At 39.2% G+C, this 576,716-nt stretch overlaps 3 protein-coding genes and 1 pseudogene across 6 annotated transcripts; 1 reads left to right on the top strand and 3 right to left on the bottom strand.

Annotated features, from left to right (window-relative positions):
- Window positions 1-6,346: 6,346 nt before the first annotated feature.
- Window positions 6,347-70,947, top strand: KCNMB4 (potassium calcium-activated channel subfamily M regulatory beta subunit 4; the record flags this gene model as incomplete). Its single annotated transcript, XM_082850512.1, has 3 exons — window positions 6,347-6,682; window positions 33,716-33,843; window positions 70,779-70,947. 3 exons carry the CDS (start codon window positions 6,347-6,349, stop codon window positions 70,945-70,947), a joined length of 633 nt encoding a protein of 210 aa, XP_082706638.1.
- On the bottom strand, window positions 16,302-17,019 carry LOC309968274 (hypoxanthine-guanine phosphoribosyltransferase-like; annotated as a pseudogene). Its single transcript has 2 exons — window positions 16,713-17,019; window positions 16,302-16,666 (listed from the first exon to the last, which is right to left on the bottom strand). The product of its transcript is annotated as a hypoxanthine-guanine phosphoribosyltransferase-like (transcript).
- Window positions 70,948-95,905: 24,958 nt separating the features above from the next.
- Window positions 95,906-208,174, bottom strand: PTPRB (protein tyrosine phosphatase receptor type B). 3 transcript variants are annotated; one of them, XM_082850509.1, is made up of 34 exons: window positions 208,084-208,174; window positions 206,425-206,820; window positions 197,038-197,288; window positions 180,405-180,678; window positions 168,234-168,509; window positions 167,074-167,331; window positions 165,180-165,443; window positions 162,799-163,068; window positions 161,530-161,790; window positions 152,837-153,103; window positions 148,384-148,647; window positions 144,429-144,692; window positions 143,633-143,896; window positions 142,576-142,839; window positions 140,143-140,412; window positions 136,048-136,311; window positions 133,966-134,229; window positions 132,941-133,222; window positions 129,058-129,336; window positions 128,392-128,541; window positions 125,917-126,160; window positions 119,336-119,442; window positions 116,352-116,451; window positions 115,429-115,512; window positions 115,311-115,328; window positions 115,107-115,188; window positions 113,461-113,551; window positions 112,645-112,721; window positions 110,605-110,739; window positions 109,195-109,317; window positions 108,845-109,008; window positions 107,169-107,304; window positions 97,969-98,089; window positions 95,906-96,049 (listed from the first exon to the last, which is right to left on the bottom strand). In XM_082850509.1, the coding sequence occupies exons 1-34, from the start codon at window positions 208,136-208,138 to the stop codon at window positions 96,027-96,029; spliced, it is 6,642 nt and encodes a 2,213-aa protein (XP_082706635.1). In that variant the 5' UTR covers window positions 208,139-208,174; the 3' UTR covers window positions 95,906-96,026. The 3 variants fall into 3 exon arrangements, with proteins under 3 accessions (XP_082706635.1, XP_082706636.1, XP_082706637.1); XM_082850510.1 differs by lacking the exon at window positions 165,180-165,443 and having other exon boundaries at window positions 208,084-208,149; XM_082850511.1 differs by lacking the exons at window positions 197,038-197,288; window positions 206,425-206,820; window positions 208,084-208,174 and adding an exon at window positions 181,020-181,078.
- A 1,487-nt stretch (window positions 208,175-209,661) lies between these two features.
- PTPRR (protein tyrosine phosphatase receptor type R) lies at window positions 209,662-472,316 on the bottom strand. Its single transcript, XM_082849967.1, has 14 exons — window positions 472,171-472,316; window positions 450,888-451,186; window positions 325,433-325,546; window positions 322,285-322,440; window positions 314,956-315,066; window positions 304,466-304,728; window positions 255,773-255,959; window positions 252,892-252,976; window positions 243,371-243,450; window positions 242,808-242,945; window positions 230,047-230,157; window positions 228,576-228,733; window positions 224,915-225,028; window positions 209,662-210,013 (listed from the first exon to the last, which is right to left on the bottom strand). The coding sequence occupies exons 1-14, from the start codon at window positions 472,220-472,222 to the stop codon at window positions 209,920-209,922; spliced, it is 1,962 nt and encodes a 653-aa protein (XP_082706093.1). The 5' UTR covers window positions 472,223-472,316; the 3' UTR covers window positions 209,662-209,919.
- Between the last annotated feature and the right edge of the window lie 104,400 nt (window positions 472,317-576,716).

Genomic DNA, 576,716 nt, shown 5'->3' on the forward strand with positions numbered 1-576,716 from the left:
TATGTAACAGTTGCATGAAAAATAGTCTGTCTTTAGAGAAAATTTGAGCTGTTAAATATTTCTCCTCTTAGGAGTCAGACATGTTTGATTTTTTATTTTCAATGTTTTAAGTAATTTATTATCTTCAAATGGTTAATATTCTTGAAATATAAAACAAGTTATGTCCCTTTATTGAGTGAAAATTATACCTGTTTTTAAAAATTATTTTTTTCAGCTTATTCTAAATGATTTAATATTTGAATATTAAATTAGTTGACTTGCACATCACTTTTTGGAATCCCAATTCTGTCTGATAAATATGAGCCCAAATCATTTTGCAATGGTAATGTTAATTAGTGAACAACAAAATCCACCATCCTAGAAGTGTTTGTAGACTAGATAACATGGAAAAGAAAGGTGCAGACTCTAGTTTTAGAGAATGTTTCCAACTTCAAATTGTCTATTTTTCTTAGCATTTTGGGGTAAGGATATGACCGTAGTTTTCTACACCATATCAAAAGAGAATACTGAAGAAATTTAAGATGAGCATAAGAAGAAAGGGCCTAAGGACATGACAGTTATCTTCCCACACCTGAAGTTTGTAAGGCAGATTATCATTTGTAAGGCAGACTATCTTTAACCTGTGTAACACCAGAGGGCAGAATAAGGATATTTACATGGATGTTACGGCAAGGCAGATTTCAATTTACAAGAAAGTAAATTGTACATCATACATTTTTAAAAGGTCCAAAAATCAGATGAGTAGCATTAGGAGTTAATGAATTTTTCTTTCTTTTTTTTAATAAATTTATTTTTGGCTGCATTGGGTCTTCATTGCTGTACGTGGGCTTTTTCTAGTTGTGGAGAGCAGGGGCTACTCTTCCTTGCAGTGCGCGGGCTTCTCCTTGCAATGGCTTCTTTTGTTGCGGAGCACGGGCTCTAGGTGCGTGGGCTTCAGTAGTTGTGGCATGAGGGCTCAGTAGTTGTGGCTCGTGGGCTCTCGAGCACAGGCTCAGCAGTTGTGGCGCACAGGCTTGCTTGCTCCGCGGCATGTGGGATCCTCCCAGACCAGGGATCGAAGCTGTGTCCCCTGCATTGGCAGGCGGATTCTTAACCACTGCACCACCAGGGAAGTCCCAGGAGTTAATGAATTTTTCATCACTGGAAGTGTCCAAGCAAAAGCAAGGAAACTGTTATTAAAAGGATTAGGTGATTCCGTGCATTAAGAGGATAGGCTTTTCTTCTACCCTAGAACTATTTAATGACTTGTGTTAACATGTAGTTGTTCCCTGTGTTTACTTCTACTTTGAATAGCTTGAATTTCTAACAAGGCTCTCTGAAACCTAAATACTACACTTAATCTCTCTCTCCTGCATAAAACAGTACTACTTATATTTGCTATGCATCTAAAAAAGAGCTATTTTCAACACAAGTGTTTCAGAGTAAAATTAAACAGGAGGATCAGATTAAATCATCAGCTCCTTGATTCTCTACCCACTGCCCCCCCCTCATAGTCAGGTTTCACAATATGGATGTTGATCAAGCCTAACCATACTTGAATGTAAGTATATAAGCACATTTTAAATCTGCTTGTATTACCTACATTTCTTTTTATTAAATACAGAAATTCCTTAGAGATGGCATAGTACAGTAGAAAAAGAATGGGTCTTGTAATCTGCCATAGTCAATACATGCGCAGTCTCAGAAAGTTACTTAATCTTGTTCTTCTTCATCTCACGGTAAGATTAAATTAGAGCATTTGCTTATAGTAGGTGTTCAGTAGGCGTCGGTCCATTTCTCCAAAGACAAACACTCTCCCTTTTAGTCACTGTACTAGGAGGTGCTCTCCATATTTGGGAATTATTAAAAGACTCTTTAACAGAACTAGGTGCCGTTAGAGAGTAATACCCAAGTTTTTGAAGAACATGGGAAGAACAAAATCAACTTGGAATAAAAATCATGAAATGTTAAAACTATCTGCTAGTCCAAAACCTTTTGTATGGGGAGGAGGAAACAATCTAAGAACATCAGTTATAAACTATTTACTCAATGTTGAGACCAGAATTTCTTAGCTTCTTGCTTTCCAATTTCAAAGCTGATTTCCCTTTTACTACATATGTGTATATATACCTCCCATAGAAGTTCACTTCCATTAACATGATAGACAGGTGGCAAGAATTTAGGAAATCCAGCCAGCACTTCCAGTACAGTATTATGAATTTACTAATATGAAGTGATTATCTGTGCTTTTTGTTTTTCTTTTGCAATTGCAAAGATAAAGCCTGTATGCAAACAAATTTGAACTTTGAAAAAATATTTTTTAATAATCATTCTTTACTATTTCAAACAAAATGCAAAGTCTTTGGAAGCTCTCCTGCTTAATATGTAGCTAGGTAATATTTAAGATCCCTTCCTGCTGTAATATGATTATAAATATTAGAAATAGGAAGTAGTGTCCTCAATAATTATATGCTCAATATAATAGGTAAAGTTTATGGATAAGAAAAAATAAATGTAATTAGAAAAGATAGTGGCCACATAGGAAATTTATTTCAAATGTAAAATTCTAATGCTAATAACAAATATTTAACATTCACAATGAAGCATGGCAAGAAAGTTAATATCAGCAAGCTGGAAACGATCTAGTACAACTGTAAGCATTTTTTAAGTTACGACCAAATGAAAAGGAAACTTAATTTTCTGTGACAATAACAAAATCTAAAGTTATATAAGATAAATGGAAAGGATAAATTTTTTCTATATATTTTTGTTGTTGGATCACTCATGCTTTCATTCATATTTATTCTTACCTAGTTATTCTAGTTGCAAATGTCTAAAACCTATCCAGCATGTGAATTTTAATGAGAAAAGGTGATGATACAGTATTCATTTTCTCCCCTATATATTTTAGCTATCCAAGTGTACAGTAGCAGTTTGTTATTGAAAAATTTCACAATGTACCAATTTTTAAAACCATGTATAAACATTTTCCCAACATATTCCAAATTCCCTTCTATTCCTAGGATACCAAAGCCCTACTTACGATCATTCTTTTCAGAATCTTTCAATAAAAGTATATATACATATGAAATTGTATATTGCAACTTTAACATCAGTCACAGAACTTCTTGAAGAATAGTGATCATAAGAACAAACTATAAATAACAATGGTTTTAATGTCCTTGTTTAGATAGATTTTATTTTTCTTTTAAAAAGAACTTCATCAAGGCTTGGCCATGATTCTCCTGAAAACATTGTTGCAGACAATGAAGTACATCAAATAAGTCAGTCTGGTTCTGAGTATTGCAGTTTTAATCTTAATTTTAACTGGTGGACAACTATGCAAAGAAAGGACTCGCTTTTCTTTTTCTTTTTTTCCTGTGCCTCTGCCCTCCACGGGAAACAAGATGCTCAGTGACCTCAGAGCTTAGCATCTCTGACGTCCCAGGGGGTCTTACTACTATTCTAACTGAAGAGAGTCAATGGTGACCTGTTTTCAGAAACTGAGGAGCTGACATACCCAACCTTCCTTGGAAATGTGAAAAGGCAGCCCCACCTCAAATAAATGAAACTGATAACAAACCCAGTGTTCCATTAAGGATAAAACAGAAATTTGGAAAGTCTTTTGATATGTTTGACTTTCAATGAGAAACACATGAAATAATGAAAGGTTCAGAAGAGAAGCAAGCTAATTTAAAAATAGGAAATAAGAGGAGAAAAGTAAATGTTTAAAGAACAGAAGGCTAGATGGCAACAGTTTCTTCAAATACTTTTAGAATAATTATAAAGGACAGTGACTAAATGCAGAACTTGAAAAAATGGATTTAAAAGCCTTTAAGAATTTAAGTTAAATTAAGACAGAATTTTCTGATGTTTGTTCTCTAGATTTAGTTGGAAGACCATCTTGCTTCAGTTTTGAGGCAAAGGGTTCATTCACAGAACTCTTTGAGTTCTGGAATCATAGAAAAATGAATCATATTCATTAAAGTATTTTTAGACACCCCATCCCTGTGTTTTATGAACGCTATAGGAATTAATTCTGCCTCAAGGTCAAGTTGCTCAGCATATCAGAGCTATGAGATCTTATAAGATAATAGGATCTTATTTGCTCACCACTGCCTCAGATGTTAGATTGGCTTTAGCCTTCTTGAAAAGGAAGATAATTATAACCTGCCGTAGGAAAAAGATTCACGCTGAAAATCTGTGATCTTAGGTTAAGCTGCTTCAACTATTAAACTCACTTTTCCTTTCAGGTAGTGTGTGTAACCACTAACAATTGTCTTTATGCCAACAGAAAGGGAAGAAAATAATTTAATTCCTAGGTAAAGAAGGAAAGAAATCTAGTCTCTCAAAACTTGAAAGGTATTAAAGTACAAAGTTGTCTTCTCCAAACCCTGCACCTTCCCAATTTATTCAGAAAAACACTTAGGGTCTTCCTGTAATTAAACTTGCTTTACCCCTTGCTTGGAAATACTGTTACCTGCCACATCAAGGAGTACTTCAAAGTAGCAGATCGGGACTTCAGCTGAAAAGTACTACACCAGTAAAGTAACATTTGAAATCCAAGAAAGAGAAGTCAAGAATTCCATGACTTGGTGTTTCCATATTCATCAGGAACATAACTGAATTTAATTAACAGTATATTCATTTGGGACTTGCAAGTCAAGAAAAATATATCTTTATATATTTTGCAAAGTGAACATTCTGACTTCAAAATGTAGGTCGAAATAGTTCTCCAAGTTTGATATTTTGATAGAAGTGTGGTTTGGAGAAAGATCATCTTAACTTTTTTTTTAAAGGTCACGAAAAGTATAGAGGCTGAAGGTATGCGCGGGCGAGGTGGGGAGGTGGGTGTGGAGGGAAGAATTAAGAGAGCAGGACGCAGCTCTAGGAACGGTACCTGTCCCAAAGTGAGTCTGAACGCCGCTATCGCCTTGCACAGCGCTCCTGGAAAGCTCATCTACAAATTCCGGGATGGGCCAAGGGTGGCAAGACTCCTAAGGGAGAAGATCCTGTTCTCGGGAGGCCGGGAGCGAGGGGACGGTCCTGATGGGGAAAGTGGTGTCTCCTTCCAGGGCTGCAAGCCTCTGCACCTGTTTCCTCGGGTCCCTACTCAGTCAGCCCCAGCCGTAGGGCAAATTGAGTTGGGGTCGACCCGGCAGCCGGAGGAGACCTAAGTTGCCGCGAGGTCCACCCAGGACCCAGGAAGCGACTTTCCCGGGTCTTGCCCGTCGCAGGTTCCTGCCCCCACGTGCGTTGCCTCCACTGCAAACTCCGTCTGACTCAGCCTGTTTGACTCCTCTCCTGCTGCCCTCCGGGCCGGGCTGGGGCCGGGGGAGCGCGGGCTGCGCCGGGGCAGTGGGCAGCGCCGGGACCCTGAGGCCCGACCGTTACAGCGCTCGCTGGCGGGGAGGGGGCGGTAGCGGGTCACGCCTCCCGCCCCGCCGCGTGCGCTCCCGCCCCAAGCGTGGCAACTGGCGCCAGGGTTTCCCCGGGGGCGCTCCCCAGCGCACGCCGCTCGCCCGGGGGTTTCCAACCGAGTCTTGCTGGTCCCGGCGGCCCGTTTTCCCGGGAGCGCCCGCCGCCTGGCCGCTAGCTCACTCTCCCCGCTGGCTGACCAATCCCCGTTTGGAGTTCAAAATTCCCGCCGCTTCACTTGCGCTACACCCTCTCCCTCGTTTATTTTTTTGTTTTGTGTTTTAAACTTTCACTCCGGTTAAATTATATTGACCCTAAGCTTTATCTCGGATGTCCCTCCAAAGGGATTTAACGAGAATCCCGAGCGCCAGCCGCCGCTATCCCCGGGGCTCGCCCGCCCCTCGCCCACGGGAAACGCCCCGGGGCGGGGCGGGAGGACTCAAGTCGGCGGCGGGTGGGGCCGGGCGGAGCTGCCTCCCTCGCGGGGGAGCCCCCGGGCTCGCCTCAGGCCTGCGGCTCCTGCCCTCGGGGCAGCTGCCCGGCGAGTCCGTGGAGCAGCGGCAGGCGGGCGATGGAGACTGGGAGACACTGGGCGAGAGGAGGCGGGGTGGGGGAGGCGGGGAAAGCGCGGGGGCGGAGGCTGGCAGGGGGCGCTGGAGGCAGGAGCCGCCCGAGCGCTCCGAGCGCCCGAGGGTGCAGGAGGCTCTGAAACCGCGGCAGCGCCGCGAGCCTCCGGGGCCCGGGCGGCGGTTGGGCGGGGAGGTTGGGGGGGCGCTGCCGCCGCCGGGGGCGTCGCCGGCCTCAGCCCCTTTGTTCTCGCGCGCTCCCCCTGGCCGCCCACTCCCCTGCTGTCGCGCGGCGGCGGCTCCTCCCGCCCGAGGAAGTCGGGCTCAGCGCCGGGGGCGGGAGGGGGCGGGGGGAGCGTGCCTGCCGCCGGGAGTGGGGGGCGATGGCGAAGCTCCGGGTGGCTTACGAGTACACGGAAGCCGAGGACAAAAGCATCCGGCTCGGCTTGTTTCTCATCATCTCCGGCGTCGTGTCGCTCTTTATCTTCGGTTTCTGCTGGCTCAGTCCCGCGCTGCAGGATCTGCAAGCCACGGCGGCCAACTGCACGGTGCTGTCGGTGCAGCAGATCGGCGAGGTGTTCGAGTGCACCTTCACCTGTGGCGCCGATTGCAGGGGCACCTCGCAGTACCCCTGCGTCCAGGTCTACGTGAACAACTCCGAGTCCAACTCCAGGGCGCTACTGCACAGCGACGAGCACCAGCTCCTGACCAACCCCAAGGTAAGGACGCCCCGTGAGGGATGCCTCGCTCCTGCGGAGATCTTGGGGTTTGGGGGGAGCATCAGTGTTAGACCCTTCGCGGGGTGGCTCGGAGTATGCTCGCATTACCAGGAGGCGACGAGGCTTCGCAGGCTATACTCAAACCAGGAGTAAATACATCGGGGAGCCCCGGGCCCCCCGGTCCTTCAGGCGGGTTTGTGCACGGCGACCTGTGCGTGGTGCCCGGAGGCTTTCTTTACACACCTGTCTTGCCTGGTCTCAGATTTTGAGGCCTTGGCCCAGCTTAGGTTAGGGCCCTAGAGGGTTGACTTTGGAGAAATGCAAGGAGCCGAAAGTTAACTTTTCCTCCGGTTAAAGCCAGTGCGTCGCGGGGATACACCTACTCCGGCGCATGGTCAAGGTCCGAGCTCCCACTGGCCGCGTCCAGAACTCGTCTTGGGAGGTGCAGGGAGTCTTTTAGCCCCTTGAAAGGTGTTAGAGGTTTCCTTGCCTTTTAACTCTTGACAGACGTTTTTAACTTGTGGTCCGAAGATGAACTTTCGTGGGTCGACAAACGACGTGGAATCAAACGCGAGATTCTGCGTAGATCCATTTTGGGCGGGTACGGCGGACTCCTAGTTTTCATGAAATAGATTGTCAGAAGGGTCTAGAGGCAGCCTAGTGACTCCTAGGCTCTGTGTGCCTAGAAACAATTGGGAGCCACCTGGGAAACGGTAAAACTTTCTGAAAATAGAAAACCGTCCGTGAAATGTACCGAATATTCCTTCCTTTGCAACTTTTTTAGTTCTCACAAGCAAAAACGAAAAAACCTGGTTAAGACTCGAGGGATGGAGAGCAGAGAGAGGGACGCTCAGAAAACTGTTCCCAGTGGAGAAAAAAACTTATAAAAAGCAGTGTCCTCAGTCTGTGAACTAATTGAGCTTTGTAGTGCACCTGATTTTGCAAGAAGGCTTTTCTTTCGTTTTTTCTTTCTTCTCTTGGCCTTTTTTGCTCTTCTTGTTGCTTAACTATCAAAGTAAAGATGTGTATCTTCTTTAAAGTTACCGGCATTTTCCCTGTTTGTGAGAGCAGTGCTTGAAGATCAAGCAAGAAAGCTGTCCATAAGGGAATGAGTCTTGTGTACACAAGAACAACTTTAAGTGTGACAGGATATAATTATATCAATCCAAAAAAAGAATTCTATCTCAATAGTTTACAAGTATTTAAAATAAGCTTATCATTTCTCTACAGTAAACCTCTTGTTCTTGTCTCCTAAACAGTAAAATCTTGAATTGGGGAAATTCCTTTAAAGGGAATTCCTTTAAAGAATTTCCTTTAAAGAAAAATATATGGCTTCCCTTAAAAAAGATACTCTTGCTGACAAAGGAAGAGGACCTTAAAAATGAAGATAATATATAAGCAGTAAATATAGAAGTACAGAATTTAGATAGAGTATAATGTTCAAAGTCTTGAAGAAGCAATAATGTTTCAAAGACAAATGTTGTAAATTAATCTGCTCAACGCTCAGGAATTTCAAAACAAATTGCAGGGTTTTAGAAATATCACTTTTTTCAGGATTAAATCATTAATATAAAAGAAAGGTGTCAAAAAGAAATAGTGATTTAGAAATTATATGGTAGTTCATCATTTAAAAGGTGTTGTTATAATTGGTGAAACATTGCTAATTAGTTTAAGATTGTGGTTCAGGCACTAATAAATTACATACATGTTTTTCAGTCAGTGGCTAATATCTAATCAAGACATTGAGAAGGTAGAATTTACTACATAAAGGCTGTTTCACAATTTCCAGGCAATTTTGAAGGATCTGACAAAAAAAATAAATTGGGATTTAGGACATAGATTTTTAAATCACTTGGAAGGAGTGGTAATGCTTTATATGTAATCCTAGGATTTGATATTTCTCTCTTTTTGTTGCAAATAATCAGTTTTCTTCCAGTGCCAGTTTGGATCCTGGCAACAATCGTTTTGAAGAAGTATCTGAACAAAATAAGATTTTATAAAGTAAAGTATACAAGAAATGACAGAACTGCAGAAAGATATGTTAATGTTACAGAAAATGATGAACAACATCCCATTCAATTTAGTCAAGGTTTCCTCGGCCAAAGCAGTGTATGTCTCTTTATCCAAATTATGATTGCATCGTACCATTTATAGAACATAAGTATGTTCTTTTGCAGTCACTTTTTGACTTTTGAGCAATGAAGTGCTCAATTTGGAAATTCTTGTAAGCAATTAGTGATGGAGAAATTCAACTCAACCAAAATATTGTGCCAGAGTCCAGTATGTAAGCAGAATGTTTCCACAGTGCCTTTGCAATCAGGCAATACCCACGGCCCGTTGCTGTTGCATCTCGGCTGCCCAGACCTTACCTTTTTATTGAAGGCCTGGGTGCCCCACCCATTCTCTTTGTAGAATGTCTAGATTCCCTACAGTGTCATGGATCCTAATCACCTTCAACTTTCTCTTCTTCATGGCCCACTACCCCAAGAAGCCATTTGGGAAATCTCTTTTTAGAAAAAGAGAACAAGGACTTTCTCCCCTCCCTTGAGTTTGCTGCATTAGATACAGTTAAAAGCAGGGAAGGGGAAAGAATATTGCACATATCTAACATCTTAAGCCATAGACTACTAAAGAAGACAGTGTGAATAAATTTGACCTTTGACTAATAATTTCTTTAAAATATCTTTAAGTCCTATTCAACTTATGTTTTGAGTCATATCCTTGTTTCTAAAGCAATCACTGTATTCAGCCATGTAATATAGTACTCAAGTCAGTTATCCTAATTATCCAGTCAAGTCCTAATTATCCACAGGGCAAGGATCTGCTCTTTGAATTGACCGTAGCAAAATCTAAATTTGGGGTCGGCTTCCTCTGGCTACTGTTCTCATCACTGCCCTTATCTCTTTGTGACTAGCAGGTGTGTGTGCTAAGAGGTTTGGTTCTCATCCATGGCCATACATTAGAATCACTGGGGGAACTTTAAAAAGAAATTCTGGGGGGGGGCATCCCTGGTGGCGCAGTAGTTGAGAGTCTGCCTGCCGATGCAGGGGACATGGGTTCGTGCCCAGGTCCGGGAAGATCCCATATGCCGCGGAGCGGCTAGGCCTGTGAGCCATGGCCGCTGAGCCTGTGCGTCCGGAGCCTGTGCTCCGCAACGGGAGAGGCCACAACAGTGAGAGGCCCGCGTACCGCAAAAATAAATAAATAAAAAAAAAATAAATAAATAAATTCTGGGGAGTTCCCTGGCAATCCAGTGGTTAGGACTCCATGCTTTCACTGCCGAGGGCCCGGTTCAATCCCTGGTCAGGGAACTAAGATTCCGCAAGCTGCGTGGCACGGCCAAAAAAACAAAAAAAGGATAAAAAGAAATTCTGATGCCTGGGTCCAGCCTTCACAGATTCAGACTTGGTCTTGGGTGGGTCCTGGGCATTGATGTTTTTTAAAAAGTTCTACAAGTAATTCTAGTCTGTAGACAGAGTAAAAATAAACACTGGCTTAGAAAATGTCCTCATCTGTTGTGCAAGAAAAGTAAAATAATAACTGAAAGGGTTCATTGTGATTAATATTTGTGTGTTTGGGTTAAAAGATGTTACTGATGCTACTGAATATAGGGAGCTGGTGTGAAAGGGGGGACTCAAATTCTGAAGGAAAAGAAGAGAATCATTTAAAATTAGTTTAATGTAAATGAAACGAACTTACGCAGTTCCAAACATTTAAAATTGGTTTAATGTAAATGAAATGAGCTTGTGCAGTTCCAAACATTTGCTTTTGCCTCGTTGATTACATTGGATTGCAAAGAAAAGATGAATTTTTAAAACCAGCGTCTTGTATATGGAACAAGAGAGAGCAGGTGATTAGAGGCAATATGTTTTATTTTTGAGTTTTTTTTCTTTCTCTGATATGAAAAACCTAGAAAGAGAGGACAAACGTCTATTTCTAAGAAACCAGTACTACTGTAAAAGTAAGAGAAACGCATTCAAGAGAATAAAAACTTAGGCAAGAACTAGAAGAGCTTCAGGCTTTAAGTATATACCCTGAAATTGGATGTAATGAACTACAGGGAATTGTGGCTTAGTTACCTTCTTGGTATCCTACACATCCATACTAGAGTGCCTCTCCCCCCAGTACACACACACTTCCTGTGTAGATGGTGTGGTCTGCTGGGGTTCATTTATGAACTCCATCCTTGAATTAAATGTGCAATACTTTGTGCTCTAGGGAGGTCCATCACATCAAAACTAAGTAATAAAAGGCTCATCTGAATTGTGACAGCTTGTCTATAGTCTTTATTTCTCCATGAAAAAGTGGCTTACTATGGTTGTTTTTCCTCTGGTGATGATATGAAGTAATACTGGGGATGTATATAAAATTTAATTCCACAAATACTTCTTCAGCATCTATTATGATCAGAGAACTGGGCAAAAAACAGGAGGACATACAAAGATGAGTTCATTCATTTAACAAATATTTATTAAGTGCCACTTTGTGTTGTGTGTGTGTGTTTCCAGGTTCTAGGACTGGAATAGAGAACAGGCTGGAACCCAGGGCACAAAGATCAGAGCCCTGGGGGTAAGACAGGAGAGTAAGTTGGGGCCAGTAATGCAAAGGTCCTTGACAGATAGGATGGGTTTGGTGGACACTGGGAAGCCATGGTAGGAAGAGTAATGGCCCCTACCAAGGATGTCCACACCCTAACCCCCAGAACCTGTGAATATCTTATGTTACACAGCAGAGGGGAATTAAGTTTGCAGATGAGTGAAGTTTGCTAATCAGCTGACCTTAAGATAGGGAGATATCCTGGTGGGCCAAGTATAATCACAAGGGTCCTTAAATGTGGAGGAGGAGGTCAGAGGGATGCAATTTGAAGAAGACTCAACTGACTGTTGCCAGCTTTGAATACAGAAGGAGGACACAAGCCAAAGAATGCAGGCAGTCCCCTTTTCCAAGGGAGTGAGAAAAGGCAAGAAAATGGATTCTTTCTTAGAGCCTTCAGACAGGAATATAGCCCAGCTGGTGTCTTGATATTAGTTCAGTGAGACCCATTTTGGAATTCTGACCTTCAGAATTGTAAGATAATACATTTGTGTTGTTTTGAGCCACTACATTTATGCTCTAACAGCAATAGGAAACTAATACAGAAGTCAAGGAAGGCTTTTGAGTAGGTGACTAATATGATAAGATATTTGAAAACTTGGTCAGATAATATCCACTTATATTATGGCTCTTTAGAAACAATCTAATCTGCAGGCTGCTAGGATTTTCCTGTCTGAGATTACTTATCATAATCCTTCCCTGACATCCATTTGTGGATGCTTTTATGAAGTTCCCAATTATTTGTAAGAACTCCCAAAATTATGTATCTCAAACTCTAATCAGAAACTTTTTACTTTTATAAGAGAGATTTGTGATGTTACAATATATTTCAGTCAAAGTTTGGAGGAAAAATGCATATATTTTATCACACACTTGCCTCAGAATTATAAAGATTTTTACAAGTTGTCAATTTTGTTTATCTAAAATGTTTTTGCTACTCATTTATGAATGAAGATGTCAAGTTTTATTTACCTTGGGTTTAAAATTTTTTTTCCCGTCTTTAGCAGAATTTCATATTGAGTTCCTAGATAAACAGTACATTTATATTACAATTATCATAAATATTCATAGTAAAATACTGAACAGAATGGTTTTTAATATTACATATGTTTCTTACTATTCCTCATGCTGTGCCTTTGGTGTTCTCTAGGTCACATAAATCAATGTGTAAAAATTTGTACTTTTGAGTTTTAGTAATACCCTCTTTTCTTTTAAAATAAACACTTATAAAATTGAAAACTGGAATTCCCTGGTGGTCCAGTGGTTAGGACTCGGTGCTTCCACTGCAGGAGGCACAGGTTCAGTCCCTGGTCGGGGAACTAAGATCCCACAAGCCATGTGGCATGGCCAAAAGAAAAGGTGGAGGGAACTATGTGCTTATTAAATTATTTAAATTTATGATCATTTTTGTAAATAAACTAATCAAACAAACTTGTTTCATGTATTCGCTTGGTTGAGTAGCAGAGTCCAGCAGATTGGGTCACTAGAAGTTCTCTGTATACCGAAGCACATGTGAAGAAATATCCATTCATCTAAATTCTTCTGTGCCGTTCATCTAACTGATGCAGTAGACCAAATGGACTTTGAACCTTATCCAATGTCCAATTTACTAGTTGTAATCTAACAATATTGCAGCAGCATATATTGATGTTGTATCTCATTAGCAGAAATTAAATCCTAGAAAATTACATTCTAAATCCTAGGAGTTTAATCCAGTTTTTCCTGTGTAATAAATATATTTATACAATTGTCTTTATCGACACAACTTTAAGATAGTTCTTAAGAATGGAAAACCAGACAATAATACTGCTTAGTGAGAGTAAGATCTATTCTGATTATAATTACCTCTGTTTCCTCTGTTACGAGGAGAAAAATGGCAAAAGAAAATCATCTTTATCTCTCTAACACCAGCTTCTATTCTGGAATCTTTTGTTTCTATCAATAGTATCATTATTCTCTGGTATTAATACATTATCAATTTTCACTGCCACTATCCTGGTCAAAGATATTATCATTTGCTTTGATTATTATAGTATCTCTTTACTAATTTCCTTATATCTAGTCAATTTCTTCCTCCAAACCAGTGGTTCTCAAAGTGTGAGCCATGGATGAGAAGCATCAGCATCATCTGTGAACTTGTTAGAAATGCACATTCTCAAGTCCCATCCTAGACCCATTGAATCAGAAATTTCACCCTAATTTCTGATTTAGTGGTTCTGTGTTGAATTCAAGAATTTATACAGTAAAAAAGTATATAACTACCAAGCTAATAAGTGGGGAAAATGAAATAATATAAAGCAAGCCATTTTTTAAAAATGCAGTAAAAGAAAGTAAAAAGAATGTAGACAGGTAGAATAAATTTAAAAAAAAAGATAGTAGATTTAAACCCAAATTTATAATTATATTAAATATAAATGGACTAATTCTTCCAATTAAAAGGTAGAGATCATAGACTGGAAAACATACAAACATCAACCCCCCAAAAAAATGAAGAAAGAAAAGCTGGAGTACTTGTATTATATGAAATACAGTAGACTTTGAAGCAAAAAAATGTTACTAGAGATAAAAAGGGACATTTCATAATTATAAAAGTTAATTCAACAAAATATAACAATTGTATATTGGGAGGTACCTAAAAATATAACCTTGAAATACATAAAAACAAAAAAATTAAAGCAGAAATATGTAGAAATATCTCAAGGGAGAAATATACAAGTCTATCATGATGAGAGATTTTTAACACACCTCTGTTTGTAACTGATAAACAATCAGACAAAAGCAATATCAATGCACATCCAGCAGATTTGAATAACATGTTTAACAACTGACCCAACTGACATATATAAAATAGTATATCCAGTAGCAGCAGAGTGCACATCGTTTCAAGTGCCTGCATAACATTTCCCCAGACTGATCACATTCTGGGCCATAAAGAAAGCCTTCACAAATTTCATAGCAGTGAAATAATAAAGATTTTATCCTCAGTGAAATTAAGCTAGAAATGATTAAATTTTACTGAGAGACATAGAAGATGTGGGAAATTAATTAGGGAAAGAGTGACCTTATGAATAAATGGTGCTTGAGCAATTAGCTCTACGTAAAAAAGAAATAAAATGTGATACATGGGGCTTCCCTGGTGGCGCAGTGGTTGAGAATCCGCCTGCCGATGCAGGGGACATGAGTTCGTGCCCCGGTCCGGGAGGATCCCACATGCCGCGGAGCGGCTGGGCCCGTGAGCCATGGCCACTGAGCCTGTGCGTCCGGAGCCTGTGCTCCGCAACAGGAGAGGCCACAACAGTGAGAGGCCCGTGTACTGCCAAAAAAAAAAAAAAAAAAGTGATACATACTTCACACCCATAACAACAAATTCCAAACGGAATAAAACCTAAATGTGAAAAGAAAACTATAAAACTTCCAGCAGTTGGAATAGGAAAATATCTTTATGACATAGGCCTAAGAAATATTTTCTCAAATAAGGCTTAAGGAACAAATCATAAAAGGAAAAGATTGATACATTTGAACATGTTAAAACGATAATTTCCATATGACTAAAATTATTGTAAACAAAGTAAAAATGTAAACCACAGACTAGTAGAAGATAATGGTAAAACAAGTAATCAGCAAAGGACTATCCAGCATTTATGAAAATGTCTACAAATCATTAAGAAAATGACATATGACATAATGGGAAAATCAGTGAAGGTTATGTACAGTCAATTCATGAAAAAACTCAAATGGTCAATAAATGTGAAACAATGCTGTATTCCAGTAATCTCAGGGAAATTCAAATGACAACAATAATGGAATACCATTTCACACCCATCAGATTGGCAAAACTTAATGTTTCATAAGACCAGGTGTTGGTGAGGTTTTGAGAAAATGTTAAATCCTACTGATTGCTGGAAAATTGGTTCAACCACTCAGAAAAATAATCAAACATATCAATAGTATGTGTAACTGAAGTTGTGCATACCTGACAACCACTGTGACAATCAAGTGAAGTGACAACAATTTCACTTCAAGGAGTTTACCCTAATAAAACTATAACATGTATTCAAGGAAGTATATATGAGGATTTTCATTGCAGAACTGTTTGTAGTAGTGAAAAAGTAGAAACAATCTAATTGAATTCATTCGGATATTGGATGGGGTACTTTATTTATTTTTCTTTTAAAGAGACAGCCTTTATTTTAAGGATTTTTACATTGAAGACTTCAAAAAGTGGTAGGTTTTTAGAACTTATTGACCTGTATTTAAAAGGAACTGTTGACAGAGTTTTACCAGAAATAATCTGAACAAGTGGGAAAATACAGTTAATACTACTGAAACCTACTAAAATAATTCCAGGACATATGGTTTATCTGACATAACGATACCTCTAAATACTGCCACTGATATGAAACTGACTGCTTCTTACTTTTCTAAACACACAGTGGTATAATTAACAATATTCAATCACTTCTGTTCTTTCCTGAATATATAAAAATTAAAATACCAATTAAAAAACTATTCTTCTTGGACTTCCCTGGTGGCACAGTGGTTGAGAGTCCGCCTGCCGATGCAGGGGATGCGGGTTCGTGCCCCGGTCCGGGAGGGTCCCGCGTGCCGCGGAGCGGCTGGGCCCGTGGGCCATGGCCGCTGAGCCTGCGAGTCCGGAGCCTGTGCTCCGCAACGGGAGAGGCCGCAGCGGTGAGAGGCCCGCGTACCGCAAAAAAAAAAAACACAACTATTCTTCTCTTTAAATGTTTCTTACAGATACAATTTCAATATTTTCATTCAATAGTGGTGTGGTTTAAGAGATTTTTCATTCACAAGTCAAACAATCCACCCAAAGGGAACTGATAGTCTGTAGGTTCATTGTGCAAATAAAGAGTTTCGGAATGAAGCAACTGACTTTTCTAAAGTACAAAACAGATAAAATTCTTAGAAGATACATTCAATAAGCTCTACTAAGCAGCTGGCCACAGAACTAGAACATTTGATAATTTTCCTGGTGAATTCAATGGGATTCCAGGTGTTTCCAAACTCAACTTGAACTCTCATCTTCAGCTTTGTATTTTGCTTTTCCAGTTTTGCTAATGACACAAACATGATTCAAATCCCTGAAGTATTCATTATAGTCAAGGGCATATCCTACAACAAACTTGTCTGGAATTTCAAGTCTAACAAAGTCTGGTCTATATCCAACACTTCGAGGGATCCTTTTCACCAGCAAGCTTGCAACCTTGACCATCTTTGGATTATACTGCTTGACCAAGGAAAGCAAGGTTTGCATTGTTTAGTGTCAATTATATCTTCAACAATCAAGACATTCTTTCCAGTTAAGGTTGAGAGATCATCTCCACCAATTACTTTTATGTCACCTGTTGACAGGTGACATAAAGATAAAATCTACATTTTATCTACATAAATTTTATCTACATAAATCTTTATCTACATAAAGATAAAATCTACAGTCATAGGTATAGATCTATCACTATTTCTGTTTCAGTGCTTTGATGTAATCCAGCAGATCAGCAAAGAATTTATAGCCCCCCCTTGAGCACACAGAGGGCCACGATGTGAGAGCCTTCCATCTCCTTCATCACATCTTGAGCCAGCCGTTTGGTCCAGTCCATAATTAGTCCATGAGGAATAAACACCTTTTCCAAATCCTCAGCATAATGATTAGGTCTACAACATAAATCTAGGTCATAACCTGGTGCATCATCACTAATCACAGCGCTGGGGCTGCGAGTCACCATAACGGAGCTGGCTGGCGCGGGCTGATGGCAATCTGCTATTTTTTTAAATTAATTTTTATTGGAGTATAGTTGATTTACAATGTTGTGTTAGTTTCTGCTGTACAGCAAAGTGTGGGCTACTTTAATAGGAACCTCGTAACAGTAACCTAAACAAAGGAACTACTAGGTTTTTTTCTTTTATAAATGTATGAGCTTGTAAGCAGTCTGTGGGGCTGTGCCATTCTGATCTGGAAGGTCATTCAAACACCCAGTTTCTTACTGTCTTGTTGCTCTAACTGTCCCTTAACATGGTTTTCCTAACTTCATCACGTCTGCCTTTTAGGCAGTGAGAAGAGTGAAAGAGAAAAATAAAAGGCAGGCAGCTTCCTTTAAAATACATATATATATTTCAAATATTGTAATATTTGTCCTTTTAACGTGTACAGGTTTTTGGTATATTCACAGAGTTGTGCAACCATCATTGCTAATTCCAGAATATTTCCATTCCTCCCAAAAGAAATCTCATGCACATTACTATGCACTCCCAATTCCTCCAGCTTGGTCATGGTATATAATCCTTTTTATATGTTCCAAGATTTAGTTTAACAGCATTTTGTTGAAGATTTTTGCATCTATATTCATAAGGTGTATTGTTGTGTAGTTTTCTTGTGATATCTTTGTCTGCTTTTGGTATCATAATAACAGAATAAGCTGGGATGTATTACCTCTTCTTCTTTTTTTGGCAGAAGAGTTTATGATTTTGCACCGTGGTCAAGTGGGATTTATTTTAGGAATGCAAGGTTGGTTAAACATAATAAAATCAATGTAATACAACATATTAATAGAATAAATGACAAAAATCACATGCATGTATATGCAGGAAAAACGTTTGACAAAATCCTTCCTTGACTTAAAAAATCAACAAACTAGGGATAGAAGGGAACTTTGTCAACCTGTTAAAGGGAAACTATGAAAAACCCACAACCAATATCATACTTAATGATGAGAGACTGAAAGTTTTCCCCTAAGATCAGGAACAAGACAAGGATGTCCACTCCTGCCACTCACGTTCGATATTGTACTGTAGGTTTTAGTCAGGACAATTAGGCAAGAAAAAGAAACAAAAGACAGCCAGATTGGAAAGGAAGAAATAAAAGTATCTCTATTCACAAATCACATGATCTTGTATATAGAAACTCCTGGAGAATCCCCTAAAAAAAAAAAAAAAAGCTATTGGACCTAGTAAATTCAGCAAGATTGCAGGATACAAAGTCAATATACAAAAATCAATTATATTTTTGTACACTAGCAATGAACAATCCAAAAGTAAAATTAAGAACACAATTCTATTTACAGTAGCATCAAAATAATCAAATACTTAGGAATACATTTGACAAATTTAACAAAAGAATGTAAGACTTGTACCCTGAAAACTACAAAACACTATTGAAAGAAATTAAAGAAAAACTAATTAAAGATAACCTTTGTTCATAGATTGGAAGACTGAATATTGTAATATGATGGCAACACTCCCCAAATTGATCTATAGATTCATTACAATTCCTATCAAAAACTCAGCTGGATTTTCTTTGTCAGAAGTTGACTAGCTAATCCTGAAATTCAGATGGAAGTACAAGGGACCCAGGATAACCAAAACAATCTTGAAAAAGGAGAACAAAATTGGAAGACTCACACTTTCCAATTTTAAAACTTACTAGAAAGCTATAGTTATCAGGACTGTGTGGTACTGGCATAAGGAATAGATTCCAAATCTATGGAATAGAGTTGAGAGTCCAGAAATAAATGTATACATTTATATAAGTAACTGATTTTGACAAGGGTGTCAAGAGCATTCAACAGAAAAAAAAAAAGTCATTTTAACCAGTGGTGCTGGAACAACTGTTTATACACATGCAAAGGAGTGAAGTTGGACTTCTACTTCACACCATATACAAAAATTAATTCAAATCGATGAGAGACCTAAATATAAGAGCTAAAACTATAAAGCTCTTAGAAGAGAGCATAGGTGTACATCTTTATACCTTTGAATTAGGCACAGTTTCTTAACATGACACAAAAAGCATAAGTAATCAAAGGAAAAATAGGTAATTGGACATAATCAAAATTTTAAAATGTTTGTGCTTTGAAGAATACCATCAAGAAAGTGAAAAGACAAACACAGAATGAGAGGAAATATTTGCACATCTGATAAGGGTTGAATGTCCAGGATATATAAAGAACCTTTACAACTCAATAACAATAATAACAAAAAGACAAATAACCCAATTTATAAGTAGGCAAAAGTTGGGAACAGATATTTTTCCAAAGAAGGTATACAAATGGCCAACAAGCACATGAAAATTTGTTCAACATCATTAGTCATTAGGGAAATGCAAATCAAAACCACAATAAGAGGACTTCCCTGGTGGCACAGTGGTTGAGAGTCTGCCTGCCGATGCAGGGGACACGGGTTCGTGCCCCGGTCCGGGAAGATCCCACATGCTGCCGGAGCCTGTGCTCCGCAACGGGAGAGGCCACAACAGTGAGAGACCCGCGTACCACAAAAAAAAAAAAAAAAACCACAATAAGATACCACTTTCAACCCACTAGAAGACTATTAAAAAATAAAAGACAATAACAAGTTTTGGTGAGGGTGTGGAGAAATTAGAATCCTCATACATTGTTGGTAAGAATGTAAAAGATTTGCAGCTGCTTTGGAAAACAGTTGACTGTTCCTCAAAAAGTTAAACAGAATTACATATGACCCAGCAACTCCATTCCTAGGTATATACCCAAAAGAAATGAAAACATATGTCCACACAAAAACTTGTACATGACTATTTGTAGTAGCATTATTTATAACAGCCAAAATGTGGAAATAAATCAAATGTTCATCAACTGACAAATGGACAAACAAAATGTGCTATATCCATGCAAGGAATTTTATTTGGCTATAAGAAGGAATGAAGTGTTGATACATGCTACAACACGATTGAAAACGTGCCAAGTGTGAGAAGTCAGCCACAGAAGATCACATATTATACAATTCCATTTACATGAAATGTCTAGAGTAGGGAAATCTATAGGATGATTGGGAATGATAGCTAAAGGGTACGTATATGGTGTTTTCTTGGGGTGATAAAAACATTCTAAAATTGATTGTGGCAGTGGTACACCTCTGTGAATCCACTTAAAAACATTGGATTATACACTTTAAAGGGGTGAATTGAATGGCATGTCAGTTATATTTCAGTGAAGCTCTTACCAAAAAATAATGTTGATGGGAGATTTACTTTGCAAATTTGGCATTTCAAATAACTTGTAAAGAGGTTAAAACTTCCCTACTATTTGGAAAAATATGTACTTTAAAATACTAATTTTCCAAATAAAATTTATTTGCAAAATACTCAAAAATTATTTAGAAAATTTTTAGTTAAAATAAAATTATGATTTTGATGGAACACATTTTGAATGTACAAAAATAAACTATGAAAGTACTAAAAATATAGATGAATATTTACATAATTTGGGCAGTGGGCAAAGCCTTTCTAAGGCTAACAAGAGCAAAAATCATAAAAGAATACACTCATTTATTTAATGACATAGTAAGAAAAAACTTAACTTATATTTTTTAAAAAACATTAAAATTGAAAGAAAAATGACAAATTTGGGAGAATATTTGCACCATGGTAGAGCAATAATTCAAAACTCATTATGTGAAGCTGTCTTAGCAATAAATGATCATCTCTTCTGTATAAGACTAGGTGTGATGGTTAATTTTCTGTGTCAATTTGACTGGAGCTAAGGGATGCCCAGATAGCTGGTAAAACATTATTTCTGTAATGAGAGAAATCCCAGAAATGTTACTTTAAAATAAATGCTCTGTGGAGCACACAGGGCACGACTAGAGAATACAGCTGAGAGGATCAGTGTGTTGGAGATGAAGGTACCGACTTGAGAAAACCACAGTGTGTTGTACTTGTATACCTGCCTCACCCATACCAGTTTACGTTGCCGCAGTACTGAAGGAATGGAAAGCCTCTTCTATGGTTCGTGTTCCAGGCACCACCTTAGGTTTCACTAATTGTGTTCATGGCAGAGGTGCACGCATAGCAGACCTTTAGAAGCTGCCTGGTAGAGTGGGAAAGGCTGCAGTGTTGAAATCGAGTACCTACACCTGAATCTAGGTGTGCACCTCTGGGCCGGTCACTCAACCTTTTTTCTTAAACAATCCCTCAATTTTCTTTTTCTTTTTTTAAAAAATTTATTTATTTTATTTTTGGCTGCGTTGGGTCTTCGTTGCTGCGAGCGGGCTTTCTCTAGTTGCGCCGAGCAGGGGCTACTCTTCTTTGTGGTGCACGGGCTTCTCATCGCGGTGGCTTCTCTTGTGGAGCACGGGCTCTAGGCTCACGGGCTTCAGTAGTTGTGGCACGTGGGCTCAGTAGTTGTGGCTCACGGGCTTAGTTGCTCTGCGGCATGTGGGATCTTCCTGGACCAGGGCTCGAACCCGTGTCCCCTGCATTGGCAGGCAGATTCCCAACCACTGCGCCACCAGGTAAGCCCCCAATCACTCAACCTCTTCATCCTCAGTTTCTTCACAGACTGAGGATTATTGATAATACAGGTTATAGATAATATATGGATAAATATGATCCAAGAAGGTATAATTGATTAATACTTGTGGAATAAATAAACCTTGGCATTTGCATTTTTAAATAATTACTGAGGCATCAAGTAGGGAAAATTTCACGGGCAAGGAAAGAGTTTAGGGACTTTGTCACAAACTTTGTAATATCGAGACAACAGCTTAGTTTCTGGTATCTCAATATTTCCAACTCTCCATTCCTTAATCTTCATAGCTGGTAGGAAAATATCTACTTGTACAAATCTTCTACAGGTTGCATTATTTTAAAATATCTGTAGAATCATTAATTCAACAGATGTTTATGGAGGACCTGCATGTGGCAGGCACACTATTCTAGGTTCTGGGGATGCAGTGGTAAAAGAAATCCCTGCTGGGTTGGAGCTTACTTTCTGTGTAGTTGTCAGAGGGCTTTACACAGTACTGGGTGTGTGTGTGTGTGTGTGTGTGTGTGTGTGTGTGTGTGTGTGTGTGTGTGTGTGAGCATGTGCATGCATTTACTGCTTAGTTCTGAGGTGACATCCACCTCCTCCATCCATTGGGCTTTCTTTCTCCCATGCCCATGTGAAGTATTGAATGTCTGTTTTCTTCTGGTTGATGTCAAGCACCTTGCCCTTCAGTGTTTTTCAACAGATACTTATTTGATTTTGCAGAGCCGCTAGGTGGAAAACTAACACCACAAATTTATGGCATTAAAATTTTGCAGCGCTTCAAAATTTCCATTGGAGGGAGTTCCCTGGTTGCCTAGTGGTTAGGATTCTGGACTTTCGCTGCCATGGCCCCGGTTCAATCCCTGGTCAGGGAGCTGAGATTGAGATCCCACAAGGCAAGCAGCATGGCAAAAAATTAAAAAAATAAATTCCCACTGGAGATTTATTGAGCATGTTCAGGGAATGCAGAATATTTTTTCAGAAAGATAAGTTCAGATATGAATACTCAGCAAGTTTAGTTACCAAAGAAATGCTCTCCAAAAACACAAAATTAGAAACAAGAATGAGGGAATAACTGTAAATATAGGAAAAGTTAAAATAATTTCAAGTGAATACTTTGATCAAATACAATGCCAGTAAATTTGAAACCATAGGATGATATGGTAATTCTCTAGGATAATACAAACTTCAAAACTAAAACAATCTAATAGTGATATAAAAAAAAAAGTAGACGAATTACCATAGAGGAAATGGAGAAAGTTCTCAATAGAACTACTATTGGGACTCCTCTGTCCCAATCCCTTTTGGCATCCAGAAACAATTGTATTTAACTATTTTTGTTTTCTGATTTTCCTAGTATTTACCACCATGTTTCTAAACAGTAAGCTCTGTGATGTATATATTTTATTTTTTTGATTTTTGTTTGTTTTTATTGGAGTATAGTTGCGTTACACTGCTGTGTCAGTTTGATATATATATTTTAGACACAATTGCCTGCCTATGATTGAATCTGAGGATTTAGCTTTCTTACACCATCCCATTCCATCTCATTTTCCCCCCTTCATCCTTTAAATATCATAATTTTTGGCTAAATTAACATTGAGTGCTTAACTTATTTTTACTATGTATTGTTCGGGGTTTTTTTGTTTGTTTTTTTGCGGTACGCGGGCCTCTCACTGTTGTGGCCTCTCCTGTTGTGGAGCACAGGCTCCAGACGTGCAGGCTCAGCGGCCATGGCTCATGGGCCCAGACGCTCCCCGGCATGTGGGATCTTCCCGGACCGGGGCACGAACCCGTGTCCCCTGGATCGGCAGGCGGACTCTCAACCACTGCGCCACCATGGAAGCCCGTATTGTTCGTTTTTATTGCAACTTTTTATGTTCTTTGAGCTGATAATCATCCCCTTATAATATTTTCTTACTTCCTTGTATACCTTTCTCTTACTTTAACAAATTCTCCCACAGAATTGTAAAACTCCTTTGCACACTGTTTTTCATATACTTATTCATTATACGTAACTGTTTCATTCTACTTTTTTCTCTTTTAAAAAAACTTACCTGGCATAACTTTTCTGAACTCCTTTAGCCTACTGCTGCAAACCGAACTGGTTGCACCTCAGGCCTGCTCTGTCTCTCCTCTGTTAGGTACTCTGTTTCCTTGACCCCATGCCTTCTTCTTTATACCTTTGCTTTGGTGGAGTGCATCCTCAAGTAGCTTCCTGAGAAAGGGTGCATGGGAAGTATACCTTTTGGATCTTATGTATTGTTCAGAGTTCTGTTTCTGAGGCTTTAACATACTCTAATCTGTTTACTCAAAGTGCAATTTATTATTTGTTATCTAGTGCCCATAAATCAGTGTAGGTCTATACCTCCAACGTCATGCCTTTCAAGAGAAATAAACAATCAGGAGTTCTGCTCAAAGATATGCTCAAACTGAGCTCAAATTTTTTCATCCATCAAAACTGGTCATAGGCTTCAGGTACTCCCTAGCACACTGCAGAGTACTCCTGGAGGTATGTATGTCTTGGTATGAGAAAAACAAGCCCACATTAACAACTGCACATTAAGACAAGTTGGGGAAAGCCGCAGTACAAAAGAGAAGGTGCGTTGGGAATGCGAGCCATTTTCTTGTGAATCTTATTTGCCTGCAGGACCTGCTTTAGCCCTGAAAACCCCACCTATATGTCTCAGTGGGTCAAATAGCCCAGTATACAATGGATAGCATGGTGACTGGGTGTCGCATGTTCAGGCATTCGGTAACAAACCAAGGGTTTCTCAAAAGGAGGATAGTGATTTGTCAAAGGAAGCATGAGTTTGATTTATGCTATCAGAGCTCTCTACAGGCTCCATCTATCCCTCCAATCTGGCACAGACACCTTGGATACCATTGGAGGCCCTGGGCCACAGAAGTCAATCAAGAGAGCTTTCTGTAGCCTGGAGTGCCTGGAGCGGGTTCTCCTGCTCTGCCTGCCACTGAAAGCTGGCAGGTAAATGGGTTACTCAGTAAGGAGTCAGAGGAGCAATCCCAAATGTGGGGAAATGTTTCCTCCAAAGTATAAAGGATCCATCAAGCATTGTGCCTCTTTTTTAGTTGTAAGGAATGAAAGGTACAGCAATCTGTCTTTCACTTTGAAGGGGATATCCAGAAATCCCCTGTGCCACTCCCACCCTCTGGCACACCTGTACTTTACCAAGGAATCTAGGGCAGTTTGTACTCCCTGATTTCTGATCAGCATGATCTCCTCAATGTACAGACAGTATGATGTTCTGTGGGAGGGCGACGGGTCAAGGTCCCTGCACACTAGAGCATGACGTCCAGAGAGAGTTGAGGTGGACCTGGGTAAGACAGTAGTCTACACCGTCTCTGCCAGATAAAAGCAAACTCTCTCTGGTGCTCTCTGTCAAGGATGGAGAAGATAGCATTTGTCAGATCAGTCACCATAGAATAGGCTCTGGAGGTAAGTTTAATTGCTCCAATAAAGAGACTGTATCTGAAACAGCAACTGAAGGTAGTTACCACCGATTCATTTAACAATACAGTCATTCTCCAAGACTTGTGTGTCTTCTTCAAGAGCCAAATAGGCAAGTTAAACATTAATGTGGTAGGAATCCCCACTCCTGTAATCTCTGTGACTTCCCTAGGGATGCAGTAGTGGTTTACTATTTGGGGAGGAAGGAGGTAGTTTCAGTCATCCACCATAATAGCCTATCTCCATGGGTAAAGGAAGTCAGGGTAGAAATTACAACCAGTGTACGACCAGACCAAGCATGTATATTGCATCTGTAGATTTAGAATATCAACCACAGGAGAGTTCATGGACTCACTGGACCCTTTTTTTAAAAACATTTATTTATTTAATTTATTTATTTTTGGCTGCGTTGGGACTTTATTACTGAGTGTAGGCTTTCACTAGTTGCAGCAAGTGGGGGCTACTCTTCGTTGCGGTGCGCAGGCTTCTCACTGCAGTGGCTTCTCTTGTTGCGGAGCACGGGCTCTAGAGGCGCGGGCTTCAGTAGTTGTGGCACACAGGCTCAGTAGTTGTGGCTCGTGGCTCTGGAGCGCAGGCTCAGTAGTTGTGGCTCACGGGCTTAGTTACTCCGCGGCATGTGAGATCTTCCTGGACCAGGGCTTGAATCCGTGTCCCCTGCATTGGCAGGCGGATTCTTAACCACTGCGACACCGGGGAAGCCCCACTGGACCCATTGTGACATCAACTTAGGTCAAAACTCCGTTTTCCCCTGACCCCATGAGCTCACATTCCGAGCACAGTCATACTTAGTGTCCCCAGGGATTAGGATTAGCACAGAGCCAGTGTCCAATAATACTGTAAATGGCTGCCCTTTCCCCACTGCACAGCTACTCTTGTAAATGTTTGCATGTTCTCTTGGGAAAGGGTAGGAGAAGATTTTTAGTAGGCATTACTTGAGGTGCTGCCACAGGTCTTTTTCAAGAATAAGTAGCCTTGCCTTCATTCAAGGAGCTTTAGGTCTGGGGAGTGGGTAAGGAGTCTTGTCTTACATCATGATGACTCATTGGACTCCACTTCATCAAACCTCAGGTTTTTTCTGGTATGTAGATCAAGTTGAACCTTAAAGGTTTTCCACATTTTTAGTCCTAGGGGTCCTATGATCTCTTAGTCACTGTCAAAAGTTATCATTGATGGATGAAATCATTTTTATTGTGCTCACAAATTCTGTGGGTCATAAATACAGACAGGGCACTATGGGGACAGTTTATCTCTGCCCTATGATGTCTGAGGTCATTGTAGAATTCTCAGAGGCTGGAGGCTAGAATCATCTGAAGGCTCATTTACTCTATCAGAGAGTTGATGTTGGCTGTTGACTGGGGGGCCTTGGTTCCTCTCCACACAGGCCTTTCCATGTGATCTCTCTGCATGGGCTACTTTGGGCTTCCTTACAGCATAGTGTCAGAATTCCAAGGGCACACATTCCCAAGAGAGAGATTCAAGCAGAAGCTATGCGCTCTTTTCTGATTCAGCCTTAGAAGTCACATAGCATCGCATACTCTGTAATCACAGTCTCATCCATGTTCTAGGGAAGGGAAACCCACACCTCTGAATAGAGGAGTGTCAGTGTCACGTTGTAAGAGCATGTAAAATAGGATGGATATTGGTGCAGCCATCTTTGGAAAATACATTCTGCCACAAATAGGAAGCATCAATTTTTCATCACCCCCATCTATCAATCCTGGTTTTAGGGACTTATGGACAGGGCTTGTTGGTTTCATTCATGCAGAAATGATGTTGTAATATTTCATTAAATATATATATATGTATATATACACACATATATACACATTATGAGCCTATCTGAAGGCATGCATGAGCATTTAAGATGTTCTGTTTCATTTCTGTGTTCTGTGTGGTTGTAAGAGGATTGGCCATCTCCTCAAGGATTTTAAATTATCATCATAAGCCATTGAACAAATTTTTACATGTACTGCCATGCTTAATAACTATTGAGCTTCTTCCAGATTAAAACTTCTAGTTTTGGTCTGACTTCTGTTTAGATTCGACCTCTATTTTTGGCAAAGACACCGTATTTTTATTTTCCAACTCTAGAGCTGAATGAACTATTTTCTCTTGAAAGTGGAATGTTGTTGCAAACTTTTCTCAGTTTTAATAATATCACCAACTTTAGCAGTCTACTTGAATCCAGAAGTTAAATGAATAATGTTACATTACAAAAGTGCAGATGTAATACCAACACATAGTAATACATTCTAACTAAAGGAGCGCTGGGGGTGGGTGGGAATACTCTGCTGGAGGTATTGAGCAGCTTTTCACAGGGGCATGCAAGGACAGAGGAACAATTCTTCATGAGTAGTAGTTCAGATAATTTGGGCATTTTCCAATGCCATCTCCCATGCCCCTCTCCTTCAAGCACATTAGATGATTCAGTCTTTCTGGAACATCCATCACGTTCCATTTCTTCTTCTTGGACTGTCACCTTCCCAACCCATTCTCTGAGAAGCAAACTCGTGTTCAGCCGTAAAGACACAATCTTTGTTGACACATGACACAATCATGTCACCTCTTTTGTGAAGCCTTCTCTTATTCCACCCCTATCCTCCTGAAGCCAAAATGTTCGCTTCCTCTTTTGCAATCACAAAGCACTTTGTGCATATGCTACTATTACTGCACTACATGCTCCTGGGAGGGAAGGAGGAAGAGGGGTCGGGAGTAACATCTAATCTTTGTATCCTGTACTCAGCAATCGAGAATGCTTTATTGGGGCTTCCCTGGTGGCACAGTGGTTAAGAATTCACCTGCCAATGCAGAGGACATGGGTTTGAGCCCTGGTTCGGGAAGATCCCACATGCCACAGAGCAGCTAAGCCCGTGAGCCACGACTACTGAGCCTGCGTGCTAGAGCCCATGAGCCACAACTACTGAGCCTGTGTGCCTAGAGCCCGTGCTCTGCAACAAGAGAAGACACCGCAATGAGGAGCCCGCGAACCGCAACAAAGAGTAGCCCCTGCTTGCCGCAACTAGAGAAAGCCCGCGCACAGCAACGGAGAGCCAACACACAGCCAAAAATAAAATAAATAACTAAATGCAGGTTCCTAGTCCTACTGAGTCAGTCTCAGGAGGGTGGGTCTTTTTGACACAGTCAGTGGTCTGTGGACCATACTTTGATGAACACTGTTTTAGGCTGGGCACCTCTCTGTACCTGCCCAGCCTGCTCTCTCTGAAGAGCTAATTTAGCATCTCCTTAGTTATTAATTTAGCATCTCCTAACTATTCTTTTTTTTTTTGCTGTACGTGGGCCTCTCACTGCTGTGGCCTCTCCCATTGTGGGGCACAGGCTCTGGACACACAGGCCCAGCGGCCACGGCTCACGGGCCCAGCCGCTCCGCGGCATGCGGGACCCTCCCGGACCGGGGCACGAACCCGTGTCCCCTGAATCGGCAGGCGGACTCTCAACCACTGCACCACCAGGGAAGCCCCTAACTATTCTTAGTTAGCCTTACTTTTCACATTTTCTAAGCCATGTATTGACCTTCAAATTCTTCCATTAAGAGTATTTCCATTTAGCTTTCAGATATGGGTGTACATTCTGGAACCACCTGCCCTAGAATTTTTTAGCCGACATATAATTTCATGTTTGTTCAATTAACCTACATTCATAAGGAATGTGTGTGTGTGTGTGTGCATGCATGTTTGCACACAATTAATGAAGTCATGAGGCATGTGAAATAGTGTGTGGTTTATAAATGATTCAGTTATACTTTTGATTCCACAGTGCTTTTCTTTTTTTTCTTTCTTTTTGGCCGTGCGGCTTGCAGGATCTTAGTTCCCCAACCAGGGATTAAATCCGGGCCCCGGCAGTGAAAGTGCCAAATCCTAACCACTAGACCCCCAGGGAACTCCCCTTTTTTCTTTTTCTTCTTTTAGTGCTTTTCTGATTGTATGTGTATATTGTCAGAAATGTCATTAATATTATAAATCATAGCTGACACAGAGATGTCTTACAGGATTTCAGAAAATGGAGGATTATAGTATAAAATGTAATCAAACCTGTGTTCCAGTAGATAATGTTTTAAGAATTCATTTTCTAACCAATAATTTACTTTGGAAAGTATCGAATCCACTAAACCCATTCCAGTATTATATCTTTCAATACTATTCTCCCTAACCAAGTCAAGTCAAGAAAGAAAGTGGAATCAAAAAGTTTCTTCAGTTCTCTTTCTTAGGTAATGCCTATCATAGAATCCGGCCCCCAGTGTTTAAATAGACCACGTGTCTTGTGCAATGGTTTTTTTTAAATGACTCAGTAAAGGAAGAAAGTGAATTTTGCCTACTCTGTCCACATGATTGAAATGCAATCCTCAAGACACATCACAAAGAACCCACTCAAGAAGTGTTCTATTAAAATGTAAATTCATCGTGGTAGGCTGAAAAAGAATACTGTTACAAATCTTGATAAACCCTAAAATGAGATAATGGAAAATAAGTGATAATACATACGCAGTCAAATATTCCACATCAAGTGATGATAGTTTTTCCCTTAATAAACTCACTGGAAGTCTTTATGTTAATATACTCAGAATAGCCCACTGGATCCCCTCAACTTCCTTCATGAATGCAAAGGTCAAATTTTCTTTCTAAAAGGTAGGCACTAAACAAATATATTTTTTCACATGCTTCTTTTTCTCCTGACTTTTTAAAGAAAGTGATTTCATGCAAGTTTAGGCCGCAAATGACACAGCCTCTAGTGAAGGTTATTTGGGCGATGATGATATTAGAAGTTGGGAAATGCTGCCTTTGCAAATGAAAAACAAGAAAGGTCAGAACTGTATGAAAAAGTTTCTCCAACGGAATGCCCATTGTCCTCCATGACCAAACACATTGTGTCTATAAATTCACCTAAGTGAAATTACATCTGTGGCACCAAAAACCAGCCCTGAAGCCAAATTGAGACAGAAGGGAACAGGCAAGGACTTAACAATGCGTTTCTCTGGGAGTATATTGGAAAAACAAAGGGCTGCAACAGACGGCCTCAGCCCACCAGTCCTCAGGAAAACAACACCAATTCCATTCCCAAAGAAACGTTATACTATTTCTCCAAGAGAAGGGTGCAGAAGTCGGGACACCTCCCTTACCTCCAAACCAGGGGGCTCCAAAGAGAGAAAACTGGGACGCCCTAAAGGGAGGTAGTGTGGTGCAGTGGTTAAGAATCCTCTGCAGTTGGAATCCCAGCTATTCCATTTGCCATTGTAACCTAAGGAAAGTTTCTTAAACCCCTCTGTCCCTCAGTTTCCCCATCTGTAAAAAGGGGGTGATTATAATATTTGCTCATTTGAATTAAATGAGATTTGGATTAATGAGATGCTTGACATATAGTGAATAAATGTTAACCACATGACGATAGTAATGATGATGATGATGATATGACATACATTGTTATTTGTGCCCCTCCCCCAAAGGACAGAGATTCATGAAGGAGCATTTTGGTGCATGGAAAACCATCAGACTTGAACAACCTAGAAAGGAAGGTTTCTATGACTGATTTTCGAATTCTTTTTTCTAGAACACTGCTTTGAATTTTCATTTATAGCTTATTTTAAAATTCTAACAATCTACACTGATCCACTAAGTAAAATTGAGAAGGAATCTAGGGAGAATCTGAGTTAGGCTTCACAGAAATTTTAAAGACCGACTAAACGGCCAATCATGGTATAACAAAATAAACAGTAATGATTTTTAAGAGCCTAAAGTTCAGCCTTTTAACAAGTTTCCTTTCAAAACGATGTGAGCTTTAGAAGTTGCTGGAGTATTATAAGCTCATTTAATCTATGATACTCTTTGGAAAGAATGCAGTCCATGGAAAAAATACTTGAATTTTGATCACAGGTTATTTTCCCCAACGTGAAAGAGTACTTTGCTTCCAAAAATCCATCCATACCAGCTCAAAGTTTCCTAAAGGCAGGAAACATTTCTTTTATCCCACATAAAATCACAACATACAAATCACTAATACAAAACTTTACACACTCAGTGAAAGTTTTTGTTTGACTTTTTCAGAAACATGTAAGTGTGATTCTCCTGGTCAGATCATAGAGTGTCATTCAGTAGAGACGTTTCTTTTAAATCCATTTCTTCCTTCCACCCCCACCAAAACTGAATAGTAAAGAATTCAGGCTGAGTTAACTTGCAAAATTGTAAAATCTGCTTTAATTACATTTGGTTATTCGTTGTTATTCCCTAAAATGTCTAGTATACCTCTTGTGTTGAGTATGCCCATTGCAAAAAGAGCTCTGATGAATTTTTTGGGTTTCATACCTCACGGCTTCTGCCTCCAAATCTAGAAATTTCTCCTTTCTACAAAGAGCACAGTGATTTGGTGCCTACTCTCACTTTACAAACTAGTTGACCATGATATAGAAAAAGAATTTTTAACAGAAGGAAAGGAAATGTCCAGCACATTATAGGAAATAAACAATAGGAAAATCAGAGGCCCCTTTTGAACATTTTCCTAATGCAAAATACAGGTCCCCAAGTAAAGACCTGCTACACTTGTCCTTCTTGCTGGCTGGAATGGTGGCTTCATCAATCTTCCCAGCCATCTCTCCAGTGGGCAGGATCTCTTTCGGGAAAAACACTGCAACAGTGTTTGTAGTCCTGCCTTCTTCTGGGTCCTTTCTTGCTTGTATCTCCAAGAAGAGAATCATAGAGATGTAAAGATCGAAATTATTTTGGAGATTTAACAGATTAGAAAAAATGAAATCCAGAAAAAGAAAGTGATTCACTCAAGTCTAAACATGTAACAAATAATAGGACTGGAGCCTTATCTAATGGTCTCCATTGCTTCTAACCTAACTATTGCTTTGAAGAACTCAGAATTCATAATTTCACAGAACTTTTTAGCTTTATACTGTTGTTATTAGTAGAAGTGAAACTATATATGCAGAAGATAAATGTGCAGTGATTCAAGCATTGAGACGATATTTGCATAACATGTTGTGAATTCGTTACATATAACAAAAATAAATTTACTAAAATTTAAAATGTTCATATATATTTTTAAAATGTTTAACCACTGTGAAAATAGTTTCACCGTCTTGAATAAGATGTATCTAAGTGTGTTATTATTTTTATGTATGTATTTATTTATTGCGGTACGCGGGCCTCTCACCGTTGTGGCCTCTCCCGTTGCGGAGCACAGGCCCCGGTCGCGCAGGCTCAGAGGCCATGGCTCACGGACCTAGCTTCTCTGCGGCATGTGGAATCTTCCCCGACCGGGGCACGAGCACATGTCCGCTGCATCGGACTCTCAACCACTGCGCCACCAGGGAAACCCTTAACTGTGTTATTATTAATTAATTTTACCAACATTTTTGAAATTTCACTGTAATCAGGTATAGTCCTAAGTTTAAAGACAGAAGAGAAAAAAATAGCCCTTGTCCCAACGTGCCAACAAATTGGAGAGGCTGACATAAAACAGACAAGTATGATACTGTGTGATTCCATGTGGCAGATTTGGGAGCAAGTGCTTCTGTACGTCTGCATCCCAGGCTCAAGTGAGGACGAGGACAGGGCAGGGACCTCATGGAGAGCTTTATACATCGTACTAAAAAGTTTGTATTTTACTAGAAAATAGTGATAAGGCATTGACAAATTATATGCTCTAAAATAATGCAACTCAAATTATACTCTAGAGCTAATGGATTTTTTCCTGCTTGTTAATAATGAACACCTTTGTAAAAACATCTGAGAGTAAAATGGGATGAATCACCAGACTCTAGTTCTAGCTGTAGAGCTAACAGAAATCTCAGTTTCCTCATCTGTAGGTTGGGCATCAGTAGAGGATTGTTGTAGGAAGTACAGGAAGTCAGGCCTCTTAAGCACTTATTAAAGTGTCTTGCATAGTAAACACTCAACAACTGTAAACTGACATCATCTTCATCTTGATCATCATCATGATGAAAAAATGTAATGGAGAAAATGGATTAGAATGCTAAGGGTTAATTTTAACATCTAAGGTTAAGAGCAATTTTCTAATTCTGCTGAGTCTATATTGCTTAGAGTAATAAAGTCCCTTCTGAGAGAACTACTTTGTCAGAGGCATGGCTAGAAAAGGACATCAGTTAGCAAAATGCATTGATCCTATACTTGAGAGGAAATTTTCTGTTGATTTTGTTGTCCAAGAAAATGTAAGAAAAGAAAACTGGAGTTTCAGCAGTTGAGAGCAGTATCTGTGGAGAGCTATGTGCTTGATTTGTTAGTTAAAAGTGGAAGAAGAAAATATCAAGGTCTATCAGAGATTGGGGATAAAAATTAAGTTTTGTGTTCCCCCCCTTTGTTGATTGGCAGGCCCTCAAAGACAGAGTATATTACGCTTTAAATTCACTAATAAATTGTAACTAATTGTTTATAAAGTATCTTTATACTGTAATGACTGAAAGTTATTTTTGGCTTTACTCTTGTTATCGGAATACTTTCTGTAATTGCGCCAAATTCAAAACTTGAAATATAGTTTTGGAATTTCAGTTTGGTTAAATTAACAATTAAATAGGTCAGAATTAGATTTACCATCAGCATAGTGCCATCTGTCTATTAAAAAGGACTATATTTCAATATTCTATAGAATAATAGGTTTACTTTCTGTGTTCTGTTTTGTTAGTGCTCCTATATCCCTCCCTGTAAGAGAGAAAATCAGAAGAACTTGGAAAGTGTCATGAATTGGCAACAGTACTGGAAAGATGAGATTGGTTCCCAGCCATTTACTTGCTATTTTAATCAATTTCAAAGGTAAGCCAATATTTACATGTGCGTATTAAAGTTGTTTGTAGCCTCTGTAGTTTATTATATTAGTAGATCATAGAGTGGGCTCATTTGGCAAAATATACAACGTGGAGATAGTCTCAACTCTTTCTAGCATGTAGCTAGGGAAGCCCCTTCTTATTCTACAGGTTGGGTGGCATGTAAAGAATCTGCCAGCCAAGAAAAAGAGAGAACCTGTATCATAGAGTTTACCCTCTGCATACACTAAGAAAGTGCCTTTAGGTAAGAGCATTGTATACGAGGAATGTTCCCTGAGAATTATAGATTAATGCACACAAACTGAACAATGTGCAGATGTATCAGCATTTTGGGCTACATCAAATCTTATCTTTCTTTTTCTTTTCTGTTCTGACCAAGTATCCATAAAATGAGTTCACACCATTATAACTTTACTTGTCTTAGAGAGAACTCAAGTTATGCCATATAGCAATGAATACTTCAGTTCCCAACCAGATTAACCATAGTAATTTGTTCATCAAACATTTATTGCGTATTGAGTATTCTCAACTCCTTGCTGTACATCTCCACTTGGGAGTTCCAAAGTTAGGTCAGACTTTCTCTTCCTCCCATAGTTCCCTCTCTTAGTGAATGGCACTATCGTCCCCTCGTTTGCAGAGTCCAGAAACTTTGAGTAATTCTTAACTCATTTTCTCCTTTACACTCTATAACCTGTATTCACCATCCTGTTGATTTTACCCCTATATTAACTCTTCTCTGCCTTCCCTCTGCCACTGTTTTAGTTCAGATTCATATTATTTCTCAGCCCTATTAACACAATAGTCTTCTAACCAGTCCTTCTACCTCTGCCCTGCACCCCCCTCCAAGACATTCTCCACCTTGCTGCCAAGGTGATCTTTCTAAAACATGAGTCTGATCAGGTTACTCCTCATAGTTTTAGAGTAAAGTCCAAACATCTTGGCATGGCCTATGTATGTATCTGTTGTTGTGTAACAAGCCACCCCAAATCTAGTGGCCTACTGCGACGGTGATTTACTATTTCTTAGATCCTGTGGGTTGGCTGGGAAGTTCATCTGCTGGTTCTTCACATGATGGCTGGACTAGCTGCGTGGTCCACGAGGGCATGGACCCTCCCTCACATGCCCAGCACTTGGTGCTGGCTCAGCTGAGGCATCTCCGTTCTCCACCTGGCCTCTCATCTGCCAGCAGGCTAGATTGCCTTCCTTCCAATATGGCAACCTCAGGAGAGCGTTTAAAGAGAGCCAGGCCTTGGCTCTGGAACTCACGTCACATCCCTTTTGACATGTTCTATTGGTCGAAGCAAGTCATGAAGCCAGCCAGATTCATGGGGTATTGAAATAGACTCTGCTTCTTTTTTTTTTTTTTTTTGCGGTACGCGGGCCTCTCACTGCTGTGGCCTCTCCCGTTGTGGAGCACAGACTCCGGACGCACAGGCTCAGCGGCCATGGCTCACGGGCCCAGCCGCTCCGCGGTATGTGGGATCTTCCCGGACCGGGAACCCGTGTCCCCTGCATCGGCAGGCGGACTCTCAACCACTGTGCCACCAGGGAAGCCCAGACTCTGCTTCTTGATAGAAGAAGTGGCAACGGTTTTGTGGCCATATTTAATCTAGTTCACAGCATACAGGCCTCCTCAAGTTCTTGCCCCAGACTCCCTCCTCTCCAACTTCATCTCCATACTCGTATTATTTGCAGTAGCCATTCTGAACTATAGGAAGTTCTATGAATATCTTATGCTTTTATATCCATGCCTATTTATTTGTCTCTCCTGCTTCTTGACTGCCTTGCTGAAGACTCTCCTCTGATTATCACCTTCTCTGGACTGCTTTCCTTGATCTTCAAGTTTGGTTTATTTGTATATCAGTTAGGATACCATCTGCTTCAGGTCAGCAGAAAACTGACTCAAAATAGCATAAACAGTTAGGAAATTTATTATTTCACACATCCAAAAATGCACAGGTGGACCAATAGTAGGGTAGTTTGATACAATGACTTGACAGTGTCATCAAGAATGCCGCTCTTTTCTAGATATCAGTTTTACCTCCGGGTGGCTCCCCTCATGGATACAGTGTGGTTGCTGTGGTTCCAGATGTCACAGCCAGGCACAGCAGTGTCCAAAGGCAGAAAGAAACCTATCTCTCCTGGTATATTTTTCTTAAGATTAGGAAACCTTTTCCCAACTTCCCACAACCAGCCTCCCCTCAGGTGTCCTTGCCTACACCTAAACCAATCACAAGAAAGAGCAATTAGAATCGACCTCTGAGATGGGGATAAGGCAGTGTCTCCTAAATCATGTGGAGGAAGGTTGTACAGAAGGGGGCAGAATTTGTGGAACAACCAAAAGTGCCAGCTATAAGGTGTATCTCCCATGTTGTGTATAGAGCTCTTTCTCAGAGGTTTGCAACCCTCACTATCGTAACTATACCAGAAGAGCTTTTAAAGAAACGCATCGCAGACGAATTAAATTAGAATTCTTGGTGGTTGAACCTAGGCATTAGCATTCTTTTAAATTGATTAAAAAATTGATTCCAGGGATTCTAATATACGACCAGGATCGAGAGCCACTGCTCTATCCTCTCACCTGTCACCCTCTCCTGGAATTTTTTGTATGCCCATCTTCCCATCCAGACTGTCTACTGGTTAATGGCGTGGGCTATATCTTCTTTGGCTTTGAATCCCTAGCACTTCACACAGTGCCTGGTTCTCAGTTTAAAAATGTTTGGTGAATGAATGTATCAATGAATGCAATGTGTCAGAATAATAAGGCAGGTTCTTTGCTTCCAAGGAATTAGACTTTATTGGGGGAAACAGATGCTTATGCAAATATAAGTATGACTTCGTCAGCTAGAAATGAAAGGGAGGAAGACCTTGAAGATGGGGTGGCTGCGATAAAGAAACCAAGCTTGACGATGTAAGGTACATTAGGTAATAGGTTATATAATAAGGAGTGGTGAATCTGTAAGCTGGAAAGGTAGCTTGGGGTTAGATTTCTAAAGGGTCAAAAATGCCAAACTAAGGAGATGGTCTTTGTCATATGGGCAATGAAAATTTGTGAAAAGTTTTTTTTTTTTTTTTTTGAACCAAAGACTGACATGAATAGATCTCTGATTTAGAAAGTAATTGGTGTGAGAGTTGAATGTGTGCTGGAGAGGAGAGATGGGCTAAAGGCAGGAGCTCCAGCTCAGAGACGGGAGGAAATAAGGAGAGTACTGAGTGCAAAACATAACATTTTTGAGTGGCTACCGTGGGCCAACCATTGTGAATAACATTTTGGTTAGATCACCAAATTTCTTATAATAGTTCTAAATTCTGGCCCCACTTGACAAGTGAGAAAACTGAGTCTTAAAGACTCCATCTGAAGTCTTTAAGTGAAAAAAACCCAGAATCCAGCTAGTCTGATTCCCAAAGCTCCTTCTATTAACCATCTTCTTGTCCCGTTAAAGCAGTTTGAGGGCCTAGGCGAGAGTAGAGGTAATGGAAGTAGCTCACGGAGGGGTACATCAGAAAGACATTTGGAATTACAATCACCAGAACTTGATGACCACGTGATGAGGAAAAGGGAGGTACCACATTTGACTGAGCGTGAGGAGAGTCTAGCTCTGACGGTTGAATTTGGGGCTCTTGTAAGATATCCAAAAGAAAGAGGTAGAAGTACCTCTTTTAGTTCAGAAGCAAGAGGTCAGGGTCAGTGTTATGCGAGTCTGGGAATCACTGGCACACAAGCTGTAGCTGAAGCAAGGAGAAAGAATGCATACTGGAGTGAGGAGAGAAATGCTGACAGAATCGTGGGATCCTCTGTGTTGACGGTATGAGGGGAAAAGATGGAGAAAGAGTGGCCAGATGTGGAGAGGAAAGTGAAAAGACTTGGAAGGGGGAGTGTTTTAAGGGGAAAGGGGTAATCAAGACAGACTACTGGGAAGTCATCCGCTGTGGCAATTAGGAGCGTGTGCGTGATCTTTGTGAACACGGTTTAGGTACTGTCTTAAAGCACAGGGTTTGAAATCATTTTGTATTAGCCTGAGGTGAGACCATGAAGGCTTTACGAAGTGCAGACTCCTTTTTCAAGAAGTTTGCCATGACTGGAAAAAGAATATGGGGGAGGAGATGAGTAACTGAGAGGGAAACAGGAATGGATACAGAGAAATGAGACAGGTATGGACTAAAACTGCTGAGGAAGAAGGAAACATTGACCACAGTTAGTAAATAAGGCAAAAAGGGAGCCCTGAAGAAAACAAGATAAGAGGAAATAAAAAGGTTAAGCGGGGATATGTTTTTCTGTGAGGTGGGAGCACAGCAACAGGAAATAGGCACCAGCAGTCAAGACAGTTTGATACTGAACCCATCACCGTCTGAACCAGGTGAGCCTTTAAGCTTCCAAGCGCTGGACCAGAAGCTGGTTTCCGAGCATCCGTGACCTTAGCTTGCAGGTGGAAGCAGACAGGTGCCCCCTCCCATGGGCTGTCCTGCCCTGCCCAGCTGCTGATCACTTCTTAACTTCCCCTCACTCCCCACTCAGGCACCGAGTTTTCTAAAGGCTGGCAACCCCATGTGGCCTCCTGTTAGGGCGTGAGCTCTGACTACCTTCAGAGCCCAGCCAAGCAGGACCATTCCCTGGAATAGTGAGAACTCTCTGAAAAGAGCTCACCCTGCATGATGTATCAGTTGTATTAACTTTAGTAGCAGTACATTTAAGCCCCCCATTCCTCATTGAGAACGGATAGCCATTCCTTATCCATCATCTATCCATCATTCCTTATCCATCAGTCCCGTTTTCAGACTGTCGGGGTGTAGATAGAAGTGGGGGTGGTCTGTCACACTCAGAAGCACTCAAGACATAATTTTTAAGTGACTTTGGGAAAACAGAACTTTGGAGTTTTGGCTCTTTCACTGTGACATTTGCAAGAGGAAACAAGCATGCTGGTTGTAGGTGTGAAAAATGGCAGCTCCTTGGTGCCATCTACTCTGAGTACACTTTTTACTACTGCTAAATATGAAATAAAAATAGACTTACTGTAGAGACTCCCAGATGCTCTTGATCAGATGGACTTTATATTTAAATTAACCTTTAGATTTCACTCAAATTCGGGAAATTAGGGAGAAGAGGTACCAAGAAGTTTCCATTTTCAAGAAAAGGGTGTTATTTTAAAAATCGAAGACAAAGACGATGGAAGTCTTAGCTTTCCATTGTTGAAGCCTTATTTAGGTGAGGTATACTCAGGACTAGAATCTGCGGTGGCCAGAGCAGCCACCAGCAGCCATGCCTGCCATGGCAGGACAGTCCCCATGCAGTCGCTCCCTCCTTCTGCACCAAGGAGCACCAAGGAGGTGCTGCTGGCGTGACGTCACGTCCAGGGCTCAGTGGAAGCTGTCCCGGGCTGCCTCCGTTCATGATCTTCCTCTACAACCTTTGGGTTCGTCTCCTTCAACCTCGAGGCTCACAATCTCCATACAAAGTGTAGATTTTTATTTTACACTTTTTGCTAAGGTCACACTTTAGGTAAGGTCACACTTACCCTCCCTATACCATTCTTTTCTCTTCTTAGCCTTTTCTTGGCTTATCCTTTCTCAGCAAAACCTGTGTGATGCCCCCTTACCAAGTTTGTTTTGAAAGCCCCATTCCATTGCTAGAAAGTGTCTCTGTAGTCTCAGTCTGTCCATACAATTCTCCTCCCTCATCTTTGCCTTCACCAGCTTCCCCTTGAATAGGGTGTGCCCCTGGAAAATGGTTACTCATTCCTTGGGTATGTTACTCTGACCTACCTATGCCTCCATTCCCTTTGTAGAGGGAGAAATAATAAGGTTATTGTGAGGTTATCAATGAGATGACATGTGCCTACCTGTACTAATTCCTATAAAAGTTTTTGCTATTATTATTTTTATTACTGTTTTTTTTAAACATCTTTATTGGAGTATAATTGCTGTACATTGTTTGTTAGTTTCTGCTGTATAACAAAGTGAATCAGCTACACATATATCCCCATACCCCTCCCTCTTGCATCTCCCTCCCACCCTCCCTATCCCACCCATCTAGGTGGTCACAAAGCACCAATCTGATCTCCCTGTGCTATGCAGCTGCTTCCCACTAGCTATCTATTTTACATTTGGTAGTATATATATGTCCATGCCACTCTCTCACTTCGTCCCAGCTTACCCTTCCCCCTCCCCCATCCTCAAGTCCATTCTCTATGTCTGCATCGTTATTTCTGTCCTACCCCTAGGTTCATCAAACCATATTTTCTTTTTTTTCCTTAATTCCATATATATGTGTTAGCATACGGTATTTGTCTCTCTTTCTGACTTACTTCACTCTGTATGACAGACTCTAGGTCTATCCACCTCACTACAAATAACTCAATTTCGTTTCTTTTTATGGCTGAGTAATATTCCATTGTATATATGTGCCACATCTTCTTTATCCATTCATCTGTCAATGGACACTTAGGTTGCTTCCATGTCCTGGCTATTGTAAATAGAGCTGCAATGAACATTGTGGTACATGACTCTTTTTGAGTTATGGTTTTCTCAGGGTATATGCTCAGTAGTGGGATTGCTGGGTCATATGGTAGTTCTGTTTCTAGTTTTTTAAGGAACCTCCATACTGTTCTCCATAGTGGCTGTATCAATTTACATTCCCACCAACAGTGTAGGAGGGTTCCCTTTTCTCCGCATCCTCTCCAGCATTTATTGTTTGTAAATTTTTTTTTTTTTTTTTTTTTGCGGTACGCGGGCCTCTCACTGTTGTGGCCTCTCCCATTGCAGAGCACAGGCTCTGGACACGCAGGCTCAGCAGCCATGGCTCATGGGCCCAGCCGCTCTGCAGCACGTGGGATCTTCCCGGACTGGGACACGAACCCGTGTCACCTGCATCGGCAGGCGGAGTCTCAACCACTGTGCCACCAGGGAAGCACTGTTTGTAGATTTTTTGGTGATGGCCATTCTGACCGGTGTGAGGTGATACCTCATTGTAGTTTTGATTTGCATTGCTCTAAAGATTAGTGATGCTGAGCATCCTTTCATGTGTTTGTTGGCGATCTTTATATCTTCTTTGGAGAAATGTCTCTTTAGGTCTTCTACCCATTTTTGGATTGGGTTGTTTGTTTTCTTGATATTGAGCTGCTTGAGCGGCTTGTATATTTTGGAGATTAATCCTGTGTCAGTTGCTTCATTTGCAAATATTTCCTCCCATTCTGAGGGTTGTCTTTTCGCCTTATGTTTTCCTTTGCTGTGCAAAAGCTTTTAAGTTTCATTGGGTCCCATTTGTTTATTTTTATTTCCATTTCTCTAGGAGATGGGCCAAAAAGGATCTTGCTGTGATTTATGTCATAGAGTGTTCTGCCTATGTTTTCCTCTAAGAGTGTTATAGTGTCTGGCCTTACATTTAGGACTTTGATCCATTATGAGTTTATTTTTGTGTATGGTGTTAGGGAGTGTTCTAATTTCATTCTTTTCCACCTAGCTGTCCCGTTTTCCCAGCACCATGTATTGAAGAGGCTGTCTTTTCTCCATTGTATATTCTTGCCTCCTTTATCAAAGATCGGGTGACCATATGTGCATGGGTTTATCTCTGGGCTTTCTATCCTGTTCCATTAATCTGTATTTCTGTTTTTCTGCCAGTACCATACTGTCTGGATCCTGTAGCTTTGTAGTATAGTCTGAAGTCAGGGACCCTGATTCCTCCAGCTCCGTTTTTCTTTCTCAAGATTGCTTTGGCTATTCGGGATCTTTTGTGTTTCCATACAAATTGTGAATTTTTTTGTTCTAGTTCTGTGAAAAATGCCATTGGTAGTTTGATAGGGATTGCACTGAATCTGTAGATTGCTTTGGGTAGTAGAGTCATTTTCACAATGTTTATTATTCCATTCCAAGAACATGGTATATCTCTCCATCTGTTTGTATCACCTTTAATTTCTTTCATCAGTGTATTATAGTTTTCTGCATGCAGGTCTTTTGTCTCCTTAGGTAGGTTTATTCCTAGGTATTTTATTCTTTTTGTTTCAGTGGTAAATGGGAGTGTTTCCTTAATTTCTCTTTCAGATTTTTCATCATTAGTGTATATGCACGATTTCTGTGCATTAATTTTGTACCTGCTACTTTACCAAATTCATTGATTAGCTCTAGTAGTTTTCTGGTAGCATCTTTAGGATTCTCTATGTATAGTATCATGTCATCTGCAAACAGTGACAGTTTTACTTCTTCTTTTCCAGTTTGTATTTCTTTTTCTTCTCTGATTGCTGTGGCTAAAACTTCCAAAACTATGTTGAATAATAGGGGTGAATGTGGTGAACTTTGTCTTGATCCTGATCTTAGTGGAAATGGTTTCAGTTTTTCACCATTGAGAACGATGTTGGCTGTGGGTTTGTCATATTATGGCCTTTATTATGTTGAGGTAAATTCCCTCTATGCCTACTTTCTGGAGAGTTTTTATCATAAATGGGTGTTGAATTTTGTCAAAAGCTTTTTCTGCATCTATTGAGATGATCATATGGTTTTTATCCTTCAATTTGTTAATGTGGTGTTTCACATTGATTGATTTGCGTATATTGAAAACTCCTTGCATTCCTGGGATAAACCCCACTTGATCATGGTGTATGATCCTTTTAATGTGCTGTTGGATTCTGTTTGCTAGTATTTTGTTTAGGATTTTTGCATCTATGTTCATCAGTGATATTGGCCTATAGTTTTCTTTCTTTGTGACATCTTTTCTGGTTTTGGTATCAGGGCAATTGTAGCCTCATAGAATGAGTTTGGGAGTGTTCCTCCCTCTGCTATATTTTGGAAGAGTTTGAGAAGGATAGGTGTTAGCTCCTCTCTAACTGTTTGATAGAATTCTCCTGTGAAGCCATCTGGCCCTGGGCTTTTGTTTGTTGGAAGATTTTTAATCACAGTTTAAATTTCAGTGCTTGTGATTGGTCTGTTTATATTTTCTATTTCTTCCTGGTTCAGTCTCAGAAGGTTGTGCATTTCTAAGAATTTGTCCATTTCTTCCAGGTTGTCCATTTTATTGGCATATAGTTGCTAGTAGTAATCGCTCATGACCCTTTGTATTTCTGCTGTGTCAGTTGTTACTTCTCCTTTTTCATTTCTAGTTCTATTGATTTGAGTCTTCTCCCTTTTTTTCTTGATGAGTCTGGCTAATGGTTTATCAATTTTGTTTATCTTCTCAAAGAACCAGCTTTTAGTTTTATTGATGTTTGCTGTCGTTTCCTTCATTTCTTTTTCATTTATTTCTGATCTTTATGATTTCTTTCCTTCTGCTAACTTTGAGGTTTTTTTGTTCTTCTTTCTCTAATTGCTTTAGGTGTAAGGTTAGGTTGTTTATTTGAGATGTTTCTTGTTTCTTGAGGTAGGATTGTATTGCTATAAACTTCCCTCTTAGAACTGCTTTTGCTGCATCCCATAGGTTTTGGGTCGTCGCATTTTCATTGTCATTTGTTTCCAGGTATTTTTTGATTTCCTCTTTGATTTCTTCACTGACCTCTTGGTTATTTAGTAGCATATTGTTTAGCCTACATGTATTTGTATTTTTTACAGTTTTTTTTTCCTGTAATTGATATCTAGTCTCATAGCGTTGTGGTCGGAAAAGATACCTGATATGATTTCAATTTTCTTAAATTTACCAAAGCTTGATTTGTGACCCAAGATATGATCTATCCTGGAGAATGTTTCATGAGCACTTGAGAAGAAAGGGTATTCTGTTGTTTTTGGATGGAATGTCCTATAAATATCAATTAAATCCATCTTGTTTAATGTGTCATTTAAAGCTTGTGTTTCCTTATTTACTTTCATTTTGGTTGATCTATCCATTGATGAAAGTGGGGTGTTAAAGTCCCCTACTATGATTGTGTTACTGTCGATTTCCCCTTTTATGGCTGTTAGCACTTGCCTTATGTATTGAGATGCTCGTATGTTGGGTGCATAAGTATTTACAATTGTTATATCTTCTTCTTGGATTGATCCCTTGATCATTATGTAGTGTTCTTCTTTGTTTCTTGTAATAGTCTTTATTTTAAAGTCTGTTTTGTCTGATATGAGAATTGTTACTCCAGCTTTCTTTTGATTTCCATTTGCATGGAATATCATTTCCATCCCCTCACTTTCAGTCTGTATGTGTCCCTAGGTCTGAAGTGGGTCTCTTGTAGACAGCATATATACGGGTCTTGTTTTTGTGTCCATTCAGCCAGTCTATGTCTTTTGGTTGGAGCATTTAATCCATTTACATTTAAGGTAATTATCCATTTGTATGTTCCTGTTACCATTTTCTTAATTGTTTTTGGTTTGTTATTGTAGGTTTTTTCCTTCTCTTGTGTTTCCTGCCTAGAGAAGTTCCTTTAGCATTTGTTGTAAAGCTGGTTTGGTGGTGCTGAATTCTCTTAGCTTTTGCTTGTCTGTAAAGGTTTTAATTTCTCCGTCAGATCTGAAAGAGATCCTTGCTGGGTAGAGTAATCTAGGTTGTAGGTTTTTCCCTTTCATCACTTTAAATATGTCCTGCCATTCCCTTCTGGCTTGCAGAGTTTCTGCTGAAAGATCAGCTGTTAACCTTATGGGGATTACCTTGTATGTTATTTGTTGCTTTTCCCTTGCTGCTTTCAATATTTTTTCTTTGTATTTAATTTTTGATACTTTGAGTAATATGTGCCTTGACGCGTCTCTCCTTGGATTTATCCTGTATGGGACTGTCTTTGCTTCCTGGACTTTCCCATGTTAGGGAAGTTTTCCACTATAATCTCTTCAGATATTTTCTCAGTCCCTTTCTTTTTCTCTTCTTCTTCTGGGACCCCTATAATTCGAATGTTGGTGCATTTAATGTCCCAGAGGCCTCTGTGACTGTCCTCAATTCCTTTCATTCTTTATTCTGCTCTGTGGTAGTTATTTCCACAGTTTTATCTTCCAGGTCACTTATCCGTTCTTCTGCCTCAGTTATTCTGCTATTGATTCCTTCTAGAGAATTTTTAATTTCATCTGTTGTGTTGTTCATCATTGTATGTTTGCTCTTTAGTTCTTCTAGGTCCTTGTTAAACATTTCTTGTATTTTCTCCATTCTATTTCCAAGATTTTGGATCATCTTTACTATCATTACTCTGAATTCTTTTTCAGGTAGACTGCCTATTTCCTCTTCATTTGTTTGGCCTGGTGAGTTTTTACCTTGCTCCTTCATCTGCTATGTATTTTTCTGTCTTTTCATTTTGCTTAACTTACTGTGTTTGGGGTCTCCTTTTCTCAGGCTGCACGTTCGTAGTTCCCGTTGTCTTTGGTGTCTGCCCTCAGTGGGTATGGTTGGTTCAGTGGGTTGTGTAGGCTTCGTGGTGGAGGGGACTGGTGCCTGTGTTCTGGTGGATGAGGCTGGCTCTTGTCTTTCTGTTGGGCAGGACCATGTCCGGTGGTGTGTTTTGGGGTGTTTGTGAACTTATTATGATTTTTGGCAGCCTCTCTGCTAATGGGTGGGGTTGTGTTTCTGTCTTGCTAGTTTTTTGGCACTGGGTGTCCAGCACTGGTGCTTGCTGGTTGTTGAGTGGATCTGGGTCTTAGCATTGAGATGGAGCTCTCTGGGAGAGCTCTTACTGATTGATACTACGTGGGGCCGGGAGGTCTCTGGTGGACCAGTGTCCTGAACTCGGCTCTCCCACCTCGGAGACTCATGCCTGACATCAGGCCAGAGCAGCAAGACCCTGTCAGCCACACGGCCAGGTACGTGGGGAATTTCTTGCCTTTTGGGAAGTCTGAGGTCTTCTGCCAGCATTCAGTAGGTGTTCTGTAGGAGTTGTTGCACATGTAGATGTATTTCTGATGTATTTGTGGGGAGGAAGGTGATCTCCACATATTACTCCTCTGTCATCTTGAAGGTCTGTCTAGGAGTAATTTTAATAGTAAGACTTGTAAAGCATCTGTAGGTTGAACTCTTACCTGAAGATGAGCAAGAGGTCCTGATATCACAGCTTCTGATGTCAATGGAGATCCCTTCCATGTCTCCCTTAATCTATTCCAAATCACATAGCTGGCAAGATGCCTTTCCGATTCAATTTCCCCTTGATAAATGGATTATTTCACTGGAAAAAATGAGTTGTTGTGATCCTGCTTGCCTGATGCCAACAGAGTGTCTTGCTCAACCCGCCGCATCCCTGGTGGCTGAGGAGGGAGGGACAGGGACGCGCACCAGAGACGGGTGGGCTCCACGCAGAGTGGTGGGCTCTGGGCTCCGGGCTCCGCGGTGGAGTCAGGGACGGGGGCGACAGCAGCACCTCCTCCACTCAGACGTCTGCCTATTTTTATTACTGTTAATAAGATTTGCCTCAAAGGCCACTGTGTAACCTCTCACCTTTTCAGGTATAATCAGTCACTTCCTCATCTGAGCTCCTCCAGGGCTAGGGTTGCTTTTTTCACACTGTTATAGAGTTGGTTGAATATGTATCTTTCTCCTTTTATAGATTATGAATTCCTTAATGCAGCAACTATGTGGCAGTAGGCATCTGTGTTTACATCTACCACTTACTAACTATGTGACCTAGGGGAAATTGTGGAACTTCTTGCTCTTGGTTTCCTCATCTATACAATGAGGATAATGTTATCTGTCTTAAGGGTTTTGTTTGTTTGTTTGTTTTGTTTTGGAAAGGATCATATCTGCATAAGAATGAGTACTTAGTAAATGTATGTGCTTTTCTTTCCTTGCTCTGTAAATTTCTAACAACTGGGGTAGAAAAACTAATCAATGAATAGCCCTGTTATTCACTGATTGGAGGCTGAATAAATAATAGAGATTTGATTGATGAGTAAAGCAGCGGAACACACAAAAATAACAAAAAAGAATGGATTCTATTGTGAAATAAAATAAATACATTGTACTTCTGACACTGAACAGTTATATCCTAATTTTTAAGTTCCTTCAGAGTATGTGGGTCCTATAGTATATATTTTCAACTTAAATTTGCCCTTAGCATTTTAGAGAAAGATGAACATAATGGCCCCAGCTAAAGCTGAGTAGAATGCTCTTGAGAACACAGTTTGAAAGCCATTAAAATAGAAGGTTAAAAGCAATCAATCAGAAAAGGAACTCTCACTTACTTAGGGCTTAGTTTTCATATCTACAAAATTTGATAGATTGATAGATTAAATGATCTCTAAGAGTCCTCTAAGTTCTCAAGTTTTACGATTTTGTGATCCCCTGATTCTGAAGGCTTGTACAATTACAACAGCTTAAGACACTAGATCAAATCCTAATGTTGAGAGAGAAAGAAGATTAGCAAAGAACCAAATGGTTAACAGTCTGGAGCCATTTAGTGGAGGAGCAGACAGTCCTCCTACCTCAACAGTAACTGAGTTTCATAATGATGACACTGAGTCATCAAAAAAGTTAAATTTGGTTCAATGTACTCTCCTTAAAAGGCAAGGAAATGTGTAATGCATTTTTAGAAAGATGTTGCCAATTATATTTTAATATTTGTATTAGTTTTTATTCAACTTGAAAGGTTAAACTTCAATTATTTGGAAAATTCACTTATGTGAATACCTAGCTCCTCTCCTTGAAATAAATAATACTGTTTTAGGGGCTGCAGAAGCTTCCTACCACAGATATATTATCAGTCTTCTATCATGTGTTATCCTCTTCAGTGTCCTAGATTTCATCCATAAAATTACCACCATTTCAGTCATTTACTCTTTCATTTATTCAACAAGCATTTATTAATCACCTGTCTTATACCAAACAACAGTGATCAAAGATCAAAGATAATAAGACTTGGTTTCTGTCTTCAAGGAACTCACTGACTACTATGAAAGACCAACATGTAAATAAACAATTGGAATGTAACTTAGTAAGTGCCATAATTACACACACACACACACACACACACACACACACACACACACACACACACACAGTATAGTGCCTGGACCTACTTGAATGGAGATAAGGAGTGGAGAGAGAAAAGCCTTGATAGAGAAAAGTTTGAGCTGTTGTTGTTGTTTTGTTTTGTTTTTTTTAAATGAGTAGGAATTTCCCAGATAAATGAAGGCTAGGGAAGGGGATTTCAGGGAAAATAAGGCATTAATATTTGGAATGTTATAGGCAACTGAAAGAAATGTAAGGAGCTACGTATTCTTGGAGAGTGCATTTAGGGGAAAAGTGATAGATGAGCCGGCAGAGGTTGAATGAGATAATACTGTGCTCTTATGGCATGCTAAGGTTCTAGACTTTATTCAGTGTGCACTGGAGTAGCAAGTCACATTTGTACTTGAGGGAGACCAGTCTTGTGGCTGCATGGAAGACAGACTGGATATAAGCCAAAAATTGAGGAAGGTTAAACAAATTGAAAAGTATCACATCAGTCTAAACAAGGGATGAAAAGAGCTTGGGCAAAGGCAGAATTAGTGGAGAAGGGAAGGAGGGAATGGACATGAGATTGTACAGAAGTGAGATTAAGCATGTAAGTGAGATTGTACTTACATGTTTATATACATTTGTAACCAATACAGTGAAAAATGATTGGTCAATTGTAATTGATTTTGGCTATGTCTTTGCATTTGTTTTCGACTTATGAAGCTCTAAAACCAGATTTCTTTTAATATACTTATGGGTTGAATTTAATTGTTCCATTGGCTTCTAAGCTTTACTTTTTTTTTTTTTTTTTTTCTTTTTGGCGGTACGCGGGCCTCTCACTGTTGTGGCCTCTCCCATTGCGGAGCACAGGCTCCGGACGCGCAGGCTCAGTGGCCATGGCTCACGGGCCCAGCTGCTCCGCGGCATGTGGGATCTTCCCGGACCGGGGCACGAACCCGTGTCCCCTGCATCGGCAGGCGGACTCTCAACCACTGCCCCACCAGGGAAGCCCTAAGCTTTCCTTTTATTTTTTTATAAGACAAATTACTAAAGAAAAAAACCTCATCTTTACTTGCAGACCTCTTAGGATACAAATGGGGGGAAATGTGCATATAAATATGGGAAGTGATATTTTGAATAAATTCCATAGGGAAATTTTATTGACCTTTGAATGAATTACTAGACTTGTTATTTGATAAAAATTTAATTTTTAATAGAGCTTTTTACTTTTGTTTTCTGTTTACTCTGAAAAATATTTCTTATAATCTTTCATTAAATAAGAGACTGGTTCTATAGTTGATTTTTAAAGGAATATATTGGTTTTCTTTTTAGGCATTAAGTCCAATGATATATCTTGAGTCTTAAAAAAGAAAACAGTGAATCTGGAATCTTACCAAAATTGAGTCTTTTCTGTATACATTTGTGTCTGGTTCCATATTAAGAGAGATTACATCAGAATTGAAAGCTCTCGCTGGTCTCAAAACCTGTACTTTAAAAAAAAAAAAAAAAAAGCAGTGATGGCTGTGCCCTCTCCAGTGTGCTATAGAATATGTATGGAATTCACTTCAGTGTTCTTTCAAAGTCTGACACCAAAATGGCTGTACATTACTTAGGATGTAAATTTGAGAGTCTGTTTTCTGATGGTTATTCAAAGTGTTTTTATGCTTGCAAATTCACCTTCTAACAGCTTTCATCATTGTGGCAGTAAAGTTAAGAATTTGATGTTATTAAATCACTTTTCACTTAGGATAGTTTACGTAGCTATTAAACAAAGCTGCGAGGGTATTTGGGAGGAAAACTACAGGAGCTGTAGGACAAGTAGGTCACAGAGTGCAGCACCGTCAGATGGTGGAATGCAGGACAGGGCTGTGCGTCAGGAGACTTGAGTTCTATCCATAGCTCTCTTCCTGACTTGTTGTGTGACCTTGGTCTACTTACTGAAGAGCTCTTGCCTCAGTTTCATCTTGGATAAAATGGGGCCAGAATTAGCCTCTAACACATGTAGAGGGTATCAAATCTGGGAGACATCTTCTAGTCATTTATTCCAACCTGAAGTGAATCCCTGCCACTTTTTTTTTTAATAAATTTATTTATTTTATTTATTTATTTTTGGCTGCATTGGGCCTTCGTTGCTGCTCGTGGGCTTTCTCTAGTTGCGGCGAGCGGGGGCTACTCTTCATTGCAGTGCGCGGACTTCTCATTGCGGTGGCTTCTCTTGTTGTGGAGCACGGTCTCTAGGCACGTGGGCTCAGTAGTCGTGGCTTGTGGGCTCTAGAGCGCAGCCTCAGTAGTTGTGGTGCACGGGCTTAGTTGTTCCGCGGCATGTGAGATCTTCCCAGCAGGGCTCGAACCCGTGTCCCCTGCATTGGCAGTCGGATTCTTAACCACTGCACCACCAGGGAAATCCCCTGCCACTTTTTTTTTTTTTTTTTTTTTGCGGTACGCGGGCCTCTCACTGTTGTGGCCTCTCCCGTTGCGGGGCACAGGCTCTGGACGCGCAGGCTCAGCGGCCATGGCTCACAGGCCCAGGCGCTCCGCGGCATGCAGGATCTTCCCAGACCAGGGCACGAACCCGTGTCTCCTGCATCGGCAGGCGGACTCTCAACCACTGCGCCACCAGGGAAGCCCTCCTGCCACGTTTTTTGAAAGTGTCTTCCATCCTCTACTTTAACAACTTTGGTGACAATGGATGTCATTTCTCCTGAAGCATCCTACTCCATTTCCAAACATTTTTGGTTGTCAGTAATTCATCTGAGGAAATACCTAGAATAGGCACATTCATAGAGATGGAGGTAGATTAGAGGTTATCAGGGACTGGGGGAAGAGGGAAAGGGGAGTCATTGCTTAATGGTTACATAGCTTCCATTTGGGGTGATGGAAAAGTTTTGGAAACATAATGGTGCTGGTTGCACAACATTGTCAATTTAATTAACACCACTAAATTGTATACTTAAAATGGCAAATTTTATTGTGTGTGTGTGTGTGTGTACATATATATATATATATATATATTTTTAACCACAATAAAAATAGAAAAACTTCATCTTGGTTAGCCCTATAGGAAGGTAGACCATATTATCTGAATTTTACAGAAGAACAAACAGCCTTTAAGGTCACATGACCAGGGAGGAGCAGAGTAAGTATCTGAACCCAAGTCCTTGACCCTCAAACCAAAGGTGTCCTCCAGTCCACTGCTGCCATTGCAGTTGGGAATAGACTTGTTCTCACTGCTTGTGATGCTCTTCTTCTTCTTCTTCTTCTTTTTTTAAATTTACTTACTTATTTTGGCTGCACCAGGTCTTAGTTGCAGCACGTGGGATCTTCGTTACAGCATGTGGACTTCTTAGTTGCGGCACGTGGACTCTTAGTTCTGGCATGTGAACTCCTCGTTGCAGCATGCATGTGGGATCTAGTTCTGAGATCGAGGGTCGAACCCGGGCCCCCTGCATTAGGAGCGTGGAGTCTTAGCCACTGGACCACCAGGGAAGTCCCTATACATGGCACTCTTGAAGTCTGCCCCTCTCCCCATTTCTAACATTTCACTGTGAGAATGATGTTCTGGATTTAAATGAAAGAATTTAAAATGTATCCCTATATAAATATACTGTTACTTTTTTAATGATTGTTCCATTCTCATGATTACTTTGAATCTTGATTCTGGCACGCATCATATTTGTTATTTTTTCCATTGTAAAATGTTATCCTAATTGCAAGTCAAAATGACTTTAATCTCCTTATCTAAATTATTGATAAAAATCCTGGAAAGGACTGATTCATAGGCAGAGACTTGACTATTTCCCTGGTAATCTTCCTCTGGCCTTATCCAATAATAGCCAATGCCTTCATACCATGCTTACTCTGTTCCAGAAACAGTGCTTTATACATTGAATCTCATTAAATCTGCACAATATCCTTGCAAGGCATTATTGTCATAATTCTCATTTTATACATAAGGGAATGAAGCACAGAGAGGTTAAACAAGTTGCACAGATCACACAGCTGACAAGTAGCATAAGCAGGATTCAAACCTGTGCATTCTGCCTCCATAGCCCAGGCTCTCAAGCACTCTGCTTGTACTGCTGCTGACATCAGCCAGGATTCCAGGCCGTACTGGGATCGGATAACATCAGGGACTCTATGAAATCTGATCAATGAGATTGCAGCTATAACATTCTGTAATTGTACCATTGGTGGCAAAATAATCTGAAATGACAGATGAAGGGACTTGTGCATTTGTATGTGCTATGTCTTCTCCCAAGAAACTTGGACTCTATAATCCTCTTCTTTCATGTTTGCTCAAAAGATATTTCCTTTTCATTTCCCCAGGCACACAGAAGTACTTCTCTTGTATTGCCTCTTCATTTGTACAAATGCATTTTGAAATGTATCTCAACAGTAAACAAACAACAAACATTTACAGAGCACCTGGGGCAAGTGCCTGGCATTGTGCCGGGTGATGGGAATACAGATAGGAGCAGACAGTGTTCTGCCTGCAAGCTTACCCAGCTGGCTCGTGAGAACCAACACACCAGCACCGCCCTGGTGCCTGCCACACTGTAGGTGCTGCAAGTGTTGTTGAATGGCTGAATGGAAGGGAACTGAGTACCAAGAAAGTCTTTTAAAATACTCAGATGTGCACCTGCAAACTGTTTTTGTGCTTTAGATTAAGAGAGGACTGGTTGTGACCATTTCACTTGGTGAAACTGTAGGATTCCCCACCCTATATCTGTGTGATTCAGTCAGCTTCGGCCACATTGTGCTGGGATAACAACCTGAAAATCTCAGTAGCTCATAACAATGAGAGTTTATTTTCTGCTTACCGTACCTGTCTGTCTTGGGTCATGTGCAGCTTTGCCCTGTGCCTTTATCACTGTGGGACTCTGGTTAAAGGAGTGGCCCCTCTCTGGGACATCAATATTAGTCTCGCATCAGAGGAAAACAGATTTCCCTAGGAATACTTGTGCCAAAATTTTTTTAGTGATTTTCAAACTCTTCATCATGTTTAGTCCAACAGTCTGATGGCTATGTATGTGTATTTTCTTGAATTTTGAATACCACATGCTACCAGGGTAAAGTTAAGTTACGGGCACAGCCAAGAGAAACTTTATGATTGACTGATGGGGTCTTTTTAATTACTCAAGTTTGAAAAATTCTATTATTGTACCATAAGTCATCACTTTCATTGTTATGCACATTTCTCTATAAAACTTTTGTTCTCCAAACATATACATATAAGCAATTTATCAGTTAGGAAAAGAGCTTGACAATTAAGTTAGCTAATTTTACCGGGCTGAAGTACTTCAATATTTGCTCAGTGTACTTTTACTGAGAGAAATAACTACATTACAGACTATAACAAAACAGAACGTAAAGCTATTATTCATGTACTCTTCACTGTATAATTTAGGGGTTAGGTTGAAGGGTTCATTGCTAGCCTTGATAGAAATGCTAACCTGTTTCTATCTTCCTACATGCAGCAGCAAAATATGTATACTCTGCTAATTATTTAATTAAAAAAATAACTGCTTGGTGAGTAATACATTTTAATGAGATGCGTTTTTAACAATTGGGAAATGTCTAGAATGACAAAATTATGTTAGAAGTAGCCCTGTTTCCTTCGAGCTTTCATAATAATCAAAAAGCTATGCAATTCACTTTTTCCCCACCCAGGATACATTTTCAGATCCTCTCTTCAGAGCTGCCAAAATAATGGAGCCATGCTGATGGGAGAGGTATAGATAGGAGAAGAAATTGTGGTGACTGGCTGATTTTTCTTCATTGAGGATCTAATCACAGGGAATTGAACTTCACCTAATCAGACATTAATAGTGATTTCCTGAGATTAAGTTGTGGAACGAGCTAAGGATCTTTTTCAGAGGTCTGGAAAGACTAGAATGTCTCTCACCTGCTTGGGCACTTTGGTATTGGCTTTACCAGGTGCTGGCAGCATTTCCTAGCATGCTAGGTCCGAAACAGTGCCATGGATAGGAACAGCAGTGTTGGAAGGCTTCTCGGGGAGGTAAAGCACCCAAGCAGGGCTGGGGCAGGTGAGTCGAAGGAACAGGAACCATCAGTGGCAGTAGTTACACGCACATGGGTTGGTTGGACAGGCTAGAGATCGATTTTTAAATAACCAAGCAGGAAGGGAAGAAAAGAAATGTTGTAATGACAAAAAGCATAGTAAACACGATCGCTTTCTCTTGGAAATTATCTGAAAATAGTTGGCACAGTCGGTGAAAACACAAGCAAATACACATGACTGTTTATGCAACTGCATCTATGGTATTTACAATCCCAAACAAATACATGTGGCCCTTCAAAGAACGCCCATGAAGTCTAGGATCCTGCCCCCACTCCCACCTCCCCTGCCCCCCCAGATCTGCTTAACTGAAACTCTGTGTTTGCTGGATTTTCATTCCTTTCTTATTCCACTGACATTTACTGAGCTCTCATTTCGAGCTTAGCACAGTGTCATGCTCAACAAATCCAGGCTTTGTTGAGTTGGGCAGACCCACTGAGATCACTGTTCTTTGTGGGGGGGCATTTGCATTCGAATCATGGGTGGGTGGGTAAGCCCTCATTGCTCTGCCCCTCCTTCAATTTTGCTAGTTAAGGAACTCCTGTCATCTTGATTTTATATAAAAAATCATGGGGGAAATGTTTCTTCACCTCCCTTTAAATGCCACATTCCAACCGTATACAATATGCCTAGCATTGTTCAGATGGTAAGAAGATACATTGACATTTGGGGGGATTCCTTACCCGCCTCATTTCCTTGAGAACCAAATTCTGAAGCTCTTGCCAGCCTTACAAATGCCCAATGGAATCCCTGCTCATATGCATATTTCGGGTGCATCAGTATGTTTGTCATCTTCTCCCTGGAAACGGTTTCTCACACCCACGTTGCAAGTGTGTGATCTGTGATTATATCTCCTGCTACTTTTCCATGTCCTCTTTGCCTGGAGGGAGGGATGAGAACATGATTCAGCTTAGGGAAATGATACAAAATGTGGCTATTAAAGTGATCTTTCAAAAGAGTCCTTTTCTATGTGTGCAGTTACTATGCTGGGTGCATCCCAGGTCTTCCTTCACCTGAAACAATGGAGTAGGTTTGAATCATGGTTTCTCAGAATCACGATATTAGACAACTTGGAAGACACCAGCTCAACTGTAAGCCTGTGGCTACCATCTTATTTAATTTCAAAGGGGAACTTCTACCCTGTTTGTGGAAATTTTGAGAAAAAGGCACTTAATAACTTCTCTCAGTGATTATTTTTTTCAGGGTTTGCAGCCTTTTCTGTAAAGAGAGCTTCTCCTTCTGCTTTGGTATTGGCTTCACAAAGTGACTCAGGGGCCCATTATCTTATCTTCATCAGCAAGGGGAATATTGGGATGTCCTGGTTAATCAGTACTGTTGTTTTCCGTCCCTCCCAGCCCCTGGCTTGTTAGGAAGTTCCGTTTGCAGCACTGAATTCTCAGACATGCTAGATCACAACAAGCATCTTTTGATGTTTAAGAATTAGTTCCTCTAAGGAACTGAAAAGCCAAAGGGCATTTTGAGCATTAGCATCATAAACCAACATTTCTAATTTCTGAGGCTGTTTCTCCAGGAGTTAGCATTGCTGAGGTGGAATATGGGCTCTGAGAGACTTCCTTTGGGAACATAATGGCCCACCCTTAAATGTCCACATTTCTGGTTAAGATCGGATTTAATATGAGATTAAATCATTAAATATGCGAGAAAGAATGGTATGGAAGCATGCTCATTTGTGAATAGTAGAAGGGGTTGGATAGAAATTATAAAACTTATTTTTTTTATAAACTAGAGGTAAAAGGATCAGAAATCAACAGTATTAAAATGACACTATCAAACTATACACTTACTACCTCTGAATTTCCCTGTGTAGAAATTCTACCTCAGTTTTTAAATTCAGAGTTTTAAAAAGATTTTTGAAGGAAAGATAAAGGGGAAAACAGTTCAGGAAGGTCAAATTCATGATGTGGTGTAAGCTTGCGGTTAAAATTAATATGGAGAATTACTAGTGCCATATTGTTTCGTGAAAGATGGAGTAAAGAACAATCAAGAATCTTTGGACACATTTGATAAGGAGTAAAGTTGAAAAGGAAATAGCAAAGATGTATTACGAAGACAAAAGAGATTTTATAGAAAATAAGGAGACAGTTCCTTAGGGAGGATTAGAATGGAGGATTGTTTTAAAATTTTCGGAGTTCTGTTAATGATGTGGTTAGGAGCAGTGGGTATTGGGGGATGTGGCGGAACTCTAAGTAGGAGAAAGCACAATGTAGGAAAGTGGTGTGGATGAAGGGAAGAGAACTGTTTTGTATTACCTTCAGGCAGGTGTGTTTGTATGTAAATGCCTTTGTCATAAAAGAGCAAAAATTGAAAAAAGAATGAAAAAGTAAATATTTTTTATAACTCAACTTGGGACATTAGAAAAGAGTTTATTTTCTAGTTTTTTGGGGTTTTTTTTAGTTGCTTTTGTTGATGATTTAATTCTGAATGACTGACTGGGGAAAGGGATAGAAAACTTGCGTTAGTAAGGAACTGATTATAGGATAGCGGCACGTGGCAGTGTGGTTGTCTAAATAATGGTTCCCAAAGATGTCCACATTCTAATCCCCATGTATTTTTGGTACCTTACCTTGTTACCTTATGTTACCTTGTATGGCAAAAGGGACTTTGCAGATGTGTTTAAGGATCTTGAGATGAAAGGCTTATCCTGGATTATCTGGGTAGGCCCTCAATGTATGGGTCTAAAGAGGGAGATAGTAGATCTGAGGAGTAGCATAAGATATGACAATGGAAGCAAGAGATTGGAATGATTCAGAGAAGGGGCCAGGAACCAAGGAATGCAGAGAACCTCTAGAAGCTGGAAAAGGCAAGGAAACAGATTCTCCCCTACAGCCTCTAATAAGGAACAACCCTGCTAACACCTTCATTTTAGCACAGTGTATCAGAGTTCAGACTTCTAACCTGCACAACAATAAGAGAATAAATTTGCATTGTTTTAAGCTGTTAAATTTGTTAGAGCAGCAATAGGAAACATACTGGTAGTAATTTGTAGATAGTATTAAGTGTAATTATCTTTTACAATGAATGTCTATGAGCCTTTCTTCAATTCTAAGCTTTAAAATTGCCACAAATTTCTGAAGATTTCAGTTCTGTGTTGTTCCGTTCTATGGATTGGCAAATTCAATTCTCCAAGTTTGGAAACATGAATATGTACTTGGTTTGAGGCTTTAATGGAAAATCTCAGTTCAGTCTCCTTCTTGTGTGTCTCCTTTATTCCTCAAACAAAACACTTCACTTCTGGTAACCAAGTGTGTGTGGGATTTTCCCCACACCAAGCAGTTCTCCACGATACCATCTAGGTGTCCTACAATTTAACTCAATTCTGACACTATATACCTGGAGATAGGGCTCAAGCCCACAGGTTAAGGGTTTTGTCTCATAAGATTGCTTCCACCCCACTTCAGATCCCAACTACAAGCAGTAGGTCCCCAGGTTACCCACAATTTCTGTCTGACTTGGCTACAGATGGGAGGTTCTCATGACCCCCTCCTCAGGTTTGATTTGCTGGAGTGGCTCACAGAACTCAGGGAAATACTTACTTGGGTTTACCAGGCCTTATCTCGTTGTGGTTTTGGTTTGCATTTCCCTGATGATTAGTGATATTGAGCATCTTTTCATGTGCCTGTTGGCCATCTGTGTGTCACCTTTGGAAAAATGTCTATTCAGGTCCTCTGCCCATTTTTATTTTATTTATTTTTTATTTTTTTTCTCTGCCCATTTTTAAATCAGGCTGTTTGTTCTTTTGATGTTGAGTTATATGAGTTCTTTGTATATTTTGGATATTAACCCCTTGTCAGATGTACTATTAACAAGTATCTTCTCCCATTCAGTAGGCTGTCTTTTGTTTTGTTGTGCAAAAGCTTTTTAGTTTGACGTAGTCCCATTTGTTTAGTTTTGCTTTCGTTTCCCTTGCCTGAGGAGCCATATCCAAACAGAGTACTGCTAAGGTCGATGTCAAAGAGCGTACTGCCTATGTTTTCTTCTAGGAGTTTTAAGGTTTCGGGCCTTACATTTAAGTCTTTCATACATTTTAAGTTCATTTTTGTATATGGTGTGGGAGAGTTGCCTTTTTGCCATTTTAACTACAGTGTCTCTCAGTGTGGACTTCTTTGGATTCATCTTGTTCAGGACTCTCTGTGCTTCCTGGACTTGGATATCTGTTTCCTTTGATAGGTTAAGGACGTTTTCAGCTATTATTTCTTCAAATAAGTGCTCTGCCCCTTTCTCTCTCTCTTCTCCTTCTGGGACCCCTATAATGCAAATGTTAGTATGCTTGATGTTGTCTCAGAAGTCCCTTAAACTAACCTCATTTTTTAAAATCCTTTTTTCTTTTTTCTGTTCAGCTTGGGTGATTTTTACTACTCTGTCTTCCAGGTCACTGATCTGTTCCTCTGCATCATCTACTGCTGATTCCTTCTAGTGTATGTTTTCTTTCAGCTATTGTATTCTTCAGCTTTGTTTGGTTCTTTATGTTTTCTAACCCTTTGTTAAAATTCTCGCTGTGTTCATCCATTCTTCTCTTGAGTTTATTGATCTCATGATCATTACCTTTAACTCTTTATTTGGTAGCTTGCTTTTGCCCCTTTTTAAAGTTTTTTTTTTTTTTTTTTTTTTCCTGAGGTTATGTCTTGTTCCTGCATTTGGAACATATTCCTCTGTTGCCTCATTTTACCTAATTCTCTGTGTTTATGTCTATGTATTAGGTAGGTTAGTTGTTTCCTGATCTTGGAAAAATGGTATTATGTAAGAGACATCCTATGAGGTCCAATAGCACACTCCCCTCTTGTCACTGGAGCTGTTTACTCTATGGGTGCCCTCTATGTGGGCTGCATGCACCCTTCTGTTGTGACAGGCCAACTACTGTGGATGTACTGGTAGATGGGCCTAGCCCCAGCACAATTGGCTGCCAGACCCTGCCTTTGTAAGATGGCTGTTAGCCTGCCCAGGAGGACCCAGGGCTTGTGCTGGCCTGCTGGTGGGCACATACTCCCCTAGCACTAATAGGCTAGAGAGAGGACTCCAGAATGGCACTTGCCAGCACCAATGTCCTCATGGTAGAACAAACCCCCCAAAATGGCTCCTGCCAGTGTCTGTGTCCCCAGGGGGAGTCCCAGTTACCTCCTTCCTCTCCAGGAGGCTTTCCATGACCAACAAATGGGTTTTCCCAGGCTGCATTCAAATTACTGCATCTTTGCTGGCACTCAGAGCAAATGATATTTCATGTGCACCCTTTAAGCACAGAGTCTATGTTTCCTGTGTTGCACCAACTCTCCTGTACTCAAGTCCCGCTGGTCTTCAATGCCAGACATTCTGGAGGCTTGTCTTCTCAGTGCAGGACCCCCAAGCTGGGGAGCTCAATGTGGTGCTCAGACCTCTCACTCTTTGGGAAGAACCTCTGCAACTGTGATTATCCTCCTGTTTGTGGGTCATCTACCTGAGGGTAAGGATTTTGGCTATCCATCATCTCCATCCCTCCTACCCATCTTGTGGTTCCTTCTTTTTTTTCTTTTATTTATTTATTGGCTGCTTTGGGTCTTCGTTGCTGCACGTGGGCTTTCTCTAGTTGCAGCGAGCATGAGCTACTTGTCATTGCAGTGAGCGGGCTTCTCATTGCGGTGGCTTCTTTTGTTGTGGAGCACAGGCTCTAGGCATGCGGGCTTCAGCAGTTGTGGCACACGGGTTCAGTAAGTTGTGGCTCGCGGGCTCTAGAGCACAAGCTCAGTAGTTGTGGCCCATGGGCTTAGTTGCTCTGTGGCATGTGAGGTCTTCCCGGACTAGGAATTGAACCTGTGTCTCTTGCATTGGCAGGCGAATTCTTAACCACTGTGCCACCAGGGAAGTCCCATGGTTCCTTCTTTATATCTTTAGTTATGGAAAAACTTTTATGCTAGTCTTTAAGTTGTTCTCATAGATTGTTGCTCTGTAAATAGTTGTAATTTTGGTGTTCTTTTGGGAGGAGGTGAGTTCAGGTTCTTCCTACTCCACCACCTTGACTACTGACACTACCTTGCTCTTCTTTTATTAAAGAAAAGAATTGAGTATCTTTTCGTGTGAATATTAGCTATTTGTTTTTATTTTTGCCTATGGGTCTTTGTGGAGTTTTTTTGGCTATACAAAAATGTATACATTTCTATAATTGGATCATCCATATTTTCTTAATAGTTTCTACATTTCATGTCTTAGAAATTAGGGTTGCTAAATTTAGCAAACTAAAATACAAGAAACCCAGTTAAACTTTCTGATAAACGATGAATAATTTCTTAGTATAAGTAAGTCCAGTATAATATTTGGGACATACTTATATCAAAAAACCCCATTACAAAGACCTTTGTTTTTCTCATTCCAAGGTTTTGTTTTGTTTTTTTTTTTGCGGTACGCGGGCCTCCAACTGTTGTGGCCTCTCCCTTTGCAGAGCACAGGCTCCGGACGCGCAGGCTCAACGGCCATGGCTCACGGGCCTAGCTGCTCCGCGGCATGTGGGATCTTCCCGGACCGGGGCAAGAACCCGTGTCGCCTGCATCAGCAGGCGGACTCTCAACCACTGCGCCACCAGGGAAGACCCCCAAGGTTATTTTTAAACATTCAGTTGTTCTTTTAGAACATTCACAGTTTGGTTTTTACAATTAAGTTTCTGATCCATCTGGATTTTTTCCTTTTTTTTCTTTGATGGAAAGAATAAGATGGGGAATGAATGCTTTTTCCCCAAATGATTAGTATTGTCCTAGCACAATTTATTGAACAACCCATCTTTCCCACTGATTTAAAATGGTATTAGATTTTCACTTTAAAAACTAAGTAGGGTACACAAGGTGAGAACTATTATGGAATAATCTGTCTCAAATAGAATGTAGATGTCTTCTTTTCTCTGGTTTATTTCTGTTTAAACCTTAAATTTAAGCATTTTGCCCAGAAAACACTTACAACCCTATGTGAAATAAGTAACTTACCTGGTAACTCAGAGACCCACAAACCAAATTACCCCGAAGAACAGCTTTTCTTAAGAAAAACTCAGAGGAATTGCTGGGTCAAAACAGTCATCCACTTTACAAAATCCTCCTCTTCTTTGATGCCACCAGGGAGCTGAAAGTCATGCTCTCCAGCAGTCACAGTCACGGATACAGGTGACTCTTCCTGAGCAGCTCACAGAGGTGGGTGGAAGAGGAAAGGATTTCATGCAAATTTAATGCAGTCTTAGGTCTGCCTTAGAGACTATCTAGATAGTTTAAAATTTTTTTCCATTTTTTTTAATGGAACAAAAACAAGATTTATAATTATGCCAAGCCAAATCTAGGATAAAATTGATTCATTGATTTGCCTTTTTTAAAGACAAAAAGTCATAAGCATACTCCTGGTGTTCAGGTCTTGGCAATAATCCCTCTTTTTTTCCTGAAAACTCAGGAGAGATTTTCTCAGGCAGGGATTATCCGTAATGGGCCCATTACCTCAGGGTTCTTAGACTCAGGCTGGGGAAGCAGACAGATGTATAGAAAATAATTACTACACAGTGTGGATAACAACTTAAAAGAAGTTTTTTATTCTGGGAGCACAAAGCTGCCATGGTTTTCCCAGGCCTCTGCTTTAGAAGAGCTGGGTTGAGACAGCTGCTTGTCTGGGCTGCATCTGTAGAGACAACCGTCCTAATCAGTAGGAAAATGTTTGCTAAATAAGCCCAACCACTATAATAATTTAATGTTGTTAAATGATGTCTTGGGATAAATTTAGGGGATATTTGTGTTCCTAGCCAAGGGACTAGTGTTATTGATTTTTTTCCCTTGCTTGTCTCTATCCGAGGTGCATATGTTAGAATTGAAAGTACAGTTGACCCTTAAACAACACATGTTTGAACTGCACAGGTCCACTTATACATGGGCTTTTCTTCGTTAAATACGACGGTACCATAGTATTGAGGTTGGTTGAATCCATGGATGCATTCGAATCCTGGGATACGAATGGCTAACTGTAAAGTTATATGCAGATTTTTGACTGTGTGGAGATCGGTCCGGTCCCCCTAACCCCCAGCTTGTTCAGGGGCAACTGTAATCGTTAGCTTGTTAAACCTATTCTCTTTCTTAACACTGTTACACTGTTAGCCACTGTTATGGCTACAAGGGGCAAAGGAGGCTGAGGGGAATGAGGATATCTATACCAAAAGGAACTTTAATTTGATCAAAAGAATTTCCTATCACTTCAGCCTGGCAGTCTTAGACTGAAGAAGACATTTGTAGGAGATATGTTACTGCCAACATTTTAAAATCATTTTCTGAGTTGTGAGCCCCAAATTTGTAATGACAGTCATCAACATTACCACTCCTTATGGAATATTGAATACTCACTATTAGGCAGCCATCTGCCTACACACCTTGCATGCATTATTTCATTTACTCCTCAGGAGAACCCTATAACGTAGGTATTATTATCCCCATTTTACAGATGAAAGATTAGGACTCAGGGATTAAATACTTTTCTTTAGATCATGTAGTTAGCAAATTGTAAAGCCCATATTTAAACCCAGGTTCATCTAACTCAAGTTCATGTTCTGAAATACTGTCCTACGCTTCCAAGACTTAGAACTTTCCATCAGGATGGACTTAAAGTATAATCTTTCCTATTTATAATTAATTTAACCCTTTATTGCTCCAAATATCATACCTGCCGGTTTTGCTCAATGCAAATTTCTCTTTCTGGAAACTGCAAGTTTGGGGCTCGATTTAATTTCCTCCACGAAGAACAGGCAAGCTTGAGGAACAACTCTTACACAATTAAACATTACTACTCTGAGTTCACCTAATTGGAGAAAATAGTTAAGAAAATGTAAGGATGTTTATAACATTTATAGACCTATGATCAGCCTTTCATCCACAGATATGGGCCATCTATGGAGCAAAGCCATGGTGTTGATAGAGTACCTCCCAAGCTTTTAAAAGCCCTTATCACAATATCATTGTTGGAGTCACGTGGACAGAAATGGGCTCACCATAGAGCAAATCACCATAAAGATTACTGCAAAGGGTCTCTGTGTTCTGGTCCCTGGTTCCTACTGTAATTTATAGAAATAACTTGATAACTAGATTAGCTGTTAGGTGCCTTCCTGTGATCCTATAAGAAGGTAAACATTCTTTTCTCCTCTCTTGGCAAGTTCTTATGATTGCTTCAGACAGCAACTAAACAAACACATTAGTTAATTACTCTCAGTAAGGACAGCTCAATTATGCCAAAACCAAATTCAGTGTTTTTATCAGCTAATCTTCAGCATCTGTCGGTAGAAGAAAAATCTTTTAAAAACCATGACAGTAGATCCAATCAGTTTCTTCATGGGGTGCATTTTAATTCAGTCTCCTTCTAGAAAGTGCGTAGCATAGAGTCTTGCTGAAAACTTTCAAGAGCTGTCTGAAGCCCGACGCCAGGCAGACAAAATTATCTGCGTGAGGTATCATTTTGTCACTTCCACATCAGAATCTAACCTGACAGAAGACTCTCCTTTCAACAAATAACAGAGACTGCTCCTCAGTGATTTCAGTCTTGAACCATTTGCTCTTCAGTTATTGTGAAAAACTGGGCTGATACCTTTGATATTTAAAAAGCATTGTTGGTAGGGTTGCGGGCATGAGTGACAGAGAGGGATTACAAGGGAGTACAAAGAAACTTTTGCAGTGATGGACATGTTTACCGTCTTCATTATGATGATGGTTTCACAAGTGTATCCATGTGTCAAACTCATCAAATGGTATACTTTAAGTGCATGCAGTTTGTTGTATATCAATTGTAGCTCAGTAAAGCTGGGAAAAAAATAAAAAGCATTGTTTAGGTCAGGTATTCCCAGATGTGAGTAATCGTCAGCCTTGCCTGAAAACTTATTTAAAACCTCAGTAGAATTGAGACCTTGGAATCAGTATTTGAAAACCCCTCACATGGTTTCATTAACCAGCTTTGTAAAACTGCTGTTAAGGGCCTTTAAATGTGTTATACAGATTGCTTTATGTAAAAACACATACAACCTAATTTATGGAGTTTAGCCCTAGCAACAAGTTCGATCTGGTGAATTGGCATGCGTCCTGTTTTTAATATGGCAGCTGTGTAACTCATCTCTGTTCTTTTTTTCCTTGGGCACTGGGATGCTCAGAGGTAAGTTGCTCTTATGCTTAAGGTGGGAGCTTTTCTTAGCCTGGGATTTCTATATTATCCCCATCCTAATTACATTGTACTTATTCTTTACCGTCAGTTTAAGGATTTTATTGTACTTAAGTTTTCTGTTTTTATTTTTATCTATTTCAGATTCTTTTTAAAAGTAGGTCATGTTACAAATAATAAACAAGATTTAGAGCAGGACTAGACAGCACCTATTCAGAAGGTTCAGAGGATGAAATCATTACATTTTTTATGTCATTTGGCTCTACTGCTATACCAGAGGCCTGGCATATTGGACTGATATTATGCCTGCAGAATTATTTTATGATTGTGATAATGACGAGGCATTTATAGACTTTAAAATGAGATTTCATCAAAACACATAAGTGCAATTTCTGATAATGATACAGCATATTCTTTCTCATAGAAATATGGGTAAAGCTTGACAATTAAAAAACTTTCCAGTGTTTATTGTATACCTGATGTGTAAATGTACATAATTGACACACGTCTGTTCTAAAAGTGTTTAATGAGTGCTCTAAAGATGGACAGAATTTTGCAAGATGAAATAAATTAGAAATGTGTGAAGAAAATAAGACAAAGCATGAGGGGTCTGGTTGGCACAAAAAAGTCATTATAGTCTTGCTAGAGATGGGCCAAAATTTTTACTTTCTAGCATGAAAAGGAAATTTCTCTGCTCAGATAAGAAGCACCTGTGTTAATAAATCTAGAAAGATTTCTGTTTCCTATAGGATCTTTGAAGGAGATCATCTTGTCTTTTGATGGGTACAATTACCATCATGCGATACTGGTAAATTATAATGCAGTTCAGATTTTTACACGAACTGGTTAAGATGAGTTTAAGAAATTTTCCAGTCCATTAAAAAAATAGGTCGCCATTTCCTCTCCCTGTTAGCCATCAGAACAAGCATTGTGAGGCAAAAGAAATCTCCTTTGGTGAGACAAAGTCAAAGGGAATCTATTTTTTATATTGAGGATGATACACACCAAATCTTTGTCTTCTTGTCTGGTATAGCTAAGTCTGCTGCTAGCCTATGGGGTGCCTTTTTACCAATTGGGACAAAGCCCCCCCCCCGCCGGGCAAATCTAGCATTGAGGTCTGTATTTCCACCCACTATCCCTGCTCCCATTACCAGCCCCCCTGCGGCCCTCCTGTCTTATCCCAGGGCACTTTCATGCAGTGCACATTTTTTTTAACTACTTGAATTTTTCACAGTGCTTACTAAACTTTATTATGTTTTAGAGTCACCCAAGAGCTTCTCAAAAATGCAGATTTCTGGATACCACAACCTCCAATTCTGATATAGTGAACTAGGGGTTGAAACCCAGGAGGTTGCATTACAGCAAACAGCAGAGGTGATTCAAATTTGAGAAAAGCTGGCTGAGGAGTAAATAGTACAGGTTTAAAAATCATACTCATAGGGTTTCAGACCATTATTTTAAGTTGTGTAATCTTGGGAAAACTAATCTCTCTTTGCCTCAGTTCCTTTGATTATAAAATGACAAACATTCTTCCAGCACAGGGTTATTTTAAGGATCAAGAGAGATTAAATGTCCTACCAGAGTACCTGGAGGGTAGTAAGCACTTAAAAACGCTGGCTACTGTTATCACGGTATACTTTCTGTTTTTAAAATAAATTTATTTATTTTATTTATTTATTTTTGGCTACCTTGGGTCTTCGTTGCTGTGTGCAGGGTTTCTCTAGTTGCAGCAAGCATGGGCTACTCTTCGTTGCAGTGCACAGGCTTCTCATTGCAGTGGCTTCTCTTGTTGTGGACCAGGGGCTCTAGGTGCGTGGGCTTCAGTAGTTGTGGCACGCGGGCTCAGTAGTTGTGGCTCGCAGGCTCTAGAGTGCAGGCTCAGTAGTTGTGGTGCATGGGCTTAGTTGCTCTGCGGCATGTGGGATCTTCCCGGACCAGGGGTCGAACCCGTGTCCCCAGCATTGGCAGGCAGATTCTTAACCACTGCGCCACCAGGGAAGTCCACAATATACTTTCAAAGCTCAACTCAGGGTAAGTCCAACCCTTAGGAAAGTATTTTTAAGGGAACCCACAGACAGCACTTACTCTTATTTTATGATATTTGTACGCATCCCTCCTCAGGGCTTAAAAGTGTTTCTACACAACCCCAAGCAAATCTCTTGCTTACTTCTTTGAAGTCCTCAGATACAAAGTAATCATCCTTTTTTGTTTGTTTGTTTGTTGCTTATTGCCTACATCCTCATCACCATCCTGATTTTAATACATACTATTCAGATCTCATCAGGCCATTTATCTTAGTTTGCCAAATGCTGCAAACAGTGATTCTTTTTGTAAAAGTTTCTCTTTAGTCCCACCTTTATGGAATTATGGAAAACTGCATTCTAAGTCTAAACCCCTTTGGAAATAATTTTTGCTAACGCATGTGAAATCTGTCTGGTAAAATTGCAGGAAGCTGAGGCGGAGGTGGGGTGTTCCCTTCAATTATGGCACTAAAGTCCCAGTTTGAAAGAGCCAGATTTTAATTATATCACAAGGACAATTTAGAGATTATCTCAGTAAATCCTATGACTGAATGATGGACTTAAGCATTACTCTGCAGAGAAATAAGTTTTTCCTATAGGGGAGGAAAAACTGTTTTTCCTTCTACCCCTCTTAGGTTCATTGCCCTGGGCCCTGTAAATTCGATTGACAGAAGACTGATTAACAAGAGAAAAACAGAGCAGTTTATTAACGTGTGCACTGTGCATACACATGAGAGCGCTCAGTGATGAGCAACTCAAAGAGGTGGTTAGAACTTGGGCTTAAGCCATGTTTTTTTTTAAAAAAAGCAATAGATTGTTAGAGAAGTGACAAGATGAAGGAAAAGGACCTTGAGTTTCTAGGGCAGCATATTGTAGGAAGGTAAATATATGCGGAACTAATGGAAGGTAAGTGCTGAGTTAATAAAGTTTGTTTTTCCTCTGGTGCCATCTCTGGGCTATTAGGGTATAGAGTTGTCTCCAGTGATTAACTTCTGTCCTTCCAGGAAGAGAAAGGAGGAGAACTATCTTTACAAATTTATGTCCTGCTTTTAGGCAAATAGGGAAAGTGTGAAGAGCTCTCTTTGAAGCTGCTTCTTCTCAGTTGCCTTCAGTTCAACATAATCCCTATGCCAAAGTGGCATATTCTGTACCCTTCATTCCCATCGAAGGAAACTGTGGGGCATCTTAGAACCATATGAAATGGAAACAGACACTAGTTATTTTTAAAGAAACCATGTACACTTTTATATAATATTTTTACCTCAAAGAAGGCTTTTGAAGCGATTACAAATTCAACATGGCTAACTCAAGTGAATGATGTTTTGTCATTTGAAACATTAAAATCGAATTTTGCCCCAAGGGCTTTTTTGAGTGTGGAATGCTAAGCAGTTTCTAAATAAAACAAATATCTGGGTCCCCCATTTTCCAGTTATTATTTTCTCTCCTCCTTTCACTCATATTCGTTTTTAGTAAATGTTCTTCAAACTGTGTTTCAGAAAATATGTATAATGGTTCCAACCACCCTCATCTGTGGCTATTTTCCTGGCTCAGTTGTACAATACGGTAGTGCCCCCTTCTCTGCAGATGGGGGATATGTTCCAAGACCCCCAGTGGATGGATGCTTCAAACCATGAATAGTACCGAACCCATACATACATACATACCTGTGACAAACTTTAATTTATAAATTAGGCACAGTAAGAGGATATGTGAATTGCCAGGATCACTACTCTTGTGCTTTGGGGTCAATATTAAGTAAAATAAGGGTGACTTGAACACAAGCACTGCAATATCATGACGGTGGATCTGATAACCATGACAGCTACTACGTGACTAACGGACAGGATACGCTGGACAAAGGGATGATTCACATCCTGGGTAGGACGGAGCAGACGACAACAGATTCCATCATGATGCTCAAAATGGCACACAATTTAAAACTGATGAATTGTTTACTTCTGGAATTTTCCGTTTAATATTTTCAGACCTCAGTTGACTCGAGGTAACTGAAACCACGGAAAGCAAAACCACAGATAAGGGGAGGGACTACTGTATTGTGGTAAAGGATTCAGCTTCAATAATAGTGACTGGAGAAGAAAGGTAAAGAAGATGCTCACTGAAGCATTTTACTAGAAAATTAGCTGTAAAACACGTTAGTGTAGAAATCACATGCAAATTCATTAAAATAGTGTTAAAAATTCAAGTTCCCCTCTGCCAACCCCCCCCCCTTTTTTTAAACCATTTTAACCGCATATAAGTATATAGTCTGTGGTATAAAGTACATTCACATTATTGTACACTCTCACCCTTTGATGAAGAATCTAGTTCATCTTTGTACAAATCAATTCTGCAGGAGTAGAACAATCCAAGAAAGAAGGGGAGGGGAGGAGAGGGGAAAGAAAAGTAAGAAGGAAGGTAGGTGGGAATAAAGGTAAGAAGGAAGGGAGGAAGGAAAGTCACGCCGAGAAGCTTTCGCCTTCCCTTACACATGTAGGTAGAGGGTCTGACAGCAGTGAGCTCTCGTAGCTGGAAAAAGAACCATGGCAGTGCTGCAGGTGGGATTTCAAAGACTGGAAAATATGACGAGAACTGTATTGTGCCCTGACTATTTTTGGACCCAGGCCTCTGCTTTTTCACATTCAAGGCTTGAAGTCTGTTGAAATTTTGCATGGCTAACAAGGCTGCAATTGGGATGGTTTCCCCTTCGCTAGTAGCAAGCCATTACTTAGCACCAACTATGTGCAGAATAAACAGGCAACGACAAAGTCAAGGGTCTTACAGAAGCAAAGGATACGCACATTAATATATATCACAAATGAATGGTAGCACAAGTTTTGAAGACAATGTGTTGCTATAGGAATTCATAAAAAGGAGTAACTTCTGCAAGCTAGGATGATTTTTGCTTAATTGTTACAGTGACTCTGCATTCACTTAGTTCAAATTTTAACTGAAATCAAATGTCAATAAAAATCTCACTTTATGTGCAGGATTTGAAATGATATTATGCACAAAAAAGGGCAAGGATTACGTAATTTCAAAGCCAGTCTGCAAAACCGTTTTTATTAATGCTACATGATGGCTGCATTACAGGTAGAAGAGACATATCCAACATTCTTTGTCAGTCTCCTGGGAAAATAGGTCTTGAATTATGAGAGCTGTGGTTAGTGAGAGCGCCTCAGGAATGCATTCCGCTGTTAAATGCACTGCTCTTGTACTCTAAAGCCTCTGATGTTCTTGAGGGCAATTGGACTGACTATTCCGCATTATTTTATTTTCTGGTGGAAGCATTGCTACTCTAGCATAATGGAACAGACTTTCCTGTGGCTGAAATGGAAATATCTTGCAAAATGTAAACCTCTTGTATGAAAGCTAAATTCCCAGGATCTCTCTCTAGTGGCCAAAGATGACAGATCATGGCTTGTGGAATGTATCTCATCTTCACTTCCCGTGAATGAATGAGACCAATGTTGGAATTGCAAATAGAAGCCCCACATTGATAAGATTGAGATATATTGCTAAGACTTGGCAAAATATATCAAGAAAGTGGTCAGTGGTTTAAAATGATGGCTAACCCTACGCAGAAGCATGGAAAAATGCATTAAATCCAACCATTCACTAGTCTGTTCATTATTAAAAACCTTCACAGGGTGAAGCTGAGTCGACCTGAAGACTACACCATAGGTCTTTCTGTCTAAATTCAAATAGTGACTTTAACTGACTATTTTTGTAAATTAAGATCATTTGGCAGGTACATGAAAAAATGCTCAACATCACTAATCATCAGGGAAATGCAAATCAAAACCGCAATGAGATATAACCTCATACCTGTCAGAATGGCTGTTATCAAAACGACAAAAATAGTGTTGGTGAAGATGTGGAGAAAAGGGAACCTCTGTGCACTGTTGTGGGGAATGTAAATTGGTGCAGCCACTATGGAAACAGTATGAAGCTTCCTCAAAAAATTAAAATTAGAACTACCATATGATCCAACAATTTCACTTCTGGGTATTTATCTGAAGAAAATGAAGACACTAATTTGAAAAGATATATGTACCCACATGTTTATTGCAGCATTACTCACAATAGCCAAGACATGACAACAACCTGTGTCCAACAATGGATGAATGGCTAAAGAAAATGTGATTTTACATATAAATTATGTATTATATATATAATGGAATATTATTCAACCATAAAAAAAGAACAAAATCTTGCCATTTGGGACAACATGGATGGACCTTGAGGGTATTATGCTAAGTGAAATAAGTCAGATAGAGAAAGACAGATATCATATGATTTCACTTAGATGTGTCATATGATTTTACTTACACGTGGAATCACATATAAATATATAAATACATTTAAACAACAACAAGCAACTGGGCTTATAGATGCAGAGATTGGATTGGTGGTTGCCAGAAGTGGAGGGTTGGAGAAGTGGGCAGAATGGGTGAAAGGGGTAAAAAACAAAACAAAACATCATTTGGGTTTGGATTTATTTGACAGTGCCAACCCGAAAGCAATTTTCAGACTGATTCAGCAGACATTAAAAGATGCGTGAGAAAGTGGAATATGTTAAGCAACTTAGAATGGAGGAAAATAATAGTGTAAGAGATTGCTATACTTTTGACATTTTACACGTAAATCACATTATAAATAATATGCATCAATTACTTGATTCAAGACCTCAGAACTTTTCATAATGGATTTGAAGCACAAAGTACAGTATTTATACTCAGCGTGAAGTCTTTGCTTTCAATGATGGTTATGACCTTTGGGCCAGAAAGCAAGTTGAGCTCCGCGCTGTGAAGAGTTATGTCATGCCAAGGCAGTTGACCACTCTTTCTTTCCTATTCTCCGCTGTCTTGCAGACCAGATGATGTGCTCCTGCATCGCACGCATGATGAGATTGTCCTCCTGCATTGCTTCCTCTGGCCCCTGGTGACATTTGTGGTGGGCGTTCTCATTGTGGTCCTGACCATCTGTGCCAAGAGCCTGGCAGTCAAGGCAGAAGCCATGAAGAAGCGCAAGTTCTCTTAAAGGGGAGTCGGCTTATGGGAAGCAAAGCACAGAAGCTGCACTCATCTGCACACATCTACCTGCAGAGCCTGCTTCCTGGCGCAGGAGATGGAAGGGGCTGTGAGAGGTCTCTGAGAGGCTCCCCTTCAATGATAGCAGAAACAGGCACAACCGGAAGGCTTGGAACCTCATAGATTGTTTTCCATGTGTTGTAGCGATGGCTAAAGGGTCAAGCTGTAAGGAGTATCTGTTTCAGAAAATCCAATAGAAGTTAATTTTCTTCGGGAAGTAACAGTATATAATTGTACAGTGTAGAATACAAACCATTATGATTTATGCTACTTAAAAATATTAAAAGAGAGTTGTCTGTGTTCTTTTCTATTTTCTTTTTTTATGCTTAGAACACCAGGGTTTTAAAAAAGGGTCTTACGGGTTTCATTTGATTTTGCTAGATTAAACTTTTACTTGGAGACAGGAATTCCTGCACAAGTCTTGACCTCACAATGTAATCCCCAGTTTCCACTATTAAAGAGTACCTTTTGACTCCTGCTTGAAAAAGGAAAACTGCACTGTTAACTCAGACTCCAGTCACTCCTGTGACTCTTCAGCAAGGAACCCTCAAAGACTGGGAAAACATTCTCCCCACTCGCCTTTGTTTTTCACCAGATTATTTCTTAAGAGAGGGAGATGATTCTGAACAAGGCCTGTCCTAGCTCTAAGAGGACTGTGCCTCTTTGTTCATCTGTTCAGGTTATTTTTGATGGATTTTATCTCTGTGCAGTAGAATGTACACGATGTGAAGGACACTTTTCAGCTTAGTTAAATGCTATTTTCATTTCTTTTTTCTTTTAGGTCAGAAAAAAAAATAGTCAAAATCAGTTAAACATTTTATTATATTTTCTTTGTCCTTCCTTGGATGTTTTCAGTATTAAAACGAAAATATTGCTGCAGTTGTTTCATTTGCTTGGACACACCTGGAGATGCAAGCCAGCTCACATCACTCTGCTGATGAGCTCTCTGTGCCTTTATCAAAAGTTCACTGAGGAGACCATACTTCTTTGCATCTGTTCATAAACTCAGATTGCAAATATCAATCACAGGTCTCAGTGAATATCAAACCTACCCTATTTATTTACCATGTGGAATCAAACCTTTGTTTAGATGAGATGTACATTTTTGGTCAAGGAAAAACTGACAACATAATCTCTTTTTTGCTTTCTTCTAATATCCTTCAGACATGCTTCTATTAGAATAAAGGCAAACTGGAATTTAAGGGCAAGCTTCCCTCAGTTATTTGTGCAGCATTCCAAGAAAGATACATATTAGTGGAATGATGATTTCCTGACTTTAATCCACATACCAATGTTTTCTTAATTCTAGAACGCAAGTAATTGAGTGAGCCATTGTCTTCTGTGGAAGACTAGGGTGTTGGGTGATATTTTTATTCCAATTCAAGTGTTACAGATTTCACTGTGAAAAAGGCCTTGAACACACTATTTATGACATCCTTTGAGGCAGCTACAGTGCCTTGACTTCAATCCCAGTTTTCTGTTGCAGCATCCCTGTTGTCTTAGCAACACAGTGAACCATTCTGAAGCACAGAGTAACACGAAACTGGGAATCAGAGAAAGTCACCTTTGCATCACAATGTGAGAGATAAAGTCTACTTTATCCATTTTTATCTTAACCCAATAATCTGTGATTAAGTGATTACAGGGAGTAGATAAAAATAGTGCATCAACATCTGTGTTGGTAAAAAGGGAAGGTGATATATATTGATGAGTTTTTATTTACCAGTTTTTTACTTATCCATTTATATTAACTAAATGCTTCCATTTAGGCTCAAAGAGTATACCTGATTATATTCTGTAGGCTGACTTTTTGGAAAAAAGGAGAAGGATGCTGAATGACTGAGGTCACGTATAGTTTTAAGGTCTTCCTTGCTTGTAGCCAGTTAAATTTGAGGTTCTTTATTATACTTATCATTAAAGATAGAATTTGAAGGAACAAGAAGACATTTTTAAGATCATAGATGGTAAAGAAGTTTAACTTCTTAATATTTTAATTTTCTTTTTTACATAAGCAAGGAAATGGTATAAGCTGCTAGAACAGAAACCCCAAAATATGATGACTCATGTAAGATAGGAGTTGATTTCTTTCTCATAGAGCAATCCGGAGGTAGTTGAGAAGTCCAGGACAGGGAGGGTAGCCTCTGTTTCATAAGGTAATCAAGGGATCCAGAATCTGTCTACCTTGTTGTCCTCTCATTACCAAATGTGTTATTCTCCCCATAGTCAAAGCTGGCTCAAAGAAGCACAGCCAGTTTGTAGCCTGTGAAAAGAGAGGAGTTTGGGAGCTAGCTATTTCCTTTTAAGGAAGCTCCACCCATCACTGTACTCAGAGTCCATTCGTGACTACTGACTACATAACTATACCTGGCTTCAAGGACTGCTGGAATATGTTATCTCCAGCTAGATGGACATATGTCCTACTAAAACTCTGGGGGAAAAAAAAAAAAGGAGAGAGTGAATACTACAGTAAAAGACAGGAATGATGGGCAGCTGTCCATGGCCGGTGCCATGATGAACATCTGAGCAGGGATGACAAAGATCTCTTGCCCTGGCAGGATATACAGTCCTTGGTAAGACTTTGCTCTCTGGGAGGAACTCCCTTGACCACTGCCTTCTGTGGCCTCTAATTGACTTCCAGGAAATTCTTGCTCTTCAGATCACGTAGCCACGTACGAAACTTTTGGGAGGCGTCACAGCTTTTGCAGGCCCCTGCCTGCTGGTGGAGATTTGTAGACCTAGATTTCTTTAGAGACTGAACAAATGTAGATTTTTATAGTTTATAGGATTGTTGTTTAATTGACTGTTGTACGGAGTCTGACTCCATTTTCGATGTTTGACTGATAACAGCTTTCCCTTTCTGCGCCCCACTCCCTTTCCCCTTCTGTGCCACATCTGGGCAAGCTGATTAGAGAGCCTGGGTACCCCCTGCTTTGGACTGGCTGGGAAGTTCAAACCACACAAGCCCTGGCCTGCTCGCAGGAAACCTCTCCCTGCCCCACACCCTAAGAAGAATAAAAGCCAAGCGAGTCAAGTCATTTTTGGATCTACTCGGGAACTGCCCCACTCTCCCAGAAAGTGTCATTCATTATGTGAATAATAAACCTTTTCATACCCTCTTGATGTGTGTGTGGTTATTAGTCTCAACACCCAAACCAAATTTTGGGTAACGGGGTCCATCTGGCCTCTGAGGGGTGCTTACAACATTGGTGATAAAATTTCATCAAAACGTGGTTTTTGGTCTTTTTGCTTTCAGTTTTGTTAGTTCAGATGAAAGTATTCGCAGCCAAAGGGCTACTCTCTTTATATCTGGAGTTCTTAAGGTAGCAGCATCTTATTTACTGTGTCTGTGCTTGGCCCGTATCTCCAGCCCTTAATCGAGTGGCAGCCGCTTTGAAGCCTTCTAGAAAAGTGGGTTTAAGTAAGAGTGCAGTGCCCTTTAGCTGGTCTTTTCTGCTCAGCTGACTTCCATTGTCCAGCCAGTAGTACTTAATGGAGACTTTTGAGAAAAACTGCATAATAATCTGCTGTTTGGAGTATAGAAGCCGTAGGGCTACAGGATATAGGCCCAGCTCTTGTAACAAAACTGAGTTACCTAGTTGTAACTAGTTTTTCTTGTTTCACTATTTTTCACGGTTCTTCACTATAAAAAACATCATAGCTCTGCTTTTCTCTAACTACTTTCCCCATAGCTACATGTCTGCCCTTCAAGTTGCTAGTGCCAGTTTTACCTAATGGTTAGTCAAAGCATAACAAGGGTCTCTAGTTTTCCATCTTGCAGTATCTGTTTCCTTGCTGCCTGGCAACAATGCAAAGCCACATATTTTAGACTTTTGTTATGATGGGGATATAATTTACATTGCCTTTTTCTGAATGGTCTCATCTGATGATCTCAGCTGGTGATTCCCAGATCTATTATCTCCTGCCCTTACCTGTTTTGAGCTCTGAATGTATTTGCAATAGCTCTGATGCATTCTTTTTTTTTTTTTTTTAACATCTTTATTGGAGCATAATTGCCTCACAGTGGTGTGCTAGTTTCTGCCCTACAACAAAGTGAATCAGTTATACATATACACATGCCCCCACATCTCTTCCCTCTTGCATCTCCCTCCCTCCCACCGTCCCTATCCCACCCCTCCAGGTGGTCACAAACCACCTAGCTGATCTCCCTGTGCTATGCGGCTACTTCCCACCAGCCATCCATTTTATGTTTGGTAGTGTATACAGTCCATGCCACCCTCCCACTCCGTCACAGCTCACCGTTTCCCCTCTCCACATCCCCAAGTCCATGCTCTAGCAGGTCTGTGTCTTCACTCCCGTCTGATGCATTTTTAGGTCTCTTTCTCAAGTGTAGTGATGGGCAGACAATGCAATGACAGTAAGTAATGGGACAAAATATTACCAAACAACATGGATAAGGAACCGTTTACCTGGCTCAGATAATTTGTCCTTTTGAAAAATTACTGAAATATATCAATCCATTATAACAACATTTTGCTAATATCTCAACATTCCTGATACCTGCTGTGCAGTTCAGAGGCACTGTACTCTCCATGGTCCTGTCCCATGGCTTGGCCCTCTCCTTTCACCATATTTGTAAATCTGGTTCTTATTCATCAGGTCTGAGCTTAAATATTGACTTTTCCTAGAAGCCTTCACTAAATCCTATACAAGTAGATTTCTCCTGTCATCCTCTTCCTCTTCAACCTTCTTTCTTTCTTCCTTTGTAGTACCTACTGCTGGTTATACTTACTTGTTTACTTGTCTATTATTTATCTCTCTCATTAGATGATAAGATCCATAAGAACAATGTTGATGGAATTTTTTCCCCACAACTGGCATAGTGCCTGACACATTAAGGTGCTAAATAAATGGATAAATTCTCCCCAGATCCATTATGTCCTTTGTACATACTGTTTCCACGTCCTTTCCAACAAGAAACTTATTGATCTTTTTATCCATAATGTCCACAATAATAATAACCCCCAATTAACTCTTATTAAGTGGTTTCCATGTGCATCTAAATGCCTTGTCAAACCGCTTTCTAAGTTCTTCACCAAAGCTGGGCAGAGTAAGACACTTAGCGTAGTACCCAGGGCATAATTAACCCTGGAAAAAATTAAAATTAATGAATAAACAAATATATATTGCAATTGTAGCCTTAAAACAAAAAAGTTATAAAACAGATAAGCTTATGTTTTTGTATTTAAATATCATATGCTGTCCTTTAAACAAGTGAACCGTAGAATAATCATTCGACTGTTATCAAATTGTTCTAAAAGTTAAGCAGCTTAATACAACAAACACTTATTTTCTCATATCGTTTCTGAAAGTTAGGAATCAGGAAGTAGCTTAACTGTAATTCTAAATTATTCTTGGTGAAATTTTGCCACTTAGAAAGATAAGTGCATGGGTTAGGGTTATAGTGGAATAAATGTAAGAAGCAGGGGTTCAGCAGAATGATAGTGGTGAACTTTTGATAAGACACAATTGTCCATTAGCCAGGCACCTTAGAACAAAAAGTGAGCAAAGTTCAGTTGTCTGCATTTTTTGATTAATGTGAAGAAGCTTCCGAAGAAGCTTCCAAGGAAGCTATTGGAGACTTCAGGAATAGACTTTTCAATAGCGTAGATAGCTTTCAAGAGTAGATACTGAAGCATATGTAACCCTTGCCCTTTCCTCACTTTTTGTGAATAATCTTAAGCCAGAAAAAGGGGATTTCACATGTAAACAAAGACTGAAATTGGAAATAGCCCCATTGCCAGATCTTAACACCTCCTCAGGGAAAATTTTCAAAGAGCCCCGGAGACCTAAGACTTAGAATAAACCAGTATTCCTACATATAAAACTACTATATGCTTCAAGAGAGGGAAACAAAGATGTCTGTAGATGTTGTAAACAGAAAAGATACTGGAAAAGCAACTGTGATAGTTAACAAGCTGAAGAAAGGAAAAATAAAGTGAGTGAATAATGAAGGTCCTCTGAGAGGGGGGAACCAAGTACCCACTTAGCCCTTTACTCTTAAATTTCACAGGTGGAAATTTCTTTAAATATTAATTGGCAGTTGTGCAAATGTTTTTTTGATAATGGACTGCAGGAGAGAAAAAAGTTTTCCTCAACACTATTAGGGTCCCTGGCTAGGTAAAAACATTAAACTGACAAGACAGATCAACAGGAGAAATGCATACAAATTTTTACATGTACCTGGGAGCCTTCACAGGAGAATGAAGACCTGAAGAAGTGACCAGAGCAGGAAGCTTTTATACCTTTTAGACAAAGAAACAATAAATGTGTGAAGAATTGACAAGATAAGGGGATTTGGGCTAGGGGTAGTAAATGGTAAAGAATAACTAGGAAGATAAGGGTTAGTTTAACAAGGCTGGTTGGTTCAGATTTCTCAGCCCCAAATGTCTTCCTTCTTCCTGGTACAGGGAGGGTACCTTTTACAAGGGAAATTTATCTCCTGCTTTTAGGGGAGAAGGGCAAGTGAAGGGGGAGGTCATAGTGACCTTCTTACTTCTGCTGTTTTCTCAAACTCCTTCAGCTTAAGATACCTAATGTGCCAAGGTGCCATTCTGGGGGATAGCGTGTTCTGAACCCCATCAGATTGCTACAGTACCAAGCTGAAACTCAGTGGGTGAGGGTATAGACTTGTTTAGGACCTCAGGATCATAAATAAAATAGCCATTCTTTACTTCCCTGTGGTACTAAACCCAAATGCTATTTTATCATGGGGTTACATATCCTAGACTCATAAATCTGTGCTATGCTTTCTTTAGTAGTTCCTTAGTTTAGATTGAAATGGTTAATGCCGCTCACCCTTTCCTGGAAAGCTGAGCAGTGTGCCTTGACAGTTATGCTTCAGTGATTTATTTAATGAGGTGCCCTCCTGCCTTTTTTTCATAAGACCCTGACTAAGACCTTATAGACCTTAACTTTCCTTGCAATTCTGTTCTTACCCAATATATGGACGACCTCTTGACCTTTTATTAGATTCTGAAGATGAGTTGAGCTCTCTCAATTAATTTCATTAATCTTCTCAACAGTTTTAACTCAGAAAGGACTTTAAGTTAGAAGGAATGTTATAATTTTGTCAAAATAAAATGTATCACCTATGACAAGATTTATCCCAAGGAGGCCAGTCCATCACTTTGGACAGACTAAAAGCCATTCAAAAATTTTCCAGGCCAGTTATTCAGACTTAATTCAGAGTAAATTAAGAGGATTTCCTGGGTTTGATAGCTAGTGTAGGCAGTTTCCAACTGTTCTAAAATCACTAGGTCTCTTGGTGATTTAATCAAGTTATCAGTAATCAAAATCCTTCCTCGGGAATGTAAACAGGAGCTGACATTTTGTGATTTAAAATTAGCTTTTCAGATGCAAACTATTATATATAGATTGGATAAACAAGGTCTCACTGTATAGCACAGGGGACTATATTCAATATCCTGTGATAAACCATAATGGAAAAGAATATGAAAAAGAATATATATATATGTATAACTGAATCACTTTGCCGTACAGCAGAAATTAACACAACATTGTAAATCAACTATACTTCAATAAAATAAATTTAAAAAAATAAAAGAAAATGAGCTTTTTAACATCTTTCTACTCTGGGTCAACTTAAGTATCTTAAGCCTTTCTACCGATTCATGCATAAACAATCTGGACGAACCCTCAATGTTTTGACTCAGCTTCATGTTATTTATCAGAGAAAAGTTTGCTATGGCTTTTTTCTTGACCCTATGTTAAAAGTTCCACTTCCTGGTTGCAGGTTAATAGTCACTAAAGCTAAATTAGTGGAGGCTATTGCTAACTAGTAACTCCTTCAGACTTGCACCCTCATGATATACAGTCTTTGTTGCCTACTGAAAAGACACTCTATTTCTTAGCAGGTAGCCTCACCTCACGTGAAATTCTATTATTTTCTCCCTCACCCATTTCCTTCCCTGGTAGTAATACTTTAAATCCTGCTACTTTCCTTCTTTTACCGGAAGGAGTAACTCATGACTATCTAACCTCTGTCCAAGAACAGTCCATGCCCTGAACAAATATATTAGAAACTCATCTAGAAAACTCAGAGTTAACCTTGTTTGTTCACAGGTCATACCTTAAGATGAAAACATTAAGGGAGGTGGGATGAACTGGGAGATTGGGATTGACATATATACACTAATATGTATAAAACAGAGAACTAATAAGAACCTGCTGTATAGCACAAGGAACTCCACTTCCCTGTACAGTAGAAACTAACAACATTGTAAAACAACTATACCCCAATAAAAAAAGTTTTTTTAATTAAATTATTAGGCTGGATATGTCAAAACAGGTCTCAACTTACTCCTAAAATAATGATCCTTTACTGGAGCCAAAGTCACCCAGAAGGCAGAACTCATTGTACTCACCAGGACTTGTCAACTGAGTAGACATAAAGACAGTTGATAGCAATGGTGGGAGGTGGAGAATGTTTTGGAAATAACAAAGGATCTTGATCTATATAGGAAAAAACAAACAAAAATGGTCAAAAGACTAAGAAACTCTAAAGTGTTCTAATGTTTCTTAAGGAGGTGGAATGCCATATAAAAAGGGATAACAGGAAGGTTGAAAGAAATGCCCTACCAGGTTATTATGTGAGACAGGCAACTCCTTCTAAGGATCCTGTTTCCATAATGCCCTGGAGGGCCAAACCTTTGGAGAAGTTCAAAGAATCTATTACCAAATACCAGGGATTGGCTCCAAAATCAGAAAAAAAGCTTACTTATTAAGGACAATAATCAAGATTTTTCTCAGGACCTTCACCTTATTGATTCATTATCTTATGAATTTGGTTCAGTCCCAATAAATTCTGCACCTTAAAAGAGCTACCTTAAACCACTTGAATGCAGATTCCCCAATCCTACAAATACTCCTTCCTTACTTTCTCTTTTTGTGTGACTACCAAGACTTCGTCAAGGTGGTCTCCGTTGCTGCTGTAAATTTCATAAAGTCACCTCTGTTTGCTCAACAGCTTTTTCTGGGATCTCCAACAAAATTCATTTTGTTGGAGTCATGAAGCATTATTTGGTTTCTTTAAAGCTTATTTACTATTATTAACCATATTGTCTAAATCTCTTTCTTGGAAGTGTGTAAAGACATTTTAAGAAGCGTATTTAGGGCTTCCCTGGTGGCGCAGTGGTTGAGAGTCCACCTGCCGATGCAGGGGACACGGGTTCGTGCCCCGGTCCGGGAAGATCCCACTTGCCGCGGAGCGGCTGGGTCCGTGAGCCATGGCCGCTGTGCCTGCGCGTCCAGAGCCTGTGCTCCACAATGGGAGAGGCCACAACGGTGAGAGGCCCACGTACCGCAAAAAAAAAAAAAAAAAAAAAAAAAAAAGCAGCGTATTTACTCTTCTGAGCCATTTAGTTAAGGTAATTGGTGAGATCATGTGTGGAAGATAACATATGCAAAATGCTTCATGCTTAATAGAGTTCCTGGCCCAATATGTTCAGGTGTTCGGTGAATGTTAGCTAATTATAATCCCCTAACTCCCCAGTCCTTCCTTACCTGGATCTCCGAGCAGCCTGCAAAATTAAGCCTCCAGGTTAATTGTCTCTGATTATAGAGTTCCGATTATAGGTCATCACTGGTTTCTCTTGATTGGCAGGGATCATCTGTTCCCCCTCCCTCCCTCCTGGTGTTTTGACTCTGTTCCCTTTCTGACCCACCAGCGAGCTGAGGGAGGAATTCAGTTCTTTATATTTGCACTCCTTAGGCCCCCTCAAGGTGACTTTTTCTTGGGGGGCACTGCCTGAGTGGAGGTCCTCCGTGCAGTGACATTTGATTTTAACAAAGAAAAGTGAAAAATACTTTACCCTTGATATTTGAACAGATTTCCTTTTCTGCCACTTTTCCCAAATAAATGAACAAATCTAACAACTTCTCTAAAGCATTTTGGATGAGGTTGTGTCTAAACAAGGAAATCTTGATTAAGCTACAAAGTTAATGAAATTGGAATTCTAGAGGAAACCTCAGAACTTATTTTTAATTAAAGAGCTACAGTACCATGGACATAAAAGGTGATATAGGAAGGAGGATACCCGGGGAGGTTTCCATACTGTCCCATATATCAGAGACCGAGAGACACCAAAAGCACTGCAGTATCCTCATTAGCTCTTTTTTTTTTTTTTTTTTTTTGCGGTACGCGGGCCTCTCACTGTTGTGGCCTCTCCCGTTCCGAAGCACAGGCTCCGGACGCACAGGCTCAGCGGCCATGGCTCACGGGCCTAGCTGCTCCGCAGCATGTGGGATCCTCCCGGACCGGGGCACGAACCCGTGTCCCCTGCATCGGCAGGTGGACTCTCAACCACTGCACCACCAGGGAAGCCCCTCATTAGTTCTTATATTTCTCCTTTCTGAGACAGCATACCCCTAAATGCCAACTCTATGTTATTATGAAATTCAAATCTACTCTGAAATTTAAAGAGGTAACAGATGAGATATAAATGTGTGAATAAAACTTCCAAGCCCCCCCCAAAAAAATGTTTAAAAGAAAAAAAGTCCTACCGAGAGGCTTACTTTGCCCTTTATAATTATTGGCTGAAATGATGAGGCTGACAACTTCCCTCCTTCGCGGGGTGAATGGGTTGCAATGTTTGTGTGGTTGGGCTGTAGCGTGGAAAGGTTTACTGATGGCAAGTGGCATGCTGGTAAATGTTTGACACTCAGCCATGGCTGAGAGAGATGCCCCCATTCATAGCCGTTACAGATATCTGTGGTGTAAATCCACCCACTGTGGCTGATTGCAAAGCCATCAGTGTCACACCACTGAACTCGGAATTTGGCGTAGCTGTGCAGTGGCACACCATTATAGTTTTTCACCCATACAGCTCTAGTAGACAAAAATAACCTCAAGAGCAGAGATAATAGTAAAAGGTGGTAAAAGAATTAGGAAGTGATGAGTTTTGAGTAGTTATTGCCTTTGTTTTTAATATGATTTATGAAGTTGCAAGTTTATGTAATTTAATTTTTAGTACTGGCTGTGTTTAACAGCTGGTTCAGAAATTGTAACATTTGACTGTTGTGCACCACACCAAAGCACCACTGTGGGTGCTGAGTGTGTCCCTCTATCTCTGCTTTCCCAGTTGTGGTGTATTTGCAGTCCTTATTGGCCATGAGGGCTATTTCAAAGCCGAAGGCTCCGTGTTCCACCCACTTTTTCTTATAGGAGAGACTTTGTCTCTAATAAAAACATGTGGTCCCATTGAATCTCAGTTGCAGGCAACAGCTGATCTCTCTGGGTGGGGCAAAGGTGGCCAGGTGGACTTTCAAATGCACACTCTTCCAAAGGGGCATTATTACCTCCAGAATCTGAGAGTTGGCACGGGAAGGCAAGAAGGAAGCCTGAACCGTTACAGCTACAGTCAGGTGTTGGGACTATTATGGGATGATCTATGTAGGGACAGAGCAGTGGCCCTTTTCTCAGAGTGATGTGGACCCGGCTGCTCAAATAAATTAATGTTCCAATTCAAAGGACTCATTTTGTAGGAACATTAAGTTCACAGCCAATTTGTCAATATAAGAAAACTACCACCTCATTTTTTTTTAAACTCAAAAAGTAGTGTTTAAATTTTATGAGTTATAAATTCCATTTTGGCAAAAGACAAATTGAAACACACAAAGGTGGTATTGGAGCCTCCCTGGCACCGTGTTCAGCTTGGCCGCCATATTTTCCAGGATGGTTAGGGGACCTTAAACTGTCATCTGAGGATTGTTAAAGAAATTTTGGGTTTTCCTAGAGAAGACTAAAGGAAGACATGGTATCTACTTACAAATATTTGAAAAGCCGTCGTGTAGAAGAAGAGATTAGAACTTGTTTTACAACTTATCATGGTAGGAGAAATAGGGGCTTTGTATTATAGAGACTCCAGCTTCAGTTTTGGCTTCATCACTTACTGCTTACATGACCTTGGACAAACTATATAAACTCTAAACCTCAGATCTGTTATCTGTAAAATGGGGTATATTAGTTTCCCATTGCTATTGTAACAAATTTTCATGAATTTAGTGGCTTAAAACAACTTAAATTTATTATCTTACAGTTCTGGAGGTCAGACTCCGAAATGGGTCTCACTGGGCTAAAATCAAAATGTCAGCAGGGCTGCATCCCTTCTGGAAACTCTAGGAAAGAATCCATGTTTTTGCTTTATCCAGCTTCTGGAGGCCATCCGCATTCCTTGGCTTGTGGCCCTTTTCTTCCATCTTCAAAATCAGAAATGTTGCGCCGAGTTCTTCTCACACTGCTATCATCTCTCTGGTTCTGTTTCTCCTGCTTCCCACTTCCATTTATAAGAACTCTTGTGGTTACACCGGGTCCACCCAAATAATCCAGGATAATCTCTCCATCCCAGAGTCAGCTGAGTAGCAGCTTCATTCCATCGGCAACTTTGATTCCCCTTTGCCATGTAGCCTAACATATTCATATTCATATCTTTCCAGGTCCATTATTCTTTCTACCGTATGAGGATAAAAATATCATGAGTGTGTATCTAAGATTCCATGCAGGTGAGAGATCACATGCATTTTGAGGCAAACCCAAACTAGTATCAAGTTCAAAATAAATCCAGGTTTAGGTAAGGAGAGACTTTATTTGAAAAAACTACTGCAAATGGTGGGTAGAGTGGAGAGGGATGGTTGTAATGGGAGAAGCAGACTGTTGCAAGAGGAAAAGTTCCATCCATCAGATTTGCAAGCATCTCCACTGTCGGGCAGCAAAAGGCTTTTCTTTTACAGAGGAATAAACAAGGTTAGAAAGAACTGTGTGTGGGGAAGTGGGCTGAGCTGGTGATGGTGTGACTAGATAGTTGATCAGGGAATGTTGTGCCCTGAGCTCAACCTGTTCTCAGGACAGCCGTTCTGGAGGGGTTGTTTGCTGGCTCAGCTATGAGTAGATTACTGATTTCTCTGAACCCATTTCCTCATTGTAAAATTGTGCAAATACAGAGCTTGTCAGCAGGCTTCTGTGAACCCAGATGGTCTCAAAATTCTGTGCTCTTCCAGAGAAAAGACCAATGATTACAAATGCAAACTCAGTCTTTACAAAGTCCGCTTTAAAGTTGAATCCTTTTAAAAAGCTGCAAATTTATTTTCTGAAATATGGTTATCTATTTAATGACATGAAATCATCCTCAAAGAATTTAATGAAATAGCTTTCAAATTTTTGCTTCATTATTTTTTATAACACCAGAGCGTAGTGTAAATGCTCTGATTTAGAAACTCTGTGAAGGGGACTCAGCAATCTGTGTTTTATTAATAAGTTCTCCAGGTAATTCTGATACACACCAAAGTTTGAGAACCGCTGGTAGATTGGTTGACACCTCTCTGAAGCCAGATTGCCAGGGTTTGAATCCTGACTCTGCTGTTTATTGACTGTGTTATTAGGGTTCATTTTCTCATCTCACAGGGTTTTGGAGAGGATTGAGTTAATTAAGTGTGTGAGAATGAAATGAATGATTCCCGGCACTTTGTTGAAATGTGTCTATTTCAATTATATAATTACTCCATTATTATTATTATCATCATAATATCTGGAATCAATCTCAAATTTGTTCACTTGGTGCCTTGGAGAACCTGTTCTAGAAACTATGAAGTCTCATAGAGAACACAGAACAAATTATTCCAACATAATATGGCATTATGCACGACAAATGAAAAATGTCTCTGTGGGTACAGAAGTAATGCTGGGGTGAAGCAGAGTTTGGGGAGACAAGTTAGCGAACTGATGAGCAGTCAGATAACCAACAAGGACCTACTGTAAAAAAAATAAATTAAAAAATAAAGGGTCAATGGAGGGTCACTGCCATTTTTGAGACTTCTGGGTATAGGAAAAAAAAAGAAAAGGAAAAAAATTTTAAAACTGTCTGAAGAGGGTTATAAAAATTGCTTAATTCACAAAATAATGAAAGGATTTCTTTAAAAATATTTCTTTATAAAACATTATAGGCAAATTGATCTAATAATGAGCCCGAGTTGAAAGTTATATGAAGCTTGTCTTCCTTTCTCATTCCCGTCTGCATCTCTGCGACTCTACATTTAACTTTACTTGTATATAAATCAAAGGGCTATGTCTGTGACCCTTTGTGAGGGTGAAGCCTGGGCTAATGACCTTCCTGCTCCCTGTGCTGGGTCCTGGGTGTCAGAGAAGAGGTGAGAACGATTTCAGGGGGGAGAAAAAGGAATATACCAAAGCAAAAATGTACAGAACAGCAGCATATGCCCTAGAAACCACAAGCGTTTGAGACAGTGAAGCATAAATTGCAGGGAGAGGAGTGGCTACAGCTACAGCTGGGGAGGACGGCACAGGCCAAGTCATCAAAGGCTTTCTATGGCCACCAAGGAGCCTGGACTGCATCTTGTGTATAATTGGGAGCCACTCGTCAATTTCAGGAGAACCATGGTCAGTTTTGTATTTTAGATCAATCACTTGGGTGGCAGTGTGGAGGTGGGGGGGGACTGGAGTGCCAGACAGAGGCACAGGGACCATACAGAGGACCTCTGCCTTTGCTGAGATGATGAGATGTGAACCCAGGCAGACGGTGATCTAGAGGAGGGCCGGCTATCTAGAAGGTTAATAGAAACAGCAACACATACAGAAACTGCTGATGACTTCCTGTTTGGAGATATGGATGGAAAAGACAGCTCGTCCTTGAAACTTAATAAAGTCACACAGCTTTTAAGCGGGCCTAAATATACTGCTCTACCCCCAATCCTGTGGCAAGCTGTCCAGCCAAGGGTGTGCACAGCCTTGAGTGCTGAGGCCCTGGGAAGCTGCTCAGAGGTGGTGGGTCCAGGGAAACCCCAGTGGAGCCAGGAAGACCGCCCACTTCTTGGTCATTCGTCCCTTTGCTGAGCTCTGCTCATACCCTTTTGAGCATGCCATCCGTTTCCTGCTGGACCTCTGTCTGGTGGATTGGTGCTCTCTTTACCCAAGTGGAAGTGATGAGTGAGCGTTCTATCCCAAATTCCTTGTTCATGGCTAGGGCTTGGGGGACACAGTGGCAGTGGTACCTTTGAGGTCCTGACCTCCCTGTCCTTCATTCCGTCTCACTCTTCACAGCCTAAGTCATGCTTGCTTTCTTTGTCTTGCTTGTTCTAAACAGTGTTGCTGAGGCCCGTCCCTGTTCCTCTCCTTTCCCCGCTGGTTCAGCAGTCATCTGGGCCTGACCTTCATAGCCTCTAGTTGTTAGAATCTCTGAGAGTTGGAAGCTGCCTTTTAGGGCCCATTTCTTCCACCTTATTTGGGGATTCCTCTCTGTGGTGACTTCCCTTTCTTTATGTCTCCCATCCTGTGTTGACATGCCACTTCTGCTCGGGACAACCACTGTCCCTTTCCCCTAAGAATTGACTGTCACCCTGAGAATTGTTTACCAGCATGTTACTGGGCCCCAGAGGGAACAGATGGGATTATGTTTAGAGTAGATGACTCTGCTATCATGTTCAGTCCACAATGCTGGGGGGGACATAAACATCAAGGCTAATGGATTCATGGACCTTTTAGCAAAAGTGAACAGGGTCAGGCTGGAGGGAAGTGATTTGTAGCACATAAATGAGTCTGCAAAGCTGAACTGAAAGCTCAAAGTTGAATTTAATTCAAGCTATGGAGATTAATCAACCTTTTCTCCAACCTGTGGGATAGGAGGAAGTGGTTAAGAACACAGGCTTCAGAATTACTCTGTCCATGTTCAAAGTAAGGCTATGACATTTGCCAGCTCTATGACATTTGCCAGCTCTGTGACCTAGGGCCAGATACTCACTCTCTCTCTGTGCCTCAGTTTCTTCATCTGTAGAATGGAAATAATTATAGGCCCTGCCTTATTTAGTTTTGCAAGAATTAAATGATACAACACGGGTAAGGCTGTACAGAGTGCTACCTGGAACATAATAGTAATAGTTGCTAACGTTTATTAAGTGCTTATTATGCACTAGGGGTCAAAAATATTACACACTACTATTCCTCTTTGTCATACGGGGTTCGACAGAGCTTCTTCTCAAAGAATTAGATTTGGCTGACAAGAAACTGCAAAGCAGAGAGGCTCCACGCAGAAAAGCATGCATCTGATCACATTGGGGGCTTGTTAAAAACACATTCCTGGGCTTCATCCCCACAGGTTCAGATTCAACAGGATTGTGAGGGTGTCAGTCTGAGAATTTGCATTTCTAACCAGGTCCCATTTGGGGACCAAACTTTGGGATACACTGGCGTAGAGGTTAAGAGGCCGCATTTTGAAGTCAGAAGGATTCAGATTGGAAACTGAGCTCTGGCATTGTATGGCCTTGGGCAAATTACTTTGTCTCTTTAGACTTCAGTTTCCTTGTCTCCCATATAAGTCTAAGAACTAGGCTGTGTGAAGAGTTAAATTAGATGATACTATAGTTAGCGCATAACATGCATTAACTATTATTCCTATTCTTCTGCTAAATTTTGGGCAATATCCTGGTCTTCTCTGTGCCTCAACTTTATCATCTATAAAGTAGAAACATTCACTAATCAGTAGTATATGGCAGATGAAGGCACTCAATAAGATAATAGCCTTGAGTCAAACTATTAGTGACCATTCTAGAGATTAAACATGCAGTCCCCTTCTGTAGCACTTTAAACAGGACTTGGAATGTCTTCCTCTTTTTTTTTAATATTTATTTGTTTACTTATTTTTTGCTGTGTTGGATCTTTGTTTTTGCGTGTGGGCTTTCTCTAGTTGTGACAAGCTGGGGCTACTCTTCCTTGTGGTGCGCGGGCTTCTCATTGCGGTGGCTTCTCTTGTTGCAGAACACGGGCTCTAGGCGCGCCGGCTTCAGTAGTTGTGGCTCGCGGGCTCTAGAGCGCAGGTTCAGTAGTTGTGGCGCATGAGCTTAGTTGCTCCATGGCATGTGGGACCTTCCCAGCCCAGGGATCGAACCCATGTCCCCTGCATTGGCAGGCAGATTCTTAACCACTGCGCCACCCGGGAAGTCCGGAGTGTCTTCCTCCTAAATGAGAAAATCCTCTGCTACTGCAAGGGGTCTAAGACTCCCAATAGAGCCTTCAGATTCTAGCTCTCACCTTTAATTTTACTCCCTCTTTGCCTTCTTCCTCATATTTTTCCACCAAAGTGGGATCATTCATTTTATTTCTCTTGGTCCTGGTTTGCCTTTATTTATTGCTGATGTGTTATCCTTTGCAGGTAGACAGTTGTTTCCTTCCCCAGCCATCTGTCATGAGTCGGGAAGGAACATCTACCTGAGTGAAGACTGGGTCAGCGTTCACTGGAAAGTTCTTTAGGAGTGAAATATGGCTTGAACATTTAATTTATATCTCTTACAAATGGTATTTTCTTTTCTTTTCTTTTATTTATTTATATTTTTTGTGGTACGCGGGCCTCTCACTGTTGTGGCCTCTCCCGTTGCGGAGCACAGGCTCCGGTCACACAGGCTCAGCGGCCATGGCTCACGGGCCTAGCCGCTCCGTGGCACGTGGGATCTTCCCAGACCGGGGCACGAACCCGTGTCCCCTGCATCGGCAGGCGGACTCTCAACCACTGCGACACCAGGGAAGCCCACAAATGGCATTTTCTGATTGAGGTTAGATTTAGGAATGTTCCCAGACTTCTGAACTTTTCCACTTTTCATGCCCTTTGTTTCTATAGTTGTATTGTCAGCTTTTTGGTTCTGATTTTTGTTCTTGGTTTTTACCTTATCTCCTCTGCAAGCCATAAGACACAGAAACTTCTTAGCCACCAACAGCTTGCAGCAGGGTAGCAGAGACAGGAAACATATTTCATTGCTGGTTCTTTCTTAAAGACTGAAATAGATGCCAAGTTTCTTCCTGGGATCAAGAGCTCCAAAAGCAAAGAGAAAAGCAATTTAATATTAAGACACTTTACACAAAGGTTCTTGCATCATTACAATAAACCCCAGAAAAAAAGGCAAGCTTTACTTAGAACAACAATTCTTTAAAATAATAGTACAATTTTCCGTGGGAGATACTGGGTTAGGGAGATATTTTAGTGAGCATGGCCTTTGGTGAATGTTAACGCCTACACAGAACCATCCCTGCCCGGTTTTTCTATGTTACTCAAGCTTGAATTTTACCAGTTAATTTTGTACACGTCTATTATGAATGCTCCTTTTATTGGCAACATTAAAAGCCTTGCCAATTCTTTCAAAATCTAGTGGTAGAACCTCTTCTGGGTTTTAGGTGTTTTGATTTAATTAGCCTTAATAAAAATGTTTTATAATAGTATTATGTTTAAAAAATCATGTTTTCTCCTTTTCTGTTCTATACTATTTCAGCTTTAAGATTGTGACGACTTTTGCTAAAGTATGGCTCTAAATTAACAGTCTGAAACTTGTTTAGCAAATGGATGTCTCCAGACATATGAGATGCAAAAAAATGAAAGGAATAATCACACACAATGTTTCAAGTTCCACTGAAGGTTCTGTCTCAGTGTTGGAGATGGCTTCTGCACCCACTGGATCTGAGAAGCTTTCTTTGTCTATATCTACGTGTAGACAGGTCTTCCCCACAAGTAATAGGAAAACAAGTTTCAATTCTAGCACTATCCTATTTTGCTGTGTCATTTTAAACTTAGGTCTTGGTTTCCATTATTGTCCATCCCTAAGGTGGCCCTTCCAGCTCTAACATTTTATGATTGTGGAGGATGTTATCAGCAGAGTTACTAAGTGATTAGTTCATATCATAAGATTCTCTTTTTCTTTAAGAGGAAATTCCATCAAACAAACAGCTACTTTGGGAAAAAAAAAAGGGTCAAGCCTCATAGGGCAAATTATTTTGCTAACTTAATCGGAATCCAGAAACTGTTTTTCAAAAAAAAGGATGGCTTTGATTTAATGGTTTTACATGTAAATCTATTGCACATTTTTTAAAAAATAAAGATTTCTGTAAGTAAGTTGTAGAAAAATGAAATACTGGAGTTGTGCAGGACACTAATTTTTCAACCTAAATATGAAAAAGACAAAATAATAATCCTGGAAATAGACACAGCAGCTCTTAACTAAACGTCACACCACCCGCTTATATGTGAAGTGCCTCTGAAGGGCTCAGGGGATCCAGCTGTGGCAGCGCCTCTGCGAATACACCAGCACTGTTGGTGATAGATGACATTTTGGTTACTAATGAACTAAAGAACTGAAACCAAGAATTTAGTTGGAGAGAGATAACCAACTCAGCACTCACAGGAACAAAGGTTAAGACAACCATGTTCTTCATGATGATGTCCCAGAAGATTTTTCTCATTTAGAAGCAGTCACTTCTGACCTTTTTCCTGAGCAGACAGATGATAGAAATGGATAAATGAGAAACAGGCAAATAGAAGACAGAACACTTTCCTTCAACAAACAGTTTTATTCCTGTACTAGTGAGAAGGTGTGTAAGACACTATATAGATTTTTTTGACCATAGTTACAAATATGAAAATATATTAAGCAAATACATAACTTAAGTAGAAAGACGAAGGAAGTGCTTTCTTCAAATAGAGTTGGTTAGAGACACAGTATTGTGGGGAGGTACTACCATAAGAAAAGCATAGAATCATCTACTGCCATTTTAAATAACCAGATTTGCAGAGAAAGAATACATGGTATCAAAAACGTAAAAGTGCTCTATTATAGAACATAATAAGCTCAGTTGCTAGATGTATTTACATTATTTATTTAAGCTTCACACAAATCAAGGAACAGCCAGAAGAGCCTCCATGGACAATAACGTTATTAGATATTGACTACCTAACATCCAAAGTATTGGGCCAGGTGGACATATATACACTACCAAATGTAAAATAGATGGCTAGTGGGAAGCAGCCGCATAGCACAGGGAGATCAGCTCGGTGCTTTGACCACCTGGAAGGGTGGGATAGGGAGGGTGGGAGGGAGACGCAAGAGGGAGGAGATATGGGGATATATGTATAGCTGATTCACTTTGTTATAAAGCAGAAACTAACACACCATTGTAAAGCAATTATACCCCAATAAAGATGTTAAAAAAAAATAAAATAAAAAAATAAAAAATAAAAAAAACAAAGTATTGGGTCAGGAGCAATTTCCCCTCAAAAGAAGTGTATGTTGAATGTCTATGAGCTGTGCACTAATTTCTATAAGGCAGGAGTAGAAATGAGTTTAAAGACTTGGTTCTTGTCATCATAGAGTTTATAAGCCTGATGGGTCCCACCTGGGAAAACAGAGATTAAGGACTCTTCAGGTAAGAATATTGGTGTACCTGGTTGTTAGTGTGGCTGAGAGTAGGAGATTTCACGAAGGCCACTGTAGACTCTCCCAGTAGCTCACAGGGGAACACCACCCAACTCTAGGGCATACTCCTAAAGCCACAGTTGCATCTGCTCCTCTCTTGTTGGGATGCTTACCTGCTCACTCAGCTATGAAAACACAACATCTCAAACATAACAAAAAGCTTGCTCTTAGGATGAAGATAGTTTTTCTTAAAAGCAATTACTTAAGGCAGAAAGCAGCCATAACTAAACTCTCTTGTGAATATTCTAGAAGGAACATGTTACATTTGTCTGATATTATTCACCATTTTCAACAACTTATTTTGGTATCTTACATAAGATCACGTACAGTGGCCTATAGGTTATAAAAATAATCTTTGGTAACTCTGTTAATAGATCTTTTTATTTCTATTACATAAACCTTTATTTTAAGAGCATTCACCAACAATTTTCTTATTTCATGAATGCAACTATATAGACAACCTTTAAAAAAATAAAATGCCTCATTTTTGTTGCATACATTTATTCCTAGGGAGCCTCCCTATAAGAAGAGTATTCTTTTAGTCAGAAATATTTCCATTGCTAGAAACATTTTTAGAACAGAACAGATTTTTGCTATTATCATGGCTGCATTAAATGTTACCCTGCATTTTAACTAAAATGGCCAAACATTTTCAAAGGCATCAGCCACTACAAGAATCTAAGGTAGTGTGTTCAGAATTCCAAACTCAGTTTCATCAAACACCTGGTCAATTCACAAAACTAAATGAATCAATTCAATTGCTTAATCAGCTAAATCATCTGGCCAGCATAGTCAAAGTGAACCACCCCCCCCAAAGGATAATACGCCCTAATAGAAGCATATGACATCTCCAAAGAACAGTCTGGACATACAGAAGGGATGGCATTTCCTCCTCCTGATGGTGTCTGCTTAGAGCCCCCTTTTCAAATATTTTTCCTTCTTTACATCGTTTCACTCATTTTCTGCAGTCACGGTTTATAGATTTTTTCCCCTTGATGTGAAACAATCTTTGAATACTTGATATGATTTGAAATCTCAGGTTAAAAATACTCAGAACCTTAACAGCACATTTGGGCTGATAACAGCCTTTTCCACTCTGTCTCTTCAGAAATGAGGTGCTATTGAATCCTTGCTCACAGCCACTTTGGGGAGGATCAGCCATTTCTGCTTGCCACTGTGTCTTGATGATCAATTACTTTCATTTCTTCGGTGAAACGGAACCTGGAAAGTCCTTGAACTGCTACCTCAAACAAGCAGCTTATTACCTATTTCTTCTTCCCACCAGGGCAGGTTTGGTCCGGCTCACATGTGTGAACTAAAACTCTAGAGCACCCCAGAGTTGGGGCTCAGATTCTATCACTCACTGTCATCCAGATCTGGCAGGTTTATGATTCCAGGATTCCAACCTTACAGACGCAGAAAGCTAAGTGAATGAGAATTTAGTATATATATGGCTGATAGCTTTCTTGCAAGAAGTAAGGAGAGTGTTTAAATACAAGAACCTAGATCCTGAGACACTAAGAGAATCAGAGTGTGAAGTACAACATGTGAAGTCTAATTTTGTATTGCTGGACATCTGCTTAGTGGTTTCATATTATTTTCACATGTCATGTTGGGCTTTCTTCCAAGATGTAATAAAATTAATTAAAGACCCTCCCAAATAAAACTGTCCCCAATATGCTGTGTGCTGTGGCCATTTTAGTGTTTAAAAGTGAAATCATCATCATCTCTTCTGTAATGTGGAGCCTGAAAAGACTATGAAATACCAAAGGGTATGAGGAGATAAGATGAACAGAAAATAAAATCACCTTCTAATAGGAAAGCAAACACATTCAAAAGGGAGAAGGGGAAGAGTAGTGAAAAAGAGGGACTCAGAAGTGTTAAGGGCTGGTGAATTATTTAGGACAAGTATGTGCAGAGCCAGACAGGAAGATGAGCCTTAGAAAACTCTGATTCAAGAGCTGAAAAACTGGCTGCTATCCAGAGAAAACAGAATAATACGAAATTGATTTAATGAGTAGAGATTAAAGGAGTTAATTATAAAGAACTTGGGTAAATAATTATTAAGATGCAAGACGGGACCCTTCTGAGATTTGATAGCTCAATAACACTTTGAAGGCTTGATGATTAAAGTGTACCGCACAGGTGCACTGCCAGGATGCCCACCGCGACAGGAAACGGAGTGTTTACCAAGACATAACACATGATGGGATTAAATTAAAATACATCCAATTGAGCTGAATGTCAAGGAAACCTTTTTTTCCTCCTCCTAAATTTAATAAATAGATCAACTAGATTATGTATTTAGTCTTTGGTGGTGGTGGAAGGGAAGATAGTGAAATATTTGTTGCTAAGGAGATTTAAAATTAGACAGGTGGAGGGTAGGAATAAATATGTCCTGCATTAGACTAGAAGAACATACAGTTTTCCCTTGTCACGTCCATTTTTATGACTCCGATTCCACCCCAGATATGCCAGGGTATTTACTTTTACAGACGTGTAGGTTTTTTATGGTTTGAATTCTTGATTTGTTCAATTAATTGCTTTCTCTTTTTGGTCCAGTGATTTGCTAGAGAAGCAGCATCAGCTCTTGCCAGTGTGTGGTCCGCGGAAGGCTGCCGCTGCCCTGGTGCTCGGTAACCTCACTGCCTCACTGAGGCCCTCTTTCAGGCTTAACTGAAAATAGTAACAATAACCCCAGCATTATTACTGTGATGCTTTCTCTGTATTAAGTAGAAATGTGTAGTTTCTAGGACAGTGCCTAGCAAGTTGCAGGCACTAAAACTTTTCTGAATAAATGAAAAGCCAAAAATGAATTGCTTTCCATGTTTGAATGTGCTTTGTGCCCAGCGACGTTAGCTTAAAGTTCTGTTTTTCTAAATTTCTTGCTTTTTCTTATGAATACAGGGAAAGTTATTCCTAATAGACACCACATCTCATAAATCTCCGACCTTTATTTTCTCCCTGGTGGTACCGCTGCCACACTCACATGTATGTTGTTCCTTTTCATTTCTAGAAGAGCCACCTGGTTTCCCGAAACAGGGTCAGAGACTAACACTGTCATTTCACAAGGGCATTGAGCACAATGATACTGTGAAAACTTGGAATCCTCTTCGCATTCATTCTTATAAAGTTTTTTCCTGTTTCCATAAACTTCAAAGAGCCCTGGAAATTTTTCCAGTTTGGGTGGAGCTTTACTTAACTATAAATAACTCTTTTAGGAATATTTAATGATTTTCCATCACTGTGCCAATGACACCCATTATATTACTTATGGGACTCTATAGTATATAGCAAAAATATACATTTTGAAAAGAAATGTACTCTTTCTGCAAATGAAGCTGTGAGATCAACAACCTTGATTTCTAATTCTTAAGTTTATTTCAGAGAAATTTGTAGTGAGAAAAAGGCAAACATTCCTGACTCATCTCTCAGGTAGCCATGAGGATAACCGTGCAGATGCCTGTCAAATTTCCTCCAGGAAGACCCTCGGAACTGGACCTTGGGGAGGGCAATGCCCACTTTCTGACTCACTGAAATTTGTTATAGTCAAAATAGGCACACACACTGAAGATCAACTTGGTAGAGTACGTAGTGCTTTTTATATTAAATGCAACTGAAGGTGTCTACCCTATATTGTGACCTCAATGATTTACTAAAAAAGGCTTTTGGAAAATTTTATACTAAGCACCACTGAATTTTTGTGTTTTTTAAATTAACGATATATGATGTTTGAGGACATTTCTATAGATATTGATGTTAGGCCCTTTGATCAGGAGTAAAATATGCCACCGCAATATTCTTTTAATGGGAAAACCAAGTATGACGGGTGCAATTTTGACTTTTCCAGAATGCAGCCCCCAAGAAATGAGACAAAGACGAGCACGTGTCCCTTGGGCAACACACACATCCCAGTGTGGGATGCGGGTTCGCACAGCACACCGTGGATGCAGTGAAACAGTTTCCCATCACTATGGATGGCACTCTGCATGTTGACTAGGTTTCCAGTCAGGAGGGCAGATGGCATGCTTCTTCATAGGGGGAATTCATCACTTCTGTTTGGGTCGTGCTCTCTCAGAACCCTCAGCCCTGCAGCCTGGACTTGCTCAGCAAGTTACGTGGCCCCTGAGCTGACCACGTTGGCTTGAACCTCAGGCAGGAGAAAGGGGAGAGACTAACCACCTGAGGCACAACCGCCGATGTAACCTTTGGTGCTGCTTAATCGCGTCTCCCCGGTCCTTTCTTTTGATTGTTATATTTGTCCAAATCGCATTTGGATCATCTTTGGATCCTAAGATTCACGGGACGGCAGTGCAGCCAAGCCCGCTGTACTCCCTGCTCTGTCCAGCCCTGCCCTTTATCCTGTCCAGTAAGGATTAAAACGGGTAAAAACCACGGCCCCACCACAGCAAGCACCTGCGTACACTTTTTACCAGTCGTCCTGTGATACAGGTTGAATTAGTTTATGTAGAACAAGCCATGAACACTTTAGTGTGGAAAAATAGTATTATATAAAGCTTAATATTAAACATTATGAAAAAATACATATTTACAGAAGAAACTACAAAATACAACTATGTACAATAATATCTGTTACCTTTAAATTACATAAATTCTTTAAAATTCTCCAGATTAATAAATTATACATAGTATCAACAGAAATAGCTGGCACCTCCGTAGGGCATGAAGCAAGTTTTTAAAAAGAAATCACACAGTGAATAGTTTTGATCCAGGAGCTCTCCGGGTGCATTCTCAACGCCTTGAATAACCCGCGTCTGAAAGGAAGGACACCAGAATTAGAGGCTGTAGCAGGGTGTGTCACAGTTGTTTCTTCTGTGTATGAAAATGACAAATGGCAAAGACTCACAGAAACGACGGAAACTCAATATGGTTTAGGATGAGACCATCCCAGGTCATTGCATTCAGAACCATAGATTACCAGAATTGGAAAGGACTGCTGATTCCAGTCTATCCCCTCTGGTTTTACAGGTGAGCCCACAGACCCAGAGAGGCACAGAAACTCACTCAGGGTTACACGGCTTGTGAATGCTAGTTAGTTCCAGAGCTGTTCCCGAATCCTAATTTTCAGATGCCTGAAGCGAACCATACCACAGTTAGCTTCTTTCAGGAGCACCCAGGATCACACTAAAAAAAGACTCTTAAGTCAAAACAATACAAAGGAAACTCCAAGATCCTCCAGAGCCCCCTCCATCCTGGAGCTTCTTAAAGAATCTGCCATGCAAAAACCCCAGTTTACTAGACAGATAAATTAGGGGGTAATTATTTACAAAACAAAAAGATTATCTGATTTACAAAGAACTCCCTTAAAGTAGCAGCCCTCTTACGTATGGGTGCTTTACAGGTTATTAACTATTTTACATACTGGCTAGATGGGTGGGTATAGAGGGTGCAGAGAACTAAATAAAACTGAAGAGCATTTAGAAATGGTGATAAAAGAGCTCTAAAATAATGTTTGTCTCCCCCCCACAAAAAATAAATCTATAGGTGGATATTGGTCTGTGTGGCAAGAAACTGAAACTTATGACAACACCTACATGAGTGAACATCTTGAAGTGAGCACTCCAGCCCCAGTCAAGCCTTCAGATGACTGTAGCCCTGGCCAATGTCTTGACTGCAACCTCATGAGAGACCCCGGGCCAGATCCACTCAGCTAAGCCCCTCCCAAATTCCTGATCTACAGAAACTATGAGATAATAAACATAGAGGTAAGCTGCTAAGTTTTGGTGTAATTTGTTAGCTGGTAATAAATAATACAATGTAACTTCAAATTTGCAATTAGCCAATGTGCTAAATTAGATCTTAATGATGGTCCTGAGTAGGAAAAGGCAGACCCTTCATGTGTCAATTAACTATTGTCTGATCAAAGCAGTGCCTTACAAAGTTTATACATATTTTTTACTGAATTTGTCATTTAAAAAATGTAACATGCTTGTTCTAGGAAATTTAGAAAAAACATAAAATGGAAGAAAAATCATATATTATTTTACTGCTCAGAGAAATTTATTTAGTATTGTGGTATATTTCTTTCCAGTCTTTTCTTTTCCCCTTATGTGTTATTTTTGTTTGTTTTACGTTCTTTTCTTACTTATTTATGAGAATATCTATACTATTATAATATCTTTAAAAATATCATTCTTAATGACTGCATCGTGTTCTACTCAGTGGACGCACTGTGGTGTACTTAGTCCTCCACTGTTAAACATTTAGATTTTTTCACTCAGACCTTTAACTATGAAAAGCTTCATGCATAAAGCTTTTGCAGTACTTAGGGTGGCAGTAGAAATACTGGGTGAAAAGAACCTATTAAGGACCTTGATACACGTGGCCAAGTTCTTCTCCAAAGGGATTTTACAATTTGAACTCCCAGTTGCTATTTCAAAGCATCCTCCTTAGCACTGAGCCTTATCCCTTAGAAATGTTAAGCCGAGTCCTGAGTAGAGGGCACCCCAGGCCTCGGAAGAGATACCACGTGAAATCTGTGCTCCACTATGGGGGCTCTCCTCCCCACTCTGCCTCTCTTCCCTGTTGCCACTTTGTGAGGGCATTTCCCTCAAGCCTTTGGGTAGAAGAAGAGATGCGCGGTGCACGTTGGAAAAGCTTGAGGTTTTTAATGGTTTCCAGATCCACTGTATTTTGATAAATAAATTTATAAATTAGTGAAGTAAGCTCCTACCTCTGTGATACTCTGGATTCACATTTTCGTAGATTGGAAACAAGGGGTTTTCTTGTTCACTCCGTAGCTTCCTTGCTCTGAGAACATCTCTTACACACTGATGTAGGTATACATACTGACACTATGAAAAAGCAGAAGACATGTCAGAGGAAGGCAAATTTTCAAGCATAAGAAAGACACGGGGGGGGGGGGGCTTCCCTGGTGGCGCAGTGGTTAAGAATCCGCTTGCCAATGCAGGGTACATGGGTTCGAGCCCTGGTCCGGGAAAATCCCACATGCCGCGGAGCAACTAAGCCCGTGCGCCACAACTACTGAGCCTGCGTGCCTAGAGCCCGTGCTCTGCAACAAGAGAAGCCACCGCAATGGGAAGCCCGCGCACCGCAATGAAGAGTAGCCCCCGCTCACCACAACTAGAGAAAGCCCGTGTGCAGCAACAAAGACCCAATGTAGCCAAAAATAAATAAAATAAAATAAATTAATTAAAAAAAAAAAAGAAAGACAAGGGAGTCTCACCAAACCTCAACAGTAATGGGATTCTATATGGTTAGCAAATTTCTTGATCATCCCTTCACTAATGGTCTCTAGTATGTAGAAGAGTGACTGCTTTCTATTACCACAGAGGATAGAATAATGATAATGGGCAGAGAGGTGGTGTTTATTCATCTTTTTTTCTGTACGTGCGTATTTAGAGTATGTTCTGTGAGGGCCTACAACTATGTCTGGCCATAGTAGGTCCTCCACAAATAGTTATTAATATACAAATGAATGCCAAAAACTGTGCAATGCATTTTACATAAATTATCTCCTTTGATTATTTTGACAGCCTCATATAGTAGATATAATCATCCATTTGAGTGGAGACTCAGAGAAGTTAAGTAACTTCTTCAAGGCCACATAGCTGAGAAATGGGACCCTAGGATTTAATCCTGGGTGTGTGAGCCCAAACTTCATGTCTTTTTCACTACACCAGTTTTCTTAGATGAAACCTAATGTCATTGCATTGTTGAATGAGAAAATCATTTCACCGCATACTGTGCTATTTCATTCCCTTTTGAGGGGGAGTATGGTGAGAAAAAGGAGGTGTATACAATAGGTGTGTACATCTTGGTTCTCTCAGCATCTGAGTCTGACTCATGGAAGAATCTCAAATATGTTGGCTGACTGCAGAAAACCACAGAGGCTTACACAGTGAGGACAGACCCACCTGTCAGCTCTCTGGAAGCTACTTTTTTTTTTTTTTTTTGCTGTCCCTTTGGAGAAGGTTGTGCTCTCCTTTGTGCAGCTTTTCTTTATTTTGGGAAATGCTTAAATTCTTTACAAATAGAATGATATTTTTATGCATGGTCTGCCGATGATGGCTCTGCTTCAAGAGATGAGAATTCTTTTAGTTCAAATTTCTAAGCTGCTTCGACACCTCTCCTTGGGTCAGAATTTGAGCGAAGAGTTAACCAGATGTAATGTTTAAAATGAGTTATAAAGAACAAGACAAAACTAAATTTCAGCCAAATTTTAAGCTATGAAATCTGGTCACATATCAGAGTTATTTTCATAAAAAGAGTCATGGACACTAATTCAGCACACTCTCATTTCGACCTGTATGAAAACAAGTCTATCCTGAATTTTTGAAGCAAGTATTGTAAGCAGAATCTAAATATAATTATGTGTTTGTGTGAGAAAGTGACAAATTTTGTGTTGCTTTGAAGCCTTATCAGACTCTCCTAGATTGGAAAAGCAATTTCCGTCTCCTCTGAATGTCTGTATGGCCCATTTACCAGGGCATAGTGCTATGGGTCTGGTCGTTGCTGACCTAAGTCACCATTTGGGTGCAGGAGCATCGCGCGTCTTGTCTGTGGTTTAGAAACTAACTACTTTGAAATAGAAACAAGTATAGAAGAGTCAGTGTTTTGGTGACCAAAAGGACATCACAAAGACCTCCACTGACAACAGAAGCTAGCCATAGGCGGCCAAACTTGTGCATTGGGCCCCCTTCCTTACTACCAACCGAGATGTCTAATAAGGGAATGAATGAGTGAGTTTCTGTGCCTCTCTGGGTCTGTGTCAGATGAGGGACCCTGGGCTCGCAGTCTGCCACCAGCTGGCCTAGATGGGGATCTCAGTTTCCCCATCTATAAAACAAGGAGAGCAAGGTCTCTTCTACAGCTAACATCTTTTGACTATTAATGGTTTGTATTAGACTTTGTATTGCTGTCAATTAGATGGATATTGAAAAACATTACTAGACCCTATGTTTAAGGTGATCCATGTGGTCGGCTTTGGAGTATTATCAAGGTTTGAGACACAAAGGGAGACTATAAAATCTTACCTCATCAATGATCTTTAAAAGTGAACAAGTATTTATTTTTATGGGTTGGCACTAGGCATTGCCCCTGGTTGCATGGTCATCTACTCATTGGACCTCATCATATAGGTCTGGTATAATCATTAGATTTGGATATTTCAAAGAAATCAATCAATCATAAGTGAGGCCTGTGTTAATATTAATAACTATTCTTTGCATTTCTGCTCACAAACTGCGCTCACTTGTTATAAGTGTTTTATGACACCTTGATCTTGAAAATTCAAGAAGAGTACTCTCCTGAAAATGGTTTTTAGTATAGGCAATCATTTTTGTCATCTTGAAAACAATCTACCAAATTATAGACTGACACTTCCCTGTTTTCTCCCATCCAAAGTATAATTCATATTTTCAATTCTACTGGGATACTAAATGAGTTTGAGAACTTAGAGTTTGGCTGTGAATGAGCTCTCGTACCTCTATGCTACGTCTTATTAATAAATTCTTCAACAGTGATCCACCCTGGGCTTTGAAACCAGTTAAAATTCATTAATTTGCCTTGTCTTAAATATAAATTCTTCTTTTCCCTACAGAATACCCCTTTGAAAATGATTACTACTAAAACCTTCAGATTGTTAATGTGCTTCCCACTTTCTTTTTTTCTTGTGAATTCCTTTATTCTTTATTCACATTTCATCTCTCTTCTTTGTTCTTGGATCTTTAAATCTTAAAGGCAGTTACAATACTTGACCTAGTAATAATGGTAGTTCATGTTCTTCAGTCAAATACTGGGTCTATCCTACTGGTAAGGGCAATACATTGATGGTTTCTTTTGGAAAACATATAGTCAAATCGGAATACAAGAAAGCATTAAACTTTAGAATCAAAATCTACCCTGAATTTCTCCCTAGCTTGTGCTTTATTAAAACTTTCCTTTATTATTATTATTTTTTTGTTGTGCTTCTCTCTCTCTTTTTTAAGCATCTTTATTGGAGTATAATTGCTTTACAATGGTGTGTTAGTTTCTGCTGTACAACAAAGTGAATCAGCTGTATGTATACCTATATCCCCATATCCCTTCCCTCTTGTGCCTCCCTCCCACCCTCCCTATCCCACCCCTCTAGGTGGTCACAAAGCACCGAGCTGATCTCCCTGTGCTGTGCGGCTGCTTCCCACTAGCTATCTATTTTACATTTGGTAGTGTGTATATGTCCATGCCACTCTCCCACTTCGTCCCAGCTTACCTTTCCCCCTCCCCGTGTCCTCAAGTACTTTCTCTACATCTGCGTCTTTATTCCTGTCCTGCCCCTAGGTCCATCAGAACCATTTTTTTTTTAGATTCCATATATATGTGTTAGCATATAGTATTTGTTTTTCTCTTTCTGACTTACTTCACTCTGTATGACAGATTCTAGGTCCATCCACCTCACTACAAATAACTCAATTTCGTTTCTTTTTATGGCTGAGTAATATTCCATTGTATATATGTGCCACATCTTCTTTATCCATTCATCTGTTGATGGGCATTTAGGTTGCTTCCATGTCCTGGCTACTGTAAATAGTGCTGCAATGAACATTGTGGTACATGTCTCTTTTTGAATTATGGTTTTCTCAGGGTATATGCCCAGTAGTGGGATTGCTGGGTCGTATGGTAGTTCTATTTTTAGGTTTTTAAGGAACCTCCATACTGTTCTCCATAGTGGCTGTATCAATTTACATTCCCACCAACAGTGCAAGAGGGTTCCCTTTTCTCCACACCCTCTCTGGCATTTATTGTTTGTAGACTTTTTGATAATGGCCATACTGACTGGTGTGAGGTGATACCTCATTGTCCCACTTTATCCTTAATGAAAAGTAGATAAAGTCTAATGTATGAACTTCACATCATAAAAGATCATTTTTCCTATGTCCAGCCAGCTGGTGAAGCCTTAGTTCCATTCAACTTCACCAATAGCTGTAGTACGAGATAATATTTATAGGATTGTACTTATAGCCTTTCATGGTCTCTGAATGCACAGTTTAGCAGAGGGGCAGGTATGTGGACAAATAACTATAAAGTGATAAACGTAAGACAGAACTGTTTATAAAGCTTCATACATGAGAAGAAGCCATCAGGTTCACTTTGGAGGGAGGAAAATATGGAGCTAGAGAGAAAAGGCGACATTTGTTAAGAATTTGAGCAAAGAAATAGGATATTCCAAATGATGTAAATAACACGAAAGTGCAAATATATTCTGAAAGCTGTGAGGAGTCTAGTGTAGTTAAAATGTAGGGTGCATAGGTCATGGGAAACTCCCAGGACAATCCCCCAAATGAGCACTGAGTCCCATACATCCCACTGTTTCCTCCTCGTGGGGAGCAGATGAGATTGATGGACAGTTGCTATCACCTAGTGTTCTTTAACAAGTTATTGCTCCATCTGAGTGTCTCTCTCAGAGTCAGGCTGCAAACATGCCCCAAGCCAGGCTAAAAGAAGGAGGGACACGCTCAGCAGCTAAAAGAAGGAGGGACACACTCGCAAACTCCCTAATGCCTCCTTGTTTAGAAACCTTTGCTCTTTAATATATTTATCAAAACTTGTGAAGCCCTGCACCCCTTTGTCTCTCAAATAAGGTAGAATAAAGTTGAGGTTGACTCTCTCTGTGGACCCAGAAAAGTAATACAGGGATGTCAGAATGTCCTTTTTCCTTTGCTGGAACCATCACCCACAAGGGCTCAGCTGTGGATCGCACCCCTTTGCACTCACTCTCAGAACCAAGTGAGCGGTGCCGGTTCTGAGCATCTAAGACTGTAGAAGGAGTCCACCTTCAGCAGAGCCTTCAAGCAAGACAGATAATATCTGGATATTGTTTGGGATTTTGTTTGATAAAGAAAAAGGAAAGAGAAAATTTCTATCTTATTGCAATCTTTATTCAGCATGATCAAAAGAATTGTTGATTCTGGCCCAGAGAGGGAAGCCTTCCTTAATTTTGACAGACCCTAAAACAGTGGGGATGGGTGGCGTTATGACATGAAACTGGGGAAATAAGTTGGAACCAGGCTACGAAGAGCTTGAGCTTCATTTTAAAGCAATGAAGAGCTTTCCACGATTTTTATGCAGGGAGTTGACACAGCGAGAGAGCACTTTGGTGGTGGCAGTGGTGATGGAGCTGTTAGGGCAGAAGCTAGAGGCAGGAGAGCCACAAGGAGGCTACTGCGAAGGCCCGCTGGGAGTTAGTGAAGAGCTGGGCAAAGGCAGGGGTGAGAGACTAGAACAAGGAGAAAGATGCTTGGTAGAATGTCCAGGGCTTAGTCACTGCTCGGATGTAACTATGGGAACTGCGGGAACAGAAGTCAGATCCCCAACCAGGGATCAAACCTGGGCCCCCTGCAATGGAAGCACTGAGTCCTAACCACTGGACCGCCAGGGAAGTCCCTGTTGTTTACGTTTTTAAAGAAAGATAATGAGTTCAGTTTTGAGGGTTTTGAGTTGGAGATGAGATGACTGTAAAGCTTCCTGGTGGAACTGCCCAGGAGGCAGGTACTCAGGTGAATGCTGGGGAAGGAGAATAGATTTGGGAGATGTGAGCACCTACGTGGTTCCCAAAGCCACGGGAGTGGAGGACATCACAAAGAATGAAGATGGAGAGAAAGAAGAGCTGTGCCTTGAGGACAGACCCTCGGGAACTCGAACACTGAAAAGGCAGGCTGAAGAACAAGAACCATAGACTCCGCAGAGGTTAGGAGGAGAAGGGGCAGAGAACAGGGGAAAGAGGAGTTATGTCCAAGGAGGAGGGAGCGCTTTGGCATATCGTGTTGCCCCTGCCCTGGAAGTTAGCCAGTGATATTTACAGTAGGGGGTGCCTGCTCTTTGCCAAAATGCGTCTCCAGAGTTCTGAGCAGGTGTACAGAAGTGATACATGGCCCAAGAAGCTCTGACAATAACCAGGGAGCCTGAACCCCACCCCCCGCCACACACACACCCCTTGCGATTATTTATAATGTGATAATCTCCTCTTCTCCAAATTACAAATTAAGTATGGTTTGAGTTTGTGAAAATGAAAACAAATTAGTAATGGAACATTGATGCTGACTTTTTAGCAGCATAATTGTAGGATATTTGTTCATTCATTTAATAGATTAAAAAAATATTGAGGTTAGAGCAAAGGAAAACAAGTTCCTACCCTCTAGGAACTTGTAGTCTTGTGGAAAAAGCTGAAGGAAAACAATTATGATATAGTGTGATATAATTCTACAACCCTTAATTAAAGAACAGAGCTAGACAGTGGTCATCAGTGGCTGCCAAAACCGTTAAGTGAAAGGCTGATGGGAAATGTTACAGTGGATGACCATTGTCATTTCATCAGCATGGAGAAGTGACACAGACAGGAAGTGCCTCCTGATATGATGCAACAGGAAGTACTCAGCACCACCCACGAAGCATGTGGTGGTAAAAAGGAACCCAGACTTCATGAAGCCTCTAGATCTAATGACCCACTGACAAAAATTATGGGAAATAGAGGAATACACTACCTTACGTTATGAAAAATGGAATACATTATGAGAAAGCAGTCAGCCACATTCAGAACGTGGGAAAATCTATGGAAAATGAACTGATTTCTTTAACAAATAAATGGCACAGAAAACAAATCAGAGGGAGGACTGTTACAGATGAAAAGAAATTTAAAAGAGACTTCAACCAAACGCAATGTATGGACTTTGGATTCTAACGCAAACTAAGTGTAAGAAGCAATTTTTGAGATAATTAGGGATATTTTAACACTGACTAGATATTAGATGATATTAAGGGATTATGATTAAAATTGTTAGGTGTGATAATGGTATTGTGGTCATGATTTTTTTTTTTTTTTTTTTTTTTGCGCGGTACGAGGGCCTCTCACTGTTGTGGCCTCTCCTGCTGCGGAGCACAGGCTCCAGATGCGCAGGCTCAGTGGCCATGGCTCATGGGCCCAGCCGCTCCATGGCATGTGGGATCTTCCTGGACCGGGGCACAAACCCGTGTCCCCTGCATTGGCAGGCGGACTCTCAACCACTGCGCCACCAGGGAAGCCCTGTGGTCATGATTTTTAAAGAGTCCTTAACTATAAAAATATATATATATAACTGTAAAAATATATATGTAGTAAAATATATAATACTATTAATAATGCATAATATATAAATATATAAAATATAAAAATATATTATATTAAATATATATGTTTTTAAATACACAGTATTAGTAGGATTTGCTTTAAAATATTCCAAAGAGGTCATGGGCTGGGGGAACAGTGTATGTGGGCTATAAATGCAAAAAGAACACAGAATACTGATAACTGTAGAGACTGAGGTTTGGGTATGGACGTTCATTATACTATTTTCCCTAGTTTCATGTATTTTTTTAAAATTTCATAATAAAATATTTAAAATTTTATTATGGAATTGGGAATAGAGGGTCCTGGGTGTGGGCCCTGCCTGTATGAGGCAATGACGACAGTTTTTTCCCAAACGTGTAACAGAATATGAGGATCTGCAGGATATTAATATGTGCTATACAACAAGGGGATCCAGGGGCTTCCCTGGTGGCACAGTGGTTGGGAATCTGCCTGCCAATGCAGGGGACATGGGTTCGAGCCCTGGTCCGGGAAGATCCCACATGCCACAGAGCAACTAAGCCCATGCACCACAACTACTGAGCCTGCGTTCTAGAGCCCGAGAGCCACGACTACTGAAGCCCGCGCGCCTAGACCCCATGCTCCGCAACAAGAGAGAAGCCACTGCCATGAGAAGCCCGTGCAACGCGACGAAGAGTAGCCCCCGCTCGCCGCAACTAGAGAAAGCCTGCGCGCAGCAACAAAGACCCAACGCAGCCAAAAACAAATATAAATAAATAAATAAATTTATTAAAAAAAAAAAAGAAGGGAATCTTGGGGGGGTTAAAGCAGTTTCAGCAATGGTGGGCTCAACCAAGCTCGAGGGGAGCCTTTGCTGCAGGACATCTCCGTTTTGTGGAGCATGGCCACCTGCACAGCTTTCATGTATCCTGTGACTCTAACAGGGGACACGGTAGCATGAAGAACTTTTCACCTTTTTGACCATAGGCAATTTTTTTTTTTTAATAGAGGACTTTGCAGAGCTACTTGGGAAACACAAGGGCAAGAGAACTTGGGCCTGGTAAGGCAATGATACAGAGGAATGACAGGCTTGGTCTCTCTGGGGACATAGATTTGACTCTGAGGCTGTGGGGCAGGGCACGTGGGGCTTAGGGCTTGTGATTCTCTAGAACAGGGTTCAAGTCCCAGCTCAGCCACTTCATAACTGTGCAAAGCCCTTTAGCCTCTCAACTTCAGTTTTCTAGCCTGGAAATGGAAAATAATACTTCTCTCATCTGTTTTTTTTTTTTTTTTTTTTTTTTTGGTGAAAACTTAATGAGATAACATGTTCAGAAATGCCCTGCAAATGTCAAAGGACTGTATAAATGGAAGCATTTATCCTTCACAATTAATGTACACTCCTTGGTGTGGGGTTGCAGCTGGGGTGGGCTGAAGGAGAGAAGAGATTAGAATCTGTCTCCTCTTTACTAACTGAAGTTCTTGCGCTCAATCACCAGCCTATCTTAAAATGACCTTCATGATGAACTAGCTGACCTTTCCCCATGTTAATGCATTGATTAAAAAAAAAATCCATTTCTCTTCCTACCCACCTAAAGAAGATGGGCAACCAGTTCAGTAAAGATAAGAATTTACATCATCCTCAAGGTCACTGAAATTTGTTTCAAAATAAAAAGTCCCAGAAAACATCACTATTCAATTCTCTTTCTTCTCCTAAAGAGTCATAGTTCTTTCCCCTTATCAGATTAAAACCCTGGACATTTTAGAGGAGGGAGACAGACAGGCTGGTCTGTGTCCTTCAGCCGGACTCTTACCTCAGTCTGGACCATGTGAACCCTGTGAAGTCTTAGGTCATGCACTGCTCCATAAATGTCCACAGAATCTTTGGAATCTAATTGCTGGAGGATTCGGTCCAATGCGATAAAGGTTCCAGTCCTACCCACACCGGCACTAGAAGAGAGCGTAAAGAAAGACTGAGCATTTTTAATTAAACTGGCCTTTCTGGACTGCATCCAGAGACTCTAGCACAATCTTTCCTTTCCCTTCCAAGTTAGAGGAGACTATAGGAATACTTCTTTCTCTCAATGTGCTCTCTCAAAGAAATACAACCCAAGGCTCTGGCCTTCCATCTTTCCTCCTTCCTTCCTCCATCTTCCCACCCTGCCAGAGGTAAGGACTTGCTGTGTACCATTTCCATGCATGCTTTCATACTCTTCCTATATTCATGTAAATCCACACACAATATATTCTTTCAGTGTGTTTCCAAAATTTTCTAAAATGGTAACATGTTTTATGTATTCTTTTGCCAACATTTCTATTGAATATTCTTTTGAAATTTGTCTACATTGTTACATGTAGGTCTAATTTCTTGTGTAGAGTTCATAAACCACCACTAATCCATTCCCTACTGATAGACAGTGAGATCATTTTTAGTTTTTCTCTATTACAAACTGTGTTGCAGTGAACATCATTGTGCACATGTGTGGGGATCTCTCAAGGGTTGATACGTAGAAGCAGAACTGCTGGATCATAGCAATATGAACACCTTCAGCTTTACCAGGGATTGTCAAATTGCTCCCTAAAGTGATGGCACAACCTGGGGATTTTTGGTGCACATATTTTAAGATAAAGAAGAACAGTTTTTCAGTGGTATTGGGTGAAAATGCCCACCATTCTTTAGAAAGCAGGAAGCTCTTGAGAGCCTCACGTTCCTATTAAAAGCATCAGGGTTCCAATGACATATAAAAGCTGGGCTCCTAGGGTGCTGGGCAGATTTGGAGAAAATGAGTACATTTGACATTTCTCTTACTATAGCAGTTCCCTGCTCTTTATTTATTAGTGCCATTCAGTTAGGGCTATCGGAGTGTTTCTGCAAACATTAATTAGCTAAACACCAGGCTCCCCAGGGAGAAAGACAGTGACAGACTGCTTGTTAGCTTGATTTTATGGACGTACAGACTGAAGCAAAGACAAGTCAAGAGAGAACAGAAATTTAAGAGCAAAATTGGGTTGCCACATATGGCAAGTACCACTTGACTTGGCAGGAAGTCTAGAGCAGGGATCCTGAAGGCTGGTTAGGTTTTACACAGGTGGAGGAGAGAGAGAAGGCCATTCCAGGAGTAAGAATGGTAAGAGGCAAGGATGAGTGTGAGCTGTCTCCTCCCCGGCTACAGTGGGAGGGGAGTCTCTGGGCATTTGGATAGGGGGGTGAGATGGGGCCTAATTATGGGGGAACTGGCAGTCACAGAAGAACTTTGCATTTGCTATAGTAGGAAAAAGAGCAAGAGGGAGAGAAAGATGGAGAGTGAGGGTGAGAGACAGTGCAAAGGAATGAGGCTGGAGAGGAGTGGGTGGAAGAGGGTGGAAGAACATCCCCTGGGCCTCTGTAGACTGGTTGGGTAGACAAATCCTCCAGCCACTAGATTCTTCAGGCTTACACCCTTATTTCTACTCCTGGCTGCCACTTTGTTGGCTCCGGGGGGCGGAGTACCTGCAGTGCACCGCGGTGGGCCCGGCCCCCGGGGTCCTGTTGATGTAGTCCCTGACAGTTCTCACAAACTGGATCAGGGACTGGGTGGTCTCCGGGACTCCGTGGTCTGGCCACACCGTATAGTGAAAGTGGCGGATGAGTCTGTGCGCGTCCAGCTGTTCCTCCTGTAAGAGCAGAGCGACTAATAAGAGGAACGGCCCGAGGCAAACCTTCAAATTTGACAACCGTGCCCATGCAGGGATTCCTATGAGCGAAACTACAGGAGAAGAAACCAGCAGAAAATAGGACTGACGGGTGTTCTTCATCTGCCCAAGCTGCGTTATTAAACGAAGTCAAACAAACCAACATACGCTGCATATCCGAAACTCCCGGATGGTCCACTCGGGCAGCACGGACTCCGAGAGCATCTGCAGGATGAGGTCCCCGTAGTAGAGGGAATCCTGGTCCGCTGGCCAGTAATGGTCACACTTTACCTAGAGGAAGGCGGGCAGAAAAAAAAAGTGAGTCCGGAAATGCGCCTCCTCCATGATGAACCTGTACTTTCCCTCCTCGAAATGTCTTCCTGAGTTGGAATCCAGGTGAGCTGCTGAGGCAGTCTGACCATCTTTTTCGCAGTAACCTGCTCATGGCCAGGGCTGAAGCTGGGCTGCTGCTCCAAGTGAAGGAGAGACACCGTTCAAGGAGCAACCCCCCCCAACCTTCGGATTCATTTTCCTTTCAGGTTCAGTGTTCTATGGCTTTTGTTGAGTTTTTATTGATTTCCTCAGCATTTCAATTCCACTAGCACATAAGCCATGTCTTACAATTTCTCGGTTTTGTTTGTTTTTCTGAAGCAAGATCCAGTTGCGAAGAGGAAGGCATTGTCTCCCTGGCCCTTTTCTGTTTATATTTTGATATCGTTGTCCCAACCTGGATCCAGTGCCATGTGCCATGTGATCTTTGGAAAGTCAGCACATTTAGCCAAGCTCACATTCACAGGTGGAGACAGGTGAAAGAAGACTGTGGACATATAATTACTGAGCACAGTTACTGGGCACTTCATGTAATCTCTCTTTCTAATCCTCAAAGTAACCATACAAAGTAGAGGATTATAAATGCCAGTACAAGAGGTTTGCTTAGTTTGCCCAGATAACTACCTTACTTTGTTTCTGCAGACACAGCCTAAAAGTCACTTCCCCTTCTTTCCTGAAAGTAGGCACAGCGCCAGTGACTCGGCCAGTTTATCTCTTCTCTCCATACAGCAGAGAATGGAGCAGACGAGAGGCCAGGTAATCCTTCTGTGTCATGGGCGCTTCTGATAATCCCAGTTGTCAAATGCAAACATCTTTGACTGAAACTTCAGACCCAGAATCAGAATTGGGCATCACCTGGGTTTACGATAGAGCCTTTTATAACCAAGTGGTTTTAATTCACTAACAGTGTTCTTACATGACCCCTACTTGGCTTTTACGGTCTTTAACTTCTTTTTATTCTTTTTTTTCTGTACGCGGGCCTCTCACTGTTGTGGCCTCTCCCGTTGCGGAGCACAGGCTCCGGACGCGCAGGCTCAGCGGCCAGGGATCACGGGCCCAGCCGCTCCGTGGCACGTGGGATCTTCCCGGACCGGGACACGAACCCACGTCCCCTGCATCGGCAGGCGGACTCTCAACCACTGCGCCACCAGGGAAGCCCTGGTCTTTAACTTCTGATGGAGATGGGGAGTAGAATTACACCAGGTGGAGGAAAGCGAGGTTGGTATGTCAGGAAGACCGTTTACTCACTCGGCCCTTCTCCACACACTGGGTCACCATGACGATGTTGTGAACATTCTGTTCCCACGCCATTTTCCAGAAGTCATCCTTGGTGCCGGGAAGAGGTCCCTGAGTAGCGATGTATTCTCTCCTGAAGTTGTTGCCCTGCAATGAATTTACAATGTGGAGAGTCAGAAACAATGGGTCTCTTCACAACTCTAAACAAAGGGTTAGCTCTGTAGATTAGGTGAGATGTAAGTCTTTGCCAGGGCCCTGACTTGAGAAAAAAGATACTAACACGCGTCAAGGCTTGGAAGCAGGAAGGACAAAGGCCGGAACACTGAACTATTGTTAAGAGCCAAGTTGTTTTTTATTAGGTTGTGTTTATTCTTAAAGGCAGTGGAGGACTCAGGCAATAATTTAGATAACACTTCACCCTCAATTATGAGTGTAAATATATATACTTGTGCGTACGTGCGCGCGCACGCGCCCGTGTGTGTGTGTATGGACTGTCTGAGGAACTAACATCGATCAGGCTCTTTCCCTATTTAACATAGAAGAGTTTTAGTCATTTCAGGTACTTGACTTTGGGTTGTTGGTAAGAGATACCATGCAAGGGAAACTTAAGGGAAGAGAACCCACTGTTTATTGAGCATCCACCCTATAACATGTTGTGGGTCAGGATTTTCACAGATCTTATTTAATTGTAACCACAACTCTATGAGCTAGGATATTTTCACCCACACATCCTGCACTCCAGCAGCGCGGAATTACTTGCAGATCCCAGTAAAAGCTCTTTCTCTCTTTGCCTCTCCTCAGGGCCTCTACGCCGTGTCACCTCTGCCGCCCCCATCCCCGCTCTACCCACTGCCTCTCGTCTGGTGAATCCTTATTTATCCTCCAAGTCTCAGCATGGTGCCTGCTCTGCTGAGCCTTCCTTTATCTTTCTTTCTGTTGGAGGATGTTCTCCCAGAAGCTCCTGCAGCAACCTATAGCCTCTCGCTACTCAGAGAGTGGTCCTCAGACCAGTGGCACAGGGATCATCTGGGAACCTGTTAGAAATACAGAATCCCAGGTCCCACCCCAGTCCTGCTGAATCAGAAGCTGCATTTTTTTTTTTTTTTGGCCGAGACGTGCAGCATGTGGGATCTTAGTTCCCCAACCAGGGATCAAACCTGTGCCCCCTGCAGTGGAAGCACAGAGTCTTAACCACTGGACAGCCAGGGAAGTCCCGTCAGAAGCTTCATTTTAACAAGACCCGCAGATCATGTGGATATATGTTAATGTCGGAGAAGCACCATTCTAGCCTGTCAAGGGCATCGCCCACCTTGTCATTTCCTGATGCCACAACTCTGCTGAGAGTTCCCTGAGGGTTAGGATTCCATCTGACCCTCTCCTTGTACACAGCTCAGAGTCTGACTTACAGTTAGCACTTTACTATATAGTGTTTATGGAGTGAATGGAGGATTATTTGAGGTAAATATTATCCTCACTTTTTTTGGAAAAGGAAATGGAGGCCCAAAGAATTGACATAACTTGCCCGAGGTCCTAGAGTCAGCAAGGGGCAGAGATGGGATTCAAACAGGGTCTGTCTGACCTTAAAGCTTTTTCCACCGTAGGTGCTGTAGGAAGCTGACGAAATGCTAGCCAGAATCTGAGCCCAAAGGTTTGACACAACCTTTGAGTTGTGTCTGTGGTTTTCAAAAATCCACATAACTTTGAATCAGCTTCCCTAGCTAGGCAGCCTTAGCCATGGAGGTCTAGCTTCCTCAGGGAGCTCTAATCTTGACTAAGGGCTGCAGAGCGAAAATGACCTTTGAAAATGCCTCCTGGGCTCATTATAATCATATGTGACTATAGCCATTTTGAAAACTGGGCCTTAGCAGTGATTGAATAGGACAGCCTGTGTTTTACGGCAATCAGACATATCTTTTTTTCTTTTTTTCTCTAAAACTGACATGTTTCCAGACCTAAGAACGGTGGGAGCGTGTTGGAGGAGGGTTGTCTCCAGCATAGCCACCCGTCAAAGCTTCATCCCAGTTACTACGGCCCCGTGGTTGGTTCACTTACAGGGATGTAGCTGGCATTAATATAGTCAGAGCACGGGTCATCATCCACATGGGACAGCTTCACTCGAGAGGCATCATCTGCAAGGAAATTTATCGACAGAGATTTGTCAGCGAGTCATGGGGATTCTCCTACTGTTTACAGAATGCTTGGTATTTGATGTGCGTGAGCTCTGACCCCCATGACAGCCCCACAGGGGAGGTATTCTCATCTCCATTTTGCAGATGAGGCTTAGACAGGATCACTAACTTGCCTCTGGTGGCACAGGTGGCCCAGAAACACACAAGCAGACGAGCCAAATGCTCTCTGAAGCCCCCTCTGTGCTTTCCTTTGTAATACCACATCATTTGCCCGACGGAGTGGCCAGCTCCCTTTCACTGCTAGAATGAATACAATCCAGAAAAACTACCTTCTATTGCTTCACCTAATTGGGTAAGGATAACATATAAATATACGTACATGCATAAATAAACAAACAAAAATATATATAAAATTGCTAACTACAGACTTTAAGTAAACCCAGCTTGGCCCTTATTGTTAACCCTGTTACTGCTCTTAGGCCTCTATAAGGAGAAGCATTAGGACCACATGGTGAAATGTCAACAGCATAAGAGGCCTCTCAGAGCCGGAATCTCAGCTGGTTGTTATCTCCCTGGAGGGAAGTGCAATAACATACAGGTCATTTCTTTTTAAAGACTTTTCAGAGCCTCTGATCTCCCATATCCAGCTATACCATATTGCTTTGCCCCATTTTACTTGTGGAAAAGAGAAAAAATGGCTAGAGGAAGACAGTATTACAAATTTCAACACAAAACTTACAGGGCAATATATTGTTGTATCGATTTTTCCCTCTATTCTCTGGCAAGAGTGCAATGTCACATGATTGGTTTCGACCCACATCTTTTAGGTCCTGTTAGGTCAAAAATAAGTTTGCAGGTGAAGAATGTGAGATAGAAAAGGGCAAATCAGACAGTCCCTGAGATACATCATACTATAACCATATGTTACACTAGCTGCATTTGTGAAATGTCTCCTATCCAACCTCTGTGCATCAGCTCTGATCCCCACGAGAGCCCCACAGGAGGTAGTTTCATCTCCATTTTACAGATGAGGCTCAGACAGGATAATTCACTTGCCCCAGGTCACACAGGTGGCAAAGCTGGGAACTGAATCCAAAGCCTGGGCACTTTTCACCAAACCACATTGTCTCCCAGGCAAGCAAAAGGCCAGCTTAAATAACTGACAGCAATCTGTATAAAACAAACGCATGAAAGATGCTCAACATCACTAATCATTAGAGAAATGCAAATCAAAACCACAATGAGGTATCACCTCACAGCGGTCAGAATGGCCAGCATCAAAAAATCTACAAAGAATAAATGCTGGAGAGGGTGTGGAGAAAAGGGAACCCTCTTGCACTGTTGGTGGGAATGTAAATTGATACAGCCACTATGGAGAACAGTACGGAGGTTCCTTAAAAAACTAAAAATAGAACTATCATACGACCCAGCAATCCCACTACTGGGCATATACCCTGAGAAAACGATAATTCAAAAAGAGTCATGTACCAAAATGTTCATTGCAGCTCTATTTACAATAGCCAGACATGGAAGCAACCTAAATGCCCATCAACAGATGAATGGATAAAGAAGAAGTGGTTCATATATACAATGGAATATTACTCAGCCATAAAAAGAAACGAAATTGAGTTATTTGTAGTGAGGTGGATGGACCTAGAGTCTGTCATACAGAGTGAAGTAAGTCAGAAAGAGAAAAACAAATACCGTATGCTAACGCATATATATGGAATCTAAACAAAAAAAAAGGTTATGAAGAACCTAGGGGCAGGACAGGAATAAAGATGCAGATGTAGAGAATGGACTTGAGGACACAGGGAGGGGGAAGGGTAGGCTGGGACAAAGTGGGAGAGTGGCATGGACATATATACACTACCAAATGTAAAACAGATAGCTAGTGGGAAGCAGCCGCATAGCACAGGGAGATCAGCTCAGTGCTTTGTGCCCACCTAGAGGGGTGGGATAGGGAGGGTGGGAGGGAGGCACAAGAGGGAGGGGATATGGGGATATATGTATACATATAGCTGATTCACTTTGTTGTACAGCAGAAACTAACACAACATTGTAAAGCAATTATACTCCAATAAAGATGTTAAAAAAAAACCAACTGACAGCATTGGTTTGCATTTGAAGTTTGTCAATTCTTTCTTACCATCTGGTCTGGGTAGTGCTTTGTCTGCTGTACTATTCCACAGGTCAAAATGGCCTCTGAGACTAGGTGGTATATTGTGCAGGGAATGGATTCAGGCACAAAAGAATGCTCAGCTGAGACCTTAAGTGCCAACCTAACTCCTGAGCCCAATCAGCCTGTGATTCCACAGTGAAGGCTTGGAGGGAAATTCTGCTAAGGACCAGGGGTGCTAAAGCATCACTGCCTCTGAGTTGTACCTCGTATTCCTTGGACAGAAGGTAGTTGGAGTCGGCCTGCAGCTTCATGAAGTGTCCTTCAAACTGATTTACTTTTATGGGGCTATAGTTAAAAATATAATAGAAGGAAAAGAAAATTACTGAAGAACAGGGAAAATGCCATACCCAGCCCCAGTTACATTTCAAAAGGAGATAATACAGTAACTAATGAGTTCTCTCTCTTACCAAGAAGTCTTCCGGTTACTGTGAAGAAAAGCCAAAAGGAGAAAGATCTCATTAGCAAATGTCAAGTAATACAGTCAACTCATCCTTCAATAAATGAAGTGAAGGAAAACGTGCTCACCCTTTCTGGCCCAGGTTCAAGTGGACAGACAGTGGTCGATCCCGACGAATACTCAGGCGGGCAGAGGGCCTTTCTCGACCGTGGCTGCAACCCAAGGGAGAGGACTTATATTCTGATTATGAAATAATTTAAACAAATGTCTCCATGTATGGTAAGGCTGTGCATGTTTGTGCAAATATGGATTTTTCAGTACGTGTATATTTTACACTCAGCCAACATCCCTTTGAGGGAGGGAAAAGTGAGGGAGCACATAAAGAAGAAATAGATTTTTCCCACTCGGAAACCATCCTGCAATAGCTGGAGATTTGTCTTCTGGTTTTTGGCTACAGGTCATAATCACTTCCCACACTCTCAGTAAAGCTTTCTATAAACACACACACACACAGAGTAAACCTTAGAGGCAAGACACGACTGGAAGAGAGAGGACGTGCCAAAGAAAAGAAATTCCCTACGAGAAGAGGGCATGGCACTGGGGTCACATGCTGTTTAGTTCTTTTTGGTCCCTTCTTAAGTTAGCATGGCAGATATGAGCCACAAAATGGAGATGTCAACCATACTTTTCAGCATATTTCAGAAGAGTATTCGGGCACACAATTTGCAGACATCTCTGTCTTCGGGAGGTAATTGAACCACACACACGATTTTTTTTTCCTGTGCCAAGGGAGCTATTTCACATCCAAATGATGCTACAGATGGCCCCTCAGTCATTTGGTGAGGGCAAGACTCAGCAGTGGTTATGTAGAGAGGCTGAAAAAAGTGAGTCATGGTTTTAGGGTTTGATTCTTGTTTTTCTGAACAAACAAAGGTGATTTAACCTGGAGAAATTAAATGATTTTTCCCTCCTTACTTTTCAGGCTAAAGAGCATTTTCAGTTGCATCTTTAAAATTGTGGACCCAACTGCCAAAGGGATCTTTGTACTCACCTGGCTTTCTGTCTGCAGATTAATAAGGCAACAACAGCTACCAGCATGCCAATTAAGAACAGACCAGCACTCACACCTTCAATAACTCCAAACAAAGGCTCTACAATAATCCAGAGGGCAACAACAAAGCCAGGTGGGAAAATTAGTGTTAAAGAACCAGTAAGATAGCTATTGGAACCCTATCTCCCTAGGAACGTTATTACAGAAGGATTCAAACGATGGCCACACTAACGCATTTACTATCGAAAGGCTAAGCGGTACGCAGCTGAACAGATGAGACATTGGCTACTACCAAGTGACAGCAGGTTGGTCATTATACTTTTGGAGTCAATGGTGTTCAGCTTATAAAGGAATTTGGGACTTCATCTATGCTTGTATGTAAAGCTTTGGGGCACTTGAGATAAAGGCCAGCAGTTTGCCACCAAGGTAAAGATGCTATTTCACTTGTATGAAACGTGTTTTACAGCATCTGGGACATTGGCAAATCCAGTGAATGGCTCAGAATTATTTTAATGAAATGCCATTTTTATTATCTGGTTCGATACTGCCACTGGGAGTTTATGAACAGGTAGCCCATTTTAAAAACAGTCTATTGAAATATAATGCATATGCCATACTATTCACCAATTTAAACTGCGCAATTCAATCAATTATCTTACATTCAATTTTATAACATTTTCATCACCCCCCTAAAAGAATCCCCAATGCCCCTTAGCAGTCATTCTTCATTCCCTCTCCCTAGACCCTGGCAACCACTAATCTACTTTGTCTTCATAGATTTGCCTATTCTGGACAATAAATTGAGTAATAAATATGTGCTTTGTTTGTGATTGGCTTCTTTCACTTAGCATGTTTTCAAGGTTCATCCATGTTGTGGCATGTATCAGTATTTCATTCCTTTTTATGCTGAATAATATTCCACCGTGTGGATATATCACATTTTGTTTATCCATTCAGCCATTGATGGACATTTGGGTTCTTTCTATTTTTTTGGTTATTATGAATAAAGCTGCTATGAATCTCCATATACGAGTTTTTATTTTAATTTCTCTTGGGTATACACTTAGGAGTGGAATTGCTGGGTCACAGGGTAACTCTAGGTTTAATATTTTGAGAAATTGCAAAACTGTTTTCCAAAGAAGTTACACCATTTTGTTGATACATTCTACAAGCAATGTATAAGGGTTCAGATTTCTCCATATCCTTACTAACACTTGTTATTGTCTTTTTGATGATAGCCATTCTAGTGGGTGTGAAGTAGTATTTTATTGTGGTTATGATTTGCATTTCCCTAATGTCTAATGATGTTGAGCATCTTTCCATGTGCTTATCGGACATTTATGTATTGTCTTTGGCGAAATGTCTATTCACATCCTTTACCCATTTTTAAATTGTGTTATTTGTCTTTTTATTATTGAGTTGTAAGTGTTCTGTATGTTCTGGATACTTGACCTTTATCAGATATATGATTTGCAAATAGTTTCTCCCATTCTGTGGGTTGTCTTTTCACTTTCTTTATGGTGTCCTTTGAAGCACAAGAGTTTTGAATTTTAATTAAGTCCCATTTACCTAGTTTGTTGTTGTTGTTGCTTGTGCTTTTGGTATCATAGCTAAGAAACCATTTCCTAAGTCGAGGTCACAAAGATTTACTCCTGTTTTCTTTTAAAAGTTTGATCATTTTAGCTCTTACATTTAGGTCTGTGGAGTAGTCCATTTCTGAAGTTGCATTTTAAGCCCTTGGATTTGTTTATTCAATGTGCTTTTCAAGACTTACCAAATCAACACAGTCATGTTTCTTTTACTGTGGTTAATATTCTTTTTCGGATATATGTTTACTATCTTCCTTTATGGGACTACATACAATTTTTGTTGTATAACAATAATTTAAATAGGGAAGAATTGTGTTTACAAATCCCTTACTTAACATTAAATTATAAGCAAACACATCTAAATCCTCCTGTGTTCTGATCCCTTTTTGGTTTGAAAAGTGGGAGATTATCCCTATATTTGGCATTAATAGATGGGAGTGTTTGTGAGGCTGAGTCATCTTTTGTCATACAGCATGAGAGACTGTTTTAGCTACAAAGAAGAACTTCCTGAGACCAAGCATTGTGGAAGGCTGGGTACAGGGAAAGGCTGGGCAGATAATGGTATCAAAGAACAATGTGCTAAAAAATAAAGCCATTCTCAGCATGTTGGAAATATTCTGAATCCGAGCAGTGCAGAGGTTAAGAGGTCAGGCAGAAAGTGCCAGAACTGCAGCTCTGCTATCTTGGGCGAGTTACATAAACTCTTGGTATCTCAAATCCTCACCTTTAAAATGGGGATGATAATAGGATCTACCTCAAAAGGTGGTAGTGAGGATCAGGTATATTCTAAGCACAATGCTTAAAACTGCTGCTCCACAGGATGAAAAGTAAAATTAGCTACTATTATTACTCAGGCTTTCCCTCTAACATAAATTTACGTAAAGCCAAGTTAACATTTTGTATCATGTAAAAGCAACGTGTAATAAACAAAAGGAAAAAAGTCACCTGTAATCCCACTACGCTGAGATATTCATCATTAATACTTTGGTGTTTTTTCCTTCTAGTCTTTTTTTCCTATGCATTTCTATGTATATATTTCATATACACATTCCCACTAACGACTTGAAAGCCTTTTGTACCTACTTCTGTTTTGGCCTGTGCAAGCTCTTGATTTGAATGTTTTTTAAAAAAATTCATGTTTAATAGGAAAAAAATCTGGTATTTCTTTCTACCTTCTTTACACGATTAATCCCCTTTCAGTCCATTCTGCTACAGAAGTTGTGAAATTCCTCTAATCCACATCAATCCATGATCATATAAAGATTAAAATCCAAGCAAAAATAAATGTTCCCCTTACCACCATCAGCCAAGTCCCCAGATCTCCCCACTAGAGGCTCTTGTAGGTGACATGGTGTTTGGCAGACTATGTAAAGTCGATGGAAAGGTTAGCCTTACCTGACTCAGTGGTGATGGGCAAAGAGAAAAATGTGTCTGAATAGAGTGGCTTTGTGAATTCCTTCAGGTCCTCATCAAATAGCTGGGTAAAAGCCCGAATGCTGATTCTGAAAAGAAAACCAATTTATTTAAGTACAAATTAGTGACTCACCACAGTAGGGTCAAGGAGAAACAGGGTGGTCACCTGGTCAATATGTACGTAGGGTAGGGTATGAATTATGAAATCAGATAGCCCTGGGTTCGTGCATTCATGCATTCATTCATTTATTCATCAAATATTTATTGAGCCCCTACTGTGTGCCAGTACCTGTCCAGGAGCTGGATATACTGCAAAGAATAAGTCCCTATCACCTCGAGGTTTACATTCTTGAATGTAAAACTAAGCTTAGTAGGCTGAAGTCACAGGGCGATATGGGAACAAAAAATCACTTTCTAACATCTAGAGTATGAGCTACCTCACAGGTAGTGAGCTTCCAGTCATTGAGGGTGTGTAAGCAGAGACTGGAGAACCAGCTCTCAGGGAATCTGTAGGACAGCAGCCCTGCACTAAGTTATAGATTGGCTTGGGTGACCTCTTCAGTCTGTTCTATCCTGAAGTTTCCTAGACTATAGGTTTACTGAGAGTATGAGGATCAGTTTATATGGGAAAACTTTTTCTAGGGTTAATTTAAATCGTAGGAAAAGTAATGGACGATTCTTTTTTCCTTAAAAAAAAATCTAGATTTGCTCAACCCAAAAGTATCTGGGCACATCCTGTAATAATGCTGAAGCAGTACCAACATTAGTACCAGCCAGGACAAATTGTTCTGACCTTTTGCCCTCTCCTTCTCACTCATGCCCAGGTCCAGGCATCATCTTCAAGCTGATACTGATCAATTTCCATCTCTAAAAGAAACCTTCCAAGTCAAAAGTTGTACTTCCAGGAATAACAGGCTGTTGATGGAGGTATTGTGCAATGTCCCCAAAGGGTAACAAGCAGTCAACACACATTAAGTGGGAGGGGAGGAGTTGGTGTGTGTTGCTAATGTATTATACCTTTGGACATTGAAAGGAGTCTCTCCCATGAAAAGAGTTTCTTTTACAACCCTCAGAATGGGAGAAAATATTTGCAAATGAAGGAACTGTCAAAGGATTAATCTCCAAAATATACAAGCAGCTCATGCAGCTCAATATCAAAAAAACAAACAACCCCATCCAAAAATGGGCAGAAGACCTAAATAGACACTTCTCCAGAGAAGATATACAGATTGCCAACAAACACATGAAAGAATGCTCGACATCTCTAATCATTAGAGAAATGCAAATCAAAACTTCAGTGAGGTATCACCTCACACCAGTCTGAATGCCCATCATAAAAAAACCTACAAACAGGGCTTCCCTGGTGGTGCAGTGGTTAAGAATCCGCCTGCCAATGCAGGGGACACGGGTTCAAGCCCTGGTCCGGGAAGATCCCACATGCCACGGGGCAACTGGGCCCATGAGCCACAACTGCTGAGCCTGTGCGTCTGGAGCCTGCGCTCCGCAACGAGAGGCCGCGATGGTGAGAGGCCCGCGCACCGCGATGAAGAATGGGCCCTGCTCACCGCAACTAGAAAAAGCCCTCGCATAGAAACGAAGACCCAACATAGCCAAAAATAAATAAATAAATAAATAAAAATTTATTTAAAAAAAACACAAAAAACCTACAAACAGTAAATGCTGGAGAGGGTGTGGAGAAAAGGGAACCCTTTTGCACTGTTGGTGGGAATGTAGATTGATACAGCCACTATGGAGAACAGTATGGAGGTTCCTTAAAAAACTAAGAATAGAACTACCATACGACGCAGCAATCCACTACTGGGCATATACCCTGAGAAAACCATAATTCAAAAAGAGTCATGTACCACAACGTTCATTGCAGCACTATTTACAATAGCCAGGACATGGAAGCAACCTAAGTGTCCATGAACAGATGAATGGATAAAGAAGATGTGGCACATATATACAATGGAATATTACTCAGCCATAAAAAGAAACGAAACTGAGTTATTTGTAGTGAGGTGGATGGACCTAGAGACTGTCCTACAGAGTGAAGTAAGTCAGAAAGAGAAAAAGAAATACTGTACGCTAACACATATATATGGAACTTAAAAAAAAAAAAAAAGGTTCTGAAGAACCTAGGGGCAGGACAGGAATAAAGATGCAGACATAGAGAATGGACTTGAGAACACAGGGAGAGGGAAGGGTAAGCTGGGACGAAGTGAGAGAGTGGCATGGACATATATACACTACCAAATGTAAAATAGCTAGTGGGAAGCAGCCGCATAGCACAGGGAGATCAGCTTGGTGCTTTGTGTCCACCTAGAGGGGTGGGATAGGGAGGGTGGGAGGGAGATGCAAGAGGGGAGAGATATGGGGATGTATGTATATGTATAGCTGATTCACTTTGTTATGCAGCAGAATCTAACACACCATTGTAAAGCAATTATACTCCAATAAAGATGTTAAAAAAAGTTTCTTTTATTTGTATAGTGATTTGTAAGTGTGAAGAACTTTTATAAATATGATTCTATTTGACCATCTCCAACCTCACCAATATAAGAGGGTTATGATATTATTTCAGAGATTTGGAACCTGAAGCTTGGGGAGATTCCATTTCTCACTCAAGATCATAGGGAAAGCTGGTAAAAGAGAACCAAACTCAGGACTTTCTGACTCGTAGTTCAAATCTCTTTCTCTTATTTCCTCTTGACTTAGTTTTGGTTTAACAGCAGTGACTTCTGTTGGAGGGGTGGCAAAAAGGGCCTGGGCTAGGAAGCATAGGGTTTGAGGTCTAGCTCTCACTGTCACTGATTAGGTGAATGGTTCCCAAAGTTCTTTATGCCTCAGTTTTCTCAACTGTGAAAATAAAAGCATTGGGTATAACAACCTTGACAGGTCCTGCTCTGGAATTCTGGGATTCATAGGTGCAAACGCAAAGTACAAAATGGATGCAGATGAATAAGGGCCTTTAGGAACCCTGGAAGGAGATAATGACTTACTGTAGGCTTGGCTTAAAACTAGCAGGTCCACAGGAACTCTGCCCTTAAACCCTTCCAGTAATGGACACCACAACCACATTTCCTAGCCCAGCAATTAGCACCTATTCAGAATCCTGTCCCATCCTATCTTCCTGCTTTTGTCTTCCCCACTACCCCTCTACATGACCCCCACTTTCAAATGGGAGTATTTGCTCTTCTCTACACAATCTGTGTATTTCTGCCTCTGCACTGTGAATCTCCTCTTGCCTCTATCTCCATAGTTTCAAATTCTTCCCTACTTTTCAGCGCCCAGCCAAAATGATACCTCCTTCAAGAAGCCTTTTGAAACTTCATAGCATTTATTTACCTATACCCCTCTTATGTCCTTCAACATTTCTGCCCATATTTTACAGACGTGTCTTCTGTTTATGTATATAAGATTATTTTAATGAACTGATATCTGATAGTAAGTTTTTCAACTTTAAATGTGTCCAAAATCAGAATTCTATAGCACAAAGTTACAGATCATGTGGTTCAATTTCCTTCATTTGAGGAAAATGAGGTCAAGAGAAGCTGAAACCTGATCGTGGTCACATGGCTATTTTATTTAGAATAGAAACAAAAACAGATCAGCACTTCCCCAACCACCAAACTGCTTCTCACCCATCATGATCCGCCCATTCTCTTCCCATATGGAACAATGTTAATTATATACCTGGATAGTAGGAACCCAACAATGAACGGAAACACATTATACATTCGTTGACATAATAAACTTGCATATCAGCTAAACCTAGCATTTCTCATTTCTTTTCAATCCTAATTTTTCTTTTTCCATGTTCCTTCCTGTCTACCTGTTCTCTCTGAAGAAAAAGATGCCTGAGAGCATTGAGGGTCACCATGGTGATTATCGTCGTGAGACAGGCAGAATTCTGCCTGCACAGAGCCTGGGTTCAGCAGCTACCACACGGGGGGTCACTCAGCGTGCGGTTCTCTGTGCTCGTATCGAGCATTATCTGCCTGGCATGCTGTTCACAGGAGTGAACGAAATGTGGAGAAATAGAGGAAGCTGTGTCCTAGAAAACAAATTAGTACGGCAGGAGGTGATTAAGCTATAATAAGAATGTGTAACCCTTCATAGAGCATCTTGGCTCATTTCCTTGTTTGTTCACAAACACTTAATGGCGTCTCTTTTGTGCCCGGTACTTGCCATACTGTTTTGTGACCGATGTCACGTCTGTCTCCCCTATTGGACTGTGAGCTCTTGAAGCCTAGTGAAGAGGGCAGGCTATTAAACAAAGGGCTAAAAACCACTGCTAACTGGAGGATTAGAGGGGTGTAGAGACTGGGTGCTGTGGAAACGTAGCTGAGGGCCCTACTGCCCAGCTGTGGGTTAACAGGGGTGGCGCGGGCTAGCTGCAGATTGAGCTGGCCTTTAAAGTGTGTGAAGCAATTCACCAGTCAGACGGGAGAGTGGAGGGCATCCCAAATAGAGTGAAAAGGATGTGCAAAGGCTCAGGGGGCTAAGAGAGCCAGATTTAAGGGAACTCAGAGGAACAGGGCAAAGCAAAAGGGCAGAGTGTACTTGGGGCAAATGGCGGGAGACAAAGCTGGCGGGAGGGAGGAGGCGGGGGCTTTGTGTGCCCTGCTCTGGAATCTTCACTTGCTCCTGGAAACGAATGGGAACCACTGAAAGACCTTAATCTAGAAGGGACATGGCTAGGTTTGATCTGTCATCTACATGACTCCTCAGGACAGTCCTGTGATGTTTTGCAGATGAGGAAAGTGAGAATTAGAGAACTGAAATGCCATTTACAAGGTTACACAGCTGAAAAGTGGCAGTGCTGGAACTCCAATTGCAGGGCCTCTTCCTAGGACCTTGGCTGCCGTTATGGACAGGAAGGAGTATGCTGGGAGACTGGGGGCCTGGTCCACACATGAACTCTCTCTAGCTTCTTGTTCTCTTTCCTTTTTTTTTTTTTTTGCGGTACACGGGCCTCTCACTGTTGTGGCCTTTCCCATTGCGGAGCACAGGCTCCGGACGCGCAGGCTCAGCGGCCATGGCTCACGGGCCTAGCTGCTCCGCGGCGTGTGGGATCTTCCTGGACCGGGGCACGAACCCGTGCCCCCTGCATCGGCAGGCGGACTCTCAACCGCTGCGCCAGCAGGGAAGCCCCTTGTTCTCTTTCTTAAACATAGTAATGAGTCATCTTCTCTCCTTCTCTTTCAAAAAGCAAACCAGAAAACAAACAAAAACAGCCTCAACTTTCCAACCCACAAAGAGAAAATAGCCCTTAGGAGACTTTTCCTCAGATTTCCTGGAGCCCAAGTGACCAAGGAGCTGAGGCATCTCTTGATTCTAATAGGAACTAAAGGATCCTGGCGTTCTGACCTCTTTTATATTTCTCCTTTGCTCTGTCTGAGATCTCATCTCCTTCAGGTAGGCTCCTATGGCCTTTTCCTCAAGCAAATATCACTAATAAGTGTGTGTGTGTTTACTTTGGAGGTGCCAACCTTGGCTGTGTGGCAGTAGCACTTTTGTGGTGAGTCCTGGGCAGAGGTAGCTATACAGAGTTCCCACTCAAAGTGAGTTCTCTGTTTTAGGGCAACTGTTGGCCTGCCTTTGTTGATGCAAGGGAGGGGCTAAGGATGACATGATGCCGTGTCACTGTCTCCTTTTGGAGCTGGCAGAAAAGTTTCTGCTGAAATTCAGGGGTGATACTCAAAATATGCAAGAGTTAATAAGACCTGGACACTGCCAACCAGAATGGACACTGGCCCATAGAGAACCTGACTGACTGCCATACTGGCTGGATATCAGCTCTGCCAACACCCAACAGAGAAGGCACATCCTCTGCAGAAGTATTAATCTTGGATGCCTGTGGCCTTATATCCAAGATGGAAGCCTAGGTTCTCTATCTCTTGGGGATCCTGGTTTAGGGGGCTGTGTATACTTATACCTGCTTTCGGGGAGCATAGTGTAGATGAAGGGCACAGACAATTCCTACAGATGGAAGGGCCTGTTGGCTGCAGTAGTGCTCCCTGGGGCCAAACCAAAGAGCTGCTCCTTTTCATCTGCCATCTTACTGGGAGGAGAGGGTGCTTCCACTCATTCAGGGGCCTTTCCCTTCAAGGGTTCTATCTGGACCAAAGAGCACTTTCGTCTTTTACGCCTTAGAAGGTAAATTCCAGTCCTCACTAAAAGTGGAAGATAAAACCTCATATGTCTTGAGTCTCCCTGAACTCAATCTTTCTATTTGGACATTTTCACAATTGTTAACATGGTAAGTAAATTGTCTGATTCATACTAGAGAAGTTTTAGGAGAAAGGACAATCTATTAAGAACCTTCAATTCTTCACATAACGAATGGGAGCTTTTGCACCATGCGAAAGCCTTCTTTACACATTACCTGTGAATGCAGGCAGGAACACAACTTTTATAAATTACCTAGTAAAATGTAGAGCACTCTTGTAACGCAGGTTATTAATCTACAGGAGCTCGTGTGCATCAGAGGCCCAGACAGCTGAGCGCCCGGTGATGGAGCACGTCCCTTCTAGCAAAATGACGGTAACACATCTAACCTGTAGGCCGTGCGTGGCTTCAGCGGTCCGTCACAGAATTTTTGCTGATTGGGATCACATTTTCCACCCAGGCTCTCCATCTCTGCACCAAGCTTAATGTTAAAACTCTTAGAGTTGCTGTCAGGACTTTCCGCACATTTGCTGGCAAAATAATCAGTCTGGTACACCCGAATGGAGGCATTGTGCCTGTATTCCAGGTAGGAGGGCAGAGGGTGCTGCTGTTCTGGCTTCAGCTCATCACTGCCTGGAGGGAGAAAACCCACAGTGAAGCACTGACTTTCTTGTGACTTCAGTCATGTCTAACCAGGTTTCTGAGGTTACCTCCTCACCCACTATCTCTAGTCATCCCTGGAGTGCAGAACCTGTCATCTCAAAGGATGCTATGAAATTCTCCCAATGAAATTAATTTAATTCACTTTTTCTAAAATAAGCAAAAATTAAAAATAAATAGTGCATATACAAAATGTTATATATGCATATTCATCTACACCGACACACACACACACACACACACACACACACACATACACTATCATTTTTCTAGTTAAGAAAATATGTGTGAACGAGAGGGTGGCTCACGCATCAAATGATAATGTGTCCGTAACTCCAGAAAGTTGGACACTCCCCACTGTGAGAGTCAAGCCACTCGAAAAGGTCTCTACCTTGCCAATAACCATTGTAGCTGAGCGAATAAGGAGATCCCTATGACCTGGGAAATGGGGAAGAGATAAGAGCAATCAGGTCTGAGGCCAGAGCAGTCGCCTCATAGGCACGCTCCCCGTGCCGTGCCCAGTCTGATAATTGCTCCGTGTCCTGCTCTGTTATCTTGAGTACAGCTTAATCCTGGCTTGAATTTGGTCCCTCATGCAGAACACTTCCCAGAACTCTTCCCCTGTCCACCCAGCCTGCTGTGTGTTTTGGCACTGCAGACTCGTTTTGATGTTGGCTGGAGGAAAGCATAATTAGGAAGGAAAATATTATAGAGATTGGATACCATTTACAGTGAACTTCAAGGAGTGGTACTGTGGGGCTTCTTTGTGTCCTGGACTCAATCTCAATTTATTAAACTTTTATTGTTTAATAAAATTTGCTCAAAAATGAATGGATCTTAAAAATATTATCCTGTTGGCAGTAATTAAAAGGAAGGTTGCCTTTAGGAAGAGTATATATGCTCGAAATGACACTTATGTGAGATGGCTTGTTATCTTAGACCACCAGGGGGAGCACAGCCCATCTCCATGGACATCAATAATTGAAACCCACCTGGCTGGAGCACACAAGGCTGAATTCTGGGGTATTACTTTTTTTCAGCTACTGCCTTATATTCAGGTAGGAAAACACTGTCTTCAGGGCAGCCTACTTAAATTTAAAGTCTCTCTACAGTTCACCTATTTATCTCCAATTAGGATGTGTGAGGAAACTTGGAATGCAGCACTGACCCTTGAAATTATTGAATTAATTATGCATAACCAGCTCTAGTACAATTAAATAAAATGTAAAAATACACAGTGAGAACGCAATACTGTTTAGCTCCAACATTTGTCATGGCAGGTTTAAAGCTTCCCACTGCCCACAAATGGGTTAAAATAGTCAAAATAGTCTGGGATGCGTAAGAAACTCCAGTGCAGCACCTTAAACAATTTTGAAAAATATAAGACATGTAGAATATATTAATGTCATTCCAGACACAGACATCTGTTTTGGAGAAATAACACACAAGACCTCAGTGGCAAATACACATATGGACATGTGTGTATCCCCAGATACAGCACTCCTGCAGATGATTTGATAAATGCTGATGTAATAAGCTCTAAATATCATACCGGGTGGTTGTATGGAATGTTATTATAAGAATTACCTAGTATTTGCCTGATCCATAAGAATTGGGTAACACTGAATAATTTAGTGGACTAGATAATGAAACATATTATTGAAAATTCAGTAGAGAAAGGAGGAATGCTCTTCATGATCATTTTTTCCCCTCTTTTAAGCTTTTGAATATTTTTGTGAATTGGTGGGTGGTTTGGGAGTGTATGATTGGTGCAGGTATTGAGACAGGAAATGGAGAAGGCAGATGAAGCATATAGCTGCTTAATGGCAGAACAAGGGAGCTGAACGGGACTGAATAAGTAGCAAAGAAGACTGAATGAAGAGTCAGTACATGCCATGCACTTCCAACAGTGCCTGGCACATAGTACGGGCTCAAGAAATGATGGTTACTGTTATTACTGATGTAGTTGCTATTAATATTACTCACCCATTTAATAAATAAACCCAGCAGATAATAGGCTTTATTGCGGAAAGAACCTTTGAGCAGTTTTCTGTTACATCTCCCTGCATCCAGCAGAGAGAAAGTGAAATGACATAAAAATTCAGTTTTCTTCTTTTAAAAACTTGTCACAAAAGGAGCTCCCACAGTGACTTTTGGGAAAGTAATCCTGTGTCTTACAGCAGAGTTAATTCGTGATCACTTACCGTCAGCCTCTCTCACCACCACTGTGAAGTATTTCACAGCTCCATTGGTGTCGCTGAACCAGCTGCAGTTGAAAGTAAAGTTGATGGAAGATTTGCTAATTAGCACATCCTTTTTATTCACCCGAATATGTGGAGGTGGAGGAGGAGGGCCTGGAAGAAGGGTGGGGAGGGAACCAAGAAGGGTCACAACTATACTTTTACGTATAAACTATCAGTGAAATGAAGATCTCTACTCACCTACATCAGACTGTGTGCGTGTGTGTGTAAATGCTTGGAATCAAGAAAACCTCCTCCTCTCCTGAAGGGAAGCAGGCAGAGGAAGTGATTTGCCAGTAGCACATTAAACATAATGAAAGAGGCAGCTCCTCAGCAGGATTTCCTGGAGTTGTAGCATCAAACTGCTTAAAAGCTCCATTATGGCTCTAACTGTGTCAGGCAAAGAGATGTATTTAAATACTAACTCATTCAGGTTCTTTAAGATCATTTAACTTGTTTGCTGCCAGGATACGTTACACAGAGAAATGTTTCTACTTCCCAGAGCCTTTCAGATCCTCTTCAAGTGACAACAAGACACACTAATGTGGGTGAGCCATATGCACGTGAACAGGGGTGGTGGCTACCACGGAGAAAGGCACACGCCCTGTGTGCACCTCCAGGGACACTTACGGTCTATCATGGTGATGGTGCTGTCTTCGACCACCTCACTGCTCATGCCGGCTGACTGCACCTTGATGGACACCAGGTATCTCTTATGGGGCACTAGCATCATGATGTTAAGCAGAGATTTTTCTTTCTCCAACTTTCTGGAGAACTCAACTTCTTGAGTGTCCATTTTCCGGCACTCAATGCTGTACCCATCAAAGTCAGAATCGGGAGGGATCCAAGAACAGGCAATGGCCGTGGAGTTCTGAGGACGGCAATGCAGATTCTGTATCTTGTCTGGCTCTAAAGGAGACAGGAAGAGACACTTTTCACAACTCTGTGAGACATCCTTTTAGCTCCTTTGGCTCCAAGTAGCTCAGAGACCTAAATAGATAATTCTCAATCTTCGTGTGAATTGTCTTTCATAGACGTCCAAGGGGATTTCTGCCTATGAGACTCCGCTTTGAGAAACACTAAACATTAAAATTCTGTCCCTTTAGAAAAATCACCGGGTGCCATTGTGACTGGAAACACGTGGGCACTGAAATCAAGTGGCAGAAGTCAGACAGAAGGTGGGGCAGAATAGCCGAGAGGTGCAGCTTGATCTGCCTGAATTCAAATTCTATTTGCCAGCGACGCACTCGTGGGCAGGTGATTTAACATATCTGCCCTATCTGTAAAGTGGGGAAATTAAGAATACCTACTTCCTATGGTTACTGTAACGACTCAATGAGCTGAAACATGCACAGCCACCCAGCACAGTGGCTGGCGCGCTGACTGCTCAATAAATGTTAGTTCTTAAAATGAGGAAAGAAATGGCATTGCTGACGTTTTTACCTTCTGCATCTGGCTTCTGTCCCTGTCTTCCATTTTTTGCCTGCCCCTCCCTGCTCACACGCCATGCTCCAGGGACTGAACTGCTGTGATTCCCCCCATATGCCAGACTCTTCCATCCCCATTTCATCCCCCTGTGCTTATGGTCGTTCACTTTCCTCTGCCTGACAGAGTGCCTGACTCAGTAGGGACTTGAATGGCAGCTGATTTGTTCCTGTGAGTGACATAACCATGAGTCTGAAAGAAAAGCAGTCACGTGACCGTGCAAGTTAACAACCAAACCGTGTAGTTTACCCCGTTATATATGCTCTTCTGGGAACTATGTGTAGACCTACTTGGCCCTCCCAGCGGCAGCACCTGTTGCTCTGGTTTGGAGCACGACCCCCCTTCCCCTGACACGTGCTTTGTTACAGGAGTCACTGTCCTCACCAAACACTCGGCATCTGCGTGCTACTGAGCGAATTCCTGTCTCATATCAAGGTCTATAAATGTAAGCTAAGTCACAGCAGGTTAGATGAGGATGATTTAGGAAAAAAAATCAAGCCGAGGATTTTTCAGGATAGAGGAAGAATTGGCCTTTGAGGCAGACAATAATTGTGTCTTTTCAAACATTAATTGCGTGTTAATCTTTTGAGCTCCCTTCAAACCAAGTCACAGCTGAGACCCAAAGACACCTCCTCTTTCAGCTTTGGAGAAATTCTTTGAAAACATCCTGCCTAATCCATAATTCTGATAATTTACACAAAGTATAATATGGAAATTTGCTTTGATCTCTTCCCTCAGATCCTTCTCTCTCCTCCTTTTCACCTCTAAATCCTGCCTGTTTTCCAAGACTCAGGTTACATCTCCATTCACTAAGAAACAAGTACCTACTGTGTGCAATGTGCCCTTCTAGAGACTGTGAACAGTACAGAAGTGAATAAGATATTAGCTGTAACCTCTAGGAAGGGAGATGAGTCCAAACCAGTCATAATACAAGGTAGAAAAGAGAATGTACCAGAAGAAATGGGGAAGAGGATGCTGTGTGAAGTGACAGACAACTTTCTGCTTCCGACGTTAGTGGTGGGCAGGAGTTAGCAAAGCCTTTCTGGCAGAGATGACACCTCGCCTAGATATTGGGAGAGGGGCATTTTAGGCAGAGAAAACCACGAACCTGGGCACCAAGGGTGGTGCTGGGAGGAGTGGGAAGGTGGCTGGTGGAGCAGTGCAAGCTGTTCAGCATGGCTGGAGTGTGTTTGTGAGAAATGGGGCACTGGAATGATTTTACATGAGAATTCTCAACTTCTGTTTTGTTTAATCCTCTGGTCTTCTGTTACCCACAGCCAAACCAAATCTGAACTAATGCAACCCTCAAAGTTCATTCTGCCATTCCCCGTAAAACTCAGCATCGAGCCCCTCTTGGCGCCGGCTGCTCTCCTCTTGGGCACGCCCCATTTGGTAAATGCTTCTCTTAAATTCTAGCATCCAGGACCGAATACAATATTCCAGATGCGATCTGACCAGCCCAACCTCAACTGAGCTCTCGGATTCTAACACCTGTGATTCAATTACACAGCCCACAATATGCCACTGCAAACCCCTCTTGATCTGGCTATAAACTAAAACTCTTCGTTCTTTTTCACATATTTCTCTTGACACACACCTATCTGATCCCAAACTGCTCTTTGGATACAATATCCAAAGAGTTACAATTTTTGTAGCATGAATGTTTGTTGAATTAACAAAACAGCTACTGGCTTAAATTTCTAATTTTCAACTTCGTATTTTATCAATAACCAGTAACTATTTGATCTGATCTCAGAAACTACATTTACTGGGTATTATTGAAAAATAAATATTTGGATTGAGGTTCCTATACCAAAAACTTCTGTTTCTTTGAGGTCTGTGGTATTTATCTGAAAATGCCTTGTGTGGGGGCTTCCCTGGTGGCACAGTGGTTGAGAGTCCACCTGCCGATGCGGGGGACGCAGGTTCGTGCCCCCGGGAGGGTCCCACATGTCGTGGAGCGGCTGGGCCCATAAGCCATGGCCACTGAGCTTGTGCGTCCGGAGCCTGTGCTCCGCAACGGGAGAGGCCACAACAGTGAGAGGCCCGCGTACCACAAAAAAAAACCCTTGGGGAAGAAACTGATATGTACTTTATTGTTGAAGTATTTTCATCATTAGAATTTACAGCAGTATGTCCTAACCAGTCCCTCTGTTTCTAGTTTGCCCCTTTCGATCTGTTCTCTGTTCCACCCCCATAGTGACTTTCTAAAATGCAAATTTGATTATATCTCGGTTGAAAATCCTTCAGTGGCTCCAAGGGACTGAGGTTCAAAATCATCACCATGGCTCACAAGACATTTTATGACCTGATTCTCCTAATCCTTACCTGCTATCCTCTGGCCAACTAAACTCCTTTCTATTCCTGCCTCCTGCCTGGTTTTGGAATCTTTTATTCTCTCTACCTGGAACATTCTTTACTTCTTTCTTCATCTCCACCCAGTGAGTCTTACTCTTTCCTTGTGTGTTTTTTTTTTTTTTTTTTTTTTTTTAGCGGTACGTGGGCCTCTCACTGTCGTGGCCTCTCCCGTTGCGGAGCACAGGCTCCGGACGCACAGGCCCAGTGGCCATGGCTCACGGGCCCAGCCACTCCGCGGCATGTGGGATCTTCCCGGACCGGGGCACGAACCCGTTTCCCCTGCATCGGCAGGCGGACTCTCAACCACTGTGCCACCAGGGAAGCCCTTTCCTTGGGTTTTGATTTGGATGTTTCTTCTTCTAGGAAGCTCCCTTTTATCGGGTCAGATGCCTTTACCCTGTGTTTCTCTAGTGCCAAATACTTCCTTCATCACACCCAAAATGTCTTGTTAATGATAGTACCTCCCACTCAACTGTAAGCTCCATGAGGGCAGAGATTATTTCTTGTTGTTAAAGTTGAATAAATGAACAAATCTATATAGAACTTCTGTCTGAATTCAAATCTAACCTATTTCAGGTAAAAATGTGGATTTAAACCAAGCCCCATTGGAATAAGATGTTGCAACACATACTTCCTCCCCACTTCATCTGAGAATCAAGACATGTCATACTTGTCCTCACAGATCCAAAAATTGGTTTGCTGTAGGTTTTCCAGGAATCACCGCTGACAGTCTTGACACTGAATTGATAAGATCTCCCTGGACGAAGGCCATACACGATGCGTCCTTCTGATTTTCTGTTGCTGTAGGGGTTGAAGACTGTGACGGCATCTCTGGGGAACCACTGCAGCTCAAAGTCATCATAGTCTGTCCAGTCCGGTGGCCCTTTCCAGGTGATGGCCAACGATGTGTTCGCAACATCAGCAAATGACATAAGACTGGGAGGACTTGGGGCTGTATGTATGAGCAAGTAAAAAATCATGTAATCACTTCTATGCCATAACATATATAAATAAGATAGCTGAGCGACATCAGACATACGTTTAACGTACTTCATAGGAAGAGGTAATATGATAACATAATAATAAGAGCTTCCATTGACAGTGTTTAGTACGTGTGAGACACTGTCCTCAAGTGTTTTATGTACATTTTCTTTAATTATTATAACCAGAGACTTTTTACCAGGGTGCTGTGGAGCATGAGTGTGCCCTGAATGGATTACAAGTATGAGAAGATATTTATTCCATCAGATTTGGGGATGTGAAGGCTAGAGTCCACAGACAGTTACATCCAATTGCAGAGAACCTTGTTCATTGACCCCAGGGTGGCACACAGATATCAATGTTATCTGTGTGTGCCCAGGAAATAAGAAAATTTAGAAAGCACTGACCATAGTAACACAATGATGATGTATATGACTATCCCCATTTTACAGATAAGAAAGCTGAGGCTTAGAGATGCTCGGTGACTTGCCCAGCTTCACACAGGTAAGTGGTAGAGCTAAGCCAAGGACCTAGATCTTTTCACCCAAAGTCTGTCTCCTTCACCCATTCTATCACAGAGCCTTCCCAAGTTCAGGGGCTAGCACATGGTACATCATTACCAATTTTATTTCTTATTAATAAAACCGTAATTAAAACATGCCTGTGGAAGCTACTTCCCACCAACACTTGGCCATTGGCCACTGGGCTTCTTACCTGTTCTGCTCTCCCCCGTGACCTTGTTGCTGAGATCTCCACTATGAGTTATCACACACAGCGTGTATTTCCTTCCGGGAACGAGGCCATGGAAACGCCACTCCGTCAGGTCCTTGTCTTTCCAGTTTTCCTTCTTTGTGCCATTGGGGTTATAGAGAATCAGCTCATAAAAGTCGAAGTCCCCAGAGGCTGGACTCCAGCTGAACCAGAGACTGTCTGTCATGTTTCGATTGGATCCCTTGAGGTTACTCACAGAGGCTGGGACTTAAGAGAAGGACAACCTTTACTAAAAACAAGACAGATAGAAACAAAGGCATTTTGGCCCACAGGTGAAAACATGAGCTGTGTTGGGTGTACAGGTGAGTAGTGCTTATTGTAGAGTCAGATCTTGCTTCTACTTCAGGTCACTTGAGTTTAGGGGCATGTGGTCTAGAGACCTGGCACAAATTAAAATAAAACAAAGCACAAGAGGTGGTGACTTCTGTATGCTCGCTACATGTCTTCTGATAAACATATAAAGTGAAATCTTCAGAAATGACTAAGACTGGTCAAATAGTTCATAACTTAGGATATAAAAAGCCCTGAAAGTTGTTCATAAAATGTTCCTGCCCCTTCCAGTCTGGCCCATCTCACTTGGGCCACCATCCCATAACATCCCTCTCTGGGCCTCTTTACTTCCTCTCCATCCTCTCTTAGGTTCTCAGTTCTCTCTCTCAGCCCTTTCTTCCCCCAAAATCTATACTGATAGAACCTCACTTGGGAAGTGAAGTGTTAACAGTCATTTCTACCATAGTATAAATTAGTCAGGCTGGCACCTGTCCCATGGGTATGTAAGCTTCATGATTCTTAGGAGAGTGAAGACTGTTGTCCCTTGTTGGAGGAATTTTAAACATTAACGAGCAGATAAGGGAAGACGTGCCTAGGGCAGATGGCCCTGAAGATGGTAACATCTAGGAAATTCCACTCATGGCTTATCCACTGCTCTTTTTCATTCCCTCAGAAGACAAGCTGAGAACTCCTGCTGAGTGACTAAAATGAGCTCTTCCCATGGCTCCTCTCACCTTCGGGTCTCAGCTGAAAAGACTTCTCTGTCTAAAGGGGTCTCTAAGTCTTGTCCTGCCGAGTCACGCTGTGTCATAGCATAATGTTTATTTCCTTCAGAGGATTTAAGGGGTTCCAAAATCATCACCCTTTAAAATCTGCCATCCCGTCCCCTCCTCCTCTCTGCTAGTGCAGAGCCCTGTGAGGTCAGGGGCCCTGTGAGTCTTGTCTACTCTCCTAGTGCAACAGTGAGCCCAGTGCCTGGCACACAGGAGCACTCAAAAACAACTGTCAATTAAGAATAAAAATTGGGGACTTCGCTGGTGGTCCAGTGGCTAAGGCTCAGCGCTCCCAATGCAGGGGGCCGGGGTTCCATCCCTGCTCAGGGGACTAGATCCCACATGCATGCTTCAACTCAAGAGTTCACATGCCGCAACTAAGACCCGGCGCAGTCCAATAAATATATAAATATTTCCAAAAAGAATAAAAATTGAATAGAAAAAATGAGATAATGGACTCAAATTATGGAGAAAGAGTAGATTCAGTTTCTTATTTGCAAAACCCAGAGATGTTTCTCTCTCTCATTTTCCTGGAACTCTTGTGTTCACTTCATCTAGTGCTGTGTTTCTGATTCACAGCAGTCTTTGCTTGTTGGCCCCATTTGTAGCTGCCCTTCTTTGGACCTGCTCTCCACTCCATCTATTTCCTGTAGAAAGCTGAAAGGCACAGCTTGAATTGAGCCCTGATGGGTTATAACCCTCGCGTAGCAGTTTGCTGGCAAGTAGAGGAGCCAGATTCATTTTTTTCACTAAACTCTATGAGGTAAGCACGTGTGGGAAACAAAGCAAAAACCAGTGCAAAAACTATTCTGATATATAATCAAAGGTCTGATTTAGGGTCAGAAATTTCATATAAAGGTCACAAATTTCATATAAAGCTACACCCTGGGTAGAACAGGAAACTAAGGACAAATCAAGGAAAAGCCAGTGAGTACTGTGACAATTTCCCTGCTATTCATTACAGCTTGGGTTCAGGGCTTACCTGTTCTACCGAATATGGAAGACTCATTAGACAGCTCCCCACTGTGAGTTACAATCACCATTTTGTACATTCGACCTTGTAGCAAGTTCTGGAAAGAGAAGCTCTGGACTTGCGGGCCAACTTGAGCTCGCTCCTGAAGAGTTCGATCTGGGTTGTACAGAAAGATGTTGTACCATTTGAGCTCCCCCTCTGAGGGGGTCCAGCTGAAGGACAGGTGTCTGGTGGCGTTCTCTGTGATTCTCAGGTTGGTGACAGCTGCTGGGACTAGAAAGGTTGAGGAGAAAGAGAATGAGGCTGAGTTTTGGTACAGCCCACCCTGACCCAGCCCGGGGCTGGTGCCTAGATGGCCACACTCCATCAAGCAGCTCAAAACACACCATCCCTGCCTTCAAGAATATTGACTACATGGAGACCCCAGAGCAAAGAAATCCGAATAATGTGAATTAGCGAGGCTGAAGCCGTTAATGTTAAAAAGCAAAACCACAAGAGAACAACAACAACAGAAACCCCCACTAATGGAAAACTATCTTTAAAGACATTTTTTGCATGTAAAATAAATGTTAGTCTGACCTGTGTGACTAAATGTTTTTCCAGTACTAGGAACTAGATCAGAGACCAGCAATCTATCTCTGAGTGCCCTCTGAGAGCTAAGAAATGACCATTGGAGGGAAGGGCAGTGGGAAGGAGAGACTAGGTATGAAAGAAAGGGAAAATCAGGCAGAAAGAGAAAACTAGATTCAGAGACATGGGAAAGAGAAGGAAGAGGACAAGCCAAAACCATTTTTTAAAAAAGGTTTACATTAGGATTTTGGAACCCTTTTGGCCTTCCGTGCTACCTGCTGGCAAGGTGAAATGACCTGCTTCCAAACTGTTGGCACAGATGCTGCCTGATACCACGGAAGTCTTAAGATGCCAGTGGAAATAGAACAGGACATCTGTCTCCCCTCTCCTGGGCTCTCTTCTCCAAACACTTCCTCAGGCTCTTTTGCTTTTCCCCTCTCCTTATGCCAGATCCTTAAAAGTTGGTATTTCCCATGGTTTCAGCCTTTGTCTCCTTCATATTCTATAACATTAGCGAAACAGTCAGTCTCATTCACTTTACGGCTCGCTATGGCCTGCATGTTTGTGTCTCCACCCCGACCCTCCCGGAAATTCATGTTGAAGCCTAAAGGCCAAAATGATGGTTTCAGGGGGTAGCGAATGGAAGATGATTAGGCCATGAGGGTGGAGACCTCATGAGTGGGATCAGTGCCTTATAAAAGAGACCCCAGAGGGCTCTCTCATCCTTCCCACCATGTGAGGACACGGTGAGAAGATGCTCGCTGTGATCCAGAAAATGGGCCCTCACCAGCACCAAATCTGCTGGAGCCTTGACCTTGAACTTCCAGCCTCCAGAACTTCCAGCCTCCAGAAATCATGTCTGTTGTTTAAGCCACCCAGTTTACGGTATTCTCGTTATAGCATCCTGAACAGACTAAAACATGGATTTAACTAGAATTTTTGTCCAAATCTTTATCTCCAGCTCACTCTTCTGAGCTCAGGACCCCTATTATCAATAACCTATTGATCACCTCTCTCTGCAAGACATTCAGACATCACAAACTCAGTTCAGAACTGAGCCCTGTATCTTTTTCCTTCACACTCTCTCCTCCTGCTTCTCTTATCTCAGTTAATAGAATCATCTTCTGCCAGGTAGAAACTGTAGAATCTTCTTCTGTTCCTCCTTTTATACTCTGCTCAGCCACCAAATGCCATCTTATCTAATGCAGGACTATTTCTTGACTATATCTACTATTGTTCATCAGGGCCCCTGCATTAGCTTTGCTTTGGACCCTTATCGTTTCTATGACTGCCATCACCTTAGGACCCCAGTTACCTCTCTGACCACCTCCCCTCACTTTGCCGTCACTCACTGTGCTCTACCAATAGTGGCCTCATTGCTGCTTCTCCAACGCGCCCACCTCAGGTTCTTCGCCTTGCTGTTTGCTCTGCTTCGGGATGCTCTTCCCCAAATATCTACACGGTCCTCTTTCTCACTTCTTTCAGACTTTTACTCAAATGTCACCTTCTCAACAAAACCTTTCAGGACTGTACTATCTAAAATTGTTAGCGTCTAGCACTTGCTAACCCACTTCCTGCTTTAATTTTCTCCTCAGTATTTATTACCATTTAACATACTACATTTTTTACTTCTTTATTTTCTTCATTGCCTTTCTCCCCTACTAGAATATAGGCTTCATGACCACGAGGGCTGTTTTATTCATTTCTGTGTATCCAGCATTTAGGACAGTGCCTGGCACACAGTAGGTGATCAATAACAAGTTCATTTATGAGCCTGTCTCCCCACCTTTGGTCTCTTCTCCATTCAATCTATCCCCCATTGCCATCTGATTTACCTTTTTTAAAAAATATTTATTTATTTATTTATTTATTTTTTAGAAGCATCCATTTTATTTATTAGCAACAACAATTATTATTTACGTGCTTAGACTAGTTTATTTAGAATAATTCTGAAGTTGTGGGCCATTTTTTTTTTTAAGAAGATGTTGGGAATAGGAGTTTATTAATTAATTTATTTATTTTTGCTGTGTTGGGTCTTCGTTTCTGTGCGAGGGCTTTCTCTAGTTGTGGCAAGCGGGGGCCACTCTTCATCGCAGTGCGCGGGCCTCTCACTATCGCGGCCTCTCTTGTTGCGGAGCACAGGCTCCAGACGCGCAGGCTCAGTAGTTGTGGCTCACGGGCTTAGTTGCTCTGCGGCATGTGGTATCCTCCCAGACCAGGGCTTGAACCCGTGTCCCCTGCATTAGCAGGCAGATTCTCAACCACTGCGTCACCAGGGAAGCCCTTACCTTTTTTTTTTAAAAGTACAAATTTTTATTACAGAACGTTCACTCTCTGGCTGAAAAACTTTTATTGTCTCCTTTTATTTATTTTATAAGATGAAAAATAAATTCCTGAGGAAGGCACGCCAGGCACTATCTAATCTGGCCCAAACCTGCCTTTCCAGCCTCACGTCTCCCCCATGTAACACACACTTCGGCCACCGCAAAATCTCCCTGCTCCTTCTCACACCTCCCTGTCTTGGCACGTGGTCGTCTGTCTGCACTGGGTGTCCTTCTAGCTTTTCTCCACGTGGAGAATTGCTTCATCCTTCATGACAGTACTGAAAGGTCACTTTCAAGAAGACTTCCCAATTCCACCTGACTCCATGCTCCCCTTGATGCTGGACATCCCTCTCTCACAAACAACCCTTATCACAATGTATTGACATTATTTGTCCATGTGTCTCTCTCCCCCAATTGTCAGTCACTTCTTCCAGGGCGAGAAGCATGCCTAACTTAGCTTTATGTCCCTATCGATATCAAACCCCTTTCAGACCTGGGTGCTTAATAAATAAATAATCAGTTAGACCAGCGGTGCTGTCTGAATAACGGCCCCCAAAGATGCCCATGTCCTAATCCCCGGAACCTGTGAATATGTTACCTTATGTGACAAAAGGGACTTTGCAGATGTGGTTAAGTTCAGGATCTTGAGATTATCCTGGATTGTCTGAGTGGTGACCACTGTGATCACAAGAGTCCTTAAAAGATGGAAGAGGGAGGCAAGAGAGCAGAGAAGGCGATATGGTGACAGACACAGCGGTTGGAGTGAGGCCACTGCTGGAAGGAATGTGAGTGGCCTCTAGAAGCTGAAAAGGGTGAGGAATGGCTTCTCCCCACGAGGTCTCTAGAAGAAACACAGTCCTTTTGTGACCTGACGCCTTGATTTTAGCCCCATAAAACCTATTTTCAGATTCTGATCTCCAGAACTATAAGATAATAAATCTGCAAAGCTGCAAAGTTTGTGGCAATTTATTACAGCAGAAATAAGAAATGAATAGAGCCAGTTTTGATGCAAAATCTGAACTGGAGTGTGGTGGGCTGGAAGCTGTGTGAATAGGCCGACTGGCGGAAGTGGCAAATCACGGTGAATGTCCCTGCTGTGTCAAGAAATATATATCATCTCCCAGTGTTGCTTCATCCCTTTGGCCCTACAGTTCTTAAGGAATAGCAAGACAGGGAGGTGTTGGATGAAACAACAAGCTGTGCCAATTACCTGTCCGGCCTTCAGTCTGGGCTTCCTTGCTAAAGAGGCCTCCACTGACGGTTAGGATCTGTATCTTGTATTTCTTTCCTGGTGTTAGGTCTTCAAATTTGTGCTGCTTAGTCGTGGCTGCCTCTGATGTGTTACTTAGGAGGATCCCATTTTCACTTAGAAGCAGGATATCATATCTTTCTGCCACGCCAACAGCTTTCTGCCAACTTACTATTAAGGAGTGACTGCTGTATGCATTGTCTGCAGTTATTCCCTGGACGGACGCTGGGACTGCAAAGAAAAGAGAGGCCAGTTCCATCACTTAGGGTTAAGTAACCAATTGAGAAAAACTTCCCTAAATCAACTGCAGATGGAAGATGATGCCTCATGGTTGCATCATTGACACTTTCCATGTGCCCTTAGGAGAAAGTATTTCTTGGCCTGAATTATCTGTATAACTGCTTAGATTCTCTTTTCTTTTTTCTCTGATTTAGACGGATCTTGAAGTCAAACAAGTAGAAAAACTAGTGGAAGTGACACTGATAAATATGCAGAGTGATGCATATCGATGTATCTAGAAAGTGGAAGAATGCTGAACAAATTTACATTCAATGAATACAGTTTGGATGACTGAATGGTGTTAACAGCTTGTTTGGACTTTCATTCCCAAGATTAACTCAGGTCAAAGCTTTAAGCCTTGACCTAAGCAGTAGCATATAACAGTGTTTGTACTACAGCTCCTGATGTGAAAGGCCAGATAGTATTATTTGTTAATAATATTTTATGTCCTAAGCTTATATTTTTTCTCATTCTACATAATATCCTTAAGAGATCTCATCCACTCCCATGGTTTGAATTGTTAGCCATGTGGTGATGACTCCCAAATTTAAACTCTCAGTTCAGATCTCTCATCTATTTTTGCAAATGACATCCCTCTCTGGATGTTCCACAGACACCGCCCCCCCAACCCTCAAGATGCCCAGACTGAACTGCTCATCTCCCTCCCACCACCTCCTCATTGCCCTTTGTTGGTCCAAGTCTTGGTCCAACTCTTGATCCAAGCCAGAAACTTGTCACACTCACCTTTCTACAGAATCAAACACGAGTCTTGTCATTCCTGTCTCCTAAATCTTACATCTCTTGGGTCTTTCCACTTCTCTCCTTCTCTTCCTCACTAGCCTAGGACACTATCATCTCTCACCCGCAGTACTGCAAGTCTCTTGTTTCCTCACTTCCCACTGTTTCTAACTGTACACAGTGTCTGGCAGATTCTCATAGCATGCCATGCTGATGGCCCTTTAATCGCTATCCACAATTCTAAACCCTTTAACAAGGCATACAAGGCCCTTCGGAATTAGGTCCATCTACCTACTTGGCCACATGGCTCACATCGTTATTCTAGCATAAGTAGTGTATAGCTCCGCAAATGTGCCATGCTTTCTCTTCCGTCCAGGCCTTTGCTTTTCTGCTGGAACCAGATCAACACATACTTCACCAGGATAATTTCTTAGTATCTTTTTAAATGTTACCTCCTCCTGGAAGCCTTCCCTGACTCTTTTTGTTTGCTCCTATAGTATCCTGACATTACTTTTATTTTAGCACTTATCATGCTATACTTTAGTTGCCTTTTACCTGACTCCACTATATTGTAAGCTTCTTTGGTCAGGGGCTCTATCTTGCTGCTGAATTCCCATTTTCTAACATAGTGCTTGACATATAGTTGGAGATATACGTATATGAAACAGACACAGAGAAGGGCACAGTACAGAGGCCCATGGCCCACAACTAAATAAGTGGTCATGAGAACGGAAGACATCTAGTACCTTTTGTATCACAGTAGAGAGAGCATGACGCTTGGAGCCAGACAGACCTAGATTTGAATTATAGCTCTAGGTCTTATTACATGTATCCTTGATAATGTTTTATAAACTTTCTAAGCCTTACTTTCCTCATCTATAAATTGAAGATAATGATCTCTACCTTGTAGTATGGTTAAAGATCATTTTAAATGCCTGGCATTTATAGTGGTGCTGATAGCTTATTTTTGTTTTGAAAGTACTATGTGAATAGTGATATTAATATAAATAAACAGATACATTATTAATTCATCACAAATGAAGTAGATGGCATAGGTGTGTTTTTCTTTAAAGAATTTTGAGAAAGGGGTAAAATTTTGAAACACGCAGAGTTAGAGAATCAACTATTATATCCCTTAGCAAGTATAAAAAGCTATTCACATGATTTCGTTTCTAATTACCTTTCATTTGTTTTTGAATCACTCTATTCAGAAACAAAAATGCAAAGAAAAAAAATATGAGAAAGGCTCTTGAAACCACATTGAATTGTACGAACTTAGTGGTTTTGAATTTGGGTATTTTCCATTTGTGAGTGGCCAAGCCCATCCACCGTCCCATTATGGAGAACTATTTGGCCCTTCTCCAGGGGGACGCTTACCTGTACGCCCGAGCGCATCTACCTGGTTCTTCTGGGACCCACTGACAGAGGCGATCACGATCCGGTACTGCTCCCCAGCCTCCAGCCTGTGGAACGTGTGCTCAGAGACAAGCTTGGGGACGGTCTGAGACTCAACCTTTTGATTCTGCCTGAACGCTGACACCGTGTAGGAATCCACGTCCCCCCCACCTGGAGTCCAGTTCACCGTCAGGCTATCTGTTGCCCCGTTGGGAGAAACGTGAATATTTTTGACAACACTAGGAACTAAAAAAGAGAATAAATTTAAAAACCATCACTTAGAGGATAAACTGTGGAAATTTTCAACTAAAAGTTTTGTGCTTCCTACCTTTTGGCATCTACTGAAAAAATACATATGAAAAATATTGGTATCAATCTACCATTTTTCTCTGACTTTTCTGCTTGAGCTGAAGTTGATGGGGGAAGTTTAGAGGGACATCAAGGCCAGTGAGTGGAAATGAAGAATGCCAGTTATATAGTGGGCGCTAACTAGATTGACTTGGTCCAAGTCTTGGTTTTCTTATCTACTAGTTGTGGGACTATAGGCAAACTGCTTAACCACTGTAAGTTTCAGTTTCCTTATCCGAAAAACAGCAATGATAATAATAGCGACCAGCCCACGAAATTGTTAGGACTGAACAAAATGTACATATAAAGTACTTTGCTGTGTGTCTAGTTCACAGTAAACTCTTAATAAATGTTAACTATTATAGCAACACTCCTAACAGAGTTCCAAAGAAGGACTATCCAACCAACCAATCAGGTTATTTATATTTAATCTGTAAGCCTCACAGGCAACAGCTATTTATATCAAGTCAATGTTATTTTTCAGAAAGCTTTTTTTTCTCCCCCTACATCATACTTTAGTTTTGCTAAACCAGCTCGGACAACATTATTGTCACTATCAAGATAAGCTTCTCCCTTCTTGCCACCCCCCAACCCCTTAGCCCTTTAAATCCTCAACCAAAACGCCTGGCTACCCAACATGCTAAATACACCACACTATCTAGTCAGGTTCTAGAGCCAGATTTCCAATTACCTGTGAAGCCCTCAATGAAGGCTGACTGCTGTACATCTCCACTGATCGTCAAGACAAGAATTTTATACTGGCGCCCTGGTGTGAGGGAGGTGAATCGATACTCAGTTGCGGTATTGACAAGGTGAAAAGGAGGAAATACTTTCATATCATTGAAGAGCAGTTGGATCTCATACTGGTCGACGTCCCCATCAGCTCGTGTCCATGTCACCTGAAGGTCCTCAGTGCTCCTGTTGTGCAATGTGAGATCCTTAACAGCCTCCGGGACTATGAGAAGACATTTCAGGAAAGTGACTGATCAGACTTTACTACACAATAATTTATGAATCACATTCACAGAACTGGCAAACATCTCCCTTTCCCGAATAAACCATTTCAGCTACTTCATGCATAATTAAACAAGAAAAATTGGAAGCAACTATTACAATTGTAATTTTTTTTCTGGCATAAATCTTATATGCTAAGTATTGGTAGAATATAATTGTAAAATGAGTTTTGATCTCAATTCCAGGATAAAACAAGACATCTAGAACTTTAAATGCCACAATGCAGGAGGACAGGGAAGAAAAATGAGAAATTTGGTGTTCCTGCTACCCCACTACGCTTGCTTTCATCTGCCAATAAATATTCTGTCATTATAGGCCATGGCTTGGCTGAACGATGTTGGCTCCAACTGAGACTAACTGGGAATGTAATTTACTGATCAGTAAGCAGAGAAAATTCAAGGTTCAGATAAATTATTTACTCGATGACCTTCAAGTCCCAACCAACTACCAAATTTTGCAATCTTTCCACTTACTTGTTCTTCCATTCCCTTGTTCACTGGCTTCATATTGTCCACTTTTTGTAGTAACAGTGACACTGTACAACCGTCCAGGGACTAGCTTAAAAAATATACACTCGTTTTCAGACTTGGGAATGCTTTTCGTCTGAATGAAGTTGTTTTTGTTTTTAATGGTGACTTCATAGTGATCAAAGTCTCCGGTGGCATGTACCCAGGATACCTTTAAATAGTCGCTCCTGGCTGAGTTGCTGATACTGACTCCCTGGACTTTGTCAGGCACTGCAAAAGAGAACAGAAAACAGCTAGGGATTTAATGGTTCTGAGGGAGCAATTGATCACAGATGACAACACGGGACGATAAAGGAAAGTGAGTAGGTTTTTACTGTGTGCATTTAAAAGAAAAATCTTAGACCTTCAGATCACAAATTTCTGGAGGGGAAAGACTGTTATCAGTTTAATCAGTTTGGACTGATTAAATGGATCTTTTTACAGACCTGATGAATTAATTCTAATCCTGTTCTTAGCCTACACAAAGTGTCATGTACAAAAAGGAGCATTAAACATAATAACTGATGATTAATATGAATGATGGCAATGATATTAACAATTCCAGCATACCTTGGTGACTCAAGATATGACACTAAGTTACCAAGAAGAGTATACACAATCCAAAAGAAAAACGGAAGATGAGGAAACACATATGGTAACTAATACATGAAAAGATGTTCAACGTTGTTGGTGATCAAGGGAAATGCAAGTCAGGGCCATGGCACAATACCATTTTACATCCATTTGGTTGGCAAAATTTGAAAACTTGATAAAACCAAGTGTAAGAGAGGATGCCCATCTACAGGAGATTGGATGAATGAAATGGTATATAAACACAGTGAAATACTATACGGCAGTCACAATTTTTCTTAACTCAAAACACAAAAATATGGATTTCGCCCTTAATATCAAAACACAAAATATGGATGAATCTTATCAAGATAATACTAAGTGAAAAATCTTAGTCCCCAAAGATTACATACTGCATAAAAAATACCTTTTTTTGTATTAAAACAACTAAAATTTTAAAAATATAATTTTAGGATTACATAAATAATAAAACTGCAGGATGGAAGGCAAGAGAGAAAAATAAGAGTGAAGATGATAGTTACTTTGGGATGGACCAGTGAGGTGTGAAATACATGATCTGATATAGATTATTATCAAGTCCCTAGCTTTTATTTTGGGTAGTGGTTTCTCAAGTACATATTAAATTACTAAAAATTATTAACTAAATGTCTAAATTTAATTAAATGCCATAAAAACAAATAGCAGTGGCAACTGACGCACAGGATCCTGAACCAAGAATTATGATTAATCCAACTTTGTGCACCTGACATTCCCCATAAACATACAAACAAACGAACAAACCAATCTGTGTACCCATGGGTTTTTTCTCAGTTGATCAATCAATCAATCAGTGCTTGTTAACAGGAACACTGTAAAATAAGGCAACTCTGTATTTTGAGCATGATATTAAACATATTCTATTTTTTCATTTGGGGCTGTATTTTAATTCAAAAGTAGGCCCTAGATTCATTACTATTTGGCTATAACTGGATTTTATAAATATTAATGAGAAGGAGCATTGAAAAGAAGTATGAACTCAATCAGGTCCAGGGTCCTAAATTTCTATCTTAATACTAGCATGTTCTCTGGATTGGGTAGCCTCTCTGTCTGTGTCTGGTTTATGTTAAGGGATTTCTGCTCTGACCACATGCCAGGCCTATGTCCAAGTTTTCTCTTCCACTTTCTTCCAAAGCATGAAATGACCCAGAAATTTCAATATTTTGGTATCTAAGCTACATTTTTCATGAAGCTTCTTAACACCTACAAGTTGCATTACTATCCTTTGTTGGCTTATGTGTGCTGGTTTTTGTACTGGAATATATCTCACCACAGATATGGAGCAAGGGCAGGTGTGCTTTTTTCAAGATATTTATCTGGAACCAATCAGAGTGTTGCTAGAATTTAGTCATCACAGACTTGTACAGAAGAAATTCTGAAGTGACACTGTAAGTATGGCCTAAGAAAGGTCAACGATCCAGGCAATTTACCGAAGGCAAAGCAGGAAGAAAAACCAGACTGAATACCATGCTAAGTCAGTAAGGGGCTCTCCAGGTGGAACTGCGGGTAATCTGTGGGACTTGCCTTGCTGTATGGTGAGATGATGTGATACGGAATTAGAAATATTGACACTTTCACCCGAAATGCAGAAGGCATTGAGACAATCAGCCAAAATCAACAAGGCCACAACTCAGACACGACTCTCCAGTTAAACTGACTTGTCAGGGGCAGTGGTTTGCCTTGATTAGTCACGTGCCAAATCCAAGTTCATGTTGGTAAAGCACCAAAAGGGTGCTTTGAATAAAGGATCACTTTTCTTGCATTTAAAATCAATCCTAGCACAAGGTCTTGCAATATGAGGGTCATGTGAATAGGAAACATTCATGAATTAACACCAAGGGGCAGCAAGGGGCTAGTGGTTGGATGACATATCCTTTAATTGCTGGCAATTTTTAGGCTCCAAATTAATCAACAGAAGACACTGACATAAGGCTGCTTTGTAAATAAAAATCAGATCTCAGTCAGTATCGCGCTTATCAGCACAATACGTAATAATTTGAGGGTAGGGACTATCTCTTTATATCCCTGACTAGTGCTTTCAGGGAGAGCATGACGTAGTGGAAACAGCCCTGGAGTGCGGTAGGGCTTGGCTACTGCTCAACCGTGTGACCTTGGAGAAGCCACAGTTTCTCTCCGGGACTTTAACTCAAATGAGATGGGATTAGATCATTCTTTTTTTTTTTTTTTTTGGTATGCGGGCCTCTCACTGTTGTGGCCTCTCCCGTTGCGGAGCACAGGCTCCGGACGCGCAGGCTCAGCGGCCATGGCTCACGGGCCCAGCCGCTCCGCGGCACGTGGGATCCTCCCAGACCGGGGCACGAACCCATGTCCCCTGCATCGGCAGGCGGACTCCCAACCACTGCGCCACCAGGGAAGCCCGGGATTAGATCATTCTAAGGACACTTTCAATGCTAGCATGCTGTAACAATGTAAATCAGTGGTTCTTAACTTTCTGAGGTCACAGAAACTATGAGAATCTGATAAAAGCCATTCACTCTCTTTCCAAAGAAATGCACATACCTGCCCTATCCCCAACAAGTTCACGGACAATTTGGGGGTTACTACTTTCCTAAGGTCTACCCACGAAGCACTGGGTGAAAAACCCTGATCTAGGTGATTTCTGATTATTCATTTACCAAACATTCATTACTCAATGAATGACTCTGGAGCCTACTAGGCTCCAGACCCTGTGCTGGGGCACTGGATGGTGTCAGTTGTCCCAGATTCTCATGGAAAAACTGACATTTTAAAATGCAAATATCAAACCATAGATCAGCAGGAAAGATTTGATAAAATATTAACCTCACCTTAAGCAGAAATCTCAGATGTAAACCCCAGGAAGCATAAGTATATTGGGAAAACGGTAGTTGTCTAAACTTAGCTCTTTCCAGCACATCGAAGACCAACCAGGCCTTCAAAGCCTTTGCTAAGAGTTTGCTCTTAGTCCCAGAATTATAAAGGTTCACATCTTCACCTTGTGTGAAAAAGGATGAACAGTGGTCTTGACCAACAGACATTTCAGGAAGGATTTCAGGACAGAGAGCTTTGTAGGCTCTGGAGTCATTCAGAACTGGGTTCAAATCCAGGATCTGAAGTGCACCGGCTGTTTAACAAGTTGAACAGTTGGACAAGTTACCCTGAACCTTGGTTTTCACCCAGTGCTTCGTGGGTAGACTTCAGGAAAGTAGTAACCCCCGAATTGTCCGGGGTTCTGCAGAATTGCTGCAGATCTGTGATGCCCTGAACCACATAGCCGGCTGGCTCTCATAGAGCCTGAACCTCCTGAGATCCTCACCTGTCCGCTCTTGGCCGAAGGAGTGATTTTCATACTTGCCACTCCTCGTCGTTATGGTCACATTGTAGAGGCGACCCGGGGTGAGGGAGCTGAAGGAACATTCGCTGACAGACTTGGCAATCACGAGGGACTGAACCACCCTGCCATCGTGGGAGAGTGTCACCACGTAGTTATCCACGTCTCCAGGAGCAGGCAGCCAGGATATACTGAGGTAGTCATTGCGACCAGAGTTGTTCACCCTTACTCCACTCACACTGGAAGGGACTGGGATTTAACAGGGGGAGAAAATTTAAAAAGAAAGGCACAGTCAAAAGTCTGAGTCATCTATTGCGGTGGGCAAAAACAGTGTGGACTCAGGAGATCTGATTACCTATGAGGTCAAGGAAGGGTGACGATTTCACTGTAGCTTCTGGAAGCTGAGAGTTCTTACATCATAAGATTAACCAAGATAAAAATCCAAGGAAGTCTTTTGGATGCCTCTTAAATACAAGGATGCTGTTACTGCATTTTTATGGTGTGGTTGTTTGTAAAGTACTTTAAGTGGAGGTTTTTTTATGTGAACGTGTCAGGAAGTCCCCCATGTAGGAAAGGGAACAGACATTAACTATCTAAATGAAAGAGCTTGAATCAAACCCATCAATAAGGAAAGGTTTTTGAGGGGAAAGGTGAAGAGTGCAATAGCTTTTCTAAAAGTCTTAGACATTGGGATAGCTTCGACCTTCTTGTGATTAATTTATTCCTGGGGAGTCTAATCATTTACACAGGTGAAGGGGTTGTATTTCCCTTCGCAAAGCATTTCCTGCCCTCTAGTGGTGAGAAATAAACCTAAACGCCTATCCTGGAAGCAATAAGTCTGGAGACCGGACTTGAGGGCAGAAAGACATGCTGTGGCAATAATGGCCTTTCTGATGTCCACCATAATTATGTGCTTCTCTCAGTTGGGGTTTTAGCGTCACAAGCATTTACTAAGAACCAACTATTTTCCAAGTACACAAAAATGGAAAAGATGTGGATGACTGTAAAGAGTTCCCTGCCTAGAAGTACAGTTTGCAAATTAATAATCATGGTATTGAATAATAGTTGTTCCATGTATTAGAAACAAATGCATGACAAATAGTACTGTCAGTAGTGAATATAAGAATAAAATATATAGTATATATGAACTGCACTACTGTTTTCATCATTGGTTGACTGACTTAAGCTATATATTTTCATATAATTGTCAATATCCCTACATCACATATAATGGACGGGATTCGGCTAGATGACCTCTGAGAATCCTTCTCATCTAATATGCTCTGACTTTGCGGTTTAATCCCCAAAGTCTTCTGTGCATTTACAAGCACTTATCCATCACCAAAATTATAAACAGCACTCTACTAAATAATTCTGCTAATGCTGTTCCACGCATATGGACATTTCCCAGATATAACATTGAACTTTTAGCCATTCTATTTATGTATTGATGCCTTCCGTCCTTTTTTTTCCCCTGTCCTTCTTTCATCCATCTAACCATCTGTATATCCCTTGGTTGTTCTCAGAATAACTATGCTTGTTTTTCAAGACTGCTGGGAATATTTGCAACTATTAACATTTTATTAGAAAAGATATAATTATTAAAAGTTTCACCAAAAATATAAATTCATGTTTAAAAAAAACATATAATATTTTTTTCTTTAGAATGAGCACTTTCTCAGGTTAGAATTAGATTTCTTAAGCACATCTGATATCTTCAATTTTAAATATTTTGCCACCTTATCTAAGCTGGGAGGGTTTATATATATGTTTCAACTCTGTGGAAATATAAGTGAATTATTTCAACCTTGACTAATACTTCAGTAATTTGAGTAGATGGTAATGATTATCTAGGTTTTAGCCATTGAATTTTTTACAATCCACCAGGTACAGAATTTACTAATTGAGGCACCTTTCAAAATCTCTAGTTATTGTGCTTCTATAGTAATATCCCCGTTTTTCTCTTTTCTCATGATAATGTCTGCACTCAACGTGTTTGAATAAAATAACTGATGTTTATATTTATTCATATCTTGTCCTCTCCTTAAGACTTTATTATCATTCTTCAAAGAATTTCTTGTCTCATTTTTGCATACTTCTGTTATATAATGGTCAAATATTGATACCTCTGTTGTCATTAAAATGTAGGTATAAAAATAATTACAAGTCCCACTTATCAAGTGATCTCAGATATCAAACTATTTTAGTATAGCACCATACGCTGGAGAGCCCTTGTGGTATTTTATCTCTTTTTTTTTTTTTTTTTTTTTTTGCGGTACGCGGGCCTCTCACTGTTGTGGCCTCTCCCATTGCAGAGCACAGGCTCCGGACGCACAGGCTCAGCGGCCATGGCTCACGGGCCCAGCCGCTCCGCGGCATGTGGGATCTTCCCGGACTGGGGCACGAACCCGCGTCCCCTGCATCGGCAGGCGGACTCTCAACCACTGCGCCACCAGGGAAGCCCCCTTGTGGTATTTTAAGTTGGGAATTAACCTGTGTGGCGGCATCTGACTACTTGCTCACAAAACCATTTCCTTTTCCTCTTGGACACACAGCTAGACTGTATTTCCCAGCCGCCCCTGCAGTTAGGTGTAGTCATACAACTGTGTTCCCGTTAATGGAATGTGGGTGGAAGTGATGTGTTTACTTCCAGCTTTAGTAGTCTTCCGCCTCCCCATAACCTCCATTCTCTGAAGAAATGGAGAGACCTCTGAGAACCTAGAGGAAGGAAGAACCACAGATGGTAGGAGCCTGGGTCCCTTAATTACTGCTTAGAGAAGAACCAACCAATAGAGTTGTCCTGTCAGGAACACCCACATTGTACAGTTGTATAAGCAGGAAATAAGTCAGCCTAATCTGACTAATACAACTGCAAGTCACTGGGAAATGGATGCAAGATCCTTTTCAACTCCTCTCCTCAACTTGTTATTTCTCCTTCCCCACTCTGATACCCGGTGTTGGGGTGACTTACTGGGGATGGAAGAGAAAAATGAAGGCTTAGATAGATAAGTGAATGGCAGAGCTAGGACCAGAATCTAGGCCTCTTGATTCCCCAACTAAGCTTTTCAGTCCCTCACCCCCAATTATGCTACATTGATGGATGGTGCCAAGAACCATTAAAAGAGAAGAAGGAAGGTATCAGGAAGAACACAGGAACAGTATCAGATGCCACAGAATGACAGAAATGGGCAGACATCAGTGAATTTCTACCTAGACTATGAAATATCTTTTCAATGACTTAGTTGCTCTTTTGGGAGAATTAATGAAGTTAATGGTCCTTGGGTTCATTAAGCAGGTGAGATTCATGATTTTGGAAAAGGATATATCTATGGATACCTGACGCTGATACTCAGAATCTGAGCATTGGAAATATAGAGGGAGGAGACTGACATCCAACTTAACATAATCATATGAAATTAAACGGGCAAAGTCACTGACCTGAATTCACTAATAATTATTAAAGCTTCTATTGGATTTATTTAATTGTATATCTTTCTAAGAAACTGGAACATACATTTTATATTGTTTGTTTATGTTCTTTCTTTGTGTTGTGTAGAAAATTGTATTCCCTTCTCTGGTGCTGCACCTCTGCCTGACACATATGACCACATGACATTTATTTGATTACTTAGCTCTCTGCCCTATTTGACTATGAGCTCTTTAAGGTCAAGGAACATTGTTTAGGTGGCGTACAGTATTAAGCACTGTTTAATGTTGCTTGTGAAAATATATGGGATTGGGTAATTTTATTAGCTTAACTTTTTTTGTTTGTTTGTTTTTGGTTTTTTTTGTTTTGTGGTATGCGGGCCTCTCACTGTTGTGGCCTCTCCCGTTGCGGAGCACAGGCTCCGGACGCGCAGGCTCAGCGGCCATGGCTCACGGGCCCAGCCGCTCCGCGGCATGTGGGATCTTCCTGGACCGGGGCACGAACCCGTGTCCCCTGCATCGGTAGGCAGACTCTCAACCACTGCGCCACCAGGGAAGCCCTATTAGCTTAACTTTTGACCATGGAAGTTGGAGATCATTTTTTTTTTCTGTGTCTTGAAACCAAGAATATGAAAGAGAATGGAAGATACTTTTTTAAAAAAGTTCATGACTTGTTTACCTTAATCAGACATAAATATTTCAAAGAAAATCAGCTAGATGAAGGAATAAGCTTAGGTAGCAGATGACTATCATGTCATCGCAAAGGGTTTTCTAGGAGTTCTGACACATGTATTGGAGATTTTAGAAAATTTAGAATTCATTCTCTCCTACTCTCACCCATCATCCAATTTCCATTCCTGGGAGATCAACATGTACTGTCTGGATAGCATTGAAACTTGGCTTTTAGGATGATCAGAGTTGGGTCTGTCTTTAGGATGTTTTAAAACACCTAGGATATACCCTGGAGGTTCCACGTGCTCAGATTGCCATAGGTCACAGACACTCTTCTTACCTGTCCTTCCCTCCACCACCACTTGTCGGGAAGAGATTCCTCCGCTTACTGTGGTCACCACCATGGAGTAGAGGCTGCCCGATTTGAGGGAGTGGAAGCTGTATCTGCTGGTCTCACTGGAGACACTTTCATTTTTGATGACCACGTTTTCATGGATCAGTAAGACTTGGTAGAAGTCTATGTCTCCCAATGCTTGGGTCCAGTTAGTGAAGAGACTGCTTGTTGTCCCTTGGTTGGCCACATGCAAACCGGTCACTTGGGCAGGCACTAAAACAGAGTAGACAGAGAAGAAAAAACAGATGATACTTCGTCACCCTAAGGAAGTGTAACAAAAATGAGTAAAAAATGGAGACAGTCTTGAAAATGCTAAAAAAATATATATTTTTTGATATAGACACTCAGCTTTATTTCCTGTGAAATATGGAGAACTATTCCCCTACAGAGACTCTACCATTCTGAAAAAGTTGCTTATATGGGAAATCAAAATTATTTCAGATCCAAGGATAAGATGATGCATGCCTATTACGTAGTCTTGATTTTTAAATTTTAAATAATAAAAGGCTGTTTATTATATGATATCACTTATATGTGAATTCTAAAAAATAATACAAACGAACTTATTTACCAACAGAAACAGACTCACAGACATAGAAAGCAAACTTATGGTTACCAAAGGGGAAGGAGAAGGAGGGATAAATTAGGAGTATGGGATTGGCAGATACATAAAACGCTGCTATTTTTTTTTTTTTTTAAACGCTGCTGTTTTTGAAGACTGCTTACTTAATGTTATTTTATCTGTCCCTACCCCGTGAGAACTCAAAGCCACATGATCTACTGCAGCTAATGGTTGTTATGGGGTGGTATTGGGAAATCCCTCTAACCAGATGATTAGATTGTAGTCTAGGAGACTGGTAATTCTTTATTGGCACATTCTCAAGAGGACTATTCTTATACATGAAAATGCTACAATGCTATATGTTATAGTATTATATAATAATAATAATGATAATGAAAATGATAACAACTGATTGCCTGTTATGTGCCAGTTATGGACTCTATGCTTTACAGATGTTATATTATTGGTTACTCATTCAAAACTCTATAGAGTTGATTTTTTAAATTCCCTTTACAGAGGAGGAAACCAAGGATCATAATGTAAGTAACTTAGCCTATACAACAGTGCGAACAAATTGTCATTCTGGCGTCCAAAGCCTGATTTGTCTCACCTGTGAGCCTGTGCCCTTTACCTAATTAACAACTACTGTGATTTTTAACCTGTCCATTGACAAATCTTTTACACAGATCTTGAAGTTGGCACTTGATCAACATACATCTCCTTTGTGCCTCTTCCCAGAATTATGATAATCAAAGGGAGTGGAACTTTGCACAACCCTTCTCAGAAATCACTGACTTGTGGATTTAGGTACAAACATACTTATTAAAATACATTACTGTACACGGATCAAAAGATTCAATTCCAATTCTAAATTTCATATGGAAAGCAAAGGAATTAATATGCCAAAACAGTTTTGAAAAAGAAGAATAAAGTTGGAGGACTAACATCATCTGATTTCAAAACTTCTAGAAAGCTACAGTAATGAAGACAGTGTGATACTGGCAAAAAAGTAGACACATAGACTGATGGAACAGACTTGAAGGTCCAGAAATAGACCAAACACATATATAATCGATTGATTTTTTTTTTATAGAGATGCAAGGGCAATTCAGTGGAGAAGGGAGAGTCTTTTCAACAAATAGGACTGGAATTATTAGATGTGCATAAGCAAAGAAATAAACTTCCCCCCATATCTCACACATATATAAAAATTAACTCAAAATTGATTATACACCTACATTTACAACCTAAAACTATGAAACTTCTAGGAGAAAATTTTGGTGACCTTGTGTTAGACAAAGGTTTCTTACGTATGACACCAAAAGCATGATTCATGAAAGAAAAAACTGGTAAATTGACATCAAAATTAAAAACTTATATTCTGCAAGATATACTAATAAATTAATGAAAAGACAAGCCAGGGGAGGAGATCAAGATGGTGGAGTAAGAGGACAGGGAGCTCACCTCCCTGTCACCAAAAATATATCTACATGTGGAGTAATTATCACTGAAAACTAATTGGTAACTGGCAAAAATACTCCTGTACAACCAAGACTGTAAGAAAGATACACACGTAATAGGGTAGGAAGGGAACAGAAGTGATTGGGTCAGGACCTGTGCCCCTCAGAGGGGACTCAGAGGACAAGGAGATGACATTGGTGGACACTCAACCTGGGGAGTGAGCAGGTTAAACCAACTTTGGGCGTCTCAGTCCTGGTGTCCTACGTGAGGAGACAAGCCCCCTTAGCTGGTTGGAGAACTGCTGGGACAAAGAGAAGAGCTGAGGAAGTCTGGACTCCACTCATGAGGGGCACACACATGCTGGCTAACCCCCAAGGCAGAGCAGAGAAAGGTCTGCTCTAGTGGCTGCCGAGTTTCCCATGACCACCTGGCACACGTACCAGCCCAAGCCAAGCAAACATTCCGACCCCACTCACTTCATGCCACAATGTGGCACTGGAACTGGGGCAGCCACGGCTGGGGAAGAAACTTGCCTGTGGGACCCAGAGGTGACAGGGAGCAGCTCCACCCCGGGGTGCAGGCTGGGTGGGGCAGCACGTCTATACCTGGTGCTTACTCAAGCAGTGCCTCAGACTACCCAGACCTCTGACGGGGTGGCCACTCCACCCAGCTAACCTACGGATACACGTAGAGCTCACATGCGTCCCACCTGCCCTGTGGAGCATTTCCGCGACAGGGTGGGGGCAGCGGATGCAGGCAGGAGTGATCAGCTGGGAGAGACAAAGGGGACCTGCACCAGAGGCTGCATCTGAGTGGAGCCATAGACACCTACACGGGCAGCACATTGGAACTCTGTCTGCACACAGGCCCCACTTGCTTCAGCACTCCCCTCCTCTGGGGTAAAGGTCCCGGTGCTGGGAGAGGGAAAAACACACACTTAAAGTGAACAAAGTCAGCTCGAGCCTGATCCTCAGGGTTTCTGCCCAGCAACTTGGGATCAGACCCCACCCCTGACAGGGCAATGATGGCCACTGAACAGACAGGAAGTCCCACCTCACACCTGGCACCAGCTCTAGCCCCTCCACCTCCAGCCCAACCTCTACCAAGGTGACAGCTGCCAGCTATCACCCTAAAACAACAACCTGAAGAAAGATGTAACTTGCATTCATGTCAAATCCAGCTCTCTCACCAAAGACACTGGGCGAACACAGCCCGTATAGGGAGGCTCCCACATAAGAACACCCCTTTAAGACCACAATAGGTAACTGTTTCACCTAAATTCACAGAGGCAGAGATAAGCAAAATGAAAAAGCAGAGGAACTACTCTTAATTGAGAGAGCAAACAAAACCCCCTAAAAAAATAAATAATGAAACAGAAATAAACAATTTACCAGGTAAAGGATTAAAAACATTGGCAATAAAAATGTTAACTGAATTAGGGAAAAGAATTTATCTAAACAGTGAACATTTTAACAAGGAACCAGAAGATATAAAAAAGATCCAATCAGAAATGAATAACTCAACAGCTGAACTAAAATAAACATACTAGAAGGAATGAAGAGCAGACTAAGTGGTACATAAGTGATCTGGAAGATAGAATAATGTAAATCACCCAATCAGAATAGCAAAAAGAAAAACAAATTTTAAAAAATGAAAGCAATTTAAGAGATCTCTGGGATAACATTAAGTGTACCAACATTTGCATTATAGGGATCCCAGAGAAGAGAGAGAGAAGAGGACTGAAAATGTATTTGATGAAATTATGGCTGAAAACTTCCCAAACTTGAAGAAGGAAACAGATATCCAGGTTCAGGAAGTGCAGGGGGTCCCAAACAAGACAACCCCAAGTAGAGCCACACCACATATCATAATTAAAGTGGCAAAAGCTAAAGAGAGAATTCTAAAGGCAACAAGAGAAAAACAAAGAGTCATATACAGGGGAATCCCCATAAGGCTATCAGCTGATTTCTCTGCAGAAATATTCCAGGCCAGACGGGAGTGGCATGATATATTCAAGTGCTGAAAGGGAAAAACCTGCAACCTAGGATACTCCACCCAGCAAGATTATCATTTAGAATAGAAGTAGAGATAAAGAACTTCTCAGACAAGTAAAAACTAAGAGTTCATCAATACTAAATCTACCCTAAAAGCAATGTTGAAGGGTCTTCTCTAAATAGAAAAGAAGTAAGAATCTAAATGAAAGGGAAAAATCTCACTAGGAAAGGCAAATATATAATAATGATGGAGGATCAACTACTTAAATAAGACAGTACATACGTTAAAAGACAAAAAATTGTAAAAACAACTATAATAACACTATACAGTTAAGGGATAAGCAGAAGATGTAAAATATGGCATCAAAACCACAAAATGTGGGGGAGGAGAGTAAAAAATGTAGGTCTTTTAGAATGTGTTTGAACTTAAATGACTACCAGTTTAAAACAAGTAGATATAATTGTAGGTCAGCATATGTGAATCCCATGATAACCACAAATCAAAAAGGATAAAATATCTAGGAATAAACTTAACCAAGGAGGTGAAGTATAAACTCTGAAAACTATAAAAACATTGATGAAATAAACTGAAGACGATACAAAGAAATGGAAAGACATTCCATGCTCTTGGATTGGAAGAATTAATATTGTTAAAATGGTCATACTACCCAAAGTAATCTATAGATTTAATCCTTATCAAAATACCCATGTCATTTTTCACAGAACTAGAACAAATAATCTTAAAATTCACATGGAATCACAAAAGACTGTGAATTGTCAAAGCAATCTTGAGAAAAAAGAACAAAGCTGGAACTATCATATGCCCAGACTTCAGATTATACTACAAAGCTACAGTAATCAAAACAGTATGATACTGACACAAAAAACAGACACATAGATCAACGGAACAGGATAGAGAGCCTGGAAATAAACCCACACACCTATGGTTATTTAATCTATGGCAAAGGAGGCAAGAATACGCATTGGAGAAAAGACAGTCTTTTCAGCAAGTGGTGCTGGGAAAACTGGACAGCTACATGTACAACAATGAGATTAGAACATTTCCTCACACCATATACAAAAATGAACTCAAAATTGATTAAAGACCCAAATGTAAGACTGGAAATCATAAAGCTCCTAGAACAGAACATAGGCAGAACACTCTTTGACATAAATCATAGCAATATTGTTTTTGGATTTGTCTCCTAATGCAAAAGAAATAAAAGCAAAAATAAACAAATGAGACCTAATCAAACGTAAAAGCTTTTGCACAGCGAGGGAAATCATTGACAAAAAGCCAAACCTATAGAATGGGAAAAGATATTTGCAAACGATATGACTGACAAGGGGTTAATATCCAAAATATATAAACAGCTCGTATAACTCAGTATAAAAAACCAAACAACCCAATCAAAAAATGGGCAGAATACCTGCATTTTTTCCAAAGAAGACATACAGGGGGCTAACAGGCACATGAAAAGATTCTCAACATTGTTAGTTATTAGAGAAATGCAAATCAAAACCACAATGAGCTACCACCTCACAGCTGTCAGAATGGCTATCATCAAAAAGTCTACAGATAACAAATATCGGGAGGATGGGAAGAAAAGTGAACCCTCACGCACTGTTTGTGGGAATGTGAATTGGTGCAGCCACTATGGAAAACAGTACGGAGGTTCCTCAAAAAACTAAAAATAGGGCTTCCCTGGTGGCGCAGTGGTTGAGAGTCTGCCTGCCGATGCAGGGGACACGGGTTCGTGCCCCGGTCTGGGAAGATCCCACATGCCGCAGAGCGGCTGGGCCCGTGGGCCGTGGCCACTGAATCTGCGCATCCGGAGCCTGTTGCTCCGCAACGGGAGAGGCCACAACGGTGAGAGGCCCGCGTACCGCAAAAAAAAAAACAAAAAAAACTAAAAATAGAACTCCCATATGATCCAGTAATTCCACTCCTGGGTATATATCTGGAAAAAATGAAAACACTAATTTGAAAAGATACATGCACCCCAATATTCATAGCAGCACTATTTACAATAGCCAAGATATGGAAGCAACCCAAGTGCCCATCAACAGACGAATGGATAAAGAAAATGTGGTATAAGGACTTCCCTGGTGGTGCAGTGGTTAAGAATCTGCCTGCCAGTGCAGGGGACACAGGTTCGATCCCTGGTCAGGGAAGATCCCGTATGCCACAGAGCAACTAAGCCCATGCACCACAACTACTGAGCCTGCACTCTAGAGCCCACGAGCCACAACTACTGAGCCCGTGTGCCACAACTACTGAAGCCTGCACGCGTAGAGCCGCGCTCCACAACAAGAGAAGCCACCGCAATGAGAAGCACATGCAGTGCAATGAAGAGTAGCCCCCACTCACTGCAACTACAGACAGCCCAGGTGCAGCAATGAAGGCCCAAAGCAGCCAAAAATAAATAAGTAAAATAAATAAATTTATTTAAAAAATAAAAGACAATTTACCTTTGAAAATACTGTTAATGAATGCAGTCCAAGTCCATGCCATTGTTAAAAAACAACAACAAAAAAAGAAAATGTGGTATATATACACAATGCAATATTACTCAGCCATGTAAAAGAATGAAATTCTGCCATTTGCAGCAATGTGGATGTACCTAGAGAATATTATGCTTAGTGAAATAAGTCAGACGGAGAAAGACAAATACTGTATGATATCACTTATATGTGGAATCTAAAAAATAATACAAATGAGTGTGTGTGCAAAACAGAAACAGACTCACAGATATAGAGGACAAACTAGTGGTTACCAAAGGGATGAGGAAAAGGTAGAGAGGTAACTTAGGGGTATGGGATTAAGAGATACAAACTACTACATATAAAATAGGTAAGCAACAAGGATATATTGTATAACATAGGGAATTATAGCCATTATCTTATAATAACTTTTAATGGAGTATATTCCATAGAAATGCTGAATCACAATGCTGTACACCTGAAACTAATATAATACTGTAAATCAACTATACTTCAATAAAATAAAAAGACAAGTCATAGACTGAGAGAAAACGTTTCAACACACATTTTTGACAAAGGACTTATTCTGGAATAAAGAATTCTCAAAACTCAATGATAAGAAACAAAGAACCCTATTAAAAAATGGGCAAAACATTTGAAAATATCTTCTTCCACAAAAAGATAAGTGGATGGTAAATAAGCATATGAAAAAAATGCTTGAAACCATTAGTCATTAAGAAAAGGCAAATTAAAATCACATGAGATACCTCTACACATTTATTAGAATGGCTCAAATTTAAAAAGCCAAACAAACTGAAAATACCAAGTGCTGCTGAGAATACGGAGGAACTGGAAATATCATACATTGCTGGTGGGAATGTAAAATTTTACAACCACTTTGGAAAGCAGCTTGGTAGTTTCTTACAAAGTTAAACGTTCACTTACCATATGACACAGCAATATGAGTGGTGGGAATAATGAAAATGATCTTAAGTCTAAAACAATGCCTTGGACTTTCATTGCTGGCACAAACCATGAAAATCCCCCCAATACACGCAACTGCACATGTTGGATAAAACATAAAAATGTAAATGCATGAATGAGTTGTCAAGAATGTAAGGAATTCTCAGAGACCTGTAAGAAAGTGACAGAGAGGTAACTGGATCACTGAAGCAGACTGTCACCATGAGGGCATCTTTCAAACATAAATTTAAGCTTTGATTTTATAGCTTTGCAAGAGCTATGAATAGGACTTTCCCAGGGTGAGGAACCTCATAGGTGACTCTGCAAAATGTTGGATCCTGAAACTTTATATTCTAAGCGTAAGTGAAATAAATATTTCCTCTCTATTCCCCATATACTGCAGCCTCCTTAATACTAGGTGGAGAAGAAAAAATTTCCACTGAGAATGCATAATGTCAGGATGGCTTCAGTGAGTTTGCAACCCAAATTCATAAAACCCTGGGTGATCAAAAAACCTCAAGTTGACAATTTAGATTGAAATAGGTCTGGGTTGATAGAAATCCTGTGCACCTGAAAGAATCAAGTGAAAAGAAAATTCTTTCTGAAACCCACCTTCAAGAAAGGCCCCAAAGAATTCCCACAGAATAAAATCCCAAGGTATATGAGTTTAGAATAAAACATCACAAACATTTAAGGCAGTAAGCACCATGAGCAAAAGGCAGAAAACTCAGTAAACAACAGCACTGAACTCCTGAATATTTCAGATATTATACTGATCAGACAGAATGAAAATAAAAATCATTAATTTGCTTATAGCAATAAAGGAGGAGAATGGAAAGAGCAACAGAATACTAAACATATTTGGAAGAGAACCAAAGAATATGTTTAACAGTGAAGAACATAACAATTAAATTTTAAAACTCAGTGGGTGGATTTTAAAATAGATTAGATAGAATTAAAGAAAGATAGATTAGATAGAACTAATGAACTAAAACTAAGAGCTGAGGAAATTATCCAGACTATAGCCCAGAGATCAAATACATGGAAAACATGAAAAAAAAAATGTATACAATGCCCAGTACAGAACAGCCCTTTAATGAACATTTATAAGTTGAATGTTAGACAATTCAGCAGACAGGATACTTTTAAAGCCTAAAATTTATAAAAAATGTTACCTGTTCTTCCTTTGGTTGAAGATGAATTTTTTAGGTCTCCACTAATACTGCTGACTGTAGCTATGTATTTTCGTCCAGGCACCAGGTCAGTAAAAGTGAATTCTTTGGCATCTTTGGGGAGCAACTTGTGGATGAGTAAAAGGTCTCTGTCGATTAGTGAAATGATGTATTTCTCCCATTCTGCTGCAGGGGTCTGCCACATGACACCCAGTGAGGTTTCATTGGCGTGTTTGACACGAAGCTGAAGGACGGCCAGGGGGACTGGGGAAAAAGCAATGGACATTCGGGTCATTGATCAACTTGGATACACTCCAGTATTCTTTAGAGATCTTTTCTCTTCCATCCACAGGAGTGTTCTAGTTGAGCATTTCTCTTCTGAATGCTTCTGAGCATTTAGGAAAAAAAAGCTAATCACAAAAAAACTTTGTTCGTGTAACATAACCAGAAATAAGGACTCAAAAGAATACTCTTGGAAAATACTTTACTGGGTCATTTATTTTTGATCATCGTCCAGCAGATATTAATATTTGGAAAATGAAGAGGTAACTGGAAGACACAAGGGCAAGCTAAAGACATTTCTTGGTCCATTTCTTTGACGTTCTTCTAAGAACATTGCGTCAGTGTAGTTATTTCCTTATTATCAGGCAAGACTAAAAGAGAATATATTTGAATTTCACTCCAAGTATGCAGCATTCCATGTCACAGGGATTTTCATAGAAATGTTGAGTTTAGTAGGTCAACTCTCTTATTTGAAAGTTGAGGAAATGGACTCAGAGAGGTTGTGACTTGCCCAAGGAATTACAGTATAATGGTGACAGCAAGAATACCAAAACCCATGTCTCAGTAGCCTCCCTCTCCTCTGCCCTAGAATCTGAATATATTCCTCTCCACTTTAACAACTCTTCCTCGGTACCTGAAAATCCCCCATTAGTCAACAGTGGGTCAAGGCAGTGGTTCTCTAACACTGATCACCAGCAAAAGGTTATCAATTATCTACTTTGTGGGGAGGATTCTCTCAGATTGTTTCCTTCCTGTTCTTTTGGTGTTAGAAAGGTCTTTCTTTTCAAAAACAATGAACCTATTAGTGGAAGTGATTTCTAATACTCTAATTTGACAAAATTAAACATTACCAACCTATTTCAGTTTGTCAGTCTATAATGTCTCAAATACAGGGAACCCTGGGATATGACATTGACGGTTACCTGGCTTACTTGGAAGAAGGACCGAATTAAGGTTCCATCAGTCATTAACACCTTGATATTTGCTTACCTGTCCTGCCATGGCAACGCTTAGAATTCTTCAGATTTCCGCTCTCAACAGTGACTTCGACCTCATACTGTCTTCCCGGTATGAGCCCCACATCACGTATGACGTAGTGTGTTTCCTCCTTTCCCACGGTGGTGTTGAGCAGCACCGAAGAATCATTCAAGAGCAGGATACGGTACTGCTCCCAGTCTCCAGCAGGGGGCGACCAGCTCACCACCAGGGACCTTGTAGAACCATTGCTGTTTGCCTCCAGGTCTCCAACTTCCTCTGGAACTAAACAGTGAAATGATGTCAAAAGGAGATACTAAAATCCAAAAGTAAGGATGCTCCTTCACTTTTCATGGGCAACAGTAGATAAGAGACCTAATAGCTGCAATTCAAAACATTTCTATCGAATGGCCTTGAGGACGCAGGAAGGGGGAAGGGTAAGCTGGGACGAAGTGAGCGAATGGCATGGACATATATACACTACCAAATGTAAACTAGATAGCTAGTGGGAAGCAGCCGCATAGCACAGGGAGATCAGCTCTGCTTTGTGTCCACCTAGAGGGGTGGGATAGGGAGGGTGGGAGGGAGACTCAAGAGGGGAGATATGGGTATATATGTATATGTATAGCTGATTCACTTTGTTATACAGCAGAAACTAACACACCATTGTAAAGCAATTATACCCCAATAAAGATATTGAAAAACAAAACAAAACCCCCATTTCTATCCCCTCCTGATGTCTGTGAATTGCAAATGAGCATTCTGGAGCCATTGGACACTCGAGAAATGCATGTTAAAATCATTTTAGTAATATATCAGTAATGTGATCTTCTGTAACAGTGTTAATAACCTAGTGATACAAACGCTGTGTTTTTCTGATTGCATACCAGCCCTAGAGACAACACTGATGTTGCATATAATGATGGTGACAGTGATGGATGTGGCATCTTTTGGAAGAGACCCTGGATGTTGTGGTCACAAAACATGCCTCTCTTCCAACGGAAAAGATTAATCTCCTTGCAATACAACTCTGATCTTATTATTCTTTGCTCAAAAACATTTAAGGTTTCTCCATTAACTACAGAATAAAACATCAAGTCCTTGGTGTGGTGTTTGTAGCCCTCCCAAATCAGACCCCATATCCTGCCAGTCTTCACTCTGACTACTCCCTGCAGCCCCCCTCCCTCGTTCCCCACTCTTGAATGCTGGCCTCCAGTTTCACGTTCTGTAGACCTGTAAGTCTCCTGGTCTCTTCCGCCTCGGTGCCTTTGCTTGTGTTATTCCTTCCACCTCAAATGCCCTTCCCTCTTTTCCCTCTCAACTTGCCAAGAGCTTCATATTTTTAAAGTACCAGTTAAAGGCCATTTCCTCCCAGAAGTCTTTACTGATCTTCTGAAAGAGAGTTTGTTTCTCTTTTCTTTCTGACCATATATATGGCTCTTACTTGGGATCTCCAATAGCACAGACAATGGACTCTGGAATAGGACAGCCTGGTTTAAACCCCACCACTTATTGGCTGGATGACTATGGACATGTTATTTGACCTCTTCGAATTATCTATAAACTGGTGATAATATCAGGACCTCTCTTGTGGTTTTGGTGAGAACTGAATGAAATAATGGTGTAAACTGTTTAGTCAGTGCCTGATCCATGGAAATATCAGTATCATTACCATTATTAAAATATAATATTTTTATTTCGTGTGTGTGTGTGTATTTTATTTTGTGTGTGTGTGTGTGTGTATTCTACATTTGTGTGATTAAAATGTAACTTCCTTAAAATCGAGGGTCGGCAAAGTAAATATTTCAGGCTTCTTGGGCCACATATGGTCTCTGCATCATAGTTTTCTTTCGTTTTCTTTCTTTTTAAAAAAACTCTTTAAAAATGTAAAAAGCACCCTTAGTTTGGGGCTATACAAAAACAGGTCACAGGCCATATTTGGCTGAAGGGTGTAGTGTGCTGAACTCTGCCGTCTTAATAACTCTCAAAGCTCATAATATGGTAATTTACAGGAAGAAGGCACTGGATAAATGTTTGGTGACATAAATAAAATAATTTATGGGAAACATGGGTAAGTGCTAACTGGCCTTCATTATAAGAGTTGATCAGAAATGTTTTATTCATTAGTAGCAATGCTAATTCATTTATGCTACTTAAGTGGTGTGACATGAAATAGCACAGGGCATCAATCCAAATACATTTGCTTAAATAATCAGACGAATGCAATTAACCCTCGCTTGACTCTGTATAGCGGGGCCTGGCCCATAGACACCGTGAGTCATGTAGACCATACTTCCCAGGTTGGGAAAGGGATTTTCCTTCTAACTTATCCTGTTCTAAGGTGGGTCAGAGAGTGATTTGAGCCAACGAAGGAATTTCTGGAGCCTTAGACTCACCTGTTCTGCCCACTGCCATCTTATGAGCAGATAATTCACCAGAGACACAGCTGATGGTGACTTGATAAAGTCGTCCAGGGGCTAAGTCTTTAAATTGAGTTTCAGTAATCTGGGGTGCTAATATTCTGGATTCTTTGATGGTCCCTTGGTGAGACAGTGTAATGTTATAGAAATCCACATTTCCAGAAGGTCTTTGCCACTTGACTTTTAAAGAGGTCAAAGTGCCATCATTTGTCACCTTCAGATTTGAGACTTCCATGGGGGCTAATTAGGAAGAAAGGGAAAGAGACTTTAACTCAGGATATCATACCACTCTTATGGCCAAATTTCGACCTGTGTCTTAATCTCTACAAGCCATACTCCCTGCTCTGAAGAAAACAACTTCACAGGGTAAAAATAATACTGCAAAACCAAAGAAAGGTTGTCTGGCTAGTGGACAGAGGACAAACATGGCAGTCAGGAGCCTAGATTCTGCCTCAGACTTGGCCATTGGTTGGCTGGGCAACCCTGGGCAGCTCTGTCTATCTTACTAAGCCTAGGGGTCCTTACTGCCTCATGATGGCTTGATCAAAAAAACTTAAAATGGTCTTTTCCAGTTCTGAAAATCTTTAAGTGGAATCCTCAAAGAATGTCATCTGCCTAATTTCTTCCTGTCTTTATGTATTTAATAATAGCAAGTACATAATAAATAGATTGGTTGACTGATTGGCCATCATAAATTTTTTTGTGCTGAAAATAGTTTCTTTTTCATATTGAATCATGATAAAGTTAAAGCTTAGGAGTTGTGTCATTATTTCATCAGAGGAAAATGATTACAAAGGAGAGACACTTTGGTGAATATATTTTCTACCTTTTGCTTATGCTATAATTTTGGGCCTCACTAATGGCATAATATAAATTCACAATGTTTCATTAAAATAATGGGCGTGGCACATTGCTTTTGCATATGCCAGTTAGAAGTGCAATTTGCTCTTGATATACATAAATAATTCTTAAAATATATGGTACATTTTTGTTGGGAATATATATATATATATATATATATATATATATATCTTTGAGGTGTGATACGAAAGGTATGCAAATATATAGGTGTCCCCAAATATCTTTCCCACCAACCTATTATTTTAGGAACTCTCCTCCCTAGAGTAATGTCTAAGGCACTACATATTTTAGAGTTTCTCTTAAAATTACATAGCTTCCCAAAGGAGGGGATTTATTAACACATTAGACCCACCAGAAGCATTAGAATGCACTTGAATGTAAGCTCCATGAGGGGAAAGACTTTGTCTCTCCTGGACATTGTTATATCCACAATGTCTGGTATATAGTTTACACCTAATAAATATTGATTTAATGAACTAATGAATGAATAATATGTATATAAATGATTCATTAAAACTTAGCACAGATTAGTTTTCTGGCTATGTTAGGCTATGAGAACAGGTTCTATAGAATTGGGTCTCAGGAGCTGTTTTGTTGGATAGAGGGTTTGGGCAATGGCTGTTTCTTTATACAAAGACCTAAGAGTAGGTCTTTGTATAGCACTGAGAAGAGTAATCCTGGTTCATTGTGAGTGATGTCACAAAGGCAGGGGATGATGCCTGTTTAAGCGAAGGAAGTAGGAATCCTTAACTAAAATGAGAAGCTAAGATTATATCAGTGATTAACTCTGCTATTTCACAAGGTTGTCAAGGACGAGCCTAAACTTTAGAATGAAAGGGAATCCCTCTTTCTCTAAGTAGAAAAGTGGATACATATTAAGGTCTTCTACAACATATGCATTTCAATTTGTCCTATACTACCATTATCCAAATAATTTAATAAATCTTGTTTATTAAACATTTCCTTGATTTGAGTTTTATTCTTGTTCAGAATAGCTAGGGACACTTACTTGTCCTGGCTGGTTTCCATCTGTAGTTTTGCAGCCCTGCAGCCTCGGTAACAATGGTGACATTATAGAGGTGACCAGGTATCAGTCCATGAAAAGCATAGGAAGTAGTAGCTTTGTCCACGGCAAAACTATGAACTAGAATTCCTTTATCCATTAGTATCAGCTGGTATCTTTCCACGTTCCCAGAGCCACGTGACCAGGAAATCAGGAGAGAATTCGTTTTCGCTGAAATACCAATATCTTCCACTGGAGATGGCACTAGTGGGATACAATGCATTTCCAAACTGTCATTCATAATTTCCTTATAGAAGGTATAGACACGTTTCATTTGAAACCACACATCCATTTATGCTTCTCTGTACATCTAACTTGTGTAATAACGAATGAAAATAGCACTCTTGAAATTTTATTGGAACCTGGATTAATGCTCTTTTCAAAGTCCACAGCCTAAAGCTACATCATAGTTTATCTGTCTCCCCCACTTAACAGGTATCAAGGTAGATTTTGTCAATGAAGTATGATGTGGCATAGCGGTAAAGGGAAAAGAGAAAGGAAAGAACTGTAGACGTTGAAAAATGGAAAGAGAGCAACAGAGCAGGAGAGAAAATGAGGGGAGAGTGAATGATAAGAAAGTAAGTTATGGAAGGAAATGGTAATGTATCATTGATATCGGGATGTATGGGTGCAAGAAAAGACTGGTTCCAAACATAGGAATATTCAGGAAACACCATGACTTGATGTTAAGAGAAGAATATACAGGGGAGGGAAAACATTTAAAAAATAATTTTTATTTTGCACAAACTCAGAAAATGAGGCAGAAAATCCTGTTGCCTAACATTTGAGTTAGAAGGGCCATTAGGAAACATCTTCCTCATTTTGGAGAAAGTTCCAGTCCCAGAGAAGTTCCATGACTTGTTCAAAATCACCCAGCAAGCTAGCAGCACAACCCCACCTCCTTGTTTCCAGTCCAGTCTTTCCTCTGTATCAAACAGTATTTATTTGTCTCTCTGTCTATCTATCTATCTACCTACCTACCTATCTATCCACCTATCTATTTATTGTTGATCTTGGGGCATTCTTACTCCCATTTCCTGAATGTAATATAATTTCAAAAGAATCATAGACTATTAAATACGCAACTATCCGTAAACAGGTCTTACCTGTTGATCCATTGGCATAAATTGTAGAGGAACGTTTATCCCCAGAAACAGCTGTGACGGCAATTTTGTATTTACTACCAGCAGTGAGGTTAAAAAATGTATATTCATTCTGTGAAGTTCTTTCTTGAATTTGGGCCCCCTGTGTCTTTTGGTTATCATCAAGTAACTGCACCTCATACCAGGTGACTTTCCCGGAAGAAGGAGCCCACCAGACATGCAAACTGGTGGAAGTACTTTTCTCTTTATTGACTTCCAACCTAGCAGGAGGTAAAGGATCTGCAGAGCAAAAAACAAAAAAGAGAAGGTGGCTTGAAGAACTTTGCAGATACACGCTTACCTTGCTGTAATCCAGATACATTTTCCTTCAAAACTCTAAGAATCTGCAGCTCATGATACAAATGGGCATTTTATGCCACTCCTAAACTTACTATTTTACTTAAAAAAGAAATCCACCTTGGCTACTAGTCATATAAGCTCCTTTTTTTTCTAATAAACCTTTTTTTTTGTTACGACAGCTCTGAGCTTGGAAATCCAAGCAAGGTTATATTTTCTTTGGCTTGCAAGTTTTGCACTTTTCAAACATTGACAAACATCCAGGCTCTGCCTGGATAAATACTGAAAATCTCAACAGAAAATACAGATATTAAGAAATAATTTTAAAATGTGTATTTGTACTAAACTTTCCCCTTTTTAGGTTGTGGGGTTTGGGGGGGTTATGTATACAAAACTTTGGGCTGTTTTTAGATATCAGAAAACCATGAAAGATACAGACCTGATTATGAGCCTAGGCGAGGTGTGCTCACCAAAATGAATTCTCCCAACAACTGGGATTCCCTATGTCCCTAGATTTTCTAAACTTGAGTTCTGGGACATTTTGGAGCTGCCAGAGCTCCCAGAGCAGGTGGGTTAGTCCTGTACCTGGCTGTTTACTTAGTTTCAATTCTCAAAGCCATGGGTCAATTTGAGAAGTCCTGTTTCCCATGTATTGAATCTTCACTGTAGAGCTTGAAATAGGATGAATAGCACGTCTCTAGGTTAGGAGCTAAATCTATGACATTTAGTGAGCAGATGATGCAGTGGGACCATCCGAGAAATAAGGCTCTCCCTACCCTGAATGTTGGGAGTAGAAACGTTGACATTTACATATGAGTAATTTTCAGAAGTCCTATGTGGTTCTTGGTCTAGAAAGTGAGATCAAGATAATGGAGACTAAATTTCAAGAGTCAGGTTAGATGTTTTAGTGACATGGCTATAGAGATCTCAGTTCTTTACCTCCTGGTAAATTATATCTTACTCATGAAAGAAATTGAGGAACTCTAGCATCTACTTAGAACAGTATATGTTTTAAGAAAGTCTTCACTTGTGACTAACATTAGTACAAATAGGAACAAGGTAATCTTATTCTATATTCAGAAGGCATATTATAGCCAGACAGCTCAGTAGACTACGGGTCACCTATAGACTCCATACGTAGGCTAGATAAGGCCAAGCCAAGACAGAAACTTTGAGAGCCCAAAGCACAGGTGAGCTTAGAGGATCAGGTTGTGTGGTTTATATCCTAGAGCACAGGTTCACCTGAAGAGTGTAGGCTCTAGAGTCTGGTGGCCTGGGCTTGAATCCGGGTCTCCCACTTTGTAGCTGGGTAGCAATTCCTTAACCTCCTCGTGCCTCAGCAGTCTCCTCTGTGCAATGCTGATAACAACGCTATCTTTTCAGTAGAATTGTTATGGAGATTAAGTTGAGTATTTTATCTAGAGCACTCAGAACAGCATCTGGCACACAGTGAGTGTTCAATGTTAGCTAGTATTAGTATTCCGCCTATAATTGGGATGATCTTGTCATAGAGGCAGGGAGGTGAAGTGGCAGAGAGCATGGGCTTTGGAGTCAGAACTCAATTCAAATTGCAGCTCCCTCATGTGTCAGTAACTTGGGGAAGTTACTTAACCTTCTAAGCCTCCATTCCCCCCCTCTGTCTGGGGAGTATAATAATAGTACTTATATTCTTGGATGTTTGGAGGAGTAACAAGATATAGAGGAGACCTTACATGGTACACAGTGGGCACTCCGTAATATCAACTTATTCTGTCTACATGATCATAAAAAGAAACTTCCTCTGAATCACTGACAAAATGGAGGCAAAAATGGAATACCATTTTTTGGGAAACTAAACTGATAATAGCTTTAATTGCCTTCTTCTTCTTCTTCAAAAAAACACTTGGAAAAATCTTATCAGTTTATTCCCATGAACTAACATTCTAACCCTTAAGATAAAATAAAAAAAAAATTCCCAAGATGATTTTCATTTATGGGTTCTTGAGGAAAAACACTATGGGTTTTTGTGTGTGTGTGTTTGTGTGTGTGTGTGTGTGTGCGCGGCAATATTATTTAAATTTTCTATCCTACATAACACTCTATAATTAAGGACGTCATCATAAAAGGAAAGGACATAATTTCCCCTCACAGCAAGTTTTCTTGTTACCATGCGATTCTAATAGCCAGAGAAACTCAAGAGCAACCTTGTCATAGCCAACTGAGGTGACACATTTTTGAGGAAGAGGCATTTTAAGGACAAGGATGAGAGGGACAGCTGCTTTCCAGTGATTGGTCAAAAGGGATCAATACTATCACTTACATGCACAACCCAGCCAGATAAAGGTTAAAGAAAATGATCTCTCTCATGATCGGTATAATCTAAACATATATAATCTGCAAAATATGATCTATAGAAAATGAATTTTAAGGTTGCGTGCCTAGAGGGTGAAGTTCAGAAATGCGGACTTTATCTAATCTCTCTGAGCCAGAAAACAAAACAGTCAATCCTTTGTACATCCGCTAGAACAAAGGAACAATGAGATTGGGAAGTGCCTGGGCTGCAAGAACCTGCACTGGAAACAAACACTTAAAATCCCATTTATGCTGTGATAAAGCCCTTTGCTGGCAGTGGTCCACTATTGCTATGCATGCGGCAGGAGTTCAGTAGTTTTCAGACTTTGTTTCAATCTAACTAAGCCCAAGGAAAACTCTGCTGTATTAAAAAAAAGTTTTCAGTATTTTATTAGAAATAAATTAGATACTTCCATCAGGGTGCTATTTTCATCTACCATCTATCTATCTATTTATCTACCTACCTACCTACCTATCATCTACCTATCTAGATATCTAGATAGATATATGAAAGAGAGAGTTTTAATGCTATTTGAAAATCTAGTTACAGGTCTGTAATCTTCTGATCGTGTGACAGGTCATATGTAATTGGAAAACCCTACTTGACTTACATAATTTATGCTGGTGGCTGGAGACGTCAATGCACACGTGTACATTTATAGCCTTTCTGGTTTTCCCACCCACTGCTCTCATACATACAGTAACCAGTGAAGTATTATAAGCTTTGAGAACTGTTGAAAACCATAAATCAATAATTTAATCTCAATCAATATATCAAAATTGATCATTAGCCATCAATTTAAGACCTCTTTGTTTGTATTTATTTCCAGAAGGATCTGGAATATTGAATGCCAAATGCAAAATTCCATAGCATTCAGCTGCTGTATTTCAATGAATCTACCAGTATCAGGAAGCCCCAGAATTTCATACGTAGGTTTGCTGTCAACCCACTTTTTCTGATAAAGTTTAGCTAAATTCCTGAACCAAAATGGATTCTTCCTTTTCTCCCTTTTAAAAAAATCTGACTTAAGAAGAGGGAGACACCCATATGTATAAAATGGAAGTGATATTTGCTTTAAAAATTCTTTTGTATGGTCATTAAAACATTATTATCTACTGCTATAGGAATTTGCAGAGTGTTTAGAATTCAAAATGATAGTATTTATTTTGGAAATAAACTTAGCCTTACAACAAGAGAGTAGGGAATCCATAAGTTAGTGCCAAAAACTTTTTTTGAAGTCGTAATAGCGCACAACATATCTGTGTAGGATCTGATCGTTTACAATGTGTTTTCTTAGTTGTAATAAGGGTCAGAGGCATTAAGTGACTCATTTACATCACATAGGTAACAAGTAATTCAGCTGAGCTTCTAACACTTGACTCCAAGTCGAGAGATCTTTTCTATCACACCTTAGTTGTCCCAGGGTGGAAAATGATGTCATGAGTCGCACAGTCAGTATAACAACAAAAAAACCAAACCAGATCTCTATGAAAAATAACAGACAAATTTACAGGACTTTCATTTGATGGTTTGGATAGTGTAGCGTAGGTAAATGAATAACAACACTAATAATAGCTAAATCTAATCCTGCCGCCAGGAAAGTTCCATTGATTTTTTAAAACTAATGTTTTTCTTCTCCGTTTCTTTTTTCCCCCTAATCTTACTGCCTTAGCCTGGTGTTCCATCACCTTGTGTCTGGATTACTCTGAGTTTTCTGGGTGTCTGCCTTATTTTCTGTCTTTTTTCCACTACTGCCGAATAACCGCTTTGTATCTCTCCCATCTGCCATCCTCATCCCCTAGGGAGCACCAAGAACTTTTCATGAGATAAAGTCTAAGTTTCTCCATAGGAACTCAAGGTCTCCTCAACCAGGATATTATCCTCCACCCACCTCTCCAAAACACACCTTATCTTTCAGCACTAACTCCAGGACAAGAGATCAATTTTTTATGGATTACAGATTCAATTTCTGTACCTTTACAGGAATTAGGATACAATTCTAGTTAAAAGCAGGGTGGCTAGGAGACTGGAAGCTGCATTTATGTAGCACTCTGTATAAAATGGAGTGAACATCAACTATTCCTATAAACTAATTGCTTATTTTCTCATGGAAACCAGGGTAAGGGTGGGGGAAAAGCCACAAACCATTCCTTGGTGCAGGTTTTTTAAAATGGGCAGAAGGAGAAAACAAGAAAGCAATTGCCCGCAATCTGTAGTTAATTAAATAGATTTATAGAGATGTAATTTTCTTTTATTTTTGTAATTGTTGCTGTTTGACTATAGTAGCTTTCTGACTTATGAGATGATATACTATATTATGCTAATATATCAGATTAACATGCATTTCATTTATCAACTTTATACACCAAATATAAAGTTCAGGTAGTGAGGAACTTTCAAAGTTTTAACAGCATCGCAATTAAAGCAGCTTTGACAATCATTTGCATCATGATTAACACGAGGGAGGAATGCCATGTTATTTTATGGGTCATCATACTTGGCTTCTGAGAATCTACAGTTTACTCAGGCATTTAAGACATATGTGAAAAAGGTAAACACAAAGGTAACTTATCAGGGAGGCTGACTTTGACGTCAGACTAAACCTGGTTCAAATCTCAACACTATCACTTCAAACAGTGACTTTAGGCAAATTGCTTAACCTCCCCGAGGCTAAGTTTCCTCATCTGTAAAATGGGACTAACAATACTTACTTTACAGAGTTGTAAGTGTTAAGAGGTAATGGAGCCAAAGTGTGAAGTGCAGCCCTGGCGCATGGTGGGGCCTCAGTAAATGGCTGTTGGTGTGAGTATTGCAGCTGTTCTTGCTGTTAAGGGTAACACAGGTCAGCACCAATGCTGAATATGCAAAAGCACTGAAAAGCTCACTTCTGTCGAGTATTAGAGAACCACGTCAGCACGGAGGGGACAATGACAGCAGGCAGAGACTTTAACACCCTCATGCCGTCATCCTTCGGCAGCCCTACTCCTCCTCTCTTTGATATTAACCATAGAGGTTTTCTTGGGAATTCCCTGGTGGTCCAGTAGTTAGGACTTGGAGTTCTCACTTATGGGGCCCCGGGTTCGATCCCTGGTCCAGGAACTAAGATCCTGCAAGTCACGTAGTGCAGCCAAACAAACAAACAAGAACCATTTGAGGTTTTCTCAATATTATTTAAATGCTACATAAATGCAGTACAAAGGGAAATCCTTTGGCCTCCTCTTCCAGACTGTTGCCTAGAAGCCGCTCTCATGTAGAAATTCATGAGCTGTCGCTTGACGTGTGCTGCCGAACCTGGACATCTAGATACTAAGGAATTACTGTCAATGTTAGGTACGATACTGATATTGTCGTTATGTTAAAAATAATGCTTAACATTCAGAAATGCATCCTGAAATATTTATAAATGAAATTAAATGATGACTTGGACTGTGTCAAAATGATATGCGGTGGGGGAGTGGGTGAGGATATAGATGAAACATGATTGTCTGTCAGTTGGTAACTGTTGAAGGTAGGTGATGAGTACATGCTCGTTCCTTATACTATTCTGTTTACTTTTTATGTGTTTGAACTTTTCCATCTAGAGGAAGAAAAACAAAATCAAAACCCCAAATCCCTGGAAATCTGTATGTATACCTACCATGTTAATTTTAGTTGCATAGATTCATCTTTGTTTATACACATTCATACATTTAGAATGGGTTTGACCTCTCCTACAAGGTCAGAAAGTCGTCAGTATTATCCTTTAACCCCCAGGGGGATTCCAGGGAATTGGTGTCCAGGAATGGAAGGTGCAACAAATTTTCTTCCATTCTGTCTGGACAAATTAGATTTTATTTCTTGCTAATCTGTAGAATGCCAGGCCCACCTACAGAAGTCAGACAAACGGAAGAAGCTTCCAAACACACAAAAAGTCAAGTGCAGAGAACTAGGTTGGTTGATTCCCTATACAGAGCTCAGCTTGATCTTAGAATTCCTGAAATAACTATACTGCAAATGGCTGATTCCTAAATACTGAAGTCCATCACCAGAAGTTCAACACAATCAAAATCAATATTATTTCAGCACACTAACACACATTTAATCATTATTCTACCGTTGCGTAGGCTAAGTAACTATAGATTTAAAGTATTTCATAATATATTTTTTCTTTTTAAAAGTTGAATTGAAAAGTAACAACAAACTATCATATGTAATCTGAAAGAACAAAAACCAACTTAAAAGTTATGTCCATTCTACAGAGTAGTGGAAAGAATTGGAGTTGGGGCCAGTAAATCTGGGTTCAAGGTCTAGGTCTACCATATATTATTAGCTCTATGGATTTGTGATTAGTTAATTCTTATGAATGTCAATCTCATCTCCAATCTGAAAGTAATAATAGGAAACTTACTACACACTTAGTATGTGACAAAGACTGTCCTAGAATTTATGTATGAATCAATTAAAACCTCAAAACGACCCTAGGAAGTGAGCATTGTCTTTATTATTGTCCCTATTTTATAGATTAAAAGAGGTGAGGAACTTGTTCAAGGCAACTTGGTTGGTAAGTGATGGAGGCCGCTGCTTTCAGAACTCAACTCTTAACCACCTGTGCCTTCACGATACTCCCTCCACAGGATTGCCATGTGGCTATAATTAAACAATATATGGTCAGTATAATATATATTTTATACTCTTACCTACTAAACAAGGTAGGTGAAAGTATTTTACATACTATAAAAGCACAAGACAAATATTAGAAAATATTATTTTCTTCCTGGGAAAGACAACAAATATTCCTAGGCATTACAGATTTAACCAGGCATAAAAAGGAATGGTACCAAAATCTTAATGCCAATGAATAATAGAAAAACGAAGTCAACAGCTCTTAAACTTCAGTGTGCATTGATTGACTTTGATATTTGTTTAAAATCAGATACCCTAGGCTCCACTCTTTCTAAATTCATTATATATGAGGTAGAAGCCAAGAACATGCTTTTATAACAAATTCTGCAAGAATGTTTAATGCCAGTAGCTTACAGACATTATTGAGAAATAATGGCCTGTGTTTAAAGCCATGTAAGTGCTATGGACTGAATTGCATCTCTCTAAAGTTCATATGTTGAAGACTTAACCACCAATACTTCAAACTGTGACTGTATTTGGAGATAAGACCTCTAAAGAGGTAACTGAGTTAAAATGGGATCTTTCGGGTGGGCCCCAATCCAATATGACTGGTGTCCTAAGAAGATTAGACACAGACAACACAGATGGACGACCATGTGGGGACATAGTGAGGTGGTCATCTGCAAGCCAATCAGAGAAGCCTCAGAAGAAACATGCTGACAACTTGATCTGGGACTTCTAGCCTCCAGAACTGTGAGAAAATAAATTTGCTGTTTAAGCCACCCTATCTGTGGTGTTCTGTTACAGAAGCCCTGGTAAACTAATACAAGAAGCAACATTTTGAGGTGGAAATAATAGCTGATATGGTGATTTGGTAATTAAAGCTCTTAAAATTTTTTTAAATTAAAGACAGAGGAAGGAGCCATGTATAAAGAACTAAATTTTTTTTTTTTGCCTTTTGCTCTAGGCTGATTAATAAGTACCTGAAACTGACTAAGAAGTCATATGCCACTAAGGTATTCTTCCTGTAGGTAAAGTTCTCTATGACTAGACTTCTTCCCTGGGCTCCATAACTTACCCATAACCCAAGGAGAATAGATCGTATTTTTAAGTACATTACTTAAAAATACATTACGTATTTTTAAGTACATTTACTAATATTTGTCTAATACATATTATTAGTATGTATATATACATATTATTAGTATGTATATATACATATATGTATATTATTAATACTACATTTCTATTTTCTTTCCCAATGTATCTACTATTTCATTTTATTTACTAATGTACTAATATTAGATAATATTTGTCTGTTATCATCTACCTATTCATCCACAGATCCACCCATTCATCTCCCCATTCACTCATCCATCTACCCATCCAGTTAATATTTATTGAACACCTACTATGGGTTAGATGCCATTTTAGGTACTGAAAGACTACTTCTTATTGGTGGGAAGATAAAAATCCCCCCAAATTTCTAAATGAAAACTCTACAGTTTCATTTAAACAAACTCAAATGTCCTTAGGATACATTCAGGTAAGGAAATAAATGAAGTGGTCCAGGGGGATTCCAGTGAATTTGTATCTGAAAAGAGAGAAACCGCAACTCAGCTCTAGAGAGTTCTAGGCAGCCTGGCCGAGTTTTGCCAGATCTTCCAGTATTTTAAGAGAATCCATACATCTGGTATTTATGTGAATTTTCTGCTCAATGCTGGTGAAATAATCTGAATTTTTCACAAACATTATGTGAGCCAAACAGAGCGCGTCTATTATTTAGACACACAGACACCCCCAGGGGCCACTTTGCAGCCTCTGCTCTAGACTCTGAGGACACAGTGTTAACAAAAGTGTTGAGGTCTTCAATATCTGTTACCTTCATAATCTATTTCTGATGAATTCACAACTAAATAATTTGGCTTTCAATTTATTACAGTTGTTGCATTGACCATTTATGACCGAACACACCTGAGAGAGGCAGGGCAAGGTCTTCACCCAAGAAAGAAGTGGTAAAGCTCTGTCACCACTTTCATCCTGACCTTCTGTCACCTCTGTACAAGACTACAAGGGCAGAGACCATGCTTTGTTTGTCATCTTTATAAGCTCACCAATCACTGCCTGGGGTAACTCCCTGCAGTACCCATGCCTGATAAATGTTTGCTGGACTGAACGTGAATCCACATAGGTCTTTCAATTCTGATTTTAAATCTGGAGTGAAAACTGATTGGTGCTGAAATAGTTCTGATTTAGTTGAAATTTTTGATCTTTAAGGTCATGTCTACATTATGTTATTTTAGATAATTTACCAGGGTAAACAACCAGACAAATCACACTTGGAACGATACAGAATGATTACAGAGATAATCTAAGCAACTGTTGTATCTCCAGCCAAATCATGCCTTGCTCTCACTCTATTTTGCTCTATACTGATAAGACAGGCATAATGGAATAAGAAAAGCACAACACATTTGAATGACTTTTTTTGTTTGAAGTTATATCTCAGACTTAATATTATGCTACTAGTTGATCCTGCTTTAATAACAGTAAAATATGATTTGTGACACTCATCTTTGTAGCTTAGCAGTTAATATAGAGGAATACTAGTACTTTCTCTTAACTTAAGAGAAAACTCAGATATGTCCTTAAAATATAGAAAGCAAAAAAAAAAAAAGTGCTCACAAAAAATAAATACCAACCAAAAATATTCTCCCTGAAACATTAAAAAAAAAATCTTAATTTAAAAAAGTTTATTTAAATAAAATTATTTAAAAAATATAGAGAGGGCTTCCCTGGTGGCACAGTGGTTGAGAGTCCACCTGCCGATGCAGGGGACACGGGTTCGTGCCCTGGTCCGGGAAGATCCCACATGCCGCGGAGTGGCTAGGCCGGTAAGCCATGGCCGCTAAGCCTGCGCGTCCGGAGCCTGTGCTCCGCAACGGGAGAGGCCACAACAGTGAGAGGCCCGCGTACCGCCAAAAAAAAAAAAAAAATATATATATATATATATATATAGAGAGAGAGAGAGAGAGAGAGAAACTCAAGTAGGGTTATACCATCACACAAATAAGTATGAAAAAATTATTATGATACAAACATCACTTTTGCTCAAATTTCATTCTTCACATTTGGCATGGAGCTCATAAAATTTGTGGTGAAAAGTATATTTGTGGTACTGTAAAAAGTAACTCCTTAAGAAAAATGATAAGACACTGAACACTAACAATTGGGCATGCTGACTAAGTCTTTTTTAAATTAAACATAGTCAATAAAATGCAAACATTTCTTACATTTCACAAATGTCTCTGGACTTGAAACACCTACATGCATAATTAAACTCAAAACATATTCTAACTAGTAACACCCACAGTGAGTCCTTTTTCATCAATGTTTTTTCCAAAAAAGTAAAACCTCTGGGTTAAATCAGTATATTCTGGCTTAATGTCTTCATCTTTTCTCCCAGAAGCTTCTGATGGCTCACCTGTTTTTAAACATCATTCTGCCCCATTCAATACAGACACTTTATCAAATGTAAAGAACACATCTGGAAGTTCTATGTCATAAATTTCACATTATTAGCAATCTGAGTGTTCACATCTTCACATACCAAGAAACCAAGAACTTTGTAACTAAAAACCCAGTCACTTAAACTCCTGAAAAATGTTCTAATTACGTGGTTGATTTTGGTCTCGCTTTGATTCCCTGTAAAAACACAACCACATTCTTAACAAGTGGTGTCTCTTTTCAATTCAAGTTCCTGCAAATCTCAGAAATTATCTAACATTCCTCTGAAGTAAGTCCAGTGATGTAATTGGGCATTCTTAATTAGTAAGAGAACAATTCATTGACTTATTACCAGGACCTAGTCACATTTCCTGACCTTACTGTAACTGCCCTGATAACGGACTGTTCTCTCACCTCTTCAAAGAACTATAGCTAAAGAAGTGATCTTTGTTCAGGTTGACTGTGAAAGAATAGCAAGGACGACACATTTCTAAATTTAACTTCTGGAATTTTTCAGTTAAATTTGACTTTCTCCATGAAAGTAAGGCTTCTCTATTGCAACAAATACGTTAAAAGGAAGACTAATGAAGTCATAAAACATCAAAGTCATTAGAGAATTCCGAGCACATCTGAGGGTGGCTCTGGGGATTAAAGAGGTAACATGCATTGCAGCCCCTACCTAAGTAGGCACTTGGTTGGAACCTGGACCTGAATGACCAAGTCTAACACTCTCACTTTACAGATAAGAAAACTGAGGCAGGAAAGACAAACTCTTACCACATACGCATGGAAGGGTTTACCAAAAGTGAACAGAAAATGATTGACTTAAGGTGCAGAGTAACCAAAAGATGATCTGTGATATTGGCGTGGTTTTAGTTACACAAGTGATAAAAAATAACTTTCATACCCTCATCTCAAGGGACTTTTCTAATTTCCTCCTAAGAGTGACTCTATTCCTGATGATTTTATGTCCTGGTTCCAAAAATAAAACTAAGTCGAGGAAAGTCATATCCCTAATCATTGCACTTCCATTATTTATTCTAAAAACATTTACTTAAAATTATTCCAAGGCTTGACAATTTAATGCGATGGAAGCTCAAACCACATCACTTTAACAAATTCCCTCCACAGCCCACAGTTTCTCTTTGCTGCTCTCCCCGTTTAAGTGGCTAGTCCGCTGTTTTCAGCACTAAGGAAGTCTCTGAAAGTCAACCAAGCTGCTTCTGGCCAGATCTGAGGAGACTAGAAATCTTTGTCAATAGTTATCTTCACAGGTGTTTTTACCTTTATTATTATTATTATTTTGTATGCCTGGAACTCAAGTGAAACATCAGCTTGAAAAGGCAGGGCTCAGCCGGAAGTGGCCTGGCCGTCCAACAGCACCTGTCACTTTTTACCTGTTTGCAAGACCACAGTTTTCTCTTCTCCATCCAGAGACATAATACTGAAATTATAGATGGTTCCCGCTTGTAAATCCTTGGGGTTACATCCATAGGTGGTGTTGTCTATCCGCACGGGGTGGCAGCACGCGACCCCCGACGTGTCACTGCTGCAGATGAGGCTAAAGTTACAGGGTGACGCCAAAGTTCTCCACTGGAGAGACACGGACCGGCTGGAGACCCTGGACTCTGTCAGGGTGAAGTTGCATCTCACTGGCTCCCCCAGTCCAGTCTGAAAAGGAAGCAGAACAACAGCTGAAGCCCGCTGTCTAGACCTGCCCAGAGACGAGTCCGTAGCAAGCTGCCCAAACTGCTCCACTCACCCCTGGCCCCCAGCCTGAGCCCATCCATCCTTTGGCCCCCCAGCCAGAGAAGAGGCCCGCAGCCCAGGAGGGTGGCCACCTTCTCCCTAGCTGCTTTTTCTCCGGAGCAGCTGGAAAGAGAAGGTGGCTTGTTGCCTTTGACAGTGGCACGAGCTGTCAGTCTGGCTGGGGGCTCAGAAGAGGATGGCTCATTCTTCCCCAGGGAGAGGAAGAAATTCCGCCCGCGGGGACCTCTTCTCGGGCCCCTCACCTGCAGCAGGCTCAGCGCGGTCCACAGGGCCAGCCCGGCTCCATGGCTCCGCATGGCGCTCAGCGGTTCCCCCTGACTCGACCGCTGGGCTGGGACGCGGGGCGGCCCCGACGGCCTGCGGAGCGGGGACCACTTGTTGCGCGCGCTCAGCGCGCCCCGCGGGCGCAGAGCGCTGGCCTCCGGGCTGACGACGCGCGGGGGCCGCCGCCGCCGCCGCTGATGTTGCTGCCGCCCCGGGCCGGCTGCGGACGCGAGAGGCGGCGGGGGCCGGCAGCGCGCCGCCCTTCCCACGCTGCCATTCTGACCCGCGCTGCCTCGCCCCGAGCCCCGGCCGCGGACTTCCGCAATCAAAAGGCAATTTCCTCGTCTCCCGGCAAAGGAACAATGCGCCGGCGAGGGAGGGAGCCCCGAGGAGCCAACGCCTGAGGCTGCCAAGGGGGCCCGAGGCGGGCCAAGATGCCCCCGCCTCTCCCGCCGGGGGTCCCCCGGCCGGGTCTGCGGAGCTCTGCCTCCTTCTCCGCCTCCCCGCCCGACTTTCACTTTTTCCCAGTCCGTGGTCCTCAACACCACCGTCTCAGCCGCAATAAGACTTGCGTCCTCTCACTTTCCATCTCCGCACCGCGCCCCCTCCCTCCCTCCACACCCTGCGCCTGCCGCTCCCTATCTTCTTCATCTGCTTTCTCCAGGGCCTCTTTTCCCAGGATTAAACTTGACCACAGCAGATTTCTCTAGGTCGCCTCACTCTTTCCTGAAGCCTTTTATTAGAGTGCTTTTGCCCTTCTCACCTCAAAGCATTCATTTGTCCCAACGTGTATCCCCCTGACACCATCAAGAGAAAAAGACCCCGAAAGGATGGTGTCCATTGTCAACTTGACCTTCATTTTTTCCTGCCATTCACTTTCCCCTTTCTCTTGTGTAGAGGTCTGTGCCCTCCCTAAATCTTACGCACATGGTGCTAACCAAGAACAAGTATAATCACCACCAATCGTCCAGCCCACAAGCAAAGCAGTTTCATCACGGACCATCCAGTAGTTAAAGTCATTTCATCCATAATTGTCCAAGCAATATAAGAAAGCAATACGAGCTCTCGTCTGTGGAAAATAACGCTTGACGGCTCAGCTTCCCACATATTACAAGAAAGTGAAATTCACTTAGTTTTTAGCACTAACTTTATGCTAACTTCTAGCAACTGCCTCAGTACCTGAGTGATCATGTATCTGAAAATGGATTTTAAAAGAGTTCCTGATAACCGAAGAACAAAAATGTTTAATTGGTCATAGGTGATAGTAGGAAAATATTGCAACAACCTTAATAATGTTTGACTGCTTTTCTTTGGGTGTCATCCCTGACAACTGCCGGAAGAGAGGAGATTTTTCAAAACAATATTTGAGCTACATCAATGGGAAGGATGGCATATTCTTTTCTTTTTCAAATAGATTATACATAAAGCTATATTACTGACTGCTATATCAAAGGTACCTACATGGAGGAAAAGCAGAAAAAAACGAAAAAGTGAAAATTATTTCAATTCTTTTAGAAAACTTGTGTTTTTAAAAAATTTTTTTAATGGAAAGATGAAGTTTCTACTCCTTCGAAGATTCTATGGGCTTTTAATCTGCAGCCAGACTAGAGATCTTAAATTTCTTTTTCAAGTTAGCAGACACTCAAAGAAGTTCAAACCTAAAACACGTGTGTATTTCTGGGAAAATGGAATCTTTCTTATTTCTCTGCCCAGGTCACTTGTCTTACCAAAGAACTTTTGCCCTCCATATTTTGCCCCCAAGTTCAATGACTTTTCACAGCCTGGCATTCCTTCCGGCATCATCAGAGATACTCCTCTTCTCTCCCCCTTAGAGACTGCAATCCTACAGGCTGCCTCCAGCCTTTACAGGGGTCTTTTTCAGCTTTATTCCTTTTTCACATTACCGTTTTCTTTTCTGGCTATATGCAGAAGACAATGTGATTTCCTCGTCTGTAAAACTGGAATAATATCTACTCTAAATACTTCCCAGAGCTGTTATGAAGAATAAGATCACATATGTTAAAGCACCTTTGCAAACTTTAATGTGCTGTCAGTTTGCCTAGTGATAGGTTGCATCCAAATCATACAGTTTGCTCTCTTTCAAATTCATCCATCACATAGGTCCCACTTACCTAACTTCTGCTGCCCATCCTTCTCTTTGTCAAAAACCAAAGAGGTTTTTACATTTTTCTCATAGATTGCCCCTCAGATTTGAAACATTCCTTCCCAAATTCACTAAATATCCCTCTGTCCTTTGCAGAAATCTTCTATAAATCCTGTCTTTTTCAAGTTCTCCAAGGTTTCTCACATATTTTTTTTAAACTACATGTTACCAACCTACTATACCTTGACAGCTCATTTTAAAATAGTATTTGATATCCAATACACTGTCTGACTATAATGCAGTATACTGCCTTATAGTAGAGGCAACTGCAACAAAAAGGCAAAATGTGAAGAGGACTAATCAAACAAGGCAATAACAAAATATCCTCATAACACTCTTCAGATGCTTCCAAATTCTGTTATTAACAGTGACCTGCTAGTAATAACCCTGGGAATAGGAATTAGAAAAAGAAGGAGCAATTTCTTCAAATACAATTATTTAATTTTTGATCTATCAGAGAGACATATACATTTAGGGTCTTGTGCTTTTTATCTATTTTGATACCAATGTATATGAAGAATTATAGCAATCTGTGAAGGAAAGGACTGGGAGTCAGAGATATTTCTTTCCCAAAGGTATATAACTGTTGGTTCTTTTTTTGGAGAATCTTAAGGCTCACAGCAAAGCTCCCAATTAATTAGTGGGTCCTAAATAACCTATAGGAATGAATATACTATGAAACAAGGAGAGAAAGTTTAAACTCAGGTTTTTACTGATTACATTTTAAAAGCTGATTTACGTTTTAAAAACACTTATATTAATATGAAAAATTAGAGAGATGTGTAATAGATTCAAGGCAGTAAGAGACTGGGAAAAGCTGCCAGATAACATCTCTTCCTAGAGGAGTTTATTTGAAACTACTGTACAAAGTACAAATAAGATGATTCATTTTATTCTTTGTTCTCATCTTTGTTTGGAATTCCTCAACTTCTTTTGAACCTATTTATCCTGTGTAATGACACTACATTTGCTTTAGAAGTTACTGCATTCCAGGAATTTGGAATCAGCCTCTCTGTAACTTTTCAGGGGACAACCTCTTCTCTTTGCCACTAGGAAACCTTTCCCAGACTGCAGGGGAAGGGTGGGACTGCTTTTGGTTAGACATGAGTGCCTAATGTTAAACCGTTGGTTAAACAGCTGCCTTTTAAACAAATAGTCATAATAATTAATGAATAATTGTTCTAATTTATATATTCATTAATTATGATTTCATGGATGAAAGCATGGCTCTTATCATGTCATGAACATACATGTTGAATGATACAACCGATCATCAGGGGTTCCAGGGTCACACTTTGAGAGCTATTACTTTACATCAGGGTTTGAGCTGGGTGCAGAGAAGTTTGGGGGCTGAAGCGAGAGTGGATTGGTAAAGTTGATTGGTTAATTCAAAATCCTCACTCATGACCTAAAAGGCCTTTCATGACCTGGCCCCTGCTTACTCCATGCCTCTCTCCTGCTTGCCTCCTATGCTCCAGTGGCCTGGGTCTAATAATTCATTTACTCATTCATTCAGCAAATATTGACTGAGCACCTACCGTGTGCCAGGCCCTGGTTTAGGTTTTGGAGACACCCCCAAGAAGCTGACTCTTTCCTGCCCCAGGGCCTTTGTGCCTGCCATTTCCTTTTCTTGGACCACTCCTGCCCAGGAGGTCTGCGTATCTGTCTTTCTCCCAATCTTTAGGTCTCAGCTTAAACACATCCCCATGGGGCCAGGCCCTTTCTGACCTCATAGGGGAAAAGTGTGCTGTTATCAATCTTCATCTCAGCAACCCATTTACTTAATTCTGAACATTAGTGACACTTGGTAATAATCCAGTTATTTATATGTTTGTATACAGTCTGCCTTCCCTAGCCATATGGAGAATTCCTTTAGGGCAGAGTCTTTGTCTGTCTTGCTCTTCTTGCACAGAGTTTGGCATACAGTGGAGTTTCAACAAATATTTGTTGAGTGAGTAGATGAATGAATGAATGATTGAATGAGTGAATCTTTGTAGCTGCTCAATAAATATTATTATCTGAATAAACACTGTAAACAAGTCCTTCTAGACATGTTCCTGCTGGATGCCTCAAATATCATCTTGAAAGGGAGGGAGGGATGGAGCAGAGGAATAAAAGAGGGAAGGGCAAAGGAATAAAAGAGAGGAAGAAGAGAAGATTGATTTTGAAGAGGAAGAGGTGGGAAAAGATGAATGGGAGGGAAGATGAAGGGAGGAACAGGAGAAAGGGGAAGGAGGTAGTAACCTTTAGGACAGTGGTTCTCAAAAGCTAGTATCAGCATCATCTGAGAACTTGCTAGAAACATAAAATCTAAGGGTCCTACTACAACCTGAGGAATTTGAAATGTTCTGTTGGAGCCAAATAATCTCTGTGTGTGCCTGTGTTTGTGTGTGTGTGTGTGTGCGTGTGTGCCTGTGTATGTGTGTGTGTGTGTGTGTGTGTGTATTTAACAAGCCTTCCTGCTCTAGTTGGTGAAAAAGAGCTATCCAAATTCCAAACAAAAGCCTTAGATTGTCAATCCCCTACTCTAAACTCTGATCCAGTTGTCATTTTTTTTCTTTTTTTTTGCGGTATGCAGGCCTCTCACTGTTGTGGCCTCTCCCGTTGCAGAGCACAGGCTCCGGACGCGCAGGCTCAGCGGCCATGGCTCACGGGCCCAGCCGCTCCGTGGCATGTGGGATCTTCCCGGACCGGGGCACGAACCCGTGTCCCCTGCATCGGCAGGTGGACTCTCAACCACTGTGCCACCAGGGAAGCCCAACCCCCAGATATTTTTAAAAAGAAGAAAGCCTAGCAATTAGGGAATGTGTCAGTTAAAAACAATTACAAGATGGCAAAATCCTTTTCTCTGTTTCAACCTGAAACTGTTTCAATAGTACATTACAGCAAAAGTGAATACGATTTTTAACCTGCAGCCGGTGTCATGCATTTAAAAAGTGATTTATTAAAATTTAAGGTAAGATAATTTTGATAAGCAATTTTCAAAAAAGGACTGTGACTTTTGTGTTTAGAGATACTGTTTTGAGATATTTATATTTCAAGGAATCTTTCTAGCTTCCTAGGTTGTAACCTTCCTAGGTCATAGCTCTCCTGGAAAATGGAAATCATACAGGCATTTGGGGGTGGTTTAATGAGGGGGCGGATAAAATGAGAAGGTGCATGTTATATTTATAGCACCTCCCTGGCTAAAGGATGATAGTATGTTAGATAGTATGATTATTAGCACTAATAATAGTAGATGAATAACAATAAATCATGGATTCTGAGCACCCAGCAATGCTAGAGAGAATGACAAAGTCCACGGACAAGAATGTCTTTCTGAGAACATCCAAATAATCATAAATTACCATTGCTGTCAATCCCATACTCAAGAGAAATTCCTCAAGAGATCAGCACAGAAGACATTTACCGGCTGCTCTGACTGTCGGCAGTGCCAAGATTTTTTTAAATCCTGGAAGGGAGGGGTGGGAGTGCTGGATGTGTCTCTAACAGCAGCTCCACCATCTCTCCCAGACACATCTCTAAGGTTTCTTGGTATTCTCTTTCTACATCAATTTTTTACCCTCTTCCCTTCCCCCACTTTTTTTTTTTTTTAAATCTGGAGGAAATGAACTTTGCATAGCTCTTGTCAGAGCTTTGTAACTGTACACAGACGGATGACTTAAAACCAGATGTGACTGCAAACGAATCACTTTTTCAACCTCAAGCACTTCTGCTGCATCTTCATTCCCACTTTTCCGGTGCTACTACCCCACCCTCGGAAATGAGTCGGCCCACACACGAACGGAATCAAGGCGTTAATGCGGCCAGTGGGGCTGCCTGTATGGGCGAGGCTGCTATACATTCTGGTTTCAGGAGCAAGGTCATGATTCTCGTGACTATCCAAGCCCTAGGATAGTAAATAAACAAAACATGGCTAACATTGGCTTTAAGGGAAAGGAGAGTAAAAACAAAAGAAATGATCACACATCTCATCTCCCTTAGACAGTGATGATTGGAAGGTAAAGATTCTGTCTTCTTTTTTTCCGTGTATCATGTCGTTAGAACATCATTTCCCATGAATTCACTGGAGCTCGCAAACAGAGGGCTCCCTATTTGACCAGCACATACGCCTTTTCTGGCTTTTATAGTGTGATCTTAATATAGTTTTTTAAAAATGGAATAAGCAGGTAATGTTGAGAAAAACAGGAGATTTTAAAGGGGAAAAATATCTGGATTTTTAACTTTTCATTAAAAAAATTACAAGGTGGAGGCATGCTGGGCCAGCATTCTGCCCACCTTGTCCACACAGCGCATCTCAGACTCCCCTGACTGTTGAAGCTGAGAGTGATCAAAGTGGAAGATCAAAGGATCTTACCATGTTTTTCAAAAATATAATGATAAAACCATCAGCTAGATTAGAAACCTCTTGATGGAAGGAGTCATGGCTCTTCGTTATCTCTCCCACACGTCCAGGTTGTGGAGACTCAATGTCTGTTCATCTATTGACAGTAAATATTCACAGCTCACCACTAAACAAGGACATGGCTAAGTACTGGGGAATCTTAAAAGTAATTGTATTCTTCAGTTGCTCCAATGCAGACCTGTAACCCTTAGCATCACAGAATCCAATAATACCTAGCACCTAAGCCTTAGGATAGGCTAGTGCCCAAGCAGCCTCTGACTCCATGGAAGACCAAATCCTTCTAGAATAATCCAGAGGTCATTGGATTCAGGCCACCAAGGTCAAAACTCTTAGCAAAGCATCTACTGCGGTATCCTCTCCACAGCTTTGCTGTCCTGGGCTGGAAGTACAGCCTTGCACAAAGAGGAGCAAACAACAAATGTTCACAGACACACAGATGAAGGGCAAGCACCTGGTAAAGCTACACTGGTGGTGTGTGTTCATTGGCCCAGATCTATTAGAGATCCAGATCAGAAGAGCTTTGATGAAAAACCAGGTACCTCCTGTGTACTTTCCAAATAAAAATCACCCTAGTGGTGATCTCATCTGGATTTAGCAATGGTAGGATTCTCTTGCCAGCTCCCCCAGAGGGTGGGAAGGATGAAAAGGATCTTCCCTTCAAAGACAGCCCCTGGAATTCATAGCATTTCCCCTTTCAGTGACTTTTCACTGTATTTCATAACTGGTTTTCAAAGCTGTTATTCTGTGAGTGGAATGAATACGTGGGCACAACCAATATTTAACTGGGGTAAATTACAGGGATTTAAAGTACTTAGCAATCTTTTCCAGAGTTTATTTATCTTATCTTCATACTTATCATCCAGCTCATCCACCAGTTCTGACCCTTGGATTTACTGCTCTTTCTTGCAAATTCATCATCATTTCTCACGGTGTTTGCGCTCCTCTCCCCCCATCCACCCCCTCTCTCCTCCTGGTCCTTGAAGAAGATGGACAGGTCTTTGTAAGTCTGAGCCACTGGTCTACCCCTAACTCAGGAGCATCCCTTGGATTCTACCCTATAAAAGCCCTTAAGCAAAATACTCTTTTTATTTTTTAAACTTTTTTGTTTGGAAATAATTTCAAACTTACAGATAAGCGGTGAAAATTATATGGAGTGCTACGACATATCCTTACCAAGACCCACTCATCTTTTTTCTTTGAGCATTCCCCTACATTTGCTTTATTATCATCTCTTTCTCTCTCTATATGATACTTTTACCTAAACCATTTCAGAGTGGGCTGCGTATCTTCTGAATGAAGTTTGTAATCTCAGTAAAGATATCAAACTTAAGAAATGCAAAATTGATACAATGCTTTAATCCACAATCTGTATTTCAACTTCGCCAGTTGACTCAAGCATGTCCCTTTAGCATTTTTTGTTGTTGTTGTTTTTTGTCTGTTAAGGAGCCCACCCAGGATCCTGTGTTATATTTAATTGTCAAGTCTCTTAATCTTCCATAATCTGGAACAATTCATCAGCCTTTAAAAATGATTTTTATGACACTGACTTTTTTGAATGATACAGGTTAGTTATTTCTATGGTACGTGTTTTCCTCCATTTGCATTTGTCTGATGTTTCCTGACAATTAGATTCAAGTTATAGATACATCTCCAGCAGAACTGTTCCTCTTCTCTTGTGTTCAATGGTTTTTTCTAACAGGTTGACTATTCAATTATTCTCCAATGGATCATAAACATAATTGCACATTAGAATCAATGGGGAGATTTTTACACTCTGGTGCTGATGTCCTGTGTCAGTAAATTCTGATTCAGTAGGTCTGAGGGAGAATTTTGGAACCTGCATCTTCAAAAAGCTTCCCAGGTGATTCTGATGTATGTAAGACCAGGGCCGAGAGCCACAGACTTCCTATCTCAATTTGTACATCCTGATTTCTCCTTCGATCTCATTTCCCCTCCTTTGCTATGTTCTCTCCTCTCTGCATCAACCCTCATCTGGGCTTGACCTCATCTGCTGAGAGAAACCCATGTGTCAGAGAAATACTGGCAGGTTAAAGAGCCCATTTCAATGCACATATTCTGTTTGATGGTTGCATTTTATGGGCATATGATTTATATTGTGACAAAATATGAACCCGGTCTTTTGGTGCACAAAATGGAGAGTCAGGCAAATCCCCTATAACTAAAAGAAAATGAAAGAAAAGAAAAATCCTTGAGATTTTAAAGCCAGAGAGGGTCGAGTGAATTGTAAACCATATTATGCTGTTGGCACCTAGTAATCCATATTAGTGGGCCATCTGAGAGAACTGCAGCCCTTTGTCAGAATTAGACTTGAATGATGCTAATTATAAATTAGGGTCTTCAGGAACACACCCCTCCCGCAATATCGTACCCGCTAGAATGGACTTCCTGTACTAGGGGCAGTCTCAGAAAAGTCTATCTTTTATCCCATTCACTCTAGACAATCTAAGAATCTACCCTTGGTCCTGAGGAATCATTAGGAGATGGTGTGGGGTGCTTTGTTTTGCTACATCTTTGTACTTCTCCTTCTAGGTGTTTGTCTCAGTGAAGGGGAATATTGTCCCATCTTTAGTTCTGGCCACAGAGCGGTGGTGGCAGTGGAGAGACTCCCCTGTGTTTAAGTAGCACGATAAAGGGCTCTGGGGTGGGAGGAGGTGGAGGTGTTTTGCATTTGCCACCGCACTTATTTGGAGACTCACGTTGGTTTGTGATGTCTCTGAGGGCCAACTGGAAGGAAGCACAGAGTCGTTAAACTCAGACCAGCACCACAATGGCTATTCATGAACTGAGGAAATGTGGTCCGTCTCCCGGGCCCAGGCCAGGGCAGGGTGGGGAAGGGAAGAAGGGGGTGTGCCTTCAAACCGGATTGAAGGATGTTGAGTAGAATCAGAACCAGCCAGTAACATTTTTACTGCATGTTCAAGGCTTGATTCCTTTGAAAGCAGTTTCACATAATAACGCTGGTCCATCTGGTTCTTAGAACAACCCTGTGATGCAGGCAGGGTAGGGGTGATGAAACAACAACAGGAAGTTAGTATTGCTTGCGAACATTATTGAGTACTTTTCGTGTATAGCCAAGGCACTAAGCACTTTTCTTAATCAGATTTTAATCCTCACAACTGCTTTATGAGGCAGATAGAGTACCTTAATTATCCTTATTTTAGAGAGGAAACAAGTATGACGAGTAACTAGTAGGTGACACCACTTGCATTTACACCAGCTTTCTCTGACGTGAGAGCCCTAGCTCTTTACCGCTTTATCAAACCGCCTCCCCCGAGGTCACATGGCTGAGAGGGGATCCAGACTGGACCTCTCTTGAGAGTTCACTGCTCAAATGATAAATGAAGGCTGCTCAGATTTTGATGCTAAACAAAATTCTAAGGCCTGGCTTCCCTCCCTTTGGAGGACACTTCTGCACATTTAACTCTTCCCCTTGTATCTCATGCTCAGGTCCCCAAAAGATTGACTTCCTGCTGCCTCCAGCCCTGACTGTCTCTCCTTGCCCATAGGGAATGGCTAATACATGCAGGGTACACTTCTCACACCTACCTCTGGCCTGATCTACAACTGGGCTTGTGCACAAGCACACAGTACATCTCTGTGGATGTAGTACGCAGGGATGCCTGGCTGAGGGCGTGCACAGGTGCTGAAATCCAGCTGATGTTCCAATACAGAGTCTCGTGCATTCCCGGTGGAACAATGTGCCTGGAACCCCCTTTTTCTAGAACACAAAAAGCCTAGAGTCTAGCAGCAGATCTCTATCTCCCCAGGCTCCACTCACCCACACTGGGCCCCATTCCTTCAATGTTGTACACTCTGCAAAGTCACAGCAGGAGGCTGGAATTAGATACATTAATTTCTGCTACTTGATTATTTAGCTTTTATGTCACCACCCCCTCTTACCCCCTCATGACACATGCACAAAAGTGCCGTCAGTAGTGGGAAACTAAGGCGTTTAGAAGTCCGTGGGACAGATATTGTGGGTGAAGAACAAGATTTATCTCCATCAGTGGTTCTGGAATTTAAAAGTACACCTCTGTGTGACTTAGAGGGCTTGTTAAAACACTGATTGCTGGGCCTTACAGCCAGAGTTTCTGATTCAGTTGGTCTAGGGTAGGGTCCAAGTGGTTGCATTTCTAACAAGTTCTGAATCTCGGTCCATACTTTGAGAACCACTGAGCTAGATATTTCCTGACTCATACTGTAGACAAGCTTCTTGTTCCACCAACTTTGTCCTTGTAAAGACACACACTGCCACATAATACTGTGATGGTAACAATAATAACAGTAGTAGCTAATGTTAATTAAACACTATTTTTCCAGTCAGTACTGTAGGCACATGATACCTGTTGATTCATTTAATTCATGTCCAGGTTGAGAGAAGGAGAGTTTTGAAGCCATGTACTGGGTCAGGTTCACAACCTTCCAAACTGGCATAAGACAATGTGACGAAAGAGAAGGAAAAGGAAAAAGGTAGGGAAAATGCTGCTCCAAAGAGAGTCAACTTAGGACAACTTTGCAGTAGCATTAATGAGTGATGCTGGATTCCAAATCATGTCCTTTTGGCATTTACCTTCATTAATAAGAGCTCTGTGCAAGAGAATAAGGTGACTAGATGTGCAGGGTGTGTGTGTGTGTGTGTGTGTGTGTATGTGTACTCTCCTCCTTGCTCTGCTATTCTTTAATCATTTGACCTTGGGTGAGTCCTTGCCTCTTTAAGTTTAAACTAGGCATCTACAAAATGATAATAAATTAATAAATACTATGGTAGATTGTTTAATGACCACAGATTCCTCCCACCCAATACGTATGCCCCTTTTCAATGTGACTTTGCAGCTCTTCCCATCAAGAAGCGGGGTCTGTTTCTCCACCTTATGAATCTGGCCTGGTTCGTGATTCCGTTGACTGGTAGAATGTGGCAGAAGTAATGTGTGGTTACAGAGCCTCGGTCTCACTACGCTTGTAGCTTCCATGTTTCCTCTCTTGCAAAGCTTTCTGAAACCATCACGTAAAGAAGCTGGTATAGTCGAGTGGAGGATGAGAGGCCAGGTGGAGAACCAAGCCTGCAGCCACCATCAACTGCTAGCCATGCAAGAGAGGCTATTGTGAAACTTCTAGCTCGACGCTGAATGCAACTGCAAGGGTGAGCCCAGGTGAAACCAGCGGAGGAACGCCCTCGCTCCCTGCCCCAGCCAATAAAACTGTGAGAAAAATAAGCTGTCATTGTTTTAAACTACTAAGTTTTGGGGTAGTTTGTTACACAGTGATGGAAAATGCATACAAGTACCCACCTCCCAGAGTATATGAAGGTGCTTAGCATAGTTGCTGGCACACAAATTTTAGCTATTATTTTTATCCCCTAGATTCTCTTGTTTGCAAATGGTGTATAGCATCTCTTCATGTTTCCTTCCTCATAACTCAAAAGAACTCTTGATGGAAGGGAAAACACAAATACATTCCACTTTCTCATTGAAAGTGTATTGTGATATCCCACCCTCCATTCCCAATCCTATGTTCCAACCCTAACTCATCCTTTGCTTGCGGATCGAGAACACTGCTCACTTCATAAATGTGAGTTAGTAGTAATGACATTGCCTTTCCAAGTAAAAGGTCTTAGTATTTCAGTTTTTTTTCTTTCTTCTCTCGATTTCTCTTTCAGGTCAAGTGTGCTAAATTCTACGTAGTGGCTACATATGTATGGGGACAAAAGGAATGACAGATAATCAAATAGTGTCAGTGATTAAAATAACAAGTAGGAACTAGTGTCTGTTTCTGGATGAAGACTGCATTTCAAAACATGTGTTGGAAATGTTCATCGATATATGTTCAGTATCTGTATGTGTGAGAATTATTACAGAGCTCTTATACTACGTCTTTTATTCAGTCTTAACAGATTGCTGATCCTATACTCAATGATTCTATGTGCTTCTGTAATGCCATCTTTATTATTTATTTTTCACATCCCCCACAATGTCTGGCAGATAGTAGGTGCTCAAAAAACAAGTATGGAATGTGTGATTGGATTGAAGTGATAAAATTCCCAAATTTCTTAAAAAATACTAATTTTAGGTGAAAGTTTAAATCACTTCTAACTTTCCATCCTGTCCCATCTCAGCTCTTACACATCCCTCCCTCCCCACTCTCCCACCTCTTATTGGTTTAACTCCTATACTCCGTGAAGCTCAGTTCAGATATTCCCTCCTCCAGAAGACATTAACCTACTGCACACCTACTAAAACCTCCACACTAGTCAGAAACCTCTCTTTTGCATTCCACACAAGCCCGTGTAATCTCCATCTCCCTCAACACCTCAGCAGACGGTGAGTTCCTTCAGGGCAACAACTTGTCATTCATCTTTGTGTCCCAGTAAAAAATAGCAATAACAGCTATTCCTTCTTAAGTGCTTACTAAGGATCGGGTACTGCGGTAAGCGTTTTACAGGCATTGTCTCTCCTGGCCTTCACTACAGCCCTAAGAGTTGGAGGTTCATTTTATAGATGAGAAAACTGAGACTCGGTCACCAGCTAGTAAGAGGAGGTCAGACCTTTGACCTCAAAGCCCGAGTTCTTAACCACTCTGTTCTGACACTAGTTAAGTTGTCCGGAAATATTTGTTGGATGCATGAACATTTTCCAAAGTCACTAGACAGTCATCATTGCTTCCTTCTCCTTTTTCTTTTACACTTTTTTTTTCCTTTTTGGTGGTGGGGGGCAGTTGAAGGGCGATTAAGAGATGAAATGGGGGAAACTAGAAAGGAGAAAAAGGAACTGAATAATTAGCCCCTGAATGAAACTATATATATATATATATATATATATATATATATATATATACACACACACACACACACACACACACAGTATTAGATAATAGAAACATATTAAATACTAGATACACACAAACTTCGAATACTTAGGCAATATAAAAAAACATGGTTACTCAGCATGACCATCACACCTTGGCAGTAGATGGACATTTGCAGTAGATGTGTCATTTGTTACCCAAGTATTCAACAGTTCCACCCACTTCTATATCACTTCAATCAACTCAATACCCTAGCACTCCACCCCATTCTCCCCATTCCATTTCACTCCCCTCTGCTTAATTTCACTCCACTCCATTCCATTCCATTTCACTCTCCAGTTCCACTCCATTTTGTTCCATTCCACTCTACACCTTTCTTTCCCTTTCCTTTCTACACACCTTTAGTAAGCATTAAGCATTATGTTCAGGTGCTGGAGCTACAAAGTTGAATAATTACAGTCCCTACCCTCCAAAAGCTCACATTCAGATTTTTCCTATCATCACCGATAACAGACCACTCCAACTCATGGCCCAACTACAGTAAGTCAATCCAAAATCCTCCCAAACCAGGAGCTAGCTAATAAAGAAAATAACTGACACACAAAGATTTTCTTTACACAAATCCAAGCGATTAAGTTGAACAATTTTATTCCTCTCTAATACTCTTCTAGGTGTTGAGGCAGAGTACCTTTCAAATTACTTTTAAAGGACACGGATTTTACCTCCCAAGTGACCCATTTTTACTTTTCAAAGTATTTAACTACAGCTGTTTATAACAGACTGTTATAAAGTAAATGCTCGCACTAAATCAAATGATGATCTAGCAGGGTTGCCTCACCTAAGGCATGAGAGTCATGGAAGACTGCGGTTTTAGAAACTGCCTTTGGAAAGAGCATAGCTTTTATACATTCAGCTTCCGAGGACATAGTTAAGGTTTTGCCTGAGCTTCAAGAAAAAAATGGAACATGAGATCTTTGGCTGCAGTCATTCTGGTGCTCCATCTGGGAGCTCATGTAAACTTTAGAGTGAACTTCACTTTAGAAAAATACTAAAAATCAAAACCTAAAAAACCCTACAGAGTAGTTGCCACAGCCCAAGGCTGCAAACCCAGCTCTAGGGCTGGACCACGTGGGCTCTGTAACACGGTGCTGGGTCGGCCCCCTGGACTGGTATGCCGGCAACAGAGCTCTAGGGCTGGCTGTCCTTGACTCATTGCAGTGAGCCTGGCCATGTCTGGGAGCTTTCTGCGTCTTTGTTTCACAATGGTCCAACTTGGGCAAAGATGGGGAAATATTCTTTTTGCTAAAAGACAATGCTTTAGTGTTCAGGCAGATATGTTTCTATTGTAGTTTTTATTCAGCATGTTTCTTATTTGACAGTTTTTTTTTGTACTAGTATCTGTCTCTGTCTCTATGTGTATATCTGTATGTATACTGATAAAAATTAGTACATATATACTGATATCACTACATGTATACTGGTATGTATCAGTACATATATATATATATATATATATATATATATACACACAGACACATCAGTACAGAAAAAATAGATATAAATTTTTTTTTTTTTTTTGGCAGTACATGGGCCTCTCACTGTTGTGGCCTCTCCTGCCACGGAGCACAGGCTCCGGACGCGCAGGCTCAGCGGCCATGGCTCACGGGGCCCAGCAGCTCCGCGGCACGTGGGATCTTCCCGGACCGGGGCACGAACCCGTGTCCCCTGCATCGGCAGGCGGACTCTCAACCACTGTGCCACCAGGGAAGCCCTGGCTCTATGTGTTTTGTGATCAATAATGAGGTATGTGTTCACTAGTCGGGAGTCATGTGCAATATTCATTTCTGCACAATGCAAAAGAAACCAGAGCACTAAAATGCATGTCATATGCATAGTGTTGGGCTTTTACTCTCTAAATTATTTGGATTGCTTACTAGGAAACAGCTAAATATTGCCAAATGAAACCTTAGCTTTTAAAATTTGTTTTAATTACACTGTTACTGTCTAAAATGATAGCCTAAAACCCTGAGTGGAAAGCAAAACCGAAGAGATGAACATCTGAAATGGAAACACTATGTGAACAGACTCTATGGCTGTGTCATTGCTGCTTCTCAGCCATTTATCTGTCCTCTTGCGGATGCTGATGTGAAATTGCTATGAGACTCAGCTTATCCTCCTCCATGTTCACAAATCCATTATAGTGATTGCTGAATCTTCCATTGCTTTGTGACTCTCTCCCCTCCCTTATAAGCATAAACAATTGTGAAATATATCCAGGGGGACCTGCAAGGGACTGATTTCAAATTCTATTTCCTGGTTTTAGGTTATCGTAAGCCTATGAACCCTGACGTCGGTTCAGAAATGTGGCCAACCTACAGAAGTGCAGTTATAATTCTCTTCAGCTTATAAAGGTGTAGCAATTTTAATTCTATCCCAAAGATTTTCTCATTACACAGAATGCATTCATGTACAATTAGCACCCAGGACACAGAGTGCCTGATCTCCCGCTTGAGTAGCAGTACTTCCAGCAAAGCAAAACTTTTCAACCAATGGGCTTTCTGAGACCTTACCAAACCACACTCCATCCCCTCCCCTCTCCCCTTACCTCTTCAGTGGTGCTGGAGAAGGGTTGAGTAGTCCAGGGAACCCAAGATGTAGTTCCAGCCATCTGCAGATTGGGGTGCTGCCTCTGGCTGCTGTTTTGGCTGTAGTTTTCTGTAGTACTTCTGGTGAAGGTCTCTGTGGTATTACTAATAAGGTGTCCCGGGCTATATGGAAGTGCATTAAAAGTAGTGGGGATTTGGGGAGGAGTTGTGTTTCTAGTACTCCTTACTGAGACTTCTGCTCCCAGGCCAGCTGAGGTAAAGAAAGGACAGTTGCTAAAATTACCCTCATGTTTTAGGGATTCTTCACATAAAAGCAACTTTACTTAGAAAAAGACCGCTTTAACAATGGGCATGTAGATAAGCTTCAGTTATACGAAAAATAGAAGATACTTTGAGTATGACCATACTCATTTGCCCTGTCCATTTCACCCATCTATCAATTTTATCCATCTATCAATTTTACAGGGTGCAGGGAGAGTTGTGGAAACTGTGCTATCAGGGCTATAACTGTGCTATAAGCATACAAAGAGGCTCAAAATGGAAACGGTATTTTTTTAACATTTAGCAAGATGTAAATATCGGCTGTTCTCTTAAATGTAAATAAAATAATCATTACCATTAAGCATCTTTTCCTTGAGATGTGGAGGGTTGTGCAGAGTACCCTGTATACAGTGTTGCCAAATTTTAGCAAATAAAAATATGTGATGCCCAGTTAAATTAGAATTTCACATGAATAACCAATAATTCAGTATATTTAATAACCTCCCCAATATACAACATTACATTATATTATATTGTATATTAGGAATATGCTTATGCAAAAAAATTGTCATTTATCTGAAATTCAAATGTAACTGAATGTTGTATATTTTATCTGGCAACCCTACCTGCACATCTACCAGATCTAGGCTTTGATAAATGTTTAGACATTCTCCCTAGCTTCTGTTTGTTTTTATCTTCTTGAATCCTGTGCCAATATCACTTCCATTGTGCCTGGCAGACCAGATTCATTTATCCCTGGGGTGTCTTCTACAGGACAAACCCAACTGTACTATTAGCAATATGCCTTTACAACAAATTCCAAGAAGCAGTCTTAATTCTGCAGTCTTAATTGGGTTAGGTGTTAGAATGTCCTTTTACATAGATATTGATCTATTGTTGGGATGTAAACATTTCTGTACGTGGAGATTAGTATTTTGGTCATTTTGAGCTTTGGCCAATGCCAATCCCCTGAGTTGACAGGGGATTTCAATTTTAGCTCTCAGACCCTCAAAAAAAAAAAAAAAGATTTAATGATGAGGTGAGGACAGAGACAAGCTTCCAAATACCTAGCATGTAGTTATATGTCTTAGCATGTCAACCTATGATTACTCTTCTTCACTAAGGAGCAGTTGGTAAGTTCTCATCCTGAGAACTATTTTTTTTTTAGTCAGCTTACAGAATTAATTCAATGGATGAAACAAGACTTCCCCCAAATTCGGTAAATGATCAAAACACTCTTGAAATTTCTTCTGCAAATAACATAGCTTATCGCCATTGAGTGTAGCTTTGGAATATCTTGTGGAAAAATTTTTACTCTTCTGTAATTGTCTTTAATTAACCTTCTAAATGTATTTTTAAAACCCTCCAAACCAAACAAGTCCATTTTCCATTTTAGGCCACCACTTTTTCTCCAAAGAAAGGACCTACAGAATGTTCAGGTCCGGTACCCCTTCACTTTGTGCCTAAGTTTTTAACTTGTGCTATTTAAGAAGCAGGAAGGAAACTTTAGTCTTAACATTTGATTTCCAAATTTCATGAATTTCAAAGCAGTGATCTGCAAACTTTGCTAGGCATCACATCACCTTTGGGGCTTGTTAGACAACTGAAACCTAACCGCCCTACCACCCTCCACCCCCGAAATTGTGATTGAGTAGATCTGGTGTGGGAACCAGCACCTGTTTCTAATAAGTTTCTCAGGTGTAATATACATCCAAGTATATAATTTTATCCATATATACAATATGAGGCAAAGCTGAATTCTAATCATTTCTTATGTGGACATTGAAGGATTATAAAGTAGATGAGAGGAAAGAAAATCCATCTTAGAAATATATAAGGTGATGAAAATAAGTTCATCTTTCCATTGCCTGAACTCTTTGTTGAAATGGGTGCTATGAAATTATACTAAAAATAGTAGATCTTTGGATGTTTTGGGTTCTATAATTCTTCTGATGTTCTTTGGAAAGGTATATACATTTTACAGTTCATGAAAGAACAAGATATATTTTGACAAATGCAAGGAAAAGTTCTTACACAATGGAACAATATGTTGAAGCTATTTTTAAAAAGCTTTATTGTACCATTGCCACTACATTGTTTCCACATTATACACAATTCCTCTTAGAACACAATTCAAAATAAGGCAGACCATCCTGGGTCCAATCTCAGAAGTTTTAGCACTTAATGTGTGAAAAATAAAGTTTAGCACTGATAGCTCACCTATAAGATGATTTGCAATGACTGCATCATATCAAGCCCATATTTCAAATACATTTCTTAAAAAAGCAATATGTATTTTAGTTTATTAATTCATCTATGATTGCCTCAGAAAAAATCAATAATAGAAATGGAATTTTTGTATGATGATAATAAAGACAAAACACAATTTGTTAGTTTCCCTCTTTTAAATGATACAAAAAACTTTTGAGTATATTGAAAGAAATAACTTGAATAAAGCTCATTTTGGAGATAGAACATTTTAACTATATTGATACTTTCCATTCTGTAGGAAGACACCAAATGTAATGTGCCCTTTAAAAATGGGAAAATAATCTGGAAAAGAGTTAGCAAATGAAACAGAAGATACCTTAGAAAAATGATGATTTGTGTATATATATCTATACATAAATATTTACATTTAATATATAAAATATTTTAAACAAGATTGGGACAGAAAAAAGATAAAGTGAAAGGTCTGGGAATTATAATAGTCTAAGTAATTATTAGAAATGGTAAAATGAATAATTAACATTTCAGAAAATGTAGTCAATGAAATAAAGGATACATTAAAAAATACACATGCCTAAAATTTGAAAAGGTGAGTAAGGAAGTGAAAAGTTGTTGAAAAGAGTACGAAAGATGGAGAATTTACAAACAACGGGAGACACAACAAATGAGAAGGCATACATAATCAGAGGTTAAATTTTTTTTTTACAGACCTTAAAAAAGTTGCAAGATTAGAAAAAAGTAAAATTAATAAATGGAAATTGATACCAGGACATAGCATAGTAAAACATCAAAGCATAGCATAGTAAAAAAATTAGGTTAAAAAAATAAATGAAAGCTTAGCCAATCAAAGAAATACTTTTCAAAAGCCAATTACTACTCAACTACTGTACTATGGGTTGCCTTATGAAGATGTGCCTGGTTTATCCTAATGCCCCATGTTTTCTTTTGGGAAGGTACAAACACATACATTGGAAAAGGATAAGATGGTGGGGTAGAAGGATGGAGGGGGAAGAATGGCTTAAAAGTTCATGGCTACCAGGCTGTGGGAGAGACATGCTGAGCCAGAGGCTACTTAAACAGGGTCAGGGCAAGGGCAGATGGAAAGTGGGTGAATAACTTGGTGTGTCCAGGGCTGGCTTATCCATTAAGCACATTGGAACATTGCCTAGGGCCCATGATTTTAGGGCCCATGAAATGATTTAATTTCTTTGAAAATAATTTTTCATAAAGAACTTTCACGGTCGAAGAAAATGTTAAAATTTTTTTTCACATATCATGAAAGAATGAGAATGTTAGGACACGTGAAAATCTATTAACTTATTTTATTTTTCCCAGTGGAGAAAGGGACCCATAAAGATATAAGAGCACATATGAAAGTCATTTGTGGCCCTGGTTACAGGGCCCTGATAAGTTCATTGATGTGTCACAGGTTGAAAATCGTTGGGGGACTCTGGATACTGTGTTAGATATTTTTTAATGATCGTATAAAGCATGTATTAATAATCATGACCAGATGATTTTCAATGATCATGTAAATAAATGGTTAATTGCAAGACCCATGTTGTTACAATGATGCTAGGAGAAAAACTCTAAAATGGCTGTGACAGCCAATTTGGTCAAAGTAGAATCTGTATATACAAAAGACACTTTCGGTTTTGCTTTGCTCATTTCCCATCAAGCTCCCTACATTTACAAGCACTCCAACAATCCCTAAAGGAAATAAGTTACTAAAACCCTGTCTCCCAAGAGCATACATGATTGTTTACCTATTACAATGCTTATTCCCTCACCTGTATGAATACAATTAAACAATTACTTTAACCAACAGGTGTGTCAAGCCAGCCAACAGTATGATTTACTTCAGCAGTGAAATATCTTTTAACGATTTTACTAACTCAGCTATATCAGGGATATTGAAAATATGTCTGCAACAATTCGCCTGTCCTCAGATAAATATGAGAGCTGAATGAATGAATCTGTAGTAGATGCTGAATAAATGTTGACTGGTTGGCTGACATATACAATGTTTCTCTTCATACAATATGAAACATCTTAGTGAAAGTAACAATTTTAGACAACCATCCAGGTGTTTATACTTGTAGGGAGACTTGGCATTCCTTGGAATAGGTATCCATAGGCTAGACGGAATTTTGTACTCTTCATCCAGAAGACCTAGAACTACATGAGCATAGTCTACCTGCCAATAGATTTGTGCTGGTGCTGTGGAAACTTTTCAAGTTTAGAATGCTTTTATTTCCCTCTCCTAAGGATTATTTGCTTAGATATGCTTGCAGATCAGTAATATCCTTTGAGTAGATTTCTCTGTTACCCATATAAAAGAGGGGGCCAATGAATGAGTTATTTTCCAGATCATGTAGGTCCATAAAACTTCAATGATTCGGCCACTGTAACCTTTGTTGTCTGCTTGTGGTGTCAAGACTATTTCCGGTTGGAATAGATGCAACTGTAACTTTTGATTTAAAAATTCTTCTTAACTTGGGAAGAAGAGAAAAGCAACAGTCATGACTTCAATAGTGGCATAAAGTAGTCCTTAGCTTTCCTTTATTGTTCCCAATAATTCTGATATTCAGCACCTTTTAGAAATTGAAACATTTACTAATTTAGACAGCATTTATTGACCAAGGGAACCAAGATTACCTTTAAAGGAGATGAAGATTTCTAAGTTATGATCCCTGTTAACAGGTTTATAGCACAGTAATTTAGTTTTTCTAACTCTTTTCCTTTTGCATCTCCTGTATATACAAAAGACTTGGTCGTGGAAAAATGATCTTTTCAATTGAATTTCTAGTGAACTTTCCTAGAAATGTACAAGGACCCCCCAAACTGTAGACCAATATAATTTTCGCTTTAGCTTATAAGGTTTTTGCTATGCAGGAAGCCCTTTACTTAGGAGTGCTATGTTTTAAGAGCTTGTAAATTAGAGATTTGAGCCTCAGAATGCATTTTTACTACTAAAGTAATAATAATCCTTAAAAAAGTCAAATGTGTGATTATTTAAAATTGCTATACTGTTGAACAAAACACAATTTGGTTTTTCCTTATTGCATTATTGACCACTGCCTTGTGTGAATTTATAGAGACTGAGAAATTATACACAAAATATTTCTAAAAGTCATACTCTTAATACAGTGACTCTAAGGATGTAGCTATACAATATAACACCAAAATATAGGGAGGAAAAATTAGAATCTGTCAATCACTTGTTTTATTGACACCTTGCTAAAGGTAAGATGGTTTCCAGATAACTGGATATCTGGCAACTGATTGACAAAAGAATATATGTGGAGAATGAAATTTTGTAATTTTTAGCCAGATGTGTTGGCATTTTGGAGGCAATGCTTTTTATTATTACTCTTACTATTCAGAATAATAGCTATAAGCCTCTAATTTTTAAAAAATTGATCTTAAAAGTTTGATTTTTTATAAAAGAGTCTGTCTACCAGGTACACTTTTTTTTTTTTTTTTTTTTTTGTCCAGGATGAAGATGTGTAGTATATTCTTCAAGGGTAAACTTGAAATTCAGAGGGAATGGCAAAAATCTCAATCCATCTTTTCTTTAATTTGGTATTCTACTATGTACTGGTGATCCTGGTTCTACACAATCTATATATTCTTTTTAATTAGATTCCCATTAATTAGGTCCCATTAAATTCTATTTGTCCATTAAAAGCTTGTTTTAAGGGGTTTTATTTATTTATTTTTTAAGTCTTTATTGAATTTGTTACAATATTGCTTCTGTTTTATGTTTTGGTTTTTTGGCTGCAAGGCATGTGGGATCTTAGCTCCCCAAGCAGGGATCGAACCTGCACCCCCTGCATTGGAAGGCAAAGTGTCAACCACTGGACCACCAGGGAAGTCCCAAGGGGTTTTAAAGAAATATAAATTATATGAAAAATTTTAAATACAGGTCAATTTTACATTCTTCTCCTAATAAAAAATCATTGCAGTAGCGCTGATTATTTGAGGAAATCTGACCCTACTTAGTATAGGTCCTTCTCTCAAAAACTTTCACCTTAACTTTTGAATTGAATTTTAACCCACTTTGGAAGCCTATTCAATTCACCCTCCCTGTATAGAGGGACTCGAGTAAAGGAGAGGTAGAAGAAGAAAAAAGGTGTCTTATTGAGAATGAAGCATAGCTAAATTATGACAAAATCCAGTGGGCACTCAAAGGATTGTTTAAAAAATATCCAATTTAAGAATTATCTTTTAAATGAAAAAAAAAAAACAAACCCCACAGTGGCTTAATGTGACACACTGGCAAGAATATATATTGGAGGGAGGGGTATTTTTTTTTCCTACTTACACTCTATTGTAATTAATTATTTACCTATTTGCCTTCCCCATTATCCTAAGAAGCAAGATGTATTTAGTGATTCTCAACTTCGGCTGCACATTAGAATCACCTTGGAAGCATTTAAAAATTATAATGCCTGAGTTAGTTGGCCTAGAGGATGAAGCCTGGATATTAATACTATTTCAAAGGTCCCATTGGGATTCTGATGTGAAGCTTGGGTTGAGAATCACTGGTGTAGAGTACTTCAGTTACTAGCACGAGCTCTGGCACCTAGTAGGTAATAGAGAAATATTACTTAGATACTTGAATGGCATCATGAATGTTTCCTCTATGAAACAAATATGAAATGTATGGTTCAGATTTTGACCTTCACAGGTATGCTTTTACTGAAGAACCTAATTTAAAAAATCACATCCTATGGATTAACAACATGCATATTTGTACTGCTTAAGAGTACAGTATTTAGTTATCAACTCTTTAAGAAAGGACATTTGGAATCATTCATCACAAACATCTGCATGCAATTTAATTTTTCACAATGGACTCTCTAGAAAATCAGTGAGTGTTCATGCTATGGGTCAACCAATATTCTGTGTGGATTGAGAAGAAAAATGTGTCTGTTAGCTTATAACCATGTTAAGGCAAAAGTATACATTGTACATATGCATATTCAAATATAAGATTTTTTTAAACTAGAATCATGCAAATTTTAGCTCTGCTTTTTCTAGAAGTCCATTTTTTTTCCAACACACATTATCAGGCATTTTTGGATATGGAATGTTCAGTGGTTAACTGTAACTGATATATTGTATCTACTTTACTTTTGAAGTGAAGTCCATCACTGGGCATGTTTTGTATGAAGGTCAAAGGAGATAGTTTTTCCATGAATTATCTTCTATCTTAAATAACCCATATTTTTTCCATGAATTATCTTCTACCTTAAATAACCCATATCTACTGAATCCATCTGTGCTTTTAAAAAGTTCTAATGAAAGAATATTCTTCTAAATAAGGTTTGATTAGGATTTGGGGAGGAATCTCACTTCTTGTGAGAAGAACTGAAATATTTACAATGTTTCTGTGTTGTTTAGGACAGGCCTAGCTAGATGAACTACAGGAAAGGAATTGTATGAACTGGTGCTATATGCTGTATACTCTCTGATAAAGTTGAATTTTCTAATTAACTTTTACATGTTTTTTATCTTACTCTCATATCAGAAATTTTATAAGAACAGGGACTCTTCTTGTATTGTAGAAGAGCCCATGCATTTAACTGGCACCTAATTAGATGTTTGTCTAATTTTTGAAGTGAATGAATGACAGATAACTGTTCAAAGATCAGTGTGGTGAAAAAAACTCATATAAGCCTCAAAAATCAACACCTAATAAAAAGATTTAAAGGTACAGTGGATGTTGATCCCCAGATGAGGTGAATCAAAATTATTTGGGGAACTTTTAAAAAAATATCAAGTATCATGCCCAAATATAGATTTCTTGGAATCAAATCTTGGAGATGATCACAGAGGAAGAAATGATGGCAATGATTCCCTCTACTCCGTCTCCCCACCAGATGATTCTGGATGTAGCCAACTGGGCAAGAGTCTGTGTAAGCATTTGGGAAGTACTATAAAATGGAACATGTACTGGTTGAAGACTCAAGAAACTTGGGTTCTAATCCTACCTCTGCCACTTAATTATCTGGGACAAATCCCTTAACCTTGACAAATTTTAATCTTAATGAACGGCTTCATTTCTACAGAATTCCTCCAGTGACTTATACCTAATATGTAATAATTCTTTTATCCTTCATGACTTCCTAAAGCAAACCTCTAATAGAGGAGTAAATAAGCAATAAGATGATTCAATAAAATAGAAAATTAAGCTGTATCCACAAATAAAAATTCCTAGTCTAGGACTGAACTGTATGTTGTACCAAAAATGTATGCACGTGTATATAAGTTTTTATATGTGTCCATCAGCTAGGTTATATCCATCAATGATCAACAAATTAGAAAACTCTGTGGCTGCACATTGGTTCTTACCATTCCAAAATATGTTACCTCCAAAAAATATCTACCCTTAAACATTAGTACAAGAGATTGTCAAAAGCATAATTTATTATCTTCCCAGTCTTAGCAAGCACCATTATGATGTTGTAATAGTTCCTCATAATCAGAGAATAGAAGTGTCTAAATCAGCAAAAATATTAATTGCCTGATCATTGGTTTTAGTCATTGCATATACATATGTACATAGAGCTACATACCCACATTTAGTAGTACTTAACCAAAGTGCTTAATGTCTGGAACAAAAGAGAAGCTCGAGAAATATTTGTTGAATTAACAGAAGAAGCAAGAAAAAAAGGAAGGAAGAATAAGAGACAGACAGAAAAAGCTGAGCTTATTTTAATGAAGATAATGAAGTTTTCCAAGTCAGTGGGTACCATGTGATCCATTTCCATTAGCTTATGAATCTTCCATAGGAATTTTGTTGGGGCATGTGGACTTCCCTTGAATGTGAAAAAACAAGACATTTAGCAGAAAAACTTTCAGAATCGATTCTGAAAGGAAGAGCTCACCTTTTTTCGAGCAGAGGCTTTCATTGACTAGTTTTCCCTCTTCGTTGACATCTATTTTCATCCAGCTGTGGAGGTACTTCCTGCCCTTCTTGACCACTACCCTGAAGCCTTGTTTCTTGAGAAAGAGAGAGGCATTTTTCACCTCAAGGAACCCTTCCGTCTCATAGCAAGTCCATCGAGGTGCCCGGGAGCAGGGGGCAAAGATGGCGGATCGGGAAGGGCCACCAGAAGAATCAGAGATGCCCAGGCACAGAGCAGATTTAACATGAAGGAGCTTTCCATCCTCAGTCCACATCCACTGCTGGTTCTGGCTGGTCCCATTGCACAAGTCCATGACCACTCTCTCATTTTTGAAAAGGCACTGTTGTTTCTGGACATGGACAATCTGAAACCCCTCTGGAAGATGAGAAGCTCATCAAGTACTACGTAGCAAATCATAAGGCCCACCAGGAAACAAAAACAACCCACCCGCAAATCAGCCAGGTCAAAATACGAGGTTTACTCTTTTGCAATTGCTATCATTTCAAGTGACTATTCCCAGATTCAACACGTGTGATTTAAAATCCCAAAGCAGACAATGTCAAAATGTCACACTTAGCTCCCTTTCTTTTCCTTTCACATGGCTTAGGGAAGAAAATACACCCCCATTGAAATAATGAAAGGAAGCTTGGAAAAGAAACAAAACCATCCAAAGAGTATGGTGCGATATTTTAGCCCAAATAATTAAATATGTTAAAGTTATAAAAAACCCAGTTCCTGTTTTAACCATTTCACTCCTTCCACCTCACCTCCATCCCCCACTCTAAAAAAGCAACCCTTTTTCCAAACCTTAAATTACTATTGCAATAAGTGTTAGTATACAAATGGACTAGTTTGAACATAATTTTTAAAAATTGGATATATTTATCCACAAATAAAATTTCTCATTCCTCTTAGCACACCCTCCTAGCTAATAGCAACCAAATGAAAGTATTAATTATCACAAACTAATTTTTTTATAATCCTAGGGAGAAGCATTTCTCTCTTTTGTGACAGTATCTACAGTCTTCCTTCAAATGCTAATAGATTAAAAAAATCACCTCTTCTCCATGTAAGGAAACTAAATACCCAATTGTTAAACATCAGGATTAAAAAATGAGATATTCAGGCTCAAAAACCATCTTCAAGGTGCTTTTACTTAATTTTCTCAGCTCGCCCATGAAAATATTCAGACGTTCCAAATAACAACTTCCAAATAAAACACACCACAGTTCCCCAACCCCCTTTAAATCATATTTCTTATATTTTCTTTCTTTAACACAAAGGAAACAAAACTAGAGCCTGACAGGGAAAAAGCATGGAGATGCCACAGACTGTTACATAATGATACATTCTTCCCCCCTCAGGGTTGCTTTACTCTCTGCTGTAAGGATGCCATTTCAGGAGCTGCCTGAGGCATTTGGAAGACACAAGAGAAGGCCATTTATTTTCTTTTGGAGAGAAATCTCAACTGTGTGGGCATGGCAGGCTCTTTTTATTCCCCCTCCTCATTGTCTTTGGCTAAACTGCCATGGAGACCCGGCTCCATTTCCGCCTTGTTTCAGACACTTTTCAAAGGACAGAGACTCCACTGCAGGCTGTTGGAGAAATGCCTCAGGAAACTGAGGCAGACCCACTCACCTGAGTTCCCGAAGATGAAGCAGGTAAGAATCGCCACGTAAAATTCAGCCTCCATTTTCCACTTAACGACTGTTCATGCTTCGCTTGGAGGAAAAAAAAAATCTCCCAGATAAGAGAAGCAAAGACTAGGAAGGAAATGTGCCTTCATGGTGGGGGGAAAAGTCAGTGACGAGCACTTCCTCCTATTGAATTGTTTGGGGGAAGTTTTACACCAGTTGTCCTTTTCTGTTTCCTTAGAAAGAAGGGATTATGATCGCCTCTCTTTTTTCATGTAGAAAATATTCCAGCCTTCAGGAGCAGAATAAAACTTGTAAGTTTTCTTCTACCATCCCTGTGGCACATGACTACTTAAGCTCAAGAAGGAAGAAAGGAATTGTAATCTTAGGTAACTGAATGTTCCTACCTTACATCTCTTCAGGTGATGTGATTCTGCTGAACAAACAGAAATCGTGTAATTTATGAGAGTCTGCGACAAGTGATACAAAGACATAAACATGTACTGTTTGTATAGTGATAGCTGGGAGCCTATCAAGGAAAACCACATAATGATAGCACTTCTAGATCATTATCTCTCAAGTGTTGACAATACTACAGTTTGAAATAGCCATCTCCACTGGGGAGAGGCAGACTAAAATTAAACCCATCCCACTATCGACTTCAGGCTTTCCCCAAAAGATAATGGTCTCTCTTCAAATAGGAAAAAAGAAGTCCATGCCTTACTCAACATTTAGTATTAAGAGTAGTTTATTGGCAGTAGGAAACAAAGTCAACATTAAATGCATTAGCTGCATTAAAAATTCATATCTGAGCAGAACATCTAGTGTTTGCTGAGTGTAGTGGTTTTTTTTTTTAAGTTTTATTTGTCTCTTGAGGATTAAATCCTTTCAGAGATTTAAGGATATCCATGGCAGCATCCTTTTAAAGGACCTCTGGAAATGAGACAGGTTACATCATTCCCAAAGGCATCTGCCTTTTGCTGGGAGAGAGATTTCAGGTAGACAGCATATTCAAAAATTCTTTCTTAGTAAAAGAGAGACAAGTATTTAAAATTCTTAACACATCATAGTTGCTACAAATTTGTTTTTCCCTTTGAAAGTAAAATGACTCACAATGTAGAAATACAGTGGGTAGAATTCTGGAGCAGAAACCACCTCTATGCCCAATAGTAGAGAGTAAATACATATACACCCAATGACAATCATTGTGCTCTGTAATTGATTGGTACGAGGTACTGATAAATACACATTTAATAGATAATATTTTCAAGACACATTTCCATATAAAATAGTTACTGCTTCTGATTTTTTTTTTTCAAAAACAAGGACTTATTTGTTAAAAATCCATTTTCAATCACAACTTTAGCGGCGAGATTCTGGTAACTGAGAAAGGAATTAGCACTTAAAACAGGAACAGTTTAACAGCTGACAGTCCATTCACAAGACAGAGTTTTTGCAAACATAAAAGCATCTAAACACACAATAATAATTTCTTCAGCAGCTCTTCAAGTCATCATCTGATGACATAAATTTCATACATATATCCTGTGTGGCAGATAGTCAATACAGACAAAACAAAATCCTCCTTAGCTGTGTGAGAAATCAATCATACCTCCATCAGCAAAGGACCTTCAAAATAATTTCGGGGATGCTTACAAATGCATTCATATACACAAGAGGCTGGCAATCTTGAATATGTTGCCATCTTCCACAATCCATGCCCCAGCTTGGCTTCACATCTTCTCTTTGCTTCCACTGCAGGAAGCTCCTTCCAGGAGCCTCAAGTGGGTAATTGACTAATCACCCCTAGAGAGCGATGGTCTGGTAAGTCTTCAGAGAATCACTGGACAGTTTCTGCCGCAAGTCTGCTCTCGTACAGGCACAGAGCGTGATGCACAAATTCATACTGCTCACTGGTTTGGACCATTCCACCCCTGCAAGGAAGAGACAATATAATAATTTATTGCTAACGTCCCACAGTCTCAAGTAACTCAGCGACCACACCCAAACGCAGGTGTTAGCCTAAAGACACACAGAACAGTTGGCCTGGTGATTCTCTTGTTACCTCTCTTACCTACGTCCAGATGACCCAACTGGTGAATTTAATATGCTAATGTATATAAAGGGATTAACACAGTGCCTAGTACACAGTAGGCATTTGATTAATTTTACCAACATATTGTCACTGGAGAGGCAGTACAGCCTCATGGTTAGGTACTTGGACTTTGGAACCAGACTGAGTTCAAATCCCTCCTATCCCAAATCTTAGTTGTATGATCTTGGCCAAGTTCCTTAAAACCCTTTGTGTCTCAGTTTCCTCCTCTGTTAAAGTGGGAGAATAACAGCACCTATTTTAAAGGATTGTTTTGAGGGTTAAATAAATTCATGTATCTGGAGTGTTAGTATTACTTCTCGGGTGCCTTATCATTCATTTTATACGGATTTATGCACTTGGATTAAAATTGATTGATGTAGGTTTACTAAACAAAACTCAACTGTGAAATGTTGCTCTTTCTACGAGTAAAAAAACTACCTTGGAATGGTTTATTTGAGTATGTTATGTGGAAGCAACCTTTGGGGGTGGTGTGCTGAGTATCTAAACACAATAGCAGATACTATGTATAAAATAGACAACTAATGAGAACATACTGTATAGCACGGGGAACTCTACTTAATGCACTGTGGTGACCTAAATGGGAAGGAAATCCAAAAACGAGGGGATGTATGTATACGCATAGCTGATTCACTTTGCTGTACAGTAGAAACTAAGACAACATTGTAAAACAACTATATCCCAATAAAAATTAATGAAAAAAACCCACAATAGCAGGTGGGTCCTTATATGAGTTGGAAAGAGAATTGGTTGCTTTTTTCCCTTTGTCATTTTCATTATCATCCCTAGATACCTTATGTTTTTTTTTTTTTTTGCGGTACGTGGGCCTCTCACTGTTGTGGCCTCTCCCGTTGCGGAGCACAGGCTCCAGACGCGCAGGCTCAGCGGCCAGGGATCACGGGCCCAGCCACTCCACGGCACGTGGGATCTTCCCGGACCGGGGCACGAACCCGTGTCCCCTGCATCGGCAGGCGGACTCTAAACCACTGCGCCACCAGGGAAGCCCAGTACCTTATGTTTTAGCTTAGTAGAAGGTATCTGACTTCATGAGAAGTAATGATGCTTCTCGTTATACTTTTATACATAAAATAGCTATACGGCATTTTGTTTTTTTGATAATGGTTCTTTTACGTGGCAAAGCTACTGATAGTTGTGTAAATGTTACGTATTTTTTCTGCTCACTGAATAACTACATCCCTATTAGTAACTATTTGAAGTCTTACCATCTTCATAACTCTACAACCAATGCTATAACCAATTTTAAACTTATGTTTTAGCTAGTTCTTCCTAGTGGCTGTTGTTACCATTCAAAATAATTATTTTGAGGCCTTTGAGCTCTTCAACTTAAAAAACGAAATATACTGCCTCACTGTAGTGTGATTTCTAGTTAATGGTAATAAGTAAAACTGGGCTTGTACCTATGTTTACTTGCCCACCTCTATAAACACAAGCTCACAAGATACTAAAGCAGTAAGATTTCACCCTTTTAAACTAAGCAGTGATATTAAGTTAGTAACACTTCACCCTTCAAGACGACACTAAATTGGTCGACATAATGCCCAAATGATGTATTTGGCAAGAAATAAAAAGGTAAATATACGTTTTTTGGTGACTGCAACTTATTGGCAGAAATATTTCATCGGTCCTCTTCCCTAGAACTGCACATTTTGTTGTCCTGAAGGCAACTTTCTGGCCAAAGTGTTCCTTGATCCTAAGTTGACAACAGGAATGGCCAACTGAGGATGTGGTGACTTTTCCTCTTCTTAGCTTATGACATCTGGGCACACCTAAAAACAGCAGGTGTCTGGAATATGCTGGCTTTGACTGTGAAGCTTGGGAGATCCAGCCACGGTAAATATTGAGGCAGCTCCAGGGAGTTGAGAGGTGCCTCCCTTCCTCTGGCATCCTCACAGCTCATTAGTCCCCCTCCTTGAGCTGCAGATGGTATGTGGAGCCTTATATGTGCTCCATCTCACGGACTCTGGTCTGTGAACTTCTTCCCACCATTTACTTCACACTGAGGCAAGATTTTCCCCTGATTGTATGTTCTGGTGAACACTGGTATTTACATGTCCAACTGGTGAATGAATGAAGGCACAGTCTAGGTTTTAATTACCATTTTACCCCAGATTGGTTAGCAGTGTATTTTAATGCTTGGAGGATACTTACTATGACATTCTGTTAACTAAGTCAATGTTGTTTCTGCCAGCGAAGTTGGAGAAGATGGGGAAATGAACTCATTAGTTGTAGGCTAGCAAAATTCTTGTGGGTCTCAAGGCTTAAGGAAGGTATAGGAAAAGTTAGGTTACTTCCCACTTGTTTTGAAAAATAAAAGGGAGAGCACTGACATCAGAAGGATCCTCTGAGATCATGTATTCCAACTGCCAACAAAATGTTGTCTTTCCAAAAGGGAGCAGTCTACATGGTAGATGGTCAGCTAGTTTCTGCTGGAGTGCTCAGGCTTTGCCAAGGTTGGCAGGGAAACTTCTGAAGACATCAGAACGAATCTGCCCCTCTCTAACTTTCACCCGCCCCATTGGTCCAACTTAAATAACCCCAAAAAACCTTAAGGCTCCTCTTATAGTCACACAATAGTCTCTAAATGCTGGAAAACAACCATCAAAGTCCCGTAATCTTTTCTTCTCTAGACTAAACATCCTGTGGTCACTCAATATTTCTATGCAGGCTGGTTTCCCTGTCACTCACCAATCTAGTCTCCCCTTTCTACAGGCTGTTTTTATCAAATATGACCTTCTTAGAGTGTTGTGTCTACTCCCAATGAGATCCAGTCAGTGGGAATATTTTCCCCTTTGAACTCCACGTTATAGACCAATGAGTTTGCACCTACAGGTGCACTGGGTGGAAAGATCCCACAGTGCCTACCTAGTGCCTGGTGCTTTGCAAGCATTTTAGGGTAGTAAGTGAAGCTTTGGGTTAATGAAAAAGTCCACAGGATTTTTTTGAATGTGAAAATTACAGCTCTCTTCCATCCTGTACTTATGCTACTGAGTTTTTTCAAACTAAATGCAGAACTTTTTGTTTATTCCTATTAACTTCAACTTGTTGGTTTCAGCACAAAGTTCTTATTTACTGATACCACTATTTCTATCATTCAGTATATTAGCCTCTATTTCTCACCCCCAGATTGGTGTCTCCCAGATAGTTAACAAGCATGCCTTATGTCTTTTTTATCTGTCATTTATAAGGTAGTAGAGAAAGACAGGGCTAAGACAGGGTCTTTATTATAAGTAATTTGATATCGTGTGATATACTGTCTAATCCCATTCCAAAATTATGTCTAACTAGGTTTTAGATCCTTTAAGAGCAGGCATGATGTTATAGTCTTTGCATATTTGCAAAAGTGAAAAGCACTTACTAGTCCTAAGTAAACACCTGTCAAGTAAGTTACCCAGGCCATGCTGTCTCACGTTATATGAAAACATATAAACTCCAGACTAAAAGAAGGCAAGGGACATCCCAGGATGCATTAACTGGAGGCTGACTCAAAATCAGGAACTCATGAGATGAGTGTACTCATCTTTTAAAATATTAAATTTCCAATTGAATATATTGGTATGTAGAATTCTCTGTTGATCTTTGTAAGAACTTGAATTCTAGGATTACCCTGCAGATTTTATTCTGTTATGGGACAAATACAGTCTTCTTTAGGCTGGCCATAGTGAAAAATACTCAAGAAGCTAATATAGTGCCTATACACAAAATACATTTATGGAATAAATAAACAACGTGAGATTAATCATGAACCCTCTAGAGAGCCCTGTACTGATTCAGCCTCCAGGAGAGCTCTGACTTGGACTGCAGGTACCTTTCAGGTCAGACAGGGCTCCATGGACTTGCTGAGGCCTGGATCTATAAGTTCCTAAGCAAGCTGGTCTTCGAACGTAAGAAGCAGGGATGCTCTTTTTATTACTTTAAAAGGCATTATCCAACTCCCTTTTAAAGAGCAGGCACTAAATAATCTTTGACCTCCAACAGATCATAGTTTAAACTTGACCAAAGTTAAGATTTTAAAAGATTTCCATGGTGATCAAAATGCTGCTTCGGTGGAGAAAAGTTGTCATCAGTCGGGCAGCACGCTGACATCACCACCATTACCTAGTACATTATATTAAAGCATTGTCTTCTCATTGGAGAATCCTCTTTGGGCACAAATCTTTTCCCAGGGGGTATAATGCATTAAGCTACAATATCTACTGCCAAACAGCAATCAGATTATCAAAAAAGGGTGAGGTCATATAAAAGCAGGGCAAGGCAACCCAGTTAGCTGTGCGAGTCACTGTGAGTTTGAAAAGGCACTTAGAATGCCAAAGCATCACGTTCATTACCAGTAGGGACCAAAGTGTGTTAAGAGGTTAAAAGGCACCACACACTGTTGTCAAGACAAATCCTGTCACTACCACTTACTAGCTGCTTTACCCTTATTACATAATCTTTGCAGTGCTGTTCCCTCATCTGCAACATGATGAGGTATTCAAAGAGTACCTGCCTCATAGCACTGTTGTGAACTATAAATGGGACAGTCCATTTAAACTGTTTATTAGCACATAGCTAAGCACTTGCAGGTACCATAGTGCTAAATGTTTTTATTACTATTACTCTTTGGTGCTATCTGGTCAAGCAGGACTAGTTGGAAGGCTCTGGGATGAGTCCTCTGAGGACCTTGTAGAGCACACCTGGCAGAGGACAGCTCTGCCATATTGCTCAGGTTGGGCAAGCCAAGATGGAAAGATCCCAATATGTTTCTAAATATTAACCAGCCTAGAAGTCACCTACAGTGGAGGCAGATGACCTAGTGGCAAGAAGTGGACTTGGAGTCTGACAGAGTCAAGTTTGAATCCTTGCTTTTGAACCTATCAGCTATAGGATTTTGAACAAATCATTTGTTCCTCCCAGCTGGGTTTTCCTGACCTATAAAATGACATCAATGACAAACCTCATCAAGATTGTGAGGATTAAATGAGTCAGAGCCTATCAATGTCTAGCCAAAGGCTATTCACAGAATTCCCAGGAGCCCAGGGTTCTACAGTGGTGCCTGTAGTGGAGAAGGAGGGTGGGCCTTTAGGACTGGCTTCTAATCACAGTTTTGACCAGGGCAGCAGTTCTCCTTTTTACAGTTTTTCTTTTTCTTTCTCTCTTTCTTTCTTTCTTTCTTCCTTTCTTCCTTCCTTTTCTTTCTTTCTTTCTTTCTTTCTTTCTTTCTTTCTTTCTTTCTTTCTTTCTTTCTTTTCTTTTTCTTTCTTTCTTTCTCTCTTTCTTTCTCTCTTTCTTTCTCTCTTTCTTTCCTTCCTTCCTTCCTTCCTTTCCTTCTTTCTTTTATTAATTATTGTTAATGGTTTTCCATATTGGTGTTTTGTAGAAGATTTTGTCTTCCCAATGTTTTGTTTCCTGTTGTTCACTAAAAAAAAGTTTAAAAACCACTGGCCTGGCAAACGGTGTTTACCTAAATAAAGTTTCACTTTTTGCAAGGTTTAAATGAGATAATCCATAAAATGCTTAGCACAGTGGCATTTAGAGTACTAAATAAATGCCACGTGTTCTATTTCTTATTCTGTTGGTAAATGCTTAGTTAACATAAGCCCTTAGGGTGATCATGCATCTGGTTTGCTTGGGACAGTCCTGATTTACTCCTGTAAATGGTGTAATTTTTTTTTTTGCGGTACACAGGCCTCTCACTGTTGTGGCCTCTCTTGTTGCAGAGCACAGGCTCCGGACGTGCAGGCTCAGTGGCCATGGCTCACGGGCCCAGCCGCTCCACAGCATGTGGGATCTTCCCGGACCAGGGCACGAACCCGTGTCCCCTGCATCGGCAGGTGGACTCTCAACCACTGCGCCACCAGGGAAGCCCAATGGTGTAATTATTAATAAAGCCCCATTTCACTCTCAGAAGTGCCTGGGTTTGGATGACATATTATTTGTTCACCCTAATTCTGCCCCATTTCATGCTTTGGAAGAAAGTCACTTCTTTTACTGCAAAAATGGTGTTGGGTGCAAGGCTCTGATTTCTTTGTGGCCACAGAATATGAACAGTGTGTATGGCCAGGCCAGAGAGGATTCAGATATACTGCCCTTCCAGAAATGTCAGATAGCACATGTCACCTTAGCCCCATCGAACAAAAAAATCAGTGTCTTCTCGGACGCTCTGCAGAAAAGCACATAGCTTTGTCAGCTGAGGGTAAACTCAGGTTAGAAGAGAAAAAACTATATATTTTTTCACCTTCGCTACTGGGAGGGTGTGTTGAAAAAACCCCCTCCAGATGCCCAGGAGAGAGATTTGGTTTTTAACATGTTAAAATTGTGACCTTTTGTGACTATTAACTCACACGTACAAAGAGCAACAAGCCTTTCCTGCTGCACCGCCCAGAGCGTATCCGGTCTAATCAGTAGACAGAAGAAATGCTGCAGCGGTGACTCACTTCTGGGCTAACAATGGAACTTACGCTCCTTGGCTTTTTATTATTTTTGAATCTGGAATTCTTTTGGTAAAGTTTGGTACAGTAAATTTAGAACAAAAGTTGTGGATGTTAATGTGCCTCATGGGTCTGATAGCTTGGGCATGAGTCAAACAAGGCTAACGTCTGGGGCTGAACCTGGGGTGTCTCAGACAGACATCTTCCCTGTGTCTATATACCATGTCATTTCAAGGACGAAGAACTTAAACATTTTGATTGTTTCTGACCAGGTGTTTTGAATATAGATACTTTTTTCTACAAAGTATTTGTAGGGCATAAAAGCCAACACAAGTCAAATGATAATTCAATGCACTAGCATACCTTGAGTTCCATTTTTTTTTTTTTTTCCTGAAAACTAGCCAATCTTCTTCTGAACACCCAGGTTAACACTCAATTGACTCCTAGCTGAGAAGAAGGAAAAGGTTGTCCTGACAACCACTTGGAAGATTCGGTTGGCATTATCTGTTTTACGAGAGGACGTCTTGTTGTGGTCTCAAGAACTGTGATGTCAAGTAAATCCAAACCAATTTCTAAGCTTTACCTTCAAGTGTTCTGAAAATAAGTAGACCAAAATGTTCAATCCCTGATCTTCAAATGAGATCGTTGAAATTCACTAATTAAGGGGAATCTCTGGGATTAGTTGGGATTGCAGAAGGATATGGCTAAATGTAAGACAAAGGTTGGTAAAAATTATACCAAGAGGTGAAAATGTTAGCTTTGGAATTATTTTAACCTAGTTTTGCTAATATGGACACATATTAGGAAACTGGTGGCATATGTATTCCTCTTCTTAGGTTGTTATAGTTAAAAAAAAAATCGTCAAACTAAAGTGATTAATCAAAACATTTAAACAATGATATGACGCACACTGGAAGCATTTTTTCTATCCTGTCTGGGAAGCCACAAGTAAGGTCTTTGGATGTCATTCCAATTTAAGGCCTCCAAGGTAAGGATGTACAAAGACAACTGCAGATTTCACTACTGACTCTCAAAAGGGTGGATTAGACAGATTGTTTCCTGTTTCTGAGGAAGGAAAAAAAAGAGGGAAAGAGGAGAAAAAAAAAGGCTTTGGGATCACAAATTATTTTATGTGTTTCACTTCCCAAATTCTGTTTTCAAGTTCTTCCAGAGTTCAGAGGTGTCGAGTGGGATGAAAAGAAATACAGTGAGGAAAAGATTGCCTGAGGTCAACCTACAATGGAACACGTTCTTTGCCTCCCTGCCTAGACGTCTTCTGGTGTCCCCACCTTGCTCCTTAGTCATTCTCCATATGCATGTGAGGCAGTCTCTGAGTATCCTGGGCCATTTTATTATTATGCATTATTATTATTACTTTTAAAGGGACAAGTGCATCTCTCAGACTCCATGTGTAAATGACCTTCATCACTATCTCACACCATGAAAACAGTATACACAAGCCTAAATGAATCTCTTGTAGCAGGCTCTAAATATGATGAAAGTGTTGGTTTAGCTTTAATAGCAACTGGAATTCTTAATTAGGTGGTATCGTCACAATAATTTAGTGATATTTAAGATGAGAAGATTTAAGCAAGCCATGGAAGGGCTAAATAATAAAACAGGATTCATTTATAAGCATTATGGGATTCAAAGTATAACCATCAGGCTGGGGTCCACGAAATATTTTACTCTTGTAAAGGGGTCCTCAGACCAGATGAGGTTGGAGGCTTCTGATATGCACCACTTCTCTTTCTCCATATGTAGACACAGAGGCTTAGAGTGACAAGTGGTCACACTGGAAATTAGGGTCAGAGCCAGGATTAGCACCAACATCCTCGACATCTGGTCCAGGAATCTCTGGCACCTCTTTCTCTAGTGGCTGCCTGCTCCTCACTCCCACCAGCCAGTGCTCTGTCCCAATTGCCTGCTACTACCTTCGTCTTTTAATTAAAAATGAATATCATGGCAATGAAGGAATGATCCATGAACACACTGCTAAATAAAACACCTGTGGGTGCCCTGCACTGAATCTGAACTCCTATTTGGAAAAAAGAAATCCCATTTTAGTTCAAAATATGCTCAAAAGTATTATTAATAGGAGAATCACAGACTCATGAATCTGCAGTGAGAACTGTAGTATCTATTAATAGAAGTTGCCTGAAAGCCAATAAAAATAATGTCTTGCCAGAGAGTGAGGAATCCACTAAATGGTTCTGTCATTGTTGTTACACTGGAAACATCCATTCAGCATAACACACTCATCTCTAAACCAGACCATCTGAATTTATTGCTAAAACGCAGACTTGTGATCTGAGTACAAATTGCCCGTTTATGTTATGTTGAATAACAATGATCGAGCATTGTAATGTTTTCTTTCTTTCTTTCTTCCTTCTTTCTTTCTCTCTCTCTCTTTTTTTTTTTTTTTTGATAAGGTCTTTGATTCTACTCAATGCTCAGACTGTTGATTATCAATCATGGAAGCCATTTCCAGTACCAAAACCACTTTCTTTTTCTTTGCTGTGAGCCAGGCTCTGGACTTCTCAGAGGAGGCACATAAAAGTGGTGGGGGGTAAACTATAAAAAAGATGCAACGTGCAGCCTTGGATCACTAGTGGGCAGAGGCCATTGCTAAGGAGGGTATGGGAGGATAGGAAAAATTCTATGGAGCTTGGACCCTGCAGAGTACAAAATATTAGCCCTCTGATATATTGGCTCTGTCTTTTGTAGCCCTTATTATGCTCAGCTGGATGCTTCCAATTAGTCCCACCCTTTCCTTTCCCCTTTTTAATGGTCTCCACCCAGGCTCAAATTCCTATGCCGTCTCTAGTCTTCTCTTCGCCACCAAACTTCTTGAAAGGATAGCTTATATTTATTATTTTACAACTTCTTTCCCTCCCTTTTAGATAGTGTCTGAGGAAAGTTTTGTGTGGTCAAATAAATGTGAAAGAGTCCTTCAAGGAAGTGTAATAGATTTCCATGCTGGGGGACACTTCAGATCCTTTAATGCTTTAATACTTTTTGTGAATATCCAAGTGGAGAGGGGTTCTAAGAAATATAGCATATAGCTTTTTCTCAAAATGAATTGAGAAGCTTTTAAATTTTATTTTATTATTATTTTTTTTTGCCTGAGTACAGGCTAAGAGAGTCTGACACTTAGCGGGTTCTCATAGTGTAATTAATCGTTAAAATGTGCCCTGAGAAACACAGTCTGGAAAAGTCTGTTAAGGAATCCGACTTGCTCCACCCAGGTGCCTGATGCATGTTCAGCAGTAGATGTTTAGTAAATGTTTGTTGAATGAATGACCGTATGCATGATTCAGGAGGACTGCTCTGAGCAGAGAGCGTGGGTGACTGTTCCACAGGACACAGAATTCACACCCATCTACAAACATCCGTCCTAAAACATCCCCCGACAGGGTCGACTGCATGGACTCGACATGCTCAGTCACACCAGCCCGATCTCCCTGTGCTGAGAAGGACCCCGTATTGGCTTCATGCTTTGCTGTTGCCACCTTGAAAGAGTTAATCATTTTTTAAAATGGGGCTCCACATTTTCATTTTGCACTGGGCCCTGCAAATCAGGTAGCGGTTTTGCAGCTCTTCTGCCCTCACCTCCCCAATGCCCAGAGCTGTCTATCAGTCTCCTCAATGGCAGGGCCTCTTCTGGAGCCCTCTCTTCAATTCCTCTTCATCAAGACCTCAGTTCTGAACGTCTTCCCGATGTGTGGAGTTACACACTCTCTAGCTAACATACCCTCTAGCTAACATACCCTAACTGGAAAAGGATAGATCACCCTGTTTAAAGTGTTAATAGCCAGGAAGACATAAGGTATCACTCTCACCTCTCAACTGTAGTTCAAGAAACTTGAAAAAGGACTGACTCTTTAAACCAAAGGTTGGCTCTCTAATAGTAGTCTTTTAAACATTCACTACACACAGATATTTTAGGCACCCTCCATAGATAGATATTTTGGGATGAGGCAAATTCTCCATGTTCCTCAAATTATATTTTTAAGGCAACTGCTGACAATATCACTTTATCTATTCATGAAACAGCTCTCCTTCATATTAACCATTGTTTTAAAAATTATAGTGTCATTGCATTTTTTTATTGGCAAAGAATGATCAAAGAGCTAAGTTTTTGTCTAGCAATTCTGCAATAAACATATTCCAAAAGATTGTTTACTTTTATCAAAAACAGTCATACCTTTTGAGTTAGAAATCAGAAGTCCCAGATGCCAAAGAGGTCTATTTCACCAGGTTTCTTAGCTAGGTGACATTGGGCAAGTTACTTGCTATCTTGAATCCTTTGTTTCCTTATTTTAAAAAAGTGAGGCCAAGGAATATCTCTTTTCTGACCCTTGGGTTCATTTTGGGAGTTAAATGAGGCATGTGCTTTGAAGACCATGGTGCAGTGACCATCATTAAATAAACCTCTGCTGTCAACAGTGCATTTTGGAATGTTCTGAAGACAAAATTGAAGCCAAGGACCGCCACAGAGACCAGGATTGGGTGCAAGGTTTGAAGAACTGATGAATAACAATAAGCTGCAAGAGCAGAAGGACAGGCATTTGGATTTTCTGAGGCCACTTTTCCCTTTACCAATATGAGTTAAATCCATGGTCGACAGCAGCAGTCGCCTACAAACTGGAATTCTGAAAGTGAAGTATGACAAGAAAAGAATGAAAAAATGAAGCAAGATGTAAGAAGGATGGAAAGAAGTTGGATGGAGACAAAGAAAGGAGGGAGTTTTCTGTTTTGCTTTTTATAATAACTAAGGAAGTGCACAACAGAAGGAAGAGACAAGAAAAAGAAAATCTGTTAATCCTGTGAAGGAAGGAAGGCAAAGGAAAGACTTTTCAAGGAAAGTTTCAAGGAGACGATCTGCTTCATAAACAACAGAAGCAGCGGCTCAGAATTCATGTAGAAGGGATCTTGATGAATAAATCAGTTAGAATGATATCAAGACACATATTGGCAGTAATTCAGATCCAGGGGGTAGGGAATCCATAGGCTTTAGATCAGCAGAGAAGTTGAATATGTTTTGAAAATCCTATCAGGAGTAAAAAGACAAGCCTTGTGGGAGACCTTGGTGGTGATGGAAGGCCAAGGCTAAAAATTTCTGCCCATTTGCTTTAGGAAGGAAGGAGCCGATAGAGGAGGCATTGTGATATGGTTTTAAAAATGTATTTGTAAAAAAAAAAAAACGTATTTGTGATTCTCTTCAAAGCCAGAGAACAATTTGGTAGACTTGACAGAGTAATGTGACCGGGAAGTGGAAACCAAGGTGGAGGTCAGGCTATAGAAGCCAGTGGGGGAGGAGGGAGATGGGAGGGCGAATCGACAAGATCTAAGAGTAACAAGAGCCCAAACAATGAGCAAACGAAGCCCCCCCTTTTTTCAGGGTGTTGTTCCAAATAGGGTCAGAACAGGTGTTGGACATCAACTTGGAGTCCGTTTAGATCTATGTATTTGGCATTCATGGAACTCTGGCTCTAGCTAATAGGAAAGTGGGTGCACGGACATGAACTGGAGTCCCTGGGGGATATGTGGGTCCCATGCAGGAGCCTTGTTTACAGAAGCACAAAGCAGAAGAGATCAAGGTCACCGCAGACTGACTGGGTACTGTCCCTCACTCTCTGACATAGGTCTGACATAGGTCCCCTCTTCTTGGTGAAGGTAGGTCGTGGAGTCTGAAGTGAAGCAAATGGGTCCTGTTCCAGTTGGGGTGGGCAGTAGTGGATGGAAGGCAAGGGGGTTTCAGGAAACCAAGACAGCAATTATAAGAGGAGGGGGAGAGAGAATTGAAGCTGATCTTCTTATGCACAAAAAGTAGACATTTTTGGAAGTAGTTACATGAGGGGTATGGAAAGGCAGAAGTGTGGAGGGGGGTAGAGAGAGGGTAAGAAACCTAGACTAAATGTTCTACTCAGTACTCCACAGGTATAATCTCCTCTTAATGTTACTGCAACCCTGTGGCGTATATATTATTAGTTCCAATTTATAGATACATGTTCAGGTTCTTGCTATATTTATTGATAATAACTGTGGCTAACCTTGGTTGCATGCTTAAGTGCCAGCCACTTTACAGATTATCTCTTAATCCTTATAACAACATAAGAAGTAGATACTATTATTACTTCCATTTTCCAGATGAGAAAATCAAGGCATGGAGAAGTCTTATAATTTGCCCAAGGCCACACAACCAGGAAATGGTGGGAGCCAGAATGCAAAGCCAGGTAATAGATTTCCAGAGTCCATAATCTTAATCATCAAGGTAAACAGCTTCTAATAAGCCAAAGTTAAGAGAAAAATAGAGGGAAGATACACTGACAAAGACTTAGAAATTACTATTTAAAAGGAAACAAAGAACGATAGTGATGGGGAGGGAAAACCTCATCTGGAAAGGAGATTTGAATGTTTAGTTTTTAGAGACTGGAGAAACTTCACTGATGATTTTAATAATAATGAAGATGATAGTAACGAAGTGAACATTTATTGAAAGGCTTCCCGGGTGCCAGACTCTGTTCTGAGTGCTTTATATATATTTTCTCGTTGAATTTTCTGAACAATTCTTTTGTCTCTATTGAAATTCTAGGACCTAGTACCTAGTAGGGGCTCAACAAATATTTATTGCATGACTTAAAAATGTGACTTTTGTAGTTTTACTTTTAGGAAACTCTAGGTCACAGGGCTAAATTCCAGGAGGCTCAGATCCTGTGACTCTTGTTTTATTACCTCAGAGCATTTATCTCTGTCTGAAATTGTCCTGTTTATTTCTGTGCTGTTTATTATCTCTTCTCTTCTCTCTGTTAGCATCTAAACTCTAGGAGAGCAGAGCCACACTCATCTCTTTTAAGTACGTGCAGCATCCAGAAAAATGCCTCGCGTTTAGGAGATGATTCATAAATATTCGCTGTGCGAATGAAAGAAGAGAAACCATAGCTCAGCTCTCAGAACAACTCTTCATCCACGATAGCACAGCAAACTGCAGAGCAGGGAGGTCCACTGCTCATGTGCCCATACAGCATCTTCCTCTCTGTGCCTGCTCTCAATGAGCACCTGTGCACGTTCTCGGTCACTGACTCAACTGTTCATTTCCCCAGGCTTAGTTGTGGAGCAAGGAAGAAAAGAAATTACTTGTTTGTTCTGTTTCCAGTGCATAAACAGACATCATCACAAAGGTGATCAAACCATCTATACATAAAAATGACTCTTCCAACTCACACCCATTAGGATGGCCACTACAAAAAACAAAACTAAACAGACAGAAGTTGGAACCCCTGTACACTGTTGGTGGCACTGTAAACAGTGCAGCTGCTGTGGAAACCAATATGGTATTCCTTGAAAAGTTTAAAATATTACCATATGGTGCAGCCATCTCATTTCTGGGTATATACTCCAAAGAACCTCAAATAGCTATTTGTACATCCATGTTCATAGCAGCATTATTCCCAGCAGCCAAAAGGTGGCAGCAAACCAAGTGTCCATTGACACATGAATGGATAAACCAAATATGGTATATACGTACAATGGAATATTATTTAGCCTTAAAAAGGAAGGAAATTCTGACACGTGCTACAGTATGGATGAATCTTGAAGATATTACGCTAAGTGAAAGAAGCCAGTAACACAAGGACAAATACTGCATGATTCCACTTACATGAGGCACCTAGAGTAGCCAAACTCATAGAGTGAGAAGGTAAATAGTGGTTGACAAGAAATGGGTACTTGTTGTTTAATGGGTACAGAGCTTTTCAAGATGAAAAGAGTTCTGGATTAGGTTGCAGGACAATGTGAATGTACTTAACACTCTGAACTGTACTCTTAAAAATGGTTAAGATGGTAAATTTTGTTATCTGCATTTTGTGCAATTAAAAAAGGAACAGTGAAAAAAAAGACGATTCTTGGTATTATGACATATGCCTCATTTTTAAGGATCAAGATCCTAAAGTGAATGATTCACTTAAGTCCCATGAAAATGCAAAGTCCCTATGGAGGAACAGAGGTGTGAGACTAAGAAGGAACAGCTACCACCATAAACAACCTGCAGCAAAGACAAGGAAGGGTTAAGCATAAGCTCTTGGCTTTGGACTCCTGAGGGTGAGTGTTGCAAATAACAGTTTCTTCGATGGCTTTTTAATGTAATGTACATTCCTAAGCATTTTACACAAACCTCTACAGAGAGTTAGGACTTCAGAGCCTGTGGTGTTGACAAAGTCAGGCTGATCGGATTAGGTTGTGACGATGACGCTGCTCTGAAGTGTCTCTCACCCTCTGCCCCTGACACTCACCTGTCCACACGCAGCTGGCAGACGATGCTCAGCACGTCCACAACTCCTTCTTCTCTCAACTGTCGACAGCCGATGGATGTAGCAATAAAACACCCCGTCCTGCCTATCCCTGCACTGAGAAGAAAAGGTAACGCAATAAAAGGTGCAGGAAAAATAGCGAAGGTAAAATATATTCTTTTAAAAAGGTACTTTTAAAATTGGAAACAATTACGATTAATAATAGTAATTACAGCAGCAACAGCTCTCATGTACTGAGTGTACAAACCCGGCCCTGTGCTGAGTGCTTTAACGGCAATTCTTCCCTTTAGGTCTAAGCAGTAGGATGAATGGGGTGGAGGGAGGTAGTAGGGGGGGACAGAATAGTGAAAAAGGTACTAGTTGTTCTACAAAGAAGAATTAAGGCCTGAAATTAGGTAAGGTATGGGCAGTAGCAAGGAGGGGAAAGACTTATACACATCATAAATGTGAGTGTGGAGGAGTGGAGCTGAACTGTGAGAAAAGCAAGAAGTCCAAGGTGACTCGCCTGGAGGACTGGAAGAATGGCAGCGTTTGTCGAGAGGAAGGGGGAATTCTGGAATGAGGGCTGATTTGAGGGAGAGAGTGGGGACGTTGGTCTTGGATATACTGATGTGGAAGATGCTAGTGAATAACTGAAGATTCAATTCAGTTAAGGAGAGAGGATGTGGCTAGAAGCACATATTTCCAAGTTTTCTTTCTTTCTTTTTTTTTTTATCAAGGTAACAGTTAAACAGACATACTACCTGTCATGGAAGGTTTACTCATGAATCTCCTTCAGACGGTAAGTCATCAACTTAACAAACAAGCTTTCTCTCTCTCTCTCTCTCAGCAATTTCAACCACAAATGTAAATTTCTCTCAGATCTACACTTAAATTCCCCAAGTTTCTCCTAAACTCTAGATTGGCATTCCACCTCCTAGCTGGCACTCTTGCTGTTGCTTTTTTACACTTGCTGCATTTCAATGTATCTAAATTCAGTGTATCTAAAACAGAATTAATTATCTTTTTCCTCAATGGCATTACCAGGCAGCCACAAGTTTTCCAGCCTAGAAATCTTGGAGCTATTTTCAACATCTCCCCCTCTCTCAACTCCCACAACCAATCTGTTACCAATTCTTATATTTTCCACCTCTGCGGAGCTGTTGTGATCCATGCTTTCCTTTCTATAAACTGTGCTCACGTTTTTGAAATCTTAGTTTATGATTAGCAATGATCTCATTATGGTTTCCCAGGCTCAAGACTCTTCCTGGGCTAATTCATGATATACACAGCTGCTAGGTTCATCTTTCTAAAACAGGGACCGGATCATATTACGCGCTACTCAAAAACTGTAGATGGCTCCCAGTGGTCACAGCACAATGTCTAAGCACCCTTCCATGGTATTCAGGCCCTTACATAATATGACTGTGACGAACTTTCAAGCTTTTTGCTGTCAACTTTGTACCCTTTGCGTCATTGTTTTCATTTGAATCATTGCAAAAAACTCCTATTTTCTAATTTTTCTTTTTGTGTTAATGGATATTTCTCCAGTCAGAAATGCCCTCCCTACCACCTTTTAAAACCACAAACATTGAACCTCTTTTCAAGATCCTGTTCAACTTTATTCCAACTTTTAGAGGCTTTTTCAATCCTCATGGTTTGAATGAATAATTCCCCTCTTGGCACTCAAGTAGCACTATTTCTCCTACATGGCATTTACTTCCTGTTGAATGTGGGTGCAGAGGAATTCAGATGAGGCATGAGTCCCTTTTAGTTGAAGTGTCTATGGAGACTTTGTCTCAATAAAGAGACAGGACTTGAACTATACCCTGTGAATGGCAGGCATTTGGGTTATCATGAAGGAGAGAGAATGTTCCATGGATGAGAATGGTAAAAGGAAAGAATTGCTGCAGAATAGAGTGACAATGAGTAGGCTAGTTTGGCTTAAAGAGAAAGTTACATTAGAGGAACAGTGGGAAATAAGACTGGGAAGGTACAGTGGGGTCTATAAAGGATCTTAAATGGAAAGCTGAAAGGTTTGGACATCATCCGGTAAAAGAATGCTAGTCTTTTTTCTTCCTTTTTTTTTTTTTTAGAATTTGTTGAAAACAATGAGTTTTCACTCCCAGGAAATTCACCTAACTTCATGTACTCAAATCTGTTCAAGTCATTTCAAGTTCACTGGCCCTCATAGCTAATCCACAGATCCGAGGTTGAGAACTTCTGCTCTAGGGAATGGGAAGCCTTTGAGAAGTGTTGAGCGTAGACTCCATGTGATGAAAGAGGATTTTAGGCGCCTCATCCAAGAGGAGTGCACAGAATAGGCTGTAGTAGGGGTGGAGCATGGGGAAGTGGGGTGTGTATGTGCAATTAGCCGACTTCTTCTAAAATACATGGGTGAGGTCATAAGGGCCTGAACTTGGGTGGTTGGGCAGGAAGTGATGATTATGGGAGAAGCTTTGAAGGGAAAGCCAATCTGGTGACTGATTAGATATGGAGGCTGGAATTGAGAGAAGGGCCAAAGATAACTGTCAACATTTGATGTTGAGTGCCTGGAAAAAAGATGGTCTCATTCTTAGAAATAGCAATCAGAAGGGGAGCTGGTTTCACAGGGGAAATGGTAAGTTCATTTTAGATATCCTGACTGTTTTATGATTTTGGGTGGGGGACACTTCCAGCCCTAAAGTATGGCCAGTTAGGTATTTTTCTTCAGCCCCAAGCTAAGTTTAGGATGAGGCCTAATGTTAGAAACTAGATAATGACACTTTGGATAAATAGACATATAGTAAATTTTACCCTTAATTAAACCACAAAGGTTCAAAAGAAGGCTAAAATTATAATCTAAAATAATATATTTTATTTCTTAACAATATCAAAAACTATCTTACAAGACTTAGGAGGGTCAATAAAGTAACACCAATTATTTGGAGAAAGTATGGAGAATAAATGGCCAGTTATATAAATAACCTTAAAATATATGCTTTAGTTTGGGCACACTAACGGGAAAACAGGGGGAAGAGGTATAATTTAAAGGAGAAGACCTTTAAGCTAGACGTTAGGGAAGGGAACCACTGTGGACATCTGTCACTGTGTCAGCCCAGCCTCCAGTACCGCATGTTCTGGTAACTTTGTTCTCCTTTTGGCGAATTACCACTTGCCCACTTCCCATTTCATAAATTTATTTCCATCTGTTTTTCATGAGGTAACTTTTAGAATAGTTGACTGGTTTTCACCAAATTTGACATAATAATAAATGTTATCAAGATACAATCCTAGTAAAGTCCAGGGGCCATCTTGAAACAACAAAAGGCTGTTGATAATTAAAAAAACCATATGTCATTCCTAGCATACGTGAGACTGATGAGACTAATTGAAGCCATCTACGTTTCAAGGTAGAGGACTGAGTGAATAAGTTCTCCTGTTCCCTGAGCTGAGTGATATTTTCTCCACTGTGTGACTGTTCGCTGAAAATATGCTAATGATGTCACTTCATTTCTGTTAAGTATCATCTCGGTCAAGCCACAAGTATGAGGAAGTTAATCATTTTCAATACATATTTAATTTATCAGCCAAATCAGAACCAGGAAGTAAAACCCAACTTCCACCTGCTCTATGACTTTACAAAGGACAGCTGCTTAGGCAGAAAGGACAGCTCATCCCTTACCTGCAGTGGACAATCACAGGCCCTCGGCCCACGGAGGCAAGTCTGTCTTCTTCCACATCCAGCATGAGCTGTAGAAGGGGCTGGGCACTGGCTGGAGTCTTGTGATCGGGCCATGAGGTGTACCAGTAATGCTTCACGTGTTGCGTGTGACTTCCTTGCTGAAAATAGGAACAGCCACCAGATGCTTCATTGTCCTGTGGAACTAAAAGTCACCCAAACCACAATACTGAATGCCTTCTATCACTCCCATCTTGCTGGCAACTGATTTCTAGGCGGAAAAAAAATCTAGGAGATTTTTGAAGAATACTCTTTCACCCTGAGAAAACTTTACTGTAACTATGCTGATGCCAAAGTTTGACAGCCTTGCTCTGTTAAATGATAAATATGTATTTAGTACATATGTTTAAGATATATTTAATATAGAAAACATACATATGCTAAATATATGTTTGTAATTTGTTATAATAAACATAATGGATGTTAGATGAAGATATAACCAAGAAAGAATCAGGATATAGTGCGTTTCCTGCTCTTTGAACATTCCTGAGATGTTATTATAAACATATTGACCAGTATAAGAACGCTTAATTTTATAGTCAGTCTCTCTAATAATTCTACACTCATCCCAAATTCCAGTTTTTCACAGCAGTGAGGAATTCCTGTAGTAAAGGAGCGACAAGGGGGGTCACTAGATTAGAAATGCTTTGAGTGAGGGTCCATGCACATCACATCAAAACCCAGTGGGGGGCCTGGTGTGGACGAGGCACTTGAGAACACTGTGTTGAACAGGTCTCAGTAAGTGCCTCGCGGCTCTGCATCTACCCTCTTCCTCTCTGCGGTGATTCTGTCCCAGTAATGAGGCTCTAGATAGAACTGGAATCTTTGGGATGATTGCTCTCCAGAAGTAAAAACAATACCATGGCAACATTCCTCAGCATCTGCTGCCCCAAATTTAAATAACTTTTCTATGACATAATGTGGTCCGGGAAAGTCCCCATAAATGACTGTGACTCCAGGTTTTGGGAGATCTCATCAACACTTCAGGCTTTTCTTGCCGCCCACAAGCGCAGATTTTCCCTTTCACAGTTTCCAGGCCTTACTTAAATCTGCTTAGACCAAAGGGACATTAAAAAAAGAAATCATGGTACAGTCTCTAGCACAAGCCTTTAGTTAAAGGCATTCAAAAGGTTAAATCAGAGGTGTCATATTTATGCAGAGTAGAAGACCTGAGCCTCCCACTTAGTGAATTTCCTTAATTGCTGCTTATATTAATTTAACAATTCCACATACTAATAGTAGCCGATAACAAAGAAATCCTTAAGGGAGTGATTATAATTTCTCCTTGATCTTGACATTATTTAATTTATTTAAATTGAATCTGCAGTACTTATTAGGATAAATAATTTCAAAGTAGAAATGTAATCCTCCAACATCGTCTACTTTGTAGATAGCTACAGCTCCACAGTTTTACCTTTAAGACAAGGTTTCGAACGGTGTAGTTATCACATTCATTTACATTGATAACCAGAACCTCGACTTTCCCATATATTCCTCTCTTTTCTGGCCAGTAAAGCACACATTTCTGGAGGAGGGGAAAGAAGAACAAATATTAAAGAAGCAAATATTAATGGTTTTCATTGGCCTTGGAGTATTTTTTATTTAAGCATCTGAAAATTTTCTATTTAGTTAATATAAAAAAATCAAGTATCAATTTTCACAGTTCTGTAAATGAGCTAAAACCACTGGACCATACATTTTAAATGGGTAAGCTTTATAGTATGTATAGTGTAGTATGTGTAGTATATGTAGTATATGTAGTATATGTAGTATGTGTAGTATATGTAGTATATGTATATGTAGTATATGTAGTATATGTAGTATATGTAGTATATGTAGTATATGTAGTATATGTAGTATGTGTAGTATAAATTATATCTCAATGCTTTTTAAATAAAATATCAATTTTTACATATGTCTGCCCAACACTATTAATCCCACACCAAAAAATAATTAAGGTGAGATTTTCCAAATTCCCATAGAGAAATTAAGGACTAATTAAGAACTGAATTAAGAATTAGGAAACTAAGATCCAAATATTAGAGTTTATCCTGTGATGACTAGGATTAAAACGAATGTTTTCCCACAGTGACTGAGGCAAGTCACATTTCCTACTTCATCAAAAAAAGTCTCTAATTAGAGTATCTGTGATGTGTTAGGTGCCACAGGATCCAGTTTCCCTTGTATGTAAAGCAGATGTAATGACCATTAATACACCTAAGGTATTATATTTTCTAGGACCAATGACCCTTTCGCCTATGGGATCCATTGAAATAAATGTAGAGCAAAATTATTTAAAAAATTTTTATGATGGATCCTCTTTGAAGGGTTTAATAGCAGTAATAATAATTATATGGCGAGCAAGAAAATATAATGTGGTGGTTAAGGTGCAAGCTTTGGAGTCAGAGAGCCTGGGGCCAAATTTTGGTGCTACCATTTATCTGTGAATCCATAAACAGGATACTTAATCTCTCTGGACTCAGTTTCCTCAAGATTTAATACATGGAAAGCACTTAAGACAAAGCCAGGGATACAGTAGGCATTAAAAACATGATGTTATTATTATTATTGTTATTTTACAACTACTCAGTTATGGAATGGGTTTTTGATCTAAAGTGATTAGATTATTACTTAAATATGCATTAGACCATGCATTAAATATTATATTATTTTTATGATATCCAAGCTACATTATTTAAAAAACTACAAAATGAGACTCAAGCATACATATAAGCTCATATTATTTATTATTTTGCCTTTTAAACAACTGCAAAAGAGCTATTAATTTCTTGCCACATATTTTAATGACTAAGAATGTAAAGTGTGAAAGTTGACGTTTTATTTTCAGTGCCCAGGGAAGCAATTTAATTTTAGAAATATTGTTTAAATAGAATTCATGATTTTCTTTCAAACACACATGCATATTTATAGAGAAATTCTTTCACTTCTTGCCTTCAACAGGGACTTTGAGGTCCTCAGGACACTTGTTTCTTTACATCTATGTCAAAGGCACGTGACCAAACTTGAAAAAAATTAAGTACTTATAGATTTAAAAGAGTAGTAGCAAAAACATTACAGAATTACAGAACTAAAGGAAAAGACACATAAAGTATCAGAAACACACCTCTGGGGCTCTATCATGCTAAGTACCAAGTACCCTATGTGATAAAGCCACAAGGAAGTCACTTCACCTAGTGGAATCAGTGTTTTTCATCCACTACAATAAAAACAAATTTGCATCCTCTACGTTCTGGTCCTTTTCCAAACAAAGTAAATCATTTTCACCTCTATTTACACGCCACCCCACACCCAAGACTGTCAAGCAATCAGGCTAAAGGCTTACCCTGGCTAATATAACATTAACATTAAAAAAAGAAATCTTTAGCACAGGGAACTATACTCAAAATCTTGTAATAACCTATAACGGAAAAGAATCTAAAAAAGAATTATACATATATATATATGTATATATATATGTATAACTGAATCACTTTGCTGTACACCTGAAACTAACACAGCATTGTAAATAACTATATTTTAATAATTTTTTTAAAAAAGCAATCTTTTAAAAATACAGCAATTTCTTTCCCTCCTCATTTACGAGTTGCCAAATGTCTCAAATTCCCCCAGTTTGTTAAAGGTAATCATACTAACCAATTTGCCTGGTTTCTTTCAATGGAGCATCAATTATGTCGCTGCAAGACCCGAGCTATTTTGTGTCTTAAAACCCATGCCTCCTGGATGAATCCAAGAAGAGTGACAAAGAATCTTGAAAAAGGTACTGAACAAAGAAAGTGGCATTCAGTGGCCCAGCAGTCTGGCATACGTGGCCCCATTGTCCAAGATCACGTCTGAGGAGCAGGCCCCTCTTTGGGAAGGTGGCTCTTGAAACCGGTAAGAAAAGCTGCGAGGCAGGAGCTCTCAGCCTGCACCCTGACTCTTAACAATACAATCCAGGCTTGTGCACCTACTTGATAAATGGAAGCGCTGCTCGCTTCTCTCCCAAGCTTGCCGGGGCCCTCTTGAATGTTTTTCTTGACTCTTTACCAAAAATGAAATTGGCAGCGGGCTCCCAGTAGACAATGCAATGTGACTTGTTCATTCAAACAACCCTTAATTAGCATCCCATCTCCTTTCTGAGATACAATAGCTTATTTCTACACACTGAATACATTTTTTCCCCCTTTTAGGAGAACGTAGAAAAAGAGACCAGAGAAGTGTGGGTGCTTTTGAATATGAAGTGAGGGAGAGTGGCAAACGTAGTTGTTTCTAAGAGCACAAGTTCATGTTCAAATTATTTTTGTGAAGAGCTTTTTAGGGTTTCTTTATTGTGGTGCTAACAATGATATAAAAAAGGAAAATGCAAGGAAGGAAAATGCTCTCTTACAGATAATATTGTGAAACCATAATAATTGTAGGTAATTCGAAATAGCACGCTATCTAGCAGTATGCAACCCCAAATCATCACTATTCTTCTGCTAGATGGGCTGATTCTTGCAGTAAAATTGTCTATTAATTCCAAGAATTCATAATTTGGAGGACAAAGAGGTTTCCAGAAGGTCATGTGTCTCTTGTGCAAACAAGCAATTAGTGAACCCTAACTAAAGATTCTGGACATCAACCAATGTTTCATAATCAGTGGTTTACAGCAAAAGTAGAACGCAATGCAAAGCAAACTGATATTTTTATAATCTTTTTTCTTTGACCATCCCTCTCACACCTACATTAGGACTATTTGTGTATAAAGAAGGAACAGGTCTAGCTAGTATTTTAGTTGCCTGAAAAAAAAAATCTATTTTTAAGTTACTTTCTTTTTAAATTCCATGCACTTAAAATCAAAGAGATTTTGCTCTATGAGCTAAAGAAAGTGGCTCTAAATAAACAAAAAGAAGATACTCAGTTGCATTTGGGTTACATTTGCATATAAGACAGAATGGGTCAGATTGTCTAAAATTATTATGGTTTTGGTTACTCTAATTCTTAGTGTTCCAATTAAATATTAGTAACATAGGTGCAGCAATTTAATATTAAAAGCACCTTCACCAACCTTATATCACTGAATCCCTTCCATGATCATTTGCGTTAGGTAGAGCAGAGAGTAGATATTGTTGTTATTATTATTTTTTTAATCATTTTACAGCTGAGAAAACTGAAGCTCAGGTGTTTTCATAAGGTTTTCTGGGACCATCCTCTTGGGGCTAGGACCCTCTGAGCAAATATCACTTTATACATTCAAGTTTCTGTCTTTGATTTCTGCACTAATAACCGACACTTCTTTTTACAGCAATAACCAATGCCCTCCCTTCCCTCTATGAAATATGCTGATGCTCGTGGAACACTGAAAGCCCTCTGTCCGCTCTCTTACTAAGTCCAGCAAGTTTGTCACTATCTGATGAGCTGTATGTTCAACATGTGGTATTTATATCCGAACCTCTTAATGACAGTTGTACTTGTTATTAGAGCCCAGTAATTTAATGAAACTTTACATAAATCAAGGAAACATGAGGGTGGAAAGAAAAAAAGAATTGTTCTATGAAATAATTGCATAAGTTAATTAGGTTTTCGCTGGGGAAAAAAAGTAAATCAGTAAAGAAAACTGTGGTCAAATCAGGTACAGGTGAGACCATTATAAAAGGGCAAAGTTTGGAAATATAGACAGGATTCTGCATTCATATTGCTTTACAAATTTTTCTATGTTCTCTCACATTTCAAAGAAACTTAAATGGGACATCTCAATGACGTATAAAGGGCATGGTTTACACAAACTATATGACCGAGAGCCAATATTAAACATAAAAAAAGACAGTCCCATAATAAAATAATGAACAAATTTGAATATGAACAAATGTACCTGTTTTAAGACAAAGTAAAACATTAGAGTTTTTTTGTGTGTTTGAGTCTCCACTCTTATTATTTTTTTTTTTTGCATTAACTGTGTCAAATAAGAAGGCTTCTAACTATAGTTAGAAGTAAAGCAGGCTACAGCAATTGAATAGAACCTAGCAGATTAAAAATTAAGGTGCCAAGTTATATTTGGAATGTAAGCATGTTTGAAAGGACAGGTGAGTAATTTTTCTTAGGGGCTGTCAGCCTCTGAATTTCTGGCTACTCTTAATTGCTTGGGTAGCATAACTGTCAAGCCCCTGGTCTTTCAGGAAATGAGCTTAGGCTGCTCGTCATTGCTGGGCAGTGCTAGGTCAGGGTGCTTCTCTAGATACCAAATATCTAATTCTGGTCCTCCAGGACAGCAGAATACCAGTCAGTGGGTCTCCACTGTCTTGCAAATTACCCTCCCAGACCTTGTTTGTACAGACACTCTGATTATGGGACTTTGCTCGTTTATTTTCATTCTTGGTACAAAATGTGAATCCTCTTGTCCACCCCACACTTCAAAGACTGACCTCTAACTTCAGCATGACTCCCCCATCACAGTTCCAATCCACACTTTCAAATTGTCCACTACTTTGTTTTTTTTTGTTTGTTTGTTTTGTTTTATTTTGGCCGTGTCGGGTCTTAGTTGCGGCATGCTGGATCTTCGTTGAGGTACGCGTGATCTTTCGCTGCGGCGCACAGACACTGCCTTGGGGTGCGCGGGCTTCTCTCTAGTTGAGGCGTGCAAGCTCAGTAGTTGTGGCTCGTGAGCTTAGTTGCCCCGCGGCACGTGAGATCTTAGTTCCCTGACCAGGGATCGAACCCACGTCCCCTGCATTGTAAGGAGGATTCTTTACCCCGGACCACCAGGGAGGTCCCCTTGTCCACTACTTTGAATGAGCAGATCTGACACTTTTTGTTTCTTTAAACCAAATCAAAATGCCTTGTTCATCTCCTCTTTCCTTCCTGGAGAGAACGGTTAGAGATTTTAATCTGGACTGTAAGCAATCCCGCACACTTTTCTCTGGCCACAATCACTGCTGGGACTGGAACTCTCTCCCTTCCCACCCTAAGTAGGGAGAAGATTTGAGGAGCGTGTATATAGCGGTGAGGAGTTGGGAGTCAGGTTGCTAGCCGTTTGCCCTTGGGCAGGTTGCTTAACCTCCCTGTGTCTCCGTGTCCTCTTTTAGTGGGATTTACAGATACGTTTATTGTAAAGATTGCTTTCTAAGCACATTGTTAGTGCTCAATAAATATTAGTTATTTGGAAGATCAAACAGCCCAGTTTCTAGACTTTCTATGTATATTTGGTGAACTTTCTAGATTATCTAACTTAAACTCTAATTTTTTTAGCTAACTTTAAATAGCTGAGAAGATGTATTTTCATTTCATTCATTTAGAATATAACATAGAATAATTAACATTTAATTACGAGTGTTTTAGCAGAAAAATTTATTTTCTCTTCAAATGTACAGCTTAAAAAGGTCTACTTTATTTTTAAGTATAAGTTACTTATATATTGAATAGCCAGTCATTCCCAACTGGATACCCATCAGATTTTATCATGAAACTTAAGGTCAACATGGGATATAATTAATACTTATATTGCAAAAAAAACCCCTACCTTTTCTGGATGTATTTAATTAAGTAAAGATATCTAGAGTAGCTGTGGCTTGACTCAATGAAGTCATTGCTTATCTTCTTTTGTATTCATAAAATTCTTATAGGCTGCCATTTATAAATTTTAAAATGACCTCCTTATCTCATTGCAAACTGTCTTCCATCTCTCTTACTCTACCATATGTTTGTTTTCTCCACCCCCCATAGCACCTAACATTTTGTACCTGTATACAATATTTTAAAATTTTGTTTCTTGTGTGTTGTGTCTCCCCTTTTAGATTGTAACTCCATGAAAGGAGGGATCTTTGTCTGTTTTGTCAATAAAGATATAATCCAAGCACCTACACTGGTGCTTGATGGTTGACAGTTGATAAATATCTGTCAAATGAATGAATGAATGTGCACAAATACAGCATTGGATGTTTTATAAAGAGGAACGTACTGAATGTCTTCAAGGTTAGCTGGAGAATTCCAGATGCTAAAGATGTGGTACAGTTAGATATATTTCTGGAAAACATGTTTTTTCAAAAGTCCACAGCATGTAGCCAGGTCATTGGGAATACGTTTTTTCAAAAGTCCACATCATTTAGCCAGGTCATTTCACACCTAAAAATATACATTAATTAAATAATCAAAGATGTGGGTAAAAAGATTGGAAATGACTTAAATATCTCTTAATAAGGAAATGATTACATACGTTTTAGCATGCACACAATGAAATTCTAGCAGTCATTTAAAATCATGTTTTTGATGAGTTACTAATGACATGGAGAGCACTCATAATATAATGTTAAAAGCAGAATATACAATGAATACAGAACCCTCTTTTATTCTCTATATTCGTCAGCAAAATTTAACATTCCCGTCCTATCTCCCTTCACTCTCTACTGTGCCCGGACAACATCAAACGGCTCAACTCACGCACGCTATGTGGTGTTTTGTCTGCCTCTGTGTGCTGTTGCTTTGCCTGGTTTATGTTCCCTTGTGCACTTACTTACTCTGAAGCCCCTACTGAAAAACTGTAAGGCACCATATGAGCTGTATGGACAAAGAAATGTAATTAAAATAAATCCTTTCCATAATTTTACCAGAGAGAGAAAGGAAGGGAATGAAAACAGAGAATACTTAAAATACGATTTATTTATTTCACTTTCTGAGGTCAAACTGCTTGCAAAGTGTGACTAGGTCAATGGGCAAAATGGGGTTTGTAAGTATTTAAGTCACATAGCTGAATCCCGATGAAAAATGTAAATATTAAGAAAGAATATGGCTGTGTTAAATACTTGAGAGAAGTATTTTGTTAGGCCAAATGACCAAGTAATTCCCTCACTTCCTGAAGATAAATTCAGTGTCTTACTGCTCCCTGAAGCCAACAGTGGGTCCCTTGTCTTCTAATGTCTTGTACCCTTATTTGGCCCGTTTATTATGTTGGGGCAGTGATTAACTACATGAGCTTTGGAATCAAATAAACCTGTACTAAAATTTGGACTCTATCACTCACTTACTTTGAGGCTGTAGGCAAATGGTTTAAGCTCTGAGCCTCAAGTTTCTCATCCATAATATAGGGATAGTAAATCGTGCTTTGTAGAGTTAGAGTGAAAATGCACAGAATTAACTGTGCTTACTACGTATATTTAATAAATGGCAGTCAGTAGAAAATATCTTCCACAGTATGTATACTATGACCAACATTCATACTGCTTCTCTTCTTTCCTAGGAGAAAGTCTGAGCTAGTCTGAGGACTTTGGAAATATGCAAATGATTCCTGTCCTGCTTTGATTGATCTAACTCCAGCTTTGCAGATTTTGGCCACTGTGCCTTCTCTAGTCAAGCAATAGTTCACCTTGAAAGTTTGAACACTGTGTTTCCAATGTTTTATTTCTTTCAAAAGGAATTCCCTTCTTGAGATTTATCTAAATGAAGAAATCAAATTTACCAGCAATAAAAATCTCTTCTCCTTTCTTGCCATAGAAGATAACTGATTCTTCAGCTCTATTTTAAAATTTTTTTATTCTCATTTTATAAAGTAACTATGAGAATATTGGGATTATTGAATAAGAACTGGCAACTATTCACTTATTCCTTTATTTATGTATTAGAAAATAGAAAGGTTCATGAAAATATAAAGCCTGGGAATTTCTAAAGATAACTCCACCTTCACATATTTTTGGAGGAAATGATTTTTGTCTGTTCCAAACAATGACGCTTAACACAATTGAAAGTTGGCACATTTTTGGTAAACAGCATCTTCCTGGCAGTGTGAAGTCTACTGCCTATTTCTTTTGAGCCAGACTTGTCAGTATCATTTTGATCTGTAAAACATCAAAGTTTCCTCCATAGTATTGTATTTACATCTTTAGAGAATCTGGACGGAAAGGAATTTTTATTTTAATTTAATGGGTAATCAACAATAACAGAAGTCAAAATCTTTACTGCAATATTTGGAATTATGACTGGCCACGGGAAAGTACATGTAGCAAATTACACATAGAAAACATGTAACATAATCTATTTACTTTGATATTTCCAGAAGATATATCCCAGACATTTAAAAAGGCAAGAGGCTAAAAATGGTAAGAAAAAAGTAATACGTCTTCAATTTCTGAATTATGCAGCCAAAGAGAAAAATAAAAACCTCAATCACCCTTTATGTGGCCATTATTATTATTATTACGTTTTGCGGTACGCGGGCCTCTCACTGTTGTGGCCTCTCCCGTTGCGGAGCACAGGCTCCGGACGCGCAGGCTCAGCAGCCATGGCTCACGGGCCCAGCTGCTCCACGGCACGTGGGATCCTCCCGGACCGGGGCACGAACCCGTGTCCCCTGCATCGGCAGGTGGACTCCCAACCACTGCACGTGGCCATTATTTTTTTAAAATTCTGGCTTTTCAAAAGATCTACTTGGCTCTCCTATGGAGAACGTGAATTCTGAGAATGGTACCAACAGGTTAACTCCAAGTATGATGCACTTGAAAAAGAAAGAACAAGATGGGCTCTATTCCTCCGCGCATTCAGAATGGAGATGTCTGAGCATCATCAGTAAATCAACTCAGTGTCACTTTGAAATACATATTTATCTCATACAGCAGTTCTTTTAGAATCACAACTTTGGTCTTGGGGACAGAAGGGAAGAATATAACTGTCTGTTGGGGCTTTGGCATATTTGCCAAGTGTTCATACTATCTTTGTTGGACTTCTTTAAAATATGTCACATCCTACTCAACTTCTAGGGAATTCTTTCTCACTAACCATCAATCTTGGCTTCTTCTGTCCTGATGAAACCCTGATTCAAGAACAAGTTAAAGCACTATTGGTGTATTTCTGACTTTTTGTCTAAGGAAACAAATATATCACAAAATTTGAGGATTGAAATGCTCAAGACACCAAAATTATAATTTATCTTACACAGTTACTACAACCTATTTGCTAATCCTTGTTAGATATTGTTTCACATATGCTTTGCCAAATATTAATCCTTAATAAATATGTAAAAAGAAAGTAATGTTTTCTGTGGAAAATATAACTTGTTTCAAAACATTTACATACTTATATTTATGTAATTGCATACATCACAGTGCTTTTTCTATGTTGATTTTATAAGATTTTATTTTTAATAAAAGAAATAGAATTAATAAGGGTATGAATGTGCTTTGAGAAAACACATCGTGACAATCTATTCAGAAAATTGTAATTCAAACCAAAGTGGGCCGGAGTAGTACGGTCTATTCAGATCTAGGAAATGTTGCTAAATCCTGTGTGAGTTCTGGGTCGTCTGTGATTTTCTCTCGTTCCTCTGTGGGTATTATTCTACTGATTTTTGGCTATTGAGAAGTCAATTGTTAGTCACTCTGGTTGTTAAAATAGTCTCTGTAGTGTTTTTCAGTTCCACAGATGTGTCTAGTTGTGGATTTATTTTTACTTATCCAGCCTAGAATTTACTGTGCTTTTCAAATCTGAGAGCTCAAGTCTTTCACCAGTTTTGGAAAATCTTTAGCCATTATTTCCTCAAATATTACTTCTTTTTTTTATATTCTCCTTTTTCATCTTCTAAAATATCCATTAGACATATATTGGACATCTAAATACTGTCCTCTATATGTCTGAAACTCTCTTTCATATTTTTGGTCATTTTGATCTTCTAGGTAATTTCCTTAGTTCTATTTTTTAATCCAGTAATTATTTATTTAGCTGTGTCCAGCTTGCTAATAAAACTATCTCATGATGTTTCTTTTTTTCATTTTAATGACTGTATAATATTTATTTCTAGGACTCTTTGGTTTGTTTTTAAATCTTCCTAGTCTGTTGTTGTTGTTGTTTTTTTCCGGTACGTGGGCCTCTCACTGCCGTGGCCTCTCCTGTTGCGGAGCACAGGCTCCGGACGCGCAGGCTCAGCGGCCATGGCTCACGGGCCCAGGCGCTCCACGGCATGTGGGATCTTCCCCGACCAGGGCACAAACCCGTGTCCCCTGCATCGGCAGGTGGACTCTCAACCACTGCACCACCAGGGTAGCCCTTCCTAGTCTTTTTTGATAGTGACTTGTTCTTTTGTCAAGTTTTTTAATTTTATATTTTGTGTGCTTAATTATAAAACAGCCTCTATTTATAGTTTCTATTATTTCAATTTCTTGTGGGTCTATTTCCACTATTTGTGGCCTCTTCTGCTTTTTACTTATGTTGCTTATTTACATGTGTGTCTCAGAATTTTGACTTCTGAGCTTATGTTTGGCTGGGCTTTTTCTTTTGAAATTCTGTGTAGTGTATGCCGAGAGTACATGCATCCAGAAAGTTTTTGCCTTTGTTTTTGTAAAGTGCCACAAGAGCATTACCAATGTAGTATTACTTTTTATATTATTACTTAAATGAATATGAACTAGTTTATAAATGATTTATATAAATAAAAGAATCACTAATGTATATTAATCATTTAACACTTGGTGTTTCCGGGGTTTTGAATTCTGAATACTCAAGAGTACCTCTTTATTGATCCCACGAGAAGGCCAGACTTCGCTGGATTCATTTCCTCTTATAATCCTATTTTGGTAGGTAGGTTTATTTTTGTGGTTCACCCTTTCACTGAAGGCCTAGCCCTTGAAGGTGTTCACTTCATGGAAGGTCTCAGTTCCAAGTCCTGGTTCCTACAAGCCCAAGGCTTTGTCTCCAGTTCTTATATTGTCATTAAAACACAAGTAACCTGTAATTCTCTGGTTTTATGCCTTTTATTCAGTTTTTGACTGATTTACCTTTTTCCTCCCAAGCTCTGCTATGCATGCTGTATCATATTTCACCCAGTATGACTGGTTTTTCAGATTATCTAGTCTGCCATATTACATAAGTTCTATGTATGTATGTATGGGTGTATATACACAGACAGTACACCTTTAAAACTTGAAGAATATTTTCCTACCTTGAAGGTAAATTGTCACAGATATTAAACAACTGTGCAGGAATTGTCAGTAGCTTATTATGTTGACAGATTGAGAGTGGGTGAAACACCTGAGAATATTAGGTTATTTTTATTATGCCACCTCAGGCTTTCATATAAGATTCATAGAAATGCATTTATTTAGTAAGCATATAGTTAATGTAGTATAAAACTTCATCTACTGGTCAAAAAATGTACTTTTTTTCCAGGATAAATTTCAGAAAAAGATCCTTTATCTATTGCAGCAAAAATGGAAGAAAACAACAAACTTTAAAAAAGTTTAAATTGCTGTTTGTGAGCCTGAATTTTCTTGATTAGCAGCAGAGTTATAGTATAATCAAAGGTTATAACTCACCAAAGGAGTATAAAGGAAAGTTCAGTTTTCTTAAATTCTGATTGTCCTGGTGAGGCCCTGGTATAGTAATTTTGACAAGCAAATAATCACAAATGCTGACTAAAATCAGACTGGAACTTATCTCAATAAGATGCCATGAGATGTTAAAGGAAAAAAAAAGATGCCATGAAATGTAAGCAGTGCCTAGGAAAGCACCCTTTAGGAATTACACAACTTTATTTTTATTTTATTTTATTTTTTTTTATGGTACGTGGGCCTCTCATTGTTGTGACCTCTCCCGTTGCGGAGCACAGGCTCCGGACGCGCAGGCTCAGCGGCCATGGCTCACGGGCCCAGCCGTTCCGTGGCATGTGGGATCTTCCCGGACCAGGGCACAAACCCGTGTCCCCTGCATCAGCAGGCAGACTCTCAACCACTGCACCACTAGGGAAGCCCTAATATGCTATATTTTTATGAAATTATGTTTTTTGTTTGTATCTCCCCAACTAGAAAGTTAAAATCTACCAAGGGCAGGAATCTTTGTGTTTGTTTACTAATATATTGCCAGCAACTAAAATAGTATCTCAGTTAGTAGGTGCTCAAAAATTGTTCGGGATGTAAATGAACAATTTTTTATTTCCCTGCCTCTAAATCAGAATGATAATTCATGGCCCCTCATTTCCTTACAGAGATACATGGGTACAAATGTGATCCGTGTATGCCAAGTACATTGATTTAACTGAAAGAAAGTCGTCATTCATAGAACACCAATTACCATTTTTTGGAAGCATTAAGTGGCCTAGCCTTTAAATGTCTTAATGTTTCCATCTTAAATCTGTTACTAAGTATATGGCAATTTTCCTTAAACAATCTCTCTTCTATAGCAACAGAAAAAATATAATGTTCCGTACTTGGGTAAAGGTCATACCTCATTTTTTTCCTTGAGTTTTGTGATCATAACAATCACAGGACTGTCTTCCTGCCAAACCATCTGCCAGAAATCATTCACGGTGTTGATCATGGGGCCCTGCGTGGCGATGAACGCTTTCTCCTTGCCACTGTAGCCCTAGTGTGAGAAAGGAGACAAAAATGTTGGCTTTGAAGTTCATGCCTTGCACTGAAAGTTTAGGTGAAAGATCTTCAAAACAAAATAGCTCTGATAATCCAAAAGCAACACAGACTTTTGCAGCTTTATTGATTCTAGCACAATTCTTGCGGTTGTTCTCCCAGCAAGTCAGGCACAGCATATGGTACTGAGGTTTCTAAATCTCAGTCCTCCCCAGAGCACCTCAGAGGGAGCACTATAGCCACAGACACACAGGAAAGGAAGACTTACTATAAATGACCCACTACCAAGGCTGATTATGACCAAGCAAGCAAAAAAAAGCAACAAACTTGCTAGTAACCAACTCTGAGGGGAAAAAAAAAAAAAAACTAACAATTCTAAATAGTAAATTGACATGCTCATCAGAAAGAAATTTATTTACTTACCCTAATATAATTAGCATTAATGTAGGTGCTCAAAGAATTAGTTACATTTTTTGGTCTTAAACATACTCTGCTGAGGGGATCTAATGAAGAAAACAAGAAAGACTGTGTTAACCAGATTTACTCTTTTAAGTTTCTTAGAACATCAATAACCAGTACATAGCACACTTATATACTGACCATCTGGCATGTGTCAATGTTTTTTGTTGGTGTGGCTGTGTGTCTGTCTCTCTTTTTTTTTTTAACATCTTTATTGGAGTATAATTGCTTTACAGTGGTGTGTTAGTTTCTGCTGTATATTTGCAAATGAAGCAACTGACAAAAGATTAATCTCCAAAATATGTGTGTCTGTCTCTTGATCTGTGTTTATTGAGGGACATTTGAGACCATCTTTACCCCTTGTCCTGACACAGATCTCGTCCATAAGCCCAAGATGATGAGTTTCTACTTTACGCCATTTTTGGTGGGTTTCTGATTCTTGACCCCATTTCTCATTTACGCTCCTTTTCTTATTCTTTGCATTTGGAATTTGCACCATATCTCCCTACTCAAGTCTCTCTTCTGTCCTCCGCAACAGCAAACACTTGGTCCAGTCCAAATCTCCTCTCACTACTTGGAAGAAGCTGTCTTTACCATGTGTTTGTTCACTGACATCACAAATATCTGATATTGGATAGATTATTACAGTATTAAATTCTAAAATCACTTTCCATCAAGAAGAGTTGAAAGGCTCTTTGTGAACCACGGTGGTGATTTTTACCAACATTTACGTAAATAATCCCTTTGTGATTTCTTTAACCCAGTTACACTCTGAGCCTCTTGAAGGCCAGGATGGGGATTTTTCATGATCTGTGTAAGACCTGGTGTCTAGCACAGTGCTTATATATGTAATAGACATTCAGTAAATGTCTATTGCATTGATTTAAATGGCTCCTTCCATTTTTTAAGAAGTCAGTTCTATGCATTCCTCTCTAGCAATTGTTCTGTTGTTCTTCTTCTCCCGACAGGTGAAGTCTGAGTGTGTATTTTGCCCACCTCCTCACCTACACTTCAATCCTTCTTGCGTACACTCCAATCTATCCTAACCCTAGTCTTATGCAGACACGGCTCTTGCTCTTGCCGCTGGTGACACTTTTGCTACTAAACCCAATGGTGGTATTTATTTTTTCACGTCCTCTGTATAGAATTAAAAAACTGTAGATCATATATCTTTTTATGGAGTTTTCTATGGAGTTTTCTCTTCCCTTGGATGCTGCGTCACAGCATTCTGGGTTTCCTGCTACCTATTCGATGGTCTTTTTTCAATCTTTTGCTTATTTCTTCTGCCTCCTTTAGTTTATTTATTTATTTATTTATTTATTGGCTGTGCTGCACGGCGTATGGGATCTTAGTTCCCCAACCAGGGATTGAACCCGTGCCCCCTACAGTGGAAGCGTGGAGTCCTAACCACTGGACCGCCAGGGAAGTCCCTCGTCTGCCTCCTTTAATGTTGCTGATTCTAGGATTCAACTTGACCCTCTTCTATGCTCACTTGACACTGCCTTGTTGGGTGATTGATTCATCCCCATGATTTTGTACCCATATCCTGCAGACTCCCAAATATATATCTTACACCAGACTACTCTCCTCACTTATAGACCACATTTTACATTTTTTCATTTCCTTCTGGATATACTACAGCTTTGTGAAACTTCACATGATCACGTGCTCCTGATAGCCCTGTGTTATTCTATGTTGCGTGTGCTACCACAGCTCCTGAGTCCATGTTTGAAAACTAGTTGGACTAGTCTCCATATTCATGTTCTGTCCATTTGGTTTTCTGAAACTCGCTAGGATTTATCTTGCCTCCCTCTTCCCAAGGCTTTCTTCTTAGGCTAGGACCTGAGCATCCCATCTGGTCTAACTGCCTTCAATCTTGTTCTTTACCCATCCATCCTTCTCATAGCTGGCAAGGCAGTCTTTGTAAAATAAAATCTGATCACATCATTCCCTTGCCTAAATGCCATCCATGGTTCCTAATTGTCCACAGCAGTATTTCCCAAACTGTTATCTGTAAATCATTTCTTTTATAACATAATTAGGTCATATAACTTGTAAATTAGATCATCCTTAAAAAGGGGGTTCAGTAATCAAATAAATATGGAAAACACTGAATTCAACAAACTTGAACAACAATCTTTTCACTGCAGAATTTCTCAGGGTCTATATTATGCTAATATACTCTGTGAATTTCCAAGAAGGTATTATTTATAAACTTATTTGCCCACTGCATTCATTTTATTATGAATACTTATTGACAATTCGACAGTCCAGAGCAGCATTGCCCAATAGAACTTTCTGTGATAATGGAAATGTTCCTTATCTGTGTTGCCCAAAATTGTGACCACTAGCCATGTTGGCTATTGAGTACTTGAAATGTGGCTAGTACACACTGAGGAACTAAAGTTTTCATTTTATTTAATTTTAATTCATTTAAATTTACTTAGCCATATGTGGCTGGTGGTTGCTCTACTGGACAGTGCAGATCTAGGGGATGAAATCTCCTTAGTGGGTCCAACAAGTCTTTATCTTTTCCCACAGCCTCATCAGTAATCACTTTTCTACGTGTACATGCTCTAGTCATATGGGCCCAGGGAAATCTCTCAAATACTCCACGTTCTTGCAGAGTCTATGTTTTTGCATGTATTGTTTCCCTGCCGTCTCTGCATGGTAAAGTCTTCCTCATTTTTCAGAGAGCTCAGTTCAAGCAATACCTCCCTTTGGAAGCCCTCCCTTGTCCTCCTGGTGGAATTAGGCATTTCCTTCTTTGCTCAGGCTGCCTGAGTTTTATTTTAGAATTTAACATCTTGTATTTTAAGTGCTTAAATGTTTGCTTGCCCTCAATGGTTTGTGATGAGCCCCTTGAGAGCAAGGGCTGTCTTTAAGTAACGTTTGTATCCTTTGTGATTTCTATTTGGTATGTGGCTGAGAGAGTGTTTAACATTAGAATTAATTTCGATTAGGAAGAGTTAAAACAATGCTTTTTTTCAATTTTTTTCTTTTCATAGCAAAGGGGACAGGAAAACTTCCATTACTTTTCAGTATCCACTGATTATTAAAAGTTTCCACAAACGCCCTAAACCACTCAGACTTGAAAAGAGGCCCACTTCCTTCAGTTTTTATAATGCCTACGATATATATGATTTACTGGGAACTCAACCCGAAAATTGCTTAGAAGCAGGTGTCCTGTCACGCTTAATTAAGTTTATGTTGTAAATTGGTAATTTATAGTATTTCCAAGTATTCAGAGATTTCCAAATATTACAAAAACAAAAACAAAAACAAGAATACAACATATGATGGAGTAGGGGAAAATAAATTTGGTTCCAACCAAAGCCTTTTTAGTGTTTTTAGTCTAATAAAAATGTCAAGGATTAAAAAAACAAAATTTTGTCATCATCAGTTATTATTTTCATCTTTATTGTTATAAGTTTATTCATGTGATACATTTTAAGTCTACATATTAGTCAAATTCACTATGATAATTTTTTTCAGAATTGGTATTTCTGAATTATATGTTAAATGCTTAGCATACCATTTATGATTCATCTGGGCAGTATCAATAATAACTACAAATATTACATTGAGCACTGATGACTTTTCCTCCCTGTCTTCTGCTCTTCCCTTTTTATTCAGTATTTCCTTCTTTCCTTCCTTTGCTTTCTTCCTCTTTCATTCCTTTTTCCCCTCCCTTCCTCCTTAGATCCCTTTCCTCCCTTCCTCCCTCCCTTCCTTCCCTTCCTCTCCTCTACCTTCTTCCTTCCTTCTTGTTTCTTTTTTCCTCTCAACAAATTATTGAACACATAAAGTTTTGGTGTATAGAACACATGAAATTTCCCCACTTTGATCTCTTTAAAATACCCTCTGGCAATCTTAAGTCTTCTTTTTAACAGACAAAATGGTACCTGGATCCTGAGTTGAAGATTTCCTCTCCAGGAGGAAATGTGTTTAAGGTTTGAAGTCAGAGAAGAAGCTATTAGATGAGGGAAAAGTGTATCACTCCCAGTGATGGGCAAAGGCAGGAATGAGAGGAATAGGATAGTTTTCAGAGATGAATTTAAGATAAGTGGGAAATGGAAGGAAAGCAGGGACTGGCCACACCTTCAAGATGATTGGGAATCATCTTCAAATTTGTTGGAAGAGAGAGAAGACTCTAGGCCTGTGTTGTCCATTATGGTAGCCACTAGCCACATGTAGGTAAATTTAAGTTAATTAAAATATAATAAAATTTAAAAGTCAGTTCCATGAGTGCACTAGCTATACTTCAAGTGCTCATTGCCACATGCAGCTAATGGCTATCACACTGGAGATACAGAATATTTCCATCATTGTAGAGAGTTTTAGTGGACAGTGCTGAATTTGGCAATGCAGTGATAGATTATGTGAAATTCACTTTTTAACATGCATGTGAACATTATAAGAGAAAACAAGGCTCTTCAATACTGTTTTTGAAACTGTAAATGTTTCTCTCCAAGGTTAGTGTTCTTATTTTCTGGAATTGTTTCTGGGGTTAATGATGGATTCAGTTAGGTAGAGAAGGAAAGGAGAAACTAACATTAGCTGAGGGTTTACTATTAGTTGGAACTTTCCTAGCCATTTTTCATACATTTATTTGATTCTTTCAATAGCCTTACAGGGTAGTATCACTATTACTATTTTTAGGGACAAAGAAAGGATGGCACAGAAAGATTAAGTATCTTTCCATAAATTGTAAATGTTTTTGCCAGGATAGGAAATCAAGTCTAAACTCCAGTATTTTGCTGAGTCACACAACTCGTTGCTTTAATGAGTGGTTCACTTATTTGCATATTTACTCTGCTCTAGGCACTTTATACAGTGAAATGGAAAACATAATGTAAGTAGGAAACATTACTAGACTTTAAATTTTTAAATATAAAATGATGGTCAGAGTAAATAGGGTTTTAAATTTTGATTTATATTGTTTTATAGTTGTATAAATAAATTGGCTGCATGGAAAAAAATATACATAAAATTTCTTGTTATACTTCTTTGTTATACATATAATTTCACATTGATATATGATCAGTTTTTTCCCATTGCTCTTGTGTTTAGGACATAGATAAATTTTTATCACAAATATTTGTTTATATTGTAAAGTAATTTGATATAAACTTGACCTAAGCACTTTAATCTACCACTTAAGAATGTTCTGAGCCAGGCTGACACTGTCCTTAGAAAAAAAGCTACAATTTAATTGGTTCTTGGCCATCCATATTTCTGCTGCAAAACATCCTCCAAATTATACAAACTCACTAATATGTACAAGCTGGAAGTTTTATACTTGAGAGTTTATTGTAGGCTAAAACAATAAAAACAATCGTAATATTTAAAATATTAATCATTTTAAGATTATTATTTTATGTAATGTTTCAAATTTACGCCATATTACAGTCTAAAATAAACCATAAAGAGCAGCTTTTCATATTCATTCCAGTCTTTTCTGATGATTTTCCAGCCAGTGATGTGGCTTGTCCAAGCTATATTTACCAGATTATATTCTGTGCAACAGGGGATGGGTGGGGTATTCAGGCTATAGACATTTTCAACAGAAAATCTGTTATTTGCAACATCAGTTGTCAGCACAGGTGCCCTGGTTCAAGCGACCCACCCAGTTCTGGGAATGGAAAAGCTGACACAGGACTGTGAAGCAGTTGTCTGATAGCATCTGGCAGGAAACAGAGAAGGCTGAACTTTAAAATAGTCCTAATAATTTCCAAATCCTTCTGAGATTAGGTGGTTAAGTATAATACTTGCAATACATGTATATGCCCTAATTACTTATGGTTGGTAAATTTCAGAGGAAAAGTCCTGAGAGAGCGAGTCGGGGGTGGCGGGCGGGGGGCGGGGGGAGAGAGAGAGAGAGAGAGAGAGAGAGAGAGAGAGAGAGAGAGAGAGAGAGAGAGAGAGAGAGGCCAGTTGTAACACACAGCGCTTTCATCCCCTTCAGCCAATTATAGTTATAAAATATCTTTCAACAGTGACTATATCTTAGGTAAATAGGTTTAACCATACAGACCAATTAAAAATATGTTACAGTGGAGTAACTGTTACAATGTGTTTCCGAAACAACTCCAACAGAAGGGGAAGCCCAAGGACACTATTAACAGTAATTCTTGCTCTATTACTATAAATAAGAAGAATTTGGTGCTTTATGAGTGAATTAATGAACTGAATTATGAATACTCTACTATTTCAATGTCAATACTCTAAATCTTCGTGGTTCCATCTTTCCAGAGCTATTGCCTTGAGATGTTTATGGATTTTTGCCCAAATCCCAACTATATCTTTGTTTAGTGATTGACAATATTGCTTCTTCTCCAAAGTATTTTTGCCTTTCTAGGCAGAATTACTCAGTCCTCCTACACCGGTTAGGCAAGATCTCTATTCAGGCTCTTACATTGAACATAATTACTTATTTACATGTCTCTCCTCTGGTCTGTGACCTCCTTGATCTTATATGCTGCTCCTTATTCCTTACTGGTTCCGGGCATCTAGCTCACTGCTTGACATCGATAAATTTCCTGGAGTTAAATTTAGTTTTAACATAGTCTAAAAGTGTTTCTCAAAGTGTGGTCCTGCTATCACCTGTATCAGAATCAGCTGGGTGTTTGCTAGAAGTACAGATTCCTGGGCCCAACAGAACCCACTTAAACAGAATCCCCAGGGTGGGGCACAGGACTGGATTTTTAACAAGTACTCTAGGTGATTGTTATGCACAATGAAGTCTTTTGGTAACAGCTTTTTTGAGATATAATTCATATACTATACAACTCACTCGTTTAAAATGTGCCATCACATAATTTATTTTTATTTGTTTAATCCACAGAGCTGTGCAACTATCAGTGGTGGAAAGCATGGGGGCAGATGTGTTTGGATTTGAATCTTGCTTCTTTACTATCTATAAGCCTCAATTTCCTCCTCTGTAAGAAAGGAACAATAATATCTTTCTAAGTTGTGATGAGAATAGCTAACACTGAGCACTTTATCATGTGCAAAGCACTGGGCTCTACAACAACCCTGTGAGGTGGCTACTACTACTCCCATTTCACAGATGAAGTTAAGAAATTTACCCACGGCCATACAGTAAGTGGTGCAGCTGGATATGAACCCCAGCAGATTGGCTCTGGAGGCAGCCCTATAGCTACTAGACTCTTCTGTAAGGATACAAGATAGTATATAGAATGTTTCTAGCAAGGATGGCATTTTAATTATCTCCCCAAAAAACTCATACCCTTTAGTAGTCATTTCTCATGCCTCTCACCACTAGGCAACAACTGTAGTTTCTATGTCTACAGATTTGCCTAACCGGACACTTCATATAAATGGCATTATGCAGTATGAGTTCATTTGTGATGGCTTCTTTAAAAAAAGAGGTACCTCATAAAAAAAAGTACCTCATTACTTTAAAAAAAATTAATTAATTAATTTTATTTATTTTTTGGCCGCATTGGGTCTTCATTGCTGCACGCGGGCTTTCTCTTGTTATGGCAACCGGGTCTACTCTTCGTTGTGGTGCACGGGCTTCTCTTTGCGGTGGCTTCTCTTGTTGTGGGGCATGGTCTCTAGGCACTCGAGCTTCAGTAGTTGTGGCACGAGGGCTCAGTATTTGTGGCTCTAGAGCACAAACTCAGTAGCTGTGGCACACGGGCTTAGTTGCTCCGCGGTATGTGGGATCTTCCCTGGACCAGGGCTCTAACCCGTGCCCGTTGCATTGGCAGGAGGATTCTGTTTTTTTTTTTAGCATCTTTATTGGAATATAATTGCTTTACAATGGTGCGTTAGTTTCTGCTGTATAATAAAGTGAATCAGCTATACATATACATATATCCCCATATCCCCTCCTTCTTGCGTCTCCCTCCCACCCCTCCTATCCTACCCCTCTTAGGTGGACACAAAGCACCGAGCTGATCTCCCTGTGCGATGCAGCTGCTTCCCGCTAGCTATCTATTTTACATTTGGTAGTGTATATATGTCCATGCCACTCTCTCACTTCGTCCCAGCTTACCCTTCCCCCTCCCCGTGTCCTCAAGTCCATTCTCTACATCTGCGTCTTTATTCCCGTGGCAGGTGGATTCTTAACCACTGTGCCACCAGGGAAGTACAGTACCTCATAACTTTTTATTGCTGAATAACATTATGTTGTGTGAATATACTACATTTTATTTATCCATTCATCAGTTGATGGATATTGTCATTATTTCTACTCTTTGGGCTATTACAGATAATACTGTTACAAATATTTGTGTACAGCTTTTGTGTGGATACATGTTTTTATTTCTCTTGTGCATATACCTAGGAGTAGAAAGTCTGAGTCATATAGTCAGACTAGGTTTTACCTTTTGAGGAACTACCAGCCTGTTTCCTCAGTAGTTGTACCATATTACATCCCTACCATCAAAGTATGAAGGTTCCAATTTCTCTACATCCTTGCCAACACTTTCTATTGTCTTTTAAATTATAATCATGTGGTTATGAAGTGTTATCTCACTTCGGTTTTGACTTCCCTGATGCCTAATTGTGTTGAGTATCTTTTCATATGCTCATTGGCCATTTGTATATCTTTTATGGAGAAATGTCTATTCAAGTCCCTTGCTCATTTTAAAATTGGGCTCTTTGTCTTTTTATAATTGCGTTATAAGAGTTCTTTATATATTATAGATACAAGTCTTTTATTAGATGTATAATTTATAAATATTTTCTCTCATTTTGTGTCATTATCATCTTTTTAGTTTCTTGATGGTGTCCTTCGAAGCACAAAACTTTGAAATTTTGTTCAAGTTCAATTTACCTATTTTTTTCTTTTGTTGCTTATACTTTTGGTGTCATATCTAAGAAATCATTGACTAATTCAAGGTCATGAGATTTACATCTGTTTTATGTGAAAAGTTTTATAGTTTTAGCTCTTACAGTTAGGCCTCCAATCCATTTTGAATTAATTTTAGTATGCTGTGTGGGGCAGGGTCCAACTTCAGTTTTTTTTGCATGTGGCTACTGAGTTGCTTCAGCATTACTTACTGAAAAGACTAGCCTTTCCCCACTGAATTGTTTGACACCCTTAGTGAAAGTCAGTTGACCATAATGTGTGCCACAGTAAAGTTTTAGAACCATGTGTCTACTGAAATTATGAGCAGACCATTATTTTAAGAGTAATACAAGATAAAGTTATTAACCTTAGACCACTTTAATGATTATTAGTCTTTTTTTTTTTTTTTTTTGGCTGCACCACTTGCGGGATCTTAGTTCTCTGACCAGGGATTGAACCCGGGCCCTGGCAGTGAAAGCGCAGAGTCCTAACCACTGGACCGCCAGGGAATTCCACTTTAACGATTATTAGTCTTGAGATGTGTTTGCAATTCCAAATTTGGTGTGTATATGGAAGTTGTGAGGATGGGAAATGGTGAGGTAGGGGTGGATGGGGAAGGCTTGCGCTTTACAACACAAACTATTTAATTCAAGAAACTTACTTGGCAAAATGGTCTTATAGCGATTTTTAGTTCCATGACATGGAATGTCAATTTCTTTGGGATCCACAAAGTTCATTGGTATTTCCTGCAAAAATAAATGATATCAAATACTGTATTTAATGCTGTCACAAAGAAAATCTTCATGGGGGGCCATCTGATCCAGAGCTCTACTGGACTTCAAAGTCATTTATGAAACAACAGACTACCACCTCTGGTTGACCAACACCCTTCCCTTCATAAACACATCAGCTGCACCCTGACAAGCTGACTCCAAGAAACGGCTTTGTGTGTTAGAAAGTATTATTTGATATGTAGTTCTTAAAGAGACATAGAAAACTTTGGTTAGGTTTTAAGAATCCTGTTCTGACATAATTGCTGGAAATATATAAACAGGCAGCTGAAAAATTGCTTTTTCTTAAACAATGTATTCAGATTTCTTCCTATCTTTGTGTAGATTCAGTACCAAAAATTTTATTATGATAGATTCTCTTTTAACAATAATTGTGACTCTTTTAGGATTATGAAAACCTTCCTCCCCAAATGGTAAATATAAAGGGCATTTTTGCTGATTTAAGTGACGCTGATATGATGCATTTTTTTGGATGAAGAAATGGTTTATAATTGTACTGTTCCATTTGTGGTTGTAAATGCAACATTTGTAGTGAAGGGCATTTAGGCACTGTCCTCTCGCACTTAACAAGAACACAAATATTTTTATTAAGTCAGAATATATGTCAAATGATGGAGGAGGGAACAATTAAAGCAGAAGTTGCTCTGTGTGTTAGACAGAAAAGGTGGGCGTCTGATGCTGACTGGGACAAAGGAAACAAAAAGCCAACGTTTTCAAAAGGGTCTGAACAAATATTTAAGGAGTTGATTATACAAAATAGTATGTTTTCCAACTTAAAGTTCTGCAAAGGATTGCTTAGATAAGGTCAATGTGCATTAAAATACCTTTTGTCCCTAGACCACATAAAATAATATTTTCGTTATCTACACTTTCTCCTACAGAAAATAGAACTTGACAGCTTAATATTCATTGAAATGAAAGAAATTATCTACAAATTTATTTAAATTGTCCTTGTTTTCAGTCAATCTGAAAATTCAAGAAAAGCCTGACTACTGTGAATTTAAGACTCGGTCCAGTGAGAGGAGTAGCTTACTTTTAAAATATTGTTTCCTAAGCTTGCATTATTTTAGGTATTTACGATATTTATTCCTACTCTCTGCTCCAACTAAATGTTGTAAGTTCTCAGTTCCAAGTTACCAAAATAAGCAAAATTGTTGAATGTTCAGTAGAAACCACATGTTCATGCTTGGGAATTTCCAACAAGTTAGTCTGTTTTAGCAAAGCCGTGAATATCTTTATTCCTCCCCGATCTTTCCTGTTTTCTGACACACACTGACAATTTGTCATCATCCAGCATTATCTCTCTCCTCGGCATTCCTTGCTGGCCTCATCTCTCAGGGAAGTAGACTGTGTTAAGGGCTTATCTCATAGAACAAAGAGCTATCTGTGGTTGTAGAAAAGAATACTAGGTGTACCCTTGGCCACTTCTGTGATCACTGACTGGTTCTTTTATTCCTCCCAGTTCTCCTTTTTTTCATACATAAAAGATGATATGCTATGAAGTCTAATTTTTAAAACAACATGCTTGTATTTTAATAATAGTTGATGAAGCTGATAGATCTAACCTATTGTTGTCTCTCGTCATTAGGGTGGTTGCAAACACCTGAACTGACCCTGAAGTCGTCAACTTATTATACCCATCAGCTATGGCTTAAATGTACAACTGTTTTAAGATGCAAGGGGTTCTATAAAATGGATATTCCCCTTGGGCAACAGTGAGACCTAAGAAGGTCTAGTCTGTCTCCACGCTCTCTAGATTGAAATGTGTGTTCATGCATCATCACCAGCAACACTGATGGTCAGCATCATTTTTAGCTGAATGAAACTCACCATCATTTTTAGCTCACATTGGGTCTTCCTCTTGTGTTCCTTATTTCATTAAATGACAATACATGCACGCTGTTGCTCAAGTCTAAAAATGGGGGTGTCATCCCTGACTTTACCTTGGCCGCCTTAGCCTATTAAGCCCACTTCTTGTAGGTGCCTATAGACCCTCCCAAATTTTTTTTTTTTTTTTCAGTACGTGGGCCTCTCACTATTGTGGCCTCTCCCGTTGCGGAGTACAGGTTCCGGACGCGCAGGCTCAGCGCCCATGGCTCACGGGTCCAGCTGCTCCGTGGCATGTGGGATCTTCCCAGACCGGGGCACGAACCCGTGTCCTCTGCATCGGCAGGCGGACTCTCAACCATTGCACCACCAGTGAAGCCCCCCTCCCAAATTTTCACTGCTACTCTTTTAGTTTTGACCACCATCACAGCTCCACAGGATTATGTCTACAGTCTCCAAAATACCTCTTTCTAATGCTGACTCTACTGCAGATAGTGATCTTTTTAAAACACAAGATAAGTCCAAACCCTTAAATATGTATTAAGACTTGGATTTCTTTTATATCTGAAACTCATTTTCTGTCACTTCTCACCTTAATTTCAATGCTCCTGTCAAACTGCACAATTTAATTTCCTGAACAGTGACAGCAAGGCTGTTCCTTCATCCTGGAATGCTCAGCTCCTTCTTGTCACTTTGCCTGGCCAGCCCTTAAATACTCTGCCGCAATTCACATTCTAGTTTGAACACTTACCAATAGTTGATGAGATGCAGGGTGGATCTAAAATCCTTGCACTTAACCTTTTGAACTGTAATCATTTTACCGTAAGCTGCCTGAGTGGAAGACAGTGTCATTTTAGAATGTGCCTCTAGTGCCTAGTATATCAAAATACCTACTGAAGAGTGAATCATAAACAGCAGGCTCACCATGAATTCACTTTGGAGTAAATGTGAACTTGCCACGACGTCCCTGAGCTGTGACCTTGTGAGAATACGGCTGGCTGACTGCAGATACTCCATTGCTACCTTCTCCCGTGGGGTTGGTGTGGCCACAAAGGGTTCAACATTCCCCAAGCTACTCATGTCCAGGGTAAGAGATACGTTGGACCCTCGTCTACATTGGAGAAAAATGTTATTAGGCTTAAATACTGCATGAATTATTGTGAGCAGATCAGTTTGTCTTTCTGTACATACATATAATTCAGTGAGAACTATTACAGAAATAAGGACCCAGTATCTTCTTTTATGGTACCATAATTGACTATAGCAACTACTCATAGTTTCTTAAGAAACGGACAGTTTTGTTGTTGGAAATAACTCTGAATTGAGAAAATGCACTATAGTTTATTAAGGGGTATAGTTGCTACAGAAATAATAACATGGCTAATAAATTAAGTGAAAAATTTAGGAAAAGTAAACACAGCGTTTGAATTGAGGAATGAGATGTAACGCAAACCTACCTTATTTATCTGTATATCTGAGAGTCCAGTATATAAATTCTATATCCACCCTAATTCTTCTGATATCCATATACCATACCCATGATTTTATTGAACACAGGAAGCTCACAGGAGAAAAATAATCTTTTTATTTTAGGTCAAATGATTGTCATTGAAATAGAACTTAAAAGTTTAAAATGTACATATTTTTTATAACTTCTGATTTATCCCTAAAAGATAGGTTTTTCATCCTCCATTTATGTATGTATGTAATGTATATGTAGGTCTATGTGTGTAATTGCATATGCATATATGTATTTATTTAATTCTGTGATAAACTTACCAGGGACCATAAAGACCACAGACCCTCGTACTAAATTACAATTGATTCTTCCTCTGTGATTTCCCTCCTCTTGTTGGGAGGCAAGGTGGTGTTCTTCCAACATATAAAGGCTCCTTGTGTCCTGAAAGAAGGTGTGAGTGCCTCTTACTAGTAATATTGGCTGTGTGGAACCAAGAATTAACTATAAAATAGCATATGCTGAGGGTCAAAGTCAGAAATTGTACTTAAAGAAACGTTAAATTTAAAGGGGCCTGAAGTGAGCATCAGGCGATCAAATATGGTGCCAACTGGTTGGTGTCCCAAGGTAATGGAGAACCGGCAAATACAGGTCAAAACAAATGTGAGTAGAGAGAATACAAGAAGACACCAGGCCCAGCATATTATTTCCTTGGAATGGTATTTTACATGTATGGAACACTACCTCAGGAAATACTGAAGTGGCTACAGCTTAATTTTAAGGAATGCAAAATTGTTAGAACATACAACAAAAACCCCAGTAAACAAAAACATATCAGTTCTTTCCTCCTATGAATCTGCTTCTGGTCGTAGCTTTGGTGTCATTCTATAGTTTGATATATAATGTTGTCATTTTTGTTAATTTCTAAATGGTTTGTAATTGTAGTTTTAATTCTTGCTTTAACTCAATGGTAACTAAGTGTTTGCCCATTTATTGTCCTTATTAATGTCTAGTAAGAGTACATGGAAATCAGTGAATGGATTTCTAATTACTGGAATTTCTTGATTCTTTCTTTGAGACAAATACTATAAAAAATTTTCTAAATATTTCATACATACTTCTGCTGGCAGCTGCTTTGTTTATCTATCTATGTATCTATTGACATATATCTCTATATATCATATATAAGCACATATGTACATATATAGCACCTTATATATTATATTATGATATATTATTAAAGATATTATTCCAATCTATTTTTTTCCTTACTTTTTTCCTACTGGATTTCTCATAGCCTGAGATATGTATGTGAATCTTCCACAGTAACTGTTTTTGTTATTTTTCCTTATATTTCTAACAGCTTTTACTTTATATATTCAGCCATTACGTTATTTGATGAGATTCATAATTATATCTTCACTGTAAATTTTATCAATATCAAATACTTTCTCAATTTTATGTTTGGCCTCACATTTGACTTTTGCTTCCCAGTTTTATTGAGACCCAATTGACGTACGGCATTGTGTTAAGTTTAAGGTGTTTGACTTACATATATTATAAAATGATTATGCACTAAATTCAGTTAACATTCATCACCTCATATAGATACCAAAAACAAACTTTTTTCCTGTGATAAGAACTCTTAGGAACTACTCTCTTAACACTTTCAAATACTGTATACCACATAGCAGTGTTAACCATAGTCATCATGTTGTACATTACATCCGTAGTACATATTTATCTTACAACTGAAAGCTTGTACATTTTGACCACTTTCATCCAATTCATCCTCCCTCCACCCCTCACATCTGACTTAAAAAAAATTAATATTGATATACCTGCTTTTTTTTTTCTTGGCATGTTCCTGAAAATCTTTTTCTAGTTTCTATTATTATTTTTAACTCTTTTGAATCACTGTACTAGGGATTAGGGGATAGCATTTTGGACACCCCATAAAATATCACCTACCTGATAAGAGGGACGGTTGCCCCCCACCATGTTTTCTTTTTGGTGGCTGCTGGTGGTGACCGACAGGGCTCCTTTCTTTCTGAGTAGGGGGAAACAGCTGAGGAGGAGCAAAGGGTGGTTCTCCTTTCAGGCCAAGAATTTTAATCTTTTTTTTTTTTTTTTTTTGCGTTACCTGGGCCTCTCACTGTTGTGGCCTCTCCTGTTGCAGAGCACAGGCTCCGGACACGCAGGTTCAGCGGCCATGGCTCACGGGCCTAGCCGATCTGCGGCATGTGGGATCTTCCCGGACCAGGGCTCGAACCTGTGTCCCCTGCATCGGCAGGAGGAATCTCAACCACTGCGCCACCAGGGAAGCCCTTTAATCTATTTTTAATGGGAAAGTGGTTTTTAAAGTTTCTCAATCCAGTTCTTTTGGCCTTTAAATTGCAGAAATTCCTTCCTAATTCTGATAATAGTTTGCCTATTGGTCTTAGATTTTAGTGTATTTGTGAGAATTTGACTTTTGCTGGTTACATAGATAGTTGAGTAAGGAGCTGGGAGAAGCAGCTTAGGGGACTGCTAATCAGATGCCATTTTAAACCACTATTCCATTCCGTCCTTTTTCAGCCCTAAAATACAAAAGTATGTACAAACCTGTGAACTGAGGGATACTCAGTGCTACAATGGTTTAGTAGAAAGTGAGGTCTCTTCTGTCCAGAGTGGTCGGAGCAGATGTATGAATGAGGATGAATTGAGTTGGGTCTTGAAGATAAAAGATAAATTTTGAGTAGATGGTTATTTCAGAGAGAGAGTCTGGCAGGAAAAAAAAAGTGTGGGAGCAGGAAATGATAAGGCATCTTTGAGAAATCTCGTATCATCAGTTTGAGCTAGAGTTCAGTTGTGTAAAATGTATTTTGGAACCGGGGGCAGGGTTATGTAGGAGAGTTGAAAGAGAAGCAAGAGTCATAGAAACAAGAGTATAAAAAGCCTCCTGAATCCAGAAAAGAGAGAATTCAGAGCATCAAGTTATATCAACCTCTGTTTTGGCTTCTCGCCGCATACTCTGCCGAAACCTGGAGGATTAAAAGCCTCTGGGATCCCTGTCTAAGGTCTTTTTGATCCTATGAGTAAATTTTCTAAGGATTCTGTGATGAACTGAGAGCCCTGGAAGCATTTTCATGCAAACTGACTTGGTCAGGAAGAACCACTTTTGTTTGTCAAGGGAAGGAAGAAGGAAACGAATATTATTTATTCAACATCTACTATTTGCCAAGCACTGTTCTAAGCACTTTCACATATGGTATCTCAATCTTCAGAGCATCCCTCTGAGGTATTATTATTTTCCCCCATTTCACAGGTGAAGAGATAACTAATAGGAACAGGATAGCAGAATAAAGATTCAATCCAAGTTAGAACATAGAACCCAAGCTCTTTCTGCTTTGCCACCCAAAAGCAAGGGTAAGGTGGGCAGATTATGTTAGACTGTGCAGTGCCCTATGTAGAGTTGGGGTCAGTGGTTGGGGGGAAAGTTAGGATTACTGAATTATAATGTGAAGACAGTGCAGTATTCAAGGTACAAATTCAATCTTTACAGGCATACTTGTCTGGGCTCAAACCTGCCTCTCTCATGTCGTTGTGGTGGACCTTTGGTCTGGCTATTTAGCCTTGTTACATCTCAACTTCCTCCTCTTTTGTGAAATGAATAATTCAGTGTACCTACTTCAGAGGATTATTACAAGGATTAACCAGATAGTTTAAGTAAACTGCTTTTAAATAAGATGCCTGGCTACTAATAAATTTGGGTCATAATGAATAAAGTCCTATATAACTCTCACCTTCTACTTCTCTAAGAGATCCATTTTAAGAGATCTTCACAAAAACTCGAAAATTCTTTACACTGAGATTAACGTTTTGAAATCGATGGATAGATTCTATAGCTTGTCACTAAAGAAAAACACATCCTTCTTGATAACCTCTTTCTCTTAAAATTTCTTTTTATTATGGCAAGGCCATCTTCCCTGAATCCTAAACAATTCCAGAACACTTCACCTCAATGCCTCAGACAATGTCTTAAAGTTTAATTATGGAGTCGAACTGGTACAGGCTGTTGACCTTACAGAAAACACTTTCCACAAAACAGCCCTTATCTTGAGGGCTTTTCTATCCTGGCCATGAAATATTACCATATGATGTCATTAGCTTGGAAAAATCTCTGCTTTTGTTAATTCTTATTTTCAAGGAACAACCAATATCTAGGTTAACTGAAATATAGTGGAATTAGGAAACAGAATCAGTAGAATCCACTTAAAAAGGTGTACACTTCTTAGTCATGTCTTGGGTTGGAGAGAAGAGATTAAATACACATCCACATATATTTTAAAGTGTTAATTTTTCTGTTATAAAAGTAACACATGTTCATTGTAGAAAATTTTAAACTTAGGAGTTTCAGGGACTTCCCTGGTGGTGCAGTGGTTAAGAATCCGCCTGCCAATGCAGGGGACATGGATTCGAGCCCTGCTCAGGGACAATCCCACATGCCACGGACCAACTAAGCCCGTGCGCTACAACTACTGTGCCTGTGCTCTAGAGCCTGCGAGCCACAACTACTGAGCCTGCGTCCCACAACTACTGAAGCCCGTGCCCAGAGCCCGTGCTCCACAACAAGAGAAGACACCGCAATGAGAAGCCCGCGCAAAGCAACGAAGAGTAGCCTCTGCTTGCTGCAACTAGAGAAAGCCTGCTCACAACAATGAAGACCCAATGCAGCCAAAAGTAAATAAATTAATTAATTAATAAAACTTAGGAGTTTCAAAAAAGAAATTAAAACCACTCAGTCTCATAAACATCACTAACATTTAAATTGACGTTTCAAATTTGCGATTTTATAGGCAGTACTGGCAGTGATTTATTGTTTTAATTTTTATTTCTTTGGTTATAGATGAGGATAAACACTTTCAAATGACTATTGTTCATTTATTGGTCATTACCTTTGAGAACTGTCTGTTCATCCTCTTTCTTAACGTTTATATTGTGGCATTAATGTACTTATTATTGATTGCTATGATAAGTAAGATACTATTTTTCAGACCCTATTGCATATATACATCTTATTGTTACTTTAAAATACTAAGGATTTTTTTAAAGTATATTTACATTTAGTCAAACACATTAAATTCTACAAATTAAATATTAAACTAAAAAGGAAAAGGTATCAATCTTTTCTTTTGTGGTTTCTTGCATTGCTTTAAAATCCATAGAAATTCTTCTCCTGGAAGTTTAGATATTTTTAAAAAACTTAATCTTTTAATCGATTTATAATTTATTTGGGGGTATGGTAAAGGTAAGAATAACCTAGGTTTTGTTTTTTTTTCCCCAAATAGGTTATCCATGTTTCTAACACTATTTACTAAACAATCTAGAGAAGGGATGTGTTTTATAAATATGGGAATATTAGGTTTTTAACTAGCTATCCCTGACTAATGATCTGGAGGAGAAAATACCACTTTACTGAACTAAGAGAACGTACTTCTGCTCCACAGTACCCATAAAGCAAATGGTAAGAAGTGAGGTGAGAATCAGAAAGACATCTCAAGAAGAAGACAAAACCGATGTAAGAAATTAAGAGAAAATTTAAACTAAGGGATGGGAACAAAAAATCTAAAGGATTTAGAGAAAATAATCAACAAAAATAACAGAAGGAGATCTGGACCTTTAATAAAAACGGAATGCGGAAAACTAAGAACACAAAGTCTTATTAAAAACTTTGCTTCTTTTTTTGTTACGTAACTCTGGCAAACTGTTTAGAATTTTTTTATACCTTATGATTGCTGTTGGACAAAAGGGAACATAATGGAAAGCTTTATCACACTCCCACTGTAGCACCAATTTTTATTTATGCCAAAAAATAAATAAGAGGGAGGAAATTCAAAAGATACCAATGCAAACAATTGAAGGAAAAAGCAAATTCTTAAGGAAAGGTAAAAGGAATGCAATAAACAGCATGCTAATTACAATTAAGTAAAAAGGAAAACATGTATAAATATTATGGGCCAGGGCCACACATTCATTTCAGCAAGAGAATATAAACATCTGTTGAAATTGTTCAGTTTTTGCCTTGCTGTTCCTAATGACCAAGAGGTGAAAAGAAAATACAAGCTAAAAATACAAGAACAGTTGAGTGCTGGAATATCTCAGAAACTAGGCATTTCTTTTCCTGGTAGTTGGGACAATATGCTGCAGTTCAGAAGCTGGATTTAGGCAGAAAGGCTACAGTTTCCAGCATTGTGACCATGGCTCTAATCCTCAGCTATGGCTGCTCTTTTTGTGGTACCTTGGCCACCAAGAACAGTGAGACTTCAAGTGTGGCCCCTCATTTTGTGCCCAACAAAGAATGGAAATGGGAGCAAGAGAACAAAATGAAACAGTGATCCGTTTGCCTGGAGTCCAGAAAGATGTACTTCTGAAACTACTGAACTATGAAATTACACTTCAGTGGGAAATAGTGGTAGCTGCTTATCTCGAAGTACTTGAAACGGGAATGGAAAAAGATGCATTGAAAAATTATGAGAATAATTTAGTACAGAATGAAGGTGAACAGTTCTCTGAGAGCTTTTCCAGTCTTATTTTTTTTGTTCTGTCAAAAATATGCATAATTTGTTCAGAGCTGTCTATCAGTATACACATCTAATCCTACATGATGAGAAGAAAGAAGTTTAATATTGAAGTCCTCTCCAGATCTGAAATGTTGTGAGTCTGAGACCTTCAGGCCAACAGTTCCTCCCTGTGCATTAAATCATAATGATCATGAACCTGATAATCTTGGCTTGATCGTAACGGTGTGCTTAAGACCCCTGCCCACCTACTTGATGTTTCTGAATTCGTTTTGCTCATTAAATTTGTCCACATATTAAGTTTTCTAGGAGATTTCTAATAAAGACAAAAGAAAAAGAAAAGAAAAAGAAGCTCTAACTCATTTGAATAACAAAAGAAAAAACATCGAAATACAGAGATGGAATTCCTTTACTATGCATAGATTGACTGGCCTCCACAGTTCTTTTTTTTTTTTATGAATTTTTTTTCTTAATTAATTAATTTATTTAGGGCTGTGTTGGGTCTTCGTTTCTGTGCGAGGGCTTTCTCTAGTTGTGGCAAGCGGGGGCCACTCTTATCGTAGTGCGCGGGCCTCTCACTATCGCGGCCTCTCTTGTTGCAGAGCACAGGCTCCAGACGCACAGGCTCAGTAGTTGTAGCTCATGGGCCTAGTTGCTCCGCGGCATGTGGGATCTTCCCAGACCAGGGCTTGAACCCGTGTCCCCTGCATTAGCAGGCAGATTCTCAACCACTGTGCCACCAGGGAAGCCCCTCCACAGTTCTTTGAAACTCCAGATTCTATGATTTTTAAGTTCTAAGGGTAATGGAATTAATGAATGGTTTGCTGTTTCCTTCCATCTCTTTACCTTCAAATAAATTATGTATAGTGCTAACCCCTATCCTGGATCTCTTGACAGATGAGAGGGAAAATTTAAAAAAGAGAAAAAAAAAAAGAGAAAAAAAAAAGAGGAGGATATGGAGTGCTAAGTTAAATTGTGACAAATTCAAAGCTCTTGGAAAGTTAAATGGTGACATAAATGCAGTATTACTAATTTCTAGAAGCGGAAATAAATGAATAGGTATTGTGACCATCTATAATAAAATTTCCCAAAGGAAATCCTGTAGGGAAGACATGTATTAAGTATAAAAGATACCAGGCCCAGGAAGATGAAAAACAAATTTCACTCTAAAGTAAAAAGAAAAATCTTACAATGTAGAGAAAATTTTTGGTTTGATAAATGATTGATTTCCTTACTTGAAAGCACCTGTTTCACTAGGTAGAACATTCCTGACCCTTTTGAGTGATTAAATAAATATTTTTTAATTCATACAATGATATCTGACCTTTTATATATGTACAGCATGAGGTAAAATTTACTACACCCTTCTTTCATTATTTTAAAAAATAAAAATCAAAACAATCATTAAAAAAATAAATTGAACTTGTTACATTGTTCTTTGAGCATTGACCTTGGAATCTGAGTTTAAATCAATGCTCTGGGGCTTCCCTGGTGGTGCAGTGGTTGAGAGTCCACCTGCCAATGCAGAGGACACGGATTCGTGCCCCGGTCCGGGAAGATCCTACATGCCGTGGAGCGGCTGGGCCCATGAGCCATGGCCGCGGAGCCTGTGCATCCGGAGCCTGTGCTCTGCAACGGGAGAGGCCACAACAGCGAGAGGCCCGTGTACCGCAAAAAAAAAAAAAAAAAAAAAAAAAAAAAAATCAATGCTCTGCACTTCACTAAGCTCTTTCAGCCTCAGACTCCTTAATCTGCAAATGGGGACAATAATAAAACTCACAGGATTTGTTCACATTTTAAAAGATAAAGAAGCAAAAATATATGCACATTTCTAGCCTAATAACTGGCATATAACATAATATGTGAATGATTATAGTAATTAATAATGATCATGTGATAATTCTTATTTCACTCCATGCACACATGGCTGTGTGGCAGCTATATGGCATACACTGATGAACATTTGAAGAAGGCAAGGTTAGGAAAGTTGGTTAGTGATGAAGAGTCAGTAGCAGTGTTACATATGCAAAGTCAGTGGTCACCTATGTTGGGACCAGTTTTCATTCCTCAAGCCCTTAAAATTCTTACCTTAATAACTTTTTTCAGATTCAAAATAATGCATAGTCACCATGAAAATTAAAAATATAGATACAAGAAAGAAAAATATCCTATAATACCAACACGAAGAGTAATTGCTAATAACATTTTAAGTGTCTGTCCTTCAAGTTTTAAACATGTATATATATGCATGACAAAAATCTAGATTTTTTAGTCTACATATTCTTTTATGGCTTGCTTTTTATTTAACTAAATATATCACAAATATATTTATTTGTGTCTTTGTGTCGTCAAATTTATTTACACACGAATTGCCAACACTATATAGCACTCTATTGGACGGATGTATCAGTCTGTATGTACCCCTAGGTCTGAAGTGGGTTTCTTCTAGACAGCATATATACAGGTCTTCTTTTTGTATCCATTCAGCCAGTCTACGTCTTTTGGTTGGAGCATTTAATCCATTTACATTTAAGGTAATTATCGATATGTATGTTCCTATTACCATTTTCTTACTTGTTTTGGGTTTGTTATTGTAGGTCTTTTCCTTCTCTTGTGTTTCCTGCCTAGAGAAGTTCCTTTAGCATTTGCTGTAAAGCTGGTTTGGTGGTACTGAATTCCCTTAACTTTTGCTTGTCTGTAAAGGTTTTAATTTCTCCATCGAATCTGAATGAGATCCTTGCTGGGTAGAGTAATCTTGTTTGTAGGTTTTTCTCTTTCATCACTTTAAATATATCCTGCCACCCCCTTCTGGCTTGCAGAGTTTCTGCTGAAAGATCAGCTGTTAACCTTATGGGGATTCCCTTGTATGTTATTTGTTGTTTTTCCCTTGCTACTTTTAATATTTTTTCCTTGTACTTTATTTCTGATAGTTTGATTAATATGTGTCTTGGCGTGTTTCTCCTTGGATTTATCCTGTATGGGACTCTCTGTGCTTCCTGGACTTTATTAACTATTTCCTTATCCATATTAGGGAAGTTTTCAACTATAATCTCTTCAAATATTTTCTCAGACCCTTTCTTTTTCTCTTCTTCTTCTGGGACCCCTACAATTCGAATTTTGGTGTGTTTAATGTTGTCCCAGAGGTCTCTGAGACTGTCCTGAATTCTTTTTATTCTGTTTTCTTTATTCGGCTCTGCTGTAGTTATTTCCACTATTTTGTCTTCCAGGTCACTTATCCGTTCTTCTGCCTCAGTTTTTCTGCTACTGATTCCTTCTATAGGATTTTTAATTTCATTTATTGTGTTGTTCATGATTGTTTGTTTGCTGTTTAGTTCTCCTAGGTCCTTTTTAAACGTTTCTTGTATTTTCTCCATTCTATTTCCAAGATTTTGGATCATCTTTACTATCATTCTGAATTCTTTTTCAGGTAGACTGCTTATTTCCTCCTCATTTGTTATGTGTGGTGGGTTTTTACCTTGCTGTTTCATCTGCTGTGTGTTTCTCTGTCTTCTCATTTTGCTTAACTTACTGTGTTTGGTGTCTCCTTTGCACAGGCTGCACATTCATGGTTCCCATTGTTTTTGGTGTCTGCCCTCAGTGGCTAAGGTTGGTTCAGTGGGTTGGGTAGCCTTCCTGGTAGAGGGAACTAGTGCCTGTGTTCTGGTGGATGAGGCTGGATCTTGTCTTTCTGGTGGTCAGGTCCATGTCTGGTAGTGTGTTTTGGGGTGTCTGGGACCTTATTATGATTTTAGGCAGCCTCTCTGCTAATGGGTATGGTTGTGTTGCCGTCTTGCTTGTTGTTTGGCATAGGGTCTCCAGCACTGTAGCTTGCTGGTTGTTGAGTGGAGCTGGGTCTTGTCGTTGAGATGGAGATCTCTGGGAGATTTTTCCCATTTGATATTATGTGGAGCTGGGAGGTCTCTGGTGGACCAATGTCCTGAACTTGGCTCTCTGCGCTCAGAGGCACTGCCCTGACACCTGGCTGGAGCACTGAGAGCCTGTCATCCACACCACTCAGAATAAAAGGGAGAAAAAAAGAAAGAAAAAAAGATAAATTAAAATAAAATAAAATGAAAAAGTTATTAACATAAAAAACAAAAAATAAGTATTAAAAATTTTTTTGAAGTAATTAAAAAGAAAGAAAGAAGAGAACAACCAAACCAAAAAACAAATCCACCAATGATAACAAGCACTGAAAACTATACTAAAACAAACAAACAAACAAAACCGGACAGACAGAACCCCAGGACAAATGGTAAAAGCAAAGTTATACAGACAAAATCACACACAGAAGCATATGCATACACACTCACAAAAAGAGAAAAAGGGAAAAAAATAATATATATCTTTGCTCCCAAAGTCCACCTCCTCAATTTGGGATCATTTGTTGTGTATATTGGTATTCCACAGATGCAGGGCACATCAAGTTGACTCTGGAGATTTAATCCGCTGCTCCTGAGGCTGCTGGGAGAGATTTCCCTTTCTCTTCTTTGTTTGCACAGCTGCTGGGATTCAGGTTTGGATTTGGCCCTGCCTCTGCATGTAGGTCGCCTGAGGGCATCTGGTCTTCGCTCAGACAGGACAGGGTTAAAGGAGCAGCTGATTAGGGGTCTCTGGCTCACTCAGGCCATGGGGAGGGATGGGTACAGCAGAGGCCAGTGTGACACTGCACCAGCCTGAGGTGTGCCATATGTTCTCCTGGGGAAGTTGTCCCTGGATCAAGGGACCCTGGCAGTGGCGGGCTGCACAGGCTCCAGGAAGGGGAGGTGTGGATAGTGACTTATGCTTCTCGGTGGCTGCAGCAGCAGCCTTAGGGTCTCATGCCTGTCTCTGGGGTCTGCACTGATAGCCACAGCTTGCGCCCATCTCTGGAGCTCCTTTAAGCAGCACTGTTAATTCCCTCTCCTCGCGCACCAGGAAACAAAGAGGCAAGAAAAAGTCTCTAGCCTGTTCGGCAGTTCCAGACTTTTTCCCGGACTCCCTCCCGGCTAGCTGTGGGGCACTAGCCTCCTTCAGGCTGTGTTCACGCAGCCAACCCCAGTCCTCTCTCTGGGATCCAACCTCCAAAGCCCGAGCCTCAGCTCTCAGCCCCAACCCATCCCGGCGGGTGAGCAGACAAGCTTCTCGGGCTGGTGAGTGCTGGTCGGCACCAATTGTCTGTGCGGGAATCTCTCCACTTTGCCCTCTGCACCTCTGTTGCTGCGCTCTCCTCTGTGGCTCCGAAGCTTCCCCCCTCCGCCCGCGAAGGGGCTTCCTAGTGTGTGGAAACCTTTCCTCCTTCACAGCTCCCTCCCAGTGGTGCAGGTCCTGTCCCTATTCTTTTGTCTCTGTTTTTTCTTTTTTCTTTTGCCCTACCCAGGTACGTGGGGAGTTTCTTGCGTTTTGGGAGGTCTGAGGTCTTCTGCCAGCATTCAGTAGGTGTTCAGTAGGAGTTGTTCTACATCTAGATGTATTTCTGGTGTATTTGTGGGGAGGAAGGTGATCTCTGAGTCTTACTCTTCCGCCATCTTGAAGCTCCTCCTCCACTTGCAGAGTTTCGGTTGAAAGATCAGCTGTTAACCTTATGGGGATTCCCTTGTATGTTATTTGTTGCTTTTCCCTTGCTGTTTTTAATATTTTTTCTTTGTATTTAATTTTTTTTTGTTTGTTTTTTGTTTTTTTGGCGGTACGCGGGCCTCACTACTGTGGCCTCCCCCGTTGCGGAGCACAGGCTCCGGACGTGCAGGCTCAGCGGCCATGGCTCACTGGCCCAGCCGCTCCGTGGCATGTGGGATCTTCCCGGACCGGGGCACGAACCCGTGTCCCCTGCATCGGCAGGCAGACTCTCAACCACTGCGCCACCAGGGAAGCCCTGTATTTAATTTTTGATAGTTTGATTAATATGTGTCTCGGTGTGTTTCTCTTTGGGTTTATCCTGTATGAGACTCTCTGTGCTTCCTGGAGTTGATTGACTCTTTCCTTTCCCATGTTAGGGAAGTTTTTGACTATAATCTCTTCAAATATTTTCTCAGACCCTTTCTTTTTCTCTTCTTCTTCTGGGACCCCTATAATTCAAATGTTGGTGCATTTAATGTTGTCCCAGAGGTCTCTGAGGCAGAGGTCTCAATTCTTTTCATTCTTTTTTCTTTATTCTGCTCCCTGGCAGTTATCTCCACTGTTTTATCTTCCAGCTCACTTATCCATTCTTCTGCCTCAGTAATTCTGCTATTGATTCCTTCTAGAGTATTTTTAATTTCAGTTATTGTGTTCATCACTGTTTGTTTGGTCTTTAGTTATTCTAGATACTTGTTAATTGTTTCTTGTATTTTCTCCATTCTGTTTCTGAGATTTTGGATTATCTTTACTTTATTACTCTGAATTCTTTTTCAGGTAGGTTGCCTATTTCGTCTTCATTTATTGGTCTTGTAGGTTTTTACCTTGCTCCTTTGTCTGTAACATATTTTCTTGTCGTTTCTTTTTTTTTTTTTTTTTTTGATGGGTGGGGCTGTATTCCTGTCTTACTGGTTGTTTGTCCTGAGGTGTCCAGCACTGGATTTTGCAGGCAGTTGGATAGAGCCGGGTCTTGGTGCTGAGATGAGGACCTCCAAGAGGCCTCACTCCAATTAATATTCTCTGGGGTCTGTGGTTCTCTGTTAGTCCAGCAGTTTGGACTCAGAGCTGCCACCTCAGGAGCTCAGGCCCAACCTCTGGCCTAGGAACCAAGATTCCGCAAGTGGTCTCTGGGGGTTCCTCCCATCCCCTTAGGTGTCCTTGGTCCCCCACCAGTGCCTGGTAGGTGCCCTAGTTGTGTGGAGACATGAATTCCATGTCCTCCTAGTTTGTCATCTTGACTCTGCCCTCCAATGGATGTGTCATAGTTTACTTAACTAATACCTTATTTTTGGACACTAAGTTGTTTTCAGTTTTTCACCATTATAGACAAGACTACAAATGAATATCCTTGAATCTAATGTTTGTACATTTCCATGATTATTTTTAGGTCAAGGAGTTTTAAAAACTAACTCAAAATCTCTGAGTTTGGATAAATCACTGGATACATGGAGAATGGAAGAAACATGAAGACTGACTCTTGGGGCTCACTGACATTGAATTAGCTTAGACCCTCTTCATCTCTTGTTCAGACTTTTGCAGTAGCTTCCTAGCAAACTTTCCTAACTCTAAAATCTCCTAGTCCAATGCATTTTGTTCCAGATTTCACCAGAATGATGTTTGAGTACTGAAAAGATGATAATAAAACCCATGTATAGCTGCCCTTGGACATGAATTGCTTTCTCATCTATTCCCTATATATTTCCCCAGCCGCATCTCCTCTCACATCCTTATCTAGATCTGTGCTCCAGGCAGGCCAATCAACCTGCAACTCTGCTTTCTATGCCTGAAATGCACTTGCCCAAATGCTATGGTCTCTTCCCTCTGAATCCTCTTAACAATTTTTTTCCAAAATGTCTCTAGTAATATCATATTCACTAGAAATGATATATCTTAAAGTGTGAATTCCTTGAGGGCAAAGATTTTGACTTTAGTCTTCCCTCTGTATCTAGTCTTGAACACATGGAAAGCAACACTTTTGTCATATGCATGTATAAATAGTTGCAAATGAATTGGTTACGGTAATTCTATGTGTAATTACTGTGCTCCACTGGCTTTTCCAACCCTCTGAAAACAGGGGAAATGGGAAATCATGTTAGACAGGAGTTTGAAAATTTAAAATGGAGAGCCAAGCTTATCTAGGTACTGTAAATGTTACAGTGGGTATTTAGTTTGAGTCTTAATGAATATCAATGATGTCTGAGCATTAACATCCTAAAGTGCTATGGTGATTTCATTTGTAAAAAAGAGAAAAAAAAGTAGTGCTTTGTCTTGTATCCAAGTATGATTAATTTTTTCTCTTTTTTTGGCATTTGGTATTGTTTTGACTGTCACTCATGGTGAGGAGGCTGTTTCCCTTTTAACAAAAGAACAAAATGATGGTAGCTCTAATTTTAGTTCCCAAGTTTACTTTTTCCAAGTTCATATGTTAAGAAAAAGATGATGCTGAGGAAACATTAATAAGTGTCAATGAATAAACCATTCTTTCTGAAATGAGAAATCTTTCTTTGAATTTTAGCTGATTTATATACAAACATACATACATACACACTCACACAATGATGTTTCCTAAGTAACACAATACAATTAATTAACTCCCTGTCTCTTGAAGTAACCAATTACCAAAGAACCCTTTTAGTACTGAACATTACAACTGAATTAAATACATTCACTTACTTTCAAGACCAGAAATGACACACACGATTACAATGATCCATACAGCCCAGCTAAAATGCCAATCATCAAAAAATATACAACTTCTCAGATGCTTCAGTTTTTTTTAACAACATGTGGTGGTTCAGCCCAAGTTTTTTAAACCAAACTCTGCAATTCTTACAGAAATCTAGCTGCTTTTTAGTTTAAGACTACTTTTTAAGTTTTAACTAGCAATGAAGGCACAGTTTTATTCCTCAGTGGTACAATATGAAATATAGCTATAAAGCAACATAACTGATATTGCTAAGTCTGTATGTAAGAGAATTTAAGTGCAAAAATGTAGTAGAGCTGTAAGTATTTCCACCTCTGGCTGCAGCTAGAGTGAATGCTGATAGTACATCTCAGGAAAGAAACCTACATAGAAGATTCAAATATTTTGCTGCCTGTTATGGAATAGAATAATGACTAGGAAGTTATAGGGGTAGAGAATATTTATTTATCTTTAAGAGCACATTGCTTTATACCGAACCCTTGAAGTTCCTTTTAATCACTGGAGAAGAACATTCATAAAATTAAAATTTCACAAAGAAAAATTTCACATTTAATGGAAAGAATTAGATATCTTGAAAAAGTAATTCAATTTAATGTCTATCTGAAAGCTTCTAGAAGTCCTTCTCAGTTATTTGAAGTGAGAAGCAGGTGTCTTAAGTCTTTAGCTGGAGTCCATCATGGTCTCCCTTTACCTAAAATGAACTCAGTCAAAATTATGAAAATCTACTGCCTCCAGAGCTTCCCCAGATGTTTATCCAAGAACAGTAATTTATTTAAATATACATTCCTGTGTTTGTTCAGTGTTCATTTAAAAGTGCACCACCCAGCAATGCCGTCGCGGGCCTTGGTCAGTTCAAATGCTTTAGGAATAAACCAGGATGATGGTGGCCAGCTAAAGTCATTGGCCTTTCACCTTGGAATTTCGGAGTAGGGAGTTGCTTCCTCTTGGCCAGTGAAGAGTAAATGATTTTGCTGGGTTACTTTGTGGCCATGGATTGTATCTAAAGTGCCATCAGTTCTCAGGTGGAAGGAAGGCCTCAATTACCTGGGAGAGTTGTGTTAGTGATAAACGAAGAGAGTGACACTTGATCATGAGGATTTCATTCTTGCCAATGTAAATACACAATCATGCTATCAGTCACGCCTACTACAAGGATAGATGTTTAAATATAAATTATTGAACAAAGTTGCTAATAGTTAAAACAAGCCTTCCCCCCCTCAAGTAACTGGGATTTGTTGATCTGATGCCATTCATAATAATTCATTTTTATTTCTGGGTCTTCTCTTATCCACTGTCAGATGAAATAAGTGCAAGATAACTCTGAAAATAGAATAGCCATTCACCCAAGGAGAGAGATCATGCATACCAGACAAAGTAAAGAATTCTTACTTTGGATTCTGTGTTTTATTATCTATATTATGTTCAAGGAGCAGATGGACTGGTAAAAAATAAATATTTCTGGAATGCAAAATGCCATACACATTTTTAAGAGTGAACTGAAATTTGTCATGTAAAGGATACTTTTATACTTGTTGTAGGAAATACATCCCTTTCCTTTTCCATAAATAAAAATGTTCTAAATTATCACATTTCAACCAAATCAAATAAAGTGGAAAAAATGTCAGAAGCACCATCCAACTAATTTTCTAGAAATAGCCAACATTTTGCTATAAAATTAAAGTTATATATACTTCCCCCTTTGTTATTGAGGTGTAATTTACATACCATAAAGTTTTCTTTTTTAAAGTGTGCAATTCAATAGTTTTTAGTAGAGTTTATATGTTGTGTAAACAACACAATAATCAATTTTACAAGCTGACCCTTGAACAACATAGGAAAATCCATGTATTTATTGAAAAAAAAATCCATGTACAAGAGGACCTGTGCAGCTGAAATCTGTGTTGTTCAAGAGTCAACTGTATAACATTTTCCTCACCCCAAAAGGAACTCCCTACTCATTAGAGGTTACTCCCCATTCCTCCTTTTCCCAGTCCCTGGAAACTACTAATCTACTTTCTGTGTCTATGAATTTGCCTATTTTGGACATTTCATATAAATGGAACTTATGCATCTGACTTCTTTCACTTAGTTTAATGTTTTCAAGGTTCATCCATGTTGTAGTAGCTATCAGTACTTCATTCCTTTTTATGGCACAGTGTATTCTATTGTATGGCTATACCACATTTATTTATTCATTTATCAGTTGATGGACATTTGGATAGTTTCCACTTTGGGCTGTTATGAATAATGCTGCTAGGAACATTTGTGTACAAGTTTTTTTGTGTGTGGCCATGTGTTTTCATTTCTCCTGGGTATACATGTTGGAGTGGGATTGCTTGGTCATATGGTAACTCTAGGTTTAACTTTATGAGAAACTGCGAAATGTTTTTCTAAAGTGGCTGACCATTTTACATTTCCACTAGCAATATATGAGGGCTCTAATTTCCCCACATCCTTGCCAATGCTTGCTATTGTCTATAGTTTTGATTGAGGCTATCCTAGTGGGTGTGAAGTGGTCTGTTATTTGGTTTTGATTGCATTTCCTTAATGACTAATGAGGTTGAGCATCTCCTTATGTGCTTACTGGTGACTTGTATACAGTGTCTTCTATGGAGAAATGTCTATTCAAACACTTTGCCCATTTTAAAACTGGGTTATTTGTTTTTTTTATTTTTGAGTTGAAAAGTTATTTATACATTCTGGACGCTAGACCCTTATCAGATATAAGATTTGCCAATATTTTCTCCAATTTTGTGCATTGCCTTTTTATTTTCTTGAGAGTATCTGTGATGGTTAATTTTATATGTCAGCTTGACTGTGCCAGGGGATGGCCAGATATTTGGTCAGTCATCATTCTAGGTGTTCTGGGGTGAGACTAACATTTAAATCAGTTGACTGAGTAAAGCAGATTGCCTTCTTTCCCTCCATAATATAAGTGGGTCTCATCTAATCAGTGGAAGGCCTGAGTAAAACAAAAAGGCTGACTTCTCCTAATTAACAGAGAATTCTTCCTGCCTGACAGCCTTTGAACTAGGAAATCAATTTGTTCCTGCCTTTGGACTTGAACTGAAACACTGACTCTTCCTGGGTTGCAAATCTGCCAGCCTACACATACTGGAACCACATTAGCTCTCTGGGTCTCCAGCTTGCCTACTCACCCTACAGATCTTGGGACTTGGGAGCTTCCATAATCACGTGAGCCAATTCCTTATAATGAATCTCTTTACATACGTGTGTGTGTGTGTGTGTGTGTGTGTGTGTGTGTATGTGTGTAAATACATCCTATCAGTTGTTTCTCTGGAGAACCCTGACTTACATCCTCTCCTTTGAAGCACAAACATTTTTATTTTGATGAAGTCCAAGTTACCTATTTTTTCTTTGGTGGTTGTGTTTTTGGTGTCATAACTGAGAAATCATTGCCTAATCCAAGGTAATGAAGACTTACGCCTATGTTTTCTAGGAGTTTTACAGTTTTATCTCTTACATTTAGGTATTTGAGATGTAGTAAGGCAGAAAGATACATACTTTGGGGTATCATTTGTATAGAGTTTATGAAAAATTATACTATATATCGTTTATGTTTTATATATTATTTATGATATACACTATATATTATGCTATATATATGATACATATTTATCAAGTAAAAGTGTGACAATAGTTATGGGAATGATTAAACACCAAATGTAGAATAGTGATTGTCTTTGAGGGATAGGAAAGGGAATTAGATTAGTTAAAAGCAACCAGAGTTCCTATTGTATTTATAATAAAATGTTTTATTAATTAAGCTTGATGGTAGAAGCTTAGATTTCATAGTGTAATACTGTATATATTTGTAAATGAAATATATCATAATAAAAGAAGCCAGTGTAATATCAAGAATCACATGAGGGATGCTAATAAAGCTATGTCCGCGTAGCATAGATTGAAGTGTAGTTTTGTCACTGCTTGGTTATTCTTACATAGACACTCAAAGCTATATTCCTGGCCTTAAAGACTGTGTCTACTTACATTATCATTCAAATAATGTGGTTACTGTTCCACTCCCACTTCATTTTATCTTGAGTAGACATACCTATGCTATAAATATCTATTAATTCAAAGAAAGCAATAACTTATTTAATTTTTAAAACATTAACAATTATAAAATTAATATGTACTTACAGTAAAGTTTTCAAATAAAAAAATGGAAAAAAAAGTCCCTTCCCCCTTAGTTCCTCCCATCTCCTGATTTTCTGGTTCTACTTTTCAGAGCTCACCACTGTTCAGGTCCTTATGCACTCTTTCTGAAATTATCAGTGCATTTACAAAGAGAAACATGTGTATGTTTTTTAAAATATATTGGATCATAAAATTCCATACAGTTTTGCAACTATTTTTCCATTTTCCATTATACATTAGAAAGCTTATCTTATTAGAGTAGCAATGTAGATTTCATAAATAATAATATATAATGATGTATATGTGTTGATGAATATCTAATAATAGCTATTTACCTCCAATTCTTTTTGCTATTAAAAACAATGTTACAGGGCTTCCCTGGTGGCGCAGTGGTTAAGAATCTGCCTGCCAATGCAGGGGACACACGTTCAAGCCCTGGTCTGGGAAGATCCCACATGCCGCGGAGCAACTAAGCCCATGCACCACAACTACTGAGCCAACGCTCTAGAGCCTGCGAACCACAACTACTGAGCCAATGTGCTACAACTACTGAAGCCTGCGCGCCTAGAGCCTGCACACTGCAACAAAGAGTAGCCCCTGCTCGCCACAACTAGAGAAAGCCCGTGCGCAACAGCAAAGACCCAATGCAGCCAAAAATAAATAAAATAAGTAAATTTAAAAACCCCAAAAACCAGTGAATTGTTTAAAAAAAACCCCAAAAGACAAAACAAAAAAACAATGTTACAATGGACACTCTTGAACTATATCTTTGTTTATTTGTGCAAATGTATTTGTAGGAACAATTATGAGAGATATAATTAATATAAGTTTCTGGTATATATCAAGTACAGTGAAAGTAAATTATCTTTGTTACTTAAGAATTACAAAAAGCAACCTCTTTACAACTTTAATTTCCCCCTCCATCAGCTTCTAAGACTTTAAAACAGGATAGAGTCATTAGAATATTGGGATTATGGACACACTATAAAATACTTGGATTGATTTCACTATATCTGCACTCTATCTCCCATTTTCAGGTAGAATTATTAGTAATTTTCAATTTTTTCTATTGTTTACCCTTGTAAGTGAAAAATAGTAGGTGCACATCCACTGAAGTTTATTTATTTGTAAATTTTATGTGTGTGTGTGTACTGCAAATTATAAAACATTTACAAGGTTTGAAATAGGAAAGGGCAAGATAAAAACAAATTTTTTTAATACTTTTTTTACACCCCAAGGACCAGTCTGCACATTCCCTGGGGTGCACATACCCACTCTGAGGCCCTGCCTCAATTATCTAGACTTACATATGTGTGTGGTGGCTTCTTCCAACTGCTTTGGATATGTAAGAGTGTATGCACTTGAGATGCTGCAACAGAATATCTACCATATCAGCCATTATTCATGAAATAACTTTTTTTTTTTTTTTTTGGTTTATCATGGAAGCCACTTCAATCTGCCCTCTGGATAGGCAACTGGTAGTCACTAAATTTTCACCATAAGAATTTGCCATCCAAATGACGTCTATAACTGTAAAGAAAAAATTAAGATGTTCTAAACTTAATATTTTCAGCAGCACTTCTCCAAGGCAGATGGCAGTGGAGAATATGTAAAAACAGGCTTTTAAACCACAGCTACAAGAATATTCCTTGTTTCTCTAACAAACTATTCTCCTCCAGATATTGTTTTATAAGTTAATTCATTATTTCTCTGCAACAGAGACCTCAACATAGAAATCCTAATATTTATCTAGACAACTCTTAACCTCTGAGATATTCAATAATGACATTTTAATTAGATGTCCAGGACATGTTTCTGTGAATGATGTGATAATGAACAAAGAACATATGTATATTTATCACCTTTCAGAAAAAGGGAGAACATAAGACTAGAATGACTTTAAATACCAACTAACTCTGTCATCTGAGCATGCTAAATGGTCCTCAGCTATACCAGTGACACTTCATTCTAAAAATGGTCATTTCTGATGATGAGTGGACTTAAGAAATATACAAATGAGTCTACTTACTAAAAGACTCTTAACAAGGGATGACAAGGTGTAGGGTCACCAGATTTAGCAAATAAAAAAACACAGGGGGACTTCCCTCATGGTGCAGTGGTTAAGAATCCACCTGCCAATGCAGGGGACATGGGTTTGAGCCCTGGTCCAGGAAGATCCCACATGCCATGGAGCAACTAAGCCCGTGCACCACAAATACTGAGACTGTGCTCTAGAGGCTGTGAGCCACAACTACTGAAGCCCACGTGCCACAACTACTGAAGCCTGCACACCTAGAGCCCGTGCTCTACAACAAGAGAAGCCACCACAATGAGAAGCCCGTGCACCGCAACGAAGAGTAGCCCCCGCTCGCTGCAACCAGAGAAAAGTCCGGGTGCAGCAATGAAGACCCAACGCAGCCAAAAATAAATAAATTAATAAATAAATAAAAACCTCGAGAATATTTAAAAAACAAAACACAGGATGCCCAGTTAGATTTGAAAAATAGCTCTAACTGCCAAATTTTTGTAATTTAATGAAGAAAGCTGAATAGAGGACATTTAGGGTGTCCTGACAAAGTCAATACAAGACGCCAGAACGAAATCATTAAAATACAGGACATATATATATATATATATATATATATATATACACAGAACGCCTGCCAACACGACCAGGGTGGAACATAATTGACCTAATTTCAATTCCTTCTATGCATCTGTGCTTCTCTTCTACATGCGTCAGAGATTTGTAGACGTGGAAAAGGAAATAAGAATTAAGTACCAGGAGATCTTCAAGACTGACTAGAAATAAATTGGTTCTTATATTTATCATGATGTTTTTCATTGATTCCAAAGAAAAAAAGTAGTATTTGCTTTTACTGGTGCACCAATTATAATATAAAATGTGATAATAATAACATAAAACTTATAGCCTAACAATATAAAACTTTATATTACTGTAATAATGCTTCTTGATTTCTGGTATGAATAGGGATCCATGCTAAGAAATGAAAAATAAAATCTTCTTTTAAAAAATCCCACACAGCGACAGTATTTGAAAGGTCTCTCAAATGATCTGATTCAGAACGAGTTTTAGAAAATCTGTTATTTTGATTTGAATATTATATTATTTGTATCAATAGTATTTGGAACTGCTTCTTGACTGCTGGACATTTGGAACTATAATGTACTAGAAGCCTTAACACTGGCAGTTATATTTCTAAGAAAGATTTATTTTAAAAAAAAAAAAAGACAAATGTCATGGTCCACTGCTTTATATACAAACATACACCCTTTTTGTGCCTTACCATTTTGGGTTGACTATCTGGTAGAATATTTTGAAAAGCTGAATGTTACATTAATTCTTTGTATTTCATGTGAAGAAAATTTATTCACTCTAAAAACAGTCTTCAACAATCTAAATATTTTGAGTTCGAATTTCAATATTATACGTAGATGAGGTGAAATATTTATAAAACATAAGAAATGCAATCATAATGGGGAATAGAAGAATACATAATTTTGTAGATTAAAACGTTTACAGCAGTTTGCATTTGTTTGAAATACTGTATAGAAACAATTTGAAGATAAGTCCTTTGAATTTTTTTTTTAAACCTTCATTTGTCTGAATTATCAATGCATGCATTTTCCACCAATAATTCTCCATGTCAGATGAGGACAGTCAGAACCGCAAATGATATAGAAATGAGACACTTAAGACAATCTGTTCCTGGAGTTCGGGTCCACACCTAACAAATTCCAAAAGTTCTTCAGACCTCAGCAAGTCAAAATACACTACGGAAATCGTTTGTGACAGGAACTCTTGGGCCAAGCTTTAAGTAATCAGTATCTGGTTAGGACAGGAATCACCCAGTATCCTGTGGAGGAAAACAGCTGACATGAGGGCCATTTCAGCTTTCCCTCTTATAATCATGCTTTCTAATGTACTGCCAATTTGCTCCTGGGCTGCCCTCGATAAGGCCTGTAGCATTACGGGAATCCAGGGTTCACGAATGCAAACTTCTCAAGGCTCCCACCCCCATCTTTTCCTGCAGATCATTTCTACAGTGAAATTGCGCTTTATCACAGAAATCCCTTTTATTTATTTATTATTTTTTTTTGCAGTACGCGGGCATCTCACTGTTGTGGCCTCTCCCGTTGCGGAGCACAGGCTCCGGACTCGCAGGCTCAGCGGCCATGGCTCACGGGCCCAGCCGCTCCGCGGCATGTGGGATCTTTCCGGACCGGGGCACGAACCCGTGTCCCCTGCATCGGCAGGCGGACTCTCAACCACTGCGCCACCAGGGAAGTCCCAGAAATCCCTTTTAAATGCAAATCCTAATGAATCTTATAAGACTCCCTGATTAAACGGCATCATTGTTTTGTTGGAGGTGGGTGGGGGGGAAAGAAGGTAACACTTCCTTTCTTTTTTAAACTGAAAACTGCAAAGGCAGAAACACCCAAATTCTATTGCTTCCATATAACATAAACCTTTATCATCGCTAACAAAGAAGAAATAAAACCCCTTCTGATTAATACCAAACCAGAATCTTCTAAAGGCCATGAACATCGTAGCTGGGTAACCCTGTTGAGTACATTTGCTGTCTGAACAAATACAGGGACTGCCTTCTAAGGGTGATAAGGTACCCCTGGGAGGGAAGGCTTCTCAGACTCCCTGTGAGCTTTAGGATCGTTACATGGTCCTCTCCTTATTTGATTTGGCTTTAAATCTTAAAATGGCAACATATATTGTAAATCAACTATACTTCAATAAAATAAAAATGTGAAAAAAGGCAACATATTCCTCAAGCAGGATTTTTGAGGACAGAGAAACGATCTGCTTAAAGGTCCTTTGAACAAAAGCAAGAGCTCAACCTGCTATTGACCCTGAATTTTCTTCTGTTTGTGGCACGCAGGTGCCACCTAGGGGTGGAAAGCGGCACCACCGGCTCTTCTCCAAGTGGGATGGGTTTATGACCGCTAGAAGGAACAAATTATTTCGTTTTAGAATGTTTCTATTTCTCCACTGACAAAATGAACACAGCCCAATCATGAATACAGAAAAGGCAAAAACAGAAGAATTACAGGATGCCTTGGGCATCAGGAGAGGCAGGAAACAGGGACGAGTGTGAGCTTTGGTGGTACACAGACATGGGCTCAATCCCATCTCTGCAGCTTGTGGGCTCTATGACGTTTATTGTGTCTGTGTCTCACTTAAAATTGAGACTATAAAATCTGCCTCTCTGCGATGGTTATCAGGAGCAAATGATACTACATAGTTGAAATGCATCTTGTACAGTTCCTGACACATAGCAGCTGCTCAACAAATCTTAGGTATTGGCAGAGCCATATCCAGGTTTTTCTCGTTTCTGGGACATTTTTCATATTGGTGTTGACACTAGACCATAATATTTTATCCTATATTTAAATATGCCCAATAAATGATCTTACTACCCCCCACCCGCGTATCTTTGCCCCAGCAAATTTTTCTATCTGGGTTCAGATTAAAGTGCAGGTTGGGTTCTTCACTGTATAGGGTTTGCCTATACAGAAAGCCACCCCAGAACAGTAATGCTTTCTATTCTAAGCAAGCCAAGAGAAGTTAGGTACTTAAAACACATGTTTTATGTAAACAAGATCATCCAGAAAAATACACTTGCCATAAGTTCCTGAAAGAAGTGCGTTTGCAGATATTTATCTACTGTTCTCTCTATTGCTTTGATGCCCCACAAAAGCTCCTACTTATTCACACTGCTGCCAAACGTCCTAAAGCTCTCAGCTTAGTAGGTTAGAAATGATGCTAAAGAACCAAAGGAACAGTTTTGATTACGATCAAAGTCAGTCCACATTGCACACAGGTATATTGCACACATTGCTATACCTGGACAGTCCACTGCTGTCCAGGTATAGACACTCCTCTATCCTGGCCTAACGTCTGATGAGGGGTACCCACCACTACTGTGGACAGCCACCTGCCTTGGGCACACTCCTTTCCACTGCTGATGGGGATGCAGGTGGAGAGAAGAGCAGGTGCACAGCAGATTGCCCCTGTTCAAATAGACTGTCATGCATATCAAAAGGGAACTGATATGAGCGCAAGAGGAGAGATTTGTAAGTGCTTTTCAAATGCATTTTAGGTTTGCTACAGGATTCTATTTGGGGTCACCACCAGATTTCTTATAGGGCCTTGGCAAATGCTTAAAAATACTTACTTAACGTCTTGAGTTTTCCTTCTACTTGGTTATTGGTAAAACCGGGATTATAGCTCTGCAAAATGGGTAGGATTCAAAACATTGCAAAATGCTGCTAGCCCTTCATCTTTATTTCACAGCCCTAGCCTCTCTATGGAAGATATTTTAGTGAAAAAGTACAGCAAGTGGATCAAAATTCCCCCTACTAGTGCATCAAGGAAAGAAATCTTTGGGAGGGCAGTTGGATGATATTGAATTTGCAGGGTTAGCAAGGGCAGCGAACTCTCAATGAGCATGCTTACCAATTCTGTGGTGTCTCTGTGGCCTGAGTCAACCCCAATTTTAAATGTATCCAATTTTTGGTGTGGAAAATATTAGGAAAGAACAAACTAACGGAGTTTGTTCTCAAAATACAGGAGACATGGATGTATTTCTACGCTTTGGGAAACTTGCCCTGGTTATGGACCCACCACGGACACTTCCTCTCCCACCCACTTCTTTCCTGCTTCGTTACCACCACAACCCAGGGTACTTTTAGGTCTTGCGCCTAGGACTTGCAAACGCCTCGGGTGGATAAGAATGCTTTTCCTGTATAAGAACACAAGACATTTTAGGAACAGGAAAAGCCTATCCGGTCCAACATACCTGCCCTTTTTAGGTTTATCTTAATCTCACCTTCCTGCATTGTTACCTTCCTTCATCTTCCTACACAGAAAAAAAAAAGCATTTCTTGTCCATTTCTCATGATCTTTACTATCATTAGACCTGATAACATCAGACATCCATTTTAGTATCACTGTCTTTAAACTAATGATTTCTAAAAAACACTTTGCAAAGCAAGTAGACAGTGGATAATTTTTCTTTCATAGAGTCATAAACCGTGAGTTTGAAAGAGGAGGCTGCATAGCAGCTTGGCTTCGAGGTATGGGAAGGTCATCTGGCTTGATTTTATGCTTAGCTTTTAATTTTGAGTTCTGTTACTTGTCATGTTCTGGGTACCAACATTTGCTTTCAGTGTGTTTAGTGATAAGGGGTATGTTTATGCAGAACAGGACTTACTATGGAGAAAATATGCAGGTGGCTAAAGTTAATCACAAACAGCAGAGACCTGTTAAAAAGCTTACCATTCTCTGAGCCCTTCCTTGTCCCTGTTCCACATTTCATCTCTGGAATTTACAATAGGGTGAGGTAAGCCACTGACCATCATAAAAAAGGTGAAATATTTATTCAACAGATGTTTCATTACTCGAGAAAATTCACATTTTCAATTAAAAAGCCAAAAGATGGGCTTTCCACGCAAGCCCTTACAAGGGATCCTTGGCAGCATTTATTTTTAGTGCGTACAAGTTTTCTGCACTGAATTTTTACTTTTTAAATGTGCAGGTCAACAAATCACTGAGAAGACACCAAAACTGTCTGCCAGATGTTGACCACTGATTAATTTGTCTTAAGGTCAGCCAAAAGGGAAGAAAATATGATGGGTGGAGCGTGAACAGCCAGCACAATCAACATCTGACCAACCAGGGTTTCCTGTCACCTTGGGAAAAAAATTGATTGGCACTGGTTTCCTGTGTACAAGTTAAAAACCAGTAGCAACTGCAGTAACAAGAATAAACTACAGATAAGAGACTTGGAAATTAAATCAAGTCATATCACCAAAACTTCAGCTTGAAACTGAGCAGAAAAGTCCTAAGATGACTTTTAAGGGCACTTTTTCCTTTTAAGTTATTTTATATTTAAAGTATATTGACTTCTAGTTTTGCCATTTCTGGCAGTCTGAAATCATTAGAAAGGACACAAGAATTATAACTTACGTTAGGGGTCATATATTTTGCCCAAGACTCAATATTTCCCATCATCCAACAGATTACATTTTACTAGTGCACGGGAGTAAATTTTTGTTTCAGGTTTTACTCTATCTTGAATGATAGCTTTCAGGGGGCAGAGGAAATCTTTTCTGCAAGGACAGTCCAAGTGTACAAGCAGATTAAATATTATGAGTATTATTTGTAATCTAACCGTTCAAAATCTGGAATTATGGAAGGCAAAACAGAACCAAAATAGAACCAAAGCATGAACAACATTCACCTTTTTAGGTTTTCTCTTATCCCCTTTGCTCCTGTTGCCATCAGCATTAAACAGCATTCTTATTACAGTCATACGTGTTTGCTCCAGCACAGTTTTATTTGCCATCAGTGTGGATTCTGAAATTTTATTTCTTATTTCTTTATTCATTCATTCACAAATACTTATTAAGCACAAATACTCCATATATCTAAATACACGGAGGCACATCTATAAGCTGAGGATATGACAAATTAAGCAGCACCATTCATTTGCCTTTTATTTTTTAAGAAACTGCAGTCAGAGACTCCAAAATGTTAGACAAGCATACAAAGGGATAGGGGCAAATTGTTGAGGACTAATGAAATAGGGAAGCAAAAATGTTTGCAAAATATATTATCTTTGAAAGACAGTTTAAGTTGAAAATTGTAAGAAATGGCCATTTTAGCGATGTTTTTTGGTAGTTAGTTCATATCTTCTTATTCTATTTTTCTAATTTCAGAATCACTCTCAAAATTCATTCATTCATTATATAAATATACACATATAAATTATAAAATACTCCTCATACTGTATTTTAGAATTCATGCTTCTTCTGCTATTACTACTAGGGTTGTGGTTAAGAGTGGATTATGGAACCAGACTAGCTGGGGTTCAATTTCAGGTTCTGCCCTTTAAGACTGTGTGATCTTGGGCAGTTTACTTCACTGGAATGTACATCAGTTTTCTCATCTGTAAAACGATGATACAACTAATACACTTACTTCATTAGATTATTGTGAAAATTAATTGAGATAACATACGTGAAACACTTAGAAGAGTACTTGGTACATAATAAATGCTATGTAACTCTTACCTGGCGTTTTTAGTATTATTACTGCTACTACACTTCTGTTGCTGTTGCTTCTGTTGCCAAGACTTTTTTCAACACAGCTGCTACAATTACCACAGCTTTCTCTGCAGTTATGGCGATTGTGGCTATGGACTGTCTTGTTATTGCTATTGCTGTCTTACCTTTGGTAGCTAACACTGCTGCTGCTACTGTTAGAACTATTGTTGCTGCTTTTTCTTGCTCCTGATGCTACCATTGCTGTCATGGTTATCAGCAATTACGAGAGGTGTGGTGTGTGTGTGTGTATGTGTATGTGTGTCTATGTAATTCTAGAGGGACATACACAAAATGTTAATGGTGGTTACCTCTGGTGGTGGGACTGACTGTGAAGTAATTTCTATATTTTTGTTTCGGCTTAAATACGCTTTCAACATTTCTGCAGGGTAAGAACATATTATTTGTATAGTTCATTAAAAATCAAAAAAAATTAATAAGGGCTAGAGATACACCGAGGTCTCATATTTACCAATATTTTATACTGCCTTATGGTCAATACTACCTTTCTGAGAAAGGAATGGTGTCGAGGGTACTCTTCCCAGTGCACAGATGGCATCTTATATATCCTCCTATTATAATGTCAGCACGAAGAGACAGGGCTGGGAGACACGATTTATCTGCCATCTAACTACGCACTAAGATCACATAAGACATTTAGTCACTGACTTATTTTGTTATTTTTATCTCATGTCAAACCTTTCCTCATTTATCTTTATGTTTAAGAAGAGATATTTTTGATAAGAGAAGAGATCTTTTGTATATTTTAGCCTAACTGTTCCCAGGAGAATGCCCTTGGGTTGGCCCATAGCTCAGTTCTGAACAATTAACCTGACATTATCCAGAAAACAATCCCCTCAAGTTCTACTAAGAATAAATAAAGCACAATAGAGTAAAATTATCCACTAAATCTAGGAAAAGCAGCCATACTTTAGTCAGGAAATCTAAATCTTTTCTTTTCAATGAATTACGTTCTTATGCTTCTGTCACTAAACCTTTAGTGGAAAAAATTCAGATTCCCCAGGTATTGATTTTGGAGCTGAATACTGGGGAAAAATGTACCAATAGCCAACTTGGGTGAGTTTGTATACACTGACAATTGTCCTTGCCGTACAGTACGAACAGTTTTAGTAGAACAGAGAAAATGGAGGAAAAGAATGGAAAAGCATTCAGAACAAGGTGATTTTGGTTTAGAATAATGACAAAGGAACACAGTCTATTTACTATTTCCCTTACCAACTGTCCCGAAACTTTAAACGTCAAAGGGTTAAACGTGTGGCTCTGAGACAGATGAGCCGAATGATGACTTTATTTCTTGACTACTTGTCAAGTTCTAGGATGAATGGATTCACACTTCAGGACTCTAGCAAAACTCTGATTGAAGGCAAACTCAGTAAGTTTGTCTCTCGTTGCTAATGGAGGGCCTTTCTCGGGCCTAAGCCTGAATAGGAAAATCGTAGTTAAATAGTATTGCTTCTTACGTAGACTCCCATCAGAGATTGATCATTATGACAGGTGATGTTTTCACCATAACTTTTAGACATTGTCCAGGGGACCCAAGGTGAAACCCAGTAAAGAATGATGCCTCTCCCCCTCCCCTCCCCCCATCCTCCTCCTCCTTTTTTTAAGACTGCTTAATCTTTTTGTTTATATTTTAGTCAATTTAATTCAGGAATATTTCATCAAAAATCCAATTCAATGCGACAAATATCTATCATGTGCCCATTGTAAGCAAGACATTCTCAGGCAAAAATCAGGCTTCAAATTGGGGTAGAAGTTTAATGCCCTAGAAATGTATGTACAACAGTTGACAGCTTGGGGTCTGGAGCCAGACCACCTGTATTCTTTCCATGGTTCTCATGGCCAGCTAGGTGCTTTGAGCAAGTGACAAACCCTTTTGGGGCCATGGTTCCTGCTGTGAAACAGGGATAATAATAGTAGGATTGTTCTGTATTTGAATTATACATGTAAAGCATTTGGAACAGTGGCTGGAATGTAGGAAGTGCTCGATAAAATGTTAACTGTTATTACTATTATCATGGGATAGCTTGCATTTAAAAAGTAGGGTTCCTTCCTATTTATTTCCATTTCCTCCTTTCTATTTTTTTTTTCCAAAATTTTGGTATATATAGGGGAGAAGGTGGGGAAGAGATGGGGGTGGGGTGGGATCAGTTTTTGGTAGAAAGAATACGTATGTTAAAATTCCTACTAGTGTTAAAGATGTCACATATTATTGCTGTATATTTGATCATACATGGCTGGCTTCTGACTGCAATATAGTGGAAGAAGGAAACTTGAAATTGTCTCACAAATTTTTAAGGGCCCCATTGCTGGACGAGACTGAGTTCTCGGTCCTAGTCCTCATTTTTCCTCTCTCAAAAGATTAGAACACTCTGACACTCATTTTTGTTTGTTTGTTTTTTGCGGTACACAGGCCTCTCACTGCTGTGGCCTCTCCCGTTGCGGAGCACAGGCTCCGGACGCGCAGGCTCAGCGGCCATGGCTCACGGGCCCAGCCGCTCTGCGGCATGTGGGATATTCCCGGACCGGGGCACGAACCCGCGTCCCCTGCATTGGCAGGCGGACTCTCAACCACTGCGCCACCAGGGAAGCCGTCTGACACTTATTGATACAAAAGTCCTCCGGGACAGAGATTTTTGCTGAACATTAAAAAACGGAATTACTTTTGAGAAAAGGTGATTGAAGACTTTAATTATAATGAGAAGGTAAAATATCAACCTTAGAATGGGTTATAAGGATAAAAGAACAGAATAATTAACTTTTAAGCATAAATGATATATAACATATTAAAGTTAATCCGTAAAGAATTATAAAAGAAAACTTCATAAAAGAACTTCTAAGAGAAATTATCAGACACCTTTTTTTACTGCAATCAGGTTTCCATGTGGCCAATGAAAAATGTATCTGAGAGTAAGCAACAGCTTTTCTAGGAATTATTTTTGGATTTATATTCTTTGTAAACAGCCCTAGAAAAGTCTAAAAATGTCTCAGATACACTGAGGGGAATGATAGGTGGGTAGAACATAGTCTAGCTGCTTCACTGCACCAATAAAGAGGAACCAGACCCGAAGAGTCATAGAAAAATTCTTCCAAACAGAGCAACTGGCATGAACACAAAAGTGCCAAGGTGTGAGAAAGACGCATGTACCAGAACATAACGTGACCTGTGTTCACCCTCAGGTCTCTGACTCCACCTGAAGAGGTTTATCCCTATCTGAGGAAACAATTATATTGGTGGTCTTAAAACTCTTTTCAAAACTTGGGGCTCTAGGTTAAGAAAGAAAAGAAGACCTTTCCTGCAAAGCCAATATGCAGAACAAGTGTATGCAGAGCTGGGCTCACTGGGGAGCCTGAGGAGGGCCCAGGTCCCTCCAGCCCACCTCTCCACTAAGGCGCTATGGGACATAGTTGAAAACCACTGATTTAGGTCAAAATGTGGAATAACCTATAGCTAGCCGCGAATCCAGCCACGATTCAATGAAGAACCCAGTTCTGACAGATGGTTCCCATAGGATTTACAGCTCTTTGTGAACAAGTCATTTAACCTCGTCTCAGTTCTTTCATTAGTCAAACACTAAGGAGGGCATCTTCCAGCACCCACATCTTGTGATCCGAATAATTTTAGTAATAAATTCAGCTCCAGGAGCCCAGTGTTAAATGAGCAGGTAAGAGCTATTGGGGGAGTGTGGGGCGAAAGTGAACTTGGGTTTAGACAATCATTGGGAAAGTTTCCAGGTTTGCAACTGATGAGATTTCAACTTCAGAGCTCTGCTTCCAATAAGGTGTGTGACCACTCTTTTCATGACAGAAGCTCTGCCACCAGCTGCATAATTACAGTAATATCCCCGGGATTTGGACCAGGACCGCTAAGATCGTGGTTCTCAAACGTGAGTGATTTAAATATATAGTAATTTAAGTATATTTGAGTATACACAGGCACTTAAATACATGTATGTAAATGTGCACATATTTGAATATATGCATTTAAATGTATATATTTTAAAATATATATGTATGTGTTTATATTGATGTATATCTATCATGTATAGATCTATATCTATATCCATATCTGTTTCCTCAACTCTGCTCCAGAGCTATTGAGGTAAAGATTTGAGTTTGACTCTAGAATATTTTCTATCTAGAAATTCTATCTAGATAGAAAAAAAATTTTTTTTTCTATTTAGAATATTTAGAAATTTTACAAATATCTCTAGGGGAGTATGATATAAAATCGAGTTTGGGAACCCCTGCTCTAAGGTTCTTCTCAACTCTAAAATGTTGTATTTTTGAATTTTCAAGAAGCCGCTAGAGTTCTACTATACCACCACCTACTTCCAGATTGTCACCATGCCCACCACGACCACTGCCACCAACAGCAAGTGGGAATGAGGGAGGGGATTCAGTGTTTATTAAGGTCTAATGTGCCCCAGGCACCTTGATAGACAATATGAATACAAATGATGTAAGACATTATCCTTATCCCACGGAGCCTACGGTTTCATTTACTGAATTACACAGTTTAGTATTTTGAAGAATAATGTCTGGGGTCAAATAATCATGTTTAAGCCATGTTTTAATTATTTTACTTATTAATATTTTTAGGCTCTTGGCAATCTAATGCCGTTTGACTTTGTGCATACCCTCCCACCTCGGGGCTGGATGACACGTGACAAACGTATTTCAGCGAGACTCCTGACACCATATTCAAGGTTTCATGAGACACCCTCCCCACCCTTGATTTCACTGGTATCACTGCAGAGGATGTACAGCCGAGCTTGGGAATTTCTGTCACACACAAGAGGAGCAGATTTTCACTTTCAGGGTATATTGTTGTTTCCGTGCTCCCCCTACAGGTCATATATGGAAGGATATTTAAATTAGAAATCTTTGGGTCACCACTTCTTAAAAAAGTATTTGCTGAGCATGTCCATCACGGCTCTCAAGGATTCAACATTTAATTCAGGAACCAAGTGCTCTAATAATATCTCTGTGCACATGCTTCCAAAATATCTACCAACCAAGCTCTTGGACTCAATCTGCCCAAATAACAAAATACATAAATTCTCCCCCAACATCTAGTATATGCATAATACTTTATTCCTTACATTCTTTGATTCTCACCCATTCAACTGGAAGGCAATTCACTCTACTCTGAACTGCTCCAGTACCTAAGCCCTTCCCTTATACAGATTTTGGCTAAAATAGGATTTTTTTCGATATATTTAACACTCCATGAATTATGAGGATGGAGTGGGCAATAGAACACTTTTAAAGTTGAGATAATACACTTTAAAGGCTGGTTTAAAAAGTGAAATAAAACAGAGCAATGATGGCAAATCAAGCCTTTATCACCAAGGTCAAGATTATAAGGATCATCTGGAACAAGAAGGTGGCTGGAAGAGTCTTCCCTCTGCAAAATGTTCATGATTGTTTTTTTAAAAAAAAGAAGGTGGACGTTTTAAAATGCCTAATAGGAAAGTAAAGGCAGGGATAAGGAGAGTCACCCATACAAAGCTCTACATAATGTTCAAAGATGAAGAAATCTTGCCTCTCCTGGAGAAACTTGAAATCTTGTTATCTGAGACCTCTGTCTAGATTTCTAAGCCATTATTTTACAAATGTGGAACCACTCAGCTGCATGATGCTTCTTGCTCAAGTGTCTTGATGCATATTTGTGCTGTAATAACAGGTTCAGGATAGACCCTCTTTAATTTTACAAGACTCTTCATTAACCAGGAGCAGACAGGCCTAAAAAACTTTTAAAAATTCATTGGTCACATTAAGTGGTTGGAGAAAGTAAGCACCCAGGAATGAAACAGGAAGTGAGCAGCTTCCCCTGCCCTGGGGCTTTCTAGAACTAAATGGACATTCCAGAGCCGAAATAGATGACTGAGGCTAACGCTGGATCATTTAACCAATATTTAAAGAACCCCAACTATATGTGTGGAACAAGGAAGTCAGGAAACAGATGAATGAGCTCTTAAGAGATTCAACGTGTGTGTGTGTGTGTGTGTGTGTGTGTGTGTGTGTGTGTGTGTGTGTGTGTGTGTGTGTGTGTGTGTGTGTGTAGGTATTCGTAGGGTCAGGAAAGGGAGTTTAAGAATAGTACAGATCTGGAAAAGCTGCTTTGAGCAACGAGAAAGAGAGCTGACTGGAAAAAGACAGACTGTAAAAAGGATGCAGTGTTGAGTGTCCATCAGAGACTAATGTGGCCAAGGATATACATTGGAGGTCTATTCCTTCAGGCTATATAGCAGGTCTTTGCTATACTTCTAACGTATTCACTCTCATAGATCCTTTAGCACTCAATCACTTCTACTCACATTATTGCTTAAGGTGGGTTTAAAAATTCCACTTTGTTTCTCAGAATCCTTAGGTAGACTAAGGATTCTCTCAGGAGAAGAACAGTCGCCTGGATAGAGATTTAGGAAAAAGATGCTAACTTAAAATTAATTACTTTTTAAACCAGCCTTTAAAGTGTTTATCTCAACTTTAAAGGAGCCAAAATTCAACAGCAAATAAAACATAACAAGAGTAAAACTAATCAATCAGGAGACCATACTCAGAGCAGGAGAACGAAGGTTTTTAAGCTCCCCTTAGTGGCCTGTGGTGCAGCGTGCTATCGACGACAGGCAACAGGAGCAGCTCAGAGACCCTCGTGGTGGCTCGTGAGGCCAGGCAGCACCAGAGACTTCTCTCTGTAGGGCAGTGGAGTGATGATGGGGATCATCTGCTCTTTCTTTTCTTTTCTTTTTTTTTTAAAGCATTTCTTTCCATAAAATGAACCTAATTTTAAGAACTTGTTCCTTTTTTCATATTGAGACTTAACAAATATCTATGGAACATGTACTATGTGTCAGGCATTGTGCTATAGACACCTCCTTGTGGGGAAATCAGATTCAAGAGGGAAAAGGTGGGAAATGAGAAGTGAGGCAGGCAGGCTTGGGAAAGGGAAGAATTATTGAGGCTTGTATTTAACCCTCTGACTTAGGAAAAAAATTGACTCCTAAATAAAATGATTCATATATTATAAGACATACTAGGCAATAATAATTTCATTTGACACACTGTCCTTAAAATTACTTGTGGATTTAATGAGACATGAAAGTGATTGGAAGCTAAGCAATTTTAGAAAGCACATCATATTTGAAAACGTTCACACCAATTTGTTATTTCTCAAGTTACAGCTCTTTCATCACTACGCTGAGACCTTTTTCTCTAGTATCTGCCAAAAGAGATCATGCTTCATCTGCCAGAGAGGACATTAAAGCCATTATGGATTGTTTTTTATTTTTTACAAAAACAAGAGCCAGCTTCCTTTTCCCTGTATGAGACTAGCTAATAACAGCTTCAACATGCGGTTCTCCACTAGAGGGCACTATTTCCACATAGTACTACAATTAGATGGGCTTCAACTGGAGCGGCTTCAGAACATGAAAACAGAGCCCTGACCTATGTTTAAATTACACCCAGATAATCATGACGCATTGCTCAATGGAGATGACATTTTAATGTCTGTAATATACTTACAGGTGAAAACCAAACAAACCCATCAGTTGAAACATAATTTTGCTAAAGTCATCTGCCATGGGTGATCTGTGATTTTTCGGTGTTTTGCTACAGAGTCATGTATCAACAGCTGGGAAAATCTGATGAGAACAGAGTGGAGCATCATTTCATAAGAAAATAATGTTCAAGCAGTTCATTAAATGCAAAGAGTGGGACCCTGAGCTGTAGCTTCATGACACGTTTCAAATAACTCCAAAATCGAACGTCTCTGCCTACAAGGTAAAAATCTCCTGACACGGTAACTGAGATTTAGAGCTGGTCTTTCCCAAAATAGGAAGCCAATACTCTGGGAATTGTCTGTGCCTGCCCTGATTAAAATGCTTCTACAGAAACTGCTATTCTACCTAATCCAGTCAACCTGTACATCAAGATCTGGAACATGGTCCCCTAGCAGAGACTTGAATTCTGACTTTAGAGAAAGACAAATGTCATATGATATCGCTTATATGTGGCATCTAAAACAAAATGATACAAATGAACTTATTTACAGAACAGAAACAGACTCACAGACTTAGAGGAAAAACTTATGGTTACAGTGGGGGAAGGATGGTGGGGAGGGAGAGATTGGGAGTTTGAGATTGACATGTACACACTACTATATATAAAATAGATAACACAGGGAACCCTGCTCAATATTCTGTAATAACCTAAATGGGAACAGAATTTGAAAAAGAATAGATACATGTATATGTATAACTGAATCACTTTGCTATACACCTAACACAACAGTGTTAATCAACTATACTCCAATATAAAATAAAAATTTTTTAAAAAGCAGTGCATTTAGAAATCTCCACAGTGAAACTCTAATTTGATCACGGGAAGAGGAACTGGTGAACACGAACCTCAAACAATTATACCACACAATCTCTTCTTTAGGGTGAGGACAAGAACTCTGGAGAAATGCTACCATCATGGAGCTAGGGGAAGCATATAACTCTCTCTAAAAATAGGTCATATGTTACAGAATGGCTATAAGAGTTCCCAAAAGGTAACTGGAGTTTGCCCCTCATAGTGTGAGTGGACATGGAGACCACCTAGGAAAGCTGGAAGCCAGTGTCAGGATCAGGTTGCAAGTTCATGGATGTTGAAGGATGGGGGGGCGATGGTGTGCTGAGAAGCCCTTTCTGCTTGAATCTCAGGACAAGGCAGCCTGTGTGATGGGTGGTCTGGTGGAAGATATAGTAGTAAGAGGACCCAATGGGACTTCTGTTACTCTGCCAGGGGCCACGAGTGAGAAATGAAGGAAGGTGGAGAGAGGAAAGGAGCTATTACAGTGATTGCTATTAGAGCTGCTTCCAGGTCTGCACTCTTGGGACTTACCCACAAAGGCTCAAACATTTCAGTCTGCTTGGAGAGAAGATAGGTCTGTGCTTGCCAATAAGTAATGACCAATTTTTACCTTTTTAGGCAGAACTTTGCTACATTTAACTCCTTAAAAATACATCTTGAAAAAAAAAATACATCTTGATTTCTGCTCCACTCTCCCTGGGTTGTATCCACTGTCATTTCTTTCATTTACCACTATTACCTTTTGTCTCATTTGCCATAAATTTTTAGGCAGATTTAAAACCTTTTGCCTCCATTTTTTCAATCCCAGTGTTTTTTTTTAAATAATAAAAGAACCATTTAGAGTTTTCTTCTAACCCTTCAGAACTCCAATCCACCTTTATAAAAATGGAATTGTGTCTATCCTACACATAAAGAAGAAAACAGCTTGAGGTACACCATTAATGCAGGGCTGGAGTATGTTTCCAATGCCTCCCCAAATCTGGACATCCCCATAAAAATATTTTATAAAGATATGATTATAAAATAAGAGAAGCTTAAAATGTTATCATCTGTATCATCTAGGAGGAGGTAGGACAGAGTGGATATGTGCAGATTTTGGAGTCAGGCTGTCCAGATTTGAATCGTCAACTCCATCTTTATTTCTTTGTGACACTGTGCATGATATTCAATCTCTCTAGGTCTCTGTTAGCTCACCTGCAAGAAGGACATAAAAAAGGTACCTGCCTCAAGGGGTGTTGTGAAGTGTGGATGAGATAATATGTTAGCCTGGTGGTTGGCATGTGGTAGATGAGCAGTCAATACGTTAGCTTTTATTATGTGTTCTCTCTTCCCACGCATGGGCAGCAGCTTGCTGGAGGAGCATGGACACGTGCCCTCCCTCGTCCCCTGTCCACTACACACACACAGCAACATGGGCCCAGTTATTATCCGAGCTGTTTGAACAATAGAGAGACCTCCCTGCCACAATCCTTGAGAACAGTTTTCAACTTGAGTTTTCTGGGTTATTGCCTCATGTCTTCCTCTCCGCTTTCTTTACTATATCCATGTTTGCCGCCATCTTGGTCCTTTGTGTTGGAGTGGCACCTGGTCTCTAGAACAGGAGCAACCAGGTGCAAGAAAAGACTAAGACCAACAGTGAGCTTCTAGACTGGCCATGAAATGTTTAACTGCCTTGAGTATTTTAAAACTACCTCATAAAACTGAATTCTAGGGGAATTCCCTGGTGGTCCAGTGGTTAGGACTCCATGCTTTCACTGCCGAGGGCCCGGGTTCAATCCCTGTTCGGGGAACTAAACTCCCACAAGACGCACAGCATAGCCAATACATACATATATACATAAATAATAAAACTGAATTCTACTTGATTTAGAATCTGAGTGGTGGTGGTGGGATGAATTGGGAGATTGTGACTGACATATATACATTAATATGTACAAAATAGATAACTAATAAGAACCTGCTGTATAAAAATATAAATAAAATTAAATTTAAAAATTAAAAAAAAATATCTGAAAAACATTCTGAAAGCCAAACGTGGAATTTGCTGAGAGGAATAACTGCATGACACAACATGATGTGCCTACTTACTAAACATATTGATTTGTAATGTATTTTTCACTCATTTTCCATAAAAGATGGGAATGTGCTCCCGCCCCCCAACAATATAGGACTAGTTAGGACTAGTTAGGACTAGTACAGCCTCTGGAGCCAGACTGCTTGGGTTCAAAGTCTATTTGTCAGCCTCACACCCCCGGTAATTTATTATTCTGTTATTTCAGCAATAACGTAAACTCTCTGAGCATTAGTTTCCTCACTGTAAGGAGGGGATAATAAGTCCCTTGTGAGGATTAAATGCGATAAGGCACGTAAAGGGTCACTACATCTTATTGAGTTGTTACTTTTAGTGATGTTACTTGGTGTTCCGTAGGATCGACTTCTAAATGGTTGTTTGCTACGTTATGATCCCCATACTGTCAGGCTGAGAAAACAAGCTGTGGTTGATAGACTGTGTTGCATGGTGTGGGTCATAGGTTTCGCTAGAACGAACTGTGTTTGTCTGAAGGAGGCTACGTTGCATGTGCATAACAGCCTGGAAAGATCAAGGAAACCTAGAATATAAACTTAGCTCTGTTATAACTAGTGTTGTAACCTGTGGTAAGTGTAGTAAAGCTGTTGGTGTCCCACCTAGATCACCTTTACCGGGCTGGTTCCCCTCCACTGTTGCTGGGAGTATTGGCCATGGATGGCACACAGCTGCCACTTCTCTGGAGAAATCACCCTTGGCTGTTGAGAGTGGCCTAGTCCAGAGGTGCCTGGGAAGTTATGCCTCCACCATCCCCAGGTGGCCTGACGTCAATGGCTGACTGACATGGGGTACAGATGCCCCGCCCACTGGCCACAAGGTGGAACAACTCATGCTCCGTCTCTCCCTGTGTGATCAGCCTGAGGCCAGACGTCAGTAGAAATCACCTCTTAGCTTGGCTTCGTCTCCTCTGTTTTGCTTCCCTTACTTTCCTTTAGGCTTCTCCTGGAACCTTCCTCTCCAATCACTTGGGACAAGAATCCTCGTCCCAGGCTACTTTTGGGGAACCTCACCTAACACCTAAAAGAGGAGATTCTGGGTCTCAGTTTCACATGACAGAAAATGAGGGCGTTGAATCCATTTTTCACCAATGGGTCCATTTCGTGAATACAGATTTTAATTTCCCGAGCATTTTGTATGCTTTGTACCCTCATATTCAGTTGTATGCATTCTACACTCTTTCCCGTACTGATATATCCAAAGGGAGATCAGTTGAGGAACAGTTAAGTATATATCGCCTAAGTTAAAATTTTTGAGCACTGAAATGTTTTTCTGCTAGGGAGAGCAGGGGACAGAGGTCAGGACATTGCCCCTTGCCTGGAGGAAATTACAGTAAACAGAGGCTTTGAGCTTAGGTTGCTTCCACCACTGCAGACATCTTTCTGGCTGCGACAGAAATCTCCCAGGCTCCGCCAGGTTGAAATCCCTAAGAAAACCTTTCAACTCACATACCTGGGTGCTGTATCATCACTTGCACAGTATTTATGGACACCAAAACAAAGCATGTTATGGTACAGTGTAAAGAAAAGTTAGAGAATGATTGCTCATTGGGTATCAGCAACCCTTGGGGGCCTGGGGAGGCCTTGGTTATGATAGGAAGAAAACCTCCATTTATGCCATATTCCTACTGGCACACTCACTGATTTCTGAGGCAAATTTAAGTCAGGAGTGAAACTGCCTTGTTATAATGAGGTCACCCCTCCTTTCTGGACGGTTCTCTAATTGTCTTTGCTTGCTTTTTACCTCTAATAAAAAATCAGATGAGAAAAATGAGGAAATAATGTGAATCTACCTGTTGATTTCCTTTCCATAAAATTGGCTATTAGTCATACAGTAGCCTAAAGGGGAAATCTGCAGAAACTCATATGTACAAGTTCCCTGTCTTCCTACGGAAGAAAATGTGTCGTTCTAGGGTCTGAATGTGATCTCTTGTTTACTGGGCATTTGGAAGCTGGCAAAAGCCAGCTATAAAAATACAGTTCCCTTGAGAGTGACAAGAGAGGAATTTGAGGAGGACAGGAATGGGACAAAAGAACAAGGAACAGGAGCTAACTGTGGCCTCCTGCTATGCCAGCCATGTGACATTTGTTGTGTGGCTTAACTGTCACAAGAACTGTGCAGGGCATGTGCTATTCTTCTCATCACAGATGAACAAACAAGTTCCAAGTTATGCATGTAGTAGGTGTGGAGCAGTCATCTGAATGTGTTTCCCAAATTCATGGACTCACTATGGGAAATAAACTCATCTGTTAGATGAGAATAGATTTAATTTGGTATTAATAGTTATTAAATAACATTAAATGGCCCAATTTATAAACAGGATGAGAAAACCTGTAAGTCAATTGACAGTTAAAAAATATTTATTATGTCAAATGGCAGGTTCAACTGTATCAATTCAGTTTAAAAAAAGTTTCCCTGTTCCTGAGTTCAAAAATATAACTGACCGAGTATAGGCTTGTGGAATGGAATCAGAGAATAAAAAACGAAAAGAGTACTAGATTTACGTTCCTTTTCCTTCTCAGAGGCACAATACCATTTTATATTGCTTGTTAATTCTATGGTACCCTTTGAAAAAAGGTGGAACAGATATTATCATACCTATTTTGTAGATTAGGAAAGCTATACCAAAAGGACTTAATTAACCTGTTGAGTCACTTATTTAGTAAATGTCAAGTAACATTAGCACAGAGACTCAGCACTGTAGTTTATCATTAGGCTATTTGTTTTTATGGAATTTAAAAAAATAAATATATGAGATCCTCAGATGTAAAGGAGCATTAATGAATTAACTAACTCCATAATATTTTTCAAGTGTTTACAATGTATCAGGCTTACAGGAACCATGGAACACACAAGAATATCTTGAGCCTGTATCTGTCCTTAAGATTCTCACAAGCTGGTGAAGAGACAGGACATTCCATCAGAAACCAGTTTCAGTCCCTTTCTAAATTATTCTTTAATTAAAATCACTGCTAGAGGAGTGGTACATGTGAAAATTCAGAGGTGTTAAAAAGCACCATGGGCTTCGGTAGGTGTCATGGACAAAGGTAGAAGGTATGTTTCGTGTTAGGATTTGGAGACTAGAGAGAGATATAAGGCGGCTGACGAGGAACTAGGTGAACAAAGGTGTACATGTGGACAGGGACATGACACACTGAGAACAGACTGGAGGGTTTATTTGGGGGCAGAATGGCAAACAGATTTGGAGAGAATGATCAGAGCCAGATGGTACAGGACCTCTGAGGCTCAGCAAGGTATTCTGTGCCTTATCCTATAGGCAAAGGGGAGCTATTGAGAATTTTTCACAGCAACAGAACATAATGCAAGTATTCCTATAGCGAGATAAATCTGAAGAGTGTATAGTATGAATTGAGGGAGAGAAAAGAATTAGGTCAGACAGAAAAGATGACATAAAGTAATACATGTGAAATATCTAACACCATTAGTCCTGATGTCATTTTTATAATCATAAGACATAATAATTCAAATATAAAGCTAATGAGAGCTGGGTCCAGGGTGATGGTTACAAAGAGAGGAATTGATAATGAGAAAATCCAAGTAGCAAGAATCGATATGACCTGGTGACTAGTTGGAAATAGGGAGAAATGAGGGGACTGCTCTGTCCCTCACCTTATAATTCTTTAATCTTCAGAACTTTCAGGGTATATCCTTTGTACTCAGTTAAGCATATGCAATAAGTCTCTATATTTTCTCTTATTTAATTTTAATTTAAAATTATGTTTTATTATCAATTATGTCAGAGTAATATATTCTCTCCATCAGGGATGACAGATTTATATGGCATGACCCAAAAGATTTTTGGGGACAAATGACTCATAATACAGCCTTTATGGTCTCATGGTGATTTTAATGAAGCCAGACTTTCATGCAATAAACAGAGGATTATTATTTCACTCTGGGATCAGGAGATGGAAGGCTGTAAAACACAAGGCTATTTTCAAAGCGTCATTAGAACATATAAACATAAATTAAGTTTTAAGGATTAAAACTCTCAGGAAAGTTTTCTTACTATATGGAACACTGTATGTCTCTCATCTTTTATCACTCTTAAAACTCATCACTAAGCCATCTTAGCAAGGGAATTATGGTAGAAAAGCAGGGTGAAAATAGGGATGGTGGAATAAGCAAAGTGTTTCCCTGCAACTACTGGCCGTTAACCTGAGAATTATTCACTATAACACTCATTCATTCATTTAAGCATTTATTTCCAGGAGCTCTTGCTTTTTAGAAATTATGTTCTATATGAAGGAGACAAAGAGACAATTCAATCATATATGTGCCCTAAAGAAGCTTAGAGTTTACAGGGTAAGACAGATTAGTAAATGAAAATTTTACCTATACCTAAGAAGTTTATAAATACTGTATGCACACAAGGCTATGGGACTCGGGTAGAGAGGAATGGAGGAGACAGAGCTGAATCCATGTTGGTAGGTGGGCTACAGGAAGAAGGGAAAGAGGTAATGGCTTCCAAGAGAAAGTGATGCTTGAATTACCCTCTCCATATTCCTTGCCCATTGATCACTTCTACCGCTCACCCCAGGACCGCTTCTCTCCTTTCTGGGTAATCCAACCACAGCCTCTTCTTCTCTTACTACCTTTTACATGGTTGATTCCTAAAGGAGTACCTCCAGCTCAATCTACCTGTTTGATAAAACTCTGAAGTTAAGGGGAGAAAGGAGTGTGTGTGTGTGCCTAAAGGTAACCACCCAAGAACCGGAAAAGTAATGTCTTGGAGGCCAAAGAAAGAGAGTTTCAAAGAGGAAGTAAGCATTAGGGTTGGATGTGAAAAGAAACGAAACGTGTGCTTTGACTTTGGTGGTTAGACCACTGATATACTTGGCAAGCATATGTGAGAGAAACAGTGGATGCACGACTTGAAGAAGACCGATGAGGCACCAAATAAACTCTGCTCATTTAAGACACATCTGAACAAGGAAGAGAAGACAAGACCATAGGAGGAATTGGATTAAGGGAGTTTCTTTGATACCAGAGAGAACCATTTTCATGCTGAGGGTACAGCATTAGCAAAAAGGTTGCAGTTGAACATAGAGGAAGAAATTTGATGGAGTAGTCATCAGGGTTGGGAGGAAAGGACATGGAGCCCTTGTGGAAAGAAGAGCTTTTTCCTGCTCTGAGGCAGGAAGGAAGTGGGAGGTGATGGGTGGGGATGACCAGGGCGTAGGGAATCCACTTAACACTGATCACACACTTACTCTCTACAGTCTCCCATGTGGACCAAAAGATGAGCAAGACACCATCCCTGTGCTCTCCTTTCTCAAACATTCACTTCATTTAAATGAATTACTGGATACTTAACCTTATGTTCCTTGTAATTCAAACATGCCCAGCAGTAGCCTACGAAGGGCAGGATGCTGGGAATAGGTACTCCCCGAAGGACTGAACCACTGACTTTGCTCAGAATTGGTGGTGCATGATGATAATAAAAATTAGTCTGACTTTCAGTCAGTTTTATGATCATCTTTAAATCATCTGTAGAAAGTGACCCTCTTATCACTTTCATCTGAGCAGATCTTTTCTGCCACCCTGCCCTTGCTACACCACCAGTACTCAGATGCCTGCTTCAAGGTTTCTCTTTGAAGCAAACATAAAGGCATGAAACTAATTTAGGTAACAAGAGTAAAAGAGCCTGAAGGAAGTGAAGAAGTCAAGTTTAACCCCTTCATATTACAGAAGAAGAAAAACGAGGCCCAGATAGGTGAATGATTCATCTGAAGCCACTCAATCCAAAGATGGCAGAGCTGGGTCTGGAGTCCAGTTCTCCTGACTCCTAGTTGGCCTTAGGGAGAAAGTCCATCTTGTCTACCTTTCCAGACTGCAGCTGAGACAGCAATTTGGAGGCATCCAAGTAAGAGAATGGTCCATGTAGACTCATGGATTCATAAGGAAACCGAAAATCTTTTGGGGAAGGAGGTAGGAAGAATGACTTGATTGTTCTCCATTTCCCTTCCATTATGGAGTCAACGTGTTCTCCTTTTATAGAACTTTGGAGATCACTGCAACAAATCCCTTTCTTTTCAGTTCATTCATTATTCTTTGACAATACTTTCAAAGAAATCTGAATTACCCACTTGGTCTTTTGCAGTTCTTAAAGCCCCAAACTATATTTTCTGAAATGATATATGGGGTGTGTGTGTTTGTGTGTGTCCGTGCATGTGATGGAAAATATAACAAAAATGTGTATACATGATCTAAAAACCTAAGGCAACAACAAGGACAGTGATAGAAAATGGAGATCCAGGAAAATAAGTGGAGAATGAACCTGGGAGAGTACCCTGAGAAGCTCTTAGTTCCCCACTACCCTGATGTGCAATGTTGGATATAATACCAATCATATTTTAAATATAAACATGAAGCTTCTTATTTTAAGACATACCATGGGAAAGCTTTGCTTAATATTTTGGGGAAGCAAAGAATTAGCCCCTCATTTAAACATTTTGCATATTCTAGTTTTCCTATTTAAATTTGCTTTAAATGAGAATGTATCAGTGTAAGTACATCACAAAGGCAGGTAAGGCAACAAAGATAATGTCATGAAGCTTGAGATATTTACTGTTTGTTTTGCTCAAAGGAAGCAGAGGGAAAACTTTATAAAAATTAATTTGTGGTATATACTCCTTCTACCTTACTATAAAGAATGTGGTCTTTGGTGGGAAAGACTCTAAGTTTATTTCCAGTCTTTCTATCTACCAGAGTTTTGATGACGATTAAACAAGATTAAATGGTTACAGAAGTTGTCCTGTAGTTGATGAAGACTCGGCTTGGGTCTATACCAGCTTATGAAAATCAGATGTGACTAAAAGATTATTGATAACAGAGCAAGACTCTTTTAGGGGACAAGAAAGACTACTTCCTCCTGGTGTTTATTTGGTTAAGGTTAGGGTTCTACCCAATATGCCAATCATCTCTAGTTCTATCTTTTTCAGTTGGTGAATACTCTACAAAAAAAAAAAAAGTGAGGAGGGACCTTCAAGATAGCAGAGGAGTAGGACATGGAGATCACCTTCCTCCCTACAAATACAACAAAAATACATCTACATGTAGAACAACTCCTACAGATCACCTACTGAATGCTGGCAGAAGACCTCAGACTTCCCAAAAGGCAAGAAACTCCCCACGTACCTGGGTAGGGCAAAAGAAAAAAGAAAACACAGAGACTAAAGAATAGGGACGGGACCTGCACCAGTGGGAGGGAGCTGTGAAGGAGGAAAGGTTTCCACACACTAGGAAGGCCCTTCACTGGTGGAGATGGGGGATGGCGGAGGCGGAAAGCTTTGGAGCCATGGAGGAGAGTGCAGCAAGAGGGGTGCAGAGGGCAAAGAGGAGAGATTCCCGCACGGAGGATCGGTGCCAACCAGCACTCACCAGACTGAGAAGCTTGTCTGCTCACCCGCTGGGAGGAGTTGGGACTGAGAGCTGAGGCTCGGGTTTTGGAGGTCAGATCCCAGGGAGAGACCTGGGGTTGGCTGTGTGAACACAGCCTAAAGGGGGCTAGTGCACCATGGCTAGCCGGGAGGGAGTCCAGGAAAAAGTCTGGAACTGCCTAAGAGGCAAGGGACCATTGTTTCTGGGTGTGTGAGGAGAGGGGATTCAGAGCACCGCCTAAACGAGCTCCAGAGACGGACATGAGCTGTGGCTATCAGCGCAGACACCAGAGACTAGCATGAGACGTTAAGGCTGCTACTGCAGCCACCAAGAAGCCTGTGTGCAAGCACAGGTCACTATCCACACCTCCCCTCCCAGAAGCCTGTGCATCCCACCACTGCCAGGGTCCTGTGATCCAGGGACAACTTTCCCAGGAGAACACACAGTGCACCTCAGGCTGTTGCAACATCACGTCAGCCTCTGCTGCCACAGGCTTGTTCTGCATTCTGTACACCTCCTTCTCCCCAGCTTGAGTGAGCCAGAGTCCCTGAATCAGCTGATACTTTAACCCCGTCCTGTCTTGGTGAAGAACAGACGCCCTCAGGCAACCCACGTACAGAGGTGGGGCCAAATCCAAAGCTGAACGCCAGGAGCTGTGCGAACAAAGACGAGAGAGGGAAATTTCTCCCAGCAGCCTCAGAAGCAGTGGATTAAATCTCCACAATAAACTTGATGTGCCCTGCATCTGTGGAATACCTAAATAGACAACGAATCATCCCAAAATGGAGGCAGTGGACTTTGGGAGCAACTGTAGACTTGGGGTTTGTTTTCTGCATCTAATTTGTTTCTGGTTTTATGTTTGTTTTAGTTTAGTATTTAGAGCTTATTATCATTGGTAGATTTGTTTATTGATTTGGTTGCTCTCTTCCTTTTTTTAAAAACAAAATATATTTTTTCTTTTTTCTCTTTTTGTGAGTGTGTATGTTTATGCTTCTTTGTGACTTTGTCTGTATAGCTTTGCCTTTTGTCCTAGGGTTGTGTCTGCCCGTTTTGTTGTTGTTTTTTTAGTATAATTTTTAGCACTTGCTATCATTGGTGGATTTGTTTTTTGGTTTGGTTGCTCTCTTCTTTCTCTTTTTTTTATTATTTTTAACAATTAAAAAATTATTTTGATTTTAATAACTTTCTTTTCTTTCTTTCCTTCCTCCCTTCCTCCCTCCCTCCCTCCCTCCCCCCCCCCCCACCTCTCTTTCTCTCTTTCTTTCTCTCTCTCCCTTTTCTTCTGAGCTGAGTGGCTGACAGGGTCTTGGTTCTCTGGCCAGGTGTCAGGCCTGAGCCTCTGAGGTGGGAGAGCCGAGTTCAGGACATTGGTCCACCAGAGACCTCCCGGCCCCACGTAATATCAAACAGCAAAAGTTCTCCCAGATATCTCTGTCTCAACGCTAAGACCCAGCTCCACTGAACAACCAGCAAGCTCCAATGCTGGACACCCCGTGCCAAACAACTAGCAAGACAGAAACACAACCCCACCCATTAGCAGAGAGGATGCCTAAAATCAAAATAAGGTCACAGACACCCCAAAACACACCACCGGATGCAGTCCTGCCCACCAGAAAGACAAGATCCAGCCTCATCCACTAGAACACAGGCACCAGTCCCCTCCACCAGGAAGCCTACACAACCCACTGAACCAACCTTACCCACTAAGGGCAGACACCAAAAACAACGGGAACTAAAAAAGGTCTGAAGAACGTAAGAGCAGTAGAGGAATAAAGACACAGATGTAGAGAATGGCCTTGAGGACACCGGGAGGGGGAAAGGTAAGCTGGGACAAAGCGAGAGAGTGGCATGGACATATATACACTACCAAATGTAAAATAGAGAGCTAGTGGGAAGCAGCCACATAGCACAGGGAGATCAGGTTGGTGCTTCGTGTCCACCTAGTGGGGTGGGATAGGGAGGGTGGGAGGGAGGCACAAGAGGGAGGAGAAATGGGAATATATGTATATGTACAGGTGATTCACTTTGTTATACAGCAGAAAATAACACACCATTATAAAGCAATTATACTCCAATAAGGATGTTTAAAAAAAAAAAACAACAACATGTAGGGGGATCCCGTAAAAGCTCTTACCTCTCCTGAAGTCCTATGGGCTTCATTTTGAAAGGAGAAGGGCAGACAGAGGTGGTGGCTTTGATCTCAGGAGTGTATTGGCCTTGAGGGTCCACGACCACATTCAGTACCTTTGGAACCTGCTCGGGTTGGACCATACTGTTGGCTGTCTTGGCCTCAGACTGTGCTGGCTGTAATGCAATGGGTGATAGGTGGATCTCCTGATTTTTCTCTTTATCTTGTCTCAGGGAAAGCTGAAATTTTTCTTTTAATCTGTAAAGAATCTATAGAAGGAGATATAAAGGGTTCCTGTCACATTTTTTCATGTTCAACAACAAAGTATGATCTCCTCCATCCCAACCTAGAAGACAAACCAAAATAAGGTTTGATGATAATACAAGTAAGGAAAGCTTTCTGGGATGATTTCTCAGTTTTATGGTATTGAGGATTTTCCTCAAAAAGATATGCTATTTGTTTCTAGTTATGGAGGACAAACATATTAAATATATACATACATGATCTATTCCTCAAATATAATTCAAAAGCAAATATGGCTAATTTTATAAAAGTGTCAGATGTCAGTTTGATCACATGTAAGCTCTTACTCAAAGTGACTGAAATGGAAAACTTATAGAAGGAATAGCCATGAAATGGGGGTTTGTGCATGTATAGAAACAGAGATTTGTATCCAGTACAACAAATACTTGAAAAAAATTAAATTTAGGATATGTGTCAAAGAATAATTTGGGCAACCAGCATTTCCTTTCTTATCCCTTGCTCCTTTAAATTTTTAATGCATGTAGAAAAACCGCAGAAGTATCATGTTCCTTCATTCTCAGAGCTCTTTCTGGAATTGGCTAATTCAATCCAGAAAACTTTTAAACTTTTAAAAGAATTAGACTGACTTTGCTGGGACACTTCAGTGGACCAAGTTTGTCCTTCCTGTCCTCAGTCTTCCCTTTTTATCAGCCTTCCCCCCCCCACACCTTTCTCTCCTTTCTTTTAAAAATACTTATTAACTGTTATATTTTTATATATTTTTAATTTATTTTATTTTTTCAGTTTTATTAAGATATAATTGACATGTGACATTGTACACGTTTAAGATGTACCGTGTAATGATTTCGTATTTTTTCTCTTTTCTTGATAATAACTCCTTTACTCCAGTTCCTACAGAGAGTAGATGTCCTTGTGTTTCTTCAAGTCTGTTCTCAGGGAGGTGATTTGATAAGTTATTCACATGAAGTGGTGACTCAACCTGTAATCTGCAATTATAGCACTGATGACAGCAGCATCGTAAAAAACCTTAGGCCAATCAAACTCCCCTGTTTAATTTCTGGAGTCCATTAGCTGAATGACTTATATTAGGGGAGAGGGCAGTCCTGGCACTTGTCAACCACATTTACTCTAACTAGACTTGAGGCTAATTTTTTCTTTCCAATTGCCTTTAAATTCTAGTCACCTCTATATTTGAAATCTATTGAAAATATATAAGATTGAAATATATATTTTTTCTTGTTAAAGGATGAACACTGATGAGAATTTATTTCAGGAAAATTTTAGAAAATATTTGTCCAGTATTCTCAGAATATATTGGTAAAGAACAGTCTATGTGACAAAATGTGATTATAAAAAAAAGAATCAGGATGAAATAAAAACACAACAATCTAAGATGAGAAGGTATCAGACTGAGATTAAGAAGAAAAGAATTCAAAGAACTGAAAACTCAGCAGCAGGGTGTAAATCTTCTTTTAAGCAATAAAGAACAGAGCTGACAATGCAGAAAATACAGTCAGTGGTGGATATGGCAAAGTTCAGAGACTGTCTGGAATTTATAGCAAAGGATAAACAAATGAAGATGAAAACAAGAGAAAAGACGGGATATGGATGTCAGAGAAGAGTCATTGTAAATAATAAACAAGAATAAATGAGAGGGAAGCAGGTCATTCAAAATTATTTTTCAGTGCCCACTTACATTATGCCTTGTGTGAGGTACAGGGTATTCCGTTGTGAACAGAATAGAGTGTACCCTGTTCTTATGGAATTTAGGGATATGGAATGAAAAAAGTTCTTAGTTTTTTTTTTTTTTAAGTGTGTCAATTGAAAGAAGAGTAAATGTGAGAAGAAAATCGAGCAATTTTTGTGACTTGAGAAAAAACGAACATTACTGAGGATGCATGAACCCCGTACCTAGATAAATTGATGTTCATGTGAATAAAGCCAACAGAAAGAATTTCTCAGATACACAGCATCTCAGAAAATATATTACCTGTCTACTTTTCTTGAAAAATTTTACTCAAAATCATGAGAAATATGACTCAGAATAAAGAACTGAAGACGTAGAAATTGTAATATGAAAGGGAGCTCTGGAATTATTTAAACACAGAATGAAAATGAAATTTAATTATGTCTCAGTTCCAACATCTCAGGTTGTGATAACAGTAAAGAAGTTTGAGGAAGGCAGAGAAATAAAAAATAGGGGTGAATGTATGTTAAGTGACTTTTTAGTTAGGGATACAGAGGGAATGGGAGTTAGAGCGGTCACTAGAGGTCCTTCTGACCTAATTATACATTAAAGAAATTGCAGTCTAGCTAAATAACGTTTAGCTGCTGGTCCAAAGTCAGCAGTTAGCCATGGCAGAGCCAAACTCAAAGGCAGCTCTGCCTCACGGGCCTGATCACTTCCCACCCCTTACATGCTCTTCGCCACACCATCCTTCTTAAAGATTGACTCTGAAATCACATCGTCTGCCGATGTGATTCTCACCACTGGGTTTCAACAGCACCAAATCTGAGTATATCTTTTGTACATTGAAAGCTCTCTTTAAGGAAAAGGACTCTATGAACATATAAGGTGTAACTAGATATACATATTAAAATATGAAGATGAATACCCTTACCCCGTGCATAATGCCTAAGGATGGGGAGGTTTTTTCCAACTTACTGCTTCTTTTCAGTTTCTATAACCCTCAAATGGCAATTTGCCGCCATTCTGCACAAACAAAAACCACACTAGAACAATATCAATCAGATGACACATCTGTGTTAAGCTAAATACCTAATTACTAAAAAGATGAGGCAATTAGAATTTAAGGTGGGACAGCTTTTTATTTTTTTAATTGTAAGCAAGTTATTTTCCTGAATGAGAAAAACAGACATATCTGTAACTTTACAAAAATATATTTAATAGAAGATAATGCATATATTGTATATTCTAAGTTTTTCACATCTAACTATAATATGTAAATAAAACACTCACTTGCCTGTTTACATTTGGGTTTTGGAGAAGCATATTTCAAAAATGGAAATGAGAAAGCCAAGAAAATGTTGACCTTCTCCCTATTTCCTGACAGGTGACTTTTACGATGATGTTAGTGTAAAACTAGTTCAAGTCCAAAGTCCTTCTTTACCATTCGCGAGCTTATGTTCTTGATGGAGAACCTTTGCCACATATTTTACAGTCATCTGTTTACTTTATCTCTGTTTAGAGGTCAATTTTTTAATCTATATCTAGGTAGTACGTGTAAAAACTGATTTATACATCTTCAATTAGGGAAAAGTAGAACTTGGAGAATATACAGTGTTTCTAAGCAGAGAGATTTGGGCTGTCTGACAAAATGTGGAAAGAATTGGAGAGGTTGCTACTTGGCAATAGAGCAGTTGTCATGGAATTAAGCTCTAACCGAGTGTTTCTCAACCGGCGGGGATTTTGCCCTTCAGGGGACATTTGGCAACGTCTGGAGACCTTTTTTGGTTGTGGTACTGGGGTGTGTGCAGGGTGCTACTGGCATCTAGCAGGCAGAGGCTGGAGAAAATGCTAAGTACCCTACAATACACAGGACAGCCCCTTTCCCCCCTGACAGAATTAGCCAGTCCAAAGTGTCAGCAGTGCTGCTGTTGAGAAACTGGCATAAGGGACCTTAAAAATAATCTGGTATAATCTCTTCACTTCACATTTAAACCCAGAGCGGCTGAATAATTTATGGTAGGTTAGATATGAAGTCTAGGATCTGGGCTTCCTGACTTATGCCTGTAACCATTCTACTCTACTGTGTCTTCTAAATCCCCACAGCTTTCTTCCCAACCTCTTTTCCAAAGCCTCTGGAAAAGTGATGTCAGAAATTTTTCTCTGCACAGATAAAGATCTGGAATATACCATATGCATGTTTCTCTATATGAATGCACTTTGTTTCCAAACTCAACCTAAAAGCTGCCATAGGAATGGCAAGTCTATATATATATATATATTTTTTTTTTTTTTTTTTTGCCGTACGCGGGCCTCTCACTGTTGTGGCCTCTCCCGCTGCGGAGCACAGGCTCCGGATGCGCAGGCTCAGCGGCCATGGCCCACGGGCCCAGCCGCTCCGTGGCATGTGGGATCTTCCCGGGTCGGGGCACGAACCCGTGTCCCCTGCATCGGCAGGCGGACTCTCAACCACTGTGCCACCAGGGAAGCCCACAAGTCAATATTTTTGACTTTCCCTTTAAGAGCTTGTTGTTTCAATCTTGGGATGCAATAGAGTCACTTGGTAATTTGAAAAAAGAAAGAGAATGGAATATTGAATGAAAGGATCTGTAAAACTCAAAACTATAGCAGGAGAAAAAAATAATAGCAGGAAGAAGAGAACCAGAGAAACACAGTAATGAGAGGAAGCTAAAAAAAAAAATCCTATAAAGTTATTTTGCAGCTTATAATTTTCATTTAAAAAACCTTATTAAGTGGTACACCTTAAATTTACACAGTGTTATACGTCAAATATATTTCAATAAAAAAACACATAGGTGGGTAACACACAAAACATCTGTTTGGATTAAAATATGTTCAAATCTCAAAATGATGCCACCAACTAACAGTCATAGCATTTGTCCTTTGCAGTAGTTTATAGTTAGTTCTGAAATAGTTCATTCATTCATTTCTTTTAGTTTAAATGTGAATCAATTGCTACTACGTTCCAGAAACAACATTGTGGATGCAAAGATAGCACACAATCCTCGCTTTTGGGAGTTCACTGGCCTCCAGAAGAGAAAGATGGGTAAAAATGATGTCCAGTACCAGATACTAGGTGCAAAAACAGAGATGTGTCAACAGCAGGTATGGTGTGGTACACACTTATCACCTCTGTCTGGGTTGAATGTCTCTGATTAACACAGGCATTCCCATTTATTCCTGGACCCCTTTGTGGCCAGAAACAGATGTTCACGAGATAGTGTGACAGGACTGGAAGAAACTAACAGTGTGACTCCTTTATACATGAGATCGCGGTAAAGAGCCCAGCCTTTTAATCCAGATAGACTTGGGTTCGAATGCCAATGCCTCCCCTCAGACACCCACACACATATACCCACCCACTGCTTGTTCTTGGTCAAGTCACTTATCTTCTCTGATTCTTGGTTTCCTCTTCAGTAAAATTAGGAAACTAAAATACATTAAGTGTTTATACATAGGGCCTATAATTAATAATACTGTATTGTATACTTAAAAGTTCGCTTAGAGGATAGATCTTACGTTAAGTGCTCTTATCACAACACAAAATAATAATAATAAATAAAGAGGGCAGGAGGAAACTTTTGGAGGTGATATATATGTTCATGACATAGATTGCGGTGATGGTTTTATGGGTGTGTGCTTATCTCCAAACTCGAGTTGTTTACATTAAACATGTACAGCTTTTTGTATGTCAGTAAAGTGGTTTTAAAAATACATTGTTTAGTACCAGGCAGTAAATTTAGTACCAGTAAATGGCAGTAAATTTAGTACCAGTAAATGGCAGTAAATGGAAGAAAATAATTGTTATTATTGTTATTTTTCTTATTATCGAGAGGGTTGTATTTTGAGCTAAATGGTTTTTATTAACCAGAAAAAAATTGAAAATTAGTTTGAGACATGCCTACTTTGGTAAATGGTTCTGTAAACAAAGGGTTTCAGCTAGGAATCTAGTCCCATTTTCCTCAATCCCTAGGAATTACATATAACATATTAGAAAAGTATGGCTATTTATGTCCACCTTTGACGTGCATTTTCTTTGTGATGCTTGGGCTGTAGTAGGTAGTCTGATAAAGAATTTCCTGCCTCAGCTACCAAGACCACGACTAGAGAAACTCTTTGGATGACACATGAATGGCTCTTCTATGGGTCTAACAAGCCAGAACTTTTATTGACCCAAACAGCTCCTTTTTATGTGTTTTCTAAAATTGCTTTTCAGTAGCGATCTGGTTTATAGACAGCTCTACCTACATTCCATAAATACCTTTTCACTTGTTAATAAACCTCTAAGTGCACTGAAGATCTAATGTAGTTGATAAATGGTGTTCTTTCTATTATTTATTCCAACTTAGGGACTAATTCTTCTTAGTAATATATTCCTCCACCTAAAACAGACTGAATGGATTGGAAGTTGCCCACACATTTTTTCTTGGAAAATTGTATTTGTCTATTTGTTGCACCACCCACTCTACATTCACATTTGAGAGGTGCTAAATAAGTCACACATTTGAAAATGTCATGCATGTCTAATTTTATGCCTGGCAACACACATTTTTTCTTAAATTTTAAGGAAAGTAAATAATATGCCACATTTCAAAAAATTTGCCAAGGCTTATGTTATTGTTACAGAGCACATAATCCTCCATGACAGCAATTCACCTATATAATTTCATAATAAAACCACATGCTTTTCATTTCTATGATATGAGAAAGGCTTGGACACAAATAATGGCATTCGATCTTTCATAAACATAATTAATGCCAGAGGGAAATTTCTGAGTGATATCTTTTCCTTTGCCATGGAATCAACAAAATTATGGGAAACAGAAACCAGAATATACTTGTTTGAAAATCACAAAAGTGATAGTATAACTATTACTGAGAGATCCAAGGAAAAACTTACTTTAAATCAAGATCAGTATCAAAAACATTTGAACAAGTACAAAGATAAGCTTATTTTAGAGAATCACATTTGACTAGTCCTTAAATGTGAACTGTTTACTTGTCAGTGGTTAAGCTGTATCAGATAAATATAACTTCATCTTAATCCTGTCTATCAGGTAGTATTTATTTTTCCATCAATATTAATTCCTTTCTGTACTACTGGTTCCCCTGTTATTTTATTTTATTTTTTTTGCAGTACGCGGGCCTTTCACTGTTGTGGCCTCTCCCGTTGTGGAGCACAGGCTCCAGATGCACAGGCCCAGCGGCCATGGCTCACGGGCCCAGCCGCTCCGCGGCATGTGGGATCTTCCCGGACCGGGGCACGACCCTGTGTCAGGCGGACTCTCAAGCACTGCGCCACCAGGGAAGCCCCCCCTGTTATTTTTAAAGTGACTCTTTCACTTTAAAAAGTAAGAGAGTGTTTGAAATATATCATTCTACTACTTTTATTTATTCAAGAACTGTTGGAATACAAATCAAAATGTGTTTCTTCTCTCTCACTACCCGCCATCTCCAATGCATTCCTCTCCCAGGAAATGGAAGCACCACCCATCCGGGTAGTCAGTCGAATAATGTAGGAGTCACCCTTCATTTTTCTCTTTCTTCCTCCCAGAGAATCAGTACACAGCAAGTCCTGTCAGTTCCACCTGCAGATAAATCTCCATCCTTCACCCCTCTCCATCTACACCACCACCCTCTACTCTGGGCCGCCATCATATTTCTCATCAGGCTAATACAGTAGCTGCCAGAAGGGTCCTCCTACTCCCACACTTCACCCCAAGCTCTGTCCCCAACCACTTGCCACCAACAGAGACCACAATCTTTTAAAATATACAAATCAGATCACATCAAAGCTCTGCCTAAAACACTCAGCTTACAGCCTTCTTCTGGAAACCAGCGAGGCCCAGCTGCCCCACCTGCCGTATCCTCTGCCAGGGAGTCCCTTCCCTACATGTTCGTATGTCTCAGATGTCTCCGATTGCTCCACTACCTATTGCTTCAGCTCACTATCATCTCTTCATGGCCCTTAAGGCTTTTGAGTTTCTACAAAATTAATAAACTTTATTTTTTAAAAGCAGTTTTAGGTTTACAGAAAAACTGAGCAGAGAGCACAGAGTTCTCATATACCGCCTCTCCCATAGCTTCCTCAGCAACTTTCCCTGTCATTAACGTCTTGCATTCGCATGGCGTACTTGTTACTCTTGAGCCTACACTGATATGCTATCATTAATGAAGTCTAGAATGTGGATTAGGGCTCACTCTCAGTGTTGTACATTCTATGGGTTTTGACAAATCCCTAATGTCATGCACGCACCATTACAGTATCATACAGAATAGTCTCACTGCCCTAAAAGTCCAACTATTCATCCCACAGCTTCTGGCAACCACTGATCTTTTTACTGTCTCTATAGTTTTGCCTCTGGCAGAATGTCATATACTCGGAATCACAGAATACGGTCACTACTTGATTTTTGAAAATGTTAATGTAATTATTGTCTGGGTACCCCTCTGGACTATAGGACTCATGAACACAGGGACCTCATCTGTCTTGTTCCTTCCTTTGTCCACAGGGCCAACAACAGGCTCACAGAGAGCCCTCTGCAGGAATTCCTGGATTGAATGAATGGATGAATCTACCTACCAGCCCAGTAGGGAGCAATCACCTACACACTTCTGAAACATTCCTTTCTCAGCTTGTTCTAGTAACTTTGGAGTAGCCTTATTTAGATTTTTGAATTTTACATGGATGTTTTGCAGACACTGGGAAAGGAAGAGTTAGTTGTTCCCTGGCCCCAGGTAGTTGAGGGTGTGGCTACTACAAGTCCTGTTACTACTTGCGATCAGTATGTCAGGCAGGAGTTCATCCAGTCATGGTGGATACAGGGGCGCCCCCTGAGCTGGAGATGCAGAATCTGGAGCATATCTAACAAGTGAACGGCAACCTCTGCTCTGTCTCTCTCAGCCCTCTAGGACTCACCAGCTGCTCCGGAATCTGCTTTCCCACTTTCCTCCTTGCCTTTGCTCTTCTGAATTGTAAGTATTTACTCCCTGAATAATCTCTATTTTTATCACTCTGTATCCCTTTCTATCCTCCCCTTCCTTCCAACGTTCCAAGCAGAAAAATACCCTAATTGTGACTTATGAGAGGGAGGACAACACTTGAGATTTCCTTTATTTAAAAAAGAAGAACCACATATTTTAAAACACAATGAACCATAACAAGGAACCACACCCTCTCTACCTAAAAAATGCCCAGAGGTCTCTGCCAAAATTTCCATAAAACCTCCAACTTTCATTAAAATTCTTTACCCTTAATCTCCACTATTTAAGATATAAAAATCTTAAATTATTCTTTTGTTGATATTGTCACAATTTTTAGAAATCTTCTCTCTTAGTGCCTGGCCCATAGGAGATGCCTCTAAATTCATGCTAATAGAAACTTCAGAGTGCATGGGAGCTTGCTACTTTCTGTATTTTAGATTCTAGGAAATATGCCCATCTTCACGCTATTCAAGGCCTTAATTGTTTTATATCCTTCAAGTTGAGACCCACTCAGCCTCTGTTTTCCAAAGGGAGCCCTAACCTTTCTAACATAAACCTCTTCCAGGAGGAGGAGCAGAAATAAACAAAATTCATTAAGACACTTCGCAACACTATTGCCTGTGGGAAGAATAATTAGCATGATGTCTTTGGGGGGGGGGTGCTGTTAAAAACTAAGGAAGGAATGTTTTTTAAAATGTGCAAAATTAAAAAGAACATAGCACACAGGAAGGAAAGATATTAAAACCCATCTGCAAACTTCAAATATTTTAAGTTATATCACAGAATTTTCAAAAGAATAGGAAAATCTTATCATTCTATTAGAAAGGTAACTGTTAACTCATTCAGTACCAAAGAGCACTGCCTAGTCTAGTGTGTTTAGGTTTATTTGGGGTTCTATGTTTTTAATATGAAATACACTTTTAAAGTCTTCATATCTATAATTTGTAATTTACAGGGCTATTTGCAGTGTATTCTTTCATACTTTTACGTTATTCATTCACCTAAAAAATTAGTTGATATGGATTGTTTAGCCCTTTAGCCTATAATCATCTCCTTTTCATGCCTGGAATTTCATATATTACTTTCAAGGCCCTTTAAAAATAAGAAAACCTTATTTTTACTCATTAAGAAGTAAGCTTGCCCCAAGACATATTTCTTTATAAAATTTTTCCCAAGTTGCACAAAGATAATATAAAAGAAGAAATAAAGCAAGTCCAAAGTGTACCCATGAGACTTAAATGGCTTTGAGGATTCCACTGACCTCGGTAAATCACTTTCTAAAACTTCGTTCTCAGGGTTGATCAAGTTACGAAAAGCCTCAGTGCAATTACAGCCTTATTCTGCAGGTCAGAATCCATAATTCCGTAGGTTTTCCTTTAGCTATCACTCTGCTGTCAGATGTGAAATATTCCCAACCTATCAGGGTCATAGTCTTGCTTCTGTTCTCAGTCTTTTCAACATTCTTTTGAATGGCAATATATCGAATAATATTAAGCAGTGGGCTCAGTAAAGGATAAAATATATAAAGAAGCAAACTTACCATCAAACACGTTACTATAATAACAAATATGCTGAGAAAAATGACAACAGCATAAAATCCTTCTTTGCTCCAGATTTTGTCCGCTTCGTGCTGCCCTTGTAAAACATTTTTCTTTGAAAGCAAAACAGAAAGTCCGATGTTAAATGAGAGCTTGAGGAGACTGGCGTTCTTATCAGACACTAAACATATTTTTAGCTTGATTCCATTCAGTGTAGAACACACCTACATCCCCCGCTGCCAGAGCTGCTTCTCAATCTGATCTAAGACATTGGATTGCCGTTCTTATAGGTTAAGACGCTATTTTATCTCCTGTACAGGAGCAAGCATGCCCGACATGGCACATAGGGCCTTAGGCTTTGTGAGTGTCCCTCAGGGTCTCTCTTGGAAACTACCTGGTTCACAGGTGAGAGAGTTCTGTCTTTTCTGTGCTGAGGAAATTGTTTATGAAGCTCTCCTTACTCTGCTTTCAGGCTCCTCCCATAACATCAACACCCTGCTTTACGTGCTGTAATACTGCTCTCTGCTTTTAAACAGAAGTGAAACAGGTGCAAACAAAATCTCATGATGCATCAATAAACAGAGCAACAATGTCGGCATCATTGCCTTTTTTTTGTTTTCTTTTATGAAATCTTTTTTTTTAAAATGCAGTCTATTTTGTCAAAATCTGATTAATGTACCACTTTAACCACATAAATTGTTAGGGTTTTATATTTTATTTAAAGCAACAGGGAACACCAGAATGTCCAGAATTATTTGGCACTATAAGGGAAAATAGTTTTACTTTAATTTATTTTTCTCTTTGTTTATTTACTTAGCTTACTATTTGAAGGGTGGAAGGGTAGAGAAAAAGCATGAATAACATGTGAATGAGTGATTTAGTTTTATTTTACCCATTCTTTTTAAAAAAGCACATCTACTAAAATCACATCTTATAATAAGGCAATGAAATTTAATAATTCAGTGAAATTTATAGATTTATGGTTAAAGAAAATTGAGCTTGAAACCAAATGGTCCACAATTAGGAAAAAGTATAAAGGCTAAATCAAGTCAAATGCTCCCACTCATCTAAAATTACATTTTGTTGGAGTCTGCTTTTTTCCCTTATGGTTGAGATGTCTCTAATGATTAAGAAAGCCTTGAGAAGCATGATAGTGAATGATGAAAAGCCACATGGAGGGTGGCCCTGGAGAATGAGAGGTCGTCTTGTGCATTCCAGCGTCAGATGAATTCCCAGCTTAATGTAACCCCTGGGATGACTTCAGCCTATACTATGTGGAAAAGAAGAACCACCCAGCTGATCCTAGTCAACCTACAGAATCATAAGAAATAAATAGTAGTTGTCTCAAAAAGAAAAAAAAAAAAAGCCTTCAGCAAAACCTGTACTTGTAGGTGTCTGAACCTGGAAATCATTGTTAATTATTTTTCAAGGCTTAAAAACAATAAAATGCATTCCACATTTGTAAACTAGACAAAAAGAAATATTTGCCTTGAAAAATATTTTATGAAAACTTTTATCCTGAAACTCAAGCGAGTCTTGGTGGGGAGTTGAACAAAACAGAATGGAAAGGATCTCTGAGTTCAACTGTGGTTACAATAACTATGTGAGGAAGACTTCTATTGCTTGAAGTAGTTGAGTTTCCATTTCCTTTGCTTGTAAAATATAGATATGCTCACTGTAATATCTTGCCTTCTTTAAGACACAGACACATTTATAGATGCAAGAAATGATTTATGCATGTTTTTAAAATACATAAATGGTAAGTTGATGGAGAATCTGAAAATACTTGCTTGATGAAATGAGTAGAAACCAATATGTCCTGAAAAGGAAATCTTGGGGTCAAGTGACAACGTGTCTTTGACTCATCGACCTTAGCCAGATCATATTTTATTCCTATGTCTCTGTACACATAGCTGGAAACTAAGAGAAAACTCTTGTAGAAATCAAGTATAAATATGGAAATGAGTTTTTTTGCAGGCAAGTAAATAGCATCTATTGCTTGCTATAAAAGCAAGCCACTTAAGCCTTCAAGTAGGTAGCATAAACTTGTCAAATTTAAGTGTGAGAATCTGAGCTTTAGTTCATGTAAAATTTGGATTAAAAAAGGAGTGGTTAGGTGGGTGGAAAGAGATTTTGTGTTCCTAACCTGATTTGGTTCCTTTCTTGTTTTTCCTACTATAGTTCCACACCTCCTGGAATACCAACAGGTTCCTTTCTGCTTAAGACAAATCTATTTTGTTTTCTCTTTTAACCAAAGCAGTAATGATGGAGGAATTAACCTCCCACCCCTCCATCCCCCGCCAGCACTTAGAAAGACACATGTTTTGAACTCCTAGAACTTAGCCACTGCACTTTCTTGGTAAATAGATTTCCTTCTGAGTCATGCTAGCCCTGCTGAGCACTACTATATTTATACAGAGATCTAAAAACCTTGATAAGGGCAGGGTAATAAATGGAAAAGTTTGTGGTTAAGATCCCACAAGTCATAAGATTGTAATTCACAAGAATCTCCAATCTAACCTTTGTATAAGGTTAATGTGATGCCTTTCACATTTTTTTCTTTTTTTTTTTTTTGCGGTACGCGGGCCTCTCACTGTTGTGGCCTTTCCCATTGTGGGGCACAGGCTCTGGACACACAGGTTCAGAGGCCATGGCTCACGGGCCCAACTGCTCCGTGGCATGTGGGATCTTCCCGGACCGGGGCACAAACCTGTGTGCCCTGCATCGGCAGGCGGACTCTCAACCACTGCGCCACCAAGGAAGCCCATTCCTTTTACATTTTGACAGGGGACTGAAGGTTCAATAATTCAGAGGCTCCATGGCTGGGTCAAACCAATGCGCTGTATCATCTTAACGTCTTATGTCACAACAATATCACTTTCCCTTTAGCTTTGTGGCAGTGAAAGAAGCTGCTGGGTTTTGTTTTGTTTGATTGTATAAAATTTGGGCAGTTTCCGGTACCAGTAGCAATGGCTTCTCTATCTCCTGTTTAATAATTTGATACACTAGAGCTTTCTTTTCTTTTCTTTTTATTAAAACCAATTCTGACCCCAAATGCTGGGAGAGATGATACAGAGACTTTCAGAGCTACATCTCTTTAGAGAGATGGAGCACAAAGAATAAGAATAAAGTGGAAATGTTATAAATTAGCTGGTTAATTAATTGATTTAGGCAGATAAGTGAGTTGTATCCTACAACAATATGGTTTTGTTAGATAAATGCCAAACTTCCACTGTATCATGCACAAGGTAAACAATTCGGTCTGAGAGATCTGACCTATGTTAACATTGATTGCATTCCTCCTCGGCACTGTATGGCTAGGACTATATAATTCTTTAGACTGCTGGCTAATGTTTAAAGGAACAATCACTAAACTCGTGGATTATGATTGTATTTATTTGGTATGATTTTTTTTCTCTTCGTAAACATGCCATGAAAGTATCAGTCAGTATATTGTCCTGTTATTTAAAGAAGGTAACTTCCTCCTTTGAAACATAAGACCTGTGAAACTGTGGTAATTTGCAACTGAACAACAACAAAATCCTAAATCATTTTTTTTTCACTATCATTGCAAAATTACTGCTTCAATAGACATTTAAGTTTGTAAAAACATCTAAAAATAGAAACTAAAACAATGCATTTAATTTTATTTCCCTGAGATTTAACTTATTAGGCAAGAGGAAGTCTGGTTTTTAATTTTTAGGAGCATCTTATTATAAAATAATATTTGAGGTCCTCCAATGTTCTAGGTACCATATATAAATATATAAAAGAAATAATGTCTTTGTCTCTCAAGAAACTTAAATTTGAAATAAAAATAGATGAATAAGCGAAAGGAAATCTCTATTTGGTAATTGTCTTTGTTTCCCAAGAGTCGTTTCTGACTTAAATAAAATCAAGCAAATAAAGAAATGGCAACAACAAAAAACACACCCTTCCCTAAAAGTAATTAATAAAAGTGTAGGAAGAGATGCTTTGAGACAGCATTCACCATGTTCTGTAATCCATGTAAAGGATGAAAACCCAAAATACCAATATTCCTTTTTTTGTTCTGGTAATAAACATGTTACCATAACAGAGCTATAATTTGGAGATAGAAATGTGAAAGAATGGGTTGAGGCATAAGCTGTTACTCCACATTTACCACAAATGATGAATAAAGAAGTGGGAAAACTCACAGAATACCTATCAGCTTAAACAACTATCAACAAATGCTTTTGCGGCGCCTCTTGGACTGTATGTGTCTGAAGCTCCCTCTGAGGGCCTGTGCACACTGCAGACGGCTCTCTCCTGTCTGCAGTTAGAGCTTCCGATCAGAGGGTACCGCTGGGCCCATTCTACAAGTGCCAGAACAAAACGCTCAAACAATACACCAGTCCCTGATGAAATGCTCCTTATATCCAATTAAAATACTTCCCAGTCTCCTGTAATATAATAGTTTCTAGATTCTAGATTTCCTAGATTTTTAGATTCCCAGAATTTTATAAGAAAATATCATATTTTGATCATCAAATACTTTCATTATTCAAATGCAATACAGACCTATGGTCTATTGAGGGCTAATCGTTCTGTGACAGGCATTCAGGCTAAGCTCCTTGCCTTCACCAGTCTGAGGTGTGTTGGAGGACCCCCAAATACTTGAGTTTAATTAATTTTTTGGTATGGTGAGCTTCTCTTGGTCTGCAAAGCTGGCTGACTCACTAAGCTGCCATACTCCTAAAGCCTTCAGAATGGCATTTAAACTCAGAATAAAGCAACAGGGCGAAATGCGTATTTTATTCACTGAAAGCTTATGGGAAGCAGAATAAATTAATCTAATGGTCTTTTAAAATTTTAAAGAAGAATTGTCCAGAGTAAGATGTGTGGAAGTCAGTCTGTGAGGGGCTTGAACTGTGGGCATGGAGTTTGGTTTGATGTACAAAAGGGAGCCCCTTCAGAGTCACATGCAGGGAGGGCTGGGGAGGGGTCTGGGTGTTTAAGCTCATGTTGACCTTTCTCCTGGTCTCTCTGAAGCATGAAGGGACCTCCTCTTTCTCAAAACTCCCACGGCACAGTGCGGTTATGTTATCATAGCCCTGTATTTTCCTTATCTGCTTGTCTCTTGTTGCCTTATTAGAACTCATTGAAAGCAAAAATCTTATTTTATTTGTGTGTGTGTTTGCTTATTCATTTATTTTTCTGACTTTGGACACCACCTAACCCAGCGCTTGGCTATATGTACGCCTACTGTATGCCAGGCCCTGAATGAAGGCACTGAAGACACAGATAAAATGAAATGAAATGCTCTCAAGGAACGACGGTGCAGAGATGGACATGAAGGCCAACATGGGGTATGGGGTTTTTGTACTAAACTCAATGAGAACACAAAGACAGCGCCCACATCTGTGGAGGTACAAGGGAAGGCTTCACTATACAGTAGACTGATCTTGAAACATGAAAGGTGCACAGATGGACCAACATACACACAGGCTTGGAGGGAAGAAATGGTGTGGGGTGTCCTGGTGCCTATTAAGTTTGGAATGGCTGAAGCATAAACTAAGAGAGTGTTGTTCAACAGTGATAAACTCAGCACACAAAGAACCATATACCATATTAAGAAATCCAGACTTGATTCTACAGGATTTAGGAAGCCAAAGAAGAGTCATGACATTAGGAGGGCATGGCCAGATTTGCTTTTAGAAAAGTTACTCTGGTGGCAAGAAAGAAAACACTGTGTGCATGTGTGGATGTGTGCATGTGCACGTGCGTGTGTGAGCTGGGGTTGGCAGCAGAGACAGCAAGGAGGGAAGCAACACTAAATGCAGGAAGACCAGTTGGAGGTTGTTATTACAGTCGTGGTTCAATGATGAAATACATTTTCATTCTGCAGTCAAATTACATTTGTTCAGTGCCTACTCTTTGTGAAGATTTCCATGTTTTTTTTTCCTTTTTTTTTTTGCGGTACGCGGGCCTCTCACTGTTGTGGCCTCTCCCGTTGCGGAGCACAGGCTCCGGACGCGCAGGCTCAGCGGCCATGGCTCATGCGCCCAGCCGCTCCGCGGCATGTGGGATCTTCCCGGACCGGGGCACGAACCCGTGTCCCCTGCATCGGCAGGCAGACTCTCAACCACTGCGCCACTAGGGAAGCCCTCCATGTATTTTTTTTAAATTTAAAAATTTTATTCATATTTCAAGTTTATAAGATAAGGACTCTTCCCATTTTTCCTTTCCTTTTCTTTTCCTTTCTCCCGTCCTTCTTTTTTTCCTTCCTTCCTTTCTTCCTCCCTCCCTCCATCCCTCCCTTACTTTTTTCCTTCCTTCCTTCCTTTCTTTTTCTATACTCATTTAGGATATGAAGAAACTGAGGCTCAGAGAGGTCGATACCATGTAAAGACAGACTTAATCGCACAGAGATTAAATCACCCAAGGTCACACACATTTTAAGTGCTGGCTTTGGGATCCAAGCTCAATCTTGTACCAAAGCTTTTTATACCATACCTGTGGCATTTGCTGTAATGAGAGGCAGTGTGCTTTACTGCAAAGGGAAATAGACTAGGAATAAGGTATCTAGATTTTAAATATTGCTTTATACCTCATTTGCTTTGTCACCTTGATGAAATCACTTAATTTCTACGGGCCTTACTTTCTGTATCTTTAAAATGTTCGCATGTGTTCCCTCAAGGTCTAATGCTTTGATTCTGTGAATTTAATTACATATGTTTGGGATGATGTTCATTCCAGCAAGTTTGGAGTGGGATGGAGTAGGTGAAGTAAAAAAGAGACTGGATTTATTCAGGAATGAGAGTATTGAAGTGGTGGGGGAAATCTGAAAAGTGCCGAATTTAGAAAGCACTTTGAAGGAGATATTCATAGTTCTTAAGACTGGGTTCCTCAGCAAAAGAAAAATCACATTTCAAATTAATCCCAAGGTAGTGGAAAAAAGGGACCATTTTGACAATGAAGGCAATGAGGAGTAAACCTGTTGAGGAGGAAAGATTTGAGGGTGTTTTTGGGGACACCCAAAATTCAGTAAAATTCAGTAAAAGTAATCAATTGACAAATATACCTAAGTGGCTTTTCTTCTGGACAATTTGTTGGATAAGTCAAAATAAATTATAAGGCCATAAAGATTGGAGAAGAAAATGTCAAAAAGGGAACTTTGACATGAAAATGAACTTCCTTAAGGAAGAAACATACGCAATGTGAAATCAGAGAATTTTGACCCTTAGGGAGATTTTTATATTATCAAATAACACACGATAAACAGCTTTCATCTCAAAGCCTCCTAGAATTGGGTCATGTCATGCTAACCGTGCAAATTTTTAAATGAAATATTCCATGAAACAGCCTACCTCAGGGGAGACTTCTGTAATTCCAAACTGGGATAAACTTTGATGCAAAACATTGATATTAAGTGAACGCAGCACTTCCTCAGACGGCAGAGCATCAGAAATTCCTGCTTTCCCGTTTATGGGAGACACAAATAGTTCAACACTGTTCTTCTTTCCCTAGTAAAAGCAGATCATTTGTATATGTTAATAGACATTTTAAACAACTTTGGGAAATATTTTTGACTTCCTTCTAGAAACATTAAAGAAAATCAGAGCTTTAGGATCCTAAAAGACATCTTGGAGATCACCTTTATTAGGTATTCCTGGTACACTTAATATTAGCAGCCCAAAGCCCGAAATCTTCAAATGGCCTTCTTTCAATTAGTTGACACCTCTAGCTTTGTAATTTTATATTTCATTCGATGCTGGTTTATTTTCCATTCGGTATTGTAATTTTTGAGATATATTGTTCAGATGGTTCCTGAGTAATTGTGTTTAAAGAAGCATTTTAAAATCAATTAAATGAATTAAGTAAAACCTGATGTAACAGTACAATTATTAGACATCACCACCCCATATATATATTTTTTATAACTTGTATTAATGTGAAGGCTGGACTAAGGAAGGTGATGCTGTCTTTGAAGTTGCTTCCCTGATCCTGTTCTTCACCTTAAATAAGTCACACTTCTAAGATCTATTGTTTGGTAGAAACAATGTTATGCAATGATATCATGTTACTTTCCTATTAGTATGACCTCATTACCTGAAACAGAGAGAGAGGATTTCTTACCTTAAATGGCTGATATGCCACATACCCATAAAAAACAAACACTACACAAAAATGACACTGCCTTTGATAGATTCTCTTTGACAACTTATACAAAGCACTTATAAAAGAAAATTGTTGTTAGTCTTTTCTTTTTGATACATGGAGTTCTCTCCTGCTAGAAAATTTTCTTTCTTTTCTATTTTTTTAGAAAGTTTTCTTTTAATGCAATTTATCAGAAGTTCAGCCACGTATAAAATGGAGTACTACTAGTCATCCAGGAAAAATGTTCCCGTGTTTGCAGTGAACAACAGACAATGACTAAATATTGCGTAATACTGATGTGAAACATGTTTATAATAATTTAAATAGTTGTTATGACCTAATAACAACAATAGTAGGAAGAGAGCACTTGTTTTGGGCTTGTCATGCTCCCATGTGCTTTAAATCTGTTATCTCCAGGACAGAGGTATTAAGTTATTTCATTTTGTAAATGAAGGAACATTAAGTAGCTTGCCTTAGGTCATAGAGCTGGGACACGGCCAAGCTGGAAATGGAGTAGAATTCTGTGTCTGTCTCCAAAGCACACGCTCTTAATCACCGTACTCTGTTGCCTCAGGTATCATCATAACTTAAACTATTATAAGAACTACTCTTAGAAATAGACATGCATAAATGCTACTAACATTCTCTGAGGATATGCATATCCCTCTCTGGGTGTGGCAAATCCCTCTTTTATCCTTTCAAAGAGCTATTATGCTCTTTAAATCTATATATGTAAAAGTATATCTAAGATATCTGAGTATATATATAAAATCTAGATCTAAAACATCTATAATACCTCACTTCTCACTTGAGCAAGGTACACTGTGGATATAAATAACCTATTTCACTCTCTCATGATAATGGGAAATGCTGTATTTCTTCTATGCTATTGAGTTAAAAACTTTGTTTTTTTTTGAAAGCTTATTTAGTCCCAGAAAATAGTTGACTCACAGAACAAAAGTTGTTATGGGGACGAAAACAATTCATCCTCCACACAGAAATAAAGGGAAAAGAAACAAAAATTCTAAACCAAAATAAAAGCAAATTCTTCTCCATAGTGGGAAATGCAGGTGTTGATGCAGTATAAAACTGAACTCAAGCAGGAGCGTAAGGATTTAAGGCAAGGAGAACAAGAAGTCCTTGCTTAAGTTTCTAATGCAGGGGAAATTAAGAACAGTTTTAAAACTGTTAAAATGATTCTAAAGTCCTTTTTCACAGGAACCTCGGATAATTAGCTTTTTACAAAGAGAAAGTCGTTAAGATTTGAGTTTGCTTTTCTTTGCTCACACCCACCTTCAAGTGCAGATGGGAACATGTAGTTGAATGATGTCAAGGTCCCTAAATACTGAGGAGAAGGCGGAAAGAAAGGATGTGGGTGATAGATCGGTCTAAAGTGAGCCTTATACAAAGGTCCTTTGGGCTTCCTTCATCCCCACCTCAGACACCCATCCAAGTTTTCTCTCGACTTTTTCAAGGCTATTCTTGCATTGTACTAGGACTGCTGTCCTTAAGCATGGTTCTTCTTTATTCTTTATTCAAAATCCTCTGCCTATGTGTTCACTATCCTTCATCCTGATATATATATATTTTTAAAGTTATTTATTTATTTTTGGCTGCGTAGGGTCTTCGTTGCTGCGTGGGCTTTCTCTAGTTGGCGGCGAGCGGGGGCCACTCTTCGTTGTGGTGTGCTGGCTTCTCATTGCGGTGGCTTCTCTTGTTGCGGAACACGGGCTCTAGGCACGCGGGCTTCAGTAGTTGTGGCGCACGGGCTTAGTTGCTCCGTGGCATGTGGGGATCTTCCTGGACAAGGGATTGAGCCCGTGTCCCCTGCATTGGCAGGCAGATTCTTAACCACTGCACCATCGGAGAAGTCCCTCATCCTGATATACTTGAAGGGATTTTAATAGATGCTGTCTGGAGACAGTGCCTTACCTGATACAGAAGGTTTCCGTCTTAGGGAGAATATTTTGGGAGTAGTATCCGGTTGGTGACACAAGTATTTTGGGCCCTTCTATTCATACCTACCAGGATAGCTAGTCTTGAACTACGAGAAGGTTGACAAACTTTTTCTGTAATGGGCCAGACAGCAAATATTTTAGCTTTTAATTTAGACAGACAATCTGTTGCAACTACTCAACTCTGCCATTGTAGTGTGAAAGAAGCCTTAGACAATACGTAAACAGATAGGTGTGGTCTGTTACAATAAAACTTTCTTTACAAAAACAGGTGTCATGCCAGATTTGGCTCATGGACCATAAAACTATAGCATGGGTGTTCTTAATTATTGTTCATTATTCTTGAGTCCTGCAATAAAGATCAAAGCTTGTAATCTGGGAATGCGAAATGTTGGCATCTTACAATGAGGCGATTGATGTGCACTTGCTGGGGCAAGAGTCCTAAAGCTGCGGCCACTCCTTGGCGGAATATCCGAAGCAAGGTTATGTTCAGCCTGTTTACATCCACTTGCAGTGTCTGGAAAATAAAAAATTCAAATTATAGTAAATCTTTGATTTTGGACATTCAGTTCCTGACGGATGACTGACCACAACAATTCCTGTGACTTTGAGAAATTCACACTCATCGTGCTTTATTGCATTTTTAATGCAGATAAAAAAATTATAGGGACATTTTATGTGAAATTTTAAATGGTCTTACTTAAGAAGATGGTATATTGTATAATAATGCAATTTGTCTAGTTATAATCAAGAAGCATATGAATGATCAATTCATAAAGAATTTCACTGAAATGTGTGTTGGTTTATTTTGCTTTAAGTCCAGATGACAGAATGTAATATGCAGCCAAGTATATTTCAGTAATCCAAGCCAGAGGACATCTTTAATTTGTGTTCACACACAGCCACAGAGAGGAAGATGCTGTGTAAGTTCCGTAACACCAGACTTGGCAGTTTCTCTATATAGTGATTTGCTGCCAGTGCAAGGCAAAAGAATGAGCTGCAATAATGCATTTCCAAACTCTGGTAAAGAAGTCAATGGAAGTGATGATTAAATCTAAGGTAAACAATTCTTATTCCATTGCTTGGACAAACACTCTTAATTTTCAGGTTGTTTTGGAAAAGGACAAGTAAATATTTTAAAATTCCTAAAATATAAATCAAGTTATGCAATTAACACTATATCCTTAATTTAAGCCACGGGTGCTATGATTACATTTACAACATAAACTGGTTAACTATGTATTTCCAAAAATGCACCATAATCACTTGAAACAGATACTTTACAAGGTGGGGAAACCAAACCTTTATATGCATTTCTTATTTTATAATGCTTAATTTGCTAACTTGACCATAGTAGGTTATCAGTAACTGTTGGACGTCTGCAATATCATTTGTTCTATAAAGTGAGGCACACTTCTATGTACACACTTCTGTGATAAAGAGATTGGCTTACAAGTGTAACCTACTATAGTGTAAGAACTCTCAGAGGACCTTCTCCCAGTTTGCTGTAGAAGAAGAATAATACTGTTCCCATAATTTATAGTTTTGTTAAGAAATAATAAATCCTCTATACATAAACTTGGTACAAAATAAGTGATTGGAAACTGGACCAAATACTTATTGCTACAGGAATCAGAGGGAGTTGAGGAGGTCAAAAGAGATATAATGGTTCCCAGTCAAAATGGCAGACCCAGCTAAAGCTCTAGACTGCTGCTGTACATTAGGATCTTTTAATACTTGCATAGGGGCAGGGGCCATAGAGCTTGGTCACGTTAGGCAGCTGGAACTGGACTCCTGGCAAAAAATTGAGATCCACAAAAGGGAAGAACTATTGAAAATTCTACCCAACACCCCAACTATAAGGTACAACTTGCTCCTGGGAGGGGAGAAGGAGAATTACGCTGGGAGTAGGTAGAAAAGTGACATTAACACCATCAGTAATAATTTTTTTATTAACTAAAAGTCATCTAATGGTTCACAATTGTTTGCTATATTATCCTCTGTACTTTTCTCTAGTCTAAAAATGTTTCCAATATATAAAAACATATTTTCATGCAGAAAGTAAGACTTGAGCTCAATCCTGAAGGATGAGTAGGATATGGAAATGCAGTAATGAGAAAAACATTATACTTTTAAGCATGACTTATGTTTTATGGAAACATGCTTTATGGAAAATCCAAGAGATTAGAAAAACTAAATCCACCTGGTGGCCCCGAGAAACAGAGGTTTCCTTTTATGCAGCAGCTTACTTTCAGCTCTGTAAGGCTGTGGAAATTGCCAACAGATTGGAGTTTCTTTGCAGAGATGGGTTCCTTGGTTCCTGCAAACACTGCTGAGGAACCACTGACTTCTGGCTCACCAGCAGTGTTTGTCAGGCAGGGTAAGCAGGGCAAGCACAGCCCTTGATTCCCACGGGCAGGATTTGGAGCCAATGGTCTATGCTGGGAACTGAGAGTCAAGGGGGTTGTGCACACACTTGAGAATTCAGTTCCCAGGGCCATGATTAACGAAGCTTGTAACTGTGGAAACAGTATTAAAGTCTAACTTCCTTAGATCGAAATGGTGTATGGAAGTGAAATGGGAACTCAAGATTTAAAATCACTCAAAATGGCAACTTTCCAAGAAGGTAGAACAGTGCATTTAAAACAGAAATTTAGATTCCCTAACTAAAATGAAGAAGTGAGTTGAAATAATTAGATTAAAACTGCAATCATCTGGTTCATTGCATCAAACATTTGAATAATTTGCCTCAGTTCTCTGCTTGCCTGTGAAAAGCTGGATTGATTCCAGAGCACATACATGTATTTCTAACTATTCACCGTAAAATAGTGATGCTAAAATACAGTACAAACAAAAAAATACGTATTTGAGGGCCTAATACATGACAGACACTAGGTATGATCACAATTTGAGAAAAAGAAAGGATCCTAGACAAAACGAGAATTTTATTTCAGAGAAAATAAAATAAATATGACTTCCTATAATAAGAGGATATGTGTTACCACCTTCCTCCTGGATAGATGCTAGAAATACATAGCTTCTTCTCATCCTATTAGATGAGATCATAACAACTATGATAGAATATAAATTTCCATGGCAATGACAGTGTCACAACTTCAAAGTTACCATATAACAGTACAAGATATATTTTAGTCTTATTCTAAACCCATTTGGTCATTTCTATTATTTAACATACAAATGACTGAAATTTTTAACTTTAAAAGGGATTATAATGCTCTTTCCAAAGGTAAATGCTAAGCCACTTCACAGTAATGAATAATGCAAATAGAGTTACTATCCAAAAACAAATAAGTATTTGTATTGATATTACAAATATATAAACACACAGAAAAAATAAACATAATGAAAATTCAAAGATTTCAGACTCCATCTGTATTTAAATTTATTGGACCTCTGCCTTGTAAAGAGATTCCTGAGTCAGTTCCTTTTATCTGGGGCCCATGTCCCCTCACCCACTTCTGCTTCCTCCCACAAAGGAAATACCACTGTGTAATATGACTTTCTTTGGTCACCAGACAGTCCACTAAAGTAGCTGAAGCCTATGAGCCTTAGATATAAATCAGCTTGAGGAAACTGATTAAAATGTAGTACTTGAATTTAGGCACCAGCATTATGTTTAAACTTTAAGTATGTGATTGGCTTTTAGCTATTTATATTTAAAGGACAGTTGAATTATTTTTGCCGGAGAGGGGGTCAGGTTTCAAATGTTAGTTACCTCTTGATGCTATAAGGTAGCCTGGTCTGTCATCTGATCACCCCCAGTAAGAGTCAAGATCACACCCAGTGGCCCCATTAGGGAGAGGAAGGCCAAAAAGATGTCCTCAAAGCCCCTCAAAGAAGTCCAGTCTCGATTCCCCACAGCAACAAACCAACCCAGCTTCCTTCAGGACCAAGCCAGTCAGGAGGAATCCACTCATCTCCTCCTAACTTTAACGTGTGCTCATTGCCACTCGGGATCTCTAACTTTATTCTTGGCAAGGAGTCTCCCCTTTATGGCCAGCAGTTGGATTGTCAAGTGATCCCCAGGAAAAAAAGCAAAAATTTCTCTGTCTCTGAACAAAGAAGAAAGCCCTGACCTATTGGAGGCATTTTACCCCATCACCCAATCCCTTCTTATAACTCTCTGTGTTGTCCTCTACTATTACTTACATACTAATGATTTTTATTTCCATATTTCACGTTCCCACCTTTCTCAGAGTCCTACATCTGTTTCCCTCCACCTGAATGTTCCACTTATGCCTCAAACTCGGTATTACCCAAACTGAACTTATCTTTTTCCCCTCTCCTCATCCACAATCAAATTTACTTCTAATTCTATATTTCATATAATGTGATGAAGTACCATATTTTGAAATCATGTTGACTCACTCTTTTACCTTATCTTTCACCCTACCATCATAACATCCAATTAATTATCAAGTTCTGTCTATTCTACCCTCTAAAAATCTCTTGAATGTTGAATCCATCTTCTCTTCATCTGTATTTCCACCATCTTCGTTCAGGCCACTATCATGGCTATCTGGACTATTTGTATAGAATCTTCATGGGTTGCCAATCTTCTATGGTCTCTAATTCATTCCTCATATGGACCTGTGCAACATTCTGGCTCAATTATGTCACTATTCTGCTTAAAATACTTTGAGGAAATCTCATTTTTTAATGAATGGTCCTAACTCCTTGGTTCACTGCCATTGTCCTGTCCTTCCAGTCTTACCTCCCAAACCTATCCACCATGTACATTATACTCCAGCTGTACCTAAGGTGTCTTAAACATGCCATGTCTTTTTGTATTGGGTCAGTGCGTATGTGGATCACTGGCTAAGCCTTCTTCCTTCTCTTTGGAGACTCAGCTCGAGCACCATTCTGTCAGATTTCCATGACCTCTCCTTCCCCTTCCTTTGCTTGCAGCTTTCAGTTCTATGTTGGACTTTACTTATCCTCTGTTTAAATTTTTATAATAAAAAATTCATATTTATTACAAAAAATATAAAGTACAGAAAGATACATAGTAAAAAAATGAAAGCATGCCTTGTCTTCTCCTAACCTTTTATTCTAATCCTCAGAAACAACAAACAACAACAAACAATACTATTTCTTGTGTATTCTTCCAAATATTTTTGATGCATATAGAATGTAAAATAATATGTATTTATACATGTTTATTATTATTAAATACAAATAGGATTAAACTATACATGTTGTTCCATAAGTTGCTTTTTTCACTTAATATATAAGGGAGATATATTAATATATTTAATATATGAAATATATCTGAGATGCATTTCTGTATTCATAATATATACTGTTATTGAATATGTTTTGAGTCTCATCTAATAATTTCTTACTTTTAATAGTTTAGCTTATCCCATTGACTTTTATTATTTTAACAGATCTAAATGTGTTTTGTTATTTTATGTTATGCTATCTTTTAAAATTTGTTTTTATACCTCCTTAGTTTTCTGTCTTTTGCTAAGTGGCCTGGTGTTTTTTTGGTTGTTCTATATTTTTTTTTCTTCCTGTGCCTATAATCATAATGTTAAATATTGCATGATAATATATATTAATCTTTATTTCTTGATATATAAACTTCAGAAAGTATTTATTAACTGCTGCTATGAAAAGTGAGAAAATGTACATCTCTTCCCACCAATTCTCATGATCACTTTCCAGTTTTTATAATTATATTATTATTGTTGTCTTATTATATTTTATGGTGTTTATATTATATTCTTTATAACAGAGACTACTCACCAAACCGATTGTCTCCTCCTGGAAACTTAGCCCGTTTATATCTTGGTGGAGCCATGTAGTAGTGCTCACCAATTAGTGTAAATGAAAGTAAAGTGATATTTTCAGTCTGAGGTAGTCTTCTCCATTCTCTCCTCTCTTCCCTCTGTCTGCAAGCTGGATGGTTCCAGGATGACCCTAAGCCCATAATAAAATGGTGGCCCCATACAAAGGAAGATGCCTGGGACCCGAATCACTGCATGAAGCAGAGGCCCTGCCCAACGCTCCTCACTAAACAGTAACATGAGTTAAAAATAAACTTCTACTGCATTAAGTCACTAAAATATTAGGATCAGGTTAGCATTAGTTACACTGATGAATACATTCTGTAATTATAAGTTTTAAAGTTCTATAGCATTAGTTACATATCCAAATAGTCATGATCACGATCAGCTCTTTTTTAGAAGGGTGTACCATTCCTGAATTCTTTATTTTGATGTATCCCTTATTTAGCTGGATGTCGTTATCAAAAAAGCTTCTTTCAAGCAGGGTTCGTGAGTGCTATGTTTCCTGAGGCACTTGAGAATGTATTTATGGTGGCTTTAACAATAAATGACAATAAATGACAACTTGGCTGAATATTAAATTCTTGATTCAATCTTTATTTTTTGTCTTTGAACTCTGCTGCTATTATTCCAATGCCTTCTGGCTTTGAAAATTGCTACAAAGAATACCCTGGCCTGAGGCTAGCCTGTCTTTTGGATAACTTGCTTTTTCTGCCTGCAATCTCACAAGAATCCTTAAAGTTAAAAAACTTCACCAGGATATTTCCTTGGTTTGATAGTTTCTGCAATATAGTATGCTCTTGAAGTCTACATATACCAGATCCCTTATTTCAGAAGTATTTTCTCCTATTATATATTTGAATGATTTTTCTCCTAAATATTTTTTGGTTCATCTTTAAGGACACATTATGCAATTTTATATTCTTTCTCTTTAGCCACATTATGTACTTATTGTCTCTTACCACTTGTATATCTTTATTCAACTGAAATTTTCTCAGGTCTGCTCTATATCCTTGTATGTTTTCAGCAGACTCTGATCTAATTCTTTTGTTTCTAATGTGATTTTGATTCTATAATGTGTGTTTTATTATTACCTTCATTTATCTTCTGAGTTGTGCCAGTGTACTCTTTGTGATGCCCTCTTTTAACTGTTTCAGACAGGAAGTGACACAAGACTTTCGTTTATAGTTTCATGATCTTCTCTATCCATTTTAAAATCTATTTTTCCCAAAGAGTTCATCTCCCTTTCTCTTTTAACATCCTCCAATAACTTTCTATTACATTTAGAGTTAAATTCAATTACATGGCTTACAGGGCCTTACTTTATCTGGCTTCTGTTCCTTCTGAATTTCATCTCATATCTCCCTCTCAAGCCACTCCACACTTTTTCCAGTTCCTCAGACAAGCTGTGCTTATTTCCACCCCATGGCCTTGGCATCTGCCTGCCCGCTGGAGAGATGTTCAACACCACTGTATGGTGGGTCCTTCTGATCGCTCAGCTCTCAGTTTAAATGTCATCTCCTCAGAGAGGACTTCCCAGCCTGGCCATTCCCTATCACATCACCCTGCTTTATTTTCCTCATATCATTTATCACTATCTAACAGTTTCTTGTTTATTTTTTTGTTTATTGTATATCTCCCTTTACTAAAATGTGAGCTCCATTGGTGTGGCAACTTGCCATTCTGGTGTTCTGTTATATCTCCAGGACCTGGAACAATGCCTGGCATTTGGTAGGTAGTGAATAAATCTTTGTGAAATGAAGGAATACATAAATCATCACACTCAACGTTGTGTAGTTACTACATTTGACCTGTGAATGACATGTGTTTGAAAGGCGTGGGTCCATTTATACACAGGTTTATTTCACTAAATATGTACTATAGCACTACCCAGTGCAAGGATTGGTTGAATACAAGGATGCAGAACCTCGGATATGGAGGGCCGACTGTAAAGTTATACTCCGATTTACGACTGCACGTGGGGTCAGCTCACCTAAGCCCCGCATTATCTGAGGGTCAAAAACTGTAATTGGAAGAATCTGAGTTCCATGATAGGGGTAGAAAGGGTTACAAAACCAGGGTTATAAGCTCTTGAGGAGGTTAATATTTGGTTAAGTAGTTCACTTGAAATGCCTCATCACTCAAAAAACATGAGTAGATTTAACACAATTTATATTTGGCTTGTTATTAATATGCCTCTGATACTCTGACTACTACACAGTTCAGGAGGGCAAAAACAGTTTATTTCATCTAACCAATTCTTTGAAACTTGTTTCTAATAGGCAAAATCAATATAAGTTTTCTGAGTCGTGTGCTATATTGGTTGGCAATGGCACTCAAACTTAATCAGTGTAAGTGTCTATTTCTTGTGACTAATTTGAGAGTTTTAAAATTTATCTTTCTAATTATAAAAATCAAATATGCTCATGATAGAAGATTTAGAAACTGCAAAGAATTAGGAAAAAGAAATAAATATTATGCATAATAGTTTATTCTGTCATCCTGAAATAAAGCTTGTGGTGCTTTTAGTGTTAGCTGTTTTCTGATATGTAGGTAATATAAAGTAGAATGCATATATATACCCATGTATATCTAATATATAGTCATACAAATATTTATCCATTTTAATGTGATGCCATAACTATCACATTTTTATGGCTTTTCTCTTTCCATGATGTTAGGAGGAAACACTTATTCCACAACGCTGATGTTTTATTCTGTGCGGTGGCAGCTCAAATACAGTAATTGTCCTGGTGCCTTCCCTCCTCTGTCTCCTCAGGGGAGGGAAGTGACTTGTATAATTGGTGCATTTGGAATGAGATACTGGGGCATGTGTAGCTCTGTGCTTTCCTTTTGGGGTCTTCTTGCCTGTAAAGACACTAAAACCTAGTATTCTTTTTTTTTTTTTTGCGGTACGCAGGCCTCTCACTGCTGTGGCCTCTCCCGTTGCAGAGCACAGGCTCCGGACACGCAGGCTCAGCGGCCATGGCTCCCGGGCCCAGCCGCTCCGCGGCACGTGGGATCTTCCCGGACCAGGGCACGAACCCGTGTCCCCTGCATCGGCAGGTGGACTCTCAACCACTGCGCCACCAGGGAAGCCCAAAACCTAGTATTCTTATTGCAAGTAGTAAAGTAAGTTGCAAAGGCTCTTTCCCTTTAGGTGAGGCCACGGTTGGCCAGTACTCCTGTGACTGGTGGGTAAATTTGCCTAAGAAGGAGAGGCAGCCATAGAAGTATACTGTCATGCTCCTAAGTCACATCTCCAGCAGCTCTATCAGCAATAAAGTTATATTTCTTATCTCCCCAGGTCTGCTTCCTCTGTCTTTCTGAGTCAGGAGAAGAGGGATGCTATTTCTTATGCCCCTCAAACACCAACTCATGGTACCACAAAGTTAGACGTTACATTGCACTCTGTTGCCCATACCCCTAAAAGGCAAAAAGGCTCTAAATCTTTTCATGTTAGTTGACCTTGATTTCAGCGTGGATATTTACAGTGGCAGCAGGGTTAGAGGAAAATCAGGTGCATGGTGCCGTGGAGTCAGGAGCAGAGCTTGCAAAAGAAGTTTGTCAACACTGCTAGATGCTGCTGAAGGTTAAGAAAAATGCAGACCAAGAAAAGTCTCTTGGATTTGTTGATGAGGACTAATTGGTGGCCTTCAAGTAGTGATTCTCAAAATGTGGTCCACAATCCACTGGAAGGCCAAGTGAGTCTTTGTTGGAACTTATCTCAAAGTGTGGGATCGTTGTGTGGATATACGGGTTCCTAGGGTACAATTCCACAGACTTTCTTTTGTCCCAAAGGGTCATTTAATGGGTTTTTTAGGGTTAGTACAATTTGATACTCATAAAATAAAATTAGTGTGTCATTAGTGTATATTGAGACTTTGAGGGGGTTAAGATGTGATCGTATACTGAAAAAACAGGCAGAACACCACGACCAATTTTTGCTGAGGACAAAGGAGAAAGATAAGATGGTAAATAGACAGAAAAATCTTTTTCCCTCAGGTGGGAGGAACTTTGAGCTTTATACTATAGCAATAGTACTTCAGGTGACTTAATCTTTCTTTTTAAGATCCTTACACTGTGATGAGCTACCCCTTTTAACACATGATATGCCGACACTAGTTTTGGTCAGAGTAATGTTTTGAGATGTTTTGAAAACAATTGCAGTGCCAACTTCATGAGTTTCTCACATCCTTGGCTCTGTTGTAGTTATGGCCTGCTAAAGCAATCGATCAGCTTATCAGTTAAAACAATTTATGAAGGAGCTAAATGCATATTGGTAGTAAGTGAGAAAAAGTATCTAAATTTCTCATTTAGAAAGGAAAGACTTAGTGGACAAGGGAGATATTCAGGAGGCCCTTGAATTATGAGCTCACACATTTAAAAGCTTTTGTCTGTTTTCTAATAGCTAGAGAGAATGTACATGACTTTAAATATTGTGTGTTTGGAAGTTGCAGGTAGGTGAGCAAATACCAAATAAGAAAACTTTGACACACTATAATAGTTAAGAGCATGGGTTAGTAAGACAGACTTGGATTTATCCTGGGCTGAGTGGCCTTGGTCAAATTATTAACTCTCCCTGGGCCTCAGTTTCTTTGTCTGTCAAATGGAGATGATAACTGCATCCCTTTCACAGGGATTTTGAGGATCACATAAGTTATCAGACACAAAACAGCTAAAACTGACAGATCAAAAGGGCTCCATAAACTTTGCTTAAAGATATGGATTTATCCTTCATTGATGTTAAAAACAACTAAATGATCTGCTTCTTTGGATACGCAGTACAAGGGGACATTGAGTTGCAACTTTGTTGATTAAATGAAGGTCTTATACTTATTTCCTGGAACAGTAATAATATTAATACACAAAGAAGTGGCCTGATTGGATGTCCAGTGCTTACATTTACTGATTTAACAATCAAGGAGTTTTAGCCAAAAGTCAATTAGGAAATCTAGGTCAGAGGAAAAAGCAATGGTCAAAACAATTTGATTTTGCTAAAGTGATATAATTTTTGGAAGAATATATACCTGAGGTTTAAGGTTAAAATAGCACATTTTAAGAAGGGTTCTTTGATTCCAGAATCTGGAATGAATCCAGTACTGGATTCCAGAATCCAGCACTCCCTACTCCATCCACCCTTTCTAACCATGGCTGTGTGAGCCATCAGATCAGACCCCAAATTGTACAGAAGACTCCTTATAGCTACTGAATCAAATTCATATTCATCATCCTTTTCTTTTTTTCTCTCTACTACAACAAATTAAATATTAATATTGAAACAGTCAAATTTAGTGACTTAGATTAGAAGCCCTATCCTACTCATTTGAAAAGCTTTTTATAAGCTATTTATTTCTTCATTTCATTAATCTCTCTTTTCTATTTTAATAGTACCTCTTAATTAGTGTTCCCTTTCACATCCTCTAATAACATTCTTGTAAGAAAATCTTTTCTTTTGCCTTTAAAGACTCCTATACTTTAGCAATTAAGTTAAGAACTTTTATACATTGTTCCGAAAACTTTAAATTCTATATAATTTTGAGTAAACCCCCATCCTTATCATTAGCTATTTTAAAAAATCATGAAATGGTTAAGGTCTTGACTTTTCCAAGTACAAATTCAATGGAGGAGATAAGGCTTCCAAAAATTAGAAAATAACACTTTATGTACTTTTATGATACTATCATTCCCATACTTTGTGATTTTGTGTCCATTTACCCTTATAAAAATATTTTACTAAAAATATTTAATAAAATAAATATTTTAATAAACATATCTATGGATGAAATAGAGGAAAACAGAGGTTTAATATAAAGTTCTTTGGAGACAGGAGAAAATCATGATTTATCCACAAATAGATATTATCCTGAGTACAGTAAACAAATATAATAGCAAGTTACTGGCTTTTAACAGAGTTTTCAAGTCTCATTATTATATGTTCAAGTCAACAGAAATTTCCACATTCATCTCCCCTGATTATGTACTGAATATTATTTCTTCTCCATTATTCTTATTCCTGTGTTCTCTTTTGGTCTCCTCTAAATTGTTACTCTCCGCTTCCTTCAGCATCTCTCATGCTGGGGCAGACACAGTAACCAAAAGCTTGAGTGGAAAATGGCTGGAATCGAGGCCAGGCAGAAACTCTCTGGACAAAAGCCCAAAGCTCAGGCAAATGTTGCCTGAAAAACGAGGTTAGACAAATTCAGGTTTCTACAACCAGCCCTGTCAGGATGACGAAATTCTAATCACCACAGCTGTGACCGCTCCATTCATGCAGATTTTCTGAAATGGAGGAGACATTTGACTATCGTATCCAGTAAGAATTGAGACCAAACTGACTTCTAAGTGGCATTTAGGGATGCTTGGAAATAGATGTCCAAAGGCAAAATAATAATCATTCAAGCACTTTGCTTCATAGTCAAAAAGTGATACTGTCTCAAGCCACCAAGTATATAAATACTACTTTAAAAAAATGAAGAAATTATCAATCGTTACAGGCTACTGGGTACTTTATTCCAGATGTGGGTAAAGTAGGGAGATGGCTCACTTTTATTTTCATGGGCTTGTATTCAATCAACAGGAATTTATTATTTCGGGAATTTCGACTTTTTCACATGCAAAATCTTGGACTGTGAGGTGGCAGGGAGACCACACAGGCTCTCAGACATCAGCCTGATCAAAAGGGTGGTTTGGAGTCTAACATCCCTGGAAGGACGTTATAAATTTACTTTCATTTCCATTCCCTCCATGATGTAGTTTATGTTTCACTTCAATGACTGTAATAGGATTCTGTTTTTCACTCTGCTGGTGAACCACCCAATTCCCCAAGAAACATGGTAAAATGAAACGAGGTTTATCGGCGTGTGTTTGGGGATGCAAATAAAAACTCTATGATTTAGTGTCCTTTCAACTTTTATTCTCGGTAATCTTGATTTTTCTGTCACGGTGGGAATTAACCATTTTCTGCAAAACTAAAAATGAATAGAGAGAACGTGGAATAAGTTTTAGTCAATGTTCTTGTGGTTTTTTTCATCTGCAGAATGAGATGCCAAAATAATAAGTGTATAATTTTCCACAATGTGTTATTTTTGTGATTAGCACTCCGAGAACCATCTCATTTCTGGAAAATAAAGATTCTGAGTGAGGTTGTCTGCAGCATAACTTTAATGCACAGCATGACTGTGCCAATTTCCTCCTGTTATTACTTCTTGATCTTCCCAGTAATACTCTTTTTTTTTCCTTTCAGCATAATTGGGGTCATGGTATTTATTAGGATTGCTATATCTCTGAGCTAATTATTAAATTGTTAAACAGAAGTACATGGATTGATCAGAAAAACAAAGGAGACTATATGAATCTTATTCCTCCTTGTTACAGCTAAATATAGAAATGGCTAATATCATATAACACAATCTAGCATCAACTATCAACTGAATAATTCACACCAGCAATTTAAAAAATAAATTTAAGACTGTGGAAGCTGTAGGGAAAGATATTTTGGTGTACAAAATTAAGAAGCCACATCTTCTTTAAGGCTTTAATTTCTATTAAATGACAGATTTAAACAGGTTAGTCCTCTTCATATTAAAAAGACATTAAAAGAAAATCACTAAAAACTTTTATTTCTCTTTAATCTAAAATCTTGCTGCTAAACCTTAAACCCCTCTTTGAAATTATTGCCAAGCCATTATTTGGCATTATTATCTCCTCATGTTTCACACTAGAGACATACAAAAAAACCCAAAAAACAAAAACCTGACAGTGCTATATTTTGTGGCAAATAGAGACTGACTTCTTGAATCCAATGATATATTTGGGGCATCTTTTTTTTTTTTTTTTTTTTTAACATCTTTATTGGGGTATATTTGCTTCACAATGGTGTGTTAGTTTCTGCTTTATAACAAAGTGAATCAGTCACACATAAACATATGTTCCCATATGTCTTCCCTGTTGCGTCTCCCTCCCTCCCACCCTCCCCATCCCACCCCTCCAGGCTGTCACAAAGCACCGAGCCAATATCCCTGTGCCATGCGGCTGCTTCCCACTAGCTATCTACCTTACTACGTTTGTTAGTGTGTATATGCCCATGACTCTCTCTCGCCCCGTCACAGCTCACCCTTCCCCCTCCCCATAACCTCAAGTCCGTTCTCTAGGAGGTCTGCGTCTTTATTCCTGCTTTACCCCTAGGTTCTTCATGACATTTTTTTTCTTAAATTCCATATATATGTGTTAGCATACGGTATTTGTCTTTTTCTTTCTGACTTACTTCACTCTGTATGACAGACTCTAGGTCTATCCACCTCATTACAAATAGCTCAATTTCGTTTCTTTTTACGGCTGAGTACTATTCCATTGTATATATGTGCCACATCTTCTTTATCCATTCATCCGATGACGGGCACTTAGGTTGTTTCCATCTCCGGGCTATTGTAAATAGAGCTGCAATGAACATTTTGGTACATGACTCTTTTTGAATTTTGGTTTTCTCAGGGTATATGCCCAGTAGTGGGATTGCTGGGTCGTATGGTAGTTCTATTTGTAGTTTTTTAAGGAACCTCCATACTGTTCTCCATAGTGGCTGAACCAATTCACATTCCCACCAGCAGTGCAAGAGTGTTCCCTTTTCTCCACACCCTCTCCAGCATTTATTGTTTCTAGATTTTTTGATGATGGCCATTCTGACTGGTGTGAGATGATATCTCATTGTAGTTTTGATTTGCATTTCTCTAATGATTAATGATGTTGAGCATTCTTTCATGTGTTTGTTGGCAGTCTGTATATCTTCTTTGGAGAAATGTCTATTTAGGTCTTCTGCCCATTTTTGGATTGGGTTGTTTGTTTTCTTGTTATTGAGCTGCATGAGCTGCTTGTAAATTTTGGAGATTAATCCTTTGTCGGTTGCTTCATTTGCAAATATTTTCTCCCATTCTGAGGGTTGTCTTTTGGTCCTGTTTATGGTTTCCTTTGCTGTGCAAAAGCTTTGAAGTTTCATTAGGTCCCATTTGTTTATTTTTGTTTTTATTTCCATTACTCTAGGAGGTGGGTCAGAAAGGATCTTGCTGTGATTTATGTCATAGAGTGTTCTGCCTATGTTTTCCTCTAAGAGTTTGATAGTTTCTGGCCTTACATTTAGGTCTTTAATCCATTTTGAGCTTATTTTTGTGTATGGTGTTAGGGAGTGATCTAATCTCATACTTTTACATGTACCTGTCCAGTTTTCCCAGCACCACTTATTGAAGAGGCTGTCCTTTCTCCATTGTACATTACTGCCACCTTTATCAAAGATAAGGTGTCCATATGTGCATGGGTTTATCTCTGGGCTTTCTATCCTGTTCCATTGATCTATCTTTCTGTTTTTGTGCCAGTACCATACCGTCTTGATAACTGTAGCTTTGTAGTATAGTCTGAAGTCAGGGAGCCTGATTCCTCCAGTTCCTTCTTTCGTTCTCAGGATTGCTTTGGCTATTCGGGGTCTTTTGTGTTTCCATACAAATTGTGAAATTTTTTGTTCTAGTTCTGTGAAAAATGCCAGTGGTAGTTTGATAGGGATTGCATTGAATCTATAGATTGCTTTGGGTAGTAGAGTCATTTTCACAATGTTGATTCTTCCAATCCAAGAACATGGTATATCTCTCCATCTATTTGTATCATCTTTAATTTCTTTCATCAGTGTCTTATAATTTTCTGCATACAGGTCTTTTGTCTCCTTAGGTAGGTTTATTCCTAGATATTTTATTCTTTTTGTTGCAATGGTAAATGGGAGTGTTTTCTTGATTTCACTTTCAGATTTTTCATCATTAGTATATAGGAATGCCAGAGATTTCTGTGCATTAATTTTGTATCCTGCCACTTTACCAAATTCATTGATTAGCTCTAGTAGTTTTCTGGTAGCATCTTTAGGGTTCTCTATGTATAGGATCATGTCATCTGCAAACAGTGACAGCTTTACTTCTTCTTTTCCGATTTGGATTCCTTTTATTTCCTTTTCTTCTCTGATTGCTGTGGCTAAAACTTCCAAAACAATGTTGAATAATAGTGGTGAGAGTGGGCAACCTTGTCTTGTTCCTGATCTTAGTGGAAATGCTTTCAGTTTTTCACCATTGAGGATGATGTTTGCTGTGGGCTTGTCATATATGGCCTTTATTATGTTGAGGATATTTGGGGCATCTTGATGACTGTTTTCTGCAACATTGAATCAGACAGGAAGTTAATCCAATTTTATGATTAAGATGGATGGAAACACCAGATGCACTATTTTTTGACATTGTTATTCATCATCGCAGACCACAGATAAAATCAGAATAAGCCATAATTTTTTTTTTTTTTTTCTTTTTGGTACGCGGGCCTCTCACTGTTGTGGCCTCTCCCATTGCGGAGCACAGGCTCCAGACGCGCAGGCTCAGCGGCCATGGCTCACAGGCCCAGCCGCACCGCGGCATGTGGGATCTTCCCAGACCGGGGCATGAACCCGTGTCCCCTGCATCGGCAGGCGGACTCTCAACCACTGCGCCACCAGGGAAGCCCATAATCCATAATTATGTACCAACACCAGAACCACTATATTATCTTTAAACACTCAAACTAAATTCTTATTTTTAACGCTTGTACACCCAGAACTTCATACAATGCCTAAAACACAGTGGGAACTCAATACATATTTTTTGAAATAAACTTAAGTGAACTAAATAGTACTTTGTGAGGCTTTTCATCTGAGGATAGCACTTTCTGTACAGATTAACTAATGAATTCACACATAATTTTTAATGAGAGTCCTAATTCTTATGAGGACAGCCAAGCTTTCATAATAAGGGTCTTGGTTTACAGGTAGAAAACAACAAAGCTGAGGTCCCCGGTTGGGAATTAGACGGGGGATGTCTCCTGTCCCGCACTTACATTCATTGGTCCCCCACATACGATTACAATGGAAGATACTGACTAGTCTTTTAGTGAAGTCTACGTGCAAAGGCAGGGTCCCCAAGATGCGGTATGATAGAAAGTCTGGATTTAGTGACTAAGCCCATTGTTAGCTCCCCTTTCCTTTTCTAGTTATCATAAATGCAAGGGGTCATCTTTTCCCTAGTGTCAGTGTAGGGACTACACCAAGCAAAGCCAAGGAAATAGCTGCTCCACTCAATACCTTTTATGAAAATTTCAGTTCTGTCCAAGTGAATGTATTTGTAATTCTATTCTCTCTAGGATGGATACAAAATTTTTTATAAGAAACTTCTTGTGATGGTGGTAAGGTCTTTACTGTTCAGAGATATTGAATAATTGCATAGCATTTAATTTTAATTTCAAATTTTGAGGCTAAAGCTGTTTCCCTGGATATCACAAAGATTCTCTGCTGACTTACACGCTCACAGGAACAGATACAGATAGAAATCGCAATATTCACCCTCTTAACCTAGCACTGTTAATGTCATGAAAGATTCTCTTACCTATTTGGAAATTGACTGGAATGTTGTGGTAAGTTCGACTTCCATTTGCTCTCCTTTTGTTATTTCCTCACCTTAGCAAGCTGGACTAATCGTAAAGCTTTCTAAGCTCACGTGCTGAGATGAAGCCTCATTCAGTCACCTGGAGGTAACTGCCCGGTACTATTTCTAGAGACATTGCTGATCCCAGGCCTACTGTAGCAGCCTGTGCAGTCCCAAGAGGTACCCCAGGTGCTTGCTGTTTCAACAGTTTATAAGAATTGAAACGCATCATTTTTTTTTTCATGGCCATTAGCAAAACAATAATATGAGCACTCTATGGGCTATAGACAAGGTGAGTTGCTGAAGAGTTTTTTTTTCTGTCTTTTAAAAAAATATATGTTCACAAGATATTTTCATGATAAAGTTCTTCTAAAAGTTTCACTATTTCCTCCAAAATTTCCTACTCTGTGCTAGGGACTTTACAGATATCTCATTGCAACCCTCACCAGGACTTAGAGAACAGGCATTATCATTAATCTATTAATTGATAGGGAAATTAAAGTGATTTAGGCAAAACCCAAGTAATGAATGTGGTGTTCAAATACAGGTTGGTCTGATTCCATAATTGATAATTTTTTCCACATTACACCATATGCACACCATTATGCTTTAACACAGAGGGATTTCAGATAAATGATTATTGTAATTATTATTAGTGAAATATTTGGTTTAAAAAATAGGAGAGAATGAAGATAATTTCAAGATATGATCTCCGTCTTTAAGGAGCTATCAGTCTGTTAGAAAGAGCGTAGTTGAAACAGTATAGGGATTCCATAAACTATGGCCACCAAGATATGTGGCATAACATTAGCAAGGTTGGAATAAAACGTAATCATTTATACATTATGGGAGGCATGGGAAATTTTTTTTTAAGGCAATAGGGTACTGTCAAGAGTCTTAAAAATGTTCATGATCTTTGATCCAGTAATTCCCCACCTGCATATTTATGTACCAACACCATAATTATGGTGTTGGTACATAAAAAGGAAATGATTTCAATGAATAAAAAAATAAATAGGCACAAAGACTTTCTTTGCAGTATTATAGTAAAAAATCAGAAGCAACTTAAAGGAACATTGGTGCAAATGGATAAATATATTATGGGACATCAATGGCAGGTAATTATTGTATAATTCTCTCTCTCTTTCCTGCATCATTAGCTCACCCTCTCTATCATGTCTTTCTAATCTGCTTTCAAATGTGCTACAATACTTCTTATATTAAAACAAAAGTCAAACTGAAAGATCTCCTTGTCCAGCTATCACCGCTTTTCATTATTCTCCTTTCAAACAAAGGTCTAAAAAGAGTTGTCCGTATTCACTTCTTCCAGTTCCTCTATTCCACCTCCCTTCTCCCTATATTGGCTCCTGCTATATTAAATCAGGATTGCTGAATCCAGTGGTCAATTCTCAATCTCCATCTTGCTTGGCCTATGAGCAGCCTTCGACACAGATAATTTGTTCTTCTTCCCTGATGTTCTTTCCTCACCCGGCTTCCAGGATGCTACACCTTCATCTTCCTGACCTCTCTATACTGGAGGGCTCAGTCCTTAATTCTTCATGTCTTCTTTTTCTTCTAAACCACAGTCTAAAATTAATCAGGACCTCGCCCTCAGAACTCAAGTCTTGTATACCCAGTTGCGTACCTGACATATCCACTTAGATGGTTAACTTGAGCTTGTCGACACTGAGCTCTTGATTCCTACCCTACCCACCTCCACCCCAAATCTGTTCCTCCTTCAATTTTCTTCCTCTTCACAACTGGCAACTTCAATCTTACTTGTTAAGAAAAACAGGTGTTATTTTTGCCTCCTTTCTTTCTCTCATGCCCTACAATTGGTAACTCCAATTGAACAATATTCAGAAGACCACTTCTCACCACCTCCACCATTACCACCCTAACTCCTATCATCTCTCACTAGGGCTATGGCAATAGCCTCCTAACCAGTCTCCTTGTTTCCACTCTGACTTCTAGAGTTGATTTTCTGTGCAAAGCCAAAGTAATTTTAAACCATAAATTAGATCATGTCAGGACCTTCCTAAAACCACTCCAGACTGAAGACTCTTTTCCAGCAGAAAAGATCTTCTACATCTAAAGATATAAAGGAACCACAATGAGATGGGTAGGAAAGGTAGAGATGCGATATGGACCAATACCCGCAGGGAAGTGACCCACAAAAGGAAGAAAAATTACAATTTCAGAGGCTCTCCTAAAGGATCGAGGGGTCCAAGCCCCACATCAGGCTCTCTAGCTTGGGGTTCTTGCACTGGGAAGACAAACCCCAAAATACTTGGATTTGAACACCAATGGGCCTTGCTTTTAAGACAGCTAGAGGGCTGTAGGAAACAGAGACACCATTCTCACAGGGCACACACAAAATCTCACACACTCTGAGACCCAGGACAGAAGCAGTAATTTGAAAGGAGCCTGGGTCAGACCTACTTGCTGATCTTGGAGAGCCTCCTGGAGAGGTGGGAAGCAACAGGGACTCACCCTGCAGGATAGATGCTGGCAGGAGCCATTTTGGGGAGCTCATTCCACCACAAGGACACATGCTGGCAAGCACCATTTTGGAATCCTCCCTATAGCTTATTATAGGGAGGGGGTCTGGCCCCACCCACCAGCTGGTTGGCACCAATTCTGGCAGCCCCCAGGCCAAGGAGCTGGCTACATAGGAACACAGCCACACCCACCACCAGGCCAGCTGCCTTGGGTCCCTTTGAGACCCCAGTTGTCCCAGAACCCCACCTTGTCCACCAGAGGGCCCAGGACTGGCTCCAACCACCAGCAGGTCAACACCAGCTCCAAGACCTCCACAGCTCTGCAGCCAGCTACACTGGGACCCAGCCCACCCATCAGCTGGCTGACACCAGCCCCAGTACCTCCCCCAGGCCCTGTCCCTGCCCACCAGCAGGCCAATACCAACTTCAAGATCCAGGCCCATGGCCAGCTGCTCTGTGACCAACACCACCCACCAGTGACCAGCAGCCTCTGCACAAGGCAGGGCCTGGCAACCAATCAGGCTGGGAGCCAGCATCAACTACCAGTGTGCCCACAGTAGTTGCCCTGCCACAGCAGAAGGGCCCATGCAGCCAACAGAGGGGGCACCCCAAGAACATATAGTTCTGATGACCACAATGGATTCCACTGCCGGACCCCATAGGACATCTCCTACATAAAGCCACTCATCCAAGATCAGGAAATATAACTGCTTTATCTAATATATAGAAATAAACACAGAGACTTAGGCAAAATGAGGCAATAGAGGAATATGTTCCAAACGAAGGAACAAGATAAAACCCCAACAGGATATCTAAGTAAAGTGGAGATAAGCAATCGACTCGATAAAGAGTTCAAGGTAATGATCAAAAAGACGTTCAATGAATTCAGGAGAAGAATGGATGAATGCAGTGAGAACTTTAACAAAGAGTTAGAAAATATAAAGAAGAACTAAACAGAGCTGAAAAATACAGTAACTGAAATAAAAAATACACTAGAAGGAATTAACAGTAGATTAGATGATACAGAGGTACAGATCAGGAAATGAAATCACTCAAGCTGTACAGAAAAAAGAAAAAAAGTAAAAAAAAAATGTGAACAGTTTAAGAGATCTGTGGGACAACATCAAGTATACTAACATTCACATTATAGGGGTCCCAGAAGGAGAAGAGAGAGATAAAGGGGCAGAGAACATATCTGAAGACAGTAGCTGAAAATTTCCCTTGCCTTGTAAAGGAAACCAACATCCAGGCCCAAGAAGCACTGAGAGTTCAAAACAAGATCAACCCAAAGAGGTCCACACCAAGACACATTGTAATTAACATGGCAAAGATGAAAGATAAAGAGAGAATCTTAAAAGCAGCAAGAGAAGAGCAACTAGTAATGTACAAGGGAACTCCCATAAGGCTATCAGCTGACTTTTCAGCAGAAACTCTGCAGCCCAGAAGGGAGTGGCATGATATACTTAAAATGATGAAAGGAAAACATTTACAACCAAGAATACTGTATCTGCAAGGCTATTACTCAGATTTGAAGAAAACATAAAGAGTTTTACCAACAAGCAAAAGCTAAAAATGTTTAGCACCATGAAACCAACTTTATAAGAAATGGGACTTCTTTAAGAGGAAAAGAAAAGGCCACAAGTAGAAATATGAAACTTATAAAGGGACAAATCTCATTGCAAAAGGCAAATATATAGTAAATGTACTAGAACAACTACTTATAAAGCTAGTAGGAAGGTTAAAAGACAAAAGTAGTAAAATCATCTATATGTAAAATAAGTAGTTAAAAGGTACACAAAACAAAAAGATGTAAAATATGTCAAAAACATTAAATGTGAAGTTGGGGGAGAGTAAAAAATGCAAGGTTGTTAAAATGCCTTCAAACTTAAGAGATCATCAACAAATAATCATATATAATTATAATTATTATGTTATATATAATTATATATAATATATAATTACATATAAACATCATGGTAACCACAAACCAAAAATTTATAATGATAGACACACCAAAAAGAGCAAAGAATCCAAGCATAATGCTAAAGATTGTAATCAATCACAAGGGAATAGAGCAAAAGAAGAAGAAAAGAACAAAAAAGAACTACAAAAACAATCCAAAAACAATGAACAAAATGGCAACATGTATATACCTATCAATAATTACTATAAATGTAAATGGACTAAAGGCTCCAATCAAAAGACACAGATTTGATGAATGAATACAAAAACAAGACCCATCTGTATGCTGCCTACAAGAGACTCACTTCGATCTAAAGACACATACAGACTAAAAGTTAGGGGATAGAAAAAGTTATTCCATGCAAATGGAAATGAAAATAAAGCCAGGGTAGCAATATTTACAACAGACAAAATAGACTTTAAAACAAAGACTGTAACAAGAGACAAAGAAGGGCATTACATAATGATAAAGGGATCAATCCAAGAAGATATAACAATTGTAAATATATATGTGCCCAACATAGGAGCACCTAAATACATAAAGTAAACATTAACAGATATAAAGAGACAGTAACACAATAATAGTAGGGGACTTTAACACCCCACTAACATCAATGAACAAATCATCTAGACAGAAAATCAATAAGGAAATACTGTCCTTAAATGACACATTATAGCAGATTGACTTAGTAGACATATATAGAACATTCCATCCAAAAAGTAGCAGAACACACATTCTTCTCAAGCACATATGGAACATTCTCCAGGATAGGTCACATGCTAGGCCACAAAAAAAGTCTCAGTAAATTGAAGAAAACTGAAATCATATCAAGCATCTTTTCTGACCACAATACAATGAGACCAGAAATCAATTGCAAAAAAAAAAAAAGTGCAAAAATGTGGAGGCTAAACAATATGCTACTAAACAATGAATCAATCACTGAAGAAATCAAAGAAGAAATTAAAAAATACCTGGGGACTAATGAAAACAAAAACACAATGATCCAAAATCTATGGATCACAAGCCTACCTCTGGAAACAAGAAAAGTCTCAAATAAGTGAAATAAAGACTAAAAAATCAATAGAAAAGATCAATGAAACTAAGAGCTAGTTCTTTGAAAAGATAAACAAAATTGATAAACCTTTGGCCAGACTCATCAAGCAAAAAAGAAAGAGGGCCCAAATCAATAAAATCAGAAATGAGAAAGAAGTTACAACTGACACCACGGAAACACAAAGCATCATAAGAGATTACTATGAACAATTATATGCTAATAAAATTGACAACCTAGAAGAAACGGACAAAATCCTAGAAATATACAATCTCCCACGACTGAACTAGGAAGAAATAGAAAATATGAACAGACCAATTACCAGTAATGAAACTGAATCAGTAATAATAATAATAAAAAAACTCCCAACAAACAAAAGTCCAGGACCAGATGGCATCACTGGTGAATTCTACCAGCATTTAAAGAAGAGTTAACACCTACCCTTCTCAATCTATTAAAAAAAATATTCAGAAGAAGAAATGCTTCCAAATTCATTCTTCAAGGCCAGGATCACCCTGATAGCAAAACCAGACAACAAAAAAGTAAATTATAGGCCAATATCATTGATGAACATAGATGCAAAATTCTCAACAAAATATGAATATTACCAAACCAAATTCAACAATACATTAAAATACACTTTAATGGAAATACATTTCCCTTGATCAAGTGAAATTTATCCCAGAGATGCAAGGAGGGTTCAATATTCACATGGCAATGTGATACACCACATTAACAAACTGAAAAATAAAAGTTATACGATCATCTCAATAGATGCAGAGAAAGCATTTGACAAAATTCAACATCCATTTATGACAAAAACTCTCAACAAAATGGGTATAGAGAGAACATACCTCAGCATAATAAAGGCCATATATGACGAGTCCACAGCTAACATCATACTCAATGGTGAAAAGCTGAAATTATTTCGTCTAATATCTGGAACTAGACAATGACGTCCACTCTCACCACTTTCATTCAACATAATAGTATTGGAAGTCCTAGCCACAGCAATCAGATAAGAAAAAGAAAAAGAAATAATAATAATATATATGATAATATGTATGATAGAATATTACTCAGCCATAAAAATGAATGAAATCTTGCCATTTGTGACAACATGGACGGACACAGAGGGTATTATTCTAAATGAAGTAAGTCAGACAGAGAAAGACAAATACTGTATGTTTTACTTATATGTGGAATCTAAAAAACAAAATCAATGAACAAACACAACAAAAGAGAAAGAGACTCATGTATACAGAGAACAAACAGGTGGTTGCCAGAGGGGAGGATGGTGGGGGGGATAAGAGAAATAGCTGAGGGAGATTAAGAGGTACAAACTTCCAGTTGCAAAAAGATGAGTCTCAGGTATGGAATGTACAGTGTGGGGAATGTAGTCAATAATTATACAATATATGTTTGGAGATAGATGGTAACTAGTCTTATCCTGGAGATCATTTTGCAATGTATAGAAATATTGAATCACCATATTGTGTATCAGGAGCTACCCTAGTGTTGTTGGTCAATTACACTTCAAAAACAAACAAACAAACCCATGGAAAAAGGGATCAAGTTTTTGGTTATCAGAGGTGGGGGCTTGGGGGAGGTAATCAAAAGGTGCAGCCAGTTAGAAGTAGGTGCAGACTTCCTAGTACTTATAAATAAGTACTAGGGGTGTAATATACAACATGATAAATATAATTAACTGTGCTGTATGTTATATGAGAAAGTTGTTAAGAGTAAATCTTAGTTCTCATCACAAGGAAAACATAGTTTTTTGCATATCTTTTATTTTGTATCTATAGGAGATAATAGATGTTCACTAAACTTGTGGTAATCATTTCATGATGTATGTGAGTCAAAAAGTCATACAGCACACCTTAAACTTATACAGTGCTGAATATCAATTATATCTCAAAAAAACTGGAAGGAAAAATTTAAAATAATAAAAATTAAACCCCTCCAGAGTTCCTGCTTGATATCCCTAACAGCATCCCTCCTCCCCATCCCACATCCCCTTCTACCCATCCCAGCCACCATCTTCCACTACTCTTTCTCTTATTTTACTCCTCACATCCTGATCTTCTTGCTGCTCTTCAAACACAGCAAACTCCCTCTCCCATCACAGCCTTTGCATTTACTATCTCACTGTTAGGAACCATATGCGGGGCTCACACCCTCATTTTACTCAGATCTCTACTCAAATACTACCTTTTCAAAGATGCCTTCCATAATCAGACAATTTTAAAATATCATCTTGTCTGTCACTGTCTGCCTCCTTACCCTGCCTGCTTTTTTTCCCTCAGCACTTTTCATCATTGATATATAATACTCTCTCCCTACTAGGAAGTATTACTCAAGATAGCAGGGATATTGGCTATTTTGCTTCCTGATGATTCAGAGTCTAGACAATGACTAGCTTATGGCAGAAGCTCAATAAATATCTTTTGAATGAATGAATAAAGCAGATGCATAATTTAAGATTAGGTAAAATAAGCATAATGCAAAGTATGGTATGCTTTATAACTATATAAATATGTTAAGATTTGTAAAGTGGTACAAAGACATTAAAATAATTCTGAGTAATGGTTTTTGAATAAAATTTTACAATGTTGGGCTAATTTCCAAGATTTTTAAAATATAAAGTCACCATGTATATCTGGGAAATGATATCAGTTGACGGTTACAGAGAATGCAGTTGCTTTTTTTGAGAAATGACTAGCTTCAGCCACATATCTCAGAGGAAAATAACCACAGTGATTTCAGAGCTAATACCACTCATATACATTTGAACATTATCTCCTATTCAGTATAGCACACAAGATAAGTGCAGCAATTCAGAGTCAGAGGGTCTGGGTCTGAAGCATAGCTCTTCCACTTAATAACTAGATGACTTTGCTGTACTTTCTTAACCACTATCAAGGTCAGTATTTTGTAAGACGATTTTTTAGAGCAGTTTTAGTTTCGTAGCAAAATTGAGTGGAAGGTACAAAGATTTCCCATATATCTCCTACAAACCCCCCCACATGCATAGCCTCCACCATTAACAACATCCCCCCAACTGCCCACCCCAGAAAGGTACACTGGTTACAACTGATGAACCTACATTACACATCATTATCAGCTAAAGTCTATAGTTTACATTAGGCTTCACTCTTGGTGTTGTATATTCTATGGGTTTTGACAAATGAATAATGACATATATACACCATTATAGTATCACAGAATATTTTTACTGCTCTAAAAATCCTCTGTGCTTCATCTATTCATCCCTCCCTTATCCCTATCCCCTGGCAATCAATGATCTTTTTACTGTCTCCATAGTTTTGCCTTTTCCAGAATGTCATATAGTTGGAATCATACAGTCTGTAGCCTTTTCAGATTGGCTTATTTCACTTAATAATATGAATTTAAATTTCCTCCGTGTCTCTTCATGGCTTGCTGGCTCATTTCTTTTTAGCACTGAGTGACACTCCATTGTCTGGATATACCCACATTTATTTATCCATTCACCTACTGAAGGATATCTTGTTTGCTTCCAAGTTTTGGCAATTATGAATAAAGTTGCTATAAACATCCATATGCAGGTTTTCGTGTTCTGTGTCAGTTTTTTGTACATATCTTGGAGGTCCGCTAAGGGGATTAATTGAGATAAAGCTTCTAAGATGTTTATCATGTTGTCTGGAACCTAGTAAGCATTCACTAAATATTACCATTATTTGTTTTGCTATTTTAAAGCTCGGCAGATATTTTTGCCTTTATTTCACAGACAAGGAAACTAAAATTAAAAAAACCTAAATGACAAACAAAAAGTGGCAGAACCAGAGCTCATAACCAGGACTTCCTACTGTAACTTCAATTGTTCTATTATGTCATGTGTCTATTCTGCAGGAAGCAAGCAAATGTAGACCCACTCTGCTTAGTATGGAAAATGATGCTTTGTCTCTTTGTGAACTTTCCTGTTATATCTCTTATTAAGATTATATTTTACCCTAGATTTTATAAACCTACTAACTCCTATATCACAGGATAATCACATTTCCTTACTAATGAACTATTTAACAATGAAGAGATGAGAGAGGAGAGGGTGACTAATTCAGTGAGCTATGTTGTCTCTAGATCACTTCATAGGTACCAAAAGAAGATTCTGGAAGCATACATGGAATTTTAAAAATCCACATGTAATCACATTATTGAAAAATCTTTGTAGAAGATGTTGGTTGAGAAACTTAGTTGCCAAAAATATAGAACTAATATGAGAGGGACCACGGCTTGAAATAATGATATGTGCATCTGGGGATTCAGGAAAATCTGGCATAATTAGAAAACGGATAAGCTAGAAATAACCTTGTGTCTTTTCTATTTACATGAGAGAAGAAGCTTCTTGGGGCAAAACCTCTAGTAGGGGAAATGGGGGTTGTGTCTCAAGAGAGGGAGTTAAGGACAATGGACTTGGGTGAAATGGAAGAGGAGGAAAGAGGAATTTAGGTTTAGACTTGTTCCAGTACCCTGGGGAAATTAAGCCTGAAATAACAAAACATCATTTTGGGCACATACATAACCGAGGAACACACAAGAATGGCGGAAGCAAGGCAGTAGAGGAGTCCCCTTCCTTTGGTGTTACACAGAACACAGCTTCAGCCCACGGAGGGCCCATGCAGTAGTCAGGTCACATGGGTCCTCAGTCAGGAGACTCGGGGCCTTGAGCATCAGCAGCAATCAGACAACAGTGTCCTTGGCACCATTATCAATGGCATTAGCATCAGTAGTGGAAGTTTCCATACAGACACAGGCAGATATCACCACTGCCAACAGCTATGGCTACTTGGAGACACAGGAGACCCCAGAGCAGGTGGCCCCAGGGAGCAAGGGCAGGAGACATCTGTTCTGAGTATGTCATGCAAAACTAAAAGAACTGTGCTTAAGAGAAAAAGGTAAATATCTTCTAGGGAGTCTCAGCAAATATGAAAGTTGAAGAAGAGAATTGAAGAAGATAGAGATGCGGTAATAGTATTTATGTGCATGAGGAGGTGGGCAGCAGGGAGAATGCCAATGATTTCTATTACAATGCAGGTCTTATCACCATGCTGGTAAGACTAGGGCAACATGGGTTGTTTTTTTTTTTAACTTTTATTGAAGTAAAGTTGATTTAAAATGCTGTGTTAATTTCTTCTGTACAGCAAAGTGACTCAGTTATACATATATACATATATATGTGTATATATATATTCTATTTCATATGTTTTCCCTTATGGTTTGTCACAGAATATTGAATATAGTTCCCTGTGCTATACAGTATGACCTTGTTGTTTATTCATTCTATATATAATAGTTCACCTCTGCTAATCCCAAACTCCCAATCCTTCCCTCCCCTACCCGCCCCCCACAAATATGGGTTTCTTTTGGCTTTTTTTTGGTTTGCCACATACTCCAACATTCTATTCTCTGTCACTTTTCAACTGCCTCACCCTTTTTCATCATTTGGATCTCAATTTAAATGATGCTTCCTTAGGGGTTCTTTTGTTACAATCCCCAATTTAAATTAAACTTCCTATTTCCCAAGCTGAAGTTGTTTCTAAATATGATAACTATTATAAAGTACCACTCAAAGTCTCTAGAAAGTTCAAGCAAATAATCAGGATGTTGGAATAGCCTCCAACAGAATAATAAGAGGTGAGATAAATCTTTGATGATTTTCTAACAAACCATGAATGAAAATTTCATTCCAGAATAACATAAAATAAATCCACTGAATTGTGAGAATAAATTCATGTTTGTGATTAACTCATCAGAATTCTTCTGAGTATATTATTTTTCAATTTTGTATTACCATATGATAAAAATATAGCTGCATCATTTATTATCCATACACCTCATTAGAGTGTATATATCATTTATTTGTATTACATTAAACTAGAGAACTATATGAAAACCTCAAACTTTATTATTTCCTTTACTCCAAATGCATTGACAACGTTTCATGATTTATTAACATCAGTAGAATCATTCTTGATATAAAAAGAAAACAAAAATCTGAAGTATTTCTGTATTAAATGTATTTTATTTGACGTACTTTCTTTACAGTGTTCAGTTTTTGAGTACTGCTGGCTGTCATGTATTTCGAGGAAGGCGATTGCTAAATAACAAATTTCCAAAAATATTTTATAGAGTCCTGTATATCCAAAATGTGTTCAGGACATTTTTAATAACAGATAATCTGTCTTTTGGTTCATTTGAACATCCTGACATAGGCACAATAAAAGTGAGTTTATTTGAACCTCACCAGAGTATACAGATTTTTTTACATGACAGTGTTCTCAGCCTTGTGAAAAAACATTGACTCTATGACTGTGAATTAGATATTATCAAGTGCCAATTTGTATCACTAAGGTAAAAATGGTATGTGATGTTTTGGTTTAATATAATCAGTAATTTTATCAGTGCTGAAGATAATCATGAAAACTAAGGAAAATTACGTGCAGAACAATAAATTTATTAGACTCTTGCCATGGATCTGGAAATGAATTACTGAGGCAGAAAACATATCTCTTCCATTTGAGAATTCACACTGCTAGGGGATCATAATAGGCATTAAGTAAACTAAAAACTAAATTAGCTAAACACCACATAGGCTGGGTCTCCCCATTTTAAAAATCTAGTTTGATTTTTAAAAATGTTGACTAAGTTGTCTAATCAAGATCATAAAGAACATATAAAAATAAGCAATAACTTATCAAGGAGTATGAATACATCAAGTCCCTCTCTTTGCTCTTTCCTACTCTTTACTTTTTCTCTGAGTCTGCTGCTTGTTTTGTTCCCCTGTCTTGGAGTGGATGTTTACTTGATTCACTCAATAAATATTTATTGAACTTCTAATATATGCCAAGCACTGGGTACATTGAACGTACAACGGTTATTAAGGCTCCATCTCTGCCCCCACAGTCCTTTCCTGCTCTGATCGAAGGCAAATCCCTCCACTTATGCTCCTATCCCCTGTCATATTCTTGAGAATTTTGTTCCTCTTCTGTCTTCTGCATTATCAGTTCCTGTCTCAGTACCGGATTATTCCTATAAACATATAAATATGTACAAGCCATCTTGAAAGTTAAGCCTTCAGAGAGTCCATATCTTTTTTTTTTAAGTTTTTAATACTTTTATTCAACAAACATGTAGACCTTAGTGTGGGCTGATACTGTTAGTGTTTTACAATGATCAGCCCTTTCAGTTCTTATGAGAACCTGCGAAGTAGATACTATTATTTTTCCTATTTGGCAGATGAGGGAGTTGAGGCAAACAGAGGGCACGTGATTTCTGTCCAAAGTCACAAATCTAATTAGTGAAAAATCTAGGATTCAAACCCAGGTTCCTGCTCCAGAATCCATGCTTGTGAGCCTTCTGCTTTGCTGCTCCTAGGGGACAGTTGGAATAGACATGATATAAACAAAGATTCAGTAAGGCGCCTAAGCATTATGAACCTGAATGTTTTCCCCTTGAATCTTTAGCTTTTTATTAGCTAAGATGTAAAAATATCTTCAGAGCATTAAAGTCTGGCATTTGACATATTCCTATTTAAAAAGAAATTGAAACAATTTTCAATTAGTGAGGATATGCGGGAGGACTCTGCCCTCCATGTGCACTTGTTGGGACCAACCTTGCCTGGTCTGTGCACTGGGGACTGGAGACAGTCCGCTACCCACTAAGGGTCTCCAGGAGGAGCACATGCTTGGGACATGATGGGTCCTCAGGGCTGAATGAATAAACGCCACACCTTATCCTTCCATCCCACAAGGGGGGGCTTGATTCAAGTACTGGGGGAAGACAGCTTAGTCCTGCTTCTAGTGGATCCCGAGATCCACCCTTCAGTCTCTCATGGGCCTTTCAACTTCAACCCTGCTTCACTGTGCCCTTTCCTTCATGTGGCTTTTACCAGTTCCACCTTCCGGTTTCACCACGCCTTTATTGTCTTCTACTTGCTAATCATTTAGTTAACATATATCTTATTTAACTTATATCTATTGGGCAACTACCATGAACAGGCACTGCACTTACAGTTTCATTTTAACCCTCGTAGAATTACAGAAAACTCCTAAGTCATCTCAGTTTATGTCATGTGCAAACAACTGTGTCAACCAAATATTCCATGAACTTTTATAAGAGGATTCATTAGTTTCCTATGGCTGCTATAACACATTACCACCCACCTGGTGGCTTAAAACACCACCTCATCACCTCTCTTTCTCTTCTCAAATCTCCCTCAGCCTCTCTCGTTTAAGGACACTTATGATTACGCTTAAGGCCCCTCTGGATAATCCAGGATAACTGCTCCATCTCAAGATCCTTAATCTCATCTGCAAAGTTCCTTTGGTCATATAAAGGCTCATTCACAGGTTCCAGGATGCAGATATCTTTGGGGCCATTATTCAGCCTACCATAGATGCCCAAATAGACTTATTTATATTTCTAAGAGTAAGATATCCATTTTCGTGCTCAGTGGACAAACCAAAACCACAAAATGTCAACTGACGTTAAATCTACACACCCAAAAGATAAAGTCAATAATGTGTTTCCTCTTTTTAGTAAAACAGACAGTCTGAATGCAATTAAGCACCATCACAGTTGAATTATGTAAGGAGCCATTTTTTTCTTCAGTACCATTCCAAAGAAAGTTACAATATGACAGTGTGACCACAAGTCTCTATTTTTAACCTAAATTTTGGAATCATCCGAGCCATTATGAAACTTCAAACTTTCCCTCTGAAAAAAAAAAAGTCTCTTGACCTTTGGTTATTTCTTAGAAAGTATGGTGGTTTTAGACATGTCCATAAACTTTAATGATCCTACCAGTAAGAGAAAACTTTTCTTCCTTTTTCTCTCCTAGAACCTCGGTGGACCTTTGTGACTACAACAACTAATGAAATACAGCAGAAGTGACATTCCATGACCTCCAAGACGAGGTAAGAAAAAGCCATGCAGATTCTGCCAGTTTTTCCTGCAAGGCTCCCTTTCAAGCCCTGAGCTTTTCAGAGTGTAACTAACTGAAGCGCCACGCTTGAGGGATCCCGTGGAAAGTTCACTGCACTGAAATGGAAAGAGATGCCTGAGGAGCGGCGGCATTCCCGCCCCAGCTGGCAAGTCCCCACCCCGAGCCCCAAGTTTTAACATCTTGTCTTCCAGATGTGATTCCATATCTTTCTCTACCGATTGTCCCATTTCTTTGTTCTGCATCACATAAAATACTTTCGAGGAAATCATCTGTAGTCTCTGCCTCATCCTTATCTCTGTTTCATTCTTCAAACACTCTCATCTAACACCGACCCCAACAATAGAAAGAAACCAGTCTTGTTAAGATCACCCGTGACCTCCATGTTGCCAGGTCCAATAGACATTTGTATATCCCAATCTAATTCTCAGCAGCTATTTGGCACAGTTGACTATTCTTTCCTTTCGAAACTTTCTTCTCTTATCCTCTGTGGCATCCTACCCTCCCAGCTTTTCTTCGACTTCAGTTGTTTTCTTTCTCATTTCTTTTGCTGACTTTTCTTCCACCCAACTTCTAAATGCTGATGAACCTTACGGTTCCTTCCTGGACACTTTCTATTTTCTATCTATACTCTTCCTTTAGGAAATATTATCCTGTCCCAGGCTTTGCACACTCCTTGTATGCTGATGTCTACCAAATGTCTATTTACTGCCCAGATCTTTCCCCTGAGTTCTGTAGATCCAGATATCTAACGGTTACCTGACATCTCCATCAGGGTGTCTAAAAGGAGTCTGAAATCTAATATGTATGAAATTGAGATTATGACTATTCTTAAACCTGTTATTCTTCAAACTTTCCCATTTTAGTAAATGGAACTATTAACCATCCAATTGCACAAGATAACAACCTGAAGCACCTAAGAATCCTTTCTTTTCCACCACACCCACTCTATCCTCAAGATCTCTCAGTTCTGCCTCCAAATACAGAAGAAATCTTCCCATTTTGGTCTATCTCTACTGTCAGCACCAAGTTCAAACTGCCATTATCTATATCTTGGGATATGATATAACATCCCTGCTTCCATTCTTGTTCCTTTCCAATCCATTCTTCACATAATATCCAGAGAGATCTTTAAAAACTGTAAATAAGATCACATATATTCCACGCAAAAACTCTTTAAGGCTTCCTTCCCATTGTTTTTAGAAGAAAGTCCTAATCTCTCACCCTGGCCTACAAAGCCCTCCATGTCTATGTCTCCAGCTCACGTCACTAACCTCATCTTCCTCTCTTTCCAATGCTCCTGCCACATTGGCATCCTTTTTGCTTTGCAAATGCTTTTACTGGCTGTTCCTTCTGCTCATAATGTTGTTCTGCCAGATCTTGAAATTCTGCTTTACTCTCCTTCTTCAGGTCTGGCTCAAGCGTCCATCCTCATGGTGGCTACTCTCAGCATCTTATCTAAAGAAGCACCCCACTCCCATCCTCAACACAATCTCAGTAACCCGTGTGTTTCTTTCATAGGACTTATTCTGATCTCGAATGACCACAATTTTGTATTCACTCTATATATCTGTCTGAATGTTAGCAATTTGAGGAGTAAGCCACATTTGCTTTGTTCACCCCAGTGCCCATCATATTTCCTGGTAAATAGATGCTCAATAATGAGAGATGAATGAATATATAATATAATATATATCATAAAATATAAGGATTTAGGGTTAAGATCCTGGATCTCTCACTAATTGTATGAGTTGGGTAGTCACTTTATATCTCTGGAGTTCAGCTTTCTGAGGTTTAAATGGATAGAGTTGACTCTACAGTCTTAGATTGCCCATTGTGATGGTTAATTTTATGTGTCAATTTGATTGGGTCACAGGGTGCCCAGATATTTGGTTGACTGTTATCCTGGGTGTGTCTGTGAGGGTGTTTCTGGATGAGATTAACATGTGAATCAGTAGACTGGGTAAAGCAGATTGCTCTCCCCCACGTGGATGGACCTCATCCAATCCACCGAAATCCTGAATAGAACAGAAAGGCTGAGTAAGAGAGAATTTGCTCTGTCTGCTTATCTGCCTTCAAGCTGGGACATTGGTCCTCTCCTGCTTTAGGACTTGTACTTCGACTAGAACTTATACCATTGGCTTTCCTGGTTCTCAAACTCATTCTGGAACTATACCACTAACTCTTCTGGGTCTCAGCTTGCTGACTTCAGATCTTGGAACTTCCTAGCCTTCATAACCATGTGAGATAATTCTTTACGATAAATCTTTACACACACACACACACACACACACCTCCTATTGATTCTGCTTTTCTGGAGAACCCAGACTAATACACCATCTAATAATACTGACATTCTATGATGAAAAACAGTTTTTTCAGATTTCTTGTGATTGAACTCTCCTTTCTCCCACATCCTCCTTGAACTTGTAGGAAGTTTTGTCTTTCATCCTATAGACATGAGGGTAAAACACAGATTGTGTAAGGGTGTAGCAGAGTAGATTGTGGTTACCAAACTGAGAGATGATTTATCAGAAACCTGTAAGAGTCAGTTTGTTTTTAACCCACTTTGCTGAACAGAATGCTCATACAACTGAAATAACTGTCACCCTTTACTTTAGCTCTCTCGTCTGACAGCAAAGAAAAAATATTCAGTTACGTGGAATTCTCATTGAAATGAACTGAATGATAATAGTAAAACAATTATTGAATTACTCACAAAATACAAGCAGCACCAACTTAAAACAGCTGCCTTTGCAAACATAATTTGTTAAGTTGATACAATTTTATAAAGGGTAATATTTTCACAGATGTCCCTTCATGACTGATAAAATATTGTTTCATGTACTCCATTAGGCAATGATGAGCAAATTATATTGAAGAGAGCTGTGTAGAAGAAGCCATATTTTATGAGATGTTCATTGATGTATAGTTATAGGAATTAGGTATATGAACCAACGCTTAAATGGCTTTTCATACTAATGGCAATGACTGGGCAGTGAATTTGTAATTAGTTCCACATGCACTGTTATATATTTTGCAAATATCTGTTAGATAATAGTTAAGGAGCAAGGCGTGTTTAAGTAATGGGATCTTAGAGATTATGTTGTCTTCTCTCTCTCAATTTACAGACACATTTTACCAAACTCAGAGGAAAGTATTAGTTTTCCAACTGAGGTCACACAGCTATTGGGAGACCTGGAGCTCTTACCCAGGTTTTCAGATTTCCATGCCAGGAATCTTTTCTCTTTGCTTGCAACATTTGCAATTAGTGTCTATACTTTGAGATACATTTTCAATGCATGATTCTGTGAGAACATAATAGGTAACTGCTTTCAGTAATGAGTAAGTTTGTGCCAATATAGTGCCTTGGAAATTTCTTAGTTTACAAAAAAGAATTAGGCCTGAAATAGCAACATAAATGTAACTACATATGTCAAAATTACCTACTTCAACTCATGTGAATGAATGAGTATTTGGGTAAATTATTATCATGTAGATTTGGTTTATATTACATATCTACAAAGAGTAAAAGCCTAATGTAAGAAGGTTAAACTGTTAATTTTGTCTCCAAAAGCAAAATTTAGAAAGAATTATCTATCGTATCTTATAAAAGTAAATTTTTGATTTGGGGTCATGCTGAAGTTTTGTCACTGAAGCACTATATGCCAAAGAGAATGGTCACGTTCATTTGCTATCTTGTCCCTACAATTCCTCAGCACCCTGAAAATTTTATCACTTCAACACCTCCCGGCAAATGGAATTCAAGGACCTACTCTGGGCGTAGGCGGTTAGCAGCTTCAGATCACAGATATAAGAATAGTGAGGCAATAACGAAAAGAAGCGTATTTTGAAGTTGTCAGGTCAATAGCAAGTCCAAATGTCCAGAATTGGATACTAAATATAAATGGAAACACCAAGAAAAAGAGTGTACGAATTACAGTAGATAGAGGCCGACAGGCACTGCTTTTCAAACATGTGAGGCTTGAAGCTCGTAGTGAGAAGATGTATGGAAGATTCACTGGACGACTAGATAGAGACTTTTAATACAATTCCTAGGGACTCTAACGTGGGAATTCTGGGGTAGGCCAAGAAGACAATAATGTCCATGAAAAAACAGAATGGGAATCATGTGGAAGGAAAAAAAGGACAGGATAGTGTCTGAGTAAAGAGAGGTTTTTCTACCACTCCCTATCATCTATCAGAAGACAGAGCGGTTTCTTCTAAGTGTAATTAGGTCGTTTCTATGTATTTGACAAGGAAACATTATAGAACTGACAATCATTCTAAAGAAATATTTGTCATCCCTCTTCCCGATTGCTGATAAAACGTGTGTGTGTGTGTATACACTTACATGCATGGCAGGGACTAGGGTAAGAGGCACGTATGGTACAAAATGTAAGGAGGCTCTCACTGTCAGGGCTGAGTTGATGTCAAGTGTTTGGCGTTTTGGGGATTAGAAATGGGACTAGAATCAGAAAGTCTGCTTCATGACCCTTAGAGTGAGTGTCTCCTTACATTTTGTGCCTTCCGTGCCTCACTTCTCACTTGCCTGACCCTGGTCCTGGCCCTGTGTGTATGTGTGTGTGTATGTGTCCTAACTCCAAATTTGGGCCTTTAATCCATGGTAGGCTCTTTATAGTTAGGTGGGTTAGGGCTATTTTGTTTTAGCATTTGAAGATCCCTGATGCTAGCTACTTACAAAGCAAGTAAATTTACCTACATTTAATAACAATATTATATGACTATCTGTCTCTTTACAATGGAAGAAAGTTTACCCGAGGCCACACGGGAAGTTAACAACAGAAATGGGATTAGAATCAGTCTGCTTCTTGGTTCTTTGCTTCCACACCACCCACCACCTTCACATCCAAAGACAGACTGTTGACAGCCTTGAGGAATGTGTGAACACACTGAGAACCACAGGCCATTGCACTGGTGTTTGTAAAAACTGATGTTTCAAGATGATTGCTTTCACAAGAAGAAAGCTTTATTTTTTTTGTGTGTCATTGTGAAAAAATTAAAAATTAGTATAAAGAAAAAAATGAAGATCATTCATGGTTTCTCTAAAAGAAAGCAACTAATATTTTATAGTTCTCTCACAGGCTTATTTTCTCACACATAAACAAGATACATTCTTCTTTTATTATTATTTTATATTCTTTTTAATTATAGCTCTTATGTTACCCTTTTGTTTTCACTTAATATGTCATTTTCTCAGTCAAAATATGGGTTTATTGTATCATTATATAGACTTTAAAAATGTATTTAATTAATCCTTATCAATGGACACTTATGCTGTTTCCATTTTCTCCTGCAACATTCTTTGTGTGTTTCTTGAATTACTTTCTTAGAATTGATTGAATTAAAGTAACTGGGTCAAACTCTATGATTTTTTTTGTAGGACTTCCGATAATTTTGCCAAATTGCCTTCCAGGGAAGGCATAGAATGTGCATTTCCACCAGCAGTTTACTAGTGTGGCGCTGGCTGCCTTTTAACAGTACTAATGCTTTTCTGTGTTTGAGATAAGCCCACTCATTTTAAATTTCTACTGCCACCCTGTGTCATTGGTTGTTCTTATTTCTAGAGCCATGAAACACTGAAATTGATTAATTCATTCATTCATTTTTCAAATATTTATTGTTCACATGGCAATTTTTAAATATGATAGAGGAAAATATGAATGAGATAGTCTTCTCCCTCAAAAAAAAATCTACATTTGACAAACAACATCAGTTAATCTGAGGCACTGGTTTGAAGAGTCATGGGCTCTTTAATCCTCAAAACAACTAAATGCGGTAGATACCATTATTGTTCCCATTGTATAGACGAGGAAACTGAGGTGCATTGCTCAAGATCACATAGCTTGTAAGTGGTGGAGTTGAGATTTCAGTTCTGGTAATTTGACTCTATGAGCCTATGCTCTTAACCACAATGTTACAACGTGTAATAGATATACATAAATAACTCTAATATTAGAAAAAATATGTAGTAAGATAGTGTGTAAGTTCTGGCCAGAAACAGAATGTGGGAATGTAATTGGGCTGAAGCAAAAAAATAACTTACATGGTTAATAGATAGACCCTGATGCTGATGAGGTCCCTCCCTTAGCCAAGTGTATAAAAGACATTGAACCTGCAGTTCTGCCCTCCTCAGACCTGGTAGATTTCTTGCCCCCATAGGCTTGAATTGACCCACCAATTATACACATGAATCATGAGGGTTTAGGGAGAAACTGGGGAGCTATGTCTACTCATTTGCTTCCTAATCCTGTGTCTATCCTTGGCCCTGCTTGACTGCCTGCTTGGGAGCCATCTGAAACGAAAGCAGCTTTGAACTGAGTTGAAGTCATCATTCTTGCCAGTCTTTGCATCTGGGCTAGGAGTTTGGGTCTCTCCCACCCAATACAGGACGATAACAGTTAAAATACTATAATAGCTCAAACGAGGGACTAGATATAGTTAAGGTGATCAGAGATGATTCCACTACATCTCTTGATGGGACGGTCTTGATGGGCAGGACTTCAGTTTGGAAAGGGATGAGGAGAGCATTTCAGTAGAATCCACAGCAGGAGGCTATGGCTATAGAAAGAGAATGTTGTTTTGGGGCGGGGGGTGGGTGATAAGAAATCCAGTTTGACCAAAGATATCATCATATACATAGGGTATAGTGGTAGGAAAGAATGCACTAGCAAAGCAGGTTAGGTCCAAATCATCAAGAGCCTTGACTGTCAGGCTATGCAGTTTGATTTTGTAGGTTCTGGGAAACCACTGAAAGTGAAACTATTTGGCTCAGCAATAAAAGTCCTCTCTAGGAGAATCTCAAAATCCCTTTGTAAATTCTTAGCATACTACTTCCCCACCAGCACATTTATACATTCCCTTAGATCCACACATTTTTCTCAATCCCCAGACATGTCATGCCATTTTATACCCCCTCCCTTTCCTTTCCTTATTCTGTTCTGAATTGTTTTGTAGCCTGCAACTCCTTTATCAAATTTTATTTATCCTAAAAGCCTCAGTCTAAGTGCTCTTTTCATGATATCCTTACCCCAAATCAGAAATTGTTCTTTTCTTCTCCTACAGCTGATTTCTTTTTGCCTTATTTAGTTGGTCCATGTGGGGATATTATTGGGAGATTGACCCGACAGCAATTCTCAAGTCCCTTCTTTCTCCCTTGCCACTTCCCACAGAGGGATTGGTAAAACTAAGCGTTTATATCTGAGCCTTCCTTACAGCTAAGTGAGGCCAATGGCACAGTTCTGACATATAATCAGGACGCTTAACAAGTAACCTTATGCTTCCTTATAAAAGAGTCAGGCACCAGAGGGGAGTTCTCTGTGTCTTCCTCATGCTTTGAACATTGACATGATGCTCATAGATGGGGCAGCTATCTTGTAATCATGAGGTGGAAAGCACAAGGCCTGAGCACACGCCATGGAAGGCAAAGTGAAGGGATGGGACATTGTTGAACTACTGCATCTGATCAAGACTGCTTATCTATAGACTGCTTATCTATGTGAGAAATTAAAAGGATTTATTGTGTGAGCCTCTGTTAATCGAATTTTTTGTTTTTCGCTGCTGAAGGCATTCCTAATTGATACAGTTTACTTGTCCATCTTTACCACTAGATTATAAATTTTGGGTTCAATATATGTTAAATTCCTCAACGGAAAGTTTCAAATATCTTTATCTTTGTACTTACTTTATATTGTCCCAACCTTTAGTACAGACCCCCAATAAGTGCTGAATTGATTGAATATGGTTTCATCTATCAATGTGATTAATTCAACTAACAGTGAGAGGGAGAAACTAAACATAATAACTAAATAAACATTGCTTAATATTGTACTTTCTTTAAAGATACTGTGAAACCCTTTTTTAGATTTTAACATTGTCCCTTATTAATATATTATTTAATCTGGGCAAAGCGGAGCTTAGAATGTCAGTGAGCCAATTTCCACCTTATTTAGATGAACTTTGGAATGGAAGGCATATTAGTAATTTGTTGTTGTAAGATATCACAAGGAAAAGATAAACAACTAGCAGCAGTCATGTAAATTCAGCTGGACTTTCCCAGTGATGTCATCACTTTTTACTGTTTATGGCTCCTTGTGTGCACTATTCCCCTATAAATACATCCAGGTAAGCATCTGCTACGTTCATTAAACCCTAAGAATTTGCTCTGAAGTTATTTTCAGATCCTGTCCCAATAAAAACATCATCTAAAATTAATAAACAATTGCTGTGGTTGAATGGGAGGATTTAAAGCACATACAGTCCCTAGAATTTATTTTGTAGCAGTTATCAAATGTTAAGGGGTGGAACTGCCCAGTATATTTTCTAACTTTGAGTAATAATACTAAAAAAATTTAGTCATTAAGAATATAGACATAATATAATTACCATTACTTCCATAGAGGTCTTTTTCCTTATTTTCCAGGTATGTGCAAACATTAGTAGTAAAATTCATAAACGTCTTTTAGAATAATCATCTAACTTTTAAACAATTATTTGAGTATAAGTTTTAAAGGATAATCTTCTTGAATACTGACTTAGTGCAACAATGCTGCTCTTATATACAATAAATATGAAATCTATACCAAAAACTCATGCTGCCTGGAAATGCTTGCTGAGAAAACATTTCTCTGATCAATGTGTTTGGGATTTAAGTAATTTCTCAACTAGAATGAGGATGTTGTGGGAAGACAAAGTACCTAGCATTTAAATAACAATGGAAATCTCAGTGCCATGCACGTTTCTTTTCCCTTAACAAATAGCATAATTGTGTGTCTGTCTTTCACAGAAAGACAAAAGCTCTCTGAGCCAATTAGCTTTAAGAACTTGTGGGTAAGAAAATCAAACCTAATTGAAATGCACTCCAGAAATTCTATGACTGCATATCCTGTCAGCATTAACTAGGATTATTCTCCTAAAGGGTAAAGCATGTTAGTGAACGTGCAATGAAGCATCTTACAAAAAGTCATTGTTCCCTTGAGTATCATTGTGATTTGTCAGGGACAGTGAGGACAGGGACATGAAGATTCACTGTAATAAAACCTCACGTCAATAAAAAATGAGACGAAAAGGGTGTCTTCAGTATAGATGTTAGGTATTTGCATTTGATGGACACAACTACAGTTTCGGAACCAGTGCAAAACTGACAAGGAGAGGCTCTACTCTGAAATAATAATTTCATGGGACATTATTATGAACTGACAGGTGCCTACAAAATATGATATCCTCATTTTTATTTTGTTTGGATTTTATGTCAGAAGTTCAGTGAATATGTCCCCACATGTGAAATTCTTCAAGCAGCTTTAAAGGAAAAATGAAAACAGAGAGGACATATATATAGTCTGGCTGACTGAATAAGTTAAGGTATGCATTCTCTAATATACTTCTGTGGTTTTTCTTTTGGGGGGTGGTGGTGGAAATCTGCGTACAAAATGCTCAAAAGCAAATGTTTTGGCTGTTAAAGAAGTACCCCCAATTGAACAACATTGTTAGTTAGAGGTTGGCCTCCATGAAAAACACAGCAGAAATCTTGGCCTTTCAACCCAGGCCATCCTTCTCCAGGCCACTTTCATTGTATATTTCCAGATAACTGAAGCAAATGTAGGTTGTGATGGATATTTCTGATTATTAATAACAATATCAGCATTTATGGAACCTTTGCATGCTCTAGTTCACTGGATTTTTCCAACACTCCTATTCAATAGGTTTCATTACCATGTCCACTCTGCCAATGAGGAAACTACAGAGGAAGAGCAGAGAGGCCAATGACTTGCCCAAGGTCAAACAGCTATAAGCAGTGGACATTAAGGCCCAGCTCTGCTTCTAGAGCATTATCCACTATGTTGCCCTGTAGAGACTTTACCTGATTTTTCACCTGACTTTGCCTGATTCCAAAGCAGCAAATATAGCAAAATTTTGATGGGTTCATTTAGCATTGACTAATATTTACATCAAGAGTTTCCTGTTTTAGACATTACTTCATTTTAGCTTTTCAGCTCACTTTATTTTAATCAGGATCCCCTTATAAGACATGTTGTGCAGTTGGTAGGGCTCGTCAAGGTGACCTTTCTGCTATGTTTTAAGGATCGTTTAAAATTCTGCTTTTACTCTTCACCAGTTGACCTTTTTTGTCACCTTTTCTTCTATTCTTTTCCCCAATTAGGGAAGCCACAAAATCCCAAAGGTGTTACATTAGAAGAGTTAGCTCACAGTGTTGTGAAATGCTGTTCCAAATGCCAATATAATTGTACAAGAGCCCCTGGCAGTAGAGAGGGTGAAAGAAACACTTGAGTAATGCATGAAGCATTACCATGGGCACCCATGTTACCCCGCAAAAGGCAAGCTCTAGAGATGCACCAATGCAAATCATTCCAGAACACGAGATCTATCATGAAACATTAACATTGATATACTATCCCAGGCGGACTACTTGTGAAAGTGAGTGACTCTCTAAAGTGCTTCAAAGGAGAGGAGAAAGAAAAATCCATAGGCCCACTCCATTTAATCCTCCAAGGAATAGGTTTATTTTCTGCTGCCTGATCACCTCTAATAATATTGCAGCACTTTTAGAAAGGATGGATGTGATTTCCCTAACCCACATCTCCCATCCGAGAAACTGCACTAACAATTAACTATTAATGACAAGAAGGAAAGAAGCTTTCTTTCTCTTGGCAGTCTATCACATTGAGTGGGTAGCTTGAGAAGCAGTTTGGTGTGTGTATCTGTCCAAAGGATATTATCTTGGGGTAAGAAAAGCACACTCTTCAGAAGGTGCCCTTCTCATGGGTAAAACTAGAGCTAAATGGTTTTCCCATTATTACTGCAGATGCATTTCCATTTTCATAGACGATGGACAGATTAAAAAATTCACTGAATAGAGTCAGCAATGAGAAAGTTGTACCACCTGCTTTCTGGATCTATAAAATCAACACTTAGTTTTTTTAAAAAATATTTTATTGAAGTATAGTTGACATACAATGTTGTGTTAGTTTCTGCTGTACAGCAAAGTGATTCAATTATACATACATGAATCAACTCCTAGTTTAATTGCTTGATTATTTGGGTATTCTTTCTGAAAATCAATATTTGAGTACCATATTAATTTTAAATTTTAGAATCTGGGAGAAAGAATTTCAGCACACTCTTGACATAATATGCTGCACTTAAAACTTATTCAATTTATTTAAACTAAAACACACACACACACACACACACACACACACACACACACACACACACAGATACACACACACAGAGTTCACCCATTTCTTCCACCCCACCTCCTGCCTCTGGCAACCTGTCTGTTCTCTGTATCTATAAGCTTAGTGTTTCTTTTCTTTTCTTCTTTTTTTTTTTTTAGGTTTCATATATAAGAGAGATTATAGAGTATTTTGTCATTCTTAGTCTGACTTATTTCACTTAGCATAATGCCCTTGAATTTCATCCATGTTGTTACAAATGGCAAGATTTCATTCTTGTTAATGGCTGAATAATATATTTGTCTATCACAATTTCTTTACCCATGCAACCACTGATATTCACATAGGTCGTTTCCATGTCTTGGCTATTGTAAATAATGCTGCAATAAACATAGGGTGCATATATCTTTTCAAATTAGCGTTTTCGTTTTTTTGGATAAATACTCAGAAGTGGAATTAGTGATCATACGGTAGTTCTATTTTTAATTTTTTGTGGAACCTCCATACGTATTTCATAGTGGCGGCACCAATTCGCATGAGGGTTCCCTTTTCTTCACATCCTCAGCAACACTTGTTATTTCTTGTCTTTTTGATAGCAGCCATTCTAACAGGTGTGAAGTAATATTGGGTGGGCCAAAAAGTGCCTTCGGTTTTTTAAGTAAAAAATAAAAGACACATTCTTCATTTTCACCAAGAACTTTATTGAACAACAATAAAGTGGAACAATTTGTTCCACTACCTTCTGCCGTTTTTCAGGCAACTTCATAATTCCACCTTCCCAAAACTTTTTACCTTTTTGAGCAAACAACTGTTTCAGGTGCCTTTAACAGTCTTCCAGGAAACTGAAATATTTTCCATTAAGAGAATTTTGTAAAGACCTTAATAAATGGAAATCCGAAGGTGCAATGTCTGGTGAATACGGAGGATGAATCAGAACTTCCCAGCCAAGCTGTAACAGTTTTTGCCTGGTCATCAAAGAAACATGCGGTCTTACGTTATCCTGATAGAAGATTATCCGTTTTCTGTTGACTAATTCTGGACGCTTTCTGTCAAGTGCCTCTTTCAGTTGTTCTAAGTGGGAGCAGTACTTGTTGGAATTAATCGTTTAGTTTTCTGGAAGGAGCTCATAATAGAGGACTCCCTTCCAATCTCACCATATACACAACATCACCTTCTTTGGATGAAGACCAGCCTTTGGTGTGCTTGGTGGTGGTTCATTTCACTTGCCCCATGATCTCTTCCATTCCACACTGTTGTACAGTATCCACTTTTCATCACCCATCACAATTTGTTTTAAAAACGGCACGTTTTCATTACATTTCAATAGAGAATCGTGTGAGAAAATATGGTCAAGAAGGTTTTTTTTGCTTAACTTATGTGGAACCCAAACATCAAAGCGATTCACATAACCAAGCTGGTGCAAATGATTTTCAATGCTTGATTGAGATATTTTGAGTATGTCGGCTGTCTCCTGCGTGTATAACGTTGATTGTTCTCAATTATTGTTTTGATTTGATCGCTATCAACTTCAACTCGTCTACCCAACTGTGGAGCATCGTCCAGTGAGAAATCTCCAGCACAAAACTTCAAAAACCACTTTTGACACATTCGATCAGTCACAGCACCTTCTCCATATACTGCACAAATCTTTTTGTGCGTTTCAGTTGCGTTTTTACCTTTCTTGAAATAATAAAGCATAATATGCCAAATATATTGCTTTTTTTCTTCCATCTTCAATTAAAATGTCTACACAAAAATTCACCAATTTTGATGTCTTTTTTAAAACGCACGCTGATATGACAGCTGTCACATACAATCTAACAAAATTGTTTCGAATGAAGTTAAAGACAACTCAGTGCTACTAGAGCCATCTTATGGAAAAAACTGAACCAATATTTCATTGTGGTTTTGATTTGCATTTCCCTGATGATTAATGATGTTGAGCATCTGTATGTCTTCTTTAGAAACATGTCTATTCAGATCTTCTGCACAGTTTTTAACTGGATTTTTTTTTTGGCTATTGAGTTGTATGAGTTCTTTGTATATTGGGTGTTAGGCCCTTGTCAGATATATGGTTTGTGGTTATTTCTTCCCATTCACTAGGCTGCCTCTTCGTTTTGCTGATGGTTTCCTTTGCTGTGCAGAAGCTTCTAAATTTGATGTAGTCCTACTTGTTTATTTCTGCTTTTGTTGCTTTTGCTTTTGGTGTCAGATTCAAAAAACTCATCTCCAAGACCTATGTCAAGGAGCTTACTGCCTATGTTTTCTTCTATGAGTTTAGGGTGTCAGGTCTTACAATCAAGTCTTTAATCCACTTGGAATTAATTTTTGTGTGTGGTGTAACAGTGGTCCAGTTTCATTATTTGGCATGTGGCTGTCCAATTTTCCCAACACCATTTATTGAAGAGACTATCCTTTCCCCATTGTATATTACTGGCTCCTTTGTTGTAAAATTAGTCGGTCATATATGTATGGGTTTAATTCTGGGCTCCCTATTCTATTCCACTGTGTCGGTTTTTATGCCAAGACCATGCTGTTTTAATAACTATAGTTTTGTAATATAGTTTGAAATCAGGGATTGTGATGCCTCCAGTTTGTTCTTCTTTCTCAAATTTATTTGGCTATTCAGGGTATTTTGTGGTTTCATACAAATTTTAGGATTGTTTCTTCTATTTCTGTGAAAACTATCATTGGAATTTCGATAGGGATTGCATTGAATCTGTATATTGTTTTGGGTAGTATGGACATTTTAACAATATTAATTTTTCCAATCCATGAGCATGGAGTATATTTCCATTTATTTTTGCCTTCTTCAATTTCTTTCACTAATGTCGTATAGTTTTCAATATACAGATTTTGCACCTCCTTGGTGATCTTTATTCATGGGTATTTTATGCATTTTGATGCAATTGTGAGTGGGACTGTTTTCTTAATTTCTCTTACTGATAGTTCATTACTAGTGCAAAGAAATGTAATAGATTTTTGTGTACTGATTTTGTATTCTGCAACTTTACTGAACTTGTTTACTAGTTCTAAGTTTTTTTGATGGAGTCTTTAGGGTTTTCTATATATAATATCATGTCATCTGCAAATAGTGACAGTTTTACTTCTTCCTTTCCAATTTAGATGCTAGGATTTCCAATACCATGTTGAATAAAAGTGGTGAGAGTGGACTTCCTTGTCTTGTTTCTGATCTTAGAGATAAAGCTTTCAGCTTTCTACCATTGAGTATGATGTTATATGTGGGTTTATCATATATGACTTTTGATATGTTGAGGTGTGTTCCCTCTATACCTACCTTGTTGAGAGTTTTTATCATAAATAGATGTTGAACTTTGTCAAATGTTTTTCTGCATCTATTAAGATGATAATATTATTTCTATCCTTCATTTTCTTAATGTGGTGTATCACACTGACTGATTTGTAGATGTTGAGCAATCCTTGCGACCCTGGAATAAATCCCACTTGATTATGGTATGTGATCATTTTGGATGGTTTTCCAATCAGGGTTGAGAACCATTGCTTTTGCCAATCTCTCTTTTGCTATAATATGTGCTGCTTTAAATTTTTAAAATATGCATCAGAACTAAGCTTTTCATCTTTTTTTGCCCAAGCACAAAAATTTATCATCCTGTTTATGGCATTAGCTAATGATATACCATAACTCTGAGTCATTTTCCTTTCAGAATGCTGACATTCAAAGTATAAAACAAATCTTAGAATTAAATGAAGACTATACCCTCTTGACAAAGTCTTCTAGAATATGAAGGATAATTTCACCACTGACCTACGACAAGTCCTTTGGGAAACCTTCTGAAAACTCTGATTGTCTCAAAGCAAACATTTCACTTTCTTGCCAAAACAGAATTTAAACCTATTAGACATTTCCCTATCAAAATCCATTTCCTGTGTCATTCAACCTAACTGATTAAATTTTTAAATCCCATGGATATTTGGTTTCTTCAAATTTAAGAAGTCTGGAATTATATTTTTAGGCATCATGAAGTGACAGGGACTGATTTACCCTCTTGCCTGAAACAAATGCAGAACCGGACAAATATATGAAACGATGGTTTTCAGACACTGAACAACAGGTAGCACAGGACAGTGATCCCTGAGAGAAGAAACCACATGGGGAGAGTCTTACCAGTTCTCAGATTGCTGCCTGTAAAGACGAGAACCTGAATGGAGCCCAGAGCTGTCGCTGAGTTCAGAATTCAGGAAGGGGAAGGAGGCTAGATTTTGCAGGGTAGGGTACTAGGGAATAGAAGCTTCTGGGAAAGGAGATAGCTACCTAGAGAGGTTGTTCCAGAGATCAGTACAGGGTTCCCCTTGAATCTTCAGCTAAGTCTTGATTAGCACACAGATGGGACAAAGCTTCCTGAGGCAGAGGGAAAAACCACCAGAAAGGAATGGGAGAAATAGTCCTCAGAGCTCACACAGGGCTGGGAATAGCTCCTGTTTCCACCAGCCAGAGCATCAAAACCTTAAAATACACAGGGTACTGGATAGAGTATTCACAATGGTGTTGTCTCAGTAGTGGGGCAAAATTAGTCCTAGGTCAAGGTCCACAAACTTTTCTTTTTTTTTTTTTTTTGACATCTTTATTGGAGTATGATTGCTTTACAATGGTGTGTGAGTTTATGCTGTATAATAAAGTGAATCAGCTATACATATACATATATCCTCATATCTCCTCCCTCTTGCATCTCCCTCCCATCCTCCCTATTTCACCCCTCTAGGTCGTCACAAAGCACAGAGCTGATCTCCCTGTGCTATGTGGCTGCTTCCCACTAGCTATCTATTTTACATTTGGTAGTGTATGTATGTCCATGCAACTCTCTCACTTCATCCCAACTTACCCTTCCGCCTTTCCATGTCCTCAAGTCCATTCTCTACATCTGTGTCTTTATTCCTGTCCTGCCCCTAGGTTCTTCAGAACAATTTTGGTTTTTTTTAGATTCCATATATATGTGTTAGCATATGGTATTTATTTTTCTCTTTTTGACTTACTTCACTCTGTATGACAGACTCTAGGTCCACCATCACTACAAATAATTCAATTTTGTTTCTTTTTATGGCTGAGTAATATTCCATTGTATATATGTGCCACATCTTCTTTATCCATTCATCTGTCGATGGACACTTAGGTTGCTTCCATGTCCTGGCTATTGTAAATAGAGCTGCAATGAACATTGTGGTACATAACTCTTTTTGAATTATGGTTTTCTCAGGGTATATACCCAGTAGTGGGATTGCTGGGTCATATGGTAGCTCTATTTTTAGTTTTTTAAGGAACCTCCATACTGTTCTCCATAGTGGCTGTAACAATTTACATTCCCACCAACAGTGCAAGAGGGTTCCCAGCTGTCACTGTTTGCAGATGTCATGATACTATACATAGAGAATCCTAAAGATGCTACCAGAAAACTACTAGAGCTAATCAATGAATTTGGTAAAGTAGCAGGATACAAAAGTAATGCACAGAAATCTCTTATATTCCTATACACTAATGATGAAAAATCTGAAAGAGAAATTAAGGAAACACTCCCATTTACCACTTCAACAAAAAGAATAAAATACCTAGGAATAAACCTACCTAAGGAGACAAAAGAACTGTATGCAGAAAACTGTAAGACACTGATGAAAGAAATTAAAGATGATACAAACAGATGGAGAGATATACCATGTTCTTTGATTGGAAGGATCAACATTGGGGAAATGACTATACTACCCAGAGCAATCTACAGATTCAATGCAATCCCTATCAACCTACCAATGGCATTTTTCACAGAACTGGAACAAAAAATTTCACAATTTGTATGGAAACACAAAAGACCCCGAATAGCCAAAGCAATATTGAGAAAGAAAAACGGAGCAGGAGGAATCAGGCTCCCAGACTTCAGACTATACTAGAAAGCTACAGTAATCAAGACAATATGGTACTGGCACAAAAAAAGAAATATAGATCAATGGAACAGGATAGAAAGCCCAGAGATAAATGCATTCACATATGGTCACCTTATCTTTGATAAAGGAGGCAAGAATATACAATGGAGAAAAGACAGCCTCTTCAATAAGTGGTACTGGGAAAACTGGACAGGTACATGTAAAAGAATGAAATTAGAACACTTCCTAACACCATACACAAAAATAAACTCAAAATGGATTAAAGATCTAAATATAAGGCCAGACACTATAAAACTCTTAGAGGAAAACATAGGAAGAACACTCTTTGACATAAATCACAGCAAGATCCTTTTTGACCCACCTCCTAGAGAAATGGAAATAAAAACAAAAATAAACAAATGGGACCTAATGAAACTTAAAATCTTTTGCACATCAAAGGAAACCATAAACAAGACGAAAAGACAACCCTCAGAATGCGAGAAAATATTTGCAAATGAAGCAACTGACAAAGGATTAATCTCCAAAATACACAAGCAGCTCATGCAGCTCAATAACAAAAAAACAAACAACCCAATCCAAAAATGGGCAGAAGACCTAAATACACATTTCTCCAAAGAAGATAAACAGATTGCCCAACAAACACAGGAAAGGATGCTCAACATCACTAATCATTAGAGAAATACAAATCAAAACTACAATGAGGTATCACCTCACACCAGTCAGAATGGCCATCATCAAAAAATCTACAAACAGAGGAGTTCCGGGAAGATGGCGGAAGAGTAAGACGCGGAGATCACCTTCCTCTCCACAGATACACCAGAAATACATCTACGCGTGGAACAACTCCTACGGAGCACCTACTGAACGCTGGCAGAAGACCTCAGACCTCCCAAAAGGCAAGGAACCCCCCACGTACCTGGTTAGGGCAAAAGAAAAAACTAAACAGAGACAAAAGAATAGGGACGGGTCCTGCACCAGCGGGAGAGAGCTGTGAAGGAGGAAAAGTGTCCACACACTAGGAGCCCCTTCGCGGGTGGAGACTTCGGGAGGCGGAGTGGGGGAGCTTGGGAGCCGCGGAGGAGAGCACAGCAACAGGGGTGCGGAGGGCAAAGCGGAGAGATTCCAGCGCAGAGGATCGGGCCGACCGGCACTCACCAGCCGAGAGGCTTGTCTGCTCGCCCGCCGGGGCGGGCGGGACTGGGAGCTGAGGCTCCGGCTTTTGTCGGAGCGCCGGGAGAGGACTGAGGTTGGCGGCGTGAACACAGCCTGCAGGGCGTTGGTGCGCCGCGGCTGGCCGGGAGAGAGTCTGGGGAGGGGTCTGGACCTGCCGAAGAGGCAAGAGAGTTTTACGTCCCTCTTTGTTTCCTGGTGCACGAGGAGGGGGGATTGGGAACGCTGCTTGGGAGAGCTGCGGAGACGGGCGCGAGCCGCGGCTAAGAGTGCGGAGCCCAGAGACGGACATGGGACGCTAAGGCCGCTGCTGCCGCCGCCAGGAGGCCTGTGTGCGAGCGCAGGTCACTAGCCACACGCCCTTCCGGGGAGCCTGTGCAGCCCGCCGCTGCCGGGGTCCCGGGATCCGGGGACGGCTCCCCCGGGAGAGCGCACGGCGCGCCTCAGGCTGCAGCGTCACGCCGGCCTCTGCCGCTGCAGGCCCGCCCTGCACTCCGTGACCCTCCCTACCCCCCGGCCTGGGTGAGCCAGAGCCTCCGAATCAGCGGCTCCTTTAACCCCGTCCTGTCTGAGCAAAGAACAGACGCCCTCCGGCGACCTACACGCACAGGCGGGGCCAAATCCAAAGCTGAGCCCCTGCGAGCTGTGAGAACAAAGAAGAGAAAGGGAAATCTCTTCCAGCAGCCTCAGAAGCAGCGGATTAAAGCTCCACAATCAACTTGATATACCCTGCATCTGTGGAATACCTGAATAGACAACGAATCATCCCAAATTAAGGAGCCCTGTGGATGAAAGGCTCTTGGTGCTGCAGCCAGGACTCAGTGCTGTGCCTCTGAGGTGGGAGAGCCAACTTCAGGACACTGGTCCACAAGAGGCCTCCCAGCTGCACATAATATCAAACAGCAAAAATCTCCGAGAGATCTCCATCTCAACGCCAGCACCCAGCTTCACTCAACGACCAGCAAGCTACAGTGCTGGACATCCTATGCCAAACAACTAGCAAGACAGGAACACAACCCCACCCATTAGCAGAGAGGCTGCCCAAAATCATAATAAGTCTACAGACACCCCAAAACACACCACCAGACGTGGACCTGCCCACCAGAAAGACAAGATCCAGCCTCATACACCAGAACACAGGCACTAGTACCCTCCACCAGGAAGCCTACACAACCCACTGAACCAACCTTAGCCACTGGGGACAGACTCAAAAAACAACAGGAACTACGAACCTTCAGCCTGCAAAAAAAAAAAAAGGAGACCCCAAACACAGTAAGATAAGCAAAATGAGAAGACAGAAAAACACACAGCAGATGAAGGAGCAAGATAAAAACCCACCAGACCTAACAAATGAAGAGGAAATAGGCAGTCTACCTGAAAAAGAATTCAGAATAATGATAGTAAGGTTGATCCGAAATCTTGGAGATAGAATGGACAATAGAATGGACAAATTGCAAGAATCAGTTAACAAGGACCTAGAAGAACTAAAGATGAAACAAGCAACGATGAACAACACAATAAATGAAATTAAAAGTACTCTAGATGGGATCAATAGCAGAATAACTGAGGCAGAAGAACGGATAAGTGACCTGGAAGATAAAATAGTGGAAATAACTACTGCAGAGCAGAATAAAGAAAAAAGAATGAAAAGAACTGAGGACAGTCTCAGAGACCTCTGGGACAACATTAAACGCACCAACATTCGAATTATAGGGGTTCCAGAAGAAGAAGAGAAAAAGAAAGGGACTGAGAAAATATTTGAAGAGATTATAGTTGAAAACTTCCCTAATATGGGAAAGGAAATAGTTAATCAAGTCCAGGAAGCACAGAGAGTCCCATACAGGATAAATCCAAGGAGAAATACGCCAAGACACATATTAATCAAACTGTCAAAAATTAAATACAAAGAAAACATATTAAAAGCAGCAAGGGAAAAACAACAAATAACACACAAGGGAATCCCCATAAGGTTAACAGCTGATCTTTCAGCAGAAACTCTGCAAGCCAGAAGGGAGTGGCAGGACATATTGAAAGTGTTGAAGGAGAAAAACCTGCAACCAAGATTACTCTACCCAGCAAGGATCTCATTCAGATTTGATGGAGAAATTAAAACCTTTACAGACAAGCAAAAGCTGAGAGAGTTCAGCACCACCAAACCAGCTCTACAACAACTGCTAAAGGAACTTCTCTAGGCAAGAAACACAAAAGAAGGAAAGGACCTACAATAACAAACCCAAAACAATGAAGAAAATGGGAATAGGAACACACATATCGATAATTACCTTAAATGTAAATGGACTAAATGCTCCCACCAAAAGACACAGATTGGCTGAATGGATACAAAAACAAGACCCATATATTTGCTGTCTACAAGAGACCCACTTCAGACCTAGAGACACATACAGACTGAAAGTAAGGGGATGGAAAAAGGTATTTCATGCAAGTGGAAACCAAAAGAAAGCTGGAGTAGCAATTCTCATATCAGACAAAATAGACTTTAAAACAAAGACTATTAGAAGAGACAAAGAAGGACACTACATAATGATCAAGGGATCAATCCAAGAGGAAGATATAACAATTGTAAATATTTATGCACCCAACATAGGTGCACCTCAATACATAAGGCAAATACTGACAACCATAAAAGGGGAAATCGACAGTAACACATTCATAGTAGGGGACTTTAACACCCCACTTTCACCAATGGACAGATCATCCAAAATGAAAATAAATAAGGAAACACAAGCTTTAAATGATACATTAAACGAGATGGAGTTAATTGATATTTATAGGACATTCCATCCAAAAACAACAGAATACACATTTTTCTCAAGTGCTCATGGAACACTCTCCAGGATAGATCATATCTTGGGTCACAAATCAAGCCTTGGTAAATTTAAGAAAATTGAAATTGTATCAAGTATCTTTTCTGACCACAACGCCATGAGACTAGATATCAATTACAGGAAAAGATCTGTAAAAAATACAAACACATGGAGGCTAAACAATATACTACTTAATAATGAAGATATCACTGAAGAAATCAAAGAGGAAATCAAAAAATACCTAGAAACAAATGACAATGGAGACACAACGACCCAAAACCTGTGGGATGCAGCAAAAGCAGTTCTAAGGGGGAAGTTTATAGCAATACAAGCCCACCTTAAGAAGCAGGAAGCATCTCGAATAAACAACCTAACCTTGCACCTCAAGCAATTAGAGAAAGAAGAACAAAAAAACCCCAAAGCTAGCAGAAGGAAAGAAATCATAAAAATCAGATCAGAAATAAATGAAAAAGAAATGAAGGAAACAATAGCAAAGATCAATAAAACTAAAAGCTGGTTCTTTGAGAAGATAAACAAAATAGATAAACCACTAGCCAGACTCATCAAGAAAAAAAGGGAGAAGACCCAAATCAATAGAATTAGAAATGAAAAAGGAGAGGTAACAACTGACACTGCAGAAATAAAAGAGATCATGAGAGATTACTACAAGCAACTCTATGCCAATAAAATGGACAATCTGGAAGAAATGGACAAATTCTTAGAGAGGCACAACCTGCCAAGACTGAATCAGGAAGAAATAGAAAATATGAACAGACCAATCACAAGCACTGAAATTGAAACTGTGATTAAAAATCTTCCAACAAAGAAAAGCCCAGGACCAGATGGCTTCACAGGCGAATTCTATCAAACATTTAGAGAAGAGCTAACACCTATCCTTCTCAAACTCTTCCAAAATATAGCAGAGGGAGGAACACTCCCAAACTCCTTCTACGAGGCCACCATCACCTTAATACCAAAACCAAACAAGGATGTCACAAAGAAAGAAAACTACAGGCCAATATCACTGATGAACATAGATGCAAAAATCCTCAACAAAATACTAGCAAACAGAATCCAACAGCACATTAAAAAGATCATACACCATGATCAAGTGGGGTTTATTCCAGGAATGCAAGGATTCTTCAATATACGCAAATCTATCAATGTGATAAACCATATTAACAAACTGAAGGAGAAAAACCATATGATCATCTCAATAGATGCAGAGAAAGCTTTTGACAAAATTCAACACCCATTTATGATAAAAACCCTGCAGAAAGTAGGCATAGAGGGAACTTTCCTCAACATAATAAAGGCCATATATGACAAGCCCACAGCAAACATCATCCTCAATGGTGAAAAACTGAAAGCATTTCCACTAAGATCAGGAACAAGACAAGGTTGCCCACTCTCACCACTCTTATTCAACATAGTTTTGGAAGTTTTAGCCACAGCAATCAGAGAAGAAAAGGAAATAAAAGGAATCCAAATCGGAAAAGAAGAAGTAAAGCTGTCACTGTTTGCAGATGACATGATCCTATACATAGAGAACCCTAAAGATGCTACCAGAAAACTACTAGAGCTAATCAATGAATTTGGTAAAGTGGCAGGATACAAAGTTAATGCACAGAAATCTCTGGCATTCCTATATACTAATGATGAAAAATCTGAAAGTGAAATCAAGAAAACACTCCCATTTACCATTGCAACAAAAAGAATAAAATATCTAGGAATAAACCTACCCAAGGAGACAAAAGATCTGTATGCAGAAAATTATAAGACACTGATGAAAGAAATTAAAGATGATACAAATAGATGGAGAGATATACCATGTTCTTGGATTGGAAGAATCAACATTGTGAAAATGACTCTACTACCGAAAGCAATCTATAGATTCAATGCAATCCCTATCAAACTACCACTGGCATTTTTCACAGAACTAGAACAAAAAATTTTGCAATTTGTATGGAAACACAAAAGACCCCGAATAGCCAAAGCAATCTTGAGAACGAAAGAAGGAACTGGAGGAATCAGGCTCCCAGACTTCAGACTATACTACAAAGCTACAGTTATCAAGACGGTATGGTACTGGCACAAAAACAGAAAGATAGATCAATGGAACAGGATAGAAAGCCCAGAGATAAACCCACGCACATATGGTCACCTTATCTTTGACAAAGGAGGCAGAAATGTACAGTGGAGAAAGGACAGCCTATTCAATAAGTGGTGCTGGGAAAACTGGACAGCTACATGTAAAAGTATGAAATTAGATCACTCCCTAACACCGTACACAAAAATAAGCTCAAAATGGATTAAAGACCTAAATGTAAGGCCAGAAACTATCAAACTCTTAGAGGAAAACATAGGCAGAACACTCTATGACATAAATCACAGCAAGGTCCTTTTTGACCCACCTCCTAGAGAAATGGAAATAAAAAGAAGAGTAAACAAATGGGACCTAATGAAACTTAAAAGCTTTTGCGCAGCAAAGGAAACCATAAAGAAGACCAAAAGACAACCCTCAGAATGGGAGAAAATATTTGCAAATGAAGCAACTGACAAAGGATTGATCTCCAAAATTTATAAGCAGCTCATGCAGCTTAATAACAAAAAAACAAACAACCCAATCCAAAAATGGGCAGAAGACCTAAATAGACATTTCTCCAAAGAAGATATACAGAGTGCCAACAAACACATGAAAGAATGCTCAACATCACTAATCATGAGAGAAATGCAAATCAAAACTACAATGAGATATCATCTCACACCAGTCAGAATGGCCATCATCAAAAAATCTAGAAACAATAAATGCTGGAGAGGGTGTGGAGAAAAGGGAACCCTCTTACACTGTTGGTGGGAATGTAAATTGATACAGCCACTGTGGAGAACAGTATGGAGGTTCCTTAAAAAGCTACAAATAGAACTACCATATGACCCAGCAATCCCACTACTGGGCATATACCCTGAGAAAACCATAATTCAAAAAGAGTCATGTACCAAAATGTTCATTGCAGCTCTATTTACAATAGCCCAGAGATGGAAACAACCTAAGTGTCCATCATCGGATGAATGGATAAAGAAGATGTGGCACATATATACAATGGAATATTACTCAGCCATAAAAAGAGACGAAATTGAGCTATTTGTAATGAGGTGGATAGACCTAGAGTCTGTCATACAGAGTGAAGTAAGTCAGAAAGAGAGAGACAAATACCGTATGCTAACACATATATATGGAATTTAAAAAAAAAAATGTCATGAAAAACCTAGGGGTGAAACAGGAATAAAGACACAGACTTACTAGAGAATGGACTTGAGGCTATGGGGAGGGGGAAGGGTAAACGGTGACAAAGCGATAAAGAGACATGGACATATATACACTACCAAACGTAAGGTAGATAGCTAGTGGGAAGCAGCCGCATAGCACAGGGAGATCAGCTCGGTGCTTTGTGACCGCCTGGAGGGGTGGGATAGGGAGGGTGGGAGGGAGGGAGACGCAAGCGGGAAGAGATATGGGAATATATGTATATATATAACTGATTCATTTTGTTGTGAAGCTGAAACTAACATACCATTGTAAAGCAATTATACTCCAATAAAGATGTTAAAAAAAAAAAAAAAAAAAATCTACAAACAATAAATGCTGGAGAGGGTGTGCACAAACTTTTCTTATGAAAGTTCATATAGTAAATATTTTAGACTTTATAGACCAAGAGGCAAAAATCAAATATATTTTGTAAATATTTACATAACAAGAGAAAAAACTCCTCACCACACTCCCCCATTTGACTGAGATGGGCCATCCCATGCAGTAGGCATGTTTTATATCTAATTGCCATCTGCTGGAGACATTCTTAGGATGAAAGCAGTAGCCTGAGAAGAAAGGTCAGTCTAGTGTGTAGTGTTATGGACTGAACATTTGTGCCCCTTCCCCCTCAAATTCATATGTTGAAACCTTAGCCCCCAGTGTGATAATTTTAGGAAGTGGAGCCTTTGGGAAGTAATTAGGTTTAGATATGGTCATGAAGGTGCAGTCCCCGTGAAGGAATTAGTGCCCTTATAACAAGAGATCAGAGAACTTGCTCTCTTTCTCTTGTGATGATACAGCATGAAGGCAGCCATTCTCAAAAGAATTCTCAGCAGGGACCAGGAACTGAATTGGCTGGCACCTCGATCTTGGACTTCCCAGCTTCCAGAACTGTAAGAAATAAATGTTTGTTGTTTAAACTACTCAGTCTATGGTATATTGTTATAGCAGTCCAAACTAAGACAGGTAGCCACCTTGGTCAGTTTCACTCTCTGTCCAGTGACACCCAGATCCTGTTGTGCCTGGTTCTCCATGAGGCTGTCTTAACATGGGCAGCTTGCTGGAGGGGAGTGGCCTTGATAAGTTGCTGATTCCCTGACTGAGAGTCTACCACTTGATGCTTTGAGGTTGCCAACAGTGAGGCCTCCAACTTAAAAGTGGAGTCTCATGCCAGGTCTGAATAGCAGTGAGGCACGGCCACCAGCAAGGTGGCAGGCTTTGGGGGTGAAGAGGGATGTCCTAGTTTTGTCTTTGTGGTTCACAGTGTTTGAGTGGTGCCCTCAAGACATACAAAATCAGACAGTGGGCTGCATTTGGCTTGAAGATTATAGCTTGATGACTCTTGCCTTAGATTAAACATTGATCTGGTCCTACCTAACAATAAGTCTTGAAAAAATCAACAAAGTTTTGAGAGCAAGTCTTGAAAGAATCAAACTTTTTATAAGTAACTTTACTACTTGGAAATTTAACAAAGAAACTTAACAAAGCTCAAAATATTTAAGAAATAAAAAATACCTAGCACCCAACAAGTTAGAAAATAGAAAATTTTCCAATAGAAAATTTGCAAAGTATGCAAAGAAGTGGGAAAATACAACCCATATTGCAGAGGAAAATTTAAAAAATAGAAAGAGACCCAGATGACACAGATGATAGAACTAGTAGACCAGGGCATTAAGAAAGTTATAACAACTATACTCCATATGCCCAATAAGGTAGAGGAAATCATGAACATTCTAAGGACAGATACTGAAGATATAAAAAAGACCCAAGTCTCACTTCTAGAGATAAAAATTACAGTGTCTAGGATAAAATATACAGAGGATGGGATTAAAAGCGGATTAGACCAGGCAGAAGAATAGATTAGTGGGTTTAAGGCCATAGCAATAGAAACTATACAAAATGCAACACACAGAGTAAAGATTGAAAAAAAATGAGTAGAGCCTCAGTTAGCTGTGCGACAAATTCAAGTGGTCTGATATTTATTTATTGGAGTCCCTGAAGGGAGGGGGCAGTCAGAAAAATATTCAAGGAAACAATGGATGAAAAATTTCCAAATTTAATGAAAATCACATAACCACATATGCAAAAAGTTCAATGAAACTAATGTAGAAGAAATGTAAGCAAAACTATAATATAGAACCTCATTCACAAAATGGTTTAAAAATGTCAGAAGCCAGATTGTCAAAACTGAGTTTGCCATGAACATAGGCATTTGAAGGAAATACAAATATATTAAACTATAGAGGGGGCAGATTTAGCATCATGAAAATTAAGACTTCAAAGAGAACATAGAACTTCTGGTAATTTGTATGTGCTAAGCAGTTCAGGTTGTTAATTCTGACCAAAATTATTGGTATTGAAGCTGGGAAAATGGTATCATTCATTAATCCACTAACATTCTTTCAACAAACACTTGAGCTCCTGTTTTTGCAGAAGCACATTAGGACACAAAAAAATGAACACTAGCCCTGACCTTAGAGATCTAATAATCTAGTTACCTTCCAAGTGTTATGGCTGAAACAATTTTACAATTGTTTGACAGACACACAAGTAGATTTTAGCTGTCTCTTCCTCATTTCCTTATCATATATTGCACTGAACATGAAATTATTGCTAATTTAGAAGAAACGCTCTTTTCCCAAGTTATCTATATTTTCTTAACATGTGAAATCATTCTCTAGGTGCATGACGTGGGTGGTATTGCTTGTGGTAAAAATAGTTTTCTGCTTAGTCACTTCTTTAATTTTTCATTCTTTATCTCTAGCACAAATGTTTTCTGAAGCTTCTTATCTAAAATTTTATGACAAGTAAAAATGTAATAGTCATGCCATAGAGCACAAATATTTACAAACAAGTAGAAAATGAATGAGCACACCCTAAGAAGAATGACCTTTATATGATATACAAATGTGAAAATGAATAAGCATTCCTCAAGAAAAATGACCTTTAAACAAATTTATATACTGTAGTAGTAGTCATCACCATAAAACGATAGCCAAGAATAGGTAATAAAGCAGAAAAGAGTTCAGCCTTGAAGTACTGAAAAGTATGGTACAAGGACTCACAAGGGGTCCAATGGAGTCCATTGGATCAACAAGATGATCTAATAGAGTCAAGAAAGAGATTATTAGAAATTTTATACTCATTTTTACTTGGTTTTTTAGAGTTTTCTTTTTTGGGTAAGTTGTATAATATACATAAAAAACTACTACACCAGTATATACTTATTATAGAAATAAACCAGCATACATACATTAGGGAATATGATAATATTTTAAACTTATGTTTCAAAAAAATATTTGGAAACCACAGGTCTATACAAGTTATTTTTAAATATTATTAGAAACATCACCCTTTTTCATACAAATGCATATGTAAACCCCAAAAATAAAAAGGTAAGAATATACATATTTTAAAATACATTAAATTAAAAACTATTTTCCAACTTACAAGTTCTAACATTTGGTTTTTACAAAATCAATCAAGAAATCGATGAGGTTATTTGATCTGAAATGAAGGATTATGGATAGTTGTAGCATTTTATCAGCCACAGCTTCTGGATTTATTTCTATGGATTTTGCAGAACTCATAGATAAGCAGCTATGAATGATCACAGTTTAACAGCTTATCTCATCCAGAACAGGGCTTTAGTAGATCCTCAATACTACTAGCACTGCTAAGTGGATGGATGAACAAATGAATAAATGCCAGAATGTCTTTCCGTTCAATAGAGATAGCAGGAGAAACCTTAACATCTACATAAAAATGAGTCCAGCAGGCAGCACATTTTAATGTGTTTGTGGGCTGCAATGTGTCAAAATTTAGCATATGTACTTGTCTTTTAAAATAGTTTAAAATTTCTTTTAGAAGCTTAAAGTATATGAAAAAAGCAAAAATGAAAGATTTGTAGACCTTCTGCCCTAGTTTTCCAAGGAAAGCAACAAAAAAACACTAATCTGAAGATTCCTTCCCCCTTCCTTCCTCCCTCCCTTCCTTCCTCCCTTCCTTCCTTCCCTCCCTCCTTCCTTCCTTCCTTCCTTCTGTCCTCCTTACCTCCCTTCCTCCCTTCCTTTCATCTTTCTTTCTTTGCTATAAAGAACAATTACAGGGCTATTTGGCAATGAATAGGATGTGTGTATTAGGTAATAGTATCAATGTTATTTTTCTGCTTTTAATAATTATTCTATGATTAAAAAAGAGAGTATTTTTGTTACTAGAGACCATATACTGAACTACTTAGGGTTAAAGAGCTCAACATGTTTGCAATATATTCTAAAATGGTTCCAAAAATTTTAATATATTTTAAGTTGATATCTACAACTTAAACTATCATGTGAGAGGGGCTCCAAAGGAAATGCCAGTTCAGATGCCAGATTGATTTAAAGGAGGCCAGGCCTTTCATACAATACATATTCTCTAAGAAAGGAGATGGGTATATGTCAAGAGATAGATTCAAAGGATATATTTGATACACACACATATCTTGATCTATCTATCTATCTATCTAGAAAGAGAAAGGAGAGGGAAAGGGAGAGAGAAAGAGGGAGGAAAGAAAAGGAGGAGGGACAGAGAAAGAGAGAGAGAGAATGATAAAGCCAATGTAAAATGTTAACAAGAGGGGAAACTAAGTGAAAGGTATATGAGAGTACTATTCTCCTACTTTTCAGGAAATCTGAAATTATTTGTAAATAAATAGTTACATTAGAAGATTGAAATTGATAACCTAGAAGGGACTGATACATAATGGGGCTGCTATGGTTTAAGATTTTGGAGTTTCTCTACTTACATCTTATAGTGATTGGAGTTATAGCTGCTTCATAGTTCTCATGTTGACCTGAAGGCCTGTTTCATTTTACCTTATGGAATACTTTACCAAGAATCTATATCGTCACCCCAAAAGTAACAGATATCAAATGAATATAAAATATTTGTATTGAAGATGTCTTCAGAAAAAAAATAATAAGAAGAACAATAAAAATAATAAAAAATACCTCATTGATCCGTAAAACAAAGACCAATTTTAGATTAGTTGCCTATTTTCCACTTTTGAACGTGAGACATGATAGGGCTTTATCCAAGCTTGTAACTTGATTTAACTCTACAAACATATATTGAGAAAGATCCCATTTATGTAGTGAATACACAAGTGAAAAAGCATGAACCCTGACTTCAAGGAGATCACAGTCTTCCACAGAAAAGGAAGAATGAAACAGGATAAAGAGTAAGTAGGAAAAATTTGGCACTGGCCAACACTTCTTCCTTCCTTCCTTCTTCCCTCTCTCTCTCCCTTTCTTTTTCTTTCTTTCCTTCTCTCTCTCTCTCTCTTTCTTTCTTTCTTTTCTGTTTAGAAGAAAAGTTTCATTCTTTGACCAAAGAACAGAGAGGTAGGTGTGAGCTTAAGCTCTACAGCACAGGCTCTCTGCTCTCCCAGACAGGCTTGGGGACAGGCCATGGGCTGGGCTGCTTTATAGGGTTTTCTTCAGCAGGAAGGGGTTTGGCCACAGCTGTGCCAATAATGCTCCAGATCTGGGAGCCAGGGCAGCGTCTCTGCACACAGCCCACCTCACTGCGCCACCTTGAATCACAGTGTTGTGTGCAGTGCTTCTGCAGGCCCACGGAGCTGAGGTGTCTGCACAGCTGTTTAGCACCAGGAACTCTGGTCTCAAGGGCCAGGTGCAAGGCCTCTGAACATGGCACCTTATGAGCAAGTGAAACTGGATGTGGTTAGTAGTGTAGGCTCTGCAGTCAAAATGCCTGGATCCAAATCCTGAATCTTCAGCTTATAGCTGTGACCTGAGACCAAATCCTTAACATTTTGGGGCTTTCCCTTCTTCATCTATAAAATAGGGACACACATACTACCTACAGGTAATAGTTGTTTAGAGAATAAATGAGCTGACATATAAAAATGCTTAGAACTGGACCTGATACATAATAAATAATAGAAATTAGCTCAGTCTTATGAATACTACTATTATGTCCATTAGGGGACATAGAAGCTGAGGTAAGAAAAGTTGGAAAATCATCCAAGTTTAAAGAACCGATAAATGGTAGAGTTGTAATTCAATACTAGGCAGTCTTATTTATGATCTGTAATTTACTCGGCAGAGGAACTGGGTGGGGCAGCAAGGGTGCTGGAGAGAGGATTATCTAAGATAAGACAAATAAATGCTAAAGCAAAAAAAAAAAAAAAAAAAAAAGGCAGATGATGTCTCGGATATTTAAAGGTCATTCTTTCCTGTCCTTACCTTCTAACTGCATTCATGACTTTCTGAAACAATCCTTTTCAACCTATGACTTTCTAAAAGAATCCTTCCTCTAGCCAAGCTGCAGATTCCTCTCACCTTCGCTGTACTGTTTTCCTTACCTGGAATGCCATTTCTGCCTGCTCCTGGATGAAGCTGGATTGACCCTATCCTGTCTTTCTTGGCCTAGCTCATACCCTCTCTCCCACATCTTCTGCCATCATATGCTCTCTGGAGCTTCCCAGAGAGAAGTACCTTGTTCTGTCAATACCATCACCACCAGCCTCATGGTCTTTGCTCTCAATGTGATTTCAAAATCCTCTCTCTGCCTAAGGAAGCTCTTACTCTTCTTCAGAGCCTAACCTAAGTGCCTTTCTCTCTGTGAAGTCGTCCAGGTCTCTGCAGGCTGAGTTAGTCAGTCCATGCTCTGTGCACCCCTTTCCTCCTGAACTTCTCTCTCGCAGCATTTATCATCAAGTTGTCACTGTCTATTTCTAGGTTTCTCTCAGCTTAGTCCTTGAGGTCAAGGATTGTGTTTCACTCATATCAGGGTCCCTAGCACCCAGCATAGGTCAGAGGTATCAGCAAGTATGTGTAGATAAGACAAGCTGAAGGAAATTGAACCGAAGTGAGCTTTGGACAATAGTTTTTGAAAAGTATTTTCAATACTTTTTGTGAAGTATTTATGGTCAGGGTCACAAGTAGAGTCACAATCCGAGTAGACGTGCCAGTGAGCTGTGATAAGAGGGGTTGCTGGAAAACTTAAATTGTTCAAAAATTTCACTTCAATTTATTTTGCATTGCCTGAGAGTCCTACTACAGAATGTAAATGTTTTGTAAGATGTAGACCTTTAAGTCATTATTCCCTGGTAGAAACCTTTAGGTCTTTTCCTCTTTATGACCGTCGAAGAGAGTCTTAAGGAAAAGGCAGTTTGAAAGGGAAGGTGCAGGTCAGTTAAGGGCATAGCGTGGAATAATTGGGTGGAGCCCTGGAGTAAACATAGTACAGAGACTTGGAGAGGAAAGGATGCTGAGAGTACACACCGCCTCTTCATGTTTTGCTTTCTGTCAGACTTGTTTGTACAGTGGCAGTAGAGTTAAATAGTCCAATAATATAAATGTGTACACTCTCAACATCATAGCACTATTTAAAGCTATTCTCTGTATTCAGTCTAAACTACACCTATGAAGAGAAGCTCTCCAACTACCACAATCTAATTTTGTGAAATGTGAACAAAGAGCAATTATTTTGTAAAAACGTAAGCTAAAAGTTAGAAAAGAATGAAAAAAGGTATATTTATATGTGGAGTGAAGAATATTAGAAATAGCTTGAAATAACATGAGAGAAATAAAAAAACCACTTCTAATGAAGCAAACTGGCTGCATCTAAGACTCAGGGAGTGTATGTTTATGTATGTATCAGCAGCAATGGTTGATGTGTGCAATTAAAACACGATGGAGGACCTGCTCAACAGTAACCATAAAACACCACTCTATTGTTTTGGTGCACAGTGGTACTCAGGAGGGCAAGAACACACTGAGTGTGACTCCTGACAAAGGCTCTCTCCTTGCCTAAACTTTAGGCAGGCTCTTCTGAGCTCTTTGCACTACTAGGCCCACTCCTTGGGCCCTTCTTCAGCCTACTGAGTCCAGCAGGCTGGACCCTTGCCTCAATATCTGATCAATTTTCTCAACCCCACATTGCCCTCAGCAAGAATCCTGTTAAATAGGTTTAGCAAGAATTCCCCTACGTCTTAAATTTCCTCTTAGTAACTTTCCATCCACTGATCACTCCTTGTGCTCAATGGCCATAAATCCTCAGCTGTCTTCATTGTATTTGGAGTTGAGCCTGGTTTCCCTCCCCTACTGCAATACAATCGTCTGGCCACCTATTGCAATAGTCCCAAATAAAGTCTTCCTTACTGCTTTAACAAGTGTCAGAAAAGTTTTTTCTTTAACACTCCAAAATAAATGTCAGTTCAAAAAGATTAAGGAAAATGCCAGGCATTATCCATATAACACTGTTTCCCCCAAGGAAGGAGATGTCCATCTTTCAAGAGATATTTCAATATTTGTCAACATTGCTCATATAAATGCAAAATATGTTGAAAGAGATCATCACTTCTTTCAGCCTTGATCCTGACACAAGAATAAGTTTGGCGTACTTACGAATCATTGCGAAGACTAGCGAGGCTGGAGCTTACTTGGTGAGGGGAGAATAGTAGGGGAAAATCTGTATATTTATTGAGTAAAATATTTGTTGACATATCTGATTTCTGTGGTTAATGTACACAATTTCAAATACTGATAGAAAAATCAATCTTAACATTCCAGGAAGCTCTCACTTATTTAATAAGCATTCATTGAGCATCACTGTATACAAGGCATGGTGCTGGGCATTGAAGGAAATACAAAGGAAAGGCTGCTTTTGACGAGGTGACAATTTAACCCAACTTGGAGAACAGAGAACCCAGAAAGTGGCATAAAACTTGAACAGACTTGAATTACCAATTAGTATCCACACAAGTGAGGGGTAAAGACAGCAAACGTTTCCCTAGAAGATGGATGGAGTTTGCAAAACATACAAACAAGAGAGTTATGCTTTGCTACATCATAGAAATAAACAATTCATGCTGCCAGGAGAAAGACAAGTGGAGATTAATGCCAGAACCTAGGTTTAATTTTCTCTCAATTAAAAAAAAATGAATTTTAATGCTCATGAAAAACATGTGTCATGCACTGTAGAGGCTGAGCCAATTCATAATTTCCTGTCTCTGGTATCAGACACATGGTGGGGAAGCAGCCAAGGATAAAGCAAGAGGTGCCAGGATTCTGCATGCAATTAGACAGCAAGCGTGGTGCCTCTTTTCTCCCAGCTCACATTTATATAAATAGCTCCTCCCTCCTTCCAGAGCTGATCTGAATGAATGCAGAGGAAGGAAAGTAAATGACTTCCTCCATCAGTACCAAGGCAGGATCGCCAATAAACAGTCTCTGAAAAAAAACATTTTAAAATGCTCTTTTGGCCTTTAGAAAATTGCCACTACAGAAAAAGGCACTGTCTTCATGTGACAGTAATTGATTGAAATGTCCTCTCATCTCTTAATTCATTGGTTGATTAGAGCATAATGCCCATAAAATGCAGGTCATGGGGCTTGGATCCTTCTTAAACCAATTTTGTAAGTGTGTTTTTTATCCTTGGGTTTAATCCCTTTCCCCTATAGCCCAATTTTTAAAAACATCAAGTAAAAACATTTTGGGCTCACTTCCTTTTCTCCCTCCCTTTGCCTTTCCCCCAGCAATGCAAAGTGTGCGCTTGGGTATACATGTGCACGTGCGCACACACACACACACACACACACACACACACACACACACACAGAGTTGGCGTTCTTCTATTTGAAATAACATGGCTGGTACTATAGGATTACCCAGAATTTAAGACTATCATTTACTTAAGCTAGAAAGACAATGGAACAGTAGAGGTATTGTTGTAATTTGCATATAACACTATGCAGTTATAACAATGAAAGAAATGGATGGTAAGCTACTGAAGCACATTCTAAAACTGACCCACAGACAGGGCAGATCAGTGATGGAAACAACTATCTGGAAACCTAGACCCTGTTGTCAACTCTCACTCAAGTTAAAGCATCCAGCTTCACCGACCACAGCAGCTCAAAGAAAGCAGAGACAGTGATTAGCCAGAAAACTGCCCTGGACCTAGTTCTGACCCAGTGACAGAGTGATCAGCTCCTCCCCCTGTATTCCCACAGTGCTCTGTATTTATTTTATGTTAGTAGTAGTTTTTTTTTTTTACAACTTACACTTATCAAACTTCCCTCCTAGTTCTGTTTAGCTTGAAGCTTCATCTCCCTCCCTCTGGTTCCCACAGGGTGTGGTGGCAGTGGTGACGGCTGGGATCTCCAGGAGAGGGCGAGACCTGACCCCAGCTAAGGGACGTGGCAGCTGCCTGTCCAGGGCCAGGGCCTTTCCCCGGGGGATGTGAGACCATATAGAGGTCTCAGAGGGCAGCAGCAGCTGAGAGAGGGCCAACAAGGGCAGGACAAGCCAGAAAGGGGCTGCCCCTGCTGTCTTGTCAGGAGTTGGATGTGGTATTCAGCCTGGGGCCCCAGTTCAACTGGCTAGGTGCCCATGGGAGTGGGGGGCAGGGCTCTGTGAGCGGCAAGCAGTGGAGACAACGCAGCAGTGAGGGCAACTCTCCTCTACCTGCGAGGGGCAAACGTCTCCTCCCTCCAAGCATTCTCGGAGCCCTTAGCATCGATGGAGCTTCCCACCTCGGACAGAACTCCATCTGGGAAGCTGCTCCTCGCTTCGATGTCCTTCCTCTGTGTCCTCATAGCATCCTTTGCTTAGTCCTAACTCACCACTCAACATTCTCTGTTGTATTGTCTGATGAAGAGCCTTTTGAGCCAGGGGCTGTATTTTATTCACTCTTGCGTCCCAAGGCCTCACACAGTGCCTGGCATATAGTAGCCACTTAGCAAATATTTATTCAGGTTGAAGGAATACATACTTTTGAGCAATTTAAATGTTTAAAAAACGTAAGGGATGATCACGCCATAAACGTTAGTATCTCCATTGGGAAACTGATGGCTAAAAGCTACAATGAAGGGTATTAAGGAAAATTGTATTTGATTACCTCAAAAAAAGCATTATCACACAGGTAAAAGGACTCTCCCATATATGACTGAGCCTGGTTTCCACACACTGCTTGGTTCCCAGGTGGATCACTGTCTCCTTGGTCGCAGCAGTTGCCTGGCCTGGGAGAAGCCACAGGGTGGCAGTGTGGCCGGTGAGGTCAGCTGCTGAGGCTTACTGTTTGCATGTCCTCCTAGCACTAGAAAGCAGGGACATGGTTGCAAATATTTGTCTCTGTCTCCACGAGGGAGCATCTGTGTACGAGTAAAGATGAAAAAGCACCATTCCATCGGGACCAAACAAAGACGGCTCTCACATCCAGCTTCGACAGTAGGCCACTAGAATTAATACTCACTAGCATCATTCAGTGTTTATTAAGTTTTCTTGAACTATTCTAAGTGCTTTATATACATTTACTCCTCATATGTACCAGATCCATCAAGGGCTAATTATGTACCAAATACTGTAATAAGTCCTTTCATGAAGTATATAAGGAGTTTATATGAACAGTATTATTACTCTACTTTACAGTCAGGGAAATTGAAGAGAAAGGTTAAGTTACTTGCCTAAGTTCACCTAGACAGTAAGCAAGGAGGCAAGATTCCACTCCAGACAGCCTGGTTTGACAGCACTCACTTAAAATCACCATATTATCTTGCTGCTAACAAAACTGCACCCAATTCCAAATATACGCCTCATAATTCTACAGAGCCAGAATCAGCCACCGACCATCTAAAATGTAGGTGCGCAGGCCTTGGTTTAGTGCTAGGCCTGGGACTGCCTTAAAGCAGCAGTGAGAGGTAGTGTTATCTGGTCTCTTCTCAAATCCCTTCCCTATCAGGCCCCCGTTGGAATCAAAATCTCCCATTCATCCTCGGTTCTACCATGGAAATGCATGCCTCTGTAATAGCCCTTGTTACAGCCTCTCTGCCTGTGATCCCTTGTGGGTTCTGTGTTGCCCTGTTGGAGGGCAGGGAGTGTGTCTTTGCCTGCTTATATCTCCCTCAGCATCTCACACTGTGCCTGGCACACAAAAGGTCCTCAGTAAATGGGGGAAGAGACGATTGATATAAAATAAACATTATACTTGATACTTTAGCAATCTCAGCTCTTTTCAATCTAGAAAAGATATCACGAGTCTCTTTTTACTAAATAACAAGCTTTTACAAATATATATATATATATATATATATATATATATATATATATATATATACACCCTGATTTAAATATATTGATGATCAATCTTCTTTTTCAGAAACGATGTTTCTCTACCACAGTGGATTTTAAACATTTTTAGCCTGGGACTTTCTTTCTTTTTTTTTCTTTTGCAGTATGCGGGCCTGTCACTGTTGTGGCCTCTCCCGTTGTGGAGCACAGCCTCCGGACGCGCAGGCTCAGCGGCCATGGCTCATAGGCCCAGCCGCTCCGCGGCATGTGGGATCTTCCCGGACCAGAGCACGAACCCGTGTCCCCTGCATCGGCAGGTGGACTCTCAACCACTGCGCCACCAGGGAAGCCCAGTCTGGGACTTTCTGAAGTCCTGGGTGAACCTCTACTAGAAAAGGAGGAGTTGAGAGAGACAAGGGGAAAAGAGCAGGAAGAAAGAGGTAATAAAGGAAGGAGAGAAGGAATTGGCAGGAGAGATAAATGTCAGTGGTATCAAAATCCTAGGTTATTACTAAGATAAAGGCTGAAATTTTGGTAACACCTTTCCACCAATTAATCTGGAAATGGAATAGTGCTAACAGGGTGTGGAAGAGAAGGAGTGAGGTGCAAATGGAACGGTGATAGTGGACAAGGTGAGAAGAGGGTGGGAAGGGTCAGGCACTCACACCCTCCCCTTACACCCAGCGATGGGGGTGGTGCTAACATTGAGAACAACTCGTGCTAGTGGGCCCTGCTGTGTCATCTGCTCCCCGACTCCTGCCTGGGAGCTCCTTGAAATGTCTGTTTAAAAACACTTGAGAAATACCTTCTATAAATCACATAGAGCTAAGAATCCAGTCTTTTTATTCCCCCTGACAAGATGCATACAGCTAGGCACAATTAGAGACAGGGTGATCATTTATCTTAAGTTTTCCCCCAGACAATTCTGATTTAAAATATTCTATCTTATTGACCCCATAAGCACACTTAAACTTGTCAATTCATATGCTGGGATTTTTGGTTTGAGGAAAAGTACACTCAACATCAATGGATCACATGAACGCTCAGAGATACGAGTGCCTGAAAAACACTTTGAGTTCATTAGCTCTTTGCTCTAGATCATGTTCAAATCTCTGCCAAAAACTCTCCAGTGACTCTCATTAGGTCCAAAAGAAAATCTTAAAACCCTTGCCACCTCTCGAGGCCCGATGGGATCTGCTCTCTACCTTCTCTACCCTTTAATCACTACCTTCCAGTCATATTGGCCTGCTTTCTATTCTGTGAACATGCCAAGCTTATTCCTGCCTCAGGGCCTTTGCACTTGCTCTTTCCCCTGCTTAGAATGTTCTTTCTTCTATCTGAAGCTTCTCATGATGAGCTTCTCCTCATGGTTCAGACCTTGACTCAAACGTCAGCTTTCCGGGATGTCTTCCCCAATAGCCTTGCCTAAACTAGCACCGCCCCACTGCCCCACTCCAGACACCTGCTTGGGTGTGGCCCTCTAATATCACCCTCGTGGCAGGTATCATGGCCTATAATCATCTTATTTATATAGTTAGTTGCTGATTATCTGTTTTCCCCATCAGAATGTAAGCTACAGCAGGGCAGGGTCCGTGTCTGTCCAGCTCCTACAATAGTATCTGGTACAAAATAGGTACCTAAGAAACAAAGATACAAAGAGTTGATATCCAATAACTATGTGCATGCTAAATGACTAAATAAAGGTGTATCTCTTCTCCTTCGGTAATTAAACACATGGTAAGGTACACAACATGCCTTAAAAACCAATGAGGAGGCATAACAGTAGCCTAGCATGTGAATATCACTAAGAAGCCCATTCCTGTCTCCACATCCTTTGCCCTTTTTCCTCCCCTTCTTCCTCTTGTCTTTACAGTTCCTCAACCTCTGAACTAATAGTGCCTTTTTAGGAAAACATTTCTTAATCCGTGTAGAGTTTGCTATACAAACTGCCGCAATATTCAAAGATTACCTCTAAGTGACTCTCTCTCGGGAACAGGATGAGAAGGAGAAGAAAATACTTTCAAATATGTTCTTTGGTTTCCTTTTTCTCTCTGCACATTTTTCTCTCTGCACAACACTCATACACCACCGGCTGTACGAAGGTAAACAGATGGCTCACATGGCCGCATTCCCATGCTCAGCCTTGACCATGTCAGGGTTATTTCTTAGCTTGTAGTACTTTCTGACACTTACTGTTTGCAAAGTACTTCACAGCAATTTTTATAAGCTAGAAGAATGTAGCTAGTCTTCTGCATTTAGTCAAACTCTGATCTCCTCTAAGTCTGTCAACAAATGCACAGCAGCACCTAAAGCAACATTAGTCTTGTTATAAATTTTCACAAAATGAACCAGTTAATAATAGCTGTTGATAGCGCGCTGTGATTAAATCCTTGATTTTTCACATGTTTTGGGGGAGAATTGAACTTGAAAGTCAGCTCTTCTAACTCCTGATATTTACTCATTTAAAAGAAATACTTATTGGATTCCTTCTGTATTTCAGGCGCCAGGCAAGGCACAGAGGATACAAAGTCTAATGAGATATGTTTCCTTCATAACTTTAAGGATCATGTAGTCCAAACCTATGACTATTGCACATGGAGACTGATGGAAATGTTGAGGGAGCTGTGGAAACACAGAACATTAGATGCCCTTGGACATGTAAGCCCCACACATGCAGGGACTTGTCTATTCTGTATCTCAGCACCTAGAACAGGGATGGGCACATTATAGTCACTCAATAAAAACTTGAGAAAGGAATTAATAGATGAATGAATCTAAATCAGATTGTGCTGTCTAGTAAGATTTCTTGGATGGAGGGTTGAGAAGGAGTCTTCTTGAGAAAGAATGATAGGAAAGAACATTCTAACTGCCCCTGCCCCTATTTTGCCCTGAGTCTTCCAGGGCTAGGGGGAAACCCTCAGGCTATTACAAACCACTGTGTGTGATGATGAAGCATCTCTAAAAACAACTTGGGTATGAATGCATTTACTTACGTACTCTTTAAATTAGAATTCTGTGTGTATTGATGGTTGGGTCTGAGCTTTTCTCCCTGACACACTGCATTTCAAAGACAATTGTAATATTATTTGGCATAAGAAAATGGGTCCCTTGAAAAACCAAGAAAAGTTGTCATCGAGTCTCTTCTTTCTGAATGGCACTTTTGGACTGAGAAGTGTTTTTTGAGTAAGGACGTATTAGATGAGGACCTTGACCTCCCACTCATAAACCAACCTTCTAAGGTGTCTCGCCTTTTGTGGTCATGCTCGTCAGTCAATTGGTGTTGTTGGCTGAGAGTTTCACGGGTTGAGGGTGGTCAGGCCTGCCCATGACTTCTTAAGAACTAAAAATTATTTTCTATATTAGCATAAAATTTTATAGTGTGCTTCTGAAGAACAAAGTTGGGGTACATTGAGCAGATATTATATTACTCCTCCTATTTTAGCAAATAAACTTGAGGTTCACATTGATTAACTGATTTGCTGAAGATCGCAAAGTTAGACAGTGGAGGAGCTGGACCTTGATCTCAGGATTTGGCTCCAGGTCTAGCGCTTATTCTCCTGCTCTGCATTCCCTCCAAGGGAACAGCAAGACTGGAAGCATCAGTGTAGCCACCAAAGACATAAAACAAACAAAAAAGTGCAGCATGAGGTCCTGAGGTTGAAAGATCGATGCAGTAGGGTATTCTGGCCATCATAGCAACCGTATGTGCCTGAGGATGATGTATTAGTTCAAACAGGATAGGTGATGCTGCAGTAACAAAGGGCTCCACATGTTCAGTAGCTGTAACAATAACGAATTATCCTCCCTCATGCACTTCATATATAAAAGATGCACCCCTGGGCTTCCCTGGTGGCGCAGTGGTTGGGAGTCCGCCTGCCGATGCAGGGGGCGCGGGTTCGTGCCCCGGTCCGGGAGGATCCCACATGCCGTGGAGTGGCTGGGCTCGTGGGCCATGGCCGCTGAGCCTGCGCGTCCGGAGCCTGTGCTCCGCAACGGGAGAGGCCACAACGGTGAGAGGCCCGCGTACCGAAAAAAACAAAAAAACAAAAAAAAGATGCACCCCATGTACAAATGATGCTCACTGTAATGTTTCAGAGAGCCAGGCTGAGGGAGCCTTCATGTGACATGCTTCCATAATCTCAGAAGCAAGGAAAAGAGTACGGTTGATGGCACAATGGCTCTAAAGCTTCTGCCTAGAAGTGACAAATATCACTCCACTCCAATTTTATCGACTAAAGCAAGCCACACGGCCAAGTCTGCCATCAATACTCTCCCAGGGAAGAGCAATGAATCCTCAATAGTAGTGCAGTCTACCACAGTTGCTCGAGCAGCTTTTGTTATCTTTTAAAGCTGTTAACAGCTACGGACAGCAGCTTTGACAAACCAGCGCCTCTGAATCTAAAAGACATCACTGATCTCTCACCTGAGCAGGCTGTCAACACTCCGTGCTTCTGCCAGAGGATATCTTTGTGCAGGGATATGACCTCTTTGCCAGAGAAAAAAGGCTGCCATCAGGGGCTCTAAGGTCTCTTTTATATCCAAATGAGCTGTCTGGAGTGACAGGAATCAAAGTAGCTATGAAACATTTTACACCTAGCCAGCCACTAGTCTTAAGCTCTGTGAAAGCAGAGACCCTCTCTATTTTGTTCACCAATAGATAGTCAGTACCTAGCACAGTGTCTGACGTATACAGTGGTGATAATAGCTAACTCATGTGCTAGCCACTTTTTAAAGACTTTGCCTGTATCAGCTCTTTGAATCCTCACAGCCCTAAGAAGAAGGTACTGTTATTATTCCCACTTTACAGATGAGAAAAAGGTGGCACAGAGAGGTTAAACAACTTTATCAAGTTCCCTTAGCTAATGAGTAGTGATTTGAATCAAGAGAGTCCACACTTTTAACCCCACAATGCAAAGCTGAAAATGATTAATGTTGAATATAGTAATTAATTCTTCATTTTATTTGTGAATTTGGGGATAGGGGTAGATTTTAAAAGCATTTCGTTGGCAATTCACCAGAAGGCACTACCTCTCTATTTTGGACCCAACAGTCTTAATGGGCTAATAGTCATAACCATCAATCAATAGTCAACGTAAAGGCTCAACTAAGTTCTTTCAAATATTATTTTGGCATTCTCTGTAACAAGGAGCCAGGCTGCAGAGAAAAGTGAAAGGTGATTCTTTGAGCCCACCCACGGAGAAGATGGAATCAGAGGAAATTAGGGCTTCCCAGCCCTCCACTCAGCTATGGAATGCTCTGGCTTCATTCTGGGTGAAGTGTTCTGTTGTTACAATTGCTACAAAATAGAGCAGCCCACACAAGTGTTACCGTTCTCGTTTTGGCTGGTGTCCTGCAGAGCTGGCTCTTGGAGAACAGATGGCAAGCTGTCACTTCAGGCCTGCCTTTTGGCTCACCTGCATGTAGCCACGTGACGCTTTCTATTTCCTAAGAAAGCATTTCCTTTCTCAGGTCATATTTATAGTCCTGACACCTCATCGCTCCTCCTAGATCTCTTAAAGTCTTAACGGTCAGGAAGTCTTCCAACATAGATCTTACCACTTACACCCAACTAGCTTTCTTCTAGTAGCACCCTAATTACGTTCAAACCTGATGCTGCCTGTTCTGGTTCACCAACATGCTTAGTTTTAATGCTAACATTCTGAAACAAAATCTTTCTTGCCCAACTTTAGTGTCTCCTTCAAGACCTAAATATCAGATGCAGGCAGACCTCGGAAATATTGCGGGTTTGGTCTGAGGCCACCACAATAAAATAAGTACTGCGGTCCAGCGAGCCACATGCATTTTTTGGTTTCCCAGTGCATATAAAAGTTATGTTTATGCTATACTGTAGTCTATTAAGTGTGCAATAGCATTATGTTTTTTTTAAAAAAAATGTACAGACCTCAGTTAAAAAAAATTCTTTATTGCTAAAAAATGCTAACCATCATGTGAACCTTCAGCAAATCGTAATCTTTTTGCTGGTGGAGGGTTTGAAATATTGTGAGAATTACCAAAATGTGAACATAGAGACATGAAGTGAGCAAACATGGTTGGAAAACTGGTGCTGAAAGACCTGCTCAATGCAGGGTTGCCACAAACCTTCAATTTGTAAAAAACTCAGTATCTGCGAAGTACAATCAAGCAGGGTGTAATAAAACGAGGCATGCCAGTATAACCTTATCTTACCAAGCTTGTTATTCCCAATGCCTGGAATAGAATAAGAGAGCAGAATTTCTTGCTCACTACAGCAACACTTTATTTAAGTCACGGCAATGCAACTGTCCCATATGCTGGAAGCTCTATGATTCATTGGTAAATGATTTCATAAGCTTTTGCATTTCTGTAGATCAGAGGTTGCAAATTCAAATACCAACAGTGAGAAGACAAGTAATGTAAATGAGTAAAGCCAGCAGGGCTTGAGAGTAATGGTGTGAAATAGAGTTGAGGTTCTATCTACAGGACCAGCTGTCCGGAGCTCTGGCCAATTGTTGCTGTGTGGGAAAACAGGCTCTATGCTGCCAGAGCTGATTCTTCAAGAGAAGTTCAAAATTCAGATTTTTAAAAATGTGAAAACCTCTGATTTTTAAATGTTACCTCAAATTGAACTATATTATGGAGAAAGGACATTCCAGGCAGAGAGAACTTGAGAGAATGTGGTACATTTGGAGAAACTCAAGTAATTTCATGTACTAGGGTGGAGTGCAGAGAAGGCAATAGCAGGAAATGGGGCTGGAAAGTCACGTGGATTTTATCCTGTAGGCAATGAAATTCTAATGAAGGAGATTAGCGGTTAGATGGCACTGTTAGATTCACATTTATATTTGAGTGGTTAAGAGGATGGGTCAAGGAGGAGAAAACTGGTGTCGGGACAGGAGTCAGGAGGATGTCACCACAGTTCTGGGGAACATGTTGAGGACCTCACATTGACAGGGATGCAGAGGACATACGGATTTGAGGGTGGGATAGGGAGGGCGGGAGGGAGGGAGACGCAAGAGGGAAGACATATGGGGATATATGTATATGTATAGATGATTCACTTTGTTATAAAGCAGAAACTAACACACCATTGTAAAGCAATTATACTCCAATAAAGGTGTTAAAAAAAAAAAGAGCTCATAGGAAGAGAAGCAGCAGGAAGGGGAGACGGTGAGGGGGAAGGAAGTATAGAGGCTGCCACTCAGGTTTCTAGGCTGGAAGTGAGTAGTGAGTGACTCCTGTCATTCACTGAGGTTGGAAAGATAGGGGCAGGAGTAGGCATGGTGGATTCATGGTGGGGGGAAAGTGGAGGTAAGGAGTTCAGTTTTTGACAAGTTTTGTATGATGTGCTATGAGACATCCAGGTGGGCTTGGAGATAATTTCTGGGGAGACGTCAGCGTAAAGACAGTGCCTGAAGTCCTGGGAGTGGATGGTGAGATAATAAACAGCGTGGGAACTGGAGCTGAAGCACAACAGCCCTCAAGGTGGGGAGCAGAGAATAATGACTCAGGGGTTAATGAAGACAGTACTCTCACTTCCATCACGTATGCCCTCGGAGACCTGAATCTCACAAACAAAAAGCCTCGCTGGGCAGGCGAGAGCAATGCTTTCCTGTCCCTACACGTTGCAGTGATTTGGATATCTAAGCTGACAAGTGGCAACTCACGTTGCATGTGGCAGCCCAATGAAAGACCCCTGATGGAACGAAGGGGTGACATCTGTAATGATCCCTGAAAAGGCCCCAAACAGTACAGATTGACTACACTGAAGAAGCTTTTCTGGGGCTGCTCGATCCCTCCCATGCAATTCTTCTTCAAATAGCCCCTGCAGCTATGCATTTTATCACACTTGGAAAAGGGTGTACAATGAGTTTTGGCCTTGACTCCATCAGAAGGCTTTCTAGAGATTCAGGCAGCTATTGACTTTTAGGCCTGCACAGGCACATTGTGGGGGACAGAAACCTTGCCTTTTGCCATAAATATCAGCCTCATGGGGCTTGGGCTAACGTTAACTGCAAAGCACCACATGGCACTGGGGCACCAGAGGCACCCTTGCGGTTATTGTAGGACTCCGGTAGTTCCACAGTGCCTTGGTGGCCTTTAGAATATTATAACCATTTTTGAAACTTATTTCTAAAGAAAATACATTTACACGTAATCTTATGTGATCTTTTAAATTAGAAAAAATAATTTTATTAAAAAAATTCTTAAAGTGTTTTACAGGGCTGCAGGCTTTTGCTCCAGATTTATGGTGACAAACTCGAAGGCAAGGAGTTTGGGCCTTTTAAACACTAGTTACCTGGATTCCTTGCTTGGCGCCCTGTAATAAATGCTGCACTTTCCTTCGCCACAACCCGGTGTCAGCAGGTTGCCCTTACTGCATGCCAGCAGGTGGACCCAAGTTTGGTTCAGTAACAATACTATATTATTTCAGGTTTATAGAATTGACTTGGAACTCATTTTTTCATGACCTTCAAAAAACATTTTGGTGTTCAATTGAGTTTTGTACTACTAAAGGGCTTTCAATCTGTGAACTTCTGAAAGTCTTAAAAGAGTTTTAAAATTCTCTTCCTACTCTTGTATATGTATATGCATATGTTTTTGTTTCCTCTGACTTAGTATAAACTCATCTGGTATGTGGAATTTGCAGAACTGGTTAGCCACATTACCAGATGATTAATTTATTTCCTTGAGCGTTTTCAAAATTAAAGTAACCTTGTTAGTAAACAAAAAACAAAAGGGTAAGAAGAGATAAAAGGAGATTTAGCTATAAATGTAGGTCTGTCAAAAATCCAAGATACTGTGTTCTGCATTGAACATCTATACCTGGTTCCAGTTCTGGTTTTCCCAAGTAAAATTCCCCCACTTTCTTGTATGTAGCTTTCAATCAGTAAGACGAAAGATGCTGGGCTATATAATCTCTAAGTGTTCTTCTATTTCTTATATTTTACATTGCTGAGGCCATTGGCTGCCTTCACAAGCACTGATAAGTTACTTAGACAGAAAATAAATATCCCTCACTTTGGTGGAATATTATGATTTTCCCCATTACAAGTTCAATTTATTTATTTCTTTTGCTGATTATTACAGGGAAAGCTATTGACCTGGAAATGTCTCTTCTTTACTTTGATCCGGAAGTCTGGACCTCATTTCTCAGCATTCCCTTCCAAAACAAACAAACAAACATTTCAAAATGCTAACAAAGCATCTTCAAGATATCAAGAATAAGTAATCCAATTGAGGGTGGTATCCTCAAAGGTTCATCCACATGACTGCTGCTAATCCTACATTATGACACATGTGTTATCAGGAATGAGGCTGCATATTGACTACCTAATATAGATTTGGTCTCAAAGCAATCTAACTTGTTTAAGTAGAGTTACTAGCTATATAGCACAAGCTTTATCTACAGTAAAGGTCAATAACACTAAAACATAAAACCTGCTGATGTCATTCTTTCTTAATGCATTTTGGCAAAGGATAAAGCTCTTGGGTACTGTCGGCATAAAGATTTGTGTCACACACATCATCGGCTGAGATTACCTGGGAATGGAAGAGAAGAACCTGGGCTATTTGGGATCTCAGATTATTTGGTTGACTAGGAAGGTGACCATTTAAATACAGACTATAGGAGTGACAGACAACCATAAACCGAAAATGATATCCCAGGAACATAGTGGAGAAAGACTGTAAACTGGTAGCAAAGGCAAGTAAAGCCACGATGGGCAAACAGAGATACAGAACGGGATACAAAGGAGCAAACAGGCAGCCAGAAATGGATCAAAACCAGGCACATTACAGCAGGAGTAAGGTGAGGATACACATACAAAGGTCTGGGACAAATCTGGTTTGACTGGTAGGGATTGTTCTAGCTCTCTACACAAAGATTGCTAATTACTCCCCCAATATCCAGACTCTCCATTTCTCTTAACTAATAGAAAACTCCAAATTTTAACTGAACATGTGGCCACCTATCTACAGATTACATGTCCCAGCCTCTCTTGCAGCTTGGCTATGTAACTCAGCTCTGGCTAATGACATGTCAGCAGAGGTAATGTGTGCACCTTCCTGCATACCTTTGAACAGAGCTGTTTGCCCTCTGTTTCTTTTCCCTACTTACGGACCAGAATGTGTATATTGTGATGCTGAGTAATGTTGTGACATTGTGATGTGAATGTGGATAGAATTATCTCCTAAAGTAGGGTGGGGCGGCAAGAAAGACACAACATGGGTCTCCGATGAACTTATAGATCAGAACTTTCCTGCCCACTTGATATGCCTATGAGGTCAGATTTTTGTAGGAAAGGAAAGTAAAGCCACTGGACTGACATCCTAACTCAGTCAATCTTTTTTATTCCTCCTTATTCTGTATGTGTGGACATATATGTCTTAAAGACATTCAATACATCATTGATCGTTTGAACATGACTACCACAAGTCAGATGGCTTAAATCGCTAAAGATTAAGGGAAAAAAAATCTTGGGAATATATAACTGCAAAATATGCTTCACCTGAAACTATACAGGTTATTTTAAAACTATTATTACAATCTAGTGTAATTGTATCAATATTGATTTGGGGTATCCAAGTGAGGAGGATAAAACATTCCATGAGAAATCATTTCATGGTCTGCAAACCCCTTTCTTTTACTGGTATAAGAATACCCATAAACAGTTAGCAAGTAAAAGAAATGATTATTGGATTATCAACCTTGTGACAGGGACAAAGAACCTGGTTATGATATGGTTCTGGGCTTACCCTCTTGGTGACTGACTGGTTGTGCTCACGTGTGAGCCAGGTATAGAGTAGTGGTTGGTACTCTTATTGGTGCTAGAAGCAGATATAAACCACTGCTATTTCAAAACCACAGTGCCTATGCCATGCTACAATATCAATGCCCTCTTCTTGGCTTGATGCTGTCCGATAAATGTGATCCTGTCTTTGGATTTTGCAACATAAATTAAGTAACCATGGTCACTGGATTCTGATTTTGTGTTTTTTCCTGAATGCCACTATATTAATTTAATATTGTTGCCAAAGCAAAATTACCTCAAATCTGTTTCCTTAAATAATACAAACTTTCTTACAGTTTTGTAGAAGAAGTCTGACATGGGTTTCACTGACTAAAATCAGTGTCTATCGGACCACATTCATTTCTGCAGGTGCCAGGGCCAGGGAGAATCCATTTCTTTTGCCTTTTCCAGTTTCTAGAGGATGTCATGTACCTTGTCTTGTGGCTCCCTCCTTCCATTTTCAAAGGCAGCAATGGCACACTGAGTCCTTCTCATGCTCTATCACTCTCACATTGCCTCTCTCTTCCACTTTTAAGGACCCTGGTGATCACATTGGGCCCTGGATAATCTCCTCATATCAGGGTCAGTTTATTAGCAAACAATTCCATCTGCAACTTTATTTTCCCTTTGCCATGTAAAGTAACACATTTACAGGTTCCAGGAATTAGGACGTGGATATCTTTGGGTCATTATTCTGCCTACCATACGCATTTCTGAATTAAATGGATTAATTTCTGAGTCTCTGATTGTAGCTGGACTACTTCTTCAACTTGACTCTTTCCAACACAGGATAGAGATTTAGGTGACTCTGAACAATTAGGATGAAAGCACACGTAAGAGTTAACCATGGATCATCCCTGAAAACCAAGGGGAGCACCCACTGCAAATTCTTCTCCCTTTCAGAATGGCTGGGGTGCTGTGGGAGGGGCAGGAGTTGTCCTTGTGTCTCCATTTGAATATCCTTCACTACCTAGCATGAGATTAAGATTAAGGGAATTCCAGAATATTCTCCTCCACCAAAATCATCAGGACAGGGGTTAGATTTAACAGAGATACCATGAAGTCATCATGCATACAAGTATACTATGATCAATGTGGTCAGACTTTCTTTCTCTCCGTCTTGAGTTTTTACAGCTTTGTTTTTTTTTTTTTAAACTGGCTTTACCTCAGAAATAAGAGACCCTTGCAATGAAGTTCTTTTGTACTCTCAGTAACTAAGCCTGCTTTAGTTGGTCTTAGAGAAATTCCTGCACTGAGACTTTTCTCTGCCCCAGAAGAGCTGTTCAGTGGAAATTCCATTCCAGCGCTACTGCCGTTGGACTCAGACTCCAGTGTACCAAGATAATACCACAGTGCATAAATAGTGGCGGCCAGCCTTCACCTGAACCACCTACTGTGAACTACTGTGAATCAGCAGTAGAGTTAAGATGCAGTTCCTCAATATGCTACATGACAAGAAGATCTAATTTCAAACTTATTAATATGATATGGGTGACTCAATTTCCTATAGAGGTATCACATAGTTTTCTACATTTCTTATTTATCTCCATTTGCATCACAAACTGGATATCCCTCACTCCCTGGCTGATTCTCTCAACCCCGACTTGGGTGACCTCCCCAAAACGATTAACATCTCTAGAACAAAAGTCTCACAACTTGACTCCCTGACTCTGAGTACCAGAGTCCATAGGAAAAGCTGAAAACTGGGACATAATTGCACAATATGATGCTTAAGGTTGGGTAAAGTAAGAAAACCTTTGCCATAGAACTGAAAGTCTATTGAAAACAATATAAGGATTGAAAGTGTACATTAATCCTGATTTACAATAATATTTACAAAAATATTTTACAAAATAATTTACAAAAATATTTTAAAATATTCAACACATTCCAAATGTTTCACTTAAGCTGAATAAAAGCAAAGACAACTTTCCTCCCAATTTAATAGAGATTTCTGATATCAGATTACTATTTATTCATTTAATTGCTCATGGCATTAAGTTTCACTATGAATTCAAAATCCAATTAACATTCTATTAGTGAGAGTATATGTGTGGGCACACAGTACTTATGAAACAATTTACTAATACTTTGTGGATAAGCCTTTCTGTTAACATCCCCATGGTGCTCTATTAGTATTAGCATTGCCAATTTTCTTTGTCAACACTCAGGCTCGTATCTTCAAATTTAATTTTACATGTTTTCAAAAACCAAATACAATGTTACTATTTTCCCTGAAGGAACTCAGAACCTAATTTCCTCTCTAAAAGCCCAATATAGCAATTCCTATGGAAATGAAAATATACTGTATTTGTAACCAACTACTACCACTTTTTACATAAGACTTGTGAATTTTGCTTTTTCATATGAATATATCAATATTTTACCTTTTCCCCATAATTCTCTATAAGCAACATAACAGATTATAATGAACACAATCAGATCCATAAAATCATTGAATTGCTCAAATACTGTTCTTTTGGAAATCTTTGTCTAATGAAAACTCAAATATCTATTTACTCTTGGTTGTTCCCAGTATAGGGATTCGCTGACAGATGCTTACTGGTTTTACTTATGGCATATTAGTTTCCTATGGCTGTCGTAACAAGGTACCACAAATCCGGCGGCTTAAAACAACAGAAATGTACCCTTACACAGTTTTGGAGGCCAGAAGTCTGAAATCAAGATGTTGGCCTGGCCTGCCCCCCCCCCCCCCAAAAGCTCTATGCAAGGATCTATTCTTTGCCCTCCTCCAGCTTCTGGCAGCTGTATGCGTTCCTTGACTTGTGGCCAGATCACTCTAATCTTTGCCTCTGTGGTCACATTGCCTTCTTCTCTTCTCTGTGTCTTCTCTTCTGTCTGTCTCAAATTTACCTGTCTTTCTCTTATAAGGACACTTGTCATTGGATTTAGGGCCTATCAGAATAGTCCAGGAGCATCTCAAGTCAAGATCCTTAACTTAATCACATCTGAAAAGACGACTTTTCTAAATAAGGTAACATTTACAGATTCCAGAGATTTGGTGTAGAGAGTTTTTGGAGGGCCATTATTTAGCCTATGACAGTATGATATTTAAAACTATTTTGCTTGAAATCTTCTAGTTTTCTTCCTTATAATTCCATTGTTTCCTCAGTTTATTTGAAGAACTAGAGCTAATCCTAGAAAAAAATTTGCATATATACTCTACTTAAATATTTTAAGAAACTTGTTCTCATTAAGTTTGGAAAACATATTTTACTCCAGGAGTTGAAAGAAATTACCCATAAAATGAAAAAAAAAAAAAACAGAAATACTTGTACTAAAATGTGACAACTGTCTGTATAATTGACTTTGTTACACTGAGAGCAGAGACTGGCAAAAAGTAGTTATTAAAAAAATGCATTGATTGTTGGATTAAGACATACAAGGAATGAACTAGACCTTTAGTTGTTCTGCAGTCTCACTACTAACTGTTAGTTTTAATGCTCTTCCATTATGGTTCTCTTATCCCAGAAATGTAGATTGCAAGCTAAACAGTCTACGAAAGTCTTTGTGAACTTAAAACATTTAAAAATATTTAACTTTCTCATGAAACTTGTGAATGGCTGATATTTATTGAGAGTTTTTTGTGTGCTAGGACTATCTGTAGGAGGACATGAATGTCTAAAATGGCAATGTGAATATTATATGCTCATAGAAACTCTCAATGATATCTCCATAATTAAGTGCTCTTCAATGAACTCTCCAACTGCTCTGTAAAATATGGAGCAAATCTCAAGGCCTGCTGAATGCTGGTGATAAGTGGATTCACTTCTAGTAGGTCTGTGTGATTCTGCACCAACTCATTGTCTGTTCACTAAAAGTCAGTCGGGTGTGTTTCCAAATCTGTTTATGCCAATTGCATTTATTATTGTCATTGCTGTAATTTAAGAACTCTTATGTAGGATGATTAAAATAAGTACCAAAACCCAAATTGTTTTTTGTTTTTCTTTTTAATTTTTATTTTATACTGGAGTATAGTTGATTTAAAATTTTGTGTTAGTTTCAGGTGTACAGCAAAGTGATTCAGTTATACATATACATGTATCTATTCTTTTTCAAATTCTTTTCAAATTCTTTTTCAAATTCTTTTCAAATTTAGGTTATTACAGAACATTAAGCAGAGTTCCCTGTGCTATACAGTAGGTCCTTGTTGGTTATCTATTTTAAATATAGCAGTGTGTACATGTTGACATGTACACCCAGATTGTTGTTATTTCTGTGAAAACTAAGTTGAAAACTTTGAAAGATTTAAGACACATATGTAGCTAAAAAGAATCCCTGATGAATTAGGTTTAGATTAGACAACTGTACTAGACTAGGAAAAATTACAAAATTCTAGAAGGATTCTGTACTCATATTGTATCTTTTAGGTTCTCCTTTTTTTTTTTTTTTTGCGGTACGCAGGCCTCTCACTGTTGTGGCCTTTCCTGTTGCGGAGCACAGGCTCCGGACGCGCAGGCTCAGCGGCCATGGCTCACGGGCCTAGCCGCTCCGCGGCATGTGGGATCTTCCCGGACCGGGGCACGAACCCGTGTCCCCTGCATCGGCAGGCAGACTCTCAACCACTGTGCCACCAGGGAAGCCCTGTTTATTTTCTTATTTGAGGCATAGTTGGTTTACAATGTTTCAGGTGTACAGCAAAGTGATTCAGTTGTGTATATATATAGTCTTTTTCAGATTGTTTTCCATTCTAGGCTATTACAGGATACTGAATATTGTTCCCTGTGCTATACACTAGGTCCTTGTTGTTTATCTTTTTTCTATATAGTAGTATATATAGTAATGTGTATCTGTTAATCTCAAATTCCCAGTTTATCCCTCCCCCACTTTTCCCCTTTGGTAACCACACTTTGTTTTCTGTACCTGTGAGGCTATTTCTGTTTTGTAAATAAGTTTATTTGTATCATTTTTTTGCTTCCACATATAAGTGATAGCATATGTTATTCACCTTTCTCTGTCTGGCTTACTTCACTTAGTATGATAATCTCAAGGTCCATCCATGTTGCTGCAAGTGGCATTATTTCATTCTTTTTGATGGCTGAGTAATATTCTACTGTATATATGTACCACATATTCTTTATCCATTCATCTGTAGATGGATATTTAGGTTGCTTCCATGTCTTGGTTACTGTAAATAGTGCTGCTGTGAACATTGGGATGCATGTATCTTTTTGAATTAGAGTTTTAGTCTTTTCTGGATATATGCCCAGGAGTGGGATTGCTAGCTCATACAGTAACTCTATTTTTAGATTTAAGGAACGTCCGTACTGTTCTCCATAGTGGCTGCGCCAATTTACATTGTAAATTTACAATTTACATTTACATTCCAATGGAATGGAATGGAAATTGAAAAGGTAGGAGAGTTCCCTTTTCTCCACACCCTCTCCAGCGTTTATTTGTAGACTTTTTGATGATGGCCATTCTGACCCGTGTGACGTGGTACCTTATTGTAGTTTTGATTTGCATTTCTCTAATGATTAGTGATGTTGAGCATCTTTTCACGTACCTGTTGGCCATCTGTGTGTCTTCTTTGGAGAAGTGTCTATTTAGGTCTTCTGCCCATTTTTTTGATTGGGTTGTTTGTTTTTCTGATATTGAGCTGTATAAGCTATTAGTATATTTTGGAAATTAGGCTCCCGTTGGTCACATAATTTGCAAATATTTTCTCCCATTCTGTAAGTTGTCTTTTGGTTTTGTTTCTGGTTTCCTTTGCTGTGCAAAAGCTTTTAAGTTTAATTTGGTCCCATTTGTTTATTTTTGCTTTTGTTTCCATTACTCAAGGAGACTGATCCAAAAAAATATTGTTGTGATTTATGTCAAAGAGTATTCTGCCTACGTTTTCCTCTAGGAGTTTTATTATAGTATCCAGTCTTATATTTAGATCTTTAATCCATTTTGAGTTTACTTTTATATATGGGGTTCCCACTCCATTTTAAAGACACTAAAAGTAGAAATTAGATATGATAAAATTTGAGCATGGTTTTTATAAGAAAGGTAACATGGTAACCTAATCAGTGCATTCATAATCAAGAGTGGTCTAAGGTTATATAATTGAAGCTAAATAAAATAAAATAAGACTAAAAGATGTATCATTTTTATTATTCCCTACTCTAACTGAATTAGTTAGTCAACCAATTATCAGTTTTGATTACATTACGTAAGAAGGTTCATACCAGATTTGGACTTGAATTATATGATAGTTTTCGCTGACTTTAAAATTAATCATTTGGATACTGTGGAAAGACTAACCAGTAGACAAATATTTATGGAAAATAAAGCATCAATACAGTTTATATGTACAGTATATGCCTAGCACTGTACTAGGTATGGTATGAAAATATCAGAGAAGTATAAATCATGTTGCATGCTCTTAGGGAATTAGAAATTGGTTGAGGGTAAGACCACAACAATAACATAAAAAAGATCAATAATCAATACATAAAGGCCAAAAGTCTGAGGTACATTTTTTAAGTATAATAAAAAGAACATAAAAGGGAAGACTTTGTGGGCTACAGGAATCAGACAAAGTTTCGAAAGGGAGATTGGATCTGAATTGGACAGTGAAGAAAGAAGACTGGGGAAGTTAGGGAAGATAGCTGGAGGGAGATTGGATGAGCAAAGGCAAAGAGGTAGAAGTGAGGATAGTGAATGAAGGAGCAATAAGGGGACAGCTGATGTGAATGCAGTTGGTTCAAGCTCTCATTAAAGTTCTGAAAATCATGAAAGCAGATCATGGAGGGTGCCAGGTGCTCATTTCCTTCTTCTAGGAAGATTTCAGTGGGAGCTGAGAGTTGAAGGAATAGAAAAGTGGAGGGAGGGACTCTCCTGGTGGCTCAGTGGTTAAGAATCTGCCTGCTGGTGTGGGGGACACGGGTTTGATCCCTGATCCGGGAAGATCCCACATGTTGCGGAGCAAATAAGCCCATGCGCCACAACTACTGAGCCCATGTGCCACAACTATTGAAGCCCGTGCGCCTACAGCCCGTCCTCTGTAACAAGAGAAGCCACAGCAGTAAGAAGCCCACACACCGCAAGGAAGAGTAGCCCCCGCTTGCTGCAACTAGAGAAAGCCTGCGTGCAGCAACGAAGACCCAATGCAGCCAAAAAAATAAATTAAATTAAAAAAAAGAAAAGTAGAAGGAGAAAGAAGCTTATAGGTGTGCACAGGAAATTTCTCCCAAAACACAAAGCTCATGATAAAAACAAGCAAGAATATTGGAAGTACTTATCTTGGTTAGAAAAATCAAACGGGGAAAAAAAGGAAAGAAACAATACTGAGCCATAGGGATTGCACTGGACAGAATCTTAATATATGTTTACATCATCGAAGAGAGGAGACTGAAAAGTCAGAATCATGGCAGGACACATTTGGAAAGGATTTGTCTATGGGCTTAGAGCAGTGACATGTAGCATGCTTTTCCATATTCCTTTACGATGACTTCTCTGTTCTTTCTGGATTAATCATCTCTATCACACCCACGCCCACCCACATACCTACAATGCATATACTTTTTCATTAACCTAAAAAGTCGATTATTTCCTTTAAGAACCACCTGAACCACACCATGAATCCTAGGTCTTTACTGACTAAAATGCCCAAGAAAGGCTTGAAATCCAGGGCTGTGCTTTGAGCCTAGTAGTTCTATAAATGGCCACATGAATAGAGCCTAGGGAGCTAAGAGAAAAATGGAAAGTCTAGAAAGAAAAGAAAGCAATTCACTTAATCCTGGCATCTTGCTCTGGGGAGTCATTATCACTGAAGAACTGTCTGGTGATCTATCTTTTCGATGATTTTCTGGAAAAAGCTCATGCCCCTGCTTCCCTGTTCCTGCCTCCCCAAAAGATGAAATGCCAATTAATAGGATTTGTCAATAATGGACTTTAGGTCTAATTCTCCCACAACCCTAATGCTTGGAAGCAGAGAATTGTTAAATTTCAAACTCTGTGGCTTTAAGTACCAGATCCCAGAAAGACTCAGCAGAACTCGGAAACTTGACTAGATTTTCATTTGAAGAAGTATTTGTTCTATTTTTTGTAAAGACCAGTTTAGAAATAGTTGAAACATGTAATTTGTGTTACTTGATTTGCATAAACATAATGATTTTCAGTGAAGATAATTTGCAGTCAGTTGATTTTGGAGTACTCCATCTTGTCACTGAGATTCTGAAGAGAAAACTATTTCATGTGGGCATGATCATAACCTATTACTACCTAGAACTAAATGTATATGGGGTCATTACGAGGAGTTATAAGAAATGCCTACTCATATTACAGATAATGGGAGAAATGCCTTTAAAATTAACAGAGCTCAGATGTTGACTCAGTATAGGCCTAAACTAACCATGAAACATCTCTTAAAAATAAAATATAATGAATTAGTGTGTAGACAGCTGTACTTGCACTCAGTAATCTCCATTTGCAATAATTATCCGGTTCTGTGATCAAATTTTCCTTCTCAGTACTATTCCCTCTGGATGTTTATATGCTCATCTGTGTTCATGCAGATTAATGGATATTAAATTGCAATGATCAGATTAGAGACTTATCTGATAATTTAAGAATGGAAATGTACTTTGAATGCTATTTAGTTACTCTTAGATTTTGAATAATGTAAAATAATCATTTACAATTCAGATTATTTACAGCTATACCAAAACACTGGGGCAGAATATGTGACAGATGCTTAGAATTATGATTTGAATCTGGGAAAATAACTCTCAAATAAATTTCTGTGTAGTTTCCATTCAACCAAATACAATTAACAAATTAAATAACCCTTAGTGGGAATTCTTAATTGGGTATTTCACAAATATTTACTGAATAAAGGTAACTTGTGACTATTTCATCTTGGTATAAGTTAAATAAAATTTTGTGATCTAGCCCACAACCCTAATCACCATTTATAATTTTGTGTTTATGTGAAAACATGCCCTTAATTCTAAACAATTGACTCATCAATGAATTTGGGGGACATAACATATTTAGCCTGGAGAAAAGAATACACAGATGGTACTTAATAGCTACTGAATTATTTAGATGACTATTGCTTGGAACAAACATATTAGTAATTACTTATATAGTTTCCAAAGGTAGAAATTCCAACAGTAGCTGATAGGCATAAGAGGGAAACTTTTTTTTTTGCGGTACGTGGGCCTCTCACTGTTGTGGCCTCTCCCGTTGCAGAGCACAGGCTCCGGACGCGCAGGCTCAGCGGCCATGGCTCACGGGCCCAGCCGCTCCGCGGTATGTGGGATCCTCCCAGACCGGACACGAACCCGTGTCCCCTGCATCGGCAGGCGGACTCTCAACCACTGTGCCACCAGGGAAGCCCAGAGGGAAATTTTTGATCAAAGAAAGAATTTCCCAATAGGCAGAGCCGACCAGAGTTAGACCAGCTGCTTTGGATAGGAATAGCTCTCTCACTGAAGTAGATTTTTTTTTGCTGTTGTTCTTTTTTTCAAAGGTATGTTGGCTATTTTAGGTCCTTTGCATTTCCATATACATTTTAGAATCAGTTTGTCAATTTCCACAAAAAGTCCTGCTGGGGATTTCTATTTGGATTTCACGCTGAAGTAGATTCTTAAGAAAAGGTCAGATAGCCTCTTAGCAATGATAGTGTAGAGGGAAACCCAGTCTGGAAAGATTGTTTAGACTTAGCTGCTAAGGTTTTGTCATTTTGCAGTTTGCCAAAATAAGCCTTTGGGATTGTCTGTGGATTTTATTCAACTCAGCTACCAGTTACTTTCATTAACATAGTGTGACACTTATTTGTGTAGTAACACGTCACCATGTTTGAGAAGAGGGACATCTGGTGGATGAAATAAGCAAAAGAATAGGGGTTTTGTTTTCATATTCATATTTTAAGTGTTTTTGACATTTCCATGGGAAAAAATTATAAATCTATCTATATAAATATGTTGACAAGTAGCAATAACTATTCATGATCAGGTGATTTGGGTAAGATAATTGTTTAATCTAGTCCTTTAATATTTATTGAATGAATGCCTCTTTAGTCATTTTTCTTTCATCAATTCAAACTAGGCTCTTTGAGGATGAATTTGCTTGTCCTTGTAAAACATAAGCATGTGACTTTCTTGGCTACCAATTAATATCTGTTTTTAAGCTCAATCATTTAGCAGAAGAAATGGCATACAAACAAACATAAAATACCCAATTGCCTAAACTATAAATGCAACTGTTTTATTTGCCTTTGCCGAAATATTCATCTGAGTTTTTTGCTCTCATAAATTTGAAATTAATTCAAATATTCAAGTAGAGTAATACATTTCTCTATGGGAATAAGGTACTTTTGTATCCATTCAAGAAAGAACAATACAGCAGCAGTTTAGAGCCAGCTTGCCTTGATTAATAAGATGAATCCAACTCTGTTGACTAAAATGACTACCTAACTCCTTAGTGATACTTTCCATCATTAATATCTACACATAAATAAATAATTGCTAGAAGAATCACTCTTGAGAGCAGGGCGGACATTCTATTCTCTGTATCTGGAAGAGAGTATACTGTCGGCACTTAAATATTTGGTGAGTGAATCTCTTCAAATCCATCTTAGCTGGGAGTGATTTCACCCTTCTTTGAGCACTCAGAGCTCTCTACTCTTTTTTAATTTATTTTTTATTTTTATTATTAATTTTATTTTATTTTTATTGGATATAGTTGCTTTACACTGCTGTGTCAGTTTCTGCTGTACAGCAAAGTGAATCAGCCATACGTATACATATATCCCCTCTTTTTTGGATTTCCTTCCCAGTTAGGTCACCACAAAGCACCAAGTAGAGTTCCCTGTGCTATACAGTAGGTTCTCATTAGTTATCTATTTTATGTATAGTAGTGTATATAAAATCAATCTCCCAATTCATCCCACCCCCCCCTTTCCCCCTTGGTATCCATACTTTTGTTCTCTATGTCTGTGTCTCTATTTCTGCTTTGCAAATAAGGTCATCTTTACCATTTTTCTAGATTCCACATATATGCGTTAATATACGATATTTGTTTTTCTCTTTCTGATTTACTTCACTCTGTATGACAGCCTCTAGGTCTGCCCACATCTCTGCAAATGACACAATTTTGTTCCTTTTTATGGCTAAGTAATATTCCATTGTATATATGTACTACATCTTCTTTATCCATTCCTCTGTTGATGGACATTTAGGTTCCTTCCATGTCCTGCTATAGTAAATAGTGCTGCAATGAACATTGGGGTGCATGTATCTTTTTGAATTATAGTTTTCTCTGGGTATATGCCCAGTAGTGGCTCTCTACTCTTTTGGGGGATAAGAATTGGTGTACCTCTCCTTCTCATTCACTCATTCATTCATTCACTCTTTCAGTGCCAGGCCCTGTGCAGAACACAAAGGCATTTTGCAAGGTATCTTCCTTCTATAGACTTTTAGTTAAAAGAAGGAAGATACTGCCCCTATGTTGCTTTGGACAAAATACAACCTCATATGTATTTTGTCAAATATACAAATAAGCTAGTAAACTGCTAACTTTTCTGAGTGTTTCTTCCTAAGATTTTTTTTTACTTATTCCTTCCCCTCTTACCTCAGTCCCATATACTGCAATTTCATAAAAAACTGTTAACATTTGTTGGGCATTCATTATGTTCAGGCACTGTCCTAAATACTTTATACATAAGTTATTTGATTTAATACTCAAAAGAACTTTATAAAGTAGAATTTCTAAGAACATTAAATGCTTACTTTTTTTAAATGAGGAAACTGAGGTTAGGTAATTTGCCCAAGGTAAGAGGGCCGGTAAGTGGGCAAGCCAGTATTTGAACTCAGGTAGTTTCTGGTCCCAGAGATGCTTTTTTAAACTACTGCATTTATCCTGACTCTAATAATGACCCTTGGGAAAAATACCCAGACAAACACAAATTATTAATTAATTTCAAGTTACAGTAAGAATGAAAATGGATATTACAGTGATTTTATGGAAAATGGGGAAGTATTCTAAAAGACAAACCAGGAGATGGAAACAAGAAGAACATCCAAAGTCCTACGTGGAAAAACCAGAAAAATGTAGTAGGTAGAGGTCAAGAGTGCAGCCTTGGGAAGGAGTCTGGGTTTATATGCCAGCTCTCTTACTGACTAGATGTGGAACTTAACTGCCGCTCTGCCCTTGTTCCACTAATCTGAAAAGAAGAGGGATAAGAGAACCCACTCTGGAAGTATTTGTGAGGATTAAAGAAGTTAGTATGTATCAAGTACTCAGAAGACAACCGGCCCACAATAGCCACTAATATTGCTATTGTTGTAGTTCATCATATTGAAAACACCCTCCATTATACAATGACCTATTATTTTTTGTGTTACTCTATAGAAAAAGTGCCTATTATAAATGCAAGATGCCATCAATCTGGAGATCCATCCTAATGTTAGAGATGGTGAAATGTTACAAAAAAGTATGTCTCGGAATTGATGAAAGACCATTTTATTATTATAGGCAGAATAGAGAAGAAAAAAGAAGCCATTTGGAGAATTAACTGTTTGAGTACATTAACATTTTCTTTTTTTAAATTCTATTTTTCACTTTCTCTTCATATGTTTTCAAAGATTTTGTGCCTGATCATCAGCTTTTAGTATCATTTTTGTGGGAATACTACTTACGTTTAGATGTAAAAGTTAATTGCTGTACTAAGTCCTCTGAAGAAAGGCAGAATGGTCTAAGAAGGAAGGCACACAATGTATGAGTGTGTGAATGTGAAGGGGTAGAGAGTTGAAGAATGTGTGGATACTCTAAAAGCTTTTCAAATCAGTATCCAAAACTACCTGGCAAATATGAGAATCAGAAAAATGTAAAGGGCTGAAAAGTTGAATCAAGGGTCAAAATGAGTTGTCAGACTTAAGACAAATCAATTATTCAAATTATTCATTCAACAGATATTAAGTTAACCAATGTGAATTCAATATGCTCTATGTGCTCTGTGAAGGATATAAAAAACATGGAAGACATTATCAATTACAGGAAGAAAAAAATACTTAAGAGAAATCTGGAATTAAAAGTGTGTTTAAAAATGGCATAAGTAGGGCTTCTCTGGTGGCGCAGTGGTTGGGAGTCCGCCTGCCGATGCGGGGGACACGGGTTCATGCCCCGGTCCAGGAAGAACCCACATGCTGTGGAGCGGCTGGGCCCGTGAACCATGGCCGCTGAGCCTGGGCGTCTGGAGCCTGTGCTCTGCAACAGTGAGAGGCCAGCGTTATCACAGAAAAAAAAAAAAAAAAAAATGGCATAAGTAACTGTGACCATAACATAGCTTTCACATTGTAGCATAATGCTTTCCTGATTAATACTGTATTATTTCTTTTTGTACTCTGATTACTATCAGAAGGACTTAGCACTCATCAAGCAGAAATCGGGGAACTACTCAGGAGAGGCTCATTCCATATTGAAGTTAATCTAAGCCTCTTCATGGAACTTAAGTCAGCCGCAGAGGAGGCTCTGGATAGACTGTGAGGATTTAGAAGAGGCAGCATTAGCATGGTGTAGTGGAATAGATATTAGTCTAGGAGTCCAAGTAATTGAATTCAAGAAGCAGCCTTGTAACAAACTAGCCCTGTGACGCTGCAAATTACCTTATTTTTCTGGGCTTCTGTGCCCTTGTTCGTACAAAGCACAGACTGAATTTAAGATTTTAGATTTCCTTCAATCTCATACTCTTCAATTTTCTGATATTATGATTTACATGATGAGAAGGCAGGAAAGTGGCTGCTGTCAGATGCTGGGCTTGCAGTATATGCTTTATGCTTTATCTGATTTATTGGTAGGATCTTATGGCTCTTAAAAGAAGTTCTGACCTCATGGGATATTACCTTAGCAAACATCTCCTCTATGGACCTGATAATAATTATGACTACTATTCCGGAGCTGCTGCCTCCCTGCCTGATCTCATTTATTCCTCACTACAGCCCTCTAGGGTGTGTGTTATGACTTCCATTTTATAAAGGAGGAACAGAAACACAAAAAAGATGATTAATAATGATAGTAACAATTTTTTGTGCTTACTGTCTGTAAGTACTGTGCTAAGGGCTTTTCATACATTAACTCACTCAATCCTCACATCCACCTTATGAAGAAGGGTCTGCTATAATTCCCAGACTCACAGCTGAAACATCCTACTCAAATACTTAAATAACCTACTCATGTTGAGACAGGCTGGCACCTGGGACCTGGGACCCTTTACTGAAGTGTTTGGACCTGAACAAACATCTCCTGGAGCAACATAAGGGACTAAAAATAACTGCATGCATGTGCAGTTGGGGCAAAGTACGAACAATAAGATACAAAAAAGCCAAAATCCCACTGCCACTTCTCAGGTGCCAGGAGCAAAAGCAGGGTACCATGCATGATCCCTGCACACAGCATCAGCAAGGGGGTGGGCAGACCACCTAAGACAACCCTGCTGCCGGACCCATCAATCTGCCCCCACCCTCACTCCATTTAAGGGACCTGCTCACCCCCTATCAGGGAGCGAGCAAGGGCATCTGTTACTTGTTCCTGCTCCCTCGTGTGGTAGCACGAGACCCAGTAAAGCCCTGCCTGAATTTCTCATCTGGCCTCTTATCAATTTCTATTGATTAAAGAGTCCAAGAACCCAGGTCGGTAACAACGTCACATGGTTGATAGTGGAGAAACAGGATTCAAACCTCAGCAATCCAATTGCAGAATCCAATACCTAGCCACTGCACATTCTGCTTACAAATATGCACACAATTAATAATAAGAAAAGCGGGAATCCAGATTTGACTCCAAAACACAGATTTTTAACTTATATTAAGCAATACTGCCTTGTCTCCTTGCCAGGCCACATTCCCTCCCCACCCAACTCCTTCCTGGATTTGTCCATGTCTCTGGCCTTCCCACCCACCTTTACTCAGTTTTGATCTCTGACCTGACTTGTGACATTGCCCTAACCCCAATTATGTTTTTGCTTCTTGTACAGGGCTCTGTGGTCCTATTGTGCTCACCCCAGGACATCCTATCTTTGGCTTCACTGCTTCTAACTTGGCATGACAGTTCTAGGGTCTCAGGCTTGCTATAGGACCCAAGTCAAGTCAGCCAGCAATGCCATAACCAAAAATAGAAAACACTGATCACATATGCTTATGAAAAAATTTACTATAGACCAACAAGTAGGAATGATAAGGAGCATAAAATTCCAAGTTTAGGAATGTTTCTGTCCTTCACTCTTTGTATATCAGAAAGTGAGATATAGCACTCTCTCTCCCTCTATATCTCCATCTCTATCTCTATCAGATTGATTCAACAACAAACCTCTGACATTCCAGTAGTTAAAATGTCATTATTATTATTATCGGTGTTAGAGTTTTTCTATCAAATCTTAACACTTAGAAACATCTGAATCATTTTTCTTATTTTCCATTCTAAAATTGCATACAGGTGAGAAATGGTCATTATTTTGAAGCCGTATACTGGGAAGGAATTACTTACCCTCCCCTTCCCTTGCCATGATTACGTATAATTCCCAGTTTGACAGATAAGGGTTTCTTGGGAATCTCATTCAACCTGTGTGTGACACTGAGCGATATTAAGGGCTTGCAAAGAGGAGTGGAATTGATAAGAAGGAAAATGCAGAGCAAAGCCGGCTGCTCCTACCAATATAATCTAGTAATCTACATTTATACAAAATCAGAGTAGCACAAAGACACATACTACCTTTCGATTTGATGGGTCCACTCTATGCCATGTGCCCTTTACATCGTTTGGCTGAAGTAATAGGTGCATCTTCATTAGACCCACAGAGGCACATGCTCATTGTTGCACATGCAGACACGGCCCTCTCAGTTCATTTATTCAAGCTCTCTAGCTCACTTCTCTTTGAGACGGACTACTGACCAGTGATTTGTTTTCTGTGTCCTTTTATGAATCTGACAAAATCTGACCTTGTATATGGGCACTTGAGTGCAGAGCTCGGCTCTGGATCCAGAGTGCCTGGTCTGAATTTCAGCTCTGCCACTTATTGACTATGTGACTGGGCAAGTTACTTAACTCTTGGTGCCTGTATCCTCTCCTTTATAAAATGGGGATGATGAGGCAGCACCTACTCCTAAGAGTTATCTACCTGTTAAGAATTTGTTGTGAGAATTAAATGAGCTAATATTTGTAAAATGTTGAAAACAGTGCTTGGCACATAGATGGTACTTGATAAATATTAGCTGTTATTTTTACCCAGTGAGGTATATTAATACAGACAGGGGATGCAAACTCAGACTTCTTCTGGGACCAGAAATGTAAAATAAGTGACTTAGGATGGGGCCTAGGGAAGGGTACAGAGTCTGCTTAAAATCTTCCAAATTCTAACTTCTTTTTAAAGCACTGTGAAATCCAAACAAAACATATCTGTTGCTGAATTTAGCCTTGTGTAGAGAAATGTGGGCTCAGAAATTCTTCCCTGAGGGATACAATAAATATTCTAGTCCTCTGCAGAATTAAAGAATTTCAGCTTATCCTTTTAAAAAAATTTGTTGTGATGGTTGTTTTACATCCAGGAAGACGGAACCATAAAACCATCAAACGCAGGACTGCAGTTTAGACACAAACCCAAGAGCAATAATCATTATGTAAGGTCAGTAAAGGGTTTTGTTGGTGTCAATAACTAGAGCTGGCGGCTCCAGCCTCAACTAGGGCAGCTGGGAAAGCTGTTGAGGAAAAGCACTTGTGAAATGAGGGAACTCCTATAACATCCACGGTTTTGACAGTGACTGGTAACCTTGGGGCCATGAGAAACAATGTAGGAATGCAAACTGAGCTGGGGAGTGACTAACAGCCCACAGCTCTGTGCCCTGCAGATAGAAACCACCAAGAAGGCAGCAAGCCTGGAGAGGAGGAATATGGGTTTAGCCTCCAGAAGTCATGCATTCCAGCTCCAGCTCCAGTAACTGTCAGCCTTGAGCAAGGCTCCTAGCCTCTCAGAGCTTCTGCTGTATATATTAAAAGATGATCACTTTTGACCTGACTACCTCACTGAGATACTTTAAATACCACATAAACTCGGGGTGTGAAAATGGTTTGGCAACTGTTAAGTACTGTACGAATATAGTTTTTCTTTTAAAGGCTTTCAGGCCAAATTCCATTTAAACAACAACAAAGCAGTGCATATGAAAACCTTCATCTAACAACGTGTTTTAAGACTCCCCCCATGTCCTACTTACACTGAGAATATTTGATACAATTGAAGCTATCACAGGTAGTTGGAGATAATCTTCTGAAGTTGCTTGTAATAGAATGAAATCTGTACACTTTAGTAAACAGAGGAAAATTTTCATCCACAATCCACAGCCTTTTTTACTCCCCAATATTTTTTCTCCTCTCTTTAGGCAAGTATTTTAAAACAATTTAGGAGAAGGCATATTTTAAAAAACTTATTTTCAAGGTTCAATTCTTTGAACTTATATAACTTTGACAATTCATTCATATGCTAACTGATATACAAATATCATGAGGCACTTAAATGCCCAGGCTGTGGGAATATATTGATTAAAAGATATAATCTCTGCATCTAATTAGTGTCATTTATGGTGGGGAGACAGACTTGCCAACAACTACAGGACAATGGTAATGGCTACAGTGAAGGTACATGAAAGAAAGTGAGAGAGTGGCATGGACATATATACACTACCAAACGTAAAATAGATAGCTAGTGGGAAGCAGCCGCATCGCACAGGGAGATGAGCTCGGTGCTTTGTTACCACCTAGAGGGGTGGGGTAGGGAGGGTGGGAGGGAGGGAGACGCAAGAGGGAAGAGATATGGGAACATATGTATATGTATAACTGATTCACTTTGTTATAAAGCAGAAACTAACACACCATTGTAAAGCAATTATACTCCAAAGAAGATGTTAAAAAAAAAAAAAAAAGAATAGGAGCACAGAAGAAAGACACCAAATCTCACACCGGGGGTGTGAGAAGAGAATAGGCATTTTCCATGTTAGCAGATGCAGCTTCATATACACAAGCGCAGGTAAGAATGAACATGGTGAATTCTTCCATGTGAGTAGTTCTGTTCAAGCAGAGCACAGGAATGTAAGTGAGACTTAGAGGGGGTGGAATTGGACACGTTTTCAGGGCCAAGATGGTGAAGGGCTACATGTGGTAGAGTAAGCAGTATTTGATGGTGAACTATTGAAGACTTTTGAGTCATATGAACAGATTTGCCCGTGAGAATAATCACTTCAGCAATAACAGAGATCAAACCTGGAGTCAGGAATGCTAGCTTGAAGGCTACAGCTGTAAAAGAGCAGGAAATTATAAGTCCCTAATTATTAACATTGCGGTTGGGATGGCAGAGAGTATATAGATTAGAATTATTTAGGGTTGGTGTTCAATTTGATACAGTAAGTGAGACGTGGCTGGAGGGGACGAGAGAGAGAGAGAGAGAGAGAGAGAGAGAGAGAGAGAGAATATAGTGTCACTCTGTAGTTATGTTTCGGGAAACTGGGTGGATATTTGTTACCAAAACGTAATAATAGTCAGGAAGATGGGGGAAATACATGGGATATGATTTTAGAATGATTACCTTTGAGGTACATGTGTAACGTCTGAAGGGAGATATTGATGAAGAGTTCGAATGATCAAATAATTGTATTAACAAATGGTGGTTGGTTCTGGAGCTGTAGAGAAGAGTCTATTGTGGAGACATACATTTGGAGAGCCATTAGCAATTAGGTATTTGATATCTTGAGTGAGAATGATATTGACTAGAGAGATACATAGAGTAAAAGAAAGGACTGGGATAGACCCCTGGGAAACAACGGCCTTTAAAGGGTGATTGGAAGGTGGAGGAAGAGCAGACAGAGAAGCAGTGGAAAAATCAGCAGGATAGAGTGTCATGAAGAATGGAATAGCCAACAGTATCAAAATCTCCAGTTACACAGGAGTGAACAATTATTGGCTTGGTCAGTCAGGTGACTGAGACCCTTAGAAGACTGTTTCATCGGAGAAGTGAAGGTGGATCCATGCTGCGTGGATTAATGGAAACTGAGAAAGTGAAGGTAGACTCTTTCAAGATGACTGACTTTCAGACTATAATATATATAGTATTTAGTACTTATTTTATCTTGCATGAAATAAGCCAGGAAGCATAACATATACTGTTAACATATTTGGGAGATGGATGTTGGCAGTGGTGGGAGAATAAAAATAATTTGGTTAAACTTTTGAAATCTGTACACAATGAATATGATTGGCCACTTGTGAAATTGTCTATGAATGTGTGATAGGAATTTGGGAACACATAAAAGCCTAATTAATGTGACAAGATTTAACTCAGGGAGACAGGAAAAGAATCTATGCAAAACCTGGAAAGCAAGAACATAACTCAATTATGTTGTTTCTCAACAATAGACTGCAAGATAAAAGTCAGCCTGGGGGCACAGAAGAGGAACTAGTAAGACACAGAGGTTAGTGGCATTTACCTAGCTGGTGGCAGCCATGGGGTATGCTGCTCAGATCTCCCTTCAAGAGAAAACCTGTTGCTGATGGTCTCCAGCTGCTGTGCTTTCAGGCTCCACCAGAATTTCATGCTGAGGTCATACTCTCTCCTCACCATTCCAGTCAACCACTGAGCTCAGCAGGGGCACAAAAGCCAGGCCCTTCCTGCCCAATGTGCGACTCTTTTTACAGGCAATCTTTCCTATGGGCACTCATTTCCCATCAGGCTGGCTGAGCCTTTCTCAGAGCTGTGCTTCAGTCTGAGGATCTTCTTAGCCAATCCTTCGTTATTTCCCTCTCATTTCACAGGAATGCTCCTACAAACTGCCCTGTTCTTTTACTCTAGTTTCCTAGTCAATTCTCAATCCAGTTTTCCACAGTGAGTATTTCCAACCTTCTTCATTGTTCTCAAAAGCTCTCTTCCCATCAGTGATAATAAATCAGAGACAACTCCCCTGGAATTCCAGTATCATACACACTGGTGTCTTGTCATCCATTTCAGGCTCTTGGTCTTTTACAGTGGTTCTAATCAAAATGATGTCCTTTCTTCTATGTGGGAACAAATCCTCTGCCTGAGAGCTCTGGCTTCTCAGAAATGCTGCTCTAGGGACTTCCCTGGTGGTGCAGTAGTTAAGAGTCCGCCTGCCAATGCAGGGGACATGGGTTGGAGCCCTGGTCTGGGAAGATCCCACATGCCGCAAAGCAACTAAGCCCATGTGCCACAACTACTGAGCCTGCGCGCCACAACTACTGAGCCTGCGTGCCACAACTTCTGAAGCCCACATGCCTAGAGCCCGCGCTTTGAAACAAGCGAAGCCATCATAATGAAGAGTAGCCCCCCACTTGCCACAACTAGAGAAAGTCCGTGCACATGCACAGCAGTGAAGACCCAATGCAGCCAAAAATAAAAGGATAAATAAATAAATTTATTTAAAAAAAAAGAAATGCTGCTCTAGCCCCTTTCTCTCAATTCAGTCTTAATCTCTTCTTCTCTCTTGGTTGCTTTCCATTCTGTATTAGAACATTGTTGGGGGAAAAAAATTTCCTCTACATTTCTAGGTTCTTCTGGCTAGTCTAGTAATTAAATTGCCATAAGGTAGATTGATAGGGGAAATCACATTTTCATTTCATATGTAGAAATATGAGACTCAGAGAAATGGCCAAAGCAGGCAGCTTTATACCTTTAAGGTAAAGAAACAATGTGTTTGTGAAGAACAGACAAGACAAAGAAACTTAGGCTTGGGTACTGATTAGCGAAGAATCTAAGTAGAGTTTGTTTACACAGCGTCTGGACCCTGAATTCTCTATCCCTGGTGATAAGGATGTCTCTCTACCTCCTGGTGAGAAAGGGTACCTTTCAGAGGGGAGATTTATTTCCTGCTTTCAGGGGGACAAGAGGAGGGTCAGAGTGTTCACCTTGGCACGTAAAAATGCTCAACCAGTATTTGCTGAGTAAATGAAGGGCTCCTATGCAGTAGGATTTAGAGTAGGACAAGACTACAGCAAACTAACAGTGATAAGAAAGTTCCATAGAAGAAGCTCCTCTTGGCCTAGCAGGAAATGAAAGGTGAGATACCCACATGGGGAGAAAATGCCAGCTAGGAAGGAAGATTAAAAGAGATCTCACAGCACAGTCTCTAAGGGCATTTGTTAACATTATGGTTAAACCATTTCCTTGCCATGGGTTTCTGTAAAATTAATTTCACATATCGTCTTTCCCATTCCTAGAATTGATAAGTATTTAATTTTGAAACGTTTTCATATGGTAGCTTTAAAGTTGAGCTTGAGAAACTGCCTGGCAAATAGGATAAGCTTTCATAGAGGTCATCAGTCAGATTGTGAAATCTATAAAACCATAAGGCTGGGCTGTTCTGTTCCAAATATCCTTGTGGAGATTGAATTCCAATGGCATCCATGCAAATCTCCCAAGGCCTTGTGGAATGACTGGGATTGATCTCAGTCTGGGCTGTGTTCTGGGTTATACTGAACTCACTCAGGTCACGCAGAGACCTTTGTTTAGTCTGGGCTTGGGTAAGCAGATGTGTCCATTCTCCCCACCCCAAGTTATGGTCCTTTGCCTATAGGAGTTATGACCTTGTTGAAGGACCATCAATCTCTTTCATTGTATGTGCAAACACATCACTGTGCACATAAGCAGGTGGCTTTAATTGGCTACTGCCTTCCAAATCTAGTTCTAGAGGAATAAAATTTGGATTTCAAAACCAGGCTGTAAACTTAAATTCGGAATGGAATGATCCTCAGACTGTCATGCTCTTTTAAGGAAGAATTTTAAACAGAATAACATCTGGCCGGAGGGTGAGGGCACAAGGCAAATATATCAGTATTGCTCATGATCAGACCTTTCTTTCCCACACCAATCTAGTCAGCATGACAAAGTTTATGATTAGTGGTAGAGAAAGTAGGACGAGTGCCCACAGTCCCCAGGAAAAAGTGAAGGAGTGTGCAAAAAGTTATAAGAGCTTGAACATTCTCCAGGGCCTACTTAAAAAGAAATGTCTTCACAAGTTTAAATGTCTTCAGCTTTGCAGCCCTGGAAAAGTTACCTGTTGGTGGCATACATGAGCCTCAGTTTCCTCATCTGTAAAATGCAGATAATGATCCCTCTTTTACAGACTTATAGGTATTATAACTAGCGTTGTTAAGTGTACAATAACTAGTAGACCTAATTATTTGTATTAAAGAAGGGAACTAAGATGGTTAGGGAATTCAAAGGGTAAAAACTAACGAAATTATATAAATAACTTCAGAACAATAAAGTATACCAGCCATTCCATCTATTGTTTAATTTATCAAAAAGAAAGAAAGAAAAGATCAATTAATTTATCATTAATAATAGCATCTCATTTGGGATCCAAAAAAATGTTCAAGTTTATCATAGCAGTTGATGAGTAAGTATACATAAAAGGAAGATGGGGGCTTCCCTGGTGGCGCAGTGGTTGAGAGTCCGCCTGCTGATGCAGGGGACACGGGTTCGTGCCCCGGTCCAGGAAGATCCCACATGCCGCGGAGCGGCTGGGCCCGTGAGCCATGGCCGCTGAGCCTGCGCGTCCGGAGCCTGTGCTCCGCAAAGGGAGAGGCCACAACAGTGAGAGGCCCGCGTACCGCAAAAAAAACCCCAAAAAACAAACAAACAAAAAAGGAAGATGGAAACAGGATGGCATGAGGATTGGTCTAGTGTCAAGGCTGCTGTAGAATATGTCTTCTTATCAACAAATTGCCCTATTCCCTACTTGGGGCCTAACACTATTTTTTGCTTTTCTATACAATTATAGCTCACAATAACTTATGCTGTATCTGACTAGCATTGATCAGAATGAAAATAAAAGATTAACAATGTGCACTGACCAGAAGATGACTGTAATTAAATAAAGTCCCACGACTCAACATGACTGTGTAAGTATGTTTAATATACCAGGCTCTCAGCCTCCTAAAATTAATTAACTCCCTAATGAAAGTTGTCTGCTATCAGAATTACCAGTTTACTTTTTTTTCAACAATATAGCCATGACAGTTTTCAATTAAGATTCAAAAAGCCAAGTCCTGATGAGCAAGGAAACCATAAATGATTTATGAGTGTCCTACTTTTATGTAATGTGACATCTATTATTCTGATTTAATCCCCTAGCATGCTTTTTAATTCGTAAAAAATTAATGCCAAGGCTATTTTATAAAGATTATACCCACTTTGAAGGTAGTTATTCCAGGAAGCATATTCTAAAACTAAGAATGTAATCTTTACAAATTTAGCAAGCTGATTCCTCAAATGCCTAATTAAATATTAATATTTCTTTTTGCTTAATTTACATCCTTTTCAGTCCAGTGATTCTAACGAACCAGTCGTTATCATTTCCTTTTGCTTTATAGGAGGGTGAAGTATTTCCCAGGTACTTTTATTACTTTTTTCCCATTCAGAATGGAATGACTCAGGAATGGCCACTCGTTGAAAAACATTCAACACTTAAAACGGTTCAGTCCCTGTTCAGAACGACTTGCTGGGAGTATGAAGCCGTCAGAATTCTTGGTTTCCTTTGATCTTCACTTTGGCCACAGTGCTATTTGACAATCTCTCCTTCATTAAATTCTCCTGTCATACTAGGATCCCAGATTAAGGCAGCATTCTGGGCGAGTGTTTTAACGATAGCCTCTCTGAATTAAAGGCAGATGAAGCAAAATTGTAAGGATACAAAAGATAATTTCAGAGGCATCCCAAAATAGCCAAGCCTCATGTAAAACGTAACTGTGCACTGGAAAATCAGGAACTGAGATTCTCCTCCATCCCTCAGTTGCTGCGTTATTTCTGCATAATCATTTTGCATGTAGCCAGACTGGGAGTTGGTCCCTAATCCACAGCATGACCCATTTGCTCAAGCATCTGCTGCCAACTTTAGACAGACCATTTCTCTTGATTTGAGTTCTCAAAATGAAAAAACCCTCAAGGGCTAGGTTCATTTCTTGGGAGTGCTCTTTGCAACAGGCCATGTCGTAGGTTCCTGGTCAGGTTAAGGATAGGGTGTCCTTGGCTTAGAAGTCTTTCTGTGGTCCCATCAGCTGTGGCCAGGAACAGAGAGCGTCACATGATCGATAGGGTTGCTTTTCCAGGGCCTATGGGAGGGCAAGCCCTCACAGCAAACTTGTCTCTATCAGGATTGCAATTGCTAACTCATTTAAAGATGCAACATTCATTTATAAGTAAGTTCTCATAAATGTTAGCTACCATTATGAATATGTCACTACCATCATTTATTCGTTCATTCAGTATATATTCATAAGTCATCCACAAGATGCCAGTCACTCTCTGAGACTGTGGACATAAAGAGGATGAAAGTCTTTATCTGGAATAAAGTAGATTCTAAATTTTAAGAAACTGATACACTTATGAGACAGTCTTAGGAAGAGGGAAAAGATGGTCACTCTCCCAATGACAGGTAGAAAATTTTGCCTCCAGTGCAATGGAAATATTGAACAGATGATTAGGAATGCCTGGCCCAGGTGTTGTGGATCAAAGGCTGCAAGTCAGGTTGAAAAAAGAAATAGCCAAAGGGAAAATCCAACCAATCTGCAAATGTCAGGATGATGCTGGATGACAAGGATCATTCTCTGCTTTGCCCGGATACCCAGGGACTAACAGAAAGTTTTCTAGTACATATAGAGAAAGTTACTGTCCCTGCCTTAATTATCTGAACAAATGTTCTCTAATATGCATGTTAATGCTGTGGTTTGAGAATCATGATTGTAAACTCCGATACTTAAACTACAGGGTCCAAACAGTTAAAATAAGTGAAATAGGCCAGTGTAATTCATCATCAGACAGTGCCACGGACTACGATGAATGGGAAAGCACAAACTCTGTCTAAAGTGGAAAAGTGGAAGCTGTTAATGCAGCCATTTGAAAACACGGCACTGTGATGCCAGATCTCCCAATTAAAAAAAAATATTTTTTTAATTTTTATTTATTTTTTTCTGGTTCTTTTTAAAAACACTTTTTATTGGAGTATAATTGATTTACAATGTTGTGTCAGTTTCAGGTGTACAGCAAAGTGAATCTGTTATACAAATACTTATATCCACTTTTTTTAGATTGTTTTCCCATATAGGCCATTACAGAGTATTGATTAGAGTTCCCTGTGCTATACAGTAGGTCCTTATTAGTTATCTATTTTATATATAGTAGTGTATATGTGTCAATTCCAATCTTCCAATTTATCCCTCCCCCCCCGACTTACCCCCCAGTAACCATAAGTTTATTTTCTACATCTACAACTCTATTTCAGTTTTGTAGATAAGTTCATTTGTAACCTTTTTTTAGAGTCCACATATAAGGGGTATCATGATATTTGTCTTTCTCTGTCTGACTTATTTCACTCAGTATGAGCATCTCTAGGTCCATCCATGTTGCTACAAATGGTATTATTTTGATCTTTTTTTATGGCTGAGTAATATTCCATTGTATATATGTACCACATCTTCTTTATCCAGTCCTCTGCTGATGGACATGTAGGTTGCTTCCATGTCCTGGCTATTGTGAATAGTGCTGCAATGAACATTGGGGTGCATGTATCTTTTAGAATTATGGTTTTCTCCAGATATATGCCCAGGAGTGGGATTGCTGGGTTATCCCAATTTTTAAAGAAATACTTGAAATGCCAATTTTTGTATAAAACCCCCAACTTAAGAAAAAATGCACTGAAGTGTATTCAAAATTTATCTGTGGGCTGCATCCAGATTGAGGTCTACCAAATTGAAAGTCCTGTTTGACAGCGAGAAGCACAAATCGGCATTGCCACTCACACTCTTGCCTTGAGGAGGGACACGTGAGGGAAACTCTGAATGCGGTGTCTCAGGAGATGCTGGGGCAGTCCTGAGCTGCCCGAAGTGGGCTATCATTACCAGTGGAGAAATCACCAGGATCAGCGACGGTGGTATGCTGAGTAATAGGCCCCCAACGATGTCAACATCTTCCTCCTATGAATGTGACTTTACAGGGCAAGAGGGTCTCTGCAGATGTGATTAAGTTCAGTATCTTGAGATGGGAAATTATCCTGGGTTTTCCAGGTGGGCCCAGTGTCATCACAAGAGTTCTTATAAGATAAAGGCAGGAGGGTCAGAGTCAGAGAGAGTGAAGGAAATATGATGATGGATGGCTGGGTCAGAAGGAAGCCATTGCTAGAAGAAGGCCATTAGCCAAGGAATGCAGGTGGCCTCTAGAAGTTGGAAAAGGGAAGGAACCATTTCTCCCCTAGAGCCTCTGGAAGGAACCAGCCCTGTAGATTCCCTGACTTTAGCCCAGTGAGACTTATTTTAGACTTCTGACCTCCAGAATTATATGATGATACAAGTGTGTTGTTCTAAGCCATTATGTTTACGGAGATTTGCTGCAGCAGCCATAGGAAACTAATACAGCAACACGGAACTTCCCAAAGAGTCGGGCATCCTCTTCCCGTCCAGAGAGAAAGCTGTGGGAGAGTTAGAGAGGGAACTTTATCACAGACTCAGGCCATGAATTCCAGAGCTTCCTGGCACCAAGGGAACCTACTATCTATTAGAAGTCCCTTGACTTTCCTTGCACAGATAATTCTCCTCTTGCTAGAGCCCCAGGAGAACAGCTACGAATCATCTCCAGTCCTGACCAGACCTTTCCCAAAGCCCACAGATGAGAGGGGATGCAGAGCCATATGGTGGAAAAAACACTATCTTTAAAAATCAAACGAGCTACTTTCTGGGTGACAACCTCTGTGATCCTCGATGTCATTATCTGTAAAATGAGAATAATAATATGACATAGAATTATGAACTAGAGGGATGAAAAGCCTCTACCATAGTGTCTTATGAACAGTGGGAACACAATACATGGTAATTCCTTTATTGTTACCCTATATTCTCTAGATTCAACATTATCACAAGGTTGAGTTTTCTACATATCCTTAGTAAATGGGCAGCTCAATGGAAACAACAACAAAAATCTTTCATTCTGATCTTCGTACTCTATTCCCTCAAACACAGAGAGAGAACAGATGCTTCTGACACTGAAAATGGTACACTTACAATACAACCTCCTGTCACTAGAATGTCAGAAGAATGAGAGGCTTCTAGAAAAGTCCACCATGCTTAAGCCATCCTGACAACCATCATGTACAATACACACAGTGTGTTACTAGAGCTTGTTAAAGAAGAGCTTAATTATCGCAGCTTCCAACTATGTGCTTATAGCATTCAGCAGCCTTTAGGCTTTGCAAAGATTCATAGTGACATTGGCACCAAGGTTTTCAAGGTTTTGCATTAACTGATCAGAGGATATGTAAAGTGGTGTGAATTCACAGGTTTGATTCTAAAACAACAGGCAAAGGACGTGAACAAATTTTGGAATGGATTAAAAATACAGCCAACACTTGGAATATAGAGGTTCGGTGGATTTTGAAATCCAAAAACAATGTCACAAACTCAAAAGATTTCAGGAGCCAGGCAGGAAACCCAAGGAGTAAAGGAAGAAGGATGTACCATCTGCAGGGCTAGTACAGACTGAGTTGTAGGCCCTGCTTGAAGGCCTTCCCCTGGGATTTCCATCACATCCCCGGAGCCAACAGGCTCATCTGTGGGCTGACTTCAGTTCACAGACCTGGAGCATATGACCCCTCTGACTAATGGATACTTTGCTAAAAAAGTCAACAGTGCCAAACTCAGCCTGAGGGAAAAGAAGGATGTAGGAGCTGTTTGTCTTCAGAGCCATCCCTACATCGAATCACCCTCACTGCCACCTCTTAGGTGTCCACACCCTGTACTTCCCACTCTGAGTCTTCAGATCTCCACTAACCCCAGGCCTGATTTAGCCCAACTTAAAGAATATTCCAGGCCTAGATCACTCTCTTTGTGGGCAAGATTATGTTATTTGAAGACTCATTTATTCCTTTAGGACAAGGCTAGGGATCTACAGCCCCTCACGTACAGCAATATACATCATCATGCCAGGATCGATAAGGCATGCTACAGAAGTAAACAATTTGGTGGCAATATTTGGAAAATTTATATGGGGAATATCTCAGTACCTGAGTATTGCCAGAAATCAAGAACTTATTCACCCCAGATATCCTGGAAATTCAGTGCCATTATTAAATTATCCTCTACTGGTGGAAATGTAGACTGTGACAGAGTATATTTGGGGGCAGGGATCTCTCTTCACTTCATATCACACCTTGGCCTCATTTTCATAAAGAGAATAATAATGGTCAGTGGAGAAACCTGAAAGAATTCAGAGAAGTAACAATACGAGCTTTCAGAGTGGCTCTTTTAAACTTATTTTTGAAAACACAGGTTTCATCTTTCTGAACAAAAGCCCATGGAAATAAATTGAATAACCTGACTTTTTAACTTTGAACTCATATAGATTTTTCATAAAGACCATGAACAGAATTGAAGTGATATGTAATTTTTTTTAAAGTTCACTCTAGTTTTTAAAGGTCATTTAAAATGTGGATGTAAACAGACTTTTTTTTTTTTTTTTGTCTGCGTTGGGTCTTCATTGCTGTGCGCGGGCTTTCTCTGGTTGCGGCGAGAGGGGCTACTCTTCGTTGCGGCATGCAGCCTTCTCATTGCGGTGGCTTCTCTTGTTGCGGAGCTCGGGCTCTAGGTGCGCGGGCTTCAGTAGTTGCGGCACATGGGCTTAGTTGCTCCGTGGCATGTGGGATCTTCACGGACCAGGGCTTGAACCCATGTCCTCTGCATTGGCAGGCGGATTCTTAACGACTGCGCCACCAGAGAAGCCCCGTAAATATAACTTTATGTTCAGAAACAGTTTTTATTTCATGTTTGTAAAAATATTTACTCTTATTTCTATAGAAGGTCATGTAGTGGCACATAAAATAGGCTTCACGAAGACAGGTGGGTTCAGTGCACAGACGCTGGAAAGGGTCTGCCTGAGTTCAAATTGTCTTTTCTCCATGACATATTTCCCATCTTAAATGTCTTTCGAAGAAAAGATGGCAGAAACATCCTGATGCCTAACAAGTCAACTCTTCCATTCTTTTTGGGCAAGGGTAGAGGTGTGACAATAAAGATCTCTAAATGTAATAAGTTTGGTAGAGGGCTTGTTCATAGATAGTATCTCAATAAATTATAATAAATTATAATCCATCCAGAGATTCCTACTACAAGAAATACAACACTGAACTTTAAAACAATTTTATGATACCTGACATTGGTGCCTAAAACAATTATTTCAAAGTGTTTTCATATGTATTGATTCATTTGTTCCTCACCAAAATCCTTGTGAGCAAAATGGAACAGACATTAATATCCTAATTTTTCATAAGAAAAATTGAGATTCAGGTGATCTGGTTCAAGATTCTTCAGTCCCTGACGAGCTTTCAGTCTCAAGTGAGCCACCTCATATTTCTGGTCCTATCTGAAAAATAAGTGAGTTAGACAGGTAGGTGGTGTGTAAGACCACTTCCTCTACTAGTACTTGTGCAAATTTAAAGATCAAGTGGTGGGAACAGGCCAGACTTAACTGTGCGGTAAATTGATCAGGCCGCCAACTTGTGGAGCTGAACTTTGAGACTTTACTCCTCTTGCCAGTGCCTAGATTGTGATGGAACCCTGAGAGAACGCATGCCAATCAAGATGCCTGGGAGAGCTGGGTGTCTAGTGATTTCATTTACAAAGAGAAGTGATTGCACAGGAACCAGAATTCTTTTTTTTTTTTGTTATTTGTTTTTGTTTTTTTAATTTCTTGGGAACCAGAATTCTTAAAACCCATTTTCTTTGGAGTATTTTCATCCTGAAGTTAAGCTGGATGGGAGGGCTAGTCTTGAACAGAAGTCACCTTTGTTGATTCTAAAATCAAACCTAGGGGTAAGACAGGAATAAAGACACAGACCTACTAGAGAATGGACTTGAGGATATGGGGAGGGGGAAGGGTAAGTTGTGACAAAGCGAGAGAGAGGCATGGACATATATACACTACCAAACGTAAGGTAGATAGCTAGTGGGAAGCAGCCGCATAGCACAGGGAGATCAGCTCGGTGCTTTGTGACCGCCTGGAGGGGTGGGATAGGGAGGGTGGGAGGGAGGCAGACGCAAGAGGGAAGAGATATGGGAACATATGTATATATATAACTGATTCATTTTGTTGTAAAGCAGAAACTAACACACCATTGTAAAGCAATTATACTCCAATAAAGATGTTAAAAAAAATTTAAAAAAAATAAATAAAATAAAAGCAAAAGGATTTTAAATGATCAACGAGAAAAGTCTTTAAGATAGCCGAAGGATTTTCTGACTATGCATGAAACTATGCAATTCTTTGACAAAGACTCCATTCCCTGGGAGACTGCTGGGTGTACAGGACCACACTCGGCATGTATTCTCTCTCCTTTTGTGAGCCATCTTCGCTATCTTCTACTGGGGTCATTTGTCTAGGCTACAACTTTACCCTGAGACTATACCAGGGACATGGTCGGGGGAGGTAAGAAAGAAAATAAATGTTCCCAGACACCAACGCTCAGCACAGTATAAAGACCAGAGTCTGTAAATTTCAGTGACATGGTGGCAGGATGCAGGGAGAGTGAGTGACAAACAGAGCTTGTCGTTAAAGAATCTGTCAGTATGTCAAGATGGAGGTGATCACCCTTTTCTAAGCTGGTGATTTGAGGTTATACATTTTTCTTGCTGTGTGATAAGTGGGTTCTGAGGCTATTAATACCCCAAGCACACTGAAAATGGTGTCCAGTGGTTATAAATAATAGACCCCAGCCTTTTAACTGCTGCTCATTAGCTAACTTTTTTGAAAACAAATTTTTCTTAAGAACTGAATAATCACTGAAGTATCAAGCTAAACTCATCAACTGTACTCTTTGGGTCTTCACTGAGAGTTTATTGGCTGATGTTTAAATGTTTAGGGCAAATGCTGTCCTCTGGTTTTAAAGTCCAAACTTTTCAAACATATCAGAGACAACCAAGCAGGTAGGGTGGAGGCAGGTACAGCCAGTGACAGAGACATTCAGAGAAGTAAGGAAACTCACAAAACTAACAGACTGCACAATGTAATAAAGGAAATCAACTGATCTGCCGTCATCCAGAAAGGGCAAGTTATTCTTGGTAGCTTCTTTAAGAAACTAGAAGTAATAATGAGATATAAATTTATACCTGTCAGTCACAAAAATACTGATAACATCGCTGCTGATAGAGATGAAGGGTGGCTACTTAGTACTTATTGGTAGAAATGCAAATTACTACTGTCTTTGGGAAACAAATCCAGCTATATACTACTTCAGTCTGGCAATATCACTTTTGGGAAATTATTCTGTAGAAATAAAAGCACTAGCATGTAGCAGCATATGTACAAAGATGTTTTTATAACATTATTCATAGGGCCAAAAATAAGGGTGGAAACAATGTGAGTTACTATGAATAGAGAAAGGGTTGAATACATTATGGTATAACCGCATCATGAAGTAGTATGACCATTGACTAGAAAAGTTTTCCATGAGTATCAGTGGGACAGAAAGGAAAAAAGAGCAAAGAAGTATTTATAATACTATACCATTTTTGTGGAACATAAAATGACAAAAATTCCAATATAGGTATATGTATACATGTACATATATGTGTGTGATCATGCATATATATGGATATGTATGTATGTGTGGATTATATGAGCATGAAGAAAATAAATAAAAGGATACATATTAGGTTCTTAGTATGAAAGACCAGGATAATATGGGCGTTCAACAGAAGAAGATAAAGTGGATGAAGGGAAGGAGGACAGGGGAAGGAAACCCCAAAACATACTAAACAAGAATAATTACAATAAAAATAAAATGATTTCTCACTTATGTAGAACTATGCATACATAAGCTTATCCACATATAAAGAAACTAGGGAAAGATAAATGAAAGAGTTAAATGTGCCTTGTAAAAATGACCATGATATATCGTTAAGTAGAAAAAAGAGAGGCAGCCACAAAAAAGTTATTTTTAAAAGGAGGCAAATATAAACGTTTGAACACAAAACAATTAAAATTTTGTATAGCAAAATACACCATAAAAAAAGAGAAATGAGAATCTCGAAATAAATCTATGCAACCCATAGGGCAGACAAAGGGATTATATCTCAATAAACAGAGATTCTACATATTGTTAAGAAAAAGATAATTAACCTGATACACAAGTTACAAATAAGCAATTGCATGAGAGGAAATCCAAATATTCAACACACATGAGAGATGCTCAGTCTTTTCCATGGTCACGGAAATGCAAATGTAAGCAATAACGAGGTGCAGTTCTTCCCCCCACTCCCCAGATCAGCAAAAATGAAAAAGAATCAACAATCAGCTGCTGCTGGAGAGATTTTGAATCAGTCAGGTGTCTTTATACATTACTGGTCAGAGGGCGAATTGCTACAACTGTCCAGAAAATAATAATTTGGTAATATATTAAATACTCTTGGGATAAATAATCTCTCTTTTGAAAATCTCTCATTCATATATATAAAAATACATAAATGAACAATATATACTTATGTACATATTATATGTACAAGCACATATGTGTGTAAATATATATACATACATATTATATACACACATACGTATATATGTTCTTTTTTCTCTAAGGGTGTATATTAAAGACATTTATTGCAGCAGTTTTGTCATGGCAATTACAAAACACATAAAGAACAACTGAATGTACACTGAATCTGAGGAATAGTTTAAGAAAATGTGGTATATAAAAACTTCAAAATTTTAAATTATTTAGAATTAGTCTTCCATTTAGAAGAAATAAGGCAAATTTATATCTAAAAGACTTCAAGGTATATCTATGACCTGTTATTATTAAGCAAAGCAAGCTGTAGAGTCTGACCCAATTTTTAAAGAACAATTGAAAACACTATATATGCATTTAAAATAAAGAAATGTGTAATATAAATTTAAAAGATTCACATTCCTACATAATTATAAAGGTAAGCTTCAATTACCTAGAGTATGTGTTTATATGTGTGGAATCCTTATTACCTGATCTTCCCTAATAAATTGGGAATAAATGATGAGGTTATTAATTATTAGGTTATCAATAAGTTAGTCTGCATTTGGATTAATAACACCTTTAAAAAATAAAAGTCTTTTTTTGTAACAGAAACTACTGACAATACAGCAAGTATTAAGATCCTGACGGCAATTAATACATTATTTTACTTCAGAAAATTCTAGGCAAAAAGAAGGCATTGCATCTGGGAGCGTGACAAGAGGTGAACGCGGAGCAGGTGTTAGGACATTCTGGCTGACAGAAGAGATGGTTAGGCTTTCAGCAGATAAGAATAGCAGGTGGGAGTTTCACAAGACAAGGCCAATGGCAACATGAAAAGCTACCAGGAGGTAGAGGTGTGGGCTGGCTGTGACGTCCGAGTTGAAAGACAGAACTAGTAATAAGGCAGGTTTCCAGGCTCAGAGAAACTGAAGTGCTGGTTGGCCGAACAAAGCAGACACTCAAGAAAGGAAGGTGATGTCAAGAACCCAGGTAGTTAGCAATGGAACTTAAGGAGGGTTTTAGTCAGGGCCACCACGTGTGGTCGTGTGGGCTGTGTGATGCACAGCTTCAGGGGATGCTGTTGGCTTAAGCTACAGTGTGAGGGGTACCTCCTAGGTATGTATAGCAAGGCAAGAAGCCCATTACAGTCCTGGGATTTTACCCCAAGATCAGAGTAGATCAGCAACAAAACTGACAACCTGCTGATTATCACCATCACCATCATCACCACCACCACCGACAACATGACTGTGCTGGCTGACATTATGACAATGTGCTATGCTTTACAGAACACATTCACTGGTCCTAGAAAGAGCCAAAGAGGGTAGCCAGGTCAGATATTACAATTGTCATTAAAATGGAAGAACAAAGACTCAGAAATGTTCACTGACTTGCCCAAGATCTCAAAGGTAGTCAGTGGCAGAACAGGCATGTGAACTCCAGACATCTCCTTCTAAAACCATTCTGTTCCCACTGTCTTAAACTGCTCACGACGGGAATGAAGATTGGTCCATGACATTGGGACTGGGTTGAGGTTGGGGCCTGCTGAGCAGTGAGCCAAACAGATCATCATACGCATCGTAATTTTAAAATATGAATTATATTTTCTTATTTTTTCAAACCCAAGGGGTAAACAAATTCTCCTGGAAGGGGATTTCCTGCTGGGTAGCATTCAAACTCAACTTGTCCATACTGATTCCTATTTTGTTGTAGTGACTATTTGTTTAGACAGAATATATTACACAAAGGATTTATGGCAGCTTACAAAAACACATATAATACAAAATAAAACTGAATAAAAAGTAAGGAAATGAAGAGATTGAATTAGAAGGAAAATGAGTGAAGAAAAGAAAACAACCAGCCAAGAATGAGGTTAGTTCACAAAATAAATAAGGCCCTCAGTAAAGTTCTCTCTATTTGCTAGAGGTAGACCACAGATTTGGCTCTCAGCTTTTCAGCAGTCAAGAGAAAGAGGGAAACATGATTCACAGCATTTAAAAGATACAATTATAAGCCAGTGGCTCAGGAGAAATACAAGTATTCTTGGTACTAAGACTAGAAAGCTATATTTTCCATTGTTTCATATAATGCTAATAATAGCAGTCAGTTTTTATAAGGATCTTACTATGTGTCAGGCATGATGCTAAGTGCTTTGAACGCTTTATCTCATTCAATTCCCACATGAATATCATAGTATTATTAGTATCATTTTTTTTTTACAAATGAGGAAAATGAAATACAGAGATGTTAAGTAAGTCCCTGAAGGAAACACAATTAATAAGTACCTCATTTGGGATTCCAACACAGTTCCGCAGACTCCAAAGTTATGCTTCTACCACACAGCTTCCATTTGGGAGCTATACCTTGATCCAATCCCTAAGTATCCCTGAATATACAACAGAACCCCTCAATATCCAATCTAATAGAGTCCCCACCACTTCCTCTCTGCCACATAATTTCATTTTGTTTTCTTCATTGCACTTACCACCATCTGAAATATCTTCAGTTGCTCGACTTATTTTACTGTCTTTCTCCTATCAGAACGTGAACTTCACAGCTGCAATGATCTTGTTTATCTTGCCACTCTTGTATCACCAGAGCCTACTTTACTGCCTAAGACATAGGAGGTACTCAATGATATTTCTGAATGAATGAATGTTTCAAGGAGCAAGTCTTAGGTGTTCATCAAACCTTTTGCATGTCTGAGGATCCAGTTGCCCCTACTTATTCTCAGTTCCTTCTCCAGTCTCCATGATTTATCTATACTAGTTACTCACCAGAAATATATTGTTTTCTATAACTTGGCTATTTTTCATAATCCAGCTTGGCATAGATTTGATTTTATTCAGTTGATCTTGTAATTTTAAAAATTATGTTTAAGAATAAAGATGATACCATTACTTGTCATACATGAAGAAATTTTAAGACATTCATTTGCCCATAAAAAAATGATTGCTGATTTCTAAAAGTCTACTTTCGAAGAATTTGCATAGAGGCCTATTCCATACAGATTTTGCTATTTGATGCCCAATAATTCCTATTTAAAAAATGGACCAGGGGCTTCCCTGGTGGCGCAGTGGTTGAGAGTCCGCCTGCCGATGCAGGGGACACGGGTTCGTGCTCCAGGTCCGGAAAGATCGCACATGCTGCGGAGTGGCCAGGCCCGTGAGCCATGGCCGCTGAGCCTGCGCGTCCGGAGCCTGTGCTCCGTAACGGGAGAGGCCACAACAGTGAGAGGCCCGCATACCACAAAAAACCAAACCAAAACAACAAAAAAACCAGACCAGTTCTAAGCAACTTAATGGCTTAAAGCACAAAGAACCACATGTTAACTTGTTCTGGTTAAACACCTAATTCTAGTTGTCATGTTTTCAGGCAGGAAAAGTAGTCAAATTCTTAAACAGTGCAGCTTCACTAGGTCAATAATGCTCCCATTATTAGAAAATTAGGAGGCTTTCGAACTACAGACACACAAACACATAGAGAGCCCCAAGATACTCAGAATAAATGAACGACATTCATAAATGCAATCCAGGAAATCTGGGATTAAGACTTAGCCCTGATTGTCTTAAGTCGTATGCTCAGTGTTCTCTAAGTCCTTCCGGCTCTCTTGGAATCTGTATCACATGGCTGTCATTTCCAGAAAGGGGGGCAAACAAATCTCACAAACATCGCTCCCTGCAATCTTAGGAACTGTCTGTGAACATCTGGCCTATCCCTCAAAAGTAGGTCTTTTTGCTTCTTATTTCTTGAAGTTTTCTGTTGCTAACTTACTGTTTCAGTTAAATGACTAAATCATATGAAAATGTAGGCTAAATTGAAAGATATGTAAAGTTGATGATGTCCTCTTGATTTATTTTTCTGGATTCAGGTGGTCCAAATGTAGCAGAGAGGTAAGGAAGGAAGCAACTTGGGCTATGAATAATGCCTGGATTATACTTTCATACTTCAAAAAGAAAATTTGGAAAATGTATAAAGTACAAGATAATGACCCATCTCCTCTATGAAAACACAATGATAAATGGCTAAGGTGCTGTGATATTGTGATGTATAATAAGAAAAAATATTTTGGTCTTCATCCACAGTTCCTGGTACCCTCATAGTTTCCTACATAAGAGCAATGGAAACATCTTTCTTAATTTAGTTTTGTTCCCAGTTCCTGAACTAACTCAAGTCATGAAGGCGAAAGGGGTATGTTTTGTTATTCATAACAAGCCCTTTCACCCACACCTGACTTTATGTTAATGAGGTGACTTTTGGACCACCCATCCCCCTAAAGATGAGGGCACGTTGCCAGGAGAAATAACCTAATGATGAGAGGGACAGAATTTTCAGTCCAATCCCCCAGCCTCTAGGGAAGGGAGAAGGGTTGGAGGTTGAATCCATTACCAATGACCAATGATTTAATCAATCATGCCTATGTAATGAAGCCTCCATAGAAACCCAAAAGAACAGGGTTTGGAGAGATTCCAGGTTGGTGGAGGTGCTTGGAGAGTGGCTCACCCAGAGAGGGCAGGGGAGGGCTGTGTCCCGTCTCACATAACTTGCCCTCTGCATCTTTCCGTTTGCCTTTTCCCAAGTTATATTTTTTATAATAAACTGGTAATCTACTGAGTAAACTGCTATCCTGAGCTCTGTGAGCCACTCCAGCAAATTAATTAAACCCAATAAAGGGGTCGTGGGAACTCCAGTTTATAGCCAGTTGATCAGAAACGCTGGTAACAACCTGGATTTGTGATTGGCACCTGAATGGAAGCGGGGGGCAGTCTTATAGGACTGAGCCCTTAACCTGTGGAATCTGATGCTCTCTCCAAGCAGATAATGTCAGAACTGAATTAAATTGTGGGATACCCAGCTGGTGTCGCAGAATTGCTTGGTATGGCAATTCACCCCCTCTTCACATTTGGTGGCCAGAAATGTCATGAGTGAAGTATTGAGAGTAATGTAGAGAGTAGAGGAGAAACACAGGAGGAATTCTCCCTTTGCTTTTTGGTGTTAGAAGTGGAATTTGCTATAACAGTTCTGGTTCACGAAAACATGTGGTTTGGGAAGAAAAAAGATGAAAGGGCAGGGGATAAGAACCTGTGATTCCTGGGCGGCCACGTGGTCAGCCGTGGTATGAAGCAGCAGCTGTGCTGTGCTCATTTACTAAAGATAAAAGTTACCAGTGAGTAAGCTTCATAACTTTGCTTAGGGAGACAACCTTCCAGAGACTTTTAGCTCCTATGTTTTCTTAAAACAAAAGAAAGGAACAAATTATTTCTACCATCTGAGTTACAGGGATCATCTTGAGAAAACGAAGTCATTTGCTGAATGGTGCCAATCCCATCCTGCACCGGCAAGGCCAGATGCCCAGAAAGCCCAGTTTAATTATCCATTGGTAGTTAGATTTTAAATATAGCATTGTACAGTAAAAAAAAACAACAACAAAAAACTAAGAATGATTTATAGGTATTTATGATTAGAGAGGAACCGAGAAAGAAGGAAAGAAAGAAAGAGGTACAAAGTCATTCACAGAGGGTGCAAGAGAACAGTTCTTAACAACTAGCAAACCAAAGGTAATTTTTGGACAAGTAAATATTTGCTCCAAAGAAAAGATATCCTCTTTGTTTATCTGCAGACTCCATTTGTTTACACATTATTGTGAAAAGTTTGGACTAAAAGAAGAGTTTTTAAGGTCTAACGTAATGAGACACAGTACTTTCCATCTTCTTCAATGAAAAGTCCTGAAATACAATATGCTCTTAACAGAACATCCTTTTTTTGTCCTGCTAATTTCTTTGGCTGCTTTAAATATTTCCCTTGCTTGAGATTTAAGGTCTATGGAACACGCATAATTTGGCCAAGTGCAAAAAAATAGATACCATATTACAATTATATAGAGAGTTCATAAAGAAAGTAGTTTCCCTTAAGATAAGCTCCCTAATTCTCTCAATATTAAGTAGGTAGTTGCAATGAAAAAAAATACTCTATTTGATATATTCAACATTTATTTCTCCTTCTCAGAATTAGTTGCCTTAACTTACTGAATGTGTTGGGAATATGTCAGTACATAGAACTGTAAAATCTATTACACAATGGAATTTTTAGCAGTTCATAAAAGTGATGCTATATAACGATAGTTAATGACATGGAGAAGTGTCCATAATATAAACTAAGTAAAAAAAACTATAAAACCTTATGCATGCAGATTGCATATTTTTATAAAAAATGGTCTACATTCACATATATATAAAAGACCATATAGATACATATATCAAGATGAGATTGTTATCTAACAGTTAAGGATTATTTTTACTTCCTCCTTTTCCTTTGCTATATTTCTAAATATTCTGAAACTCTATGAAAATATATTCCTTTTGGAGTTAAAATAAAAACATTACTAAATATCCAATGTCCAATTAGTATGATCATTAAACCAGTTCTCTTAAGACATCAATCATCCTAATGTTGAGTCTAATTATGCAAAACAAACAGATGTACTACGTGGTCCAGTGTTGAAACTTCACACAGACATTGCCTAAGCTTGACCTCTAGCTTTCCAGAATGTGTTCCAGCATCCTCCTTGCTGCTTTAGTAGCTAGAAATGTAGAAAAGCAACAGATGGTGACAGTTGTGACTGTCAGGATGCCAAGCTCAAGAATGGAATTTCTACTTCAAGATGATTTTGCAGGGGTACAATAATATCTGGAGAATCTAAGCACAAAGTTTTCCAAAATGCAAACGTTTGGGACTTAAAAAGAAAGGTGATTATGTAAGAAGCTCTTATAGTTTAACATTAAGCCTTTAGGTTAAGAAAAGAGTAGAAAGTTAACCAGATACCTGAAGTAGATTACAGAATTTCTTCTTCTAGACTTTCTTAAAGTGAAATCTAATTTGACATTATAATTCATTTTTTATGATGATCTATAGGATGGCCATTACAGGTCTTTCACATTTTAACCTCTGGCTCCAACATGAACACCTAGCTATCGATGACTGTATGTTCAGAGCATGAGAATTTACATTATCATTAGCTTAAATAGAATATAATTCATGAAGTTAAATTTTCTGTTGGGAAAATTTACAATACTTTCCCAAAGCAAACCAAAAAATTAACTTACATTAAAAATTACATTAAATATTAACATGTTTGAGTTTTGAAGTCACACAAATCTGAATCTGAATTCTGCCTCTAGCACTTTTTTTTTGTTTTGGATCCCCGACTCTACTAATTTTTTTTTTAACATCTTTATTGGAGTATAATTGCTGTACAATGGTGTGTTAGTTGCTGCTGTATAACAAAGTGAATCAGCTATACGTAGGCATATATCCCCATACATATACCCTCCCTCTTGTATCTCCCTTCCACCCTCCCTATCCCACCCCTCTATGTCATCACAAAGCACAGAGCTGATCTGCCTCTAGCACTTTTTATTAAGCAATTAACCTGGAGAAAGTTATTGATTTGGGGCCTTGATTTTTTTTGTCTGTAAATTGTCATCTAGTCATGAGGGGCCTTTTTTTTAATGCTCAAAGGTTCTTTGTTGACACAATTTCTTCCACCTTTACAATATACGACGCAATTTCAGTAGCCATATGGTTTCAGCACACAGCTACCTCTCCTGAAGTTTACACGAGGTCCTTAAATCCTCATGTTCCCTGAACTTTATAGGTAGAAGTGCATAACAAGCACTTCTTGTGCTTTGAATACAAAGATTCTCCAATTTTGCTTTGAAGACTGTGACACCTAAACTCCAAGATAGTCCCCAATGATCCCTGCCTCCTGGTATTCATGCCCTCTGCAGTCCCCTCCCCATGAGTGTGGGAGAGACCTAGCAACTCATTTCTAATGAATAGAATACAGTGGAAATGATGGTGTGTGACTTGAAGACGAGGTCATACATGGCACTGTGGTGTCTCTCTCTCCTCACATATTCTGGGGGAAGCCATGTCTGAGCAGTCCTGTGGAGAGGTCCATGTGTTGAGGAACTGAAGCCTCCTGCCAATAGCCATGTGAGTGAGCTTGGAAGTGAATCCTTCAGCTTAGTCAAGTCTTCAAAGACTTAGCCCTGCCTGACAGCTTGACTGCAGTAAGCCCTGAGGCAGAACTACACAACTAATCTGCTCCCAGATTCCTGACCTTCAGAAACTATGTGAAATAATAAATAGTCCTTGTTTAGAGCTGCTAGATGTTGAGGTAATATGTTATGCAACAATAGACAACAAATACACAGACCAAATCCAAAATGATAAGGTGGTAGGGTCTACAGAAAAAATAGCCATTTTCAAGGTAGACGTAACTACATTTATTTGAAAATCAAGGAAAAGAACTACACATTTGATTGTTTTAATAAAAGTACTACCATATAAAAACATGGCAGAGATTTTTCTCTCAGGCTTTTATATTCATTCCTTCCAGGAACTTGGGTCTAGTGTCCCAGGACAGCATTGGAAGGCATCAGAGTCACATCCTACACTGCAGTAGACTTGTGTCTTATATCCATGTAGTATTTTGGACTTGGTATTTACTATATGGCCCCGAATACCCTTGACACATAATAATTCATAATTTTCCCAAAGCCTGCATTTGCTTCCCATGTTCTGTGAGTTTGCCCACCACAAGCAACTCACTTAGCCTATGTACTAATGTAGCTTTTCTGGTCCCCACCACATAAGCAGTCACTATCAAGAAGTATACAGGTTACAGTGGTTTTCACAAATTTGAAACATTCTTGGGATAAAATATCCTGGGTCCAACAGATTGCCCTAAATCACAGTCCTCATAGGCAAATAGTCTGGGTGTTAGGACACAGCCCAGGTACCTTAATTTTCTCCGGTGTCAGAGTGAATCTGCTGCCTTTTTGGGCCACTGTCAGAGAGTTTAGAGTATGACTTTAGTCACCCTGTTTTTGTACAAGAATCATATTCTTGAGGCCAAGTTGTAAGCTGTCATATCCTCATTATTTCTTGAAGGGGCTATCATGTCTTAGTAAAAACTACAGTCTAGATCTCTGCGTTAGCATACATTTAGCTGCTATCTGGTGTCTAGTCTGCCTTTGGTTGTTAATAGTGTCCCAATTTTTACTCAGGTAACCTCCCCTCTCATAAACAGATTATGGGTTTTTAGGGATGCTCTCGGGGTAAGGCCTATGGTTTAGGTTTGAGATAATTTGCCTTATTTTACCACCTGGCCACAAACTGTTCAGGGATGAAGTAAGTAATTAACTTAAATAGGTCTATAGGGATGCTCAGGATATTACTGACAGTTGTGAAAGACTCATTCTTTCCCACTGAATATGAACCTCCAAGGATAAAACTCCAGGAGTTTCAGGAAACCATGATAAGATGAAAAAGAATCAGTCTGAGAATAAAGTCACTCCATGGAAAGCAGAGATGGGAGATTGATCCTGGCCAATTATTCGAGCCCTTGATCAAACTACACCTAAAGCTAGATATACCACAGAAGTGTTGTTGTTTGAACCATGAAATGTTCTTTAGTTTTGATTGGGTTCTTGTCACTTGCTACAAAATATTCTTAACCATTAAGCCTTCCCTGACATGGAAGAATTCCAGGGGTAGTTATACAGCTTAAACTCACCTTTTGGGACATTCACTATACTAATACAAAATTATGATTAAACTAATTTGTCTATTAAAAAACAATTATTTATGCACATCACATAACACACTAAATGCTACAAAATTTATTTACTGTAGCAAAGAAATGAGAAGGCAAGACTTTCAAAGCCCTTCAAACCACATCTAGGAATTATCTGTTTACCTGCAAGATGAAACTCAAAAACTTGGTCAACAGCAGAACCAAGTTGAGGAGAGGCATAAACCAGAGCTCAGGATGTAACTGAAACACAGAGTTATCCAGAGCTTTTGGCTTTAATGGTCTTTGAAATCAACCACTTGATAAAAATCTTTGCAAAGAATGTTTTGTGTCAAAAAACAAGAGAATGTCTGTCTGGGTGATGGTCTGGGTGAGTGGTGAGCAAGACAAGAAGCTTCAGGATTCTAGGAATCTCACAGCGACTATCTCAGGCTCTTGGAGACTCCCCATCATCCTCTCATGTGCTCACAGAAGTCTTCCCACTGCCCCCAAAACTGCCACTCTATCTTCTCTTTTCTCCTTCTCCCTCTCTTCCCTCCTTCCCTCCCTCCATCCCTCCATTCTTTCCTCTCCAGTCCCCTTCCCTCCCCTTCCCTTCCCTTTCCCCCTTCCCTTCCCTCCCCTCCCCTCCCGTCCTTCTCCTCCCCTTTCCCTTCTCCTCCTCCTCCTCTTCTTCCACCTTTCCTCCTATTCCTTCCCTTTATTTTCCTTCCTTCAAGGAAAGGAGTAATCCATAATCTCCCCATCCTTTATATTCCAAAGCCTACCTATTCCCCAGTTCTCTCGGTTGCAGGTTTTTCTCCTTCATCACTTTAAATATGTCCTGCCAGTCCCTCTGGCTTGCAGAGTTTCTGCTGAAAGATCAGCTGTTAACCTTATGGGGATTCCCTTGTGTGTTATTTGTTGTTTTTCCCTTGCTGCTTTTAATATGTTTTCTTTGTATTTAATTTTTGACAGTTTGATTAATATGTGTCTTGGCGTATTTCTCCTTGCATTTATCCTGTATGGGACTCTCTGTGCTTCCTGGACTTGATTAACTATTTCCTTTCCCATATTAGGGAAGTTTTCAACTATAATCTCTTCAAATATTTTCTCAGTCCCTTTCTTTTTCTCTTCTTCTTCTGGAACCCCTATAATTCGAATGTTGGTGCGTTTAATGTTGTCCCAGAGGTCTCTGAGACTGTCCTCAGTTCTTTTCATTCTTTTTTCTTTATTCTGCTCTGCAGTAGTTAGTTCCACTATTTTACCTTTCAGGTCACTTATCCGTTCTTCTGCCTCAGTTACTCTGCTATTGATCCCATCTAGAGTATTTTTAATTTCATTTATTGTGTTGTTCATCGTTGTTTGTTTCATCTTTAGTTCTTCTAGGTCCTTGTTAAATGTTTCTTGCATTTTGTCTATTCTATTTCCAAGATTTTGGATCATCGTTACTATCATTATTCTGGATTGTTTTTCAGGTAGACTGTGTTTCCTCTTCATTTGTTAGGTCTGGTGGCTTTTTATCTTGCTCTTTCATCTGTTGTGTGTTTTTCTGTCTTCTCATTTTGCTTATCTTACTGTGTTTGGGGTCTCCTTTTTGCAGACTGCAGGTTTGTAGTTCCCGTTGTTTTTGGTGTCTGTCCCCAGTGGCTAAGGTTGGTTCAGTGGGTTGTGTAGGCTTCCTGGTGGAGGGGACTAGTGCCTGTGTTCTGGTGGATGAGGCTGGATCTTGTCTTTCTGGTGGGCAAGTCCACATTTGGTGGTGTGTTTTGGGGTGTCTGTGGACTTATTATGATTTTAGGCAGCCTCTCTGCTAATGGGTGGGGTTGTGTTCCTGTCTCGCTAGTTGTTTGGCATAGGATGTCCAGCACTGTAGCTTGCTGGTCATTGAGTGAAGCTAGGTGCTGGTATTGAGATGGAGATCTCTGGGAGATTTTCGCCTCCCCAGGTCTCTCATACTTTGCCCAAGCTAAAATGTTCTTCACCCAGCAACCTATGCTGAACTTGCTGAACTGGAAAAGCCTGCATCTGCTTCCACTCTACCATTTTCCCTCACACCCCGGGGTTCCCTCCTTCCTAAAGTGGTAGCCTTGTGGCCTGATGTATATTGATGGAATTCTCAGCACTCATTTGGTTAAAGCCATTTTTTTTTCTCCTACCACAGCCTTGACCTTGAGGACATTCATATTCCCTGTATATTGCATTTGTACAAAAATCTTAATAACAGCTTCTTAATTGAACGTCTGGAACATAATTAGAATGCTTTGGGATAAACATTCTAATTGTGCTGTCCTCTCCTTGGAATAAATAAACTGCATATTTTCCTGACTCTAAAAGAAAGAAGATAAAGGAAAAAATTCATTTGTGGACAAATGTTCTTATGAAATGCTTTGTGCCAGAAACTTGGAATCAGGAAAGGAGGAGGGATACATGCACCTTTCATGTTCCTGTTAAATTTTTAATTTTAAAACTCATGGTTTTGATGATGTCTGAAACAAGTGAGAGAGACAGAAACAATTGATCTCTCCTCTGAGCTAGGAAGATTTAAAAGTTATGTACTTGTATATTTTGGAAGTTGGGAGTGGCTTTTTACTCTGGCTAAAAGAAAATCACAATAATTTCCCCAATTCAGGAAATGAAAACTCATTAATACTGCTCATTTTGGTATAAATGAAGCCACAAAATAATTCTTTGGTACCACAAGAATTCTTTTGATACCATATATTACACACACACACACACACACGTACGCAAACACATATCAATTACTCAACCAAATTCATGTAGCAGCTGAAATATCTCCCTTTCATCATGTACGTTCTATTCCTAAATCTCTTTTCTGTAAAGCATGAACCTTCAAACCCGCTGATACTTGGTTAAATGCTGACCCTCTGCTTTTTTGAGTAAGCTGAAAATTATTGATTTATTTAAAAATAACTCCACTTCCCTGGTTTTCCTACTAAATCACCATGTGCGTAAGTAATGTAAGTGGATTACAGGAAACATTAGCACTAGCAATGGTTGTTGCAAGCCACCAGTGCCATGGCACCGTTAGAGACTAGATCAAGAGAGGTTAGGGAAGGCTAAGCCACAAAATCGCCCATTGCCTTCATGTCATCATCACCCAAAAGAAAAAGCACAGCTTCTTCATGAATCTCCAAACCACAAATGAGCTAAAAGTGAAAGGACCTGCCAGAGTTCCTCACTGATGCCTTTTATTCTCCATAATATTAAATTAACTAGACAGTACATGACATCATAAGATAGAACAAACCTCTTGAACTGTAATTCACAGCGACTTTAGGAGTTGACGACTATGGGTGGATGATGGTCAATAGAGGAAATATCTCTCCTGAGCCTGAGCATTAGCACAGGCATATCCAGATACAGCGACATTATTAACATCATTTGTCTTCACTCAATAGACACAGTGCATGGCTTTCACCTTCAGAACATCTGTTACTCGTGTAAATGCAGAAAATTTGTTCCAAGTATTTCAGGAGGCCAAATCACCCACATATTGTCTCTTAACAACAGCTCATCTTATGTTCTCTATTTATGGTTTTTATTGGCTTACCAACATTTCTCCCCAGACATTTCCCAAGCAAAACTAGAGACTCCGTTTCACTTGTGGATGCCCCAAATGATGGGTATTTCTAGATACCCCGAATGATGGCCAGATCATAATAAATATTGAATGGATGCTAGTTGAAAACATCAATGAATGGATCTTTGATTCTCAATACTAAGTGTCCTATATGTAGTAGATTAAAAAAATAAATAAAAGGAAAAAAGCTTATTAATTTTAATTACATTAGGTTTATAGAGAGGTTGCCAAAATGCAAACATGGTTTCATTGAATCATCTTGCCTTAAAAGTCAACATATTTGGTTATGGTTGGGGGCAGAAATGCAATTAACAACCATTTAGCTACTGACTTGTAGTTTTAATGTGGATCCTCCTATTGTAATTTTAAACTCGAGAGGGACTATAGTCCAAACAGTGTGTCAACCTTAGCATGTGTTTAAACTATGATACGTCCACAAATTGGGAACCTCTGGCCTGGTTACATACCCTAAGAATACAAAACTGGACCCATTACATCACCTTGATTAATAAAAGGTGATGCTTGTTCAGTGATATTAGGAATATTATCCATGAATTACTTCCAAACCATCTTATCTACTCCAGTTATAGAAAACTCTCCTCCCTGTACATCACTCTCTCCCTTTCAGGGTCTCTTCGTTTCTTGTAATTTGAGTCAAGTGACCAGAAGATCTTTAATAAGTACTATTTATTTACATAAACTGAGACTCAGGCCTATCTGCTTAGAACAGATTATCACAGAAGTCAGGAGGCTCCATAGGATATGATCCAACATAACTGTAAGGACTTCCTGAAGCAATTTTTTGTTCAAATTATTAAACACCTACTATGCACCTTGCATTGTGCTGTGTAGAGAAGATACAGACAAGGTTTCTTATTTTATGGGTTTACGTTCAAGAGGAAGCCAACAGATAATAATCAAGTAACAAAAAAGAAATACCAGAGAATAAGAAGTGCTATGGTGAATAGTCACTGAGATCCAATGATAACTATTCACCATTAGGTTTTGTTTGTTTGTTTGTTTTAAAGTATCAACCACAGAGGAAACCATCAGATGAGCATCAGTTAAATGCAGTACTTACCACCACAATCACATTTGCTGCTGGGATTGGCAGGTTTTCCACTTCAAGGTCTTGACCAGCCATGGCCAGTAGATTGAGAGATGGGTCATATGCAGGTCTAGGAAATGCTGAATTAACAATTTGGTGGCGTTTGCTTATTTGAGCTTTAGAAGAGGAATGGTAGCTATGTTTCTGTATGTTTTGTGGAGCTATATCCAGGCTCTTCTCAATGTCTTGTGAATGGTGATAAATGAAAGCTGGCTTCCCACTCTTCTTCTGATGAATTGCCAAAAAGTGATCATTATTTCTTGAAAGGCACCCTGAAAGGGGGAAGAAACAGAAACGAAAATCAAAGACCTTATTCAGTAAGTTGAATAGAATATCTGATAAAGAGAATTACCCGTTCTTAGGAAGCTTTAAGGCTTGTGCAGGATTTAGATCAGTTCATCTCCATTTTTGTCCCTGCTCCATTATCCCCGACAATGAGAACACACTTGGTGGTATGGAGTCATCTTAGAGACTTTGGGTGGACAGAAGTGGGTATAGTCGAAAAAGTTCTATTTAAAAGATATTCTAATGCCTCCTTTAGCTAGGAATTTCCTCCTTTATCTAAGCTCATGGTCGTAATACCCCATTGAGCATCTCTTCTTGGATGTCCTAACTGTTGATCAAATGACAACCATTTATATCATATTCAAGCTTTCTTCCCTTTAATCAATAGCATTTCACACAATTCTTATTTTATACTTCTTTTATCCTACTTATAATCAACTATGTCCAATTTTTGCGATACTTATAGACTATTTTAAGCTGACTAAGGGCAGGAATCTGAGTATACGCATTGCGGTAGCAACTTCCAGTTGTGTAATGATATCCATTCTCTCCTTCTTACTTAGTAATATGGCCATCTAGATAAAGTAGTACATGCTCCTTTATTTCTTCTGTTAGGTAAATATCCACTGACTTGAATACCTTTTTCCTATTTGTCATTGGCCACAGGAGGAAACAGATAACATACACATGTGAGTCAAAAGAATATCACTAGGTCAAACACCAATTAGAAAAGTAAGTTTAAGACCTTCTGTATAAGATGATAAGCAGAGTGAACAGATCACAACGTAGTAATGCCACCCACACTGTCCTAGCGACCCTAGGTACCGCAGATTTCCCCTGGGTATGCCTATGGCAACAACCGCTGTACAAGTGCTGTCCTTAGAAGATTACTTCCCTCCTTTTGTAAGAATTCTGGGGTGCCTAGAATTCTCACTGAATATTTATAGTAGAGGAATTGCTAGTTTTTACAGCTTTTTCCATCCATCAAGCCTCTGTGACCAGTATATATTTCTAGCACCTTCAGCAATCCTGTCTTACCAGTATGCTGTCAAATTTCACTTAGAGATAGAAAGACAGGTTATTTTTTCAGTCAGCTCAAGTGCTTTCATCATGATATAATAGTTTGGGAATCACTGGGTCCCAGGGACTTTAGGCTTTTACAGCATTCAAATCACAAATACATTTCACATGAATTCTGAGCTAGTCATATTGGGTTGGCCAAAAAGTTCGTTCGGGTTTTTCCTTAAGGTGTTACAGAAAACCCGAACGAAATTTTTGGCCAACCCAAGAGAAACTAGTCCTCATGTCTTCAATCCTGAGCACGCTGAATTGACTGTAACTTTTTTTTTAAAAAAAAAATCAAGCTACCATAATTTGCCAAAGATGATGATTGGACAGTGTTACCTTGAAATGACTGTAAACTTTGTTTCTCTGAATGAAATAAGAGTTCCTCAGATTTGGAAATGACACTGTCATTAGGAACATATGTAAATGAATATGGTCCTTCACTGTTAATATTCTTGTAGTTTTTGTTTGTTTGTTTGTTTGTTTGCTTGCGGTACGCGGGCCTATCACTGTTGTGGCCTCTCCTGTTGTGGAGCACAGGCTCCGGAGGCGCAGGCTTAGCGGCCACGGCTCACGGGCCCAGCCGCTCTGCGGCACGTGGGATCCTTCCAGACCAGGGCACGAACCCGTGTCCCCTGCATCGGCAGGCAGACTCTCAACCACTGCGCCACCAGGGAAGCCCTATTGCAGTTTTATTAATGGAGACTAGTGTTAAAATATTTTAGATGTATATTAACTTTCTGACCACAAATGTTTGTTTAGTATTTTACTAAAAGTAATTCACTAAATGATACTGTAGTGTCCTACAGCATTTCTATACTACAGGTGAAGTTTCCTCCCTCCCCTATTAAAGGACTGAGTCTGACATTGTGAAGAGCAACAATGACATGGTCACCTTGGGGTTAAGAAATAGAGCACATATATTATTTTTATCCTAGTTGACTTTTTAAATACTCCTCATTTAAAGATGGTCTCTTGTTTCAGGAAAGGCATACTGTATACTTGAATGAATCTGGGTTTTTCACCTGAGGGATTGGCTCTTCTACCAAAAAGAGGAATCTATAACATTCAGTAGCATGGCAACTGTATCTAACATGATAGTGCTATCGAAATAGTCATGTTAATAAAAATTAACATGCAAAAAAAGCTTGCAAGATTCGGGAAGCAAAAAAAAACCCATAGTGGGGGATGGCGAAGAATTTCACTAAGAAAGAGAAGTGGCTCAGAAGATCAGAGAATGCAGATTTATAAGGAAGGGAAAAATGAATGAAGAACTGAGAAAATTACACAGTTATCTTCAATCTTTCTTTTTATATGATCTCAATCACAGAAAACCTTTTCAGAGCCACCTTATGTAAATAGAATAGGTGAGTCCAACTAACAGATGTCTCTTGTGCTAAAATTGGCCAACAGGGAAAGGTAAAAAAATCTAATTTTAAGTGCAGTTGAAACACAACTAACATTTCCCAGCCCTATCCAGTCGTATATGTGAAAGGACTTAGTCCTGCTTTGTCCTTGAGTAATGAGAACCAAGATGGCAGCACAATATTAGGAACCCTACCATAGCCATTAGGTAAGAAAAAGTTTTCCAAAGTGTTGTGCTTAGATCCCTACATCAGAATTACCTAGGATATTAAGATGCAGATTCCCAGATCTTAGCCTAGAACTACCATAGCAGATCTCTGGATATGTAGCCTACAAATCTGGGTTTCTAATTGACATTTTCTCACTTTCCAACCCTAAAGTTGAGGACCACCAAGCTAGTATCTGGAATAAGTTTTAGTTTTTCTGTCTTCAAACATTACCCCTCTATCATCACCTCCTTCACTTTGACATTATAAATATACTCAAGTAAACATTTTAGAAATGTTAAGATTGAGATGTCTATTAAATATCAAAGTGGAGATGTTGAATTAGAAATTTAATAAATGTTTAGTTCATGGTTGGAGAGAGAGAGAGATTTGTGTCATCCAATACAGATAAAATTTAAAGTCAAGTGACTGGAGATTGATTGAGAAGAGAAGAGTATATAGGACAGAACTCCTGGTAGAATTACAAGATTTAGTGTCAAGGAGCTGAATGAAATGGAGCCAGCAAAGATAAATGAGAAGGAATGGTAGTAAAGTAGGAGGAAAACCAAGAAAGAGTAGTTCATAGGAGATTAAGAAAAAAATGTTTTAGAACCTGTATGCATTATAGGGTCTTAGACAGAAGCAACTGAAAATCAATCTTATAGTGATGTCTCTAGAAACTAGAATGTAAATGGAATTTCCACGTGTTTCCATGCAAGCTAAGTCACACTGAAGACACACGCATAGACTTAAAAAATTACAAGGCACATGGTGACCATTGCCATGAGAGATGGTCAGAAGATGGAGAAGTAGGAAGATTCTTACCTAAGAAAGAATAAATAAAAGAGAAAAATAAAGGGGCCTTCAAAATAAGTTAATTAAAACATCCAAAGAGATAAAAGAGAAAAATAAGAATAAGGGATTTGAGGAAAAGAGAACAGGCATGTTTCAATCCAAGTGGAAATCGTAGAAATGAAAAATATCATAATTGATGAAATTCAATATATGGGTTAGACAGCAGACTAGACACCACTGAATAGAGAATTGGTAAGTTGGAAAAGTTTCGGTAATAATTCAGAAAGCAGCACAGAGAAATTAAGAGAGGAGATAAGAAAAAGAAGATAAGAGTTTGTAGTGGACTCTTCAGATGGGACTCTAAGACCCATACCTACTGACATCCATGCCCATTGACAGTGAGCAAGATCTTGCTCTTGACTTACTTCTAACCAACAGGTGATGGGATGTCATTTAGCATTCCTGCTAAAAAAGATGTGACTTCTGTGTTGCTGGGAAACTCCAGCTGACTTTGATGAAGCAAGTTGCCATGTTGGAGAGGTCCATGTGAAGAAGGAGGCTTCTAGCCAAAATCCAGGGAAGAACTGAGGCTCTCAGTTGCAACAATGACTGAGGAACTGAATCCTGCCAGCCAACATGTAAATGAGCTTGGAAGCAAGTCTTTCCTCAGTTGAGCCTTCTCCTAGGAGCCTAGTGCAGGCCAACACGTTAACTGAAGTCTTACGAGACACCTTGAAGCAGAAGTCTCAGTTAAGCCATGGCCAGATTTCTGACTCACAGAAACTGAGAAATAATAAATATATATTGTTTTAATCTGATAAATTTTAGGGCAATTTGTCATGCAGCAACAGGACACTAATGCAGAAAGACTGAGTGATACTGAGGATAACATGATAGGTTGTAAAATACCTTTAACAGCATTGAAGACATGAAGCATTAGAAAAATTGAACATTTTACAAGATTTAAGGAGGGAAGTGATATTATAAAATTTATATTTCTCAAAAATTACTCTGGCTATACAAGAAAATGGATTGGGAGGAAGCAAGACTAAGTGCAAAGGTACCAGGTAAAATATTTTAGATGACAGAATAGCCCAGACAAGGTGGCAGTAGGGGGACAAAGCAGAGACAAATTCCAGAAGTGTTAAGACATAGGAATTGACCAAAAAAAAAGGGGAATAAATTCAGTTATTGAGTTAATGTTGTAGGAAGGAACCAACAGTAGATATTTAAGGATAATTCTATTTCTAGTCAGCAACCCAATGTATGGAGGTGCCCTTTACTGAGACAGAGAAATGTGATTCTGTGGTGCCTACAATATAAAGAAGCAGAAACATCTAGAAAGCAATTATGTTTATGTGGAACTCAGAAGAAAGTTCTGGACTAGAGATAAATACTTAAAAACCATAAGCATAGTAATGGAAAACTGAGTGCCTGAGTGATGAGACTGCCTTGTGGAATGAGAAGAATTATGAGTCTGCAGCAAAGACCCAGAGGAGACCACATTTAAGGAGCAGCTGGAGGATGAAGGAGAAAAATTAGAGATTGTGGAAGTATGGAAGCCATGGGAAGAGTATACCAAGGATCGGTGATTGTCAGTGTCCAGTGTCACTGACAGTCTGAGAGTTCAAACAAGACAACCCTGAACACTTACATAGGATTTACTGATTTAAAATTCATCAGTGGACAGCTAAGCCTGGATATTCAGAGGACCAGACTCAACACGGAAAAGGTTTGGGGACAGCATTCTAGAAGCACAAAGCAAAGCACCCTCCCTGTTGAGTCTCTGAACAAAAGTAAAATAATTTTAAAGGGTTTAAAAGGGTATGAAAGATTCTGAGTCTGGGTAAGATGGAGCAAACACACTCCGCCTTGTTGCTTACATTAAATAGAGCTATAAAACCTGGACAAAATGCATAAAACAGCTATTTGAGAACTCTGGAAAGTAAACAGTAGCAGAGGGATTGGGGATGAAGAACAGAATTCAAAATTCCACAACATCAGCAGTAAGTTTACCATCTCCCCCTGCCCCCAGTATCCTCTAGGCAACCCATAGTGGACACCAAAGTGCAGACAAAGACATCTCCAGGAGAAAATAAATACAACACCATAATTTGTGGGATGCAGTTGAAGCAGTGCTTAGAGGAAAATTTATAGCATAAATGCTTATATTAGAATTTAAGCTTCCACTTTAAGAAATGAGAAAAAAGAAGAGCAAAATAAATGTAAAGTATGCAGAGGAAAGAAAGTAAAAAGTTAAAAGCAGAAATAATTACATTGAAAATAGGAAAACAATAGAGAAAATCAATGAGACAAAAGCTGATTCTTTGAAAAACATCAATAAATTGATAAAACTCTAGCAAGATTGACAAAGAAATACAGAAGACACAAATTACCAAAATCAGATGAAAGAAAATCACTAAATACCCAGTAGACATGAAAAGGATAATAGGAGAATACTATGTACAATCCTTTGCATATACATTCAACAATTTAGATGAAATGACCAATTCCTCAAAACCCACAAACGAAAGAAACTCACCCGAGATGAAATACCTGACCTGAATTGTCCTAAAATTATAAAAGAAATTGAATTCCTACTTAAATTTGTTTTCTGAAAAAGAAATCTTCAGGATCAAATAGTTTCACTGGTAAATTTAAACATTTAAAGAAAAAATTAACTTCAATTCCAAACAACCTCTCCCAGAAAACAGAAGAGAAGGGCACACTCCCCAAATCATTTGTGAGGCCAAAATTACTCTGATAACAAAACAAGAAAAAGTCAGTACTAAAAAAAACAAACAAACTATAGACCAATATCACTCATGAATACAGATGCAAAACTCCTCAAGAAAGTATTAGCAATTGAATGCAGAAATATAAAGGCTGATACACCATAACCAAGTAAGGCTTATTCTGGGAATGTAAGTAAGGCTGCTTCAATATTTGAAAACCAATCAATGTAATCCATCATATTGACAGTCTAACAAAGGAAAAACCACATCACACCAATTGATGCAGAAAAAGCATTTGACAAAATTCACATCAACGCATAGTAAAAAAGTTAAGCAAACTAGAAATAGAAGGGAACTTCTTCAACCTTGTAAAAGGCACCTGCACAAAACCCCACAGCTAACATTAGGTTTAATGGTGAAAGACTGAATGCTTCCTTCCCTTAAGATAGAGGACAAGGCAAGTATGATATTCTTAAAACTTCTATACAATGCTGTACTGAATGAAAGTCCTAGTTACTGCCATAAAACAAAGAAAAGAAGTAAAAGGAATCCATATTGGAGAAGCAGAAACAAAATTGTTCTATTTGCAGATAGCATGATTGTCTCTGTATAAAATCCTAAGGAACTCATCAAAATTTTTGTAGATCAGGTGAGTTTAGCAAGTTAATAGAATATAATGTCAACCTATGAAAATCAATGGCATTTTCTAAGCTAGCAATGTACAATTCAAAACTGAAATTTAAATAAATCTACAACAGTTGCAAAAAATAAAATATTTAGGTATAATTCTAACAAAACATGTACAGGATATATATACTGAAAAGTACAAAACGCTGAGAAAGTAAAACAAGAAGACCTGAATAAATAGACAGACATACTGTGTTCATGAATTGGAAGACTCTACATAATGAGGATGTTAATTATCCCCAATTACAATGAAAATTCAAGCAGAATTATATATATAATATACATAATTATATACAATACATATTATATATAATTTTATATGTTCTCTGAACAAAGGCAACTTTGTTCTCTGATCATTTTGTAAAAGGACAATCATTGTTTTTCAAGGATTGCCAGCACTTTCTTCTCTAGAAAGGAGATATAAGTGGATAACATCATGGAAGTCCCTTGGGAATTTCTACATGAGAAATGACAAGATTCTCATTTGATTTGTAAATGTCTCTCAGGCAAAGTTAAAAATACACAAGTACCAGTGGAAGTTTACTTAGAAAATGCCAATTAATAGTACTGAGAAAGGAAAGAAACATATTTCTTTTAAAAAAGCAATGGAATAAGAGATAAGGACCTAGATTGTTGCTTCAATACCTACCCCCTCTCATCTATGTGAACTTAAGCATGTGTCCTCAACCGCTCTAAACCTCAGTTTTCTCATCAGAAAGCAGCGAGAGGCTCGCGTACCACAAAAAACAAACAAACAAAACCCCCACTCTTCCAGTTATTCTATAATTCTATTGGTAATGCTAACCCATGAGGTCACCACGGCACTAATCTCCAGTTAGAAGCACCCACAGTACCAACACTGAATCTTCCTGGTGAACACGACAGCCATCCCAAGATATGACAACTGAGGTCTGTTAGAATAACCTCCCAGGTATAACTTGTGCTCACTCCTACTAATCTTAATAGCAAATTATATCAGTGTTTTGAAAGACTCCACTATGGCTCTGTCTGTATATAAAGCTAATTTTGTAAAATTCAGTTTGTGTGTCTTAGTTATATTCTTACAACATACGTTATATGTATGTATGTATATATATTTATATGTGTACACGTTTGTCTTATATCCTGACACCAAACAACCAATCTGACAAAAAAAAGTACATCTTCAGACCAGTAATTCTGTCATAAAAAGTAAAATAAAATGTTTCTAAAATATAACAGATACAAATTTTAATTGAATTATAATTATATTTATGAAAATTGTAAACAATCATGGGCCCTCCAAAAAAGAGCTTGTTATCGAAAGAACACCTCCCTCCAGAAATGTTTTTCCTAAAATCTAGTCTATGCACTGGTCTCTAGGATGTGAAAATATAATCCCGTGATGAAGCTCTGCGTCTTCTTCTGATACTACTTAAATGCTTCACATGTTTGGCCAGTGATGTACCTCGTATATCTAAAATAAAAATAAGAAGCGAACACCAAAGAAACTAGTCTTATTTTTATAGAGCTGCCTCTATTCTTCTCCAAGTAGGAAAGGCCCTGAATCCTACAAGAATAAGGAATGATTTTAATTAAGGCATCTTGTAAACTCTTCCTGCATGTTCTTTGATATAAACACTCCTTCACATTTCCTCAAATATTCCATTAGAAAATGTGGCTCCTACGCCCACTTACAGCCCACTGTAACTACTGTGGGTGACCCTCAATTCTTCCTATTTATCCCTTCCAATCAAAGTTGAGCTGCACAGTGGAGAACTCTATCTGGGAGTCACAGAATGGAAAAATGTGTGTCTGCCATGCGCTGGTGGCAAAATTACAATGAAAAGAGTTTCATGTTTCCTGGGTTTTGCCCAGCTTTAATAGCATTATATTTCATCTGATAAATGTATTACAGAGTGAAGCATAATACACTTAGGACAGCACTCTTCGGGGCAGCGTGACTAGACATAAGTCATAAAGGAGAAATGGGTGAAGACCACTGGCCTCGGACCCTGCTGAGTGAGACTTATGTTGGCTCAGACAGAAGCGCCCCAGCTCCTGAAGAACTGAGTTGGAGGATGCCTGGAGGAGAGGTTGACAGGAGTGAATGCTACTATCTCTTAAACTTCACAGTCATTAAGAGAAGACTTCTGTCAAGATATGCCCTCTGGGGAAATGCAGAAATGGGGAAAAACGATCATAGGGTTATAAAGCTGAGAAACACGAGCCTTGGCAGAAATCACAGGAATCGCATTCCAAGTGCACTTACTGAACGAGGAAGCACCAAGTACATTTGTAAAATCTGATAGTTATGCCTCATTGTTATGCAAACAGTTAAAATATTACTATTTATAAATAGTTACAGGAATTATAAAATATTACCATCATTTTTACAGTAGAGTTCTCCAGATGACTTAAAAGCCTGACTCCACTGCAGGACAAGGAAAAAGAAATATCTATTTTAAGAATAATTCTCGTGGTAGATTAGGAATTATATTAAAATATAGCAAAATGAATATTAGAACATATAAAAAATTACAATATTGTCATAGCAATGATACTACAGAGACATAAAGGCCCGAATATTAGGGCAAGAGGAGGGTGAGGAAGGAGGTCCACAGTGGCGACTTGAAGAGATCCCTGACCTAGTATCCTTTGCCTGCATTTAGGGATTTGAGGGGCACTTGGTAGGCCCTTCAGGTCAACACTTCTACTCCATCCTGCCCTAGTCCCTTCATCCATCACTTGAAATTAATGCCACTGGTCTAAGGTACTGCTTTCTCATGGGTCTTTGGACAAAATGAACATTGGCTAGGGAAAGACCATCCAATTAACAGCTATTTTTATCAGGAGTAGATCAGTGTGTCACATCTCTTCTAAAATACAGCTAGTTGAGGAGAGACCTCTCCTGCAATGGGAAGCAAGAACTACAGACTTTAATCGGGGTGGAGAGGAAGAAGGAAGTAGGAGGTTGAGGTTCAGCCTGAGCACACGGCTCCAGAGGGTGAATGTCAAGACATCAAGGGTAGGGATGGGCGGTTGCCAGTAGTGAGGGCTGATTTTAGGCTGAAGTATAGGAGACCGGAGGCACCTCTGCTTCAGGCATGGGGCAGGACTGGCCTGGAGGCGTGGACTCTGCACCCGCTGAGAATTTATGGTCGACTCAGCAGAATTTAACACTAGGGAAGGCAGGATGCCTGATCCCCAGAATGCACGTGTGGAAACTCTGATTTCATGAAGCCTATACCCTCCCCTGCCACACACACACCAAAGGTATGTGGACAGGGCTCTCAAAGTGGAGTATGCAAACCCTACAATGCACAGGGTTTTCAAGGTGTCTGTGGACATGGAGAGGGTTCAGCATTAGAAGTGGGATATTTGGACTCCTGTTGGATGTTGTGAGTTCAGATAGTTTGTAGAGTGAGACAGCAGAAGGGATGATACTAGAAATCCTACCCAAACCGTAAGACTAAGAGATACTTTACCAGGAAGACGGTTGCCCATGATTGCAGTGCCTCTGGGGGCTATAGGATTTTTTTTCTCTTAGATTCTCCACTTTGGAAAACAGCATTTATTTCCTCCAACACAAACTTGCTAATTATGAGCATTTTTTAATTTATAAGGCAAAGGTTCTACAAGGATTTTTTTTAAATGGAGGCATGAAAATCAGATTTTCATGGCAGGCACTCTTCACAAAAGAAGGCTTTAGAGTGATTTTCTTTTTAGTGGGCTGATAGTCAATGTGCACATGTTTTCCTTTTCAAGTATGGAACCTGAAATATAGGACCAATGAAAGTTTTCACATGCTAATATGATAATTCTTACAACTACTAGCCATTGAATGTATTCAGTGTTCCAGCCCCCATGCTGTGGGCCCTTAGGAGTTAGCTCTTTAAATCCTTAAACCACCTTACGAGGTAGTTACTACGTTATTAGCCTTTTTTTTTCTGATAAGAAAAGGGACGCACAGAGAATTTAAATAGTAAACAGCAGAAATGGGATTCAAGCCCAGGCAGTCAGATTCTAGAACTTTAAAATTTTTACTATGCTACATGAGTTAGAGTGTATTTTTGCTGTTTCTGTAGTACAAGCATGTCATTTCAAACAAACTTTCCATCCTAAAGGGTGAGATGATTATCTTATATAAGGCACTTGGGATAGAATGTAGCACGTCATAGGGACTTAGGAAATAGTCCTTTGTATTTTCCTTCTTTTCTTATAAGGAAATCTATTTGTTTCTTCCCTATAAAATATAATGTTTATCTTGGTAGGAGACCCTTTTATTATATTTTCATAGCTTCAGTTAATGTCCAGATTTAGGAATTACAGAGAGATTTGTGGGGGAGGTGAACTGGGATGGGGGAGGATGTCAAACTATTTTACTGAGGGGCTTGGTGGGGGGTATTGAGGAAGGGCTGGGAGAATGAGATCTGATGTCTTAGGCTTGGCCAGGCTCTCTCCAGCCTCTCGGTGGCCAAAAGCAATAGGTGGATGTTTTGTAACTTCACAGTCCATCACAAACCTGCACACTTAGTAAGGCTCACGCCAAAGGTAGAGGAAAACTATGCAGATAAGATCAAATTGAAGAAATGATTTGAATTCAGAATCTCTCTCGGGCATGCATGCTTCTCCAGCATTGGCTCAAACACAAAAAGAATGAGAAATTGCTCCAAGATACGAGTTGACCATTTAGCATCTGACCTCTCCCACCCCTAGTCAAATAATACCTAACACTTACATGGCACTTACTAAGACAGCACAGTTTATTTTACATTACATTATCCTGTTTAACACACAACAACAACCCTACAGTTGTATAGTACCTGATCTCCATTTTAAAAAGAGGAAATTGAGACTTGGAAAGATTAAGTTGGCCTAAGTTACAGAGATAGTAAGTGGTCACGCCTGGATTTGAGCTGGACCACAATATACATGCTCTTAACTACTACCTTATTCTGCTAAAAGTCATCTAAAAATATGGCATTTTCTCCTTTATTTCAATTTTCTTTTTACTTCTCTGCTTACGCCATTTCATTTTCTTCCAGGGAGAACAAAAACACCGTCTTGAATCAACAAGACCAAGAAGGTGAACTACTTTAACTTAAAACCACATCTTTATATTGACAGATTGATGGCCTTTCAAACTAACTCAGCATGATGTTTGGCATACTTTGTATTCAGCATCTTTCCCAGGTAAGTGAAAGTAACCCTAGTGATGGGAGCTGACTCTGTGCAGTTATGGGCATTGCTTCATGTCCCCTCTAGTCTTCATCTGGAACTGGATCATTACTGCAGTGAAATAGCTGTAGAGTCTTATTCTATACATGTTGCTGTACAGGCCAGTAAATCACTGTGAGACACTCTTACTCTGTGCTCATTTGTTGATCTTTTCCAAAGAATCAGTAGTTTAGGGCTGCCTTAAGCCATTCTGCACATTTAAGTCAGCAAATGTACATTGCTTCAGGTCTGAACTAAGACAAAAAATAATTCATATCCCCACTGAACTTGGCATCTACTGCAGTGCAATTAGACATATTGATCTAGACGTATTGCTTCACGTAAACAATTAGTTTTGTTTTGTTGTTGGTCCATGTGGTTGCAATTTTAATGGATATCAACATCTTAATAAATTGAAGTCAAATGAGATTTGATTATGAGAAAAGTCTGATAGCCATTATGAATAAAAATTTAAATGGAAAGTGCTCATATTCATAATATAAATTTGCTAATTGTCATTCTGTGGCAAGTATCATCTCAATAATAGACACAGTTATATTATTTGGTCAATAAGCATTAGGAAATTTGATCTTAAAATAACGTATTACCATTAAATTTTTTCAGGCTATTAAAATCCCTTTTGTTGGGAAACATCAGTGCTACTCTAAGTGTGTCAGCATTTGTCTAAGTACTTTGAAGATGAAGAATGCACTCATGGCCAAGTGGGATCTTTCAAAATCGTCTTTTAAAGGGAAAAATGGCTTTCTCTACCTTTTGAATCAGACTTTACAGACACCTTTTAAGAGATTTAACAATAAACTTACCATGAAACATAACATCCATGTTATCATTCATACTAATGGCAATAAATGAGCCTTTGATGTGTGATCCCATCGTCTCATAAAAAGTGACTTTTTCTAATTCGTAAACCAGTCTCCATTCTTCAGGTATAAGCATGGCTCCCATAAAAATTGTTTATGGTTTTATAAAGATTTTGTCTGTATATAAAGAGACAGAAAAAATGTATAAAACCATCCAAATACTCAGAAATTTTCTGTGATCGTTTGGTTTCTGTTTGGGGGAATTAAGGGAGGGTTGGATTATTTTTGGTCTCCGTTTATTGAACCCACTGCCTCACACTCCCACCTGATTTTGAATGTGTAAGTGGTTCATGTTTGTTATTACAAGGTAGCTGATAACCAATCAGTAATCAGAGTCAGGGGTTCTGGGTCCATTCCTTAGTGCAAAACTATCATGCTATGTACCTTACCTAATTATCTGGTCTCTTTAAAATAAAGACATTCATCTCACTCCCATCCTGAAGTAGTACTAGAATATCATATAGGAATGTCTATCTATCTAGGAGGAGTTCAACAAACAACTCCACTACAATAAGCATCATGCCTGTAGAACACAAACGTACCTTAAACAGACTATGTTTGAATGAAAGCTTTTCTGCCCCATTTCCACTTCTTTGTAACCAATAAATGTAAATTGGATTGAAAGAGCAGTAGTAAAGTCAATTCTACTCTTTATGATCAAAATGAGATACAATCTGTCAATATAAATTAATCATAATTTATTTTGTCTAATACATCCTGAATATGTTTAGTCATTCATTCAACATTTATTGATGGTATACTAGATAACAAGCACAGTTCTATGTTATTGGTACATAGAGATAAAAGCTACAGTTCTGTTATTGTCCTCAAAATGTTTAAATATTCAGGTTAAGTGCATTAATAGAGAAATTTACAGGGCCTAAAAGGAAAACCTAGGAAAGCTACTTGAATGAGGTGGGGTGTCACAGGAAGGGTTCTCAAAGTAGGCAATGACCAAGATTTGAAGTTGGAGAAAAAGTTATCTAGAAAAAGAAGCAGAGTTGGGTATTTAAGATAAATAGAACAGTATGTGAAAAGGATGAGAGGCATGGCAAACCAAAAGAAATTTGCTCTTAGTATGATAATAGTGTGCAAAGCAGAACATGATGACAGGAAATAAAGATGGAGTTAGTAAAAGATTTTCCCATGCTAATAAGTTTAGGTTTATTCTAAGAGAAAAGGAAATAGCTGTATTAGAGAATCTTACAAAGAAAGAATGCGATCGGGTATGCTTTTTCAAGTTTTACCTCTGATATCATTATGAAGGATGGATTTGATGGTAGGTTATTGAGAAATACTATATGAGAAATAAGGACCTAGCACAAGGCAGTGATGTGGACACGGAAAGTGGAGAAGAGTTGGTGAGTAGACTTGGTGACCTTTTGGAAGAAAACAGCAAAGGTAGGGTACAAATTGCGAACTTTCAAAGACATGAACGTGCCCCTGTATGCCAGCTGTTGTATTGTATTACTGTACTTTTCAAGGTACTGTACTGTAAAATTTTAAATGTTTTCTTTATTTTTTGTGTTTGTTTTTTATGTATTATTTGTGTGAAAAGTATTATAAACTTATTACAGGCCAGTACTATAAACCTATTTCAGTACCGTACTATATAGCTGATTGTGTTAGTTGGGTACCTAGGCTAACTTTGTGGAACTTTCGAACAAATTGGACTTATCAACATGCTCTCGGAATGGAACTCGTTCATATGTAGGGGACTTACTGTATACATATACCTATGCCTCAAATGCCAAAGAAGTAGACAGGTTTGTCCTAGTGCCTTAAACCCTGCTTGTAAATTAGCTGTATGAATCCTTTCATATAACTATAGCCATTCCCATATGTACAAAGCATTTTACTAAGAAGTAAAAATATAGCCAACCAGCAAGGCATTGGGCTGTATAGCATCTGGCAATCAGTTGGAAGGACTTTGCCACTGAGTTTATAAGTAGTTCAAGCTCACCCCCAGTTGCCCTTCAATTCCCAAAGTAGCAAAGTCTGTTTGAGATGGTATGTCCCCTGGGCATGTGAGACTCCTGGGGAGCAACTTGAGTTTTGGATAAATGAGCTCTGCTGAAGTTCATGCTGGAAGTGGCTAAGCTGACAAGGTGACTTGCATAAGTGCCAAGAAGAAACTAAATGCAAAAAGAGGAGACCAGAAATATTACTGTGTTGTTTTTATTTATTCAATGTATTTATTTAATCTTTAGGAGTTTTATGCCAGGCACTACTCCCCACCCCCACTGCTAGGCTGGGCAGAATCTGCAGTAGAAACAGCAGTAAACAAAACAGACCTCTGCCTTCAAGTTACTTATATTTTAATGGGGAGAGGGGGAACCATATTGACAATATAAATAAGTAAAATATTTGGTATGATAGATGGTGAAAGACCTCTGGTAAAAAACAGTAAAGCAGGAGCAACACTATTTACAACAGCCAAGACATGGAAACAACCTAAATGCCCATCAACAGATGAATAGATAAAGAAGATGTGGTATATATACATATACAATGGAATATCACTCAGCCATGAAAAAGAATGATATAATGCCATTTGCAGCAACATGGATGCACCTAGAAATTACCATACTAAGTGAAGTCAGTCAGAAAGAGAAAGACAAACACCATATGATATCACTTATATGTGGAATCTTAAACACGACACAAATGAACACATCTACAAAACAGAAACAGATTCACAGACATAGAGAACAGACTGGTGGTTGCGAAGGGGGAGAGGGGTGGGGGAGGGAAGGCCTGGGAGTGTGGGATGAGCAGATGTAAACTATTGTATTGTATATAGAATGGATAAACAACTAGGTCCTACTGTATAGCACAGGGAACTATATTCAATATCCTGTGATAAATCAGAATGGAAAAGAATATGAAAAAGAATATATATGCATAATTGAGTCACTTTGCTGTACAGCAGAAATTAACACAACATTGTAAATCAACTATTCTTCATAAAATTAATTTAAAAAGTAAAGCAGGGAAGGGGTATCAGAGTGTTTTTGGGGGGTGGGATATGAAATATTAATTAGGATAGCCAGTGAGGGCTTCACTGAGAAAATAACCCTTGAGCAAAGACCTAAAATTGAGGGATTAAGCCATGGAAATACAGAGAAAGGATAGTTCAGGCAAAGAAATAAACAAAACTTTTTTGGGAGGTGGGCAAGTGCCTGGCATCTTCTTGGAATAGGAAGGAGACTACTGTAGCTGGAGAGAGACAAAAAAGAGGAAAGCAGTGAGAGATATCAGAGAGGTAATGGGAGGATAGAACAGAGTAGAACTTGGGCCAGTGTAAGGACTTCGTTGAGTGATTTTGAACAGGAAAAACCAATCTGGGAGTTCTAAGGGACTCTTCTTTGAGGAAAAGACATCTTAAAACATATTTTCCTATCCGTCTACCCTTTCTTTTGAGGGTGATGTTTCTGCAAATGACTTCCCTGATCCTCTTGATCCCATAGGAACTCTTCCCTCTTAAAGACTAGAGAAACTGACTATGCACTTCTCTGGGAATGAAGAGGCATCTTCAGAAGATATACTGAAGGCAGTCTCTGTGCCATCCAGAAAGGCCAATAGTAAGAACAATGTAGAAATTTGAAAGAACCTTTTCCAGAGCCTGACGAGAGAGTAATCCATTGACATCAGCTTCTATGTCTTATTAGCTATTCAATAGGAAAAAGAAAGCTTTCACATGATAATTTTCAAGACATTCACTCCTTTGCAACTACAATACTACCCAATAAATATCATCTCCTGAAACAGAATATAGTTCTTTGGGAAAAGAAAGAGAAGAAACACTGAAGAAAAGCTACCTATGGCTCTTCCACATAATATTTTTGCCATCCATATTATTGGGTAGCTTTTAGCTGCCTTCTTGTATATTCCTGAAGTGGTCTTTTCAACAGAAGTTGATACATTATGTTGGTTCACAGAAAGGTAAAGAATGGGAAGGGCAGAAGACCTAAATAGACATTTCTCCAAAGAAGATATACAGATTGCCAACAAACACATGAAAGAATGCTCAACATCATTAATCATTAGAGAAATGCAAATCAAAACTACAATGAGATATCATCTCACACCGGTCAGAATGGCCATCATCAAAAAATCTAGAAACAATAAATGCTGGAGAGGGTGTGGAGAAAAGGGAACACTCTTGCACTGTTGGTGGGAATGTAAATTAATACAGACACTATGGAAAACAGTATGGAGGTTCCTTAAAAAACTAAAAATAGAATTACCATACGCCTCAGCAATCCCACTACTGGGCATATACCCTGAGAAAACCATAATTCAAAAAAAGTCATGTACCAAAATGTTCATTGCAGCTCTATTTACAATAGCCAGGACATGGAAGCAACCTAAGTGTCCATCGACAGATGAATGGATAAAGAAGATGTGGCACATATATACAATGGAATATTACGCAGCCATAAAAAGAAACGAAATTGAGTTATTTGTAGTGAGGTGGATAGACCTAGAGTCTGTCATACAGAGTGAAGTAAGTCAGAAAGAGAAAAACAAATACTGTATGCTGGAATGGAATACATGGAATCTAAGAAAAAACATGGAATCTAAGAAAAAAAAAAGGTCATGAAGAACCTAGGGGTAAGACAGGAATAAAGACACAGACCTACTAGAGAATGGACTTGAGGATATGGGGAGGGGGAAGGGTAAGCTGTGACAAAGTGAGAGAGTGGCATGGACATATATACACTACCAAACGTAAGGTAGATAGCTAGTGGGAAGCAGCCGCATAGCACAGGGAGATCAGCTCAGTGCTTTGTGACCACCTAGAGGGGTGGGATAGGGAGGGTGGGAGGGAGGGAGAGGCAAGAGGGAGGGGATATGGGGATATATGTATGCATATAGCTGATTCACTTTGTTATAAAGCAGAAACTAACACACCATTGTAAAGCAATTATACTCCAATAAAGATGTTAAAAAAAAAAAAGAATGGGGACAGTTAGTGAAAAAGAATCTGGCACCACTATCTCAATGGTGGCCTCAACTGTCAGAAACAGTGTAGGATTTTATATAGTGTGCAATCACAGGCCTGGAAACATAGGTTTTTACCCTGGCTATACTGTTAATTGGCACTTTAAAGTAATTACCAGCTATCATTTACTGGATCATAGTTTTCTCACCTGTACACTAAGCAGTTAAATGGACAATAATTAACACTTTTCTTGTTAAAGACATCTGTGAAAATCAGCCACCATAGATAAGAGCTGAGTCCAGGTTCTCTAACAAATTCCATGCTCAGTAATTCCTTAAGGTTATCTTACCTAGAGATGTTAATTACACAGCATTGTACCCCCTCTTCCCCTTTTTGTTCCCACAGACATTACAAACAGATACAATACTTTTCACTGTTAAGGCAATCAGAACTCAGGGTTGGTCAGAATTTTTTTTTTTTTTTTGCATAGTGACTCAGGAGATCATGACCAAATAATTAGAGATGACGCTCAAGCTGAAAACAGTTTGCTACTTATCATTAGGAGAATGACAATTGAAGTCAACAGTTCCTAGTATAGCTACAAAGAGCACTCACATCCTGGCAGCCAATTTCTCCCATCCCAAAAGGGATGTAACCTGTCATCAGTTCCACCAGTATAAAGTAGTTGCTGGTACCCTGGACATAACCAAAATGGATCAATTAGCTTTTCAGCCAAAGAGGCCTGACTCTATAGAATTCATTTTCCTTTTTTATAAAGCTCACTTCTCTCCTGAGAGGAAAACCTTCTGCAAGAGAAGCCAAATCAGACATTCAACAGGTAGAGACAATCACTGACTTCTTGATCTTTGCCCTCCCACTTACTCATTTTCTTATTACCCAAATCTACAGGACCTGAGATCAAGAAATCTGGTTTGTCTCAGTTCTAATAAAAAGTCCTAACAATGTTATTTAGATAACTGTGATGAATTTTAATCTGATGACAGCTTGTGACCCACAAATTGCTGTTTAAATTAAAATGCATTCAAAATGAAACTGGCAAGACAACCACAATATTAAACTTGCAATCTGCTGTGAAAAAACACCTATCAAAAGCACATTAAATACGAATATAATTAATTTCTATACAGCATCTTGCAATTGAAATCTGAAGATAGTCTTCAATGCATTGCCTTATTAAATTCAAATTGATTAAATAGTCTTTTTTTTTTTTGCAAATTAAGAAGTCAAAGTAGAGTTGGACTGGTTTGTCTTTGGTAATATACCCTTTTGGCAGAACTCCATGTATAATCTAGGGCTACAGATGCCTAGGTTTCTCCTTTAATGAACAAAAGTCTTCTATTTCCTCATCCCAAATATTCATCTACAATAAATTTAGAAACGTTTTTCACCTGCTTAGTTTTAAGTTTATCTATAGCTTTTATAGCTTTTAAGCTCTAATTACTCAATATATATTAAATGTTATCTTTAGAAATGTTATATATTAGCTTTAAAAATAACGACACTAAAATTTTTCATAGATCAGCTAAATCAGCTAAATTGATAGGAATTGAGGATTTTTCAGTAACAGATGTTTCTATCAGTGCTACAATAAAACAATAACGTAAATAAACCTCAACCCAATGTGTATATTTTCATCCTATATTTCAACATTAAAGAACTGTATGTGGTAATGAAAGTATTCACTATAACTGTTTGCAAATAATTTAATAACCAAGTCATAGCTATTTCTTAGTTTTCAAAAAGTGTCAAAGAACTCCTGAAAATTCCACAATATAACATCATAATTATACAATTAACATGGGTACTTAATTATAGCCAGAATGTCCCTAAACATTACTTGTTCAAGAGATTCACAATATGTTAAAATAGTATTAGCTAGAAATAAGGAAGTACCATATTTCACTCTCATTATCACCCACATAGAAAAGGACTCACCCACACTCTTTTTAAAAGATAATACAAAAATTGTAACTTTGCAACCATTATTTTTATTCATTACCCCTGGAATGTAGTACATACTCTATAAATGTTGGTTGAAAGAATGAATGAACGTGTGTGGTTGGATAACAGGCAAACTCTAGGAAAATACCTAGTCCTTGATTGCTACAGGGATACTGCATGGACAACTGCTGTCGCAGTAGGGTTCCTAAAATCTCTCTGCCATATTCTATTTTGGTTCACGTGTGTGTAAAAATGATAAAGGATTCAGTCCAGCAAGTCCTTGCATTACATAGAGGCTGCATGTATCCAAAAAGCAGGGTCTGTAGCAACATCGCATATAAAATTCCCCAGGTACTTCCTAAGGTTTGCTTCCATACGAAACCTGATACTGGTATCAAATATGTTTATATTTGGGAATTAGTCTCACTGTCACTCCTGGCTAGACCTCATCAAATCTGTCCCAGGGACAGTGCCGACCCCGGGGTTGTCAGCTTTGAAACTGTGATTGGGTTTCTGTCTAGTGCCCTCGCAATCTGACCATGATGCTGAAAGAGAAGAGAGGGTCTTATTTTAAATCTTTCGTTCCTCTCATTGGTTTAGAAAATTCGACTGACAAGAGCAGGGGCCAAAGGAGCCTGGAGCGGCATCATTAATGCGAACCATGTATTTCGATCTTTGCGGAGGAGATGTGGTCCATCAGGTTACAGCCAGTGCACCCCTGTGAGCTCTCGCTAAACCAAGAGACCTTACGGATGTAGCCGCTGCAGTAGAAAAGGTTACATCCAGTAGGATGTCTTGTCTGCCTCCTGAAAAACTGACAGTCAAGTGCAGAGCCTAGAAACAAAATCTGGGAGTCTACATGGAGGGGATGGGTGGAGCAAGCCAACCTCTATTCGTACTGCAAATGTTCATACGAGGTAAGGAAAAATCAAGAGCTGATTTTAGCTTTAAGTTTTCGGCCGCAGTCTTCCAACAGGTGCATGACTCCCTCACCGCTTTCCTGTCAGCACTGTCCTGCTTTGCCTTCCTAAGGCTTTCTTCGCGAAGCAGGCTTTTCCTACAGCCCTCAAGCATGTGCAGTCTCCCAGCGCATCCACATCTCTGGCTCTATGCCCGGCAACCCCTTACCTGCAGCGTGAAGAAGCAAGCACAGCGCAGGGAAGCCAACCGCCCTCCGCATAGTGTTTGCATTGAGAGGTGGAGGAGAAACTCAGCCACGCCGCCACTTCAGGCAAAGTGTTATTGGAAAGAGCCCCCGCCGATGGTCCTCTGGTCTCCGGCATTCATTCGCAGGTCCTCGGCTCGGGCTGGCAGAGCCGTGTGTGGCGCCCACAGAAGGAAGCACCAGCTTCGCCTCCTTAAGAGAGGAGAGGAAGAGGAGTAGGATGCGGCGGCGAGATGGGCGGCGCAGGGCGGGGACCGACGCCCTGGGAGCCGCTACTGCTCGGCCTTCTGGAAGCTCCGCAGGCGCGGAGGGAAAGGCGCGGGGGGGCGGGGCGCACTCCCGCGCCAGCCCTGGAGCCCGGGGCCAGCGCAGCGCGAGCAGCAGCTCCGCCGCGCCGCGGCTACTGAGCATGCCCAGCGCTGGCCCTCGCGCCGCACGCACGGGAGTTTCAAAGTGAAATTCCATTTCTCCGGGTCTTAGCTGCGGCTGGGAGGGGAGCAGGCTCCACCGCGGGGCGCGGGCGGGGGGAGAAGCATCTTGGGACGGTTGTCAGGGGTACAGCATCTGTCCAAAACGTGGGGGTGGGACTAGATGAAGGCCCCATCTGAGGAACCAGAGGAGAGAGCCTAAGAAAGTGTCAACCCCTACACCCACCCTGCTCCTTCCCCAAATCTTGGTTTACACGTGGACAGAGCTCATTGCTAGCAGTTGACGCTTCCTGGGCCGCAGATTGCCCAGCTTCTCCAGGCTGCCTATGGGAATAGAGTACAGGTGTCTTCCGCTAATCAGGATTGCCAGGGGGAGCGGTCATGGGGCAGCCTGCTGGGTGTAAGCAGTAAACGTGCATCCTGGGGGTGCCTTCTTTCCAACACGGTCCCTTTTCTCTTTCGCCTGTCTCCAGCGCAGTCCCTGTTTTTAAACTTTCTCAAGCTCAAAGTCAATGACCATAGTGACAGAAGTGGGATATATCCATGTAATTGAAGAGAAGAAGGCACCTTTTTGTTTTTTGGAGATAATTATCTTCAGTCTCCATTTTTACTTTCTCAGGGGCAAGGTAATAGAATCACCTCTGTAACTGGTCTCCTGCCGTGCAGCTCTGCGTCTCTAGGGAGTCTGCAACAGGCTAATACAGGTGTTCCTCCCCCCTCATCTGTGACATTGGAGTGTGGAGATGCTTCTGTTACTCCAGTGGCTAATTACTCCTAGTCATGAAGTCCCTTGGCCAGACTTTCTCCATTAACTATCCCAGCAACTCTGACTTTTCTGCCTCTGTGTCTTCATGGGATGCTATTGCCCCTTCCCCAGTTGCTCCCACTTGCTTCAGTACCACATTCAAGTTTAAAAAGGTCTAACCTTGATCTCACTTTTCCAGAAAGCCCTGGGCTAACTCCAGATTACAATATTTCTCTTCCACACTTGAATGTATAGACAACATTTGCTAAGCATTGCCTCACAACACAGCCCAAGGCTCCCTAGGAACTTCTGCATCTTTGTATTACTTAAATTGAACACAGTGGTTCTAGGTAAATAAGAGGTAGGAGTAAGTGCTTGTTGAATTGAACTGCATATCTCATTCAATGCTTTCTTCCTCCATCCTCTGTGAATTGGGACAACTAATGGGAAACATGCTACCCACAAGAGCTTAAATTAGACAGGATGTCACAGGATCAGAGCCCAGGCAGTATCATTTCCTTTATAATTTATTTTATCTCTAGCATTGAGAGGCAAGGCTAGGAATTACACTCAAATAGTTGAGAGAAGGGGGAGAATGAAATGTATTTTTAATACGTTGACAGGACTTCTATGCTGAAAATAGAGATAAATGCAGCTTTACTACTCCACCTCGTCCACTTCCCCACATGGGTGTGTCACATACCATTTCTGTGGCACTACCGTTTCACCCAAAACCTCTCTAAGCTGTAACCTCTTTCCCTACTGTAGATTCACTTTTCCCCAGTATCCTCTCCCCACAGCATATATCAGTTTCTAACATACCAAAAGAATTACTTATTACATCTATCATTTATTATCTCTTTCCTTACCCCCCTTCCCACAATGGAATCCAACCTCTACAATGGCAGATATCTGCTCCGCGGCATGTGGGATCTTCCCGGACCGGGGCACGAACCCGTGTCCCCTGCATCAGCAGGGCGGACTCTCAACCACTGCACCACCAGGGAAGCCCATCTTTGACAATTTTATTCTCTGATATATGCCAACTGACTAGAACAGTAGTGCCTCACACAAAACAGGTGCTCAAAAAAAGGAATAAATCAAAAGCAATTAGTTGATAAAATTCAATTTGACAATTATCCTGACCCTTTGGAATTCTTACTAAGTAGGTATTTAGCTGTGTTTAAAAATAAGAGGAGTAGCCCTTCTCATCTAACATCAGGTACTAGAATTGCGGCAGGGCTGAGAGTTGAAGCGAAATAACTGTAGTCCACTTACAGTGGGTGTGCTTCTCTTATTTTCTTCCTCCCTAAAAAAAAAAAAAAATTTACCACACTTACATAGCTCTCCAAGAAGAAAATGCACATACGGTAAAATGAAGAAATGCTGCTATAATGCCCTGAACCCTTTGCTTTCCCACAGATAATCCCAACATTTATTTCGGGGGGGGGACATTTAAAGTTTCAAATAATATAATTTTTTGTGACTTTGCCAAAAAGCATTCAGCCAGCTATTTATTTTGCCCAGGGGTGCAGGTAGCTGAATTATTAAACTGTGCATGAAAATCCCCTTCACAGCAAAATTCCCAATTTCTAATTCGACTAGATATACTACTAGAATAGTTCAGCATGGTAAAAATAACCTCCAGATGTAATTTTGGTGACTGGATATTAATTATTAATTTACTTGTAAAAGATAAAGGAGCAAAAAAATTCATATTCCTTGGTGAGTTGACCTAATATACCCTCAATAGATTTGATCCCATGACATGTGAAGTCAATGGACAGTAAGTGAATTAGCCCATTAGTGAAAAGTCAATCCCTTATTTCTTTGAGACATATTCTCTGTGAGTCCATAGATGCTGCTTTCCCTTGACCTGTGATCTAACACTAGTGAAGGCAATTTGGTGTTTTAGAGAAGAACCTTGGTTAACAAACTATGCCAAGGTTTTAAAAAGTACCAATGTAAAGAAGCATGGAAATTAATATGAGAGAGCCATGCAAATTGGTACTGGCCTACAGAGCTGTGTCCTAAAGGAAATCATTTACATTTTGAAAGAGAAACAGAAAATTAGTCATGTGGACTTTTTCTCCCCACAAAACACACAGTCTCTGTTTCTTATGAAGTGAGAGTCAGGAAGAATTTATACAGGAAAGAAGCCTTTCAGAGCCTGTCCTCAAACCAAATATAACTGCTATGAGCTTCCACATTAACATGTCTATAAATGGATGAAAACCATTCATATTGGCCATCTTTAAAGAAATTGGATCCCCAGGACACTTAAAGAAATTGGATCCATTGACTGTTAGAGTTTCCTATTTAAATTATTTGAGTATGCTTATTATTTAAATATAATGAGAGCTAACACTGTTTACTGCTTCCTGTGTGCCAGCCTCTGCTCTAAGCATATGGATGTCCCATTTAAACTTTATAACACCCCTACAAGGAGGCATTATCATCATCTCATTTTAGAGATGAGACAATGGAGGTACAGAGAAGTAACTTGCCCCAAATCAAGTAGTAGGTAATCAACCAAAAGGTAAACTGGTAGAGTTAGGATGCGCGATCAGATAATTTGATACCAAACCACTGTGATATACTACTGCACATATAATAAACATAAATAGTGACAGTTGTAGGCAGCTCACTAGAATTAGATGAGGGCCAGAGCAGAACACTGACCCTAGACCTGGCAGTAAAGGTTTGGTGAGACACACCCACAGGAGATGGTCTCCAGAAAGGTGAAGCACTGCTTGTGGCAGTGGACTCCGGGGTGTAGCATCTAGTGAACAAAGACACACAGCAGGTAGAATCACGCTTAGAAGAACTTAAGGAGAAGGATGCTTAAAGTAATGGAGAGCAGGATAGAGGAGTTTATCTCTTTTTTTTTTAATGGCTTGACTTTATTTTTATTATTATTTTTTGGCTGTCACACAGCACAGCTTGTGGGATCTTAGTTCCCTGACCAGGGATCAAACCCGTGCCCTCGGCAATGAAAGTGCGGAGTCTTAACTACTGGACCGCAGGGGAATTCCCAGAGGAGATTATCTCTTCTTGGAGGGTGGCAGCAGAGGTGGGAATGTGTAGCAGGCAAGAAGCTGTTAGTGGAGAACAGTAAATGAGCCGAGCCCAGCTGGATGAGCAGGTTCTAACTGCTCTGCATGAAGAGAGGCTGTGGGATGGTGTGAGCTGGTGCAGGAGACGTGAGACAGTGAAATGACTTCAAGGAACTTACCAAAGTGTACAGGAGTAATAGGTGACAATGCCCAACATGTTACTGAGATCCATAATGTACTTACCCTGCACCATGCTTCACAGAGCCACTTTATCAATCACGAAGTCCCTTTCCTTTTGCCTGAGAGAGATCTACAGATAAGAGGGAAAAAGAAGGGCAATAATTTATCTTTACAAATTAAAGAATTGATGTGAATTAAGCTGTATTCAGAGTAGAATGGCCCAGGATCAAACGGAATGAACTGGAAATTCACGGGGGAAGACATGTTCAGATGAGTGGCTTCACCATTAATTTTTAAAAATATTTTTCCTAACCACAAAAAAGCAGAACAATCTACTCCTCTGTATGAGCATACAGTGAAGAAAATGGTGAAATAAAAAGTGCACTAAGAATGAGGAAGAAAAGCATTACAATTTACAAAATATATATTTTCACACCAGACTCTCGCAAGAGCTCTGGGAGGTGTTACTCTCCTTTTGTGATGGAGGAAGAAACTGAAACTCAATAAGGCCAGTAATTTGCCCATGGTCATCCAGCCAGTAGGTGGTGTAGCTGGGATCAGAAGTCAGGACTGGTGACTCTAGCACTATGCTTTAACAACTCTGTTGTACTGACTCCCTGATTAATGGAAGGACTTAACTTCAAGACTTAAGTGGAAAATGCAGTGTTTTCAACTCAAGAAACAGACTTCAATCAAGATGGTTAATGACAATTAAATTTTACAACCTAACACAGCTCTAGTTTTGCTAAGATTTATCTATTTAAAGTGTTTGATACATGCACACGTACACAAATACATAAAGACAGCAATATGTATTCTAAGAAAAAAATTAGGTACCCCAAATAAGGTATATATTCTTCTATATACATGTGAAATATGCTGTCCTAGTAAAATACAAAATATCAAAGATAGGAAGGCTATGAGTACCTATAGATTCTTCTATTGGTTCATCATTAAAATTTTATTCAGAATGAACCATACACTTTCCTGGGAGCTAGCCCTTGGTATCAGTGTATTGTACTGTCACCTACTCTGGCACTGCAAAGGTCAGATTCAGCCAAGATGTCGGTAATAGATTTATAAACCACTGACTCTCCTGCATTAGCTCTCTGTCCATCCCAAGACACTAATCAGGACGCACTTACCCCATGCATCATCCTCAGCAGCACACAGATGTGAGAGCCCTCAATTATGGCTTAGGCCAGCTATGTAGGGCCAGTCAAATACATTTTCTACATTGCTTGATCATTCTCTTGGATTTCCTTGAATGAGGCCGTTTTGGAACAGCTCATTCAACCAAAAGCTCAAGACACTGAGAATATCCAGGGAATGTAGCTATAGCTTGATTAGATCATTTAATGCCACTCCATTTCTGTTACATTATTTTCTCCCATAACTATAAGATGATGTGAAAGAACATGTCCCAAATATGGGCCTTCATGCCTCTCACTGACTGCTCACTCTTAGAAACTAAAAGTCACGGTTCTCTCTGTCTTGTAGTTCCTTCTTTCCCTCATTCTTGCAGCTGTATGTCCACAGGAGAGAAGAGGATAATTTATCAGTCTATGCTTCAGGGCTGAGAAACATTTTTAGATTAAAATATTCCTTTGTGGAAGACCTACTCCTCCACAACATGGTAGGGAGAGTTAGAAGTAACCTTACTAAAAATGACTGTAACATGACCACTAATATCCTCAAATAACTAAGCAGTCATCTGTCTGTGACCATGATTTTGACTTATTCAACAGAATCCATGTGTGCGGGAGCAACACCAGTATCTCTGTTCAGTGAATATACTAGAAAATATTATTTGAAGTCAAGTTATAGTGGGATATGCTACATCACATACGTTCCGAAAACAGTGAAATAATCCGCTGACTTTTCATTGATACATCATTTGATTTCAAATGATTTAAAAAAAAAAACATATACTGAGTATCTGTGATGATCCAGGAAGTGTTTTTAGTTCTTGGGATGTATTATTGAAACAAAAAAGACAAAGACTCCTGCCCTCACGATGCTTGCATTCTAGGAGGAAGCGTTACACATTTAACAGTAAATATAAGAAAGAACTAAATTATATAGTACAGTGAAAGATGATAACTGCTATGGGGAAAGGAAAACATAGATCAAAGTAAGGGAAATTAGGGGAGTGAGGATGGGGACAAAATGTGAGTATAAGGAATTTGCAGAATTAAATAGGATCTTTAAGATAAGCCATGTGGAGAAGGTAAGCAAAGAACAGAGCCTTGAAGTTGCTGAAAGAGTTATCAAAACAGATCCCTGGTTAAAGAACTTTCCAGGAGAAGGGAACAGCTAAAGGCTCTCATGAGTCCATTGATATTTTAACCAACTTGGAAAACCACTCTGTGTCAGAAAAAATTTCCAGCACGACTTTAAATATACTATGCATGTACAGAGACATACAGTAGGAAAAATGTCAAATTAGACTAAATGAATAATTCTCCACCAGAATTTTTAAATTAATTCTAGTTCCACTGATTCCAAATTACAGTAATACAACTTTGCAAATAACAAAAATTCAGAGATTGCAACTACCCAATGGACACAATCACATGGAATTCCACTCTTTATTTCATGCTTTTAGTATAAAATAAACATCTTATTAATTTAGAAATGTGGGTGCATATGTTGATATTTTATTCGCCCTAAGAGACTTAGAGAAAAACTTTGTGAACTGCCCTTATACTAAGTTACCAACAAAAGAGTAGATCCAACATATTATGGATGAGAAATCTAAGCAGGAAAAGAATGAGAGAAATACCCGAGCAAGCATTTTTGTGTTCTCAGTTTCTTGCTTGGTAAATGGCATCAAAATACGTGGGTTAGGTAGGTATTGTCCAAATGCTGGAGAATAAAGATTTTACAAATGTCCTGTTTCTTAGAGTAACTTAAAAAATAATTTTGATTTTTTGTTATTTGGGGATAGAATAGAAAGTAACCTCATTTTACATTTTAATAAAATGTTTTTTTATTCAAGTCCATATAATAAGGGCCCACCAAAATACTACTTTGTTGTTAATACAAATGGAGAAAAATATAAATCATCCCTCTTAAAAGGAGTCATCTGGACCCTCTAGTCTTAGACATACCCTGCTTTAGAAAAGAAAGTAAGTAATCTAGCCTAGATTTTGACTGCAGAACTTAATTAAACTAAATCATATTTTATATTAGGTCTGTTCCAAAAGTGAAAGTCACAAAGATTGAAAAGTATACTCCCTTCAAAACCAAATTCAGTAACAAATGTGGAAATAAAATTAATTTAATTATTTTTGAATTAGTTGTAAACATAATTAGATAGCAGTCTAACTTTACCACACTATTTGTAGGAAGTGGGCAAAACAGACACCATATTTCTGAAATTTACCCTTATCTAAATTAATTGTTTCCAATCTGAGTTGAACATTCTAAATTACAAAAGTAAAAACATCCATTGAACAACAGACAATACAAAAAGAAAGAAAAAAGTGTGGCCATGAATTCCATTAACTGGTGATAAACACTGGTAGCATTTTGGTACGTCTAGTTCCCTTCTACTCCCACCCTGGGGAAATATGGGTCTATGCATGCATGTATTTATAATTATTATTAACTTTAACTTAATTTTTACACCAATGACATCATACTATGGATTTGGAGACTGTTTCTTTACCTAATAGTATTGTGGGAACACATTTCCATGTCATTATTTTTAATTGTTGCATAGCATTGCACTATGGCATTCCATTTTTGACTTCTTAGTTTTTAGGGCTCTTCTTCAATTAATGTGAGCTGCTTTACAAAGCAAGAAAAGGCATTCAAATGATACTCACTTACCCTGTAAAATATTTAGAAACATGTACAGGAGAATGAATGTTCTAATATTCCTAACATAGCCATGGCAGTTCTAGTACTGGTGAAGCCATTGCCCCATTAAAAGAGGAAATTCTAAAGTGTCAAACCAAGTGTCAGGAATAGGACATCAGGGATTTTGAGTTATACCACAACCCTTAGCCAATTAGGAAAAACGTAAATGTGTACATTCCAATCAGACTCCTGCCTTTCCTAAGAATGATGAATAAAAGCAGGAGGTGGATGAGGAGTATTTGTTCCTTTTTCATTATCCCTGGATAACTCAGTCGACTAACGCTGAAATTATCATCACAAAAAATACTATGGGGTAAAAAGGACTGAGTTGTATAAATAGGAGCTATAAGTAATTGTGTATTTCCTTTCTTTTAAAAAATTATTATTATTATTTCTGCTTCTGGTTTCTTTTTAAAACCTTAACAATACAGCTACCTTCTCATGCCTATTACCTTCCTGCTCAAATGTAATGACTCTCATGATTTTGTAGTTCCTAATCATACCTTTAAACTTTACTGTAGTATCCATAAACAATATGCAGTGGTTGTTTTATTTTAAAATTTACTAACTAGTATTATATTCTATAAAGCTAAATTGTTTCCCATATTTTCCTCTATTAAAAACGGTTTTTTGGGGACTTCCCTGGTGGTCCAGTGGTTAAGACTTTCCAATGCAGGGGGCGAGGGGTCGATCCCTGGTTGGGGAAGTAAGATCTCACATGCTGCGAGGCCCAGCCAAAAAAACAAAAAAAGTTCCTTAAAAAAAAAAAAAAAGGATGGGTTTAAAAAAAATTTTTAATACATCTTTGCACATGTTTTCCAAGCATGTTTACCATAGTTTATCTAAGGCACACACATAAAAGTTAAATTGCTCACTCATAGGCGGTCACCATCTTTACCTTCAAAGCACTAAGGTACTCTATATAGTGCTGGTAGCAATTTATTTGCATTCACAAATTTGCATTCAAAAAATCTGCATTCACACTAGCAATGTATAAAAGTATCAATTTTGCTATAGCTTCACCCACACATAAGTATCATACTTACCAATTATTTTGCCAAATCAATACATATGAAATGGTATCTCATTTAAAAAATTTGTCTTTTCTTGACTATTAGCACTGCCGTTTTATTATTCATTTTTTGTTTGTCCCCCCTTTTTATGTTTCTCTGAGCCTCCTTTCCTTCCTTCTTTTGGATTATTGAACTACTTTTAGTATTCCATTTAAGCTTATCTATTGGCCTTTTGGCTAACACTCTTCGTAACATTTCTTTAGTGGTTGCTCTGGGGAGTAAAACATACATACCTCCTGTTCACAGTCTACTTAGAGTTATTATTCTGCTGCTATTTCAAGTAAAATGTAGAAGACACACCCATATAGGTTCCTTGAACCTGCCCTTGTAATTCTCATATATATTACTTTTACATACATTGAAACCCATCATAAATGTGATAATTTTTGCTTTTAACAGTCATACATGTTTTGCAGATCTTAAAAAATATAGTCCTTTATATTTACCCAGATATACACCGTTTATCCTGCTTTATTGACGTTTAATTGGTGTACAAAAAACCTGCACACATTTAATCTTCTATGTAACGTGGGTTTTTTTTTTCCTGGTTTCAAGATTTTTTTCTTTGCTTTTGAATTTCAGCAGTAATGTGTCTTGGCAAAGGTTTTTTTGTTTGTTTTAGTTTATCATGTTTGGAAGTAGTGAGCTTCTTGAATCTATAAATTTATAATTTTGTACAAATTTAGGAAAATTTTAGCCATTATTTAATACAGATTTTCTGCACCCTTTTCCTCTCCTTCTGTGACTCCAATGATATGAATATCAGTCCTTTTGATGTTGACCCACATTTCCCTGAGATTCTGCGCATATTTTTTTCTCTCAGGTCTTTAGATTTTATACCTATATTTCTGTTGTCAATTTTACTGACTCTTTCGTCATCTCAAATCTGCAATTAAGCCAATCCAGTGAATTGTTACAAATATTGTGTTCTTCAATTCTAAAATTTCCATTGGATTCTTTTTTATAGTTTCTTGGCAGAAAATGTCTATCTTTTTATTCATTTCTAGTGTGTTTAACTTTACCTCCTGGAAAACAGTTACTGCTCTGACGTCTACTGGTAACTGCAATATCTGAGTCATCCTGGGATTTGATCTATTGATTATATTTTTCACTTGAAAAGTGGTCACATTTTTCTGGCTCCTGGCATATCAAGTAATTTCAGATTTTATTCTGGACATTTTGAATACTATGCTCTTAAGCCTTGGGATCCTATCAGAATCCTCTGGACAATGTAAGGTTAATGTTAGGTTCTGTTAAGACTGCAAGTTCTGCCTTGCCTTCTGGGCTTGTAGTGCTTCTGATATTAGTTCAGTAGGTGAAGTCTTTGCTAAGCTGCTTTGGGTCAAGGCCAGTGCTTTCACTGCTCAAGGAATTGTCTATGATGGGTGGTAGTTTAAATTGTAGTTCAGTGCTCAAAGCCTCTGTTATGTTGTTTTGGGCCTGTCCAGTGCACGTGGAGCTCAAGGGTAAGCATGGGCCATTTGCAGGTTCAGAACATAGAATCAGAAAGGTCCATTCTCTTTAGCAGGAATCTGTTCTCACCCATCCATGATTTGGAAGCAGAATTTATATACATGATTTAGGGCATCCTCTTTCTTTTTTTTTTTTTTTGCGGTACGCGGGCCTCTCACTGTTGTGGCCTCTCCCGTTGCAGAGCAAAGGCTCCGGACGCGCAGGCTCAGCGGCCATGGCTCACGGGCCCAGCCGCTCTGCGGCATGTGGGATCTTCCCGGACCGGGGCACGAACCCGCGTCCCCTGCATCGGCAGGCGGACTCTCAACCACTGCACCACCAGTGAAGCCCAACATCCTCTTTCTTGTTCTCTCTTTAATGGGGTTCTTTCTTGATTTTAAGGTAGCAGAAGTTGCCCCAAACTCCACTCACTAGTTCTTTGTTCCAGAAGAACTGCAAGCTTTTTAATGGAGTTCACGATGCCCTCTTTACTAAATGCCACAAAAGTAACTCACTCTTTGTCATTCCCTTCAAAATGCCACCTCTCCTCCACAATATGCCGAGTTTTATCTTCTTTTCTGTGCTGCTAAGTTCATCTTTTTTTGCATCTTTTGTTCACTGTTTATAGTTAGTATCTGCGAGGGCGTTGGTCCAATAGCACCTAGACCAAACCAGAAGCGTTAACTCAGAATCTTTACACTTTGTACTTATGACAGTCCTTCAGTGGTTCCACGTACATGTAGAAGTATCTCACTTTTCAACTCGCTGTCTTACTCAAGTTTTATTATTTGTCTGCATTGGGAATTAAAGCGCAATTGCAAAACATGATAGAACTAATTTCCCTCTCCTCTGTGCCACCACATCCACTGCCACTCTAAACTTCTGTCTCAATGCCAAGTTGTGCTTAGTACCCTGACTTCCACTTCCCTGTTGATTTTTGTCATTTGGGGATACTTCTCTCTTTACTTTGAATTTGGCTCTACTTTAAATTTAACTGTCACAATTTATTCACCACTTCCAGGTCTTTTCTAACAGAAGGCTTATGAAGAAGTTAGTTTAGTCTACCATTTTGTCAGAATGAGAACTCTTTCTTGGCCTTCTTTATTATTTTGTTCTTCATTTCAGAACACTCTGAAGCAGAAGCATTATATATACTTGCCATAACAGGCACTGTAACTTGGTAGAAAAGACAATGATGATGATGTTAGTAATTATAACTTCTACTGAAACAAAAATCCCTATAACCACAAGAAAATGGGAGTATTTCTTTTCCTCTATCCAAATGCTGCTTTACAAAAGTGCAATGTGTACGGTACAGCTTGGTGAGATCACCATGGTTTACCACTAGCTCATATTATCAGCAGGGCATTGTTACATAAGTACCGGCATGAAATCAGGTACTGTTCACTCAGTATTAGGCAGCTGAATCAGGAACACGTTTCTCTTCTTGTATTGTCCTCAAGAGCTCTTTAAATACACTGAACAGGTATATAAAAGTGAATTCAGTTACTCAGTGCCTTCTGCTTACTTAGTAGGCCTGAAATGGCTTCTAAAAATTAGTTATAACTGCAATCATAGTTATGTCTGTTTGACTAAAAGAGGCCAAAGACCTTTTCAAAATCTAGAGCAAATAACTGGGAATGTTTATTTGGGGGATGGAGAAGGTCAACACGAAACTGTATTTCCTCAATAACTTTATCATTTCTGCTTTATTAAAAAAAAAAGACAGAGTGAAACTCCATGCCTATAAGATGTGCCAAAATGCTGATCTCTGTCTTGGTGAATCAGGATATGATTCTCTGATGCCCTCCGCTCAATACCTATGCTCGCCCATTTGTTTCTCTCTGTTCTATCACCACAAACACACCATTGGCTTCAGTCAGCTATTTTATAAATATGTGTGTTTCTTGTCACTGGGAGACCAAATAAGCAAGAAGATGTGGATCAACAGAATGTCACTCTATTCTCAGAAGAGAAGGACTTTTCAAAGTAGCATAATCCCCTTACATCAAAAGTATATCCAATAAGGGGTTAATATCCAAAATATACAAAGAATTCATACAGCTCAACATCAAAAAAACCAAACAATTGGATTTAAAAATGCACAGAGGACCTGAACAGACATTTTTCCAAAGAAGGCGTACAGATGGCCAACAGGCACATGAAAAGATGTTCAACATCATTAATCATCAAAGAAACGCAAAGCAAAACCACAATGAGATCTCACCTCACATCTGTCAGAATGGCTATTATCAAAAAGACAACAAATAAAAAGTGTTGGCGGGGGTGAGGAGAAAAGACAACTCTCCTGCACTGTTGGTGGGAATGTAAATTGGTGCAGCCACTATGGAGAACAGTATGGAGATTCCTCAAAAATTAAAAATAGAACTACCATATTATCCAGCAATCCCATTCCTGGGTATTTATCCAAAGAAAAGAAAAACACTAATTCAAAAAGACACATGCATCCCAATGTTCACTGCAGCATTATTCACAATAGCCAAGTTACAGAAGCAACCCAAGTGTCCATCAACAGATGAATGGATAAAGAAGATGTGGTGTATATATACACAGTGGAAAACTATTCAGCCACAAAAAGAGTGAAATCTTGCCATCTGTGATACAACATGGATGGACCTATTGTGCTAAGTGAAATAAGTCAGACAGAGAAAATCAAATACTGTATGATTTCACTTATATGTGGAATCTAAAAACAAAACAAATGAATAAACACAACAAAACAGAAACAGAATCGTAGATACAGAAAACAAACAGGTATTTATCAGAGGGGCAGGGAGTAAGGGGAGAAAAGAAAGAGAGGAGGGAGATGAAGAAGTAAAAACTTCTAGTTGCAAAATAAATGACTCACAGGTATGAAATGTACAGTGTGGGGATTATAATCAGTAAGTATATAATACCTTTACATGTTGACAGATTATAACTAGACGTATCATGTTGATCACTTTGAAATGTATTGAAATATTGAAATACTATGTTGTGTAACAGGAACTAACACAGCGTTGTAGTTCAGTTGTACTTCAAAAACAAACAAACTCACAGAAAAAGAGATCTGATTTGTGGTTACCAGAGGTGGGAGGTCGGTGTGGGGGGAGGGGGAATTGGATGAAAGCAGTGAAAAGGTACAAACTTCCAGTTATAAGATAAATAAGTGCTAGGGACGTGATGCACACTGTGATAAATACGATTAGTACTGCTGTGTGTTAATACATGAAAGTTAAGAGAGTCAATCCTAAGAGTTGTCAGCACAAGGAAATTTTTTTCTAGTTCTTTAATTTTGTATCCATATGATATACTGGATGTTCACTAAACTTACTGTGATCATCATTTCATGACGTATGTAAGTCAGATCATTACACTATACCCCTTAAACTTATACAGGACTGTAGGTCAATTATATTTCAATAAGACTGGAAGAAAAAAAAGGAGCATTAGCGTTGCTCTCAAGGTTGATGTACCTGACCGTTGCGAGCCACTGCGATCTGCCATGTGTACTGCAGTAATCTGCAGGTCATTTGGGAATGCTTCACAAGTAGGCGTTTGCTGCACATTATACTACACATGACTTGAGGAAGGTTTCTGAGGAAAGTTTTCTCGAGTGTATGGTTAAATAACTTGCTAAAAGGGGAAAAGGACCACTTTGCATTTTGATATTTGGATCAATGCTTTTGGGACCGATTTCTGAATTTCTTGAAACTGGAAATCCTCAGTGCTTTGTTAGTTTCATAGAGATTAAAATGCTATTTTCACTGATCAGATGGAAGATGAACTCATGTCGTATGATTCTTTGAGGTTTGCTGGTGCAACATCTTACCAAGTTCTAGAAAACCACAACCCAGTAGAAATCTAACCGAGAAGCAGAAATACAAGTAAGTGCTGGTGTTCCATCTCTGATGTGTTGGGTGTTCTCTTTCTCTCCTCATCCTATCCGAGCTATTGTCAAAGGATCATAAAGGTAATCTCTTCCTGAAACTCTCATAAATAAGACAGACTGCTGCATAAAATTTGCCAGAGACAGGCCACGGTGTTTCCCTATAATGAACTTTTAAATACTGTTTCAACTACTCTTTAAATATCATGCATGATTTTCATAGATAAATTTCATTTATGAAACCTGACTGTGAGTGAAAGGAAATAACCATACGATAGGCAGAGCATAACAAGAAATAATTTGGGTTTTTCCCTCTTCTAGAAAGAAGAGAGGAAAGGAAAATATATACTGCAATTTGATTACAATTATATACTATCTATTCTGAGCAGTTATTAATATTGTCTGATGAGTCAATTCATAGTCCACTTAACCTAACCCTTTTTTTTTTTTTTTTTTTTGCGGTACGCAGGCCTCTCACTGTTGTGGCCTCTCCCGTTGCGGAGCACAGGCTCCGGACGCTCAGGCTCAGCGGCCATGGCTCACGGGCCCAGCAGCTCCGCGGCATGTGGGATCTTCCCGGACCGGGGCACAAACCCGTGTCCGCTGCATCGGCAGGCGGACTCTCAACCACTGCGCCACCAGGGAAGCCCTAACCTAACCCTGAATGTCCAACTCAGTTTCCACATCCTGTATGAAATCTTTACCTGCTTCTCAGCATACACTTATCCCTCCCTTCCCTGATTCTTTTGGCCTGAACTGCATATACCATCCGTTGTGCTAGTTCTTGTATGAGCTCCTCAAATCAAGGGCAGGTGTGCTCTCTTATGCAAGTTCCTGGTGCCCAGCACAGTGCCTCGTACATAAAGCTCCCATCACACTGCATTGTAAATTTGTGATCGCTCCTCGGTTTATTCCCAAACTAGACTGTAAACTCCTTGATGGTCAGGATCATGGCTTATTAGTTGTGAAATGCCTGGTATACAATAGGTAATCATAACTATATTCTGAATGTATACATATATGCGATACTAATGTATACAAATTCACAAAATATACACGTGTACTTTATGAAACATGCAATATATGTAATTAAATAATGATTAGGAAATATCTTACATCTCTGATTACACAAGTAAATTCCTTCAGATTAAGAACCATACCTTACCCTCCTCTTGTATCCTTACCCTGCAAGCATCAGAAATAAATTCACTAAACACTTTTAAAATTGAATAATAAGGTATAATTATGAGGAGCCTCAAAATTTAAGCCATGATCCACGTGTCCATAGTGATGCTCAAAACCCCTCTCAGTTCTCATCAAGAAACACTAACTGAGCACTTACTATGTGTCAGGCACTATGCTACTCATTAGGCTAGAAGAATGGAGTAAAAGAATAAAATAGGGAGGCAGCTCCTAAGGAGCTTATATTAGGGTAAGACTGACACTTAATATACTGTCATAAGTAATAAATATGGATGTACGCTGGATATTTTGTGAGCACAGGGGAGCACTTATTCCAACCTTGGGTTAATGTATGACTCCCAGAAGAAAATAACACCTTGAAAGATGAGTAAGCATTAGCCCAGAATAGAAAGATGGGTGTCCATCTTAAATGGATCAAAGTGAAAGAAGGCACAAAATGCTAAAGGAATAGAATGTATATTTATCAGAGTATGAAATATGAAGTTAAGAGTGAGGGGGAATTAGATGTAGAGGACGACTGGATCAAGACATAAAAGGATTTATATGCCATTCTAAGGAACTTAAACTTCTTCCCATGGCCCATGGAGAGCCTCTCAGTGTCTTGAGGCCTGGAGGGATATGCTCAGGTGTCCACTGTAGGGACACCGCTTTGGTTGTGGGAGGGATTGATTAAGGAGTTGGAGCAGACTGGAGGAAAAGAAAACAGGAAGCTACTGAAATTTTACAGGAAGAGATGGAGGGGGCCTCTACTTGGTTGGCAGAAGTAGGTATAAAGAGGAACAGAAAGGGAGTACATTCTAGAAACATTCTGAAGATATGATTGACATGACCTGGTGACGGACTGAAAGATGGATATGTAGGAGAAAGATGAGTCGAGAATGACTTCTGTGCTCCTGGAGAAGACTGGACCACACACCAGGAGAATCAGAGTACAGAGAGCAGAGATGATGAGTCCTGTCCAGGGCAGGTGTACAGCCTATATTTAGATATCTATGACTGAATCACAGGGTAGAGGCTAGAACTGAAGGCAAAAGCATATAGGTAAAAGATAAAGACATCAGACTGAATCCGATAACTGACGAGCAGTATGTGAAGACAAAAAAGCAATGCGTTTTCACAATGAAGTCCGAGTAACATCAATATTAAGGAGAAGAGAGATGATGAAGGAGACTTTACCTGGCATGAGTGTAAGAGGAGTGTCAAGTCTTGGACAACATCCAAAGGCATGAACGATTAACAGTAACCAACACTGTCGGGCAGGTATTACTCTGTTCCTCAATGCAAGCATTTTAGCAATGCTCCTCCGTGTTATACCTTGCCATCACACAGTTCCTATTTCTAGTAGATAGCTTTTTAAAGATGAGACTGTCCTTAAGGCACTAAGGATGCACTAAATCATAATGCATCACAGAATGGAGAAGGGGTAGAAGCATTTGTTCACAACTGTGACCTTCCCAGTCATGCTGGGAGAGCAGAGCAGGCCTGTGGAGGTTCACTTACCGAAGAGTTGATGCCAGCTCAGCATTAATGGAAAGCCACAGATGGTGAGCTGTACGTGATGGGCGTACCCTCCCTGAGACACTTTTGGCAAACTGATGCTCTTGTGGATGGCTATTTTGACTATACCTTTGAAGACCTTAATACTGTGTCTTGATGTATATTTGATGTGGATTTTTAATGTATCTTAGAGTAAACTCTCTGCACAGCTATAGTCTTTTCTGAGCCCCGAAGGGATGTTATTTGTGAATCTTATTAAAAATTAACAGGAATCTATTTCCCATGCTGTGTCTGTCATAGATGAAGAATGGCATATGTTGATAAGCACAAGCCATTCATGGCTTTCTGGACCCAGAGGCACTGGACAGCATCACAAATCGTGTGATGGGACTGGCAAAGCTCAATGATTTATCTAAACGATGTTCAGAATTTCACGTGTCAATAAAAGCTCCTTGGTGACTATAAATCCAGAGAACTGTATTCCTCTTTCAAAGGGAAAAATATATTATTCCATGAATTGGGTTCCAATTTATATATTCCTGACTGCACCTGCTTTTTATTCAGGCTTTGTATATTAGAACAAAACCACTCAGGTCAGCATACCACCAATGATGGTTACAGAGTTTGAGAGAGGGCACGTAAGATGAGAATTAACTGAGAAAACCTCGCTAATACTACAGAATCCTTGTTGCAACAGACCATTGTTTAAAGTATTCAAGTTCAATTCATATCCTGCTACCTTGCAAAAATGAGAAGAATGACACCCTCCCCATCAAAACTAGAAATAAAATAAAAGCTTTATGAAACACAGCCTAAAAGTTCTGAGATAATTTTTTCCATCACATGAATATCACAAAGAGATTCAGTTAGAATATCCTTCTCTGTTCATTTCAATATAATTCCCAAGATTATCTGAAATTCAGGGCAAGATAATGATGGAGAAGCAGCAGAAACTTTAAGATGCATTGGACAAGTTATTTATTCTCTATAACCTCAGTTTCCTCGTTTGTAAAATGAAAACAGAATCCTCTGGTGTTAGTGGGAGAACCACATTATATAATGTATATAAATAAAACTCTTAAGATAGTGCTTAGTACATACGGAACAGATGATTAGGGTGGGTATTTTTATTATTATCATTATGGAGATTGCATTAACACTCATTCACTACTTGTAAATTCATTCTCTCATCTACTAGCAGGTGCCATGGAAAGAATCAAACAGTGAAGAATAATCATGAGAGAAAAACACAAAATGGACTAAATGATATTCATTAAATTTACCTATAAATTAGGAAAAATATTTCTATTATTCAATTTAATGGAGAAATATATGTCTATAGAAACACAGTTTGAAAAAGCATTTCACAAGATATAAAGTAATTAACACACTCTGAAAGATACAAACTACCTTCTATCCAGGGAGAAATTCTCTCCTGCCATAAGTATTGAGTCTTCATAGAATTTTTTGAAATGTAGAATATTTCTATTCAATCTTTTCTACAACAAAGAAAGAAATAAGAAATAAATTACTGCGATAATTATGTCTGTTTCACCAATCTCATTCTTGTTCAAGGATACGTGCATTCGGTGTTGTGATTTTTATCTCATGTACATAGAATATAGCCATGTTTTCCGTAATTAAAATTGCTTCTCCTTTAAGTGGGAGTTCATTACATCAGCATGCATCATTTTTCCAGGCGTTTTGCCACCTGAACAAATTTGAGAAACCCCAAGCTATGGTATGAGGATGGCTAATTTCAGGAGTAAGCTGTAAATCTCCAGCAATGAAGAATTATGCTGAGTTTGAAGGACTCCAGTGGAAGACATGGTGAAGTGAGGTGGTAGAAAGACGGTATTGTCATAATAATGGGTAGTTAAACAATCAGGATACAGTGCTTGGGTACTTTGTAAAATAGTTCCCACACATAAAAATGCACTGACTGGATGAATGCTGGTATCCCACCAGAAGAGACAAACACCATGACAAGTGTTTATAACAAAGAAACATTCCCAAGCATCACGAGGGAAAAATCCAAATATTCAATATTTATTCTTAATGAAAACCTGAGAAAAGCAGGTAGTAGCAGGAGAATATGACTTAATTATAAACAGAAAAGATGAAACATTTCTGAACCTGACACTATCCCATGAAGAGTTCCAAGAATGTGACATTTAGTAGTCAAGGAGCCATTGTTACGAAGGCATTCACATACTCAATTCACACTTACCTCATCCTGGATTCAGAGGTAGACAAGATGCTGCCTAGGATGACAGATCTCTTAGTATATTTGGAAAACAGATGAGAAAGTAAAACAGTCACTGAACAGTGACTTAACTGATGTAGGGTCACAGATGAGGATCACCTCACTTGGCTTGGGGTTGCCAGAATACTTCCAAGAGGAGAAGACACTTGAGCTGGCCTTGAAGACATGAAGGAGTGCCTAGAATGACAAGAAAGGATAGAAAACATTTCAGTACACAGAGACGCAGAAGTACAAGAGTAGACAAAGTAACTAGGAGGATAACAAGTAGTGTTTCATTGCAGAATATACTGTGTTGAGTAGGAGAATGTCTGTAGGAAGATAACAGGGACCCCAGTCATGAAGCCTTATATAAAAAAGTGATTCAAATATGTCTGGAGTCTAGCTTCTTCTGGAGGGCTGACTCCAGTGTTCTGTGTGTTCTGGCCCAACAGCAGAAGTCAATAGTGTCTCTTATCCATGGCTTGCAATACTTAGGCCACAAGGGCAAATTCCAGAATCATCTTTGAGAGGAAATGACCAGCAAATTTTGAGCCAGGAATTTTTGTCTAAAAGTAGCAGGGGATCTTGAGCCAAGCATGAGAAGCCAAGATCTAATGCCAAATGGGAATCTGAGAACTACACAGCTGAGTGCAAAGAGCAGGAGGACAGAATGGGCCAATTGTTATCAATTGGGATAAATTCTGGAGGAAGTTGAAAATCCCACGATGGGATGTTTCAGCACTCTCGGCGGTTTGCTTATATGAGAGGTTGGTCTGACGATCCACAGTAGACGAGTTATTTGGCACACAGTAGGCTCTCTATAGGGTGTGTGATTGTGTTATACCATTTGTCTACTTAACATATGTGCCTATATGTAATGATTCAGCTTAGAGCCAAGAATCTCTAATGGCAGGTAATCATTTAGGATATTTACTAGCCACATGAGTATCTTATCCCTTCAAAATAATTCTGTTTGTCACTGTACATCAAGTCCTATTATAGTGCCCAGAGTAGATGTTCTCTGAACTGAACTGAACTGAAAGAGCCCTCCAATGCAGCCTCCCCGCCCTGCGAGTCCCACCCCACCCATTGGAAGGTCGACCGAAATTGTGGCAGATCAGTGATTTCTACACATTCCTCAGTTTCAATTTTTAAATGGACAGATTCGTTTTTAAAGCAATAATAATACAAGCATCAGCCTTATATCAAAATTAAAATAAACAGTTTTATACAAAACAGTAAACTAAAGTTAAGAAAAACATCAGACTGTATAACAAGATATTGAAGAATGCTTTACAAAGCACTATCTTCGTAACAGCAAAAAAAGATTTTTTATCATTAACAAATCATGACAAAGAATTTTTATGATTTAAACTGGGTTTTCAGTTTTACAGATTATTTGTAGATGTATAACAAAACCATGGAATTTTGAGAGCTGAAAGAAAAGAGAGAGCTTCTCTGACTCAATCCCTTGCTATTAATGAATGGAGACCCACAGAAGGGTTTACTCCAAAGTTCTTTTTGTGCAACTCTTTTTTCAGTACTTGATGATACACTAAAATCAGGTACATCAGAGTCTTTATTTTCCTTAATTACACGTTTTTAAGTAAAGGCATTGTGCAAAGGTGAATATCTTGGCATCTCCATACTGCAGCACAGAGCAAGGCGTTTGATACAAAGTCAATGAATATTTGTTGGATGAATGAATAAGTGAATGTATGTAGTCTTCATGTATGTAGTCTGCCTATGTATCACACGTAGGATTGCTATCTCACTCATTAATAAGCTCACTAATGTATATCCATTCTCTGCATCGTCTATACTAGACTTCATCCTAGAACTCCTTACTTAGTGATGGATACCAGGTACCTGATTTGTTCCATGTTTCTGAACCTAGATTTCTTAAGACCGATGAGTTCATTTGGTCAAAGGTTTCCCCATCTCCTATTCCTAGAAGCTTAACACAATTATCTACCCCTAAGGAGCTTACCTTTTTCAGACCAATTCTGAAGACTGGTTGATTATGGATTAATCCCAGCATTAGAATCTCAGGGGAAGCTAAATTGTTTTATACCTGATCCTTCATATTTTTATGGCAAAGATTTAAGAATTTGCTTTGAATGCATGAAATTGCCCTAAGATGAGACATGCCATCAGCACTAAAGTAAACAAAGTCTGTTTCCAGCTAATGTGAAACTGACCAAGATGACAATCTGAGTTAACACTTCCTTTTTTTTTTTAAACTATTTACTCAGTACCATTTATATTGACATATAACATTATAGTAGTTTCAATTGTACAATGTAATGATGCCATATTTGTATATATTACAAAATATCACCTTAATATTGTCTCTATACACAGTTACAAAAATTATTTCTTGTGGTGGGAACTTTTAAGATTAATTCTCTTAGCAACTTTCAAATATGCAATAGAGCATTATTAACTACTGTCACCATGTTGTACATTACATCCCCATGACTTATTATTTTATAATGAGAAGTTTGTACTTTTTGACACGTGTGCTCAGTAACAAATTTTTACATAAAATCCAATTAACCCAGAAGGTCACTTTAATACTGGTGCTTCCTTGGGAGATTCACAGAAATATTGGGGAAACCAGTTACCCTCTTGGCCGGTATGGTTCTCTGAAAGACTTGTCTTTTTTTCAGGAACATTTGAAGTGTATCCACACACTTTATTTCCATATCAGTTTGGCTAATACCTGACATACATTGATTGGCACATATTCCAATATTGGTCCAGATAAATATTACTCCTGGGTGGGTAGAGATTTTATTTCAAGATGAAGAAAAGAAACCTGGAAAATGGAGGTGATTTTCAACACCATTTTGTATCTTTATTTCACTTATATTTTTCTAATACGCTGAAATGTGAATTAACACTTTCTTTGATTTGAATCCAGAAGAGGCCAGGTTGAACCACTAAGCCATTCAGAAAAACTGTCTAAAAGACATAATCCACTAGCCAATGTTCTTTGTAAACAGATGACCAGAGATACTGGCTTAATACTAAAAGAATAATCAATACTTTTTTTCATTAGATTTTCTTGCAGAAGATCCCTGAGGTGAGGGGTCAATAGGGTATTTATTCCTCAGAGCTCACAAATAAATAGGGTTGTGTGGGCTAAATATTATTGGGATTGTGATCTTCGGTGGGACCACTGCTTGAGACATATTCTCCTGCCAGTAAGAAGGGGAGGAAGCAGCAGTTGATAACAGTGGGAGTCTTAAGTTATGGGACAGCAAGTTATCGCCATTCCCTTGCTTTCGTATTCCATAGAATTCACTATGCAAAGCTCTGACAATGCTGTTGAATGAATGCTATAAAGACAGAATTTTCAAAGAATTCTCTCTGCGGCAGAAGATACAATGGCAATTTTTTTTGATGTTTTAATTTTTGTTCTTATTTTCAATAGAAAATGGAAATTAACAATAGTACCATTCTTCTCACAATTTGGATTCCTTCCCTTTCAGTGAAGCTAATTTCTGTGCCTGTTGGTTATTCATATCGTAGCAGAATAATTACAGAAAAAAATGCTCACCTTTCATTATGCAATGCTCTAGATGAAAAAACTAAGCATCTTTCTTTTAATAACAGAAACATGTAAAATATAATAGGAAGGTATCCTTTACAAGAACAGTTTATGTTTTCTCTAAGGCACCTGTTTTATTCTCCTATGAGATTGTATTCATGTTTCAAAAGTCTTATTCGTCAGGATATTGAGTAACTTGATAAGTTGCTATTATTTAGAGCATATATTAAATAAACATATTTGCAATGAGTTGACTGAAGAATTTAAATTCACTGGAATGTTATGATTAAATAGATTTCTTTGTTCTAGTAGCTGCCCTCCACTATCGTGTGTTGAATCTAACCTTCCCATTGGGTAAAAGATCTCTTCATAATATCTTGGGTCAGATTCCAAAACTTTCCCGATATGTATTGATGTTAGAATTTTCTCATTTCAATATTTAAGCCAATATTTAAAACTATAACACCAAACTCTTTATTAAGTTTGTCTTCATCCAATGTTTCATGCTAACTAGACATGAGCTAAGCACTCTGCAGATGTTATTCCCTGACAGAACACTATAAAGTAAATATTTTCATTATCCCCATTTTACAGATGAGGAAATTGAGGTTCACAGAGGTTAAGTTACTTGTACAATATGCATAATAATGAGCAGCAAGTAACCTTAGCTGCCTAATTCCACAGCCTGAGAAATTTCCAGTAGAATACAATAATCAATAGTAAAGGTTTCATATCACCATTTTATGACAGACCATTTTTTAAAAAGAAAGGCATTTGTAATTGTCTGTAATTGACATTCCTTAAACATGCATCTTGCTTATTTCCCATGAGGCTCCAGACGTTAAAAATCTATAAATTTATTTTCTCCCTTAAGAAAAAAGGCCCTATTTCATTTTTCTTCAAGAACCTTTGATGTGACCAATTTCTAAGACCCAATCATTATAAATACATCAATAGATCAGCAATGTCAATATTATTAAGTGTTTTATATGTGGACAGTATTAACTGTAAAATCAAGATTCCTTATTTACAAGTTACACAGCTGAACATAACAGAGGCCCTTTGGCCTTTACTGCTTCTTTTCCATGTTATTCAAAGAGGTATAGCAGGGTTTTGTTTTGTGGGGTTTTTTTTGTTTTTGTTTTGACAGTCGTTCCAAAAGTACACATTTCCTATTTTGCCACATTGATTCTTTTCTTGGACCTATGTTCTCCATTTCCTTTGGTTTCTGTTTGACTTCTAAAGCATCAACAACTGTTAGACATTCACTTAGCTTGTCATTCATCCACCGTTTTTACTTCCTTGGCCAACAGTTAACCTTCAAAACCATGTTATCTGGAATTGCTGACATGTGTATTTTCAATTTTCCCCAAGTACTCCCTTAGCGGTTTTGTTGTAAAGTGAAGACCAACACGTTCCTTTTCAAAGACCAACTTAGAAGAAGCTCTGCATAATCTCCCTTTCAAAACTCTCATGATTTTTTTTCTCTTCTTTTGATAATGCATTACTTTTGTTTTACTGCTCAAGTCTAATGTATATTTGAAAGCCTTTCTAAGTGTTCTTGACATTAGATCATTTACTTTGAACAATACTTGATATTAAATACTATATGACTTGGAATTCCCCAAAGAATTTAAAGAATCTTAGCAAATATAAAAAACGTTCATGTTTATCTTAACCAAAATAGATCAAGGTGTGTAATGAGATCCTTTCAACTAATGCCCATATGGTCATGCAAAGTTCAGCTTACCTTAGCAACTCAATTTTTTAGGGTAAACAAGTTTAATTGTTGCTATAACTAGGCAAGTGGGACCCTCAAATTTAACATCTATCATCTAAAATTCCAGCGCTACTACTTATTTGCCCAATAAATTATCCAGATCATTTAATTTAAATGGAACCTTTAAGGTTCTGACTGTTAATCTCTACTTCACTTTACTTTTTGACCCCCATCTGAATAATTGTCCTTTAAGCAAAGGTACATGGAAATAAACTGTAACAGACACTTTTTAATTCCATGGTTTTAAGTGTGATTGGTGTGTATAGAGTTTACCATGTGGAAGATATTGAAAACGCAGATGGGGGAAAAGGGAAGTTGGCCAGGTTATTGACTTTTCTTAATAGACTTTATTTATTAGAGTAGTTTTAAGTTCACAGCAAGATTGAGGGGCAGATACAGAGAGTTCCCATACACTCCCTGCCCTGATACATTCGTAGATTCCCCACCATTATCAACATCCCCTGCCAGAGTAGTACATTTGTCACAACTGATGGGCCTATACTGACATAGCATTATCACCTAACAATCATAGTTTAGATTAGGGTTCACTCTTGGTGCTGTACATTTTATGGGTTTGGATACATTTATAAAGACATGCATTCACCATTATAGTATCGTACAGAGTAGTTTCACGGTCCTAAATATCCTCTGTGTTCCACCTATTCATCCCTCCCTCTGCCCTAACCCCTGGCAACCACGGATCTTTTTATTGTCTCCATAGTTTTGCCTTTTCCAGAATGTCATATAGTTGGAATCATAGAGCATATGGCTTTTTCAGATTGGCTTCTTTCACTTAGTAATATGCATTTAAGTTTCCTCCATGTATTTTCATGGATTGATAGCTTATTTCTATAATACATGGAGAAGAGTAAAGTTCATCACTATGTCAATCACCAGGAGTAAAAGTCCAAACAATTCTGCCCTTTGCATCTTGGTGTCAGAGTCACCAAGGAAAACACAACACAGTCAAGCACTGGATGGAGAAACACTTTACTTAGATAGAAAAGAGACAGAGCTAGATCAGCTTCAGCAGTGGGTATTGGTACCCCATGGCCAGAAGGTCTTTCCCCTTCTCTTGCTACAGTGCAAGGAACCCCATCCATTCTTGCTTGGAGAACAGATAAAGCAGTGGGGTTGGCCAAGTGCCATATGACACACACTGTTTAAGCAAAGACAAAGAGTAGTCACTAAGCCAGAAACAAGGAAGTATATTTCCACACAAGGTGATAAGCCCAGCACAGGCTGTGTGGGCACTTTAACTCTTGGTAAGGAAGTGTTCCAGGCCCTAAGGTCAGCCTTGTGCAGACAAGTGGGGGCAGAAAGACTGAGTGCATGAGACTGCCATCTCCAACAGATCGTTTGTGTTTTTATCAATGAATTTTAAGAATTCTTTGTACATTTTGAATCTGCATTTGCAGAGCAAGATTTTCAAAGGCCTTTCTATTGCATTATTTCATATAATTTTCATGATGATTCTGTTATTCAGACAGCACAGTTATTCCTCTCTTCATCAGGCAAATGGTGAGACCAAACAAAGAGAGGTTACACTGAGAACATAAACAAGAAGATGTAATTCCTTTATCTGGGACACCAGCTTACTATGGAATCCAGCTTGCTTTCCTTGAGACCACTGAAGAACTTTAATTCTCTGAGTGCTATGTAGTTAGCAACTGCATTAGGAACTGTCTCCAAGTTCATTCAAATACTTTCAAATTTCCCTGTTTTCCTATCCTTCTTTAGGCACTTTACCTGACTTACAGTGGGAAAAATAAACCTCCAAAATTGGTGGGCTTGACTCATGTGCAATGGAAAATGACTCCATTGGTTATGAGGTATGATGTGAGACATCTGCTAGAATAATTTGGCTACTACTGGCTGTATGACTCTTTTATTCTTTGTATTTTTAGTGATCATTTTATGTGACTTAATTATTTTCTCAACTACACTGTAAATGCCTCTAGGGAAGAAATGATAATTTATACTTTGTATTCTTAGCACCTACGCTTAAACATAGGTAGTCACTAAAGTGAATTTTTGTTGATGATGTTTATGTCGAAAAGAGTTTGATGTATGCACGCAATATGGATCCAACTGTTTCCAAATGAATAAAAATTGCTGAATGAATAGCTTCTTTCAGGTTACTAAATGTACCATGCAACCTAGGCATGGCTCAACATCTGCTATATTTGGGCTTTTTATATTGTATCATGTTTCATATAGGAAATGTTGCTATAATACTAACTTTATGATGTTTTTCTCCATTGCTGCATAGTATATTTTGATCTATATGAAGTTCATTCATCCAGAAAACACTTACTAATCTGCTTTTATATGCCAGACACTGGATATGAGCTCGGCACATAGGATATGCGTAAAATTGGCTCAGACTTTAAGAAACTTTACATTTTGTAGTTAATTTAAAACATGCTGTGCATTCCTTATTTCTTCTATTTCCTCTTTTGCTTCTTACTTCCCATTTCTCCTCAACTTTTCTCATGTTTGTTTATATAGTTTAGCAGCAGCTGGTTAATACCAAGAAGGCTTCCATTTATTGCGTATTCAGAATACCTGTGCTAAGTGCTCTTCACACAATGCCTCACTGAATTTCATTTTAAGCCTTGGAGCAAACCTACTAGGTGGCTATTATTGTCACGTTCATTTTACAGCCTAGTAAATAAAGGTTTGGAACAGCTGGGTAATTTGCATAAGACCTATAGCCCATGTGGGAAAGCCAGGATTGAACCCAGGTCTTCTCTCTTCAAATTCCACTTGCTTACCCACTAGGCCATTACTGCCATTTAAGGATAAAGTCACTCATTTATATAATGATAGACCTTTGGTGGCATGCACACTTTTATTTTTCCGATGTACGCGAATCAACAGAAGAAAATGTAGAGGCTAGGAAAGATGTAGAGAGGGGCTTAAAACGATATCCAGGAGGGCCAAAGGAAGCGACATTATTTAGGTGGAAAAAGAAAACTGACGGGATATAACAACGTTTTGTCTTTAGGGCTGTCATGTGGAAAAGGAATTTTACTTGTTGAACACTACTCCAAGGATAAGGCTAAGAGAAAGTTACATGTTAAAAAGAAACAAGTTTGGGTTCGGTATGAGGAAAGATTTTCTGATAGAATTGTTATAGAAGAAATTAATCCAGAAAGAAGAGAATGCAATTTGTGCAGAAGTTCAAACATTATAGTGTTATGGAGGGGCCTCAGCAGGACGGGGAAGTGGAAGAGATAGTGACTGTGGTCCTGCCTCTGACTCCAAAGGCGGAAGAGCTGAATCACTGGTGGTTCTAGCCTTAGAACATCCCCCAGGATTAGCCCCACCGAGCAGTAGATGTCACTGTTTCATAGAAAGAGAAGTAAAGAGGCACCTTTCTGATTGTAAATAGGATACTTTAGAAAGATGTATTCAGATCTCCCTCTATTTTTGATGGAGAGGAGATTCTAAAAACTATTTGGGATTAATGTTGTAGCTAAGAAACACGCAATGAGAAATCCAAGATTGTACAGCATTTTGCTGAAGAACTTAGGCTTTACTTTTATTGGAAGGCTTAGCTCAACATTGTAGTGGAAGATTATGCTTGTTCCAAAGAGTCTCCATGCATAAGATGAGATATAATAAAGGACAAAAAGTCTTGTTCTGATGGTGCTGCTGGTATTAAGGGTGATATATATGTACACACACACACGCATTTTGAATCAGTGCTTTTTTTATCTTCCTTTCTGGCTCTCTATTCTTTCTGTGCTTAACCCAAGCTCTTTAAGGAAAAGGGTGTGACATGAGGCATATTGACTGGGATTTTGCATTTCTCAGTTTGTAAGACACTCGAACTGAGATCACCATGAATCAAGTTCCAGGCAGAAGCAGCTTTTCTTGGCAGAGTTATCTGTAAAACCCGAAGGTTGGGACTGAAGTGACTTCTCAGCCTCAGAGAAAATTACAGGGTCATTGACACTGTTTAGCAATAGGAGACAGCAAAGCCCTCTGGACCACATTTCAAATGTACCCTCTTCCCTCTGCTTTGTCTCTTCAGTTCAAAGATCCCTACTGGAGCACAGATCCTCATCTGACCTGTTTCCCTGAGGAGCTTTTCTCAGGGTAGAGGTTTCTTTCACTTCAAAGAGACTTCAAAGACAGCGAGAAGGAAAAGAGTAGAGGGGGTCCTTTAAACCTGCTCTCTGCATTGGCTGTGAACTACTCCAACCATGGCTTCCTAAGAACTTATAAATATATGTAACTCCTGGTTCATTTTCTTAAGAAGCTTATATTCTCAGAGGAGGGATGCAACGTAGACAAATGACATAATAAAAAGTGGAATGCACCCTAAAAGTAGAACAAAGAGCAATATGTTTTAAAATAGGAAAGTGAGCTGGAATAATCACAGGTTTTTTATGGAGCATATGAAACTTTAATTATAGTGCTGAAGGATGGGCAGAATTTTGATACATAGAAAATGCAGGGGAATGACATTCCACAAAAAAAGAAATGGTCATAATGTAAGTTCAAAGGTGGAATAGAAAGGGATTTGGGGCTCCTGTTCAGATTGGTTGAAATGTAGGGTTCCGAAAAAGGAAATAAAATCAAACCAAAATCATGATCATGATATTGCTTTGTATGTGAGAACTGACACTGAATAATTTTCAGGAGAGAAATAATAGTTCTAATAGGGATGCTTTAGCGAGATTATTACAGTATTGATTTATGTTGTCACATCATTTGCTATACAATGGTGATCTTCTTCGTAACAGGAGGCCAGATAATCTGTTGAGAGTAAAGAAGGTGCAACTGGGTTCTTTAAAAGAATGTAGATTTGGGGAAGTTACTATGGCAATTTCAATCTAGCAGGAGAGAAATAAAACTTGGAATGAGGACCAAGCAGACTGAGGTCAGAGAGCACAGATTACGTAGCATGAGTTAGTAGCTGCCAACATAACACTGTAATTAGCAGTATAGGAATGGAAACATGGAAAGCAGACGGTGGCAGCAAGTGAAGGCTAGGAATGTGCATGGTGAGTAGGGTAGAGAATAAAGAAGGAATTCTAGGGTTTAGAGAGGGCAGGATTGAGAAAGGCTGAATCCTAGCTTCTGTTCAGGTGGAATGGTAAATAAAGCTTATATGGATATCTACCAGTCCAAGGACCTATGTGTGCCAGGCAGTGGGTTAAACAATTAATTTTTACACACTCTGTGAATTAGATGTCGAGGTATTCATTTTACGGACAAGGAAATGAAGAGTTGGTAAAGGACTGGTACGACTGCTATGGGACAGAATTAGGATTCTAACCCAGGTCTGCCCGATGGAGACAGAAGAAAGCAGTTGGCGGTTTCCTCGAGAGTGAAGGTAGTGGAAGAGTGGTCTCTTTTGGAGAAGTCTGGGTCAAAGCACGCCAGGGGGCTCTTAGGATGTAAAAGGAGGGTAATCCAATACATGCTGAGGGGAGCTCAGCTATGGTTCTGATAAGTATTCATTTCATATCTTAGATGCTATGATAATGGGATTCTTCAAAATTTACACAGCATGGTAAGATTGCCTCAGCCATGGTAAAAAATAATAATAAATCTTAGGATCCGAGTGGCTTTCAGGAGGACCATGAGCTGACATTCCAGTGTTATTGTTGGAATCGCTCACGATCCTGTGAAGGAAAAAGACCACTTTGACCAGCAGGAGTGACTCTGCTATAACCACAGGCCCATCGAGAGATAGCCTCACGTTGTGAGTAGGAGTACTAGAACACCTGAGAGCACATGGCTGAGAGTGGGAGACAGCGCCAAAGCAGGAAACAAGGAGACGGAGGCACGTGCGGACCAGGTCTGGGGGGGCTGGGGGGGGGGCGGGACATCCTCCTGCTGGCCCTGCCTGCTTGGCCGGTCCCAGCCACTACAGAGGGATTTGCAAAGCAAGTCCCACGGGAGAAGGAGCGCTGAAGCTTGGTCCCCTTCTTGGCTCCCAAGGCTGCCCTGCTATAAGTGTGGTACTGCTTATAACAGACACTAGTGGTGAAGGGCATACACTCTGCAGTCAGAACTGCTTTGGGTTCCCAGCCCTACCACTTCCTAGCAGGTAATTTTGGACATCAGCTCTCTCATTTCTATAAAAGTGGGACTAAGATATCTCTCTCTCTCATCAGCTACTTGATATTAGCCCAACAACTAAGAGTACAGTAACCGGCACTTTGCATGAATCAATAAATGGTAGTGGCTACTTGCTGCTAGTAAATGATGGAAAAAAGGAAAGAAACTGTCTAACAGTAGAAGTTGGCTTTACAAATTCAGACTACTTTGTATAAAGTCACTAAATAGTATTCATGGTAGGAGGGTTGGAATAAAGTGAGAGACAGGGTGGGGATGAATTATGGATTGTTCTTTTGGTTTTTTTGTGTATTTTATGTTGCTTTTGTAATAAAAAAAAAAAGGAGAAAAAAGGGGTTGAAAGCAAAAGCATAGCTATAAGGAACATTTTCAGGTTTATGTTTCACACTGTTCTCTAAGTCTCAAATTCAAAATGCTCCAAAGTTTACAATATAACATTTTTGGTTCATTTAGTGTTTTAACTTCATTATAATACCATATACCTAGTGATTTCAGAAGAGATACATTTGCTCATATATACATTTAGGGCTCAATCTATATGACTCGAAATTTTCTCCACTCAAAGACAACTGATTTTTTTTTCTTCTGTTTCACTTCACTTCTTGTCCATATAGAAACATATACCACATATTGTAATCATGACGAATATAGAGACTTTGTATTCCTTTTTTTTCACTTAACGCTTTTCGCGTTGCCCCATTGCCTCCATACTTAAAACTTTTCATGGCTGCTTAGTAATATTCTAACAAGAACTATGATCTTATCTGTCCATTCCTCTGAAGTGTAACATTTCGGGTCCTCCCACATTTTTACAAGGATGAACCAATCCGGCTGTCACAAACGTTTTCACAACTATAACCTTTTTCTTCTTGTGAACTGTTGCCTTAGGATAAGAATTTTCAATGGTAGGGAAATATTTTCTGGTTCTTAAAATTTACTGTCAGATTGTTTTTCAAAATGACTCTACACATTTACAATGCCAATCTCCTGGCAGCTGCCACAGCTGCTTCATCTTCTGGCCCAAGCTCACAGGATCCCTATTATCATTTTAATTTTCGTTTCTTTAATTACTAGCAGGTTGAAGCATTCTAATTTATATGTTTACTTTCTTATGTTTCCTCTTAGAGCTCTGATATTTATAAATAGATGTAACCTTTTGAAATGTGACTGGAGACAATAAAGTCCTTTTACTTTTCTCTATTTGTGTTCAATTTAACCCAAAATATTCATTCCTCTTTTAAAGTGCCCCCCAAATGCCAAATGCCATAATTGGAGAACAAAAGTAGAAAACAAATATATAAATTGTTTTGTTTCTGTGTCATTCCACAGTCAGGAAAGAAACCGAAGGCCTCAGTAGGTCCTTTCTCAACGTTCTGAGACCTGACGGCACCAATTCAATAGTCTTCTGATGAAATTAGTTTGGGGACATTCAAAACAGTCATATTCTGGACAACAGATTGGATTACTGACCAGGATCGACCCTTAATGGGCCAGTTAGTTTGGTTGTTATAGCAACAAAATTTGATTTGACATTCAGTTATTCAATCAATGGCTCAGCAATAGACCTGCAAACAGTACATTCTGTTGAGACTGAAGGCTGCCTTCCCCTCCTTTATAAACCTTATGCCAACATCCATTTGAAAATTTTCAGAGCTTAGTATTTCATCTGAAAAATTTCAGGGCTTAGTATTTCAAATTTGAAATGTGTTCTCCACCGCTTCCTGAAAAAGGTCTGAGCTCTTCCTTGAGACATCTGTGTCACCTTAAGTCACAAATCCTAAAAGATGTACATGGGTGCACAACTGGATATAATACTATGCCACTCACTAGATCTGAACCTTGGGAAGCTGAGGGGATTTGATCTACTTTACTCAATTTTATAAGAGAACCAGAGAAGATGGCTGCCCTGGAGGATCGAGTAGTTTCTCTTTTTTCTGGAGCTTCCTGAGTTTTACCCTTCCCTTCATTAATCATTCTGAAATTGACTCTTCCTCATGGCTCATTGAGTTAAATGGGATCAATCACAACATTTCAAAGTGTTGTAATGTCACATATATGTCAACACAGACCTAAGAGGTTACATATACTTTTACCATTTGGGGTAAATGCATTATAGACTGGTAACCCAATATGCTAGTAACCCCTTAGGGAAGTAAATACGGTATTTAACTGTAGCTCTAAAAGTAAAACTATACCTGCATGTCTGTTTGTTCCACTTAAAAGAAGTTTTACCTTCTATCTTTAGCTAAATGTTACTTATACAACTACACAAAAAATGCATGACATTTTTCATCCAAGAACCTATTTTGAATCCAAGTTAAAACTGTACATGTATGCATTTATGAAGGCTTAGAATTAAAATAAGAAACTTAGGGGTGGGGGTGATGCTTGATTGAAGCCAACTTATGAGGTCCACCACCAGTAAAGAAGCTATAAATATTGTCTCCTGCTGCTTTTGTGGCAACATTAAAAAGTGTGTTGAACTGAATCTAATGTATCTTCCTGTGAGTTCTTCCACAAATTATGATACACATTGTAAGTATGTATATTCTATTTAAGAAAACAATGATCTAGATACATTTTGATTTTAATTTCTGAGCTTCTTTATGAGGGGTCACTTTATTTTTGCTAATCTTTGTCCAAGAAGACAATGCCACCACCCATCAACCAATGTACAATATACATTTTGAGGGCATTTATTTGCTTTTCCAGTAGTAGGGATGGATTTGGTTTCTTACATATTATTCTACTTTCTGTTTCCAAGCAACAGTATACACGGGAGAAATGGTTAGAATTTAGAGCACAACAAAGCTAACTGACCCACAAAATGATTGAACCCAGAACACTGTCCTGTTCAGTTTGCCAAGTCAGTTTTCTGTTACATGGTAGCCTTTTGCATGGCAAGCTGAAGTTGGTTACTCAACCTCATTTCTTTAAATCAAGGAAGAACTAATGGTCACTTGTAAACAAGTTTGCTTCTTTCTACTTGCTTTGTTATTGACTACATGCCTGAACAATTAAGCAAATTTAATGAAGCAGTTTTTTAAAAAGAACTTTCTTCTAACCTTTTTCATAATATCAAAAAGCTGGGAGGTTGGCTGATAGCTCCTGACTTTGCTTGGATAAAGGTATTACATTATTACACTCTCATGCAAGAACTTTGTAGCCCAGAATACCGAACCAGCTCCTAGACGGAGAGAAGTTTCCTAACTATGTGTCCCTATGTTTTTTTAAAGAACACATTACTTCTATTTTTTTTTTATAAACTAGTTTTAAACTGAGGTCACAGGTAGTGTTTCAAGAATCAAGGTCATGTGGCTTAGGGCTTTAATTTTTGAGGCTGACATATTCCACAGATTGATACTGATCTCTCTCTCTCTCTCTCTCTCTCTCTTCCCCTCCTCCTTCTCCTCCCCTTCTTCCTCCTATTCCGATCTTTTCCCCCAAGCCCCTCTCTTAAAACTGTTTTTGGTATCAAATGTTTTCTTTTGGCTGTTCTTACTGCATTTGGAATGAAGCTAACTCCACGATGGCCTTGGGATTGCCTATGGGGATTCACACAGGCTTGGGCAACCTCCCTGAACAGGGTGATGAAAGCTCCCTCAAGCCCCTCTACTAGGGAGGGTCTCCTGGGCATCTACCCCACAAACTCCATCAAAGCACAAAATGCAGATCCCCAATCAAATACCTGACTCTTTTCTTGAAGTTACCTACCTTTGTTCATCTCTTTCTGCTCCCTAGGGTAGAAGGTAAAAATTCATTTTTGTATAAATACTCTCATGGTCATTCTTTTCAGTTCTATATCCTTTCAAAGGTCCCTTCTTTGGATCTGGACAACTCCAGAAGAGTGGTGCCAGGGCATTTGATTTGTACGGTTTACACTGTGACCATTTAACCATGCTATTCAGCTACTTATGTCAGCCATTAGTCTTATCAGTTTAGCTGACATTACTTTAAAGCTTTCAAATCTCGTTCAGCTTTAGTTATAGCTAATATAAAAAGAAGATTTGGACAGATATGAAATTCAGTGCTACAGATAAATGGATTCATTTAAGAGCTGAGCAGAAGATGACTTACCAATAAATACCCTGTCTGTCCTAAATTCTCAATGAATTGTGGTGTGACCATGTAGGCGTGCACACTCTAAAATAACAAGGGTTACCATTTTTAAAACAAATGCATATGGATAATTCAGGATCAATAATCAAACATATTCTATTTCTGATATCTCAGACCACTGTCAGGAAAAGAAAAGGTTCATTTTGGAAAGAGACCTTACTTTTTTCCCTCACACTCTGATGATGAAAAACACTTGATCTTGGCTTTCTTGCCTGGAAAAAAGAGCGCTTGTGCAGATTTGGATTTAAGTCCTGGCTCTGCCTCTAGTTGTTTTGACCTTCAGCAAGTCACAACCTCCTTGTCTGTTTCTTCAACACTGCATGAGCAAAGTAGATTTTCATAACCCTTTCAGCGTAAAAACTCTAGAGCTAATGCAAAACTGAAAGGATCCGTCAATTCAGAAATAATTAAACCATTTTATTTTTCATTGTGCATTTGTGAAGCAGTCACACTACATGAGTTGGACTGGTATTAAGTAGAAGACCCAGCCTGAGCTGGGTCAGCTCAGCACTAAGGTTAAAGGTGCATTCAGTCAACCTCCTAAGAACTCATCAACCAGGTGCTGTTCCACAAAGGCTCCTTCCAGAAACTTATCATAGGATATTGTTCTCGAGAACCCATCAGTCTACCTGGGTCCTCCTGATAACAATGGCTAAGTAATCGTCACCCTTTATAACTTATTTATGCAGTCAAGAAAGAAAAGCTACTGCATCCAAGACATTGTTTGGGCCAGTGTGGGAGATGCATTTATGGTCTACGTTTTTAAAGATCAAACTTTGAAAGATTCTTAGCAATAAAGCAGGCTATAGTACACATGTGAAAATATATTTTTCAATGGCAGGAAAAAAATTCCGTCTTTTACAACAGTAAAAATTTTGGAATCAGAATCTTTGATTAAAATTGAAATCCCTATGAAGCTTTTCATGTTTCTTATCACTGAAAAAAATCAGCAAACGTTCTTGTTCAGGAGGTACATCTCTAACTCCAATAGAACCTGCATATTTTCCCCAACAACTGTATCAAAGCAATAGTGTTAGCTAGTCTGGGAATAAATAATACTCATTTTAAGCCTCACCATAGTCTTAAGCCAAATGATATTGCCAACAGCCCAATGAAGATTAGCTCTAATGGAGAAGAAATGACAGCCTGCAAAATTTCTTCTCAAGTTTCTTCCAATTGTCAGTGAGTCAAAACCACAGTCACTAACGCAACAGCTCAGAAAGAGAGGCGGAGTTGAAAAACTTCCAATAACTGTCAAAGAAAATTCTAGTCTTTCTTAAGTTTTTAAATTAAGTTTTACTCATGTCAACCCCATCAACAAAAAGGAATAAACTAAGACTGTGTTTATGTGACACCACAACAACTAGTCAATTAAGTGGGGAGTGAACTCAAATCTTTTGATTGACTCAATTTTATACTTTCAGTTTGCTATTTCAGTGTATTTAATTGGTCACAGTCTTAACATGGGCATATTCATTCAATAACATTCATGTGGCATTTGATCACTATTAACAACTTTCCTGGAGATCTAAGAATATATAATACAAAGGCTCTGAGTCCACTTAAGTGCATATTAATTGCTGAAAAGCATTTTTGCTTTGAGCTGTCACTGAGAAATCATGCAAATGAAACCAATGTAAAGATGGTGGTAAATATGGTATCCAAACAAATTAGGTCCAGATTAATTTAAACATTGCTAGGGTAGAAAGAACAAATCTTACTCCTTTGTTATTCAAAGATGAATATACACACATACACATGAAAAATGGTGAGTATATCAATCATATCCTGTTGTAATTATAAAACTGTACTTTGAAGAATAAATCATAATGTTTTACATTGGCACTTATAGTGATCAGAAGCAATATCTTCTTATTTACCAAACAAATTATTAGATAGGAATCATATTTCACCTATAACATTGCCTTGATGTACAATTTATATATGTGGCAGACTCTAAATATTAGCTGTATTTGGTCAAAAATAATATAATAATAAGTATTTATTTATTTCAAAGAAATTTTGTCTGGCCTAATGAAAAGAAATTTGAACATGGAATCAAAATATTTGCGGTTATTACCAGGCTTATTGCCTCCTAGCTGCTTGACCTTGGGAAGGTCATTAATCTGCCTGAACTTTGGTTTCTTAAAATGGAAGTGAAAAAAAGAAATCTGCTTCACAAGTTTGGATAAAAATTAAATAGTCAGTGGACATAAAAATGTGTTATAGAATGATAAAGCACCATAAACTGTCATTATTATTTATAGTATGAAAGTGTAAATACTCAGTAAAAATAATTAGTAAAATGCCTACTATGTGCTACACAATATGTGAATCATTAGTCTTTACAGTTATCTTGCATAATGGGAGGTTTTAATGCACATTTTTAAGAAGTTGATAGATTAAGCAGGCAGAAACAATCAAACCTTAAAAATATATTAGAGAAGATGGGAACAACACAAATAACAAGTTTTAGCTAATAAATGTGCGTGTGTCTAACAGTATTCAACATGGGCAGAATGCATATTTTCATCCAGAACACACCATGCATTTACAAAAGGTGACCGCACACTGGGCCATAAGACATGTCTTAACAAATGTCAAAAAAGTTTATTACGGTCATAGCATCTAACCAAGATGTGATTTAATTAGAAATCAGGAAAAAAAAGTAAGTGTGTTAGTTTTCCATTGGTGTGTAACAAATTACCACAGACTTAGCTGCTCAAAACAGCACCCATGTATTATCTCATAGTTCTGTATGGCAGAAATCTGAGGAGGCTTAAATGGTTTTTCTGCTCAGGATCTCCCAAGACTGTCACCTACATGTGGGCTGGGCTGGACTCTGATCTGGAGGCTCTGGGGAAGAGCCTGCTTCTGTATTAGTCAGGATCCTCCAGAGAAACAGAACCAACTGGATAGAAATACAGAGATATATACAAGAGGAGATTTACTACAGAATTTAACTCACATGGCTATGGAGGCCGAGAAGTCCACAATCGTCCATCTGTAAGCTGGAGGTCCAGCAAAACTGGTGGTGTAATTACTCCAAGTCCAAAAGCCCGAAGAGCAGGGGCACCAGTGTCTACCGTTCAATACGTGTAGATAGAAAATCTAAACAATAAATTATTAGAATTAATAGGATAGTTACCAAGTTCGGGAAATGAAAAATAAATGTAGAAAATTATTGTATTTCTACATATCAGCAACAATGGAAGAATTAGATACTGAAATTTTTTAAATGTATCACTTAGTCACAAAAACATAAAATAGTTACAAATTTAATATAGATACACAAAATCTCCTGAAGAAAATTTTTAAACTTTGAAAGACTTTAAAAAAGGCCTAAACAAATAGATAGATATCCCACATTGATGGATTGGGAGACTCAATAAATAAACTAAATATTTCCATTATTTCCAAATCGATGTTTTATGCAATTTTAATCGAAATATCATCAGATACTCTTTGGTAAAAGTGATAATATGATTCTAAAATCTGTATTAAAGCAATGTATAATACCTAAGATGACACTGAAAGAGAGAAGATGTGACTACTTACTCTTCAGGTACTTAGAATAATTACAAAGCTATAATAATTAAAGCAGTGCAGTACAGAGCATAGAGAGACAAATAAACCAGTATAACAGAACAGTGTCTGTTATTTTTTAAATGGACATGATATATGACAGAGGTGCAGATCAGTAAAGATGACCAATAAATATATGGTACTGGAGCAACTCGTTATCCATATGGGGGAATAAAGAAGTGGGATTCCTACCTCGTACTGTAGACAAAAAAAAAATTCCACTTTGATTAATGATCTAAATGGGACAAATATAAACCTTAATATAGAAGAATATCCTTGATTTTGAAATATGCAGGATTTCTTTGAAGAAAATAAAAAGTACAAAACAGAATGATATTTAAAAAACTGGCACATATATGAACCATGTAACAATTCATATCTTATCCTACTATCATCATATTTTGGTCAACTTTGGGAACAGGCATGGTGCCAGAAGCAACTTCCTAACTTCAGCCTCTTCTCCTTGGCCATGCCAGCAGCACATCAGGACCAAGCTGGAATAAAATACAGATGCTGAAGAGAGTTTTAGAAGAGACTGCAGAACATAAGAATGTGGACAAAGAGAAAGGAGAAAACTAGAGGAAAGTTCAAGGGGAGTTCAAGCCCCTTTTAGCCCTTTAGGAGCTCATCAGGTTCCAAGGGTGGTTCACCACTGGAGGGGTCTATGTGTACATTATGGGCAATTTGAATCTAGACTAGAGGACTTCAGAAAAAGTCACTGCCCTTTCATTATTTGAAAAGGACGTCATACGAACACTGATTTTACTTCTTTTTTTTTTTTTTTAGATGTTGGGGGTAGGAGTTTATTAATTAATTTATTTATTTTTGCTGTGTTGGGTCTTCGTTTCTGTGCGAGGGCTTTCTCTAGTTGTGGCAAGCGGGGGCCACTCTTCAAAGCGGTGCGCGGGCCTGTCACTATCGCGGCCTCTCTTGTTGCGGAGCATGGGCTCCAGACGTGCAGGCTCAGTAGTTGTGGCTCACGGGCCTAGTTGCTCCGCAGCATGTGGGATCTTCCCGGACTGGGGCTCAAACCCGTGTCCCCTGCATTGGCAGGCAGATTCTCAACCACTGCGCCACCAGGGAAGCCCTGATTTTACTTCTTAATTTATGTGTTAGTCATGTGAATAAAAATCAGTGCCTGCAATACTGTGTGTAAAAGTAGCACGTGAACTTTGCCAGAAACTGTACTTGTCATCTTCTACTCAACCTGGAACAACACAGGTTGATAGTTTGTATTGATAATCACAACATCCAGCACACTCCACTGAGCAAAATTTATTAATTTCTCTATGCTGAATGAGACAGATAGAAACCAATTCAAGTTTGGGGGGTCTTTTTACTAAAAAAATTTTTTCCACTTTAGAGAGTCAACCTTTTTAAAGACACACTATAGAAATGTGCTCTCAGGGGTGATCATTAGGGGTATAAAAGTAGCTAAATAACACATAAAATGATAGAAAGTAATTTGAAATGATCTCAAATATTTGAAATAAGGTTAACTGGAAAATATATAGAAGTTAAATAACTGTTATTCAGGGAAAACAAACTGCAATGGCTCTTAATTGCTACTAACATTTATTGAACAGTTTGCTTTATTAGAGGTTTCACATAGATTTCGATTTTCAAGGGTAACATCTGGAGAAATGTCATTTTGCCCAGCCTAAACTCTCTAAGCCAAAATACCAGTTCTCTCTGAAGGCAGCTCTCAAAAATCACAGTCATAATTACCAGTAGGAAATCATTATTCTCTTGGGACTGGACTTTGTATATCTAACCACTTCAGGTACTGCAAATATCTCACCACTGCATGGATTTATAAACTAAGAACAACATGTGCAAGACACAAAAACAGAAAGACAGAGAATTCTGACAGGTCAACTGTCCAGTCACATTTTATTTCCTTTTCTCTTATCAATGCCAAAAATCATACAACAGATACATACTCAGTACAAGTAAAATTTATCCATGGACACCATTCTCACAGAAACAACAAATGACCTCACGTTATAGAATAACATATCACCAGAAATGAAGGAAGCATGGACTGCCAGCAATTGCTTACGCCTACTGAAATATCCAAGGGTAGTATTGGATTATTGTAATATTTTGAGAATATTCTTTTTAATTAAAAGTGAAATATTGGCTCTCCTCTTAAAATATGCATCACAGCATATTTGGAAACAACGTTATAGGAAAGTGATTCCAGATGTTCTCTGAGAAGTCATGAAAGCCCATTTGAGAAATACTGATATAGAGTGATGTATGTGTGTGTGTGAGCTAAATCTATGTGTATACATACATTCATGTATATCATATACAGACAGACACACACACACACTCATACACGATGACAAGAAAATAAACCAGAGTAAATGTGGAAATTTGGGGAAAGAAATTGATAACTCTCCATAAACAATTTGCTAAAGTAAATCACTGAACTTAATGGTTGACATGAAACACACAAGGGAGCAATTAGGTAGAGTGATGCAAAGGCAAATAAATAAGACCAAATTTCATGTAAATATAATGCATTTCAGTGTTGCTGATAAGTTTCAAGAAAAGTTAGCTTGACTAGTTAAATCTCAGGAAGGAGAAGTATTATGACCATCTTCAGAATCCAGATGGAGCTACAAGCTCCATTTTTCTGTTCAAAAACCAAGAGTAAATATGGTGAACATGAAACAGTAGATTTAAGTAGATCCTTAGAACAAATATTAAGGATTAATGTTTTTCTAAAAGAATTAGTTAATAGAAGAAATAAAACATAACACTTTTTTTCAACAAAGTAGTAAAACACAGTGAATTAAAATTTTAAGTTAAATATTTAATTATCTTCTTGAACATTCATTTTCCAAATCTTGAGAAACAATGCTTATTGATTTTTTTCTGACTATGAAAGGAACAACTATCTCTTTGCAGAAAATTTAGATAAATAAAAAGAAATAAAATCTCAATTCAACCCTCTGTAGGTGGAAATACCAAGGCAATAAATAAATTCTATATAAATTGGAATAAAAATAAGTTTGTAAATATATAGATTAAAAAGAAACAAAGTCATTTACCTAGAACTTTGTGAACTAGAGATCAGTAAGGTAACCACATAGAAAATGAGCAAAGAAAAATTAGTAGCTTTCCATCCCACATAAACACACACAAGGATTAGATATTTTTAGATTTCATTTTTAAAAAGCAATAAAAACTTTATTGAATTATAAGTAAAAATTGTGCTACAAGTTATGATAATCTATAAAACGTTACTGAAGGATCTAAAGAAAACTTAAGTAGAAAGTAAACTATATTTATGGATAGGAATGCTCAATATTGTAAATATTTTAATAACCCAAATTAGTCTACAAGTTAAATAAAATCGCAACCAAAATCCTCGCGAGGATTTCTTGGAACTTGATAAAGTGATTTTAAAATTCATATGGAGGAGCAAATGCTTAAGAATAACCAGGACAATCTTAAAAAGGAAGAAAGCAATTGTGTGATGCATTCAACTAGATATCAGAACAAAGTATAGGGCTAAAATTAAAATAGTGACAAAGCAGCACGCATGATATAGCACAAAATGGATTAATCATATATACCAGAGTGAAATTCTGAACTTTTCATTCTGGAAATACGGAAAATCCGGAATTTTACTAAGGTACGTGTGGTAATTTAATGTATGATAAAGGCCAGCATTACAAACCAGTGGGAAATGATAATGAACTCAATGTTTTTGGGTAAATGAAAAGGTATAGCAGTAGAGTCTTATCTCAAATCATTAAATAAAATAAATTTCAGCTCATCTAGAAACCTAGATGAAAATATTAAGTATTAGTAATGAATATGGCGGAGTGTTTAGGGTCTGGGAGGAAAGAAGGCCTTAATTAGCAAAACACAAAAATCAAATGCCATAGAGGAAAAGATTGACAAGTTTGTCTAAATCGAAACTAAAAGTAAAGTGAAAGAGTAATCATTACCTTGGGAGCTCATATTTGCAATATGTATAACAGATAATCGCTTAATACCCAGGAAAATGTGAGTGTATTACATAATTTATATGTATATACCCTTCAAAATCAATAAGCTAGAGACAAACAACCCAGCAGAAAAATGGGCAAGGGATATAAACAGATAACAAGAGGAAACTTAACTGACCAATAAACATGAAAATATGTTGTTTTCCTGACAGTCAGAAAAATAGAAATTAAAATAAAATGATTTATCAGTTTTTGATCTCACAGGGAGACAAAATGTAAAATTTTAATAATATCCACTGTCAACAAGGGTGTAAGGCAACATGTGCTCTTTGCAGAGCAGATGGGAGTGTGAATCAGCACAGCCATTTGGGTGGACAACTTGGGAGGCTCTGTTAAAAGTGAAAATGTGCAAACCTTAGCTTTGTTTACAGAACAAAAAATTGGAAACAAGTTGAATGGCCATTACTAAGCAGAGGGGAACTATGGAATAAAGTAGATTTTTATATACTAGCATGACAAATGTCTTAAGTCATGCTTAAGTAAACAAAGAGAACAAAAGATCAAAATAAACAAAAAAAGAAGATTGCAAATTACTATATTACAGTATGATATTTTGGAAAAAATACAATGAAAATCAAAACTGTGTAATTTTACAAATGTAAATACAAGAAAAAGTTCTAGATATACGCCCATGAACTTCATAACAATGTTACTCCTATGAAGGAGGAAGGGACCAGGACAGAAAAGGGCCAAATATGGACAGAGACTATATCCTGGGATGTCTGGGACAGTTCATATATATTCTTATTTTAATCACCGGTTAACTTACCTCTACTCAAATTGCTTTCCATTCACACCACCAGTCTGTATTTTTGGAGCAATAATAACAATAAATACCATTCATAAAACTGTGCCAGGCATTATTCTAAAAATGCCAGATTAATTTACGTATGTTCCATATAGACATTGTGCTTTTCAAGATGGCTACAATAAGATTTCTCATTCCACATCCCCTTCATACAGTGTGACACTTACATCCATCCCATTGAGAGGTGGGATCTATGTTCCCTTCCTGTGAATCTGAGTGGGTCTATGACTACAGTGGAAGTGACACAATGTAGCTTCCAAGATTCTTGGGATATGTGCTCTTGAAATCCAGCTACCACGCTGTAAGGAAGCCCAGGTTACATGAAGAGGCCACATCTAGCAGTTCCAGGTAAAACCCCAGCTGATCTGTATCAAGTGTCTATTGCTTCATGATAAATCACCCCCAAATTTAGTGGCTTACAACAATAATCATTTTATTATTATCTCTCATGATCTGAGGGGGTGACTTGGCTCAGCTGGTAGTTTTACCCAGGATCTCTCATGCATTGGCAGTCAGAAAATGCCTGGGCTAAAGTCATCTCAAAGGCTTCCTCACTTACAGTAGCTATTGGCTGACACCTCATCTAGGGCTGTCTGCTGGAGCACCTAAATGTTTAGGCTTCCTCATGGTTTCTGGGTTCTAAGAGTGAGCATCCCCAAAGAAAGCCAGACAGAAGCTGTATAGCTGTTTATGTCCCAGCCTTGAAAGTCACATAACTTCATTTCTGTCATACTTTATTGGTTGAGTCGGTCACAGAGTTCTTCCCAGTGTCAGGGGGAAGAGATACAGATTCCAACTCTTGAAGAGGAAGTAGCAAAATCACACTATAAGAACAGGTGAGATGAGAGATATTATTCCAGCCATCTTGGAAAAATATTGGGTTGGCCAAAATTTTCGTTCATTTTTTTTTTCCATAAGATCTTACAGAAAAACCTAAACGAACTTTTTGGCCAAGCCAATACAATTTGCCACAGTTCACAACAATGCTATTATCATGTCCATTTACAAATGAGAAAACGGAGGCACAAAAAAGTAAGTTAACATGCTCACAGACACACAGATAGTATGTATGAGAGCTAAGATTTAAATCAGGCAGTCTGATTCCAGGCAGTCTAAATTTTTGACCTCTAATCTATGCCATGCTATCTCTCTCTAATACAGCACATTCTTGTGTGAGTGTGCATGAGAGAATTTAATTTTATCACACTTAATAAATCCTAAGATGACATAAAACATTTATAATTGGTCCTGGTACATACAGGCTTTCAATAAATATTAGTTATTTCCTAGCTGGAAGATGGGGATTCTTGCTATAACATGTATGGATGGAGAGTGAGGGGAAAAGGCATGAAGAAGAAGGGACATTCCAGGTAAAGGAGAGTAGTATTAAATTGGTTTCAAGAATAGATGAGTTTTCATCCATAAGAAAGAATGACATAATGCCATTTACAGCAACATGGATAGACCCAGAGATTATCATACGAAGTGAAGTAAACCAGACAGGCAAAGAAAAATATCATATGTTATCACTTATATGTGGAATCTAAAAAAATGATACAAGTGAACTTATTTATAAAACAGAAATAGACTCACAGACATAGAAAACAAACTTATGGTTACCAAAGGGGGAAGAGGGGAGGGATAAATTAGGAGGTTGGGATTAACATATACACACTACTATATATAAAATAGATAATCAACAAGGACCTACTGTATAGCACAGGAAACTCTACTCAATACTCTGTAATAACCTATTATATAATGGATTCCACTGGAATCTTGCTGCCAGCCCTCTGTTCAGCCCTTCCTAAAAATAGGGAACCTTTTCTTACATACCCCCAGAGAGAGGAGGGACTGTCACACTGGTGCTGAGGGACCCAGGGGCTGCTGGAGTCCTTAATCCTTTCCAGAACCATCCATCCCTAGAAAAGCACAGAACCTGAGCGCTGGGCCAAGTCCCTGGTCTCTTCTTACAGTTCACAGAGGCTTTTTAACCAATCTAAACCCAGGAAAGAAGATGCAGCAAAGCTAGAACGTGAATATAACAGTGGACCAATAATAAAATGCAAGAAGCCCAATGGTGCGAAAAGTGAATTCTCTCAACATTGCTTCCTGTTTTCTTCCTCATGGCCCTCCAGGGAAAACTACCTTATTGCTTAATTTCTGCCTTTTTCCCCTCATACATGCACTTTTGGGCCTTGTTTTTAATAGATGGAAAAAAATACCACCCCACAAACCTGTATTTAAAAAGAAATGGAAATGACTGTGTGAAATTTGCCTCTGTCCAAACATTTCATCCATGTCTGTGTGAAGCTGTCCATTCATCTTTCTATATGGGGTGGTTGTCTTTTCTTGGTCTGTTTTGGTCCCCTCCTTTGTGGACTTGTGCTTGGGATCAAATCTTTCTGGCCCATTATGAGTTTGAACGTTTGACTTGGACCACAAGTGAATCTTTCTCCTGATGACGCAAATAAAAATGTAATTTTAAAAAATCCTATAATGGAAAAGAACCTGAATGTATGTATGTTTACTGAATTACTCTGCTGTACACCTGAAACTAACACATTATAAATCAACTATACTTCAATTAAAAAAAAAAAAGAACAGATGAGTTTTGATTCCTTCATGGAAGTTTTCAGTAGGCTGAAACTCTCCCTAGCACAGCCAGAAGCAACTTTGGGTGTATTGGTCGGGGAAAAGGAGATGGACATCTCTTAAGCACTTATGTTGTGTCAGGCACTGAGACAGCTGCTGAACATTCATCATCTATTTCAAGAGAAGAAATGGAAGGCTTCTAACTGGAAGAGATTTTGGTAGTGTATGCGCAATTTAAATTCAACACAAAGAAAATCAGGGGATTTTACATTTCGTCAACACCAATAAAACTTTCTTGATCCTCCCAGCAAGAATTAATATCTTCTATAGACTTTATGGTACTTTATTTGTACCACTATAATTGTAGTGTTTTTAATATTGGCATTTATCTATAGTTTGATCACTCTCAGAGACCCACAAATAAGCTTTGTTCATCTTCCTGCTGCCTGTAGGAAGGCAACATCTTGAATATAGTTGGGGCAGGTGTAAAAGAAATTAAAAATTGAGTAAAACGCTTGGTTTCAAGCATGAACTTGCATGTTCAAATAATATATTATTTCTGGTACAGAAGAGCAAGTTACCGTAATTCAAAAAGAGTCATGTACCACAATGTTCACTGCAGCACTATTTACAATAGCCAGGACATGGAAGCAACCTAAGTGTCCATCGACAGATGAATGGATAAAGAAGATGTGGCACATATATACAATGGAATATTACTCAGCCATAAAAAGAAACGAAATTGAGTTATTTGTAGTGAGGTGGATGGACCTAGAGTCTGTCGTACAGAGTGAAATAAGTCAGAAAAAGAAAAACAAATACTGTATGCTAACACATATATATGGAATCTTAAAAAAAAAAAAAAAGGTTCTGAAGAACCTAGGGGCAGGACAGGAATAAAGACGCAGACGTAGAGAATGAACTTGAGGACACCGGGAGGGGGAAGGGTAAGCTGGGACGAAGTGAAAGAGTGGCATTGACATATATACACTACCAAATGCAAAACAGATACCTAGTGGGAAGCAGCTGCATAGCACAGGTGCAACGACCTAGAGAGGTAGGATAGGGAAGGTGGGAGGGAGACGCAAGAGGGAGGGGGTATGGGGATATATGTATACGTATAGCTGATTCACTTTGTTACTCAGCAGAAACTAACACAACATTGTAAAGCAATTATACTCCAATAAAGACGTTAAAAAATAAAGTAAGTTATGTCTAATTGATTACATTGTTTTTCAAAAAAAAAGCAAGTTACTGACTTACATAATTGTATTCTGCCAATAACAAGCTTACTTAAGAAAACTTGACTCGCAATTCATAGGACTGGCTGGAAATTTACGGCACATTCTGCACTACCAGATGTGTCAAAGTGTCATCAGGTGCTAATTTATTCAAACTACAGACACGATTCCTGACATCCTGAAGTCTTGATGATTCAGTGCTAGGTATCTTAGGTTTTCTTACCTTCTCACTCCCTCCCTCCCTCCCTCCCTCCCTCCTTAGTATAAACTGCTATGGACAATGAGTATAAATTCTAGAAAAAAAGAAAAACAGATTGAGGTGTTGCAACAAAAGTTGACTCATGAAAAATCGTTCCATGGGATTTGTATAGATACTCAGCATAGACTGAGACTCGCCTCCACACTGTGAGACCCAGTAATTGTACCATTACTAATGTAATGGCACCTCTTCCTTTGGCCTGAATTCAAACACAGTATGAAATCTAAAGATGATTTCCTCATTTCTGTTACCAATGAAATAGTATGTGGGCTATTTAAAATACATAATAGGGGCTTCCCTGGTGGCGCAGTGGTTAAGAATCCGCCTGCCAACGCAGGGGTCACAGGTTCAATCCTTGGTCCGGGAAGATCCCACATGCCACGGAGCAACTGAGCCCGTGCACCACAACTACTGAGCCTGTGCTCTAGAGCCCGCGAGACACAACTACCGAGCCCACGTGCCACAACTACTGAAGCCCATGTGCCTAGAGCCCATGCTCCGCAACGAGAAGCCACCACAATGAGAAGCCTGTGCACAACAAAGAGTAGCCTCTGCTCGCCACAACTAGAGAAAGCCTGCGTGCAGCAACGAAGACCCAATGCAGCCAAAAATACACAAACAAATAAATAAATTTATTAAAAAAATAAAATAAAATACATAATAGTCTTCATCTTGGTAAACTATAATTAAGTAACAAATGTGCAGAATCATCTTATTCTCCAATTAATTTTATGTGTGTATTGCTTATCTAGAATAACCAAAACTAACGTTAACAAGCATTTCTTTAACAACTAACAGAAATGGGAGACAGTGAAAATAGCACTGTGTTGGAGATCCAGAAACTTGCCAATTCTGGTGCTACTCTACCAGCGACTCCCTATATAGCCTCAATATGTTGCTTAGTTATGTTATTTTCCATCTCCATAGAGGAAACATTTGTTTTCACAGTTTTTAAAAACTATTTTTAATCTGTTCTATTGAGATAAAATCAAAATTCACCAATTTTAGCTGCACAAACCTGTGTTTTGACAAATGTATACAGTCTTTTAACAACCATCACAGTCAAGATATATATAACATTTCCATCACCCCCGAAAAGTTCTCTTGTGCCTCTCTGCAGTAAAACTACTCTCAGCCTCTAGCAGCCTACTTTTCATCATTATAGTTTTGCTTTTCTAGAATTTTGTATAAATTAAATCAATCAGTATGTTGTCTAATACGTCTGGTTCCTTTCAACAGCATAATTATGTTGAGATTCATTAAGATTCATTTTTAAAAGACTATCACAGCCCACACTAAATGCAGGCACCTTTGTAGAAGATCAACTGATCATATATTTTAGAGTCTGTTTCCAGACTCTTCTGTTCCATGGACATACATGCCTATCTTTAAGCCCATACTATGCTATTCTGATAACCATCACCCAAGTGAGTCTCGATATCAGGTATAAGTCCTCCAATTTTGCTCACCTTTTGGATTTTTTTCACTCTTGTAAGTACTTTGAATTCCCATATACATTTTAGAGTTAGCTTTTCAATTTGACAGACAAGCCTGCTGAGATTTTCTATGGGACTATATTGAATATATAGGGGAGAACTGAGATCCTAACAATATTGAGTCTTCTGATCCATGAATATTGTGTATCTCCATGTGTTTAGTTGTTCAGTTTCTCTCAGCAATATTTTGTAGTTTTCAGTGTACAAGCATTGCACATTTTTGGTTAAATTTTCCCCAAATTACTTCTCTTTTTTTCTGCTATAGTAAATGGTATTTTAGAAAAATCAATTTTGTAGTCTGTAGAGCTTTTAATTTTTATGTATTAAACTTGTGTCTGTGACCTTGCTGACCTCCCTTATTACTTCCATCAGCTACTTTTTTAGATTCCGAAGGGTTTTTTTATAACATAGCTAATTACATAATCTGCAAAAAAGAGTGAGCTTTATATTTTCCCATATAATTTGTAAGCTATTCAGTTATGAGTGTGAGACAGAGATCAGGAAACTTTTCCCCCCATAGGTAAATCCAATTGACTCAGTACTATTTTTGAAAAGGTATTTTTTTTCCCTTTGCAGTGCAATGCCACTTTTGTCATCATCAGGTGACTGTATGTGTGTGTGTGTATGTATATACATATATCTCTCTCACAGGATTTTGTGCTACAATTTTGTTTTAGAATTTTTTTTGCATTTATGTTCCTGAGAAACATTTGTTCATAATTTTGTTGTTTGTAATGTTCTTATCAAGTTTTTATATTTAGGCTATGCTGCTCTCAAAAGAGTTCAGCTACATTAAGTCCTTACTTGGTTTCCTTTCTTAGTTTTTTTTCTTGGATATGTTAACTGCTTTGAAATGTATTAGTTTCAATCTTTTGGGAAATGCTTCCCCTGTAAATCTCTTTTTCTTGTTTCTTTTGTTGCTCTCCAGGTGTTCTGCACAACCATCATCCTAGGGCTTTCTTCTGATCTCCGTCTTGGAATTCCCTTTGTTATTTTCTCTGGGCTAGATTCCCCGGGTCCTTGAGATTGGGAATGACATATACAAACTACTATATATAAAATAGATAACTAATAAGGACCTATTGTATAGCACAGGGAACTCTACTCAGTACTCTATAATGGCCTATATGGGAGAAGAATCTACTGAAGAGTGGATATATGTATATGTATAACAGATTCACTTTGCTGTACAGCAGACACTAACACAACCTTGTAAATCAACTATACTCCAATAAAAGTTTTTTAAAAAAGAAATAATAAAATTAATTTTAAGGAAAAGTGCAAAAAAATTGCATTTATTTGAAAGACATCAAAAAGAAAATGAAAAGAAAAGCTACAGAATGGGAGATAACATTTTCAATATATATAACTGATAAAAGACTTAAAATCTGAATAGAGAACTTCTGCAAATAAGAAAAATAAAATTAAATAGGATAATGGAAGAAAAATTGTGAGCACTCATAAAAAAAATAGAAAATCCATATGACCAATAAACACATGATAGAATGTTAAATCTCCTTAACTTTCTAGAAAACATTAAGTTGAAACTAAAACGAGATACCAATTTCTGTGCATATACCCTATGCTGGAAAAAATTAAAAACTCTGAATATACCAAGTTTTTTTTTTTTTTTTTTTTTTTTTTTGCGGTACGCGGGCCTCTCACTGTTGTGGCCTCTCCCATTGCGGAGCACAGGCTCCGGACGCGTAGGCTCAGCGGCCACGGCTCACGGGCCCAGCGGCTCCGCGGCATGTGGGATCTTCCCGGACCGGGGCACGAACCCGTGTCCCCTGCATCGGCAGACAGACTCTCAACTACTGCGCCACCAGGGAAGCCCTATTCCAAGTATTTTTAAAAATATGGAACAACAGGACTTATTCACTGTTGGTGAGTGTGTAAATCGGTGCAAATATTTTGAAATATTGGCAATATCTTCCATTAAATTTAAACATACACATGCCTCACAACTCAGAAATTCTAATCCTGGTATATACCCTAAGGAAATATGATTATATATGTCCCAGAAGATAGGCACAAGAATATGTATGTCAGCATTGACTGGTAACAGCAACAAACTGGAGACACAAATATCCATTAACAGTAGAATGGATAAATAAACTTGTGGTAAAATTTCAATCAAATTAATAATATAAATCAAAAAAATAAACTAGAGCAACACACAATAATGGGGATGGAATTAGCCAATATAATGTTAAATGAAAGTAGAAATTCTCAAAACAATGGGCAATGGATATATAGAGGTGGGACTTCAGGGGTGCTGTTAGTGTTTATATCCCAACTTGTTTGATTATTCTATGAATGTCCACTTAATAATTACTCATAATACTATACATTTAAAAGTATTTTTCTTTATGTATGCAGTATTTTACATTTTTATGTTTATAAACAGTTTTAAATGAAAGGAATTCATATTATACATGTCTTTATAAAAGCACATACTCACAATAACATTATTAAACTTGACACAATAAATACAAACTTCAAGATTTCATAACAAATATACTGTTTCTAAGAATTTAGGTCTTTTGCTATTTGTAATAATATTCAATGCTTTTTAGAACAGTACACTGCCTCCTCATGACTTAAGTGATACTAAATTTAAAACAAAATTTCTTTTTTGACCTGCACATCTTAAAAGTTAAAGCCAACAGAGTTGGTGAAACTCCAAATATATGAATAACAGTTTGTGATATCTTTTCAAGTCTCAATTACAATTGATTTAGTTCATCTATTATGATAAAAATACACATTATTATTATTTCATAAGTATAAGTTAATAAGGATAAATTATCCATTAGGGAAAGAATGTTTTCTATGACTCAATTTTTAAAAATGGGACAGATTAATCCTATTAGTCTGAGAGGCCACTATGTAATATTGGCCATGCATTCTAGAACACTTTGTTTTGTTGGCATAGATGATTAGGAATGTACATAGAGACATCTTTACAGGTCTGTTCAGTCAAAAGCAAGTAGTTTTTTTTTCTCAGAATTGACTGAAATGATTAGTGATCTACATGCTTTGAGATTTTGTAGTTCATTTGTGCTTTTGGGGAAAGATGAGAAGTATGGCAGGAAAAAACACAAACTTTGGAATCATGTAGAACTGTGGTTCTGGGCAAGTTACCCAGTTTTCTGAGCCTTAATTTCCTTATCTATAAAAAGGGGGATAATATTAGGGACTTTTCAGGTTTCTTGTGGGCATTTACAATGAAAAAGTAATTTATGACATATGATAAACACACAATAAACATCAGTTACCCACTTTCCAGTTAGGATCTTTTCCAACCCTTTGACTGTGTATCTAATTTAAATGGAAATTTTTCTATTTAAAATTTAGTATATTTGCATCATATAAAAATATTTCACCCAACTAATTCTGGAAATGCTAGAAATAGAAAACAATATTAAAAAGAAACAATGTTACAGTCAGGCATTTTTACAAATACATGCACATATGACAAACTTCAACTTGTATCCAATTCAATGGCATATATTGATTACCATTTCCTTTCTTCAAGCTATTTAGGAAAAAGGCACAAATCTATCTTGAGGAAAATCTGACGATCCTCAACCATTCTAAGGCCAACAGTGATATGCAGTAAAAAAAAAAAAAGAAGAAGAAGACTGGACTAAAAATCAGACAAGGTGGTTCCTAATATTATGAATTCCACTAACTAGTTATGTGACTTTGTACAGTTCATGTGTCTTCTCTGAGTATCAGATTTCTTAACTCTAAAATGGGGCTAACAATATCTGCCTTGCCTCTTTTACAAGATTCTTATAAGGATCTAAAGAGAAAAGAGAGGACTTCTCTGGTGGTCCAGTGGTACAGAATCCACCTTACAATGCAGAGGACGCGGGTTCGATCTCTGGTCAGGGAACTAAGATCCCACATGCTGTGGGGCAACTAAGCCCATGCGCCACAACTAATGAGCTCGTGTGCCTCAACTAGAGAGCCTGCGCGCCACAGCTACAGAGCCCACCCACCCTGGAGCCTGTGCGCCATAACTAGAGAAGAGGAAAATACCCACATGCCGCAACTAGAGAGAAGGCAGCGCGCTGCAACAAAGAGCCTGCACACTGCAACGAAAAATTCCGCATGCCTCCACGAAGATCCCACATGCTGTAACTAAGACCCGACGCAGCCAAAAATAAATTAAATAAATAAATAATAAAAAATAGAGAAAAGAGTGAAAAACGACATCTAATTAGGAACCTACATCCCTTTGATTTAATTAAAAAATAAACGATATCTGGTAATATTGGACAAGAGAAAAAAAGGGAGCATTCACTTTAAATATAAAATAAATTTCCTTCTGAAAAGTCTTTTCTAAAACACAGAAAGGATTTTAAAATATAAATAAATAACCTACACTTTACATCAGCAAACCTTACAGATTTCAGAGTAGAAAATGGAGCCAAGCCCTGGGCAATTCGCAAAGTCCTCTGAAACACAGCGTTTCATCTACAAAATAAAAGGGTTAGAATAAAAATTTCTCCAAAGTTCTTTCCAACCTAAACTTTCTTAAGATTTCATTTAAGGAAGAGCTTTAGGGCTTCCCTGGTGGCACAGTGGTTGAGAGTCCGCCTGCCAATGCAGGGGACACGGGTTCGTGCCCCGGTCTGGGAGGATCCCACATGCCGCGGAGCAGCTGGGCCCGTGAGCCATGGCCGCTGAGCCTGCGCGTCTGGAGCCTGTGCTCCGCGGCGGGAGAGGCCACAGCAGTGAGAGGCCCACGTACCGCAAAAAATAAATAAATAAATAAAAAAGGAAGAGCTTTAGTAATTGGAAAATGACCGACACTTTACATCAGCATAATAAAATCTCTTTGTGAACCAGAAGGCAGGATAAAATAAGTGAGTGAAACAGAACCTGAAATATTAGACTAGTTTAATCAGAATTACCAATTTTAATGGTTGCAAATCTACAAAACATCTGTACAATGCTTCTCTCTAAATGAAACAATCTAGGTGAAAGCATTTTGGAAGCCATAAGATGCTATGCGAATGTAAAGTATTATTGACATCATCATCTTCTTTACTTGAGCCCATTTCAGCTGCACCAGGCATCCAGGATGGGCATGGAGGGGAGGAAGGAAGAGGAAAGAGGAAGAGGATTTGCTTTTCTTGTGTTCTAGTTTCCCCTTGTTCCCTGAGCATGTATGTCTGTGATATAATACAAGCATTTTTTCCCCAAACATTAAAAGGTAGTTACTTCCTAATACATAAATAGACAAATAGACAGTCAGGTCTTTTTGTGTGTTTAGGCTAAAGATATAGTTACTTTAATTTCTCATTTCTTGATTTGAGACATTTTTAAACAAAGCAGGTGGTAGGGTATGTATTTTACCATTGTATCCAGTATTTTCCATATACTAGCTTATTTCTTTTCTAAAATAAGCTATCATTTGAATAACTGGAAAGTGCTTTAAAATAAGAATTGCTAGTTATGAGTCACTGCAATGATAGACAGCTTGACAGTGTTATTTGCATTTGGCCATGAGAGAAACTGAGGGGATTGAGACAGAGGTAGAGCAAGAACTAGACCACCCAGGCTGTCTGCAGAATGCCAAACCTCTGGGAAGGAGTAATAGAATTGTCGTTTGGAAGATGCCTGAAGATGGACAAACCTAGCTGCCTAGGCACCTAAAAATCCTCAGCAGATAAATCTGTGTCTTCATGACCTGGCTCAAGGGCTTATTGGAAGTTGCTTGTTTAAACTGAATGTTAATTTGCAAGAACCTTTTGGGAAATCATTGTGACCAATTACGAATGAGATCATTAAGAAGGAAAGCTGGGACCAACGTGGATACCCCGGGAGGTCACTCTCCCCGGGCTCTGTCCTGGTGGCGTAGGGGAGCATAGGGCTCTGCCCCATGATGTACAGTCCCTTTCCACAACGTTGGAGATGAAGCTGGGCCTTGAGTCTGCGCCTGCATATTCCTACAGCTTCTCAGAGTCCTGTGGACAACAACTGAGGAGACAAACCATGCAGGAAACAGCTCTCTAGAGTAGCACATCTGAATCTAGGTTGATCCGAAGTGAATGAAAAATTTGTTTTAATCAGTTTGGGTGTACTACTGAATTAAAGCTCTTACCTGCCTTGTTTTGCAAAAAAAAAAAAAGGAAAGCTGGGCTTAGCATTTGCTTGAAGTCGTATTTTCATCAGAACTCATCTCCCTCCTAAAAGAATGATTGTTAAACAGTGCATCTTGGCCTGGGGATTGGGGTTGGAGGTGGGGATTGGAGAGAATCTTGCTTTCCTTTTTTTTTCTCCTCTAATTTCTAGCTATTATAGCCATGGCTAAGCCATTAGTCAAACTCCCTCATGGTAAAAGAGGGATAATGTCAACATTAAAAGCTCCAGAGCAAATAAATAATGTATTTATTTCCCTAAAGTTTTCCTAAAACTACCTGCTCAGCTCAGCTCAGGATAGAGGACTTGCAGCTTGAAATACAAGTCTTTTTCAAACTCAATTTGAGAATCTCTCTTGTATCCTCTGATAATTATAAAAGGAAATCAACGGGCGCCATTCAAACGTGCATAACTAAACAGTAATGTTCAGAGCTACTGTGGCCTGGAGAGGTTTGAATGGCATTACCCAGCAAGTGCCATAGTCTGACCCAAATGGGAGAAGGAAGATTAAATTGCTGAGTGGGGGAGGGAAGCTGCTTTCCATTTTAACTACAATCCAGAAAACTCTCTCCCTGCTATAAGAACATTAATCCTTCACAAACGAGAAGAGTTAACAACCAGTTATATGGTAGCACAGAGCATTACACAGTGATTCCTGGGGTAAACAAAAAAAAAAACTAAGAAACATCAGTGATCAGGACTTTGAAGCAAGAGGTGGACATTCCAACAAAGACTATATAAGAAGAAACGAGTGAATCGGGGAACCTAAGAAGTGGACCCAGACTGAATCAAGACAATACATGATACTATCAGAAACCCCTGTACTGTTAGGATGGTTTATTGTGCTCCAACTTTACGTATATAGTAGGGTAAAAAAATAATTAACTGTTATCTTAAGAGTGAAGTAAAGTTACTCTTAGGGAGGGAACTGCCTTTGGTAAGAAAATAACATGGTAACTCATCTTGGGTGTAGAAGGTGAAGCTTTGCAAACACTTGGAAGCAAGCAGCAAAGCAGAGCCAAACTGCTCTGCCCGAGAAGTTTAGGAACTTATGATCCTGCAAACAGTGAGTGGGTAAAGGAAAGCCTTTTAGAGCAGAGGCAGAGAAGGCTGAACTGCATGGTGGGAAACTACAAGGAAAAGGGTCCAGTGAGAAAATCCCTGCAGTGGTGCAAGGGAGATTACCAGGAGCCTTTTAAGAACAGAGATGCTAATAATTTACTCTAAGTTGTTTAAGGTTTTCCAGGCTCTGTTATCCCGAACTTTTAATACAGGGATGGGAAGCAGGGTCTAACAGGGAGCAACGCAGTGCAAAACAGTGGAAGCAGGAACTCAGAGCCAGGGCGACTGGATGAAACGGAAATACTTTCTCCCCAGCCTTCCAGCACCCCGAAGAATCTCTGGCGAGATGACGGCAGCTTCCACCTCAAGCATCTGGGTCTCTCTTCTCTGCACAGCAAGTGTGGGGAAAATGCTCCTGGGGTGCTCTTGACCATGGGGGAAGGTTAAGAGTGAGGGTGGGTGGATCCTCCCGAGAGAAAACTTTGAAGTGTGTTTCACATTGTTGCTGCAGGAGTCCCCTGTGGGGGGGACAAGCCCTGCTTGTCCGAAGTGGTCATATGCTCATTATCATACTCTTTGGATTTTCTACTTTTCTGGTCTCACTTTCCCCACTCCTATACTTGTGCTTCCTGCCCTCACCTCTCAGGGATTACCTGCACCCGAGTTCTTAACTCCCCTTCTGCTTTGGAAGAAAACCAAACTTAGACACCGTCCCACCCTTGTCCCTGACCACACTATTCTAATCCTAGAGGCAGCCACTTACACCAGTTCCTTACCATCCAAACGTATCCTTTGCACAGTCAAGCATTTAAGTATTATGTATGTGTGTACATTTAGATATATATATATAAAAATATATATATAGCATACGCTTTTAACAATTTTCAATCATCCAAAATAGAGAGAAAAAAATCCATACCCTACACAACAGTCTAAGAGAGCAATGTCTCTTTTATAAAAAGGTACATCTGAACTTGAAAGAGAATAAATCTTATAATACTGTTAATCACATTTAAAATCAGGCGGAATGCATGCCATGTAGTCTCAATTGTGTGGCCAAGGAGTGTTCGAGGGCTCACCATTCACTAGTGGCTTGCCAGCCACTATACTCATCTTCCACCCGTGCCTTCACATTTTGTTGCACATACGCGAAATACGTAGCACACTGGACCTCCTACCAAAATTGTTCTTATATTTGAGGTAATCATTTCAAATATTTATTGTCAAAGACTGAAATTTTACATAAAATTGTCTTAAAACCAAGAAGTTTAACAAAATTGGATTTTAATGGTGCTATGTCTGAAAAGTTATTTTAACGTTCAAATGGTCTGTTAGTTGTGCTGGCTATCCATGTGCTGAACCAGAAAAATTAAATTAGTTCTTTGTAGCTTACTATTCCTTCTGTTAGGACATGTGGTTTTCTCCAACATATGAATGCAACATTTACTATAACACTTAATACTTCTTATTGTTAAATTGGAAGAGATTGCTTTCTTCTGAAGCTAAATTGATCTTACTACTGCTTGCCTAAAGATAAATTTTTCTAAAGGTTTATACTATGATGAATATGCTGTGATGACTTATAAACACACACACACACACACACACACACACTCATGCATACTGTTTTATATGTACCATGGGAATTCAAAATGGAACGGGTACCACTAGCAATGCAAGGATAACAACTAGTGGTTTATCTTTTGTCATTAAGTTTTATAGAAACTACTTACATTCAGCACAATTATATTCAGCTGACTGAGCATCACAGGAACTACTTTTTTCACCTTATACTGAGTCAACATATTTTAAAGGGGGATGTTCAAAATCAGCTATGTTTCCATGGTTTCTTTGCTTCTTTGAGTTCTTGTGAAATACTTTTGTATTTTCAGATGTATCTTCACGTTATTTTTAAATGCCAAGCATACATGAAATAATAGCTGCATTCAGAAACAAATATTAGGACCTCATTTTAATGTCCTGCCTATTACAGGCCAATGTTTCAAACTATGTATCATTTTTCCATCCAGATATGCTTTTTGGCCAGTTCCCTACTTAGCAATTTTAGGGGCATCCTTTCTTCACCATCCCACTAATATATGCTGTGCACTGATTTCATCCTAGCCTTCCATATCAAAACTTGCTCTTGGGAAATGTATCTGGATCTAATTCACTCCTCTATGTAACTTAGTGATATCATTTGTTTCTTGGAAAATTGGGAGCCATGGGGGGAAAAATTCTTTTTTGAACATAAAAAATTTAGGGGGCTTTTCTGGTGGCGCAGTGGTTGAGAGTCCGCCTGCCGATGCAGGGGACACGGGTTTGTGCCCCGGTCCGGGAAGATCCCACATGCCGCGGAGCGGCTGGGCCCGTGAGCCATGGCCACCAAGCCTGTGCGTCCAGAGCCTTTGCTCCGCAACGGGAGAGGCCACAACAGTGAGGGGCCCGCACGCCAAAAAAAAAAAAAAAAATTTGGAAGCTTGGGGGAAATTTTAAATATATTTATAATTTTTATTGAATAGTCTCAACATGGGTTTATAATATGAAACGTTTTTAGTTTTCTCTAGTCACTTTTTTCAGTCATGCTCTGTCTAGTGTCAGCTCCTTACTCGTTATGGACACATCTTGGCAACGTGCCATACCTTCCACTAGAAGTCCAGGTCTGTTTAAGCCTCTCGTCTCATATGGGCTTAAATGACATTTGCTAATCTTCCCACCCACTCCTCTTCCCTCTCCCCAGTAGACCAGGCTTGTGGGTGAAAGATCTGCAGTGGGGTGAAAGAATGGTCTGATTCTGGTTACTCCTTCCCTTCTGTATTTCAACAATCAGTTCCTCCGATTTGGGAGGTCGAAAGGAGAAACAGGAGAGGCAAAGATCTTCTGGAGTAATTGGCCACCTGCTCGTGGTGGGGAGGCAACCAAGGTCTTAGTCAGGCTCAGGTCCGGAATCTCTACTCTGCTGATATAACAGTCTCCATAGAGATTCTGTGCATGGCTCTCTTGGCAAAGATTTCAACTTTCTCTCAGCTTCCTCAGCCCCTGGGGCCCTCAAAGAGGGGCCGCCTGGTCTCCCTTTAGTCTCTCTCAATTAGTCCATGTACCAGTGTTCCCCAACCCTACCCCCCACCGCAGAGTGGTGCATCTCCTGACCTCCTCCCTGGGAGTCTTGGGAACTGGAATGGGTGACTCTCTCCTCTTCTAAGGCACACCACATCACCATCTGTTACCGCCTCTCTGCTGCCAAGTATTCTGCCAAGTCCTCTCCTTTTCAGAAAATACACTGGCCATAAAAAGGAACAATTTTTATGTATAACCACAAACTTCAGGGAATGTGCCTCACATTCTACCAGGAACTCCCCTACCATGCTCTGTGCTGGTCCAATAGCACCAACAGGGTAGGACTGCAGTAAGAAACAAGGTTCTTCTCTCCCATCTTAGATCACCTCTCACTGCACTTACAGAGCTCCATAAACCCCTCCCATAATGTCTTTGTGGTGGACAGAATTATCAGGGCACCCCCAATATTCTTACCCCTTGTGTACATGTTTTGTGTAATGCTCTCCTCTTGAGTGGGCAGAACCTGTGAACACGATGGGATATTACTCCTTGAATGGGTTATTAATGAGTTGACTTCAAGTTCATCAAAAGAGAGGTATCTGGGTGGACTTGATCTAATCAGATCAGCACTTAAAAGACACTGGGCCTTCCCTCCCCGAAGGCAGAGAGATCGGAGGTGTGAGAGGGCCAAGGGCAGGGACCACATGGTATGGGCCTGAGAATGGCCTTTAGAAGCTGAAAGTAGTTCTAGGATGAGAACAGGTAAGCCAGTGGGGACCTCAATCCTACAAGCATACAGAAATGAATTGTGCGGACCTTCTGAGGAAGCTTGAAAGCAAACCTTTCCCTAGTTGAACCTCTAGATGAGGACACAGTCTGGCTGATGCCTTGATTTTAATCTCATGAGACTTTGAGCAGAGGACTCAACTAACCTGTACCCAGGGAAACTGTTACATAATAAATTCATGTTGTTTGAAGCCATTAAGTTTGTGGCCATTAAGCCATTTGTTATGCAGTAATAGAAAACTAGTATACCCTCTCTCTTCCCTGTCTGTTCCTCTTATTTCATCTTACGGTGGGCGTCAGTGCTGGCATGATATCTAGGAGGTAGCAGGGCCAGTTAACAATCTCAGAGCAAGCCTAGAAATATCTGGCTTAATTTCTTGATGACTCTCTTCAGAATGGAGAAATGTGGGATTATTGATACTTCTTTATCCTTAGGTAGGATCCTTACAATCCCAGAGCATCAACATATTAAATATATACAAATGTCTTGTTATATGTGAACGACTGGATATTTTAGTAGCTTTCTTATACTGTCCAGTCCTAACTAGAACGTGTGTGTGTGTGTGTGTGTGTGTGTGTGTGTGTGTGTGTGTGTGTGTGTGAAAGAGAGAGTGGGAGTGGGGCTTGGCTTATTCACAAAATTAATACATGATAAACATCTTTTCCATTACCCAGTACCATACATTCAGGCACTCAAATGTTGCAGCATTCACTCAATCTTTGTTGAGAAACCCCTGTGTCCAGTCTTTGAATTTGCCCTTAAATATCTATAACTGGTGACAAATTGAGCCTCAAGTAGCTGAAACTCAAGGCATCTATTCATTCAACAAATATATATTGAGTGTCCAGGAGATAAAACCTGGATAAGGGATAGACCTCATCTTCTAGGAGTTTAGCATCCTGGAGATGGTCAAATACACAAACAAATATTCCAAATACAATGCCAGATGTGGGCACACCATCAGCGTCTGGCAGTGCAAGGATTACTTTGTAGGGGACTCTGTCTAAGCCAGGCAGGGTATGCAAAATTCTGTGTATGTGCATTTAGGAGAGAAGAGTCCATTACTTTATATTTTTCTAACAAATCCACGTCCAGGTTTACAAAGGAGAGTGCCCTAAGCAGAGAGAATAAGATATTCAAAGACAAAGAGATGACAGTATACTGCCTGGTCCAGTACAGGTTGACATCATTACCTCACAGGGTATGGACAGGGCCTTCTGGCAATTTTTTACTGTTACTGCTCTGGGAGAAGTTCATAAATATGTAAAAACAATAAAATCCTGAGAGGAGAGCCAAGCAAAAGGTTTTCTAAGCAAGGTTTTCTTTTTTTCTTCTTTCTTTCTTTTGGCCGCGCTGCACGGCTTGCAGGATCTTAGTTTCCTGACCAGGGCTTGAACCGGGGCCCTGGCAGTAAAAACACTGCCAGGGAAGTCCTGCAAGGTTTTCTAAATTTAGAATGAGCAGTATCACACAGGCAAAAAGACCACTCACTTTCAGAAAAGCAAGAGACAAAGAAAAGAAGCTTTCCTAGTACAAATTTTGCTCCATCGAACCAGGTTTTAACCATTAGAATCTTCTTTTGGTACGTCACTTTATCTTAATTTTAATTTCATTAAATTTTTAAAACTGGACTGGTGCCCAACTTGAAAGCTAATTCTTTACCTTTTCATATTTTCACTTCTTATTTGTTGATTGGATGCAAATTTTTATTGCAGAAAATAAAGGAATCTGAAACAGGAGAGGTCAAGAGGGAGGGATTCAGTCTGTTCAAATGTGCTACAAGTGTTTTGTAACATACTTGCAGAGCCCCAAACTGCATTACTGGACCAAGCCTCTGCAGACAAACGGGCATCCTACAGCAAGGTAAATTTCCACCATTCACTCCAAAAGGTGCTGCTTGTTTTACAATCCTGATGCTATAGCAATGTTATCATCAGTGATAGTTTTGCATTCGATTCCAATGACTACTTTCTAGATTCAAGTCATTTGCAATAGCATGATTTTGCCTAATGAAACAGCAGTTGAAAAATTTTAAAGTTCCTCTGCTTTATTTCTAAGCCCCTTCTTCGCTTATAGTAGATATATTCCTAAGAGCCCAGTGAAAAAATCTAATATCACATATATTTCTATATTAACAACTTTCCTATTGCATAAAAATATTTGACTTCATTGGAAACAAAGACCAAAAAGCAATGTGAGCACCTTACGTTAGATTTTGATTTATCATCCTCAAAACACTGTAATTATATAATTATAAAATTATATACTATAATTATAATCAAAGAAGTTATAATTAAATAGCATAATTATATTATTAAATTACAAATTATAAATTATGCATATAAATACATCAATATTATAATGAAAATTACTAAAATTATTAACCTTTTCAGAGATTATTTTCTTTTAATAGTGATCAGAACTTCAAAATGAAGTTAATAAATATGGAATCTGAGGCATGAACCAACTTTTTAAAAAATCAGCCTTCTTAAAGCCCTGGAAATCCTCACTCATGGGATGCCTACTCCATGGGTGGATAAGGCTATCTGCATGATCAACAGGCCAGTTTCCCGAACCTTCCCAACTGCGTGTCTGCTGCTCGTCTGCATAATCGATCAGAGAAATTCCATAAACCACGTGACTTTATATATATTTGCATGTAGATCTGAAATGAGCAACCCCAGCATAGCGCTCAGAAATGCCCCACAGCCCATAGCTACATAACCAGGATTTTCAAAGTCATCTCATCTCACTAGTCTGATTCTATTTCATCAAGTTTCCAGGGCTGTTTAGGACCTAACTGTGACACTACTGTCTCCTCCCAATCATCCCATTCTCACATTACAGGAGCGCTTTGAAAGGGCTGCTCTGATTCTAATGTAGTTCCCCATTCTAATATCTCATTTACTCATGTAAAGAATTCACTGATCTGGGTCAATATTATGGCAGATCTCGACCTTCTTCCACACCTCCATCTCAAGACAGTTCCCTTTCCTGTGGAGAATACTGACCTTGCTGTCCATTGGAATAGACAGTGGGGATACAATGTTGGGCTAATTTTATACATTTCATGAAATGCCTTCAACTAGCTAGAGATTTTGCTGTTCATGGACTTAAAAATCAGTGTACAGAGACATTTATCCCTTTCTCTTTCCTAAATTTTGTGCTTTTTGAACCAGAAAAACTCCTAGATATAGCCTGTGAAGAAAAATTCAAATCACCAAGCCAGCCAGTTTTTATTTGCAGTATTCTGTAACTCAGAGGCCCCTGCTGTGCATCTCTCAGAACACTGCTGATCTCTATTTGAGATGAAAGGTTGTTAATGATTTTGTGTGGAGTGTCCCAAAGCACTTATTTTTATGGAAGGAGTAAGCCACACAAAGTTACTGTATTGCAGAGTTATTGTGACGATCTCATAAGATAATATATACAAAGTGCTTAACACCGTGCATGGTGTGTAGCAGGTGCTCAATAAATAGATGCTGACTAATTAAGTCTTAGCCGAGTTGGCCAGGCAAAGGTCTGTCTCATGATGTCTGTTTCCTCTGTGACAAGCTAAGGGCGTCTTAGTTCTTCATCACAGGAAGACTTCAGTATATTTTGCACACTGGTCACTCTTTCCCTATATTCAGTTTTTAAAAGCTATTGAGATACAACTGATGTACAATAAACTGAACATATTTAAAGTATAAAATTCATTTAATTTTAACATATGTATATACCTGTGAAACCATCTCCACAGTCAAGATTATGAAAAATTCATTATCTCCAAAATTATCTCTTGCCCCTTGGTAATCCACCTCTTTCTACCCTGCCTCCTTCCCTCAGTAATCATTGATCTGCTTTATGTCCCTATAAGTAACAGTTTACATTTTTTAAGACATTTACATGAATGGTCTCTAGACGCTGAGGGCCTCAGTCCTACAAATGCAAGGAATTAAATTCTACCAAAAGTTGCAGGAGCTTGGAAGAGGACCCAAGCCTCAGATGGGATTGTAACCCTGGGCAACACCTTCATTATAGCCTGTGAGACACTGAGGAGAGAACCCAGTGATGCTGTGCTCAGATGTCTGACCTACAGAAGCTCCGAGATAATAAATGTGTATTGTTTTAGGCTGCTAAGTTTCTGGTAGTTTGTTATGCAGCTATAGAAAACTAGTGCACTGCCACAACAGGGACTCTAGTCAGGCTACCATTTCTGAATATTTTAAACTGTTCCATTATGTTCTAATGAGAAGTTTTCCACCGAAGGGTCTAATACCATTGTTATGGTAGCCTTCCTCAACTGCAGCTAAAAATGTTAACTGCAAATTCCACTGACGATGGCATCGGTCTGCCAAGATACTGCAGCTGCCTTTTTATTGTTCACAGGCTCTCTCCAGTGCATTTGATCATTCTGATGACTGATCACATCTCTGCATATGTTAGTCAAAGACAGATGAACTGGAAAGCATTTTTTTTGAAGGTTGGCACTAGGACTAAAAGAATGATGGGTATCAGAACTCTTCCTTTGAATCTCCTTTTCCTCTTTTGTTCCCTCACTCTTAGATCCAAATGAAGCTGAAAATACAACGCAAGGCCAAAAAGCGTCCGTAAGATACACTTGACAGTTCTAACTGACATTTCCCACTGCAGGTGAATTCGGTATCTCTACATGCCTGCTCTTCTGGGAGAGCAAGGCCATGAATACCTGCTCTCAGGCTGGTCCAGAGAAAAATGTTCTAAAACTGTGTCATTGGTGTACATACTGCTAGAATGCAGCCATTCTGATACTTTCACATATACATTTTAAAATTCTGTACAATGTTTTGATGACAGGAAGAGACTTTAGACACAACTGACCTGAGTTCTACTCCTGCATCTCTCAGTTCCTTGCCATACACTTCTGTGTAAGTCAGCTAACTGCTCTGAGCACCAGAGTATTTATCTGTGAAACAGAGATGAGATATACCATCAACTGTAATTGTGAAGTTCAAGTGAGATCATGTATGACATGCATTTAATGACGACTGGCATAGGGCTATTAATGTTATTAATATTAATGTATAAATATATTAATAGTGGAGAGTCTTAGACTAATTTTAAAATTTGCATATTAGTAAACTCATGTTAATAAGTACCATTTATTAACTATCTATCTATTATTTGCAAAGTTTAGAGCAAGAGAAAGGGGAAATTCTAGGTTAGAGTAGTATTTCTCAATCATAGCTCCTTTTTAAAGAAAAATGTTCGGGTGTACCTCTTTGTTAATTTGAACAATTTTTATTTTAACACCACACACACACACACACACACACACACACACACACACACAGAGCTGTACCATTTCTTATGAAGTGTGTTACAGATGATAGATTTATTGACTTGTTCATTCCTCTTGATCACAATAATAATAATTATGATTTGACTGTTAGGCACCATCCTATGCAATTTTAATGTCATCCCATTTAACCATCTACAGCCCTAGTAAGTTCAATTATTATCCCTAACTGTCCAATTAGAGATACAGAGGAAAAAAGCTCAGGAAAAAGAACAGAGTTAGAGAGATATATTGAGAACTAATAGTTAAAATTACGATCATGAATATGAAACTTGAAGAGTTAAGAAAACTGACATCTGCTCCGCCACATATAAGGGATTTACTAAGACATATATACCAGAGCACGGTTTGAACCACAGTCTCTCTGACCCCAGGATTGTACACTTTCCAATATTTTGTATTAAAATTGAATCAGAAGTCAGGTCTGGTTTTATTCATAGTGGAATTAATAAGCTCCAGTGTTTGAACACCACCATTTAATCCATGCTGTGAAAAATCTGAAACAGTCTAAAGAATAGTTGGGACACCTAATGTCTGCCCTTGTTAGGTCTAGGGGGAAATTACCATTGCAGTCAAGGAGATGTGAATCTAGATTTAGATGCTCTGTTCTTTTTATCTGTGTGGATTCAGTGAAAGACCATTGTAGAAAGCAAAGACAAGAAGAGGGCTGTTTCTAGAAAGCAAGTCTAGAAAGGAAGATTAAAAAAATAAATGCTTATTTGGGAGACACTCCTTTGGTTTCTGTCGTTTCCAACATTCTTGTTCACAGATGTCCTATTAGTTTTGTGGTCTATGGAAATGTTATAAAATCTTCAAGACCAAGAAATGTATGTTGATCTTTCCAGGAGGTTAATTACTTTGCCAAACAAAATAGAAGTTCTTCAAAAATGCTCTGCCACTTTGGAATCCATGAGCACCAATTAAGTTCATACTTGGTTATTTCCTTCTAAGAAGGGAAAGGAGAGAACGGTTATTGAGTGATAAAGTGAAAAGTCACCCAATGTCTGTAAAGCAGATGAACAGCGATGCCAACGTCGTACAAACATTCTTAGTTGGGATCACGGCTGCTCAGTTAAAGACCTCATTCATTTTCTAGCCTTCCTTACAGTGAGGTGTGGTCATGTGATTAAGTTCTGGCTAATGTAATAGGAGCATAAGTGATACAAAACTCTCAAGTCATGTGTTTAAGAGAAAGAAGGTACTTTCCCTCTCTTAGTTCCTGCTTCGCAGCAGCTATCACATAAGTGTGATGACTAACGCTCAAGAAGTCATCCTCAACCACAAAGTGGAAGTTGTCACAAAGCTGCCTTCCCTGCTCTGGACCGCTTTCATCTGGCCTACCATGGAAGACAGAAATAGGCTTATCTTGTTTAAACTACTGTTATTTTGGCATTCCGTAATAGCAACTGTGTCTATAGCCTAATTAATTTAGAATTTGATACTAGAATTGGAGTTGCCACAACAGAATCTAATACATGGGACCTTGACCTTAAGAGGTAGGCAGCGGGCAGATGGGACAGAGACATCAGAAGCTGGAAAATCAGTGACTCTTACTATTTCTTGGGAATACATTTAAGAAAACTGTTACCTCCGATGCCTTGGAAGGCAGAACACATTCGAGCATGGCCTGCGAGTCTAGGAACTTGTTGCAAAAACTCAGAATGCTGGTGTATATTGGCTGCATTTTGAGACTTTCAGGAAAGACCTAGAAAAAACACCTAGAACGTTTCTAGAACATTTGCGAGCGTAGATTGAACGGAATACATTTAAGGAGGTTCTTCTCTGCATGTAAACTTCAATCTAAATGGACAAAGAGTCCAGTAATTTAGAAACGTGGATCACTGAAAAAGTTCATTACTTCTACATCCAAAACTGAAACAGAGCTAAGAAGTGGTTCTAAAGATGAAGACTCAGCATGACCTAAGACTGTGCCTCCAGGCCCTCTCAAGCATCTCCCCATAGGTCAGTGAGTCCAGTTCACAAGCAATGATCTTGTTAATGTTAGAGGCTTCCCAATTAACCCTGTTGTTCTGGATACCCTCAAGCAGGCATTAATAACATGGGGAGAATGGGCAAAGGAACAAGTCCAGTTAATAAAAGGTCTTCAGATGTAAGTCTGACTAGAGAATATCTTTGGCTACTTGTCTGTGAAATCTGCCTGAAGCCAACAGACTATAAGCCTACTAAGATTTTGAGGAAAATATATTGCTAAAGAAGCCATACATATAATGTGAAAAAGTCTGTGTTAGCTCAACCTATAAAGCAACCCCCGAGAATATTTCCCAAGAGCAACATATGGTCTCCTGCTTACCTAAAGTTACTACCGAGGATCACAGACATGGAAGAGTGTCCCAGAGGGCAAATCCAGGGACCACAGAGCACAGAGGAGGAAGAATTTCCTCAGAGAGCAGAATAAGAGGTTTCCAAATGAACCAACCAAGGACTAACCAAGCTGCCAGACATGGAGGTTCTGCAATGTCCTCCTCAGCAAGATTTCATGATTGCTAAAAGCCAGTGACTGCCCTAGGGTTTCCCATTCTTCCCTGCTTTGACTGAGCATTTTTACTGTGGATATCCTGTCCTTCCTCCATGATTTTTATTGAGTTTGGGTGCAGAACTCTCAAAGACAGGGCCAAGGGCTGGGCCATTCTTGACCCGGTCAAAGGGCCACACTGGCCATAACCTAGAAGGATACAGACCATACCAAGGAGCCATTAAGTCTGCTCTGGGCTGCTTGCTCTTAAAGCGTTCCATGAGAGAGAAATAAATTTTATATTGTTTATACCACTGGTGTTCTGGGTCTTTGTTGTAATAGCTATACCTATATCCTAACTATAATGTCTTTAGGCAATATTTACTGAGATTTCACTGCCATACAATACTACACAAAGAAGGATCTGAATATTTTCTCCTAAATCTTCATCCTGGTATGTTTCTGCCATGATTGTGGATAACTGTATTCTTCCATCCAGCTGCTTACATGTATGGTTAACATCAACTACATGAATTTTCTTTTTAGCCTCTGCCTCTAATGTCATTTTCTTACTGGTTAGGCCTGAACATTGTTGACAAAATGACAGGATTCCATTCAAGCTTGATCTAAACAACAGTGACAAGATCAATATGTGTCTCAAAAAACAGTAAAAAAATAAAACCATAATCCTGGATGCTTCCTGTGGTTAGGATGCTTTTCTCACTTTTAAAACAATTTAAACACTTTTCTCTAAATATAATTTTTTCAGCACTTTGTTTAGTCTATTTATGAATGAATAGGCCAATGTCTATACCTGTACTTAACACACTTCTTAGTATACATATGTTTCCAATTCCAAGCACTGGTCTTCATAGACGATGTGGATATTACAGTATCAGAATGTCATATAATTTAATTATCATCCTTTAGTGAAAATAAGTGGCACTTATTCATTTATACTTTCTTACCTAATGACTGCAGGGACCACATCCTGAAATCCTCAGACATCCATCTTCAAAAGTTTATTGATCCTAAAAGAGATAAAACCCATGGCCTTGGCCTCTCTGGACTTGAAGCAACTGAGGAAAGGGGAAGGTATTGTGTTCCTTCAACAGGTCAGACACTGTATCACATTCTTTCTTTTAATTTTCCTATTTAATAATCTAAACCACTTTGTGAGGCAAGCATAACAGATAGGGAAGTCAGACTACAAACTGGAGAGTACAAGAAACACAAATTTCTAATTCATTCATAGCTAAACTTAATTTGTACTTTAGGCCCCCATTCTGTGAAGTGAAAGCAACTCAGTCTCATCCACGTTAAGGATACTGACCTTAATTCTTCCCAGAGCTGGCATCTAAATCGGGAAGACTTTATGAGTGTCATGGTAAGAGGGACGTATTTGGGGAGCATCTAATCCTCAGTTTTCATCTTACAGCCACTCTGATATTACCTAAGACAGGTACTTTCTTCAGGCTCTAGATCTTTGTTATCCAATGTGGTACTGACCACATGAAATTGGCTGGTCAGAATTGAAATGGGTTATAAGTATGAAATATACACAGAATTTCAAAGACTTAGTATCCAATAAAGCCCCTCGTTTATAATATGCAATTGACTGTATGTTGAAATGATAATATTTTGGATATATTCGGCTAAATAATTTATTAAAATTAATTTCTCTTGTTTATTTTCACTTTTTAAATAAGGCTACTAAGAATTTTAAGATTGCATGTGAAGACTGCATTATTTCTATTGTTCAGTGCTGCTTTGGTTAAGCAAAGTCATTTCCACTGTTACTTTGCAGACCAGTGGACCTACTGCTATGAGAAATTTAACTGAGTTTACTCTGACTCAGTTCACACAGTATTGCTTAGATATTCTCAGATACAAAGTCTTACATAAGCCTATTTCATTTTCTCTAAAAATTAAAATAATTTTCCTTCGAGGGTCATCTATAAAGTTTTTTTCTACAGGGCTCTGACAGACACTCATGAACTCATACTTTGTTACTTAAAAATGAAAATCCATGCTCTGTTCCTGACCATCAGGAAAACATCAATTTGTGTCACAAATGAATAAGGACTTCCCATAAATTAAAAAAAAAAATGTTTGGGGATCTCTCTGAGAGGTGTACAAATGTGACACTATTACAAGATTAGTTGCTATTTGAACTATTTAACTTTCAAAGGGAAAAATTACTCAAAGTCCCTTAAGCAGGGCTCTGTAGAAGTTTATAAAATGCTTTAAATTGCTAGGCACACCTGACTCAAAAAGAAACCGAAATTGTGGTTAACAAAGTCACTATTATTATTATCATTATTATCACTATTATTTAAGAACACTTAAAATGAGATCTACCCACTTAGGCAATTTTTATTGGTTAATAATGATGTACAATGCTGTATAATGCTGCACAGCTGATCTCTAGAACTTATTCATCTTGCACAAGTAAAATTTATACCCATTGAATAACAACTCCCCATTTCCTCCTTCTCCCAGACCCTGGCAAACACCATTCTCCTCTCTGTTTCTTTGACTATTTTATATACTTCATATAAGTGGAAGCAGGCAGGATTTGCCCTTCTGGGACTGATTTATTTCACTTATTAGCATAATGCTCTCAAGTTGAATATGGAAAGATTTCCTTTTGTAAGGCTGAATAATATTCATTGTATGTATATACCATATTTTCTTTATCCATTCATCTATCAGTGGGCTTTTAGGTTGTTTCCACATCTTGGCTACTGTAAATAATGATGCAATAAACATGAGAGTACAAGTATTTCTTCAAGAACCTAATTTCAATTATTTTGGATAAATACTCAGAAGCGGGATTGCTGTACCACATGTTATTTCTATTTTTAATTTTTTTAAGGATTCACAAAAACCAACTCAACATTGATTAGAGACTTAAACGTAAGATCTGAAACCAAAAACTCCTGGAAGAAAACATAGGGGGGAAAGAATAATGACATTAGACTTTGCAATGATTTCCTGGATATGACCCTAAAAGCACAGATAACAAAAGCAAAAAATAGATAAGTGGGACTACATCAAATTGAAATGTATCTGCACAGCCAAAGAAAACAATTAACAGAATGAAAAGGCAGCCTATAAAAGGGGAGAAAATAATTACAAACCATGTGTCTGATAAGGGGTTATATCCAAAACATATAAGGAATTCCTTCAACTCAATAGCAAAAACAAACAAACCAAAAAAAAACAATTAAGAAATAGGCAAAGGGCCCGAAAAGACATTTCTCCAAAGAAAACATACAAATGAACAACAGGTATATGGAAAGATGAACAAAGTCATTCCTTAGGAGGGCAAAACATCCTGACAGATCAGAAAGCAGAGGAGAGGAGAAAACAGAACCAAGAGAGAATAATTTAGTCACTCTCTTTTCTCTGCAGGAAAATCTTGGAGGCTTGGAAAAGATTTGGGGGAACATTTTTGTCACTATCCTTTGAGTTAGAACTTGGAAATGGGAGAAAAGTAGAGGCTGTTGAAAAAGCAATAATGAAGGTATTCCTCCCTGCTTGTTGTTATGACTTGAAAGCAGTCTCAGATGGTAAAGAAAAGGGATAAAGATAAAGAAAAGGGATAGCTGAGGTTTTAGAGAAAGCAGCTAGTTAGAGATGATGCTCACAGTGAATGCACTGAAAGGAACAGGCTCAAGACTTCTAGCAGAGGCACCACATAATTGATCAGTAAGGAAAATGTGACCGCATTGTGATGAATTCAGATGATAGGGTAAGGCTCCACAGTAGTTCTCTAGCTGTCCAAAAGAAAGTCAAATTTGTTTACCTTCGCACAGTGATACTATAATAACAAATCATTAGGAACAAAATATCATATCCCCCGTTCTCCCCCGCCCTTTCCTACAGACACAGGGTAAGAAGGGACATCAGCTGGACAGGCAATGTCACGGTGAGGGTCGTTTTCCAAAGCAGTTAAAACAGAGAGGTCCAAAGGGCTGGTATAAAATACATCCAAGAGAGAACAAGTGCCAAGATCAAAAGAAGAAAAGCTGAACCGAACGTCAGATTCAACGGCAGCAATCACAAAATAGCACGCAGGAGAGAAGCCCAGATGTCCAGAAGCCAATGAAATATAGGAACGAAATCAGGAGTAAGGGGTAAGTGGGCACAAGGTAATATTCATCCAGCAAGTATAAAGCAACTACCTGTTATGTGCCAGGCACATAACATCACAGGTGCTGAGGACTCAGCACTGAGCAATACATGGCGCTTGTCCTCGAGGAACTCGTGGTCTAGTTGCAAAGGTAACAGATAAATAGGCCATTACATACAGAGTAGTATGTCTTATGGGAGCACACAAGCATGGCATTATCTAATTCAGTCTGGGAGTCAGAGAAGATTTCCAGAGTGTACAACATCAAGGTTTATATCTAAACGATGAGTTCAACTGGGCAGGCAAGATGGTTTGTCAGGGAGGAGGGGGAAAAGGCAATGGAAGAGGCAGAAGGAGAACAGGAGAGCATCGTTCCAGGCCAAGGGCAGCATATGCAAAGGCTTAGGATCAACAAAGAATATGAGAAACACAAAGAAGCTGGAAACATGAAATGAGAACTGACGGTAGAGAGAGGTAGAAATACCATGTTGAGTTTGGACTTTATCCTGGTGACAAAAGGAAGCATCTTAAGTATTTGCCTTTCAGTAACACTGAAATATAGACAGCCAACTTCTGGGAGGTGAGACCGAAGGCCAAGGTGACAGTAGGGAACTTTGGCAGTGATACAGACAAGAGATGATAGTGACCAGAGCTAGGATAGTGGTAGTGGGCACGGAGAAAAGTGGATGGATTCTGAGATTTACAGGTAGAATACAGAGGACTTATTCAATGACTGGATTCAAGATTGAAGGAGCTCTTAGATTTGGAGTTGGGCAAGGGACTGAGGTTCCAGTACTTTTTCTGTGAATAAGGACAGAAGTACCTTAGTTCCAAATTCTAGGGACTTGTGTGGGCCAGCCTACTGTGTAAAGACAAAGTCTATGAGGACTCCTGGTTCTTTGAACAAAGCTTCATTGTGTAGGGAGGGAACATCAGAGGAAGGCTGGGGCTTCTCTGTTCTGATTTGTGACAATAGCCTCTGAGAGATGAATGACAAAGGAGCAGTCACAAATATAGTCCTCTCAAAGGCAGATCAGGTCCTGGCCCAGCTGGAGGAAAGCTGTGTAAAAAGCTTGCCATTTAAAAGGAACTCTATGGTACATCACTTTGTAATACAAAGACTATTTTTATATCTCAAGGACTATACATCAGATTAAGCTTCTAAAACCTAATAATGACAGGCAGTACAAAACTGGATGTAGCAGAGTCTAAGAGGAGAAGACTGCTTGTCAACCCCTGTACAAGCAGTGTGCAACCCCTGTACAACCCTGTACAAGTGTCTTAACGGGCTCCAGTATATTTTATGACTAGAAAACGTGAAATAACCATCTTGGAAATTGCCAACTTATTAGAAGCCTACTTACTTTAGGCAGTATCCAGTCATGATATCCAACTGACACGATGATTTTCCATTATTTTTGTAAGATAAAAATCTAAAGAATCTTTCCCAATCATACCTGTAAATTAAATATTTTATACTGTAAAATATCTACGGATTATAACAAAATATTACAGTCAATCTGATACTCAATATCTCATCCAAAGATGTTGACTTTATATATAAATATATCTAAGAATATTGGAGTGGAATAACCTTACAGATTTTGGAAAACACAATTTAAATGGAAAAGAATAACTTGGTTTTAGGAGCCACTTGGCACTAGTCACTAATATTAACAAGCTACAAAAAAATTGAGAAGCTAATGTTAATAGCACTTTTTAAAATTTGAAAATTACATTTTGATATTTGATACATTTTAAACAACTGAATTTGTTCTGAGTACTTTTGGTATGTAATTCAATCTTTCTGTAAAATACTGTTTTTCTCCCCTCCAGAATCTTATTCTTCCAAAATAGACTTTTGCTTTCTACACCTTAAGATAAATACACAAAATTCATATTCAAATAGTTTAATATATGTGCTAAAATAAAAATCATGTTCCACATTAAGTACACATTAAACTGTTTATAGGATACAATCTATAATCTATACATACGCACCAATTAACTATACATTTTGATGAAACTTCCCAAACTAAAACAATTTGGATGAAGTCTAATAAGTTAACTATGTTTACATATTTTCGTATGTGAAGTCATCATTTTACAAATTACAATTTTTCATATCATCTTTAGGCTCTCTCATGGGAGAACAACCAACCAAAACTCTAATGGAAGGTTCCATAAACTTTCTATGGAAGAAATTCTTACTTCTCTAAAGCTTTGAAATGAGACTGTGAAACAAAAGTACATTCAGAAAAGACCCTGAGCACGCGGTGAGGGATAAAGGGAGCTGATCATAAGCAGTGTGGAGGGAGATGATGCCCCCCCCCCCACACACACACACACACTGTGTTCTTGAAGAACAGAAATGCTCTCTGGGGCAGCGGGAAGATGGCAGCCCTACGCTAAATAGGTTCAGCTTTGCAATGACTGGCCCATCAGGATCAATCAGGTAGAGAACCTTGTAGAGCCAAACACTGAGTGGAGGCTTTGCATATTTAGAAGAAGCTGTTATATATCAATAAGACAATATGAATTTGAAGGCTAGAAAAAATTACATTGCTTTTGAAAGAACCAATATTTATTATGATACAAAAGCATTGAAAAAAAATGTTGAGGCAACAAACTCAATAGAGAAAAGGGGAGAGGGAGGTTGGTTGTCTAAAATGATTCTTCATTTACCCAGTTGCCTAAGTTAGAAAATTCCACCACTAGCAAACATTTGGGAGAAAAGACAGAGCAAGATGTCAGAAACAAAGGCCAGTTGAGAAGAAGCTGAGAATGGGCAGGAAGCATGTTGGAGGAAATTAACTTGGCAGTAAGCTTGCTCTTATGAGAGCAGTCAGATAACTGAATATCCGAATGGTTTAGCAAGGCCAGAGGTAATACAAGCAAATCCTAGGACCAAGAAATACTAATTAATGTAAGCAGTGGGGGTCCATACAGCAACAATTCTGAAAGAAAACTTGGCGTGGGGTAATCAAATCACAGTAGGTTCTGAACTGGGCCTGGCGGTTGAGAGACAGAACCTAACCTTCTAGGAGAGGTTACTGAGCCTTCTCAGTTGGGGTATCAGGAGCCAGCCAAGGAGCCAGGGTACATGGCATCGTTAATAATCCATTCATGTATTCATTCAACAAATGATTTTGAATGCCCACTGTGTGCCAAGCACTCCTCTGGTGATGCAGTGGTACAGCAGGCAGGCAAACCTCACACTCGAGGAGCTTATTTATGGTGGAGGAGACACACAGCTGGGGTTTTGGAAAAAAACTTTCATAATAGATAAAATTAGAGTCAGGAAATAAAAACAGGAGTCAGGAAAATCAGGGCCCTATCAGTTTTATAATATGGAAAATTGAGAAATTCTGATATGCATAAACATGCATGCCTAATTAACCACACCACAAGCAGTACAGGTGAATTAAAAACAAGATTAATCCCAAATCTCATCAGATTCTCCCATCTATCCTGAATCTCTCCCTCTCTATCACACACTCCATGATATTGCCAAGCCCTACAAATTCTACCTCTAAAATGCCTCTCAAATAAATCTCCTATTTCCCATGCCTCGCTATTACTCCTCTACTTGTCTCTCATAATTTTTCATTAGCCTTAGATCTTTCCCCATTCAATCCAATTTGCACACTGATCCTAAAGTTCCTTTTCTGAACCATGTATCTGACCATGCTCCATTCCCTTGATCAAAAGCCTTCAACAGTTCCCCACTGGTAATTTTCAACATTATTTTCCACCCAACTGACAGGATAGGTAAAATTGAAACCCACAATTCCATGAATAGAGCCCAAATTTGAAAAATCTGAAAATATTTCTCAGGGAAGTGAAACAAATTTCATAGCATACTTTAGTTTGGGTAGGTTTGGGAACTCCCAAGCATTCACAAAAGCATTTTACAAGTGTTTGAGTAATAAATGGGGCCATTAACTATCCATTCATGTATTCATTCAACAAATGATTATGAATGCCCACTGTGTGCCAAGCACTCCTCTGGGGATGCAGCGGTACACCAGGCAGGCAAACCTCACACTCGAGGAGCTTATGGTGGAGGAGACACATAGGAAATGTTGAACAAATGAAGACTTATTTTTAATATAATTATTTATATTATAGTTGTTAAAAGTACTATGAAGGAGAAGGATAGCATGTGAGGACACTGCGTAAAAAGGACTCCTCCTCTAACTCAGCAAAAGCGGTTGGGGGAAACTCACTTGATGAGATGATATTTTAACAGAGGTTTGAAGCAGGTGTAAGAGTTAGTCCTGGCAGATGAAAGAACTTGGGTAAGAGTTCCCAAGAAGTTTAGAATTTAGACAAGCGTGATTGCAGCCTAGTGAGTAAGAGAGAAAATGTCTTAAAATGTAAGATAGAGAGGCAGGAAGATTTCTGGAGTGAGTGGTTGAATTATGGTGTCTTATGACTGAAATAAGTAAGACTAGAAAAGGATCAGGTTTGGAGGCTGTTGGAGGACAGAAAGACATCAGTACCTGGGTTTAGTTTAGGACATACTGAGTTTCAGGAAACTGAGATATTCAAGTGGAGATGTCAAATGGGAATGGAACTCAGAAGAGACACGAAATTCCATTGTACATAGATCGTTAGGTTTCATTAGAAACAAGATGGTGTTTAAAGTCATCTTAATTTACCTAGGAAATGAACACAAAAGGAGAAGAGGGTCAATAACAGTCATAGAAATTCTAACATTAAAAGATGAAGACAGAAGGATTAGTTCCCATGTAGGACTGAAAAACTAAAGAACCGGAAGATAACACACTATGGAAGCCAAGGGAAGTCAGTGATTCAAGACATAGGGGGTAGTTTACAGTATCAAAAGTGATGACTGGTCAAATGGGGCAAGAACTGTAATGTACCCATTGAACTGATGATCTCTCTCCTCCATAAAACTACGACTCAAAACTATACTGTCAAGTTAAAGGTAAACCAGAAGCAAACTCAACTGATCCCCCACTCCCAGGGGACTGCGAGGAAAATCCGTGGGGCTGAGAAGCAGCAGGGAAAAAACGGTTATTCGTGGGACAGTGTGGAAATACACTGCCCTCCCCAGAAAAGGCAAAACTTCCTTATATACTTGGTTATGAAGATCATTTATAAGGATGCTTTGAAACCTACTATAAAGGTAAATTCCTCCAGAAAGAATCGCACTTGCTTTACCCTAGGGCCTTGGGCAACTAGAATTTTAAAGTAAAACTATGACTTCAGGTTTTTGTATGTTTTTTTATTGGACAACTCAGGACTAAAAGTAGTTTCAAGGGGCAGATAAAATAAATAATATGACCTTGTATTATACCTGAAATAAACAAAAAAGAATTTATAGGAATGGAAAACATAATACTTGAAATAAATTTTTAAAAATTATTGAAGGGATTAACAGTAGATCAGATCCAGGGGAAGAGAGATTTGGTGAGCAGGAACAAAGTTCAGAATACAAGAGAGAAAAGCAAAGAAATTATGAAAAAGAGGTTAAAAATTAAAAATTTGAGAAGTTTAACATACGTACAATAGTAATTCTAGAAGGAGAGTAGAGGGATAATAAAAAAAATGCAGTATTTGAAGAGATAATACTTGATTATTTTCCAAAACTAACAAAAGGTAATAGTTCCCAGATTTAAGAAGTTCAAGCAGAATAAATTTTTAATGATCTATATCTAGAAATGGAATAATTAACATTTAGAATATTAAAGATATACAGAAGATCCTAAAAGCCACCGGATTACCTTCAGAAGACAGACATGAAGTGAAACCAAATTTTCCACAACAGTAATTCAAGCCAGAAAATTGTGTAATAATATCATCAATATACTCAAAAAACACAACTGCCAAAATGTGCTTTTGTACTCAGAGACTAAGGTACTTCTACACAAACAAAGAGAGACAGCGTGCCACTTTAAGGGCATTTACTAAGGGAAATTCTAAAGTAAGCATTTTAGGAAGAAAGTGACCTCAGACAGAAAGTTGGAGATGCAAGAAGGAATGAAAAGCACATAAGATTATAATTTTTTGAGTAAATCTAAATGAATATCAACTGTTTAAAACAATACTAATACTGTCTTGTAAGGTTAAACACCAGAATTAAATTACACAAAAACAGTAACGTATAAGAACGTGGGGTGAGGGGGATAAAGTTAAACTGTTCAAAGCCTTTTAAAATTATTATTATCCCAGAGAAAGTTAAAGTTATTGATTAAATTTAGATTTTAGTTTTCTTTAGTTTCAAAGGTAATCAGTAAGTAATAGAAACAGTATACAGCTTCTAAACTAATTGAGGGAGAAATGTAATGAGAAACAAATTAGTTGTAAAGAAGGCAAGCAAGGAGAGAGAAAAGAACCTAGAAAAAATAAGCAAATAGAATATATAAGACAGTAGATGTAAACCCAGATATATCATTAAACTAGACATACAGTCAGCGCAACTGACTAAATGATATAGTTAAGATTGTCAGAAAAAAGAGAACATCTAAAACACAGAACAACAAAAGAAAGGAACAGTGAAATGTACCAGGCAAATTTTTTTTAAGTTGCTATTTATCAAGGAAAAGATAAAAGTAAAAAGCATCACAAGATAGAGAGGATCTCTTCATCATAATAAGTGGTACAATTCACCAGGGAGATAAAATAATTTTAAGTGTGCATGCAACTAACTCCATGGCCTCAAACATATGATTAAAAAATTACAAAACACAAAAAGAAATTTAAAAATTCATGAGTATAAGACATATGGCAATAGTACTTTCCAAAGATGGATGCAACAATTAAATGATCCCACATCCAGGGGTGGACCCCATTTCTCCACGCCCTTGAGCCTGGGTGGGCCCTGTCCCTGCTTTGATCAACAGAATATGTGGGAGTAGTGCCAGGCCAGTTTGGGGCACAGCCCTTAACTAGCTGAGCAGTTTCCTCTTTCTTTCTCCTGAGTCTATATGTATATGTCTCACAGAAGGAAAAAAAGAGAGAGGGGAGAAAAATGAGGAGAGCAGTAAGAATGTGGGGGAAGTGTGTGCAAGCAACCTATCTGAAAGTCTGGCTATGATGGTAGCAGAAGGATGGAGCCACAACCAGAGGGAGATGAGGAGGTGGAGAGGAGGTTTGTGGGATTTTTGTTTGTTTGTTTTGGTTTGTTTAAGGTGGGTGCTATTGGATGTGTTTAAAATGTCTGAATACTGTCAGGAAGGATCCAGAATAACATCGAAGGTGGAGAGATAGGAAAAGATTTTACCGAAGAATCGACACCACTCAAGGAGGCAAAAGGAGCTGGGAGTCAGGGCACTTAAGAAGGGAGAATTCTTTCGCTGTGACTGAGAGAGCCATTAAGTTCCCCTCAGCCTGAGCAAACTGTAGACAGTTTTCTTCCTACTTATAGGTCCCTGACCTCCCTTTTCTTAGAGTATTTACTTTAGAAAATGCGCAATTATGAATCCTTTCTGTGACTCTTTGAGATGTAAATTTTCTACCACCCAGGAATGTCCTTCTCAAGGACCTGGGAGCCATCCCCTTGCAATGTAATCATCAACAGGGATAGGGTCGTTATCTCCCAGTCTCAGTGGGAGGATAGGTGCCTGACTTCAATAAGTGCCAATTAGCAAACACAGATGATCTAACTGCATTGCCCAACCTCTTCCTAATGTCCTCCAGTATTTTTCCACTAGCTCACCCCAGCACTTAAAAACTCTCCCATTTTTTGTTTCAGCAAAGTTGGGTTCAATCTCTCCCCCACAGTGCAAGAGACTTGTAAAAAATCTTCCTTGCTGTTTTTAATGAGGGTCTGGTGCAATTTCCCTTTGACACCTGTAACAAGAGAGGAGAAAGGATGGGTCCAGAGGCACTTGGGTTTGCAGATACAACCTCAGGAATTTGAAGGAGTTCCCTAAAATGGCCTTGATTAGCAACATATATATGAGGAAGCGTTACCTACTGAGAAGGAAAGAGTGCAAAGGGCTTGAGGAAATTAGAGACGGTCTGCAACAGTCATTGTGGAGAAATGAGGGAGCAAACTGACCAGAGAAAGTCAGCAAGGATGCTGGAGAATATTGAAGGCCCAGTTGAGGCCAGTAGTGATGAATGAATGATGATACGACTGTGATAGCTCCCATTTTATAAGGGAGAAAACAACTAAATTTAGCTAATTGAACTTTGAATTTTGAACTTCATCACTAAATCTTTTCCTCACACTTTGCCTCTTCACAGAACATTAGGGTACTTTAGGGTAGTAAAAATACACCACATTTACCACAACACACCAAATCTTCATGTTTTGAATCCCCTCTTGCTTTTCTAAGATGGAGTCCAGTATGTCCTCTGGACCTCCCTCACTGAATGTTCCACCGAATTCCTAAGGATGCTGCCTGTAACCCACGTGGGAGTCACTTCCTCTGAGAATTCTGGGGGATGGGGCATGGGGACTGTCTCACGTATAATCACTGCCCCTTCCAAGAGCCCCAGGTTCTGCTCCAGTGTCTGCTGCTGCTGCTACCTTTCTGTTCACCTGACTGCAGTCAGTCTTCTTCCCATAGGTAACGGTGCTGGCTGCTGACAACCTTCTCTGGTTCTTCCTGTCAGTAGGAAGGTTGCCACTTTTCATGATTAGCTTTTTCAGAGTGGCTTTCCCCCAGCAGAACAGCTGAGCCACAGAGGACTAGTTCATTCTTTTTACCACAGCCTCTCCTTCCTAGAATATGGGGAAACTCCAGGTGTGAGGGGAGTAGCATGAGGCAGCAGGAGTCACATGCCTCCCAGGGCTGAGTTGTGTTTACTTTCTCCCTTGTGGTGACTGTCTCTCAAGGACCTCAGGGTCTCTCCTCCTCTAGTCCAGCTTCCTTAAGAGATCTTTCCCCTAGTCTATGAGACAAGTGTGCATATATATGATCTCCAAACGTTTTGTTCATGGGCTTATGGACTTCATGCACAGGAAAGAATATAACTGATCATCTCTCCCCATGCCACTGGACAATCTAAGACAGTAAGAAGTGTCTAGAATATCACTTGCCCAAAGGTCCGTTGACTCAGCACACAGATAATCTCTGAGAGGCAGGTTTGCTTCATTTCACAGTCTCAACTCTGTCCTGTGTGCCATGGTTTGTTGACCCCTGGTCTGTAAGTGTTATGAATGTTTGTGCCCTCCCCCCGACCCTAAATTCATATGTGGAAGCCATAACCCCCCAATGTGACTATTTGGAGACAGGGCCTGTGAGGAGGTGATAAAGATTAAATGACGTCCTAAGGGGAGGGACCTAGTCCAATAGGGCTGGTGCCCTTATAAGAAGAGGAAGAGGCACTAGCAACCTCTCTCCCTCTCCACCGTGTGAGGACACAAAGAGACACCAACCCTGCTGGCACCTTGATGTTATATTTCCAGTCTCCAGAACTGTGAGTAAATAAATTTCTGTTGTTTAAACCACCTAATCTACGGTGTTTTGTTATGGCAGCCCAAACAGACTAGGACAGTAGGATAAAACAGGATATGGAGGCTCTCTCATATGGAATTCAAGGCTGCCCGCAGCCGACTACTGCCCAACTTCGAAGTCTTTCTTATGCAAAATGTACTGTCCTGCTTATTTTTCTAACTGCCTGACTCTCTCCCCACTCCAACTTTTATTCATGTTTTAAGATCCCATTCTACTGTTACACTCTATGAGAGACAGACGGCTGTCATGGGTTGAACTGTGTTGCCCCCAAAGATATGTTCAAGTCCTAACTCTCTGGTACCTGTGAACATGACCTTATTTAGAAACAGTCGTTGCAGACTTAATCAAGTTAAAATAAGGTCATACTGGATTAGGGAGGACTATGATGCAATGACTGGTGCCTTATAGGAAGAGGAAAATTTGGACATGACACACGGGGAGAATGCCATGTGACGATGCAGGCACAAACTGGAGTTATGCTGCCACAAACCAAGGAGCACCGAGAGCTAGCAGCAACCGCCGGAAGCTAGGAGAGGGGCATGGAAGGAAGAACAAAGCAGACACCTTGATTTCAGACTTCCAACCTCCAAAACAGTGAGAGAATAAATTTCTATTGTTTTAAGCCATCCAGTTCGTGATACTTTTTTTTTTTTATGGCAGCCCTAGAAAACTAATACAATGACTGTCCTTACCCTTCCTCTAATCTCAACAAAATTAACTGCTTCCTGTACTCGTCGAACAGGGCCTTGTGATTCCTTCACTCTTAGCATAAATATTTATTGAGGGACACTGTGTACACCAAGCTCTCTGCTAGATGTTGAGAGTACAACAGAGACCAAGATGCTGATTTCATGAAATCTAGTGGAAGAGGCAGGAAAAAAAAATCCAGAAAACAGACAAAAATAAATGCACATTCAATAAAGGTGAAGAACAAAACAGAAATGGAGTTTAAAGTGGAGAACTTTGGGCGACCAAGAACTTTCTAAGGAGGTGACATTTAAGCCAGGGGACGTTATTTCTCGGTAGAGAAGAGAGCTAGCAGCAGAGTTCTGAGCCAGAAAAGCATTTAGCTCCTTGTGAGAAATGACAGAGACCAGACTGGGAGGGGCAGTGCTATGAGATAAGACTGGAGAGATTGGCAACGGCCTTCCCTGCAAGGCTTTATTAATGTTTTTGATTACTCTGGTTGCTATGAATTGGATGGGGATGGCAGTGGCAGGAAAGGACATGTGAGGAGCAGACAGCAGGCTGTGGGTGGTCCAGGAGTGATAACAGCGTCTTAGACTAGGATAATGCCAACAGAGGGATGCAGATAGATTCCACGTAAACGCTGGAGTAGAAGCAGCAGGAGTTGCTGGTGGAGCAGTACATACCATTGTCACAGCAACGTCTAACATCTAGCTTTCCTCATAGACTTCAGGGTTTGGATGACAGGTATTGTCAGAATTATCCTTCAATTTCTAACACTTGGCATAAAACTCAGTAATCATTTGTTGAAATTAAAGAAAACATTCTCTGACTTTGCATCATGTAGACACAGTTTATGTCTAAGATCCAGGTAAGCCAGATGGCACAACCATAAAGTTCAGGTGATCCAGGTTACTATGGGTTTATAATAGTTGTATTCTGAGATAATTGTTTCCAGGTCCTAAAGGGATGACTCTTACAATCACAGACTCTAGCAAATCACTTGAAATGAGACTGCTTTACTTGGGGGAAAGAGACAGAGGCCAAGTGGGTCTGAAAATCACTGTAAATTTCAATCATCTCTTAAGTCCTTTTCATTTTCCAGGAGCGATGGTTTGTATTATGGGGACTCTAATTCAGCTTCTTTTGGGTGGTCCCTTCTGGAGGGGGTTCCTCATGGTTAGCTCATCATGTTGGTACCACCTCCTCGTTAAAGCAGGGTATGTGTTGAAGAGTCAATGTTAATAGAATCTGCAGCAAGATCATAGCTGGACAGCACAAAACCACATTAATTGACCAACATCTCTTTCCTCTTACTCGGTGTGCAGATCGTGTCTAACGATCAAGAATGGTCAAGACCATGGTGCTATAGCTCTTTCATACATTCTGTGCATGTGGCATTAAACAGTCTCTAGTTCAAAAGTGATTCCTTTTGAACTAAAAACAAGCCCTTAAGTCTTAAAATGTGGGCTATATGAACCACTGGGTACAGAGGTGAACTGCTGAGATGTCTTTTCCTGGGTTTGTTTCATCCGGGGCAGAAGTCACAGCAGGCAGCTCCCAGGCCAGATCCAGCCTGCTGCCAAGTTTTTTCCAAAAAAATCTTGAATAATCAGAATAGAATATTTTTAAATTACAAAATTGCATCTAAAAGATAGTCTGGATTTTGTGTTTCTTTTGAAAATAAAGAATGGAATCTCTAATAACATGGGTCATGTATGTGTCCTGGTTGAGCGCTGAGTAGAAACCTCTCCCTCTGTCTGGGCTGTGCTGCCCATTCACTGCAGGCCCACGTCACTCAGTTAGAGCTCTTGATTGCCACCTCTGTGCTTTTTTATGTTTTTAAGTTAATTTTTATTGGAGTATAATTGCTTTACAATGTTGTGTTAGTTTCTGCTGTACAGCAAAGTGAATCAGTTACATGTATACATATATCCCCTCTTTTTTAGATTTCCTTCCCATTTAGGTCACCACAGAGCACTGAGTAGAGTTCCCTGTGCTATACAGTGGGTTCTCATTATCTACAGTAGGTTCTCATTATCTATTTTATACATAGTAGTGTATATATGTCAATCCCAATCTCCCAATTCATCCCACCCCCTCTCCCCCTTGGTATCCATGAGTTTGCTCTCTACATCTGTGTCTCTGTTTCTGCTTTGCAAATAAGTTCATCTGTACCATTTTCCTAAATTCTACATATAAGTGATATTATACGATATTTGTTTTTCTCTTTCTCACTTACTTCACGCTGTGTGACAGTCTTCCGGTCCAACCATGCCTCTGCAGCTGGCACTATGTTGTTCCCTTTTATGGCTGAGTAATATTCCATTATATATATGTACCACATCTTCTTTAGCCATTCCTCTGTTGATAGACATTTAAGTTGCTTCCACATCCTGGCTATTGTAAATAGTGCTGCAATGAACATTGGGGTGCATGTATCTTTTTGAATTATGGTTTTCTCTGGGTATATGCCCAGGAGTGGGATTGCTGGGTCATATGGTAGTTCTATTTTTAGTTTTTTAAGAAACCTCCATACTGTTCTCCATAGTGTTGTGCCATACACTAACAGTGAACGATCAGAAAGAGAAATTAAGGAAACAGTCCTATTTACCATTGCTTCAAAAAGAATAAAATACCTAGGAATAAACCTACCTAAGGAGGCAAAAGACCTGTACTCAGAACTAACTGTGAGATACTGATGAAAGAAACCAAAGATGACACAAACAGATGGAGACATATACCATACCCTTGGATTGGAAGACTCAATATTGTGAAAATGATTATACTACCCAAAGCAATCTACAGATTCAATGTAATCCCTATCAAATTACCAATGGTATTTTTCACAGAATTAGAACAAAAAATTTTACAATTCGTATGGAAACACAAAAGACCCTGAATAGTCAAAGCAATCTTGAGAAAGAAAAACAAAGCTGGAGGAATCAGGTTCCCTGACTTCAGACTATACTACAAAGCTACAGTAATCAAGACAGTATGGTACTGGCACAAAAAGAGAAATATAGATCAATGGAACAGGATAGAAAGCCCAGAGATAACCCCATGCACATATGGTCACCTAATTTATGACAAAGGAGGCAAGAATATACAATGGAGAAAAGACAGCCTCTTCAATAAGTGGTGCTGGGAAAACTGGACAGCTGCATGTAAAAGAATGAAATTAGAACACTCCCTAACACCATGCACAAGAATAAACTCAAAATGGATTAAAGACCTAAATGTAAGGCCAGACACTATAAAGCTCTTAGAGGAAAATATGGGACTTGTGTGCTTTTGTGTTTGTAATGCTTGCTTCTAGCGTCAGTGCAACCATCAGGCACATCAAAACCTTGGTAGGAAGTGTAGGGCACCCCCCGGGTCACACGTGAAAGACAGGGAAGGGCACCACAAAAAGCCTAAGCCAGAACACAGGACATTAAGGTTCAATGCTTCCCAAAGAGCACACTTCTTATTATTCCTGCTTGTTTCAAGGTGAAAAGCTGGGATTTACCTCCCCCTAGAGATGCCACTTACGAAGCCTAGTCCCCTGCAGTTGTCCTGCCAGCAACTGTTTTTAAACTCACCTTCTAGCTTCTTGCTGACAATATGCTCAGAAAGGCAAAAAGATTTCCTTAACACATTTCACAATACAATTTCAAGCACAGCATTCAGAAGCATTAGAAAAGAAGTGTTTAGTCACTTTCTATAGACTCTGGAGTTTTATTTATATGTTTCATTGTTTTTTGAATAGGTAAAATAGTCACATGAGTCAGCATATCAAGACAAGAATTTGGATGAGAAAATTTCCCATGGGCACCCTTCTAAAATGAAACTTTCAGATCCTTCCTTGACAAGGTAGCTAAATAAATTCTACACGGGGTAATTTGGGAAAATGTATTCCAGGGTCAACAGATAAGCAGGTTCATTTTATAACAAAGGATTAGCACCCTTCAATTCAATTGAAATCTCCCAAGGAATTCAAAATGGTTTACAGATTAGCTCTCCTTTCCTATAGTTTCCATCTAAACTAAATGATCTCTCGTTTAAGTGGTTCTCAAAGTGAAATTTAAGAATTGCCATGACTACTACATGAGGCTTTATTTTTATAAGGCTAAAAGTGGTATAAAAATGATTTTGGTAGTATTTTTAAATCTCAATAGAGGATAGCAAATGCCCACTTCTCTCCTTTCCCATCTTTTCTCATACTTGCACCGTGTGGGGAAAAAAAGCAACCAGATGAGCTGACAGACACAGTCAGGCAGAAAGAGAGTGACAGTGAGCAAAAGATGATTACAGAGAGAAAGACACAGCCAGGGGTATGGGAGGAGGGTCAGGAGGAAGGATACAAGAGGGAGGGAGAAAGATGTCACCAGGGAAAATCCAGGGTCAAGGAGAAACAGGAAGTGCAAGCCACCCAACGCCCATCCTCCTATGTCTGGGTTATGAGAGCAGGCTACTAGTTCTCTGGGTTGCCAAGTCTCAATGCAATTCTAGTAGGGCTAGGCAGGGTGATTACATGGATAAATTTAGAGCATTAAATACCCCTAATCCTCCCCGCAAATTCCGTAGCCAGAACTATTAATGAGGAACTGAATTAACTAATTTTAGTTTTACTCCTACTCCCTCCTGATTAAGACTCGATCTGGGCCAATTTAGATGAGTTACTTAAAGCCAGATGTAAAGGCATTCTAGCTTGGCAGTTGTCCCGCATGGGGTAGATATATCAGACCTGGCTTTCATGGAAAAGTTCAATTTATCCAGATAATCTTTCTCCAATGATACAGGAGGATCAGTCTTTGGTCAAGGATAAACACGTAGTAGCTGGATTTTCTAGCTTGGATCTCCACATGGGTAATGCTTGAAACTAGTAAAGCCCAAACGATAGGTTCTATTCTGTTATACACCATGGAGAAAACTGTGCACAGTCTACATACTGATCACTCAGCATGTGTGATCATACACACAATGTGACATCTCTGATGGTCCCAGACATGTCACAGCGAGCCAGCTCACACGTTGAGCGCTCCTCTAGGCCATGTGTGGCACTGGGTCTTTCCCATGTTAACCAAGCACAGAGAGCACCACCTCCAGAGCACCAAGTCATGGTGAGGGTTGACGGCTGATGATGGAGCAGCAATTCGCGTTGTGAATCAAGGAACAGAGCGGGTAGCATTCACCCTCTGGAAGAGAAACTCCTGTGCAAGGAAGTTGTTTCAAGCTGAGCATCAGAAAGGAGAGGATGATTGACAAACAGGAAAATATGCAGAAAGCATCCCAATTATTCGCAAACTATATATAAGGTCACAAGCCCTTCTGCCAAACCTTGGGGCCAAAATGTTTTAGAATTCAGAATTGTATGTATTTCAGAAATGTACTAAAGTGTGTATATTATATAACCTCCCATCAAGGTCTGAAGTGGGACTGAGAAATCAAATGCACCAGTATTTTTGCAGCAAAATACGTGAATATTTACACTAAGTGGGATAAATAAACAACCCAAATAGCCTCTGTCAGGTTAGGTCTGGTTTTACCCTCAAATAAGTTACAGAAAAGGCCTTCAGTTTCTTGAGCTTTTAGAGTTTTGAAAATGGATATAAAAGATTGTGGGCCTGTATGCTTTCCTTCAACATAAATTACCAGTTTGGTGATAAAGATGCTACAGATTCTACCGCTGGTGCTTTTATTGCTACTCCATTTCCATGCTTTGCTTCCAAAACTACACTGCCACTCTGAGAGAACCACCGGTTGTACTACACATTAACGCACTGAGGGCACAAATTTATTCATTCAACTAGCACAGATGACTGATTTACTGAACACCTACTATGGGCCCACCTGAAACTAGGAACACACTAGGAATAGTGACTCAGCTATTCTATTAAGTGATTCTCTGGAGCCAAAAGTCACATATTCTTAAATTCTAGACTTCCCAGTTTACAAATGCTATTGAAAAAAAAAAAGGAAATACTTGGCTTTATACCTTCTACTCTAAGGATTTTGATGGTAAAATCTATTTTTAAATTTTTATTTTTGAATTATCTAAGAAAACACCACTGCTGATCGAGTTTATGTGAAATTTATCTTGAGCAGCAAGTAATACTAAAATGTCTGTTCTTGAATTATCTGGGATTTAAAAAATTCATTTAATTATTTTTATTGGGAGATAGGCTCTCTCCTTGCCACTCATTTCCTCTCTAGGAAAAAATTTTATAAAACAACGAAGCGCTAATCCAAATAATCCAATATTTACTGATTATCCAAACAAATGAAAAATATAGCAAAAGATTTATTATGCCACGTAAGTTAAAACTTAGTTTAATTAATTTGAAAAATTACTATTTTATGAGGCACAGATTTAATTTGACACATTGGAGCCAATGATTGCTATTTAAGAAACTGTTTTAATGTTTTTTTTTATTCCAATGCAATGCGCTTCCCATATTCCATCTTTGTAGAGTGGCTGTATTTTACCTTTAAGTATTAAAGTGGTCATCCAAAGGATTTTTAGCAGTCTTCCAGATTCGGAATTCTTCTGGTTTGATAAACACAAGCCAGAGAATAATTTGAATAGGAAATTTGAAAGAGGGACAATAACACAAGATCATGTCAAAACAGAAAAATACCACTAGTGATATAATTTGGCACTGAAGTAAGGATATGAAAACCATGGCTCTGAACTTACGGAAAATCAATCCAATATTTTTAGTTTCGTGCCAATACCTGGAACAAAGCTTTTAGCTTTGTTGGAACAAAGCTTTTAGCCATGTTGGAGTATGATTTACACCTTCATAATTTTCTGTGTCTTACGCCAGCAACCTATAGGAAAATCTAACCCATGAGTTACAAGCAGACAATCTAGGCTTTCCATTTGATATGAGCAAATTCTATGAATAAAAGTGTTGCTAATTTTTACATTTCTTACAAATCCTATTGACCCAGGGAATGAATATTAGTGCAAAGCTTTAAGCCAGTCGCCAAAGCATGTATAAGATTATAACAATCTGACATGCTTTACGTTGTAGAGAAATAGGTCAAAAATGATGCACACTAGGACAGAATTTTGTCACCATATGAAATATTAAAACTGAATACAATTAAACTCTACCAACCATATATAGCTGGATAGAAGACTCCTGGGATGTCAGGGGCACACATTTGTCGGTCAGCATACTTACTACAATTCATATAACAGGTTCATTGGATATTTAACTATATAGGGAAGTTAAGCTCCCACAGGAAACATGTCATAATTGAAAATTCACAGTCCCTAGAAAGAGCTAAAAACCTTAGTGCTGCTCTATCACCAACGACTGAATATACAATATTTATTAAAACAGCACCTTACTGGGCTTCCCTGGTAGCGCAGTGGTTAAGAATTCACCTGCCAATGCAGGGGACAGAGGTTCGAGCCCTGGTCCGGGAAGATCCCACATGCCATGGAGCAACTAAGCCCGTGCGCCACAACTTCTGAGCCTGCGCTCTAGAGCCCACAAGCCACGACTACTGAGCCAGCGTGCCACATCTATTGAAGCCTGCGTGCCTAGAGCCCGTGCTCCACAACAAGAGAAGCCACCACAATGAGGAGCCCGCGCACCACAACGAAGAGTAGCCCCTGCTTGCCGCAACTAGAGAAAGCCCATGCACAGCAACAAAGACCCAACACAGCCAAAAGTAAAAATAAATAAATTTATTTTAAAAAACAACAACAAAAAAACCCAGCACCTTACTTTTAAGAGATAGTTCTGCTTACATCAGATTATCCTCATATCTCAAGCTGTATTTCAGTTATCTTTTTCCAAATGTTAGAACATTTTTTAAATTGTTTACTCAAAAATTCCATCTGCTTAGATATCGTTGTTCATTCAATATTTTTATTATTGCTAGTCATACTAGCACAATGCTTGTCAATGATGACTTTTATGTTCTGTCAACTGACAGCTTTGTTAAATATAATCATATAATGCACTTGAGATATTTCATAAAATATGTACTGAAATAATTCCTTGCTGAAGAACCTGGTCAGTCCATCCAGTATCCTTGTGTCCCACCTATAGGATATACAGTCAAAATACTGTAGGTTCTATTCTTTGTAATTTTCAAAACTGGTCATCTTACAGACAGATAAGATTTTATATAAAAAAACATAATGATAAAATATATAGTTCCCTACTTCAGAATGAGGAAACTAAAAACAACTAGCTAGAATTCAATTCTTAAAGCTTTTAAGCCTCATATCCCAATTTTGTAGCAGATCATTAGGAGAGAAAGCAATATAAATCCAATTTTGCTTATCTTGTTTCAGTCCTTGAACAAACTGGGCCCTTCTTGGAAGTAAAACCTGCTCAGAAGTATGATCAGAGGTCACTTGACTCTTGGGGTCCTGCTTCTTGTTCCTGAGCTTAGTGGTATCCTTGGATATAGACCAAAGTGGCCCAGGTAATTTTCTTACCAGAGTCATTTCTTTCTAACTTATCACTGCTGAAATTTGTACATGTTTGGGAAGTGAACAAAAGAAATAAAGATTGAACCTCTAATTCTAGTTCAATAAAATACATTGTAAGAATTAGCCAAATAATTCGAGCAAAAATGTGGTTTCATTTTTGCATGAGTCAGCAACCAAAGAGCCAGACTGGAAAACAGAATTCAGTCTTTCAAGTTTGAAGTTCAACACTGCTACAAATTCCAGCACTATATCCCAGCACTCTGCCTGACATTTATTACAGGGTTGAAGGAGAGATATTCTTCTTTGTGTATTTCACATCTTCTAGCCTCCTTTCTGACAATTCCAACCTAACACTTAAAAGCATAGACTGCTTTTTGTGCACCCAATATGCTGTCTGAACTTCTTTTCCTTGAGCAGTATTGACATCCAGTGGAGATACAGAATAATTACAGGTGTGTCAAAATCCCCAAGGACTATAGCCTCAAACAGATATATGGTTTGAGATAGATATCACACAATGCAGCAACAAAAATTCATTTTCCCCATGCACACGACTGAAGTAGAATGAAAGGAACAACAGCTTAAAAAGTAGAAAACGTGGAGGAGAAAACTTTTGTGACCTGGACGCTTAGGAAAAGAGTTCTTGGCTGTGAGAGCAAATTGAACATCAAAATTAAAACCTTCCTCTATGCAAAAGACACCATTAAAAGAATAAAAAGACAAACTATAAGTTGAGTCCACCCCGCTCTGGAGGATCAGCCGTGTGCCTGACAGGGTCCTGGTGCTTCTGCCGGGTGTCACGGCTGTGCCTCTGAGGTGGGAGAGCCGAGTTCAGCACGTTGGACCACCAGAGACCTCCTGGCCCCATGTAATATCAATCGGCGAGAGCTCTCCCAGAGATCTCCATCTCAGTGCTAAGACCCAGCTCCACTCAATGACCAGCAAGTTACAGTGCTGGACACCCCATGCCAAACAACTAGCAAGACAGGAACACAACCCCACCCATTAGCAGAGAGGCTGCCTAAAATCATAAGGTCACAGACACCTCAAAACACACCACTGGAAGCAGTCCTGCCCACCAGAAAGACAAGATCCAGCCTCATCCACCAGAACACAGGCACCAGTCCCCTCCACCAGGAAGCCTACACAACCCACTGAACCAACCTTAGCCACTGGGGGCAGACACCAAAAACAACGGGAACTACAAACATGCAGCCTGCGAGAAGGAGAACCCAAACACAGTAAGTTAAGCAAAATGAGAAGACAGAGAAACACACAGCAGATGAAGGAGCAAGGCAAAAACTCACCAGACCTAAAAAATGAAGAGGAAATAGACAGTCTACCTACCTGAAAAAGAATTCAGAGTAATGCTGGTAAAGGTGATCCAAAATCTTGGAAATAGAACGGAGAATATACAAGAAACATTTAACAAGGACCTAGAAGAACTAAAGAGCAAACAAACAATGATGAACAACACAATAAATGAAATTAAAAATTCTCTAGAAGGAATCAATAGCAGAATAACTGAGGCAGAAGAATGGAAAAGTGCCCTGGAAGATAAAATAGGGGAAATAACTACTGCAGAGCAGAATAAAGAAAAAAGAAGAAAAAGAAATGACAGTCTCAGAGACCTCTGGGACAACATTAAACGCACCAACATTGGAATTATAGGGATCACAGAAGAAGAAGAGAAAGGGACTCAGAAAATATTGGAAGAGACTGTAGTTGAAAACTTCCCTAATATGGGAAAGGGAAGAGTCAATCAAGTCCAGGAAGTGCAGATAGTCCCATACAGGATAAGTCCAAGGAGAAACACGCCAAGACACATATCAATCAAGCTATCAAAAATTAAATACAAAGAATAAATATTAAAAGCAGCAAGGGGAAAATGACAACTAACATGCATGGGAATCCCTATAAGGTTAACAGCTGATCTTTCAGCAGAAACTCTGCAAGCCAGAAGGGAGTGGCAAGACATATTTAAAGTGATGAAAGGGAAAAACCTACGACCTAGATTACTCTACCCAGCAAGTATCTCATTCAGATTCGACGGAGAAATTAAAACCTTTACAGACAAGCAAAAGCCAAGAGAATTCAGCACCACCAAACCAGCTTTACAACAAATGCCAAAGGAACTTCTCTAGGCAGGAAACACACGAGAAGGAAAAGACCAACAATAACAAACCCAAAACAATTATGAAAATGGGAATAGGAACATACATATTGATTATTACCTTAAATGTAAATGGATTAAATGCTCCCACCAAAAGACATAGACAGGCTGAATGGATACAAAAACAAGACCTGTATATATGCTGTCTACAAGAGACTCACTTCAGACCTAGGGACACATACAGACTGAAAGTGAGGAGATGGAAAAAGATACTCTATGCAAATGGAAACCAAAAGACAGCTGGAGTAGCAATACTCATATCAGACAAAATAGACTTTATAAAGACTGTTACAAGAGACAAAGAAGGACACTACATAATGATCAAGAGATGAATCCAAGAAGAAGATAGAACAATTGTAAATATTTATGCACCCAACATAGGAGCACCTCAATACATAAGGCAAATGCTAACAGCCATAAAAGGGGAAATCGACAGTAACACAATCATAGTACGGGACTTTAACACCCCACTTTCAACAATGGACAGATGATCCAGAATGAAAATAAATAAATAAGAAAACACAAGATGGACTTAACTGATATTTATAGGACATTCCATCCAAAAACAACAGAATAAACTTTATTCTCAAGTGCTCATGGAACATTCTCCAGGATAGATCACATCCTGGGTCACAAATCAAGCCTTGGTAAATTTAAGAAAATTGAAATCTTATCAAGTATCTTTTCCAACCACAATGCTGTGAGACTAGATATCAATTACAGGAAAAAAAATCTGTAAAAAATACAAACACATGGAGGCTAAACAACACACTATCAAATAACCAAGAGATCACTGAAGAAATCAAAGAGGAAATCAAAAAATACCTAGAAAGAAATGACAATGAAAACACGATGACCCAAAACCTATGGGATGCAGCAAAAGCAGTTCTAAGAGGGGAGTTTATAGAAATACAATCCTACCTCAAGAAACAAGAAAAATCTGAAATAAACAACCTAACCTTACACCTAAAGCAATTAGAGAAGGAAGAACAAGAAAACCCCACAAAGTTAGCAGAAGGAAAGAAATCATAAAGATCAGATCAGAAATAAATGAAAAAGAACTGAAAGAAACAACAGCAAAGATCAACACAACTAAAAGCTGGTTCTTTGAGAAGATAAACAAAATTGATAAACCATTAGTCAGACTCATCAAGAAAAAAAGGGACAAGACTCAAATCAATAGAATTAGAAATGAAAAAGGAGAAGTAACAACTGACACTGCAGAAATACAAAGGATCATGAGAGATTACTACAAGCAACTATCTGCCAATAAAATGGGCAACAATGAAGAAATAGAAAAATTGTTAGAAAAGCACAACCTTCCAAGACTGAACCAGGAAGAAACAGAAAATATAAACAGACCAATCACAAGCACTGAAATTGAAACTGTGATTAAAAATCTTCCAACAAACAGAAGCCCAGAACCAGATGGCTTCACAGGTGAATTCTATCAAACATTTAGAGAAGGGCTAACACCTATCCTTCTCAAACTCTTCCATAATATAGCAGAGGGAGGAACATTCCCAAACTCATTCTACGAGGCCACCATCAACCTGATACCAAAATCAGACAAGGATGTCACAAAGAAAGAAAACTACAGGCCAATATCACTGATGAACATAGATGCAAAAATCCTCAACAAAATACTAGCAAACAGAATCCAACAGCACATTAAAAGGATCATACACCATGATCAAGTGGGGTTTATTCCAGGAATGCAAGAATTCTTCAATATACTCAAATCAATCAATGTGATAAACCATATTAACAAATTGAAGGAGAAAAACCATATGATCATCTCAATAGATGAAGAGAAAGCTTTCAACAAAATTCAACACCCATTTATGATAAAAACCCTGCAGAAAGTAGGCATAGAGGGAACTTACCTCAACATAATAAAGGCAATATATGACAAACCCACAGCCAACATTGTTCTCAATGGTGAAAAACTGAAACCATTTCCTATAAGATCAGGAAGAAGACAAGGTTATCCACTCTCACCATTATTATTCAACATAGTTTTGGAAGTTTTAGCCATAGCAATCAGAGAAGTAAAAGAAATAAAAGGAATCCAAATCGGAAAAGAAGAAGTAAAGCTGTCACTGTTTGCAGATGACATGATACTATACATAGAGAGTCCTAAAGATGCCACCAGAAAACTACTAGAGCTAATCAATGAATTTGGTAAAGTTGCAGGATAATACATAAGTAATGCACAGAAATCTCTTGCATTCCTATACACTAATGATGAAAAATCTGAAAGAGAAATTAAGGAAACACTCTCATTTACCATTGCAACAAAAAGAATAAAATACCTAGGAATAAACCTATCTAAGGAGACAAAAGACCTGTAGGCAGAAAACTATAAGACACTGATGAAAGAAATTAAAGATGATATAAACAGATGGAGAGATTTACCATGTTCTTGGATTGGAAGAATCAACATTGTGTAAATGACTATACTACCCAAAGCAATCTACAGATTCAATACAATCCCTATCAAAATACCAATGGCATTTTTTACAGAACTAGAACAAAAAATTTCACAATTTGTATGGAAACACAAAAGACCTCAAATAGCCAAAGCAATCTTGAGAAAGAAAAACTGACCTGGAGGAATCAGGCTCCTGGACTTCAGACTATATTACAAAGCTACAGTAATCAAGACAGTATGGTACTAGCACAAAAACAGAAATATAGATCAATGGACCAGGATAGAAAGCCCAGAGATAAACCCACACACACGTGATCACCTTATCTTTGATAAAGGAGGCAAGAATATACAATGGAGAAAAGACAGCCTCTTCAATAAGTCGTGCTGGGAAAACTGGACAGCTACATGTAAAACAGTGAAATTAGAACACTCCCTAACACCATGCACAAAAATAAGCTCAAAATGGATTAAAGACCTAAATGTAAGGCCAGAAACTATCAAACTCTTAGAGGAAAACATAGGCAGAATACTCTATGACACAAATCACAGCAAGATCCTTTTTGATCTACCTCCTAGAGAAATGGAAATAAAAACAAAAATAAACAAATGGGACCTAATGAAACTTAAAAGCTTTTGCACAGCAAAGGAAACCATAAACAAGACCAAAAGACAACCCTCAGAATGGGAGAAAATATTTGCAAATGAAGCAACTGACAAAGGATTAATCTCCAAAATATACAAGCATCTCATGCAGCTCAATATCAGAAAATCAAAAAACCCAATCCAGAAATGGGCAGAAAACCTAAATACACAACTCTCCAAAGAAGATATACAGATTGCCAGCAAACACATGAAAGGATGTTCAACATCATTCATCGTTAGAGAAATGCAAATCAAAACTAGAATGAGGTATCACCTCACACCAGTCAGAATGGCCATCATCAAAAAATCTACAAACAATAAATGCTGGAGAGGGTGTGGAGAAAAGGGAACCCTCTTGCACTGTTGGTGGCAATGTAAATTGATACAGTCACTATGGAGAACAGTACGGAGATTCCTTAAAAAACTAAAAATAGAACTACTGTATGACCCAGCAATCCCACTACTGAGCATATACCCTGAGAAAACCATAATTCAAAAAGAGTCATGTACCACAATGTTCATTGCAGCTCTATTTACAATAGCCAGGACGTGGAATCAACCTAAGTGTCCATCGACAGATGAATGGATAAAGAAGATGTGGCACATATATGCAATGGAATATTACTCAGCCATAAAAAGAAATGAAATTGAGTTATTTGTAGTGAGGTGGATGGACCTAGAGTCTGTCATACAGAGTGAAGTAAGGCAGAAAAAGAAAAATAAATACCATATGCTAACACATATATATGGAATCTAAAAAAAAAAAAGGTTCTGAAGAACCTAGGGGCAGGACGGGAATAAAGACACAGACGTAGAGAAAGGACTTGAGGACACGGGGAGGGGGAAGGGTAAGCTGGGACGAAGTGAGAGAGTGGCATGGACATATATACACTACCAAATGTAAAACAGATAGCTAGTGTGAAGCAGCCACATAGCACGTGGAAATCAGCTTGGTGCTTTGTGACCACCTAGAGGGGTGGGATAGGGAGGGTGGGAGGGAGACGCTAGAGGGAGGAGATATGGCGATATATGTATATGTATAGCTGATTTACTTTGCTCTAAAGCAGAAACTAACACACCATTGTAAAGCAATTATACTCCAATAAAGATGTTTAAAAAAAAAGACAAACTACAGATTGGGCGAAAATATTTGCAAATCACATATTTGACATAAAAAAAAATTGTGTTCAGAGTATTTAAAGAACTCTCAGAACTCAGGAGTACACATCTGCTTCCACACAAGATCAAGCAACAGGCCTTGGACTTACCTTCCTGGCTAAAACAACCAAAACAGAATGGACAAAATATATGACACAATGGTTTTTAAGATACTGGACATCCAGCAATAACGGACAGTGATCCCAAGAGAAAGGAAACAAGTGAGCCCTAGGATTTCCTAGCCTACCTTGGGAAAGTTTCCATTCCACAGTGCAGGGAAGGAAAACCCAGGCAGAATCCAGTGAAATTCCTCAGTTGAGGAGGGGCTGAGAGTCTGGGGAGGTAAAGGCAGCCAGATTTCACAAGACAGGATCAAAAACAGAGTCTGTCTTATTCTTATTCTTCACTGTACTACCAGCCACTCACTTGAGGACTGGCATATACTAAGCACTCAAAAGATACTGGATGGGGCTTCCCTGGTGGTGCAGTGGTTGAGAGTCCGCCTGCCGATGCCGGGGGCACGGATTCGTGCCCCAGTCTGGGAGAATCCCACATGCCGCGGAGCGGCTGGGCCCGTGAGCCATGGCCGCTGAGCCTGCGCGTCCGGAGCCTCTGCTCCACAATGGGAGAGGCCACAACAGTAAGAGGCCCGCGTACCACGAAAAAAAAAAGAAAAGATACTGGATGGATTAATGGATGGATGGATGGGTGGATGAATAGATCAATAAATAAGTGCTAAGGAAAACAGTCCCTAAGCAAGAGCAAATTTTGAAGTCAACATTTATGAATGAAATGAAGGAAGCATTCCTCCACGGTTCGAAAGACCAGGTGATGTATACTAGCTACAGAAGTCCTAATCTGATCTCCATTGGCCTGGTACTTGTAATTGTGTGTATTCCGTCGCTACCCATCACATGCTGCATATCCACTCTGTTCATGTATCTTTAAAGTTCAGTGTAAAGTAGAATTTAAGTCAGGCATTGTGGAATAAAAATATGCAGTGATGCTGGAAGGCTTATTTCTCAAGTCCAAGAGGTGCTGTGGCTCAATGTTCTGTTTATGTTTCCTACAAGTCTCAGAGGTTGTCTTCACTGATCCAGGACGAAGCTAGACAGCAATATCTTAGCCCAGTGAAGCACATTCTGTTGCAAGCTTCCTTGACTCTTAACACTTCTACCCCGACACATTAGCTTTCCTAAAATTCTCTGAAAAGATATGCTTCATTTAAATGGCACCAATGCTAGAAACTTAATACCAAAACTTTCCAGTCATCTCTCAAAGAGATTATCATATTAAGGCTTTGGAAAGTCCAAAGTGATCTAATAATTTCATTCTACTTTCTTCTGGGCACATTTCCATATCACTTAAGCTTGGGCAACTGACACTCCTGTTCACCATCTTATGCAAACAGTCTACCTCCATAATGCTAGATGTCTAAAATTAATTCTAGTCTGTTCTGAAAGTGGGTGTGGGGAAGTATGTTTGCAGAATATTATACACAGCAATTGGGACTTACGTTTTATACTCATGTTTTTTCAGTATCTTACAAAGATATATGCCTTTAGGGTATATGCCCAGTAGTGGGATTGCTGGGTCGTAGGGTAGTTCTATTTGTAGTTGTTTTTTTTTTGCGGTACGCGGGCCTCTCACTGCTGTGGCCTCTCCTGTTGCAGAGCACAGGCTCCAGATGCGCACGCTCAGCGGCCATGGCTCACGGGCTCAGCCGCTCCACGGCATGTGGGATCTTCCCGGACCGGGACATGAACCCGTGTCCCCTGCATCGGCAGGAGGACTCTCAACCACTGCGCCACCAGGGAAGCCCTATTCGTAGTTTTTTAAGGAACCTCCATACTGTTCTCCATAGTGGCTGTATCAATTTACATTCCCACCAGCAGTGCATGAGTGTTCCCTTTTCTCCACACCCTCTCCAGCATTTATTGTTTCTAGATTTTTTGATGATGGCCATTCTGACCGGTGTGAGATGATATCTCATTGTAGTTTTGATTTGCATTTCTCTAATGATTAATGATGTTGAGCATTCTTTCATGTGTTTGTTGGCAATCTGTATATCTTCTTTGGAGAAATGTCTATTTAGGTCTTCTGCCCATTTCTGGATTGGGTTGTTTGTTTTTTTGTTATTGAGCTGCATGAGCTGCTTGTAAATTTTGGAGATTAATCCTTTATCAGTTGATTCATTTGCAAATATTTTCTCCCATTCTGAGGGTTGTCTTTTGGTCTTGTTTATGGTTTCCTTTGCTGTGCAAAAGCTTTTAAGTTTCATTAGGTCCCATTTGTTTATTTTTCTTTTTATTTCCATTTCTCTAGGAGGTGGGTCAAAAAGGATCTTGCTGTGATTTATGTCATAGAGTGTTCTGCCTATGTTTTCCTCTAAGAGTTTGATAGTTTCTGGCCTTACATTTAGGTCTTTAATCCATTTTGAGCTTATTTTTGTGTATGGTGTTAGGGAGTATTCTAATCTCATACTTTTACATGTACCTGTCCAGTTTTCCCAGCACCACTTATTGAAGAGGCTGTCTTTTCGCCACTGTATATTCTTGCCTCCTTATAAGTCAAAGAGTCATGTACCAAAATGTACCAAAAGCTCTACTTACAATAGCCAGGACATGGAAGCAACCTAAGTGTCCATCAACGGATGAAAGGATAAAGAAGATGTGGCACATATATACAATGGAATATTACTCGGCCATAAAAAGAAACGAAATTAAGTTATTTGTAGTGAGGTGGATGGACCTAGAGTCTGTCATACAGAGTGAAGTAAGTCAGAAAGAGAAAAACAAATTCCGTATGCTAACACATATATATGGAATCTAAGAAAAAAAAAAAGGTCATGAAGAACCTAGGGGTAAGACGGGAAAAAAGGCACAGACCTACTAGAGAATGGACTTGAGGATATGGGGAGGAGGAAGGGTAAGCTGGGACGAAGTGAGAGAGTGGCATGGACATATATACACTACCAAACGTAAAACAGATAGCTAGTGGGAAGCAGCCACATAGCACAGGGAGATCGGCTCGGTGCTTTGTGACCACCTAGAGGGGTGGGATAGGGAGGGTGGGAGGGAGGGAGATGCAAGAGGGAAGAGATATGGGAACATATGTATATTTATAACTGATTCACTTTGTTATAAAGCAGAAACTAACACACCATTGTAAAGCAATTATACTCCAATAAAGATGTTAAAAAAAAAAAGATATATGCCTTTAAATAAAATTTGGGAATTAACAGAAAATAGTCGAGTGAATCAAAGCTCCTGAGAACTCTTTCTCTTTTTTTCATTAAAATACCTGTAGAATCATCCAAAGGAGCGAAGCCACCTCATCAATTGCCAAAGCAAATGGAATTGAGCACATTCCTATCTGTGATCAGTTGAGGCAATACTGGCCCCCAAGCTGACCTACAAATATTGTCTCAAGAAGGATTTCTATCAGAAGCCATATGGCCCCATCCTAGTCTTCACTAACATGAGCTTCACAACAAGTATGAGGTAGGATTTTTTTTGTCTGCCCCAACTTCCCCTTCTGTCTAAATTGCCCAGTACATCACTTACTAGCTCCCTATAGTCTTAGGGATTTAAGACTCAACCCTCAGCCCTCCAATCCAAAGCCACTTACTTCGCTTTCCATCCCAGGGTTTTACACCAAGTCTTTGCCTCTCTTTCTTCACACTGCTGCCTTGTTTGGACTTTCTCCTTGGATCTTGACCCTGGCTTCATCACTCAATGTTGCTTTTCTGATTTTTTTCTCCCCAACCTTTCACCCACAGGTCAATCTTGACCCACTTCTATGTTGCTCCTGGAACCACAGCCTAAGTCCAGCATCCTGGATACAGGAAATTATGAGTAACGCAACCACACTAAGAAAATACCCCACGACAAGAGAAAAAGAAACGTGCAGAAGAAGTCTCAAAGGAAATGCTTGAGTTAGGACTATTAGCCATTATCAACAAGATGAAAAGAAGAATGGCGAAGACAGACTAGATTGAATTCTAGAACTATTCTGCTGACAGCAGTGGCAGTAAAAAGTATAGACCTTCCTGTGAGAATCACATTCATGAAACAACAGATAGTTTCTAGGAACATATGTGGGATACATAACGACAAACAATAATGTAAGAGAAGATGACAGATGTGGAAAGTAGAACAGCAATCTAACTAAAAATTAACATGTATTTCTGAATGTAGAATCAACCCATCAGGACAGATAATTAAGGATATAACTGAAGACAAATTTTCAGCATTAAAAAAAAGCAAAACTAAACTAAAATTGGATATTGAAAAGGCTTACTATTTTCTAATCAACATCAATAGCAGTAAAGGAACCAAAATCTGGTAAAATCTTCAAATTTCAATAAAAATGAAAGAATTTTCCAAACTTCCAAGTATAAAAATAAAATTGCATTAAAAGAAGCCAAAATCAGGAAATTCTCAGACTTCTTACTATAACACCCAATGCCAGAAGAGAATCAAGATAATGGGGTGATGACTTCACAGCCCTGACAAGAGTTTCTGCAGGAACACTTTATAGGCCAAGCTGCCACTCATTCATATGTGAATGTAATAGACAGATGCTCTCTGTTCTGCACACTTGAGTACCCTGCCTTCAGGAATCACTGTGGGTATTATCCACAGCTCCCAGGCCCTGAATGAGAGGACAAAATGATCATCAGATTAGCTTCCGGGATAAGCAAATGAGAGAAAGGGGACAGGAATTTTCTTAAGGGAGAGAGATGATGCTAGTAAGTCAACAAAATTAAATCTCATTACCAAATTAGGACACCCACATGAAATGAGAATGCCAAACCCTTATATGAAACTGCTGAAGAGCAATGAAAGGGAGAAGAAAAAAATGGTTAAAATTCCCTATAAGTTAAAGCAAAAAATTATGTGATTTGATTAAGTACATTTAAGTTCATTATTTTAGTACTGATAGAATTTATGGAATGTCAGCAATATTATGAGCACCACTAAAAATCTGGCACTTATCTCTTATATTATACCTAAATATTCATTTTTAATCCTTACATTAATTCAACGAGCATATACTGACATTTAGCTGTGCCAGACTGTGCTCTAGGTTTCAGGGCACACTTGAGCCTTTATCTCTCCTCCTGACTCCAGACATAAGCAGGGGTACTCATGAGTTGGGTCAAGGTCAAGCACATCATTACTTCCTAGATTAGTTAGGTGATGCTTTTGGTGAGATGAGCCAAGATGGTCATGTTTCCTGTGTCTACGTGTTTTTAAACTGAATCTTCCTTTGAAATGTCTATTGAAACCAAAACCCATTGATAGGTAAAATGGGACTGGGACTGACTTCAATGTAGGAGGAAACCTTTGGCCTGGGAAGGACTAGCAGGACCAGAGTAGAGTCACAAAGCACGAGGCAGAAGGCCTTGGTGAGCCACTCTAAGCTTAAGGGAGAAAGGTCCTTTCACTTGGATTCTTGAACTAAGGTTGGTGTTTCCTTGCTTCTTCTCACACCAGAAGATAAGTCATCTTACCTGCATAAGATGAGTTTAGGGAAAAAAGGCCAAGGAGGCCACATGCCTATTTTGTGTCTAGGCCACTCAGCCCTCTTTCAAAAAGCACATTGTGGTTCCTTACGATCCAGTCAAGAGGGCCAGGTATTTTACATAAAGATTGAGGTCAAAATCCTTAGAGCGGCATTTCCATAAAAGTAATCTCAAAAACAAAAAGTTTGATGATAAAAATCAGGGTTTTTCAAGCTGATTTTTTTAAAAAATCCTCTTAGAGTTTTATAGAAAAGATTAGCATATTGATGTATCCAGCAGCAAAGTTTATTTAATCTTGGTTAATTCTGCATTTCCAAACCAAAACTGACCACAGAAGTCTTTATGCGGAAGGCCTATTTACATGTGGAAAAACAGTAAAATTGTTTTTTTAAAACTGTTTTAGAGTAATAGAGTAACTTTTATTTGCAGTTGTTCTCACATTGCATAAAGTAACAATAATAATTACAGCTACTACATATTGAATGCTTACTGTATGCCTGTATGCACCAGTCTAAATGCTTTATGTGTTGTCATATAATCCTCATATCATCACCATGCGATAGGTCCTGTTATTATTCCTACTTATCAGATGAGGAAACTAAGAGATGACATAACTTATCCAAGAGCACTCCGTTTGTAAGGGACAGAACAAGAATTTGAACTCAGGCAGACTAACTTCAGAATCCAGCACTTGACTGCCTCCTACCCAACTATTAATGTCTTCCTATAATACAGTTAATACGTGGTTAAACAGCCAGAAAGTAAGTTCTAGATCCCAGCCAACTCCTCACCTCTTTCCAACTTGACGACTCCATTCATATCAGACAGTGGATAAAATGACAAATATAATTCTTATCTTTAGACGAGGGACAATCTGGGAAGAAGAACAGACAAGTTAGTCGATAAATACAACCTATCATGATCCATACAGTAATAAAGGAATATATCCAGGAGTTTTACGTTATTTCACAACAGCTGGCAAAGGCACCGACCAATTAGAATAGAAGCTAGCCATAAGGCAGGTGCAAAGTCCCAGGGGCTCCCTGCCGTACTGGCATTTCCCCTTTCCTTGCTGGATCATGGGGTGGTCCAGACAGTCCTGAGGTGAGGCCAAGGTAACCAGGGTGTTGGAGCTCTGTGTGGGCTGAGAGCAATAGCTGTTTTTCAGCTTGCACAGAAGTCTTTCAATGTTTTAACAACAGATATGGCCATAAGGCAGCCATATTGTCTGCATATATCATGGGGGTTTTCCTGTCTACTGCATTCATTGTAGCCCTCAGGTTATCAACCAAAGGTAGCAAAGCTGCTCCTAAGCTGGCTAAATTCAAGACACGGGAGGAGGAGGCTGCTTTTCTCCCTCCTCTATTCTCCCTATGCCTCCCCCTCCAGCCCGCAGCAGACTGGATCCTCTATCTCAGCATTTCCCAGTGTGGTATTCATGCCGTTTGTAACAAAAACAATCACTTTAGGAGGTCACAATGAGCTTAAAAAATTCTAATAGCCACGTATTTAAAACTGGCAAATCAACCCATCATTATGTTGCCATTATTGCTTAGAACGAGACTACATTTTTCTTAAGCTTAAAAAGTTAAACAGATGTATACCAAAAAGGCAAAAATCATGAAGCTATTAAATAAAGGATTAGATCTGAGAAGCACTGTTCTATCTTAACCAGGATGACTTTCTTCACTCATCTGACATTTTTCTATATTCTCTCTCAGTGCTATGCTTAAATACCCTTTTTTTTTTTTTCACTTCATCCTACTATTCTAGGTCACTGTTCTCTCTGGCAGCCCAAAGCCTATTGC

Source organism: Leucopleurus acutus (assembly GCF_964270905.1).
Source record: "Leucopleurus acutus genome assembly, chromosome: 11".
NCBI classification, from domain to species: Eukaryota; Metazoa; Chordata; class Mammalia; order Artiodactyla; family Delphinidae; genus Leucopleurus; species Leucopleurus acutus.

Bases quoted from the DNA above. Each gene is read 5' to 3' on its own strand.
- PTPRR (XM_082849967.1), bottom strand. From the start codon at position 472,222: ATGCGGAGGGCGGTTGGCTTCCCTGCGCTGTGCTTGCTTCTTCACGCT. The intron at 451,187-472,170 runs GTAAGGGGTTGC...TCCCCCTTTCAG, and splicing joins CTTGCTTCTTCACGCTGCAG to GGTGCCTTTCAAGAAATAAT. The intron at 228,734-230,046 runs GTAAAACTGTGG...TCCTATTTTCAG, and splicing joins TTCGAAACCTTGTCTTAAAG to CAAGGAAGTCACACGCAACA.
- PTPRB (XM_082850509.1), bottom strand. From the start codon at position 208,138: ATGGAGGCTGAATTTTACGTGGCGATTCTTACCTGCTTCATCTTCGGG. The intron at 165,444-167,073 runs GTAAGTGTCCCT...CTTCCTAATTAG, and splicing joins ATGGAAACCAGCCAGGACAA to CCCCCATGGAAGTCTCAAAT. The intron at 144,693-148,383 runs GTGAGGATCTCA...TCTCTTTTGCAG, and splicing joins CTTCGGCCAAGAGCGGACAG to TGCCTGACAAAGTCCAGGGA.